Consider the following 484,853-nt stretch of genomic DNA (forward strand, 5'->3'; position numbering starts at 1 on the left):
GTCTCTCTCTCTTTCTGTGCCTCTCTTTCACTCTTTGTTTCTCTCTGTGTCTCTCTCTGCCTTTCTCTGCACCCTCCACCCCCACCCTCCGTCCTTCTCTCTTGCTCCCAATGGGAGAGTCCCTTCATTCTGCAGTGTCTGCTACAAATCTTTCAGTGTAAATTTTCTCTGATTTCTGTTTTGTTGTTGACTTGGACAACTCTGCTACTGGTTGCTTATTCATTATAGAACTGGTATTTGGTAGGAAAGGAGTCAGACCTTGTATGTAAATCTTGGAGTCTTCTTCCCTTTAAGAAGCAGCAATCAAGTTTCATTTGAATCTAAAAACCATATCACCCGGATGAAAACTATTTAAGGAGCAGACTGATATAATTCTACCCTCTTTGAGGAGAGAGGTAGGAATTCCTCCTGGGAGGAAATACAGTCTTCCTTGGAAAAGAGTTTGGGGAAAAGAACCCAGAGATATCGATTTTGCCTCTCACCAAGTCACACAATATCCCCATGCTACATCCTTGCTATATGCACAATTTCAGAAATTACATTCAATGGAGAGATTATTAGAAATGTGAAAAAGCTTTGATAAAAAGAAAGCTGCTATATACATCAAAATATAATAGGGCTTTTTGTGGAGCGAAAAATCAGAAATAAAGTAAATGCCTATTGATTGGGGAGGGATGAGGGAGACTAAACAAATTGTGGTACGCCAATGTAATGAATATTATTGTAAGAAATGACCAATATGATGAATACAGAGAAATATGGTAAGATTTTTATGAACTTTTGAAGAAAGGAGGAAACAGAGTCAGGAAAACAATATAAAAATGACAATGACAATGGAAAGAACAATAACCGTAATATAATCAAAAGTAAATAATGCAAAAATACAAAGAACAAGCAGGGCCCCAGAAAAGAGATAAGAGAAGATATATCTACCCCATGCCTTTGCAGAGGTAGGAAGTCCACAAGGATGGGACTTGCATATATTTTTTGACTTTTAAAATATATTGATTAATTTTGCTCTTCTTTAAAAATATTATTTGTAATGTGGGATGGTACATTGGGAGGGGAAGAAAGAGGGATGCCAGACATATTTTTGCAACATAAAAAAATTAGTAGAACATATTTAGAAAAGGAATGTGAAAAAAAGAGAATTCTGTAAACCCAGGTTTACTTCAAAATGCCTTGGTATTTCTTTATGAGTTTCTGGGGCTAGCTCATGTCAAATGATCTCTATTTTCTCACTGAAGTAGGAAGCAAAAACATCTGTTAGAAGAAAGGAATTGGGCAGATTTGAGGGACTTGAGAAGAGAAGAGTTTTTTAAATGTAATTTTATTCTTTATCCCAATTAATTAATATTTGTTTTCTCTCGCTTTTCCCTCTTCAGTTGAACAGAAAAAAAGAAGAAAAATCCTCATAATAATTATACATAGTCAAGCAAAATAAGTATACATAGTCATGTCCAAAAATTTATGTTTCATTCTACATTTTAAGTTCATCACCTTTTTGACAAGAGGCCAGTAGAGTATTTCATTTTCAGTCCTATAGTCATGGTTTTTCATTGCCTTGATCAGTATTTGAAAGTATTTTATAGTTGTTTTTCTTTATAATTTTATATAGAGATTTCCTAGTTTTGCTTATTTCCCTCTGCAGCAGTTCAGAGGTCTTCCCAGTTTCCCCTGAAACTGTTCATTTTATTATTTTTTAAGACCCAATAACACCCCCATTTTATTTCTATACTATAATTTGTCTAGCCATCTTTCAATTGATGGACACTCATTTACTTTCCAGTTTTTTGCTAGTATAAAAGACTAGTTATAAATATTTCTGCATATATGGGTCCTTTCCCTCATTCTTTGGTGTACAGACCTAATTATAGTTATGCCCAATTTAATTACTTTTAGAGTATTTTCCTAGAATGTTTGAACCAATTTATCGGCTACTAACAGTGCACTAATATACGTGTTTTCTTCTGGGTCCTTCAATATTTTTCCTTTTCTTCTCCTGTTATCTTTGTCAATCTTCTGGATGTGAGGTGGTATCTCAAAGTTGCTTCAATTTTTCATCGAGAGAGTAGAAGATTGAGAATGGAAATTAAAGTAGTGAAACAGAGAATCAAGCCAGGAAAAATAAACATATTCCTACATAGTGATGGTAATTACTGAGCATGAATTTGTAGTGTATCTTGAAGATTTGATGATATGACTTTATCCAATGTCACTGAAGTGAAAACAGAAAAAATAATTGATGAGATGATCCAGGTTTGAAGATTGGCAAGGTATGAGCCATTAGAATAAGCCAAAATAGATTATAAAGGGATATAGCGTCAAGAATGTGAAGGGAAGAAAATTAGACTGGAGGAAGAGTGATGGATTAGGGGGAATATGGAGGGAAGAGACTTATGATCTAGAGGTTTCAAGGAAGAGAGGAAATAGGGAAATAGGAATTTAGGAGAAATGGAATTACAGGTGATTATTATCAGAGGAATTTCAGAATTTGGAATCATGGAAGTTATGAATGATATGGGCAAAATTTAAAGTATGACAATCCATGGGAATAGTTATGTAGAATGAAACTATAGATCAAAGGAGTTTAAGAGTTGGGTGAACTGGGACATCAGAATGTTTGAGGGAACTTCGCTGTATATACTAAAGTGCCCAAGTATGAGGGGAGGATGAGATGGGGGAAAAGACTGTCAATTACTATTATCAGTATAGCCAGTAGCTGATAGTTGTCATTGTAGTTGATTGATCCTCTCATTATCAATGTCAAGTGAGTCTTTAAACAATAATGTTAGCCAGTACGGAATCCAAATGAAATAACATGATGAGATGCCCAGATGTTCATGTTTTCAAAAGATATTATGCTCATTGTTGCATCAAACCCCAAAATACTACTGGGCTTCGTCAATGAAAGCCATGACCACTTAAAAGAAGTAGGATTCTTAAAGGAAAAGCCAAGTGGATGAGAATGCCTATTGCCCAGACAAGCACACTAATTTGGATAGATAGCCCACTAAGCAATTCCATGAATGTATGTATGTGTGTGTGTGTGTATATATACACAGAGTCATGCATATGTATATATATGTATGTATAAATATACATTTATCTATTTATCTATCTATCTATCTCAGATCAGCACAGCAGATGGATGTTGATCTGGGCCCAGATCTGAACAGGAGGAAGAGCAGACTGACTTGCATTTGGGAAATGGTACAGAGCTTCCAATGATCCCAGCCTGATCCTTGATATAAAAATCCATTTTTATAAACACCAATATTCTCCTGGTGATGTTATATGTCTGTGAAGCAAGAAATACTACAAACTCAAATGAACAAAAGAATAATGAAGGGATACACATGGGTATGAGTAGGTTGTAGCATATTTCCAATAGTGCTTTGAAGGCTTTAAACAAATAAACTAAATAAGTGAAATAACTAACTAAATAAAAACCGTAAAAGATCATTCAGAAAATAAATGATTGGAAAAGGAAGTGTATTTGCCACATAGAAAAGATGCCAAGTAGGGAGCCTGAGGACTGCATGAATGTGCACCCAGAGACTCCAGCAAATCATGTACATCTTCTATGAACGATTTTTGGAAGATAGGAATTGCACTGAATAAAAATGTGTTAAAGAATTGCTATCCAGAAGCAGCTAAGGGGCACCAGGGATGGGGCACTGCACTTAGAGTCAGGGGAGATTCCAGCTTCAGCTGCCTCAGATGCTTAGGAAATAGGCAGTCGTGGCTCACAGATCTGTACCTGACTTGTAGTGGGGCCTCCCAAGCTCCTATTGGTCTGATCAGCCTCAGTCGCACACACTGCCCCTTGACCTTATCATAATGATGCCATTTGGGTCCTCTGGTCTAGGGGAAACAGCCATCTCCATGAGGTCTTGGGCAAATAGGTCTCCCAGCCACCGTTCTCACCTCTCTAAAATAACAGCACCTGACTCAGGTTGTTTTGAGCCTTCAAAAACATAACATATACAGTCTATTGTGAGCCATAAAGCACTCTGTAAATTCTAGATATTGTTATTATTGTATTATCTATTATCTATACCATTGGAAGAAGTAACTACATCAGCAAAATCACAGATACATCAAAGAATTGAAGCATATTTAGGGAAGCTAGAACACGGGAGAATCGTTGTTGTTTGAAGAAAGGTGTGAAACCAGCTCTGGTGTTAAAAGTGTTTGGTCAGAGTGTCCATGACTGTGGGAACTGTTTGTTTTTGGCAAGGGTCAGGAGGGAACAGAAAGGGCTGGGATGGACACGTGGGGACAGTACTTTACCATTTGACTTGATTCTCTTTCTCCTGTATTGCCATCATGGTGGGTACAAGTCCATTTCAGTAATTCTTTTAGCCAAGATGTGTGACTTGATCGTTCTGGTATCCAAGATATAATATGTATTCCTTGGATCAAACAGTGGGTTAGAATTATAAAGTCAGAGTCTTTCTGGTGCAGCTTGCAAGAGCTGTGTCATAGCCAAGTTTGCTAACAGCTTCCATTTCAGGAGATGAGTGCCTGGAAGGGCACAAGGCTAGCCAAGACCATTAATTCAGTCTCAGAAAAACATTTGTCTGTCTCCAATCCTATGGCATCCCTTCCATTTGGCATAATTATTCTAAGACCATAAAATAACATCTGGAAGTTCTTTTAATCTCCTGGGATAAAGTCCATCCTGACCAAGGGGCTTATATTTATTGCAGGAAGTTTGTTCTTTCATCATTTAACTTCTCGCATAACTTGGGTTTCAATTCCTTCTTAATAATTTTGTTCAGTTCTTCTCAATTGGAGATTCATATCCATGATAGAGAAAAGCTAAACAAAGTTGGAGTGGGTGATTCCTCTTTCTCTGTTTTTCTATTCTTATGCCCTAAATTCCAAGGCCATATATTTCCCTTTTCTCATTTTCCCCCACCAACTCAGGCCCATGATATCTTTGTGCTTTCTATCCCTATCCAAACCTTCTTTAAGAAAGGATTGGAGGGGAGACCATATGCAGAGAAATTATTCGCATAATTCACACATATTAAATAGCCCAACTCAGGATTGAAAAAAAAAGAAAGGAACTGAGCAATATACTGGGAATGATATTGATTTATTGTATATTAAGATTTATTGTATATTTTCACACACAGGAATCCAGATATGTCTGGGGAAAATCTTATTTCTATTCTCCCATCTTCTCTGTCCTATTCTATTCTTAGACCAACACCTCATCCTCTCTTCCTTACACCAGAGGAATCACATTTCAGGACAAATGGAGACTTGGGCTCAAGTCTCGGCTCTGCTATTAATTCACTGCATGATGTTGGGCTGGTCACGTTTCCCCTCTGGGCCTCAGTTTCCTGATATGTAAGAAGATGGATCTGAATTAGGTAATAGAAATGCAGTTTTTTCATCTCTGGCATTCTTTGTCCTAAGAGCTTTTCCATACATAACATCTGTTCATTTATATTATAGCTAAAGTACATGACTCATAGATTCAAAGGATAAATTGGAGGCAGAAAGATTAAAGACAGAGAGATCAATTATGGAGCTGTTATAGTAATCCAGATCAGAAGTGTCAAACAGCAGACAGATAAATTCCTGGGTATATCCTCCCTTTTTGGGATTTTCTTGGCAAAGATACTGGAGTGATTTGCCATTTCCTTCTCTGAATTTTACATATGAGAAAACTAAGGTTAACAAGATTAAGTTACTTGCCCAGAGTCACAAAGATGATGTGTCTAAGGTCACATTTGAACTCAGGTCTTCTTGATTTTAAATCTAGCACTCTATCCATTGTGTCACCTACCTGGCCATAAAAGGTTATCAGGAGATATTTAACAAAATATAAATTAACAAAATTTAATATTAAACATAAAGATACAACATAACATAGATAATAATAATATATCGCTTTCTAAGTAAATATGTGGGCCACAAGGATCTTTATGTAAGGTTTAGTAGCTTCCGTTTCTGCTGAAGTATGATACTTCTGGCCTAGGGAAAAGATAATGAGGTTTTGATCTGGGAATGTTGATTGAGGGCAGAGAAGATGGAAGGGTGAATAGAAATGAGATTTTCCCCATACGTATCTGGATTTCTGAGTTTTCACACACACTCCTATCCTAATACACAACAAACAGATATCAGACTCATTCCTTATCCTTTTGTCTACCTTGATTTCCCTACACTCTTCTCCCCGCCACTTCTTGAAATCTGCTCATCTTTCAGGCCCTATCTCAAGCTAACTCCTTAATTAGGCTCTTCCTTGCAACAATTGGAATGAAGGCTCCTTGTATAAAAAGGATTTGAAAATGAGAAGACTTGATCTGTTTCTCCTACCCATTTTAATTCCTTCATTTGGCAGCAAATGTCTTTCCAAGTGAGTGATTATGTAGTAACCCTGTGTTCACACCAGAAGGAGGGAAAAAGAAATGCATGTAGAAAGATGAATGTGTCCAAAGAAGATTTATTGAAGGATATTCTTTATCGTTGTCTAGAAATAGGAGTGAGATGCTTTAGGCTTCCAAACCTGCATATGATTGGGGAGATGGTGGGTGGTGTGGCTGCTCAAAAATTGGTTTCTCGACTTCCCCTTTTTGTGTAGAAAGCATCCCCTCTCTGATGTGCATTGGAGACATTTCCTCATGTTTTGGAGTTCCAGAATGGTATTTGGTAGAACAGGGTATTATCTGTTCCCTTCACTTCCAGATCTATGTTATACGATCTTATTAACATAACTATGTATACATAAACATTCATATGTATTCCACAGCAAGAAATATTAATTAATTTACATTCCTCAGAGCGAGGAAGGATCTTATTTGTAGTTACAGAATTCTAAGAAGCAAAATCACATCCTTATCTTCATAATAAGGTTGGTATAGAGTTATGGAAATCAAATATTATGAAAAGCATGACAGAAGTCAAAGTTGTGTTGCCCTGTCACACAAACTCCAGGAACTCTTCCTGGACTTCTCCAGCCAACCCTAAGCAATCCCTCTCCTGGACTCTGGACCACTCATGATGCCATTTAATTGCATATTGTGTCTGTTCTTGCTGTTTTCCTGTGAGCCTGTGAGCCTTGTTCTTGCAGCTATGATAAGCTGCTGTATTTTACAAAGAGCTCAACTTGCCCATAGTGAGAATATACAATTATCTCTCAACTTTTGCTGCGATAAAATGCCTAGAAAATGGTGCAAAAGTAAAAAAAAAGCCAAATATTGATATATTGAATCTATGAGAAATAGGGGCTAAGTTCTTATGACCACCAAAAACTATAATCTTTTGCTAGAGATGCTCAAAATACAATTTTCTGCATATAGTTCTTTATAACAAAAATTAACTCTGATAACTTTTCCTAACACAGTAACCATGAAATAACCCACAAAATACAGAAGAAATTAGAGCAAGTTGGACAGGGTGGGAAAAGTCAGGGAACTGTTCCTTGATTAAAAGAAACACAAACAAAAACAAAAAAAAAATTACATGTCTCTGGCCCAGAACTCCTACAAGCAGCCCAATCCGGACAGCATATTGGAGTCTGGGTGGGGGTAGAGGATGGGAATAGCCTCTATCTCATTTACCCACAAACAGCCTCTCTTTTGTTATTTCAGTTCCCTTATTGAGTACTTGAGAGGTTACTTTATCACTTTCTGGAGAGGATTCACGAACACTTTTGCAAATACTTTTCCTTCTTTTTGTGGATATAACGAATTGTCAATTCATTTACACCAAAGTCTTGGCTAACAGCTGCTGTAGACATTCCAGAACAGTTTATCTAACACCTTTATTTTCTCACTAAGTTGCATCATTGACTTTGCCTACATGGGGCTTAGAGCCCAAAGGACTTGCCCTTGGCTTTAGGAACATTATTTCAACATAGAATTTGAGTTTTAAAGACAAACAATGAAATTACCCAATGAATGCATGGGGAGCTCTTACAATGGTAGGTTGAACAACATCAATGAAACATCTGGGATATCTGCTGCTCTGCAAACTTATTCTCACAGAGCCTTTCATTTTGTTTCTCTACTGTGTATAGATGGGAGAAAGTGAAAATGAGGTTACTAATAAAATCATATGAGTGCTGGAAGTAGTGAAAGTTAAACAGTGAATGTTGAGGATTGGCTGTAATAAATATTTGTTGAAATGAATTGAAGCAAATTGATTTATTTTTCTCATTATCCAAGTATGTGACCGATGAATATTTGTTAAATTGAAAGTATAGTGTTATGGATAGAGCACTGGATTTATAATCAGAAAGACTGGTTTAAATTCCACCTCTGACATTTATTAACTCTGAGATCCCAGGACGCTTTTTACATAGCCTCTCTTGGCCTCAGTTTTTTCTTCTATAAAATGGGGATAATGGTATCACCCATCCAATGGAAGTTGTCATGAAGATCAGATGAGATAACATATGTAAAGTGCTTTGCAAACTTTAAGACACTGTATAAATGAAAGGTCTATAGTGAATAGGATGCTAAAACTAGAGTTAAGAAAATTTGGGTCTAAACCCATTTCAGATACTTATTTGCTCTGTGACTCTGAGAAAGTCTTTAACTGCTCTGTGCCTCATTTTCCTTATTGGCCAAAAATGAGGGGATAAGCCTTGACAGACATGTTTGATGATGTTTTAAGTTTTGGGGTCTGCCAGTCTCATGACCAAGGCTGTGTAGATGAGCAGGAGGGATTCTCAAGTGTTCAACATCCCCCAGAGAGAGGTTATTGTCACAGACTTTGCCAGGTTAAGTTCCTCCTCACACAGAAAACCATGGAAGTGAGTGTGACCAGTGGGAACCAGGCTTCTCTCTGAGGAGCTCACCCTTGATGGAACAGTCCGAGCCGGTTAGGGTTTAGAAGTGTGGGCACCACGCCATACTCGGCACCCACCCTGGGCTACCCTCAGAGGTCCCGTGCAGGCAGGTATCTGTGTGGAGAGTGGTTGGATAGAAACCCATGCTTGTTCTGGCTCAGCTGGAAGTAGATAATGAGCCCTGCAATCCAACTGCCTCGCTCTCCCATCCAGCTGTGTGTTAGAAGTGGAGGGTGGAGCAGAAAGTCATCACCCATGAAATAAAGCCCAAGTTCTTGAATGGGTCCCAGGGAGGACCCAGGAAAAGGGAGGTAGTCCTAGTCTAAGGTCCTGATAAAACACCTTCACAGAAAATAGAGTTGGAAGCAACCTAAAACCAGCCAATCCAACCCTCCTGATTTTATGAAGGAGGAAATTGAGACCCAGAGAGGGGAGATGTTTTGCCCACATTCACTCAGAGCTGTGAGGATTGTTCAGTGTTCTTTCCATTATATCATGTACTGTCTCTAGACTTCTTGGTCTATCAGGAGCAAAGACATAGGAGCTTGGATGAAAGAAAATAGAAGAGATTCCCATTGGGATCAGGGTTGTTGTTTAGCTGATCATTTGTATTTGATTCTTTATGACCCCATTTGGTATCTTCTTGGCAAAGATGGAAGAGTAGATGGCCATTTTCTTCTCCAGCTCATTTTACAGATGAGGAAACTGCCTACTTTGTGCCAGATTTTGTGCTAAGTGCTGGGAATGCAAAAAAAGGCAAAAAAGTCCTTGCCCTCAAGGAGCTTACAAGTTAATAAAGAAAGATAACACAGAAAAATCGAGGAGGGAGTAGACTGAGATAGAGGGAGAAAATCAGGTGGGAAAATAATGGGATGGCTGTTTTAAATGGAGGGTCCAGGAGGAGCTTTCCACCATCTGTCCTCCATCCTCTCTCATCAGAAGGACTCCTAGGTTCAAATGCTAGGCTGACTGAAATTTCTTTCCTGCTACTAGAACTGTGTACTTTATATGGTTCACCCTCCCTTTAGCTTCAAGGCTGACCCCTTTCTAATACTCCTTATAATCCAACTACAATAACATACATCTTCCTTCCTTCCTTCCTTCCTTCTTTCCTTCCTTCCTTCCTTCCTTCCTTCCTTCCTTCCTTCCTTCCTTCCTTCCTTCCTTCCTTCCTTCCTTCCTTCTTTCCTTCGTTTCTTCCTTCTTTTCTGTTTATGAAATTTTAAGTTAATAATTTCCTACATTTTGTTAAGGCTTAATTATGTTAGTATGTAATCATTATGCATCCTCAATGTGAGTTTCAATTCCTTATTCATGTAGTTTTCATTGCCCTTCTCTTACCCAATCTTATTCTTATTATTTCACTCACCACTCATCATTTTAGAGAAATGTGAAAAATCAAGCATATTTTATGAAATGCTGATGGCAAAATTTCCCCGTGAAACTCAAGTTGGTGTTTTCGCAGGTTGTGCAAATAGCACGATTCTTCATAATTTGATAACGCCCCTACAGAACTTGTGCCTCAGGTGTGCTTTTGTGATGGTATTTAGTGGCAATCACAAACTTTCAACTTCTTCAACTTGCCAAATGAAGCTTCATTTGACAAGGTCCCATTTCTTGAATGTCATAGATTTCCTTTACTGCTTCCATGTGTATCACCATAACTATGATGTGATATGACCCATGGGATAGGGATGACCCATTAGTTTTTTCTGGCCAGTAGTGATATTTGGATAATGCTGCTACTTCCCTCTGCCAGAGAGCATCCTCCCCCTCCTCTTCTCTACCTCCTGACTTTTCTGACTTTTTTTCAAATTCCACCTGAAACCTTCTACAGGAGCCTTTCCTAATTCCTCTTAATGTTAGTTTTTCTCCTCTATGATTAACTAAAATGGAGTCCCATGTATAACTTGTTTGTATGTTGTTTCCCTCTTTAGACTGTGAGCTTCAATTGAGAATTTATGACTACCACTGAATACTGTCCCACTGGGAGATGTGAGTTTTGTTCTATGGAACCCATCCTACTTTTCTCAGTTGCCTTTGGATGATGGACAGTCAGGACAACTGCATGATGAAGACTTAATAAAAGCAATACAAACCAATCCGTGAATGTGGTCCTGGGAGAATACAATTTTGTTTATAAAAAGGCACCCTAGTGCTGAGAGAATGGTAGAAATTTGAGTTCTGAAATGCTGTACTATATTAGCCTGTAAAAGATTCTACACAGCAAACAACTGGTGCTGCCCAAGGTCTTTTGCTCTATTGCTATGAAAGCAATATATGCTAACTTTGGACGCTAGGGTAAAGAGAAAATCCATTCTTAGATCTTACCACACCCGTTGGAGCCAGTGCAAAACAGATTCTACTGGCTCAAGATGGCAGCTTATATCTGTGAGGTGTGAGACTTGGGTTTGATGTGTTCAAAAGAAAGTTGCATGCTTGGAGAGCATAAGGACTAGCAAGCTTGTGTATGTAGACTTTTTAATCTCTGGAGGGAGATAAGGAAAATATAAGCAATCTCCTAGTATTGACTGATCATTTTACCTGGCATGCAGAAGTATATTCAGCCAGGAGTTGCAATGCTTCTATATAGTTGCTAAATTGTTGTAGGAGAAATAATTTTCTGCCTATGGATTTCCTGCCAGGATCTATTATGGCCATTGCAGAACCTCTAAGAGCAAACTACTTTAGGAAGGGTTTTTCTTGGGTGGGGGGAGGGAGTTAAGAAGTTGAGAACTACACCTACCACCTTCAGAAGGACTGACAGCTTGAGCTTTTCAGTCATGTCCTCTTGTACAACCTGGGGATGCTAATGCTCGAGCAAAGACACCATGGAGTAAATACATGGCATTTTTATTCATTAAATTTTTTATTAAAGCTTTTTATTTACAAAGCATATACATGGGTAATTTTTCAACATTGACCCTTGCAAAACTTGTGTTCCAAATTTTCCCCTCCTTCCCCCCACTTTTCTCCTAGCTGGCAGGTAGTCTAATGCATGTTAAAAACATTAAAATACATGTTAAATCCAATATATGTAAACATATTTATACAGTTATGTGGCTACACAAGAAAAATCGGATTAAGAAGGAAAAAACCTGAAAAAGAAAACAAAATAGAGGCAAACAACAACAGAAGGAGTGAGAATGCTAGCTACATTGTGGTCCACACTCAGCTCCTACGGTCCCCTCTCTGGGTGTAGATGGCTCTCTTCATCACAAGATCATTGGAACTGATCTGAACTATCTCATTGTGGGAACGAGCCACACCGGGAATTTTTAGAATTCGGATATAATGCTACCAAGATTCAGGCTCCCCATAGCTCCCATGGTTTGGGCAGGGCCGCATTTATCTACTGATGTATGCTTTGGAATCTCAGGAGGTGGAAAAGATAGAAAAATCCCCACCTGCCATGTCTCTCAATTGAGAGACTAAAAGAGGCCCCTCATTAGCTATGTCCTCAGCTCATAAAAGCTACAAGAGAAATTAGTCATGGCACCATGTTCAAGTCTGTAGTCCAGGTTTTGGGCAAGGGGATAGAAACCCATTAGTAAATCTTGAATGAATGAATTATAATAGCTAATATTTATAAAGCATTTTAAGGTTTGCAAAATGCTTTCCATATGTTATTTCAATTGATCCTTGTAATCACCCCGAGGGAGGTGCTATTGTTATCTCCATTTTACAGATGAAGAAACTGAGGCAGTGAAAGTAACTTGCTAGGGTCACACAATTAGTAGGTGCAGGGTTTGGATTCAAGTCTTCCTGAATCCAATGCTTTCTGTTCGTGCTATCTAGCAATCTGGATCACTCAATAAATGAATTAATAGTTGAATGAAAACAAGTTCAATGCATACTCACTACTTATGTAAAACACGAGGACATGAACAGAAAAGTGAGGCACACCTCAGCTGTCAGGAAAAGGGGAGCCTCTCAGAGCATGTCTGAGCCGCAAATCACACGGACAGGTCCCCCGGCTCCGTGGGCACTGCAGCGAATCATTTCTGTTCCTTAAATGGTGCCAGTTCTGACACTGATGTCGGGCGAGCCCCAGCTGACGAGAGGAGCTGTTTTTCTTTCCCCTTGGGTCTTCAGGAGGCTGAGCCGCCGTTGAGCGGTGGCAGGCTGCGAAGGAGGACTGAGGGTCTGCGCTGCCGGAGATCCCTTCTCACCCGGAGCCGCCCCTTCCCCGCCACGGTTGTCCCACTGAGTGATGGTCGAGGGCCGGGCTTGGGGCAGCGGTGCTGCCGAAGGCCGCTGCTCTCAGTTCCCAGGCTGTCTCCATGAAGTGCGCTGGTGTGGCCAGGGTTTCCAAGTGGTCAAATCCTCGTCTCTCCCTCAGGGAGCCTTGTTGCCTCTCGGTAAAAGGAGCCCAGAAGAGGCATCGAGGTAGCGCAGTGGATGGAGCACCAGGAGTGCTGGTGTCAGGAGGACCTGAGCTCAAATCTGGCCTCAGACACGTAACACCTCCCAGCTGTGTGACCCTGGGCAGTCACTTATCCCAGTTGTCTCAGGAGGGGAGAAAGGAACCCAGAAAAGAATGAACCACTGGAAAGCAATGTGCAAGTTGTGGGAAGAATGGACAACTTCCTCGGCTAATAAGGTGCCCCCCAATGTCTGGAAGCACACAAAAGTAATGCGTTCCAACTACCATCTGCTCACTGAGGAGTTAGTAGAACTACTTTCTGAACAAGAGGAAGGGGATGATGAGCAGTCTTCTTAGCAGACTGAGGGGAACCTAGTGAACAGAAGCAGAGAGTTTGTAACAGGGTGATTCAGATGGGTCCTGAGGGCGATCTCAATGAGTCTGCACTTACTGAAGTGTCAGAGATTCCACCAAGCTTCTCCCAGCCTCAGGCAGGCCTCTATTTAGAAAGAAATGCTCCTTTCTTGTTTGATATACAGAGACATAAACTTGTAAATAAATAAATACAAATTAATAATGAAGAATAAAATAATAAATAAATAATAAAATAGAATCTCTCGTTTGGCCATAGCCTAACTCTGCTAGCTTATTAAATGTGGCTCCCCTAAGTGTAATTGATGGGCCAATCAACAGTTCCTCATATATAGATTCCACTTCCTGTTTCCATGTCTTTGAACAGACTGTGCCCCATGTCTGAAATACATTCCTTCTTGACCTCTGCCTCCTAGAACTTTTGCCTTCCTTCTGACAGCTCAAGCAGTACATGAAGTCTTTCCTGCTACCAGTGACTCCCTCTAAAATCATCTCGCCTTTACTCTGAAAATATTTTGTATTGATTTTTGTGTTAATACAATATTGTTTTTCCTAATAGAAGGTAAACTCCCTGAGGACAGGGACTGCTTCATATTAGCATAGATTTAGAATCAGAAAGCAGCTTAGAGGACCAGTCCAACTCTTTAATTTTGCAGATAGGGAAACTGAGGATGAGAGAGCTTAAGTGACTTGCCCAGCTACCAAGTGTTTGTTTTTTCCTGATTCCAGGTCCAGTACACTATTCTCTAACCCACAAGATCTCTTAATAGCTAGGATTTATATAGCACTTTTAGGTTTGCAAAGTACTTTACATGTGTGATATCATTTGAACCTTGTGAAGTAGGTACAATTTTTTTCTGGTACATTTATTTATTTTTTAATCTATATTACTTTATGAATCATGTTGGAAGAAAAGAAAACAGAGCAAAAGGGAAAAATCATCGGAGAGATTAAAACACACACACACACACACACACACACACACAGAGAAGAGAACATAGAATGTGTTGATTTACATTCAGTCTCCTTAGTTCTTTTTCTGGATGCAGGTGGCATTTTCTGTCCAAAGTCTATTGTGATTCCTTTGGATCAAAGAACCAAGTCTTTCATAGTTGATCATCGCACATTGTTGCTGTTTTTATGTACAATGTATTCCTAGTTCTTCTTGTTTTACTCAGGATCAGGTTCATGTAAACTTTTCCAAGTCTTTCTAAGATGATGTTCATCATTTCTTATAGCACAGTAATATTCCATTACTTTCATATACCACAACTTGTTCAGTCATTCCCCAGTTGATGAGCATCCACTCATTTTCCAATTCTTTGCTACTGCAAAAAGAGCTACTACACACATTTTTGCAATGTGGGTCCTTTTTCCTCCTTTATAATTTCCGGTAGGTACAATTATTTACAATTAATTATTATCTTCATTTTACAGATGAAAAAACTGAATTGGAAAGAGTCAAGCAATAGTTCCAGAGTCATATATAAAGCTAGTAAGTGTATGAAGTGGAATTTGAATTCAGGACTTTCTGACTTATAGAATTCTGAAGAGTACTACCTAAGTTTCTAGCTACCTTCATTTTGACTTTACTTCTTTCCTGCCTGAAATAGTACCTAATAGACTTTTAATAAATGCTTATTGATTGATTGAGACAGTAGTACAGAATCAAAGCCAATGAGCATTTATTGTATGCCAGGAATTGTGCTAAACTCTGGGGACACAAAGAAAGGCAAAAAACCCCAAACAAAACCAGAACTCAAACAAATCAATTGCTGCCCTCAGAGAGCTTACATTCTAAAGAAGAAAACTACACAGAAAAGTATGTACCAACTAGATATCATCAGGATAAATTAGACATAATCTAATATAAACAGTACTGGGGAAAGATCTTTGTAGAAGGTAGTACTTTAGCTGAGACATGAAGGAAGTAAGGAGGCAGAAATGAGGTGGGAGAGAGAAAATTCCAATGAATAGAAATTCACAAGATTCAGGAGATGGAGTATTTTATGTTAGGGATAGGAAAGAAGCGACTGTTGTTGGATTGTAGAGTATATGGAGGAGAGAAAAGCTTTAAGATTAGAAAGGTAAGAAGGGAACAGATAATTCATTTTTGCTCCTGAGATTAATCAGGAGCCCCTGATTATTTACAGAGAGGCAACATAGGGGCTTGATCTTCAGGATGATCACTCACTAAATGAGAAATGGATTGGGTAAGGGTAAGTCGGCCAACCAGCAGATTACTGCAATAATTTGGGCATGAGGAATTGCATAAAGGCATCTGGTGAGCTGCAGTGATGTAGGAGAGAAGGGATATATGAGAGATGTTACAAAAGTAGAAATGGCAGGCATTGAAAACTGATTGGATGTGGTGGAGGCTGAGAGAAAGAAAAGAATCAAGGATGATCCCTAGATTGGGAGCCTGGATGATGTAGGAAATCTTCCTAAGTAATAAGAAAGTTAGGAAGGGGAAAGTCTGTGATCACCGATAATAAGTTCAGTTTTTGATCTTTTGTTTAAGGTGTCTACAGAACACCCAATTCAAATGTCCAATAAGTGCTGTAGATGGGAGGCTGGAGGTCAGGATTGTTGGGACTTGATAAAAGGATCTGAAAATCATTTGCATGAGATGATCAAGTGAGAGGGTAAAGGGAAAAGAAAAAAAGGCCCAGAATAGAACCTTGGAGAACATCCAGTGTTAGCAAACTTGGATGAAGATCAGCAAAGAAAAAGTGGTCAGACAGGTAGGAGAACTAGGAGAGAGCAGTATGGTGAAAACTTGGAGAAAAGAGAGGAGGTGATCTCAACTCCACAAGTCCAGTATTTACAATTTAAGGCAAAAATGACTTGAATCTTGAAGCTCAAGTATAGTGCTAAAAAGTCTAGGTCTATTTACTCAGTTACCAAAACCACTTATAATATTTCAGGAAAAATGGGAGAAGTAGTTAAGTATAAAAGAAGAAGACATTCATTTCTGGACTGCACTGGAATCTATGCTTTATATGCAATGGCCAGATACATTATTATATATTAGATATAACTTACATGTTTGCTAAACAGGCATCCCCTATGATTGCATAATGTAGAGGACAGAAGTCATCAGCCTTTTCAGTCCCTGCCCCTTCAATTTGTGTAGAATAAAGGAGCATGATGGAAGGAGGTTGAAACATTTTCATCACCACAGTTTGATTCAGTTCCTTTTGTGTGCGTGGAAACAGAGCTCTTGAAATATTTATTCCTATCAAGGCAGAAAAGGGAAACTATGATAAGAATGAAGAACTAAAATGTATGTATTTTTTTAAACCACAAGTCAGTTGAGAATTGAATGCAGGGAATTGGAGGAGACAGAAGAAGGGAGAGGAATTGGAAGACCAGATATTTTCTTTGCTGAGGCATCTGCTACCTTCCGGAACAATCTGGCTGAGGTAAAATCATTCATAACTATTAACTAATAGAGCTATAGACATTAGGGGAGAAGCTTCCTAACCACAGCCTCTCTCCCAGAGAACAGAGTATTAGTTGGGCTCCCAAAGAGGTAAATGTTTAAAAACTAAGGAGTAACAGAGAACGGATAGCCTGTTGCTCATCTCTCTAGTTGAAAGCCTGAGTAAATATTTTCTTTATATCCAGCTCTGGGATTCAAAGAAAGACCAAAGTAATACGTACTCCCAAGAAGCATACATGATAATGGGGTAAAGAACATGTAAATAACCATACACATACAAAATAAGCAGAGAATAAATGAAAGGTAATATCAGAGAGAAGGCATTAACAATGGAGAAAACAGGGAAAAGTCTTCCACAGAATTTGGAGTTTGAAGGAATGTAGAGAAATTAAGAGGCAGGGAAACAGAGAAGAGCATTCCAGGTATGAGGGATAGCAAGTGCAAAGGTGTGGAGGTGGGAGAGAGAATGCCATATTCAAGTAATTTGGCTAGTGTAGCTGGATTGTGGAGTGTGTGGAAAGGAGTAAGGTATAAGAAGGCTAGAAAAGTAAGAATGGACCAAACAGAGGGCTTTACATTTGATCTTGGAGGTCATAGGGAGCTGCTAGAATTTTTTTCTTTTTTTCTTTTAATTTTTTATTTTGAGGCAATTGGGGTCAAATGATTTGCCTAGGGTCATGCAGTTTCTGTTAAATGTTTGAGGTCAAATTTGAACTCGAGTCCTCCTGACTCCACCCCAGCCAATGGAAGCACTGAGAATTCCTAATCAGACAAGGCAAGGATTTCACCAAAGATACTAGCAATTTTATAGCAGCAGAGGAATGAAGGGCTTCATCTCCTATATATCTCTATATATCTATGTCTAGACACATATACATATATATGTGTATATAGATATATACATATATATGTGCATTTATATATATACATATATATATATATGTATATATATATATATATACATATATATATATATATGTATATATCTAGACACATGGATGACCTCTAAGAATGTAGACCAGGAGAGAGGAAGCAGGTGGTAACTGGCCGTTTTTAGTCAATTATTTGAATCCATAGAATATTCTAACATCTTTGGTGAGCTGACAGAAAGACTATCTAGAAATGGCTCCTTCCCCTCTCCACGGCCCTGACCCTGCACGATCCCAGAACTGCTAGAAAGAAGTCTCAAGCTTATCCTGAAAATGAAAGGATTGCCTGAATGTGCTGTGAGACACGTATGGAAGAAGGTCGGCATCCTGAGAAGGAAAGCAAGGCAGTGCAAGGACTTCGCTCTCCCAAATTATGAAGCTTTTCAGGGGAGTAGCCATGCCCCTCTGGAGAGGAACTAGTCAAGCCCTTGACAGGATATGCCATTGATATGTTACAGCTGTGACAGGTGAATGATGTGGAGAAGCAGAGGAGACTAATGGAAGGTCTCCAGGGACCCATATTCGATCTCATACTCAGACTGAAATCATAAGCTCCTAGTGTCTCTGTGTTGGAATGTTTGGAGAAGCTAGAGGGGCAATTTGGCAAAGTAATGACTCCCCAGCAAACCCAGATCCTGTTCCTTAACCGTCTCCAAAGTGAGGGGGCGAAAGCCCCCGAGTTCATGATGGGAGCTGACAGATTATTACCTAAGTTTGCAGTCAGACAGGGCAGAGAAGGCAGAAGCAGATCTTGTCTGTCTGTCCCAAATCATCTCTCTACCACTAGGTGACAAGGAAGTACACATTTAAATGACAGTAGAAAAAGGAAAGCCATGGATCAGAAATAGAAAGACTCTGATGAGGGGATTGTCTTTGACCCAGATCCACCATGTTTCTCTGTTCTGTGAAAGCCCCAAAGACTGCACCAGGTCGTGAGGGACAAGACACCTTTGTCTCCCTCTCAGAGCTAGGTTTCTCTTGGCTTCTGTATGCTTTCCCTTGCCACTCTAGATAGAAAAATAGTATATAAAACTAGTTTGTGCAATCAATAGAACCATGTTCTTGACATTATTAATATGTATTCTATTTTACCTTTCTGTTAAAAAAACACACAACATTTTTCTGATGTGGGTAGGGTAGCAGTAATCAATACAAAGGCTAAGACAGACTGGACCACACTAGTGATTCTCTTGTTCAGTGGTTGATCCGGATGACAACAATGTTTATGACACTGACATTTACAAAGGATCTTAAGATTTATGAAGTGCATTACATTAATTATATGATTTGATCTCATGGCAGAAAGACACTTATTAATATAACTATTTTTGTTTCCAGACAAAGCTCCTGTACTTTTGGTTTCCTGTTCCAGGATAGAATAAACATCAACCGGAAGGAGAATTTCACTTGTAACACAATCGGCTTTTCTTTCAAAGACATCATCCTGAAATGGGTTAAAAATGGGAATTTCAGCTTTTTGGGTGAGGGTTTGATGTCTCATCAGCACTGTGCCCATGTTGCTTATAGTTAGCGGCTTCTACTCTAGGTCATCTGTGAGGTGCATTACAACACGTTATGGACTCCTCTTCAAGGGAAAAAGAATTTGTTCAGGTGCTTCCTATTCTTTGTCATTGGTCCTTTTTTGAGAATAAAGGACAAAAATAACATAATAATAATCCTCTTTTTACTAGTTCATTCTGAAGTCCAGACCTGACACAGAATTTGCCCTTAACTATTACCTGTGAAAACCAAATATAATCTTCTCAGTTTCCTTTGAAAGATCTCAATCCCAGAAATTGATTCCCCACATATCCTTCTCTTCCTTACAATATCCCTATTCTTGTCTCCTGAAATCATCCTTTAAACGATAAAAGTAATAACAGCTCCTAATTCACTAAGTGCTCATAAGGCCTTCCTCTCACCAGCCCTGTAGGGTAAGGGTTGTAAATTTTATGATCCCCATTTTACAGATGAGGAAACTAAACTTGGAGAGTGAAGAAATTTGCCTAGGGTCATACAACTAAGGTTATTTTTTAAATCAATTATTATTCATCAATTTTAAACATTCATTTAAAAATATTTTTGAGTTACAAATTCTCTCCCTTCCTCCAGTCCCTTCCTGACCCATTAAAAAGGCAAGCAGTATGATAGCAATTATACATGTGAAATTGGTCAAAACATATTTCCATATTAATCATGTTTTAAACAATGTTTAAAAAGCAGGAAAAAAAGGAAGTGAAAAAAATTATATTTCAATCTGCATTCAGAGTTCATCAGTTCTCTCTCTGGAGGTAGATAACATCTTTCATCTTAGGTCCTTTGGAATTGTCTTGAATCATTGTTTTGATCAAAGCCTTTCATTGTTGATCATTGTTAGAATACTGCTGCTACTGTGTACAATGTTCTGGTTCTGCTTACTTCATTTTGCATGAGTTTTTAGCACAACAATATTTCATTACAATAATATAACAAAATTTGTTCAACCATTCCCTAATTGATGGGAATCCCAATCTTTGCCACCACAAAAAGAACTGCTATAAATATTTTGTACATATAAGTCCTTTTCCTTCTTCATTGAAATATAGTTGCTAGGTCAAAGGGTATGCACAGTTTTATAGCCCTTTGGAAATAGTTCCAAATTGTTTTCCAAAATTGTTGGACTGGTTCACAACTCCACCAACAATGTTTTAACATATCTAGTTTTCCACATCCCCTCTAACATTTTTCATTTTCCTTTCATCATGTTAATCATTCTGATAGGTATGAGGTAAAAATGCCATTGTTGTTTTAATTTCTCTAATCAAACTGATTTAGTGCATTTTTATGTGGCTATAGATTTCTTCTGAAAACTGCTTGTTCATGTCCTTTGACAATTTGTCAATTGAAGAAAGGTTCTTACTCTTATTTATTTATTTATTTTGTAATTTTGACTCAGTACCCTATATATTTAAAAGTGAAATTATTATCAGACATTTGCTGTAAATTCTCCACTCCCATTTTATGTTTTCTTTCCAATTCTATTTTTGTTTTTGAAACAAATTTTGAATTTTTACTTAATAACTGTACTTAAATTCATTTATTTCAGTGCCTAAAATATGGTAACTTTGCAATCACTTCCTCTAGGTAGAATCATCATCATCTTCTTCATCATTATCATCATCATCATCATTTTCTCTTTCTCCTCCTCCTATTCCTCTTTCAGCTTCTCCTTTTCCTTCTTTTCTTCCTCCTCCACTTTCTTTCATTTTGCTTTTTTATTTAGTCCTTAAGAGATTTTCTTTCATCTATCATATTTGTCAGTTTTAATTGCATCATAATATTTGTGGATCATAATCTATTTAATCAGTTCCATTCTTTTTATTTTCAGTTGTATGAAATAATATATGATGTTTTATTGTCTTCTATAAAAGATCTATTGTTTTCTATAAAGCATTCTAGGTAGGTTACTAACAATAGAAGTTATAACAGGTTAAATCGTGTGATTATAGTTCAGTTATTCCATTTGTGTCTGACTCTTTAGGGGTTTTCTTGACAAAGATACTGGAGGGCTTTGCCATTTCATTCTCATTTTTCGTTTTATAAAGGAGGAAATTGAGGCAAGCAGAGTTAAATAACTAGTCCAGGTTGCACAGCTATTAAGTGTCTGAGATCTCATTTGAATGCAAGTCTTCTCCACTCTAGTACCAAAATTCCATCCACTGATCCATCTAGCTCCCCAAATGGTATGATTATATTTGTAGTTTTTTCTGGATGCTATAATATTGCTCCCTGAAATTTCACAATTTCACAATTCTACCAGCAGTGAATGAGTGTAATCTGTTTTTCTACTATCCAATAACATGTTGTTTCATTGTTTTAAATTATTTTTACCAATTTGATAGTTATTATGTAGTACTTCAAAATTATCTTAATTTGTATTATTTTGTTACAGAGGCTGAACAAGTTTCAAGTTCTTATTAGCAATTTATTAATATGATCTCTTAAAAATGGTCTAATCATATCCTTCAACCATTTGTTCATTGTAGTCTGGGAATTACCACTTCAGATTCCTTATATATGTTAGCTGTTCAGTCTTTATCTGTTGTATTTTCCATTTTTAATTGGTTGTTTTTTGAGAAATTATATTGGTTTTGTCATACAAAATGATCTACTTCCTTCTAATACACCTATCTTGCCCTGAATAATTCCTTTTATTTGTGGAATTGAAAACAATTCATCTTCTCTCTGTCATTGAGATAAACACTTTATTCCATTTTCTCCCACCTTTTTTTTTTTCTTTTTTACACTTTGTCTTTTTAATGTGTAAGTTTCTCATCCAGATGGTAATTCACTGGAGTACGTAGAATAAGCAGTGGGTATAAATCCCCTTACCACCAGATTGCCAAGTAGTAGTACATTTGTTAAATAATGAATTCTTTCCCTGTTTTTTTTTTTTAATCTACTACAACTGAAGTTGTTTGGTTTTTTTTAAACCTGGGGTCCATAGACTTCCAAAGATATGTGAATCGATTTCATGAAGTCTATGAACTCAGAGGGAAAAAATTTATATCTTTATTTCACTCACTTCTGCCTGAAATGTAGCATTTTCTTCCATTTTGCATTAAAACAAAACCAAAAACATTATTCTGAGGGAAAGATCCATTGGCATCCCCAGGGAAGTCTATGATACACAAAAAGGCTAAGATCCCCAGTTTTGTAGCTTTATCACACATTAATCTTTTGTCCAAATTTGGTGGGTTGCCTGTTGTATATATTGATCTAGTTGTTTATTCCTTTCCCTATGTCAGACAGCCTGGATGATAATTGCTTTGTAATATATCTTAAAGTCTGGAAGCTTTTCTCTTTAGTATGGCCCTTAAAGTTCTCGTCTGATTGCTTTTCCATGCAAATATCCTTATGCTTGTGGAGAAAGACAGTATGAGACGGTGAATAAGGGTCTGGGAGAAATCAGGAAGATTTGGTTTCAAGGTCTGAACTCTGAATCACGCTCATTGTGTGCATGTAGACAAGTAATCTAACCTCTCAGTGCCCAGATAATTATCTATAAGAATCACTGATCTGGGACTGGAAAGGGGCTCCAGGACATTTAATCCAACTCATTCATTTCATATATGAGGAAACTGAGGTCCAAATTAAGGTAAATGATTTGCCAAATGTTACACAGGTCACTAAACTCAGGTCTCCCTGCTCCACAGCTTGTGCTTTTCCCATTACATCAGAAAGAAGCTGTGATCTGCATTGTGGAGAAAATTCTTTTGCCAAGAATTCTTTATATTAGTATTAATCACCACCACCAACCACAAAACTCCAAAATATAACTCCTATAGTAAGAGAAAGCCCCCTTGAAATTTATTTCCATTTCTTTTTGCTCTCACCTTCATGTCATACCTATTTTGGCTCCTTTGTCCCCGAATAAGCACTCCCTAAGGGCTCAAATCTGTCCTTCAAAGCCTTCTGGGATATGTGTGTACAAGTGTAACCATCAATGGGCTCCCCACTCACCTTGTCTGCTTACTGCATCTGTCCAACCAGGAACAATCCATCTCAGCCAGAACTGCAGACTAATTATAAACCACCCACTCCATCCTTCTTGCTGTTGTTATTGAGTTAATTAATTCAGTCATGTCTGACTCTTTGTGACTCCATTTGGGATTTTCTTGGCAAAGAGACTGGAGTGGTTTGCCATTTTCTTCTCCAGCTCATTTCATAAATAAGGAAATTGAAGTAAATAGGGTTAAGTGACTTGTCCATGATCATCGGCTAGTAAGTGTCTGAAGCTGGATTTGAATCTGTGCTCTAAGCTGCCCTGAGATTTCTATTAGAGACTAATACTCTGTATGTATTACAATCATGTCACTTTATGGTAAGAAAAGACCCCCATCTTATAAATCGAGGTACAAGTGAGAAGTACTTGTGAGTGCCTGGGGCACCCCGGGAGGACTGGCCCTCTGGCGTGAGGGCTGCTGTCCGCCTGTCACCCAGCTCTCCCTGGAGCCGGGTAGCAGCCGGCTTGGCAGACTGACTAAGCCAGGGGAAAGGCGCCCGAGGGCCTCAGACCACAGGTGACTTAAGGGGCGGCTGCCCCAAGCATGCAAAGAACGGCGGATGAGAACGATTGTTCCCGCACCCACGAGGCGGCTGAGCCTCGGAGCTTGGTCAGAAGGAAGACGCAAGGCCATGCAGCGGATCCTGGGCCATCGCCAGGCATCTTGACTTTTATCTCGCCGCTGAACTCTGCCTCCCTTAAATCCAATTTATGTACAAGTTAAAAGACAGTACTCCCTCTTACTATTTTGTTATTTTACTGCCAATAACTTTGTAATTTTATTATTCAGTTGTTTTATTCTTACCTCAAATTCCTATAGTGACAGGCTGGAAGTGAAGCGGCAGGTGCACACAGGCTACTCCGGCCACAGGCTCGTCTTCTCCGGGGACTGAAGCATGAGGGGTGCTCCACCAGGCACCCCTGTACCACCTATCAGCTACGGTACATGGGGAAGTTATGAGTGCTATGGATAAGCTCCCTTACCTTGGCGGGACTTTCCAGGGATGCCCACCTGGATAATGAGGCGGTCGCACAAACCAGAGCCAGCTCTGTGTTTGGGGGGCTCTGAAGGAAAGGCTGGAGAGGGGAGGGATTAGACAGGTACCCACTGAGGGTCTGCAGAGCCCTTGTGCTGAGCTCATTGCCTGTGAACCCTGGCCATGTATCAGCGCCCTGCCGGGACCCCATCGTTTCCATGTGAGGGAGGTCCTGAAGGTCCCCTGCCAGAGTAAGATCCCAGGGAATGTTATGGAATATTATTGTTCTGTAAGAACCGACCAAGAGGATGATTTCAGAGACACCTGGAGAGACTGACATGGACTGATGCTGAGTGAAATGAGCAGAACCAGAGATCATTGTACATGGCAACAACAATATACAACAATCACTTCTGATGGGCTGGGCTCTTTTCAAAAGGGAGATGATTCAGGCCAATTCCAATTGTTCAGTGATGGAGAGAGCCATCTGCACCCAGAGAGAGGCCTGTGGGAACTGAGCGTGGATCACAACATAGTATTTTTACCTTTTGTGTTGTTGTTTGCTTGCATTTTATTTTGCTTCTTTTTTTCCCTTTACTGGTTTGATTTGATTTTTCTTGTGCAGCACAATAATTGTGTAAATATGTATGCATACATTGGATATAACATATTTCTACCATGTTTAACATGTATTGGACTACTTTCCAACTAAGGGAGAGCGTGGGGGAAGGGGGAAGGAAATTGGAACACAGGTTTTGCAAGGGCTAATGTTGAAGAATTGTCCACACATATGTTTTTAAAAATAAAAAGCTTTAATAAAAAATAATGATAATTTTTTAAAAAGAATAAGATACCAGACACTCCTTTCTTTTCCCAAATTAAACTGCCAGACATTCATATTCTACCATAGAGAGCACAACTCCACTCCAATGTGGGCTGGCCACATTGCTTGAAAGCCAAATAAATGTTGGCTTGCCAAAAAGACTATTTTATGGAGAACTCACACGGGGCAAGCACTCCCATGGTGGTCAGAAAAAATGATACAAGAATACTCTTAAGGTCTCTCTGAGCAATGTTGATATTGATTGTGAGACTTGGGAGGCCCTTGTCACAGAAACATCCAGCATGGTATGCTTGCAACAGAGAAAGCCTGTGTTCTGTGAGAAACTAAATCTCAGGAAATGTGAGAAGACATCCCTATTCCAATTGGTCCAATGGACCATTTGTTCCTGGCCTGTGGCAGAACCTTCCAAGCTCATCCTGATATGAATAGCCACAGCTGGACACACTATACATTGAATCCAACATCATGATGTCATTTTGGTCTCTTTGAATATGAAGGACAATAACATCATGAAGTCAAATAATAATACCCAAAGGTAGTAATGGTGATTTACAGCAGAAGGACATGGCAATGAGAAACAAGTGTTTGCACGAGGTCTTTGAGGAATCATGATGAAAAATGCTAATCTGCCTACAGAGAAAGAACTGATGGCATCTGAATACAAATCGAAAATTCCTTCCTTCCTTCCTTCCTTCCTTCCTTCCTTCCTCCCTTCTTCCCTCCATCCTTTCCTTCCTTCCTTCCTTCCTTCCTCCCTTCTTCCTTCCATCCTTTCCTTCCTTCCTTCCTTCCTTCCTTCCTTCCTTCCTTCCTTCCTTCCTTCCTTCCTTCCTTCCTCCCTTCCTCCCTTCTTCCCTCCATCCTTTCCTTCCTTCCTTCCTTCCTTCCTTCCTTCCTTCCTTCCTTCCTTCCTTCCTTCCTTCCTTCCTTTTTCCTTTCTCCCCCCATCACGTGTGTCTCTCTCTTGTTCTCTTGTTTGAATTTTCTTTCATAAAACAACTAATATGGAAATATCTTTTACATGATTGCATGCATATAATCTGTAACATTACTGTAGTCTCAGTGATTGGGAAGGTCAGGGAGAGAGGAATAGAATCTGGAAAAATGAATATTAATAATTGAATTTACATGTAATTGTAGGAAAAAACAAAATATATATTTTTAAAAAGTCAGACACTTGATATCTAGAAGGATATTTCCAGAGACCTGCCAACAGAAAGGTCTTACAATTAAAGGAGCAAAACCCTGCCCTAAATAGACAGAAGATCTGGTTTTTGCCAACCTTCCATTATATTGCTGTGACTTGCCGACATGACGTAGGTCTAAAGTGAATAGGAAATTCAGTGTAAAATGGCTTTGACATTCTGAGAAGTCTAATGAGTATAATTTTTGAGTATTTTATGTTCTCTATATTTGTTCATGCATGCCTGTAATTCCTTTAAATGTTATGCAGTGTCTGTGATAGAAGAATTTTTTATGCCTCCTATAATGAATTGAAAAAAAAAAAGAAAAATTAATGTTGGAATTGGCACAGTTTCTTTGGTACTATGTCATACCTATGGATTCACTAATCATTCTGGCTGCTTTTATCTATGTATTTTTATTGTATAGTAGAAACTTCACTTGTTTTATACAGACTGTGATGGTTTCCCTTTAAGGGGGATAGGAAGCAGGGTTTATCCAGATTATCATTAAAATAGCTTCCTGCCTGGCTCTTCAATAATGAGATGATCCAGGCCAGTTCCAATGATCTTGGGATGAAGAGAGGTATCTATACCCAGAGAGAGGGCTGTGGGAACTGAGTGCAGACCACAACACAGCATTTTCACTCTTTTTGTTGTTGTTTGTTTGCATTTTGTTTTCTTTCTCATTTTTTCCTTTTTGATTTGATTTTTCTTTTGCAGCAAGATAATTGTACAAATATGTATGCATATATTGCATTTAACAAATATATATATATATATATATATATATATATATATATATATATATGTGTGTGTGTGTGTGTGTTTATTTATCTGTTTATTTATTCATTCATTCATTTGTTTGTTTATTTATTTTGCTGAGGTGTAAGGATCAGGGAGGAGCCTCACACAACACAAGAGGAAGTACAGAGGCTTGAAGCCTGAGGCACCTGATGCGATCCCTGCAGCCAGGATGACCGCCTGGTGAGCCGAAGCTCTGGTTGCCTTGAGAACGCATCATCACCGGGAGCCATCTCCTTCCCTTATTGGCTGTGCATGACCTCAGAGACCCTGTACAAGCGGTGGGGAGCAGGAAGTGGGAGGAAGAGTGCAGGAGGAGCTCAGTCAGAGTGCAGGATGTGAATACCTGGACTAAAGTCTTGTGCTTGCCAGCCACTGTGGCCAGGAGTTCTTTTGAACAGGAACCAGAGAGGCAGCGGGGCCGGAGGATGGCCAAGCCCAGGGACTTAGTAAGCTGGGAATCAGTGACCTCTGGATGAGGAAGTGCACTTAGGCAATTGGGGTTCAGTGACTTGCCCAGGGTCACACAGCTGGGAACTGTTAAGTGTCTGAGGTGAGATTTGAACTCAGGTCTTCCTGACTTCTAGGCTGGTGCTCTATCCACTGCACCCCCTAGCTGTCTTTAACATATATTTTTAACATGTTTGACATATATTGGATTACTTGACACATAGGGGAGGGAAGGGGGAGATTGGAACACAAGACTTTGTAAGGGTTAATGTTAAAAAATTATCTATGTATATATTTTAAAAATTAAAGAGCTTTAATAAAAACCTTAAATAAATAAGTTAAACTCCATAAAAGGCCTAATTTAGAGGGAATTGGTGCTAATGCGACCCCATGAAGGCACTTTCTGATCTATTGCAGCTTTAGCTATGAACAACTGGGACAATGGGGTAGGGAGAGGGATTTTGTCTGACATGGAATCTTTTCAATTTTATCCTAGGTAAAATTATTTTTATTACATTTTGTGGCTCACAAGTCTCATTGTACATTAATTCCAAGTCTGGTTCAATTAAACAGTCTGAGTTAGGGTTGGCCCAGAATGTTTACCTTTATTTGGCCGGGTTGGTTATAATGACTTCATGGCTAGCTTGAAATGCAAAGTGAATAATTTTGATTATATTAAATTAAAAGTTTTATATGAACAAAGCCAATGCAGCCAAGATTAGAAAGGAAATGGAAAACTAGGGAAAAAATTTAAAATCTACGGATTCTGATAAATGCTTCATTTCTAAGATATATAGAGAATTGACTTTTTAAAAATTAATTATTATATTATGTACATAATATTGTAATAATATATAACATATATAATGTAATATATGTTATGATTATAGAAATACAAGCCATTCTCCAATTGATAGGCGGTCAAAGGAGATGAACAGACAATTTTCACATGAAGAAATTAAAGCCATTTCTAGTCATCTGAAAAAATGCTCTAAATCACTATTGATTAGAAAAATGCAATTAAAACAACTCTGAGATACCACTACATACCTCTCAGATTGACTAAGATGACAGGGAAAGATAAATGATAAATGTTGGAGGAGATACAGGAAAACCTGAACACTAATACTTATTGCTGATAGAGCTGTGAACTGATGTAATCATTCTGGAGAGCAATTTGGAATTATATGCCCAAAGGAATATCAAATAGTATATATTCTAATCCACACTCAGTCCTCATAGTTCTCTCTCTGGATATGAATGCGTACCCTTTGATCCAGTAGTGCCTCTACTAAGTTTGTATCCCAAAATGACCATAAAAAAGAGAAAAGGACTCACATGTGCAAAAATGTTTGTAGCCCTTTTTGTAGTGTCAAGAAATTGGAACTGAGTGGAGGCCCATCAGTTGGAGAATGGCTGAGTAAGTTATGGTATATGAATGTTATGCAATATTATTGTTCTGTAAGAAACAATTAGCATGATTTCAGAAAGACCTGGAGAGACTTACATGAATTGGTGCTAGGTAAAAGGAGTAGAATCAAGAGAACATTGTACACAGCAACAAGATTATGTGATGATCAATTCTGGTGGACTTTGCTTTTTTCTTTATATATATATATATATATATATATAATAGCTTTTTATTTTCAAAATATATGCAAAGATAGTTTTCAACATTCATCCTTGCAAAATCTTTTGTTCCAGATTTTCTCTCTCCCTTCCTCCCATATTCTTCCCTAGAATAAGTAATTCAATATAGATTAAACATGTACAATTTGTCTATACTTATCTCCACATTTATCATGCTAAATAAGAAAAATCAGCTGAAAAAGGGAAGAATGAGAAAAAAAAACAAAAAGCAAGCAAACAACAAAAAAGGTGAAAAAATTATGTTGTGATCTGTATTCAGTCCTTATAAGTCCTCTCTCTAGGTGCAGATGGCTTGCTCCATCACAAGTCTATTGGAATTGGCCTGAATCACCTCATTGTTGAAAAGAGCCACATCCATTAGAATTGATCGTCACATAATGGTGTTACCGTATACAAAGATCTCCTTGTTCTGCTCATTTCACTTAGCATCAGTTCATGTGAGTCTCTCTAGGCCTCCCTGAAATTCTCCTGCTGGTCATTTCTTACAGAAAAATAATGTTCCATAAAATTCTTATACCATAACTTATTCATCCATCCCCCAACTGATGGGCATCCACTCAGTTTCCCGTTCCCTGGGATGTGACTATTTTCAAGAATGAGGTGATTTAGGCCAATTCCAACAGACTTGTGATAGAGAGAGCCATCTGCACCCAGAGAGAGGATTATGGGGAGTGAATGTGGTTCACAATATAATATTTTGACTTTTGTTGTTGTTGTTTTCTTGTTTTTTTCTCATTGTTTTTCTTTTTGATCTGATTTCGTTTTTGTGTAGCATGATTATTGTGGAGAAATGTATAGAAGAATTGCACATGATTAACATATATTGGATTGCTTGCTGTCTAGGAAAGGATGGGGGAAAAGAGAATGAGAAAAGTTTAGAACACAAGGTTTTGCAAGGGAGAATGTTGAAAACTATCTTTGCATGTATTTTGAAAATAAAAAGCTATTATTTAAGAAAAAAGATTTTGATTTCCAAAATTTTTCTGCCTCCTTCTCTCACCTTCCCCTTCCCCAAGATAGCAAGCAATCTGAAATAGGCTATGCATGTACAATCATTTTAGACATATTTCCATATTAGTTGTACTGTGAAAGAAAAATCAGAACAAAAAAGAAAAACCACAAAAGAGAAAGTGCAAACAAATTTTTAAAAATGGTTAAAATAGTATATATTCTAATCCACATTCAGTCCCCATAGTTTTCTCTCTGGATATGAATGGCATTTTCCATCCCAAGTCTATTGAAATTGTCTTGTATAAGGATGAATTTTTTTTTTTTAAAGAGATGGGATTGGTACATTGGATTTGTGTTCTCTACAACCTCATGGTTCCAATGACAAGACTACTTTAGATACAAAGTTCCTACCAAAAAGGCAGGTAGATTCTGCCTTTTGGGGAGTCTCACAAGAACTTGTCAAGTTTTAGCTATGGATTTTCCTGATAGAACAACATAGAGGTGTGGGCAGATCAATTGATGGCGTGTTTTTACTGATGTTTTGTCTAAAGCCATGATTACCATCCCTGCCTTTTAAGAAATTCACCTGTAACAAAATAAATTGTGCTCCATTCTTTAATTTTTATTCTGCATGAATCTTTGTTTAGCTATTTTTTCTTATAAACAACATTTTGTTGGAATCCACTATCTAGTGCATTCTTATATCCTCCTCTGTTTTATAATTGAGTTCATACCATTTATATTTATTTCTTGCCATGATTGTTAACTGTTCTTTCCTTTCTATCATATCCTCCTCTTTGCCACGATTCCCTTCTTTGCAATGAAAAAGAAAGTGAAGAATTAAAGGAAATGGGATCGACACTATTATGTGTAATATTACATAATTAAAATTACAAGATTCTGTTTTTCTGCATTTCTCTTCATCCAACTAAGACACATATTATTGAACATGAGAGTTTGTTTCTCTCCCTTTAACTTTTGGTATATTATACCCCAAGATGTCCTTTTATACATAATAGTTGCAGCAAAGGTTTTCTATGATCATGCTTATGCTACCTTGTAATCTGAATTCTCTTTCTGGCTATCTGCTGTATTTTCCTTTGACTTGAAATCTCCATTATTTTGGCTATAATGTTTCTGGGTCTTTTCAATTTGGAGTTTCAATTTAGAGAAAATCATTGGTGGATTCTTTGAATTTTGTTCTTGAGGTTCTAATCATTCTGAGCAATTTTCTTTATTTCTTGTAACCAGATTCTGTTTGATATTTTTCCCCCCAGCGAGTTCAGTGTTTTTAAAATTATCTCTTCTCTATTCATTTTTCAGATGAATTATTTATGTAGTAGATATCTCAAATAATCTTTTAATTTTTCAATCTTGACTTTGTTCTAAGATTTTTTTATTGACTTAGTGGGTTCTTTTTACTCCACTCTGTCTTTCAAGCTATCTACTATTTGAGTCACGTTTTTCACCTTTTCTTCTAACCTTGTTATTCTCCTTCCATTTTTCCCCATGGGACTGGTCAATGGCAGCCTTGTCCTCAGAACAACAGGTTACTTCCAAATAAGGTGGGAGGGATTTGTGGGTCTGCTTCCAGAGAGTACACAGGATGGACTATTTCTAGTTTACTAACCATGTGGTTAAAAAATAGGCTTCTAAATGGCTACTGAGCCAAAAATAGTAGCACAAACAAAAGACTCCCTCAAATCAATCCAGATCCCCTTTCCAGTAAAGTAGATAAGCAGGCATGGGACCCTTGATGGAACCCCAGTCCCACTCTGCTTCTTCTCTGTGCTCTTGGTTGTGGTGTTGGAATTCTGGGTAGTTTGCTTCAGTCCTGGCTCCTCCCTCTCCTTTTTGGCAAACCTGACCTTGGACAAAGAGTTGGATGCAGGTTCCAGCCCTTTTGGTCTCTTGGTGACCTAGTGTAGATACTGGCTTCCTTTCTGTCTCCAACATCCTGTGTAGTCTCTTGCTGCCAGTTGGGTTTGTTCCCTGGTGCGACCCTGAGAAATCCTAAATATGAGAGACGGGACTAGCTTCAGACCACCAGTGAGATCCTACAGCATGTGGCACAGAGCCTTCTTTACCTCCATGAGCAGCCACCTATAGAGAGCTAGCTTTGTCTCCTTCTATGATCCTAACAGGGGATCATTCTGGACATCTAGGGATTCCTGGAGGGCCCTTCCTGGGAGCCTCTGTCTCAAGGTCCCTGGCTCCTGACATGGCTTTAACAGGTGACAGTTAAACAGAAACTTTTATGGGGTCCTATGAGTCAGGTTGAGTCACCATCATTCTCATCCTCCTCATCACTTTACACATATCCTTCCCCATCATCATTCCAACCCTGAGAGGAGGGTACTCAGGGCCACGTTTTCTCTAGGACCCATGGGCTCACAATGAGCCCTGCCTTTGGCTCCGTCCTCACTTCTCAGGACTGGTTCCTTTTGCCTTTTGCATTTGCTGAGTCAAGTGCCTGGCCATCTAGTTCCCATTTCTAGCAGAAAATAACCTTACCCCTTCTCCCGCTCTGTTGGCAGTGCCCTTGAATCAGATCAATGTGGCATCTGGCTCTCTGAACTCCAGCTTCTCTTAGGGGAATTATCTGCCCTCTGTTCTATTTCTCAGTTGGTTTTCTACAAATTCTTTCCCAGAAATCTGAGAAAACCAGGGTAGGGCTTTACTTCTTTGGCTCGTGCACGAGACTTTCTGGAGCTACGAGTTGGGTTTTCCCCAATTAGAGCATTCATTACAGCTGTGGTATCATTCTTGAACTGATATTCTCTGTTATGATATAGCTGATCATAACCCAGCTGCTTCTGTTCTAATTCGAGGCCAATTAGGTGCACCATCAGCTCTCAGTGGTGTAGCATACCTTCCCGCATTTGCTCCAATCAAGTTTTATTGCTCCTTTCTCTATCTTTTCTGTAATAGACTGTTCACATGAAACAAAAAGTCAGAGACCTTTTCCCAACTTGTAGTAAATGATAGACCAGGAGGCTCTCACCAATGTTTTCTGTGGTGTCCCACCACCACCATCAAACTGTTTCTCCTGTCTTTGCAAGCATTTTTACCTTGAGATTCAGGTTTTGTAGCTTTTTCCAGACTCTATACAAAAAGAAAAAAAAAAACTATTTCACAAATCTTTCAAGTTTCTTATTCTTGCCTTTTCCCCCCCCTAATTCAGGTTTGTGCCAGAGCTACAATAATTCATTTATATGACTGATACAAACTTCCCATCATTCTCCCTCCAGGGGACCTGGTCCCTTTCCTGAGAAGATTCCTAACTTGGGCCTGTGGGTCCCTTGTGGGACAGGAGATTCAGACCCAGAGCAATGCTCTGGCAAGCATGAAAGGTTGTTGTCATTTAAATTACTCTTGGACCCGTAAGTAGCTCTTTCTTTCTTTCTTTCTTTCTTTCTTTCTTTCTTTCTTTCTTTCTTTTTTAATTTTGGCAGGGTCAATTCTGACAACTAGTTTTCTGATGCTTCCTCTTTGGCTAACAAGACTTTTGACTATAGATAGTATCCTTAGTAAAACGACTAGGGATCATTTTCCTCCCCATCCTCCCTCCCCTTTTTAGGAAAAAAAATCTCACTAGGAATTTTAGAGTAGTCTATGTTCAGATAATTTACAGGTTACAAAAAGAGTTTTGTCTGCCTCCTTATATCATTGAGAAAGCACTTCACATCTTTCCAAAGTATCTATAGCATCTCACAGAATGCTCTCAATAGCCTTTCTGCTTTAGTCAAGAGGTACTACTTAGACTTAGTCCTCCTATTTGGCTCTTGGTATACTGATGCTTTGCTTTGCAACAGAGTTCTAAGTGGAGCAGTGGGGGAAAGGTGTGGTGAGCGGGGGATTCAACTACTTTGATTTTTGCTCTTTCCTTCCCCTGTTACTGCCAAATGGTCTAAATGGCTTCCCTCATTTTAAAATCTTTCTGTGTTTTGGAAATTTGTACAAAAGGATCTATTATTCTCTGTATGTTTCTGTCACCATCTCTGACAGAATGGGTATCCCAGTTCTATTGGTATGCGGTCACTCCTATTACAGATCATGAGCCCTCATCAATAGGTTTTTATTTAAGTAAGCCAGAGCACACAATTAATTCAAAATAAAAGGCACTTAATAAAACAGTATGTTGGAAAAGTAGCAGCTAGGTGATATAGTGGATAGAGTGCTAAACCTGGACTCAGGCTAACACTAATGCTGTGACTCTAGGAAGTCACTTAACTCTGCCTCAGTTTCCTTATCTATAAAATGACCTGGAGAAGGAAATAGTAACCCCCCCCCAAAAAAAAGTCAAGTAAAACTGAACAATAACAAGGAAAAGTAGCAATGAAGCAATAAAAATAGCCTCAAACAATCTCTCTCTCTCTCTCTCTTTCTCTCTCATCCTGTGTGTGTGTGTGTGTGTATCTCTCCTCCTGAATTCTTCCTTCACTTTTTCCCTCTTTCTGTTTCTGTTCCTTCTCCTTCTTTCCCCTTTCCCCTTTCTCCTCCTCTTCCTCCTCCTTTTTCTTCTTCCTCTTCCCCCAGGAATAATACTCTGGCAGAACACTTCAGTGTTAATTCTACCTCTCTTTTCTGGGGATGTTCTCTCCTTCAATTACCTCTTCCCAGATAAATTTTTAATAAGTATACCTACACTAGCAAATATCTATAGTTAACTTTATTTCATTTACCACCTGTCTATATTTTTTTAGATGGGAATAGACTCTATCCTGCCCCAGGTCATGGAAATTCATGGTCCTAGAAGACTGCATGGGTCCTAGTACTCACACCTCATCAGTGTCCTTTACCTCTCCTACTAGAGTGCTGGAAAGTAGAGCAAAAAGGTCCTTCCATAGCCTCCATTTAAAGAAGGCTCGTAGGCTAGCTGTTTCTTCATTTCCCAGTTTGCTGCATTCCTCTGATTGTTGTTTTTTAGTTGTTTCAACTGAAAATGATTGTTCATCACCCCTTTTGGGGTTTTCTTGGCAAAGATACTAGAATGGTTTGCCATTTCCTTTTCCAGCTCATTTTACAGATGAGAAAACTGAGGCAAACAGGGTTAAATGACTTGCCCAGGGTCACACATCTAGGAAGTGTCTGAGGACAGATTTTAAGATATCCTAATTGCAGGTCAATATTCACTATGCTATCTAGCTGCACTTTGGACTTCTCCATTATGTATCCTGGCCAGTTACTTTATACTTTATCAGTTTTAATTATCCTTTTTTTTTGCGCGATTCCCCCATTAGCTTGTAGTTCCTTAAAGATAGGGACTGCCTTTCTTTTTTATATTTGAATCTCCAGCATTTAACATAGTACCTGGACATCATAAGTCTTCAATGTTTATTGGCTGACTGCCTCAAAAAGAGAAAGGAAATGTTTAAATAAAGAAAGGTAAAGAGAAAATTTCTCCAATACCCAAGAAAAAATCCCTAAGAGATAGGGGTCAAGAGTGTCAGCAACACAGCTTCTAACATTTTCCATTTATTCCCAGGGTGTTCAGAGAAAACTGACATTATTGAGGTGAGGGTTTCCTAAGCCTTTTCTTTCTAAAAATTTTATTTTTAATTTATAAAATAAAACAAGCGTTTTAACATAGTACAATAAAAAAGGCAATTGTACACAAAATTACAAATCTAAGTACAACTTGCTATTCCTTTCAAGTAGACAATAGTTATCATGTAAATTTCTTTTTTTTCCCCTACCCTTTCCTGCCCTCACCCTCAAGATGGCTATCATTAGACACATAGGTAATGTGTGTAAAATTATTCTATAATTCTATTGTATCTATATTTATCTACATTATCTACATTTCTATTTTATTTTATAACTTCTATTTATCAGATCCTTCTCTGGATTCAGATTGTATCTTTCTTCATATGTCCCCTTCTTTGGGTATTTCTAATAGACAAAGTCGTTCTTAAAACAATATTGTTATTACAGTAAACAATGTTCTCTTATTATGTCTAAAGGGTTCTCATCTACTCTTGATGTCCACCTGGCATCCAACTCTCACCAATGGCTTCAAGAAACTGTAGCACGCACAGCAATCACCCTCCAGTAAACCATGTTGGCAGATGAATTAAACCAGCTTGAGTAACTGACAGGCCTCCAACTGGTCCAAGGAAGGGGGCTACCTACCCCAAGTGTGAGAGAAAATGTCCCATGGAAGCCAAGGTCTCTTGCTGCATCCCAGCCCTCACCAGTCATATTGACTTCAGTTTTGCCATTGGACTGTGATGACTCTGGAAGGGAGAGAGAGGCTGATGACTTTGGGCAACTCTCTTTCACTTAAATCCAATTCACTTGGGAGCCATCACCCCGAGATGTCATTGATCTTCTTCAAAAATGAAGGATGAACAACAGGCACCCAAATCCTGACCTCCCTCCCCATGGTCCGTGTCTACATTCTGTTGCCAGTCTCACTTACCTTGTCACAGCTGCTCCTTCTCTAACAGCATATGTCTCCTATTTATCTCTCCTGGAGCTGAAGCTTTCTGGTCCGATCCCTTCCTGGGATGAGGTCTTCAGTGTTAGGCTGGTTAGCAGAGGAATTGATAGAAATGAATCCCTGAAGCAAGCAGGAAGAAGGCTCTGATAATGGAGATCTGTGATCCCACTCTCTGGAGGTAATCCAGTCAGAAATCCAGGTGATGTCAGGTTCCTGAGGTTAAATTTTCCTTATAAAACAACTTATGGCCCATGGCTCTGCTGCGCCCTCCCTTGGGTCAGTCCACCATTGGCACACTGCCTCCGGGGTCTTTCCCCTTCCCCTTCCCCATGCCATATGGCATCTCCCCTAAGTCCACTATGCTTCCCACCCCCCTTCTCCTTACAGCTAACTAGCTCTTTTAGTGTAATATCAGAGACACGGAGGCAAGTAGAGATTGGTTTTTAATTTTAACGTGGAGAGTTTAAGCTAGCTAACTGAATGGGACTGTTGTCCAAAGCATTTGGTGCAGATAAACGGAGACAGAGAGCTTATATAGGCCTTTAGTTAACTAGGGTTTGTAAACAGAATGCATACCCTGAGTAAACAATTTTTATCCTAACATATTGTAACATTAGGGAAACAAAGGCAGATAAGGGGGTGAGGACACTGGGAGGATGGGCAAGCCATAATTCCAGGAAAGGATCATAACTTAAACCTGACAGGATAAGGGTCAAGATAATAAGGACAGGAGATAGCAAGGCATGGGGAATACTCAAATCAAAGGGGAAATTATGCTAGCAAGGATACAGGTAATGCACCTGGATGTTTATGACACTTGGAGCGTCAAGGTTTTGTTAGGCTCTTTTCTAAACTAAATTTTCTCAGTCCTAATTGCAAGAGAGAGGGATGGCTATTGTAATGCTGGAGAAACTGAGGCAAGATAGGGATCAGAGAATTTTTAATATTTTATTAGAGGGAGAGCTTGAACTGGGGTCAAAATAGGATCCATGTTGATCCCAGCCGACTGGATCCGACTCTTGTCTCAAAGTATCTAGCAAGGAGTGAGGGATTCCAAAGACTCTTATAGAGCTCCAACGATCAGGGAAACAAAGGCAAGGAGGGGATGGAGCACTGGTGAGCGGAAACTTCCAGGAAAGGACTATAAATTTAGTTCTGACAAGTTGGGGGTAAGGAAGGATCATAAATTCTGATAACTTGAGAGGCTAGGAGACACTAAGTCTGGTTCAGAGAGTCCTATCTAAGTAACTGAGATAAGCCATCTGCAGTTTATGACTTCTTAGAATGCTACTAGTCAGGGCTCCCAGCCCTAATTATCTCAGTTCTAATGGCCAGGAAGGGGGTTGCCACCAGGGAGACAGAGGCAGAACAATTCAGGGAAACTCAGGCAGGCATAACACTATGGCTTATTTTCCAGGGCTCAACATTAGTCCCTTCCAGGATTTATCCTGCTAGCTAAGGACATACCCCAGTCTCATGGGGTGTTCCCTTTCCATTGGGTAATTGTGAGTTCCACTGAGGAACTTATCTTTCATATGCTTTCTTGTTCCATTTCATAGACATTCCCAGTGTCTATTGTATCCCTTCATTTTGCCTGTGACCTATTCCCCCCCAATAAATCTACCTTTTGCCAAAGAGAATGGCCATTGTGGATTCTTCACATGGCCAAACCCCAACTTTTGGTGACAAACTCCACACCATAAGTCACAACATCTGAACTCATTCAAACTGACCTCAGGGGTAGCTCTGATCTCAACGGCCTTCAGCTTTCATTTCAATTGGAATCCTTGAACAGGGAGTTGGCGGGGAGGGGACTCCTAAGTACTTTCAGAAAAAGCAAACCTGGATAAAAGCCAACCAGTTGTCCTCCCCTGGGGCCTTGCTAATAGGTCTACCTACAGCTCCCCAGCAAAGGTGGGAGGGAGGGGAGGGCACTCCTGTGAAGAAATGCCCCTCAGACTTTAGCATCTTTTTTCAGAGATCTCAACCTAACTTATGGTGACTACTCAGTATGGTTCCTAAATGCACTCTAGCTGTATTTAGGCAATAGCTGCTGTTTGTCTCTTGTTCTCTAGGAAGCCCATGACTGCAGAGAGATGATGCTGTACCACAACATGGCAGGTGAGATGGAAAGTCACCAAGTTCACTTTCTCCTCCATAGCCATCTGGGTCCCGAGTTGAGATTTAGATCAGGAGGAGGGAGAGGAGGTAACAGCTATTCTTTTCCAAATCACCCAGCAGCTCTGGGGTCAATGAGAACACACTCATCCTCAGTCCTCAAATCTCTCCACTTAGTCCCAGCAAAGCCAAGGGTAGGGAAAAGGGACAGAGGCGATCTGTGCCCTGGAGGCAAGTTCATTATCTCTGCAGGCTGCAGAGCGGCTTCCCTAGCCTTTTCACATGCAAATGAGCTACTCAAAGGCTCACATCCTTTACAAGGTATAAATGAGCCTATTCAAAGTTTTATATCCTTTACAAGGCACAAAATGATCCATGAAAATCTGAAAAGGGCTCACAAGGTGCAAATGCAGTCTGAATGGGACTTAGCCTTACATAAGGATGTAATATCCACAATGTTCATATCAGCTTTCATCCTCATAATGGACAGGGTAATGCAAAAAGGATCATTGCTTAAACACATAACAGTGCAGGTTATATTAAAGCAACTGGTCTGAAATCAAAGAAACACATAGGAAAACTGTCTAATGACTGACTGAAAACAAAAGAAAAATGCTAATTTTTCTCCAGTGGAAATATTAGGGCATCGAGAGTTAGCGCTTGGGTGATCCCCTACAAGGGTATGGTTTGGGGGAGTCCCCAACTTGAAGGACTGGAGCTTTGGGGACTCGTTTATCCCAGGTGTATATGGTATGCATTTAGGTCAGGAATCCCTACTTCATTGAAAAAAAAGGACAGGAAAAATAGCAATTAAATATTTGTGCCATAATCCTGGGGTATATTCTCACAGAAATAACGGTGTGTATCAGTAAGAATAGCACACACACACACACACACACACACACACGGAAACACACATATTGGGACAAAAACATGTATAAAGAATACACCCATCTGGGGAACACACCCCTACAGCAGGAGAGGGCTGCTCCCATGGGCTGGTGATGTCTCTGCTCCTTCTGGGCTTCAGGAGGCACATTGCCTCTGCTGAATGTTGGAGTTTCTGTCAGATGGTGCTCTTTTGTCTGTTGTCTAGAAGCAGCTAGATGGTACAGGCAAAGGAGCTGCAGACTTGGACTGCACACCCCCTAACTCACTGAAAGGCTTGACATCTTTCCCTGGTTTGCCTGCCGAGGTTTAGCCAAGTGTGGCTGCTGTGCAAGCTGCCCCTCTTGGAGCCACAGGTGACAGCCGATTGACAGGTCAAAAATGGATGAGCAGCCTTGAAAAGGCTTCAGTGGCCCTCACTCCAGGGCTGCTAGACCTTCTGGACTGCCCTATACACCCCTGGCGTATAGGAGTGGGTATTAAACTTAGCTATTATTATTGTTGTTCTTCCTCTTTAGATTGTAAATTCCTTGAGGGCTGAGATTGTCTTATTTTTTAGTATTTGTATCTCAAACACTTAGCACAGTGCCTAGCATATGGTAAGTGCTTAATAAACATTTACTGACTGACTGATGGTCAGATATTGTTCTTCTGCATACATAAGGGATTTTCAGCTCCCGACTTCTGGCTCTGCTGACGCTTTTTGGTTATCTCTTCATCATGAAGCGGATAGAAGCTGTCACATTCTATGTAAAACCAAAAGCTTTAGTTTTTGAAAAATATATGTATGTATGTACGTTTGTTTGTTTTTTGTTTTTTTGTTTTTGCTGAGACAATTGGGGTTAAGTGATTTGCCCAGGGTCACACAGCTAGGAAGGAGTGTCTGAGGATAGATTTGAACTTAGATCCTCCTGACTTCAGGGCTGGTGCTCTATCTACTGTGCCACTTAACTGCTCCAATATATGTATTTTTAAAAAATATTTTTTTATTATCAAGATATATACATAGTTTCCAACATTCACCCTTGCAAAACCTTGCGTTCCAAAATTTTTTTCCCTCCCTTCCCTCAACCCCTTCCTTAGAAAGCAAGTAATCCAATATATGTAAAACATGTGTAATTGTTCTATACATATTTCTACAATTATGCTGCACAAGAAAAATCAGACCCAAAAAGGAAAAAGAAAAGAGAAAGAAAAAAACAAGCAAACAACAAAAATGGTGAAATACTCTGATCCATACTCAGTCCCCACAGCCCTCTCTCTGGATGCAGATGGCTCTCTCCATCACAAGTCTAGCGGAATTGGCCTGAATCACCTCACTGTTGAAAAGAGCCATTTCCATCAAAGTGGATCATCATACAATCTTGTTATTGTGTATAACATTCTCTGGGTGCTATTCACTTCACTTATCATCAGTCCATATAAGTATCCCCAGCCCTCCCTAAAATCATTCTTCTGATCATTTCTTATAGAACAGTCCATAACATTCATATACCATATACCATAACTTATTCAGCCATTCTCCAGCTGATGGGCATCCACTCAATTTCCAATTCCTTGCCACTACAAAAAAGGGCTTTTTTGTAAGCCCTTTTCCTTTTTTTATGATCTCTTTGGGATACAGGCCCAATAGAGATATTGCTAGATCAAAGAGTATGCACAGTACCAAAGACTTTTTTTAAATAGAGTTAAAAAAATAATTTCCATTAGTTTTCTGGGGGTTTTTTCATCACTAGACTTTTCATGTATCCTTCATTTATTCCCCTTTGAAGAGCTATTCCACATAACAAAAAATAATCTTTTCAGAGCATCTAAGTGGGGAAGTAGATAGAAGGTTGGACCAAGTCCGAAGTCTCAAAAAATCAGGTGTCTGAATTCAAATCTGCCTTCAAGCCTTTATTAGCTGTACGACCCTGGTCAAGTCATTTAATCCTGTTTGCCTCACTTTTGTTTGTGAAATGTAAAATGAGTTGGAGAAGGAAATGTCAAACCATTCCAGTATCTTTGCCAGGAAAAATTCTCCCTAAATGGTGTCATAAAGAGTTGAACAGAATTGAACAACTTCCATTTCTTAAGAGAAAAAAAAGTCAGTACAATTGATTAATACATTGACAAAGTTGGAAAATGTGCTATGTGTAACACCTGCAGGTCTCCCACCTATTTATAATAGGATACAATTGCCCTTAGACCCACAGAAAGCCTTCCATGTCTCATCCTCTTTAGTCATTCGTTTCCAGTGGGAAATTATTGGCCCCAAGCACCAAACTCTTAGAACAAAAGACAGAGTCCTCCTCAGTAGCTAATATCTCCAAGCCTAAACTGTTCTTTGAATTTAACTTCCTGAGAACTGAGTTTGGGCTCTCCCTAAGTGGCTCCCTTTTGCATATGGTAAATATTCTAAGGTTATATACCAATTAATAGCTATCAAAAAGCTCTGGGATTTGACATTTTCCAGTTCTAAGCTTTCCTCCATTTCACTAGATAGGTGAGGGGTTAGAACAAAGTTCTGTACAGTGATCCCTACTGAGGAGGGGAGTCCCGAAACACACACACACACACACACACACACACTCTCTCTCTCTCTCTCTCTCTCTCTCTCTCTCTCTCTCTCTCTCTCTGTCTGTCTATCTCTCTGTCTCTGCCTCTCTCTCTCTTTTTCTCTCTCTTGGACTTTGGGGGAAAAGTTTGGGAACTCCCTCAAAGAAACTCTCCCCTGAGAGACTGCCCTAGGGAATCAAGATAAAGTGATTCTGTTATCTGGGTGGGGCTGGTTGACTCCTAACTCTATTGAGTTGGAAATTAGCCCAGAGATTCCAAGATTTTCTATTCTGATTCCAGCTCAAACTGCTTCCAGGCCTTACCAAGAGCGGCCCCCTGCTTCTTGCCAAGGTAACCTCATCCTTGCAGAGGACTAACAGGCTGTGCCAAAGAACCTCTCTCTCCCCTTGGCATAAGATGCAACCCTCTGCCTGCTGAAATGATATTCTCCTTCAGCGTTACTCCCTCTTTATCTTTATCTCTCTATTTCCCTAACAGGACTATGCCTTCTTTCCCTCTTTCTAGCAACTTCTTTTTGACAGTCTAGCTTTTCAGGTTCATAAATTCCTTTACAAAGGACCTGTGTGCTGACCAAAGGGGTTCCCACAACTCTCTGCCCTGAGCCGAATCCTAGGGGAATCGAGGGGACCCTGTGCTGAACCTCATCATTTGGGGACACAATCCGTAACCTCTTCACTACCACATCACGACTTTCCCCTTTGTGGTTTCAATATATAGTCAGCATAAGAAACTAAATGGGAGTTTTGAGGAAGCCAGAACTGTGAAGGCCAGCCAATGACAAAGAAAAAGTTTAGATATTCAGAAATGCATAAAATAAATGTATAGTATTATCTAATGTCAACAGATTTTATCTTTTTAATACCAGAATAATTCAGACTTTTTCTCTGGTATAAAAGGAGGGCCAAAAAATTTAATGCAGATTTTCCAGATTGTCTTCAGATGTAGAAAAGATAATTGTATTCCAGAGTTTGGTCATCAAGGAAGCTCCCCATCCCTATGATGTGGACTTACTCTATTCCCTTGTCACAAAGAAGCTTAACCAGCTATAATCAAGCATAACTAAGTCCCAGACTATCTTGTTTGAATAGAGTGATTGTGAGGAAAGAACTCTTTAGTCTATCCCCCAACCTTTGCATCTTTAAACAATCTTTGAGATATTGACTAGCATATCTTTAGACAGGTCTGGGACCTGGTCTGCCAGATACATTCCATCTGTTCCTTGATCCCTCCCTCTGAGTTCCTGCCTTTACTTCCCTGGTTTCCCTTTAAAAAAACAAAAAAACCCAAGGCTGTTTTCTCTATAAAAGATCTGCTCATAATGATTTTTGCCAAGTTCTCTTCAAGACTAAATACTCTCTTTCTCTCCCTCATAGTGCCTTCTCTCTAATGGCACCTTTCTTCTGCCTCTAGCTAATTCTGGTTAGTCTGCTAAACTCCTCTATGGATCTAACCTGCCAGTCAATGACTTACTCTCACTCCACGGAGTCTTTCCTTTCTCCTGGTTAATTGTGAGTGCTCCAGGAGAACTTGTCTTTTCCTTTCTAACTAAAAGCGCGTCTAACTCTATTTCACATTTGCCCCTCCTGGTATCTATTTGACCTCTTATTTTTTTCTGTAACCTCTCCCCCTAAATAAATCTACCTTTTGGCAGACAAAGGCCATTGTGATTTTGTCACATTTTATTTCCAACTAGGAACTGCTACCCCGACCTCATCATCTATACCTCCTAATCTCTCCCCCACTAACCCCCAAAGTGATGAAAGAATCTATCATATAGGCCTAGGACTTTGAGGACAGACTTTTTCATTTTTTAGCTTGGAATTTGGTAGCACCTAACACAATGCTGGACACATAGTAAGTGGTTAATAAATGCTTAGTGATTATTTGAAGCTCATGAGGTTTAGGACTGAAGTTTTAGGTTTCTATTGGGAGAAGATATGTGTGTGTGTTTTGGGGGTTGGGGGTGAGAGTAGCCATTGTAGGGCCCCAGACAGTCAAAGAGGAAGAGGAAGAGACAAAGGAAGTCATTGAGATGCAGACAGTTTTCAATATTCCACCCAAAAGGGAAAAGAAATGTACCCATATTGAGACAGCTGCTGGAAGCAGAATCCGACAGAAAAGAGACTGGAAGGTGGGGACTAGGGCAGGGGTGAAGTATTCCCTCTGATAGACCTGTCAGCATCCTCTGCCTGGAACTAAGATCCAGTCAGCCTAACCTACTAACTGCTCTGGTCTCAGTTCCAAAGCAGTGCGAGCCAAAGATCTAGCTCTTCTTGCAAAGCAAGTCAGCTCTTCTGAGCTATCTTTCCCATTTAAGATGGTGGCAAAACTCCTCTGTGATTTTTCTCTTCTCCCCACTGGTCCCCATTCTTTCTCTGCATTCTTCCTTCTCCCTGTGTCCTTCAGCCCTTCAGTTTCCAGCTGTGCTCACCACCAGGCACACCTTAGGGGAGGCAACATTGCATTTCCCATAGTTATTCATGAGGAAGAAAGAAGAAAAAGGAAAGGGTATCCCTCTACTTGCTATATTTACTATAACTGCCTCTCTCTTAACCCCTAAACACCAGGAAATCCAAGGACCTTTTCTTATCACAGTAGGCACTTAATAATTATGTTTCTAATGAACAAAGTATAATTCCATTTTAAACGCCCTCTGTCTTTTTACAGAGAGTTTCTTGGCACATTGCTCCTGCAAGGTCAATAGGGATAATAACCCCATTTTGCAAAGGAGGAAATTGAGTCCCAGAAAGGAGAACTGATCTGCCCTTGTTCACATAGCCAGTGAGTTGGAGAGCTGGGGCTTCAGCCCAGATCTCTTGACTCTAAGCCCAGTGCTTGTGGTACTAGACCAACTGCTTCTCCTGTGACATTTCATTCACAGTATCTGTTGGAGTCAATGAGATTATTTCATTCCAGGTACTTTGTCAGCAATTAAGATACAAGACAATCAGATGGAGAGCGGTGTCTTATTTATGGTCTCTTGGTTTTAATGACCAGGTTTCTCTTGGAATGGAAAGAGACTATTTAATAGAGAAAAAGATCTGCATAATTTCCTACTCAATTGTATGTAATGGGGGAGCGGGAGGAACCGATGAAAGTCCGGTTCTTAGAATAAATGTAATATGGTCTTCCTGTGGACTTGGTATTTCCTGTTCTTATCATTCCTTATTAATAAATGATTTCTACCATTTATATAGGATTTTAAGGTTTGTTAAGTACCTAATAAATGTTATCTCATTTGATCCTCACAACAATCTTGGAAAATAATTTTTATTATTATCCCCATTTTGTAGAAGAAGAAACTGAGGCACACAGAGATTACATCACGGCCAGAGATAATTGGTAAATCTGGCCTCAGATGGCCAGATTGAACCTTGGGGCTTCTTCACTCCAGGTCAAAATATTCCAAACACTGTGTCATGTCGCAGTCTCCCTTACGGATCCTCATCATCCCCACGGCAGCTGGGGTCCTGTTGGCGACTAGAAATATCCCAGGACAAGGTCTGCCCCAGAAAAACTGGGGCATAACCGGCGGCAGTGGGGTGGGGGTCCAGGAGCCCCGCCGGGGGGGGGATGAAGGGGAGTCATGCTTATTGTCTCAGTTCCCTCTCTTCAGGGATGCTCACGCTACTGCAAAGGATGGGGCAGAAGGGATCTCTTCACCCGGTCAGGAAATGGGCTAGAGTTTCCTTGTGGATAATTGGGCTACCTATGGCCCTGACAGTGGCTGCTTCCTTGCTGAGAAATAGCAATTGAGGGAGAAGGCTGTGTGTGTGAACTTCTGTGCCTCTGTGATAAGTGTATATCTCTGTGAGCTATGTTTCTGGGTGTGTATATGTGTGTGTGTAGGGGTGTGTTGTGTTTCTGTATATGTATGCATGTCTTTGGGTATCTGGGTGTGTGTGTGTATGTATGTGTCTATTTGTAGGTTTGTATGTTTCTGTGTGTGTGTCTCTCTCTGTGTGTGTAGGGGTGTGTTGTGTTTCTCTCTGGGTGTGTATGTATCCAGGTGTGTGTGAGCTAAGGTTAGAGAGATCACGGGCCTCCTGCTCTCCTCTCAGCGACATTTCCAGGCCCCCGCAGAGCTCTGGGCCGATGGCGAGTGGGGACAGCTCCTCAGCCGGCTGCTTTGGGTTTAGAAGCCCTCCTCCAGTCGTTGTACCCACTTCAAGCCTGGGAGCATCATCCATTTCCTTTCCTGTGAACATGGTGCTTTTTCCAGGCCTGGGCCCGCGTTCCTCCCATGGGACACAGGAGAAGTACATGGTCTATGTATGTAATAATGCCTTGCTGAGAGCTACTAAGGTAGCCACTTGCTAATCTGATAAGTGGAGAGAAAAGGAAAAGAAGGGAATAAGCATTTTCTAGCACTTGCGATGTGCCAGACTTTTTACAATGCGAAGTACTTTTTTTACAAATATTATCTTTTTGATTCCTACAACAACACAAGCACATGCCAATTTTATCCCCATTTTACAGATGTGGAAATTGAGGGACTTTTCCAGGGTCACACAGCTAGTAAGTGTCTGAGGTCAAATTTGAATACAGGTACACTTGACTCCATTTGTAGTCAGGACTGTCTGTCCATAAAAGATGTGTTATTTTCTCAGGGCAATTAGACAAGACATAATAGACCTTCTTAAAACTCAAATCAAAATAGAAGACTCCGACTCACTGCTGATGATAGATGTGGACACATATGATATTGCCAAAAGGAGTCTTTAAAACTCCCACAAAAGATTATGAAATCTTGGGCAAGAGAAATGACTGTTTGGGACGAGGGCTGTAGATTTCTCATTATTGTCCATTAAAGGTGAGTGATGTAGAAGAGAACAGAATTATTTTGGAAGTAAGCAGCTGAGAAGGCAATGAATATGATTTGGACTTCTGGACCGTGGTTTAAAACATAGGAATGACAAACTCCTGACCAGGAATGAATCACACACTAATAGCTAATATTTATATAGCATTTACAATGTGCCAGTCTTTTCAATTCTTTATAGACTTTACCATGTGCTAAATGCCTTATAGAGTAGCTAGGTGGCACAGTGGCTACAGCACTGGACCTGGACCTTCCCGAATCCACATCTGGCCTCAGGCACTTGCTAGCTGTGTAATCATGGGCAAGTAAGTTAGCCTTTGTTTGCCTCAGTTTCCTCATCTGTAAAATGAGCTGGAGAAGGAAATGACCAACCCCTTCAGTATCTTTGCCAAGAAAACTCCAAATGAGGCCAAAAAGAGTCAGACATGACTGACCAACAACAACAATACACACACACCAAGTTCTTTACTATCATTACCTCATTTGATCTTCAGAAACAACCCTGGGAGGGAGGTACTATCATTATTCCCATTTTACAGATGAGGAAACTCAAGCAAACAGAGGCTAAATAACTTGCTCATGATTGCACAGATAGTAAGTATCTGAAGCTAGATTTGAATTCAGGTCCCACACTCTATCTGAAATACCAGTTGGCCACCTCTTACAACTATTAAATGTATACTTTTTAAAGATTGATAAGAATGTATTTGCTGGGTATCTTGCAAATCTAATAAAATGGGCTTTAAGTTAAAAAAAGTAGGGATCCCAGGGAAATGACTTCAAGAAGGATGGGAAAATCAAGAATGAAATTGTGGTAGACAGAAAGAAACAATTTCAAAGAGGAGGAAAAAAAAATAGAAGTTGGCAACAGAAACCAATGTGAATGCTGATCTAATTGCATTTTCAGTAGCTGCATACTGAAAATGGAAGCATGAAAGTTAGCAGAAGGTGATTGTGAGTGTGGTATGGTCTGTAAAAATAATGTCACAAGTGTTAAATCTGAGCATTACTGAGACTGGTAAGGGAAGCTAACAATACCAAGCTTATTTTGGAAATATGGGGGAGAGGAAGGGAAGGGTGAAAGACTGAATAAGGCCATGGTTTGGGGGTGGATGGAATGATGATAACTGACAAGAGGGAAAGAGAAGCTACTAGTATCTTTTTTGGTTCATTTTCTCTGCCAAAGAAAATGACCTTTATTCGGGAAATGACTAAACAAATATGGTGAACAGGGAGCTAGTGTCCAAGATAACTAAAAAGATATTAAGAGTGCTACACTTATTGCCCTTGATGAACTCATACCATCTGGCCCTGTTGAGTGACATCTTCAAACACTGAAAGAACTGTCATATGTGATTGTTAAGTCATTGTCAATTCTACTTGAAAATTCATGAAAAATAGGAGAGTGATTGTAGACTAGAGAAGAAATCTTCAAAAGATCAAGAGAACAGAATCTAAAAAAAAACACAGACCAGGGATCTTGATTGTGATTCCTGGGAACTTTTTAAAAGGGTTAGTTAAAGAGACAGGTCTTGAGCATTTGGCAAAAAAACTAGTGATCCCCAAGTGCCAGCATGGCTCTATCAAGGACTGATCATATTAAGCTAACTTAGCTTTCCATTTTTAACAGGATTGTTAAATTGTTAGATCAGAAGAATGCTACAGAAATCTGTTTAGGTTTTAGTATTCTTTTTATAAAGTATCTTGTATTATTCTATTGGGAAAGATAGAGAGATGTCGACTAGATAGCAATATAATTCAATGGATTTGAAACTGGATGAATGACCTAACTCAAATAGTTATACTCAATAGTTCAGTATCAATTGCCCTAGGGATCTGCATCTGGCCCTGGGCTGTTTAACAGTTTTAGCAAGGACTTGGGCAAAGGCATTGAAATGGAAAACTAATTAAATTTGTAGATGGTGCCAAGATAGGAGAGAGAAGTGATACATGGATGGCACAGTAAATATACAGAAAGATCTTGATAGACATTGTCGAATGTAATAAGATGAAATTCAGTAGGGATAAAGATAAAGCATTATACTAGGATTAAAAAACAAACAAACAAACAAAAAAACTACCTTCACAATTGGATGGAGGAATCATGGTTAGAAAGTAGTTTTTCTGAAAAAGACCTAGACATTTTACTGGCCTGCAAGCTGAACAGGAGCCTGCGGTGTGAGTGGCAGTAAAAAAACAAACAAACAAAGAAACAAAAAAATGTAATGTAATTTGGGGCTGCATTGAGTGAGACACAGTGGAAGGGAGAAGGTTTGACAACCCCATCACAATCAGTCAACTAACAGATATGGTTGAGTTTTTAGAATGTGTAAACAAGATTGTCTACACCCTGTGATCTATCTGTCAAGTATGAATGCCTTTTCAATTTGGTAAAAAAAGGAAACAGACTGATTGGCTAACCAAACAAACTAATCATATCCCCTGGGGGCTTTAAATAACTGAGGAATTTCTGGAGTGAGTCAGTCAATTCATGGAGCAATGCAGCTTTGAAGGATTCTGGGTTCAGAGGGAATCACTGTTGTGAAGCAGGAGAGGAGAAAATTACCTGCTCTCTTTCTTTTCCTCCCTTTCTTATCCCTTCCCATTAAAAGAAAGAAGAGGGCGCAAGGCAGTTGTGAGAAAGAGATGCATCAAGAAAAACACAAACAAATATAGACACAAGCATGTAAAGAAGGATAGCCATCCAAGAAAAGAGCAGCATCCCCTTTGCACTTAAGAGGCTGCAAAAAGGCACTGACCCTTGGAGCCAGCAGATGGACCTTTAAAGAGAATTGCATGAGAACTCTACAAAGAAGGAAGGGGGCTCCCAGGAAACAGGAATTGTGAATTTTGGCTTCATGTGCACTCCACACATATGCCACATTCCTAGGTACTTGTGCCTACAAGGGACTTTGTGGGTTTAATGTAAAGTAAATGGAGTCAATGTTTTTGTAGCTACTGTTTTTGCTTTTACATTTCTTTTCTGAAAGCTACTCTCTGCCAAAGAAGTCTTGGCTACTTGAACAGGAGACAAAGTACTCAGATCCCACAAACCTATTATAGCATTAACCTTGAAGTTCATAGCAGACCAAAAAAAAAAAAAAAAATCAAGAAATCCAACAAGAAACTATAGTAATTGACCTCTTCCACCTTAAAATAGAAGTTTGAGGGCAATAAGGAAGGGACCTTTTCTGGCAAAACCTGTGCCTGCACAGGGAACTTTTGTGATTACTGGATATGTGTAGCCTAGAAGTCTCAGCATCTGAAGGCAGCAAGTTTGAGCTCTGCTCTGAGAAAGCTGTAGTGTGGGGACTTTGGAAATCCTGGGGGGTTCCAGAAGACAGCAGCAGTGCAGGGTCTGCTAGAAAGATCGGGAGGAGGTAGAGATCAGATCAAGAATCTAAGGGACCCAGGCAGAGTGAGACCAAATGGGGCCAGCTATCCCATTCAAAAATACAGCAGGAGATAGAGCTTGACTCTGGCATGAAGTTCCAATTCAGTATCTAAGTTGGAAAGATGAGTATATTTTAAAACAGAAGTAAAAATAAAACCCTGACCAATATCTAGGAGAAAAGTTGAAGAGACTTTTAAAAAAATGAAATAAAAACTATGGAAGAAAAAAATGGAAGGAAAACAGAAGAGAAAGTGGTAAACCTTAGCCATGAAACATACTCCCTGAAAAACTGAATAGACCAAACATAAATCACTGACTGCATGAGATGGCAAGATATATTAGAGCAAACTAGAAAGACTGAAACTGTGAGGAAGAAAATAAAAGCTATCTGATATCAGAAACATTGACCTGGAAAACAGGTCTGGAAAACTAGAGTTTTTTAAAAATCCCTTTATTTCAAGAAAACAGACAATAAACATTTATTAAGGGACTATTCTGAGCCAAGAACTGTGATGAATGCTAGGATCACAAAGAAAGACAAAAGTCATTCCCTTGCCCTCAAAAAACCCATTGAAATTGAAAGGGAGACAACACACAAACAGCTATGTACAATCAAGCTCTATTCAGATTAAGTAGGAAACAGTGAACAGAGGAAAGACACTAGAATTAAGAAGGATTGAGAAAAAGCTTCCTGTAAGGTGGGATTTTAGCTGGGACTTGACAGAGACAGGGAAAGCCAGAAGGCAGAAATAGAAAAAAAAACGTTCCAGACATAGGATACAGACAGTGAAAAAGCCCAGAGTTAGCAGATGGAGTGTATTGTTCAGGAAAAGCAAGGACTCTAGTGTCTGGACAGAAGATCCAGAAAGAGAGTGTGAGGTAAAAGAAAACTGAAAAGATAATATAAAGGAAAACTGCTCAGACCTTTTATAATCAGAGCATTAAGTAAAGATTTTATTCAGTTGTGTCCAACCCTTCATAACCTCATTGGGGTTTGTTTTTGGCAAAGACACTGGCCATTTCTGTCTCCAGCTCGTTTTAAAAAATAAGCAAATGGAGGTAAACAAGGCTAAGTAATTTGACTAAGGTTATACAGTTAATGCTTGGATTTGAACTCGGCTCTTCTTGACTTTTGAGTCCAGCACTCTCTCTCCTCTGCCGCTTAACTGTCCAAACTGCTGATCACCTTTCGAAAGGAGTCCAGAGGTTGTCAGAGGTTAAAATTTAGAGCTCTCACATCAAAGATTAAAACACTACAAGGATCTGAAGAGAGATATTTAAGTACTAAAAAACTAGAGTCAGTATCATGCAAGAAATGGCAGTGTCCCCTACAAACTAATGGAAATTTTGGAAAACAATATTTCAAAGAGTAAAAACCAAGAAATGGGGGTTGGGGGGGAAAGAGGGGGCAAATAAGCATTTTAATGGAATAGAGGACTTCTAAACATTTTTGATGATAAGACCAGAATTGAGTAGGAACTTTGAAATATAAACACAGGAAATCCAAGAGATCTAGAAAGGTGAATTTATTTGAGCAATTGGAAGGAACTATATGATGATATAAAGTTAACATTCTAAGGGAGGAGAAGAAATAGGAATCCCTTCAAAAATTTAAATTTCAGATGGATTGATTCTGTTCTGAGGGTTTTAAGAGAAAGGAGGGCAAAAGGAAGACTACTATAATGAAGAAAGGAGAGGAAATTTACTTAATCATAATTGGAGTACATAAGGAGAAGAGTAAACAAACAGGGAGGAAGAGATGAAGGGAAGAAACAGATGAGTTTTATTCATCCGACATGGACAAACAAGATTTGTACATGTATACATACAACAGACACATACACAAAGAGTTTACTATAGAAATACATCAAATTCAATAGGGATAGGTAAGGGAAGTTAAGGAGGAGATTAATACTAGAAAGGGAATAGTCATCAACAAAACATAGTTCCTGATCTAGAAAGGGGAATTGAAATAGGAAAGGAAAAAGAACTAGAATCTAAGGTGGTGCTTTAGATTGCCTCTTGGAAGATTGGGGAATGGTAGAAAATTTGTGATATATTAATGTAATGGGAAATTATTATGCCATAAGAAATGATGAAAGACATTTTCAGAGAATTCTGGATAGTGAGCACTGATGCAGAGTAAGGTGAGTGGACCAGAAGAATAATTTACACAATTTTTACATCATAAAGAAAAACAACTTTGAAAGAATTATGAAATCTAATCAAAATAATGTCTCAGGAGCATCTATGATGAAGCACGTTACTTACTTCCTGACAGAGAAGTGATGGACTCAAAATGCAGAAAGGGACACATGTTTTTGGACACAGGCACTGTGTTGATTTGTTATGCTTGACTAGGCTTATTTTTCACAAGAGTTTTTACCCCCCCCCCCCCCCCGCCCTATTCTTTTTCTTGATTTTTAATGAGAGAAGTTAGTAATAGTGGCAGCAAAAACAAAGGTCATTGTAACTTTTAAAAACATACTGAGAACACAAGGAAGTTCAGAAGGAAGCACAGACAAGAAAGAAAATTTAAAAAATAATGTGTGAAATTTATATCCTTTGTTTAAAAAAAGTATATTATAAAAATTCACACTTCCATATAAAATCTTTGTTCTGTACTATTTTGTGTATGGAGGAGCTGTAACAAATATATTCTAAGGGATAAGTGGTGTGTGTGTGTGTATAAGTTCAGACCAAATTTTTTTTTTCAAAAAAATAGAATAGAAACTAATTAAGTCTGTCTGACTAATTATTGATGGGGAGCATACTAATGGGGGCTTGTAAGTACTTCAGCCTTTCAGGCATAAAAAACCCAGAGAAGAAAAATAAACAGCCATCCTTTAGGGCCCCCAACCTGTTAGTACTCCGTTGGAAGAAGTGACCCAGAGAGGTGGTTCCAGCAATGATCCATCAGGAATAAGGAGCCCATGGTGCTCTGCCCCGGTCAGACAATATCTGGAATATTGTTCTTGGCGTCACAGCTTAAGGAAGGCAGTGATAAGTGTCTCAGAGAGGGCAACGTGAAAGATCTGGAGCTGACATCCTATGAGAAACAGCTGAAAGAAATGGGAATGTTTAGTCTAAAGAAGAAAACATTCTCAGGGGCTTTAATAGCTGTATCCAAATAAAGGGATTTCAAGTGAAAGAGGAATTAAGCTTGTTCCATTTGGTACTCAAAGACACAACCAGGAGTGAGTAAAAGTTGTAAAGAGGCCACATTTTCCACCAATTAAAATAGAGGAATGCACTGCCTTGGACTATTTACATTCAGCCTTCAAGCAGAAATTGAAAGTCCAAAACTAAAAATTCTGGGATTTTGTGGGTCCTGTGATTTGGGGAATTCTAACATGTCCTCCTAATGTCTGGAATTCTTTTCTTCCTCATCACTTCTGCCCCTGGCTTTCTGGGCTTGCTGCAAAACTCAGCTCCTATCCTACCTCCTTCAAGAAAATCTTCCAATTCCCTTTATTTTCTAGCATCCTCCCTTTGAGATTATCTTTAATTTATCCTGTATAGATCTTGTTTGTACAAAGTTGGTTACATGGTTTTTACCCCATTGGAATGTGAGCTCCAGGAAGAGCAGAGACTGTCTTTGGCTTTCTTTGTACCCCTTTTCCTCACTCATGTTGCTCCAGCCTTAGATCAGACTCTCATCATGTCTTATCTGGATTTTATTATTATTATTGTTTGGAGTCACAGCCAGTAACTATCTGGGGCTGAGTTTGAACTCAGGCCCTCCCGACTCTAGGGCCAGTGTTCTATCCTAGCTCCCTGGATTATTTTAATAGTCACATAATTGACTTCCCTTTCATCTATTCCCCACAATGCCATCAAAATCATCTTCCTAAGACACAGAACTGATATGACACTCAAAAACCTGCAGTGCTGCCTTTGAATAAAATACAGCTCTTTGATCTAGCATATAAAGTCTCTCACCATCAGGTTTCAGTCCATCTTTTTGGATTCTGTTCATATTATTCCCACCATCCTCCTCTGTTACTGTTCACAAGTTGATAAATACTTCCTGGATGAAGTCACGGAGCAGTATTGACTGGGTCTGCTACAAATTTATGGTATCTCATCTCAATTTGTCCCTCAATGCAGCACACCAAAGCCTTCCATTCTTCCCTGAGTGATTCTTTATTGCATTCCCCACAGTGACTGTTCTAAACCTTCTCTTCTTTGCTTAAGCCTTCTATACCTCCTTTAAGCCTCCTACCCCTCATCTCAGCAGATGACCTTACCTCAAACTTTACCAAGAAAATTGAGGCCCTCAGGAGCTCCCTTGTTCCTTCCACTTCTGCACTTTAAATCCTTTCAGTGGCTTCCCCTATTTTTTCCTTCCCTTTCTCTGGATTCAGAGAAAAAGGGGGTCTTTCTACTACTAATCCTTGTACCTGGACCCCTAGTCCGTTCTCCTCATGGACTTGCCCCATCCTGCCTCTTTATAATCATTCTCTCTGTATTCAGAGAAGGAAGGAAGGAGGGAAGAAGGAACAAATCAATGAAGCAAGTGTATTGTAGACACTATGCTAAGTACTTTACAAATGTTATTTTATTTGATCCTTACAGCAACCTAGGAGTTAGGTGCTATTATTATCCTCATTTTACCGCCCAGAAAATGAGGCACACAGAGGTTGCCTGCCAAGGTCACACAACTAGTATGTATCTGAGGCTGGATTTGAACTCCGGTTTTCCTGACTCGGACCCAGAGTTTTATCCACTGTACAATTTTACAAATATGTCCAGATCTCCCCATCCTTAAACACACACACGTGCATGCACATGTGTACACACCCATCCACCCACATATGCACTTTCAATAGATGCTGCCATTGTCTCAAGGCTTCAACCTATCATTTCTCCCTTTCACTAATAACTCCCAGAAAAAAGCCTTGTCTCCATTGTTTCACTTTCCATCCACTTCCCCTTTCTCTCAGAGTTCTTTCAGATCTTCCCATCCAGCCAATGTTGCTTTCTCTCCCAGTTTACTGATGCTAATTCATCAATGTCTTTTCCCCAGTCCTGAACTTTCTTGAAACCTTTGCATCTTTTAGCACAATTAACCATTCCCTCAGTCACTTTTCCTTGGGTTTTCATGACCTGTAACTATCCTAGTTTTTCTCTGACCAGCCAGACTTATCCTTCTCAATATCCTTTGCTGAACCATCATCCCTGTTCTACCCCCTTTGCTCTCTCCTGAACTTTCTTTTTTTTTCTCTCTTTAGAAAATTTTCTCAGTTCCCATGGGTTTCATTATCATCTTTACGCAGGTGACTTCCATCTTCACGCAGGTGACTTCCATCTTCAAACATCCACACCTCATCTGTCTCCTCCCAAATCCTGCCTCACCAACTGACTTCTAGACATCTTTACCTGAATAAACCACCGGGATCTGAAACTCAACACATTCCAAACAAAGCTCATCTTCCTCTCCAAAGCCAAACTTTCCTCCAAATTCCTTCTTTATCGACGACCCCACTATTCTCCTCTCTCACCCCTTATCACCTAACTGGACAAATTCCTTCAGTTCTGTGACTCTTCAATTTTCCTTCCTCAAGAATGCTTCAGTTATAGTCCAGTCTGGTAAATTCTACTTCCATAACACCTGTTTCTACCTGTCTGTCCCATTTTCTGCTCCCCCATAATCACCCTTGTTCAGGTCTTTATTCCCTTTTATCTAGACTACTGACATTTGTCTCTTCATTGATCTCCCAAGCTCTAGACTCTCCCCCTTCCATTCCATCTACAGAGCTAACAAATTAATATTCATATAGCCGAGTCTGACCATGATGATCCTTTGCACAAGAAGTTTCATTTGCTCCCTCTTGACTCAAGGATAAAATAGAAACTCATCTGCTTGGCATTTAAAACCTCCACAATCTGGCTCCAACCTATTTTTCCAGCCTGATCTCCCATGTATCCTATATTCTAGGCAAATTGGACTACTTGCTGTTCCCTTGATATAGCATTCCATTTCCTCCTCCATGTCTTTGTTGAAGTTATCCCACATCCCTTCAAAGCACTCTCTTCTACTTCCCTGAGTCCTTGATAACACACCTTAGATCCTACCTCCAACAAGAGATTTTCCTGGGTGTTCCTACTTATTAGTATTCTCAAGCCCCATACCCTAAAATTATACAGATACATACAGTATCTTCTCTGTATGGATGCATGTGTTGTTCTGTAGCATGATATAATATTTAAATTAATATTTTACTTTTTTCCCTCAATTACATGTAAGAACAATATTTAACATTCATTTTTAAATTTTAGGTTCCAAATTCTATCCTTCCCCCCTCCCTGAGATGGTAAATAATTTGATTTAGGTCATTTTGTGCAAAAAAATTTGAAAGAAAAAAGGAAAGAAGGAAGGAAGGAAAGAAGGAAGAAAGGACGGAAGGAAGAAGGGAAGGAAGGGAAGGAGGGAGGGAAGGAGAAAAGGAAGGAAGGAATGGAGAAAGGAAGGAATGAATATGAAAAATAGAATGCTTCAGTCTGTATTCAGACATAAATTCTTTCTCCGAAAACATATAGCATTTTTTAATCAAAAGTCCTTTGGGATTGTCTTGGATTTTTGTCAGGTTGAGAATAGCTAAGTCATTCATAGTTGGACATTATAATATTGTTGTTACTGTATATAATATTCTCTTGGTTTGGCTCATTTCATTTTACATCAGTTTGGGTCTTTCTAGATTTTTATGAAATCATCCTGCGCACTGTTTTTTATAGCTTAAAAGTATTCCATTACAAGCATGTACCACAATTTGTTCAGCCATCCCCCAATTAATGGGCATGTCTTCAGTTTCCAATTCTTAACCCCTCGTGGTATAATATTTAGAGACTTAGAGTGGAAAACTTGAATTCAGTACCCACAAAACTGCCACAATATTGGCTGTGTGACCTTGGATGTCACCTAATCTCTTATCACTTTAGACAAATCTCTGAGACTATTAAGCAGCAAAGAAGCTTCCAACCTATATGGATAAAGGGAGTTTCCTCACCACAGATTTTTTTATGCCAAAAAAATCAGACATTCATCCCACTCCCTATAATCTGTATATCTGTGTACATGCGGCTATCTCCCAGCAAACTAAATTTCTGGAAGCCAGAGACTGTTTTCATATTTCTCTTTGTATCTGCAGTATCTCATACAGAGATGACACATAGTAGGTACATAATAGATGCTTGTAAAATTGGATCCAAACACTCCAGAAAATCTGGGATATCATCAGTGTGAGTATTACCACCAGTCATACATATCTCAATCAGTCCATTCCTGCTCACCCCTGTGACTTATTAACGACATTATTAACCTTATCAATCACGTCCTCCCATGTTTGTTGTGCTAGTCTGCCCAACACCCAAGGAGAATCCCTCAGTTCTTCTGATATCTTAAGAATGCCCTTGGAGCACACAGATTGCCCCTTAGTTATCCCTTGCTCTTGCTCTTCACTGTGATCCTTTTTAAAATCACACTTGTCATTGTATTTATGTCACTTCTTTTTTCATGTGTTGCTGCCTGCTCATGCTTGTCATGGATCTCTCCCTTGTCCTTTGGGTGAGCCGTAATTTCCACCCTTTGGACATCCTTATACTTCTGGACTCAGCACTAGGAGAATAATGTTATTTTTTAAATTTCCTGTTTCAGGGAAAGGCTTGGGATTACTAAAACACACTTTGTAATTTTCCAAAGGTTTTCTCTACTGTGCAATTGATCTGAAGACACAATGTTGTAGAGGAAAGGATACTGGACTTAGAGTTGAGAAGGCTGGGTTCAAATCCTTCCTTCATACATCTATTGCATGACTCTTGCCAAGTCTCCTAATCTCTCTCTGCCTCAGTTTCCTCATTCGTAAAGGGAAAGGATAAGACCCAGTGGCCTTAACGGTCTCTTCCAGCTTTAGATCTATGATGTATAGATTGTATGTATGATTGCTGGCAATGTGTGCCCCATGAATCTGCATTTATCCAGAGAACGAGAGGGATGATTTCTATAAGCTAGATAGCATATAGAGGATGTATCTTAGTCTATGCTATAGATATTTCTCGGCCACTAGGTTTTTTCCTGAACAAATGGTTCAGCCGTGTGATCATGGATCACATTTAGAAGGCTCTGCAATGATGTAATCAGCACATCATCTACAAATGGGAAAATCTGGTGGACTTTACTGTCAATTAGGACATGCTCTTCAATTTAGACTCTACTGATCTCTCCTATGACAAAGGCAAACACTTCTTGAGAGCCTGAATCATAGGATTAGAAATTCCTCATAACTTTTCAACTCTCTAATGAGGATCCTGGGGCTGCAATCCATTTGAGGAGATTCTGTCAAAGGTACCCCATTGGAGCTAGATGGAGTCTAAGGCTACAAAGTCTACTTCCCACCCCAACCCCAATTCCTTTCTGGATTGACATGCAAATGAATCTGAGCAAGCACAAAAGCTAGGAACTATAAGGTTATTGTCTTCCACCCTCCTGACCCACAGTCCTGCCCTTATATGTTTCTGTCAACAGCAAAAAAACCCAAACCGAAACAAAAACGCAATTTTAGCTTTTATGTGTCTGGTGCAGAACCTCTTGTCTCCCTACAGAGCAGGTGGCAGTTTTCTGCCAGGTCCCTGACAGGAGGGGGCAACAGGGACTTAGAAGTTTCTCAGAATTTGCTTGGAGAAAGCATAATGATGGGGAACCTAAGATGGACTAGACACTGAGCTTATTTTCCTGTTTGATGCAAGAATCTTTGTGGTCTAGAAATAGGACCAACGTCCAGACTTTGTTCCTCTTTTCCTTGGCTAGGGTTGGGGAGGGGTAGAGGAGAGAAGTGATCCTGTTACATGTTCTGCCTTATCTCAGAAATGGCCTCAAGAGGAAGACCTCCATAGTTAACAGCACTAAATGTATCACTGGTGCCACCATATAAGATACTATCACCATAAGAGAGAATGCTAATCAGGCAGATATTTTGAGGAGCTCATTCCCAGGCTTTTCCTTTTTTCATGCTTTCCTTCCTTTCCTCCCTCCCTCCCTTCCTCTCTTCTCTTCTCTTCTCTTCTCTTCTCTTCTCTTCTCTTCTCTTCTCTTCTCTTCTCTTCTCTCTTCTCTTCTCTCTTCTCTTTTCTTCTCTCTTCTCTTTTCTTCTCTCTCTCTCTATTTCTCTCTCTCTCTCATCACTATCTATTGTAGCTGCCCTGAGGTGGTTGGTAGTCACTCTAGGACAGTGGTTCTCAAACTTTTGTTTTCAGTATGTTTATCCTATTAAAAATTATTGAGCTCTCTAATTCTTCCTGAATGTGTTTACAAATCAAAATGCCACTTCAGGACCAGAGTGTCCCATTCTTTTGAAAAAAATCATATTTTTATTTGGTATATTTTATTTTTATATTGCCTTCATTTCTACACACACATGTTTTTGTGTGTTTGTGCATATATGTGTATATATGTATGTGTAAGTATGCATGTATATATACATATATGCACATACACACATATAGTATATTTTCCTTCTATTCCTAAGCAATGGTAGATGCCTTGTAATAACAATTATTATTGTTAATGATAACTATCATTTGTAAAGATTTGCAAAATGATTTATAGACATCTCATTTTTTATCCTCACAACATCCCTGAGTGATAGGGTGCTATTATCCCCATTATATAGATGAGCAAACAAAGCAGTTCAGCAATTTATCCAGGGTCATATAGCTAATAAGTATCAGAAGTTGGATTTGAACTCAAGCGCTCCCAATTCTAGGTCTAGTTCTCTATTTCCCCCCCTTCCCCCCATCTCCAATGAAAAATAGATTGGCAAGAACCAATCATATCAACAGTTCCAGACAATGTATGCAATATTCTACACCTGTGACTCCACCACTTCTGCAAAGAAGGGAGGGAGGTGTATTTCCTCAAGCCTTCTCTGGGCTTACTGCCCGAGTTTGCTCATTATAATTACATAGTGCTCCATTTCCATTTTTTGTTCTTTACATTTATAGCTCATGGACAGTGTGTATTCATTCCCATTCTTAAATCATGTCAGGTCGATGTCTTGGCAAGAGAATCCCATTGATATTCAAGTAAAAGTCACCTAGTCACTTTCTGCCCTGACCTTGCCCTTCCTGAGAGATTGGACTTTGTGGGGAGAGGGACAATGGGGCTGCAGAAAAGATCACAGGAGCAGCTGAATGGCAGAGCTTGTGCCCTGTCTCCCTAACTGCGATGTTTCTGGAAAGCAGCGGCTGCACATTTGGCTGATGAGGATCAGAGAAACGGCATTGCCTTGGATCTGGTCTTGCAGCCTCGTCCCTGCTTGTTCCCTGTGTTGGTACACACCGTGCATGAGCTTGGAAGTCACTGGAGACATGACCCAGACCAGCACGGACACGGGGAACAACTCACTTACACCATCGTCACACAAGGAGGGGGAGACCCACGTAGGACTCTTCTCTGCTCTTGCCACTTGTCTTAATCAATCAACAAGCATAGGAAGTGAAAATATAAAGACCTAAAGCTGTCCCTTGCCTTCAAGGACCTTATGGGCTAAGGGGCAACAACATGTGTACTTATTGGATGTACAAAATAAAGTTGTTATTTGTCCATTTTTGAAGAGGACCAATGGCATTGTGGGGTGAAGTCTTGACTCATGAATGAATTGGATTTAAGTGAGTCAGAGTTGTCCCACTCTATTCCAGAGCCTTCAAAGTCCAGTGGCAAGACAAAAGTCAGAATGATGCTATGGCCTGGGACGCAGTGGAGGACCTTGATGTCTGACCTGAGCTCACTTGCTTCAGTACCTTCATGGACATTGAAACAAGTTTTTCTTGTCTTCCCATTCCACCAGGGGAAGCCTTCAGACACTTGGAGTAGCCACAGCCTAATGTCAAGCCTGTGGCCCATTGGTTACCTTCAACTGGATTTAGCCCATCAGCCAAGATGGTTTCCTGGGGCATGGCCACTGCACCTGCAACAACTTCTTGAAGCCACAGGTGAGAGTTGAGTGCTAAGTAGACACCATAGGTAGATTAGCAGCCCTGAAAAAGACTCAGCAGCTCTCACTCTCCTTCACTCCAAATATAAAATGAACGCCCCTTCACTCCAAATATAAAATGTAATACATCTAACATAGAGGAATTGCTGCTTCACACATAGGTCTGTTGTGTCTAATTCTCCCAACTCTATACCCAGACTTGTTTGTAGTCCTGATCTGCTTTGATGCTGGGGAAACCTAACTTATAATTAGGAAAGAGGACATAACCTTTTTTTTTTTTTTTAAATGTCCTAGACCCCTTTGGCAGTCTCATGGACTTCTCCAAATAAGGGTTTTTTAAATACATAAACTAAAATACATAGGATTACTAAGGAAACCAATTATACTGAAACACAAGTATCAACATCTTTTCAAAAATTTTCAGGAGCCTCTAATTTAAGGAAATTAAGCTCCTTATGACCATACTTATTGACTCATTAACAAAATCCCACCCTGATGTCGCAGGAACAATGTTAATTATAGTTTGATTTATGGTTTGTACTTAGGTCTCCCCAAAAGAGAAAGGAAATAAGATACCCAGTTTTACAACCATGAATCAGATGTGGGACAGGTTGTTTGTTTCTATTCAGAAAAAGGAATACTAAGCCTAAGAGAATAATCGCATGAATTAACAGAATGATTAGAACAGAATTCAATAATGTATAACTCTCAGTCTTTTGGGAGGCTGATGGTTAAACCTCATCAATATATTAAACATTCTGAAAGACTACTTGTCAGCCATTTCACACTTCACTTTGGCCCAATCTGATCATCTCTGTTGGTAAAATGGGCCAGGCTTAGCCCTTTCCCTGGAGATGGCTGAAGTCTCCAGTGCAGAAGCTCCCCCTAATGTTATCCACTGATGCTCTGGTGAACACGGACTGCTGTCACCAATGCCATAGCAGCATACCTCCAGACCTTTAGAAACTCACCGGGTTGCCTGGATACTTCCATCTCGAGATGCTAACCTGAGGCAGGAAAAAATAAACACAGAGACAGAGGCAGCTGCACGGATAGGACTACACAGAGGCTGGGTGGGAGACAGGGCAGCCTCCCCTTCCCCCATCTATCTGGGTGCAGCTTGAAAGAGTTGTTATGCTTCACAGCCAGAAAGGAAGAAAAATTCTTAAGAATCCATTAGTTTGCTTTTGTATATTCTTATAGTCATCAGCTATTTCAGCTCAGCTTCCAATTAGGGGGCTCTTCATCATCACACAATGCAAGCCCCTGCATATGGCCAGAAGTAGATTCCCCTCCCCTAGGCTTTTATGTGGTAGACTAGAGCCCTAGCAAAGAATTTCTGTGCATGTTATGAGGGTGGAGGGTGAAGGGTGGAGAGGGGAAAGGACCTGTTACATACAAAAGAAGTACCTGGTAATTTCTCCTGGGGGAGAGGGGGGAGTTGCTAGCAGCTGGGGGAGGAAGATCAGGGAAATTCTTATGAAGGAGGTGATGTTTGCACCCATCTTTAAAGGAAGGGGCAGAGATAAGGAGGAAATGCCTTACAGTTCCCTCTAAACTTGGTCCTCTTTATAACTTCATTATTTCCTAGGAAGCATGTCATAAGGAGCCATGTCGGTCTTAGGTTCACATTTGGTTCACAATTTTTGAGTCTACCCTCTCTCTCACACCTCTCATATCTAATATTTTGCCCAGTCCTGTCAATTCTGTCTCTATAATACCTTTCTAATCTATCCTCGCCTCTCTATTCCCATGGCAACCACTCAAGCACAGACCCTCATGAGCATCTGCCAGAACTATTGTACTAGTAGAGATCCTCTTCCTCTAATTCACCCTTTATTCTACTGCCATGTCAACCTTTCTTGAGCAGAGACTCGATCATGTTATTCCCCTCTTCAAATATTTTTATTGCATCCCTGCTCATTGTTAAGTTGAAATTACTTTGCTTAGTATTTAAAGTGTTGCCCCAACTTTTCAGTCTTGTCAACCTTATTCCCAATGTTGCCAATGTTGGGAATGTCTTCCCTTTCTCATTTGGTTTGATACATTCAAATACTTCCTATAAAACCCAGCTCAAATGCTGCCTCTTTCAGGAAGCCTTCCCTGCCTCCCTGTAGGCTCCTTTTCCTTTCCTGGTTGCCAGGGGTGAAGCAATCACCCACCTTCCCTAAAAGCACCAAGGTGGAAAGGAAGTTACTGGGGCTGTAACAGCCCATTAGCTGACCAGAACTTGTTATAGAATGTCTATGCAAGCTCCTCCAGACCCTTCCATTCCACATCCTCACACCTCCTGGGAAGCAGGAAGAAGGATCTGCAGCTTCTTACTTGGGAAGACCCCACAAACGTCTTTCTGTACATGTGTCAGAGACCCTATTACATTGTGATCCAGTGACTTTTTCAAGGTTGTCTCAAAGAAACCACAAAGCAGAAGTCGCTCTATTTATTTCCCTCCCTGTAATAATAAAAACTAACATTTATGTAGCATCTTCTATGTGCTAGACACCATGGCTAAGTGCTTTATAAATATTATCATATTTGATCCTCACAACAATCCAGCCAGTTAGGTACTGTTATTATCACCATTCTACTACAGAGGAAACTAAGGTAAACAGAACTCAAGTGCCCAGGATCCCACAACTAGGGCTGGTTTTGAATGCTTTCTGACTGGCACACTACCCCCTGAGCCATCTAGCTGCCTGATAAAGGCAGGGGGAGGTTGTAGGGAAAGGAAGGTTTTGTAATGAGAAAACCTAAGTTTGGGTTTTCCTTATCTTGCTCACTCACTATATGGCCCTGGGCAACAACCTATACTTCCCTTCTCTGAATCTCAGTTTCTCCTTCTATAAAACACAGGCAATAACATTTGTACTATGTATCTTGTAGAGTTGTTATGAGCAAAGTCATCTATAAACCGTAAGTCAGTATAGAAATATGAATTACTCTTGTAATTATGCATGAAAATAGAGATGTGGTCCCATAGTTCTGTTCTTGTTTGAATGAAATGATTTAGAATTATTGTCTTGCAGCTAATGATTAGAATTTAGGATTCCTAGACCACCCAGCAGGTACCCGTGCTGGCCACCTTCTGTACTGATGGGCTTTCCAGAGAATAGGAACTTCCCTATTGTAGAGATGGGGCTCTTCTTCAGCCATGCACATATATTGGGATAAAACATCCTCCCATGATAGGGAATTCCTACCAGGATCAGAAATCTTCAACTATTGAGGCAGCTGGGTGGGATAGCGGACAGAGGACCGGCCCTGAAAGCAGGACCTTGGTTGAGATCTGGTTCTCAGACACTTATTAGCGATGTGACCCTGGGCAAGTCACTTAATGCCATTGCCCCTCAAACAACCACAAAAAATCAGTGAAGGGGTTCTCTACCACCCCCACCCCCCACTCCCCATCCTGAGTCTGTGCTTTTAAAAAAAAAGAAAAGAAAGAAAAAAATCTAGAACTGGAAGGAGCCTCAGAGATGATCTAATGATCCCTTTCTCACACTTTGCAGATGAAGCAATTGAGGCAAGAGCCCTAAGCTGTCTCATGATCTTGTGGATTTTAAGCATCAGAGGCGGCATTTGAATCCGTCCCTCGGGCTTCAGGGCAAGTCAAAGAAAGCGAAGAAAGCAGGCAAGAAGGAGACCTTCCAGGATGCTGAGAACCAGAGAGGCTCTAATTCATCATGTTTAGGAAGAAGGATTATTGAGAAACAGGAGGAAATGTTCCTTTTGTCACTTCCTCGGGAGGTTTCCCTGCAATTACCAAGGTGGGAAGCCTTGTTGGTTATGCTTCCCTTCTGCCGCCTAGTGACAGGAGGCGACACTGCAGGAGAAATCCAACCCGAATCCAAGATGGTTTGGCTCACCACCCATTAACAGTTAGACCCATTTACTATATCTAAAAGTTAGACCCATTTACTATAAGAAACAGACCCCTTAGCTATGTCTAACAAGCAGTTGAACCCATTAGCTGTATCTAACAGACCCATTTGCTATATCTAATAAGCAGTTAGACCTATTAGCTGTATCTAACAGACCCATTTGCTATATCTAATAAGCAGTTAGACCCATTTACTATGTCTAGCAAATAGTTAGATCCATTAGCTGTATCTAATAAGAAGTTAGACCCATCTGCTAACAGTCAGACCCATTTACTCTATCTAGCAAACAGTTAGACCCATTAGCTATATCTAATAAACAGTTAGACCCATTAGCTATACCTAACAGACCCATTAGCTGTATTTAATAAACAATTACACCTATTAGCAATATCTAACAGACACATTTGCTATATCTAATAAACAGTTAGACCCATCTACTAACAGTTAGACCCATTAGCTATATCTAATAAACAGTTAGACCCATCTGCTAACAGTTAGAACCATTTACTCTATCTAGCAAACAGTTAGACTCATTAGCTATATATCTAATAAACAGTTAGACCCATTAGCTATATCTAACAGACCCATTAGCTGTATTTAATAAACAATTACACCTATTAGCTATACCTAACAGACCCATTTGCTATATCTAATAAACAGTTAGACCCATCTACTAACAGTTAGACCCATTGGCTATATCTAATAAACAGTTAGACCCATCTGCTAACAGTTAGAACCATTTACTCTATCTAGTAAACAGTTAGACTCATTAGCTATATCTAATAAACAGTTAGACCCATTAGCTATATCTAACAGACCCATTAGCTGTATTTAATAAACAATTACACCTATTAGCTATATCTAACAGACCCATTGGCTATATCTAATAAACAGTTAGACCCATCTGCTAACAGTTAGAACCATTTACTCTATCTAGTAAACAGTTAGACTCATTAGCTATATCTAATAAACAGTTAGACCCATTAGCTATATCTAACAGACCCATTAGCTGTATTTAATAAACAATTACACCTATTAGCTATATCTAACAGACCCATTTGCTATATCTAATAAACAGTTAGACCCATCTGCTAACAGTTAGAACCATTTACTCTATCTAGTAAACAGTTAGACCCATTAGCTATATCTAATAAACAGTTAGACCCATTAGCTATATCTAACAGACCCATTAGCTGTATTTAATAAACAATTACACCTATTAGCTATATCTAACAGACCCATTTGCTATATCTAATAAACAGTTAGACCCATCTGCTAACAGTTAGAACCATTTACTCTATCTAGCAAACAGTTAGACCCATTAGCTATATCTAATAAACAGTTAGATCCATTAGCTACATCTAACAGACCCATTAGCTGTATTTAATAAACAATTACACCTATTAGCTATATCTAACAGACCCATTTGCTATATCTAATAAACAATTAGACCCATTTGCTAACAGTTAGACTCATTTACTATATCTAACAAACAGACACATTAGCTATATCTAACAGTTAGACCCATTTCCTATATCTAATAAGCAGTTAGACCCATTAGCTGTATCTAACAGACCCATTTATTATATCTAGCAAACAGCTCCATTAGCTATATCTAATAAGCAGTTAGACCCATTAGCTATATCTAATAAGCAGTTAGACCCATTAGCTATATCTAACAGTTAGACCCATTTACTATATCTAGCAAACAGATCCATTAACTATATCTAACTAGCAATTAGACCCATTTGCTTCTGGAACTTGGGCACTTAGCTGTGGAGTTATCCTTCGACATATTTCTTGCATGGGACTTTCTGGAATGTGTCTTGTCCAGAGATGTGTCTGTAAATATTTAACAACCATCTCCCTTCTGCCCCCAACCCCCAGATGTACAAGTAGCATAATTTTGAGTTTAATCTGCATTTACTCACATTTTCTCCAACACTTTCTTAAGTGTGGAAAGCAACAAAACAATAAAGCTCTGATTTTAACCATTTGCTGATTTTCAAGATGTGGTTTTGTTCCATTGTGACTGACTGTGGCCCTACTGGAGATTTTTTGGATCGTTTACCATTTTCTTCTCCAGTCATTTTATAGATGAGGAAACTGAAGCAAACCAGGTTAAGTGCCTTGTCCAGGGTCTCACAGCTAGTGTCTGAGTTCAGAGTTGAGCTCACAAAAATGAGTCTTGACTCTGCTCTGCCTCTGTGCCCCTTTTAAAGATATGAATGCTCAAACTATAAATCAGCTAGAGAGGCCCACACAGATGGATAACCTGGCACCCTCTTCTAATACTAGGTGCTGGTAAACAACTGGACAATCTGTCATGTGCCCCACTTAAAACTAGGAGAAATGTTGGAGTCATTTCCCAGTTCTCTCTGAAAGTCACCCTAATTACATGTGTATGTGAACAATGCCATTGGATTCTAGATCATTATGTGCCTTTCCCAACCCTACCACTCCTCACACACTAGGAACATTTTTCTCTCCTCTAGTAGTTAGAATTGAATTTTAAACAAAATAATAAAAGCATTGTAAAATAGAAGGATCAATGGGTCAGCATCAACTCATTCACTCACACAACCCTAAATTTTAATCTTCCAACTCAAGAATTCTCTTATTCTTTCCATCCTCCCATGGATGGACAAAGAAGGATCAAGTATAATCAAAGTTTGAGGGTTCCTGTGGTCCCTTCACTACAAATGACACAGTATCTTTACAATCTCGACATATCTGAGACTCCACAAAGGCTCTTGATCACCTCCTGTCCCTTGTCTGTCTTGTATTCCCCACCTGTATCGAGATCAGGTAAGGTAGAGAGAAGGAACAGGAAGGACAGTTTTATTCTAACTGCCACTTTCTTCTCTCCTCCTATTTTATTTTTCAGTCATACCTGACTAGTCATGATTCCATTTGGTGTTTTCCTGGCAAAGAGCCTACAGTGGATCACCATTTCCTTCTTCATCTCATTTTACTGAGGAGGAAACTGAGGCACACAGGGCTAAGTAACCTCCCCAGGGGCAGACATCTAGTAAGTGGCTGAGGCCTGATTTGAATTCAGGAATATCACTCTTCCTGATTCAAGAACCAGATATCTTTAAAAAAATTTAAATTCAATTTAAAATTTCACAGGTAAATAAAGGAGGGAGTTACAGTTTCATTTTGTAACATCATGGATACATTGAGTTGGACAGATCTAAATTTGAATCTGGTCTCAGACAATTAATAGCTATGTAACTCTGGGCAAATTACTTAACTTCTTTGTGCCTCAGTTTTCTCATCCATAAAATGGATAAGACCTTCCTCCCAGAATTGCTGTGAAAATCAAATGAGATCATATGCAAATTGCTTTGCAAGCCTTCTAGCACTAAGTAAATTTTAAATTTTATTATTATTTACATTGTGGTAGACATGAATATAGTTTTCCTAATTCTTATTTCACTTTATATCAATTTACATAAATTCCCCTTGCTTCTTATAATAATTTTATGAGTAATAGCTTCATAGGAGTAATATTTCATTATATTCATATGCCACAATTATTTTTTTCTAATCATTCCTCACTCAATAGGCATCAACTTTCTAACTCTGCTTCTACAAAAAAAGTATTATTATAAATATTTGGGAGAATGTGGAAACTTTTGTTCTACTTTGATTTCCTTAGAAAATGTCTATTAATGAAATTGCTACATCAAGTATGGACATTTTAGTCTAAGCATAATTTCTTTTTTAGCATAATTCTGAATAGCTTTCAGGAATGGTTGGCTCAGTCCACAGCTCCACCATGTGTCTGTCTTTCCACAACAGTGCCAGCATTAATTATCTTTTCTCAGTTTTGCCAGTTTTCTAGGTGTAGATATTTGCTTTAAGAAATCCTTATGGTCTACTCCATGCTTATGCCCACCTCAGCTAAAAACCAAAGGAGGGAAGTTTATTTCAGCACATCAGAAGAACTAGTAGAGCACATTATAATTAATCTATAAGTCTTTATTGAGATCCTTTTATGTTCTAGACATTGTGCTGAGTGCTGTGGATTCATAGACTTAAATTGTATGACCAAATACCCAGAACTAGAAGCAACATAAGAAGACATTTAGTTCAACACCCTCATTTTATAAATGGAGAAACTGAGGTTTCATGGTGTCCAGACTTGTCCAAGGTCATACAGTTAATATATATTATGGACAGAATTTGTGGATTCTTTAACAATATTATTCCACTTTCTGTGTAGCTCTGCTCTAAGTGAGTATTCAGGAATTTGAGTTGTTAAGAATCTGAGATGACAGCCTTGAATAGTGAGGATGAATAGGCAGCTTTTTATAGAGCTTTAAAAATTGCAAAAATTGTTTGGTCATGTGGTCAGCAACCTATGCAACAATGAGCTGGTCCATATAAAAACTGGTGAAGAACTGTATTGTACTCAGATCTCCTATGGTCTGGAGGGCAAGTCTCACTTTGCCCTGGTCCTAGGTTGGAAGAAAAAGGCAAAACTGACTGAAGAGAAGGAAAAGAAGGAAGAGAAGGAGAAAATATCAAATAAGAAACAGTCAAGGAAAATTCATTAGAAATATGAGGAGCAGAAGAAGAATGTCAAGATCATTTTGCTTATGGAGAAACTATTTCAACAGAGCAAGCTACTGACCTGTATCATTTTGAGGTCCAGGTGCTTAGTCTTGGGGATCAAGGTAATGTGAGACCTAGACAAAGGAAGATCAAAGCCTGAAAATGCAAGTAAAGTCTAACTTTGAGATCCACTGAATCATCTCCAAGATTTTTTTTTTTTTGGGGGGGGAATTCTCTTTCCACCATTATCTTTGATTCATTTTTCTTTTGAGCAAAATCTTTGTCGGGATGGATTTCATAGCAGAGTGATTTGAGTCAGGGGCACCAATCAGGAGGCTATTGAAATAGTCCAGCTGGAAGTGATGAGGATACTATGACCTGAACTAGGGAATTGTCCATGGATACAAGAGATATTGTGGAAGTAGAAACAATAAGATTTCATAACTGATTAGACAGGTGTGATGAGGGAGACCTTGGAGGGAAGATAATGCTGAGGATGCAAATCTGGAAAGCTAGAATGATGGTGGTTCCCTTCATAGAAAAGGGCAGTCTGGAAAAGTGGTAGTATAAACCATAGAGGATCTAAGTTCAGTTGTTGAATATCCAAGGTAATGGTAGCTACCCAAAGTATTTTATTAAAATGATAGAAAAGATAAGGGAGGGTAAGGTCATGCTTCCAACAATAGGGGAAGCCTTTGAAAACATCCTTATGGAGTGGATCCACTATAGAAAACCTGCCTGAGACAGACCAGTACAGCACAGACATACCTCAAAGATACTGTGGATTTGGTTTCAAAACACTGCAATAAAATATATATCACAAAAAAACAAATTATAAGAACTTTTCGATTTCCCAGTGCACATAAAAGTTGTTTACACTATATCAGAGTTTAAGTGTGCAATTGTATTATGTTCTTGTAAAATGTACATGCCTTAATTAAAAATACTTTAAGATTAAAAAATGTTGAGCTTTTAATGAGTCATAGTTTTTTTGCTGGTGCAAGGTCTTGCCTTGATGTTGATGGTTGCTGACTGATCATGGTTGTGGCTGCTAAAGGTTGGGGTGGCTATGGCAGTTTCTTAAATAAGACAACAATGAAGTTTACTGCATCAATTGTCTCTTTCTTTCACTTGAACTCTGAGAGGCCATTTGGGTTATTAATTGATCTAATTTCAATATTATTGTATCTCAGAGAATAGTAAGGCCAGAGGAGAGTGATTAAGTTTTCCATTCTCTATGGACCCTGTTTGTGTTGCCCCAAAACAATTACAATATTAACAGCAAAGATCATTGATCATAGATTAGCAAAATGTGATGCAGAGATGTGATTTAGAGCATTTTTTCGTATAACTGGAAATGGCTTTAATTTCTTCATCTGAAAACTTCATCTTCATATGCTTTGACCATTTATCAATAGGGGGATGACTTGTATTCTTATAAATTTGACTCCATTTTCTACATATTTTAGAAATGAGACCTTTAACAGAAACACTAGTTGTTAAAAAGAATGTTTCCAGCTTTCTGTTACTTTTTAATCTTGGCTGCATTGGTTTTGTTTGTGCAAAAACTTTTTAATTTAATGTAATCAAAATTATCCATTTTGCATTTTGTAATGTTCTCCATTTCTTTTTAGGTCATAAATTCCTCTTTTCTCCAAAGATCTGATAGGGAAACTATCCCTTGCTCTCCTAATTTGCTTATGATATCACCTTTTATGTTTAAATCATGTACTCATTTGGACCTTATTTTGGTATGGGGTATTAGATGTTAATTTATGGCTAGTTTCTGACATACTATTTTCCAGTGTTCCAGCAATTTTTGTCATACAGTGAGTTCTTATTCTATAAGCTGAAGTCTTTGGGTTTTTCAAACAGTGGATTACTATAGTCATTGATTATTGTACCTTATGTACCTAACCTATTCCACTGATTCACTACTCTATTTTTAGCTAGTACCAGATGGTCTTGATGACTGATGCTTTGTAATAGAATTTTAGGTCTCATACGGCTAGGCCACTGTAGTTTGCATTTTTTCATTAATTCTCTTGATTTAGGAAAAGGTCAATATTCTTGACCTTTTGTTCTTTCAGATGAATTTTTATATTATTTTTTTCTAGCTCTATAAAATAGGGTTCTATATGGCAGTTTGATGATATGGCACTGAATAAGTAGATTAATTTAGGGAAAAATCTCATTTTTATTATATTAGCTTGGCCTACCAATGAGCAATTGATATTTTTCCAATTTTTTTTGTGTGTGAAAAATGTTTTGTAATTATGTTCATATAGTTCCTGGGTTTTTCTTGGCAAATAAACTCCGAGTATTTTATATTGTAAGCAACTATTTTAAACGAAATTTCTCTTTCTATCGCTTGCTTCTGGTCTTTGCTGATTACACATAAAAATGCTGATGATTTATGGGTTTATTAACAACTTTCCTAAAGTTGTTAATTGTTTCAAGTGGTTTTTTTTTAGTTGATTTTTCAAGATTATCCAAGTATACCATCACACCATCAGCAGAGTCATAACTTTATTTCTTCATTGCCTACTCTAATTCCTTCCATTTCTTTTTCTCCTTTTATTGCTAATGCTAACATTTCTAATACAATATTGAATAATAGTAGTAATATTGGTCATCCTTGTTTCACCCCTGATCTTACTGGGAGTGCTTCTAGGTTATCCCCATTACATATAATACTTGCTGCTGGTTTTAGATATTTGCTGCTTATCATTTTAAGAAAAAACTACATTTATTTCTGTGTTCTCTCTCTCTTTTTTAAAAGAGCTTTTAATTTTCAAAACATATGCACAGATAATTTGACAACACTGACCCTTGCAGAGCCTTGTATTTTAGATTTTCCCCTCCCTCCCTCCACCTCCTCCCCTAGATGGTAAGCAATCCAATATATGTTAAACATGTTAAAATATATGTTAAATTCAATATGTACAAACATATTTATACAATTCTTTTCTTGCACAAGAAAAATCAGACCAAAAAAGACAAAAATTCAAGCAAACAACAACAAAAAAGTGAGAATGTTATATTGTAATCCACATTCATTTCCCACAATCCTCTCTCTGTATATAGATGGCTTTCTTCATCACAAGATCATTGGAACTGGCATCGATCACCTCATTGTTGGAAAGAGTCACGTTCCTCAGAATTGATTGTCATATAATATTGATGTTATATACAATGATCTCCTGGTTCTCTTCATTTCACTTAGCATCAGTTCATGTAAGTTTCTCCAGGCCTCTCTAAAATTATCCTGCTGGTCATTTCTTACAGAACAATAATATTCCATAACATTCATATACAACAATTTATTCAGCCATTCTCCAACTGATGGGCATCCACTCAGTTTCCAGTTTCTGGCCACCACAAAAAGGGCTGACACGAACATTTTTGCACATGTGGGTCCCTTTCCCTCCTTTAAGATCTCTTTGGGATATAAGCCCAGTAGTAACACTACTGGATCAAAGGGTATGCACAGTTTGATAACCTTTTGAGCATAGTTCCATATTGCTCTCCAGAATGGCTGGATCCATTCACAGGTCCACCAACAATGTATTAATGTTCCAGTTTTCCCACGTCCCCTCCAACATCCGTTTTTATCTTTTCTTGTCATCTTAGTGAATCTGAGAGGTGTGAGTGGTGTCTCATAGTTGTCTTAATTTGCATTTTTCTGATCACTAATTTAGAGCACCTTTTCATATAATTAGAAATAGTTTCAATTTCTTCATCTGAAAATTGTCTGTTCATATCCTTTGACCATTTATCAATTGGAGAATGGCTTGATTTCTTATAAATTTGAGTCAATTCTCTGTATATTTTAGAAATGGGGCCTTTATCAGAACCCTTAAATGTAAAAACGTTTTCCCAATTTATTGCTTCCCTTCTAATTTTGCCTGCATTAGTTTTGTTCGCACAAAAACTTTTTAACTTAATATAGTCAAAATTATCTATCTGGTGTTCAATTATGGTTTCCTGTTCTTCTTTGTATTCCTATGTTCTCTAGTGTTTTTAATGGAAATGGGTATTGCATTTGTCAAAAGTTTTTTCTGCATCTATTGAGATTATCATATGATTTCTTTTAAAAATCTTCAATTTGTAAGAAACAACAAATCTAGATTCTATATTGATTGGCTTTCTATTTTGTGACAACTCACAGGCAATGGGCAAGTTTCCTCAGCTAATACAATATACTTCTTTTGTAGCATCTCTATCTATCATCCAGTGACTTTCAAGAACTTCTGAGTTAATCAAAGATCTTCCCTACTAACTTTAAAGTTTATAATTGATTGAATGATTCAGTAGAGATATACAGGCTTTATTTACATTGAGTTCACAACTATGATCCAGTGATTGTTGTCACTTGACACAGGTATCAGGGCATCTTGCCATTTTAAAAGGGAGGAGTAATTTATTGATTGATTCAGTCAACTACTACTCTTGTATATGCTTATCAAATGTCAAGATTTTTGAGTCTGTGTTTTAGTTCCTTGCTAATTCCACAAGGACAAGGATCATGTATTCAGTTCAAGTCAGTTATCTCATCCTTGCCCTCAAGGAGCTTAATTTTTACGTGGAGGGGGAAGGGCATGCAGATATGACATATATAGATAAGGTTTAAGAAATACAAACTCTTCTAGGAAGATCAAGGGAAAAGAATACTTTTCACTGCAGAGAATCAGGACAGCCTTTGCAGAGAGGATAGCATCTGAGCTGGATCAAGAGTAAGGAAAACCATTACAACACAGAGAAAGAGGAGGGAGGGTATTCCAGGCACTTTACCCATGTTTAATGATGTTACTTTCATACTTTGAAATTTCTCTGCTTTCTAAGCCACCTCCCCTAACACAGGTCACAGAGTCTTCACTCCCCTATGATGAATTGTTGAAGGAATATTTGTCTAGAGTTCAAATAGAGCTCTGATGATGGGAAAGAGAGGATGGCATTTGCTTCTGGCCACTGGATAAACTGCATCTACTTAATAGGAAAGGAGCCGTGGCTGTTGGGCACAGGATTCCAAGTGTCCACAGAGTCCTCCTCTCAGTCCCCAGAATTCTTTGTCAGGGACATACCCAGAGCAGCCACAGAGACTGAAGCCACATACACAGAGACTGGGGCCACAGTCTGAGCTACTGTGCAAGGCTAAGCTGGCTAAGGCAGAGAGTAGGCAGTGGTGCTAGTTCTGACACTTGGGATCAGACCCAGTGGGGCAGGGATTGATGCTTCCTGGCAGACGTGGTCCCTGAGCTAGACCTGAGGGAAGAGGAACATTTCAACAGATGGAAATGAGGAAGGAGAATATTATAAGTATAGGACAGGGACACTATGGATGCATGAATCCTCTCCAGAGAGAGAGATCACAGAATCACAAGATTTCTAAGGTAGAAGGAAATTTGAAAGTAATTTAATCCAAGCAACACCAGGACAGTAACATTTTCCTCAGACCACTCTGAAGGCCAAGTATGTTTCATTTTCCTCCTCTCCCAGGGTTCTCTGGTACCATTAAGGAATCTGCCATTGGCTCAAACTCCCATTGATTGAGTTCTTCCAGCCTTTGGGATCCCTAGCACTTCAGTTCCATTTAACCACTTAATCCTTTTTCACAAATTTATATTAACTTCAAAGGCATATCGTGAACTAACGTTCTACTTGCCCTAACACTTGGGAAGGAAAGAAACATATTCCCCCTACAACCCTTCTGTGTGTGTGTGTGTGTGTGTGTGTGTGTGTGTGTGTGTGTGAAAGAGAGAGAGACAGAGACAGACAGAGAGACAGAGACAGAGAGAAAGCAGAGACACACACACACACACAGAAAGAGAGACAGAGAGAGGGACAGAGAAAGAGAGAGACAGAGAGATAGACAGAGGGACAGAGAAAGAGAGAGAGACACAGAGACTAAAAGAAAGACAGAGACACACAGAGAGAGCTAGAGACAGAGAGAAATAAAGAGAGGGACAGAGAGAGAGAGAGAGAAAGAGAGAGAGAGAGAGAGAGAGAGAGAGAGAGAGAGAGAGAGAGCATTTCTTGGTCTTGGAACTGCAGGAAACAAATAAAAATCCCAAGCATTTTTCTTGGGGTCAAAGTACCTAAGGGGAAGGGGAGGGCAATGTTCCCCCCACCCCATTCAGCTTAGTGTCTGGCACTTACACTGTGACTGAACAAGACCTTTATCCCTGCAAAGCACCAAACAAGGAGAAAAAAACATACATATTGCATCTCTGTGAGGTAGATTTAAAGCCAGTTCCAGATGTGCAGCCATTGGAAAGAGCTTTCTCCCTCATCTGGTAGGGGGACATAGCATATCTTCTCCCAAAAGCAGATGCTTAGCATCTCCCACATGGATAACTCCATTTTAGATGATCCAAACATGCATCAAAGCATAATTATACCAGAAAAGACTCTACTAAAACACACAATAGTAATTCATACTGGTTTGAAACTCTTCAATGAAGGGCAATCTATACCCTGCAAAGGATCTGGTTCTACTTTTGCATCCTTTAAATAAGAGGAAGTTTCCCTTACATTAGGCCTACATTTATCCCTATAAAAAAACTACTCATTGATCTCAAAAACCTTACAAGTAATCTCGAGGGGTTGACAAAAGTCTCCTTTGGAACCCCAGCAAAAACTTGGTCATGGTCATTGTCAAAGAATTCAGAACTGAGAGCTTTAGAGAACATTTAGTGTTCTTCTATCTAGTCATGTTATACATAGAGAAACTGAGGTCCAATCAATCAGTCATTTCACAAGCGTTTTTTAAGGGCCTTCTTTGTCTCAGGCACTATACTGGGTACTAGAATGTTATAGGAAGGTAAAGATAGAAGGGTCCCTCCCTGATTTCTACTCTCAGCTTGATGTCACTAGCCATGTAACTTTGGACAAAAGAGAAGGGAACGAGAGTTCCTTAAGCATGGGCACTATGGTAGATACTTTACGAATATTATCTTGAAGGTAGGTACTGCTAGTAGTTCCATGTTACAATTGAGAAAACTGAAGCAGATAAAGGTAGAGTGGCTTGCCCAGAATCCTACAACTAGTAAGTAGTTGAGGATGGATTTGAACTCAACTGAGTCTTGCTGACTCCAGGTCCTTCTCATCCCCTCATCTACCTCTCTAGCTGCTTCTTAGTCTCTTTTCCTTCTCTGAGATTCTGATTTAAAAATCTCAACAGAGGGACAGATTATGAGAACAGAATTTTTACTGTGGCCTCATGGCCAAAATTGAATTCTGAGTCAGTCAAATAATAGAATTAGAGAATTTCTGGGGGTTATTTAGAGCAACTGATGAAGGTACTTGAAAAGAATCCCCATTAAAATAAGACCAGTGGTCATCCCAAGTGGCTTGGAGTTCTCCACGCAAGGGGAATCCGCTCCCTCCAAGGCCCCTCATTCCATTTTTGGATAGGTTTTCAGAGAGGAAACATAGGAAGTTTTTCCTTAAATCAAGCCTAACTCTGACCCTATAAAACTGCTCTTCACTAATTTTAAGTCATGCTGGGAGGTTAAGCAACATTTCCCTCAAGGTCCAGGCCCAGAGCTGGGCTTTAGTCATAGGATTCAGAACAGGTGGTAGCCTTAGATAGCAAACTGTGATTTTTGCATCTAATTTTGGTATATTTGTGAAAACAGATCCAGAAAGTGAAAAGGACTTGTCCAGAAGTTGAGACAAGATTAGACTCCTTTTTCCTCTGATTCCAAATCCAGTGCCCTAGATCTCATGCCAGCCACTTATCTCCTGCAGGAGCTTTGTCCCCCGGGGCAAGTCTTAATTACATCATAATGCAAATGTTGGTTGGGAACCAATGGAATGTAAATAAATAAAAGTTCAAAGTTGCTTTGGCTTGGAGTAAAGTGATTGTGTTTATTTAACTGGTCTCTGGGTTGATTGACAAGGGAGTCCCAGAAGAGCAGGGCCATTCTGGTCTAGGAGAGCTCTTCTGTCCTGAATCCATCCTTGGCTTCCTTTCTTTCCTTCTGATTGTGCTCCTTCTCCAATGGCTCACACTTATCCTGGTGGGAAAGGTAGGAAAGTTAGGTAAGAAGCGTATCCTGGAAGCTGGAAATACTGACCAGCCCAAAGTGATGGCTGCTGGTCCAGCATAGGGGAGAGCAAGATCATTGGCTCCATCCAGTCCAGGCTTCCCGGGCACATCAATCTCTTGGCCAGGAGAGAAGGCCCAAGTACCACGTTCTTTTTAACCTCTTGCATCTTGAGGGGCTTGCATCTCAGGCCTCTATCTTCAGCTACTCCAGGACATCTCCTCCTGCCTGGTCTGCTAGACCCCTCATTGTGCCACTTTAGGACCTTCAGCTCTTCTTTCTGCCTCACCTCTTCCAGGCAACAAGATCTGCCAATTCTACTTCAACAATAGTTGAAGTTGAGTAGTCTCTGCGCCATCTTCTCCATTTCCATTCTCCCCATCCTTACCCAAGTCTCACCATCTCAGCCTCTAATTGGTTTCCTTTTCTCTAATTTCTCCCCTTTTCACTTCATCTTCCCCACAATCAGCCACCTAAGTGAATTTCCTTTGGGTACAAACATCATTTTCCCCCATTCAGCAAACTCTCTATAACCTCTAGGATCAAAAATGGACTCTACTTTTGGGTGTTTAAAGCTTACTGAAACGTGGTTCCATTCTACCTTCCTGATTTCCCTTAGACATTATTCCCCTTGCCACTCTCTAGTCAGCTATCCTTTTCCTTTTGGTTGCTCCCCACACATAACCCTTCATCTCTGCTCTCTTTCTTTGTCCTGGCTGCTGTACCCCTGCCCAGAACCCACCTCCCCTCTCAGATTTTCCTCAACACTCAGCTCCAGCATCTCCTTCTTCCTGAGGTCTCTCCCGGTCTCCCAGACTCTATAAGATTACCCTGTGTCTGCTTTATAGGAGTCTAACATATTGCTGCATGAGGTCTATGTACTGCTTTGCAGTACCTCCAGCACCTGGAGTACTTAATTAATGACCTTCTGCTTATTTGTTTGATTGCCCTCCAGCCCACCTCACAATAAGCTGCCAGACTTAGAGATCAAAAGCATGGGGTGGTTTATGTCACTGACCCTGCTCCATCCCCCTTGCCTCCTTGGCTTGACCTCTGCTCCAGCCTCCGAGCTTTACCTTGCTCGAATCCGTGAACAAAAACGCCTCCTCTTGGTAGCCCAGGCACTTGGCCATCTTTTGGAATTCTTTCAGCTGCTCCTCAGAGGCTTTCTGGGTCCGAACTTTGGGAGGTAGAAAGAGGAGCGTCAAGAACAGTAAAAAGCCACGGCAAGGAGATTATAGTAGCCAGTAACAGCATAGTACAGTGCAGTAAGTAGTGGAAGTGAACAGTGGACTCTGACTGGGGACTGAAGCAATGAAGTTTAGAAAGCATAGAGGGGTCTGGTTCATGGGCTAGAGCTAGAGACAGGAGGTTAGAGTTGGGGGCCCAAAGGGAGAAGATCCTTGGAGGGTGGGGATAGTTTGGGTGTCAGGCAGTCATGGAAGAAGCACACAGGATTTGGAGCCCTAAGACACCCGTGAAACCGATTAGTCTGGCCGTTTGCCACGATTGAGAAGGGCCCCAGATCCCACATGTATTAAATAGCAGCTCTTGTACCAGAACCTCCATCTCTTGCCATTTGCTTTCACCTGGGTTCCCTGAAGAAAACGTACCACAAAGAGCCAATCCTGGACGAACTTTTCCATTTGCAAAGTAGACAAAATACAGGGCATTCAGGTCCTGGGTCAGTGCAACTTGGGCAGAATGTTGCTTAGTTGAGTCTGGTGGGAGAAATAGAAAATCCACTGATTGCCCCTAGTCTTTCCCTGTAGGCTAAGCAGAAGCCACACTTTGCCTTCCCACCATCTCTTGCTCAGCCCAGGGCCCTGGGAGATATCTTACCTATCTTAAAAATGGTCCCATTGGTTCTGTTGAAGGGGAGCTCAAAGTCCTGATACACACACTTGTCACCACTAAAACAAGAGATGTTCCATATAATGTCATCCATTGAAAAGAACATCAGAGTCATATAATCCAAGCCCTCCACAAAGCCCAAGAGAGAGTCAAGCCACAACATGGGTCTTTTTCCTCTCAGTTGTGAGAAATGAATATTTCTCTCTTAACTTTAAAAGTAATTATTGTATTAGCTTTTCTACTTCCTCAAGTAGAAATCATCCAGTGTGGGAAATCTCTTAGAGATTTACCCAGGCCAAGATCGAATCAGATAATAAAAGAAATTTTAACTTTGGACTAATGGGTATATTCCTAGTCATTGTGCTTGCTCAGACAGATCTGGGGAAAGGTCCCTATTATCAAGATAGGTGATGCAGCAATTGATGTCTCTGACTAAGGTATAAGTAGCCTAAGTCATGCACCCTGAGACCTTCATTTTCATATAACCCACATCTCCCATTGTGTTAATTCAATTTGATTTCCATTTCTCAGGAACAACTACTCTTTCAAAGGACATACAAAAATGACCCCACAGCTATTAGAGGTTTTTTTTTAGTTTAAAAGGGATGGCCAAATGACCATCCTTTTATTAGTAATCTGCTGGCCTAATTAAAAAATTACTAAATTATCCAGAGCCTCTTAAATTATCATATATTGCAGGATAGGGAAATTCAAAAGGGAGGAGACTAAGGAGATGAGGGGAATGAAAATATTAGAGAAGAGTTACCTAGAAGTGGTATGTGGAACAGGAGAAATGACTCCTACTGCTATGAACTTTAAGATTTAAAAATGTTTTCCCCACACTAAGCTGGGGTGAGCAAGCATAATTCTCCCCATTTCATAGGTGAAGAATCTGAAGTTCAGATCATTGCAGGGACCCGTTCAGCCCTGCCCATCTGATATGTGGCTGAGTTAGGACTTTAGACAGCTCTTCAGTTGCCAGGGCTTCTAGTCTTTCTGCCACGTCACTAGAGGAAGACCTGGAGTTGAGAATAGGCTAAGACATCAAGGAGGGGAAGTGACCTGATTTTTCATTACACCTTTTTCCAATTTCCTGGAATTCTTACATGGTATTGTACTCTTTTGCTAGAATTATGTCTTCTGTCTTATTGGGGATCATATAGAAGAAAGATGACTGGAGACTCTGGGCCTCTTCTTTGTATGGAAGGAACTCAAATACGGAGGCGATGTAGTACCACTTGCCAGACAACTGGAGAGACAACAGACAGTGGTTGTTAATACCCAAAATCAGAGCCAAGAACTTCTTCCTCCTGGGGACACCTTGGCTGCCGCCCCCGGGCACGTAATTGTGAGCTGTGAGTGCTGCCCAAGACCCTGGCCACCCTGCTGTAGGTACTGATCACATCCTCCTGCCAGCCAAGGAGGGTGAGCTGGGGACCAGGCTACTTTGATGCATCCAGGCGTGAGCCAGGACAGAGCAGCTTTGGGATCGGCAGGAAGACTTCTGTTTCTATCCCAATGGAGACTCTGGAAAGGCCATGAGAAAAGGGAGCCACAAGGAGAATTAAAAACTCCCCTACCTGAAGGGAGGGCCCACAACTCTCTGGCTCAATGAAATCGGGAAGGTCGGGTCACTGTTCTGAGAGTTGCAGTCAGCCATTGGTCGGTTGTCCATTCCCCTCCCTCTGCATAGTTCAACCTCAGCAAGGAAGGGAGAGCACTCACCTGGTCTAGGATGGTGTCATTGAAGGCCGGAGTCACACTGACGCAGTCTGGCTGCTGACCCATGAGCAGAGGCGCAAGGCTCAGGAGGAAAAGGGTCCAACCGAGTAGCATGACTGTGGAGGATGGAGGTTGAGGAGGCTGGAGCTGCGTCTCAGAGGAATGGGGAACTGAAGCCGAGTCTGACTTTATTACCTATGGGGAGGGCTTTGACCTCAGGCCTGCTCTGGGCATGACGGCTCCTTTATGATGCAATCAGGTATATGTTTGGGAAATTGCTCGGCCAAAAATTACCTTCTTTCCCCAAATTGAGTCTTGCATAAAATGTAAAAGCTACAATGTCCTAACTACTCTGATAATAAATAATAACAATAATAACTAGTGGTGAGCAGTGTTATGCACTTTAATAAGATTTAGAAAACACTTTCATGGTGTCCTTCACCCAGTAAATATTTAATTTTTTTTTAATTGACTTAATATCTTTTACTTCCACTGATCTTCATAAAAGAGTTGGAGATCACAAAAGCTCCCATGTCTATATTGTTTCAAGAGTTTAGGAACTCTTTCTTTACAACAGCTCTATGAATCTCAGATTCTTTACCCATGAAATGGGGAGAATTATACCTGCCCACTTCAGAGCTTTTTTAAATCTTAAAGCTCTATAATTTTGAGAGTTATTTCTCCTGTTCTACCAATTCTAGGAAGCTCTTCCTTAATATTTTCACTCCCTTCCTTACTCCCCCGCCATCTCCTCCTCTTTGAATCTCCCCTAATCTGAAATAAATAATAATTTAAAAGTCTTGAGAGACATAGTTTCTGGGTAATTTAGTGATTTTTAAATTTTGTATGGCTCATGATGTAATGCTGGAGAAACTGAGGCAGGAGAGAGATTAGAGAGTTTTCAATAGTTTATTAATTGGAGAGTATAATTGACTGGACAGGACTCTCGTCTCAAATTATCCAGTCAGATAGAGATAAAGATATACTGGGACCAAGGAATCCATGTTGGTCCCAGGGCTGTCATCTCAAAGAATGAAGCAAAGAATAAGAGCGGCCCCCTCCTTTAAATAACCCTAGAGACAAAGACCCCCCAAAAAGGCAGGAAGGCTTCTGTCAAGTTGGGGGGAGACTATAACTCCTAAAAGCCCAGAGACAGGATGTCTGAATACCCAGAGATAAAGATGTCAGTGAGGTATCTTGGAATATTTTAGAGGGATATTGTAAATTCTTGAGAACAGGAGTTCTGCTCTCTTGTTTATCTTGCTAGCAATTTATAACCTTAGAGTAAACGGTTCCCAGTCTTAACTGACCAGAGTGGGTTTTTACGACTAAGGGGATTTGACAGAACAGTTAAGGAAACTGAGACAAAGGAAACTAGTTTAGGGAAACTGAGTCAGAACAGTTAAAGAGAACTGAGGCATAACAATGAGCTAAGAATAGTTTTTAAATTTTTAAATAAAGTTTTATTTTGCATTTAAAATATAAATTAAAAATATAAAATATGTAAATATATAAGATATAAATTTTTATATAAAATATATAAACATATAAAATATAAATTTAAAAAACCCAACATTCTCTACTCACAAGAGCCTTACAAAAACAGGCCATGGCTGGATTTGGCCCTTAGCCTGTAGGTTGCTGCCCCCTGCCAATGCTTTTCTTTGAGCAAACTGAGCGGCAAAGAAGTCATGACATGTCTGAGCTGACAAAAATAACAAAGATAGTAGCATATTTGGAATTCAAATCTAAGGCTCCTGAGTGGTTCTTTGCCTTTCTTCACTACTAACGGTGAAATTTACTCAGGGTTTCTCCCATTCATGATATTAAAGATATGACAGGCTGATAATTCTTGGCACAGAGGAGCTTCATAAATAAAATTACTTGTTAGATTGAACAGACACTCAGTAATTAGAGGCATTAAATACATTAAAAGGTGCTGTTATCAGCATAGTCTTATGATGGTTATTCAATACTTGAAATGCATTTCTATATGTATTCTACATTCAACAGTAGCAATGAACTCTCTATTCATCATCCCATTTGATGGGGCCCTATGAGGTAGTTACTGTAGGTCTTCTTTACCTCCATTTTACAGATCAGAAAACTAAAGAAGATGCAACATGAAAACTTTTGGAATAAACAATAGATTTCAATCCTGGTCATATCATATAAAACATGGTAATACCTCTGTTTTTTGTCAATTAACATTTCTTTTTCAATGAACAAATGTCAAGTCATACATAAAAAGGAAAGGAAAACTCTTGCAACAAATAAAGTAGCTAATTCAATTCAATAAACATTTATTAAGTATCTACTAGGCACTATGCTAAGCACTGGAAATACAAAAAGAGGCAAAAGATAGTCCCTGCTCTTGAGGAGCTTACAATCTAATGGGAGAGGATAACACACAAATAAATATACACAAAGCAAGCTAGATATAGAATAAATAGGAAATACAATAGGAAACACAAGGAAGATACTGGAATTAAGAAGGGTTGGGGAAAACTTCCTATAGAAATGAGATTTTAGTTGGGAATTTAAAGAAAGCCAGGGTAGTAAAGCAGAACAATGTCCAAATTTTTTTCAACCACGTCCAAAAACATGCTTCATTCTAGTCAGGAGGACCTGAGTTCAAATACAGCCTCAGGCACTTACTAGCTGTGTGACCCTTAGTAAATCACTTAATCCTATTTGCCTTAGTTCCTCATCTGTAAAAACAATCCAATCTTTAGCCAAGAAAACTTCAAATGGAGTCAAGGAAATGTCAGACACACTTGAAACAATTGAACAATAATAACAACACCTTGAGTATCAATTTTTTGTCAAGAGGTAGACATTGTGTTTCATCTTTCATCCTCTGAAATCATTATTGGTCATTGTATAGTTCAGAGTTCTTAAGTCTTTCAAAGTTATTCATTTTTCAATGTTTTTAGTGTATAAATTGTTCTGCTGGTTCTCACATACTTTACAATAGGTCTTATGATTCTTTCCACATTCTTCTTTTTTTAAATATTTTATTTTTCAGAAATTGAACAAGCTATCAGTGTACTTCCTAAGAAAAACTCTCCAGGACTAGATGGATTTACAAGTGAACTTTACCAAACATTTAAAGAACAATTAGTTCTAATATTATATAAACTATTTGGAAAAATAGGTGAAAAAGGAGTTCTACATAATTCTTTTTATGATACAGATGTAAGTGCTGTTACCTAAATCAGAAAGAGACAAAACAGATAAAAAGAATTATAGATCAATTTTCCTAATAAATATTGATGCAAAAATCTTAAATAAAATATTAGCAAAGAGATTATAGCAACTTAACACCAGGATAACATAATATGAACAAGTAGGTATATACCAGAAATGCAGAACTTTTCTTTCTTTGTTTCTTTGTTGCTTCCTTCCTTCCTTCCTTCCTTCCTTCCTTCCTTCCTTCCTTCCTTCCTTCCTTCCTTTCTTTTCTCTCTCTTTCTTTTTTCTTTCTTTTTAATAATAATAGCTTTTTATTTTAAAAATATATGTAAAGATGATTTTCAACATTCAGCCTTGTAAACTCTTGTGTTCCAATTTTTTTTCTTCCTCCGTACTTCTTCCCTCTCCTAGACAACAAGTAATCCAATATAGATTAAGCATGTACAATTCTTCTAAACCTATTTCCACATTTATCATGCTGTGTAAGAAAAATCAGATCAAAAGCAGGAGAAAAAGAAAAAGAAAAAATAAGCAAGCAAACAAGAACATCAATAAAGGTGAAAATACTATGTTGTAATTCACGTTCAGTACCCACAGTCTTTCTTTGGATGCAGATGGCTCTCTCCATCACAAGTATATTGGAATTGACCTGAATTACTTCATTTTTGAAAACAGCCATGTCCATCACAGTTGATCATCACATAATCTTGTTGTTGCTATGTACATAGCTATGTGCTATGAGTTGATTCTTCTCATTTCACTTGGCATCTGTAAGACTCTCCAGGTCTTTCTGAAATGTCAACTGATTGTTTCTTATAGAACAATAATATTTCATTACATTCATATACCATAAATTATTCAGCCATTCCCCAACTGATGGGCATCTACTCAATTTACAATTCCTTACCACTGCTGCTACAGACAGTTTTCCCTTTTTTATGATCTCTTTGGGACACATACTCAGTAGAGACATGATTTCAGGGCTTTCAATATCAGGAAAACTATAACTATAATTGACCATATCAATAATAAAACTAACAAATCATATGATTATCTCATTATATGCAGAAAAAATTTGACAAAATACAATACCCATTTCTAATAACATAGTGGAGAGTGTAGGAGCATAAGAATAAATGAAGTTTTCTTTAAAATGATAAGCAGCATCTATCTAAGACCATCAATAAGTATTATATGCAATGAGGATAAGCTAAAAGCTTTCCCAATACAATCAGGGATGAAACAAGCTTGATCATTATCACCACTATTATTTGATGCTGTTCTTGAAATCTTAGCTTTAGCAATAAAAGAAGAAAAATAAATTGAAGGAATTAGAGTAGGTAATGAAAAAACAAAACTATCACTCTTTGAAGATGATATTTTGATACACATAGAGAATCCTCAATCAACTAAAAAAGTACTAGAAATAGTTAACAGCTTTAGCTAAGTTGCAGTACATAAAAGAAACCCATATAAATGATTGGCAATTCTGTTTATTACCAACCAATCCCAGCAGCAAGGGATAGAAAGAGAAATCCCATTTAAAATAATTGTAGATGATATAAAATACTTGGGAATCTACCTGCCAAGACAAAGCCAGAAACTATATGAACACAATTACAAAACACTTTTCACACAAATAAAGTTACATCTAAACAACTGGAAAAATACCAATTGCTTGTTGGTAGGCCAAGTTAATATAACAAAAATAACAATTCTACCTAAATTAATCTGTTTATTCAGTGCCATATCACTCAAATTGCCAAAGAATTCCAACTTCTGGAATAAGAATTCACTAACTGACAAAAATTGTTGGGAAAATTGAAAATAATATGGTAAAAATTAGGCATCGTCTAAAATCGAACATTCTATACCAAGATAAGATTTTAATGGGCTCACAATTTATTTTCTTTCCTTATTTTTTATTAAAGCTTTTTATTTACAAAACATACGCATGGGTAATTTTTTCACCATTGACTCTTGCAAAACCTTTTGTTCCAAATTTCTTCCTCCTTCCTCCCACCCTCTCCCCTAGATGGAAGGTAGTTTAATACATGTTAAATATGTTAAAATACATGTTAAATCCAATATATGTATACATATTTATAAATTATCTTGCTGCACAAGAAAAATCAGATCAAGAAGGAAAAAAAAGAAAAACTGAGAAATAAAACAAAATGGAAGCAAATAGCAACAGAATGAGAATGCTATGTTGTGGTCCACACTCCGTTCCCACAGTTCTGTCTCTGGGTGTAGATGGCTCTCTTCATCACTGAATAAGTGGAATTGGTTTGAATCATCTCATTGTTGAAGAGAGCCACATCCCTCAGAATTGATCATCATACAGTCTTAGTGTTGCTGTATATAATGATCTTCTGGTTCTGCTCATTTCACTTAGCATCAATTCATGTAAGTCTCTCCAGGTCTCTCTGAAATCATCCTGCTGGTCGTTTCTTACAGAACAATAATATTCCATAACTTATTCAGCCATTCTCCAACTGATGGGCTTCCACTCAATTTCCAGTTTCTTGACACTACAAAGAGGGCTGCCACAAACATTTTTGCACATGTAGGTCCCTTCCCCTCCTCTAAGATCTCTTTGGGATACAGGCCCAGTAGAAATATTGCTGGGTCAAAGGGTATGCAGTTTGATAACTTTTTGAGCATAGTTCCAAATTGTTTTCCAGAATGGTTGGATCCATTCACAGTTCCACCAACAATGTATCAGTGTCCCAGTTTTCCCACATTCCCTCCAACATTCGTCATTATCTTTTTCTGTCATCTTGGCCAATCTGAGAGCTGTGTAGTGGTATCTCAGAGTTGTCTTAATTTGCATTTCTCTGATCAATAGTGATTTGGAGCACCTTTTCATGTGAATACAAATAGTTTCAATTTCTTCATCTGAAAATTGTCTGTTCATATCCTTTGACCATTTATCAATTGGAGAATGGCTTGATTTCTTATAAATTAGAGTCAATTCTCTATATATCTTGGCATACAGTATTAGGTGTGGGTCTATGCCTAATTTCTGCCATACTAATTTCCAATTTTCCCAGGTGTTTTTGTCAAATAATGAATCCTTATCCCAAAAGCTGGGGTCAAAAACTAGATTGATATAGTCATTGACTATTTTGTTCTGTGAACCTAACCTATTCTACCGATCAACTTTTCTATTTCTTAGCAGTACTAAATGGTTTTGACGACCACTGCTTTATAATATAGTTTTAGATATGGTACAGCTAGACCACCTTTATTGCTTTTCTCTTCACTAATTCCTTTGGAATTCTTGATCTTTTGTTCTTCCAGATGTATTTTGTTGTTATTTTTTCTAGGTCAGTAAGGTAGTTTCTTGGGAGTTTGATTGGTATAGCACTAAATAAATAGATTAGTTTAGGTAGTATTGTTATCTTTATTATATTCACCTGACCTATCCAAGAACACTTGATATTTTCCCAAATGTTTAGAGCTGACTTTATTTGTGTGGAAAGTGTTTTGTAGTTTTGCTTATGTAGTTCCTGACTTTTCCTTGGCAGATAGATTCCCAAATATTTTATAATATCAACAGTTATTTTAAATGGAATTTCTCTTTGTATCTCTTGCTACTGTGTTAGAATCCTATTGTTAATGCAATGGAATTGATACAATGCTTATTGATTCACACATTAGAGCTCACACCTTTGAGAGTTCACACATTAGAAATCACAAGTTCGGGAGATTCACAGGTCAGAAACCAAAAATCCCACTCTCTCAGAAGAGGAGTCAACCTTTGTGTTCACACCTTTAAGAGATCATATATAAGAAGCTCTTAGAGCTTCAGTCAGTCAGTCAAGTTTGGAAGATTGCCAGGAGTTGGGAAAGCTAACCGGGCCTAAGGAAAGAGACAAGACTTGGAAGGAGAAAATAAGCGTTTGGATTCTAACATCTGGCTATATTTGGAGTGATTATTACTTTGAATTGAAACTAAGGCTGCCTCCAGAAACCTCCCCAAGAAACTTGCTCCCAGAGAGAACAATCATATATTATAAAAAAAGAAGAGAACACCACACTACTGGATGTATAAGAATGCTGATGATTTATGTTGAGTTATTTTGTATCCTGCAATTTTGCTAAAGTTGTGGATTACTTCTAATAATTTTTTAGTTGATTCTCTAGAGTTCTCTAAGTATATCATCATATCATTTGCAAAGAGTGATAATTTGGTTTCCTCATTGCCTACTCTAATTCCTTTAATCTCTTTTCCTTTTCTTATTACCAAAGCTAGCATTTCTAATTTAATATTGAATAGTAATAGTGATAGTGGGCAACCTTGTTTCATCCCTGATTTTGTTGGGAATGGCTCCAGTTTATTCCCATTATATATGATGCTTGCTGATGGTTTTACATAAATGCTACTGACTGTTTTAAGGAAAAGTCCATTTATTCCTATACTCTCTAGTGTTTTTAATAGGAATGGGTTTTGGATTTTATCAAATGCTTTTTCTGCATCTATTGAGATAATCATATGATTTTTGTTAATTTGGTTATTGATAAAGTCAATTATGCTAATAGTTTTCATAATATTGAACCAGCCCTGCATTCCTGATATAAATCCTACTTGGTTGTGGTATATTATCCTGGGGATGACTTTCTGTAATCTCTTTGCTAATATTTTATTAAAGATTTTTGCATCAATATTCATTAGGGAGATTGGTCTATAATTTTCTTTCCCTGTTTTCCTCCTAACTGGTTTAGGTATCAGTACCATGTCTGTGTCATAAAAGGAATCTGGTAGGAGTTCTTCATTCTCTAGTTTTTCAAATAGTTTAGATAGCTTTGGAGTTAATTGTTCTTTAAATGTTTGGTAGAATTCACATGTAAATCCATCTGGTCCTGGGGATTTTTTCTTATGGATTTGATTAATGGCTTGTTCTATTTCTTTTTCTAAATTGGGACTATTTAAGTAATTTATTTCCTCTTCTATTAATCTGGACAATCTATATTTTTGTAGGTATTCCTCCATTTCACTTAGGTTGTCAAATTTATTGGCATAAAGTTGGGCAAAGTAACTCCTAATTACTGTTCTAATTTCCTCTTCATAGGTGGATAGTTCTCCCTTTTCATTTTTGAGATTAACAATTTGATTTTCCTCTTTCCTTTTTCTAATCAAATTAACTAAAGGTTTAAGTATTTTGTTGGTTTTTTCATAAAACCAACTCTTAGTTTTATTTATTAATTCAAAAGGTTTTTTTTTTACTTTCAATTTTATTGATCCCTCCTTTCATTTTTAGAAGTTCAAGTTTGGTATTTGATTGGGGCGTTTTAATTTGTTTCTTTTGTAGTTTTTTTAGTTGCAAGTCCAATTCATTGATCCTCTCTTTCTCTATTTTATGTTAAGTAAGCATCTAGAGATATAAAATTTCCCCTTATTACCACTTTGGGCTGCATCCCACAAATTTTGGTATATTGTCTCATTATTGTCATTCTCTTCGATGAAATTATTGATTGTGTCTATGATTTGCTGTTTCACCCATTCATTCTTTAGGATGAGATTATTTAGATCCCAATTACTTTTTTGTCTATTTTCCCGGCCTTTTATTGAATGTAATTTTTATTGCATTGTGATTTGAAAAATGCATTTACTATTTCTGCCTTTCTACATTTGATTTTGAAGTCTTTATGACCTAATATATTATCACAATTTTTTGTGTAGGTTCCATGAACTGCTGAGAAGAAAGAATACTCCTTTCTGTCTCCATTCAATTTTCTCCAAAGATTTATCATATCTAGCTTTTCTAGTATTCTATTTACCTCTTTAACTTTTTTCTTATTTATTTTGTGGTTTGATTTATCTAGCTCTGAGAGAGCCAAGTTGAGATCTCCCACTATTATACTTTTGCTGTCTATTTTTTCTTGCAACTGTCTTAACTTCTTTAGGAATTTAGATGTTACACCATTTGGTGGTATAATGTTTAATAGTGATATTGTTTCATTATTTATGGTACTCTTTAGCAAGATATAGTTTCTTTCCTTATCTCTTTCAATTAGATCAAATTTGCTTTTGCTTGATCTGAAATCAGGATGGCTACCCCTGCTTTTTTTTTATTTCACCTGAAGCATAGTAGATTTTGCTCCAGACTTTTACCTTTACTCTGTATGTATAGCTCTGCTTTAAATGTGTTTCTTGTAAACAACATATTGTAGGATTCTGATTTTTAATCCAGTCTACTATCTGCTTATGCTTTATGGGAGAGTTCACTCCATTCACATTTACAGTTAAAACTACTAATTCTGTATTTCCTGCCATTTTATTAACCTCAAATTATACTTTTCTCTTTTCTTTCCCCCTTTTCTCCTCCCTAGTATTTTACTTATAAGCACTACTTGTCTCAAGCAGTCCTCCCCCCTTAGAGACCCTTCCCATTTCTTATACCTTTCACTGTCTATTTCTGTTTTCCCTACCCCTTCCCTTTTCCCCTTTTCCCTCCCACTATTCTATAAGGTGAGAGAAGTTTCTTGGTGAAACCAACTATATTTAATATTATTTTTTTGAGCTAAATCTGATGAGAGTAAGATTCACACAATATTCATCACCTTTCCTTCTTTCCCTTATTTATAATAGGTTTTCTTTGCCTCTTCCTGAGATGTAATTTCCCTTATTTTACCTCCACTTTTCCCTATTTTCTGTTATAATCCCCTTTCCACTTCTTGTTTCTTTTTTTATATTACAACCATAAAATCAGATTATACATGAACTCTCTATGTATACCTATAACAGAAATATAGATCTCAAGAGTTTTTTCTTTTTACCTTTTCATGCTTCTCTTGATTTCTATATTTGGAGGTCAAATTTTTTGTTTAGCTCTGGTCTTTTCATCAAAAATAAATGGAATTCAATAGTTTCATTGAATGTCTATCTTCTCCCCTGAAAGAAGATGCTCAGTTTAGCAGGGTAATTTGTTCTTGGCTGCATTCCAAGTTCCTTTGCCTTTTGGGATATCAGATTCCAGGCCCTCTGATCCTTTAAAGTGGATGTTGCTAAGCCCTGAGTAATCCTTATTGTGGCTCCTCAAAATTTGAATTGTTTCTTTCTGGCTGCTTGTAATATTTTTTCCTTGGTCCCATAGTTTTGAAATTTAGCCATGATATTCATTGAAGTTTTAATTTTGGGGTCTCTTTCAGGAGGTGTTCAGTGAATTCTTTCAATAGTCATTTTACCTTCTGATTCTATGACATCAGGGCAGTTCTCTTTGACGGTTTCCTGAAAAACAGTGTCTAGGCTCTTTCTTTTCCATCATGGATTTCAGGGAGTCCAATAATCCTTAGACTGTCTCTCCTAGATCTATTTTCCAGGTCAGTTGTTTTCCCAATTAGGTATTTTACATTTTTTCTATTTTTTTTTTTGTTTTGCTTGACTAATTCTTGTTGTCTCATTGAGTCATTTCCTTTCGTTCAATTTTGAATTTTAGTGAATTATTTTCTTTATTTTTTAAAACTTCTTTTTGTATTTGTCCAATTGGATTTTTAAATGAGTTGTTTTGTTCTATGAAATTTTTTTCTATTTCACAAATTCTGTTTTTCTGAGAGTTGTTTTCTTTTTCCATTTTGCCAAATCTATCTTTTAATTAATTATATGCCTTTTCCAAACCCTCTTGCAAAGTTTTCATTTCCTTTCCCCATTTTTCTTCTAGCTCTCTTTTAAGATCCTTTTAAATTTCTTCTAGGAGAGCCTTGTATGATGGGGACCAGGTTATAACACTTTTTGGGGCTTCATCTGGAGACAATGTACCTGTAGTCTCCTTAGGGTTGAAATCTGTTCTTCTCTTTCATCATAAATGCTGTCTATCATCAGAGTCCTCTTTACTTTTTTTACTCATCTTTTTACAAAAAGTTAAGGTCTGACTTTAGGGTGGGGAAATTTTTCAAGCAGCTGCAACTGCACTGCTGACTCACTCCCGGTGTAGGCTGGGCATGGCCAGGCCTTGAGACTCTGGCTTTTTGGGGTTCACTTTATCTTTTGTGTTTGTGTTGGATGTTTTCTAATTTCTCTGCTGATCTACTTGCTTACAATCAGGGCAGAGTGGCCAACATTGCTGTAGATCCCTCCCTGCAGATTCTCTGTCACATGGAGTCTGCATCATCCTGTGGAGTCTGCACTGCCTAGGGACTCTGCACTGTTTGCACTGGCATTTGCACTCAGCCTTGTGCTTGGCTGCCTCCCTCCCATTTCCAATTGAAATAGACCTTTTCTGGCAATCTTTGAAATTATCTTCTGCTGGTAATTTGTTGCACTCCCAATATTTTTGAATTCTGGCGGTCCAGAGCTAATTCAGAGGCTGCATTTGCTAATTAGTCAGAGGGTTGTAGAAGAAGGTCAGAAAGAAATGTCTGTCCTCTCCACCATCTTGGCTCTGCCTCACTGTAAAAAGAAAAAACTCTTGATATCTCTATTTCTGTTATAGGGTTCATAGAAAGTTCATGTATTAATCTAATTTTCCTGTTATAATATAAAAAAGGAAACTAGAGGTGGAAAGGGGATTGTAACAAAAAAAGGGGGAAAGTGGAAGTAAAATGAAGGAAATTACATCTCAGGAAGAAGCAAAGAAAACCTATTATAAATGAGGGAAAGAAGGGAAAGTTACAATTTAGATATAAAGGTTGATACTAAAAGCAAATTAGGAGAGCAAGAGAGAGGTCTACCTGTCAAATATTTGAAAAAGGGAGAACTGTAGAGCCAAAAAAAGAAATAGAGAACATTATGTATGCAAAATGGATACTTTTGATTACATTAAATTAAAAAGGTTTTGTACAAACCCAATATAGCCAAGATTAGAAGGGAAGCAGAAAGCTGGGAAAAATTTTTTACAGCTAGTGTTTCTGACAAAAGCTTCATTTCTAAAATACATAGAGAATTAATAAGTCATTCTCCGAATGATAAATAGTTAAAGGCTATGAACAAATGAAGAAAGTAAAGTCATTTCTAGTCACATGAAAAAATGCTCTAAATCACTTTGATTAGAGAAATGCAAATTAAAACAGTTCTGAGACACCCCCTCACACCTCTCAGATTGGCTAAGATGACAGGAAAAGATAATGATAAATGTTGGAGGGGATGTGGGAAAACTGGGACACTAATACATTGTTGGTGCAGTTGTGAAATGATCCAACCATTCTGGAGAGCAATTGGAATTATGCTCAAAGGGCTATCAAACTGTGTATACCATTTGATCCAGCAATGTCAGTACTAGGCCTATATCCCAGAGATCATAAAAAAGAGAAAAGGACCCACATGTGCAAAACTGTTTGTAGTAGCTCTTTTTGTAGTGGCAAGGAACTGGAAACAGAGTGAATGCCAATCATCAAGTGACTTCAGAAAGGCCTGGAAAGACTTACATAAATGATGCTAAGTGAAGTAAGTAGAAGGAAGAAAATACTATACACAACAGCAACAACAAGATTATACAATGATCAATTCTGATGAATGTAGCTCTTTTCAAGAGCAAGGTTATTCAGGCCAGTTCCAATGCTCTTGTGAAAAAGAGAACCATCTGCTCCCAGAGACAGGATTGTGGTAACTGAGTGTGGATCACAACATAGTATTTGCACTTTTTTTGTTGTTGTTAGGAATGTAAGGAAATTTTTCTTTTTGATCTGATTAACGTTATTGTTTTTTCTCCAGCTTCTCCATAAATTTTTTATTTTCCTTTTTTGTTAACTTTGCCAGTGTCATAAGAGGTTATGAAATGGAATGTCAGAGCTGTTTTATTTTGCATTTTAATGATTATTAGTTATTTGGAGCATTTTTTTAAAATATGGTTTCAGATTGATAGTTTCAACCTTTCCCTCTGGGAAATGCCTATTCATATCCTTTGGCCATTTATGAATTATGAAAGACTCATTCTTATATATTTGAATCAGTTCTTTATGTATCTGGAAATGATACTTTTACCACAGAATTTTTCTTCAAAATTTTTTCCCATTTTACTCTTAATTGAAATGGTTTTTTGTGTGCAAATAATTTTAAAATTGTCCTTTTTATCTTCTATAATTCTCTCTATCTCTTGTCATGAATTCTCCATTTGTAGATATGATGGTAATCTCTCTTTTTGCTCTTCAAATATGTTTGTTACTCTTTATATCTAAATTACATATCCATTTATATTCATCTTATATATGTTATCTGAGACTTTGGTTACCTTCAACCTAATTTAGCTTGTCTGCCAAAGTTATTTACTGGGGTGTGGACTCTGTGCCTGCTATAGCTTCTTGGAGCCACGGGTGGGAGTTAGGTGGATTATTGAGTGGACACCAAAGATGGAAAGCAGCTCAGAAGCTCTCATCCCAGAGGAACTAGTTTTCTCTGAACATACTCTACACTTCAAGAAAAACACAAGAAAAAAAAAACAAGAAAACTGCACTACACCATCTGTATGTGGAACTGTCAGTTACAACAAATGTTGAAGTTTTGAATTCTGTGAATATGTTCACTTACCTTGGCAGTAGACTTTCTAGGGATGTACACATTGATAATGAGGTTGACACACGTATTGCCAGAGCTAGTTCAGTGTTTGCGAGGCTCCAAAGGAAAATGTGGGAGAGAGACATCTTAGACTGGCTACCAAAATGAAGGTCTACAGAGCCTTTGTGTTGACCCCATTGTTGTGTGCCTGTGAAACCTGGACGGCCTACCAGCACTATGCCAGGAAACTGAATTACTTCCATTTGAATTGTCTTATGGAGATTCTGAAGATCACCTGGGAGGATAAGATAGCGGACACCTAGGTCCTTTCTTGATCTAAACTGCCAAACATTCCAACTCTACTGCAGAGGGCACAACTTTGTTGGCCCAGCCACATTGCTCCAGTGCCAAACGTACGCTTGCCAAAAAGACAATTTTATGGAGAACTCACACAGGACAAATGCTCACATGGTGGTCAGAAAAAGCAAGACCAGGACACTCTCAAGGTCTCTTTTAAAACATTAGAACTTATTGTATGACATAGGAGACCCTGGCACAGGACACCAAGCATATTGTACCCTCATCAGAGAAGGTGCTGTGCTCTCTGAGCAACACAGAATTAAATAAGCTCAGAAGTAATGTGAGATGTGCAAAGTTAGACAATCATCTGGCAACCACAGCACCATTTAAGGTGCCCAACAGAGACACCCGGGCTGAAAGTAGACACGGGACAGAGAGTGCCTGACAGACAACACTGAGCCCTGAGAGACACGGTCCCAGGAGAGAGCAATCTGGTAACATTGCCAGAGACCGTGGTAATATGACTTGCCATGGCCGCATATGTTCTTGACATGGGTGTCTCTTATACTCCCCAGCCATATGAATCCTGGATTAGAACTCAGTCCTTCTGGACTTCAGGCCCAGCACTCTATCTCCTATGTGACTAACTGCCCCACAATTGTATGTCTAAATTAGATGAAATAAAGGATAATACTGAGGTATTATCAAAGTATGAAGATAAACTTGAAGAACCTGAAATCATCAGAAAGCTTAATGTAAACTGAACTTATGAAATGAAGCAAACATTTTGAAAGGGAAATTGTGTATTTAATCTAAGATTCCAAAAAGTCCTTATTCAGTTAACAAATCTATTTAATTAAGGGTCTAATATGTGCCATGTTCTATGCTGAGCATTGGGGGCATTTTAAATCCCAGCTAAAATTCTACTTTCAAAAGGAAGCCTTTCCAATTTCCACTTAATTCTAATATCTTCCCTCTGTTGATTATTTCCTGTTTATCCTGTATATATCTCATTTGTACATTTTTTGTTTTCCTACTGACTCCCATTTTAGATTATATGCTCACCGAGGGCAGAGGATTTCTTTTGCCTTTCTTTAGATCTACAGCATTTAGCATGATGCATAGTAGAGAACAGATGCTTAATTAATGCCCACTGACTGATGGAAATAAAAGCAAAAAAACAGTCCCTGTTCTCAAAGAGCTAACAGTCTAATGAGAGAAACAACATGTGAAAAACAATATACTAACAAAATACACAGAATAAATTTAGTTTGATTGCAATTTACTACAATTAGGAGACCAATTATATCAGAACAGATTAATTTTTAAAAGCTGATGTTTGCTAATAAATCTCATGAACAAAATCATTCTTTTATAATATTTGATAGAAAGCAAAAACATTTTAGATCCTACATAGAACAGCATATACGACATCTGTTGCCATGGTGAAACTGCAGGAAGAAAGATGGAATTATTAGCAGGCATTCTTAACCTTTTTATGTCAAGGACCCTTCTGGTTATCTCGTAAAGTCTAAAGACTGATCGCTTTTCAGAATAAAGTTTTTAAATATATGAAAAAAAAAACCATAGAACTGCAAAGGAAATCAAATACATTAAAATACAGAAAATAAGAGTCCCAGGCTAAAAACCCTTGTTAATTAAGAAAATACCCCTATCGCCAAGTATCATACTCCACCATGGAAGAAGTTACATGAAAGAATTATTAAAGATCTGAGGAAAGTCACTGAAAATCACATCAAAATATAGCTGGTCCAGGCAATAGAAAACTTCACCATTGTTTAGGCCAATTAAAGACAAGAAATCTATAGAATGTTCAGAAAACAATCAGCAATTGAATGTAAAAAAGCCAAAAGTAAAAGCATTATGAAGAGGCAAACCAGGAGAGAGCAAAATGCAAGATTCAACAATAATCAAAAACTCCTGCAGAGGCTTGAAAAGTAAAGAAATCAAAGGAGAGAGAGAGAGAGAGAGAGAGAGAGAAAGAGAGAGAGAGAGAGAGAGAGAGAGAGAGAAAGTACCTCTGAAGAAGGAGGAGATGCAGTATTTCTGACCGTCTCTGTGATTGGAAGCAGTGCTACACAATCAAAACACAAGTTGAATCAAAGGAGACACAGAAAGCTTGTGTACCCTTTATTTAAAAAAAACAAAACCCTAAAAACACTTTGGTCAAGGGAGACTGACTGATATTCTGATATCTCAGGAAACCAAGAGGCCCAGATAAGATCCTTAATTACTGGCTCAAAGGCTTCATAGTGACACATAAATTACTAACAAGATATGGTTAGTTACCTGGGGATGGGCTTTGCTTGGGTCTCACACACTTCCTAGCATGGAGCACAAGACAATCCACCTGTGAATATTTTATAAAGTGATTTTAGAAGGACTGGGCAACCTGGTATGCTGATGATTACCCCGGAGAAAGGTCAGAGAAAGAGAACTTTTGATATCTTCTTCCTCCTCAAGGATCAGCTCCAGTGACCCTTCCCCAGGATACCTTTCTTGATTGCCTCTCTTAGAAGGACTTTCTCTTTCCCTCCCTCTCTCCCCCCCTCTCTGTCTCTCTGTGTGTCTATCTCTCCTTCTTTTGTCTGTCTGTCTGTCTCTTTCTGTCTCTGTCTCTGTCTCTGTCTCTGTCTCTCTCTCTGTCTCTCTCTCTCTGTCTCTCTTTCTCTCTGTGTCTCTCTCTCTGTCTCTCTCTCTCTCTGTGTCTCTCTCTCTGTGTCTCTCTGTCTCTGTCTCTCTTTCTGTGTCCCTGTCTCTCGCTTTCTCTCTCTCTCTCTCTCTCTCTCTCTCTCTCTCTCTCTCTCTCTCTCTCTCTCTCATCTCCTCAGTGCTTTTTCTTAGCCACTTTTTATCTTTATCTTTGTCCAAGTCTTGTCTTTCCTTAGGAGAAGATCACTGAGGACAGGAATTAGAACTAGGTATCCCAAGGTGGACGACATATCAACATGTGGGCAGAAGCCTCAAGAGGCACTTGACGTTCCAAAAAGACCCACAATATTCCTAAATGGGTCCAAACAAGTTTAAATACAATCATGAAATATTTAACAAAATAAACAAAAATGTAGTACAACATAAGTGATGTTTCTTTGTGGTTTTCTGAGTTAATATGTACCTGCAGGGATCCATTTCAATTTAAGTTTGATACCATTAGCCTAGAGTCCAGCTTCTTAACCTTTGGTTCATGACCCCATATGGGGTCTCAGAACTAAATGTGAGGTTTGCAAAATTATGATTTATTATCAATAAATGTTTGATTTGTATACCTATTTATATCCCTTTATATCAGGGTCATGTAAAAATTTCATGGGGTAAAAAAGTCTTGTAAGTGGAAAAAGGTTAAGATGCCCCATTGAGAGGAACTGTGTTGAAACTGGAATCAGGAAAGCCTGAGTTTGAATCCTTCCTCAGTCATTTCCTAGCCATAAACCACAGACAAGTCACTTCCCCCTTTCATCTTCAGTTTCCTCATTTGTAAAATGAGATAAGAACAAAATAGGGATGAGAATAATACCTAAAAGTGCAAACCTTTAAAGCCTGAGAGGTATTGTTATTGCATGGTTTTTAAAATATTCTTTTGTTTTGTTATTCAGTACATTAAAAACACCCACAAAATGAGTATATTCATATGTAAAGAACAGAAAAATTGTTCATGTTGATCAATTGTTGTACAATTGTTCATTTACATGGCAACAACAAGATTATGTGATGATCAATTTTGATGGACCTGGCTCTTTTCAACAATGAAGTGATTCAGGCCAGTTCCAATGATTTTGTGATGAAGAGAACCACCTGCATCCAGAGAGAAGACTCTGGGAACTGAGTGTGAATCACAACATAGCATTTTAACTTTTTTTGTTGTTTGTTTGCACTTTGTTTTCTTTCTAATTTTTTTAAAAATTTGATCTGATTTTTCTTATGCAATATAATTGTGAAAACATGCAGAGAAGAATTGCTCATATTTAATAAATATTGGATTACTTTCTATCTAGGGGAGGGAGTGTGTGGAAGGGAGAGAAAAAAATTTGTAGCACAAGGTTTTGCAAGGGTGAATGTTGAAAATCATCTATGCATGTGTTTTGAAAAAATGAAAAAGCTTTAATAAAAAAAATTTAGTGCCAGACTCTCTTTATCTGAACCCTTTATCTGCCTTATGAATCTTTTTAAATGATCATGAGTGTCTAACTTTTTTTTTCTGAAGCAATTGGAGTTCAGTGACTTGCTCAGGGTCACACAGCTAGAAAGAATTAAGTGTTTGAAACCAAATTTGAACTCAGATCCTCCTGACTTCAGAACTGGTGTTCTATCTACTGCAACACCTAGTTGCCTCTGAGAGTCTAACTTGTAAAATAAATTCTTCTGTCTTTTTAAAAATGAGAAAATAATTTCACTCTCTTTACAATTATCAATGAAATTTCTTCTTCTTTTTTATTTAATAGCCTTTTATTTACAGGTTATATGTATGGGTAACTTTACAGCATTAACAATTGCCAAACCTCTTGTTCCAAATTTTCACCTCTTACCCCTACCCCCTCCCCCAGATGGCAGGATGACCAGTAGATGTTAAATATATTAAAATATAAATTAGATACACAATAAGTATACATGACCAAACCGTTATTTTGCTGTACAAAAAGAGTCAGACTCTGAAATATTGTACAATTAGCTTGTGAAGGAAATAAAAAATGCAGGTGGGCATAAATATAGGGATTGGGAATTCAATGTAATGGTTTTTAGGCATCTCCCAGAGTTCTTTCTCTGGGCGTAGCTGGTTCAGTTCATTACTGCTCCATTGGAAATGATTTGGTTGATCTCATTGCTGAGGATGGCCAGGTCCATCAGAACTGGTCATCATATAGTATTGTTGTTGAAGTATATAATGATCTCCTGGTCCTGCTCATTTCACTCAGCATCAGTTCGTGTAAGTCTCTCCAGGCCTTTCTGAAATCATCCTGTTGGTCATTTCTTACAGAACAGTAATATTCCATAATATTCATATACCACAATTTATTCAGCCATTCTCCAACTGATGGGCATCCACTCAGTTTCCACTTTCTAGCCACTACAAAGAGGGCTGCCACAAACATTTGTGCACATATAGGTCCCTTTCCCTTCTTTTTGATCTCTTTGGGATATAAGCCCAGTAGTAACACTGCTGGATCAAAGGGTATGCACAGTTTGATAACTTTTTGAGCATAGTTCCAAACTACTCTCCAAAATGGTTGGATTCGTTCACAACTCCACCAACAATGCATCAATGTCCCAGTTTTCCCGCATCCCCTCCAACAATCATCATTATTTTTTCCTGTCATCCTAGCCAATCTGACAGGCGTGTAGTGGTATCTTAGAGTTGTCTTAATTTGCATTTCTCTGATTAATAATGACTTGGAGCATCTTTTCATATGACTAGAAATAGTTTCAATTTCTTCATCTGAGAATTGTCTGTTCATACCCTTTGACCATTTTTCAATTGGAGAATGGCTTGATTTTTTATAAATTAGAGTTAATTATCTATATATTTTGGAAATGAGGCATTTATCAGAACCTTTGACTGTAAAAATATTTTCCCAGTTTATTGCTTCCCTTCTAATCTTGTCTGCATTAGTTTTGTTTGTACAAAAACTTTTCGGTTTGGTATAGTCGAAATTTTCTATTTTGTGATCAGTAATGATCTCTAGTTCTTCTTTGGTCATAAATTCCTTCCCCTTCCACAGGCCTATCAATGAAATTTCATATGTAACTCCTTAATTGAGTTTTGACAATTTAGTACTACAACAGAAACAAAGTCTAAATTTCCATGCTAGATACATTTGAAAGCTAGTCATACACACATATATATATATATATAGTTCTTAGGGGAAAAGAATCTAATTCTGTTGCTATCTCAAAATTTACTATCCCTTTTAATTAGAAAACGTTTACATTATGTCTTTGTTTTATTACTTTGTCTAATTTCCTCTTTAGGAAAATATCATCCTTATGTTATAATTTGACCACAAATAAAAATTAAAATTATAAGATTTTTTTCACCCTTTTATCTTATTATAGTAAGTCAGAGATATTTTAGCTTCAATCTTAATAGCTTTTATATTGTATTCACAAAATTTCTATTGCTCATCTATTCTTGTTATAGAAATTTTCTATGAAAGGAAAAGAAGGGACACAGTTTTAACAGTTTTAAGACTTGTCCCCTCAAGGCGGGGACTAACCTGACATATACAGTAACAGGAGAAAAAGTCCCTTGGAGCTGTTTTATTTTAGGCATGAATTGTATCTGATCAGGATTGCTCAAGTGGGGAAATTTCCTATTCAGAAAGGAAACATATTATTGGGAAAAATGAGTCAAAAGAATTCTATCTTAGCCCATGCCAAGGTGAATTCCTCAAAATTTTTCCACCTGTTACAGTTTTCGGATAGTATTGTGTAAGTCTTTCCAGTTTTTTTGAACATTCTGCTTGTCATTTCTTAGAGCACTATGATATTCTATCAAAATCATGTGCTAGATCTTGTTCAGTCATTCCCCAATTGATGGGCATCCCCTCAATCTTCAATTCTTTGCCACCACAAAAAGAACTACTATAAATATTTTTGTACATATAAGTACTTTCATTTTTTCTTTTATTGCTTTGGGATACAGACCTAGTAATGGTATTGCTTGGTCAAAGGGTATGAATCCATTGGGCATAGTTCCAAATTGTTCTCTGGAACAGTTGTTTCACAACTTCACCAAAGGTATTTTAGTATCCTAGTTTTCCCACATCCCCTCCAACATTTCTCACTTTCCTTTTTTGTCACATTAGCCAATCTGATAATTTAGGAGGTGGTACCTCTGAGTTGTCTTAATTTTCAATTCTCTAATCAATAGTGACTTAAACCAATTTTTCACATAACGAGGTAGCTTTGATTTCTTCATCTGAATGAACACCGCCTGTTCATATCTTTTGACAATTTACTAATTGAGATATGACTTGTACTATTATAAATCTAACAGTTCTCTATATATTTGAGAAATGAGGCCTTTATCATAGAAACTTGCTGTAAATTTTTTTCATAGATAAAATTACATTTATTTCTCTCCAACCCACCCCATCCCATTTATTTTTTCTCTTTCTCTGCTATATAAATGTTAGCTATTGTTATTGTTGTTGTTGCTGTCTTTCCTCATTAGATTGTAAACTCCTTTAGTATTTTTAGTATTTGTATCCCCAGCAATTAGCATAATGCAAAACATATAGTAGATGATTCTTAGTTGTAATCATAACTCCTTTGTCCTCTAGAAAATCATATTCCAAGCCCTCCAATCCTTTTAATAAAGAAGCTGTTAAGTCTTCTGTTATCTTGACTGTGGCTCCACAATACTTAAATTGTTTCTTTCTGATTGCCTGCCATATTTTCTTCTTGACCTGGGAGCTCTGGAATTTGACTGCAATATTCCTGAGAGTTTTCATTTGGGGATCTCTTTCAGGGGATGATGGGTAGATTATTTAAATTTTTATTTTATTCTCCAGTCTAGATTGTTGTCATTGAGTTGTTTCAGTCATGTCTGACTCTCTGTGACTTCATTTGAGGTTTTCTTGGTAAAGATACTAGAGTGGTTTGCCATTTCCTTTTCCAGCTCATTTTACAGATGAAGAAACTGAGGCAAGTAGGGTTAAGTGACTTGCCCAGGATCACACAGCTAATAAGTATCTGAAGCCAGATTTGAAGCCAAGTCCTCATGAGTTCAAGATGCACATGCTATCTACTATACCATCTAGTTGCCCTTGATTCTAGAGTATCAGGACAATGGTTTTCATGTAGTCCAATAATTCTTAAATTATTTCTTCTTGACCTAGCTCAGTTACCCCCAAGTTCTGTTGCTGGGACATGGCTGGGACTGGACTACACTTTACCTTCATCTCTTTGAGACAGACCTTTCCTGCTGACCTTGGGCTTGAAAATTGTTTCATTCTATCCTTTTGCTTGTTCTGCCATTCCAGTTTTGAGGTGTTATTTAAAAATTGTTCAGAGAGAAATTTGGAAGAGCTCAGATATTAGTTCTGTCCCAATAGAACTGACCTTGTCCAATACCCTCATTTTTATAGATGAAAATACAGAGCATTATCTAGGTGGTGCAGTGGATAGTGCTGAGTCAGGAAACAGGAAAATTGAGTTCAAATCCACTCTTACTTCCTAAACACTGTCTGCCTCGGTTTCTTCAACTGTAAAAATGTGTAAAAAAAAGATAATAATAGTACCTACCTGCCAGGATTGCTATAAAGATCAAATGACACGATATTTGCAAAACTCTTAGCACAGAGCCTTGCTCATATTAGATGCCTAAGAAATGTTTCCTTCCTTCCACCTACACAGGTTAGGTAAGATGACTTGCCTAAGATTAGGTAGATTTAATGCAGCTATTGAGTAAAGACCTTTCTCAAAGGTTTCTTCAGAGTCTAATGTTATAATTTCCTTTGACTAAGTAGCAAAGCTTGGGTTCCTTGACTCTAAATCTAATGTTTACTTGATGCACTAGTTTTGTACTCTCCTTTAGCCCAAGCTGCCTTTACTGGAAGTGAATTTGAATATAGTGTGGGACCCTGATTTCTGGGATTGGAAGGCAAACACTGATTGAGGGCAGGACTCCCTGTGACTCCTGAGTTGACTTTAGGTGCTTCCTGGGCAAGCTACTGGGAAACTTGAATCCAGGGATTTCCCCAATTTGGTCAGTAGCTTAAGGCAAATGGGAAATGGACACATAGACCTACAAGGTTCAGTGGTTGGCTGCTCAGTGCTTGCAGACCTAGAACTGGGACAACCACTGGGACCCCTTTTGGGGAAGCAGATGTTTATCCTAGGATGGAACTTAGCACAGTGCTTGGCACTTAGTGGATGGTTAATAAATGTTTATTGATCATTGATTAGAGTCCCAAACATGAATTTCTTCCTAACACAGAGGACCTTCAACTGATCTTCTATGAGAAGGTGACTAAAGACACCTGGTCCTTTTTGCTACCATCTTCTTTTTTAAAAAAGCCAGTGATAGAGTACATATTCTGAAAGTTCTATTCACTGTTCCAAGTACATTTGGCACAAATGACTCATCTTCTCTGAATTACAACTGTTTCATCCGTAAAGACAATAATTCAACCATGAAATCATTGGGAGAATTTTTACATACAGTGCAGCAAAAAGAACATTGGATTTTAAATCATAGTATCTAGGTTTGAATCTTGACTCTGCCACTTGTTTACAAGTCATTATACTTCTCTTAGTCTGTTTTTTCAGCTTTAAAAATGAGATATATATATCTCTGAGGCCATTCAAAGCTTTAGATACAGAACATCTCTCTGGTATTTTGAGACTATAATTCATTGAGCTGAAGAGGAAAATCCCTCCTGTCCTGAACCTTGTGGGTCTCTGACTTTGTCAAATACAGAAAATCTTCTTTTCCCTTTAGGGAAAATGATTAGGAAAAGAATGATGCAATCATTCCTTGAAGATGAAGAATTCACAGGGTCTTAGTTTTTCCTTCTGATTATTAGGGATCCTGGCCTAGAAATGGAGATGAGAGAGGTGGGGAGAGAGAGGACTGAGTGTAGACTGAGCCCAGCACATACAGTGTTTTTGGTTACAAAATCCTTGTCTTGTTTCCTTGTAATTTTCATTTTCCACAAGTTAAATACATAAAAATTCAGTCAAGATGAATAATCCAGATTAATCTAGGTATTGATGAAGGATGGTGTATGACATCATGGATGATAAGCCTCAAAATAATATCATTACTACTACTACTTCTAATAGAAGTACTTCTTATTACTACCACAATACTACTACTACTTCTATTATTACTACCATACTACTACTACTACTACTACTACTACTACTACTACTACTACTACTGCTGCTGCTGCTGCTGCTGCTGCTATTACTACTGCTACTGTTACTACTATTACTACTATAATGCTATTGTACTATTACTATCGCTACTGCTACTATTACTATTATTACTACTACTATTACTACTGCTACTACTACTATTACTACTATTACTGCTGCTGCTGCTATTACTATTACTACTACTGCTGCTACTATTACTACTGCTATTACTATTACTACTACTACTGCTACTGCTACTATTACTATCGCTACTGCTACTATTACTATTACTACTACTACTACTATTACTACTGCTACTACTATTATCATTACTATTACTACTACTACTATTACTACTGCTACTACTATTAGTATTACTACTGCTACTATTACTACTGCTACTACTACTATTACTGCTGCTGCTGCTATTACTATTACTACTACTGCTGCTACTATTACTACTGCTACTACTATTTCTACTGCTACTGCTACTATTACTATTGCTACTGCTATTATTACTATTACTACTACTATTACTACTGCTTCTACTATTACTACTGCTATTACTATTACTACTACTACTGCTACTGCTACTATTACTATCGCTACTGCTACTATTACTATTACTACTATAATGCTGCTACTATTACTACTGCTATTCTACTATTACTATTGCTACTGCTACTACTATTACTATTACTACTGCTACTACTATTACTATTACTACTGCTACTATTACTATTATTACTACTACTACTATTACTACTATTACTACTACTATCACTACTACTACTATTACTGCTATTACTGCTACTATTATTACTACCACTACTATCTCTACTACTATGACTGCTGCTAATACTACTACTATTATTACTACTATCACTACTACTATTACTGCTGTTATTACTATTAGTACTACTACTCATTTATATAGTGTTTACTATATGCTGAGCATTACAGCTCAGCTCACAACATAGGAAGTAGGTACTCCATTTTTAAAAATCACATTTTACAAATGAGGAAACTAAGGCAAACAGGTTAATTAACCTGTATAGCATCACACAGCTAGTAAATGTCTGAGACTGGATTTGAAATCAGTTCTTTTTGACTCCAGGTCTGGCACTCTATACATTGTGTTACCTTTATAGTGCCTTAGAATTGACAGAGCTCCATTTATACGTTCATACATCATTGTCCTTTGATCCTTGTTTAAAGGATGCTTGGAAGGGTTCTGTAAAATATGAAGATTGGTTTCTTACCTCAACCTATGTTCCTGATCAGGGGATTAAGTAGCCTACCCTCCAGGCAGCCTCTGTTCCATGGATTTATGAACTTGGACTAATCTGAACAAGTGACCATCTAATTTCTGAGTTGATGTGAAAAAAATCATTTAACTTTTTTTCAATATTTAAGCCTTTATTTTTTTCTTCCTCTACTAAAAGGAAAAGAACCACAAAATTCTTATAAACAGGTTTAGTCAAGCAAAACAAATCTTCACATTGATCATGTCCAAAAATGTGTGTTTTCTTTTGTAGATTAGTCACCCACCAAACAATGTGGCCAGTCCAATAGAGTTATGCTCTCTGCAGTAGGGTCTGAATGCTTGGCAGTTTAGTTCAAGAAAGGACCTAAGTGCCCGGTACCTTATCTTGCCAGGTGATCTTCAGAATCTTCCTAAGACAATTCAAATGGAAGCCTTTCAGCTTCCTGGCATGGCACTGGTAACTGTCCAGGTTTCACAGGCACACAACAATGGGGTCAGCACAAAGGCTCTACAGACTTTCAGTATGGGAGCCAGTCTCATCCCTCTCCTCTCCCACACTTTCCTTCGAAGCCTCCTAATCCCTGAGCTAGCTCTGGCAATGCATGCATCAATTTCATTATCAGTGTGGACATCCCTGGAAAGGATACTGGCAAGGTAAGAGAATTTATCTGCAGCATTCAAAACTTCCCCATTTATTGTAACTGATGGTTCCACATATGGATGGTGTGGTGCTGGCTGATGGAGGATCTGTGTTTTCTTGGTGTTAATTGTTAGACCAAAATTAACACAAGCAGCAGAGAACTGATCCATACTTTGCTGCATCTCAGCTCCAGAGGCTGCATTGAGTGCACAATTATCTGCAAACAAAAGGCATGCACCAGGACTCCCTCCACTCTGGTTTTCGCTTATAGTCTTTTCAAGTTGAAGAATTTGTGATCCATGTGGTAGCTGACTTTGATTCCATGTTTGTTCTCATCGAAGGTGTTTGACAATGTGGCTGAAATTATCAAACTAAAAAGCATTGTTTTGCCTTTTTTCACTCCATTGGTGACTGGGCAATCTTGAGGGCATTGCCCATTGTGCAGAACCCAGCCATGTCATCATGGAATTGACATATTATACTGATGAACTTCTCTGGGCAACCAGATTTTGACATAATTTTCCATAAACCCTTATAGACCTCTATTCTGTTACTGGAATTTCTCCTGGAGTTGTTGAGCAGCAAATATCCTATTAACTGGACTCCTTGGCCCTTTCTCAAGCCACCCTGGCTCCCGTAGATGACCTTTTTCTAAATGTAGGGACTAAGGAGGACTCTGGTACAAGGATCTTGCCAGCAACGACTAAGAGAGAGACCCCCTGTGATTGTCACAGGACAATCTCTTCCTTTTACCTTTATAAAGATGGACAATATTTTATAGAGAACTCACACAGAGCAAGTGTTCACAAGGTAACCAGAGAAACACTTTAGGACACTTTAAGTGTCTTAAGTACACTTTAGAATTGATTGTGTGACATGGGAGACACTGGCACAGGACCGCCCAGCAGAGTGTGCCCTCATCAGAGCAGGCACTGTGCTCAGTGAGCAAAAAAGAATTGAATTAGCCCAAAAGAAGCGTGCAATATGCAAAATTAGAGAAGGTAGCCCAAATATTCATAGGAACTCTTTGTGTCCAGCATGTAGCAGAGCATTTTGAGCTCATTTTGTTCTCATCAGACACACTATAACTTGACTCTAATATAGTGGTATCGTTTTGATCCTCTTCGAGTAAAAAGGACAATAACCAACCAAATCACTCACTTCTCAGTGGAGAGATAAACAATATTAATCATTATCGGTTCTCTGGAACCAGGATTGATCAGAACTGATTACAATTTTAAAGTCTTTCAGAAGTGTCTCTTAAGATATCAGTATCAAGATATAAATGATTCTCCTATTTCTACTTACTTCACTTTGAATCATTTCACTCAAGTCTTCTCAGATTTCTCCAAAACTTTACTTTTTATGGCACAATAGTATTCCATCCCATTCATACGTCATCATCTATTTAGCCATTCCCCAATTTTTGGGCACCCCCTTAGTTTCCAATTCTTTGCACCTACAAAGGGAGATATTATAAACATTTTTGTATATACATGGGACTCTTTACTTTACTTTTGATCCATAGGCCAAAGAGTAGTATTATTAAAACAAAAGGTCACAGATTAGTGATCTTTTTAAGCATAAATTCTAAGTTGTTTTCCAAGATGATTGGATCAACTTATTGTTTTGTGGCTCTGCCCCTGTTAGAGTTCCAGTAGACTATTGCTGAACTCAGATACTATCAGCCTGCAGATTTGAAATGACAGAACTCCCTTTGATCTGGAATTCCTGCCATGATTAAACTTGCTATATAGCTTCAGATTGGGGTGAGACATGGAACTGAGATCCCATTTGGCCCCTAGTTTCAGAGTCACATAGCAACAACTTGCTTCTGAACTTGCTCCTTGCTCAGTACCTAGCCTAACGTTTGCAGTTACTACTAGACGTGGGTTCTTTTCTCAGACTACTCTGCGTTTGTGCCCCAGAACTTCAGAGTAAGAAACAGCGCTGTTCTTTGGTACCAATCCTGTGTCCTGCACAAGATTAGACACTTCTGTGGTGTCTTTAGATAACATAACTCCTTGGAGCACAAGCTTAGCAGACTTCTTTGTCTATCTTCCTAAGATGATCCAGACTAGAAAAAAATGACTTACTGTGTCTTTCTTTTTTTCTTTTTTAAATTTAAAAATTTTTATTTTAATAGTATATATTTTTTCAAGTATATGTAAAAATGATTTTCAATGTTTATTTTTGTAAGGTTTTAATTTTTTTCCCTTCCTCCCTTACCTCCTCTCTCCCCAAGTCAGCAAAAAATCTGATATAGATTATACATGTACAATCATTTTTAATATATTTCCGTATGAGTCATGTTGGGAAAGAAAAATCAGAACAAAAGGGAAAAAGCATAGGCAGAAAACAAAAACCAAACAAAACAAAATAAAAAGGTAAAAATAGTGTGTTTCAATTCATATTCAGTATCCATAGTTTTTTCTCTGGATGTGAATCGTATTTTCTATCCAAAGTCTATTGGAACTGTCTTGGATCACTGGATTGTTGAGAAGAATTAAGTCTGTCATAGTTGATCAACATACAATCTTGCTGTTACTGTGTACGATGTTTTTTTGGTTCTGCTCACTTCACTCAGCATCAGTTCATATGAGTTTTTCTTACATTTTCTGGGCAGGATTTGGTCTGGGGCATTTTCCAGATCTGTATGGAGAAGGTATGAGGTAGAGCTTGGCTGTAAATAATTCTCAGTCTTACTCTGCCATCTTGGTTTCACCTGGAATGGCTATTATTTTTATACATTTGAATCTTTTTCTTATATAACTTAAAAATAAGACCTTTATCAGAAAAACTTGATACACAGGTTTTTCCTTCTAATCATAGTTGTATTTATTTCTATAAAAACTTTTACACTTTACATAATATAATTTATCTTCTGTTATTTATTTCTTGTTTGGTCATAAAATTTTTTGATAATCTCTTCCTTCTAATCTAAGATGTAATCTTTTATATCTAAATAATGTGCACATTTGAGGATTATTTTGGTATATGAGATGAGGTTTTGTTCTAAGCCCAATTTCTGCTAGACTGCCGTTTGGTTTTCTCAATAGTTTGTCAAATAATGTTCTTATCCCAATAGCTGGGGTCTTTGAGTTTATCAATACTAGGCTATTAGATTCATTTACTTCTGTATATTATGGATCTAATCTTTCTCTTTTTAAAACTAATACTAGATTGTTTTGATGATTACTACTTTGTAGTATAGTTGATGCTTTGGGGCCCCTCTCCTGCTAACTTTCATTATTTCCTTGGAGATTCTTGACCTTTTTGTTCATTCAGACGAATTTCATTATTACTTTTCTCTCATTCTGTAAAATAAATCTTTGATATTTTGTGTGGTAGGGTACTGAGTAAGTTAATTTAGGTACAATTGAAGTGAATTTCTTTTTTTAAAGTGAAGAAAAATAGTGAAAGATTTTTCTATTTTTAATTACTTTCTCACTTTCATTGCTGGATATGATGTCTTTTTCTGATGTCTTCATTAATTTTAACTAATTCATTTTTCCTGGCTCTATTTCTCTTTTTATAACAAAATGATGGTTGCCCATGAATATTGTGTGCATGTGTATTTATACTTTGTTAAGGTAGAGAACTTGGGATTAAGGGAAAATGTAGATAACTGCAATTTATACAATATTTAACATAGTCCAAAAATTCCAGTCTCTGGTCAGTTATTAGGGAATTTCTTCTCCAACTAGTAAATCTGAGTGATAATTTTATCAATAACTTGCATTAATAATTATTTTTTGTAAGCTCTTGGCAATTGCCAAAGGAAAGAATGCCCATGAATCCGGGACATTGTGTTTGGACTAATTTAGTTTGGGGACTTGATTTTTTTTTGCAATGAGTATGAAGAACCTGAACATTTTTCTCCTTTGATATAAGAGACTGGGAGGGATTAAAGGAAGAAGAGGACAGAAACCAAGTTCCAGGGAATGCAAAGAGAAAAGGTCTCTGAAGATTTGGTCTTTTCCTAGTCTATTGGGAAGGGAAATTAAGGAACAAATAATAGTCTGTCCTCCACAATGCCACAGGCAGTTGTACCTGCAAGGTGAAGGTAGGACAGGGATTGTCAGGTCCATTTTCTAGGTATGGTGACAGAAGTCTAAGGATAAATTATAGCTGGAGCCAGAACTGTGATCTAACTCCCCAGGTAGGCTTCTTTCCACTCTAGCTTCAGAAAGATTCTCTCTTTTATTTGATATGTTTCCATTTCCCAGAATATTTTGTTCCTCCTTCCTCCCTCAGCCAGGGGACAGCTCTCTTAACAAGGAATAAAAGAAAGAGAAAAAATCCATCAAAACAAATCAACACATCAATCAGTTCTACAGTAGATGCAGTGTTTTACACTCATATTTTTCTATATACTCAAAAAATTCTCTTTCCTTGGCAGGAGTCAATGTAGGATGCTTAGGGAAAACTGTCCAAGCCTGTGTAAAAATGTTAGGTGAGTTCAGTTATTTTTCTATCGAGTCTTTGTGACTCTGTGATCCATTTTTTTTTGAAGCAAAGATACTATAGTGGCTGGCTCTCCATTTCCATCTTCAGCTCATTTTACAGATAAGGAACCTGAGATCTAAGGGTTAAGGGGTTTGTCCAGGGTCACACACCTATTGAGTATCTGAAGCCAGATTTGAATTCAGGAAGATGAGTGTTTCTGATGTTCCTGATTCCTGATTCCAAAAAATTATGTACTGTCTTTTTAATTACTGGATCTTCTAATCAAGGTATTTACATCAGCTCCTCAAGTATCTCAAAGTTAGAAACTATTTTTGAAGTTAAACCTAATCATCTTACTGAACTATGTTCCTGTGAATCCATGTAAATTCAATCATAAGGCAAAGCAGGGGAGGCAGCTTGGAGGGCTGAGAACCAGAGCTGAACTTGGAAGCTGACAGATCTTGCAATCTTGGACTGCCATTAACCATTTGTATAATTCTGAGAAAACCCAGTTGTCCTCCTGACCTGAGCCTTGGCTTTCTCATCTATAAAATGGGACACATTTCTACCTTGTCATGATCAAAGAATATACTTTAAAGCATCACATGCAAAGTGTTTTGGGGGGAGCGAGGAAGAACAAGGGAGTGAGCAGGAAGAAGGGAATCCCCACCTATTATTACATTAATTCAGGGAATTCCATGTGAGAAAATTACCTTTTTCAAGGCAGTTCAGAAAAAGCAGTTATTTTCTTAAGAGTTTCCTGGGGGGTTTATGAAGGTAGATGACTTGTCCAGGGACACATAGCAGACACACATCAGGGGCAGGATGAGGAGCTGGGGCTCCCAGGTTCAAAGTTGGCTTTAGCCAGTATCTTATAATGACTTATCACCGTTATTGTAAATATTCCCAGGGGAATTGAGGCAAGATGGGTAGCAACATACCCAAAGGGACTCCCTGTAAAGTCCCCCTTTGTGTCCCTTTGTCTTTAAATACTACTGACTTGATCTCTTTGCTATACAACGGGCTCTCAAAATTCTTCTTGAGCACCACAATCTGAAACCATCAATTTTCCTTATAGTCCAACTCTCAGTCATACATTGCTATCGGAAAAAATAGTTTTGATTATCGAGAACTTTGTCACAAGGTGATATTTCTGCTTTTTAGTGTGCTTGTCCCTGGTCTACCACAGCGTCCTGCCCCATAGGGGTTGTGATGGTCAAAGCTCTTACGGACAGATGTTTCAACTTCTCCCTCAAACTGTGCAGTGTTTAAGTTGCATGACTTTCTGATAGCCATGAGACTGCCTGAGCTGCCTGCAAAGTCCTGGTGTGTCCAGAAGTCCCCTCCCTAGCCCATGCTGACTACACACACGCCACACCCTTGGTGACTGCTATTTGTTGGACCCAATAATAAAGCTGTTCTAATGTTCCTCCTACTTCGGTGTGTGGATATGACCCTGCAGCAGAAACCATTTCTTGCAGGCCTCTCCAGCCGGACCCATGCAGAACAAGACTTTTCTTACAATAAGTAAAATTACAATTAGACCAGGTTGGGGTGACTGGAATTGCTCCTTAACATCTCAGAACTGTGAAAGTAAAATGTGTGCAAAAGGATCCTATATCTGTGAGAAGAGAAATGTGCTTATTCACGTTTGTGTGATTTACCTGCAATAGAACATAAGCCCCTTAGGGACAGGAACATTTTATTTTTGTCTTAATATCCCCGGTGCCCGGCCCAAGGCCTGGCCCACAGTAAATGCCTAATATGTGATTGCTAAACAAAGAGAGAGAGAAAACCCAGATGAAGAAGTAGGTCAATCACAGCCATGCAGTTTCATTGCCTCGGCTTTAAATATTTATTGAAAGTCCTGGAGGGAGAAAACAAAATAGGGTCTTAACACAAAAACATTTGGAAAGAACACTGACTGGAAAAATGGACGAAACCCGGAAGGACAAACAAAAAGACCATGAACAGGACTAGAGGGGAAATCCAGAGGCGGGGGGGAGTTAGCCCCTGGTTACTTGGCTACAGTAACTGATGAAATGCACCTGCTTCAGAAAGTTGTGGCTTGGGGTGGGGGTGAGGAGAAATGGAGGCGGGAGGGAAGGAGAGAGAGGGCTGGTACGGAGACAAAGATGAGGAGGGCAAGGGTGGGGAGGGTCAGAAGTAGGGCCGGTGAGGTATTAAAAAAAATCATATTTAAACCCCAGAGAGACAATGCCCTCTCCCCAAGAATATACACAAATAAAGACTTTCACATATAATCTTCCCTTTCTACAAAAGAATCCCATATTCAAAATAACCTTGAAACACAAAAATGCCGACCACCCAAGCAGTGAAGCTTTTTCCAATATAGTACAGCTTGGCTTACAATAATAATATTACCCTTATAGAGACTTCCATGGTTACCGTAATTATCCTCTTTTTGTTCGTTCCAAATTTACACATAGAGACTATCAACGTAAGATTTCTACAAAACTTAACAATGACAATTTTAAAAAAAACAACAACACGACAACACAATAAAACACATACAACTCTTGAAAGGACAAGCTCCCCAAGTGATGTTGGACTGCTGGGGTTCGAGAGGGTGCCGAAGGTAGGTGGAGGAAGGCACCTTAAGAGTAGTCTGTCAGGCGGATCGGAAAGACAGCCCGTAACTCAGTCTCCGAAGCCCAGTCCCTAACCGGCAGGGCTCTGACCAACATACATTCAGTGTCCAGGGATGGAGCTGGACTGAGCAGGCACATCCCAGCCCCCCAAGGGAGAAGACAGGTCCGCTCTTACCTCCTTTCCAGCCCCTGGTGCTAAACAACTGAGGTCCCTTCCTCAGTCCCTTCCATCCCTGCCACCCTAAGAGGAGAACATGTCCCTTAAAAATACTTCCACATACTTAAATTAAAAAGGTAGATCTCTATTGCTGGTAGGTTTGGAGTTTTTTTGTTGTTGTTGTTTTGTTTTTGGGTTGTTTAAAAAAATTTTTGGCTTCTTTTCTTTTGAAGGCTAGCTGAAGAAAAAGGGAGAAAAGGTATCCCCAACTCCTGCTATTTTGTTTGGGAAGAGAAGCAGATGTGGGAGATTTCCACATTGGATAGTTTCTTCAGCGTCTGCCACCAAAGGAATAGCACCTTCAGAACCTTAAATAAGATGTGTCTTAGTTTTTTTTTTTTTTTTAATCACATACAATACAACATGATTTTTGAGCACCAGCGAGTTCACAGTGGGAGGTAGCAAACTTGTTCACCCTGGCCCCTAGGATCTTTCCACTTGATCATTGTAGTGCCTTTCTTTCCTTCCCTACCTTCCCCGCCTTTCCTTTTTGCTCTCATTCTTCTCCCCACTCTCCCTTCCCATTGTGGGACATTAGATGGCTACCCATAGGAAAGGAGCAGTAATTTCCTATTTTCTTTGTTTAAATAAAAATATATATATATATTTATACTTTTTTTTTTCCTGTTTCATCCATCTTTTCTAATATTGCACATCAAAAGCTTCCTGGCAGGGAGTGAAGGGAAAGATTTACCCAACCCCAACCCTTCTCAAAAGCTACTGGAGAGTCTAAATTATTCAGTCCCTCTCTCCCTGCCTGGCAGAGAACTGGGGAGGGAAGGGTGGTGGAGACACGGAGACTTGGTAACATAGAAATAGGAGAATGGGTTGGGTTATGGCTGCCACCACTTTGGGATGGTTCTTTGGTTGATGGATGGAGATGGGATGGCTTGGGGTGAGTCTCACACCTTCATGCTCATCCTACTGGCTAGGGCTGACCCCAGGACAGCCTATCCCAGGGCTGTCCCTTCCCCTGATGCCCCACACATGCCTCCACCCTGGAGGTGACAAGCATGGCCCATCCTAGGGTCCATGGGCCTTCCCCAGGGGGAGGGGGAGGGTGTCAGTGGGCACTTGGCCCACTTTGGAGATGGAGAGGGTGTGGGTACGGCCTCCTCTCCCTTCTCCTGGCCCAGCTGCCTCTGCAGAAGAGGGATGGACACTCCCTCCTCCATGTTCATCTTCCCCATGTCTTGCATCCACAGAGACCTGAAGGGACATGGAGCAGCATGGAGGTCCTGGTTCAGAGGAAGCACGCAGGTCCAACTTCCAGGCGGTATTGCCTCCCAGGGGTGGCTGGAGGGAGGTTGTAGACGCTGACGATGGGCAGCTGGTGAGGGTCTTGGGTCCGGAAAATGAACAGGGTCTGGTGCCAGCGGCCATCCTGAACCTGCAGAGTGGGAAGAGAAGGGCTAACCAGGGCTCAAATTATGAAAAGCTGGTAGTGGGATTTCAAGGAGGACAATAACCTAGGTTCCTTCCCAGATTTCTCAGGAGAGGTCTGGAGGGAAGCAAGAATTCTAGGGAATAAGTAGAGGTCCAGAAGAGAGAAATGTCCACTCCTTCAGTCCGTTTCACAAAGAGTTATCAAGAACCCCTGGATTCACAATAACTTCCATCAGCCCAACCCTCCCCTTAGGAGGGATATTCCAATAGGGAATAAAATGAACGCATCCCATACTTTCTCACTCTCTCCTGAAAAGACTATGTACAAAGCTCATGGGCAGCCAGGTGGCTCAGTGGCTAAGACACCAGGTCTGGGATCAGAAAGGTTCATCTTCCTGAGTTCAAATCTGGTTCAGGTACTTCCTAGCTTCCTTGTTTGTTACCCCAAACAAGTCACTTCTCTCTGTTGGCCTCAGTAGCTGGAGAAGGAAATGGGCAACTACTCCAATGTCTTTGCCAAGAAAATTCCAAATGGGGTCACAAAGAGCTGGACCGGCTGAAAATGGCTGATCATAAAATATCCCTTACCTTGCAATCATCTGAGGACACCTCTGGCTCAAACTGGCCGCCCGCTTCAAAGATCTGCCCATTCCAGGCTCGGAAGCGCACGGCTTGTTTGGGGGACACCTTGCCTGTCCCCTCCTGCCATACAGACATGTTGAGGCAGTGGATAGTGATGTGCTGGATCACCTCCGAGCTCAGCAGGTGAAGAAAATTCATCTGGACCCGGCCAATGGCAAAGTCCACCTGGAAGCACCCGAGAGTAATGAGCTCTGTGTGTGAAAGGCACCCAACTTCTCATTTATTTTGCTTTCCGATAAGCCCCTCTTCTTATATAAACTCACTGGTGACCCTGGACAAATCACTGAACCTCTCAATGTTTCTTCACCTGTAAAATGAACCTCCCCTTCACTCCCTCCATCTGTTGCTTCCCAAGGCACCTGATCTCAGTAGCAAACCCCACTGATAGTCCATTTATAATATGGATCCCTTTTTTCACGCACCCATCCAAAAAGGATTTATGCCATTCCCCAAGTCCCTGCCAAGGACTTAGCCCTTCCTACTCCTAAAAAATCAACGTTACTATGAAAAATTCTATACCCTTCCACCTAAAAACTGCATGTACCACCTGATATACCAAGAGTGCTGTGGGAGCTGGGAGCATCATAGGAGGTACTCAGGATAGCCTGATCCAGAAAACTGTATCCCCACCAGAATGGGCTCCCTTCCCTGTGCTTCTGGACCAAGAAAGGGTAAGGGGATACACCCAATGGCTTCCAAAATCTGGTGAGTGCACATCACAATGGGAGAACAGGGAGGGAGTTGGCAGCAAATCAGAAAGGAATTATGAATTGGAGTGAATTACTTTCCCCATTCATCCTCTCACCTCAGGGGCAACTTTAATAATAATAATAATAATTGTTAATATTAATAGTAGTATTACAGCTAGCAATTATACAGCGCTTTGAACTTGTAAAGGTTATTACATATGTTTTCTCCTTTGATCTTTACAACACTACGAGGTAGGTGCTATACTTATCCCCATTTTAAAGATGAAGAAACTAAGGTTGAAAGAGGTAAGTGATGTCCAAGGTAATAATACAGCTAGTAAGTTTTTGTGTCAGTATTCAAATTTGGCTCTTCCTGAATCCAAGTTGAACATTTTATCCATATTACTATCTAGCAGCCCTTAATAGTAGTGAAGGATTGCAAGTCCTGAGTGGAACAGAAGTGAGGCTTAAGGCAGTTCCTTTTGTGGGGAGGGGGATCCTCAGGGGTGGAGCTCATACTTTTTTAAAATGGGCCATGAGCAGGGGCCTCTACTAGAGTGGGGAGCTGTGGTTACTATAGGTTTCCATGGGAGAAGAAGACAGGGCAATAGAGAAGGTTCAAAGGCCAGAGCTAGACAGATTCTTAATTTTAGGTGTCAATGAGGAGGAATTCAATTTCCTATGCCTGACTGACCTTCTATGGTCTGTCCAGGAGACCATGGTTCCTGGGTAATTATGGTGACTGAGGCTCATCACTCTTCAGGGATAGTGAATCCAGTCCCTGCCTTCTTCCTCTCAGACAGCTTGAGTTGTATGGAAGAACTATATCCAAGCCTAGTAATCCTGATAAGTTCCTGAGAAAAATCAGTTTCTCCAATTTCTAGCATCTTTTTTGCAGAAAGCCTACAAAATTTGAGAGCTACAGATCTTCTTCCTAAAAGACCTAATCTGAGGGACAAAGAGCACAACTGATTTGTTGTAGCCTTTCAGGTTCAATGAATGGAAACTGTCCCTCAGGAATTTTCTGCTTCAGTCAATAGGTAAAAAGTGTGCCCTTTGTTATGGGAAGAAGAGAGGAAGAAGTCAATGAGGGTCAAAAGGGTAAATTATTTACCCAATTTATGATAGCAAGTTACTAATAGGGCCAAGGCTAGAATGAGGGATTCTCATAATCATGGTATGGGGAACAGTACACTGGATAAGGAATGAGTTCAAATCCCAAATCTGCAGCTTATGACCTCTGTGATTGTAAGCAAATTACTTCATCTCTCCTGACTCAGTTTCCTTCTGTAAAATGAGCTTAGACTAGACACCCACTACAGTTTCTTCCAGTTCTAAAATTGATGATCCTATGATTCCTGACTTCCAAGTTTGTAGAAGGCCAAGCTGACTCACTATGGTCCAGAAGCATGGTGAAGGAAACCCATTCTGGTGGGGATAGGTTCTCAGGGCTAGGTTTTCTGGGTCAGGCTATTTTGAGAAGAAAAGAACCATCACATCCACTCTCTTTATACCTTTGAAGCAGTGATGGGCCTGAGACATGTCTGTCCACCTTTAGTAAAATTGCAGGTGACTTCGATGGTGTCTGAAGCACAGCCAAGATTTGGGTCGATCCAATATGTACCTATGGGATATGATGGCATCGAGGGTAAGAGTAGGAAAAGGTAAGATCAGAGGGGACTTTGGGAGCCTCAGTAGCTAGATGTCCTCCTTCCCTTATTCAAAGGAAGGAAAGCTCCCAAGATTGGTGCTGCTGGTATATGGGGATAGGAGAGTATCTCCAGTATCTGGCTTAGAGCAAAGAACGGGGTCTGCTACTGTCAGAGGCACGAGGCTATAATTTTGTTTCTTCTATAGGCTCAGCCTCTGCAAATGACAAAAATAGATCTTAAGCAGAGAATGACTCCAATCTCCCAGGAGCCAGATGAAGGCAGGATAGTTTGTTGGGTGATATCAAAGTATGGATTTCCATTGATCCTTGGGGATCCTTGATCCAAGCTTGGAGTAAAAGGTCAGAATGGAATAAACTCAAGGGAGTCACTGGTGCCTCTCTGAACACCAATGGTCAGGGGCATGGGGGAAGAAAAAAGAAGGGGAAAAATAAAAAGGAGAAGAAATGAAAAGTAAGAAGAAAAGCAAGAAAAAGGGGAATGAGGGAAGGGCAGAAGTGAGGGGAATAGAGGAAGGCAGTCAAAGGAAAGAGGAAGGCAAGAGCAATGGAGGCAATTAAAGGAAAGAGAAGAAAAGGGGAGAAAAGGATGAGGAGGAGAAATAAGGAAGGGAGAAAAGCAGAGACAGAAGAAGGAAAAGGAGACACAGGGGGAGAAAGGAAAAGACAGAAAGACCGAGAGAGAAAGAGAGATGAAGACACAGAGACAAAGAAAAAGAGAGACAGACAGATACACACACACACACACACACACACACACACACACACACACACACAATACAGAGACAGAGAAAGAGAGAGAGACAGAGACAGAGACAGAGAAAGGAAGAAGGAGGAGAACAGGGCGAGACGTTCACCCAGTGGTCCTCTTCTTGCCAAGTCTCAAATTTATAGGGTAGTCTCCCTCCTGATCTTGCTGACTGCAGGGCAGGTGCTGGGGAAGAGAACAAAAGCTGCATGTTGTACATAGGCCTCTACCCCTTACCATCGGCCATCTTCTGCTCACAGTTCATAAGGTCCCGACAGATACGGGCTGGGGTCTCCTTGGTTCCTAGAGGCTTCTTGATGCTCTGGATGAGGCTGCTGAGGTAGTGTAAGGTCTTAAAGATCTCCCCACCCTGGTCCAACACTAGGAGGTCTGAATGGGAGTAGCCCTATAGGGAAGGAAGCAAGAAAAGGATGACTGGAGCCTCAGAAGCACAGAGTTTTAAGAATACTGAAATGTGCATGGCAGCTTGGCAATACATTTGCAACCCAGAGTTTTAAAGAACAAAGATTAGGGGATTTGCTTCTTGGCACACAAACTCCATTTCAGAGGGAAGACTCCTGATTGCAAGATTATTGGTCTATTCACTATGTTGTGCCAACTTTGAGAATTAAATAGTCAGTACCAATAAGAAAAAAAATTTTTATATAGACTTCCTTCCCAAGATCTCAGACCAGGCCAGAAGCTACCTGAATCCCTCCAGCAATGAGGAACTCCATGTTTCCATAGGCAATTCATTCTCCTGAATGGTTAGGGGATTCTTTACCTTGAGCTAAAATCTTTCTCTCTGTAGCTTCCAATCATTTGCCCATTGTTACTAGCTCTGTCTTTCCGGGCTAAGCATAACACTTCCAATGGCCAGTCCTTTCAGTATTTGAAAGCAGAGATTATATTCTACTTAAAGTCTTCTCTCCTTTGGGTTAAATATTTCCCTTAAATAAAGGTGAGTTTATGTCACCTTTCTATGTCACAGGGGCCAGTGCCCTTCCTATTTTGGTTCTCTTGGAAGCACCACAGCTCATCAAAATCCCTAAGACATGGTGCCCGAAACTCCACAAAGTCCTGGGGCAATGATAAAAATGAGGGGATGTCAATAAATGACAGGAAGGAAAACTTATTTTGTTTTTATTTTCTCCACCAAAGAGAATGATCTTTGAAACTAGAAAAGAAAGAATGAGTTTGGTCAATACCAAGCTGAAACCCAAGTGAAGACATGTTAAGAGAGCTTCCCCTCTTCCCTTGAGGAGTTCACATCACCAGGCCCAGATTAATTACATCCCAAGACACTGAAAGAATTGGGAAATGTGATTATTGAGCTGTTGTTCGGGATCTTTGAAAAAGAGAGGGTACTTTATAGAGGTAGACAAAATAATAAGAAAATTCATTTGGAGCAACAAAAGGTCTAGAAACTCAAGGGAAATAATGAAAGGAAGTAATGAAGAAGGAATAACAGTATCAGACCTCAACTTATCCTATAAAGTCATAATCATCAAGAGTATTTGGTCCTGATTAAAAAAAAATAGAAAAGCAGATCAGTAGCACAGACTAGAAAGGAAGAATCAGAAACCACTGAACTCAATAACCCTATGTTCAATAAACCTAAGAGTGTAAATTACTTAGTGAAGATCTATTTGACAAGAACTGCTTGGAAAACTGGAAAGTAGAAATTGGGTTTCATCCAGTATCTTACATCATATACCACAATAAACTCAAAATAGATACATGACCTGAATATTAAAGGTCATGGCATAAAAAATAATATTAGCAGAGAATAAGACTGGATATGGCTAGGAGGAGAGTTCTTCATCAAACAGGGGACAGAGGCAATCACAAAAGAAAAAAAATCAATAGTTTTGATTGTATGAAATGGAAAAGTTTTTGCATGAACTAAATCAATGCAGCTAGGATGAGAAAGATGGCTGTCAATTTGGAAAACAAATCTTTCTATTTAGTATTTCTGGCAAGGCTCTGATAACCAAGATAGATTAGGGATTAATACATATAAGTCAGACCAAAAGCCATTTCTCAATAGCAAATTATCAAAAGATATGAATGTTGTCATTGGCAATACTTGCTCTGCCTAGGCCATGGACCCTTAGGAGCTGACTAAGCTATGTGACATGAATGATTTAAAGAATAGGTGTTGCATTTAGCCATGGAGACCTGGAATGAGGACAAACTAAATTCATCAAAGCCTGCTTTTTTAATGAGGCTGTGAGGTAATGGATCAGATAAAGTCCTAGAGTCAGGAAAACCTGAATTCAAATCTGGCGTCAGACACTTACTGGCTGTGTGACCCAAATTTGCCTTAGCTTCTCCATCTGTAAATGAGGATAATAATAGTCTTTACCTCCCAATTTGGTTGTGAGAATCAAATGACATGACAACAGTGCTTAACATAGTGCCTGGCCCATGGTAGATGCTACCTACATATTAGCTATTGTTATTATTAGTGTCTCCAACAGTTTGGTGCAGCTTTAAGGTTTAGCTGCTAAAGACTTTGGCAACAGTCTTTATAAACCAGTATTTTGAAGGCGAGAAAACTATTCATATGCTTTAGACTTATTATGAAGACAAATTTTAAAAATTTAAGAACGTTGATCAATATAATATTCAAAATGATCAATGATGACGCCGGCCACCTACCTCCTGACAGAGAGGCAATGTATTCAACATGCAGAAGGAGACACACATTCTTTGGACATGGTAAATATAGAAGTGTATTTTGCTTGACTGTACATTTGTGACAAAGATTTTATTCTTTCACTAGTGATAAGAAAAAAGTTGTAGAAGAGAAAAATGCTAACCTCATGGCTGTGTTCTGAGGGTTATTTTACACTGGTAGTTCAAGGTAATACTATAGAATACATTTGGATTTTAGCAAAATATGTGAGGGATCTCTTTTGATGTCCTTGTAGATAAGGGGAACTATGTGTGTTAAATGATTGTACATTTAAGAAGATTTGGAACTAACTGAATGACAAGATTCAAAGAATTAGTGGATTGATGTCAATTTGGAAGGATATCTCTAGTGGAGTGCCCCAGGGGTCTACCTTTGATAATAGACTGTTTAACATTTTTATCAACGACTTGGATTAAAGCATAAATAGAATTCTTATCAAATTTCACAATGTCTTAAAGCTGAAAGGAATAGCTAATAATTTGGCTGATAGATTTAACATCCCTCAAAATCTCAACAGGGTTGAATTGTTTGCTTTAATAATAGGAAATTTAATGAGTAAAATGAGTTAAAAAATAAAATAAATTGCACAAGTACAAGATTAGAGAATTATGGTGAGGACACTGGTTCACTTAAAAAAGATCTGGGGGTTTCAGTGGATTACAAGCACCAAATGACTCAACAGTGACAAGTATGTTAAAATACCTCAATGAACTTATCTCCTTAATATGAATGCTTCCTTAATAATACAGATCATATTCTATCTGCTGTGTTCTCCTTGTTCTTGCTCTCTCAGAAATTATCCAAAGCACGAAAGGCCTTATTCTTGATCGGTGAACACTCCAATTATCCAGAGCATCACTCCGGCTCTTCTGTTCTCCCTTGTTATTACCAAGGGAGCTGTCCTGCCTCCTTTTCTGCTGTGACATTTCTTAGGCAAGATGCTCTTGTCCTTTCCTCACATATAAATTATGAACAAGCAATTATGTGGCCACCACTTGCAGTCATTGTTCTATCCACAAACTCGGATGCTCCATGACATGTAAACAGTGATACAAGAGGCTACACAGTCATGGCCACACTGATAGAACTGATGTCCAGCATGAGGAGAGTGATCGTGCTCTTCTGCGGTTTATCCACATCTGTAACACAAGGTGTGATTCTGGGAGCCACATTTTAAGAGTCACATTGACAAACTGGAGATTATTCAGAGGATGGTAAGCAGGCTGGAGTTTGTACCAGAGATAGATCAGTTGAGAGAAGTGGGGATGTTCAGCTGGGAGAAGAGATGATATAAGGGATAATTGAGAGCTTTCTTCAACCTGCCTTAAGGAGATTTGTAGCAGAAGGGTTAACCTTACCCACTTGGGCCCAGAAAACGGAACCAGAAGGGATGGCTAGAAATTACAGAAAGGCAGATTTCAGCTCCTTGTAAGGGAAAACTTCCTGCAGGTCTTCAAGCAGAGGCTGAACATCTCTTTATCAGAAATACTGCAAGGGATTCCTAGTCAGTTTGGGGGTGGATGAGATGAGGTCCAGGAGGCATCTAAGTGGCAGATCCTGAAGTCAGGAAGAATCATCTTGCTCAGTTCAAATCTGAATTCAGACACCTACTAGCTGTGTGACTCTGGGCAAGTCTTAGTGTCCTCATCTATAGAATGGCTGGAGAAAGAAATGGCCAACCATTCTAATGTCTTTGCCAAGAAAACCCCAAATGGGGTCACAAAGAGTTGGACATGGCTAAAAATGATTGAACAACATTGCCCCATGTTCTCTCCCTCTTTAGCATGTTCACCACAACCTATGGAGGGAAGCCAGGTTATTACTCCTGGAGAAGGCATGGCAAAAGGATCATAAATCAGAGGGGACTGAGAGTTCCAGAAAGCCCACGGATTTTGAAATCCATTTATGGAAAACAGGCAGCCACAGGGGGCTGTGCACCCAGCAGGACTTATGTCAATCCTACCTCTGTCCTAAGTGCACTGTTGGAGTTCATCCACGTCTGAAAAGCTGCTCCGAGGTCATCTTGCTGCTATGAAAGAGTGAGAGATGCACTCAGTTCCCAAGCTCATCTGTGTCCAGAGACTGGAAGAATCCCAGCCCAGCTTCCCTTGCCATCTCTCTTTTTCTTAATCATACAACGTGAGGATGAAGGTCCCTAATCTCAAATTTCTCCTTCTAAGTTGGAGCTTATGACATTTTCTGTCTCTGGGAAATGCTTTTAGCTCATGAATTTGGCTAAATGTTCAGAATGGTGGGGCAAAGGGGTCCTTGGTGAGTTCTAAAAGAGCTTTTTCCCCTTGGGATCAAGACAAGTTGATAACTGGAGTTAAATAAAAGTATTTAAGGCACTTTGAGGACTTTAAAGAATTTTATGTGATTTGTGAGAATTAAATCTAAGTTATTATTATTATTATTGTAAAATTCTCATCATTTTATTCACTATAGACCAGATAGAAACAGTTCTGGGACAAGTTACTACTCTACTATTATGTCTTTATATTTAATGTTCTGTGGGTTATCACACAAGTAGATAAACTGACTGCTTTCTATAACAATAATCATAAATGTCCTCACTGAAATAAAACCATAGTGACATTTAGCTAGTGCTCTGAGGTTTGCAAAGTACTTTATATATGTCATATTGACCCTTTTAACAATTCTAACATTTTATAGTCAAGGAAATTGAGGCAGACCGAAGCTAAATAACTTGTTCAAGGTCACAGAGCTAGATAATAGGTCTCTGAGGCTGGATTTGAACTCAGTCTCCCTGAATGTGAGTGCAGTACTTGAACCTACTGTGGAATAAAAGTATTAGGACGTAAATTTATCATCAAAAGGCTCACTGAACGCATCTTTTAAATAAATTTAGTGGTGACGACAGAGTTCATAGGGACTCCATCCTATTACTATGTCATCAATCTTCTTACTATTATTGTTTCACTAACTAGGTGATACAATAGATGAGAATTTTGAGGTTAGAATCAGGAAGACAAATTCAAATCCAGCTTCAGATGCTTACTAGCTGTATGACCCTGGAAAAATCACTGACCTAATATCTCCCTTGGTTTCCCTAACTGTAAAATGGTAATAATAAAAACGCAGTGTGATTGTGAGAATCAAATAAGGTAATGTTTATAAAGTACTTCAACAGCATTGTGCTTGGCACATATTGTATGCTTTTAATAAATGTTTATTCCCTTTCTCGTTCATTCAGAGATTCCTGTGGCTGCTGTGATACTATTCTCAAATGGTTAAAATAGCACACCCTTGACTGGTGATAATATTGACCATTTCATTTCATTCATAAAGCATGTTAAAGCTTTCAAAGCACTTTACCTAGATTATATCATTTAACCATCACAACAACTCTCCACTATAGGTATTATCATCCTCACTTTACAAAGGAAGAAACTGAGGTTTGGGAGAGGTGACATTCAAACCAAGGTCATAACAAGTGCAGTCTTTTTCCACACTGCCATTAGAGTGTAAGTGTAGGGAGGGTAAGTAGGGATATTTTGGCTGAAAACAGAGAAAGGTTGTTCTCAGGGATGGTGTGTCAGGAGTCATCCTCAGGCAATCTGTAGAAGCCTTTCAGTTCATTTTGTAAGGCTCCCCAGTTTCTTAACAAGGGAGACCTTTAACTGGAAGGCTCCTGGGATCACAGGGTTGGAGCCACAAGGGACCTCACAGGTATCTATATCCACTTTACAGATGTATAAACCAATGCCAGGATTGGGGAGTTATCTTGTCCAAGAATCACTTAGGTGGCAAACAGCAGAACTGGGAATCAACCTGAGGTCTTCTGACCCTAAATTTAGTGCTCTTTCCACTACACCAAATTCCCCCCAAGTAATGTTAGAAAAAAAATTCCCAACTTACAAATGAGATGGGGATCCCAGGAGGGCCCTGAAAAAGAAAGAAAATGGGGTGTTAACCATGATTTCCTGTGCTTGATCCATTCTGGCTTCCCCTTTCTATAGTGGGGAAGGGGAAGTAGAAATAGGGAGGATAGAGAGTAACCAGAAGAACTTGTGTGGATGTAATAATGAGGAAGGACAGAAGGAAGATGAGTTTAATTGGACTTAAGGAAAGCCCCTATTTTTCCTGGATCTGATCCCAGGACAAGAGACTCATAGCTGTCCCCCCATCCTCATCTTTCCTACTTCAGGGTCCGCTGAGAAGTGCTGGTGTACCTACCGGTGGGCCAGGACGTCCTCTGGGGCCAGGAGGACCCTAGAGAGAGAATAATGTGCATCAACCATCTTTGTCATCAACAACAAAGCTTTGGTTCCTCGTAACCCTCTCCCACATTTGCCCACTGCTCCCTCTGTGGGAAGACAGAAGAACAGAATAGAAGGCCAAGAGCTTCCTGCACCCCCGGTCTAGAACTGGGAGAGGATGGAATTCAGACAGAAGTAGATTGATAGAATAGAATAGGACAGAGTTCTGATTAAGATACTGTGTGTGAGCCTGTCTACTATGGGCCATTCAGGTCCTGGGCTATCTCTGGTCTAACCTGGCATGGGGACAGAGTTCTGACTAAGGTGTTAGTGGTGGAGTAGGTGGAGGCAATTGGGAAGGGTTTCTATAAGGTATCCTGCTACGAGCTTTCCCTGGTCTGATTCATTCTCTGGGACAAGGTTGGATTTGGAGCTGTCCAGAGGGTACAGGCTATGTGAATAGTGATAGACAAGGATGGCTGGATGCCTTTAACAGCACATTCCACTGTCCTTAACACACCTCCTGGTCCATCCCCTTGTCCTCATTCCTCAGGTCTTCATCACACACCATCATGCATCTCCTCCTCCCCTTCCCATTCCCTCCCCTACCCCTCACTCCCCACTCACCCTTGGGCCTTGCAATCCCTGAAAAGAAACAAAACAGAAAGAGTTGGTTAAAGGAGCAGAGCTCAGGCACCGGAGCTGTTCCTTGATTTCCAGACCTTAGAGACTCCCCCCCACCAGCTCTTCCCCAGGCCACTTACCAAATCTCCTCGGCTTCCTTTGTTCCCTTTTGGACCCTGCAGACAGACCACACAGCAAGGTTGGGACCTGGAAGTTTTAGTGCTTTGGGGCCTAACTGTGATGCCTTGTTTCACACGGGGGTAAGTAGAGGCTTGGGGGCGGATTCATACTGGACACAAAGAAGGTCTGAGACCCGTCAGTCCTACCTCCCCTCCCTGTGCCCTGATGGTCTGACCCCTGGCTTCTTTAACATACCGGAATTCCAGACGGTCCTAGGATCCCCAAGGGGCCAATGACACCTTCTTTTCCCTGGAGGTGGAAAAAAAGATAGAACTGTGGAATCAAAAAGATTCTGCTTATGTTTCCGTTGCCTATTTGGGAAGAAGTGGGGATAGGAGAAGACAAGGAAGATGGAGAGTGGGAGGGAGAGGGAGATGGGAGCACAAGAAGTGGTCCGTGAGTGAACATAAATGATGATAATAAAAGTAATTCATGTTTCTAGCATGCTACAAGTATTGTCTTCACAAGCCTATGAAGTCAGCATTACAAATATGATTCTAGACATTTTATAGCTGAATATTCATAGAGGCTAACTTGTCCAAGGTCATATAACTAGTTGGTGTCAGGATTAAAATTTGAACTATGGGTATGCTGGAATTAGCTTGTATCAGTCTGAAAGATATCAAATGTTAAATTTTCAATGTGAGCATTTATACCTTGGAATTTGGCAAATGCAATAAAATCACAGATTGATTTATTGATTGATTGACTGATCTATCTACTCATCTGTTTTTATTTCTAGACTTAAGAAAGGAATGGAGAAAATGTTAATAATGCAGAGTAAGCTTAAAAGTATGTCATGCATATTTTTCTTTTTTCCCTAGAGAGTTGGTTGTAAACGTTTACCAACATACCCTGAATCGAACCCATGTATCCTGACTTTAAAGACCCTCTATATCAAAGATGAATCCCAGGCATGGGGGAAAAGAAGGAAATAAAGTCAGAAACAAGCATTTATTTATAAATGATGAAGGGCACCTTGAGGATAGAGTAGTAAGCAGTACTCAGAAAACTTGGATTTTGTCCTCTTAGAAGTTACAAGTAAAGCACAAAACAAGACAGGAGCTTGTATATAATGAAGTGCTAAGTTTAATGGGAAAATTTTAGAATCTAAAGAAAAGTGGGACCCTTGGTGGGCTAAGGCCCTCAGAGAAGGTTTTAGGGGAGTTATAAGTAGAGCAGACTTTGGTGCTATGGTGGGAGATCAAGGAAAGGCAGGGCTTTGGTGGGAAAAGCTTCATAGAGACTGGGACTTAAACTAGCTTATGAAGAATGACTTTAGATTAGTACAAGGGGAGAGGAGAAATGAAGGGCATTTTATATGGAGTGAAAGACCTTGTGTCAAAACACTGGATCAGAAAGGAAGATAAAAGGGAAGAAGAATGCAAGGGAGAGAGCGAGGAGGAAATAGACCATGGCGGCAAACAACTAAATATCAGGAACAATTGCCATCAGACTGTGTCTGGTCATTAGTGAGAAATAAGCTTGGCAGGTATCAGATGATGGCTCAAGGGCAGAGGAGGCCCAGAGGCTAACATAGCAGTGTTGGACTGCCTGGTAGGCCCTCTTGAGGCAGGGGAGGAAAGATTCCTCAGAAGAGAAACTTACCATTAAACCTGGTGGTCCCCGGGGCCCCTGGATTCCTTTGAAACCAATATCTCCTGGAGGGCCCTGCAGGGAACAAAATGCAAAAACATTTGATCTCTATGGGATGGGGACAATTATCCAATTCTGGATAGGAAAGCGTGAGGGAGCACACAGGATTTATTCAGACAGCCAGTTTAATTTGAATAAACTCTTCCTCTGTAGTCAGCAGTTGGAAGAGGTAGAGGGGCTGTTCTAGAAATGATAATAATGACAATAATAATCATTGCTAATATTTATATAAGATTTATAAAGACGATATCTATCTATCTGTCTGTCTGTCCATCCATCCATCCATCCATCTAACATAGTCTCATTTGATCTTCACAATTATTCTGTGAGATGACTGGTATTATCTTTACACGAAGAAGCCTGAGGCTCTGAGAGGTTAAGAGCTTTGTCTAGGCCTTAAAGCCTGTAAGTGCCTAAGGTGCAATTCATATCCAGTCTTTTCCCTCCCTATCTGCTCTACTCCACTGCGCTATGGGTTCCCTAGGTAGCAGGGAGCTGTACCAATGATTTGATCTGTCTCCCCACCTTAGCTGCACTCTTGAGATTTCCCAAGGACACAGGGAATAGAGATCCAGCATCACAGAACAGTCTATGAACTCACAGAACCTAAAAACTGAAGGAGACCTTGGGGAGAATTTAGACCAGAGATTCTTAACCTTGTTTTTAAAATATTTTGATAAATGTGTTTCAGTATAATTGGTTTCTTCTATAATCTTATGTACTATTATTTTATGCAATTAAGGGTCTCAACAGATTGCCAAAAGGCCTGCAAAGTATCATACCTTGGGTCCAAAGAGGCCAGCAATCCCAGGAAAGCCCATTTCTCCAAAGTCACCCTGCCAAGAAAGCAACATTAAAAAAACAAAAACAAAACAAAACAAAACAAAAACCAACTACCACAAACCACCACACATACACTCTTCCTCTCTTTCCCTCCCTCCGTCCATCTCTATCTCTCTTTCTCCATCCCTCCCTCCCCCTTTCTCTTATCTACACAGAGAGAGAGACAGAGACAGAGACAGAGACAGAGACACTCACACATAGAATGTGAGCATGGGAGCAATGCCCTGGTCCTAGAGTCACTTGGAGTCATAAACTTTAAAAGCAATAATGTCACATATTAACTGCAATTAACCCTTAATTACTAGACATTTTCCCATTTCCCCAGCTGGATAAACTGAGGCAGCAATGAGCAGAGCCAAGAGACTAGTCTATGCCAGAGCCATGAAAAGGACTCAGGAGTTCCTGGCCTCTCACCAGACCACTGGCCCTCTTTCTCGGATGACAGCCTCCTCACTTTCCATAGTTTGTGGTCTCCCTTCCAGGCAGCGGAGGAGGAGGGTTGTCAATAATCCCCAGCCCAGTAAGATCTTTCCATAGCCCGGGATCAGTGGCAGCCCCCAAAAGCACTTGCCAGCAGCCACAAACTGGGACTTGGAGCCTTGCCCCTCTTCCTAGAAGAATGCCTTGGTGGTTCCAAATAGCAGATATCAGGGACTCTCTGATCAGCATGTTATTTCTAAAGTCAGATTAATAAGTATATTTCTAGCATGAAACATAAGCGTCAGTGATCCAGAGAAAGAAATGATAAGATATGAAGTAGGGATAAGACATAGATGTTCTTCTCTTCATTAGCTAATATGTATGCTGCAGGGGGTCTCCGAGCAGCTGGACTTAAGCAACCTGATTGAATCACTCCCATGTCTGCTTTTGCCATACTATCCAGTTCCCTCTTTTTTTTTTTTTTTTCCTGAGGCAATTGGAGTTAAGTGACTTGCCCAGGGTCACACAGCTGGGACATGTTAAGTGTCTGAGGCTGGATTTGAACTTGGGTCCTCCTGACCAAGCTGTTGACTTGTTTTTCTTGATTTTCTTGCATCACTCTTACTTTTCTTTCCATTTTTCTCTATCTATCTACCTCTCTTACTTGATTTTTAAATGCTTTTTTGAACTCTTTCATAACCTAAAACCAATTCATATTTTTTCATGAAAGCTTTGGCTATAGGAGATTTGACTTTTTTTATTTTCTGAGTGTGTTTTTTGAACACTGAATATATATATATATATATATATATATTTTTTTTTTTCCAAGCCCTTTAAAATCCTCTCAAATTGCTCATCTGATCCTGACAGTAAAGTGAAGACCTAAAGTTGGGCTTATATCATTATATCCCTTTTATGGTTGGGGAGACTAAGGGCCAGAATGGTGAAGTGGCTGCCCAAGTTACAAGCTGGCATGTGGCAGAGCTGGGATTAGAATTCAGGTCTCCCAGCTTCTGATCGAGCAATTCCCCCCCCCCCCATGCTACGAATAGCAGTTTATAAAATCCTGACTCTTGTTCTTTATCTCTCCCCCTAACCCTTGCTACTTTCCCATCAAGACAGGGCAGGACCTTCCCCAAAGCAACTTTGATTAACTGGGTTAGACTGACTTCCTCAGTCCCAGCTCTGCACTCTCCCTTGGATAAGTGATAAGGGGACGGGGGACTTACATTAAATTAGTGGTAAATGTGTGGGAGTCATTCCATAGTCACTCACCGGCTGGCCTTTGGATCCTGGCTCCCCTTGGCTCCCAGGGAACCCTGTTCCTCCCTCTGTCCCTCGCTTGCCAGTAGGGCCCAGTTGTCCAGGCAACCCACTTTCACCCTTAAAGAAACACATATATGTTAAAAGACATCCTTGTACAGGGAAATATAGATAGACCAAGGGTCCAAATATCTTCTCATCCTGCACAATGAACACTTTCTGGTAGACTTTGCCACCGAAAGTGACCTTACCCGGAGGGACAGGTTATTAGTAACATCAGGTCCATGGGACAGTTCAAAAGATCACAGGATTTTTTAAAAATGGTATTTTTTTTCTACTTACATTTAAAGACAATTTTTAATGTTCCTTTTCTAAAATAAAATTTCTGAGTTGCAAAATTTTTTCCCTCCCTCCTTCCCCTCCATCTTCCCTAAGACAGTAAGAAATTTAATATAGGTTATATATGTGCAATCATGTAAAACACATTTCTCTATTAGGCAAGATCATAGAATTTAAAATGGGAGATTTTTAGAACACAGAATGTAAGAACAGAAAGAAACCTTAGACACTAGAAGGAAAGAGCTAGATATAGCTCTTTGGACCATGTGGTTCAATCTCCACATTTTACAGATGAGGATACTGAGATCAAAAGAGGTCATCATTAATCCAACCTGATCTGTGCAGGGTTACTTCCTCTTTATGGAACATTGGCCCTACAAGATGGCAAAGACGCAAGTCTAGGGGGAAAGATAGGTCAGTAGGAGTTAGGGATAAGGCTGAGAGGGACAGAACATGTAGTCCACAAGATAAAGTCAAAATACCCCCACCTGGCACTTATGGTCTTCCATAGTCCAATTCTAATCTGCATCTCTAACCATGTCTCCTAGCATTCACTTGTAGAGGCTATGACTCCAATAAGATTTAATGTTAATTAAATAAGTTTTAATGTTAATGTTTTCCCCTGTTTCCTATTCATCCATCTCTCCAATCTCTTGTATATTTTTATTCCCTCCATCTTGGCTCATGCCATCTCCTTACTGGCAATATTTGACCTTTCTTTTTTTTTTTTTTACTTATCCAAATCTTTCCTGTTCTCCAAGTTCCAGCTCAAGTTCCCCTGCTTCTGACCACCCAGCCCACAGCACTCTTCTCAGCTCTCAAGATTTTATTTATTTCTGCCACACATCTGAAACCTGGTGTAAACAATGTCTTTGGTTGTTTTATTGTTATTTGTATTTTTGTATAAGTTCTGTCTTCCAAACTGAACATTAATTCCTGAAGGGCAGAGAGAGTGTCTTCATATGGCTCTTTCATACCCAGGACTGCAAAGCACAGGGTGAGGACTCAATAAATGCTCTTTTTTTTTTAATTTTTCATGGGAGGCAGTATGATGTGGCAGAAAAAATGCTGGAGCAGATTCAAGACATTCAAGTTCTGATTCTATTTTAAGGTAGGTGACCTTAGTTTTCACCTCTATAAAAAAAAAAGGTAGAAGGATGGGAAAGTAGATTTGAAAATATAGTAATTATCAAAACTATAGGGGACTAAATTTTTTTTATCTGAAAAAGAGATCAATGAAGTAGAATTGAAAATTCAGAATAAGAACTACACATAGATTATGAATGTAATGGAATATTATTGTTCTCTTAGAAATGATGAGCAGGCTGATTTCAGAAAATCCTGGAAAGACTTACGTGAACTTATGCTGAGTAAAATGATCAGAGCTAAGAGAATAACATTATACATAGTAACAAGATTATGCAATGATCAACTGTGATGGACTTGACTTTTTTCAGCAATGTGGTGATGCAAGGCAGTTCCAATAGATTTGGGATAGAAAGTGCCATCCACATCCAGAAAATGAACTATAGAGACTGTAGATCAAAATACAGCATTTTCAGCTTTGTTTGTTTCTTCTTTCTCATGGCTTTTTCCCTTTTGGTCTGATTTTTCTTGCACAACATGACAGATATGGAAATATGTTTAAAAAATTGCACATATTTAACTTATTTCAGATTGTTGGCTATTTTGGGGAGGGGGGAGATAAAAGAGGGAGGGAGAAAAATTTAGGACACAGATCTTACAAAAATGAATTCTGAAAAATATCTTTGCAGGTATTTGGAAAAATAAAATACTATTGAAAATTTAAAAAATCTAAAATGTTAAAAAGAAAAAAGAACCAAACATACAAGACCTATACAGCACTTGAGAGTCAGGAAGAGCTGGGTTTAAGTTCTTTCTCTGACACATTAGCTGTGGGACTCTAGGCAAGGTACTTACTTTCTCAGCATCTTGGGTGAATAGTATTTTAGGACTATAAACTGCATGGAAAGTACAGAACTGAATTGATAGAGTTGGTAGAGGAACAGGAGTTGCCTACACTGATGAAATCATAAGTCTAATAAAATCCTTCATTTAATCAATCAATATTTATTGAGTACTTACTATGTGCTTACTATGTGACAGGTACTCTGCTACTTTTGGAAGGAAGGAAGGTAAAAAACATGATCCCTATAATTGGGGAGCTAATGGGAGAGACAGGAAGCAAACAAAACAAAACTTGATAAAGTGCACATGGAAGGTCATTTGGGAAGAATGGGGAGGCAGTGAGGGGTAAAAGATGAGGAACTGAGGAAGGTCTCTTACAGCAGGTATGTATGTATATGTGCGCATGTGTGTGTGTGTGTGAGAGAGAGACACATGACATAATGAAATATTGCATATAATATATCATAAACACACCTAATAATATATCATATCATGTCACATATAGCATATCACAAAGAAATCATATATATTATATCACCACATATATGTGTAATGAGATAGTAACCCAATGTCTGGCACAAAGATGTTTAATAAATGCTACTTTCCTCTAGATACAATATAAAGATATGAAAAGATTATAAAATGATCAAAATGATTCCTTTAAAACTTATTGGGAAACAGAATAGCAATATGGCAAAAAATCAGTTTAGACTTTCACTTCACATCATAACCCACAATAAATTCAAACTGGATTGTGAATTTAAATATACCTATTTTAATATTTCAACAAGACTAAGGATTCTATTGATCTGCATTTCACCAATGCAGATTCAAAATTATCTATAAATTAAAATGTCTTGGTTGAAAAATCTCCTTGCCTGATAATCAATCTTCTGGAAGGAGATCCCTAAGCTTTGCCAGGATGATACCTAGCCACAAACACACCATTGATCCCTCATCTAGCCAGAGTTCAAAGTCTTTCCAGCTCAGCAGGTTCTGCCAGAGATCATGCTCTGTTGGCAGAGTGTTGAAAAACTCAGGGTCATTCTCACAGCTCATCCTAAGAGAGCTTTAGTAGAGGACTTTTTAAATTAAAAATTGGAAGAAAAAGAATACTATATTGCTCTCCATTCTGAAGAAGAAGAAAAAAAAAGAAGAGAGAAATTCTTATTTATTGAGCAAATTACTATTAGTTACTATTGAAGACAAAATAGATGGATTTGATGCAACAAATAGTGACATTCAAAATAAAATAAAAGGAAACAGATTGGAGAAAAATATTTACAGTAAATATTTCTGATAAAAATCTGACATCCAGCGTCTTTAAGAAATAGATAAAAATTCAGGTAAGTAATAGTCTTTCCCTAATGGCAGATAAAAATTTAGGTAAGTAATAGTCTTTCCCTAATGGCTCTTTCATCTCTATGCTTCCAAATCTGATAATTCCCCAAGCCGAGACTATACTCCTTCACCTCTACCTAGTATAATTCTTATCTTCTTTCAAAGCTCAGAGCCATCTCTTTCATTAAATCTTTCCAGAGTTTCCTCCCTACTTAAGTATTCTCTTTCCCTCTCCAAATAACTTTATATTTAATAAAAATTATACATTTTTATTTAAATAATTTTAAAACTATAATTTAAAAAGTTTAAAAACATTTTAAAAACCTTATATTTAATTATACATGTGTATTCACACACATATATGTATATATATATTTATATGTGTATATATACATATACATACATATATAGGTATATATGTTGTGGCCTTCCAATAGAATGTGAGTGAAGATCAGAGAGTGGATTTGTTTTGTCTTCATCTCTACAAGGCCCAATACGGTATTTCAGGCATTGTAGGCTCTAAATAAATGATTGTTGAATTATTGGATCTATTATTCAAAGAATATTAACAGATAGTTATTGAAGGAGGAAACTGTTAATAGTAAGTTGAAAAACACTTCAAAGTCCTTAATAAACAGAAAAATGCACTTCATGGATTGGATGATCACTAAAAAGCCTTCTAGTTCTTACCACTCTAATGATCAATGAATCTCAGCTCCTGCATTTACTATCTGTGAGATCATGGGCATGTCATTTTATTTCTCTGGTCCTTGATTTCATATATAAAATAAGTAGCTTAGAAAAGATGATCTCTTTAGTTCTTTCTAATTCTAAATCATTGAGTATGAAACACAGAGAGAGAAAATTCCAATGGATGCTGTCTGCTTGTCCTCATTTAGCCAGCAGAGGGAAGCAAAGTTCAACTCAACATTGAAGTATTTGAAAAGTAGATGGATTGGCATTTTTCTTACTATAGATTTATTGTCTATTAATCATGTAAATTTATGGTCTATTAATAAATGATATATATATCTGATATATGACAAATAAATATCATATATTTATTTTATAAAATGATCTATTATGATCTATAATCATAAATCTAATTCTACAAGATTTATACTTTGTTTTTAAAAACTAATCTGTGGTATTTTAGGAGGTCAAAGGCAACAACTCTGAAGAAAGATTAGAAATCCTTGTCCCTTACTAGCTGTGTGACCATAAACAAGTCAAGTATCTAATCTCTTTGGGCCTCAATTCTTTATATTTAAAATAATAAGGTAGCCTCTAAAGTCCTTTCCAGATCTATAACTCTTTAGGACCTATAATTCTGGTTCACCAAAGGTATAACTGTAAGAAAGTTTCTAGCTGTGCTTCCGAGCTGCCCCACAACATCATCCTGCCTAACACAGAAGGTACGGTGGAAACACTCACCTTGAATCCTGGGGGTCCCTGAGCTCCAGGCAAACCAGCCACACCTGGATTTCCTCTCCTTCCTGCAGGGCCAATGGGTCCAACTTCTCCATCATCTCCTTGTTCCCCCTAAGGAGAATGAGATGGGGTTAATTTGGTTTCTGAAGGCACTGGCTTCCAGAGAAACATAGAAGCAAAGGTGTCTGGAAATGTTACGTGGACTTAAGCTGTAAGATGAAGGATAAATGACATACCTAAGAAGGTTCTACTAGGCTGGGAGACATTATTAGAACAAGTAGCTGATAGTAGTCGTGAAATTGAGTTAGGGTGGGGTGAGTGTGACTCTGTGTTTGTATATGTGTATATATGTATCTATAGACTTTAACTAAATTTAAACCCTATTCTTTATGAGAAGGATTGTTTTATTCTCTGTATTTATATCCCTGAACAGTGCCTGTAGGCAATTAATAGATACATATTGGACAACTGAATAGAACTCAGTTTGATTCCATTCAACTCAAGCCACCATTCCCTTCTCTAAGGTCCCCGCCCCCCACCCCCACCCCCCCCAGGTCTGAAATTCTTTGGTCTCTGGCTTTTTCAACCACTGACATTCTATGATTTAAGGTTCATTTAGATTTTGTCATTTTAGATTCCAAGAACTCTTCCAAGCTCTTTGCTTCTATCATATAGTTCTTTCTCAGGTCTTCCCCCTTGGTGAATAAGGTAGAGATGATGTCCTACTTACCTGATGTCCAGCTCGACCATCCTTCCCAGGAATTCCATCCTGACCTGGGGGTCCTTCTTGGCCTTGTCTTCCTACCACACCTCGAGGCCCTGGCTGCCCCACCAGGCCCTAGAGACCCAAAGAGACCAAAGGAAGTAAGGAAAGACCCTCACCTGCGGGAGGTATTAAGATAAAGGAGATGTCTTTAGGCCTACTTACCTGCATTCCTCGACTGCCAGCTTCTCCACGCTTTCCTTGTTTCCCTTTCTGACCCTGAAAAGGCAAGAATATTAGTTGAGGCCTGAGCTAGGGATCTGTCCTGAGGAGGGGGCCCAAAGTGGATCAGCCTTCTCTTGTGCTCAGGACTTCAGCAGACTTAGAGTGGCAGCGAGGGAGCAAAGTGGATGCAGCATGGGGCTGGGAGCCAGGAAGACCTGAGTTCAATGGGACCTCAGACACTTCCTAGTTGTGTGACCCTTGTAGGGTCATTTGAATCTGCATCAATTCCCTCATCTGTAAAATGAACTGGAGAAGGGAATGGGAAACTATTTTAGTATCTTTGCCAAGAAAACCTCAAGTGGGGAATATTAGGAGTCGGACATGATTGAAACCACCAAAAAACAATAACAACTACCACTACTACTGCTCACTGCTGCTGCTATTACTACTACTATTGTTATTACTACTACTGCTACTACTACTACTATTCTACTACTACTATTATCACTATTATTACTACTACTGCTATTACTACTACTATTATTACTACTATTACTATTACTACTACTATTGTTATTACTGCTACTATTATTACTACTACTATTATTAATGCTATTACTACTATTACTATTACTACTGGTATTACTACTACTACTACCACCGTTATTACTACCACTACTACTATTACTGCTATTACTACCACTACTATTACTACTGCTATTACTACTACTATTGTTATTACTACTGCTGTTACTACTACTACTACTATTATTACTATTACTATTACTACTACTACTACTGCTATTGCTACTATTACTACTTCTATTACTGCTATTACTACTAATGCTATTGCTACTATTACTACTTCTATTCCTACTACTACTACAACTGCTACTATCACCACCAACTGCTACCACCACCACCCTGTAAAGATTTTGAGGATGGATGCAGTTACAGACAATATAGCTGTCATCTGAGAATCAGTCTTCCTCTCCTGACCACTATTTCCAAAGTCACAGAGGGGCTGCAATCTGCATTAGTGGAGGGAGTATCCATCTTAGAAAATCATGGTTCCTTGAATTATGGACTTATTTCTTATTAATGATAAGTATCTATCTCCTTGTTCCATCAACCCTGAAATACCTTTATCTTGCCCGTAGTGAAAATATTCTGGTGAGACCCAGAGTGAGACCCAGGGAATCTTTCTGACTCTGCCATTAATTCTTACCATCATAAGTTCTGGAGTAGAATAAAACCTTAGAGGCCACTGAGTTCACCCTAACAGATTTTTACATATAGAGAAACTGAGGCCCAGAGCAGCTAAGGAATTGGCTCAAAGTTCCACAGAAGTTAAGCAGCAGAACTGTAATTTGATCTTATGCACTGCGACTGGAAGAGTTTTTCCCTGCTGTCTACACATTGTATGAATTAGGTAAAATCAATAATTCCCCACTTAGTTTTTGCATCTGTAAAATGGGGCTAAGTAAAAGTAACTGTTTCTATCTTACAAAGATTATTTATGGATGCAGGATTATAGATCAGAGCTGGAAGGGAACTCAGAGTTCGGCTCATACAATCCCTTCATTTTATTAAAGCAGCTATGTGGCACAGCAGGTATAGCTCTGGTCTTGGGAATCCACAAGACCTGAGTTACAATTCTGCCTTCAGATGAAATAACCTATCTAAAGCATTTTGTTGACCTTAAAGTATGAGATAATTGCTAACTATTGTTGTTACTACTATTATTATCAGTAATAACAACATGAGGTCTTGGCTGGGACTATGCTCTGAAAAAGCAGAAGGTCTGGTGCAAATTTAGGCAGCTGACTAAGTGGATTCAAGGGGAGGAATTTCAGTGATCATTTAGTTCTTTCATTTTACTAATGAGGAAACTGAAATCCAGAGAAGGGAAGGAACTTGTCTAAGAGCACATAAATCAACAGGTCAAGAAGCAGGGATATGAACTCACTAACTCCAAGCCCAGTACTTTCTATCACTCTTCTGTTTTTGTCTCTCAGAATAATTTCACGCTCTTATAGGATTTAAAAATTGCCAAAGCATGTGCTTCATAGCAACTTGATCACAAAAATCCCTGTGCCTTGGCCAGTATTACCCCCACACTCCCAAGAACCATGTGGTCTGTTTGGACAGTGGGATCTTCTTCTTGCTATTGACTCATACCTTGTCTTACAGAATCCATGAGCAAGAAGAGCCTCAAAGTCAGAGATAGAGATTCCATTTGTAGGATACAGGGCAGATGAGGGATACCAGCAAATATGGAGGACCTGTGAGCCCCCTGAGACTTCCTGGGCCAGAAAATTCACAGCAGCTCCTTTCACTCCCTTTAGGCATTTGGTACACAGTGGCTATTTAATAAACGATTGATTTTGACAGCAGCTGGAGGAATTTTGGGAAGACCAGAGAGAGGAGCTCTAAGACCAGGAGATGGCAGCAGAGGAAGGCTTTTGATCTGAACCCAAGTCATACTTATTAAATTAGTATATTCCTCAAGAGCAGGGGACCACAGTTATGGGTTACAAACTTGCTTCCCAATCCCCCCTGTATTTAGCTACTTCATGTACTTTTGTCTGTAATATATATGTATTTGGTCACTTTATACTGTATATATTTTTATATGCACTTCCTATTACCTTCATTAGAATGAAAGCTTCTCCCAAGTACATTGTTTCATTGTTTATACTGTTACTCCTTGTACATTGGCAGACGCACAGTAGATGCTTAAATAATTCCACATTGATTCTTTCCACTTATATCATCTCTGGGTCTTCTCTTTCTCCCCCTCCCATTTCTGTTCTCATCCCTCTTTATCCTTCCTTCTCTTTCTTTCCTTGCCCCATTTCTCCTTTTGCTTTGCCTCCTCTTTTTCCTTTCCCCTGCTTTCACTCACACCTGCCAAGCTGAGCCAACAATTCTGTTGTGCTGACCAAGAGCTCCTAAGGACCAAAAAGCTAGCTGAGCCAGGTAAGAAGGATGGCTGATGCTCATCATCTCTTTCCCCTGATCCAAGAAATCTAGAGAAGATGTTATGGGGTGAGCAGGCAGCAAAAAGCACAGGAGACTTAGCAGTTAGTCCCAACTCTGCTCCCAGCTTTATATGTGACTTTAAGCAAGTCCTTTTTCTCTGGGCTTAAGGTTCATCATTAGCCAAATGAAAGGGATGGACTAACTGTTCTCTACACCAAGTGTAGTTGTCCAGTCATTCATTTGTGGTAGACTTTTCTTAACTCCAGGGATAACAGCACATCTGACTTGGTAACCCTTCACTATCTCCCAAATTTTTCCAAATGCTTGTGCTTACTTCCATGATACTTTCCATCCATCTTATCCTCTGCCATCCCTTTGTTTTTTTTGACTTCAATCTTTCCTATCAGGTTCTTTTCTAATTGTCTCATTTTCTCATTTATTGAAGTATTGACTGATTTGATCTCCTTGCTATCCAAGGGATTCTCAAAAGTCATCTCTAGCATCACAATTCAAAAATATCGATTCTGTGGCGCTCAACTTTTCTTATTGTCTAATTTCCACAGCTATACTGGAATGACCAGTATTTTGGTCTAACATGGACAAAGCTTTGTCAGCAAGGTCTTTTAGAATGCTGCCTAGATTTGCTTTAGCTTTTTTTCCCAAGGAATAAGCACTTCATGGCTACAGTTATTGTCTACGAGATCTTTGAGCCCAAGAATATAAAAATCCCACACTGCTTCCATTTCTTCTTCTTCTATTTGCCAGGAAATGATGGGACCAGTTGCCAAAATCTTTTTTACTTTCTGCCATTGGAATGGTATCTTCTGCCTGAAATTGTTGTCATTTTTTTCCCAGCAATCTTTTTTTCCCCCTGATTTTTGCTTCATTCAGCCTGGCATTTAGCATGATGTCCTCTGTATATAAATTAAATAAACAAGATGTTGTCCTTTTCCAATCTTAAATCAACCAACTGTCCCATGTTTTGTTCTAACTGTTGCTTCTTGACCCACATAATAAGTTCCTTAGGAGACAAGTAAGATGATCTGAAATTCCCATCTGTTTGAGGACTTACCACATTGTGTTGATCTATAAAGGCAAAAGCTTTAGTGGAGTTAAGTAAATGTCTTTCTGGAATCCTTACTTTCTCCATAATCCAGCTAATGTTGGCAATTGCCAACAATTGTCTGCCTCTTTGAAATCCAGCGGGCTTTCCTGGTAATTCCCGGTTCACATATTGCTCAAGCCTAGCTTGCAGAACCTTAAGCATAACCTTGATAGCATGTAAAATGAACACAATTGTTCAGTAATTTGAACATTCCTTGGCATTGTCCTTTAAAATTGGGAAGTAAACTGATCTTTTCCAAACCAGTGGCCACTGTTGAGCTTTCCAAATTTTCTGGCATATCGAGTGAAGCATTTTAACAACATCATCTTTCAGGATTTTAAATAGCTCAGCTGGAATTTCATCACTACCACTAGTCTAGCAACATATTCTGTGGGCCACTTGACTTCATTCTCCTGGATGTCTGGTTCTAGATCAGTAACCACAATATTGTAGTTAATAGTTATCAATAATGTTAAGATTTTTCTTGTATAGTTCTTCTGTGTATTTTTGCCATCTCTTCTTAATTTCTTCTACTTCTGTTAAATAACGCCATTTTTATCACATACCCATTTTTGCATGAAATGTTCCCTTGATATCTCTAATTTTCTTGAAGAGATTTCTTGTCTTTACAATTCTATTATTTTCTTCTGGTTTTTTTTTTTTTTTTTTTTTTTTTGTTTTTTTGCATTGCTCATTTTAAAAAACCTTCTTATCTTTCCTTGCTATTTTCTGGATTCTGCATTCATCTTTCTCTTTCTCCTTTCCTTCTTTCCCCTGATATTTATAAAGCCTCATCATTTGCTTTCTTGCTACTCCACACAATAGTTTCCCTCTATACTTTAGTTTTAAGATTCTATATTCTGAGATTCTCTAAAAGGATAACATTCTAATGATCCTCCCACCTTTACCATTTTATCTTTCTAAATCCCTTCTAATTCAAAGTTAACATTCTAGGTTCTAGAATTCTAGGATCTAAGGATTACCTCATATTTTATAATTGTGATTTATCTGGTTTTAGGATAAGAGTAAGGGGTGACACTGGTCCTGGGGACTCACCTCTTCACCCTTTGATCCTTTGGGTCCTGGTCGTCCCCGGGGTCCAGGATGTCCCTGGAAACCAAAACAAAATAACAAAAATTTGTTCTGGAATTTTTCCTCAGGGATGATGGACCAATTGGGGGAATAGTTCTTATGTCAGACAGATGGTCAGGGAAGTTCTTGGAGTCCCTACTCAGGGAATGGGCAAGGATATGGAGCCATCCTGAAGATCACTGGAAGGCAATGGTAGAGATACCTTGGATGTCATCATCCCCTGTTTCTTCTTTGCCAGGTCCCAGTGCTGAAAGCCAATGAGTCTAGAATTCTAGAATGTCTTTTTTAAAGTTTTGAAGAGGAGAAGCTGTGGAATGGTTGCTTCAAGACAAAAAGAGGTCTTGAGCATTTTAATGCATAATTCTCATTTGAGAGAAGAAGACACTTAAAATGTTTCACTTACCGGTAAGCCTTGCTGACCAGCTTTTCCTCTGCTTCCTTCAAAACCCTCCTGGCCCTGGAATACAGATGTGCAGAGAAGAATGGGCATGCTGGATTCCCTTTTGTCCTGACTAGTTCAGGTTGGCTTCTTGACCAACCCTATTGAGCTATTCCCCGCCCCCCCCCCCGCCCCGGAGGTACTGCCTCACCTCAGTTTGCTTCTGACAAATGGGTAGGGGAAACAGTCTTTGGCCTGAAAGGAGGTCCTTTTCCCTCCCCTCAAATCATGACTTTTGCACAGATTGGAACCATTGATACTCACAGGGTATCCAGGATCTCCAGGCTCCCCTCGGTCTCCACGATCACCCACTGGACCCTGAATGTCACAAGCAACAGAAACTGAGTGGCCACCATTAACTAATTAGGGGAATTACTGGGCTTAGCACAGGATAGGCAAGTAGGTTTGGATCCATGACTATCTCCAAACCCTAACCATAACCACTTTCCTTGTCTCACCATGGCCTGAGTCACACTTGCAGTACCTTCCATGGAAAAAGGAGCAAAAATCGGGCCGGGGGACAGGAAATACAAGATCTTTTTCAACCAAAGTCAGACGACTATTCCTCCATAACTACATCTGCCTTAGAGGAATTAATGCTACGAGATTGGGAGATGGGGAAAGGGAAGGGAGAGACTTACCCGATCTCCAGGAGGCCCTGGAGGGCCCTCAATCTTCCCATCATCACCCTGTTCTCCCTGTGAACAAAGAGCTGGGCATTAGGAAGCACTTCCCACAGAGCTCATCAGGAAGCCTACAGGCCGTGCCATCTGAAAACTGGCTCTAAGGAGGCCACCTGGGGCTCCAAGATGGAAACAGCTCTGTGGGGAGGGAACCATGCCTGTGATATGGGAATCATTCTCTCCTGGTGCTCTGAGGAGATACAGGGAGATCAAGGATGATGAGGAAAGGGAAGATAAGTGAGTCTGGAAGACTCCACAGACACCCTGAACAGAGCAGATGCTTAAACTAGAAAAGCAAGAATTTAAGAACAACTCAGAAGATCAGGTTGTCAACTGACCCACATTTGCATATACTAGAGATAGGAGGATGAAAATTTATATTTCAAAACAAAATTATAGCATCTGCTTGAAATGTTTGTGTTTAAAATATATTTTCACAGATAGGAGAGATGACAGTAAATTATAGTAAAATTACCAAAAAAAATTTTTTTAAATTTTGCATCAATTGACCCTGTTAACAAATGTGGTCCTTCTAGTGATTGTTGATCAACATTTATCAAATTAAACTAACTGCTTGAAATTCTGTTGGTCTGGATTATGTATTGGGTGTCTGTGCCTCAGGTCCCTTGATCCTCAACCTCTCTCAGAATTCTAGGCCTGTTAAATGGCCAAGAATCATGTCCATTATGGACAACTATTGGCTTCAGTCTTCTAAAAACTTGGGCCTGAATCAAGGGTCTTCTGGCCCAGGGTCACACAATGTGAGGACTGTTAGCGTCCCTTGAAATGATTTAGTTCAATGGTTCTTAAACATTTTGGTCTCAAGACCTCTTAAAAGTTATTGGAAACTCCCCAAAGAGCTTTTGTCATATGGGTTATTTCTATTAAAACTTCTTATATTAGAAATGACAATCTCTTAGTATTATTAAAAATAGCTTTGACCTGGAAGACCCTCTGAAAAGGTCTTGGGGACCTCTAGAGGTCCCAAGACCACATTTTGAAAACAACTGATCTAGTCTAACCCTTTGATTTTACAGAAAAGGAAAGTGAGAGAGGAAATAGCTTTTCTGGAGTCAAACATTACTTAGTGGCAAAACTAAGATTCAAGCCCACCTCTCCTAACTTAATTAAAATAAATAAATCATCATTATGTATCTACTAGGCATACAAGTTCTGAGCTAGAGTATTGACTTCTAGTTCAATGCTCTTTCTGTATATAAAGAGCTGAACCATCAAATAAGTATTTCCATTGACTCTAGCGCAGCTTTTTACTATGTCTACATGTCTACTATGTCTAACTACAGTTTCCCCGTGCTTCAGTTTCCATATCTGTAAAATGAAGCATTTGGACTTGATAACCTTTAAGGTTCTTTTTCAGTTCTAAATCTGTCCTTGCAAGCTATGAGAACTTTTGCCTTCTGCTCTTTTCTAAGGCTGAAAGTCTTTCTTGGGGGAAGGGTATCTTTGCATTAGAATGGAAGTTCTTAACTTGGGGTCCATGAACTTATTTTTTTAAATAGCTTTTTATTTACAAGTTATATGCATGGGTAATTTTACAGCATTGACAATTGCCAAACCTTTTGTTCCAATTTTTCCCCTCCTTTCCCCTATCCCCTTCCCCTGATGCTAGGTTGACCAATACATGTTAAATATGTTAAAGTATAAATTAAATACAAAATAAGTATACATGACCAAACTGTTATTTTGTTGTACAAAAAGAATTGGACTTTGAAATAGTGTACAATTAGCCTGTGAAGGAAATCAAAAATGCAGACAGACAAAAATAGAGGGATTGGGAATTCTATGTAATGGTTCTTAGTCATCTCCCAGAGTTCTTTCGTTGGGTGTAGCTGGTTCAATTCATTACTGCTCTATTGGAATTGATTTGGTTCCTTCTCATTGTTGAAGAAGGCCATGTCCATCAGAATTGATCATCATATAGTCTTGTTGTTGAAGTATATAATGATCTCCTGGTCCTGCTCATTTCACTCAGCATCAGTTCGTGTAAGTCTCTCCAGGCCTTTCTGAAATCATCCTGTTGGTCATTTCTTAATGAACAATAATATTCTATAACATTCATATACCACAATTTATTCACCCATTCTCTAACCGAGGAGCATCTACTCAGTTTCTAGCCACTACAAAAAGGGCTGCCACGAACATTCTTACACATACAGGTCCCTTTCCCTTCTTTAAGATTTCTTTGGGATATAAGCCCAGTAGTAACACTGCTGGATCAAAGGGTATGCACAGTTTGATAACTTTTTGAACATGAACTTATTTTCTAAAAACTATTTTGATAGTTGTATTTAACATAATTAGTTTCTTTTATAATGCTGTGGGGTTTTTTTATTTTATGCATTTTAAGCCATCATTATGAGGAGCCCTGAGGCTTCACCAAAGGAGTCAAAGTGGTTAATAAACCCTGGAATAGATTATAAATTCCTTGAGGGGAGAGCCAATTTTATTTTTATATTGTACCCCCAATACCTTGCACACAGTAAGTGCTTAGGAAATGGTTGTTGTATAGAATGTCTGTTTAATTTCCAGAAGTCTCATGCCTCTGGGGTCCTTGAGTCAGCTTTCCTTCCTGCTCAAGTACATTGAACTATTCTGCTTTTGACCTTGACTCTGTTGTTAGTTTTGAGCCAAGAGACTTTAGATCCAATATTTCTAGCTCCCCAAGGCCAGTCCTGATTTGGAATTTGCTTTGTGGTTGACTGGGATACCAGGGTACTCAAAGAAAGCAGTACTTCCTATGAGACTAGGGCACCATTTTGGCACTAAGGGCTCATCTTAGTGGTGGTACTAGAGATGAGTTCCCTGCTGATCAGTAAAGATCTCCATTCTTTCTTTAGGGGTCAAATTCCACCAAGCTGCCACATTATTGTAGGCTACCCAGCTCCCTCCCACTTCTCTAACAGTCAACTAAGCCAAGGAGAGACGGCTAAGGAGTAAACACACTAAGATGGAAATGAAAAAAATGCAATAGGGATCAAGCTGACTTGTTGCTGTTGGCCTGTAGCCTATAGTGAGATATACCAGTTTATATATATTTTAAAGGTTCCCATCTGGCTGGTAAGGGCAGCTGCCAAAGTGCGGGTGTCTGAGCCCTTCAGCCTCTCCAGGGGATTCCCACCCTATGGGATAATAGAAGCAGCCTGCATCCAGCCCTTGCTCCTTCTCCTGCCAATGAGAAAATCATCAGTGTCTCAGATTCCTATCTGACAAGAATAAGCCCCCAATGAGAAAAAAATTAAGCCTAGGAAGAGAAGAATTCTATAGACAAATCAGTGCTGGATAGTAAGGAAGAAGGCTGGAGCTTCATCCATAGATGCTCTGGTTTCCCTTAAATACTTTGAATCTTTTTTTTCCCCTGGCAGCCATCCCCCTTTCTTCTCTCTCACTTTGTTAAGAAAGAGGAATGCATTCGCTACTCACCCCGGTCACTGTAATTTACTCCCTCAGGCCTGTTCTGGCCAAAATTCCTCAGGGTTCTTAGCAACATTGTCCTGTGTCCCCAGGCAGGCAGAGAAAAGCCAAGAGTAGAAGGAGGGAGAAATGAGAGGAAGAGGGGATAAGAATAAAGAGAGGATGGTTCTTTTACCCCTAAATATAACTACTGCAAAGTAGCAGTTTTCTGAGCTGCAAGAATTCATCAAGGTCAGGGTGGATATAGAAGGCAAATTGCCTTAGGGATGGAAGGAACAAAAAGGAGAGAGAGACCTTTTAGAGGGGAAGGTGGTGGCAGAAAATAGTAGACATTGATAAACTTGTGACACTGGGCAAGTCATGTCACAGGATGACAGCTTTAGAGTTGGAGGGGACTTTAGAGGCCATTAATCCAACTCCCTCTTTTTTTTAAACAATTGAGGAAAGTGAGACACAAAGCAGTTAAGTGACTTATTCAGAGTCATGCAACAAGTAGTATCTGAAGTAGATTTGAATCAAGGTCTTCCTGACTCTAACTACCAGGCAAAACCATTTTTCTACCCTAATTTCCTCATTTATAAAATTAAGAGTTGCTTTAGGAGATTTCTAATAAGTCCTTGCTAGCTCAAACATTCTGTTTTAAAATCTACTCTAGCTCTAATATTCTACTCAACAACACTTCAACTAAAAATTATTATGTACCTACTGTGTTCAAAAGAGGCAGAGTATCTTTAGTGGATGAAAGCAAGCCTTGAAGTCAGGAAGATGGCTTCAATTCTGACCTTTTGTCTACTGGCTGTATCAGCTGGGCAAGTTATTTAATTTCTCAAGGCCCTGGGAGTCTCCCTATAGCTAGCAATCTTAGAGCAGCTGCCCATCTTCACTGGTGGGGTAGGTGGGGAATGTTTCATCCCTGAGAATTCTTTCTAGCAGGGAGAGAAAATGGGCTGAGGATCTAAGCCAGGCCGAGGATGCACAAATACAAGCAGCTTCTGCCCTCCAGGAACTAACATTCTGTCAAGAAACAAGTGGATGCAAGGCTGTAGGAGGAGGGAGGGAGCGCTTCTGACTGGGGAGATGAGGAAAGGCTCCTCCAAGGAAGTAGCGTCAGATCTGAGCCTCAAAGCAGGCAAGGCAAGCAAAGGCATCCAGGCAGGAGGTGGAATGCTGAGCTCACGGAGCGCACATAGTCCAACTTGGCTGGAATTCAGCTTCTGAAGGGGAGTCACGTGAAATAAATGTGCAAAGGCAGGCTGGAGCCAGATTGAGAAGGGCCTAAAATGAAGGCTGGAAAGTCTGGATTTTATCTCAAGGAGACGAGGGACCTCTGGAGGTTTTTGAGCAGAGAAGTGACAATTTTGGTAGTTGTGTGAAGAACAAACTGGAGAATGGTGAGATTGGGAGCAGAGAAGAGAATCAGGAAACTATTTCAAAAGTTCAGCTGAAAGATGGCATTGATACCTTGATAGACTTAAAATTCTGGTTCAACTTGCTCATTTTACAAAGGACAAAAGTAAGGTTCATAGAAATGCTTCTGACTTGCTCAAAATCACAGACACTGTAAGTATCAAAAAAGAATTCAATGTCTGGTGGTCATGTGAAGAGAGAGAAGAGGGACAGATGTGTGCAAGAGATGCAGAGGAGGGAGTGATGAGACTCCGTGACTGACTGGTTGTAAAGGGTTAGTGTTAAGGAAGACCTAAGGGTTGTCAATCGAGGAGGATGGAAGGATAGGAGTGTAAGAAGAGAAGTTTGAACATCTGCTGCCTAGAGCATTAAGGCCCCTTCCGGCCCTGACACTCTGTGTTTTAGGGTTCCTTTTAGCTTTGACATTCCATTTTCCAAGGTCCCTCTCAGCCCTGACATTCCACATTCTAAGACCTTTCCTAGTCCTGAAATTCTGGGTTTTAAGGTTCCTCTTATCCCTGACATTCTGTGTTCTAAGTTCCCTCTCAGCTCTGACATTCTGTGTTCTAAGGCCTCTCCCAGTCCCCTAACATTCTGTGTTCCAAGGTCCTTCTCAGTCCTGACAGCCCGTGTTTTAAGGCTCCTCTTAGCCCTGACATGCCATGTTCTAGGCCCCTCTCACCCTGACATGCCGTGTTCTAGGTCCTTCTCACCCTGACATTCTGTGTTCCAGGCCCCTCCCAGCTCTGACGACCTCTGACTGTCTCACAGGTCCTTCCTTTTCACAGGAGTTTGAAGCCTGTGATAGAGAAAAAGTCTGACTCTCACCGGCGCTTGTGACCAGCTGCCTTTCCCCACAGTTAATTCATGTTTTCTTATCAATGAGGTTCAGGGTCAGGGCCTACAAGCTAAGTTTTTCTGATGTCCAGTGGGGCTTCTGTGGAGAAGGTCACAGATTTCTGTTTCTAGGACCTGACTGAGCCTGCTCTGGCTAGTGTTAAGATTACCAACTGCCTATTCTAAACATCACTTGGTGGCTCGACTACAGAGAGGGAGGCTTCATGGCTAAGAGCAAGAAATGATGCAGGAGGTCCAATGGTCTAGAGAAGCCCTGATTTGTTAGGTGACCCTGAACAAGTCAGATGACCTTCCTATACTACCTCTGGGTACTCATCTCTAGCCCCAGGACCTGAGATTGGAGCGCCCTGGTCTTGAGGGAAGTCTGTGGAACAGAGTCTTCCTTCTGATTCTCACTTTCCCCATCTGTAAAATGAGGGAGGAAAGGCAAGCCAGATCTCCCTACCTATGCCCCGATTCTGGAGAAACAACAAAGGACCCACCTCCCATTTTGTGCATCAAACAGCTTTGGCTACAATGCTTCTGAAAACCCTACTGTGATGACATCACTAGCATCTCTGCTCCCCCCCCCCCCCTTTCACCTCTACGTTCCCTTCTTCTGTGCCCATTTCACTTCTCTTCTCTCCTCTGATTTTTCTTTTTTCTCCTTTCTCTACTTAGTTTTCCTCTCCCTTCTCTGCCCCAGTTTTCCTTTCTTCCTCTTCTGTATCTATGTGATACTTTGTCTATCACTCCTTTCCTTCCCTTCCCTCCTATTTTTCTCTTTTCTCCAAAACTGGATGCAGTACCTTCGACCCCATGTAGTAACTCAACTCATGGCTCTCAACTGCCATGCTCTTAGCTCCTTAAGAAAAGATTTTAAGAGGGGCCGACCTTCTGAGTAATAAGAACTCCACGGATCGTCTTAACTGCTGATTGTTCCTACATCTTAGCATAGCCTCCTGCCTACTCCTTCACCACAAAAGTTCCCATGGGCAAAGCCAAAAGTTGGAGCCTTTGTCCAAAGCCTGGGAATGCTGCATGAGTAATGTTGAGGGAGGCTTTTTCCCCAACTGGGGGATTCCTCTTTTTAAAGGGAAGAAACTGAGTCTAAGAGGAAAAAAAATTGACTTCCAGTGATTCAGTAGCAGAGCTGGACCAGAAATCTAGATCTCGCTTGACTCCCGACCAAAGATGACACTCTTCTGAGACACAAATGGCTTGAGATACAGAACACAGATTTAAATTTTTCATATAGCCAAGATCGTTGGGAATCACTGAAAGGGGAGTTGTTAACCTCTTCCACGCTGGCTCTACGTCAATACCCACAGCCATGTCAGGAACAACCAAGAGCACCATAGGTACAAAGACTCAATGTAACCGATTCCACTTTCACTGGTTTCTGCAGTCCGGAGCTTGCCAGGGCTCAGGGCCCAGTTCTGAACACAGTTCGGGGATGGTCCCAGCCAGCTGGGCTGGGGAAGGGGCTGGTGCTTGACAGGAAGCTGGGGTTGTGTGACTCACCCGGCCAGCTTGAATTGGTTAGAAAGGCTGAGTCAGCAAAATTCTTAACAAGTTCCAAGGAAGAGAAGACAGAATGAGGGAAAGAAGGGAAAAAAGGATACATAGAGGTCGGATGATTCCTCTGAATCATTCTGGCTTCAGTGCCAAAGGGGGAGGGGAAGAAGAGAGAGTGCAAACTATGGAGAATTCCTTCAATATGAGAGACAGGGTAGGACACTGAACTAAAAGACTCCTGTTCTCAGCTGGTTCTGTCCCTGTTACAATGTGACTTAGGACATGCCATTCTCCTCATCTGGGTCTTATTTCCTCATTTGTTAAATAAAAGGTTAGACCAGACCATTCGAAGGTCTCTTTCCAACTCTAACATTAGATCATTGCAGAATCTTATTGCTTTGCCTTAATGAGCCCAGAGCCCAGGGGCAGTGGGCTGCTGGGAACCCTGTGGCTCCCGGACCTGACAGTGAGCCCAGAGCCCAGGGGCGGTGGGCCGCTGGGAGCCTTGTAGCTCCCAGGCCTGACTCACAGGGGGAGGGTCTTAGGACCCCTTTCCAAGTCACACTGGCTAACTTGTATGGCTCTTCCTCTTTCCTACTCTTCTCCCTGCCTGACACTATCTGTTGATGGACTATCTTGTCCACATTATAAGATAATGATAATTAATTTTGGAGGGCGAGAAGAGTACAGAACCAAGACTACATTGACACAGGGAATTCTGAATGGGGACATCTCCTTCCACTGATGCAGAGCAGTAACATATCTGCAACCTACAGCCGGGGTGGAGGGAGGGGAGTGACCCGCCCATGGTGACCCAACTTATATGTAGAAAAGGAAGGATTCGAAGTCGGGTCTTTCTAACACTAAGGTCATCTCTTTATCCTCACACTGTGCTTGTAATGGCTACTTATGATGCTTTAAGGCTTTCAAAGTAATGTGTATATCATTTGGATGAATAAGTGAAAAATGTATAACAACTATGTGCTAATAAGTATTGGGTCACATCCAGGGGATACAAACAGAAAACTGCAACAGTCTTGTTCTTGAGGAGGTCAGTCAAATGGAGGGGCACACATAGCAGGGTTCAGATGCTGGGCAGGGGGAAAGACCCAAGGTTTGAGGGGGTCATAGCATCCTGGGATTATTGCTGAAATGGTCACTGACTCTAGCTTCATTTTACAGGAGAGGAAACTGAAGTTTAGAGCGATTGAGTGACTTGCCCAGGTTCACACAGCTTGTAAATGTCTAAGATAAGATTTGAGGTACTTTCTGAGGTACTTGGGGTGCACTGGAAGGGCAATATCCTGGTTCAAGTCCTATTATCCCCATTTTACATCTGAGGAACCTGAGGTTTAGCAAGGACTCCTACCCAGAGCCTCCGAATCTGCATCTAAGTCTCTTTCCACTTCCCCACATGCTTCTCCAAACCCAGTCATCCAAGGGGCCTCATGGTGTTCTGCCCCCATGCCACAATCTTTGCCAGGAATATGGACAGGGTAAGCTTGATGCTTTCCTTCACCTAGCAGCCGAGGGGACTGCACCTGAGATGCTGACTTCACTGTCAGTAATCTGGTTTGGCTTTCCTATAGTTCTCTCCAGACTCTGAGGACTCCCTTACCTTCTCGCCTTTTGGCCCGGGAGGTCCAATGGGTCCTGATAGTCCTTTATGTCCCTGCAAGAAGCAGAATACAGTGTAAGTGCCCGTATCCAAGGCATCCAAAATTAAGGAAGCCAGGGAAGCTAAAGAGAGAGTGAGAGAAGTCAGAACAGATCCTAGCACTACCTTCCCTTCTTTGTTTGGCTTTTGGAAAGACTTCTATTCTCTAGGTCTCAGTTTCCCCAGCTGTAAAAATGAGAGGGTCACGCTAGGTGATTAGCAGGAAGGTTCCATGCCTCTTTGACTAAGTTTTCAGTGACTTCCATCATCAGTGCCAGATTATTCACCACAAGGGACATCTTAGAACTAGTCTTTGCTACGTACTCTAAAGCCAAAGTAATAAGCACTCTGGGAAGCTGAGCATTAGCTGATAACTCAGGTGGAATACATGCTGGATGGGAAGGCAATGTCTTCAAACTGTTTAATCTAGTGCTAAACCTATGCCCCAACTCTGGAGAGAAAACAAAGGACCCACCTCCCATTTTGTGCATCAAACAGCTTTGGCTACAATGCTTCTGAAAACCCTACTGTGATGACATCACTAGCATCTCTGCTCCCCGCCCTTTCACCTCTACGTTTCCTTCTTCTGTGCCCATTTCACTTCTCTCCTCTCCTCTGATTTTTCTTTTTTCTCCTTTCTCTACTTAGTTTTCCTCTCCCTTCTCTGTCCCAGTTTTCCTTTCTTCCTCTTCTGTATCTATGTGATACTTTGTTTATCACTCCTCTCCTTCCCTTCCCTCCTATTTTTCTCTTTTCTCCAACACTGGATGCAGTACCTTCGACCCCATGTAGTAAGTGGGTGCTATATTTGCCAAGCAGTCACTGTTCCATGAATTGTGCTAGGAACCAGTGTTTGCACAGTTTATACAAAGGGGCCTTCCTTTCCCCTTTTATCGTCTCTTCCTCCCCTTCTGTTAAGTGCAAGATAACATACAATACACGTCTAGGGAGCAGGGCAGAGTTTTCAAGGAAAGGAAAAACAAGGGTCTTTTAAAAAAATTAAATGTTATCTTACATCATAACCAGGCAATCCAGGTTCTCCTTGAGCTCCCATTCTTCCTGGAGCACCCTACGGAAGGAGTCAGAGAAAAGAAAAAATAGGATACCCCTTATTACTGGGTGGTACCTGCAAAGAAAGGCCCTGGCTGGGGAGCTGTGCTTTCCCAGAAGCCAGACAAATGGCAGAGCTGTCTTGGACTTTTTGGTGATCATAAAACTAATGCTTCAGTCAGATAGTGATTGAATCAAAGAGCTAGCCGCAGAGCCAACCAATCTCTGCTGACCTCTGTTTGCTTCTTATTAACCTCTTAAACTAGGGCTCCACTAGGAAAGTCAAGAAACCCAGACCTAGATCCCTGAGCAAGCTCTCCCTTATTACTAACCCTCTCAGAGAGAGTCCTACCCAATATGATACAGTGGATGGAATTCTGGACTTAAAATCAGGAAGATCCACATCTGATTCCCACCTCTGACACTTGCTAGCTGTGTAACCATGGGAAAGTCCGTTAACCTTTCTGAACTTCAATTCCCTCATCTGTAAAATCAGGGGTGATAATACCTAGCATTTTCCTCCTATAGTTGTTGTGTGGATAGATGATGCAAATAAAGCAATCTGCAATCTTTTAAATACTTCAAAAACATCAATTACTATCATTATTGCTATTATGGTACTAGCCCAGAGGAGATTCAGATGACCTAAGTCTCAGCAAAATTTCCCTGTGGAAGCAGCTTCTCTGGAGGTAGATAACCTGGGTAAGAGCCCCAGTTTCCTTGTCTGTAAAATAAGGGGGTTTGACCAGATGGACTCTGAGCTCTTTTCCACTTTTAGTTCCATGATCCCATGATCTAAATTTTCCACACAGGATCTAAATGCTTTGAACCCATTTCCAAATCTATTGGCAAGAACTGACTGAACTATTTTTAATCCATTTCCCAAAAGAACTTCTGACAGGAGACAAAACATAACATGGGATTTAACAAATCTGGATTGTTTTGTGTAATGGAGAAGGCTAAGTCTTACAGATTTCCTCTAGATAGTGATGAACTGTGAAATCTCCTGCCAATTAAGAACCTTTAAAGACACCTTTGAGTCCCTACAATCTCATATTCTTCTCTCTTGGGGATTTTTTTGTACCCATAATCCTGTTTCCTGACATCCCTAATCCCCACACTTGTACCCGTTTTCTTCTTACTCAAGGGCTCCAAGAAACAAGTTGCAGCTGAGCTCTCTGCAGATTCTCAAAGAAACAAAAAACCTCTTTTCCAATTTATTTGTTTGTTTTTTTTTCCTCCTAAAGTTTTTTTTATGGGTAATGACTACAAGGGACTAGATAGGATTTAAGCTATTAACAACAAAAGAAGAGAGTTACCAAGTTACAGGAAACTGTAAAAGTCAATATAGCAGGTATCCCTGCTCCTCATTGAAATACAGACAGAGCTAGTCCTTATTTATTCTTTCACTGACTTTTCTCTTGATTCTTGTTGCAGACACTAGTGTGCCCACAGTTTCTATCCCTCTTCTGTCCTCTGCACTGGTGGGGTCCTGGATTTTCCCTGCTCTGTTCAATAAAAAATAGAAGGAAATCCTAACCCATCTTCCATCTGGCTCTTAGATCTTTGGGTAGAATAATAAGGTTCAAGTAATGTGGGCTCCCAAAGACTCGTGAGCTTGGGTCTCTCTCAGAGGAATCTCCAGACCATGGCAGCATCCTCTAGGCTAAAAGATCAGTTTCTTACAGATGGCTGCACGCATCCCAATGCTTGGGATCGACTAGAGAGCTCTGAAAGAGATGTCACCATGAAACACTCTCAGCTGTTCTGCTAACAGCTGCATGAGATATTGATATTAGTGCCAGAGGAACCAGCTGCATTTATACCCTAAATCATTCCCCAAATGACTTGAGCACAAATGGTTCTTACAAATGAATCTCTTCCCTCTTTACTTATTCATTGGCCCTCCTAGACCTCCCATGCCCCAGGATGCTCTGAAGTCATAGTTCCCCTGGGCAGTTAGGCCATTCTCACCGTTGGTCCCAGGGTCCCTCGGGATCCTTTTGGGCCTTGGTTGCCAGCTGGCCCGGCCTCTCCTGGAACACCCATCTCACCAAGATGCCCTTGGTAGCCCTTGGCACCCTATAAGAATAAAAGGGATATAAAGGGTAATTCCCTTATGTTTTAAGAATGAGGGGAAAACCAATAAGAGATGGAGAAAGAGGTGACAAACTACCTTAGGTCCGGTTCGTCCCTTCTCGCCTTGTTTGCCTGGTTTTCCTTCTGGACCCTAAAGTGAAAATCCAAACCAAGAAAGAAATGAGACAAACCCAATGGGAAATCCAACAGGTTTTCCCTACCCCCTCACTCCATTTTATCACATACTCTACTTTTCTGAAAAGCCTATGAAAAAAATAACTAATTCCTTAATGTTTCTGGGTATCTTGGTTAGTTGGGACTGAGGGGGCTTCCTTCCCTCCCTCTTATCTACAGATGCTCTTAAAAGTATTTTTTTTCTTTTGTACCTGTGGGGCATAGAGAGATAAGGTAAAGAACTTACAGGAATGTATGAATTCTTTTTCTGTATTTTATTATTTCTGTGTTTCCCCTATGACCTGAATAACATGTGCAGGCTCATATTTACTTGAGCCTTGGCCAGTTAGAAACATATTTACTTAACCTGAGCTGATGACATATATTAGTATTTGACATTTATCGATATTTAGTCTATTAGCTGGACCACTGTCTGCTTGATTAAGTCTGAAGGCCTGACTTTCTGTTTCCTAGAAATCAGGAGATTTCCCTGAAACCTTCCATTCCAATCTCTCCAAATAGCAACAATCAATTAGATGCCTCCCCCTCCCCTTCTCAATGTTCTCTTACTTGTGATGTAATTTCTTGTATAAAAATTATGCATCTTTACTACTTCTTTAGCCCTCCTACTGCGAGCTTTCTCTTTCTTATCTCATGATGGGATGGCTCATCCTCCGGAAGTTTTCAATAAACAATTTTTCTGCCTTCTACTGAGTGATCTCTGAGTAATCATTTTGGATAAGGGCCTTCTACATCCTTCACATACCTCTGAACCTTTCCAAGATATCTTGGGGTTTACTGGCTAGATTTTTTTCTTAAGGATCAGGCCTTAAACCAAAACCAGTCTAATTCTAATTGGCCACCAATAGGTCTTAGGCCAAGCCCTAGTTGATCATTGTTTGGGTCCTGATTGACTCAGATTGACTGTAAATAATAGTCATTTCTGTTTTGGCCAGAAATCCTGAGAATCTTTCCCTCCCATTCATTCATTTACTTATTTATTAAGATTTTTTTGGATTAGGTGAAAGATGAGGTTCTTTGCCTCCATTGCTACCTAATCCTAATCACTGAATGGGGGCACTTTCAGACAGACCTGTGGAAGACCTTAGTTTAAAAGGCCAAGTTCTCCCATTATCTCAGGGACATCTCCTGATCTATATTTGGCCACTGGACTCAGATGACTCCGGAGGGAAAGGTGAGGCAGGTAACCCTGCCCAGCCTCCTTCATTTACATTCAGTTCCCTTGCATATCATGATCCTTTTTGAGAACAAAGGACAAACAACCACCACCCAACTCCTGCTCCTGGGAGTCCAGGAAAGAACAAAAACCTAGAGGAGCAGCTTAAGAGGAAAGCACAGGCCCGGAGGTGCAATGTGAATTGGAATGCTCAGGTCACTAGCTGGCATAGTTAGAAAGTCATTCCTCACTTTCTTAAGTTTTTAAAAGAAATATAATTGCCGTTGCACTGAGTCCAACAGGATAGTGGGGTGGAGAGGAATTATAAGTCCAAGGTTCTGATGTATATGAATTTTTAAATTGATAAAATACTATAAATTGGCTTCTCCCACATCTCTTAACTCTGGATTTCAGGCTTTTGTTCTGAAATGCATGGCAACAGAACTTTTGCAATGATGGTGACATGAAAATGTCTCCTGGTTGACTTGGCTGAGACTAAGGGATGAGACCTCCCTAAGCCGCCAGATCCTGCAGGTGGCTTTTAGCAGAGAGGCTCCATGAGGTGTCTTCAGGTCTGGCCTTCTTTAAGAAGGACAGTTGGCCTGCCCAGCATGGAGCCTAAGTACAGGCAGGTATCAGAACATAGTGCCAGAAGATCAGCAAGCTAATCTGGTCATGGTTCTGGAAAGATACGGAATTGAAGGACTGGGTGTAATATAAATACATCAGCATCACAGAGTGAAAGCCATAGGAAGCTTAAAAAGAATCTAGGAGAGTCAGATCAATGCCTCTGGGCTTCCTACATTATATACCATAAGGATCTAGTGATAGTGGAAACAACCATGGCTTCGGGGTCAGACTTATTTGTAGATTCTTAGCTATGTTGGGATTAACTGCTTGCTCTGAAACAAGTACTTCAGCTCACTAAGCATCTATTTCAAATGATCATAAAAATATGTCCTCCTGTTGCCCTCATGGGACTACTGTGAGGCTCAAATAAGATTCCGTATTTGCTAGGACTTCATTAACTCAAAAACCTTACATGCCTATGAGGTTTAGTCAAAGATAAACTTATTCTGTGCTCTTGGAAGCAGATGTTTCTCTTTCCCTCTCCAAGTCTCAGTTTGCCCATCTGTAAAATGACAAGGCTGGGACAGATGGTGAAGGACTTCAAATGCAAGGCTTAAAAATCTTTGGGGGTTTCCCATGACTCTGTCCTAAACTCTTTGCTCTCTCTCTACACTGTTTTGCACGGTGATCTTATCAACTTCCATGATTTCAATTTTTTAATGCAGATGATTCACAGATCTGCTTGTCCAACCCTAATTTCTTTCCCAACTTCCAGCCTCACACCCCCAACTATCATTAGACATCTTGAACTGGATGTTCAGAAGACAACTTAAACTCAAAATGTACAAAAAAATCTTTCCCCCTTTCTTCTTTCTATTACTATCCAACCACCATCCTTCCAGTTACCCAGGCTCACAAACGAGGTAGCAGCCTTGACTCTTTATTCTCCCCTACATCCAATCAGTTGCCAAGCTCTGTCATTTCTACCTTTATAACATTCCCCATAAACTTCCCTTCTCTACTCTGATGCAATCTCATAACTGCCTGATACAAGTCATTATCATTTCACATCTGGACTATTGCAAAAGCCTTCTAATCTATTCTCTCCTTACTGCAGTCCATAGTCCGTTCAACTGTCAAACTGATCTTTCTAAGGTGCAAATCTGACCATATCACTCCTCTATTCAATAATTCTAGTGACTCCATATTATCTCTAGGAACAAATATAAAATTCGCAGTCTGACTTTTAAAGCCATCCATAATCTGGCTCCTTTACCTTTCCAGACTTCTCACACCTTACTCCCACCCACATACTCTGAGATGGAATGACACCGGCTTTCATACTCTTCTTCAAACATCTCCTGATTGAATATTTTTGCTGGCTGTCGCCTTTGCCTCTTTCTTTGTATCTTCAATGCTTAGAATGGTGTTCTTTATATCTCAGATGCTGGCACATAGTTAATCGATTTATCCTAGAAATAATACAGAGTCACTAAGATTTTTGAGTAGGGAATTGATATGGTTAGATATCTCTGCTTTAGGAAGAAGGTTGTGGCAGTTGAATTAAGAAGGAATTGGAGGAGGGAGCTCCTGGAAGGAGAGGAGGTACTATAATAGTCCAGGAGAGAGGTCAGGAGGACCCACAAACTTTGGTGAGCATCATAATCATATAGATGTCAGATATTGTGGTGGTAAAAACAGCAAGATCTGGCATCTGATTGAATGTGGGGGAGTTGAGGAAATAATAAATAATGGTGGGATTTTTAAATCTAAAGTTGTGAACTTGGGTGTGAGGGAGCATGCGATGCTTTCTGCAGGATAAATTTAGGGGGAAGAATTTTGTTTTGGATATGTTGAAGTACAGGTGCCTATCAGACATCTAGGAGAGGTGCTCAGTGGCAGTTATGAGATTTGGGACTGGAAAAGGTTGGAGATCTAGATCTGGGAGTCATCTGACAGGGACATCTACAGGCAAATGGTTCAGTGGAAGGGACCTAGGCATTAAAAATGCTAGACCTGACTCTGCAACCCACTGCCCTCAGCCACACTTCCTGGGTCTTATCCTACCCCTCTGCCCACTGAAGGGCTTGGCCACGAAGTTCTTTAAGGTCTCTTCCATTTCTAGGGCACAATTCTATTTCTTCCAAGTTCCCAGAGTGACTTTTTGGGCCCCTTAGTGGGCCATGTTTCTTGGTTCTTGGAACCACATCTTATGTGCTTTCTCTGCAAATGGAGTAGGACCCACAGAGAGTGGGCAGCTGGTGTAGTCCACAGAGGTGCCTTTCTGACAGTGGCCCATTGTATTTGGAAAGTCAGCCCACATCTCTGTGCGAGTGCTGACGTCGTCATCTTCAGCTTCCTTGCCACGTCCTTCTAAAGGGCAGAAGGACACTTCTCACTGCCTGCTCTGTCTCTGGGTCCCATCAAGTTGTGGCTAAAACAGATGTTGGCCTTTGGAATGTCCTTTGCCTGCCTAGGACTGGCCTTTCTAAACATGGGTCAATCAGAGAACTTCTTTCCAATTTCAGTGATCTTTCCCTTTTCCTCCTCATTTTTTCCTGAAGAACTTCTCTGGGGCTATTTATTGCCTTTGCTCCATCCCACCCTGCTCTTGTATCCTTTTTTCTGCTGCCCAAGCAAAAATGAAAGACTGGTCCCCATCTGTTGCCTTCAGCAGTCTGGTCTCCAGATTGTAAAACCTAAGACATGGATTTACCCATCAGCTCCAAAGTACAGAAATGGAGAGTCCCTACCTTCAAAACCCCACTCTGTTGCAATCTGTTTTTCTTCTGACCTCTTATAAAGGGCTGTGAGTTTAGAAAGCTAATTGACTAGAGGTAAATTTGTACTGCTTTGAGCCTCAGTGAAATAACAAATTAGGGGCCAGTGAAAATGTAATTGCCCCTCTAAATAGTCAGAAGGAGTTTAACATAAATGGGTTTGTAAGAAGGACCTTTTGTGACGTGTGAGGATTTTTTTCAGTTTGTTTGGGAGAGAAATGTTTTTGGTTGCTGGGGAATGATTCTTGAATATAGAGGGGAAAAAGAGTTTCATTGTGAGACACTGAGCTGAATTTAGGAAAATAGCAAGATTATCGTGCTTACAAAATTCAGATGAAAAAGTCACCAATTCATTTTCTTTCCCTTCAGAAGCAACCTAGCATAGGGAATGGAGAAGCAGCCCCCAAGCCAGGAGGATCTGGATGCTGACCCCGACACCAACTGGTCGTGTGACCCTGAATAAATGACTTGATCTCACTGCTCCAGGCAGTTCTCTCAAGATTCAAAACTGGAGAGAAGATGCTGATCCCCACTGAAAGGAGTTCCCTAGGCCAGTTAAACCTTAGATGCAGTTCTCCTTTTATCCCATTCATATTTCTTGCCTTCAATTCTTGAAGCGGCTGCAGTAAAGTATAACTACTTGTCAAATGAGCTAAGAGACCTGGGTTCTAATCTTACATATGTGCATCTGTGGATGCACAAAAAGTCATTTCTATTCTCTAGTTTTTGAGAGGAGGTAAAAGTAAGGGCTTTAGCTAGATTCTCTTTAAAGTCTCTTACAGCTCAAACCTTCTATGTTCTGATATTATACAGAAGTTCCTTGAAAGCACAGATTGTTTCATTTTTTTTCTATTTGCCCCCAGCATTTAGCACTGTTCCTGACTGTGCTAATTTAATAAACATTTGTTGATTGACTGATTGATTCTGTCCCTACTGACCTCAATTCTTCGAATTCATTCCCTTACCTAACATCTACTTCATTTAAAGGCACCATCATTTCCCCTGCACCAAAGTGCTTAATCCAGGAGTCACTTCTCTCTCTGTCTGACTCTGTCTCTCTGTGTCTGTCTGTCTGTCTCTCTTACTCATAGATCCACTGCTGTCAAGTACTGTTGTTTCTACCTCTCTAAAATCATTCATATCCAGTCTTTTCTTCCCACTCCTACTGTATCAACACAAGTCTGGGCCTGCATCGCTTTTAAACTGGATCATTTAATATCTTCTGACCTAGTCTCCTTGTCTCTGTAGATTATCCCTCTTCCAGTACGTCTTTCATGTAGTTAATCATGTAATGTTTCTAAGGAACCAATATGATCCTATTACTCCTCCCCTCAGAAATCTCCAGTGCATCTCCACTATTTATTAAAATCTTTTGATCCACATTCAAGACCTTCACTACATTCTGGCTCAAACTTGCTCCCTCAAACTCATACAACCTCCTTTTATGCAGTCTATATCTCAGACAAGCTGGACAACTCTATCTCCTCCTCTGCCTTCTTTTGTTCCCACCATCCCCCATGGCTGTAGTAGACTCCCTTGCTATCTCCAATTTTCTCAACTCTGAAGGAAAGCCTCCCTTCTTCCAAAGCTCTATTTTGGTGCAATCTTCAGCATGAATTCTCTTGGACCCTCTCTGCTCTCTTACACCTTCCCTGCCCTCCCAGGGTGAAAATTTTCTCTTCCTCCTTCTACTCTCAGAGCACTTCACCAGGACCTCTCTGTGAAATGATCCCCTTCTCCCTCATATCAAAGCTATTAGTGGTATTTGTCCTCCTTCTATCCTTAGATCACCAGTCCCATTAGAGAGGAGAGCCTGTATAGTATCTATCTTAGTGTTCCTAGCAACTAGATTAGCTCCTAGAATACAGTAAACATTGTATATGACTGTTGTGTTGATTGAAAGCATTTCCAACTACCTTCCCCAACTTGAGGCTCCCTTGTACCATCTCAGACCTGTGCACGTGGCCAAGAGGCAGGATGTTTGGGTCACAGTCCCACTTCTCTTCCTGGTTTTATGAGACTATCGACAAGGGACCCTTTCCCTTTCTTTCTCTAGCCTCAGCTTCTTCTTCTGCACTATGGAAACTTTACCTTCTTGGTTAGACTTGGGAAGATGAACAGATCTCATCTGTAATATGTCTCAAAAGAGTGTACAGTAAAGCTCCAATGCCCCGAAAGGGAAACTACCCTACCAAGGATTGCAGAGCATTCTCTAAAGAATTCAGAACCTGAAATTCTCAATTTTTTCATATAATGGGCCTTGCCTTTGGCCAGAGCTGCTCCCTAGACGACAGGGTGATTATTAAATCATGGGAGGTAATTTTTCTCATCAAATAAAAGATTACAACAACCAATTCTCATGTCAAAAAAAGTGATTCAACTAATAAGAATTCAAAGATGATGAGCCAAAAGTCAGACTCATGATCAGACACACGATCTCTCTCTGAGCGCCTCTGGGTCTCCCGCCCTTTCAACTCACCCCACACAGTGTAGAAAGCACAGTTGTTATAATCGGGTATCTCCCTAGGCCAAAATACATGGAAGACTGTAGATTTTTTTTTCCTAATGAAATATGACTGCTGAGAAGAAATTAGCATCTTGGCTGCTTTGCAGTACATGTATATGTATTTTTGAGATGCCAGACAACATTTCATTCCCAGGCACTAACCGCCCATAAAATTTTATTTTTTAAAAAATTCTACCATTTCCCAGCTACAGTTCTGGCAAGGAGTGTATCGGAAATGGAGCTGAGGATTATTTAAAAAAACAACAACACACAGATCAAATGCCAAAGGGATTCTGACATTTTGCAATTAAACATTTGGGCCATACCTGATTAACCCTTTCTAATCCACAACAGTCTAGGGAAAGCTGGAGAGCTGCAGAAATGTTTGTATCCTGCTTTAGGGCTTACCAATTGATTTCTATACACATTTCTATACCATTTGGCTTGACATTCACAAAAATTCTGCTTAATGTCCGGTCCCACTTTATAGATGAGGAAACTGAGGCTCAGAGGGAGAAAGTGGTTTGCTCATGACCATCTGGCTGGTTTCTTCATTTTGTAAAATATGGAGAGAGATACTTTGTTATTTCTAAGGTCCCTGAGAGACAGTGTGGTACATGAAAAAATAGTATTTTGAATCTACAGGCCCAGGGTTCAAAGTCCACTTCTGTCATTTACTATCCATGCAATCTTGGGCAAATTACTTAACCCTTTCGGCCCTAACTTCCTCAACTATTAAAAGTAAGAGGTTGGAATAGATGGCCTTTAAGGCCTTTTCCAGCTCTATGTTCATAATCTTGATTCTGGCTGTAAAGCTTTTTAAAATTTCTGTTTTTTAGTAGTGAAACCAGAACTCAAAACCCAGTAATCCTGCACTGGGGAGGGGTGAATAGGGAGACCCATAAGATTCATTTGCCAAGCTGGGGAGGGATCATATTTGCCAGAAAAGTGATTTTTTGGTCTCAGCAATCACATCCTCAGGAAGACAAGGATCATCAAAGTGTTGACTGAATGCTTTTCTGAGAAAATATCTTTCCAGTGCCAAGATCTGCTCTTATCTGATAGGGTTGGGGAGGGGAAGTTTATAGATATTATGTGACTTTAAATGGTCTTAAAAGGGCCATCCAGTCCAGGCATTTGTGAATGCACAGAACACAGTAAGGTTAAGGAGGGGAGCAAAGCAAATGAGAGTGCCCTGTTTGCAGGAGGACTCTGCGAAGACCCCAGAATCTCCTAAACCCTCAGGAATGTCTTCAAAAAGGGACAAAGAGAAAAGGGAATGTCTGAGGGACATAAGAGATGCAGAGCCCCAAGGAGACGATTCAGACACCAGGCATCTGCCAAGCTGAGCAGCCAGAACTCAGAGATGGAAATGCACGAGGCTATGGGAACATCTCCCTGGCTTTCCCCTCTTGGCACTCCAAGGTCAATGGCAGAACTTTCAGATCTTGCTCCAGCCTTCTCTTCCTCTTCTCCCAGGCCTTCTAGACTCTAGTCAAGGCTGCCAACCCTGCTCCCCTCCCAGACACCATATGGTATCCCCTGCCCTCTCTTTTTTCGGCCTCTGTAAGTCCTCTTCCTATCTGACAGTGGAAGCTCCTGAGGGCAGGGATGCTTTCATTTTTGCCTCTGTATCCCCAGTACCTAGCTCTAGTAGGTACATCATGAGTGCTTCGCTGATTGTTGTTCTGTCAAGATCCCATTAAACTCTTCCCAGGGCCTTCTATTAAACTCCTGCACAGAGTCTGACATTGCCATTGCCTCAGTAACAGACTCTCAGAATTGAAAACCCCTCTGAAGTCATGTAGTCTAGTGAATAAGGCACCTAGTGCTGGGCCCGCAGCCAGGAGGATGCAACTTCCTTAGTTCAAATCTGATCTCAGGCACTTCCTAGTTGTGTGATCCTGTGCAAATCATTTAACCCTGCTTGCCTCAGTTTCCTAATCTATAAAATGAACCGGAGAAGGAAATGGAAAACCATTTCAGAATCTTTGCCAAGTAAATCCCCAATGGAGTCATGAAAAGTCAGACATGGAGCCCTTCTCTAAAGGACACTTACAACCAGTGGACATTCAGAGAAGGCTGATCAGGGTAGTGAGGAGAATGAAGGCTATGCCACAGAAAAAGGTCAATTTAAAGACCTAAGGATGTTTATAGTCTAGAGAAGAAAATACCTGGGGCAAAGTGAGGGGCAGAGAGAGATATGATCACTGTCTTCAAGGACTTTACTTTTGCTTCCCTCTCAAAGAATATACATAGAGACAAAAAGCAGAAATTAGAGAGAGGTAGATTTAGGCTTAAAGGAAAAAAAAAAAACTTCCTAATAATCAGAGCTGTTCCAAAGTAGAATGATTTGCCTTGGGAGATAATGGGCTTCTAAAGAGGAAAAGTGTAGAGTAGAAGCCTCCTTATCAGGGATTTCTGGGGAGGCAATTCCTCTTAAATTACAGGTTTGACTAGATCTCAGAGATCATCTTTTGAAACCCTGGGATTCTGTGATTTTGTGACTTCTTCAACAGGAACTGCCTAAAGAATATGACTTTAGCCTCTGCTTAGAGGTCTTAAGGCCTTTGCTAATAACTATTTCCACAATCCCCTCCCACCACCTATTCTACCTTTGGACTGAAGAACTGGGACTTTACAAACAACTGGAATTTGCTTTTCTCCACCTTTCATCCATACCTTCTAGTTCTAAGCCCTCTAGGGCCAAGAAGGTTATCTAAGTCTAATAATCCCTTTCTCCCATGAGAGTCCTTTCAAATAATGAGACAATGATAATATTTCCCCAATTATCCTCTCTTGCTTTGTTTCCTAATTTTATTCCTGTGTTTTATAGTTCCAACTAAACCATAAGTTTTCTGAAAACTTTTTCCCCTGTGCCATGGACCTTGTACATAGTAGGTACAGCTTGAAATTAGTTAAATGAATAAGTCATATCCATTAGAAAACAATTTGCTATGTCTCAGACTTAGGCTAAATCATATTCATTAAATACAAAGTAGGGCAAAACATTTCTTTCATTGTGTAATGAAGATGGTCCCATCACCTTCCATTTCCCCAATGCCAACTTTATACCTCAATACTGGTTTGTTTTTTTTTTTTTTTAAATCATTAACTAAGAAAAATATAGAGAAAAAGTATAGCACAATGGACAGGAAAAGTGTCTTTAGGAATGAGAAAGATCTTGTTTCTGACACATATTGGAAATGACCCTGGGCAACCCATTATAAGCCTCAGAGTTTCAGGTAATGTCCTAAGATTCTAAGTTACAGAGAAAGTATTTCTTTGAATTGATAGAGGAAGTTAATCATTGAGAACTTCTTACACCAGTGAAATCCCAGCTCCCCTGGGAAGCACAACTGAGAAGTACAGAGAAACAAATAATGGATTGAAATGGCTGGAATAATGAATCAAAGTTATATCCTATATCCGATGCTTGCTATATATGTATAACTTTGGGCAAATCACTTAAGTGATATGCGCCTCAGTTTCCTCATCTGTAAAATGAGAGTTGGACTAAGTGATCCCTCAGGTCCCATCTAGTTTTACATTTATGATCCTATGATTTAAGTTCCTTGGGATTTTCCTTCATCTGTCTGAGATCTAGAATTTGGGATATCTTATTGTTGGGGAGGGGGAACAGAAATTAGAACTAAATTAACATTTTTTAATGAAAAGATACTTTTTCTTGAGGTTCAGCCTCATTCAAGGATCCTTCCCCTAGGTTAATTCTAATGGAGTCTTTTCTCTATGAATCTTAAAGATCCAAAGTTAACTATTCCAAAATCCTACATATTTAGCACGAAGGCCAGAAATCAAGCAGAGATTTCCGTCTGTGTGTAGGTGATGGAGGTGTTGGTGAGCAGGATCCTGGAACATAAGGTTCTAATTCCCATATTTTTTGAGATAACGAGCAAAACATAGTCAGCGACAATTTGGAGCCTAGATGAAAAAGGCTGTGGGGCTATGGTTTTCTAAAGCCTGTAGGCAATGTGGTCTTAATTGACAGACTAAATTAACGAGCCAGAAGATTGGGGTTATGATTCTATCTCAAAGACTGACTGTGGGACTCTAGGCAAGTTATTTTGCCTCTTTTTCCTACTCCTTGAGTTTCAGTAATATTAATGAGGAGCCTGAATGTCTCTGGTAGCTCTAAACCAAGAATTCTATGATCCTATCCACAAGGCCAATTCTTCACCTTTCCTTAATCAACATAGTTATCCCCAGACCAATTAGACTGTCCTGTTGTGTGAAAGCAAAGCCCATGGTGATGGCAGAATGTCAGCCTATAAACCATGCCAGCAGAGTTCAAATGCTCTGTTGAGTCTCTTGGATTGACACTGGTTGTTTCACTCAAGTGCAGCCAGAAAGAGGGAAGGAGACGCATGCAGACTCACACAGAAGGGACAAGGACACAGGCAGATTCTGCACACTCACCCGGACACCTGTGATCCCAGGATAGCCAGGGGGACCTTCTTTGCCCTTCAGACCTTCTTTGCCTTTCTCTCCTCGCTCGCCATCTGGGCCTGGCTCACCCTTGTCTCCCTGAGAAAGCAAAGAGCCATCAATTTTTCCAAGTCAATGAAATTCGAGTAAACTGCCCTGTGGAAGGTGGGAGTTAGGTGCCCTGAGACCCATGATTTCATGGTTTGTTCCCAAAACAAAAACTGAGTCATATAGAATTATAGCAACCATGTCAGCTAAGAAAAAGAGTAATAACGACAATTATTTTTAAATGGCATTGGCCAGGCGAAGGGAGCTGTCCAGCTGTGGGATGAGGACATTGAAGGAGAGGGAGTGGGGAGAATCTTCAAATATCCCTCTCCCGTGTTTGTCCCATGGACCTAATGGCTTCCTCCCAGACAGAATGAGATCAGTTTTGAGTGGGGCCAAGGTTTAAAACTAACCCCTAACCATTCTCCCCATCTTAAATATGCCTTAGCTCATTGATGATGACCCAGAGATGTGGGAGAGGTAAAAGCATGCTCTGTCAGACCAAAGGGTAGGTTGTCTGGATCAAAGGCTCTTCTTTGACATAATCCCCAACCCCAAATTAGGCCACCCTCAAATATCAGGTGCAGTGAAATGAGTAATCAGGGTCCCAATGCCAAGGAACAGTCCCCATGCCAAGGGAGCCCTTTTCATTACCACTGGGGGTATGTATCTCAAATCAAGGGTGACAGGCCTGCCACTGAGACCTGACATGTGGCCTGACAACTGGAGACAGGCTTGGGGAGAGCCAGGAGAAAATGGCATGAGATGGCATGAAGTCATGGAAGTTTAAAGGCTGGTGCCAGACTGATGATCTGGAGTGGGGGGTGTAATTATCCTTGGTGGGTTTAAAGTTTCTGCATCTGTGGCAGGAAGAAAAAAGGGAGAAAATAGGACAAGGTGATCTCTAAGATTTTTTCTAGCTCCAGTAATCTGTGAATTTCTAAGGGTAGCCCTGAATGGCCATAAGGGACTGACCCAAATGAGCCCCCGAGTACTCCACACAGACTTCTTTTCTAGATATTTGCTCCCTGTGCCTCCTCTCTTCAGATGGGTTCTGGGTTTCAGCCTGTAACTGGGGAATAGTAAACAGCTTAGATAGTTTACACAGGGGTTGAGCTCATGACCTCGACCTCATTAACATTACTGAAACTCAAGGACTAGGAAAACAATTTATACAGGAACAACAACATTGTAAAGACAAATAGCTTTGAAAGACTTTGGAACTCTGATCAATATAGTTACCAGCAAAGATTCAAAAGGGCACATAATAAACCTCATTACTCATCTCCTAATAGAGAGCTGATTGACTCAATATGCAGAAAGAGACCTACATTTTTGGATATGGCTAATGAGAGAATTTGCTTTGTTTGATTTTGCATATGTTACAAAGTTTTTGTTCTTTCTCCTTTTTCAAGTTGGGAGAATGGGGTGAAAAGAAGAGTAAAAAAATGCTTATTAAATGAAGGTAAATTAAAAAAAATTTTTAAAGAGAACCACCCCCTACCAAAAAATGAATTGTGGAAGCTCATTGCTCCCCTGACATAATTGTGAGAAAAGTGTGGATGATGAGGAGCTATTTGAGCCAAAAGCTAAGTGAGGGAAACTAGGAAAAGTGAGAAAATGGAAGAAAAGACTAAGACTCTAAGGTCAAAAGAACAAGTATTCTCATTTTGGATCATAGAGGAATGAAAGGCTGGGAAGGAGCCAAGAAGTTGGATTAAGGAACTACAATGAATGGAAAGAGACATGGTATAGTGACTAAAAGAATGCTGGACTTCTAGAAAGGAGGTCTGGCTTAAAATCTCCATCCAACATCTACTAGATACAAAGCTAGACACATTGTTTTGCTTCTCTGTACCTCAGTTTCCTTGCCTGTAAAATGAGGGGAGTACTATTTTTACTACACAGTATATGAGAAAGCATTTTGTCAGCCTCGAAGCCCTAATTGAAATGTTTGTTATTACTTAGGGGAGATCCCTTAGGATTAGGCTAATTGAAAGGGAATTGCTGCTCAATTAATGATGTGTGATGAGAGATGGGGGCCTAGTGGAGCCACTGGTCAGGGAGAAGAAATTCTGATTGACAGAAAACTCTTCAGACTGACATTTAAATCTCCCAGATATTGATGTGAAAATATAATGCAACTATTATAATAGATTTGTATAAATCCCACCTTCAATTTCATTGGTAGTGACCTTTCTGGGACTGTAAGTTGGGGCTAGTATTATGCTCATTAGATAAAGAAAATGGAGATCCAGAGACAGCTAGTGGTGTTTCCATGGACATCTATTAGCAGCTTAGAAGCTGGCACATGAAACTCAAATGCCAAGCTGAGTCCTGGTCCCAAGGCTACCTCACCTGCCAGAGCAAGATTCAATATTAAAAAAAAAAAAACTACCACTGAAGAGAAGTCAGTTGGGCTCCCAGGATAGACACCTAGAGAATGAAATTGGTGGGCTCAGCTGTAGTAGTTCTCCCTGGGCCCTTGTTGCTGCCTGGGGCCTGAAATGCTGGGAACTGAGAAAATGGGGCCAGGGCCCTGGAACGCCAAGATTCCAACCTGAGACTGGGAGCCAGGAAATTTCATGATTGATTCCTGCCTGGGGGATTTCTGGAATGCAGCAGGGCGGGAGAGAAGGCAAAGGGAGGATGCAGGGCTGATTCCTTCTTTTCTGCTCCCAGAATTCTGGGTCAGAGGATGCCATGCAGTGCTTCTCCTAGAGTTGAGGGAGAGGAGACTAAGAGAGTCTTGGATGAAAAAAGAGACAGAAGGAGGCTAGAATGATGACTCTGCAAGAGGAGAGGACGTGACATCTCCTGGCCAGTCAGAAAATATTCAAGCCAAAGGGGGTGAGGGAAACCAGAAGCCTTAGGTGTCACTAAGGAATCTTGAAAGCATGAATGAAATTTTTGGAAAGTCAGAAAGACACATCAGGTGTGTTCTGCTCAATCCTAGAGAGCTCAGGAGCAGACCAAAGGGAAACAATCACTCAAAGACCTACTCATCAGCAAAAAAGGGACGGTTAGCAAGATGGATTCAATAAGGAGTTAGAAAACTTGAGTTCAGATCCCAGGTCTGAGCAAATTCTTTAACTTCTCTGAGTCTCAGTTTTCCCTCGTGTAATATGAAGAAAGTTAGACTAATTGAGCTAAATTTCTTTTGAGTTCAAAGTCCTGGACCCACTTAGAAGTCTTCAGAAAGAGTAGAAATGAGAGGCTATTAAATGGGGTAAGACAGATTCACTATGGTGGAAGAAATAGGAAAACCAAGGCTGTTGACCAAGTCCAGAACAAGGGATTGTCCTTTTTGTTGCTTGAGATTCCTCAGTAGAGAGGCATTCTGCAGTTCCAGGAGACTAGACATAGAGACTTCATCCAAAAAAGTCTGGGTATTTGTTCATGATCTGAAAATAACTTGATGTGGTTTTGAAAATCTAGTGCACCCAGAACAGATGTGGGCTTGTTCAGACTCCTCTGATGGGAGTAGAGAAGATTCTCTTGCTCATTCTACAACTGGGGAAAAGTTGGTTGAACTATGACAAAAGATTGAGAGAACTGGATCCTATTTGGACCTCAGGATCCTAAAATGGGACACCTCCTCTGCTTCATGTCTCAATAACAGGCCAGCTAATGGCCACTTGTTCTTGGTTAATGTGGCCAAGGAGGAGAAGGGTATAAGGAAGCAGCAAACACCTGCCAGAAACAGCCATCTAAGTTCTAAGATGATTCTAAGATGACCCATCTTATTTCTGCTATGACAAAAAGCGATGGAGGATTTTCACATTCCCTTCTCTCACCTTGAAGAATGAGATGCCATTCCCAGAGAGTCTGGAGAAGGCAAAATATAAGAGTGGAGGCAGTAAGAAGTTACCGGGATTAAAGTCAGAAGACCCTTAAATTCTAACTCAGCTGCTTACTTCCTGTGTAACCACTGGGAAGACACTCAACTTCCCTATTTCTCAGTTTCCCTTTAGATAAAAATAAAGGGGTTGGGTTAGATGATTTCTAAAATTCCTTCCAGAAATAAATCCTCAGGCCCTGAAATACCAGAGGAGAAAAACTGAAGCTTACTGAGTCTGCTTCTGGTGGAAGGGAGCCCATAAGGAAAAGCTCCCTCTGTCCTAGAAGGTTAGCTCAAGTAATATGGCCTCTTCCCAAAGCCCTTTTCATCATTTACCTTCAAACCATCAGGTCCAGCTGGGCCACTATCTCCTTCCAGCCCTGTCTCTCCCTGTGGGAATAAGAATAATCATAATAGGTTGCATCCATAGAGTACTCATAATTATATACATTGTCTTGTTTTTTTTGTTTTTTTAAACTCTACAAAGTAGATATTGTAAGCTGTCCCTATTTTATAGTGAAACAAACTAAGGCTCTTGATAAATGAAATGATTACCCATACAGCCGGCACACCCAAACCTTGAGTTCTTATGACTTCTAGTCTACTATTCAAGTCATTATCTCATGTCTAGAAACAGAAGAGGTTGTGTTAGGGAGAGTACACCTTCTGTAAGTTCACTTTCTCCATTGCTAGTTCTTCCCCCAAGTCATATTCCCTGGGGCAGAACCTTCTCCCTATTGCCACTCATACTTCCTCAGGGACCAAAAGCTGGTGCATCTACCAGCTTTGAGTTAATTTATTTAACCATTTATTTACCCCAATACACCCGTCAGGGAGTCAGGGAGTCAGAAAAGCAGAAATAGATTCCCCCAAATCTAACTAGAAGTTTGGGATTCAGCCTGAAAGATCACATGCTCCTCAGAAACTGAGCAAATCATTTCCCCTCTGTGGGCTGCGGTTTCTACTTTTCTGAAATGAGGTGTTTGGATTGAATGACCTTGAGGGGCTCATCAATATCCTCTCCCCTCCCCCCCCTTTTTTTTTCACATAATGGATTACAACACTCATGAACTGGTATAGGGTATTTTCAGTAAGAAAACATGTTCTATAAGTGTAGACTAACAGCTGCTTGGTAATTTAGAATTTTAGGGACTTATCTAGGGACACTGAAAAGTTGTTCAATGACTTGTCCAGAGTCGCACAGCCTAAATGTATCAGAGTTAATATTTGTTGACTGTGTTGATAAAGTTGTATTGGTAAATGTTTAACAATAATTAACAACAATCCCCTCTCAAAAATATATGTCCAAAAACAATAATAAATAACAACAATCCCCTCTCAAAAATATATGTCCAAAACACTTTTAAGTTTAATTTGCATTATTAAGATTTTCTCTATCATACTTTTATAAACCTAGGTAATCAGAATCACAGCCTAATTTGTAACTTTAACTGATTTTTAATATGCAAATACTTATACTGAAAATTTAACAACCAGATATCCAAAGCTAATATGAACTGGCTCCAGCCTGCACCTGCATCTCTAGTCACTGACATGTTCCATCCAGCTTTAACAGCAAGTGTCTTGTTTATAATTTTTCTCTATGTGACTGTTTCTGGAGACACAGATCCCAGTGCTATTAATTAATGAACTTGGTTTTTTCCTCTCCACCTCTGGAATTCTCCTTCCTCTTACTCTCTCTTCTCTGCTCAGAATGAAAAATGAATCTGTTAAGCACTTTGTAAAAAAAAAACAAAAAAAAAAACACCAAACATCCAACAAACACCCAACCGTGCAAAAGCATTTAACATACTGTACTGTACAGTCACCCATCAGTCCCACAGAGCATGACTACAGGCTTTGTTCTTCACTTGCCTAACTCAGACACACTCTCTTCTGCTTCCATGCATGGGAATTCCTTTGTGAAAGTAAATGCCAGTGTCCTCTGGGCTGGGACCCAATCTTAGTGATGTCTCTGACTTTGACGGGGAGTATCACCACCTGCTGGGACTACATTAATGGAGCCTGGGCTTGAAAAGTTTGGGCCCTTTGTCAGAATAGATTAAAATCAGCCATGCTAAATTAGTCTGGGCTGGTAGCAACCCAAAGATTGAAAGGGAGCTTTAAGAGACATTGAAAGATCTGGCCTTTGCTCTTGGAAGGGTCCAATATTATGGAGCATAGAACCAGGCAATGAGAGAAAATGACACCCTAAATCTTCTGTATGTAAAACCAGAGTGATTGAGGTTTATTCCTTGAAGGATTGTTGAGAAAAGGAATGATTTAAAAGAGAATCACAGATTATCAGGGCTCAAAGTCACCTTAAGAGATATTTTAGTGCAATTCTCTTTTTATGGAGGAGGACATGGAAGTCTAATTTCTTGTCTCAGGTCACACAGCTGGATGGTAGCAGAGCTGATATGATGAGTTCTTCTTCTGATGACTAGTCCATTGATCTTTAGACTACATCACACTGCCTTAGGAATAAGAAGGGAATTGGCTTCTACTCACCCGCTGGCCAACCAGACCTTGCTCTCCAGGGATGCCCAAAGGTCCAAAATCGCCCTATGAAATCCAAACACACATGGTTCCATGTCATGGAGAGAAACTCCTCAATTTCATATCATTTACAACATCATTTCCTTCCTCCTGCCCCATTAGGCTGGCCAAAGAGGGATCTGGAATCCAGGGTACTCCTCTTTATTAATCATTCATTTGTTAAATGCCTACCATACGCCAGGAACGTTGGATACAGACAAAAATGAAATTATTCCTTTCCTCAATGAGCTTCCATTCAATTGGCAGAAAAATATGCTTACATATAAGTACACATAAATAAACACATGATAATATTTTGGGAGAACCATTGGGATCTAGGGGAGATAAAGAAAGATCTCATGAAGGAAATGGTATTTGAATTAAAATTTGATGGAAACTAGAGATTCTAAGAGGTGGAAGTAAAGAGAAAGTACAATCCAGGCATGAGGGACAGAGCCCGACAAAGATTTGGAGGCAGGAGATGGAACTAAGGGCAAGTGAATCATTATTGAGACAAAAAGTCTTTTCAGAATACATGCCATCTAAACACTCAGCTCTGTACTGTGTCCCAAAGTTTACCTTTTTGCCTGCTCTTTCACTAACCTAGCAATGGTTCTATAGACAAGCTGATCTTCCAAGGACCTGTCTGGGTAGATTTCAATTTTAAGGTAGCCCTTGAAAGGCTAGTTGTAGGCCAATTCCAGAAAAGCACATAGAAATAGTTTTGTCATCTCTGAGCAGAGTCAGACAGATCCAGTCCTTGTGGCAGGTCAGTGATATCTGGCTATCACTAAATGTGTCTTTAAAAACGTTCTTTGTAATTACTTTGATTTGTTGTTCTTTTATCTCACATCCTTTGTGGGGAGAAAAAATGTTCCTCGTGCCTATAGGTTCAGATTACTGGTCATCTGTATATAGAATTGCATCTCTCCTCTCCCCATTCTCCAGCTCCAATCCCTGGTGATTCTAGTGGAGGGAAGACTCTTTCCTACCCAAAGTACTAGTATCTTTTTTCATTCAAGTAAAATGAAATTTGAGGTAGGGATGAGAGGATAAATGGCCCTTTTCCAGCTTGAGAGTCTTTAGGTCCCCATTCCTTATATTTCCCCAAACTCCCCCTATTTTGGGAGCCCGCAACAGCTGATCTTCTTGTTTCCTATACTTATAGATTATAGGACCTAAATCTACAAGGGATTCATAGAGAATATTTATTCCAACTCTTCTTTTTACAGGTGGGAAAACTGAGGCCCAGAAAGGGGAAGAGGCTTGTCTAATATCATAATATTCAAACCCAGGCTTTTAGACCTAAATGTGGTGTTCTTTTCACTATACCATCTCTACGTCTCTCCCTCAGCTCCCACTACTCTCAGGTGTTCACTGCCTCTCCCCGGGGCCCAGATTTCAACAATACCCTTACCCTGAGCCAACATTCCTTATCAGCTCCATGGAGGGAGGCTATGAAGCACAAGTTTCTTTCTCAACTCAGGGGCCCCCTCTGGTTGAGAAGCCTTCAGTAGCCTGTCAAGCCAAGTGGATCAATAGGGGCTTGTTTCCCAGGCAAGTGATTAGGAGCACAGGATAGAGAAAGAAGTAGGGGAGGCAGGTGGGGCTACAGAGCAGAGATTCAGATCGAGTATCAAGGACAGCAGATGAGGTAGCCTCAGGGATGCATCCCAAGGTCAGTCTGCCAGAGCAAACATTAAAGAAGAGAGATACAGAAAAGTGCCTGATAGCCTAGATAGGACAAGCTGAATTGTACTGTCCCCTGGTCCAGGGCTACTCAGCTGGATCAACAACAATGCTTCCTGTTTTCACTAGGTTGCTAAAAAAAGATGAAGGAATATTTCTTCTCCAGGGGGTTTCTTAGCATTTCAACACCACCCCAAATCTCAGCATATAGCTTACTGTAAGATTTAGAGCTGGCAGAGACCTTAGACTAATGAATCTTCAAGGACCCTTGGAATAAATTGTAGCCCATCTTTTGAGACCTGCCCAAAGGCTTGATCATGGACTGGGGAACACAGGGGATGTCTGCTGATGCATAGTATTTTTTTTAAACTTTCCCCCTCTCCACCTCCCTTCCCCCCAGTATTCTCTAAACTCCATGGAGGCTTTGGATTTAATCTGGGGGCAGTCCAGAATGTTGCTGACTCTGAACTAGGGTCAAATCTAAAAGCCCCTGGGAACTCAAGGAATGCTTGGGCAGAGGGTAGGAAGGGAGAGAAGACTTGGCTTGTGGTTAAGCTTCTCTGAGGGGTGGGGTACAGAGAGGAACTCAAAAGGTGGGTTTCAGTAGACTATTAGTATATAGGAAATCAGAGCTTGGAGGAATTGTAAAGACTGCTGGGGTCAACCAGATCATTTTCAGATAAGGAAACTGAAGCCCAAACAGGTAAAGAGATTTGCCTAAATCACATAACTAGCAAGCAGCAGAGATGAGATCTGAATTTGAGCTATGTGGGGCCTGGGAGCTTTAATAGGCTTGACTTATTCAAGTGAACTTAAAAAATGCAAGCATTGGAACATCCCCAAGTGGGGTTCCAGACATGCAGGGTTCAAAGGTGAATAGAAGAGCAGTGAAAGAGCCAGGGTTTCTAAATAGTGCTCCAACCAGGCTCTGGGCGTTTCCCCGAGGCCTCCCTCCTTCCTACCTTCCAATTGCAGCTGCCTAAGAAAGCTGAGTGGCCCCTGGAGATGATCTCCTTGTTTTTTCTCCAGGGTTCCCAAGATCTCATTACCCTACTCATGGATAGAAGCCCCCCATTAAGGTAAAGCTCAGTCTCTTCGGTGGGGCCCCAGAGCAATCAACCCTGGAAGGCTGATCGCAGCCAGTGACTCCTGGGAACTGCAGGCCCCCTAGCACAGCCCAGATCTCTTTTCAAAAGGCATAGCCCAGGCATTCTAGTCAGCCCCTAACAAACAAAGGCCTCTGTTCTCCTGGTCTGGGGTGGGGGTGGGGACAGGGCTGAGGAGACTGGACTATGGATTCTGCTTACCTTCATCCCAGCTTCACCTGGAAGGCCAGGCTCTCCCAAAGCACCAGGGGGTCCCTGCAAAGAAAGTTTCATTGTAACTGCCAGAGCTGGCCAACAGATGTCAGCAGGGAGGGATGGAGAGGGGAACCTGGCCCTTTGCTCCCCCTCCAAGAGCCTTCAGCACAATAGACAGGGACGGAAGATGAATCTCAGAAAAGAAAAAAAAAAGGAGGAACGTTGCTGTGTTCGGTGAGACGTGGCCTCCAAGGAGAAGCATTGGAAAGTCAACTCTCTAGACCTGTGTCCAAGACCTAGCTCTCCTGATGACTCATTGTGGTGCCCTAGCAGGGTCTTTGATTTTTCTGAGCCCCTCCAGTAAAACTTATACTTGCTCCCTTTGCAGGGTGAGGGCGGGAGGGATGGAAGGATAAAGAGGTCCATGTGTCTGATTGTGAGGTCCCTGGAGCTCCTAGGAAGAAAACAGCTCTGCCATTCCCTGTGACACGATCATCACTGCCCTAGGTTATTAAATAGAGAGGAGCTCACCCAGACTGAATCCCAAGGGGACCATCTAAACAGCCAAAGCCACAGGGTGGGAAGGCAGGATAAATAAACCTTGAAGGCAAGCTGAGGGAGTGACTGACAGGCAGAATGGAAAAAAGGCAAGGCCAGGTGAGCTTCAGCTCTAGTGCTTCCTAGCTGTGCCGGTTCATCTTTCTCTGAGTCTCAGTGCTCCATCTGGAAGAATGAGGGGGTCGATGTTCATTACTTACTTTAGAAGGGTGTTGTGAGGGTAGCATCCCCTTGGGGCATGGAGAAAGTCTCTAGTCAAAACCTCAGGGTGCAGCAATAGAAACTTGCTTTGTAGTTAAAAAGGTATTTCATCTCCCCCTTCTCCTCAATCTAGCTCTTCTGCCTGATTATCAGATCAGAGAAAGATCAGTCCTAACTATGGGAGCTCCAAGGAGAGATGCTTTTGCAGGCCCCTCCTCTGCAGGCATCAGGCTTCCTGAAGGGAGTCTCATGGAAGGCAACTCTCATCAGTGGCATCAGAATCAAAAAGGAAGTCCTTACATGAGAGCCCCAAGGCTCTTTTCTCCCCTTTCCTAAAAATTGGGAGCACCGGGCTGAGGCTCTAGGGATCTGGGGTGAGACTTCCCACTATGACAACCCAAAAGTCCTTCTGGGAATCAGGGGGTAGCCCTGCCAGGCTGTAGGAGATGGAAGCTTCAGCTCTGTATGGCCTGGCCAAGCCCAGAAGCTGCTTGGAGGCAGGCTGCGAGCTGAGCTCCCATTTGTGCGGTTTACCACATTGAGAGCTTTTTGGCAGGCCTGCAATGGAAAATCTTGTGATTCACACAGCTACAAGGGGGTGTGTGGCAGGGCAGCAATTGCCTGATAGCTGAGCTTTCAGCCGAATGAGTACATCCATTCTCTTGGAGACCGAGCAAAAAGATGACAGACAACTAACCCCAAGAGATGGGCGCTCTGTTTTGAGTGGGGGAGGTGGAGTGTGTTGGAAAGGAGCTTAAGTTCTGTGAATCTCAGTTTTTTTGTTGTCTTATTGACAGAGTTCTATACTCTAGTAAAGTCCTCACAAGTTAAATAAAGAGGGAAATAACTTCACCCATTTTTGGTGGCGTGAAGAGAGCCAGTGAAAGGTGATAGGATCATAAGATCTAAAGTTAGAAGGGACCTTAGAGGCATCAGTCCAACCTCCTTGTTTCACAGATGAAGCAACTAAGGCTCAGAAAGTTCAAGAGTGTATTCTATATCACAGAACTAGAATTTGAATTCAGGTCTTCTAACTCCCATGCTCATTGCACAAGGTTAGGCTGCCTAATTAGGTAAAGCCTGGAAATAGATCCAACCGCCCTCATCTTTCTCCTTGAACCCATCTTTTCTCTTGTTTTGGGGTGGATTGCTATTTTGACACCACACTGGTGGTTTACTTTTATTAAAGTAAAATTGCTTCCTGAAGCTTGCCAGATGCTCTGGGTTCTGGTCCTGACAACTACTGAGTCACTGTGTAGATTTGGGCAAGTCCCTTATTTCTGTAAAAAAAAAAGGGGGGGGGGAGGGGTGAGGAAAATGCATCCAGTATAATGAAAAAAGAAATAGGATAGATGGTGAAGAAAGAGGTTACAAAACCTTTTATAGGTTTCAATGGGAGACAGGAAAAATAGAATTTCCTTCAGTTCAGAATACTGGCCTCCAATCTCATGGAAAATCCCTTCTGAGGATTCCCAAAGGCCTGGAGATGTGTAGTCACCCAGATTAGTTTTACACAAAGGCAAAGGAGGCAGTTGCTCATTTGGTATCATTTTAGAGGGCAGGTCTGTATTTGGTGGAGAGGCTCAGAAAGCTCTTCCACTCTCATCTTCCCAAAACTTCAGTATGAGTGAGAGGCAATAAGGTATTTTAGAAAAAAATATAGAAAGTGAAAGTGGGATTTGAGATGGCAAGAAGACCTGGGTCAGCATCCTCACTCTGCGAATTACTGCCAACCTGAGCATTCCTCATTTAGCCTGATTCTCAATTTTCTTACCTGTAAAATGACAATAATATCATAATTCTTTCTCCCTCACATTTACCTCACAGAATTGTTGAATTGAATTATTGTATGAGAAAACATGGGTGCACTGAAAGCATTTTCTTGATGAGTCATTTCTTTGTCACATTTGACTCTTTATGACCCCATTTAAGGTTTTGATGGCAGAGATACTGGAGGAGTTTGCCATTTCCTTCTCCAGCTCATTTTACAGATGAGGAAACTGAGACAGACAGGGTTAAGTGACTTTCCTGGAGTCAAGTAGCTGATAAATGTCTGAGGCCAGATTTAAATGGAAGAGGATGAATCTCCATAACTCCATGAAAAGGATAACAATTAGCTTAAAGTTGTGATTTCTATTAGAATGCACACATCTGGGAAAAAGAAGACTGCTTTATCTATTATCAGTCATTTGGACCTTATTAGTGAATAAGTTTATGAAATCCTTCTTTGAAAATAAATTTTCATAAAAGGAGAAAGAAAAATCAGGAGAGTCTATAAGGGAGGCAGAATGAAAAATATAGAGGTTGAGGACAACTCAATGCTTCAAGAATGATGACTACTAAAAATCTTTCCCTGTCCCTTTGCACCTCTCCAAGAAGCCAAGAGGCCCCTGTGAGGAGGTGCTGGCTGGGAGAAGGGCAAAGAGAGAGTAGTTAAAGGTCCATTTAAACACATTACCTTAGGTCCAATCTCTCCCAATGGGCCAATCAGTCCCTGTGGTCCTTGAGGGCCCTAGAAGATGGAAAGATGCACAAAAGTCTCTTTAAGATGCCTCTTTCTCCAATGGAAAGTTATTTCTCTAGCCAGTTTCACTCAGACATTCTAGCAGCCAGAAGCTCCCAGCCAATCCTAGCCTAGGCTCCATCACCCAAAGAGCCGGCTCAGACGTTTCGTTCCTCCCTCAAGCATGGACTAAGGCTGGCCTGTGCCCTGCCCTTGTGGAGATGGTAAAGCCCTGCTCCATGCGGACCTGGCCCACAAGCATCTTCCAAACCACCTGAGCCTGGTCCCCGGCCTTGCTCCAGCTTCCTTGCTCAGACTCCACTGGAGTCTCCCCCTTTCACCACAAAGCTCAGAGCTCAGGCCAGCCACATAAATAGATTTCTTTTTTTTCCCCCTGAACTAATCACTTGGGAAAACTAGGCAGTCCAGATTGGCTCCGCAAAAAGGAATAGAGAATTCAGGCTGAGGAGATAACTCAAGTGCTTCTAGGCCAGTGGCCTAATTTCCTTTGAAGCTTTTCTTCGAGGGTATGACCGGGATATTCTGGCCTTCTCTCCTCACCTAGTCCTCACCCAACTTCTTTTTATATCATCTCTTTAGAAAGCAAAGATTCCATTCTATCTCTTAGAGGGAGGAACCTTGTGTTTCCCAAAATAATCCCTGTCCCTCCTCTGACTTAGAGAACTCCCTGCAGACAGTATTACTGTCTTTCCTACAGTGTTCACACAATTCTTCCCCCACACCCTTCAAGAATTATGCATTATATTGGCAGGACAGGAGTCATTGTTCCCCCTGCCCATCTTCTCTGGAACTGGCCCACTCCCCTGGATCCTGGATGCTTTGGTGAGCCTGGAGAAGAGTGAAAAAAGCATGCAGGCAAGAGGGAGAGAATGGGGAGAGATACTTACTGCTTCTCCTGGAACGCCCTTAGCCCCCGGGGGGCCGGAAGGACCCGGGATTCCCTGCAGGGATCAGATCCTGGAATTATTTTTGCTCTAGTCAACACCACCTTTCTCCTGCCTCCCACCCGCCACCTTGGTCTCAGTCACTCTGGAGGAAAGTGACAGAGACATGTCCTGGAACTGAACGGAGCCAAACTAAGCCTGGCCAGCAAATAGATCTTTGAAGTCATTCCCTCTGCTTCCTCCTTCCCCCTTGTCCACTTGCTTATTTCATGAAAAGAAAAAGAAAGCCCCCAGTGTTTAACACTTACCGGGAAGCCACGAGGCCCCAGCTCCCCTCTCTCGCCTTCCTGGCCCTATAAACACATTTGGGGTAATTAGAGGCTGAGAATCAGGGTCCCAATTCCTCATGCTCCTGTGTCAGGAAAGTCCATCAAAGGCATGTCTCACAGTGAAGGGAGTGTGTGGGTCTGGTGGGGGGAGGGCAGGGGAGGTTGGCAGGGGGCCAGTCTGGCACCATGCCCTTGGCTCCGGGGAAATTGCTGACATACCTGCTGTCCATCCAGGCCCTGTTTGCCCTGTGTTCCTGGAGGGCCCTGAGGAGGAGAGCAAATAACAGAGAGGCGGGCTTTGGCGTTGCAAGGGGGCACTCTGTGTTAGTCATTTTGGAGCCACCGGACCAGGTATGACTGCCTGGTTCAGAAGGCAAGGGGTCTGAGATAGGGAAGAGGGCCATTTTTCCTCCTCCCTTTCTACTCCCAAGTAGACCAGATCTTGGAATTAGAGAGTGCTAAATAAAGCTTTAAAAGAATGTAGAATCCACTCTCTTCCTCTTACAAAGTAGAAAGCTGAGGCTGGCAGTGAAGGAGAGGCTTCCTTAAGGGAAAGCAAGGAGCTGCCCACTGACCATTTTGTGCCCTCGCCCTCACACCCCCTGCAGTCAGCAAGGCCATGTGTGAGTAGGTAAGAGGCTGCTGTTATCGGGGGAATCTCTGGCACAGTCTTCTTGGAACTGGCCACATCACTCCCCATGGGGTTTAGGGCATTCTGCTTTCAGAAGAGGAATGGAGGTAAGAGTGGATAGGATAACTTTTCTCAGTTTCCTTTCCAGTCCCAGAATCCTGAAAGCACTTTGTGTAAGTGTCTGGCTGGGTCTGGAACTCAGCTACTGCCCTAGACAGGAATACTTACACTGTTTAGGGGGTGACCAGTGCAGAGAGATTTAATAGGACTCAGCTGCTGGAAAATCATGCTCCCATCCCCCTGAATCCAGCTAGGAAGGAAGGACGGTCTATCTCTGGGCAGAGAAGCATGCACTTTGGATGAGGGCACATACCTTGACACCTTTTGACCCTGGCTCCCCTGCTGGTCCATCTGGTCCTCGGGGCCCCTGAAGAGAGGATGGTCAGAAAAACAGTGTGAACAGCAGGGGTCTCCCTTGGGCCACAAACAGGGGGAGGACTCGGGTAGTGCTACACGCCCCCAGCTTCCACCCCAACCCACAACCTGGCCCCTATACTCCCTCCCAGCCCATACTCTCCCCACTCCCTCCAACTCCCACTCCATGGCTTTTCCCAGAACAAGCATGGGGCCAGCTCTCTGGCCTTCTCTGCAAAGACACACTCTAGTTCCCTCTCTCACAGTGTATACTCTAGAGAGCAAAACAATTTCTAATCATCTGGGTACATTCAGATATATGCAGAGCAGATGGAATATCATCTGAAAGGGGGAAGGTATGAGCGGCTGAGGGGGGGCAGAAAAGGTCTCCTGCAGAAGGTGCGCTTTAGGCTGAATCTTTAGGGAAACTAAGAAAGCTCAGGGATAAAGCTAAGGGGGCAGAGCATTCCACATATGGAGGACGGCCAATGCAAAAGCAGAGAGGTTCCTAGGAGATGGAATGTCATGTTTGAAGAACTGAGAATTGGCCATTGTAGCTAAATATTGAGTTTATAGAGGGAAGTCAGAAATAAAACGATTGGAAACGTGGAAAGAAAGATTGGAGCCAGCTTGTGAAAGATTTTAAATGTCAAATACAGATGTTTATGATTGATCCTGGGGGTAATTGGGATCTCAACTGGGGGAGGGGGAAGGGATTGTGATATGGCCATACCTACATTTTAGGAAAATCAGGTTTGCATCTTCATAGAGGATAGACTAGGAAAGGGAGAGACTTGGGGCAATCAGCATAGTTAGGAGGCTACTGCAATAGTCCAGTCCTGAATGGAGGTAGTGGCTGGGGAAGGTGGAAATCCCCTTAAAGCCTGTGCCTGTCTTTCCTGATTACTCCCAGCCTCCTTACTTCAGTCCTGCCAAGCCCCATCCAGCTAGCAGAAGCTTTTGTTCCTGCTGGGGAATCATACTCTGCCTTACCATTCATTCCCTCTTGCTACTCTGGCAGAGGAACAGTGACCATCCTCCCAGAAGCCCCCCAGCCTTTTAAAAGCATATGGTTGTAGAAGAGATCCCAGATAACACCAGAGGAACCAAAACACACAGATGTCTCTCTTTGTGGTTGGAGATAAAGAACTGGAAGACCAGGTGCCGGTTTATAACAACCACCACCCAAAAAACCATACCCAAACAAAAAGAAACTCCCAAATAACAGAAAAACAGGCTCTGTGGAAGGTCTGGTACCTGACACGAGAGTCAGACACAGCTCTGGTTCAGCCAGATTGTCAGAGCCGAACTAGTGCAAAGGGGCGCAAAGAACACAGGGTTTTGAGTTGGAGAAAACCTGGGTTCTAATCCTAGAAGTTACTACTTGTACAAGTCAGATCAAGTTACACTCTCCCTGTGGCTGAGTTTCCCAAACTGTCAAAGAAAGGGGCTGTTTTAGATAATCTCTAATGTTCCTTCCTGCTCTGAATTCCATGATCTTATGGCTTCTCCAGCTGTGTACAGTGAAGGTGAAAATACCTTCAGATTAAGGCCATAACACGGGCTAACTGGCAATTGGGTTCTAGGTAAATTGTCAAAGTGCAGGTGACAGAGGTCTTATTCATTAGTGTTTGGGGAAATATAGGGAGGGAGGACTGGAAAATGGATAGAAACTCCGATTCAATCATTGCACAGATCCCAGAACAAGTCACATTTCCCTAAAGGCCCTGGGAAGCAGAGCTGGGCAATGGTGAATGAACTCAACCCTCCAGAAAGAAATGATCGGGATGGGGCCTCCCTCTGGTCACGCTGACAGATCAGAAGTGAATGGGAAGGAGGCCAACATAGAAGTAACAGAACCAGGAGATAATCACCACTACTGAAAGAACCAACGGATGGAGGGTGGAGGAACAGGGAAGGGCTGCTACTCTTGGGAACTGCTCCCTGCTGAAACCAAGAGTGGAGAACCTGGGGGGGCTGGGAACAAGCTGAAAGATCCAAGCTGTCAGTTCTGAAGATAAGAACGGCAAGAGGAGGCAGAAGACTAGAGTGGATCCTCTGGGCCATCTCCACCTCCCCATTCTCTTTCCTCAGACCAGCTCTTCGCTCTGTAAGTCAAAACAGCTGTGGCCACATGCTTTCCGTCCCAGAGAGAACAACAAACAATGGAGGGAAGAGAAGGTGGGGGGGATGTCCCTTGAGAGCAAATAGAATAGACAGGATTGATTGACACTGAGCCCAATAGAGAAAAATCTGAGTTTATCAGAGGCACAGTGATAGACTTCCTTTAGCTCCTGGCTGGGATCCCAGAATACGCTCTTCAGGGAAAGAAGCACTTGGCTCTACTATAGTGACTAGTCTCTGCTATTTGCTCTACTGTCAGCTAGGAAACTGAGGCCTGGCTCTCTGATGATAAAAGAAGAAAGGCTATTCTTCCAAATGTCTTGCTGCTGAAAGTACTACAATTCCTCCCGTCACCCGGTTTAGCTTATTTTGAATCATCTTTGACTCCTTCCCCATCCAACCTCTGCCCAATAGCTAAGGACCTCTCTGACCCTGTCACTTTCCTGCTCAAGAAGCTGCAGTCATAGTTCCCCACTATTTCTAGGGTCAGACACAACCTCCTCAGTTTGACATTTGAAGGGTCTCATATTCTGGCGCCGGCCTACTTTCCAGGCTAATTACACTTCATTCCCCCTCATGCACTTAATGCCCTTGTCAAACTAGCCTACCTGTGGTTCCCCATTCCGAATATTCTATGTTCTATTTCTGTGCCTCCTCACCTCTGCCTCTTAGAACCTCTTGCTCCCTTCAAGATTCAATTCAATTGCCACCTCCTTCAAGAAGTACTGTGACAGACAACATGGCAGTAAAAAGAAGTTTGGAATTAGAATCCTTGGACTAGACTTCCAGGTCTGGTCAGCTCTATTGCTTACTCCTTCTATGGCTTGAACAAATCACTTCTCTCAATGTTCACACCTGTAAAATGAGGAGCTTGTACTAGCCAGTCTCTGAGATCCCTTCCTGATAATTATCTATGATCCTATAATCTATGATACCATGAAGAGACCTTTCCCTACTCTTCCAGTTATTAGTTTCCCACTAAAAACAAGCCAAAACCCATCACATGTTGATTAGATACACATATTGTATTTACTCATCTGTGAGTCTATGGTTACTCTTATCCTTCCACAATAGAAAGCAATCTCCTTAAAGAAAGGAGCAAACTCACTTTTGTTTTTGCATCTCTAGTATCTCACATCTTTGGACTCTTAATAGATTCTAATTGATTGCCATTCATCAGAGGAGACCAGTGACTCAGAGTGTTGTGGGGTAACTAGCCTCTCTCGGTATCTTCACACTTGACCTAGTGACCCAGAAATTTTCTGGTCTGACTTGAGGAAGCATCTCCCTTGGCTGGCAGCCTTTCCAGACTTCTGAATTTGGTGGCAATACAACCCTAATTGTCTAGGATTAAGGCAACAGATGTGGAGTTAAATAGTTTTCTAAAAATTAAATGAAGGTCACGGGAAACTGGAAACTCCTTTCAGGTTTTCCCCATCTAAATATGACCCTCAGAGCTGTAGCCAAGACATTTATTCTGAAGACTTTTATAAAATATAATTGATCCCAACTGGGGACAGCAGCATAATGTGACTGCTGAAAAGGCTAATGAGACTTTAAACTTCATAATAATAAGGTATTTTATATGTGTATACATAGTTATTATTATTAAACAGTGTAGGCACTTTGCTAAGTGCTTTATAATTACTATCTTATTTGATTTTCACAACAACTCTAGGAATTAGACCCCCAATTTACAGTGAGGAAACTGAGGCAAACAAATTAAATGTCTTGTGTAGGGTGCAGAGAGTCTGTATATGAAGCCAAATTTGAACAGCCTTCCTGACTCTAGATCTAGTACTTTATGTACTGTGCCACACAGCTAGCTGCCCAATGTGCTTGAAGAGAAGCAAATGAGGATGACAATCTTTTCTGTTCTGTGCTGGTCACATCACATCTGAGATGCTGCGTTCAGCATGCCCATGCCTGAGCAGTACATTTTATGCAGGACACTTAGAAACTGAAATCTCATGAAAAGCATGCTTGAAATCACTTCTGAAAAGGAACAATTATAGATTTAAAGCTGTAAGAGGATATCAACCCCCTCATTTTACAAATGAGAAAACTGAAGCTGAGAGAAATCAAGTGATTCATTGAGGCTCAAATAGCTAGTATGTGCATGAAGGAGAATTTGAATCCAGCTCTTCTTGAATCTAAGTACAAAGGTCTAACCATGGTAGACTGGGTGTGAGAGTAATGATGGGTGTGTGTGTTTGGGCGAATACGATCATTGCATTAGAATATTTTAGACAACGAATTGGGCTTGTTTCAAGTACTCTGGGTTATTCCAAGACTGAACTGGAGTGAAGGATGGAAGTCACAGAAAAGTAGTTTTTCATTCAATATAGGGAAGAAGTTTCTAAACTTTAGGAAATAGACTTTCTTGTAAAGTATCAAATTTCCATCAATGGAGATGCTTAAGCAAAGAGTGGATGAGCACCTGCTAGGGATGTACTAGGAGGCATGCATTCTTCAGATAAGGGTTGGAACAGGCCATCTCTAAGGGCTGTTCTAACTGTCCAAGACTTTGGTTTCACACTCCAATGATTTTAAGGATCCAAGACTGAAAAGTCCAGAAGTCCATATTGCAAGAGGAATGGCAGAAGGCAACCTGGGTCTTTATGCAGCTTGACCTGCCTAAGATCTCCCTTCTTTCCTGATTCTCCTGAGGAGTTCCCCTATGTGAAGAACAGAGTTGTATTTGTGTTTCTAGTGGCTCTCTGTGAGCCAAGGATACTGGGGATGGAGACTGGGAGGGGACCTGGCAAATGGAGCTTGTCCTTCAAGTTGCCTCTAAAAAAGACAAGAAAGTTCCTGTTACTGAGCCTGATCCTTTCCCTAACCTGCTGAAAGGATGCTGTCTAGCCAATGTCAGTCGCTTTAAATCTCTCTGGTAGAAGTTGGAGATGACACCAGTTGGAGAAGAGATTTATGAAGTTTGACAAGAATAAATGTAAGGTCCTGAACTTAAAACAAAATCAGCTTTTCAGCACTGTTAGACATTTAATACATACTACACAGTTCATGATTTAATTACATTCAACCTAGTAGAATGTCTGCTAATTGCTTTGCCTGTATTGGTCTTGCTTGCCTAATTAGCCTGCAAACCCGTTGAGGGCAAGGACCTGTCTTCTATTTCTGAATCCCTTACAATGCCAAGTTGGGCCTAGAGTAGGTTCCTTGGGAATACCGACTAGAGAAAAGACTTCATGGTGGGGGAAGGAAGCAAACATTTGAGAGGCCATGTAGAAAAACAATTAAAATTGTCTGCTTGGGCCCCGAGGGAGTACTAAGTAAAAGTTGAAGAAAGAAAGACTTATGTTCAGCCTAAGGAAAAAAAAAAAAAAAACTTCCTAACAATTGAACCTTTCTAATTCCTACCAATTGCTAAGGAATGGGTTCCCCATTACAAGAAGTATTTAAGCACAGGCTGATTAATCAATCACTTGTTAAGGAATTTGGTACAGGTTTGCCTACGTGGCCTGATACAAATTACTCTAGACGGGCCATTTCCCTTTTCTTTGTCCAGTTTCCTCAGCTTTGGGGTGACGGGGTGAGACGAGATCCTCTCCGAGACCCTTTCCAGCTCTAAGTCTTCTGACTCTACTTAGGCCCCAATCCTAAAGCCCAGTCAAAACATTGGATCAAGAAAAACCAGAGTGTTAAAAGTCTAAATGAAGGCCCAGGTTCAAAATATATCTGATGCCAGGAAAGTGTGACTGAAAGAAAGCAGCTTTGAAAAACTCATCTTCCTCCATCACTCGTCTCGGGATATCAGACAGGAATGGCGTGGCAGAAAGACAATTCAGGAGACTACTCCTTACTGCCCACATAGGCTTGGGCCACATCCCTCTCTGAGATGCAATGTCATCATCTATAGAACAAAAAGGTTGAATTCAATCTTTCTTTCTGGTGCTAACCTTATCTGTTTCATGTTACAGAAATATCCCTTACCTCCTTAGGAAAAAACTATCAGCCGTGATAATAAAAATAGCTAGCATTTACAGCTTTACAATTTGCATATTTTGTTTCATTTGATCCTCACAACAATCCCCAAAGTCCATTTTATAGAATGAGGAAATTGAGGCTTAAGTGACTTGCCCAGCATCACACGGCTAGCAGGTATCTGAGGTGGGATTTGAATCCAAGTCTTCTTGGTTGCAAATCCAGTGTGTTGGGGAGTTTGAAATACAGATAGCTTCTTCTATCTCAATCCACTATGCCAAATAGCCGATTTGCCATAGTGCCCCCATCAGAAAGGGTACTGAGCTGAAGAGACCATCAGTCTGACCCAGAAGAACACAGCTGACATTCCTATAGACTCCTGCCAGAGGTTGACACCATGCTGCCAAGGAACTCAGTCCTCTGAGCCAAGTGTAGATGAACAACACTCGCCCTTTCCTGTCTGGTCAAAAGCAACCAGGGAGTCAGACAAAGGAGGAGGCATGGGGCCAGGAGCCTGTGGGAGAGACAAAGCTAGGGACAAGTATGGCAGGGAGAGCCGGACTATGAGCCCAAAGCAGGCTGGCAGAAGAGCTTGGGTCCTTCATGCCCCAATCGGAGACACATCCACACAGCAATGATATGATCTCATTAGGAAGGGAGGGGCAGGAGCTGTCCTCTTTTTCTAGCTGAGTTTTAGAGTGCTCTGGTAAATGGCCCAGTTACATAGCTCATTAAGGCTTAGAAATCAAATTTATGATTATTTTGAATCCTTAATAGAATGAAAGGAGCAGTAAGCCAAAGATCTTACAGCCTCATTGATCCATTAAACTGTCTAGACCAGGAATTCTTTACCTTGGGCCCCCAATGGGCCTCACAGATCTCAGGGGTTCCATGAATGTGGATAGAAAAAAAAACAAACCTTTATTTTCTCTAACTGAAATTTAGCATTTCCTTTAATTATTTATAAACATTATTCCGAGAAAGGGAGCATAGGCTTAAACAACTGCCAAAGACTGCTATACAAAGGGTTAAGAATCTTTGGTCTAAACATTATTGAGATACTGGTTTGAAGGTCACTACCCAAAACAGGTGGTTCTCTGCTCAAGGGGTGGGTGACTATATCCAGGGAAAATGCCTTCTTCCCTAGCTCAATATCCTTTTAGGATTCCAAGGAGCAATCCTGAATGCAGTAATTCAATTTCCTTCCATAGGACTGAGAAAGCTATAGAAGGAATCATGTCTGATGACCCGACAGGGAGCTGAGAAAGAAGTCTAGGACCTTAACTGAGTTTTGGTTTTAGTAGGGAGGGTAAAGAAAGGGAGTGATTTTAGATGTTCTTTTTAATGAGTATTTTTTTTTTTTACAAATGGTGAAGAGTTGGGTGGTCCCTTCACAATTATGAGAAACTAAGAATTCTCTTCTCACCCTTCTAGGAGAGCATTCATTAAAGGTAAAGAAGAGCCAAAATTCAGAGTATAAGTAAGTCTGAGAGATAACAGAAGGCCACATAGGAACCAATTCTAAGAGTTTTTACCAGTCACCAGATTCTGTGATCCCCATGTCCTTCTCTGAAGGCAGGGATTCTGCCCTCCCATAAGATGACCAGAAAGATGACTTGAGAAGAAGCAAACCTATGAATTTCCATCCCACTCTGAGACATTAGTGTGGGGGGTAGAGTTTAAAAAAGATGGAAAGGCAGGTCAACACCCTCAGGTCCCATCCTTTGAAGAGGAAAATGGGAATAAGGATTTGGCTCCTTCAGTTGATATGAAAAAGAATGAAGGTTGATGTATATAAGACAGCTTTCAGGGCTCCGTGCTAAATCTTTATTCTGTTCTTTCTCTCTCCAAGACTCTCTGATGTTTGTTTTAACCAGATTTCATCTGGATCCATATGTTGAAGGAGACTGGGGCAAGAGTTGGGGGAAGAAGTGAGCCACACAGTATGATCTGCCCTGGGCTCCCAGCCTCCTTAGAGATAGCCCTGAATATGGGCTCAGAGAAAGAAGCATAAACACAGCCCAAAACAAATGTGAGTGGCTGCTAATTTAGATTTCCAACTACTTATTCTCCCCTCCCCTTTCCAAACTAATACAGTGCAGACTTCATCAGCCCTCCAGGTTGTGGGGATTGGTTACAATCAAAGCCATATGACAATGCTTTCATATCTGCTCCCCCAAGTGAGATGCTTTTAATTAAATCCTGGAAGATGGACCTGGGAGTCTGGCTTGCCTGGAATGAACACTCTCCATCTCATGAATGTTTCTATTGAAAACCTGATTAAGATTGTACTGGAAACCCCCTGTGAATGACAAATCTGTCCAATTAGCTTAGGGTCTTCTCAGTCTGCTCATCCTTCATTCCCTTCCCCCTTCCCATACCTCTAAACTCAACATGAATCTGTGAGTTCTGAGGGCTGGGGCTAGGGGATGGAGGGAGCCCAAAGATCTGTTTTCAGTGTGGGGATGTTCAGGCTTTTACAGATGAGGAAACTGAGGCTCAGTGCATAGAAAAGAAGGGATTCAAATTGAGCCATATGATTCCAAATCTAATGTTTTTTCTCTTACTGGTTGAGAAAACCTCATTCCTCATACATTCCCCATTCCATGAATTGGCTAACTCCTCAGTTTCAATTTTTCCTTTGGAAAGGCAACTACATGCCACAAAACAAAAAACCTTTGTCACCCACATTACTGAGGTTTGCTTCCCAACCTGGCAGAACTAAAAGAGGCTGAAGATTGCCTGGTCTAAAATTCCCATTTTATAGTAGGGGAAATTAAGGCACAGAGAATGTGACAATTGACTTGTCCATGGTCATGCAATGAGTATATATCTAAAAATCTAGATATCTAGATCTAGAATTAGAACCCAGAACTCCTAACTCTAAATCTGGTATTATTACCAGTATTCTATAGAAGGGATTGGGGGTGGGGACAGTAAATTATGTGGTATTTCTATATTCAATTGGGGAAATAAGGCTTAAAAAGTTGGGTCCCAAACCCTCTGAGCATCTTGTTGATATAATACACAGCTCCAGCAAGGCCTGACTCTGCTGGTTCCGGATGCCTCCTAAAATACTCAGCTTGGGGGACTTTGATGTGGTTGGGGGCCTGGGTTTCCTCAAGAAGAAGATGCATTCTTCCACTCAATGTTAGGAAAAGAGTAGAAGGAGCTTGCTAAGGGGGAGGATGGAGGGGGCTGGGACCAGGGGAGCTTGAGTTTGACATCTGTGGAGGAAATGCAGACCAAAACTCCAGAGCCAAACTTTTAAATGAATGTATGTCTCTCCAGAAAGGGGAAGGAATGGGGAACAGGAGCAGTTGTCAGAGGGGCTGGCAAGACAAGCCCTAGGTTCCCAAACCTGGGTATTGCAAGTATCTGGGGTAGCTGAGCGTTCTAGGCACATTGTGAGGGATGAGAAGAAAACATTAGGCTCACGTAGGGACTTCCCCAACAAAAGGACTGAATCACCCTACAGAGCTCTGTGACACTGTGTAGAGTTAGAAGCTCCTGCTTGGGCCCGAGGAATGTTTCTTAATCTCCCAGCAGTCCAACAGGCTTATCAGACCATCTGGTTTTGGGAAAAGCCAAATCCAGTTAAAATCCATCTGAAGGGAAAAGGGCATTGAAAAAAGAAAAAAAAAATCCCTAAATCTTCCATCACCCATCACAAGGTTTTGAAAAGGGGCCTTTTTACGGGAAAGATTAAACGGATGAGTTTAATACTGCTGATTTCAGTATTTGTTAGGCCATACTGTGATATCTTGTCCCCCTTACTTTACCTATACCAGAATGATATTGTTGAATGGGGACATGAGAATGCAAAGAATAGCAGACAGAAGCCAAAGAGCACATCTATACACAGCTGGCTGAACAGATTAGTCTTCCAGGATGCAGAGGGAAAAGAATGGGCAAAACCTGGGTTTGGCCTCTGCCTTTGGTCACATAGGCCAAGGGCATACTGATCTTTATCCCTCTCATCCTGGCAGCAGGGCAGGGCAGATGGAGTGACCCTCCAAGGAACATTACAAGTTCTCTTTAGGAAGCTCAGATGAGGAAAAGTCACTTCTCAAGCATCCCGGAGGTTCTCAGGAGTGGTACCTGCTGTCTCCCTTCTCCTTTCCTTTTCTCATGTTCCCACCCCCTCAGCACAGCCTACCTGGGCTTCCTACCCCAGGAGATGATCCAGCCCCTAGAGACCTCTGAGGGAGCTTACCCGACGTCCTTTTGTTCCTCGCATCCCCAGTGGCCCACGAGGTCCAGGAGGTCCCTGTGGTAAGGAAACCATGAAGTTAGAAAAATGCCGGGGAAAGAGATAAAATGAGTTGCCCAGGATAACATGGTCAATATGTATCAGAGGTGAAAACTGACTGTATGTTCTCTTTCTTCTAACCATGATGCAACATGGCCAACTGAACACCAATATACTCGTGCTGACAGACCCTAGCAGTCCAGAAAAGGGGAGTATATGGGTCCACTGATATCATGTGCCTGCCCTCTGTAATCGGCCATCAGGTGCAAAATGGTTTTTGGCCATAGAAGCTCATTCAACTACTTACTAAGCTGCAGAAGGTCTCTGATTTGTATAAGGAGGTAAGGATTTTTTCTAGAAGTCACCAGATTTGAGGAGTCAGAGGTATAAGTGAGCAGGTACATCAGGAATTAAAGGTAACTCCTTTACCTCCAAAAGGGCAGGTGCAACCTCAGCTCATTTCTGGCTATTGGTCAGGGATGAGACAGTTAAGTAGACCAGCAGAGGCTGGAGTAGGGCTGAGCCATTTTCTGAATATCACTCAACTGATTATTTTCCTCCTTTTCCTTTATTCAATAATCAATCACTGTGGGAGATATACTGACCCAAGGTGCGATTTGCTATATACTCTCTAGAATGGTAAATAGGTAGGTGATGGATTGGGAGTTGGGGAGATCTGGATTCAAACGCCTCTTCAGACACTTAATACTCTGTGACCCTAAGTAATCACTGAAGCACTGTGGGTGTCTTTCCTCATCTGTAAATGAGGAAGTTAAACTTGATGGGTTTCCAGGTCCCTTCTATTTTCAAATCTTTGATCCTTCCCAAAGACACTCAAGGATCAATCCATCAATTAAGAAGCACTGGCGTCAGCAAATGTGCTGATGCTGAAGATACATATTAGAAATCAAACAATTTCTGTCCTCAAGGAATTTACATTGTAACAGTTATGACAACACAGATAGCTACAGAGTTATGAAAAACATACCAAAGCTCCTCTTGCTCTAATTGAGCTAGTCAGTGCCAGTTAAAAAAAAAACCAACAGTTTAGATTAAAAAAAATTGTTGGATATAATCAGGACTTCAGCTTCCTCATCTGTTAAATGGGCATAACACATGGACTACTTTACTATACTGTTATAAGGAAAGAACTTTGTAAACAATAAAATATTATATAAGTGTAAGCTATTCATATTATTTTCAGACTAAGACAACAGGATCATCTATGAAAGGCTATGCCTTGTTCTGGTCCTTCCCAAGCAAATATTCCTTGAGAAGAATGAGATAAACAGCAAAATCTAAGTCTACTTTAGTGTCAGAGGAAAGAAGGTTTGGATAGAGTGAGGGAGAGAGGAAGAAGAAATAGGGAGATGAAGGAAAAAGAGAAGGTATAAATGAGATCAGGGAGGAGAGAAAGAATGGGGAAGGAGAAGGAAGAAAGGAAAGAAAAAGAGAAGAAAGAACAAGATTGTAAAGGAAGGAAGGAGAAAGAACAGAGAGGGAGAGATGGATGAAAAGAAGGGAGAGAAGAATGAAAAGTGGGAGATATAGTGGGAGAGAAAAGAAGAAGAGATGAAAAGAAAAGAGAGTAAGCAGTTTGCCTGTTGCCACTTGTCTTTCAGATCCGAAGCCCCATCTGTGTGACCATGAGACTACATATACCATGGTGACTACTGTAAAGGTCTCAGGAGAAGTGTGAGTAACAGAATCCTGTTGGAAGATTCCCCCGCACTTCCATCTCCCTGATTCCCAGACCGGGTGTGTTCATTTTATGAGTATAGAGAGTGTCTCTCCAGCTGCCAGGGGGAAGCCACAGCCCCTCTCTGGTGTTTGGAAAAATAACTCCATCTGCTGCTCCCATCTCCACTCCTTCCACAGGGCTCCCAATGCTGAGGGCCCTGACGCCAACACGAGGCAGACACCAGGCTGCTGATGGGGTTAAGGAGGGGTGGGGGAGACAATATAGAGCAGGCCCTGTTCTGTAAGCCTCCTTGTCTGGAGTGGATCCAGGCTAAAGAAACTAGTTTGGCCCCAAAGAATCAACAGATCTGATTCCTGGATACCAGCAGGCTGGGCAAGTGTCTACCATTTTTATGGGGCTATCTCTTAAACACAATACATGTACTATTTGGAATTCCAAAGACAAAGTGAACGGTAAATATGGATTCTGTTCCTGACTCATTTTAGAGGATGTTCTTGAACAAGTCTTTTTCAGTCTCAGTTTTTTGATCTGTGAAGTGGGAATAATAAATCTAGATTGAGATGGTCAGAGGGGAAGGTTCCCCTTGGAGATTTAGTTTTACATCTTCATTTCAAACATGATGAAACTGAGGTTCAGAAACGTGGACCAACCTAGGATCACACTGTTAGTTTCATGTAATCACACACACACACACACACACGCACAGGCTTGTAACCTAAAGATGTAACCCTAAATTTGTCTCTGACTATAATTCTAATTTTAAATTTATGTTTTTAACTCCAACTCTAATTTTGATTCTCATCTGAAGTTAGAGTATGTTAGAGCCTACTACTGCATGTAAGACATTGAACATGTCACTAGCTCCTTGGGCCTCAATTTCCTTATCTACAACAAGGAAGGGTGTGAACCAGATGGTCTCTGAAGTTCCTTCCAGATGTATGAACCTATAGTAATATTTAATACACACGCGTGAGCCCTGGGTGCCCTGAAGGGCAACTGATAGGTAGGAAGTAGTGCCAAAGTACTTCTGAGCCCCTGGGGTCCCGAACTCAAAGTTCAAAATGAACATCAATTTGATGACAAGAATAGAAAGGAAGACACAGCTCTCTTTCTTCCCTTGCTGAGCCTCCCTCTCAGATTGAGCCAAAGTTTCCCTTTTCAGTTCCTAGTACTTTTACAGCTCAGGTTAGAGCCTCCGCAAAGGCACACAGGCTAAGATTTGGCCCCAGCATCCACATAACTGGGATGTGTGGAGGGAAGAATGAGCTCCAGCTGGACTTAATAAGGTTGGAGTTTTCACATGCAAGAGAGCAGTTCATTTCCATGTGCTGATCTCCCAGACACTTAGGTCCCATTTCCCTGAGGTCTCATTCTTGAGTTTCAGGCATAATATTCCCTTAAGCAGGCTGCTCCAAAGTTCACTCATCCATCATTTTGTGGGGTCTGCTAGTGACCCTCCAATCTTGCTGATGTCTAATGCATGGCTGGGGAGACTGAGGGCTAGAAGGGGAGTAAAAGAGCCAAGATAGCAAATTGGGACCCAGTTGAAGTCTCCTAACTTTCCCCTCCTTACAACTTTAAATTAACACCTCAAATAAACTTTTGGAACAGCAGAGCTAACAAAAGATCAGAGGGAGGCATTTTTCTAGTCTAAGACAACTGAGGAGGTCCATAGGAGAGGTCTGTAATACTGGGGTGGACGCAGGCCTAGAGCATAGCAGAGTACCAACTTTGGAGGAGGTTATGATAGCAGCAGCAGCAGCAACAGTAGTTGTGGGAACTTGAAGCCCTCAGATAGTAAGGATAGGACAGATGAAAAACAAATTAGAAGGGTTTGCTGGCACCAAGTATACCTGGCACTGATTACTAACTCTATTGCCATATTCTTTGGGGTGCAGTTCAAAGCTGGAGAGGGGAGCTTGTAGTTAGTCACAAAGAAGCATTAGCCCTAGTCACAAGCCAAGAGGAACAGTAATATTTGTAGCTGCAAAGGAGTAGGGGACTTTCCCAGACAAAGACAAAGGGCAGACTAAGAGAGTCATCACCTCACTTCTCCCAAAATAACATCAACTTGGATGTCCAACCCCCATAATTAGCTCTGAAAACAGTAACACAAAAATATTAAAGCTTGAGATAATGCCTCTTCATGCCCAGGTGAGCACAGCCTAACTTTAACATAAAGTTCAAAGTGAAGAAATACATTGGAAAAATGAGCAAATTAAAAAAAAAAGTAACATGATCATAAAAAGCTATTATGTTGGCAGGAATGCCAAGACATGAACTCAGAAGACGACAACAAGGTATAAATTGAAAGCCTCAAAGAAAAATGCTAATTAGATCCAAGGTCAGTAAGAATTCCTGGAAGAATTAAATAATGAAATAAGAGTGGTACAGAAAAAAATGAAGGAAAAATGAGAGTGATACAAGAAAATAATGAAAAGATAATTATCATCTTGGTAAGAAGAGACACAAAAAATAGTAAAGAAAATATCACCTTAAAAAGCAAAATTGGCTTAATGGTAGAAATGATACAAAAACTTACTAAAGAAAAGAATTCCTTAAAAAGCAGAATCAGGCAGCTGGAAGCTAATGACTCCACAAGATTACAAGAAACAACAAAACAAAATCAAAAGAATGAAAAAAATATTAGAAAAATGTGAACTATTTCATTAAAAATTTTTTTGATCTGGAAAATAGATCAAGGAAAGATAATTTAAGAATTATTGTGCTATCTAAAAGCAATCATCAAAAAAGGGACATAGAAATCACATTTCAAAAAATGATAAAAGTCCTTCTATATTCCAGAAAGCAAAATAGAAATGGAAAGAATCTACAATTACCTCCTGAAAGAGATCCCAAAATGAAAACTCCTAGAAATATTGTAGCCAAATTCCAGAGCTCCCAGGTCAAAGACAAAATACTTCCAACAGCCAGAAACAAACAATTCCAGTCTTGTGGAGGCACAGTCAAGATAATACAAGATTTAGCAGCAAAGGAACAGAGGATTTGGAATAGGATATTCTGAAGAGAGCTAGATTACAACCACAAATAACCTACCCAGAAAAACTATCATCTTTTGGAAGGAGGAAATGGATAGTTAATGAAATAGAGGACTTTTAAGCATTCCTGATGAAAAGACCAAAGCTGAATTGAAAATTTGATTTTCAAACATAAGACTCAAGAGAAGCATGAAAAGGTACACATGAAAGAATAATCATAAGGGACCTGATAGAGTTAAATTGCTTACATTCCGATATGGGAAGAGGATACATATAACTCTGAAGTACTTTATCATTGTTAGGGTAGTTAAAAGGAATCTGCATAATCAGAAAGTAGAGGTATAAGCCAATTAATTTGGATTTATCTCCAAAAAAGAATATGGAGGAGAAAGAGAGATGCTCTGGAAGAAAGGGGAAGAGAAAGATAGAATGGAGAAAATTTTCTCACAAAGGTGGCAATCATGATCTAAAGCAAAAGGAAAAATAGACTTCATTGAAAGAGATAATCAGGAAGACTACATTTTGCTAAAAACTACTAAAAAATTTATACCAAGTTTCTCTGATAAAGGCCTAATTTTTCTCATATATAGGGAACTGACTCAAATTTATTAAAAAGAATCATTTCCCAATTGATAAATGGTCAAAAACTATGAACAGTTTTCAAAAGAAAAATTCTCAGAATATGAAAAATGCTTGAAATCACTACTGATTGAAGAAAGGCAAATTAAAACTGTTTGAGATATCACTTCACACCTATTAGAAATGACAAATGGTAGAGGAGATGAGGGAAATAGATGAGGGAAAATTAATGAACCATTGGTGAAGTAATGAAATGGTCCGATCATTCTGGAGAACAACATGAAGGTAGGCTTAAAGAGCTATACAATTGTGCATATCCTTTGATCCAGCAAAACCATTACCAGATCTGCATCCTAAAGAGATCAAAGGAAAAGAAAAAGGATGTCAATGTACAAAAACATTTATAGCAGCTCTTTTTGTGGTGAAAAAGAATTAGAAATGGAAGGGATACCCATAAATTTGGGAATGGCTAAACAAGTTGTGGCATATGATTATGATGGAGTACTATTGTACTATAATAAATTATGAGGCTAGTAGTTTCAGAAAAAAAAAAAAAACATGGCAAGACCTATATGAACTGATGCAAAGTAAAGTAGGAAAAATCAGAATATTATTGTGCATAGTAAGAGCAATGATGTAAGCATGATCAACTATGAAAGACTTGGCTACTCTGAGCAATACAGTGATCATAAACAATTCCAAAGGACCCTTGATGAAAAAAATTGCTATCTACTTTCAGAGAGAGAATGGATGAATTGAATAAAAATTTAAATATATTTTTTCATGTTGTTTTGCTTTCTTCCCCAGTATGGCTAAAATGGAAATGTTTCCATGATTTCACATGTATAACTGATGCCATATTGTCTTTTCAGTAGGTGGGATAGAGGAGAGAAGAAACTCCAGAACTCAAAATTAAAAAGAAACAAATGTTAAAAATAACTATTAAATATCTATTAAATATGTTTTAAAAAACAAAAGTACAAAAATACTTTTTTTTTTTTTTTTTTTTTTTTTTTTAAAGAAGGGCTAAGTGGTTGGCCCCAAGAATTGAAAATGGACTCAGAAATCCATTCTGAGACAACATCCCCAGTTGCCAAAGTGGCCCTTCTCTCTGAATGAATTCCTCAAACTGGCCCTGCTTCCAGCCAGCTCATTGAGATAGAAGGTTGGAACACTTTGATTTGCAATGCCAAGATTGACTTAGCTTCCTGAGTTATTGGACCAGGAGTGGATTCTGGTTCACCTGCAGCTTTCCTCCATCCTGACCCTGCCCTTTTACCTTGGAAAGTAGTCAACACTCTCTTGATAAGTAGGTATAATGACCCAAACAATCAAAGACCTTAATGTCAGCACTTCTATCCAGGTCTGTCTTCCTAATCTCTGCCTATATTCCAAATTCTTGTCTGGTCTGCTGATGTCTTGAGTCTTTTGGTTTATAGGTCTAAACTATTTTGTGGGGCATTCAAGGTTAAACTGCTTCCAGTTTATCCAGGCTTATCAATCAAGCAATTAATAAGCAATCACTAAATGCCGGCTATGTGCCAGGCACCTCGTCAAAGTGCTGGTCCTACAAAAACAAATGCAAAAAGTTCCTGCCCTTAAGAAAGATACATTCTATTGGCAATTCCAGGAATTCTTTTGAATTCTCCAGGAGGATTTTTGTCTATCTTGGTCCATTTTGGTTTCTCTTGATTAAAATTATCTCCTTTTGCCTCTGAACCCTGAGAAATCAGAGTCCTCTGAGTTCCACCTATCTATCAAAGCCCAACTCAGCTCCTCTGGTACAGCAAAAAGAGAACTTGGACTTAGAATTACAGCACCAGGTTTAAAGCTCAACTCTGTTACTCGTTGCTTAAATGTATTTCCAGGCAAATTACTTTACCTCTATAGGCCTCAGTATTCTTATTTATAAAATAAAGGGATATAGTAACACATATGGTGAGCTGGAATTAGCTCATATGGGTTTGTGAGAGCTGGTTGTTAAATTCTCAGTGTGAGCACTTACACTTTGTAAATCAGCAGTGCTACAAATCAGGGTTGGATTTATTGTTCTGCAAATTGTCCAGACTCAAAAAAGTAAAGGAAAAAATTTTAATAATGCAGATTAAACTTAAAAGTGGGTCATGCACATATTTTCCCACCCCACCCCTCAATGAACTAGTGATTAAACATTTACCAGCGCACCCTTGTAATCTGTTTTCTGTAATGGAACCCTATAACAGTGTGGTAAAGCCTATAGGCCCCTCCCTTTTTAGAATAATGTTTTATATGTATAAAATAAAATATATAGGATTACAAAACAGACCAATTCTATTCAAATGCAATTATCAAAATAATTTTTAAAAAGAAGTTCACTAATCCCAGGTTAAGGATACCTGAACTGGAAGATCTTTCCTTTCCAGGTCTAAATGCTCTGACCTTTTCTGATTACTCATGATTTAATTAATTTCTTTCTCCTTTGAATTTAAAATTTGAACCAAACAATTTATCTTCTTGATTTCATGGTGTTAGTATTGTTTCTCTATTCCTAAGCTCCTTGAGGGCAGGGACCATGTCTCCTTTGTGTTTTCATGCATTTAGCACAGAATCAAATACAAAATGAGTATTCATTTGGTGAAATGCTTATTCATTGAGGCTGATCAGCTGCCTTCACTGATCAATCAGTGAAGTCAATCAGCAGAGGAGTCCTGACTGAGAAAAGCACTATAAGTTTGGGGGGAAGAGGAATATGACCAAGAGGAAGAGCAAGGCAACCAGCCAACTCTGTGGGTGCCCATGGGAAAGCTAGAGACAGTCCCTCCTCGCCTGTTCCAGACCAAACTAACCACTTGGCATAGGAAGTTCAGCTCTACTGAAAACAGCCTTAAAGCCTCTTTGTGCTGGAGATTCCACCAGCCCCAGTTTGGCCCCTTCCTGTGCTGACTGCACTAGGCACATTGCTGGTTTTCTATGCAGGAACAGAATGCCATCCATATTGCTTGCTTAAAAAGTGACCTGGCTGGCAGGCCAGGAGGGACCCGCTTTCCTCTTCAGCCTTTCCACCCACAAGATGGCATACAACAGAGTAGATGTCTTAGGTTCCTTGGCAGAAAGGTGATGGCAAAGCTTGTGGTCTGACCACGGACTAAGAGCTAAGGATTCTGGGTTCCATTAACCACTAAAAAGAACATTCAACATCAGGAATGAAATCTTCAGTTCAAATCTTCTTCTCATTTTAGCTATATCTTCTTAGGCCATTTTTATGTCCCAAGAATCTCAGTTTTCTCAGATGTAAAATGGTAGGAAAAAAGTTCATATGATTTACTTCACAGGATGAGGAAAACACTCTGTGACCCTTAAAATGCTATACTAACTTGTTTTCATGTGAAAGCAATTGCCCACTGGCTCCCTCAGAATCAGCTCTAGGAAGAAATGGGTTATACCAAAGGGGTGAGAGGAATCTTTCTGCTCACTACGGAAATCACAGTTCCCTGGAATATTTGTCTTCTCCTGGGGAGGGGGGGGCAAGAAAAAATTTTCTACAGAGGAAGCAAAAATGGGGAGAGTTTGAGTCACATAGTAGACAAATGATAGTATGAGAATTTGAACTCAGTTTCCATTTTTGAACCAGTATTCTAGTGCTACAACAGACTGCCTCTCTCTTTTCCCTCTACCCTACAACTGAGTCTCTTATTCATTCCCGGCTTATTTCCATGGAAATTACTACCATTACAATTATTATTAATCAATTCTTGCAGGATGGGGAAAAGCTTTTAATCTGATTTGTTGGCTGGAACCAGCCCCTTCTCATCCAACAGGATAAATTCCCCTTGGAGATACACATTAATCAAGGCCAGGGTATTCCTTCTGCCTGGAGAGAGATAATTGATAGAATATGTGTAGAACTGACAGCAGATACCAGTGACAAGATACTTGTTTTTCATTAAGCAATTTTTGAGCAATGGGAGCCCAGTAAGACAGATTTAACCTTCTGATTCCCAGTTCAAGTTAACATCTGGCTTTGGGAGCACTAGGGTGCCTTGCCAAAGATCAATCTAGAGTATAAAGAAGAATTGTCAGTGTGGATCATGGAATTTAAAAGAGTGGACTCTCCCCTGATCAGTATCATCTCTAAGACCACCACAGTTACATCATGTTTGACAGTTTATAAAGCACTTTCCTTTGAGTAATTCCATGAGTTAGATAGGAAGCTACCACACCAATCTAGACAAGTGGTAATAATGCCTCAAACCAAGATATTGGTGACAGAAATGAAAGACAGGAGACAAAGATTTAGAGGAAAAATGGAAGATATTGATTAATGATGGGGGTCAAGAGAAAGGGAAGACTCAAAGATGACTATGAAATGACTCCCAGATCTATATTTTCACGTCCACATTCTCCTCTGATTTCCAGTCCCACATCTCCAACCGCCTACTGGACATCTTCCTCTGAATGTCCTTTTAGTCCTTCAAATTCAACAAGTCCAAAACAAAACCTATCTTCTTTCCCCCCAAATCTGCACCTCTGTACAGGAAGATAGTCATATTCATATACTATAGGTGGAACCATAAATTGATTCAGTCAGAAAAGCAATTTAGAGTTTTGCTTAAAAAGCAAACTGTTCATACCCTTTGATCCAGAGATCTCACTGCTAAGTATATACCCCAACAAGGTCAAAAAGGAAAAGAAAGATGCCAAAATATTCACAGTAGTACTTCTGGTTAATAAAGAACTGGAAACAAAGTAGCTAGCCATTATTTGGGATAGGGCTACGCAAACTTTACAGTGCATGAATGTAACAGGATATTCAAATGCCATAAGAAGAAATAAACATGAAGGAGACCGTGAAGCAAAGGAAAGATAGGAAACAAAGCTGCAGAAGCAGGGAAATAATATATAAAATTATTGCAATGAAAATGGAAAGAAAACAAATCGAACACTTTATAATTAGTAATAGCTAAGCTTTGCCCCAGGAGAGTTGAAAAAATGTATCACCTTCTTTGAAGAGGAAAAGAATTACATATACTGTCAAACTTAATTGGTTTTGCTGAACTGTATTCTTTCCTTTTTCTTTTTAAATTTTTGCTTCAAGGGATAGCTTGCTAGGGAGCAAAGGGGAAGTGCCAATGAAACAAAAATGAAAAGAATGTAATGTTAAAATGAAAGATATTAATAAAAATAAAAATTATATATATACAAACATACATATACATACACAAATGGGTGTGTATATACACACACACATACACACACACTAAATCTGCATTTCCATCTAACTTCCCTGTTTCTGCTAGGAATGATAGAAGATGCTTCTCTAATGAATTGAGTAAGTCTCCACTTAAATTCATTTTAAATCTCCAATGGTTTCATTTTCCCTTCAGTCCCAAATATTCTCATTGTAAAAACTGGGAAGCTGAGGAAAAGGGAAATAAAGTAACTGGCCTAAGATTACACAAGTGACGACCATCAGAGAATGTGGGAAATGAACTCAAGCCCTCTGACTAGAGTCAGGGTTCCCAAATGGGTTCTTGTGCAGACATTTCTCTTGAGATAGTACTTACTGGGGGCCCGGGGTCTCCAGGATCTCCAACTCCACCTGCTGAACCAGGATGACCCTAAAAAAGAGAGGGGTAAAGGAGGGGGAATAATTGTGGTGAACTCATAGAAATAAAATTTCTTACTTCAAGCCCTGCCCTCCACTAACTTAACTAACCACAGATAAAGTAACATTAAGGTCAAGTCCTTGGGAATCTTAGTTCTTTCCTTTTGGAAAGAATAAATGGGAGAAACCTGAAGCATCCAAGTGAAGTATGAGGAGAAGAAATCAAAGAGGAGATGAAAGGGGAACTACCATACCAGAGACAATCGATTAAACAATAAGCATTTATTAAGCATCTATTTTGTGCAAATCCCAGACTGGAGCTTAGGGGAGAGATAAAAACAAAAATCAAACAGTCTTTGACCTCAAGAAACTTACATTCTATTGGATGACATAACATGCATATAGAGCCAAATAAAATATTCATAAAATCAATATGAGATAAATTAGGAAGGTGAGCATTGCCAATTGGGAGGGAGCAGAAAAAAGGGTCATGTGAAGGTGTTTAATCAAAAATCTGAAGGAAACAAGGAGTCAAAGTGAGGTGAGATGGAATATAAACATGGTAGACCATCATGGAATATTGTGTGAGAACCAACAGGAAGGTCAGCTTTTCTGGAAGTAAGAGGATAGGAATGAAAATTATGAGTAATAAATAAGGTTGGGAAAGTAAGTCAGGACCAGGTAGTGAAGGGCTTTAAAAATTAAATGGGGGAACTTCTACTTGATTAGTGACAACAGGAAACGTTTGGAGTTCATAGAGTAGGATAGTGATACAGTGAGACCTCACTTTAGGAAAAGAAAGAGTGGGGGGAGAGTGAGAGAATGCAGACTTACTCCTTACCATCGACCCCTTGGCTCCAGGAGCACCTGGTGGTCCCATAGCACCTCGGCTACCCTTCAGCAAAGGAGAAAAATCAATGAAGGCTTGGAAACCAATTGATCAATAAGCATTTATTAAACACCTCTTATGTACTGGGCATCATACTACAAAACAAAAGTGAAATAGCCTCTATCCTCAAGGAGCTAACCTTCCATTGGGAGGAGACCACTTTTACATATATAGCTATACACAAAGGAGGCACAAAGTAAAATGCAAGGTGGTTTTGAGGGGAGGGAGCAGGTTGGAGATTAGAAAAAAGATAGAAAATATCACTTGAGCTGAATCTTAAAGGACAGAAATATTCTCAGAGTTTAAATCCCACCTCAAATAATTACAAACTGTGTGATGCCGGGCAAGTCACTTAACTTGAGCTTTGCTTTCCTCATCTGTAAAATGGGGATAATACCTACCTCACAGAGTTAGTAAGAAAGTCAATTGTAATAAATGCTTTGCAAACTTAAAAGTGTTCTATGAATGTTAGTTATTATTATTATCATTAGAATATAGAGGGAAGATTTTTATGAGAATTGCCAAAACTCTGAATGTCTGAATACTGGGTTTTAATTGCTCCTATCTTTTCAGACATCAGCTTCTCACATAGCCATGTTTGGCATCAGCCATCAGTCACAGATGTATCTATTTCAGATTGAGATGTGGGCTTGGGATGAGATTGGTGGGATAATGTTCCCATTGATGTAGTAGAACAATCTTCTTCCTTCCTGCCCATCACCATGTCATTCTTTCCTTCCTTTATTAACATTCCAAGGTCAACTTTCTCTTTTTCTTGCACAGCAAAATACCCAATCCTAATTTATCTACACAGCTTTTGATATCTTCCTTCCCCTTATCATTTAACATGCTTGCATAATGATTTCATCCAACGCCCTTCACAATCTAAACCCACCTACATGTACCCTGTGCTCCAATCAGCAGGAAGAAGCTGTGGTCTAAAGGAATGGCATTTGATATGTATTCCAAAGGCCTGGCTTTATACAGTACTGGCTAAGGGCACTCAGGGTTAGTAATTTCACCCTATTTGTAGAAGTGAGATGATAAGACTTGTACTATAAATAACACAAGGTTGTTGTGAAGATCAAATGAAATGATATGAATACATCCAGCCTTCAGTTCTCCTCATTATTACTATTCACTTTTTCCTGAAAATGCTCTCTCATACCTTGTTCATGCTATTCCTCCTTATATTCCCACTCAACCTTCAGATACTACCTCTTCTTTGAGTCTTCCTTGATTATTTTTGCCAGACATGATCTTTCCCTCCACAGAATTCTCAAATCACTACTTGTATCATCACTGCACTCTATCTTTTATTGTTTTGTGTATAGTCTTAGACTATAAGATCTTAGAGATGATGGCCTTATTTATTCCCTTAGCACCCCCAAAAGCTTAGCCTGGTAACTGTCCTTCGGAGACTTTGGAATGCTTGCTGAATGACATGCAAATCTAGGACCACAATCTCTGAGTGGCTCTCTAAAGTCACTTCACAGACACAAGTTGGGGATTTTCCTTCAGCAGAGATGGTTTTCATTAAGGAACTGCTAATTATATTGTTCCTTTTGATTTCTATTCGGTACCATTTGGTTCTGGTTTAAGTTTGGCTTGGACTGGGTTGGATCTGCAAAGGCAGATGTGTCAACAGAAAGCACTTCCTTCCCTTCCCGCCTTTCCTCTCTCTCACTCCTCCCCTAACACACTCCACTCTTGCCCCAGTTCCCTAGTTGCTTAAGCAAGAACTGTATTCTGAGGAATTGATCGATCAACTGTTACACTAAACACTGAGCCTTGTGAAGGGAAGATTGTTGATGTATAAGGAATGGACTCTTCCCTTAAGGAACATCCCAGACTGAAGCCTATCACAGTCTAAGCCTTCACTCTGGGCCCAGGATTTGCTTCTGGCTCTAGTTAGGCCTCTGGATAGCCATTTCTGATATTAGTATCTCAAAGTATCCCTGCCCCACAGAGAAGCATGCTAAATTCCAGAGAGATCACAGAGCTACTCAAGAACCAAGATCTGTGTCAAGTGGATCATGTCCCAGCTGCTGTGACCTCTGGAGAACTAGGTTTTGTCTATATTGGCAAAAGTCCTTATCTGTGTTGGTTGGGAGTGGGGAGTGATAATCTGTAATATCATTTAATCTCTGTTTGCCTTAGTTTCTTCATCTATAAAAAGGGAATAATAATAGCAACTTCCTCCCTAGGTTGTTGAGAGGCTCAGATAATAATTGTAAAGTGCTTAGTGTTAAGTATTATGTAAATGTTAACCATTATTATTAATAATCCACTATATTCCCAAATAGATTTCTGGGATTAGGAAGCAGAAATGGGCCTCTCTTCCAGCTTTTTACTCAATAAGGTATTTTCACATGGAAAGCAAATCCATTCAAGACATATGGCTTACATCCCAAATCCATCACTTAATACATCACATAGGCAAATGGATGGATTCATCTAAGCAGTCCCAGCTGAGACCCATATGGCTGTACAACTCTGATGCCATTGACCAGCCCTCAGCCTTCTTGATGGCCCTTAGAAATCAGAGTGGGCAGGTTAGACAAAGTGAACAGACCCCTGACATGTGGAAGGCAAACCAGGTGGTCCTGAAAGGAGTAATAGTTAAGCACCAAAGGCAATAGAAGCTAGCAAATGAATGCAAGGCAGCCATGAAGAACACCAGACAATGGTCCTTTGACAGCTCATTCCCTAGCCCCCAAATGCCAAGATACAACTTCTGCCAACAGAGCTTGTTCAGGTCCTTGGACAAGGAACAACGGAGCTAAGAGTAAACTGAGACAGGGTTTTAAATTCCTAAAAACAGCAGCTTCCATCACCTCCCTCCCCCCAATGTGCTGGACTCCTTTATTTATTTTTTAAAATACAACCTACCTTCTCTCCAACGATTCCTGGCTCCCCGACCAGACCGATAAATCCCATCAGGCCCTATGAGAAACATTTGTTTTTAAAGTAGGAAAAAAAGTGAATTGGGAGATGTGTTAGGCTGTTTTAAAATGATGCTGGTTTTTTCCCCTTTTCCCTGAGTTGAATTTTTCAAGTGTCTCTAGTTTACTGAATGGTTATTATTGGTGGACAGCGGGACTGCTGGAGAGAGGAAGGTTTGTCCCACTCTAGCCTCCTTAACTCCAGCTAGTTCAATTTTTTGCACCAACTGGAGGATTGAGTGCCAGGATTTCTGTGAGCTGCACACCCTCTGCCTACCCCAGGAATGGGTCCAGGAGGGTGACCAGAAGATTGGAGTCCTCTAACAGAAAGGTGTAAAACACAGCAACCTGAGGGACCCAACACTGAGTGCTGCCCAAACCAGACAAAAAGAATGTAATTGGGACATATTTCACAATAAGCAAAAATACAATAGAACATAGATGATAGATGATGTTAATATGTAGTTTTCTAAGGTATCCTTATATAAGGTTTGATGGCTGCCTTTTCTATTTGAGTTTGATACCACTGCTCTAATCTGCACTAATACAACTCATAGGAGAAGGGGAAAAGATAGCATGGGAGAGATGAGAAAAAATTGTCCCATTAGGACATTGTTTTCATCTTCTCTATCCCCTTGTTGCTACTAAATAAGAAACCAAGAACTCCCAGGTCTGGATGAAGACACTGAATGTACATGATCCAAACCAAAATCTCGAAATTTAAGAATTTTGGCCATCTTCACAAATCTTTCTTCTTATTGAAAGGAAACACATAATAATTGTTGGTATTCTTTTAAGTTTTAACTGCTGTGTTCTAAGAATGCCTCCCTGGCAGCTTTTGGGGCATTGGTTTATCTTCTGTTTGGGTACAAATTCAAAGTTTACCCTATTTTATTGGGGGAAGGGGAAATGGGGACCAATAGCCTGTGGTCCAGAGAGTATAAGGTACTTGAAAAACTCAGAGCCAGCCAGCACTAGAAGCTAGGCTATCTGATTCCCTTTCTATCTGACCCTGCTTTCTCTCTTGAAGGAGAATATAAGATGAGATTTGATGGAATTTTGCAAAAAAAAAAAAAAAAAAAAAAAAGGCTTTAGGACCAGTTGGGTGGGGGAGGAAGTCAATTCAATTTTTAGCTGATTACTTCTTTGGCAGAATAGGCTTTTAAAACATGCTAAGAAAAAGAAAACATGCTAAGAGCTGCTTCTTAATCTACCAAGGTTTGGCAAGTGCTGAATGATAATAATTTGTGCCCATTTGGAAAAAAGTCACTTGCCTCAATACAGTGTACTATTGTATGGATTTCAACAGATTAATTAGAGGAACATTAAGTAATTGACCATTCAATTAACTCTTAGGGAGATTTTAAAAGGGCACAATATTGCTGCAAATATAGAAAGAACATTCAACATTCAATGGATATTTATAAAACAAAGAGCACTGGGTACCTGTGGGGGTGGGGAAAGTGAGACACAAAGTTTTGAAAAGAATTTCTATCTCTCTAGCTTTTCTTTCCTAGAAGTGCAAACTCTTTCACATCAAATTAATTTAATTTAGTACAACATGCATTTATCAAGTTCCACATTTATAAAGTTCCACACCACATGCAAATGCAGTGCTAGCCCTAATTTATTCATTGAATTAGATGGCACTTGATATAACAGCATGGGATGAATTAGCAACCCCATCTTCAATGTTGGTTTGTCCCAGACCAGGCCACACTTATTTTTTTTCTCTATCTGGAAAAGAGAATTTCCAAAACTGTTCCCTGCTTTAGAAAGTCTTGAGACAACTCAAACATCCTCTTCTACCTATCGCCATATTCAAGGAAGCCAGTCATTCCCCCTCAATGCCAAGAAATAGAAGAACAATGCTGCTTTGGAGGAACCAACATAAAAGCTGTCACGGTTAGATTTTATTTAGGGGTACTGACATTAGGGAACGTCAATAAGTGCAATAAATGCAGCTAAGTGGCAGAATGGGTAGAGCACCAGGTTTGGAGTCAGTAAAATCTGAATTCAAATCCAGCCTCAGACACTTACTATTTGTATAATCCTAGACTAGTCACTAAACCCTGTTTGCCTCAGTTTCCCCCTTCTGTAAAATGAGCTGGAGAAGAAAATGACAAATCACCAAGTGAAGAATGGCTGAACAAATTATGTTTAAAAATTTAATGGAATACTCTAAGATAAGAAGAAAAGACAGTTTTAGGGAAATCTGGAAAGACTTGTTATGAACTGATGCAAAGTAAAGTGGACAGAACCTGTAGAGTAATTTCTACAATAACAACAAAATAATAAAAACAAACACTTGTTTAAAAAAAACTTAAGAATTCCAATGGACACAATGGTCTTTATTTTAAAAGTCTGATTTCTGGGGATACTCTAAGGCACAGAATAGGCATGTTTGCAAGAAAGAGGTACATAGTCCTATAACTTGAGACATTCATAATATGGAAAAAGAGAATATGTTGTTGCTTCTGAAAGAATATTTTTCCTTGCCTGCTCTGAGGGAAAAAAATCTTCTCTGATCCTGAAAAGATCTGTATATTCTGTTCTGAACTGATGAGACTTTCCCTAAAGACAGTTGCTTCCTATTCTTATTCCCTATCACACATTTTGGAAACTAATTTTCTGACTGTCCCTCTCTCCTTACCTCTGCCAATGATTCCTTGGGACTTCCTGGCAAAAGGGTTGACCATAAAAAGGATCCTCCCTTCAAAAGCGGACAGACGGTCACTCTGCATCCCCAGAATGCCAAAGGAAGCACATCAAGGAAGCTCTGTATTAAGACCACTCCCTGCCAGGTTGGCTGGGGAAAAGCAGAAATTTCATAGCTACTTTATATTTATGGGTTACTGGGTATTGGATCGCAGACAGGTCATAAACCTCTAACAAGAATTCAAACAGAATTCTAATGAATAGCATTCCTACAGCCAGGGCCTCCTGGGGCCAGCCCAATGGCACACATGTTGCTAAACACACCATTCCAGAAAACACCTGGAAGGACTAGAAGAGCTAAGGCAGAAATCTCCCAGCCAAGGCTGCCATGATTGTGGATTCTCCATCTTCTTTCTAAGAACCTGGTTTCAATGACCCTGTCACCTTTTTCTGCTTAGGGTGCAAGCAGGAACACAAGTAATTCCACTCTGGGTCCTAACTCTTTTGACATTAATAGTTAATCATTAATGACAATTTTCTAAGACTATAAGTTGAAAAGAAAGTGCAGATCTATATTTGGTAGAGAAAGTTCCACACCTGAAAGTCCCTATACTGTGTAGATCACAAATTTAGTCCCCCCAAAATTATTAGCTTACATTAATAGGGATCTTGGAAAACACCATATGCATAATCTCATTAGTCCTGTCAGGCAAGTGCTATGGATACTATTATTCCCATTTTAGAGATGAAGAAACTAAGTCTGGGGAATAGAAAATAGTTTGCTCAAAGTCTCATAAGTAGTAAATGACAGAGCTGGGACATGAATTTAAGTAATCTGACTCCTAATCCAGCCCTCTTTCTGTCCATTACATCAAGCTACTTCTATGATGCAATAACCTGGGCATCTCCTTGTGCCAGTAGATGTGCCATATTCCCTCCAGAGACCTACAGTACTCCAAGGTATAGGGAAGCCCTCAGTTCACTGCCTGTAGGACACAATGAGGTGGTTTTTTATAAATCTTGGCCCTAAGTACTGGAAACGTAGAAGACAGAGGGGAAAAAAATGACCTGAAACTCAGGGAGTCCGAGTTTGGATCTTAGATCTAATATTTATCAATAAAAATAATAATCAATAATAACTCATTTAGGTATAATACTATAAGGCTGACAAAGTGCTTTCCTCACCACATTCCTGTAAGATGGATAGTACAGCCTCAATTTATGGGAGAAGAAGCCACAGCTGAGAGCAAGTCAAACAGCTAGGAAATGTTCAAAATCAAGAACTGACCAGTGGTCCCCTGACTCCATGTCCAATGTCCATATAACATAACCATAGGCAGATCACAACCTCTCAAGATCTCAGTGTTCTCATTGGTAAAAAAAAGGGAGTCAGACTAAGGTCCGTCTCTCAGTTCCCATCTAACTTAGAATGGGTAATTTTCAGTCTGGAGGCTAGGGGCCAATTTCAGCTTTTAAAATAATTTAAGACTTCACTGTAGCTAGAGCTAAAGTTACTGAAAGGGAGGCTCAATGGTTGGAGAGTTGAAATAGGGCTCATTGGTTCCTTGATCATGCATTGTAGATGATGGCAAATATCATTATTATGGAGGTGGTAGCTTGTGTACTTCCTTACACAAGCTACCGTCTCCATAATACCAAAATCAAACCATGGGCCTGCTTTTCCCATCAGTAAAACAAGTCTAGATGGCTTCTAAGACCTCTTCTAGTTCTAAAACTTATCTATCACTTAGTTCTAAGGACTCGTACAGCTTTGATACTATATTCTAAGGTCCATTATAGAGCATCTACTTCCTATTTGTTCTCTTTCCAATTTTTTTTGACTTCCGCTCTCATGTTAGCTGACAGTTGGCATTAGATTTGAACTGAAGATAAGTTGCCAAGTATTTATTAAGCACTTACTCTGTGCATTGCACTGTACTAGGGCAGATATAAAAGCAGAAAAAAAGCTTGCTGTCTGCCTCGGAGAAGCTTACAGCTCAGCAATCCTAACTCTATCTCTGTACTACTGCTGCAAAATAGTCCAAAAGGACTATTGACAGGAAGTTAGAGTTTCACTTTGGAAGATCTGATAGATTAGGTATTGGACAACCTGAGTTCAAATCCTGGCTTTGATACTTACTGTATGGTTTACACAATCAATAGCAAGTATTTATCAAATACCTACTATGCATCAGCCAGCATGCAAGTACCTACTATGTGCCAGCCACTATACTAACTGGGGAGACTAAGAAAAAAGAAGTAAAAATAGTTCCTATCCTCAAATACCTTCTACTCTGATGAGGTAAATAGTAAGAATGTAAATAATTAATGTAAGACATACATAGAGTATGAATAAATGAATAAATAAAAATATATTTCTTAGGCATTTTTCAAATGCAAAGGACCATGCTAAGCATTAATGAAACAGTCTCTCATCTCACATTCTAATGGGAGACAACACATTTAAGAAGATTGGACTACAAGTCAGAATAGATAAAAGATAATCTTAGGATAGCACCAGCAACCAGAGGTGAGAGGTAAGAGGTAAGAAGCCTCCTGCAGAAGGATGAATCTGAGAGTCATAAAGGGAGAAAGGAATTCTAATAAGTGGAGATGAGAATCCAGCATTGCAAGCATGGAGACAGTCTTGAGCTAGGACACTGAGCATCCTACTAGAAGAAGAGCAAAAAAACTGAATCATAGAATACATGCAGAGTAGTAATATACTGTAGAAAGGCTGGAAAAATAGAATTGTGAAGAGCTTTAAATGGCAAACAGAGGAATATGGGTCTTGATCCTAGAAACAATAGGACCTCCACTTTCTCATCTATAGAATAAGAAAATGGATTTCATGGGTTATTAACCTGAAATTCATGAACTTTAAGAATCAAGTATTTTGATAATTGCATTTCAATATAATTGGTTTCCTTTGTAGTTCTACATATTTGATTTTATGCATTTAAAAGTTTTATTCTGTGAAGGAAGACTTCACCAGATTGTCAAGGAGGTATGTGACATAAAAAATGACCCTTGGTCTAAATCAAAACTTCTTAAACTTTTCCCATGTACTCCTATTTTCTAATAGAGATATCTTTACACAACCCCAGGTATAGGGATATATAAAATAGGTATACACATAAAACATTTACTGATAATAAATCATAATCTTGTGATCCCCACATTCAATCATGTGAACCCCATAATGGGGTTGAGACCCACAGTTTAAAAACTTTGGTCTAAATGATCTTTAAGATTCTTTTGAGCTCCATGTTTAGGATCATATAGGACAACAACAGATGATGGGAGAAGAGAAGGAAGGGCAAGGCAGTGCACTCTTACATCTATCAATCCTATATATCAATCAATTAATCAGAAAATATTTATTAAATACCTACTATGTTTCAGGCACTGTGATAAGCACTGGAGATAAGAAAAAAGTCAAAAGATGTCCAGCTTTAATGGAGTTCCAGGGTAAACATGAGAATCCAGTCAGATAGTCTATTGTTCTATGGAACATCATCCACAGCACTGAAACACTGAGGGGCTCAGAGTAAGGAAAGAGGAAAGGCTGAAGAAAAATCACTTGGGACCTGTGGGCTCAGTGATTCAGCACAGGTCAGCTGTGATTAATAGCATTATTGTTCCAAGCAAAGAATGTGTAATATTTATACAGATCTCACAATTCAAACACTCCTACGCTGTTCTGAGCAAACACCATGTGAATAAGGTAAATGGGGAAAGAGGAAAGGGTTAATGTTGGGTTGGTCTGGGAGGTGGGCAACTAAAGAAGTCATTCCAAGGCCACCTATGGCTCAAATATTAATCCCACCTAACCTGTTGAAAGGAGTTTGACCACAGCTCTCTGCTCCTTTATTTTAGGTAAGATGGGTAGAAGAAGAGAGAAAGAAATAGGTTTGGCCATATTTTTTGTTTTTATTGTTTTAATGACTGCCTCAATCTGAGGGTCTTGACCTTCTCTGCCACCATGACTCCCCCCCAAAAAAAATCAAGTTCTCTCTGTGGGATATCTCATGAGACCTGATAATTTCTTCTCAGATCAAATCAGTCTCCCACTGTTCTACTGTATTTGGGTCAAATCTAAATAAAAGTATATCAAGGGCAACCTTGGAGCAGGGAAAGAAGGTCATAGTGGAGCTACCTACTGCTAGAGGTAAGAATGTGGAAAGGATCCAGGGGAACATGCATTGTGGCCAGTTCCAACCATGCATATATGAGTTGCCCAGTGATGACCAGAGGCAAGGTCTTGTGCTTGATTGTATGTATGTGTATCAGCATCACACAATAATTTTTAAAATTCCATGCATTAATAAGCCCCTTGAAGCAATTACATGTCTTTTGTTCCTTTTTATCTTCTGTACCACCCAGTTCAGAGTTTTGCACACTAGAGATACTCAAGATGTGTTCACCATAGAACGGCACATCTTAGATTTTAGCTGCCCCATGGTCTCCCTTCCCAATAGCATAGCAACCTCCCTACAGAAAATCCAACAGATCACCATTCAGCCTTTGCTGGAGCACTACCACTGCAAAGATGCTCAAAACTCCCCAAGGCAGCCCCATTCTATGACTGAACAGGTTTGATCATCAGAAAGTTCTTATATACTAAATTAAAATCTGCTTCTGTGAAACATCCACACATGGGTCCTAGTTGTGGCTACTGAAGCACCACAGAAAGTCTGCTTTCCTCCTTCCCCTTGATGAATTCCATCTCAGTTGTCTGAGCTATGCTCTGTATTAGGGGAAACCTAAGCAACCTTATCTCTCCTCGTAAAGATACAACATAACATTTTCCAGCAGGGAGGACATGAGATAATGAGATATCTCAAATGAGATCATGTATATGAAAGCACCAGAGCTTGGTGTCTGGCACATAGTAGGGACTTCATAAATCCTTGTTGACTGACATTAAGTAAATATAAACTAGTTTTTCAGGAAGTGTGGCACGGCTGATAGTGAGCTTCCAAACCAGGGAAACCTGAATTCAAAGTTCTAATACTAGCTGTGTGATGCTGGTGCTCTCCTATTCCTTGGTTCAACTCAGCTACTCAGTGTACTCAGTCTACTCAGAGAAATTCATCTCCATCTCAGGCTACTGGGGATTTTCCATTTAATCAGACCCTTAGCCCTCTTCCAAATTTCCTCTATCTGTTAGTAGGAAGAGGACACTGAGTTTCATGATGTTTGTTCTTTAATTAATCAAATATTTACTAGGTAAATTCTGATGGCAGAAAGCGTAGAGAATTAAGAAGCCTCTTGATGAGGGTGAAAGAGGCAAGTGTAAAAGCTGGCTTGAAGCTTAACATAAAAAATGAAGATTTTGGCAACTGGTCCCATCACTTCCTGGCAAATAGAAGGGGAAGAAATGGGAAAATGTCAAATTTTTAAATTCTTAGGCATAAAAGATCACTGCAGATGGCAACTGTAATCATGAAATTAAAAGTTTCTTGGGCTTGCTCCTTGAAAAAAAAAGCTGTGGAAAATCTGGACAACGTATTAAAAATCAGGGATATCAGTCCTTACTGACAAAAATCCATATAGTTGAAACTTTGACCTTTCTAGTAACAACGTATGGCTGTAAAGTTAGACAATGAAGAAAGCTGAGTGCCACAGAACCCATACTTTCAAATTGTGGTGCTAGGGAAGACTTTCGAGAGCTCCTTGGATAGTAAGGAGATCAAATCAATCAATACTTATATGAATTAATTCAGGATATTCACTGGAAAGTCAAATACTAAAGCTGAAGCTTAAATACTTTGCTCCATAATAAGAAAATAGGATTCATTGGAAAAGACCCTTTTCCAATTGGAAAGATTGAAGGTAAAAGGAAAAAGTGATGGCAGAGGATGAGATGGATAGATGAAGTTATGAAAACAATGAATGGAAACTTGGTCAGCCTTTTGAGAAATGGTGAAGGATAGAGAAAGACAGACTGTTAGGATCCATTGAGTCGCAAAGAGTTGGGCACAACAAAACAAGACTACTAGGCAAACAATTGATGTAGAGGGCAGAGGATTAGACTTGAGAGAAGAAAATCTGAGTTCAAATCCAATCTCAGTCAGCTAGTCTTACTAGTTGAATGACCCTGGGGAAATCGCAACCATTCTTACCCTTACTTTCTTCCTCTATAAAATGGTGAGGACAGCACTTCACAGAGACATTGATTGAGGATCAAATAAGATTTTATATGATATATATAATAAATTATATAATATTATTATTATATATCTATTGCTTTGCAAACTTTAAAGTGCTGTGTAAATACTAGTTATTATTATTGTTGTTATATTTTTTTTTCCTGCATGCCTATTACTACTATGGCATTAAAATAAATTTACCGATTTCTTTTAAAAGTTTATTCTAATGGAAAATAAAAACAAATAGACTTTCTAAAATCCTAGTCTTTCTCCACAAAAAATAACATTGGAATTATTTCAAAATTCCCAACTACTCTTTCTCTCCACTCCCACCCCTTAAACCACCACCAATCTGAGACAAACTTATTAGGTTCTTATTAGGCCACCCTCCCCACTCCACATACAGGCTTTTCTATTCATTGATAATTTCTCCAGGGCCTCTAGATGTCAGCTTTCAGAGACTCCTTTTCTCTGCCTCATGTCTGAGAATAATGCCTTATAGAGAACTGATGCAACCATTCTGGAGAGCAATTTGAAATTATGCCCAAAGGATTGTCAAACTGTGCATACTCTTTGATCGAGCAGTGTCTCTGATGGGCCTGTATCCCAAAAATATCATAAAAAAGGGAAAAGGATCCCAATGTGCAAAAACGTTTGTGGCAACCCTCTTTGTAGTGGCCAGAAACTGGAAACTGAGTGGATGCCCATCAATTGGGGATTAGCTGAATAAGTTATGGTATATGAAGTAATGGAATATTATTGTTCCATAAGAAACGATCAGCAGGATGACTGCCTGGAGAGGCTTACATGAACTGATGCTAAGTGAAGTGAGTAGAACCAAGAGAACACTGTGCACAGCAACAACAAGATTATGTGATGATCAACTCTGATGGAGATGGCTCTTTTCAACAATGAGGTGATTCAGGCCAATTCCAATAGTCTTGTGATGAAAAGAGCCATCTGCATCCAGAAAGAAAACTATAGGGACTGAGTGTGGATCACAACACATTCACCTTTGTTATTGTTGTTTGCTTGCTTTTTTCTCATTTTCTCCTTTTGATCTCATTTTTCTTGTGTAGCATGATAAATATGGAAATATGTATAGAAGAATTATACATATTTAACATAGATTACTTATTGTCTAGGGGAGGAGGTGGGGAAAGGAAGAGAGAAAATTTTGAAACATAAAATTTTGCAAGGGTAAATGTTGAAACTATCTTTCCATATATTTTGAAAATAAAAAGCTATTATTTAAAATTTTTAATGTCTTACAGAACTTCTTCAGGAAGTTTTGGGTCAGAGAACATGGACAGTATGTGAGAGTTGGAAAATAAACAAGTAGTTTTTTTTTCTATTTTGGCTTCAACCAAAGTTAAAAGTCTTGCCTAAATATTTGGAGGGCTTTGGCCCTTTTACTTCATTTTCCAGCAGATCAGTGAGCCTAGATGGGAGTAAAAGAGATAATGCAGTCTGGATCCAGCCAGATTATCCCTAGGAGGACCAGGTCTCTGATATCCTCAGTATGGGACAAGCAGTCTAGATAAATGAATCATCACAAATCTTCTTCATAGCCAATGGTTACTTCCTGTTCTACTTATGTCTTTATTAGAGTTTCCAACAAAGTCATAGTCACTGGGTAACCAGACTGGACCATCAGGAGTTTTTTAAACTTGACTTGCCATCCCTGGCTACCTTACATCCACAGAAGCCATCCCAGGCCTGAAATGCTCTTTTTTCATCTCCTCTGGGAGTTCTGTATGCCCGTGAAATCTCAGGTCCAATCCCTATTCCTATTCCATGTTATTCATTACTGACTAGAATCAGGACATGAAGGTTAGTCCCAGATCTTCCATATATTAACAGTACGTCCTACAGTGGATAAATTACTTCACTTGTATGAACCTCAATTTCTTTATCTGTAAATTAGAAATACTGCCTCTATTTTATGGAGTTATTACAGCATAAGATGGAGATGTAAATGAATTGCTCCATCAGTTGTAAAAGTTCTATACTCATGTAAAGTATTATCCTAGTATCATCAACAATAACATCAGCATTCTAATTTAGAGGCCTGTTCCTAAAGGAAGATTAAAACTAGCCATGAAAAGCCCAAAAACATAGTAAAAGAGGAGGAAAAGAAGGGAAGCAACTAGGGGAATCCAAATGATGAATGGATAATCGGTCCTGAGTCCCTGAGACCTTGCTCAAGACTAAACTGATACACTAATTTAAGGGAAAAATTAGAAAGTCAATGACATACCTGCTCACCCATTCTTCCAGGCCGACCCGAGTTTCCTGGCTCACCCTGCAACGAGACCAGGAGAAATGTCACCAGGGGATTGGAAAAGGAAGGCCCATCATTGTGTCTGTAGCTGGACTAGGGTCCCCAAGCTCATGTCATTTCTGATTTCTCCATGAAAAATTCAAATGCAGGGACTGGGAGAACTTTTCAGCCAATCACTTCAAAGCCATGTCATGCAAGGGGCTCTATGTTGTGAATGGATCTATCTTTCAGTAGTTTGCCATTTTAGTTAACTTTGCTACTGGCTATCATAGAAAGAAGTGTTAGACTGTAGAATATTTACAGAAGGGCCCTGGAAAAGAATAGACCAGAGGTAAGAGAACCAAGAATTAATTGAGTCTAGGGCCAATGAAGTGACTCAATGGATAGAGCGCTGGGTATGAAATCAGGAAGATCTGAGTTCAATACTTGCCTTAGACACTTACTATCTGTGTGACCCTGGACAAGTTATTGAACCCCAATTTGCTTCAGTTTTCTCAAATGTAAATTGGGGATAATAACACCATCTACCTATCAAGATTGTTGTGAGGAGTAAGTGAGAGAATACCTGTAAAGCTTTTAGCAGAATGCATGGCACATTCTATATAAATGCTTATTCTCTTCCCAGCAGCTGATGTATCATTTAGGGAGGGCCAGAATTAAGGAACACTATAAGTTACAGATCACTGGTTTTAAATTTAGAGCTCAGATGGTCTTTAGACGCTTCCTAGACCTACGTTTTATAAATGAAGAAACTGATATCTAGAATAGTTAATTAACTTGCTCAAGATCACACCAGCCTCAATACTAAATCTTTTGACTCTATATTTAGTATCCTTTCCATTGTAGCAGTTTCCACATTAAAATGGGTCTCCATGTCTCCTTTGATTTGGCCTATGTCCATGGTGACTACAACTTATACATATGGCCCCATGCACAGGACATGCTAATTCGCAGCATGGTCTGATTGACTCCAGAACCGTGGGCATGAACATTCCACAAGGACATCAGAAAAGCCCTCTGGGTCAACTCCAGGAACCACCTATTCCAGGAATATGAACATCAACCACTAGTGGGAGGCCACAACTATCTTCTATGACTCAACCTTCATGGACATCCTGAGAAGAAAACAGGACTTGGGAATTAGGAAACTTAGATTTTAGTTCTAGCTTTAATACTTACCATATGACTCCAAGCAACTTAATCCCCCTGTCTGAACCCCCATTCTTTGACTGAAGATGTTTAAGGTTCTTTCCAACTATGACATTCTATCAATTTCTCAAAAACCTATAAATTATTTCATTTAAAGCCATTATGAATCGATCACATCTAAATTTTTCTTTCCTTCTTCATCTTGCATGACTGGCTCCCACAGCTTGGAGATGTAGTGACTGTTACTTTAAGACCCAAAGGACATGGAGGGAAAATAAACCTCAACCTCCATATCCACCCCCCACCTCCATTATATCCACAAGGCCAGTGACATGGAAAGAGGCAAACAGAGAGGGGAAGCCACATGGGTTTGTAAAACAACATGTAATATGCTAAAGGCTCATCATTCCTTTTGCCACAGAAACCGAGCCAGGATACATAAAGAAGCAAGGGCTTCTGTGGGGCTGCTGACCACAGTGTGTGCCTGCAAGGAGCGTTCCTGATCTCCCTTAGGTTTAAAACTTGATTGAGCCAATTGCATTTACAACTCATTCTCAGTATTCTACACAAAATGCATCATTTGCATATCTCTCAATTTTCTCCCAGCAAACCCTTTATCACAGAGTTCAAAATATAAGTTCCCCCACCCCCATCCCAGAGTCCCTTCAACATGAAAGGGAGCAAAAAGCAGAGGAATGACACAGCGAATTACTCATTAGACTTGGTGCTTAACATCAAGAATAGAGGGAACAACTAAACCTGGCTCTGCTACTTCCAGTAGCTACTTGGGCATCTCTAGATCTCAGTCTGAAACATGGAAATATCCCTGTCTTGCCTACGTTGCAAAGTTTTTGTTAGGACTGAATGAAATTAAAGCTGTAAATAGCTTTGTAGCCAAAGAATTAAAAGCTATCGGCCTGAGTTATAATCATTTCTATAATTTGTTAAACATTATTTATATTCATCTCCCAGCATGTGGGCCAGTGCTTGGTTTCAGAGATAGCTCTGTGCTGTTTGATTTCTCCATTCCAATCCTAGCCTATCCTTATCATCATCATGCCCCTATTCTGCAAGTCCCCATTAGGATTAGTCAGTCATTCCAAAATTCTCATTACCTTGGGGCCATCAGGGCCGGGCCTTCCTGGAAATCCTTTCCGGCCAGGTTGACCCTGAAAAGCAAAGGTGATTTGGAAGGAGGAATAAGGTCAAGGAAAGAGATATGATTGAAGCCCATTGGTTACCAGGGAGGCAATAAAGGGAAGGAGAGAATTGCAACTTGAAATTTATAAAATCAAATATTAAAAGTAAATAAAATTAATGTAAAAACACCCACTCAATAGATAGATTTAAAATATTAAGTGTCTGTCCTCATGATTCCCTCTACCCTCTGCACTCATCAGTACCTGCTCTGCACCTGACAGACACAGAATTGCCAGAAAAAGAGAGAAACTCAATGACTTGCTCAGAGTCATAGAGCCACAAGCATCAGTTGGTTAGTTATTTGCCTGAAGGCAAGGAGTTAGACCAGATGAGTGCTCAAGGTCTTCTCCAGGCCTAGATCTCAAGAGATTGCTGGCTAGGCCAAGGTAAAGATGGGTGAGCTTGGCAACAGGGGCAGTTTTTCTAGCTTTTTCTTGTCCTCTTACAAACACTGGCCAAGCTTATTCCCAGGGTATTTGTTTGCCCTTTCTGCCACCCCTAACTTGGACCCACCAAAATCCCATGCGATGATGTGATGACATTTACCTCTAAGCCAGGGGATCCTGGTGGTCCCGTTGGTCCCTCATCTCCCTAAAGATCACAGGATAGAAGAAGAAAAAGAGATGGAGAGCATAAAGTCAGAGAGCTCTATTAGCTTCACCCCAACACAATGACGCAAACTTTCTGAGGTGAGTTTCCCTCTTTCCTTCCTCAGGGTTACTGAGAAGCCCAATGAGAACAGGCCTGAGGAGTACTTGGAGCAACTCTAGAGGAAAAGATGGCATCAATCAATTTATTGATTGCACTATTGGCTACTGTGTGGCTAAATCCTAAAGACAATTAATGGAATTTTAATAAAAAAGAAGCCTTTAAACTATCCCATGGCTCTAGAAAAATAAGGAACCCAGGACATTTTGTCTCAGGAGGGCATGACTTGGATACCTTTAGCTAAATAATTAGCTAAATAAATAATTCAACCATCTGATAGTACCACTGGCTTCCATGCTATAAATATCTATTGTAGATTAGATTATCTTTGAATGAACCTACAACCAACCTCAATCTAGAAGGGAGAACTGTAGACTTCAATGGATTGGAAGGAAGAGCAAATTCTCATTAGAAACATCTAGGTGAATGTTTCTGATAAGTGCTTTTACAGAATCAGCAGGCTAGACTCAAGTTCCACAGGCCAAATCCTTGGATTGGAAGCTTGTGTGGTTTACCCAGCTATATAACACAGGTCTAACCCTGGACAGTTATCTACAAATGGTGTCTATGATCGAAAGAATGTGAGGGATTCAATACAATATATCCTTTCCAATGGGAAGAGAGAAGACACATATTAAAACATATAATGCTGGGTAGGCAATATTACTGGTTAGAACATTATAACAGACATTTATAAAACACTATATAAGTTTAGGACAGGTAGGTGGTACAACTGATAGAATGGCCCAAGGACAGGAATACTCCTCTTCCTGAAATCCAGTCTGGCCTCAGACACTTTCTAACTGTGTGACACTGAGCAGTTCACTTACCCCTGTTTACCTCAGTTTCCTTATTTGTAAAATAAACTGGAAAAGGAAATGGCAAACCACTTCATGACCCCATTTGGGTTTTTTTAAGCAAAGATACTGAAGATTTGGACATTATTGAACAACAATATCAAAATAATTATAAGCCACTGAGCTAAAAAAATGCAGAAGATACAAAAAGATGTGAGGTAAAGTCCCTGCCCTCAAAAAAAGGGAATGTATTTGAGATTACTACCAAGGGTTGAAGAAGGAGAAAAGATGTGCTAGAAAATGAACTCCAGAGACCTGTTCATAAGACAGATGCTTTAAACAACTAAGCCACCAATACTATTATAATATGTCAAGATCAGAGAAGAAATCTGGTATGATAAAACTACCACATTGAGGTTTTCCTTAGGTTTCAAAAAGGTTCTGGATAGTACAGAATTTCTTCATGAATATTTGGGAAGAGAAATGCATTTAAAGTCAGAAGACTTTGACTTGACTCTACACTCTACACCCTACATAGTCCTGGGCAAAATCATGGAAAGTATCATTTGGAGTAAAAGGACCTGATTTGGGATTCTGCCTTTGTCTCTTACTCCCTCTGTGACTCTGGGTATGTCATTTTATCAGGCTAGTTTTCATAAATATAAAATGAGAAAACTGGACCAAGTAATTTCTAATGTCCCTTCAAGCTTTTCATCTGTGATCTTAATCGTTCTAAACTTCAGTTTTCTTATATGCAAAATGAGGGGGCCTCTGAAATCCTTGGATATTTTAGCTGTCAGTAATCTCCAATTCTCTTTTCACATAGAGCAATCCCATCAGTTCTGGGTCACCTATTCCATGCCATCTTTCATGCACAAGTATCTAAGAAAACCACAACACAAAATGATAAAGCATTCTCTCCCAGAAACGGCTGGTGATTTCTAATCTTGTAAGGGATTTTGAACCAAACTAGGGAGAGGGGATCTCTAGCAGCAGGATGTCTGCATGTGGTTGTAGGAAGACAAGATTCTCCCAGACTCTTTAACCTAGTGCTCTATATCAAGATTCACCCTAGGCCCACGGGCAAGGATACAAAAGATTCTGGAGAGTGACAAAGAAAAATAAATGGAAAGAACACCAGATCTGAAGTTATAAGATTTGAGTTTGAATCCTGCCTGTGGTATTTCCCAGAGAGAGCTAGATTCAATCCTAAGGTTTTAGATTTAGAGCCAGAAGAGACTTTGGAAGTCATTTAATTCAACTCTTTAATTTTACAGATAAGAACACTGAGGCTTCAAGAAGTTAAGTAACTTGTCAAACAACACACAGGTAGTAAATATCAGAGCCAATATTTGAACCCACATCTTCTGATTCAAAATCAAGGGCTTTTCCCATTCCATAATGCTGTTTCCTGTCAAGATGATCTGTAAGATCCTCTTTACTTCCAAATCCTCCAGTCCTTGTGCTCTCTGGAACATCTGTTTAATATTCACAAACCATAACAGCCTATCCCCCAGTAGCCCTCAAGTTGATGATTTCTCATTGGTCCGAAAGTTGACCATGTCTTGATTTCCCTAGTCTTTCTCATTACAACCATAATTTTCTAAATAAATCACATTAGGAGTAGAAAGAGAAGAAAATCTCAGAAGAAAATAGTTGGAAGGTTCCCTAGGAGAGATGGGGGGGGGTAAGTGAAGAAAATACTGGAATCATGAACCCTTAAACATAGAACGGGCTTCAAAAGTCCTTTGTGACATTCCTGAAAAGTGAAAAAACCTCTTCAAAATCTTCAGGGATGGAGACTTCGAGATATTCTGAGACAGTAGTGTTTCCCACAAACCCAACCCACTATTATCCATGTGCCTCCAATATGAATACTGAACCCCAGCCTATTGGACCTCTTCCCCAGTGGCTTCCAGTCACAGGGAGGGAAGGATTCCAACCTCCAAATGCCCACAGCCAAGCACGGCCAAGAGCTCAAGTTCAGAGACAGGGAAACATGCCAGGGAGGTGACTCCAGGGAGGGCAGCAGACGGAGCCAGGCTGTCTCACCTCCTGCCCAAGCTGTCCTCTCGGTCCTGGTAAGCCTCGGGCTCCTGGCTTGCCCTGGAGAAAAGAGAAAAGAAAGGGATCTCAGAAGATTGGAGCCTGTATTCCAAGGGACCATTGACACAGACAAGAGACTTCTAGCCTTCTAGCACATGCTACCATGGGATGGTGTCCAACATCAATTCCACCGTGGAGAAAACTCTTGGAGGGCCCTCAATGCAAACATCCCAAATCCTGCATCAAGCCAGAATAATCTCAAGCCATTTTCCCCCATTTGTACATACCCTCCTCCCACTTTCTCTACCATCTCCCTCTAAGCCAAAGCTTTTATTGGCTACCAACTCACCTTCGCACCTTCTGGACCATTCTGGCCTGGTGGTCCTATGTCCCCTGGGAATCCCTACATGGAAGAAAAAAGGCATGGATCTATGCATGCACTGCTGGCACAGGGCACAAGAAGTAGATGGGGAAGGTAATGCCTATCATAAATCTCAAACAAAGCACAGAAGGACGCTAGATTCTGGGTCACAAAGACACAACTCCCTCCTCAAAGCTAGTCTGAATTTTGTGTCCTGGGAAGGGGATGGGGGAAATGGTGGGGCATTTGGAGATGTCCTTGATTTCCTCGAATGAGGATTTGGCTGTTGCATGCACTACAACATGTAGTGTTGGCTTTCACACACATGAGTTCTACTGATGAATCAATTCCCCTCTCCACAGGAAAGGGGAGGGGAAAGCTGAAGAGTGATGACATGCTCATCAGCTTCTGTCTGCAGCTAAGCTAATTCCTGTTTACTCCACCCCACTGGTCAAGGACAACTGAAATATGCACCCTACTGTCCCATGGAAACAAAGGAGAGATGCAGAAGCCGGCTTTTGCATTTTTTGGAGTGTCCTAGTCCCAGCCAAATTCCAGGACATTGATGAAAGGCTAGCACTTGTCAGTCAGCCTTGGAGAAAAGCTCTTGGGTACTCAACAGAGCCTTCTCCTCGGGGACCAATGAAAGGAGATAGGACCATTGAAAAGTGGCTGATTTTGGCAATCTAAAGATAGTCCTATTCTGAAGCCAAAGTCAGCATTGTGATGAATTCAATGGACCAGCTAGTGCACTCTGTCTGGAGGCTGGGTAGATTATGGGAATAGGTAGAAGATGATTACTAAGCCCATAGTAGGGAAGAGAATTGCTCCCTACCCCTCTCCAAATGCCTCCAAACCTCTTTCTTAATCAGTATCTTCTGGGGTCATAAAGGTGAAATTGGAAAATATAGATAGCCTAGCACCACAGGAAACATTCCCTTGTTCACAAGATTCCCTGGAGGCATGGAAATGAGAATATCTGCAATGATCCAGGAAGTTGACTAGAGCCAAAACCTTTTGTCTTGTCTTGGACACAAAGAGACTTCACTGAGAGCCAAGCACAGCAAGCCAGGCTGCTGTTGGGCTCAATGGGTTTCTGAGGCCAGCCCAATTTCACCTGGGACCTAACTGGGACAAGTTAGACCTGGAGCTCCTCTGTAGAAAGGTTCCTGGTTCTGAGAACCCCAAGGAAACCATATCTGTTTTTTATCTTAACTTCCTCTTTTTACTCTCTACTGTTCCCTAACTTCCATCCTATTAAAATCCCAAGGCCCTAATATAACATTATTAAAAAGAGGAAGGAGGGGCAGCTAGGGGGCACAGTGGATGGAGCACCAGCCCTGAAGTCAGAAAGGCCTGAGTTCAAATGTGACCTCAGACACTTAACACTTCCTAGCTGTGTGACCCTGGGCAAGCCACTTAACTCCAATTGCCTCAGCAGAAAAAAAAAGAGGGAGGAAACACACTATACCATTAGGGCTGTCAAATTGTTTTTACATAAAAAATTTACCCAGATTATACTGTGTACATAATTTCAAGGCTCGAGGTTTCAAGGCTCAAAGAGAAAGGAGTTAGATATCTTGGGCCAGAACTAAAAATTCTATATAATCAGCATCTCTGAGACCAAGTACTCTATGTACAAGTATAGCCTGGATCTGATGGAAAGAAGGAAAGACTAGATCCTTTGGCTATTTTTCTTCAAATTAAAATATTAATCTCCCTAATTCCAGCCAGTTCCAATGATCTTGTGATGAAGAAAGCTATCTGCACTCAGAGAGAGGACTGTGGGTATCAAATGTGGTTCACAACATACTATTTTCACTTTTTTATTATTATATCCTTGCATTTTTCTTTCTCATTTTTTCCCTTTTTTATCTGATTTTTATTGTGCAGCATGATAATTGTGGAAATATGTATAGAAGAATTGCACCTGTTTAACATATTGCTGGCTAGAAGAAGGTGAGAGAAAAAATTTGGAGCAAGGTATTACAAGGATGAATGTTGAAAATTATCTATACATATGTTTTGAAAATAAAAAAGTTTTAATAAAAATATTTTTAAAAAATTAATCTCACTCTTACAACTTCTAACAGTGCACCTGCAAATGATGCTCTGGGGAACTCTGGGGGACTCCTCAACAACTGCCAAAGGTCAGGAGCACAAGGAGAAAAGGAGTCAGAAAGGGAAAAACAATAGCTCCCCATCTAGGTGAGCCACATACCTCAGGACCTGGAGGCCCAGGAAACCCAACTGGTCCTTTGTCACCAACCTTGCCCTGTAGAGCAGAGAAGACAGAGATGAGTGACGTACACAATCTCTCTAGGAGTCACATCTCCCAGACTGAGAGTGGGGGATGTGGAGGGGCAAGAGATTTAAAAACAATTGATTTACTTACTGTAGGACCTGGCTTTCCTCGAGCACCCGGTAACCCTGATATTCCCTGACTCCCCTGCAAAGCACAGACCAGTGTGACATTAGGAGATGGAAGAGAATTTCAGGGAAAATATCTTTTGACCTCAGTGAGTCAATAGCAGGTGCACCCATTCAGAAATAATAGCAGGTTATAGTTACATAGCATTTTGAGGTTGTAGAGGGTGTTATAGCCATCATCAAATAGAACTTTGTATCCAACATTTCACACAATGCTGGGGCTTAGTAAGCTCTTAATAAATCCTCGCTGACTGACTGATCCTCACCACAGCACCATGAGATTCGTAGCATGGGTATTATAATTTGATGGGTAAAGGAACTGAGACACAAATGGGGTTATTCATTTAATTCAATTAAACACTGCTGTGTCCCAGTGCACACCTTGGTGCGGGGTGAAACACAATATTTAGATAAGGCAGCCTCTTTTCTCATGGAGCTGATATCCAGTAGAGCTGCCGTTTGGAGAGGCTGAGAACTCTGCCTGCCCTGGGTATTCACTCAAATAATGACCCATACCCAAATATACAAAGGCTTCTGTTAATTCCTGTCTACATAAGTAAAGTTCCATCCTGGTACTAGAAGCAGGCACTCTGACTCTTTCACATGATAGTCCAAGATGGTGACGCAAATGCCCTCACCATGATGGTGCTGACGGGAGAGGGACCAACATGACTGTCCTTCAGAAAAGCCAGAGGAACGCAGAAATCACCTGGGATGCCAGGCAGATATCAAAGCTGGAAGTTTATTCTTGGCAAAGATTGTCTTGGAGCAATTTTTCAGTTCATTTCCCCAAAACATTTAATTGATATCCTTTTACTCTGGCTTAAATCCAGCAAGAAAGAGTTTCAAGTTCCCAGAGATCTTGGGATAGTTGCCAGAAAAGTCTGCATGGACAACACAGTTCCCTAAACACAACATCCTAGATAACCCAGAGGCCTTGGATGAGCAATAGCATCCTGGATAATCCAGAGGCCTTGGATGGGCAATAGCACCCTGGATAATCCAGAGACCCTGGATGGTCAACACAGCATCCTGGATAATCCAGAGGCCTTGGATGGGCAATAGCATCCTGGATAATCCAGAGGCCTTGGATGGGCAACAGCATCTTGGATGATCCAAAGACCTTAGATGGGCAACAGCATCCTGGATAACCCAGAGGCCTTGGATGGGCAACAGCATCCTGGATAATTTAGAGGCCCTGAATGAGCAACACAGCACCCTGGATAATCTAGAGGCCTGAAAAGAGCAGGATTGTAACGTTGGCTTTGATATTTGCTAGCCATGTGACTTTGAGCAAGTTATTTTATTTCTCTGAAATGTAAATGCTATCCTATTTACTTCACAGAATTATGGTAAGTAACTGAGTAGATTTAGAATTAGAAGCGACTTTAGAAATCATTTAATACAATTCACTCATTTTACAGGCAAGAAAACTGAGGCCCAAAAGGATGATGTGTCCAAGATAAAATGGGCAGCAAACAACAGAGAGATGAAGAGACTATGTGAACTATACATATACATACTAAAAACTGTTTTTCATTATATACCATGGAAAATGTTGGGGAGAAATTTGCAGAGGTGTAGGAGAAAGAAGAGGTGGCTAACGACTGAGAGGCCCAGAAGCGACAGAGAGCCATCCCTGACCATATGATCTTGGCAAATTACCCCTTGACCACTCCCCTGTCTCCATCATGGTTAAAGAGCTTGCTGAGGATGCCAGGAATATTGTAACTGGTGGAAATGACATCTCCTGCTCTTGTGCATCTTGGATAAAAAGCATAGCTGCTGTTACCTACAGAGCACTCTATTTATAACCCATCCCACTGTCCTTTTCTTCCTAAAGGGGATGATTTACAGACAGGAAGTTACAGCACCAGAGTTCAGAATTCCACTCTGGGAAATGCCATTGGTTCCTGAGGCCCATTGGGAATTGTGAGGCTGAAAGGCAAACATCCCAGAGGTTCAAGGCACATTATCTATGAGGGGAAAGAAACTGAGCTGGGCACGAGCAGGAGCAGGAAGAGAGGAAATTAGATGCAGTTACCTTATCTCCTTGGAATCCGATATCTCCAGGCACACCAGGCAGCCCTTGCTCGCCCTGAATATACATCAGCAGAGTTACAATAGACCCCGACTATGGCCAACTCCCATTCCCCCAATCCTGATCCTGGGGCTGGCCCTCCTCAGGAGACAGCCAGCAGGCAGGCCCCCGGACCCACAATCTGGGGTCACGCAGGAGACTCCCTCCAAACCCAACCCAAGTGGGCCAACAAACCAGGGCCAAAGAGCCTATTCTAGGATTAACACTAAATAGGAATTAAACAAACTTGTAAAGTCCTGTTCCAGTTATATTTGGCCCATTGGCCTGCCTGGGACCACACTCAACTGGAGAGCTCCTAAAACAGAAATCCCTGACAAGGGATTGTTAAAGTATAGATCATTTCCTAGTCCAACTGTCTCATTAAAGTCAGGCCCAGAGTGGTTGTGATTGGTCTAATGTCATACGGTAAATGGAAGCAGCAAGATTCAAACACAGATTTCCTGGTTACAAATTCAGTTCTCTACATTATCTTTCCACACTTAGAACAAATAAGACCTGTGTGTAGCTGATAAAAATAAAGTCTCACAAGGGCTCAAAAACTTATATATCCTATCAGAGAGTGGGATGACCTAGTAACCACTAATGAGATGTGACAAAGTATTGAGACTGATTTTTTTCAACAAAAATCTTTGGACTTGGAATTTGAGAATGGAAAGGGATTTTCAGAAACCATCTAGTTTAACCCCTATCTTCTTCATCCAAAGGGCCCACAATGTGACCCTATTCTTATTACTAAAACCAAGTCTGGATCCCTCTTCACAAAGTACTTTTGAAACTGGTTTATAAGCCAGAAAAAATCAGTCTCATTACTTTGTAGTCGACTGCAATAAGATCAAGAAGGTGAATGTGCATTTTTGTACATATGTGTGCATATGTGTATGTGTCGATCTGTCAAGCAAAAAAAAAAAAAAACTGTAAGCATCTATGTGCACCAGGCACTGTATTAAACACTGGGGATCTAAAAAGAGAAGAGAGAGTCCCTGCCCTTAGGGAGCTTACAATCTATGGCAGAGACATGCAATGAAATGCCAACAAATATATACCACACATGCAATAACAGGATCAGTAGGAGGTAATTAGCAAATGGAAGGGGTTAGAATTAAGAGAGTGGGGTGAGTATGAGGATAGACAAAGAAGTGTATCATGCTTCTACAAAAAAATGAGTGTCATTACTTTATTTCTGAGAAGCATAGTGGATAGAGAGCTAACCTCAAAGCCAGAAAAAGTTGTGTTCAAATCCCACCTCTGATACATATTAGCTGTGTGACTGTGGGTTCTTAACTTCTCACTGCTCTAGACAACTCTTTTAAGACTATAAGATGCTAAGGAAGTGCTGACCTTCATTGGGAGAAGAGTTTCCTCTTCTGGAACTGCTCAAATATCAGTGAACTCATAGCTCTTTCCACTCCCTATCCCTACCCTCCTTTGTATCTTGTTTTATATACCTTGTTTATAGCCCAAATTGATATGAACCATCTCGGTCCTCCCCTTTATTCACCCAATTTTGATCTTTTTACTATCTGCAGAATTCCTTTCCCTTAAATAACTTAATTTAACAAATGTTTATTTAGCATTTATTGGGTACATGGTATTATATGAGCCTTGCTCAACCACGATTAGCAACCATTGCAGAAATTCAAGAGAATGGGCTGCAAGTTCTGAAGACTTTTCCCAAAGAGAAGCCTCACAAAGACCTGTGAGATCCCAAAGATCTCACAGGAATAAACTAGTAAATAAACTCCCTGCTATGGGGACTACTTTCAGTGGGCTCTCATTCCTCTTTCTTTCTTTCTCTTTCTCTGTCTGTCTCTGACTCTCTCTGTGTGTCTACCTCTCTCTATCCTCTCTCTTTTCCTCTTCCTCTCCCTCTCTGTTTTTCTGTCTATCTCTCCCTCCTTCCCTCTCTCCTTTCCCTCTCCATCTCCATTTCTGTCTCTCTCTGTCTTGCCTCTCTCCTGTCTGTCTCTGTCTTTCCATCTGTCTCTAGCAACCACACTGGGCTGGGGATTTGGGAGTGGGAATCACAAAGAAGATAATCCTTAATTGGTTTGGGCCTGCCTTAGCTCTCTGGGCTTCTAAAGGATCTGGAAACTTTTGCTATCTACTTGGTGCTAGGTGCTAGGTAGACGGAGGAAAAGCACTCTTTATTCACCGACAGTTCAGATGAAAGGAATCTCCAACAGAGAAGGAACCAAAGAAAAACAGAGTGCTCTGAAGTCCTGAGAAACTTTTGATAGAAACCTTTGGGATAGCTTCCAGGGTGCTGATCATTCAGTCATTGCCACTCATCTCATTTTATCCCATGTTGGAGGCAGTTAGTTACTCAGTGGATAGAGCATTGGGCTTGGAATCAGAAAGACTTGACTTCAGATTCGGCAAGCCATTTAACCTCTGTTTGCCTCAAGTTCTTCAACTGTAAAATGGGGATAACATTAGCACCCCCCTCACAAGGTTGCTGGAAGGATCAAATATTTACTTCGTTTAAAAAAAAACACACAGCACAATACTTGACATAGGAGGCTCTATATAAATGCCTAAACCTTTTGTACCATTTTCCCTTCCCTATTGTCAGGGAAGGTGGGGTTCCATGTAAGGAAATTTCCTAAAAAAAGAAAATTTACCCCTTTATCAGTCATGGTTGAATTATTTGGGATGAAACTCTTCCTAAAGTGTCCTATAAAATTCTTTAATTCCAAGATAATGAACATAATTTAATCTTATCTTTGTGGCTCAGGCCCTTTAGTCATACTAATATCATTAGTTTTAGCATTGGAAGAGACTTTTGAAGACAGGACAATGGATGGAGTTCTGAAACTGGGGTCAAGAGGACCTGAGTTCAAATTCAGCTTTAAATAATTACTAGTTGTGTGACTCTAGACAATTGTCGCTGGAGAAGCAAATGGCAAAGCACTTTAGTATCTTTGCTAAGAAAATCCCAAACAGGGTCATGAAGAATAAGACATGACTGAAAAAACTGAATAAGAACAACAAAGACCTGTTTTACAGTTGAGGAAATTGAAGCCAGAGGGATTTGTTAATTTGTCTGAGGTCATATTAATAAGTGGTAAGGTCAAAATTTGAACCCAGCTCCTCCACTTTCCAGCACATAATACTGTCTCCAAGATGGGCAGATATTTGAAGAACTTTAGAGCCAAGAAGACTTCAGATCTAATTTTAATCTAATTCAATCTCATTTTTCTCCTCTCTACTCTCCAATGTGGAAGCAGGCTGAGAGATGCAAAGGAAACGTGATGAGATAATAATGGAGGCATGCCTAGAGCACACACTCGTAGGAGAGCGTTCTTCCCATTACTTAGGCAACTTCCCCTCATCAGTTACCATGCTGGACTGTAATGCAATGACCCCCTTGGGGACTATTGAGATGTGATGGAGTCTGCCCCTGATGGCCCAACTTCTGTGCTTTTTAAATCAGTGTTTGCCTTTTAGAATTATCTCTCCCTTCACTGACCACTGTGCCTGAGGTCACTTCCTGCCTGCTCTCAGGACATCTGACTCCAGTAGCACCTCTGTAGTAGAGTGGAAAGAAACCAGTCCTGGCTCAGGATTCTGATTCAGTCTTCTCATCTATAAAATAGGGGTCCTCTCGGGTCCCTTTCAGCTCTATATCCCATGTCCTGTGATCCCAGCCGGGAGGCAGTCAGGTCAGGTAACTGGAAGGAGAAGGTACCTCTGGTAGTATATACCTGACTTCATTCCAAAGCCAATGAAGTGTACCTGTCTCTAGCCCAGGGATTATCACCTTGGACCCCTCTGACCATCTTGTGAAGCACATGAACCCTTACCGTATACCAAAACTTACATAGGATTACAAAGAAAACCAAAATTAGCAGAAACAAAGGATGTTTTTGTTTGTTGTTTTTCCCCTGAAATAGAACCATAGACTACTGGGAGTCTGGAGATACCAAGTAAAGAATCACTACCTCTCCTCCTAATCCGCTATTATGAATTTTCTGGATGAATACTAGAAATGGGCCAAAGAAGAGGAAATCAGGTCTGTGTTAAAGGCCTGAGGGGCTCTGTTGGCTGGAAAGTGCATGACTTCATTCATGAACATTGTGACATCCTGCCTGGCTGCTTAAAGACATTAAAAAAAAATTTTTCCCCCTAGTTCTTTCTTAAGTTCCATATAGGTGAGGTTCCTGGAAAATGACCTCCATGAGGTATTTTGATACCTGACCTAAAAGAACCTCCCTTAGGCTTACCCCTTCACTCAGAACCCCCTCCTTTCTCACATTTGTCCATTCCAAAAGGTTGGCTTGGCCTGAAATTCAGATAACCAAGATTGCACTGGACAAAAGGGATTTGGGAAAACAAATTCCTGTGGTGTTCTAGTTCCTGGAGGGTGTCTCATGCAAGCCAGGCATTCTTAGGCTTCTCAGGAGGTTGAGTTTTGGTCCCCCACGAGCCCAGAGAATCAAATAAAGTTTGGGGCAACTGCATAGGGGTGACAGAGGTAGTACCAAATTACTAAGGACATGACCCCATAGAAGAACTCAACTACTGATAAAGGAGCCAGGCTTTTAAAAATGGTTTTTCCAATTTGGAAAATCCTTTGTAGATTCCCATGTTCTGGTAGCCAAGGAGACTTTTTTTAGTCCAAATGTGAAATGGGCTAAGAAAAAAAAATTATTAAAACTACAAGGAATCAGGAAAATAGATTTGGAGAGTTGGTTCAATTCAAATGAGAATCTTTGTTCCAGTGCTCAGCTCCAAGCCAGGAGGCAGAAAAAGCCAAGTGGTTGTAAGTAGGAACCTATCCAACATAGGTCATGGAAAACCTGGGCTTCTGTATATGAGTGGTCACTGGGATAAAACAGAACAGTTTCTTTCATCAGGAAAAAAGCTAGACACCTCTAGAAGGTTTTGCTTTGTGGTGAGAACCTGAGTATATCTGAATCACAGAAGAAACATAGACGATCATAGAACTAGAGATGAAAAGAACCTTGAAGAAGCTCATATAATTCTCCCATTTTACAGATGAGGAAACTGAGGCCAAGGAAGATTCAATGATTTGCCCAAGATGGGATTTGAACTCAGGTCTTCTTTCTTTAGATCAGGATTTATTAACCTGGAGTTGGTAAATTTTTAAAAAAAATACTGACAACTGTCTTTCAGTATGACTTTCTTTCTTTCAACTGTCTTTCAATTATTTCCTTTGTAATCCTGTGCATTTTTATTTTATTTAAAGTATTAAAAACATTTTTCTGAAAAGTCTATAATTTTTACCAGACTGCCAAAGGGGCCCATGGCATAAAAAAGGGTTAAAATTGTTCATATGTTTAAAGTCATGGTACCAAGCTGTTTTTTTTTTTTTAGAAGTGGGAGAAATATTTCAGAAAAGTGAAAACCAGAGGGGAAAATGGAAAAATTCATAAGAGGGGAAACTTGGGGGTTGTCTTCTCCCCCAAAAAATCACAAGAAAAAATATTTGCACAATTTTAAAAAACATTTTTTCCTGGGTTTTCACATTTCTAAATGAACCACACTCAAGAATGTGAGTTGCAGACCATGTTATACATTATAAGGTTTCCTGTTCTTGAATTAACAATGTGCCTTCAGTTCTGTAAAGGGCTACCTTCTTCCATTGCTGCCCGTGACCCAATTCCGATAGGGAGAAGGCTGGGGGAAGCCTCGGTTCTAGGAGGAAAGTGAGGGACAAGGATAAAGTCCAGAGGGGACACAGCAGCAGGGAGGGTAGGGAAGCTTTGGAAGAGTAGTTTACATGCAGAATAAAATACAGTGCAATAAGGGAGTATTCAGATCACCTTATCACCTTTCAGTCCGTGTTCTCCGATGTTTCCCATAAGCCCCTGCAAGACAGAAACCCTGTCTAAGTGCCAAGCTCCAGAAAGAGGTTCCTAAGACATTTTAGAGCTGAAAAGGGTTTCATGAATCATCTAGTCTCACGCCCTCATTTTACAAGCCCCGGAGAAGTCAGATGATTTCTCCAAGGATACAGCATCAGTCAGGGATGGAGCTGGAACAAGAACCCAATGTCTTCATTCTGTTATTCCCACTATATCTCTGAGTATCCCAGCAAGGATCAGAGGAGCAAAGATCAGATGGCTCAGAGATCGTCCTGTCCAGTTCCTTCTCTGGCTGATGAGGACACTGGCCCCCAGGATGCTTAAGTGACAAAACAGGTAGTAAGGTAGGACACCCAGGTCCTCCGAATGCAGGGAGAGCTCTTCCCACCATATCCTATGGCCGCCATCCATCTGGTTCATGAAGCTATTCCAGCAATTCCCACCATCTTTCTGACCCTATTGCAATAGACTAAAAAAAACAGAGAAGAAATAACCTCAGGATTATAACAGCCCTTAAAGGGCAAGTCTGTTTGCAAACTCATCTCCCTGGGTTTCCTGATTCATTTTGTTTCTCCACTGCTACCCCCACTTCAAGGTGTTGTGACATCTTGAAACTTATAGCACTAATGGACAGACATGTCATGTCCTGCTATAGGGCACAGCAAATTCAATGGCTCACTTACCTTCATTCCCTTGGGCCCTGGGTAGCCAATTGGACCAATAGCTCCCATGTCACCCTAGGAAGAGAGGAAATAAAAATAAACTTGAGGTCTTAAGGAAACAGCAAAAGTCTCACAGTCAAAGTTTTGTAAAAGACCTTACTTGCCAGGATCCAGACTAGTCTATTAACCCACACCAATCCAGAGCTTTCTCAGAATTACAGACTTCAAGGAACACAGTCCAAAGAACAGTGTTCCTTATTCAGCCCGAGATTCCTCTGGGCCCTCATCAAAATTTGTCTGCATCCTGATTCCCCCTCTCTTCCTGCCCTAAACAGACTTTCTTCACTGTTGTGTTCCCAGACCCTTTAAGACTGGGAAAGTCAAACAGGTAGGGAATGTAATAGAAAGAGCACTGAGTTTGGCCTTCTGGCACCTGGCTTTAAATTCTGACCCTGCTTTTACTACCATTTATTGTTGTGTGATGTTAGATCCCTTCTCCTTTCTGGGCTTAGGCTTCCTCATCTGCTAGATTGGATTATTCCTTCCAGTTCTGCATCCTATTTAACTTTCTGTGAGACAGGATCTTTATAAAGCTCTTCCCCAAAGCCTTATGATCACAAAAGGACAAGAGGGCAGCTTATGAGGACTCAACCACCCTAATCAAATTCTTTATAGTTTCCCCTTCTACCAAAAGGAGATAGGTGGCTTTCCTTCCTCGACTATGGCAAGGGAAAGTAAATAAAAGGAACTTGGCCAGCTCTTTGCCAAATACAAAATGGAAAACTGGAGCAGAAGTCATTTGAAAGGAGTAATGGATTCACCAGATCCCTCAGGCTTGGAAATACACACTCAAGTTCCTCTGACAAGCTGCTTGGAGATGTCTCAGAGGGAAGGAGTAGGAGGAAAAAAAATAAAGAATGACATTCTATTCTATGATCCACTGGTTCCAGTCAATGGGAACCCAGGGCCATGGAATACCTCATGGGAGAAGCAATGAGTGCAGCTCCATGAGCTTAGAGATGAGAATTTTGACAAATCTAAAATAGATGTTTCTCAGTTGATTTTCTTTCCTCCCTAACTCAGCCTTCATTGCTAGACTAAGAATCAGCAGACAAACTCTAGCCTTAACTCTGTCCCTAATTCATTGTATAATCTTGGCAAAGTCAAATTCTCTTTCTGGGTATCAGGTTCTTCATCTATAAAATGGAGACTTGGATCAAGGGTTCTTAACCAGAGTCAGTAAATGTAAAAAAAATATTTTGATAACTGTATTTCAATATAATTTCCTTTGTAATCCTATACATTTTATTTTATGCATTTAAAAACAGTATTTTAAGAAGTCCATAGGCTTCACCAGACTTTCCAGAGGAGTCCATGACACACAATAAAAAAAAAAGTCCAAAAACCCTTAAGCAGGATGAACTTGAGGATCTACTTCCACCAAAACATCTGGCTCAGCCATCTCATTTCTGTGGGTTCCAGACCCTTGATGACCATGTGAAGCATCTCCCATCAAACTGACATTAGTCTTGGCATGGACAGTTTGCCATCAAGAGGTGAAAAAGTGGGCAGCTTGGATTTAATAGGGCTACTCCCTCTGCAGGTATTTACTGCTGGTCCTAGGTCTGATATCACAGAAAGGATCTCAGTCTTCTAACCCTGGATCTCTTGTTGGGTCTCATTCCAACTGAACTACCCACCCCCATTCTCTCCCTCCTCCACTGGCTCCAGTCAAGCCCTGTCAAGCTGGTTCAGCCAAGACAAGAATAGATAAAGCAAGCAAACAGACTGTAGAAGTTGACTCACTCCCCTCTCCCCCCTACTCCAACTATAACACAAGGGTCTTCTTTGGGGGTGAATTTAAGACAACCTCGAAGAGAAGACTGTTTGGAACCTACCTTTGTGTCTCAGTTTTCCAAGAGAGCAAAAATCTGACCTATCCTTTCCAAATCTAAGGCCATATTAAAAAAAGTCCAGTCCAAAATGGTACATCCTTCTAAACTACTTTCTACCTGCTTTGCCATCAGCTCACTACTTAAGCAGTAGAATTTGTCCAGAAAGAGGTAGGTCAGAGGCCAGAGTCCTTCCCCCATTAATGCAATGTGCCATAACTTTCTTCATCTGATGGCTGGGTAGAGTCTCTTCTCAAATCAACCAGAGAGGACCTGAAGATCAGAGAAAGAATAGACTAATCTAGTCCATTGATAGGGATTCATACTCATATAACTCAGCTTCCTCCAATCCCACAAAGGCCATGGAAGAATTCCCTTTCTACCTTGTGCTAGAAGTATATAATGCTGGCTCAGATCTTGGACTCAAGTGCTTTTTCTTGGACTTGCTCTTCACTTTTCCTGGAAGTTAGCTTCTGGTGGGGCTCAATTAGAGCTCACTGAGGCCTTGGGAATGAAAGAATAAATGACTATTTTAATTGACTCCTGGGGAAAGGACTGTGAGCAGGGTCCAATAGGACCCAAAATCATGAGGATCAAAGCTCCAACATTCGTGACTGGTCTCTTGTGGCCTGAGAGAGGGATATGGGGAGTGCCAGGCAAGAAGTCACAAGAGGCGTGGCTTTGGGGCTGATTCCCTGGAGCCAGCAATCACGTTCACTGTAAGAGGCAGCATAGGGTAGCTGCTAGACCTCAGATACTTGCTAGCTCTGTGACTCTGACCAACTCACTTCACTTTCTTGGCTTCCAGCTCCTTGTCTGTAAGCAAGTAATAATACCTCAGGCAATCCTAAGATCCTTAGAAAGCCAATTCCCCTTCCTGGGTCTCTGTTTCCCAATTGGTAAGAAGAAGAAATTGAATTAGATGATCTCTATGTACCCTTTCTGTTCTCTATGGCTCTAAGGGCTGAACCAGGAATCCTCAAAAACGTAAGCCTCTTTTTTTTTTTTTTTTTTTTTTTTTTTTTTTTTTCAGAGCTCCAGATTTCTAAAGGCCTTCAGATCATTAATTGCTAGGAAAGCCTGCAATTGACTAGACTTTAGCTGGTTGCTGAGGTATCTTCCTTAAGGGATTTGAGGCCTCAGTTTCAAAAAGAGCCTGGTGGAATGGAGAGGATAAAATGCAGGGGTGTTGGCTGTGTGGCAAAGCCAGGCTGGGAGGAAAACCTTTCAGAGGTTTGCATTTTAACAGGCCGCTGTTGCTTGTACTGGCTCTTTCTTCATAAAAGGAGCCAGTGACGGAGGGCCCAGCCTCTCCTGTGGTGTGTAAATAGAGTAGGGTGGACTGAGGGAACGCTGCCTTAACCAGAGGCTATGCTGTTGGGTGCAAGCAACTGACAAATTCTAAACCAGGAGCCCTCAGGAACACAGGCTCCCTTCTTCAGAGCTCTGGACATAAAGGCTTCTTACACAGAGGGAGTAAACTTCAACGCTGTCCCTGTCCAGCTTAGGATTAGCACAAGGGACATCTGATTCAGACACGGGACTTCAGATGTAGCCTCTACCTTAGGAGACCTCAGAATAGCAGCAGAGGCCCCACAGGACCCTAAGCACAGGAGAGATGACCACAAAGAAATGCTATAGGATGAGATGATTTGCTTTCAAATTCGGAGTTTTAACTGAGAATTCTCCATTGTGACATTTATGAGTTTATAGAGGGCAGGTAGCCAAGTGGAAAGAGCCAGCTTACTGATGGGGAAGCTCTGTAAGCAGGATATTTCCCCCTCTCTTGTGCTGAATATTTACTGAATCAGTTTTATGGGTATATGTATGTATGTATGTGTATATATATGTATATATACACATATACATATGTATAAAACATACATATATACATAACATGCATGGAGTGCCAGGCCTGGAGTTAGGAACACTCATCTTCCTGAGGTCGAATCCTGCTGTGTGACTTGTTGTGACCCTGGACAAGTCACTTAACCCTGTTTACCCAAGTTTCTTCACTTATAAAATGAGTTAGAGAAGGAAATGGCAAACTCACTAATAGTATCTTTGCCAACAAAGTCCCAAATGGGGTCACAAAGAATCAAATGTGACTAATTAACAACAACAAATATCAAGTAACTTCTCAGTTAAGACCATAAGTTACACTGGGAGGGAGAATTCCCTATACTAATGAAAACACAGATCTAGTCTCTCTCCCTGTGTTTCAAAGTTAAATAGAAGATGATGTCTAAAACATGGAAAAAACAATTAGCAAAATAATTAATTGGGTTCCTTTTGCACTTTTATTGTCGACACTATCTACCAAAACCAAGGTCTGCTGGCTTCATTACAAACTAGTTTTAAATGGCATACATTTTCAGTTTCCCAGTGGGAACCCAGGATAAGACAATACTTTCCTAGAATGCCACTGGCCATCAGAATATGGTTTCTTTCTTAGGCTACCAAACAGTCCTTTTTTCACAAGTACAGATTTGCTTTTCTTGCTAATCAGTCTTTAGGCGTGGAAGATTATCTTGTTTTTTAACTCACTCAGACACACTATTTTTTTTTCTTGTGGCACAGATAGAGCTATGATAACAGCTCCCCTACAGCATCCTTAGGACTTATTGTTGAAAAAGGCAAAGACACTAGTTGAAAACTTTTGTAAGAACCAGCAGAGCTGGCTGAGTGAAGAAAGATGATACAAGTAGAGTGACTAGGAATAGGGGTTGTCTTAGGCTGGCAGCAATTCCTTTCTTTTCTTCAGGGACTTCACAAAAATTAGCCATTGCATTGAGAGGGGACTTCCAATTTTCTAAAGGCCATCTATACTCTCTGGGAGAGAGGAGCTAAGTAGGAAGGTATTATCATCCCTCCTTTAAAAAGAAGGTAACTCTCCAAAAGTCACACAGTGAATAAGAAACAGGACAGGAACTAGGAATCAAACCTCTCAGATCTCAGGTAGGCCTTTTTCTACAAGGTAATGCTTTCTCTAGGATAAATTACAACTGTTAGTTTTCTGTTAAACTGGGGGTCATTTATGCCTATGTGAACTCCTCACAATAAATAAAAGTTACCTAGAACTTCCAAATACCTTATTTTTATAGGATAGAACTTAAAATAAAACGAGAATTTGGGGGCCCCATTTCAAGGGAATGTAATTATTCAAATTCTTTAAAAATCTTTGTTATTAAGGCCACAATCCCACAGCATGGATTTCCATGAGGTTTTGACATATATGCATGATGCCTTGGGTTCGCAAGAAATAAGGCATAGGAATTAATCTGGGTTGCCACTAAAATGGTTATTAATAAATGGAATTTTGATCCCCTCAGCAAAAAAGCAACCCAAACCACATCCTTCCTTCTAGTCTGTGGAAAACCAGACTCATAATCTCTCCCTCTCCCTTTAGTTCCAAGTTAGAGAACTCCTTCCTTCCACTGCTTCTCTGGGAGACTGACTCCATTGGGAGCAGAGTCTGTCGCGTCTGCTTCTCTTGCATCCTGCTTTGTGGCTGCTGAGGCATCCCCCAGGGAGCCTGGGACTTGGGCTGGGGACCCTCTTTGTATTGGAAGGTGGGCTCCTTCTAGGGTCCCTGGCAACTTGACAAACCACAACTCTTTAGGGCCAAGGGGAGAGACTTTAGAATTAGATAGATTTCTTCTGCAAAAAAAGTCCTCATTTCTGCCTTCTCTGCTAGATTTTCTAGGGTCGTTACAACTAGCACAGTCAAGTGAATTTTAGAGGGAGAAGAACTGAAGTCCAGGGCAGCATCAGAGAATTTCTCATCTGCAACACTCCCTTTCATCCTCCACTTTCACTCTACCCCTTGGCAAGAGAGGGCAGTGAATCTGAAGGAGTGACTGGAGAAAAAAAAGTCTGTTGGATGACAAGCTCCTCCTGGGATCTCTGCTTGAGAAGGGCTGTCATTTCCAGAGCTTTGCCATATTTCACACCTCAGCAGCTGAGCTTAACCTGGTGAAAAGTAGCCCTGGCTCAGGAGTAGGCAACCTTCACCATTGACTCAGTCCTTACCCTTGGGAAAGTCATTTAGCTTCTCGTCAGGGCTCATTTTCCTCATCTATCATGTTTATCTTCCTCTCTTCCCTCTCCTTCCCATGACCCCCAGCCCAGTGCCCTTCACATTTAATACTTACAAATAAGCTAGATTATTCCTAAGGCCCTTTGCTAGCTCCAATTCTGACTCTATGAAATATATCCACTACAAAGCAAACATGGGCCATCTATCTTGACTCCTAGAAAAGGCTCGAGAGGACTCGATCAGATACTTCAAATATCTGGAAGGTGAGCTTTTAAAAGAGGCAGCCAATTTTTCCCTTTATGGCTTTAGATGGGAACTAAAATAAGAGCATAGAGGGAGGATCCACAGGGTGGGCTCTGTGAGGTTTCATACAAACTTGCATGATGCTTTCGGATCCCCCCCAATGGTTTCCCCCCTAGCAGATATGACTGGTTATGAAAAAATGGGTTAACTAGGAATCATGTACACCTCGAAGGCAAATACCTGCAACAAGGCTAGGACTGATCGCAGGAGACTCGATGGCTCTTTCAGCATCAGCTCCCACAAGTCCTGTATGTTTCTTGCCCGTTCTGCCAGGCCCTGCCTATCCCAGCTCTAGAGGAGCAGTGACCGAGGCTGATACATGTGGTGTTCTTTTTAACTTTCCTCTCCACCCTGCTGGCTCCAACAAACATTTGGAGACCAACCCCTCAGCCTGACCGGGTCGACTAAAGAGAAAGTCAGTCGGCTCAGGGGAGGCACCAATAGCCTTTGCAGCGGGGTAACTTCGGGGCTTCTTAATTATGCCCGAGATGTAGGTGGTCCCTTCATACAGCTGTTTTCCCAACTGCAGGAGATGTAGAAACCTGCCCACAGCTGGCCAGGGGGATGTCTGGGATTCTCGTTAAAAAGAGAGCTGCAAGGAACAATTACTCAAACTCTCTCCCCTCTCCATGACAATGGTAGCAGACCTCCTGTCGATATAGGCTGGCTCCAGCCCAGGCCCTGACAGCTCGTCCCACTTAATGACTACCGGATTGTCTTATACAACCAACCCACTCTACCCTTCTCTGCGTCTGCAGATCCCCAAGGCGCCTTGCGTGGGCCAGCCCGCTCCAAGTAGGAGAGAAAGAGGAGAGAGTTATTAACTGTGGTGGCCCCTGCAGGACAGGTCTTGGGCAAATCAATGCACCCCTGACCTAGAGGCGGGAGATGGCACTAGAAGATGCAGTCCCATAATCAGTCCTCCCACCTTAGAGTCTGGAAACGGATTCTCATTCCCACTATCAGTACTCGACCTTTAAGCAAGTTTTCTGAATCTGGATCTGTGAGTTTGCCAGAATTTTTTTTATCCAGCTTGGGGTGGGAAGGAATGACTAAGAGATGACTGCAGGTATTTATTTGTCTGAGTGTAACCTTACTACACTTTATAACAGGGGTCGTAACTTAGAGCTCCTGTTGGGTCAGATACAAGGAGACCACAGTAGTAGGACAGGGGCGAGTCACCATTAGAAACCCTACGTTTTCTTTAAGGAGGCAGTGGACAACCATGGGTGTAGGGTGGTTTGATGAAGAGGACCAGAGAAGTTATCTTTCTGCAAAATTGATTAAATTGATGTATGGGCCAACTTGCCTGAAGGCTTGGCAGAGGTATGTCCCAGGATTCCAAGGTCAGCGGTGCTGCAATCACTGGACCCTCCAGCCCACCCTCAAAATGCATCTCCAAGATGTACTTGTGCAAGTGCGCGCGCACACACACACACACACACACACACACACACAGAGAGAGAGAGAGAGAGAGAGAGACAGAGACAGAGACAGAGAGAGACAGAGAGACAGAGATAGAAAAAAAGACAGAGAGAGACAAAGGAAATCTGCTCCCTGTCTTACATCAAGCAAGATATTTTCCCATGATGGGCCTGAATTTCCTCATGTATGACATTGAGGGGAGCTGGACAAGATGATCTCTATAGTATCTTTCCAGCTCTAAAGCTATGTTCCTGTGATCTTACTGCCCAAATATGGTTTGATCCTCCCAATAACTCCTCAAAGTCAGAACTAGGTTGTTATGAAATGTTATTTGGCAGATGAAGAAATTGAGCCTGAGAAGTTGTGTCATGTCCAGGGTCACACAACTCTGAGTGCCTTTTATTTATCTCTTAGACATACTTTCTCACTCCCAGCTGGGTAAGAGGGGAGATTTCCTAGAAGATTTATAGATTCAGAGACTTGAAGACTCATGGGGGAGGGGATTTGAGGATCTTGCAGAGGGCCAAGACCCACATTTTCAGGCTGTATCCTGGACAATGGGAGGCTTCAATCCACACACTTGCCATCTTGTCTCTTGTCTGGTCCAGTTATTGGCAACATGGCCTGACTGCTGGACCCAAGAAGAGAAGATGCAAGGAAACATTTCTCTCTGTTGTGGCTGCAGTCACCCATAGCTGGCAGTCCTTTGGGATTTATTGCTGATCAAGGCTAACATTCAGTTGTGGGACTCCACTGGTAGGAAGCTTTAATTGACTGGGACCCTTAAAGCAATAAAAGGAGCCTTAGGACAGAACATCAAATTTCAGAGCTGGAAGGAACCTTCAAAAGCATACAGCCCAACAGAAAAGATAGATAGAAACTGAAGCTTCAATTCCCAAGAATAAGCTTAGCTGATACCAGCTAAGCTGGTAATAGGACCAAGAAGCTTGACTCTGTTCCTTTCTAAAGATGGCCTGTCTCACAGCACAAGCCTACAAGGGTCTTCTGGGGGTGACTCATCTCTAGGGAGCTTGTGTTTCAGGGAAGGGATTTTTTCCTAAAAGAAATCTCCCCCATCCCAGATCCAGGTTCAGGATACTCAACCCCTTTTCACTTTGCTCTCCACAAAGGGCCACACTCACCCCTAACATAGGTGAACTTTAGAGAGTATCAGACACATTGCAAGAATTGTCTAAAGTTCCCTAGCAAAACTTGGACCCAGGTCTTCTGAGATTCCAGTCTGAAACACTTTACGGCCTTAGAGATGCTTCTAGAAGGCCCAGAAGCAGAGAAAGAATGATTCTGTTGAACAAGGGGATGATTTGATTGATTAGATCATAGTCCAGACAAAAGACAGATGGAGCTGTAAGCTAGATGGAAGCAAACACAGAGGCATATGATGCTTGCTCCTCCAAGCAAGCCCCCAGACCTCCCTAGTCCAGGAACTCTTAACTTGGTGTCCTTGTGATAACTGTATTTCAATAGAATTGGTTTTATTTTTAGTCCTGCTCCACACATTAAGCAAAGTTGCCCCCCACAAAGAAAAATCATTCCAATTCCTTCCTCTCCTCTTGTTCCCAAGCCCGCCCAGCAAGGGTTAGCTTACATTCTCATACTTACGATAAGTCCATGAACTCCAGGTGGGCCTGGGGCACCCAGCTCTCCCTAAAAGTGAAACAAAGCCAACATAATTAGGGGCCCCAGATAAGGATGTCAAAGGATCATAGCTCCAGTCCCATCCCCATCTGGTGATGGGATTTTCCTGAGTTAGACAGAGAGGGGATTCCCATAATAGCACTAGCTCCCACTCATATCTCTTCAAGTTCTACAAAGCACTTGATATACATTGTCTCATTTAGCTCTCACAATAACCCCTCTAGGTTTGAACTAAGATTAAGAGAGGTTAAATAAATTGCCCAGATTACACAACAAATAGTGTAGCTGGATTTAGAGTCCAGAATGTTCTTGATTTCAAATTTAGCACTCATTCTTTAGGGTAGCCCTCACTGCCTCTCTAGACATGGTTTACTGGGTTATCCCCATAGTTCTGCAGGCACCTTTGTGGTGAGATGAAGGAAGTATTCTGTGGCAAAGCAGAAGAAAATCCTACCTAGGAAGGGTAAAGGAGGAAAAGAAAGTAAAATTGAGGAAATGGTGGGGGGGCTTCCAATGGCCTATGCTTGTAAAAAGACAGATTTTATCCTGGCATTCAAGGCTCTTCACCTTCACCTCCCTTTATTCTCATCACACATTCACTTGAACATGCTACAGTAGCTTGATGAGCTTCACTGTTCCACACATGCACTATGTCTGTGCCTTTGTTCAAGGTACCCCCTGAACCTCAAACACGCTTCTCTCGTCCCCTATACAAACTGGATCCGCCCTCCAAAGTCCATAGCTCAGGCCCCATCCCAGACATGCAGATTTCCTTGACCATGACCTTCTGCGTACACAGATTTTTCCCACATAAAATAAAGAGCTTGGCCCATGGGGGCCCTCCGTTTGGGCCTACAGGGCAGTGGGTAGACCCCACATTAAGACATGGAGTCACAGATTATCAGAGACAATGAAGAGCACTGCTTCCTTCCTGCCTGGGATATTTCCTCACAACATAAACCCCCTCTGTGTGGCTCTCGGCAACTAATCCCCCCTCTCTCTGGGCCTCCATCAAAACTTAGACTAGAAACCTTGGATGCTTAGCTGTAGAGAAAACGCATCCTCAGTTCTCCCTAAAGAGTCAATGAGATTAAAAGATCTAACCGAATCCTGTTTGCAGCATCAGCACCTTCATGTCAGACAACAGCAGGAAGGAAGTCAGACTGTCCCCTCAAATCCCCTGCTTTGGAAACAGGGATGGGAGTGGGAGGAAAGGCTGAAGATAAACAGCCACGGCTGATGTTTCCAGGATCTTGGATGTGACTATCTTGTCTGTTATCCTCTACAAATTTCCTCATTATTTGTCCCAACTGTGCTTGCAACCCCGGAAGGATAAAGACAAGGGAATAGCATTTATTGAGTACTTACCATGGACCAGGTACTGCACAAAGCCCTTTACAAATATTATCTCATTTGATCCTCACAACAATCCAAGGAGGAAGGTGCTATTATTCTACTTTACAGTTAAAGAAACTGAGACAGAGAGACATTAAGTGACTTGTCCAATGTCACCCAAATAGTAAGTTTATGAGGCAGGATTTGAATTCAGGTTTTCTTCAGCTAGCCTACTATCCACAATGGAATTAGACATTCCATTGGTGTGTGTGTGTGTTTAAGCCTTGGTTCTATCACAAACTTACCAAGGGATGTTGAACTTTATTAGGTCTCAGTTTCTTGAACCACAAAATAGATATAAAAATTCTTGCCCAGCCTATCTCACAAGGTTGTGAGGGCTGAATGAAATAATAGATGTAAACTTTGAAAAGTATAAAGGAGTCATACAAAGGTAAGGTATGAATAATCCCATCATGGATCCAAACATTCTGGAGAGCGATTTGGAACTAGGCACAAAAAGTTATCAAACTGTACCTACCCTTTGATCCAGCAGTGTTACTACTGGGCTTATATCCCCAAGAGATCTTAAAGAAGGGAAAGGGTCCTGTATGTGCAAGAATGTTTGTGGCAGCCCTCTTTGTAGTGGCCAGAAACTGGAAACTGAGTGGATGTCCATCAGTTGGGGAATGGCTGAAAAGTTATGGTACATGTATGTTATGGAATATTATTGTTCTGTAAGAAATGACCAGCAGGATGATTTCAGAGAGGCCTGGAGAGACTTACATGAACTGATTCTAAATGAAATGAACCTCATGACCTAGGCATAAAGAATGAAATTATTAATAAATTAGAGGAATATAGGATAGTTTACCTCTCAGACCTGTGGAAGGGGAAGGTCTTTATGACCAAAGCAGAACTAGAGATCATTACTGATCACAAAATAGAAAATTTCGATTATACCAAACTGAAAAGTTTTTGTACAAACAAAACTAATGCAGACAAGATTAGAAGGGAAGCAATAAACTGGGAAAATATTTTTACAGTCAAAGGTTCTGATAAAGGCCTCATTTCCAAAATATATAGAGAATTAACTCTAATTTATAAAAAATCAAGCCATTCTCCAATTGAAAAATGGTCAAAGGATATGAACAGACAATTCTCAGATGAAGAAATTGAAACTATTTCTAGTCATATGAAAAGATGCTCCAAGTCATTATTAATCAGAGAAATGCAAATTAAGACAACTCTAAGATACACTACACACCTGTCAGATTGGCTAAGATGACAGGAAAAATAATGATGATTGTTGAGGGGATGCGGAAAACTGGGACATTGATGCATTGTTGGTGGAGTTGTGAACGAATCCAACCATTTTGAGAGTAGTTTGAACTATGCTCAAAAAGTTATCAAACTGTGCATACCCTTTGATCCAGCAGTGTTACTACTGGGATTATATCCCAAAGAGATTATAAAGAAGGGAAAGGGACCTGTATGTGCACGAATGTTTGTGGCAGCCCTTTTTGTAGTGGCTAGAAACTGGAAACTGAATGGATGTCCATAAGTTGGAGAATGGCTGAATAAATTGTGGTATATGAAAATTATGGAATATTACTGTTCTGTAAGAAATGACCAACAGGATGATTTCAGAAAGGCCTGGAGAGACTTACACGAACTGATGCTGAGTGAAATGAGCAGGACCAGGAGATCATTATATACTTCAACAACAATACTAGATGATGACCAGTTCTGATGGATCAGGCCATCCTCAGCAACGAGATCAACCAAATCATTTCTAATGGAGCAGGTAATGACTAGCTATGCCCAGAAAAATAACTCTGGGAGATGACTAAAACCATTACATTAAATTCCCAATCCCTATATTTATGCACACATGCATTTTTGATTTCCTTCACAAGCTAATTGTACAATAATTCAGAGTCTGATTCTTTATGTACAGCAAAATAATGTTTTGGTCATGTATACTTATTGTGTATCTAAGTTATATTTTAATATATTTAACATCTACTGGTCATCCTGCCATCTAGGGGGGGGTGGGGGGTAAGAGGTGAAAAATTGGAACAAGAGGTTTGGCAATTGTTAATGCTGTAAAGTTACCCATGTATATATCCTGTAAATAAAAGGCTATTAAATAAAAAAATAATAATAATAAATAAATAAATAAATAAAATGAACCAAGAGAACATTATGCATAGCAACAACAAGATTATACAATGATCAATTCTGATGGACATGGCTCTCTTCAACATTGAGATGATTCAAACTAGTTCCAATTTGTTCACTGATAAAGAGAGCCATCTACACCCAGAGAGGGGAGTGTGGGAACTGAGTGTGGAACACAACATGACATTCTCATTCACTCTGTTGTTGTTTTCTTACATTTTGTTTTCTTTCCCAGTTTTTCTCCCCTTATTGATCTGATTTTTCTTGTGCAGCAAGATAACTGTATAAATATGTATACATACATTGGGTTTAATATATATATTTTAACACATTTAATATGTATTGGACTATTTGCCATCTAGGGAGGGGGTGGGGGGAAGGAGGGGATAATTTGGAACAGAAGGCTTTGCAAGGGTCAATGTTGAAAAATTACCCATGCATATGTTTTGTAAATAAAAAGCTTTAATTTAAAAAAAAGAATAATGCCATCACAATGAATAACTTTGATTTCAATTTAGCTATCTTTGATGTAACATCCATTAGTTGGGACAGCCTGATGGTTGGGTCAGTAAGCTTACAGACCAATATAATTCCAGTTCTTCTGCATACAGACCAGAAAAGAATTGTTGTTCCTATTATTTGGAAAGGAAACGTAAAGTTTATAAAAATGAATTAACTTATCCAGAATCTACCTAGAATCAGGACTAGAACTCAAGTCTCTGGACTTTGTTTAATGCTCTATTGCTACATTATACCATAGATATGAGAACTTCCTTAGGGGAAGCTCCTCTAACAAAACAAGATACTTTTAAAATTATTTATTCTTAATTGACTTGATATGGGACATTTTTAGGGGTGCTAATGTCATTGCAGACATATTACAGCTAATGATTAATGGAACTTTGTGGGAGGAGGGAAAGGATAAAGCAAAAGACAGCCATGATGGGCACAGCTGGGTACAGCTGTTTGGGATAGAAAGCAAAGGAACATCTTTATCTTAAAACTTCCTCAGGAAGGAAATAGAGAACGGTCAATATGTGTTGCACATAGGCCCACGCTGAGATCCTGACACTTCTCATCCCTCACAGCATCCAGCTCTGGAATCTCTTGAGTATTCAGTATAGTCCAAAGGCCTAGTTTGCCTGTCCAAAAAAACAGGAAGCACTTGAAGAAGGGTCTCAGACCCTGGAGCAGACTGACCTGACTCTGCAGTTAACAATTCTGCAGCCAAAAGCCTCAAACCAAACTTGAACATCTTTCTGCACTTGGATGATTCCAATTATTTGTAAACTTTATAAACAAGGGAGGATTTCCTCCCCACCACCTTTTTCTTATAGAAAGGGGTGTTTTTCCTGTAGTTCAAGTGGCTAAAAGCCTCTTTCTTCCATCCAACACCCAATATTGACCATAAATATTTAGAGAGTGTTCCCAGCAGCATTGGCCCCCCAGCTCAGGGAGCAACCACAATTCTGTGTCCTCTGGGATAGAAATTCTTTACTTTGCAAAGGCATGGACGTTCCAGAATCCAGGTCAGCTTCTCCCAGAGGGCAAACCAGGAATCTTCCTATAGGCTAGAGTAAGAAACCAATGTTCCCCCCCACACTCTCCTCTCTTGGCAGGGAGGAAGCACCAGAGACTGGAGCCCTAGACACCCTGCACCTGGCCTTCTTTCTGGTCAATGACAGGTCAACTCTAGTGAAGCAATTTGGTTTTTCCAGTTTAGAAGAGACCTTGGGAATCATATAATCCAGCCCACGCCAACAAATAAAGAAGGAAACAGTCCTAGAAAGAGGAAATGATTTGCTCAGCATCACAACAGGGAAGAGCAGTTGGGAACCTAGACCTCCTTGTCTCTTGAACCATTCTTCCTCCCCTTTATGCCTGTAGCTGGTGCAGTGGATAGAAAAGTGTCCACAAAGCCAAGAAGAATTGAATTAAAATCCGGTCTCAGATGTCTATTAATTGGGCAAGTCACTTAACTTCTGTCTGCCTCAATATCCTCAGCTGTAAAATGGGGATAATAATAGCCTCTCCTTCTCAATTGTTTTGAGAATCAAATGATATGATATTTATAAAAATGGCCACTACAAAGAGGGCTGCCACAAACATTCTTGCACATGTGCACATGTAGGTATACACAAAACTTGCTGGAAAAGATTTCATTTTTTTTTCTCAATTCCAGTCTAGTCTCTTTTAGCTCATGGATGTAGATCACAGGCCACAGAAACTTTTTCTAATAGTAATGTAATCAATCTGGGACCGGGCCCCAAGATAAATGGAAATGAAGAGAAAAGACTTAGAAAACAAGGAGTTACAAAAACTTTGGATTTCCTTGTTAGACTCTAAATCAAACAATGGGGAATTAACAGTACATGACAGAGAGGCCTCAAATCAATAAATATGCTTCCCTCCTTGCCTCCCTGATCCAGAAGCAGATAGTTCATATCCTCTTCATAATCAACTCCCCCTCCTTATCTCAGAGCTGATGCTCTTTCTACATTGTCTCCAAATACTTACGGGGTTGCCATCCAATCCGGGGGGCCCTCTTTCCCCAAAGTCACCAGGAAATCCCTAAAAGGATGAGAGAAAGAAGAAAATTAAGTCAAAAATGAACACAGACATCGCATTACTACAGATTTAATCAACCAGTATCCTGGCAAGAAGTAGCCATAGACAAATTGCAACACAAGAATGAACTACCATTTTATTTCTACATCTTTAATTGCAAAGTTAGAGTGCCTCATCTCATCCTGCCTGAAGAGGCAATGCTATTCATACATTTTAGAGAATTTCAAAACTTCATTGTAACATCCTAAATCACAGGATCCAGATTCAAACCCAAGCCCACCTCTTCCTATTTGTACTATCTTAGACAAAGCCACTTAACATGGTTTCCTCTTCTATAAAAGGAAAGGATTAGACTAGGCAATTTTTAAAAGCCCTTCCAGCTCTAGATTTGTAATCTGGTGATCCTATGAAGTTAAAAAAGCCTGACAGGTCAACTAATCCATTTTTTTCCATTAATTTTTTTTAAAAGTTAATATTTTATTTTTCCCCCAATTGCATGTAAAAACATTTTATCACTTTTTTTTTCAAAAGGTTTGAGTTCCAAATTCTCTCCTCCCCTTTCATTCCCTCCTCATTGAGAAAATAAGCAATTTGATAGAGAACCCGCTAATTTTACAATCAAGGAAGCTAAGACTCAGAATCACAACTGGTTAACAGTATAGATACATTTAGAACCCTTTCCCCTGACTACCAGTCCAGAGCTCTAAGAATTTAATTTTAAATCTTTGGCCACATTCAAGAAATTCTGGGGAACCACAGGTTCACAGATGAAAGCTGGAATGGATCTTGAAGCCATCAAATTCAATCACCTAATTCTGTAGATGAGGAAACTGAATTCTGAATAGGTTGTCAGTGGTGGCAAACTCAAAACAGAAAGGGGGTTACTAAATGCTACATAAGGATCCCTAACTTAGAAAATCACAAATTAACATTATCTTTGTTTTGCTGCAGAGAACCACAAATTTATGTTATTTTTGTTTTGCTGCATTTTTATTTATTTTATTGTCTTTCCCAATCATATTTTAATTTAGTTTCCCATACCCAGGAGTGTTATGGGCTGCAGCTTAAGTCACTTGCCCAAGGTCACACATGCAGAATCTGGCAGAATTGGAATCCACATCTTCTAACGCCACAACCAGATCTGTGTATTGCCTGTTCTCACAGGAGGTCTCATTAACTTAATACTGATCAATCCTGGGCATTTTGCCTAGGCTAATAAGACCCTAAGACTAGAGTGTGACTCATGTATATAAAATGTGTCAAGGAGGAAAAGGAACTCACTGAAGAAGCTCTGGAGGTTAGGGGTATTGCCAAGGGGGAGGTCTTGGCTCTGGCAAGGCCTATGGCCCTGAATTAAGGCTTCTTCTATGGAAAGAAGCCAGGCCTTTGAACCAAGTGGACCATGTCAAACATGGGAAGCCCCACTGGAGTAAGGGGACAATTTCCTTCTGACTTCAAAAGGGAGACAGAGGACCAGTTTGGGGCTAAGTGAAACCCAATATTTTCCCCTTCTTAAACTTAAACCATTGTTTTCCAGGGGAATTTAATAAAAACAAACCACATGTTTTTCTAACTAAGCAAAATCCTGAACTACTCAAACAATAAGGATTCATGTTGGAGAGTAATTCAGACCCTGGTTTCTAGGGCTACTAGAGAAATAAAATAAATACATTAAATCCAAACTTTTAAGAGGACTGAGCATGGAAGAACTAAGAATTTGCAATGTTGGTGTTTCCATCTGTCCAATTTCCCCTTAACCAAACTCATTTCTGCCTCAACCTAATACTTTCTTCTTTAGGATCCTGTCTGGAATCAATGGAAGGGGATTGGGGGTGAAATCTATGCCCCATAACTAATACCCCAATCACCTCCCAACTGCCCTTCAAAAAACTGAAGTCATAAGAAAGGATGGCACCAAGTCTCTGTTCCTGGTTATTGCATAAGAACCAATCATTGAGGATAGCAAAGCACTCCATCTTTTGCAAACATTAAATGGATCAGATTCTGCCCTAGACCATGGAAGAAAAATTCAGCAGAAGTCCATCAGATATGGAAAGAAAAGTAATTAGCACTAAATTGAACATGGACACAGACCCAGCAATACCATACCACTACTAAGAATATACTCATAAGGAGGTCAGAACCAGCAGGGGATATCCCATGTATGCAAAAATATTGCAGCTCTTATTATAATAGTAAAAAACCAAAAGGAAAGAGTGTGTGCAATGACTGAGCAATGCTTGAACAAATTATAGTACATAGTACATGGATATAAGGGAATATTATCGTGCCATTTGTTGTTGAGTTGTTTTTCAGTTATGTTCAATGACCCCATTTGGGGTTTTCTTAGCAGAGATATTAAAATGGTTTGCCATTTCGTTTTTCAGCTCATTTTACAGATGAAAAACCCGAGGCAAATAGGATTAAGTGACCTTACCTAGGGTCACACAATTAGTAAGTATCTGAGTCCACATTTGAATTGAAGAAGAGGAATTTTCCTGACTGAAGGCTCAGTACTCTAGCCATTGTACCACCTAACCAGCCCATTATTGTGCCATAAGAAATAATAAATATGAAGAATTCAGAGAATCTTAGAAAGACTTATATAAACTGATAAAGATGAGAAAAAGGAGAAACCAGAAAAAACTGTACATAATGACCATAATAATGCAAAGGAAAATAACTTTGGAAGACTTCAGAACTGTGATGCATGCTTAAATTAGTTATAATGTTAATGATAATAATAATAATATAACCAGACCCCTATTAGTTCAAATTATGAATTCTCTGAAGTGGTCATGTTTATAAATCTGTACTATTTGAAGGTACAATTGTCTCAAATATGGTCATTGGTTCAGTACAATGAAAATATGCAGGACATATTTCCTAGTTGTAACAACAACCACCAGCATTTATATAGTGCTTTAAATATTGCAATGTATTCTATAGATATCATTTCATTATGCCCTCACAACAATTCTGGGAGGTAGGTGCTATTGTTATCTCCATTTTGCAGATGAGGAAACTGAGGGTGACAGGTAAACTGATGTCCTTGAGGTCACAGCCATTAAGTGTTTGAGGTAACATTGGAACTCAGGTCATCCAATCCACTTAATTTGTGTCAAGTGGGCCTCCATGTACCAGCAAAAAGATAGTAGGTAGTAGGTGAGGAATTAAGGTCTATATTTTCAGACTTGGCCAATGTGTTGATTTGTTTTTCTGGACTCTACTTTCTTATTTGTGACAAGGGAGGGCTCCCTTTTGGAAGGGCAGGTAGGGAGTCACTGTGAAGTGATAGTGACTTTAAAAAATCCTTTTTGAAAAAAAGAAAGCACATCATCATTGATTCAAACTTGGCCCTGACTCATTCCATTTCAGGTTCTGCCTCTCTGCCTTGCTTTATGTCCTAAGCAGGCAGTAAGGTACAGTGGTCAGAGCATCAAATTTTTTTTTTTTTAAGTCAAAGGCCTTAGATTCAAACCTAGGCCTTGCTATTTACTATGACACCTCCTCTCTAAGCCTCAGTTTCCTTATCCATAAAATGTAAATGGTTGGAATAGCTGTCCTCTAAGTCTCCTTCCAACTTCACATTGATGATTCTTTGAGCCCTTTATCCATATTATCTACAAGTTCCATTGGATGGGGACTTGGGAACCTGAGTTTGTCATAGTTGTGCTACTGGTTAGCTGTGCAACCTTAGTTAAATTGATCCCCTTTCTGTGCCTCAGTTTCTGTTTCTGTTCTGTATATTTATCTGTAAATAATTTGTCTGTAAATAAAAAGCAGCATAATATAGTGACCTGAGTCTGACTCTGGTCTCGGACCCTCACTCCCTTTGGGAAAATCACTTAATTTCCTCAGCTATAAAATGGTGTGTTGGATTTATTGGCCTTTAAAGTCCCTTCCTGTTAAGTATCCAAAGTTGGTAGATGGGATAAGCTTTAGACTCCCTCTAAATTCAAGATTTTAGGGTTTCTCAGGTTCAGTTAGGTAAATGCTTCTTCCGCAGACTAAGCCCAGCCCCAAAGCTGCTATGGAGAGAGGGAGGGAAAGAAAAGGCCAGAGCATCGCATCCACAATCAGCTCTGGGAATCCAGAGGAAAATGAAAGGACAGTCTCATTCGGTGCAGGTTCGGCCCCCTTCTCCTGATGTGGGGCTGGCAGCCACTGAAAGAATTATGAATGGGCTCCTAGGGGAGGGGCCACAGCAGGAACACTCTGGTGCTGGCACAGCTAACAGGACCATTTCTCCTGCAGCAGCTCAGCTTACACCTTGTTGGGTCCCTCTTGACCTCGGGGATAGAATGAGCTTGTGAGCATTCTCCCTGAGGATAGGCCGGGCTGCAGGAAGATAGAGGTCAAAGTCATTGCGTCATGGCCTTCCTGGGGCAGGCTCCTGCTCCGCTCAGGGTGATTCTCCTCAGCCTGTCCTAGAGGGTCTGGGATGCAGATAAGAGAAAAGTGACAAAGAAAAATGGACCAACTTCTCCTCCTCCGAGGTCCAAGAGGTGCGACCGTTACCAAATTCCATCCCACTGAAGAGAGGTGAGGAGCCAAAGAGCAGTGTTTTCCTTCAAATCCCAACTAACATCCCACTTTCTACAAGAAGGTTTTCCTGATCCTCTTTAATTTATGCCTTTCCTTGGTTGATTAATTTCAATGTATCCTTAAATTCATATATCTCATTTGCATGTAAATACTTTCATATTATCTTCTTCATTTGACTATGAGCTCCTTGAAAGGAGGGACTGCCTTTTGCATTTATTCCCAGTGCTCAGCACATTGTGGGTTTTAATAAATTCTTATTGACTGCCTGTCTGCCTAGTCCTGTTTTGGGAATGCTATTCCCCATCTCACTTCCTTCTGCCCTTGTAAAATTCCCTACTGTCTCCAGCATAAGATACAAAGTCAATAAATGTCAGTTAGACAAAATCTTAGAACATAAAATTTCAGAGCTAGAAGAAATTTTAGAGGTCCCCAGTCCAGTCCCTTAATTTTTACAGATGAGAAAGTTAAGAATCAGAAATGATGGCTTGAGTTGGGCTTTGGGTCCCATCTCCATATTGCCCAAGTGCCCAGATTCCTTTAAAGAGACACCACTTAAGAGGAGACCATTCATTTATTCATCAAGCATTTACTAAATGCCTACTATGTGCCAGACTTTGGTAATTCTGCATATGTAAAGGCAAAATGGTGTTTGTCCTTAACAGGCTCACATTCTCTCAGAAGAGAAATAAGAACACAGATGAGCAAATGCAGAATATATACAAACTAAATACACTATAGTAGTGGAGGGCTTTGCATAATTGAAGCAATGCCAAGAAAAGGCTTCATGTTTCACAGGCCTCATGGCACCAACGGAATCCTTAAGATGCTGGGGTCCCAAGGGATCAGCATGGTTCAGGGGGTATGAATGAACAAGGATACATAGAACCAGAAGAAGGAAAAGTGGAAAAAGGTGGGGGGAGTAGAATGAGTGAGACAAAGACTTCCCTACATGCTGAAATAATAAAAGTAGGCTTCCTGAGCCACAGGGAATTGCTGCACTTGATTCCCATATGGTGAAGGTCTGGCCCTTACTACTGCTTGCTGTCAGGAGGCACCCCAATAAACTAGAGAATGAAGAATGATGACAATTCTCCCATAATTTCTGTGAAGCCTCCCTTCATTACTACAGCTCACTGTGACCTCTGTATTCTTTGAACCCCTGTGGTATTTATATAGTTTGTGACACACAAGAGTATCTACCTCCTATAGGAAACCTTCCCTTATCTGCCTCAGTTGCTAATGTCTCCCATTTCCCTTCCCCAAATAATCATGTATATTGTATATGTTTTGTCCACATGTATACATATACTTCGTTTCTCACCTACAGAATGAAAGTGACATGAGGGCAAAGACCTTCATATCCTAGAGCCCAGTACAGTGCCTGACACTTAGAAGATGCTTAATAAATAAATGCTTACTGATTGGTTAATTCTTTAATTGCTTCCTAAGCAAGATTCTAAACTCCTGGAGAACAGGAACCTCAGGTCTTACACTTATTTGTCTTCCTTAAAGCCCAAAGAATAGTGAGATGGAAACTGTAACTTATCAATAAATACTAAGAATCTTACCATGTTAGAACTAGAAGGGGTCTTGATATTTTCTAGCCCAGGAGTTCTTAACCTGTGGTGTTTGAACTTGTTTTTTTTCATACTTTGATATCATATTTCAATACAATTGGTTTCCTTTGTAATTTTGTATATTATATTTCGTGCATTTATAAATATTATTGTTCTAAGGGGTCCATGATACACACACACAAATTAGGAACCTCTGTTCTACCTTAACTCCCTTACTTTACAGACAGGGAAGTGAGGCCCAGAAAAGGAAAATTATTTGCCCAAGTCAAGGAGCCAATTAATGTCAGAGCCAGGAGTAGAACCCAGACCTTCTGACATTCAGAGCAGTTCTCTTTCCATTATGTCATGCTTGTTAAATTGAATTACTGAACTCCCTCCACCCCCACTATCCGGCCCAACACTCCATATACACTAAAATCCTAATAAGGGCTCAAGCTTCCTGCTTTTCTCTGCTAGTTAAGTTCCCCAAGTTAATGGAAAGAAGACTGCAGTTCTCTATACTTATGAGCTCAAGACTGTTGACTTTGTCAGAAATGCTCATGCCCTTATTTTAGGCTAAAACGTTCCAGGCAGTCACAGTCAGGAACATGCTGGGAGCCGGCCAACTCCAAAAACAGCACGGGCCAGGGAACAAGTGAAAGAGCCCTCAAGTAGTGGAGGGCAGGGAGGGGTTAAGGGATAATCCCAATTGCTTTCCAGAGTTCTTTTGTAGAGAAAGCTTGCAACCTCAGCAATTTCTAACTACTGGCAGGATTAAACAACCTCCCTCAAGCAGGTCAGGGGATCCCTCGGGTGGCTGGGGAAATGGCAGTTCCTAAGGCATCACGCCCCTGCTGCCCCTTCCGTGCCAAGGCAATGTGCTCTGTCCTGAGCACACACCCCCTCAGTTACCCCACCTTTCCCTTTGGTCCATGCAATCCAACAAGGGGTAAACAAGGGAAATTATGAAAGTCTGCCAAATTCCAGAGTCCCTTTCAGGACAATGGGGCCCATGGGGCTTAGTCAAGAGAGTGGAGGAAGGAAAGACACCCATTTCGCTTCTTCCTCCTCCATGGAGACAAGGGCATGCATGATACTGCTGCATCTTGCAGATAGCTACACAGGGTCTAGGAATAGGATTCTGAACTCTCATGTAATACATCTGGGCTGGCAGGAGGCCCAGGGGCCGCTCTGGGGACAGCCACAGTCAGTTATGACCCAATTCCTGGACCTTGCCTGATGCCGGGAAAAGCAACCGAATGTAGGTTCCTCCACTATCTTGACCAGGACGCTGGACCACTGCAAACAGAAACAGAGTAGCAATGGCTTCTAGCAGAGAAATGGATGATAAGAAAAATTGGGTCCCCCCAGACCCTGAAGATCAAAGCCTCACCCAGCAGTGAAGAATATTGAACCTTTTGATACTTTCCCAGCTCATATAATCAAATGATACACAAGTCTGAGGGCAGCTGACCTTCTCAGGCCTCAAGACTTTGAGCTGAGCAAGAGTTAAATTTACCCTCGTGCCTTAGGGGACATGTAGAAAAGTGTGAGAATGGAAAAGGAGTGAGTTTCCTTCCGTATGTGCATCTGTCTGAGTGTAACTTAAATATCCATGCATGTGTGAAAGAACATCTGGATTTGTTTAAAGTCTTTTCTCGGCAGGAGTTAAGGAAGGAGCCTGGCACAGGCACTCCAGAGAATTCTAGCAGGTCTCATGCCAATCATATCCTGATCCAGAAATAAGATTTTATTTTCCTGTTGGCTCAAGATGGGCCATTCAAAGCCCCTAGGCTCTCCTGCCCCACCTGCAACAAGGGACCCTGGGCCAAAGTGGGGTATACCAAGTGAGTCATTGCCTATGGGTTTCCCCCAGCAGGGGTGAATATCTTGCCTACTCTCAGGTAGGCATGAAAGCATAATGTGGTGCAGAGGAAAGGAACAAGATATTCCAGATGATATTGTTGGAGATGGTCATTGCAAAGAAGGCAGATAAAATTGCATAGATGAATGGGGGTAAGTCTATATAAGAATTAGGAAATATATGCTCTGGTCAGCATGATCCCTAGACTTCTTAACAGCTAAGAAGCCTGACTCCAATCTACATCTAGTCTGACTACAAAGGCAAGGGTATTCCAAGGAGGGGAAAAACTCTTCTCTGGGTCTGTGTCCACCCTCTCCCTCCACCTCCACTATTCTCTCCTCATTAACAGAAATGCCTGTGCAGCCCAGAAGAAGACATATGACCTAGACTGATGCTCCTCTGGCCCATTTCCCAGCTTGGCTGTGCGCATCTGGCCTGGGTGCTCAATGCGCCTGAGCGGTCATACCTTACTTAGACAGAAGCAGCTTCTGGGCTTGACACAGGCAGTCTGGCTGGCCCCACTCATAATGGCCACATCCAGCAGTGGCTTAACACCACACCAAGCAGGCTGAGGGGCTTGATGTGATTGGTCCACTTGGATTCAGCTGTCACGATCTCAATAATGCTTAATTGTAGTGATGGAACAACATGCATGCATTGTAAAGCCTTCCTAAGTCAGACTAACATGAAAAGAGATTGCATTCAGAATAAGCAAAATATCTACATTTGGTGAAAGTTACATTAGGGGCAATCGTGCTTTTGTAGTACTAGTGTTTTGTTTTTTTTTTTTCTAAAGAAAATGAGTTTTACTGCTTTAAAAAAAAAAAATTTCTAGGAAATGGAACTGAGCTAACCAAAGTGTTATGTTAAGTTCCTTCAGAGACCTCTATATATGAGCAGATTAAGACAATTTTAATGTTTCAATTAATTAAGATATCAATTGTTTAGAAGTAAAAGTGCTTCCAGCAAACAGCTTCAGTAGGTTTCTATTCCTTCCCTCCAACTCAACTCCTACAATCTTCTATTTTGCCAAATTAAACTTATCAAGATCAAATGTAAACTCTAGCCTTCTTTTTATTAGAATGATCACAACATTGGAAATAGTGGGATAGCTCCTCTTTTACTGTAGATTCATTGTCCCCCTTCCCACTACTCATATAGGCTTTGTTCCAGTTCAAGCCCTCATGGGCTTCTCATCTGTACTACTGTAATAAGCTGCTAATTGTTCTTCCTCTTTTCCACCTCTCGACTCTCCAATCCATCTTTCATATGCATTCCTGATTAATGCCCCCCCAAACACAAGCTAGACCATTCCTTTCTCCAACATACTCCTTCCCCAACTAAAAAATCTTCACCATATTAACTCAAGGGAAAATTATAGTCTAACATTTAAGAATCAATCCCTATCTCAGCAACGAGATCAACCAAATCATTTCTAATGGAGCAGTAATGAACTGAACTTGCTATACCCAGAAAAAGAACTCTGGGAGATGACTAAAAACCATTACATTGAATTCCCAATCCCTATATTTATGCACACCTGCATTTTTGATTTCCTTCACAAGCTAATTGTACAATAATTCAGAGTCTGATTCTTTTTGTACAGCAAAATAATGTTTTGGTCATGTATACTTATTATGTATCTAAGTTATATTTTAATATATTTAACATCTACTGGACATCCTGCCATTTAGGGGAGGGGGTGGGGGGGGTAAGAGGTGAAAAATTGGAACAAGAGGTTTGGCAATTGTTAATACTGTAAAGTTACCCATGTATATATCCTGTAAATAAAAGGCTATTAAATAAAAAAAAAAAAAAAGAATCAATCCCTATCTCAACACTTATCATTCTAGTCTTACTTATAAACAATTTTCTTCCCATGCAAACTTGCCTATTATTTCCTCCCATTCCAGCAGTTACCCTCCTTGCCTTTTCCTAGGCAATCTCATGTGTCTGTAATACATTCCCCCCTCTTTGGCCACAGAGTCCCTAGCATCCATCAATCTCCCTTTCCATACTTCTTGTGATTACTTGACCTTGCTCTGCATGTACTTTGTGTGCATTCCTCATTGTGCACATTGTATCCCGAGTTCTTTTCCTCCAAACTCAGTAGAACATAAGAAAAAACTATTTTGGGGTTTATATCCTTAGCACCCAGCACAGTACTTTACACATGGTAGCTACTTGATATATACTGGGTAGATTGAGTTGAATCAGGTCAATCCCCCAAATATTTCCTTTTTCTGTTCCTGAGGATATTTTGACTTCTTTAATCCTAGGAACATATGACTGTCTTGCATCCTTAAGTGAGCACACTGTTCTTCACTTTATTCCTTCTATTCCATTGCCATCTTTCTGGCACAAAATTTTTAGGTGTCTGTTCAGGCAACATTTAGAAATCACGGCAGAGAGAGTAAGGCATGGCAGAGCAGATAGAAAGCTGGATTTAAGTGCCTCCTTCAAAACATCCTGGTTTTGTGATCCTGAGCAAGTCACAACCTGCTTGGTGCTTTCTAAGATTCTCTAGGTCATCTCTTCCCCGTCCACCCCATTTTTTTTGGAACCACTGCCATTACCCTAGACCAGGCTCCTCATTTCCATGCCGGACCATAGCCTCCTACCATAGTGTCTCTGCTTCCAAGTCTCTTTCCCTCCTATTTAATTATGTATTATTGCTGGATTAATCTTCTATATGTCTAGTTCTAATCACTTCACTGCCTTGCTCAAAATATCTAATGCTTGGCTTTCCATGATCTATAATAAAAAGTCTCATTTCGGCATTCAAAAACTTTATTTCTCACCATTTCAGTATGATTTTCATCCTCCAGTCAAACTGAGTCATTTAATATGCCCTCTGCTTTCCTGATCCCCCTGGAATGCTTTCCCCAAAATTTTTGTCTACTGAAATCCTACTTGTCCTTCAATATCCAGATCAAATTCTATCTTCTCTATAATGCCATTTTCCCTTACCACTTCAGTCAGAAATCCTCTATACCATAAAAGTATCCAAAAACAAGCATCATATGCAATGGGGAAAACCTAGAACCTCTTTCAGTAAATATGGAATAAAGCAAAGATGCCCATTCTCTCTACTATTATTTGATATAGTTCTGGAAATGCTAGCAACAGCAATAACACAAGAGAAAAGAATTAAGAGAGTACTAATAGTAAAGAAGAGATAAAACTATCCCTTATTTGCTGATATTAGAGTTTTCTTACAAAACTTAATCAACAAAAATACTAATTGAGAAAATTATCAACTTCAGCAAAGTTGTAAGCTACAAAATAAATCCTCAAAAATCAACAGCATTTCTATATAATAATAACAAAGCACAAACAACAATAATAGAAAGAGAAATCCCACCCCAAATAATTACAAAATGCACAAAATATCAGAGGATCAAGTTCTCAAAGAACAGAAAAGACATACAGATTCAATTACAAAGCACTCCTTAAAGAAATAAAGAACAGCCTAAATAGTTGGAGGTATCTTCAGGGCTCATGGCTAGGCCATGCTAATAGAATAAAAATGACAATACTACCAAAATTAATTCACATATTTAATGCCATACCAAATTACCAAGGGCAAACTTTACAGAATTTGATAAAATATTAACAACATTCATTTAGAAAAACACCAAATCTAGAATATCAAAGAAAATGATGAAAAGAAGTAAGGATGAAGAGGAAATAGACCTTCCAGACCTCAAATTATACCATAAAGCAGCAGTTATCAAAACCATCTGGTATTAGTTAAAGAAAAAAGAGATGTATCAATGGAACAAATTAGACAAAGGAGATTCAGAAACAATAGAGCTAAATGACTCGATGTTTGATAAAGTGGAAAACAAATTATCTAGTGAAAAACTCCCTATTTGATAAAAACTCCTGGGAAAACGGGAAAGCATTCTAGTTAGGCTTATATCAATACCTTAAACTACACACCATAATACATTCTATATGGATCTATGATCTTATTAATATTAAAAATCATATTCTAAAACAACTGGAAGAGAAACACATTGTATACCTTTCACAGCTGTGTGTAGGAGATATATCCTTAAATGAACAAGAGAGGCAAATACAAAAGATAAAATATAACTGGTTACTGGTATACTTGAAACTGAAAAGCTTCTGCACAGATAACATTGATACATCTTGGGTTAAGAAGGGAAAACCTTTGTATCAAATTGCTCTGATAAAGATTTGGCATTTCAGATACTTATATATAAACTATATATATGTATACATTTATATTTATAACAGTCATTCTCTAATAGTCAAAAGATATGGAAAAACAGTTCTCAAAAATGAACAGCAAAGTATTCAACACCACATGAAAAAAATTCTCCAAATCACAAATAAGAAAAATGCAAATAAAAACAACTCTGAGGTTTCATCTCACATTCTGAAAATTGACAAAAATGACAAAGTGACTACAGTCAATGTGGGAAGGATTGTGGGAAGATAGGTACACCAATACCTTGTTAGTGAAGATATGAAGTGGTATAATCATTTTGGAAAGCAATGTGGAGTTATGCAAATAAACTAAATCTGTTTAGATAAATAAACTGACTAAAAATGTCAGTTTAAGCCAAAGACTCTATTATTGGCTTAAACCCCAAAGAAGCCATCAATAAGAAAAAAAGTCCCATTATATTCCAAAATATTTATAGCAGTACTTTTTTGTGATAGCTAAGAAATGGAAACAATATATGCATCCATCAATTGAAGAATAACTAAACAAAATATGGTACATAAATTTAATGGAATATTACTAAGCTGCAAGAAATTATGAATGTGATGAATACAGGGAAGTATAGGAAAATTAATAGGAACTGTTCCAGAGTGAAGTAATAAGATCCAAGAAAAACAATGCACACAGTGACAACAACAATATAAAAATGAAAATAAAAACAGTACATGAAAAAATCAAAAGTAAATATGACAAAAATATATAGGTCAAGTTGTATCTGGATGAAGAGCTATAAGAAGATATCACTAACCTACCCCCTTCATGGAGGCGGGAGGTCCACAGATATAACATATTGCATATATTTTCAGACTTTTTCAATTTATCAATCAGTTGTGCTGATCTTTTTTCCTCTCTAAAATATATATTATTTTTCATATGGGATGGCCCTTTGGGAAGGCAGTGAAAAGGATACATGGGATACTATGGTGAGATAAGAAATAGAAAATATCAATAAAACTTATTTTAAAAAATCAAAGTCCATACCCTTTTTTAAAGCTTATATCACTCCTATGGCATTCATAATGTTCTATTTTTGTTGGAATCTTTACAAAGTGTTAAGACATTTCTTTACAAAGTGTTAAGACACTGGAGTTGATTTGATCTTAGAAGAAGATATTTTGGGCCAGAACTTGAACTAGGTACTAAGTACAACTGATGGAAACAATGCTTGTGTTCACACCTTTAGAGAGCTCTAAGAACTCAATGGAGTTCACAGTTTGGGAGATTCAGGGTCTAGAAAGAGATATCTGAATTCACACCTTCCTTATGACCAGAGAGCACTCTGGGAGATAACCCAGAATCCCTCTCCCTCCAGAAGGTAGAGTTAACCTTTGGGAGATCACATAAATATAGGGAACTTTTGAAGCTTGAAGTTACTTCTTCAGGTGGAACTGACTGGAGGTACAGAGAGATTCATTGCATCTTCCAACTTGGTGCTGGCTGGAGGCTGAAGAAAGCAGAGGCAGAAGCCAAGGACAAAGCTGCAAGATCTCTTGGAGCCAGGCAGAGAGATAGGCCTCAACTAACCGGGCTAATTTGGAAGGAGAAATAAACGTTTGCATTTTTACCAGCTCGCTGCAATTTTGGAGTAATTATTTATTTCAACTGAGACTAAGGCTGCCTTTCCAAGAAAACCATCACATATTTTATATTTTATTTATATACTTATATACATGTCATGTCTTCCTCTGATAGATTGTAATAGAGGACAGAGATTATGTCTTATCTCTGCATTACTTACAATATCTAGTATAGGAATTGTACAGAGTACACAGTACTTAACTGATATTTGTAGGTATCTTATCTTCCCCACTATATTGTAAGCTCCTTGAGGGCTTAATAAGGCACAATCTCTTATTAATCTCTACATCTCCCATGTTACCTAGTACAGGGTCTTGTATAAAATAGGCTATTAATATGTATAAGTATCTTTTTTTCCCCCTCTCTAGACTGTAAGCTCCTTGAGGGCATGGATCATGCCTCATTCATCTCTACATCTTCTATAAAGCTTAGCATAGGACTTGCACATTGTAGGTATTTAACAAATACTTGTTGAATGAAAAAAAAACTGATTTGATCTACAAGCAATAAATATTTTACCATTTGCTGACAGTATGACCAGACTAATTCTCTAGACTGTAAGTTGCAGGCTAGATGACATGAGTCTATCAATCAATTAATCAAATTTAAGTATTTAATAAGCACCGGCCAGATGCTGTGGATACAGAGCCAAAAACAAAACTCTTGTCCTCAAAGGGCTTACTTCTTAGTGAAACCTTCCATGTTTTTACAAGGGAGCAAAAGATTTTCCACAACTCCCACAGCCCCAAAGGGAAAATCTGCTCCAGAACCAGCATTTTCTACTCATTAGGAAAATGTGACTTCAGAAAGACGTCTCATTTCTAGAATTAGAGAATGTCAGAGTTGGAATATAAGAACATAGACTTTCAGATCACAGAACATGAGAACACGAACACACGAAAGCTAATATAGTAACATTTTACAAATGAGGAAAAGGACACACAGAGAAATGAAAGATGACTCAAAGTCTAGATAGTAGACGAGCCAAGATGAAAATCCAGATTTCCTGACTTCACACTATAAATAACTAGATAAGTTCAGTTCTTGCTTAGCCTGTACAAGCTGAACATGTGAGTTCTTAAGAGCACACTCCCAGTTACATGTCCACCCGGCTTCATGGTAAACTCCTCTCAGAAATCGCATTTTACATGGCCTGAGATAATTTTACTACCAAAAACCAGAGCTAGCAAACAAGATCTAAACAAGTGGACATTTGCTTGCTCAGTAGGATAAAGGAAAAGGAACATTAGGCCTCACAAAGTCCCCTGCTTCTTCCCATCTGCAAAGCTACAAAGAAAGAGAAGCCTTTTTGGAATCTTGCCAGACCCTCAAGCCAAGATTCTCAAAAACCACAAACCTGGATTCCTCATTAAAAAACCATAACATATTTCTTTTTTTTTTTTTCTACAGAAGATACAATCATGGGTAGACCCGCTCTTCCCTTGGGCGCCCGTGGTCTGGGGGAACAAAAATTCAAATTTTCCCTTAGTTTTTGAAGAGGTTAGAGTGACAAGCCTTTTTAATTGGGGGACAGAGAGAAAACTTTTTAGCTCTTAGGCTAGAGTCATATTGCTTCTAGATGGTCACTTAGCCCCTCTCCCCAGATGTCTGAGAAGCAAACCTACTATATATGAGGGAGTGTGATTTCAGAATACCTATCTGCCCTCAGATATCTCTTCAACTGGTCTTAATTCCCTGCCAAAGTTGCTCCTTTGGGTTAGATACTGGCTTCTAAAGGCCCTGTTAAAATGCAGTTATAGTGCCCTGATTGAGTGGGACAGTAATGCATTACTCCCCATTGCCACTTTAATGCTGATTGATACTGTGGAAAGAGCAATGGCCTAGTATGCAGAAAATCCAGATCCTGTCTCCAGCCCTATGACTTAGTAGCTGTGTGACCCTGAAAAAGTCTCAACCTTATAAGGCTACAGACATCTCATCTATTCTAATTCCTGCCACTAACCACTGGATGACCTTGCAGGCATGTCAATTAATTGCTTTAGACTTCATATGAGGAAAATATGTAAAATGAAGTGGTTAGAAGAGATGATCTTTGGAAGTCCCTTGTAGTTGTAATGTTCTATGATCCATGCTTTCCTTTTAGTTTTAATATCCTGAATTCTAAGGTCCTTTCCAGCTCTGACATTCTTTGTTCTAAGGCCCTTTCCAATTCTAACACTGTGTTCTAAGGGTCCAGCAAGTTCTGACATTCTGGACTCTCTGTTCTAAGTTTCTATTAGGAATTGACATTCTATGAGTCTGTGGTTCAAATCCTGGAACTGTTCTATAGAAGGAAAAGTCGCAAGTTATTGTTCCCTTATATTATAATCTGGGGTATCCTAACTCCTTATAGGTTCTCTGGCTCCCAGGAAATTATGACTTAACTCTAGTGGGAAGGATGACAAATCATGCTCATGCTAAACCAAACTGTTTGATGTCCATGCCTTCTAAATGAAACAAACATCCCAAACCTAGAAAAGACTGATTAGTACAAGTATGCAGAGGGTGGAGGTGGGAGGTTATTAATCAATAGGAATGTTCCTAGGGAAAAGATTAATTGCCAACTTTGTCAGAAGGGAACTCAATTAATCCCTAACCCCCAAGCTATTCTACTCACTAACAATTAATGAAAAATTCCAAAACTCACACTGTAAGAAGAAAAACAAATTTCTCTTAAATGACACCCTTTCTCCTCTAACTGCCTTCATATTTTACCACAAAGTTGGGGGTTTTGACCCTCATGACTGGCTTACTATAGGGGAATGAATTTAACTTTGCAAGACTCTTTTTGGTCTTCAGATACTATGAAGAACGTAAATTTCACAGAGCCTAGCAAAGTTACACCAGGGCTATTCTGATCACCTCATTTTGGAATCTACAGATATGAAATGATGTAAAAACATTAAATCATGTTAGAGACAAATAAAATAGATTTGCTAGTTATTAAAGCTGATTTTCTGGGGAAAAATAAATCTTATTTTCATAGTCCTCAATGGTGATTCATGGCCCTAGGCACTTCAGATAAGGGAGAATCCTATACAAGAAATATCATGGATCTTGATAGTGGGGTGGGTACATGGCTAATCTTTCTGCAGCAAGGTTGAACACCCTTCCCTTCCCCCACACACACACAATTGCTGGACCCTGTATACTTGATAGCCATCCAATTGCTTTGAAGACAAGAGCAGGGCTGGACTTGCCCTGACTTTCTGGTGAGTTCTATGCCAACGACCCAGATGGATTGTTTCAGTCCCCAAACTGTCTTACTCATTCACAAAATCTTATCAGACAGAATTATGTGGTCAGTTATAAAAATATATTTTCCATGGTCTGGAATGGCTCTGGATGAATGAAAAAGGAGACCTTGAGCCCAGAGACAGGAAGGGAGAAAGCAACAATTGTAAAAGGCAACTCATCTGTCCAGGTACTCCAGTCCAAAATCCTCCAAGTTTAGTCCCATCCCATTCCCTCCACGCCACCAAAAGAACTTTGTTTCATCTCCTTTGATTCTTACTGCAGACAAATCATCATAGCAGGATTATAGGATTATAGCTTTAGAGAGAGAAGAGATCTTAGAGGTCATTGAGTCCAACCCTTCATTTTATAGATGAGGAACTTAAAGCACAGAAAGGTGACTTCCAAGGTCACACCATGTCTGTGGTGGGATGTAAACATAGGCCCTCTGATTCCAAGTATAATCCTCTCTCCATCACTCCCACCTTTCCCAGAATCTCAGAGCTAGAATTGGGACATAGGATATCAGAGCTAATAAACTAATCCCATGAATAAGACAACCACAACCCAGATAAAGAAAATGATTCCTACAAACATTTTGCCCAAGGGTAGAGGGCTGAAAGTCTGAAAAGGTGTACTTGAATCTGAGACATCAGAGCACTTAAGGCTAATTATCTATTCGATATGAGACAATGGCTCTATTAGCTTATGTTTGGATAAATGGCTCTTCTCACAGTTGATGCTGGCTGAATGTTTGGTGTTAAGATAATTGTAGGCAAGGATTAGAGAGTGGGGTGAGAAAGGCCAGAGTCACTTTGGGGCAGAGAAGTTGGTGACTTTGGACTGGAGAATTCAGGATACATCTTTGGCGAGTCTCATGGCAGTCTGTCTCCTTCATTTCTCCCCCTAAAGACCAAGAACTTTAATTTATCCTGACTATGGCTGACTCCGAGGCCCTTCAAGGAACTAGCCCATACTCCACACCCAAGATTCCAAAGCAGGTTAAAGGGCTAATCCTATATGCTTGTCTGGCCTCACAATCACATTTTTCCCACTACTCCCAGCAGCCACTCACAACAATAAAAATCTCCCTAATGCATACTCTATTTAAGGTACTATGACAATTATGATTAATAGCACAGCTTCCTTCAGTCTCATATTCAACTTGGTGATTTCCCATTTTGAAGAGAAAACTTAGTTTGGTTCTGAGGGGAGAATGGAGGATGGAGGAGTGACGACTTAGATGAACCAAGGAATGGAGAGGGAAAAAGCAACAGTATTGATCATCCCTGGAGAAAGGAAACTACTTCCTCTCATCCAAATAGAGGAACTTCTCCTCCCTGTGTCCTTAGAATTGAAACACACAATATCATCTGTGAAAAATCCTCCCTTCTCCCCTCCCTTCTTCCCAATTCCCCGGAATCCCAATGTCAGCGCTTCCATGGGAGTCAGGCAGGGATAACTGTGGTCAAATGTGGAAAATGCAGGTCCATTCCAGTATCTGCTCTGGGCTCGTTCTCGCCTAAAGCAGAACTGTGGTCAGTGCTGGGGAAGAGGGAGAACACCAGAGCCCTGCCAGTAGCGATCATTCTCTCTCAGAGTAGACTCAGAGAATCTCAGAACTGAGAGGAACCTTGGGGATCAGCTGAATAACTTCTCTGATTTTATAGATGAAGAAACTGACATCTGGATCAATCAATCAAATCAAAAAAATCAGATTTGTTTGATGTCACATGATGAGATAGATAGCTGCACAGATGGCTACTGCTCCTATCTCTTGCTTCTCAGTTCCAGGCTCTCTCTAATGTCTCTCTTTGCATCTCCCCTACCAGTGGACCCATGTCTTTCTCAAGAGCCCTTCATTTACTCAAACAGAAGCCAAATCCAGTTGTTAGCATAGAATAAAACATTGAGTAGACACCTTTTAAGTGTTTGTCAAATGCAAATTTGTGGAATGAGATGGAGTTGGGGAAACCAATCAGGAAAGTCATAAATCCTATAGATATGAAAAGATCTGTAGATCTATCTATTTTTAAAATAAAAGTTTACTGATTAATTGATTGCTTTCCCTTTTTTGATTATTTCCAGTTTTTTCTGTAAATAGCTTGTTCATGGTTGGTTTTTGCATATTGTCTCTCCCATTAGACTGTGAAGTCTTTGAGAGCAGGGATAGTTTTTTGGGTTTTTTTTTTTTTTTCGGCTTTTTTTCTATCTCCAAATACATAACAGAGATTTGATCAATATTTATTGGCTGACTGGCCAAAAATAGCCATCTAGCTTAGTGATTTTCAAAATGGGGTAAACATCTCCCAAAGGGTATGCAAGAGGAAATGGACAAAATCTATTCTTTTCTTCTCCCTCTCTTCCAACATTTTAAAATCAGATTCCTGTATGTTGGAATCTATAATAATGGGAGAGCCAGGGTTTTTTATGTGGAATGGGGACTAGACAGAATAGCTAGCCATCTAATCCCAAAGGATCACCAGTGTAGAAAGTTCCTGCTTTGGGGGTGGGGATGGGGGTGTTGAAGGAAGGGGAAAGGAAGGATGGATGAGGCTCTGTTTTCACATTCCAGGGAGAGATCCTAGCAGCAAATGTAAATCATGGCTGGGAAAAATATCCCAGACAATGATAGGAAAAGAGAGGAACAGCTGGAATGTACTGAGAAGACCATACTCCGAGTATGAGAATATACCTCTCTAAACTAGCTAATTCCAAGCAGAAAAAACATATCTAGCTGAAGCTTCCTAATTTATTGGAATCTGGTTGGTGAGTCAGAGTGTCAGAGCTGATAAAGACCTCGAAGAGCATCTAGTCCATTTCACTGAGGGGGGACGACACTGGCCCAAGGCCATACAAGCAAAAGACAAAAAAAAGAGGTTCTCCAGTTACCCAATGATGTAGGAGATAAGGAGCTTCGATAAGTACTAATTTTCTCTCCCAATCACTGCAAAGAAAAGAGTTCACAGGGTTGCCAAGTTCCTAGATTTTAAGTAAATTCTTTGAAGGCAAGAACCACACCCCAAACTTCTTGGTACTTGAAGATCAGGAGATCTGAGTTCTGACCCCAGCTTTTAAATACTTATGTGATTTTGAGCAAATCAATTCCTTTCTCTGGATCTCAGTTTCCCCATCTGGAAAAGGAGGAGATTGGGCAAGATAATCTCTTAAATTTCTTCCTGCTTAATTATATTAATTAATCATAGTCTATAATTTTAAGAAGCACTTATTTCTGTTATCACCACCAAAAGGAAATGTAAGAATACCCAGTCCCTTCTCTATTTCCCATAGCAGGAAAAAAAACCCTAGCTTTCTCATTCTATGCAGCTGCCCAAGTTTACAGAACCAAATTAAGAAGAAATGACTAAGCTTCTTTCTAGCAGTCTATGGCAGAAGCTTTGGTGGTTCCCTAATACATCTAAGATAAAATATAGACTCTTTAATTTGACAAAGCCCTTCATATCTGGCTTCAGTCAAACTTACCAGACATTTCATTTTATTTCCCTTCCTATGTTCCAATCAAATTGTTCTATTTGCTGTGCCCTGAATTCCACATTCCATTCCCCATCTATAAGTCTTTTCACAGACCATCCTTCATGTCTGGAATGACTTCTCCTCTCCCCTTCTCCTCTTCTAAGTGGCTCACTATTGCCTCCAGGAGTAAATACAAAATGCTCTGCTTGGCATTCAAAGCCCTTCCTAATCCAGTCCCCTCCTTTCTAGTCTTCTTATACCTTATTCCCCAATACATACAGTGACTCCTGGCACATGCAAACACACACACACACACACACACACACACACACACACACACACACACACACCTTTTTAAAGGAAGCCTTCCTCATTCTCTTTTAATTCCAGTGCTTTCCCTCTTTTATTTTCTACTTATCCTATATCTAGCTTATTTTGTATATATTTGTTTGCATGTTGTCTCTCCCCCCTTAGATTACAATATTCTTGAGGGCTGGGACTGTCTGTTGCTTTTATTTGGATCCCCCAGCACTTGACACAGTATTTGGCACACAGTAGGCACTTAATAAGTGTTGATTGATGATTGATTAGCTCCTTTCAAGCTTCAGTTCAGACACTATACTACATGAAAACCCCCCTCCTGATTTCCCTTGTCTTTATCCTTCATCTTGGAGTTACCTTACGCTTGCATATTAGTCAGCATGGTCTATTAGGAAAAGCAGATATAGGCAGACAGGGAGGAAAAACACAGACTTGGGAAAAGAGAAACATTTATGAATACACCTACACAGAGAAAGCATTCCTTCCCCCACCTCCCAACACACACACACACACACACACACACACACACACACACACAAAGCTGAGAGATAGCCCAGAATAGACCAGAAATCAAAACTCTCCAGAGGGAATCATGGGAAATTCCCACAAATCCTACTTTGCCAATTCAGCAAAAACAACTAAATTGTGGTATGGTTTGGTTTCATTCAACAAAATCTGCATAATAGACAAGGAAAAACTTTACCGGCCTACCCATCTTGCCCCTCTTGCCATGAGCTCCAGGAGGCCCCTGATGAGCAGAAAAAAAAGAAAATTAATGTCAGGGTAGAAATCACTAAAAAGAAACAAGAGGTAGTTGAAGTGCAAAGAGTCTTGTCAAGAGCCTCTGACTTTCCCTTTGGGCTCAAGTTTCTGTAGGACTAGCTGTATGAACCTGGGCAAGACACTTTATCTCTGCCTCAGTTGCCTCAATTGCAAAATGAGGATAATAATACCACTTACCTCCCAGGATTGTTTGAGCACTTAGCACAATGCCTGGTAAGTAGCAGGCACTGTATGCTAGCTATTATTATTATTGTTAATAGCCAATGTCCTAAAGTGACTTCCAGTTCTAATATTCCTGGATTCTACTATTCTAGTTCACTTCCATGACTGTGACAGTTTCCCCAGATCTTAGTCCTAGGAGCCAGTCCAAGAGGGCCCACTCTTCATTAAGAACAAATTGTAGAGCTCAAGTCCCATCTCTCATTCTTTCCCTCTTTATTCTCAACTCTATTGTAAGTTGTTTTGCTTATTCCCTAGAGTTATCTATGCCCTGGGCATTTAGGCTAAAGAGAAGGGTCTTAGGATGGGACACTGGGATTTCCAGAAGGATACTCACCCTTTCTCCATCAAGTCCTGGCAGGCCAAAGAGCCCGGGGAGACCAATATACCCCTATGGACAGAGCAAACAAAGAATCAAATAGGTTGTTCCTAGGAGGCTGACCTGCACCCGTCCCATCTTGGCTGCCTTCCTCCTCCTCCTCCAGCGTTGGTCCTGGGTGCTCCACGTTGACATAAACCTTGAGGCAAGTGTATATGCCCATGGACTGCATGGTGCTGGCTTCCACGATGTAGTCCAAGGGCACATACCCTCACACCAGGGATTGGGGGCAGGCTGGGAAGAGGCAGGAGGCTGTTGTGCCCTTGCTGGCTGCTCCTGGGACCTAAAGGAAAGGAAGCCTGCTTCGGGGTTAGATGAGAGGGCATGTGCCGGCGGTCCCACTGCCTCTCCTTCTCCTTGACCTGTCTCCTCCTAAGAACTTCCACTGTGATACACTTTTGACCTTCTCTTTCCAACTTGCTAAGTTTTTTCTTCATCTCCTTTCCTCCAATGCCCACCCCACTCCCCAAACCACAACCAGTTTCTCCAAGCCCAATTAACTCAAGATTTTTTTGAGTTTCTCCAGTTACCCTCCCAAATGGATCAGAGTATCTCCAAAAACATCCCTCCTGTGCTGCCAGCCTAGAATACCCTCCCACTTCCTCCTGTCCTATCTGGTACTTTCTCATCTTCCATAACCCACCTTAAGTCCCAGTTCTTCTATAAAGCCCCCTTATCTATTTCAATCCACTCCAATCCCTGCAGATTCACAGCCATTGTCTGTATCACTCATTGGGCATTTAACCCCACTGTGCCTGGTGACATCCCTTGACTTGTGTTAAATTATTCATAGTCATGGAAGTATTACTGTGTGGCACAGTGGAAAGAACACTGGAGTAGGAATCGGAAGGCGTGGGTTGAAAATCCCACCATGTAATTTTTAATGGACCTCAATTTTATAATATATAGAATGAATGAGCTAGACTAAATGGCCTTCCAACCCTAAGTCTGTTTAAACCTCAAGACTCCAAGTAAACTGGAAGCCTCTGAAGGACCACCTTTAATACCTCTCTCTCTACCCCCCATAAAGAATAGCCCATAGTTCTGCACATAGCAGGAACTTAGTACAGGCTATTTTTAAAGTGAAGTTGCTCCCACTCAAGCCATCTTCCCCTGACCCCTATTTGTTCATAGTCTTGAGACACTCCCACATGATTCTTTGCTGCACTGACAGGCCTTCTTCACCCCCTCCTCAGGTACTCCTGCTTCCAGGTACCCCCGACTTTCCTTTTCTGGAGACACAGAAACTACATTCTCCTCCCTCTGATACCTCCCCCCATACACACACAATGAGGATCCAGGCTCTTCTTCCACCCAGGTTGCCCTACTCTGAGCTGCTTTGGTAGTAATATGTATATGTTCAACTGCTTTTGAAATTAGTCAATCAGTAAGCACTTCTAAGTGACTACTTGAGCCATGCTAAGCTCTAGAGGATGGGGACTGAAGGCAGCTGCATCAAGACCCCAATGCTGAAAGAGGTTCCTTCCTCCAAGAAACAAGAATGGACTTGAGGACCATCTTTCACTTAGAGTCAACTGGGAGATGTCCTATCTCATAGGGATTAGGCAAGGGGAAATCAGAACTGTCCCCTTCTCTGTTGGGCAAGGCTCTACACTAAAGTCTAGCTCCAACATCAGGATTCAACTTGTCCTCAGACAGATCATACTTTCTCCATGCCCTAGTTCACCCTGCTCATCTACCTTGTCACAAAAGGAGCAATTCTCTAATTAATTGGCAAATTCCCTTGGCACTCCATGTCCAGACTACATACCCCACTGGCTCTGGAGTGAGTCATGTAACTTAGACCCAGGCCCCCTTTCTGATCAGCCCAGCAGGGATCCCAAGGGCAAGACCAAGGTGAATGCATGCTGAGCATTATGAGGAAACAGGACCTAGTGAATCTTGTTCCTGGGCCACAGAAGGGAAGGAGTGGGGAGAGCAGGTTTGTTTTTAATGACTGGTGGCTACAATCAGCAATGTATCACAGAGTCATTCCCTGGGCTTCAAGCCACTTCTGGAAGGAGCCCAGAGCTCCACCATGAGAACCCTCTCAGCAAAGTTCGGAGAAGCGAGCAGAGGTTCAGCTTCCAATGTGCATGTGGCATCAAGATGTTGTCCACACGGAGAGCATAAATCTATTCCAAATTTCCCTGGCTTATCATCCCTCTCAGCCCCATCCCAAGAGCATGTCTTCCTAGGGTTTGGACAGAAAAGAATCTTGTGGGACTGGAGAGCCCCAGCAGGATCAATGCCTCAGGAAGGAAAGGTCTGCTTTGGAGTCTCCTAAGTTCTTCTGGTAAGTGAGAAGCTGTCCTCAAGTGCATCCATAAACATCCTGGTAAAACATCCCAACAGCTGATATCCATTCAATAACTGCAAATAAATACCCTATATGCACTAAGGCCGGTCCAGAGGACCCAATCTGGAGCTGTTCCCAGCTTCTCCTCCTCGGGGGTACATGAAAGCTATTTTGTAGGGTTAATGGTGCAGCTTCAAAGCCCAGCTCTGGGGGAAGGGCTCATCAGGAACCAGCTGACTTTGCTCTTTAGGGGCACGGGATGACTAAGTGCCCAATGCTACTGGGCATATTCCCACCCTCATGTGGTGGGCAAGAGCAGCCAGGGTGACCATATGGAAAATGTTTAAGAGTTTACTCACAAGGCCTAGCCCAGACAAGGATTCAGTGGCCATTGACAGAGTCAATGAGGCAGAAACAGGTTGTCTCCAGCCTCTCCTGGAGGTCCCACAAGACCTTCCAACTTGGCTCTAGAATCCCTAGAAATCGGTCTCACCTCTTCCCTCTTCTTAAGAATATCAATTCCTAATGATAACATCACTCTTTGCATTAGCATAGCCCTATTCAGTCTAGGGCAATGGTTCTCAAACTTTTGTCCTCAGTATTTTTATATTTTTAAAAAATATTGAGGTCTGTCCAAAGCCTTTTTGTTTATGTTGATTATATTTGCATATATTTACCACATTAGAAATTAAAAACTAAATTTGATTTTGCAGGTCCCATGAAAGGGTTTCAGAAATCCCCCAGGATGCTCTGGACCACACTTTGAGAACCATTGGTCTATCGTGTGATTTTGCATCTAATATCTCATGATATTGTAGAAACAACCCTGGGAGATAATCAGGGTAAACTAAAAATCCCATTTTACAGATGACTAAAGAAATATAGAGGTTTGCTCAGGATCGTGTCAATGGTAAGTCAGTAACAAAGGCAACATCAGAATCTGGATCTGGTGCTACACAGGATTATATATGAAGGATCCAGTTTGGTTGAGAATAGTCTGCAGAAAGAGATAGCAGGGCCCTGAGAGCCAAGGAGAAGAAGCGTAATGATGAGCAGCACATGTGGTTCTAGAAGCAAGGCAGGGAGAGAGTATGGCTCTCACGATGTTCACTCCTATTGCTTCATTCTTTCACGCACTTGGTGCTTTGTTCTGCAGGGATTGCTATGGTTTCTCACAGGCCGACACTAAAATGGTAGTAGCTTACAAAGGGATTCCTTAAAGAAAAGAAGAAAATGGATGGGCTTTTGGCTTCCATGCTTGGCTTCTAGCCACTATTTGACAATATACCTTGTAGGCAACTCTCAGTATCCCAAATATTTCGGCTGTGGACATTCACCAGGAGCTAGGGGGATGCTGTAGCCACCAATTACAGGCAATTAGAACTTCCACAACACCCTGTTCACATGAGTCATCTTGGCTGCTTCATTTGATTACCCCAGCAGGGGAGAGAATGAGGGGAGAGGGGTTGGAGAGAGGGGTGGAGGGAAGACCACAGGGCGGTAAGATCACTTGCAACTGGCTCCAGCTCCCTGGCCTCAGCTGGATTCTCTCTGTGCCACAGATGGGGCCATTAGGAGTAGTCCTAGATCTTCCTGGCTCACTGTGCTTGGCTTAAGTGAGAGGCTTTCTGGAAAGCCACAACTCAATCCATGCCCTGCCCTTCTTCCCAACCCTCTAGAATCTCATAGCCCTGAGACTCTCAGAGGAAGAGGAGGAGCAGCAGCTCATGGCCAAGTGGGAGACATAAATAAGAGCTGAAGGTGCTTGAGGATCTCTGAAACTGGAGTCAAAGGGGCATTCTTGGTGCTGTGCTGAGTGGAAGGGATAAGAGCCACATCCATTTGTAGATCCTGCTCTGAGTCCTAAGTAGCAAGCACACACTACTGCCATTTGATCATCAGAGTATCTATCACAGGATGCTGCCAAGATGCACTTACCCGACTGCCTTTGGGTCCAGGTTCTCCTATTGGCCCAGGTAATCCCTGAAACATAAGAACCAAAGAAGAAAGGCAAGTGTAAAAAAACCTCAAATAGCCCCAAATAGATGTTGTCAGATTTATATTCTGTGCATGGATCAAGAGTGAAAAGAGGTCCTGGAATCAGGAAATATAGGTTTGAGTCTTGACTCAGACCAATAATAGATGAGGGAGTATTTCATTCTTTATCTTGATACTCCTAGTACCTAGTCCGGTGCTTAGCACATAGTAGGTAGTTCAGAGAATATTTATTGGTTGATTACTACCTGTGTTGAATCAGAGAAAGTCACCTAACTTCCTGGAGCAGCAGATGTAGACTGACAATGGTATTCATGAAGGAAGGAGCTTTATGAAATCTTGAGGGCTGTCTAAAAGTGATTTATTGTGATTATCTCTGATCATGGTCACTCTAAGGCCAGAGAGCCAACCTGGACCAAAAAGAGACATGAAGTACCCAGAGGTAGAGGAATAATAATTGTCTGTCAGAGCTGAGCCACGGAAATCAACACCACAAACATGCCCACACTCACAATTAACTGGACCCATGACTAACCAAAGTCATCAGAGGGAGAAGAGGGAAGCTCTAGCTGAGAAACCTTCTTCATTGAGCCTTGAATATCAGTGGCTTGACCTTAGGAAACAGGCCTTTCCTACTCAAGATAGACAGCATTGTGTCATGGAGAGAGAATTCAAAGAGAAGTAAGAGGATGTAGTAGTTAGAAAACTGGAGGTGGGAGGAACTGTGTTAAAATCCTACCTCAGACACTAGTTGTATGACCTTGAAAAATTCACTTAACCTCTGTCTGCCTCAGTTTCCTCATCTGTAAAATGAGAACGTTTTACTCAGTAGCCTCTAAGAGCCATTTCAAATCTAAATTTATAATCCTATGAAGACCTGAGTTTGAATCCTAGCATTGACTCTCACTAAGTGAAATGATGGTTAAGTCTTAGTATCCACACCAATAAAAGTTGTACTATATAAATCTAAGAGTTCTTTAATTCAGATGGTAAGAGCCCAAACAAACAAATGCTGAATGTTGTGCAAGTATAATCACCAAACTTGTTCCCAAAGAAGAGATGAAAAAATACAGCTCTTCCCTTTAGAACAGAAGTAGGGGACCCTAAGTTTGGAAGGAACTTTGCCTATACTGTACAACTGAGCTAGTTTTTAGCGTAATTTCACTGAATTGTTTTCTTTCTTTCCTTTTTTTCTTCTTCATTACAAGGGATGATCCTTAAAGTAAAGCTAAGAGAGATATTCAGACATGAGGAGGATATAAAAACAACAGATATGAATTTTTTTCTAAAGAAGCATTAGCTGTTATCGATACTATACCTGATTCTTGGCAAAGTTACCAAAGTCATTATATTGATCCAAATATGGGGAAGATGAAAAGGAAAGGGTGAGGAATGTAAGATGAGAGATATAATGTGAGAAATTAAAAGGTCTCCTTTCCCACTTAGATCATGTCCTATCTTAGGTTGTAGGGTCATGCTCCCAAGCTAAGAGAAATCCCAGAGCCATTTAGTCCAACCCTTCCCCCCTTTTTTTTATTAGATAAGGAAACTGAGGGAGACTAAGTAACTTGACCAACTCACATGTCAGAGGTCCACTTTGAATTTAGGTCTTCTGTCCCCAAAGTTACTGTACTATGTAAGTAGATAAATAATTTTTCCTCTTTGGGCCTCACTTTTCCCATCTGTAAAATTAGGGGAATGCACGGTGCTCCCTATGACATTTCCCATCTTCACAGACGCTTGACTATTATGCTGACCAAAGATATCCTGAATGTACTGCACTAGAAATACAGATGAGAAGGGATAGAAATAAAAGAAAGATGAGACAGGGCTAGAAGAAGGGAAGGGTAAACTGGAGGCACGTTTTTGGATGATTTCAACTCTTCAAAAATGTGGGAGGAGCAGAATAACCAGGAGAAGGCTTGATCCCCACTCCTCTCTAAGCCCCAGTCTAAACAGAAGCAAGCCTTGAATCTTTCCATGAACCCACTCAACCCATCTTCTGAAGTTGTTGCCAGTTTATAGCTCAGCCCTGCTCACAAACTCCTCCCATAAGAGGAGATCCAGAAGTTGGTTTTACGAATAAAAAACACGTGGGACAATGTAGTATTTCAGGCATGAACTCCCGAAGGAGTTTTTTTGCATCTGGGATATCTCCGGTTCCTTTCTTCAAAGCACTTGGTTTTGCTTTGATAAGAGAAACAGGAGCCTGGTCTTGTGTGAAGGGCCTCATATTTTCTTGTTAAGTCAAAGCTGGGGGGGCGGGGTCTATGCTAATTAACAGTGTAGTTAGACCTGGGAGGGACCTTAGAAGTCATCTATTTTAACTCTCCTCTTTTTCTGTAATTTTAGGGAGGAAGGGAGGGAGGAAAAGAGGCAGGGAGGGAGGAAGAAAAAAGAAGGAAAAGGAAGGAAGGAAAAGGAAGGAAGGAAAAGGAAGGAAGGAAAAGGAAGGAAGGAAAAGGAAGGAAGGAAAAGGAAGGAAGGAAAAGGAAGGAAAGGAAGGAAGGAAGGGAAGGAAGGAAGGGAAGGAAGGAAGGGAAGGAAAGGAAGGGAAGGAAGGGAAGGGAAGGAGGGAAGGGAAGGAGGGAAGGGAAGGAGGGAAGGGAAGGAAGGGAAGGAAGGAAGGGAAGGCAGGAAAGGCAGGAAAGGCAGGAAAGGCAGGAAGGAAGGCAGGAAAGGCAGGAAGAGAGGGAGGGAGGGAGGGAAACTTTTATGAGTACTATGCATTATCAAACAAATAAACTTCCCGTATTGGCCATATCCAAAAAAATAGTTGTCTCAACCAGTATCCTTTATATCAGGAGTTAAGTAGCATGTTTGATCAAGTAAAGCTGCCCCTCCTTTTGTGTTCTGTAATCTTTGATTTACAAGGGAAGAAACTGTCCAACATCTTGGTTCATCTCAATCCTACTAAAGGACTTAGGTGGAAGGGAAGATCATGAATGATCTGAGGCAATCCAGTATTGGCCACAGAATACTGGGAGACTTTGCCATTGATTCACTGTAATTACTGTATTACCGATAGGTAATGTCTCTTTCTGGGCTTTAACTCTGGACCCAGCAGTTAAAGGGTCAGACTATCAAGAACTCTTTTATTTATTTATTTATGTTTGTTTATTTATTTATTTATTTATTTATTTATTTATTTATGCTGAGGTAATTGGGATTAAGAGACTTGCCCAGGGTCACACAGCTAGGAAGTGTTAAGTATCTGAGGCCACATTTGAACTTAGGTCCTCCTGACTTCAAGTTTGGTGCTCTATTCACTTCACCACTTAGCTGCCCTGACTATCAAGAACTCTTAACATAGGTCCATGAATTTTTTTTTAAATCTTGATAATTATTTTAAAATAATTGTTTTCCTTTACAATCCTGTGAGTTTTGTTTTATTGCATTTAAAAAAAAAAACATTATTTTGAGAAGGAGACTGACACACACACACAAATTAAGAACCCTTGGGTTGCACAGTGGTCATGCATTCATTCAGTCCATTAACAAGCATTTACTAAACACTTCCTATATGCCAGGTATTATCCTGAATATCCAAAAAAATGCAAAAACATAATCTTCTTCTCAAGGAACTCACATTCTTTTTTTTTTTTTTTTTTTTTTAGGAATTCACATTCTAATGGAGGCCACGGGTGAGATGATAACCAAACAACAATGATATATACAGTATAAATAGAAGGTAAAGTCAGACTCTAGCTCCTAACATCTCTCAGGATACACTGATACACTGGGTACTGGGTTCTAAGGTTCCTGCCTTAGACTAAGTGGGAAGAGGAACAATAAAGGTAATAGGATTACTGCTTGATGACATGATGACAGCAGACAATAGAGGGAAAGCCATGCTGCTTTGGTTTTCTCTGCCAAAGAATAAGGTAAAGGACAGAGGAAGAAAAAGGCTAAAAGAGAGTTGAAAGACCATATAAATAAGAAAATAGAAGTAGAGCACCACGCTGCCCTGAAAGAATTCATGCCCAGATGAACTGACATAGAAGGATATTGAGAAAAATGGCAGACATGGTTGCTGCGTCATGGTGAGTGACATTTGAACAATTGTAGGAAATGGAAGAGGTATCAAAGAAGTCGAAAAGGATAAATTTTGTGCCAATTTTCAAAAAATAGAAAAGAATGAAGTCTGAAATTTCATAGAGGCCTATGAAATTGATTTCATTCTTAGCAAAATTCTTGAAATGATTATTAAGAAATGACTAGTGACATTTAGAAAAAAATCAAAGAATCATCAAAATTTCATCAAATAAATATTGGAGAGGATGTGGGAAAACTGGGACACTAATATATTGTTGGTGGAGTTATGATCTGATCCAACTCTTCTGGAGAGAAATATGAAACTATGACCAAAGGGCTATCAAATTGTTCATACCCTTTGATCCAGCAGTGTTTCTTCTGTGCCTATATCCCAAAGAGATCTTAAAGGAGGGAAGGGGAGCCACATGTGCAAAAATGTTTGTGACAGCTCTCTTTGTAGTGGCAAGAAACTGGAAACTGAATGGATGCCCATCAGTTGGAGAATGGTTGGATAGTTGTGGTATATGAATATTATGGAATATTATTGTTCTGTAAGAAATGACCAGCAGGAGAATTCAAAGAGGCCTGGAGAGACCTACATGAACTAATGCTAAGTGTAGGAATAGAACCAAAAGAACATTGTACATAGCAACCAGATTATGTGATGATCAATTCTGATGAATGTGGCTCTTTTCAACAATAGACTTGCGATGAAGAGAGCCATCTGCATCCAAAGAGAGGACTATAGGGATTGAATATAGATCACAGCATAGTATTTTTATCTTTTTGTTGTTGCTTGCTTGCTTCTTCTTTCTTTCTCATTTTTCTTTTTTGATCTGATTTTTCTTGTGCAGCATGATAATTGTGGAAACATGTATAGAAGAACTGCACATGTTTAACCTAAATTAGATTACTTGCTGTCTATGGGAAGAGGTGGGGGAATGGAGGGAGAAGAATTTAGAACAGAAGGTTTTGCAAGGTTGAATGCTGAAAACTATCTTTTGTGTGTATTTTGAAAATAAAAAGCTATTATTAGAATTAAAAAAAAAACTTCAAGAACAAGTCATGTCAGGCTAACCTTTTAAAAAAATTTTTGGACAAGTAATAGATCAGAGGACTTCTACTTATGTGGTTGACTTGGATTCTAACAAGGCATTTGCTTAGGTATTTCATGCTATTCCTGTAGAAAACATGGAAAGATGTGGACTAGATAGTGGTACAATGAAATAGATTTGGAACTGGTTGAATGATTGGACTCAACTGTCATTAATGTCAGGTTGGCAAGAAGTTTACAGTAGAATGGTTCCAGGATTGATACTTGGGCCCATGTTGTTAATAACATGGATAAAGGTATAAAAGTCAAGCTGAAGTTCTTTGTATAGTGGTAAAGATTCAAACATTGAGGGGATGCCATAAACTTGATGAGTGCAACAAGTGGGGAATAGCTGAGTAAAGTTACAGTATATCCAAGTGATGGAATGTTATTATGCTATAGGAAATAATGAAAAGGATGATTTCAGAGAAATCTGGGAAAAACTTGTATGAAATGATGCTGGGTGAAGCTGCATGAATAGTAGAATAATTTATAGAATAACAATAATAGCTTTGAAAATCTTGGGAACTCCGATAAACCCAATAACCAACCACAATTCCAAAAGGCTTTTAACAAAATATGCTACCTACCTCCTGATAGAGAACGGACAGACTCAAGATTGTAGGTTGACAATTTTGGGGACAAGGCTAACATGGAAATTTGTTTTTTGGCTATCCATGTTTGCAACAGGACTTTGCACATTTCATTTCCAATAGGAAGAATGGGAGGGAGAAGAAGAAGAGAAAATGGATTCTCATTTATTATAAAGGAGATTTTATTTTTAAAAAGTCAAGTTTAATAAATTTCAAAATTACATGAAATTTAAAGGAATTAGTAACATACCAGGATCTAAAAGGATTTTTTTTTGACAAAATAGAACATGGGAGCTAAACCTAAAAAAGATTAAATTTAACCTTGATAAGAGTCAAATCTTATACCTAGATCCAAAAAAATGACTTCACAAATACAAGAAAAAATGTTCAAATAGCAGTTTGAAAAAAACCTAAGGGTTTTACTGGTTTGCAACTCGATATGAGTCTATAGTATGATATAATAAAAAGCCAAAGTGATCTCAAGAAAGGTACAGTTCCAGGAATAAAGGGTTGATAGTCCTGCTTTTCTCTACCTTGCTTAGAGCCCATCTAATTTAGCATGGGCATTGACAACCTAGAAAATTTAATTAATCTCAATTACCCTAGAAAGGGTAATCTACATGTTGAAAGATCTTGAGTCCTTTTCATATAAGCATTGATTGAAGGAAGTAAGGCTATTTAGGTAAGAGAAGAGCCAATTTGGAGGAACTGGGGGTGAGAGAGGAATAGAATATAATTGTTTTCAAGTCTCTGAAGATCTGTTCTATGGAGGTGGAGCAGCCAGGATGGTAGAATAAAGGCAGGGAGTTGCAGAGCTCAACCCCAAATTACTCCAAATTTCTTTAAATAATGACTCTAAATAAATTTTAGAGTATCAGAACACAGAAAAGGACGGAGTCAAACATTTTCCATCTGGACAACTTAGAAGACCAGCAGGAAAGGTTAGTGGGAGTCCAATGTGCAGTTCTAGTGTAGGCTGTGCCAGCACAGCCCTGAATCCAGTCCCAGTCTCAGAAGTAGTGCCAGCAAAGCAGGAATGGGCCTTGGGCCTCTGAATCAGGGGTAGTACTAAACCTCTCAGTCCAGAGACAGCAAAGACAAGTTGAAAGATTAGAAGGAAAAGTTTGTCAGTAGGATGAGAGGACCTTGGGAAACCAATGAAGAGGTGGCAGCTTCCAGAGGCCCCAGACGACAGGAATTCTTTTTATTAGAACTGAGGAATGACTCTGTTGCTTTAGACATCAGATCTTATAGCCACAGTGGAGAGGGACACTCCTAATAGTTCCAAGGCAGAAAAGAGTACTTATGTTCAGGTCCCTAAAAGGATCTCTGAAAACAGCTTGGGACAATGCACTCTCCACCCTAGAAACTGAAAAATTACTTTAATAGAGTTAAAACCCAAGTAACAGACTGGAAAAATGAGCAGACAACAGAAAAAGATTCTGATCATAGAAAGTTACTATGGTAACAGAAAGATCAAAACACGCATTCAGAAAAAGATAACAAAATAAAAACATAGAAAAAAATGTGGAATATCTCATTGGAAAAACAACTTACCTGGAAAATAGATCCAGGAGAAATAATTTAAAAGTTATTGATCTATCTGAAAACCATAATCCAAAAAGAGCCTAAACATTATTTTCAAGAAATTATCAAGGAAAATTGTGCTGATATTCTAGAACCTGAGGATGAAATAAAAATTGAAAGAATCCACTGAACTCTTCTTGAAAGAAATCCCAAGATGAAAACTCTTAGAAATATTATAGTCAAAATCCTGAACTCTCAGATCAAGGAAAAAATATTGTAATAATTCAGAAAGAAACAATTCAAGTATAGTGGAGCCACAGTCAGTATAATACAAAATTTAGAAGTTTGTACATTAAAGGATCAGAGGGTTTGGAATATGACATTCCAGAGAACAGTGGAGCTAGGATTACAACCAAGAATCACTTACCCAGAGAAATAGAGTATAATCCTTCAGGGGGAAAGATGGACATTCAAAGAAATAGAGGACTTTTGTGATAAAAGACCAGAATTGAATAGAAAATCTGATTTTCTCATTTCTAATGGAGCAGTAATGAACTGAACTAGCTATGCCCAGAAAAAGAACTCTGGGAGATGACTAAAAACCATTACATTGAATTCCCAATCCCTATATTTATGCACACCTGCATTTTTGATTTCCTTCACAAGCTAATTGTACAATATTTCAGAGTCTGATTCTTTTTGTACAGCAAAATAACGTTTTGGTCATGTATACTTATTGTGTATCTAAGTTATATTTTAATATATTTAACATCTACTGGTCATCCTGCCATCTAGGGGAGGGGGTGGGGGGGTAAGAGGTGAAAAATTGGAACAAGAGGTTTGGCAATTGTTAATGCTGTAAAGTTACCCATGTATATATCCTGTAAATAAAAGGCTATTAAATAAAAAAAAAATCTGATTTTCAAATATAGGACTCAGGAGAAGGATAAGGAGGTAATCAGAAAAGGGATAGCATAAGGGATATCATATTTAAGGTTTGTCTGTTTATATTCCTATATAAGAGGATGATACTTGTAACTCATTAGAACTTTATCATTATTATGGTACTTAGAGTGTAGATAGAGAGAATAGGTGTGAATCAAATATGAAGGGAAAATATCTAAAAAGTAAAATTAAAGGGTGAGAAAGGAAGGTACTAGGAGAATAGGAAAGGGAGAGGTAGAATAGTATAAATTATCTGCCATTAAAAAAGCAAGAAAAATCTTTTACAGTGGAGGGGAAGAGGGAAAGGGGAGGGGAAGTGAATGAATCTTACTCTCATCAGAATTGGCTCAAAGAGAAAATAACATACACACTCAATGTGGGTACAGAAATTTATCTTTTTATCTTACCCTGCAAGAAAGTAGGAAGAGAAGGGAACACAGAAAGATGAGAGGGTGATATAAGAAAAGGCATATTGGGGGAGGGGGTAATCAGTAGCAAACACTTTTGAGAAGGATGAGGGTGAAAGATGAGAGAGAGAGAGAGAATAGAATAAATGGGGGAAGGGGGCAATATAGTTAGCAATAGAAACTGGGAAAAGATTTCGAAGCAAGTTTCTCTGACGAAGGCCTCATTTCTCAAATGTATATAGGGAACTGAGTCAAATTTATAAGGAAAAATAAATAAGAACAGTTCCCCAATTGAGAAATAATCAAAAGATATGAACTATACCCAAAAGGCTATAAAATGATGCATATCCTTTCACTTAACAATATCATTACTAGGCATAAATATCAAAAGAGATTTTTTTTTAAAGAAAAAGGACCTATATGTACAAAAATATTTATAGCAGCTCTCTTCTCAGGGCAAAGAATTGGTAACTGAGGGAGATGCCCGTCAATTGAGGAATGACTGAATAAACTGTTGTATGTTATTATAATGGAATATTATTGTTCTATGAGAAATGATGAGTAGATTCTCTCAGAAAAACCTGAAAAGTCCTCCATGAACTCAAGCAAAGTGAAATGTAGTGTGTACAAACTAAGCAATATTGTGAAATGATCGGCTGTGAATAACTTTGCTATTCTCAGCAGTACAATAATCCACTACTCTGAAGGATTTATGATGAAAAATGCGATCCATACACAGAGAAAGAACTGATTATGTCTGAATACAGACTGAAGCATACTCTTTTTATAAACTTTATTTTTCTTGAGGGTTTTTTTCTTTTTGGAGGAGTGAGCAGATCTATCTTTTCTTTTCTTTTATGGAAATGTTTTGCACAACTTCGTAAGAGAGGACAGAATTTGGAACTCAACATTTAAAAAAAATGTAAAAAAAAATTTACATTTAACTGGGAAAAAATAAAAATATTAAGTAGAAAAAAGTTTGGTTCTATGGACAAAGAATTAAACTTGTTCAATATGGCCCCAAAGAAAAGAATCAGAAACCATGGATGAAAGTTGTGAGAGGCAAATTTATTAAGTACCTAGGGTCACACAAATAGTAAGTGTGTGAGGTGGGATTTAAACTCATATTGACTTCAGGATCAGTGCTCTATTCACTATGCCACCTAGCTGCCCCCTAGTTTATTTCTCTTATCAAGAACAGAACCCTCTAACAATTTGAATTGTCCAAAAGGGGAATAGACTGATTTGAGGAAAATGGTTTCTCCTTTTCCAAGGCAATTTGGGCAAAGGTTGGATGACCACTTGTCAGATGTGTTGTAATGAGGATCCTTTTTCAAATATGAATTGGACTAGATGGTATCCAAAGCCCCTACTTATCCTAAAATCTGTGATTCTGTGTTTCTGATATCTATGTTCAAGAGTCTTATCCAACTCTAGTCAATAGCCTAACATTCCACATCACAAGATTCCTTCCAACTTTGACATTCTATGTTGTAGGTATTAAAGAAGACCTAGATGAATAGAACTGAAATGATTTTGATCCCCTGGGACTCCCAAGGATTGACAGAGATTCTCAGTCATGTAAGTCCAAACCTGGGGGCTTTGGGGATTTGAATTAGAACTCTCTGCCAGTTCTATTAGCGTTATTAAGAATAAGCCCTATGCCCATGTGTGGTTGTCAGGACCAAAATTCCTAAGTGATCATTCCCTGAAGGTGAATTCAGGACCTTTTCTTGCCTCATTTTCCTGCTAGGCAGCATATGAATACTGCCCTTACCTTCTGAATTAACTTTTGCATTGCAAGAAGAAAAGCATGGAACTCAAGGAGTCCTGAAAATGACTCCTTGGATGGGGGTGGCCAAAGAGCTTTGAGAAGGTAGTACATGGTCAGAAAAGGCCAGAGGGATGCTCCAAAGCACTCAAGGATAAGACACAGACTTCCTGTCATGAAATGAAAGCTGACCACTAGAACAGGGGAATACAGACAGTGCCACTATCAGAGGGGAAGCAAGAGGCCCAGATCTTCATGGTCATTATAGGTCACTGATTCTCCCTTACTTGACCTGGCAGACTATTTGATGTACAAATAAATATTCAACTATCTTCTGACTTATTATTGATATGGAGACAATCTGGGAGAGAATATACTATAATTTAGGAGTTATTTATATCTAAGATGAAATCCCTGGAACAGTGGAATTCCTCAGAGCTTGGGGCCATTCTATATTCCTCTCTTTTCAATCACCAGCTGCTATGATTGTGACCCAAAGCCCTTCCCAGTGACTAGGATCTAATATTATACCCAAAGATATTTGCCCATTTCCATCCACTTTCCATCAGCACTATTTCCCACTCCCACCCTCCCCTCTGACAGAAATACAGCTCCTTGAGAGTCTTGGAGAAGACATTTACTGCACCTGCCTGCCAGGATAACCTTTGGCTCCCAGACTCCCTTCTGGTCCTGGCTCTCCCTGTAAAGGAATGGAGACAAGAGTGAGTTCTTCTATATTTCAAAAGAGGAAAGAAGGGATAACTTAAACTAAACCCATGGCACTCAAAGTCATTAAGCTTGGGGGCAGAAAATGAGTTGGGGGGAAGAAGCATCTCAGTTATAATGGACAAAGGGAAAGCAAAAAGAACAAAAACAAAGGAAGGAAAATGAGATGGAAAAAGAGGAAGGGGAAGACCTCTTCTACACCTTTCATAACCCCTCCCCCTCCAATCATGTCCCAAGGAAACCGGCTCAACCAGCTCTTCATACAAAGCCCCCTGGCCCTGAAAACAGAGTAAAGTAAAGGTGTCATTCCCTCTCTGGCATATGGAACTGTTTTCCTTGGGTCAATCCTGCCAAGATTCTGGCAAACTAGATGGATGCATGTATAATATCCTTTAGCATCGAACAGAACAGCCCAACTATTCATGGATTTTACTGCAAACATCAGGCCTATCCAAACACTCCATGAGGGAATTAGTGCCTCTTTCAGTAAGATGTGGTTAACAAGGAAGGTGGGGGGAGGCCCAGTGGCAAATTTAGTGCAAAGAAAGGATGAGCAAGAAGGCAAGAGCTTCCTTATTTCCCTGCTGGCCCAGAGGAAATGGGGCTCAGTGCCCAGGGGCTGGAGGAAAGGGCAGCTAGGGAGCTGGAAGGATGGGGGAGACTCACTGGCAGCCCATGCATGCAGGATAGGCTGGGGGAAGACAGTGTGCTCTGTGCCTATGAATGTCAATAAAAGTATAAATCAGAAGACATGGACAGGAAGGGAGATCTTAGGGAGCCAAACTATAGCTACAGAGAAAATCAGTTAGGTTGTAGCTGGCTAGAGTTGGACTAGAACTCCCCACTGAGGCCTTGTGGCAAGCCATAGGGCCAGGACACTCACTTACCTGGTCTCCAGGATGCCCAGGTGGTCCAGGATAGCCTTTCAGCCCCTGTAAAGGAGAAAAGTCCAGCGCCAAGTTAGAAAAAAAATTTAAGAGACTCCTATTTGGGGGTGAGGGAGTAAGACAGCTACAACAACCCAACTATTCACATGGGCCAGAAGCCATAGCTTCTGACTCAGAAAGGTATTTGTGTGTTTGTGGCTAAAATTAACCATTACATTTCCATGGTCTTATCACTAACTTTTTTAAAACTTGGATTTGGATATCCAATGGTTATAGGAACCCCCCTAGACCAGTTCAGAGGGGTACCTGCTTTATCACCTCAGGTATTGAGAGGTTATGGGACTTGCCCAGGGTCACACAGTAGTCATGAAAGGCGACTAGAGCCCTGGTCTTCCCAACTCTGTGCTAGGATGACATGACTTTGCCAGAAATAAAATATGACACCAGTGTAGCCAAAGATCTCCCCTTTGGATAGCTTTCTGGGTCTTGAGAATCTTAAATAGTTTGCAGTTGTAAAGTACTTTAAATTTTTGTAGAAGGTTTTAAAGTTTGTGGCCACTCTCCTTCCCAAAAGATGTAACCCACTACTATCTCCTCCATCTTCTTGAAAGAGACAGTCTCCACTTTACAAAATTGCAATCAAAAGAACTTTATAGATTTACATGAGGTCCTATTCAACAACAGAACCTGATGTGGAATTCAGGTATCCACATTCTTCATTTGGTACTCTATTCAAAAAATTATGCAGTCTCATCAAAGAATCTCAAAATTGGGAGTATCCCAAGTGACAGGCTAGTGTAAGCCCTAGCTGAAAAGGAGTCTAATTCACACTTCTGAAGCAGTCATCCAGGTTTCAATGCCTCCCAAGGTGGGCTACTCTATTTCTGCAGAGACCCAATTATTAGGAAACTTTACTTTGCAGGGAACCTAAATGTGGCTCTCTTCAACCTCTATCTATGTCTTCTAATTCTGTCCTCTGAGGCCAAACTGAATAGATCTGGTCCCTTTCCTACTTAATATCCTTCAAATACTTGAATCCTCAAACCTTATTCCATATAAGCATCAAGGAAGTACAAGGAATAGAGTAATAAACTTGGAAATGGCAAAACCTGAGAAATGCTCTCTCAAATGCTTACCATGTGATTCTGGTGAGTTATTTAATCCCTCTCTGCCTCAGTTTTCTCATCAGAAACTAAGAAGGTTGGGCCCCTACCAGTTCTAAATCTATAATCCAATGACCACTTTTTTTTCTAAAGTTAAACATACCATAATTCTTATAACTTATTCTCATGTATCAGGGTCTTAAGCTTCTCAGTATCCTTCCTAAAATGTGAAGCCCAGAAATGTACAGAATATCTTCAATATGGTCTGACCCAAATTAAACTACTCCATTAGAATCATTTCTCTCATCCAGGATTCTGTGTATCTCAATGTAGCCTAAAATAATATCATGAATATTGAGATGAGGGGAAGGTGTCACTGTCATTTACACTTTTGGATCATAATAAGGATGCAATCCACTAAAGACCCAGTCTGGCCATATCTCCCCTATCTGTACCTGTATGGTTTATTGTTTGAACTCAAGTATTATCTCTATTAAATCTCATTTCATTAGATTTAGTCCTTTCTGCCCATTGGAATATTTTGACTCTTGACTCTGTCTTTGATTTCTCTTTTCTCTTCTGCTCTCAATGAGCTTTGCTAGCTTTGGCTACAGCTGGAGATGCCATAAAACAGTATTATGAATATGACATTCCAAAATCCCCTGGATCTTTACACATAAACGTCAGGTCAGTGGATGCATCTTCAACAAATAATAACTAAAAGATCCTCTTGGGAACAAAGTATATGAGCTCTAATGCAAGGAAGCTGTACTATCTACTTGGGCTCTTCAAAGGCCTTTTCTGCTTTCCTCCTGAATCTTATTTTCTGATAGCCTGGATCTTTCTGATTCACATAGAAGAGAATGCCAGACCACTGAGTTTCAATGGGCAAGTTTCACTGGTGTGAGATTGTGCCCTTGAAGACAATGAAGGCAAGTTGGGGTTGAGAAGATTGACACAGAGGGAACAGTTAGGATATAACACAAGGAAACACATGATTAAAAATCAAAATGATGTTATAATGCCATAAGAATTTCAAGGAGGAAGAGAGGAATTGGCTTGAAGAAGTCAGGACTTCACAGGACCCTTCACAGAAGGGTCAGGACTTGATTTGGACACTAATGAAAATAGAAGATTTGGAAAAGTAGAAAGAAGAAAGGTAGGGTGTTACAAGAAGGAATGGACTAAGCAATGGCTTTGAGTTTGGGGGACATTGAAGAAATTAATTTGGCTGCAACAGAGTTCCCGTGAAGAAATAATGGAAGATGAGATAGAAGAGGATCTTGAAGTCCAAATTGAGGATTTTGAACTCAAAGTCCTTGGCGTTGGCCAATGAGACTATCTCTTTCTTCAACCCCACCACCTCAGGCCTCCCATCTTCCCTTCTTCCATCCATGTCTTGTCTCATGAGTCTCAGAGCAAAGAAGACAATTCTTGGTTCTCTTTGTGTATGCAGGAGGTGGTGACAAGAACCAGGACCTGCTACAGTTGGAGAACCTTCCTGCCAGCTTCAATTTTCCGAACACCTCCAAATAGAGCTCCCTGAAAAAACCATAACTTGGCCCAAGTCAATAAGTTCTCTTCATCCCTCTGGCCTGAATGAGACATTCTGTCTGGAGGAAAGCAGAAAGCAGTGACCTAAGGGATGGGGTGTTGGCTGGTGGAGAAGATGGAGAAGGAGGAGGCAGCAGCATCCTGTTCTCTCTGGCACCAGGCGTGCTTGGATGCAAAGTCCCTGTGTCCTGCAGTGACGCCCACCCAACCTGTCACCAGTGTCCTGGACAACCAGCTACTCGAACGCCACTGCTTTGAGGACAGCAGTGGGATCCAAGCCACAGCCTATATTCACTTTCCAAATAAAACTCCAAAGAAGCAGCCTGAAATGGAAATAATAATACCTAATAACCTTACAGAGTTGTAGTAAGGAGATTGCTTTGTAAATCTTAGCACACTATATAAATGAGTTATTATTATCATTAATAGTGGAAAGAGCAATGCACCATGAGTTGGGAGGCCAAGAATCCTGCCAAAAACTCAATGTGTGGCCCTGAGCAATTCAGCCCCCTTTTTAGCTCCTCTTCTACAAAATGAAGGGGATCAAGAGTAGACTTTCAAAATTCCATTCTGGTCCTATTATTTTATGGTTCTAAGAATCTTTTTGGCTCTTAGATAAGTCAAGAATCTATGTATTCAGTAAGAAACAGGTAAAATGTGACTTTTTTTTTTTTTAAAGGATCAATTAGAATCAGCAAACTTCAGTATAGAAAGAACCTAGAAAGGGCATCCCACTTGCTTCAGGGAAGAATAACATGGGAAAATTATAGAATCTTAGAATTCAAAGGAACTTCAAGACGTTAGAATCATAGATTTGCTAGGCAGCTAGGCATCATAGTGGATAAAATTCTTGGGCTTGCATTCAGAAGACCAGCTACTTACTGGCTGTGTGAATCTGGGAAAGTCACTTAACCCTTGCCCACTTCAGTTTCCTCATCTGTAAAATGGGGATAAAAATAGTACTATTTATCCCCCAAGATTGCTGTGAGATTAAAATGAGCCATTTTTTATAAAGAGCAAATGAGGCAGTCAGATGGGGCAGTGGATATAGCATAATCCCTAAAGTCAGGAGGATCTGAGTTCAAATCTGTCTCAGACACTTAACACTTTCTAGCTATGTGAACCTGGGCAAGTCCCTTGGCCCCAATTGCCTTGCCAAAAAACCACCCCAAAACCAGAACAAACAAGAATAAAAAAAACCCACATTAAAAACCCTCCAGTAAACAAAGTGCTTTGTAAGTCTTAAAGTACTATATAAATACTAATCATTATTAGATTTCATGTTGGAAAGGACTGTTTGAATCATTTTACAGATAAAGAAACTGAGGTCTAGAAAGGAAAACAGCTTTACCAAATAATGAAAGGGGAGAAATAGGATATAAAGCAGGTTCTCTGCTCCTCCTCCCCCTTCATCCCAGGGTAGTATTCTCTTCCACTCTACAAATGCTTCTTGGCACCAGATTATTTAGTCTAATTTTTCACCCAATTATTCTCCTTACAGGATTTTCAGCAATCTCATCCAGTCTTTTGTTGAATACTTGGCTTTGTGACTGCGAGTGATTGAGATCTCATTGCCTCATTGAACAGCTCATTCTGGTGACCTATATACATCCCTTTTAGTCTTGGAAACCCAACTAGAAGCAGTTCACTCTGGTGTTTTTGGACAAGAAAATTAAGTTTCATAAAGATGACTCCTCCCTAAGAACAATGTCATTCCAAAAGGAATGCAAACAGGGATAAGTGAGTGAATATTTAATTTGGAGTCCTGAGACCTGAGTTTAAATCTTTAGCCTGACACTGATCACCTATCATTTGAGTAAATAACTTCACTTCTCTGGTCTTACTCTTCCCATCTATAAAATGACATAACTGGACCTAATGACTTCTAAAATCCCCTTTCCAATCTGTGATCCTTTGATTGTCCTAAGGTGCCTCCAACCAGATGCAATTAATCAGCCAATCATCAATTATTAAATGCATATGATATTCCAGGGACAGTTAGGTGGCACAGTAGATAGAGTGCAGGCCCTGAAATCAGGAAGACTATTTCCCTCAGTGCAAATCCAGCCTCAGACACTTACTAGCTATGTGATCCTGGACAAATTATTTAACTCTCTTTACCTCAGTTTCCTCACCTATAAAATGAACTGAAGAAGGAAATAAACTGCTCCAGTATCTTTGTCAAGAAAAATGGGGTCATGAAGAACTGGACAGAACTGAACAACTGATCAACAGTAAATGGTGCTCTAGGTACCATGATGGATTCTCAGGATACAATTATAATAAATGAAACAATCACTATTCACAAAGAGCTTACATTTGAATGGGAAAGACAATAAGATCATATATAAAATATAAAAAGAACAAATGCAAATAAATCCAAAGTGATTAAACACAAGACAGCTTAAAAGGGAGAGCAGTGCGCAGTGCAGGAGATCAGAGAAAGGTTTCATGAAGAAGACGCTACTTGGGATTTTCGTCTTCCAAGCAAGTAAGGCAGAGTTAATGGGAGAAGGAATTCCAGGCATGAGGGACAGTCAGTGCAAAGAAGATCATCTTTTTTGATAAGAGGAGATGGGAATATTATAGAATGACCTTTGTGAATAATAGAGGCCAGTCTCACTGAATGGCAGAGTATAGGAAGGGAAATAATGCCCAATAAGCCAGAGAAGGCTGTGTCTAATTCTGGGCACCATTTTTTGTTTACAATGGATATTGAAAATCCATAGCAATCCAAGGGGAGAGATCACAATGGGGAAGGGTTTGGAAAAGATCTCATTTAAAATCTAAATGAGCTGAGATATGTAGCTCAGAAAAGAAAAAAAAACATGAGAAGATGAGATCATTATTTCCTAATATTTTAATACTTGTTCTATGTAGCTCCAAAGGGCAAAATTAAGATCAAGGGAGAAACATCATAGAGAGATTGCTCTGGGAACAATGCAAAAGAGAAATCTCTAACAATAAGAGCCAGATGCCAGGCCAAGAGTCAGAAAGACTCATCTTCCTGAGTTCAAATCCTCTCTCAGACACTTACTAGCTGTGTGACCCTGGACAAAGCATTTAAATCTTTTTGCCTCAGTTTCCTCATCCATTAAATGAGCTAGGGAAGGAAATGGAAAACTATTCCAGAGTCTTTGCCAAGCAAGTCCCAAATGGGGCCAAAAAAGTTGGGAACAATTAAAAATAGCTAAACAATGAGAGAGTTTGAACCCTGATATAGTATGCCCCAGCTATCTGGGTGGTATAACAATGGATAGAATGCTGAGCTTATGGTTAGGAGAAGTCAAGTTCAAATACTTGTTATGCAAATTCAATCTCAGATATTTACTAGCTAATGTGACCCTGATAACTCACTTAACTTCTCTCTGCCTCAGTTTCCTCAGCTGTAAAATACATAAAATATAAAAAAACCTTACTTTCCAAGATTATTGTGAGAAAACAAATAAGGTACTATTTGTAAAGTGTTTAGCACACATAGTAGATACTTTAATGAATGCTTGTTTCTTTCCTTCTGTCCTTAGTGGAGCTTTCAGAGGCTGGATGACTACCTGTCAGGAATGGTTTAGAAGAAATTCTATATTGAATAGAAGCCTAGACTAATAGACCTTCAGCGTTCCTTTTGATTGAGAAGCTGTGTGCTTTCGAACTGATGCTGAGTGAAATGAGCAGAACCAGGAGATCATTATATACTTCAACAACAATATTATATGATGACCAGTTCTGATGGACCTGGCCATCCTCAGCAATGAGATCAACCAAATCATTTCCAATGGAGCAGTAATGAACTGAACCAGCTACGCCCAGAGAAAGAACTCTGGGAGATGACTAAAAACCATTACATTGAATTCTCAATCCCTATATCTATGCCCACCTGCATTTTTGATTTCCTTCACAAGCTAATTGTACAATATTTCAAAGTCTGATTCTTTTTGTACAGCAAAATAACATTTTGGTCATGTATACTTATTGTGTATCTAATTTATATTTTAATGTATTTAACATCTACTGGTCATCCTGCCATCTAGGGGAGGGGGTGGGGGGGTAAGACGTGAAAAATTGGAACAAAAGGTTTGGCAGTTGTTACTGCTGTAAAGTTACCCATGCATATAACCTGTAAATAAAAGGCTATTAAATAAAAATAAAAGAAAAAAAATAAAAGAAAAGAAAAAAAAAGAGAGAAGCTGTGTGCTTCTTATTTGAAGTGAGGGGAGATCTATAATAAGATCACAGAAAATAGGACAAAAAGTGACCTTAAAAGAACATTTGGTGTGTCTCATCCAACCCTCCTCATTTTTACAGGTGAGGAAAGCAAGGAGCAGTCAGTCAGTTGGCCAATAAACATTTAGTAAGTGCTTACTATGTACCAAATGTTGTGCTAAGGACTGAGGATACAAAGAAAAGTAAAACTACAGTCCCTGTCCAAAAGGGGGAGATGATATGCAAACAACTATGTACAAATAAGCCATAAATGGGGTCAACTGGAGATGATAACAGAGGACTGGAGTTCCAGGAGCCAAGGTGGTGGAGTGAGCAGGAAATCAAAATAACTCTCCCATATTAGCCTCCAAAATCCACAAAATAGTGCTCCAAAATAGATCCTGGACCAGCAGAACCAGCAAAAAGGTAGGGTGAAACAATCTGTTAGCCCAAGAAACATAGAAGATCAGCAAGAAAGGTCTGTCTCATTTAGACAAATGGGAAGGAAAGACAGGAAGTGTCAAACCAAGCCAGCAGCAAGTCCCACCTTAGCAAATCAGGAAGAGACACCAATAGTAGGACCTCCCATGTGCCTCAGCATAGCCAGGGGAATGGGCAGATTCCAGTTCCAAAAGCTACCACATGCTTCAGTGTAGCCCTGGGCAAACAGGCAACCCTTAGCTGTCAGATCTCCAGGTGCTTCAGCATAGCCTCAGGTAAACAATTAGCTGCCAACACTACAGATGCCTAAGCAAACAGGCAGCCTCCAGCACCGGGCCTCTGCCATGCTTGAGTCCCAGAAAAAAGAGAGCCATCAGTGGCCAAATCATCCCACGTGTCAGTGTATCCCCAGGGAAACACTCCACCAGCCTCAGCACAGGCATGAGGGTCCCCCATGGGCTTCAGGGCAACATCAGTACAGCACCAGTCAGAGCCTACAGCCAGCCCCTGGCACAGGAAACATGAGACAGCTCTCTTTCCACCTCAGGCTGGATTTTTTTGAAGGCCAAAAGAGATTAGCAAAAAACAACAAAAAAAGAATCTGACCATAGAAAGTTATTATGGTGACAAGGAAGCTCAAGACACAAACTCAGAAGAGGACAACAGTAACAAAATACCTATGGGCGAACTTCCCCCTCACCCCAAATGGGAAGTGGTCTCAAGTCTAGAAAGAATTCATGGAATCCAGAGCTCAAAAAGGAGCTTACATATCATATAAGAGAGGTAGAAGAAAATTTGGAAAAAGAAATGAGTGACACAAGAGACCTATAAAAAAAGAGTCAGCACCTTGGAAAAACAAAACAACTGCTTAAAAAGTAAGAAGAGATGCAAAAAAATCTATTACAGCAGAGGGAAAGATTGGAGGGTGGGTGGTGGGCATCACTTGAACCCTACTTTCAATAAATATTGGCTCAAAGAAGTAATAATCTATTTCTTTTTTCAACTGATTGAATATATTTCACCTGACAGGAAAGAAAAAGAGGAAAAGATTAAATAAAGGGGAATGGCAGGCAGAAACAAAATACTGTCAAAGTGGGAAAGGGTGAAAGGAGAGGACAAACAGGACAAAATGAAGGACAGAGGGAAACACACAGCTCATAATCATTACTATGAGTGTGAATGGGATGAATTCTCCCATAAAACAGAAGCAGATAACAGAGTGGATCAAAAACCAGAATCCTACAATGTTTACAAGAATATTTCTTATTTACAAGAAACACACCTGAAGCAGAGAGATACACAGTGACCAAAAGTAAAGAACTGGAGCCGAATCTACTATGCTTCAGCTAAAATAAAACAAAACAAAATAAAACCAAAAAGACAAGAGCAATGATAATAATTTCAGACAAAGTAAAAGCAAAAATGGACCCAATTAAAATAGATAAGGAAAAAAAATTCATGTTGGTCTGATAGACAATGAAGTAATATCAATATTAAACATATACGCACTACGAGGCATAAAGGAGAAGTTATGTGAGCTACAGGTTTATGAGCAAATAAGAGATAGAGAGCATTACAAAATGTAAAATAGATAATTTTGCTTATGTCAGATTAAAAAGCTTTTGCACAAATAAAACCAGTGCAACCAAGATTAGAAGAAAAGTAAAAATCTGGGAAACAACCTTTATAGCAAGTGCCTCTAATAAAGGCCTTATTTTTAAAATATATGGAGAACCAAATCAAATGTATAAGAATACATAAGTCATTCCCCAATTGATAAATGGTCAAAGGATATGAACAGACAACTTACAGATGAAGAAATCAAAGCTATCTAGAGGCATATGAAGAAGCACTCTAAATCACTTTGATTAGAAAAATGCAAATTAAAACAACTCTGAGGTATTACCACATAACTCTCAGATTGGCTAATATGACAAAAAAAGGAAAATGATAAATGATGGAATTTGAAAAAAATTTTTTTTCAAAAAACAACAAGGAGACCAGTGTTACTAGGTGACAAGATAGGAAGAAAATGGAGTATAAGATATGAAAATAGAATGGTTGGGTGGGAGGAAGAGGATGGTCTAGGTTGTGAAGGGCTTTGAATGTTGTCAGAGGGTTTTATATTTGATCCAAGAGGTGATAGGAGCCCCTTGAAGAATGCCTGCCACATAGTAAACACTTGATAAATTCTTGTTGATTTGACTTGAGTTAACCAAGATGACTATTTGACAGGTTGAAAGTAGTGGAATCTGAAGCCAGGTGTTCTGATTCAAAATCCAATGTTCTTTGCCAGACCTAGTTTAGGCACGTTGGGTTATCCTGCCTAGAACCCTACCTCACACAGAAGGGGTACTTAATAAATATAAATATCCACCATCAACCACTGATCTCGGGATTTTAAGGGTACAAGAGAGAACCTAGTCCAGGTCCCACATTTTAGAGTCCATTGTTTGACATGTAAAAACACACATCTAGATTCTAGTGTGAGTAGGGAAAATAAAGGAAAAGAAAGACAGGTATGACAACCAATTTTAAAAGTGGTGAGGGCAGAAGTTTCCAGAATTTACACTCCAGACGAATAGAGGATCTCATTGTAATAACTTATAATGGAAAAAATATTGAAATGGGAGCCAAAAGCCTAAGTTTCTGCCCGTTAGGCACTGAGTGACTTCCTCTCTCTTTGACTCAGTTTCCCCAGCTGCAAAATGAGGGGTCAGATTAGATGACTGCAGTAGTCTTTTCCATTTATAATGTTCTGAGATTGTGGGGCTTGAGACTCCCCAGAATGCATTTGCAATAACAAGAGGAAACTTTTGGTCTTCAACAAGCCTTTCTAAACACCCACAGGCGCGTGCACAAAGATTCTCACATATACGACCCCAGGAAACTGGAACGCTTAATTACAAACAGAACAGAGTCAGTGAGATCCAAGTCATTGGGTTATTTTACAAGCATTCCTTCTATACCTACTCACTTCTCAGAGTGCTGAGTGCTATGTTTGCATCTGAAATCCCTGTGGTCAGCTGAAGCAAACATTGCCAACACTTAGTAGGTCTGGTCCCACAGACCCTCTTCCATACAATAGGCAAGTCATGGCCCAGAAATGAAGCTGGTTTGAGGTCACAGGGCTCAAAATGAGAAAGGAAATCATTTTTTAAAAAAGTATAACAAGCGATAGCCTCAAGCTTTTGCCCCCAGCCGACGTGTCCATGCTTTTTTTTTTTTTTTTTAAATTGGACAGACCTCTTCAGCGAGCCACGCTACCACATCTGCCCCCATCTAACTTCCTTTTCTCAATTTTGAAACATTTTTACTTAAAGTTTTGAGCTCCAAATTCTATCCCTCCCCTCCCCTCTCCTCTCTCTGAGATGGTAAGTAATCAGATATAGGTAATACATATGCAATGATGTAAAACATTTCCGTATTAGTCATTTTGTACAAGACGACTTGAATTTTTAAAAATGAAAGAAAAAAGCGAAAAATAGCCTACTTCAGTCTGTATTCAAACAATCTCAGTTCTTTCTTTGGAGGCAGATAGTATGCTTCATCATTAGTCCTGTGAGATTATGTTGGTGAGAAGAGCTAAGACATTCACAATTCATCATATAATATTGTTATTACTGTGTACAGGGTTCTGTTCCCCACCTAACTTTAGATGCTATCCATCTAGTCCAATGATTCCCTTTTACAGAGGAAGAAGTTGACGAACAAAGAGAAATGACTTGCCTAAAGTCACAAAGACAAGCAAAGTGGCAGAGATAAGACCTGAATCACTGTTTTCTGATTCCCCCATCTGGTGCTCCATCCATTCAACTAATTTCCTCCTATTAAAAGTAGCACATAACTATTATATCTGATTGCACAAGAAAGTGTAAATCAAAGGAATTTCCTGGTGGGCTGTGAGCCACCACAACCCAGTGTCAGCTCTCTTACTGAAGGAAGGAACATCACCAGTCTCCCGAAAGTCATCAGAACAGGGCTGTTTACCAGCCGGTGTCCATCTTCAAATAGATCCAAATGACAGGGGGATGCTGGCCAAAATGAGATGAGCCGCTATCTTCCTCAGACATTGTCTGGCAATTAAAGGCTGGGAACCACAAGGCCGGCCACAAGGCAGTCATTTCCCAGTAAGTGACAGGTACCCCTTTTGAGCCAGCACTGTTTTGACTGTCCCATTAATAGTCAGAGGTCCAAGGCAGAAATGCAACAGCAAACTCATGGGATCTGGGCGTCAGTGACAGTCTATGTAGGGCCCCTAGAGGTTTCTCTGGTAGAATTTATATTTATAATATGACTAGGTTTATATTTTGGTTTCTGGCCTGAATTAATCATTTACTTAAGACATTCAGGAAAAACCAGACATCACCTCATTGGTATTGTATCCAAAGCAGCACCCCATCTCCCCTTCCAGCCCGAGGAGGTTATCCTTGTTGTGCTCAGCAGATGCATAGTCTCATGCTTCCATTCCCGTGGGCCAGGGATCTGACAAACTTGATAATCACTGCCCCATGTCCAGCTTTTGAGCAAGTCCCAAGAGCACACTTGTTCATCTTGCACCCCAGGGCCATCGTTTGGGATGCTGTCTATGAGAAGCCTCAGCTACATGGAGAAGACCAGCATCCAAATCCATTTTCATAGCACCATCAATGTTAAACATGACTTCAGTTTCAAGACTCAAATTTTAAGGCCATGCAGTTATGGCATTTCCTTTTCTCTGCAGTGACTTTAAGTGAAAATCCATATGGTCCATAAAAATCTAAATGATCATGCCATTTTTCCAGTTTTACACATCAGTGCTATCAGTTCCAAGTAACGTAACCAGAGATCCACTCAGCAGTATATATGGCTCCCTATTACCTCAGAATCAGGTCTTTTAAGCCCTTCACAATCTGGCTCCAATGTTTCTTTTCATCCTTATTATACACTCTTCCTGTTCACAGACTTTTTGATGCAGCCAAACTTCTTGCTGTTATTTAAATGTGACCTTCAATCTCCCATCTCTAGGTTTTGCATAGGTTGGCTTCCATGTCTGGAAGCCTCCTTACCTCTGCTTCTTCAAGTCCCCAGTTTTCTCCAAAGTTCAGATCAAAGACCACCTCCTATAGTCTTCCTTGAATCCCTCAGCTCCTATTGCCTCCCCAACAATCTTCTATATATTTTGCACATAGTAATATATGTACATGGTGTTTTCCTCCAATAGAATCAGTCACTTAAGAAGCATTTATTAAGCATCTATTATATGCCAAGAAATAGGGTGGGAGCCGGAGCTACAAATAAAAGAGTGAATCAGTCTCTACCCTAAGGGTATTGCTTTATTTTTGTCCTTGTATACCTAATGTGAAACTCGAGCATATACTAGGTGTTTAATAAATGCTTATTTAATTGACTGATATTATCACCTAATCAAGTGCAGTACCTTGGAAATAGGAGATGCTTAATAAATACTTATTAAATGTAACATTTATCACTTATATATGTAGTATTGTATGTCTCATAATTCATTAGGAAGTAGGTGGGAAAGTTATCATTATTCCTATCTCACAAACTAGGAAACAGACACTAAGAGGTTCTGTGATGAACTGTATCACCTTAATCTCTCTTAGAGTCTTCTCATTTTGAAAATGGGGGATCTGAACTAAATGATCTCTCTAGCTCCTTCCAAGTATAACATTCCATGTTCTAATCTGGAATTATTTGGGGAAAAGGTTACTAAGCTGTTTATATCCTTTTACCCAAGTACAACATTCTATGTTCTAATCTGGAATTATCTGGGGAATGGGTTTCTAAATTCTTTATATCCTTTGACCCAAAAGGCAGAATGCTGTGTTCTAATCTGAAGTTACTACACTGTTCTTATCCTTTTGATCCATGATCCTTACTACTGGGCATATGGCCCAAGGAGGTTAAAACTGAAAGGCTCCAAATATGCCAAACTATCTTTGGCAGTCCTTTTGGTACCAATTATCAGAAAACTAGAAAAAGAGTGGGTACCCGCTGATTCCCAAGGAATGGCTCAAAAAATTGTGATACACAAATGGAATGGAGACTATTACACCTGAGGAAATAAAGATGAGAAATTAAAAAGAAGCACTGAAGCTTTATGTGAATGTTACCAAGAAAACAAAACCATGATAACAAGAACAATACACAACAGCAACAATAATATTTATAAAGAGTGTACTATGGGCCAGGTACCATGTTACACACTTTACAACATCAACCACCTTGATTTTCAGAACAACCCTAGAAGGTAAGTGCTATTATTACATACAATGACTACAGTGATATAGGTGAGAACAATACTGATAGCTGAACTAAAAATACACATCATCATCATCACTAGCATTTATATAGAGATTTAAAGATCTTCAAAGCGCTTTACAAAAATCATCTCATTTGACTCACAACCCTGTGATTGCTATAACCCTGGCGGGGGGGGGGGGGATAGATGCTATTATTATCCCCATTTTACTGGTGAGGAAACTGAGGCAAAGAGCTTAAATGACTTGCCCAGAGCCACATGGCTACTATGAATCTTGAGGTTGGATATGAATTCAGGTCCAATTTCAGCTACAGCCCTATCTACTATATATCCCTAGCTGCCCCTTGGTGACCAATAACTCCAGAGAGAAGATGAGGAAAAACACCTTGTTCTACATAACAGAAAAATTACTGGCTACAGACATATGTAGAGCATGTGTAGCTTGGTTTTATTTAAATGTTTAATAAAAGAGGGATCTATGATGGTGGGATAAATAATATTCAGAAATGATCAAGGTATAAAAAATAAAGGCCATCATTGAAACTTTTTTTTTAATGCTATGTTCTAAGGTTCTTTCCAGGTCAGACATCCAATGAACCTAAATTTTTTGATCTCCTCACCCACCCACTCTGAAATTATTTGTTTTGTTGTTATTTTTGTTTGTTTGTTTGTTTTTTACATTTGCTCAACTGTGTATCTATTGTTTGCTCCTAGGAGAAAATCATCTTCTTGAGGAGGAAGGGATTGTTTTCATTCCCAGTTCTTAGCACAGTGTTTGGCTTAAAGCGGCTGTTTTTAATAAATGTTTATTAAACTGAATTTAATTGAGGTCATATAATACATCTACTGCCAGGGAGCCTAAGGCTGGTGGATCTCTTGAGCTTAGGAGTTCTGAGTTAAAGTGGGCTAAGCTAATTTAATGTCTTCACTAAGTTTGGCATAAATATGGTGAATTCCCAAGAGCAGGTGTGAAGGGAGACCACCAGTTGCTTACAAAGGGGAGGTTCTACCCATGTTAGAAATAAAGCAGGTCAAGGTAGCATGGAAACATGCTGATCACAATGGGAACAAACCCATGAGTCGCCCCTGTATTTCCAGCCCAATTAAGAAAGGAAGAACTAGTCTTTTAAAAAATAAAAATAAAAAATAAATAAAAATAAATTTAAAAAATAAAAAAATAAAAAATGGATGAGATGGGATTTGACTCATCTGAGATCACCCAAAAAGTTAGTGATGGACTTGAGTCTAAAAACAAGTTCTTATAACTCCTAATAGTATCTTGTGAATACATCAATGTAGCATTTGTAAGGAAGGATGCAGATGGCATCAGCTACTGATGTGGTATCTTGATGCTTGTTTTGTTAGGAGCTTGTCCAAATAAGTTTTTCTGTCCAGTTACTGGCGAGGAGAACCCCAGCTCACCCACTTGGGATTCTAGGAAAAAGGATAAAGTCAACCAGCTAGGGATAGAACTTCCTGGAGAGAAATAAGAGACACACCCAGTGGCTGCCAAGGAAATATGAGCGGTGAACAATGGTACAAAGTGCTGAAAGTCCATGGGGGCTGACTGTAGGGAAGGTCAGATGCCTGACGCAGGAGAGCAGTGTCTGCTATTGAGATCATAGATCTCACAAAGAACCAGAAGATGGGAAGCCAAAGTGGCTCTGCCAACCAGACTCCTGCTATCTAAGCATCTGATCTGGGCATTTGGACCTGGATTGACATCACATGTGGAGTCTACTGCCGTCATAAGGAGAGGCTGCTTTATCAGTCAGATTTCCATCTCTAGAACTCTAAAAAAATCAGAATAACTGTGACTATCTCTACTGCAGGTAACTTTAGAAGGCTTGTTCTGCAGGCCTCCTGGGACATATAGCTATCTCCTGCATGTCTTCAAGTAAGCACGAAGGTCACGGTAGTTTCCCTTGAAAACCAGCTTCCCCAATGATTTACAAAGAGCAAGCCAGTTACATCTTTATCTAAAAGGACTTGCTAAGGGCTAGTTTCTAAAAATGTTCAGAAAAAAAATCGAATCTATTTGATCTTAACTCGAGACCCGTCTCTCCGAAGAGACCACACTCCAACTGGTGAGAGTTGGGCCAACTCGGAGACACACCAAGAAGATATCACTCTTCGTGGTATCCATCATGCCAGAAAAAGGGAGGACACCGTTACAGGTGACTCTGGTTGAAGGAAGGAGAATACTCATATATTCTCACAAAGGAAAAACTGTTTGTGGTAGATGGAGAAAACCCAGAAAAGAAACTGTCTTGTAGCTGGAAAGCTTAATTAGAAAAAACTACATAAGAATTTCCTGTTATGCCCAGATGACCCTTTTCCATTCACCCTGCCCAAACTGGTACAATCCTTATCCTAGATTCAAGCTCTCCTAGATTCTCTCTCTCCCTCTCTCTCTCCCCTCCTCTCTTCATACTTCTCCTTCTTCCTCCCCTTCTCCCTTTCCCTCCCCCTCTTCCTCTCCCTCCCCTTCTTCTCCCTCCCCTTCTCCCTCCCTTTCTCCCTTTCCCCCTCTCCCTCCCCCTTTTCTCTTTCCCTCCCACTTCTCTCCCTAGTAGACCAAGCTCCGTGATATTTAGACTGGATTGGGGCCAACAGGGAATTGAAAATGTATATTGTTTTGCCAAGTATTTTTTTCCAACCACAGACACCTTTTCTGAATTTAGAAAGACAAGTCATAGTGTATCCAAGTGAACAGGTTTGTCGTTTTGGTTTAGTCATGAGCTCCCTTTTACCTGAAGAAAGACCAGCATTCCAACCTGACCCTGGGGAACTCCTCCCCAGGTTAACATCGACCTTTGGGACAAAGTGAGAGAATTCTCTCCACCATCTGTTGATATTCCAGCCCAGATTCAGGGCTGGACAGATCAAAACCACCACACTCTGCTTTATAAGCTGCTAGTGTAGGAAAACTATGTAACTCACACTTCATCCATTAGACAGGGCTGCAGCCCAGAGGAGAGAGGCCCACAGTATTTTCCTGGGCCAAAAAAATCAGTGTTTCTCCACAGCTTGCAGACAATCTCAGCTTCTTGTCTGGGTCTGTCCCCTCCAGGTTTGTATGAAGAGGGCTGGAACTAACCTTTTGCACTGCTCTATCCTCCCAAGACTGAGTCCCCATTTTTCACCATCTAAATTCTCAAAAAATAAGGGTAAATGGAAGAGATGATTTTCCCCCTCCCCACCATAATGCAACCAACATCAAAGGAAGACCAGAGCTGAAATCCTAAACAAAGACTAAAGAAGAAGCTGGATGGGAGGGCAATAGTCAAAATCACAGATTATTGCTATGATGGGAAAGAGTCGGCAGCTGTAACCACAGCTGGAAATTGAGGCATCAGTTCCTTGATCCATCATTGGACATAGCCATTATTATATCATTAAAAAAGTCTGTGAACTGGTCTGAAGTTGTGAATCATTAGATTCACCAACAATGTGGAATGTTGGGAGGCCCTAAACTCAAGGTGCTTATGACTTAATTTGGAAGGAAGGTCCGATAGATAAAAGATCAACAAGAGAGGAGAGGAAAGGGCATTCTAAGCAAGGGACCAGGAAGGAACCAGACAGAAATTATTACTGTCTAGAAGAGGAAACTGAGACCCAAGGACAAGCAAGGTCACACAGCTAGATGTTTGCAGAATAGCAACAAAAACCTGAGGTTCTTAAATACCAGTCCAACTCTCTAAGCCCTACTTATGCTGCCTCAGTGTTCCCTCACCCAAATCACAGGGGTGTGGAGAAAGTACTAGGTACTAACAAATGGTGTCCAAACACAAGTAACAAGTTCTTCTAATGATTGGAAGAAAAGAAAGCCACTTACCTTCCGGCCAGTTGGTCCCGGAATCCCAGTCAGTCCTGGTAAGCCTACGTCTCCCTGAAAATACAAAGTGGGGTGATGCTATAACAACTATTCTGGCCAGCTCTGAAACACATGAGAGGAAGGAATCACCTGGAGGATCATCAACCTCCCATGTAGCCATTTGTCCTTGTTTCACAGGCTCCTTTATCCTGTCAGGAAAGTCTCGTCCTATGTACCAGATACATGGCATTTTCTCATCTTATGGCAACTGTCCAGAGAACTGAATTGTTTCCTACTTTCTTCGAAGCACACACCTTTAAGAGGCATTCCATCCAAGACTCCAACAATGGTTCTCTCCCTAGAGTGAGAATTTTAGATTCCAGACTGCGATATCTTTAACAGAGGCTAACAATGACACCTTACAATGACATCCAAAGGGGAAAAGAAGTGACTAGCTGCTGCTAATTCCCATGAGGTCCATAGGGTTGGGATTTTAAACAAAGACTCCACTAGTCTTGCTCCTGCTGGCAGGGTTTCTGGGTAGCATCCAGAGGGAAGCCAGACTAACTAACTGTAAAGTTCTTTCCCTTGTATATGAGATGCTGAGTGATCTTGTTCCTGGCTATTTAGGAGGAGGGTTGGATGGCGGGGCGGGGAGTGGATTTACAGGTTTCCGGTGCTTCTGGGTGATTACCACCCTCCAACTCCTTCGGTTTATTGGGGACGTTGTAAGGATGGATTAAATCCTCTGGCACAAGTCATTTCTATTTTATGACTTCAATGTACAGAATCCCAGGCCTCCCGGCTTTTCAGCCTCACAGAGCCCTTTATTATGTGATTTAAGTGATTGGACTGATGGTTGCCTTTTCCTACATAAAGGCAACTAACACACATCTATAATAACTAATGAAAGCGGAGAACCAGAGCTTTGGGCAGGGTTTCCCACTGCAGCTGGGAGTGCAGTATTCCCTGTAGGAATACCTGAAGGAAAGGCATGCTCAGAAAAGGGGGCTGAGAGCCTTATGTTTCCCCAGCTTTGGTGTCAGGGAAGCAGGGTACAAAGGAGAAAGGAAGGCACACAAAAAGGTCTTCACAAGGGATCCCAAGAGTGAGAAGGGAGCTCAGGGGCTGCCCATAATACTTATCACAGGGATCATAGGAAATCACTGGCAGGGACCTTAGCAAGACTGTCTCATAACCTAATCCAGCTTTTTGATTTTAAAGATGCAAAAAACCCAAGGTGAAAAAAGTGAGGAAGCATCATGCTTATAAATAAATGTTGAAGCCAAGATTCAAACTCCCCAAACCCAGTGCTCTTTCTACCACATTATGTGACCCAGACTTCCAGGATGCCTTCCAGAAGAAGGATGATTGGCAAAGCATTGGGGATTTAACAAAGATTGGGGACCATCATTTTAAATGATGGTCCAGGAAAGCTATTTCATTGGGTAACTCTGACAGCCTTACAAATGAGAGGCAGTCCAACCACCTACATGTGTTTTTTCTTTTCAGTTAATTGTCTGCCCCAGGAAGAATTTAGGTAGAAAGTCTACATAATCAATATTTTGCCTTGACATAAATCATCACTTACCCAAACTGGGAAGGTGAATACTTCTTAGAAAGGGAATTAACATCTCATAAAGCTGAAGATAATTGCAGCATTTTCTAGTTTGGGGCTGCTTGGAGGTAACTAAAGCGGTACTCTTGGGGTCTGAGGCTCTTCCTAACTCCTGAGAATTAATGGGATTTATATCTGCTGAGTTAGGTGGTGTAAAAAAAAAAAACCTAAAGCCTTGTTGACATCAGCTGATAATATCAACCCTTTCACCCCCACTCCCAGATCAGAGCACCTGAGAGACCTACCTTGTCACCATCATAGGCCTTTCCAGGGGAAAGCCCAGGATCTCCTTTTTGTCCCTAAAACAACAGAAAAAATCCAGTTTGTGACCATGTTAGGAAAGATTCCTCCCCTGAAAGCTTTGCTCCAAGATGTCCCTTATTCTCAGAAAATGGAGGCTCCCTCCAGTCCCTCTCACATCCCTCCTGATGGAAAGAAGGACCTCAACTACCCCACCTGGCTTCTGGCCAGCTTCAACTTTGTCAGCCTATCAACCTGGGCCACCACTTGCCCTCACCTCAACCCAGCTATGGAATCCTAGCACCTTCTAGCTTCATCTCCCTTGTTAGTTCTCAGTCAGGTTCCCTGTGAAGCAAGAAACACTTTCTTTCTGGCCATCCCCTTGAGGGCATCTCAAGCACACGCTGTCTCCAATCTATTTGACATGATTATCCTTTAATTAGTTGGTACCCAGGAAGTTAATACCCCTTCAGCGGCATACTGTGCTGTATTAGGGCTAGCACAGTCATATTAATAATATCTGACATTTTTACAGGTTTTAGAATATAAACATTACTTTCCTCATAATAAACCATGAGGTAATATAACTATTTTATACTAGTTTTATGATTTATACTTCTATATTATATTTATATTATACTCACTTTAGAATACTGAGGGTTTAAAGAATTTATGTAACTATTCCAGCATTGTAGCATATGTTTCAGAGAAAAGATACAAACCTAAATCTTCTGGCTCCAAGTTTAACCCTCTTTTTTTTTTCTAACAATCTTTTGTTCTCCAAAATTGTCTTGAATTTATTGTATGTTTGTATACACATGTATATATCTAAATATCTGAATATATTTGTTTCTATATACATATAACTTATGCCATACTTATATATGCCATATGTGTGTGGTATCATTATGCAATAGTTTTTCAGTTGCGTCTGGCTCCTTATATCTCCATTTGGGTTTTTTGGGGGGCAAAGATACTCCTTCTCCAGCTCGGGAAACAGGTTAAGTGACTTGCCCAAGAGTACCAGTCAGTAAATGTCTGAGATCTATTTGAACTCAGGAAGATGAATCTTCCTGACTCCAGACCTGGCACTCCACCTACTGTTCCACCTGGCTTATATCTAAACACATACACATGTATATTTGTGTGCCTTATAGACATGTGCACGTGTGTGCATATAACACATGCACATGTATGTATAGATAGATATTGAATAAATAGCCTATGAATGTACCCATTTCTCCCTATAGAATGTAAGCTCTATTTTATCTGGTATCACCAGCACCTGGCATGACTAGCACATAACTGGTGCTTGATAAATGCTTGTTGATCGATTGTTTTAAAATTATTGTCAATTAAGAGGGTCCAGATTCTAAGATACTATGCTGCTGATTGATGGCACAGAGAGAAGCAATTAGTCTCTGAGATGGGAGGGAATGCCTTTCACAGATTGATCCAACATCCTCTGTGAATAATAAGCAGATACATAGGATCAAACAGCCTCAAGGTTTGGCTGAGCATCCAAAAACAGGCGGATGTTCCAAAAACACACTCGGGTCAGCAGGGAGCATGGAAAGGCAGAACTAGCCTCCTTAGCTGGACCAGTTGAGAGTCATTCCCTAATGCCTTCGCTTTTGGTTTTTTCTAGCTTATTTGAAGGGACCTTAGGGACACAGCAACCACAATCTTTTTGGAAACCCACCTATGTCAAGATTTCTTTATTATAATTTTTTTCCTAATAACAAACCTGAAGTAACACCCATCCTTATTTCTCTGTCATTACTGACTGGGCCTTAGCTGTATGCACTTTGATTTTTAGCATTCCTTATCCTCCTGGATAAAAACTCACATTCAAATAATTTGGAATTATTCAAAGAAAGTGACTATATCAAAGCAAGCATCATATGCAATGAGGATAACACAAGAACGTTTTCCAATAAATACAGGAGTCAATCAAAGAGACCCACTCTCCTTCTATTATTTATGTAGTTCTGGAAGTGCAATAACACTAAGACAAGAGAAGAAATTGAAAGCATAAAAATGGATAAAGAGGAGGAAAAAAACTATCCCTCTTTGCTGATGATATGATGGTATACTTAGAAAATCCTAGTGAATCAGCAAAAGTACTAATTGAGATAATGAATGGCTTTAGCAGCAATGCAGGCTACAAAATAAACTCTCAAACATCAACTACATTTCTATAAAATAAGAAAATCTAAGATGCAATAATAGAAAAGGAAATTCCATTACAAGTAATTACAAAATGCACCACGTATTTGGGAATCAATCTACCAAAGCACACAAAAGACTTGTATAGATTCAATTACAAAGTGCTCTTTAAAAAAATAAAAGACAAATTAAGAAAGGATTATTCTTATTCCCAGAGAAATATTTAGTACACCAATATAATGCCAAAATAATAAAAGTAACAATACAACCAAAGTTAACTTACATTTTTAATGTCATAACAAATATCAAAAGAATATGTTACAGCACTTCATAAAATAATAAAATTCATTTGGAAAAATGAAAGATTTAGAAAATCAAAGGAAATTATGGAGAAAAGTAGGAACAAAGTAGGAATCATACATCCAGACCTTTATAAAGCAGTAGTCATAAAAATCATTTGGTATTGGTTTAAAAACAGCAATCAATGGAACAGATTAGAGAAGGGAGAATAAGAAACAATGGAATTCAATAACCCAGTGTTTAATCATCTCAAATCATAAATTACTTGGGAAAGAACTCCCTATTTGAGAGGAAAACTGCTAGTAAAACTGGAAAGCATTCTGGCAGAAATTAGATTTAACCCAAAACCTTATAATATATTCCATAATACAGTCTAAAAGGATACATAACCTAAATATTAAAGGTCATACTATTAAAAATTAGAAAAGAAACAGATCATATACTTTTCTATGGGTAGGATCAATTAGTCAATTAAATAGTTAAGTATTTTCTATATGCCAGTTACCATGTTAAGAACTGGACATACAAAAAGAGGCAAAAGATCTCTCAAAAAGCTTATAATCTAATGAGGAAGTAACATGCAAATAAACATGTCCAAAAGCAAACTATATATAGGATAAATAGGAAATAATCAACAGAGGGAAGGCACTAGAATTAAGAGGTATTGGTCAAGATTTCCTATAGAGGGTAGGATTTTATCTGGCACTTAAAGAAAGCCAAGGAAGGCAGAGATGAGGAGGATGAGCATTCCAGAATGGGACAGAGGTAGAGAAAATGCCCGGAGCTGAGAGATGGAGTATCTCTCTTATTTGTGGAACAGTCAGGAAGCCAGTGTCAGTGTATTGAAGAATATATGTTGGGGAGTAAAGGATAAGAACACCAAAAAAGGTAGGAAGGGGTAAGGTTATGGAAGGTTTCAAAGTCTTCTGTCAAAAAGAACATTTTGTAATTAATCCTAGAGGGCAATGGAGGAGAGAGTAGCAGAAGGTATCTGAGTGATAGAAGATGGGAAAGATGCTCACAGAGAATGGTTTCAAATATTTTGTTGTAAAATATGAGGTAGGGTTCTCACCTCAGGGTAGAGAGGAAAGAGGAAGTCATAGGAGATCTTAGGATGGAAAGAGCTACATGAGTTGTTGTGTAAAGTGAGATAATGAGTTGACAAGAGAGATATAGAAGGATTGCCAAGTAGCAGTGAGGGCCATGTGAAATTGGGTAACAAATTTAGAATGGACTCATAACAGTTGTACGATTTTTCTCCACCTTTGTTTTTCAGCATGATATAAAGGAGCAAAGGTGATGACTGGTGAGCTAAGATAGAGGTTCAGCAGGGCACAATCAGTGAAATTATGAGGAAGCCAAGAATTCAAGAAAGAAGGACAATGTATGGTTAAATTAGTTCACTAAGGGGTCAAAATGGATAAAGGGGGGAACTAATGAAGGGAAGATATCCTGCGAAAGAATTGAAGGGTAAAGGATAGGATGTGTTTTAACATATTCCTTCCTTCCTTCCTTTCTTTTCTTTTTTCTTTCTTCCTTCCTTTCCTCCTTCCTTCCTTCCTTCCTTCCTTCCTTCCTTCCTTTCTCTCTTTCTTTCATTCTTTCCTTTCTATCTTTCTTTTTCTTTCTTTCTCATGGTTTTTTCCTTTTAGTTAGTAAAAGAATTTGGTATCTAAGATACATAATTAAGACATATTATATTTAATATACATATATGTATATATTTACGTGGTATATTTTTATACACACACATGCACATGTGGCCAAAAACCATTCTCCAGTAAATATGCCATCAAAAATATATATAGTTCTCAAAAGAAAAACTGCAAACTCTTAATAGCTTCATGCAAATATACTTCAAATTACTAATAATAAGAGAATTCCAAATCAAAATAATCCTGAGTTTACAAACTCACATTCTGCAAATTGACAAAGATGACAAAAAATGGCAACAGTCAATATTGGGAGAAACGAAGGAAAATAGGCAAACTAGTGCATATAAATATGACTATTTTGGAAAACAAGTTGGAGTAATGTAAAGAAAGTGACAAAATGTCTATACTTTTTGACCTAGAGATCTCCTTTATGCTTCCAGAACTTATACCTCACGGAGGCCATTGAGAAGAACCACTCCCCACAAACATATACACATTTCCCCTGCCACATATACCAAAAAATTTGTAGCAACACTTTTGTGATTGCAAAGAACTGGAAACAAGCTGGATAGCCATTAACTGGGAGATGGTTAAACCTGCTGTGGTATAAGAATACAATGAAATATTACTCTGCTGTAAGAAATTCCTTCTCCAATGTGTCTCCATTTTATAGATGAATATCTGAAGCAAATAGGAATTAAGTGACTTGCCCAGAGACACATAGCTAGTAAATGTTTAAGGCTGGATTTTAACACAGGGCTTCCTAACTGAGACCAGAACTCCATCCACTTTACTTATCACCTAGCTACACCACACAATGACTATAACAATACAAATGAAAACAACAACCACATTAAAAAGTCAAAAGTGGATGTAATGAAATGATAAAGATCGAGCATGATTTGAAATAAGAAATATAAGAAGACAGATAAGTTTGGAGGTCTGTAAATGTTGCACATCATATATGTTTTCATATTTTTTCTATGTATTTATGTCAATTTTTCCTCTTCTTTACTGTTGGTTACTATTTGTTATGTAGAATAGTTCTCTGGAAGGGAAAGAGGAAGGATACTAGGAAAAATATGGCAATGTAGAAAAAAAGACATCAATAAAAACTTATTTTTTTAAGTGACTACATCCTTTGACTCAAAGTTGCTTATGGCCTGGCCTCATACCCCAAAGGTAGATCACTAATAAAAAAGAAAGTCTTCATATCCATCAAAATTGTAGCAAAATTTGGAGTAGTAAAAAATTAGAAACAAAATAGATGGTCTTCATTTGGGGAATGATAAACAAGTTGGTCCAGTAATCTAATGGAATATGAGAGAGAGAGAGAAAGAGAGAGAGAGAGAGAGAGAGAGAGAGAGAGAGAGAGAGAGAGAGAGAGAGAGAGAGAGAGATATGCTGTGCATTCATAACAGCCAAGCCCCAAAGAAGATACACAAGAAGGCATGATTCTACCATTTATTGCAGAGATGGAGATGAGGGATGTGGAATGATGTGTAGAATGTCAGATTCCTTTGAAGCAAGCGACAAGAAGAGATAGTACCTGCTTAATAAATACTTGTTGACTGACTGATTGATTGCTGAAATGTTTTCTCCATTCTGCTCTTTTTATTCTTTTATTGTAAAGGGATGGCTCTCTGGAGATGAAGGAGAGACACAACGAGAAGCTCACATGATGTAAAATGAAGATATCAATAAAAATTTATTTTTTAAAGATCACATCCAGGTTTTTCCACTTTATCTCAAGCCAAGAATATTACATTAGTTTCTCTTCCTTCTTTTGAGCTCAGCTATTCCAACTTCTCATCTCTACAGCACAATGGAATGTTTTCTGACTCATTCAGAATATCTGAGTTCAAATCCTAGTTCAGATACTTGGCTATGCAACCCTGGGCAAATAATATAATCTCTGCTAGCTTCCTTTTTCTTATGGAGATAATAATAATGTCTATTAACTTCCAAGCTTTTTACACTGATTCATTCCAGGTTATTTGTTTCTACTGAACCTGGGCATTTTGCATACTTCTGTTCTACAACCTTAAACTACATTCTGCCCCCCATCACTATCCCCCAAACTCTGTTCCTGTTGGCTAAGTCCACCCACGGTTCCAATGCCTTTTATGTTCACATCTCAGAGCTTGCTCCTGTGTTACTGAAGATTTATTAATGGCTAAAAAAAGGATGCCAGATTCTCCACACACACACACACACACACACACACACATCCTCCCCTTGCCAGTTAAGGGGGATTTTCTAGGCCACTAGGACACCTTAGTCCCAAGAGGGCATGCCAAGGGAACATCCCAATGAGAATTCCAAAATCATGTGCAGGGGAAAGAAAAAAGAATAGGACATGGGGGAAAGAAGAGGGAACAAGCAAAGAGAAAACAATGCAAACAATGGGGGAGCAATGGAGAAAAGGCCCCCCGTAGTCTTGGAATATATGCAGTGTGGTAGAAAAAGGACTTAGTGCCAGAAAACTCAGGTTTAAGGGAGTCCCTTTCTACCACTTACTAGCCAGGTGAATTTGGACAAGTCATTTAGACTCTGCAAGTTTAGAAATAAGACTAAGAATGAAAAAAAAATTTAATTAAAAAGACTAAGAAGAATCCTGGCTCTGTTATTTACTGCCCATATGACCTAAGGCAGATGACTTCATTTTTATAGGCAAGATGAGAGGGTTGGTAGACATGAGCTAGACCTTTCAGATCTAAAAACCATGATTACTATTACTAACACGTAATCACGCCACATTTTAAAGACATATATGTTTGTCTATTCTTCCAAAGGTACCTCCCCAGGTGTCTTTTTGAAATTCTATTATTAGAAATCCATGTGAATATGCCTAGGAAAAGAAAGATACCACATTGTTCTACTTGTCAGGTGCTACTCAGTAGGAGTATATTCCAAAGCTTTTCTTCAGATAGAGCAGGAGGGAAATAAAGATTCTAGGGTCAAAGGAGTGGAAGAAAAGAGCTCCACAGGAGAAGGAAAGGCTGCAAGAAGGGGAGGTTGGAGGGGCCAGAAATAACTGAGCGGGATCCTGATCTTGGGCAATCACTGTACTCAGACTTGAACCAGGCCTGTCCCCTTCTGAGTCCAGAATCCCCTATCCCCAAGACCTGTCTGCTGACACCGGGATATGTGGCTACCGCTGATGGACTTTATGCATCCTCAGCATCTTCACAGAGCGCTCATCCAAGCTCAGCCAAAGTGCCACTGAGCTAACAGGCCCTTCCAGCTCTGAGCTAAGGGGGCAGATCTCAGAAAGTCAAGTAGTAGAACCTCCTTGAGTCATAATTATTCCTATCCCAATCCCCGTCTCCCCAATCCTTGCCAAGCCTCCCTCCTCCCTCATCATTGTCTCTAGCCCAGCCCTCCAACCTATTTTCTCCATTCCTTCCAGCTTTCTCCAGCAGGGGAACGTGTTCTTGGCGGCTGGCGGCATGGAACGCCACTGATTCATTACAGATGTATCGGGGCAAATTGTGAATGAAGGCCGGCAAGGGCTGCCAAATAGTAAGTGAAGTCATGCAACTAATCTCCCCATGTACACAGCCTTTATCGAAGTGGAGGCTGTTGTCTGAGGGCTCCTTCTTTCTGGATTCTCTAGGGGGGCTGTCCTCGTAACCAGATGTCCCATTGCTACCTGCTCCCAGCTGTAACTCCCTCTCTACCATCATTGGGCATAAAACCCTAACTCAGCCAAAGTCAAGACCACAGATGTGTTCAGCAACCTGGCCTCTGGGGACCCATCTATTTTAAACCTCTGCCACCTAGTCCACAGCCCAAAGCTAAAGGTTTCCATCTCCACTACTAATGGTGCCAAACCACAATCCCCAGTGAAACATGGAAAATCCTCCTCCTCCATCCTAGTATGAACCAGGAAACTGGGTTGCATTTTGGGAAATGGTCTAATATTTTAGCCCTGGGAGTCGGCCATGGAGAAAGATGGCTCTTCCAGGACTCTATACTGGGATGTAGGAAGAAAACTCTCCAGGTCTGAAATCATTTTGTTTGCTAGGAGATCGGAAAAGCAGCTGCAATGCCAGGTAGTATTTTCCATGATCAAAAACTTGGGCCTGGATCAACCCATCCTCAGTCCAAGATGAAGGGGCTCTTCTTTCTGTGGCTTTGTCAAGCTGCCTCATGAACATCTCGCTCCAAACTGCTAAATTCAGCTTGAGAATCAGTCACCCAAAATGACAATAGTAAAGAGTAGAAACATGGGTTCTACAGTTCTCTGGCACCTCACAAAAGGGATGAATAGAAAAGGAATATGGCACTTCAATACAATCCTTGAAAGAAAAGAACTATAGAACATAATTTTGAGGTAAGAAATCAAAAACAATGACACAAAGTAGATTTCCCTAAACTGTAGGAAAGCAAAGGAGATATCAAATCAGAAAGAACCTCAGAATGGAAAGGGTTAAAACTGAATCAGAAGAAATCTTAGGCATCAATTAGTCCAAACTCTTTACTTTTCAAAATAGGAAACTGAGGCTTGGAGAGGTCAAGAAATTTCATTTTTGTGTAAGCTCCTTGATGGCAAAGGCCTTGTTTTATTTTACTCTGTATCTGTCACATCACCAAACACAATATAATGCACACTGGAAGTGCTTAATGAATATCTGTTCTATTATATTCCATCGCATGAGATGACCATGGAAGATAAGATCAGAACCAGATAGGTAATTGATCCCCAATGAACCTGGCTTTAAAACTGGCCATCTCTGTAGATTCCTACAGGGTTGAGGCTCATAGCCTCACCGCCACTGAAAGAATAGGAAACTGAGACCAACATCAACCAACATTCCCTCCTCTTCTCCCAGCTCCCCAGAACAACAAACCCTATTTCTCTAGTTCAGCCAAGGCCTAAGGAGCCTCTACCAAAGACAGACTAAACTATCTGAGCTAAGAAGCCAAGGTGACCCTAACAACAAGTCACATTTACATAATCTTAGGATATTGTAAACCACCATCCTTACACCAGCCCTGTAAAGATGATATTATGAGCATTATTATCTTTCTTTTACAGATGAATAAACTGAAGCTCAGAAAAGTTAAATGATTGCATGGGATTGGAATACACCCAAAGGAAACATGCATGGAGATGGGTTTGCAGGGACTCCAACACCTATTACATGATCTATTTAAAGTTGGAAGGAAGTTCAGGAATCATCTAGTCTAACTCTATTCCCAAAACACACACTCTACTTTACAGATAAGGAAACCAAGGCCTTGGGTTAATTTGCCCTTGGTGACACCGGGTTTGAAATCCTGGTGCTCTGAATTTAAAATTAGGGTTTTTTTTCACAACCTCACTGTTTCCCTAAGCATGTTTCCGCCATCAGAATGAGAGTTTCCTGAAAAAAGGGGCCAGTTCTGTGCCAAAGACCAGGTGTCTACCACCCCAAGAGGAAGGACTGTGTCTCATCCATAGTTCTTAGTGCATGTGTGGTGAGCTGTGCCTCCCCATCAAAATGCAGCATATCCTCAAACCTTTTGCCCCAAGCCCCATCGACCTGCTGGAAGGCTCCCACTCATCTCTCCACAGTGACGGATCATGGACATCTGCCAGTAGCATCAGGACTGATGCTCACCCAGGGCCACATATATTGCTAATGCTTAGTTCCACCAGGAGGTTTGGGACTATAGATGGGAAGAGGAAGCTTCCCTTCTAGACATGCAGATTCAGCTTTGCTCATCAGTACATCTGCTGAGCTTTTTCTCCTGGTCCATCCTCCCTCCAAGATATAGACCAGAAGCAGCTGGGGGAACAAAGGGCAAATGTCATGACTTGTTAGTCTTAAAGCCAGAATGTAAACCCCTTAATCTGGAGTCAGAATTTAAAACAAAAAGCAAAACAACAAAAACTACTTCATTTGGAGACAAAAGACTGGGATTGAGTTCCAGTTATACCACTAGCCAAGTCCAAAATCTGGCTCTGCTGGGGTGAATGCAGACTGAATGGGACCCTGGGTTATATTTAACCCTTCTGATTTCCCCATCAGTAAAAAGGCAAGAATGATATTCTTTACCAACCAGATAGGGCCATTATGAAGAATGCACAAAATAATGTATTCTAGTGCTTCACAAACTGTGAAATGCCACAATGAACTATGGTCCATGGTGAGCTATGATTATTAAGACTAAGTTCATCAGGAAAGGGCTGACCCCAGCAGAAGAACAACACAGCTCCTTCTGGCTGGAGACACAGCCCAGTGGGAGAAACACCTCCTACGCTTTTGTTCCCAGAATCCTCGCCCTTATCTATTAAAAATTATAAAGGACTGAAGTCTTCTTGCCTGGCAGTCCAAAGTACACAGGCACAAGACTGTAAGCTGGGCCATTTGGACTCACTTTCAGCTATTAGCAGCAATCCCCCAGTTGGTCCCCACCCACCCCTTACCCCTCCTCCCCGGCCACACCAGCCAGCTACTTTCCAAAATTGATTGCTAAGTGGCTGCCCAGCCCCGTCTTGCCTTGGCTTCCCCCATCGGCCACATATGCTGGTGGGTGAGGCAGACCGGCCTGCCAGCCTGCCAGTGCTGGTGCCTCTGTAAGTCAGGGGCCCAAGCGAATGGCACATTCACAGAGAGAAGTGCACAGCTGGGTGGGGGAGGAGGAAGCGGGGGAGGAGGGTGTAGCAATTGGGGAATCTCTCTCTGGCTGTAGAAATGAGCCTTGGAAAGCAACCGCTGCAGGAAAGTCTTCAAGAAGAACACTACATTTACTAGCATGCTACAGTAGAAAACTCAAAGTGTTCAAATTCTGCTTGCAAGATTTTAGGCAAGTCAATATCCTCTGCTAGGGTTCCACCTTCTTATTTCTATGTGAGGTGATAAGATTGAATGATCTCCAATGTTTCCTCAAACTCCTATTATTATGATGCTCCCACATATGACATCATCCATCCTTCTGCCTCTGAGTTTCCCTTCCTGATAGATTATATATTTATCTGTAAATAGACATAAAACATTTCAGTCTTTTCAGTCTTCCCCAAAGTAATCTAAACTTAATATCCAGCCTTTAGAATGGAACACTATAACTGGGAAGGTATATGCTAAGCCAGGAGTGACATAAGGCAAAGGGTGCCACCGATAGAGCCAGAAGCTAGTGCCAGCCACTCCATTTACTGGCTGAAGAATCATGGGTTCAGTTGCTTTCCTTCACTGGACCTCAAATTCTTCTTCTTTAAATGAGAAGGATGACTAGACTTGATGATTTCTCAAGGTCCCTTCTAGCTCTGATAATCATTAAGTCTATACCAAGGGCTTGTCATGGGCTACCATGACCATAGAATATCAAAACTGGAAGGTACCTTTGGGGCCATCCAGAGCTACCCCACATTTTATAGATGAGGAAACTGAGGGGACTTGCCAAGGTAACATAAATAATAAGAAAGAGTTAAGATATGAACTCAGTTTCTTTGATTCCAAATCCACTGTTCTTTTTTACATTGATTCTTGACTGATATACCCCATAGTAATTAGTTTAAATGGGGTTTGAACCAGTCTTCTCCTTCCAAAATGCAGTGCCCTTTCCACTACACTAAGCCAGACCCAGATATCACCAGAGTTGAAGACAAAACATTATTTTTTCTTCCTAACTATGGTACAGTTTTATCTCATTCTACAATGTGGTCAGGAAATTTGAGCTAAAAAAACCCATAAAAGCAAAAAGCAGAGCTTGAAGTAAAAACCCGAACTTGGTCATCTGCCCATGCAAAGAAGAGAGATTTCTGAAGCCCCTTTCTGCAGATCAGACAGGAAGAGAGGATCTCCAAATGAGTCAGCTTGGTCTTTCCCTTCCATCAGCAATCTGGAAGCCACAGAGCCAAAGGGATGGGAAGAAGGAGGAGGAAAAAAGAAGAAAGAAGAGATAGGGAGGAAAGGGAGAGGAAAGAGAGAGGGATGGAGGAAGGGGAGGAAGAAACAAAGAAATAAAGAAGAGAGAAAGGAAGAAGAGAAGGGAGAGAAAAAAAGAGAAAGAAGAGAGAGGGTAAAGAAAGGAGGGAGATAGAAAAGGGGTGAAGAGGGAAGACAGAGATATACACAGAGGGACAGAGACAGACACAGAGAAAAGTGACAGAAAGAGAGATACAGACATACACAGAGACAGAGAGAGACAGACAGACAGACAGAGAGAAAGCACTCTAGTCCCTGACATTCAGCATAGCTCTTTCTGCCTGTCTGTCTGTGTGTATTCCTGTGCTTTTCTCATGCTGAAGGACCATAAATGATTAGACTCACCCTCCAAATGTAATCTGGAGAGCAGTGATGAGGCAACACTCTGGGTCACACGAAGATGTAACGTTCACTGGGAGAACCTTCCCAATGCAAAACAGATGCCCCAGCTCAGAGAAGCTGATTTCTTTTCAAGCTGGAGGGGGGATCAGTCCAGTTCCCAAGGTGGCAATACTACTTCGAACCTCCTTGGATGCTGCAAAGTGTCCAGTCTCCCAACTAAACTATCTTTCCCCTCTAGTGTCTAAGAAATGTCCAGCTGACATTAGCTGCCATTCCCACCCTGACCCCAGGCAGAGAGGTTGTATGGCACAGAACACATCAGATATCTGCTTTAAAAGGCAGCAGTTTCTCAGAGCAAGAGTTGATGGACTAGCCAGGATCTGTTCTAGTTGTTGCCACCCTAGGCCAGGGATTCTTAATCTTGTTTGGGTCATGTGAAGACTGGGGACCCCCTTCTCAGAATACTGCTTTTAACTGCATAAAATGGAATACTTGTTATATAATGAGTAAAATCTAATAGAATTACAAAAGAACCAGTTATATTGAAATAGTCATCTATTTTTAAACAGTTCACCTCAAGTTCGGAATTCCTACCCTCTGTCCTAGACATACAGTACACAGCCTACAACTCAAATGCAGTTCACCTACCTGAAATTTTTTTTAGCAAAAACAAAAAAAAAATTATCTAATTAACTTGTTAGTACATAGGACACAGATGAACTAGTAGACTTAAATTATTTGTCATACTGAAAAATTTGGACCAACTGTAAAGATATCTGCAACCTTCACAAAATAAGCTTGGATACCCTGGCCTAGACCCTTTCCATTCTCTCCTCCAAATGAAGGGAATAATCATACCTCCCTGGCAACAAATACCTACCTTTGCACCAGGAGAGCCAGGAGGCCCAGGGTTTCCATGAGGCCCAGGGGGACCCTGAACAGGAAAAGAAAAGAAAAGTTAGAGGAAAATAGATTCTGTCTAATTTACTCATGGTGGTACCCAGTGGCTTCTTCTAATATCAAGCCAAGGGTATTGGTGGTACTGTGGAAAGATCACCAGTTCATGAGATAGAAGGCCAGGGGTCAATTCTATCTTTCTTGGCTGCTTATTTACTGCGCATTAATCCATCCTAAGCCTTTGTTTCCTTATCTGTAAAATGAGGGGATTTTACTACTTATCCATAACCTGGTCCCTTAGTAATACTTACCTTTCCAGTCTTCTTATACCTTATTTCCCTCCACATAGTGTATAACACAGTGTGGTTTTTGTGCAAAACACTGTTTCCCCACTTGAAGAATTTTCCCTGGATGTGTCCAATACAAGGAACTCCCTCCTTCCTCATCTCTACCTCCTGGCTTCCTTCAAGACCAGCTTCCAAAAGACTTGCAGACTACCTTGAAATCTACCCCCAATTTATTCTATATATATTTTTTCTGTACATAGTTGTTTGCATGTTGTCTCCCCCCCTCTCCCCCCCATCAGAGGGTGAGCTAATTGAGAGCAGGGACTATTTTTTGCCTTATTTTGTATCTCCAGTGCTTAGTACTATGCCTAGCTCATAGTTAACACTTAGTTCTTGTTGCCTTGGCTTGTCTGTTCCATCAAGTTCTAGATTTTTAACCTGTCATCTCAGGAGTGGAGTTCAAGAGACTGACCATTATTCATTTTGGTCCCTTTCCTGTGTAGAAAGCATGACTCAACTTGCTCTTTTCCCCCCATATCTAAAACTTCCCTCAGCCCAAGATAGAAGCTATAATCTACAAGTCCCAACTCTTAAATTCAAGCCCCTAATCAAGTGTCTCTTCATCTTTCTAGAAGAGATTTGCTGCATAAAAGGGCACATAAGGATGGCTATAGCTTCATGTTCACTACCTCCAACTTCTTGTATACTCTTCTAGCCTCATGCTTGTCCTCATGCATCAGTAGCACACAGAAAAGATTCTTCAATCTAACATTTAGAGCTCTTCATATGCCAGTCCTACTTTACTTTGCCACCTCTGTCCTTTGCTCCCCAGGACAGACCTTTCACTATTTACTTTCTTCTGCCTTTAACAGCACATCTTTGCTTGAAATGCCCTGACCAAACTCTTCCAATGCAGATTCTATTCATTCTCCAGGGTCAAATTCAAGTCTCTCCTCCTCCAAGAAGGACTTATAGACTGTAAGAACTAGAGGGAAACTTGGATATGATGTGGAAAGGGACAAGAAATCCTTTTCTCCAGAGGTTTGTTTGTTTTCCTCATTTCCATAACATTTTCTCCAGGTAAACTCAGCAATAAAGGATAAGGACAGAGGAGAAACTATAGTCCTCCAGGCTGAGGTCTCTTAACTGCTCAAGTGTAGTTGGATCTTTCTATTTTCTGATCTTCTACCACATGGTTTATATCACATAGTTTGTCCTTGACAATTTGGCCTTGTCTTTCCAACAGATTGGTGTTAGCTCAAATGCAAGATTTAAAGTCAGAAAAACCTGGGTTGAATACCTCAAAGAGGTCATCTAACCTCTTTGGTTATCAACTTTAGTTTTATCCATCTGTAAAAAAGGGAATAAAAATATTTGTAGCACTTTCCTTGCAGGGTGACTTTAAGAATCAAATAAAACAAGAAATGAGATAAACACTGCAAAACTTAAAACTAAATATAAATGTCAGTTATTATTTCAAGACAAGGAAAATGTTTTCTTTTTCTTTGTATCCCCCATGCCACAGGAAATGTAAGCCTGGTTGGTGCTCATAAAAACTAGATGGACAGATTGAATGACTTAAATTCATTTGTTGGTTTATACCACCCTAAAGGGATCGACATCTTTCTAATACTTTTCCACACCCTATTGAAATGGTTAGATCTTGCTTCAGGCCACTTTCTCCAGAAAGGTCCCTATGCATAAAAAGCTTCCAGGCCTAGTATAAACAGAGCCCTAACAACCTGGATTCTTGCCCTATGGTCTGAATAATTATTACCATCTGCCCAAAATCCAAGTCCTCTATCAGACATACAATTGAATCATCACAATAGATTGTCACAGGAAAACATCCTGGAAGGAACTTCAGTAGGTCATTTTGTATGTCCTCCTGCCTCTAGCAAGACTGCCCTCACCTCTGGCTGCTAATATCTAAACAAATTGAGTATCATCTGAGCTTGCTTCCTCTTTGGGTTCACTCAAGTTAGCTCCATAGCTTAGAGTCTGTCATATTCAGCCAGGTATCCCCTTCCACGTCTCCTTATCTGAAATAAGTTCATTCCTGATCAATTATTATAATCGATTCTGTGCTCTGATTTTTCCCCTTTCTGTACTTGACAAGAAAGGACATTCCTGTGTGGCAAGGTTATTCAGTCATGAAAGTTTGATAATCTAATAATATCTACTCCCTCCCCTGTGTCTGGGGAGAAGGCATAGTATAATGGAAAGAAGTGCTAGAGGTGGAGTAATAGGACCTGAGTTCAAATTCCAGTTCTGCTAATGACTGCTTTTATGATTTTAATTTCTCTGGTCTCACTGGACTCATCTATAAAATGTTAGAGTAGGTGACATTCATGTCCCTTCCAATTTTAAAGCTATGATAGTATAACCCTAGAAGTTTCCTTAAAACAATCAATTTTCAATGCCAGAAATAACAACAACAATAAATGTAATGGGGAGGGGATTGTGTGTGGAAGGATTTCATTTCCCCCAATTCACTTATTCATAACAGAAATAACGAGTTGCTGTTATGTAAATGAAGTGCAAAGAAATGTCTACACCTTATTATCCCTTTATGAGGTATGAAGGAGCTTTCCCTGATGGAATTAGAAGGGCAGATTTTCATTGGTTGCTTGATGACTAGCCAAAACCCTGTCAGCCTGCCAACCCAAGAAGCAGTCAAGGTCTAGCTGCGGAAGGGACCAGCCACACTGAGTGTGACTCCTGCACCTAATCAAAAGGCAGCAGAGAAGGAGATTTTTTTCTCCTTCTGCCCATTAGCCATGGGATCTCTCAGTGGAGTTACTCCATCAGGAAGAGTTACCACATTCAAGATGGAGCAGAGACACATACTCTGTAGATAGACATGGAAACAGAAATGCAATTGAAACATTAAGGACAGGGAGCAGTTTTGTAGCATATAACAGAAGAGACCTGACTATTAGTTCAAAGTCCTAGTCCTAGAACTGAGATATAGAAAAAAGCAGAACCAGGTACCCCAGATGGAAGACCTTCCCAGCAAAGATTCTGTGCAAGGGGATGAGGGGTAGTGCTCAAGAAGGTATTATAGGACCCTGTAGCACTGAAGATGTGAGCTGCTGTACATATTTGTGGATCCCACATTATGGATGTGTGAGGGATAATATTGTGTAGCCAATGTTCATACTATACAACTTAGTGACTTGCCCAGGGTCGCACAGATAGGAAGTGTTAAGTGTCTGAGGCTGGATTTGAACTCAGGTCTCCCTGACTTCAGCAACAATACTCTACTGGCTGCCTTACCTAGCTATCTGTTACCTGGTTTGATAAGATGACTTATCCATGCTTATAAAAGTATTGTCCTCCAGGATTCATCCAAGGCCTTCTGCTTTGACCACCGATGTCCCTTTCTAGTTCTTGAGATTCTATGAGCCTGACTCCTGGCTCCCTAGTCTTTCCATTACACCAAGTCCCCCTCAGAACCTTTATCTATTTAACCCAGTAAACTAAGACCCAATCATGTAGAACCAGTTCATTCTAGGGAATCAATGCATTCTGGGGAAAAGAGAGCTGGGGGGGGGGGAGGGTGGTGTTAGGGATGATACAGGCCTCTGCCTCACTGAGAAATGAACAAAATATTTGAAAGGAGGCCAAACAAACTGTTTCCATAAATGCCTCAGCTTAAAAATTAGAGTGGGGGAGGGATAAGGGATTTCCCCCATCTACCCACTCAGCCCACCCTGGCCTATGGAATGGCAGAATTCTAGCAGGAGGGAGAAATGGGGAGAAAAACTCCCCAGCATACGAAATGGATTGACCCAGAGCAGGAGTTCTTGACCTTTTTGCATCATGGACTCCTTTGTCAGTCAAGTAAAGCTTACACACCTCTTTTGCACAGTAATGTTTTACATTTATAAAACAAAATATATAGGATTAGAAATGAAACTTTAATTTTTTCCCATTCATGTTCATAGATCCCTTAAAATCTGAAATCTATATACAAGAGTCTACAGGCTCCAGAGAGAGAAGAAAAAAGGGAAGGAAAGTAAAACAAGGAAGGAGGCAAGAGAAGGGAGGAAGGAAGGAGGGAGGGAAGGAGAATAAGAGGACAAGAGACCTGAGTTCTTGCTCCAACTTTGCCATGAGCTGCTTAGGTGATCTCAGGCAAGTTACTAAACTTCAATGTGGCTTCAGTTTAGTCAGTTTATATTTTAAATCTATAAACCTATAAAATGTATAGGGTTGAGTTAAAGCTCTTTTCCAGTTCTAAGAATCGATGGATTTTCCACAAAGCTGGCTAAACAGCAGTTAGAGAGCTGAATCTGGAGTCAGGAAAACCTGAGTTGAAATCCAGCCTCAGAAACTTACTAACTGTTTGATGTTGGCAACCCACTTAACCCTGTTTCCCTCAATTTCCTCATCTTTAAAATGGGGAAAATAGTAGTGCTTATCTCCCAGGGTTTTTGTGAGGATCAAGCAAGAAACATCTATGTAAATTCTAGTTATTATAATCATTATTATTATTCCATTATACAAGTATTCCCAGTTTTAGCCCCTTGGTCCTATCCAAAAACAAGAGGGGACAGCTCCCGCCCCATAAACTAATGACCAACCTCCTCCCACAAGAGTCCCACATTGATCCCCTGACCTTCCCAGTCTTATGAGCCCAAGCCTGGCCTGGAGCTACTCTGCTGACAGCAGCTCAGGGAGCTGGATGCACTGAGAACAAATGGAAAACGGAAACATCGCTTCAGCCAGAGTGGATTCCACCAACCGACTTCCCAGAGAGCAGGGGGCCAGGTCTGGAGTGAGCTGTGGGTTTATGTAATTGTCTCACCAGGAATACTGGCGAGCTATGAGCTAAAAATAAGCGCCATCCCTCTCTGTCTTCCAGGGCCTCGGTCAGTGGCCTGGGGCAGTTGCTTGGCCCAGGAAGGCACATTTCAGCAACATCACTACCAAGGTGTCTTATGGGTGCTGCTTTATATGACCAGCAGGTTTCTTCTACAGAGCAATCTTTGCTCGGAACCTGCCAGAAAACCTGGGGGCACAAGGAGTGCACTAGGATAAGAAGATGGCAATATTTCAAAGAAAGAGACAACCACTTACCCGGGGTCCTCTTCTGCCTGATATTCCAGGCAACCCAGGCAAGCCAGGGGGGCCCTAGAAGGACAGAGAGAAGTGAGTATTAAATACTGCTAAGTGACAAACAGCATCACAGACAAGAAAGGCAGATCTAGTAGGAACCTTAATGTATACAGTGTTAAAACAGAGACCATTCAGGGCAGCTAGGTGGTGCAGTGGATAGAGAACCAGCCCTGAAGTCAGGAGGATCTGAGATCAGATCTGGCCTCAGACACTTAACATTTCCTAGCTGTGTGACCCTGGGCAAGTCACTTAACCCCAATTGCCTCAGGGAAAAAAAAAAACAAAAACAAACAAAACAAAACAAAAAAAAAACCACACAAATATTAGGGCCAGAAGCAACCTCAGTATGTAGAATATTAGAATAAACAATGTCAGAGATGGAACAGCACTGAGAGGCCATGTAGTCTACCCACCACATTTTGTAGATGAGAGGAACCACCTCAAGTAGTGGTTCTCAGATCCTTTCTGTTCCCCACTAGATAGTCAATGAGCATTTATTAATCACTTACAATGTACCAGGCAATGTGCTAAAGTGCTAGGGATGCAAAAAGAGGCAAAGTCAGACCTGGCACTCAAGGAGTTCATAGCCTAAAGGAGAGGTAATAAGCAATAAATATGTGCAAACAAGCTATATAAGGATGAATAGAAAATAGACTATGACACTAGTATTTTTTGCCATGAAGAATTTCCACACACTAAAGCATAGTGGGAGAGCAGCTGTGCACATGTGATTGGAAGTGCCACAAAATTCACAACACCCTGGAGAGAATTGGGGGCACACTACTTCACACCCTTTGAGAATCCCAAATTCTTAAAGAGGCTTCTTTATGCTATTCTACCCATACTACAGACAAAGACTGATACCACCCAACAGCAAGTGAATTATCCAGATCACATACCGAGTTGATGGCAGATGCTAAGATATCCCAGAATCAAAAGAACATAGATAAAGAACTAAAAGGAAGCTTAGCAACAACACAGTCCTACCCCTGACTTAATGATCGTCATTTTTCCAGATTGTCATCACTCCCCCTCTCCATCCCCTTATGTTTTACAATGCATACATGATCTTGTTTTATCCTTCTAACTCACCCCATGAACAAGGCAGACTAGGGGACTGCCTTTATTCTCTCCATCTAATAGATGAGGAAACAAAGAAAATCTCATTATCCAAGATCCCACAGTGAGTTGAAGGCAGACCCAAAACTGGAGCCTAGAGCTCCTGACTTCCAAATCAGGGCTCTTCTCACCATCCCAAGCTGCTCCTGCTCTGTCTCTGGTCTACTGCCCCACTAGCCAAGCATACAGTTATAGACAAACAGGTAGGCATGAAGACTGACAGAAAGACACAGACAGACAGACATGAAGACAGGCACAGACAGGACAGACTCAGACAGACCAACCCAGACAGACTGACTCAGACAGATAGAGAGACAGAAAGAGAGAAAAACAAACGTAGACACAGATAGACAGCAGATAGACACAAGCAAACATAGACACATGGACAAATAAATAGAAATAGACAGATAGGGATAACTAGATAAAGACAGAAACAGACAGACAGACAGATATACAGACAGATAAACAGAAATAGACAGACACAGGCAGATAAAGGCAGATGGGTAGGCATAGACAAATAGACACAGATAGACATAAAGACAAACAGATACAGACACAGGCAGACAGATAGATCTAGAAACAGACAGACATACAGACATAGACACAGATAGATAGACACAAACACAGACACAGCCAGATAAACAGAAATAGACAGATATATGCAGACAGATGGAACAAAAACAGATAAACATATAGCAGACATAGACAGACATAAATACAAACATAAAGACACACACAGACAGACATAAATATAAAGACAGATAGACCAACACAGATAGAGATAGATAGATAGATAGACAGATAGATAGATGCATAGATACATACATAGACCAACACAGCTAGATACAGATATAATTATATCAATCTCTGCCTCTACTTTCTTGTTATATTTATCTACTATGTATCTGTATCTGTATCTAACTTATTTATCTTCTAGTTATTGACATGTTGTTTCCCACATTAGGTTGTTAGCTCCTCAAGAGCAGAAACCATCTCTCATCTCTCTTGCTATCCTCAGTGCTTAGCACAGTTCCTGACATAACAAACACTTAATAAATGTTTATTAATTGGCTGACTGACAATTGTGCCAGCTGTCAGTCTGGGCAATGTCACTAGAGGAATCTGGAGGGCAAGTCATTGGACCAACAATCCACAGTAGCAGTGTAAAACAAACTAGACCCGACATTAGCCGCTAGAAGAAGGCATCAAATAGATGATATAATCCAAAGTTCCAATTGTCCCCCTCCTAGGTCTCCACTGTAGTCCCTTTCACCTTCTCCCCCTGTGCTCTTTCAATTGATTTCTCCCCTGCTGACATCTTTGATGCCTCCTACAGTCACTCTTCCTGAAATGGTTTCTTCCTTGTAGACCACCTCCTTGGCACTCAGTGTTCCAACTGCACCCTCTCCTCTTTCCCCCAAACACAAACCAGCTTTTTTAAAGGGCCAAAGCCTTGGAAACAGTCTGAGTTCTGATGCCCTTTCTGCTCTTCAGACCCATTCAGAATATAAGAAGAAACATCCAGTTCACGCCAAGCCCAAGAGGTTCTTAAAGATTCTTTTCAATTTGAATATGTTCTCTAGTCCAACAATCTGAGGGCTATAATACCCACCAGCCTGTCTGTGGTCAGGTTCTATGTTCTAATATTCTATCTTTCAGTTCTACAGTGGACATTCCAATATCCTGCAGCAACATATTAGGCAGTAGGGGCTAGGATTTTCCTAATATAATATGAGGATAGAGCGGGCATTGATAGAATATGTCTAAAAGCTTCTCAGAGAAACGTAGGAACCCATCCTCATTTGAATAGAAATGACAATAACAGGAGAGGGGGTGTGGCTTAGTGGATAGAATGCCCGCCTGGGATCCAGGAACACCTGGGTTCAAGCTATGTGACCCAGGAGAGGTCATTTAATCTCCCAGTGATCTAGCCAACTCTCTAAGGTCAAAGGTTTGCAGGTATTGATCTGCATGCCTAGAAGGCATTTCATCATCTGGATTTCTTAGATCAATGAAATATTATAACATAATAATAAAATTAATAATAATAACCCCTTAAATGTGCACAGTAACTTATAATTTTGACAAGTTTACCAAAGCTTTCATATTGACCATCCTTTTCATTCTCACATCAACTTTGTGAGACAAAGGAAGGAGTCTTCCCCGTGTGACAAGCGGGGAAATCAAGATTCAAAGAGAGGAAGAGACTTCTCTAAAGTGACAAAGCTAATAAGGAGGTATTGTGGCTCCAAGTTAGCCTCTTTTCTCTGCACCATAATTTCCTATTCTCAAGGGAATTTGCTCTTTTAAAAGATTTTTGTTTTTAAATAACCTACCTCATACCCCAGATTTCTGGTTCAAAGTAGAAAAAACGTATAATAAATACAGCATGGCTGGGCTGGTAATTAATTTCCATTTCTCACACCTGGAAATTTTAGTTAAGACAACAATGTGTTCACTCATGAAAGAGTAAATTTTTTAAAAAGGATATGGCTAACATTCTTCTCACCAGTCCATCCTATATCCCCAATTTGAGACATGAAAGATAATGGAGATTTAGACTGCATGGTCTCTTAGACAGACATCTGGACTGAGAGCCAGGACTGCCATGTAGTCCAGTCTTTGTCCCTCCTTCACAGTATGACCTTAGTCAAGTCCTTTTCTCAAAGTCTCTACTTTCCCACTTAACTCTTGGGAAGAACAATCCTTGCCTCTCACATCTGGAAATGAAATGCTTGACTTTCTTTCCTGGATTCCCCTCCTTTAATTACGACTTCCAGCTACAAAGGACTTTGGCACAGACTTTTCCCAAAGAAAATGTGCTGGTATTTTGGGGCCAGTCTAATTCACTGGCCAACCTCCTTCCCGTGGGTGTACTTCTAAGGAAGTTGACGTAGGACTACACAGATTTACAAATGCTCAGTTGCTTGGTTGCTCTCAGTCATGTCTAGGCTAGAAGGTGGTGAGAGCAGGATCACCTTGGGGGACATTAACCCACTTTTTGGGGGTTCAGACTCCCATTTTACTCAGAAATGAAGGAAAATTCCAAGGAGCAAAGAATGGAAACACAACTAATTGAGGATAAGGATGGAACTGAATCTAGACAACATAGTTCTCAATGACTATGTCAGATTTCTTCCCCAGATTTTTCTCCCTGATATGTGTTTCCAATATCCCTGTAATGTGGGAGAGGAAAAAAAAAAAACTATCATTCCCATTTCAGAGACGGAAATAATGAGACTTTCTCATGGCAACAGACCTGGGGACAAAATCACCCCTGAAACCCAACTCATGAAGTGCGTCCAATGTCTATGACAACACTCAGGTACTATGGACAAGCATCTCCCTCCCATCTTCAACCCAAAAACTTCCTCAGCTGAAGAAATGAGCAAACTTTCAGCCAGGGCAGAAAAAGGCCCTGAATGGGATACTGACCTCATACCCAACATCTGCCCAGAGCAGACACATCAAGTGCCAGAGAAATTACTCAAGTGAGAGTCGCCATCCCCAATTCAGTCCAGATATGTGCTCATTGGATGATATTGGGGCAAAAATGAATTCCTTCAAGTGTTGACCTGATTCAGCATCTGTGTTTTCCCAACCTCCTCTCTTACCCATTAAAATGCTATATGGATCTGTCATTGTGGGAATGTTGGGAGGGGTCTCTGAGCTGTCTCTGAATGGTGGCTCAGCCTGAGAGTGTCAAGTTTTCAGTACTGACTTTGTTCAAAGTAAGGGAGCTAGTGGGCTGGGTTCCCTTTCTTCCCCTCTGCTGCTACCCCTCCTCCCCAACCAATCTGAGACCCTGCCTGTTCTCAGAGCAGTGGAAAAAAAGCTGCCATCTCTTTCCAGGGAACCAAGCCTGAGTTGGGGTGGCTTCCCTGATGATTCATGAGGCAAGGGTGGGTTTTTCCACCTCGAGCAAACAACGAGCCCTCTGAAGCCAGCACACAGCACAACTGCTCTGTTCATGGAATAAAGTGGGAGGGGAGCATGGGAGCTAAAGACCCCTGGAAGGGGAGGTGAAGAAGGTCAAGTTCCCTTCTCACACTAGCCCTATGGTGCAGATTGTGGGGGAAGTCCCTCATCCATGGCAGAGGGGAGCTAATATCATTCCCTGGAATCTTCCTGATGTCCAGGGTGACCTAGAGAGACCTTCTCCCTCTTCCTCCAATAAGGTTGTTGGCTAAGGAACTGTTTTGTTCTCATAGAACATGGTCAACCCATCCAATCAACAGCAAGTGAGCTGATTGCTTCAGTTTTTCAAGCTGGCAGTGCAAACCTTTATGATATCAGGAAATGAAGTGGAGGGCAAGCCACCAGAATTCAGGATTGAGAGTCAAGAGAACTGAATGTCAGCCCCACCTCTGACACTAAATGACTAGGTGATTTTAGGTGAGTCACATTACTTCCATAGATGAAAACATTTCCATCTATAAAAATCACACCCATTATTCCATGTCTTTTCTATTCAAATAAAGATTAGCCCTGGTTTACAAAAACAAGCAAAAGTCTCTACGGAATAATGAAAGTCTGGGTTGAGCTTGTGTCTATTGTAAAATGAAAATAATTATGATATTTGTGTATGAGTAAAAGGTGCAACTGCACAGAGACTTCTGCCTAATTCTATCTTGAATGGAACATCTCTCAGCTGAAGGTCACAGGCCATTAAAGTTGAAAGGGACCATAAATATAATTGCTGAATTCATATCATACTCTAAACACTGGACATTCTCACATTTAACTACAGGTCCAACCTACTTATTACTTTACCAGTGAAAAAATTGAGGTTCAGAAAGAAGCTACTAACTCAAGTTCATAGAGATAGGGGCAGAATCAGGATTAGAACTCAATTTTCCTGATTCCAAATTCAGGGATCTATCCACTATTTTGTAATGATTTCCTGTTTTAAAGGATGCTGAGATTACTAGAACTAGAGATTTAGTGAGGCAGAGGAGAAACTCCATAGAAATCTGTGTAGTTTCACAAAGAGTGCTGCACCCATCCAGTTAGGCTCAGGAAGCTAGGCAAGTCTAGTCTCCCAATAAATCTAAGAATTGTCTCTCTGGACTGTGGTAAGAACCTCAGAGAAACCTTATGGCTAGAGGCCCAAATCTAACAGCAGGATGGAGTGGAAAGTATTTGCTGCAGAGAGTAGGTGCTGAGGAGCGTGACAAGAAGGAAAGCAGATTCTAAACATGAAAACTGGCCTGGAGCCAGGGTAGTCTAAATATTATCTTCCTTTTAAGACCTCAGGGACAATATGGTACAACGAAAAACGTGCCTTCCTGAGTTCAGGAAGCCTCAGTTCTTATTGTAGTTCTACTCATTAGTGGATAGCTCTATCACACTAGACTCAGTGATTAGAGCACTGAGTCTAGAGTTAGGAAGACCTAAGTCCAAAAGACTTCAACTATCTACCAGTTGTGTGACCTTAGATGATTCTTCTATCTGCCTCAGTTTCCTCAATTGTAAAATGTACCTTCCTTCTAGGGTTGCTGTAAAGGTTAATCAAGATAATATTTATAAAGAGTCCAACACAATGCTTGGCATATATTAGGCACTTAATAAATGCTTATATCCTTCAGTTTTTCTCTGAACCTCAATTTCTTCATCTTTAAAATGAGAAAGTTATACTGAATGATCTTAAAAGATCTCTTTGACTTCTAAAGGATCATTTTGGCAGCTTTACCTTAAGCCCCCTGAATGACTCTGGGCAAAGCACTTAACCTTGCCAGGCTTATTTTTCACCATCATCTACCCCATTCCCCAACCCCCATTTCATAAAATGGGATAATTTTACAGTTCTTCCTTTGGAGTCAGAAGGGGTACAAACCTGGCTCAGACACAAACTAGTTATAAACCCCTCGACAACATACTTTAATTCCCTGGGTCCTTACCTGAAAAATGACTGGAAATTTCTAAGTAAGATCCTTGATAATTGTAAATGCTATGATCTTCTGGCTAGCCTCACAGAGCAATTGTAAATGAGCAATGTCTCTCTGACATCATGCAAGCCAGGCCCTCTGATGCCCTCGCCCAGTCTGATGAGGCTCACAGGGCTCCATGTGACTGTGTCCTTCCCTAAGGAACACAGATCATGCCCTCAGTGTGTGTTAGCTGGTGCTGTTTTAACAGAGTAAATGGATTTCAGAAAACAAGGCCTTGGGGAACATTTACATAATTGAAAAGTAATGTAAATTTTTTCCATAAGATTTACAATATGGTTACAATAAAAAATAGTGCTTTGGTTCCTTTAGAGACAGGCTGTATAAATATTATTACTAATGATTATCAAAAATAATTAAATGTGTTTTTAAAATCAAGAAATTCCAAGCACTAGCCACTGTCCACTCAGCAGGGAACAAGGACTTGAAATAGAGAGGCTGGCGGGGAGCTCTAGAGGCTGGGCAGGGGATGAAAGAGTCTGGGGATGGGTACATTTCGAGGCAGGGGAGAAGCAGCAGCTGTGGCCTTGGCCCCCTGAAAACTAGGTCTAGTGGCCCAGCCTGCCGATGAATCAGTCCATCAGCTCTGGGGATGTCATTCTATCCTGATAGATGTTCCCATCCAAGAGAGGAGATTTAAAGACGAATGAAGGTTCTTGGTAACCTAGAATGCTCTGAATGTTCCTGCCTGCTGCTCCTCTGCTTATACAAATCCAAACTATTCAATGAGACCCAGGAAGGGAAAGAGATTTGTCTAAGATGACACAGCTTGTAAGTGGGAGAATCAGAATTCTAACAAATCTTTAATGATAATGATAATGCTATGTCACATGGGTCACATGGCTAGTAAGAGTAGCATTCAAATTCAGGTCTCCCTCACTCCAAGTTCAGTACTTTATCTATCCATCTCTTTTATTACTAAAATTCTTTACATCTTTATATACATACATACATACATATATATATATATATATTAAAGTAGCTTGTCATTCTTGTTTTCTTTTTTCTATCCTGTTGCTACCACCCCAAACTTCTTTCCTCTCCCTAATTCTGCTCCCTACCTTCTGATAGTTGATTGCTGAAGGTGGGATGGACAAAGGGGTCCAAGAAACAGAAGATAAAGTGTCACCACTGTCTCCATAGTAGTTTGGATTGAGAAACACTGATTTAGGAAACAATAGGAAACCTGACCCAGCAGGGGGATGGGAAGAGCCAGGTGTCTGAGGTGAAAGAAAAGGAAGATGGAGCCAAGACTTTAGAAGTATATTAGTCATTTGGGGATAAGAATATAGTGGGAAAACATTTAACTGATGATTCAGTTCCAAGAATTCAGGACTTCTGTCCTAAATTATCGCCAACTTATTCTGGGACATTCTCAGTGGATCAGTTTTCTCATGTGTCAAATGAGGAAGTTGAACTAGATCCTCTTTAAGGTCCCTTGCAGGTCTGTGACCCTATGATCCTGCATTAGTTCTAAAGTCCCTTTTAGTGCTTAAAAAAAATCCTGTGATCCAACAACCTAAGAAAGGAAATTCTTCTGGGGAGGGGTGAAGATCCATGCCCCAGGAAGATTTTAATTTCCATAAACATGTAGTGTAATGAAAAAAGCACTAGTCTCAGGGAGACAAAATCTGAATTCTAGTTCTTCCATTTGAAAGGTCATACAACCCAAGAAGGGACATTCTTCACAAAGATAGAGAGGCATCATTTTCTGTTTAGTGGAAGCCACTGGAGAATTATCAGCAAAACAACTGGGAGGAAATTCAGTCTTTATAGCATAAATCTCACCTTAGTAAGCCAACTATAATCTAATGATTATGCCAGCTGAACTTTAAAATGATATCCTGTTATCATCCCAAGTACACAACTACTATCATCAGCTAACATCTTTCCAATATGTCATAATCATAATTTTAAAACTAATTCACATTTATATGATGCTTTAAGATTTATAAGCATTATATGCATTATTGGTGGAGTTGTGAACTGATCCAACTATTCTAGAGAGCAATTTAGAACTATGCTCAAAGGGCTATCAAACTGTGCACACCTTTTAATCTAGCAGTGACACAGTCTATATCCCAAACAATCATAAAAGAGGGAAAAGGACCCACGTGTACAAAAATGTTTGTAGCAGCTTGCTGTAAAGAACTGGAAAATGAGTAGATTCTCATCAACTGGGGAATGGCTGAATAAGTTATGGTATATGAAAGTCATAGAATATTATGTTCTTTGAAAAATGAAGAAGAAGCTGTTTTTAGAAAAGTCTGGAAAGATTTATATGAACTGATGCTGAGTGAACAAGAGGAATCAGGACAACATTGTACACAGCAACAGCAAGATTGTGTGATGATCAACTAGGATAGACTTGGTTCTCAGAATTCAGTGATCCAAGGCAATTCCAAGAGACTTTGGATGGAAAATGCTATCTGCATGTAGAGAAAGATTTATAAGACTGCATGTGGATAAACACACATTATTTTCACCTCTTTTTTTCCTTTCTCATGATTTTTTCCTTTTGCTTTGATTTTTTTCTCTCCTAACCTGACTTATATGAAAATATGTAAAAAAATAAATTTGTACATGTATAGCCTAAAAATAAAAATAGGGATTTATAAGCATTCTATATGCATTAGCTAAATTGTTCCTCAAATCTATAAGAGAAACAGCTGGTGAGATTCAGAAAGACCTCAGTTCCAGGCCTGACTCTGATATATGCTGGGGGTATGAGCCTGCACAAATCACTTAACCAGCCAGGCAACTCTGTAAGGCTATAAATTTCTGCACCAGCCCTAGACAGATAAAATCACAAGGAAAGGCCTAAAAACAAACAACATAACAATAACAATAAAAAGCAACCCTATGGGATCAATATCTACAGCAATATTATCCAAGTTTACAATTGAGCTCAGAGAGGCAAATGATTCTCCCCAGCAGAATGGAAGCTCCTTGAGAGCTGCTTCTTTGGATCCCCAACACGCCCTGCAGTTGCCTGAACATATTCTATGCTTAAAGGATGCTCATCCAGCTGAACTGAATTTGCCTTTGATTACACAGCTAGTATCAAGGGAAGAAATTCAAATTCTGCTTTCTTTTGATTCCAAATTCCATTCTAATTCCATGATATCATGTTGCCTTACTTAATATATCAAGATAATAAAGTCAAGAGAAGTAAGAAAACATTGGGCATCCTTCACAGGCCTGGACTTACACCTATCAAATGACAAAAAAGCACAGGCTCATAGAATTCAGAGCTGGAAGGAATCTAGCCCAACTCCCCTCATTTTCTGGCTGGGGAACTGAAGGCCCAAGAAAAGCGGCTTAACCCAGTCCATCAGAGAATAATTGGAAGGGCTAGCATTTGAATCTATAACCTTTAGCTCCAAGACCAGTGTTCTTTCTGGGACAGCAGAGTTGCTCTGACCCTCATCAAAGCTTCCTGGGGTATCCATAAAGACTGGAGCAAACAGCAACCAGATGAGTGATTTCTACAGCCACTGCCTCTTACACTCTAGTATAAAAGTGATGGAAGAGAGCACACGAAGCATCTAAACTTACCGGGAGGCCAGGGTCTCCCTTCTGCCCTGGAGGGCCCAACAGCAGTGGGAACAAGGTGGGCCCAATTGGATCAAAGAACAGGTATCCATCTGTGTGAGTGAGAGTGACGGCGCCCACAAAACGGGAGCTGGAGGCTGGGTGCTGTGGGAGAACCGGGGCAGCTGTACGGCTGAGCTGAGCCTGTTTGGGGCTGGGCCACGTGGTCAGGTTCTTCAGGCCTGAAGGGAAGGAGACGGTACTAGGGACTGCTCCAGTCCTCCTAGGGCTGGGATGGCTGGGTGGCTGGGGGGTGCTCTTTGGAGTCAATTCCTTCTTCACAGCGGGCTCAACCACTTTTCTGTCACCAGTGGAGTTGAGCCCAGGAGGAGAGCCTGGGGAGAAGGTGGGAGGGATTGTTCTGGACAATTTGATCCCCGCGGTAGGAAGCACCGGCTTTGCTGGGGGCCGAGGGGTCTGGGTTAGGCTCGGACCTGAGGCTGGCAAGGATGACTTAATGGAAGGGTGGGTCAGCTTGGCCGGCTTGCTGGTAAAGGGGAGGTTTTTGGCCACGTTGGCCCGAGCAGCCTGGGACGCTGTCATGGGGGTAACGGGAAGGGAGGACCGCCCGGCGGGAAGCACTGGCTTGGCAGTGGAAGGAGGAGCTTTGGCTGTTCCAGGGTTCTGACGGGCTGGTTTCGCTGTGGGAGGAAGGGGGGCTTTGGCAGAGCCAGGCTGAGAGCCAGAGGGCACTGGCTTCTTAGCAGGGGAGGTCAGCACCGGCTTGACCAGGGGATGGGGCCTCTTAGCTGGGACCACAGTGACTGAAGGAGTTACTGGCTTACTGGGAACAAGGGGAGTTTTAACCACACTGGCCTTGGATGGGGGCATGGGCTTCATGGCGCGAACGGGAGATTTGGTCAAGTTGCTCTGAGGGGTGATCAGTGCAGGCCTGAGCCCAGGTGAGGAAGCTTTGCCTGAAGAGAAAGGCAATGGCTTTGCAGTTGCTGGTAGGGTCCAGACCAAAGTACCCACTGTGGGGGATCGGGACGCCCGGGGATCCGCGGCACTAGTCCTCACAGGCGGGTGGGGGGGTGCCCCAAGCCCGGCCGGTGCTGAGGGCACCCATGTAGCCCTGGCACCTTGGCCGGGGGCTCTGGGCAAGGCCGGGGTGGTCTTGGCCATTCTAAGGGGTGCCAGCGAAGGCATCGCAGTGGTCAGATTCCTCAGGCTCTGCAGAGAGGTGCTGGGCTGGAGGCCAAGATGGGTATGGGCCTCGGAGTCCTGGGGAAGGAGGGGAAGAAGAGGGGGCAGCAGTGGCCGGTAGGTGTCGGCCTGTCTGCACTGCTTCCTCAGATATTTACAATAATTGTGAGCTGCCTTGGCAGAAGGATAAATATTGAACTGGCATACGGCGCCCTCAAATTGGACTGAGTGCTGATTCATCTTCCCAAAGAGGAAAGACCCCTCGGGATCAAGAGAGTCCTCTTTCTTAAAATGCAGATCCATGGGCACGCGGTGCTTCCCGCAGGAGGTGAGGAGGGTGGCCCCCTGGCCTCGGAGACTGATGGCCAAGTGGTGCCATCGCCCGTCATGCACGTCGTAGCTGAAGGCCAGGGAGCGCCGCTGGCCCAGGAACAGCACGATCTTGCCAGGGATGAACTGGAGCCCCAGCTGCAGCTTCTTCCTGCGGCTCCGGACAGCAAAGAGGAAGGCGTTGTTGACTCGGTGGGAGCACAGGCTCAGCACCAGGGTCAGGTCAGTGCCGAAGGTGGTGGGAATGATGGCGCCTGTAAGGGCTTCAATCCGGGCCCGCTGGGTGAAGATGAACCCCGACTGGAACGGGATGACTCCTGGGGGGATGGGGGCCAGCCCTGGGGCCCGGCCGCCGGGCAACTTCTTCCCCCCGAGGCCCAGCCGTTGCAGGACATCCACATCTAGGGGCGGGAAACAAGGCGAGGCAGTTACAGTTGTGGGGAAGTGTGTGGCCCCCATTAATGAGGGCTAGCATTTACCCAGCACTTTAAGGTTTGCAGAATGCTTTATAAATATTTCACCCGAATCCTATGACAACCATGGAAGGCAGGTGAACCCCTCATACCCATTATACAAATGAGGAAACTGAGGCAATGTAAGTGTGAAGTGATTTGCCCAGGGTCCCAGCACTAGGGAGTATCTGAGGCAGGTTCGAATTCAGGTACTTCTGACTCTAGATCCAGCCTCCTTCCATTGCACAGTGTGGCACTCTAACTCCCGTGGACTTTGGTTAAGGCCATTTCCACTCAATCAAAGTTTTCCCTCCAATCAAAGCTCAGCTCCAGCCCCACTTGCTCTCCCTGTGGAGCCCTCCCACCCTCCTTCCTCCTAATGATATCCCCTTTCTCTGATTGCTTGAGACAGTCAACACTGCCTTTAATACGTGATGCTGAGCTAGCCTGGCTTGGTCTCTATTATTACCCCATGTGTGTAATTCATGTTCCCAAGCAGACCTTGTGGGCTTAGGGCATCATATTTTCTCCTTCTCTTGAGACCCCCAGAGTTTCCTGCACAGGAGCACAGTCTGTGCTTAATAAATCCCTCCTGGAAGGCGCTAGGGTAACTGCTGGGATTCTCAAAAATACAGGCCCTGCCTTCAAGAAGACTACCTTCTGTGCAGAGGCAATGTGGACATGAGCATCCACATCTGGCCTGCTCTCCGCCCTTGAGGCTAAGCTGCTTTACCAAGAACATAACTCCCCATGCTCAGGAAGAAATATCCCCAAGGCTCCCTCGTGCTGCATGCAGAGAGTGTGTCCTTGGGAATCATGAATTACAGGTTTAAAGCTGAGGGCTCACTGGCCCCCATCCGAGAAACCGCAGATATCCTGAGGAAGCACAGGGCAGGGGGCGGGGGTTAGATACTGACAATCCCTCAGTCTCTTCTAACTCTGATCCCGTGAGACCTGCCTGAAACAAGGTACTGAAGTCTCCAGGAAGGCTCCGACTGGGAAAGTCACATAGCGATAAAGGGATTTTTTGTCAACCTGTTAAACTTTCCAGTGTAATTGTCTATGGGAAAGAAGCAATCTAGATTTCCTCCTGAACCCTGTCCTCTGGCCCAGAGCTTAGAGCTTGGACAACTGACCATGAGCCAAGACAGGCCACATCCGCCCAGTAATTATCATCATGGAATTTGATGGACCAAAGGAAACAACAATTCCAAAAAAAAGCTTTCCCAAATTTGTTTATATAAGATCCTACAAGCCTCTCTCCTTTCTTCTTCTTTTGGCCTTTTGTTCCCTGAAGTAACTGAGTCGAGTGAGTTGTTGGTAACTGGGGAATTAGCAATGAGGAGGTAGATTCCTAAGCTCTGGTCTGATGGGGACAATTCGCCAATCTTGGAAAGTCTAGGATTCTAAATTGCTAGCTGAACAAAAGGAAGATCAGGCAGAATCTTCTTGAACTTTAGCAACCCTGGTAATCAAGTCTGAAATGAATGTCTCTGGAAGTCTCCCCCCCCATGCCATCCATTCCCCTTTTCTTTAAGATTTAATCTTTAAGATTTAAATGACCTCTATCTTCTCTCTTTTTCAGATAAAAAAATGAAAAGATATGGGTTCAAGTCCCAGTAAAGAGAGATTTGGAAGGAGTAAAATGTTATTGCATTTTCTTAGGCAGCACGGCAAACATAGAAATATGCTTAGAAGAATTGTATAACCTATGTTGAATTGCTTGCTGTCTAGGGGAAGACAGAAGGTGGAATAAAAATTTGGAATACAAGGTTCTTTCGGGGTGAATGTTGAAAACTATCTTTGCATGTATTTATAAAGATAAAAATCTTTTTTAAGTTATTGCAGTCAAATCAATAGGTCGGAAGAGGGTATTAGAGTAAAGGGGGGGGGGAAAGGATTATATAATATGCACCTTATCTTTCATGTCTCTCCTAGGATATAATTATAGACTGTTAGATCTGGAAGGGACAGTCATTTACAGAAGGCAGGAGTCTTTAGAACACAGAATGTTAGAAAGGGAAGAGACTTCGGAACAGAGAAGGTTACGCTAAAAAGGATCTGAGGATACAGACTGCTGTAAAAATGTCTGGACAGGAACTTAGAACCCAGAATATTAGAGACAGAAAGAACCTTAGATATGGAATGTTAGAACTGGAAGGTGCCTCAGAACATAGAATGTCAGAGCTAGAACATGGAGAACACAGAACATTAGAAAGTTGGAGTTGAAAGTAAGTCAAAGTTAGAGGCTCCAAAGAACATGCACATAACACAGAATGTCCAAGCTGGAAGAAGACACTGAAAGCAAAACTTCAGGACTGCAAAGAACCTTAGAGGTTATTGAAGCTACAGAGGGCAAGTGGCTTACAAAATAAAAATGTTAATAACAACAACAGCAATAACCACCATAATAATAGTTAACATTGAGATATAGCACTTTAAGGTTTACAAAGTGCATTACAAACATGATCCCAATTTTTTTTTTTGCTCACAATAATGTTGAGAGGTAGGTGTTATTATTATCCCCAGGGTCATACAGTCAGTGTCTGAAGCAGCTGATGGTACAGTGGGCAGAGTGCTGGGCCTGGAGGCAGGAAAACCCGAGTTCAAATTCTACCTCAGATATTTATTAGCTGTGTGGTCTGGGCAAGTCACTTGTTTGCCTCAGTTTCCTCATCTATAAAGTGGAGGATAAACCTATCTCCTGGGTTGGTGTGAGGATCAAATGAGATAATAGTTGTTAAATGCTCAGTGCAATGCCTGGTGCATAGAAAGCATAATATTAATATTAGCTATAATTATTGTTATTGGTGCTAAATGACACAATAAATAGAATGCTAATCAGGAAGACTCATCTCACTAGCTGTGTGCTAGTCACTTAACCCTGTTTACCTCAGATATGGATGTATAAAATGATCCGAAGAAGAAAATGGCAAATTCAATACTTTTGCCAAGAAAATCCCTAATAAGGTCACAAGCAGTCAAATAGGGCTGAAAAAAAGACTAAACCACAGCAACATTATTTTTACTATTATACTCTTTGAACTCAGGTCTTCCACTGTGTCACCTAGCTGCCTGAAAAACTGAGGCTTAAATCCGGAGTTCCGGACACTCATTCAGAGTTGAGCCCTTGTTTTCATTCTGTACAAGAGCCATAAAAGTACCAATGAAAGAATATCTGGTCACTGGGATGGGAGTGGGAATGAAAGAGAGAGAGAGATGGGTCAGGAGTGGGGGTGGGGGAAAGGGGGGGTATGGAGGGAATCAGTAAGAACAGGCCAAATGGTTGAGATGGGAGAACTGAGCCAACCCAACGGAGCTCTCCAGCTGGAGCAGGCTAAATGTCTCTATTACATAAACCTTGCTCCAAAACCGCCTCCCCCCCCCCCAAGTGCCTGACTCAGGGCTCTGGACAGCTGTTCACCTACTTTGCAGAGGAGGTGGGGGTGGGGAGGAGGGGGAAGCAAATTTGGAAAATATGACATTTGCAAAAAAGCATTGCTGGGTTGGTCCTGCTGGGCTTTACCCCATCCCCATCCCGCTCTGAAGCTAGGTTATCACTACAGCAAAGACAAGGCTCACAACCTTCCCTTCACCCCTAGTCCCAGGGTCCCCAGATTATAATCCAGGCTGTCATTCCCTCCTTCCCCTTTTGTCTGCCCCTAAAGCAAGGGCTAGGGAGAAAGAGGTGCTGCTATTTTAAGAACAAGTGGGTGGCTGCTTGACAAACAGATGGGGGAGAAATGTTTCATGATGTGGAGAGAGTCACCCCCACCCTCCCCTCTCCCAGGAGGTTCCCCTGGCCCTCGGTGGGACAACCCCAGTGAGTAGGAAGAGGAAATGGGAGTTGTGAGACTCAGCAGTAAGTGAGTTCTCTGGCCTGGGAGTTCTAATCCTAACCATACCATGAACGAAAGGGTTAGGGATCTTACTAACTTTGTTGGACCCATGGCCTCCTTCTCTGCCACCCTGATCGTCAGGCTCTTCTACCAGCCCACACTGCCTCCCTTATCGAGCCCTCCTGTGGTAGAGGGGGGTAACCACCAAGAAAACTACCAGCTTCCCTAATTTATCTCCCGTCTCCATCTCACTCCAGTTTTCCACATGCCAAACTGATTTCCTTCCTCTTGGATCAGGGGGACTGGCCTCCAATTCTGAAGCTATCTATACCAACCTCTATAAATTTAGCGTAGTGGAAAGAACACAGCTTCTGGAGTTGGAGATCCTGAATATGGCATTGGAGTGAAATCCCTTGACAGCATTGAGGTGACCTTGACCAAATCACTTCCCTGTGCCTCAGTTTCCTCATCAGTAAAATGAGGGAAAGAAAAGTGGTGCAGTGGATAGAGTCTGGAGAGTCTGGAGTGGTGCAGAGTCTGGTCTGGAGTCAAAAAACTCATCTTCTCGATGAAACTGCACTTCTAGAGTGCAAATCTCAGATACTTAATAGCTGGATAACTCAGGACAAGTCACTCTACCCTATTTGCCTCAGTTTCCCTGTCTGTAAAATGAGCTGAAGAAGGGAATGATGAAACATTCCAGTATCTTTGCCAAGGAAACTTCAAAGAGTAGGACCTGGCTGAACAATGACAGAAAATATGGAGGGGGGGGGGGTAGGACTCAGTGGCCTCTGTAGTCTTTTTTAACTTTAGATCAAGGGTTCTTGAATCTGGAGTCCATGAAATTACATGGAAAATCAATTATATCTTTATTTTTATCAACCTCCAACTGAAATTTAGCATATTCTTTCATTATTAATATAGGCAACAAACATCATTCTGAGAAGGGAGTCTTCAAAAGAATGTTAAAGGGGTCCTTGGCTCAAAACAAGGCTAAACTCTAGATCTGGGCAGCTTTCTTTAAATCCTAGAAAAAAAATCTCACCTTGTACCAGAAGCCTTTCCCAGTTCCTCTTAATCCTAGTGTCTCCCCCCCCCCCCCCATTCATTATCTCTTATGTAAGTAACTTCTTTCTATATCTTTGTTTATATTTATATCTCTATATCTCATAACTCTATCTAATCCCATTAGACTGTAAATTCTGGAAGGGCAGGGGCTATCTTTTGCCTCTTTTTATATGCCCAGAAGTCAGTACAGGCCCGGCACATATTAAGGGCTAAACAAAAATTAATTCATTGATTAATCCAATGAATTTAGACAAATCACATAATCCTTCTGAGCCTGGTTATTTATTTATTTTTAGTCCTTCAAATGAGATTAATAATACTCGCCCTGCCTGCTTCATAGAGGTGCAATACAGTATTTACATATACTATAGAGGAAATGTGACATAATGGATGCAGAGCTGGCTTTGAGGTCAGCAAGATCTAGCTTCAAGTTCTCCCTCTGACACATCCTGGCACTGTTAATACCAGCAAGTCACTCAGCCCTCAGTGCCTGCTGGCACCTCTTTATGACACAAAGTTTCAGGGACAGTATCTGTCAGCACTGATGGAGGAAGTTCTTCAAGAACTCTCTATACCATGAAAATTATAGATTAAATAGGGATATGTGTGTGTGCAATACATATGTATAAATGTATAAATATAATATGTATATATGTCTATATATTATATAGATCTGAGTCATTCTGTGATTTTTAAAAGTTAAAAGAAACCAAGTGTTTTTATTATTGCTTTATACTTTTACTTTTAAACACCCATCTTCTTTAGCTGTCAGTATTCACAATCATAACCCCCTTTTTTCACAGGTGTAAACTAGGAAATGCTGCCCACACATCTGGGTTAGGCCCTCACACCTTTAATATCTCAAAACAAAGTCAAAATATAATTTCTAGAATACTGAAATGCAGTCAGAAACAAAAAAAGCAAAGATTTCTGACAATTTCTTCCATTCCTTAAATGTTATAAGAGCTCTCTAGACCATTAAAATCACAAATCTAATAAATTTATGTCTCTCTCTCTCTCTCTCTCTCTCTCTCTCTCTCTGTGTGTATATATATATATATATATATATATATATATGCTTATATATTGTATAAATCTAACAGGTACACTTTGATTTTAAAAAGTCAAAAGGCATCAATTGGTTTTTATTATTGCTTATTCCTTTACTTTAAAATTCCTCATCTTCTTAACCCATCAGTTATTGGAATCATAACTGAATTCTTTCACATGTATCAAATAAAGAGTACTGCCCATACATCTGGGTTATGCCCTCACACCTCCAATATCTCAAAACAAAGTCAGTACATATTTTGTAGAATATTGAAATCCAGTCGGGGCAGGAAAGAGGCACACATTCTAATAATGTCTTCTATTCTTTGAAGTTTATAATGATGGTTCCCATTTTACTGGTGCAGAAAACTGAAGCATCCAAAGGTAAGTCATAGTTTAAGGCATGAGTTTCTCCTCCACAGCCCTCAGAAATAATGTTTTCCCCCTTGTTCCTTTTTCCTAAAGTAATGAATTCTTAAAAAGAGGGGAAAAAAGTACCTTCAGGATCTCCTTGGGTGATGGCCAGGCCACAGGTAGAGCAGAAGGCAATCCAGGCTAGGAGGAATCCCCTATGAATTAGAGAGGGAAAGCAAAAAAGTACACACATCAGTTTCCAGCTCCAATAACCAGATTCCACTGCCAAGGGGTACACTTGTGAGGAGGGGAGAAGGGAAACCAAAGCCACAAATGGCCATCTCTCCAAGGAAGTGAAGATAAAAGACTCAGAATCAGCATCCTTATGGGAAATACAGTTTTTGTGGAAGTTCTTGCTAGTTCCCATCTCCACAATGGTCACTCCCACAGACAATGATAATGGCAGCTTGGATGGAAGAAAGGCTGGCAGACCATTATGTCTAGGGCTCTTGGGCTTACCTGATCACTGATAACCATTGATAAGTGATTGGTGGTGGCAGCAAAGTGTTGCCACCTTCAATGATGGCAGTAAGAGTCAATTTAGCAGTAGAGTCTAAACCTTAGAAGGAGCTTCTATTCCTAGCTTCTTGGACAAAAGGTCCTGGTCTGTGTCTACCTGACTCTGAGGGAAGGTAATAGTTGAAGTGTTAGCAGTGGTTTGACATTTGATATATAAGGAGACTGAAGTCCAAAGAAAAAAAAAGACTTGTTCAAATAAATGGAGGATCTTGGACTAGAGCCCAGGGTTCTTTCCATTGCATGATGTCTCCTATCTCTTTCTCACCTGCCCATTGACACCATGGGTCCTTCTTCAGTATCATCATGGACCAAAAATCAATAGAATCCCCAGACCAGAAAGGAAAGCAAACTCAACAATGGGGACTTATAGCCCCTTTCTCCAAACCAGGGACTTCTGATAGATGGCAACACTGACATACTGGAACCCAGAGAAGGGTCCCATCTGGCCCAGGCTGCCCAGCCTCTATTGCCCAGCTTCTACTGACCACTCTATACACACTTGGCCCTATGACAAAGACCAAAACATCGACAGAAAACACTTTGGCAAGACAACGCTGGCATTAGTGGAAAAACTGAACAGTTTCTCCAAGTGTGGCCAAAGACGGATGGGACTGTTAATCCCAACAGGTTCCCCTGCCTGAATTTTTCCATGAGAGCTCCCCTCTGCCTAAGGCCCCTGGAGTAGCTTTGAGCCAGGGAAATCCAGAAAGAAACTCTTCCCTACAGGTTCTAGTCCCACTTTCCTCGGCAGAACTCAGCCTTTAGTTTCCAGTGCAAGTCAACCCTCCATCAGCTAAAGTAAAAGGCTTGGCTGTGTTTGGAGTGAGAGAGGGGAGGGGAATGCTGGCCTTAGTTCTCCCTCTCACACCCTCACTGCAGCATCTACACTCCTGTAGAGGGATGCCAGTCTCTGGCAGCACAGGGAAGAAATACCAGGCAGTTCAGAATCATTTATCAGTGCAAGGGAAGACCTTAATCCAGCTTCCATATTTTAAAAAGAAAGAAACAAGGCTGATAAGGGCCTTCAAAGGCAGTTTGGAAAACTTCCAGGGCCCCCTAAATTCCAGCTAGAGCTCTTTTACTCCATGTTATATTATCTTTCCAATATGACATAGAGAAAATAGTCTTGGATTTGGATTCAGAGGGCTTGGATTCAAGTCTCCATTTTTCTATCTACTACCTGTGTGCTCTTGGACAAATCCCACAAAATTCCAAGACCCAGTTTCTCCATGTATCAAATGAAGTAGCTATACTACCTGACTGATGAGGTCCTTTCCAGCTCTAAATCTATAATCCCATGAACTTTTTAAATGTGATTGACTGAAGGCTAGTATCTTCTCCATTTCATATGTACATGGACTATATAATATAGTCAGGCACCAAAAATACAGGGGAAGTAGTTTAAGGCTAACAACTAAGTTTCTGAATTATTTCCTAGAATACACACACACACACACACACACACACACACTCCTCTCTATTGATTTGGGAAAAGATAGTTCAAATATTTCAGCTGAGGAAACTAAGACAAAAGAGAATAAATGTCCTTTAGATTAAGAGGATTTAGAGGTCACAAAGCTGATTAGTGGGGAGAGCTAGAATTCAAAACTGGTCCTTCTACTCTAAATCCAGTGTTTGGAAACACTGGTGGTACAATGTATAGGGCAATGGCCAAGAGTGAGGAAAACTTTTCTTGAAATCAAATCTAGCTTCAAATACTTACTAAACACTTAACCCTATTTGCCTCAGTTTCCTCATCTGTAAAGTGAACTAGAAAAGGAAATAACCACTCCAGTATCCTTGCCAAGAAAACCCCAAATGGGGTTGCAAAGAGTTGCATACAACTAAAAACAACTGAACAATAATAAAAAATGTTTGACATAGAACTAACCCTTGATGATCTGCTCATAATTTATCCATTATGTGAATCGCCAAATTGGCAATGTTTCATCCAAGCCTGGCTTCCTTCAGCCCCAAGCACACTTCAGAGTTGCCTCCCCTGGCCATCAGCCAGTGCATTCTCAGGAAATGTAAACTTGCTTTCATATTACTTCAAGCCAAGGGGAATTAGAAAGATCAGCCTGCTGTCCAAAAGTCATAGTGTACTCCAAAGCTCTAAAAAGTGACTTTTAAAAAGCATCCCTGGTTTTAGATTATTCATGGGATAACCTCCCTTCATCCATGTAGCTGCCTGCTTAAAGTACGAGATAACATACGTAAAGTACTTTGCAAATCTATTATGGTTATTATTATTATCATCATTATCATTATAACAACATGGGAATGATAGGAGAAGGGGCAATTTCTCAACTGTCAAAAATGTTTGGGAGAGTGAACAAGTTGTCAGTTTGTCTCTAAAAACTAGCTTTTACTGAACTTTTTTTTTTTGAGATTAAATCTTCCTTTCTTACCAAGGCCAGAAGTGCAAGACTCCCCATCCTCACTTCTGATCAGAATTGAAACTTTGTCTTACTATTTCCAACCTGCTGGGCTGGTTCAATTGTCTTTAGGAAGTCTAGGTGTCCTCTGCCTCCTGGGAGTTCATTGGTGCCAAATAATGTAAATCCTGTTCAACTTTAGTCCTACTGAAGCTCAGCAGTCCTAAACTCAAGCAATTCACCAGCCTCAGTTTCCCCAGCCACTGGCTGGCGAACTGCAACACTATGATGGGCTTGCTAAACTTTCTTGGAAACACTGTGTTTATTTTATTTTATAGCCTCCCACTCCTTTCCTCTTTACAATCAATCCTAATAACTTGTGAAGTTGATGGACTTCTTAGTAACAATTTTCAAGTGGGAGTAGTCAGATGCCCAGAACAAATAAGACACATTCAGTTTAGATAACTAGTTGCTGAAAATATATGCAGTTAGGATTGGAATCAATATTTCTATCTCAAAAGCCTGTGCCCAACTAACTAAGCCTCCTGCTTGTTACAGTCTCAGCTGAGAATTTCATACCCATTTATCGTACTAGTGAAAAAACTTAGGTATTGGAGAGAAAATGGTGAAGGAGAGAAGGCATATTAGGAAAAGGAAGGATTGTTCTGGCACCCCTGAAGAAGCTGAAAGAGACAGTTGAAGGAGTAATTTTTATTGACTAAAATGAAACAACTGAGTCTTGACCATGAAACCCTTCTCCTATTGAGCTAAGAAAAATCAGGAACAAAAATGAATGAAAAGTGAGCTAAAAAAATCTCTACAATAACCTGAAACTCCAAATTGATTTCCAGTTAATGAGGTTATAAAACTTCTGGTGTACTCCTGGAGAAACATATCTCATTTCTTACTCAATGTGCTTACAAGTCTTTAACTCTGTTTATAACAACTTATCTCTAGAATTCAGGATTCTCAGTCCTGTTCTCAATCAATTCAAAAACAAGAAATAAACTGAACATTCAATATGATAAAAGACCATCTTTTTTTAAAATGATACTAAGACTCAAACTATTACTGGTGTCAAGAAATAGAACCCAAGTTATTACTACTTTATTTATGTTATAGTAAACATTTTTAACAAGTCCATAATAGTAAAAATGTTATGAGGCCAATAAAATTTTATTTATGAAAAATTAATTGCATGTGCATGGCAAAATATAGAATATATTGAATTGATATTGAATAATGTAGGGGAATGAAGTATGTAGGATGGTGTACTAAAAACCAAAGGATATAGATTTTTAAAATTGGGAATCCTGATCTAGTCTAATCCTCTCATCTTACAAAAAAAGAAACTAAGATCCAGAGGGAGACATTATTTCTTTAAGGTCACAAGGAAAATTCATATCAGAGCTGGAATTCGAACTCAGGTCCCCTGCATCCCAATCCAAAGTTATTTCCAACACACTGAGCAGTATGATGATATATTGTAAAGATGTTGCACAGTAAGAAGGCCTGTGATCTATATGTTGGTCTGATATTAATGAATCATATAAACCTAGGTGACTTGATTTCCCCCAAAGTCAGTTACCCTCTCTACAAAATGAAGGCAATATTTACAGTACCTATCTCACAAAATGCTGTTCAGACAAAAATGCATTATAAATATTTTAGCCCCATAGAAAAATGAATTTATATTAAGTAATAGTGTTATTATTCAGAAAGCTATTTTAAAAAATATAACTAAGACAGCAATCATATAGATAAGGTAGATACTATATTAAATCTGCTTTGCAGAGAGTAGAAATAGAGAAGTTAATTGACTCTTCCAAAATCACTGTGATTGTGCCGGCCACGGAGCTGGAGCTGGAAATCCAATGTCCTGTCTCCAAGTTCTCATTCTGGGTCTCATCTATTAGATTGTTCTATTTCCCACAGAGATACATGGTTTCTGGGAAAGGGCTACCACTTGGGAAGGTGGTCCCAATTTAAAAAGGCTGGTTCCACATTACATTACTAATAGCATGAGAAACAACTGGCTTTGAGTTTTCCTTTCTCACCTCTCCCAATTGAAAGGTTGTTTACCTGGCCAATAATATGAGAATATCTTGACTATGTGTAAACTATCAGAAATAGTGTTTAGCACTGGACTTTCTTTTTTTAGGTTGTGAAGATGTGAAGAGGTATGGGAGATCTACAACAGGTCACTTCTTCTATCTAAGAATCCTTGAGGCAGGGGTGAGAAGGAGAGCAGGAAGAGAGGCAGTGGCAACTACATTGTAAGAAGCCTTCCCAATGGAAAGTCAGTGTGATGGAAAGAGCTCTATATTTAGATTTGTGAAACTTGGGTTCCAATACCAGCAGTCTACTTTCTAGCTATGTGACCACAGACAAATCAGATTTCTTAGTAGGTTTCCTTATGTGTAAATTGAGAATGATACTGGTACTACCTACTGCATAGGATTGTGAAGGAAGTATTTTGCTGAGATTATGAAACACTATAGTAGTTACATTCCTTCATTTTACAGGGGAATAAACTAAAGGCCAGGGAGATTTTGACTTGTCCTCCAGTCACATGGGGAATAAGCAGCAGAGTAGAAATTCAGACTTGACCCTCTAATCCAACATTATTTCCACCACACCAGATTCTGCCCCATGGACTTCTTCTTCCTGAGGTTCTCCTCAATGTACCAACTTTGGGATGAGATTAGTCAGTGGTGTCACTCATTTGCTTATGAGAAAGCAGTCTATAAGAAGCCAGCAGGACTGCTACATGTAGGGACAGAAAATCCATCATTTTCTTTGGACCTAAATAGAATTTCTGTAGGAGCAAAGCAAGGGCAAAGGGTTTTGCTTAATTTTATCCAATGTCATGCTAAAGAAGAAGGACTTATTAAGAACTACAATCATCCCTTGTGTTTATTTATGAAGTGTTTTCATATCAATCATTTAATTTTATTCTCACAATCCAGCGAGGTAAGAAAGCTTACCAGTGTTTAACAAATAAGACCAAAGGAGGACCTGAAAAGTAAAGTGACAGAGTTGGGGCTAAAACGCTGTTCTCTCCTGTTCCTCTGACACAGCCACCTAGAGAAGACATAAGGAGTAAAAAACTATCAAAGCTGAAGCTGATCTGACTTTGAGACATTCCATGATCTTAAATCCTTTTTAGGATTTAACCTCAGGAGGCTCAGCAGTAAAGCCCAAACATGACCATAAACACACATCAAAAGACACCTAAGGACAACCAAACCTGGAAGGTATTCTGCTTTGCTGCCATAAGAGTTCACTAATTTCCTTCATCCCCTTTACAGTATGTTACAATTCTGCATAAACACAATGAGGAGGTTCAGGTTTTATATGCCAGCTGCAAGTACAGGAGAAAGTATCAACCCTCCTTGGAATTGTGGACTACAGCAAATGCCTTGTGGTTCCCAAAGGAAAACTATACTGTTCAGGTTTCCTGGTTGGATTAATAAGTTTCCTGACTCCCATTCTAGGGCTCTTTCCATTGAACCCCACTGTCAGCTCCTCAGGTATAGAGGAGGGGAAGGATATTAGCTAGGCCTCCTACTCCTTCAGCATTCATTTTACAATTATTGTCAGGTTATCTAAGGTTCAGCCCCTCAGTGGGGTTACCCACCGTGAACCAATCCCAGGCTCCATCAACTAACATCTGTCTTAGCACAAATTCCAAAAGAGGTCACTAATATTCATTTTCAAGGCATAGTTTGTTTGGCAAGGGAGGTATAAGGATAAAGCAGGGACTGGGGTACTGAAGGGAAGAGGCTAAAGAGTTCTGGTCTCCAGGATTCCAGTTGGTTTGAAGATGGAGTGAGGAAGGCCATGGGCCAAAGAAGGAGGAGTAGCTGTCACCAGCAGTACTGGACAGCCCAGGTTCTGGGAAAGGTTGCTTGAGAGTAGATTTGCAACCCACTGGGGCTGCAAATATCTAGCTGTCTTTCACCAAACAGGCAGTGAGGGAGTCTTCTAAGGGAACCTCTGACACTGACTCTGGGCACAAAAGAGACGTGTAGGAGCACACAGCTGTGGGACTGGCCAGTACTCCTCCCCTAAAACGGAGGCTTGTAATGGAACTAATCTCAGTTAAACCAGAGTTCCTCCACGCACAGATGCTGGAGTCCCCTGCTGACCAGCATGAAAGTTAAAATCACTGTGTTCTTCCATGTATAATCCCAGACTGACTAGCTAACAGTCAGACAGACAGATAGACACACACACACACACACACACTGATTTTCACACTAAGGCATATGCACACTATTCAGACACACCCCCCAACCAGCCCAGCCCAGTCCAGCTCAGCCCAGCCCAGCCTGAAAGGTTTCCACCAGACTAGGGGCACTACGGCTCCAAGCTGTTCCCTCCACCCAGGGTTCTCAGGAAGTAGGGGCCCAGAGCCAGCATAGCAGATCTCCAGCTTCCCTCTCCGTTTGGCTTCCGTGCCCCCAGTACCCCCAGGCTGGGAAGAGGAAAGAAAATTGAGCTCAGAACTTGCAAACGTCGGAGGAGTCCAGCCTCGGAAGGGAGCGTCTGTAAATCATTGGGACTGAGACGAACGCAGTATTCATTAACCCATAGCTGCTTGCTTCTTAATCGAACCCCATAGGACCAATGGGATAGCCGGGGATGGGGGGTGGGAAAGGGAACTGGAAACAGACTTTTCAGTAAATGGCTAAGAAGCCCAGAACTAGGCACAAAAGAGGATGGGGGGATGCCCCTTCCTTCTTCCTTCCTCCTCCCGGATGTCTCTTCTCTCCTTCGCCTGGAGTCGGGGGCAGCACCGAGACCCCTCAGCACCCAGCTTTGCTAGCTTAGCAGGGAAACCCTACAGGCTGTCTGCCGGAACTTCAGCCCACCCCTCCCTCTCCAGAGGCGGGACCCGACACCGGGGCAGGAAGCTGGGAGCTCCAGCCTCCTCCGCTCCAGAGCATCCCCCAATGGAGAAAAAAAGGACCCCGGAATCCCCCGCCACTGGGGCTTTGGAGCTCATGTAACCAAAGAAGAGGGGAATTCCTACTAAGCCTGGTTCTCCCAGAGGCTCGCCACTTCTTCCTCTCCCATTCCTCTTCTTCCTCCACCGGTCAGAGTTGGGAGTTTTTACTCACCCCCTGGACGCAGCTGCTCTGACTCTGGAGACCCGGTCGGATTCCGGCTCCATCGCGGTTCCTACTTCATTCTCTCTTTCCCGGGGGGCAAAGAAGTCTCAGCGCTATCCATGGGGAGCCGCGCGCCCTGCGCCCCGACGGCGCGCGCCCCGACGACGGCGCCGACCAGGCGGCCTGGCAGCGGCGGCCCGGCAGCGGCGGCCCCAAGCTCTGTGCGGCGCTTCCCCCAGCCCGGACTCCTGGGGTTCCCTTCGCCCTGTTCGCGGCTGCTGCCTTAGTCCCACCATGGAACTCTCTCGCAGCGGATCTCCGCTCTCTCTGGGGCAAAGGGCAGAAAGCCGTGCCGTGCACCAGTAAGCAAGAGAGCCAGGAACATGGTTGCGGAAACTCCGGGGGCTCCTCTCTCCCCTCTACACCCCGAAAAAAATTTTTTTTCTATGGGAGTTGGGTGTCCCTGCTTTTTAATGCCAGTCCCTGGTGGCAGGGAAGGCTAAGCCGGAGACAGGATATTTTACTTAGAAGGATGGTTGGATCTTGCCCTATAGTTCCAAATGTTCCCTCCAGAAACTCTTCTCAGGACTTGGGGAGGAGAAGAAAAGGAAGGATTTGGGGAAATTGAAAATGATTTAAAGGCGCTCTCCTCCCCACCACCACCTCTTCTCTCTGAATCCTTCTCTTTGCTGCCCCCCTCCGACTAGAGAGAGGTGAGACACTCTCAGCCCTAGCCCCAGGAATCCCGGGACCCCTTCCTTCATTCTTTCCTTCCTTTCAGTGCCTCCCTCCGGGGAGGAGACAGGAGCCAGCCCCCTTGACCCAGCGAAAGGGTGTTCTCAGCCGGGAGGTGATTACGAGGGTCTTCGCTCCAGCTTCATACCCTCATTAGTCCAGTCTGAAAGGAGTCTCTCTGCCTGTCCCTCGTTTTTCTCCTCTCCTCCCACCCAGTCACATTCACACACCCCCTCAGCTAAAGCTTCCAAGAGAATATGAACTCCTTTCCGAGAAAGAGAGAGAAAGAAGTGGGGAGAGAGAGAGGAAAGGGGGCGGGGGAAGAGAGAGAGAGGAATCTTCCAGAAACTTGTGTGACCTTAAGTATGTCACCTGAACTCTCAGGGTCTCAGTTTCGGTAAATATGAAAAAAAGTGGGTTTTCTAAGGTCCTTTTCAGTAGTGACATTGTACAATTCTATTTCTCTTGTTTACTCTTATTTGTCCTAAAATGTCTAGCAGACTGACTGCTGGGTCGGACATGGGCTGGAGGTAAGAAGAATCCTATCCTTCTGCCTCCAACCCTCTCTCATAGGAAGGTACCTGAATCCGGTCCTCCCCGAGGGTCTCATCTTGTGTTTTGCCGACAATGCCCTGCCTTCCCTGAGAACTTCATAGAATTAGACCAAAAGAAGGCCATGAACTGGCTTTCCGAAGAGCCCCATTTCCTCTCTACACCGTCCCCCCTTCTCCGCCTTTCCCCACTACCATTTCTTTCCCCACCCTGGCTACCCGTCCCGCCTTCTAGCTTGCAGGCTCTCGCCCTCTGGACCCAATCACTGTCCGCCCGTGCTGGGTCAGCCAGCCCAGACTGAAGACAAGAAGTGGTTCAAGCCAGACAAAGAAACTCCCGAGAAGGCGCACACACACACACACACACACACACACACACACACACATACACACGAACTCCTTACACGTGCCCGTAGCTGAGAGAGCCGGCCTCTTCTACACCGGGGCTCCCTAGGTTATCCCATAACCGCCCCGCCTCCCCGCCCGGCAAACCTCATCTTCACCGGCCCCCTAATCCATTCACTTGCTACTTACTTCGTGCGAAGGCGAGAGGTTGAGGAGTCTCTCCTTCCGGCCCCTAAATTCATTTGTATTCATTGGTCCCCGCAGCTAAGGGAAAATCGGCTCGGGTTTGTTGGATGGGGAGGGAGTGGGGCGTAAAATTTCTTTTTTGAGGGGGGTTGAGTAATAATCACAACGTAATTCGGCGATCGGAGAGCTGGACAGTCTGAAGGATCTCCTGGATCATTGGCCTAGACGGTTTCTACAATCTCCTAGAGAGGGAGAGCTAGGGAGACCCCAAGTTCACCGGCTAATCCTTCCCTGGGATCCTGGCCCGCAGCTCTCGCTCCCGGTTGACGGCTCATAGGTACTGTGGGAGCCGGGAGGGGGCTCGGAGCCGGACCTGAGCCTTTTGAAGTCTCCGCTAGAGGGGGGGCGAGGGGGGCTGGCGTGGCGAGGTGGGGGGATTGTAAAAGCTGCCCTTGTCCTTTTAAATAGCTCCTGTATGGGGACTCCACTAGGCTCCACCGAGCCAGGTGTCTGGTTTCAGCAAACAGGCGAGAAAAGTCCTTAGCAAAAAAAAAAAAAAAAAAAGCGAAAAAAAATCCTTCCTGCAGGGGGCAGGGTTCCCACGACCGGGAAAAAAGCGAGGGATGAACAGACCGGGAGCTGAGAAAGATGCTTACAGGTCCTCTCGGCCTCGCTCGGCCTGGAGTGAGGCCCGCCCTCTAGTTGTCAAGACGACCTCCCAGTGTCTTCCTCAGACACCCCTCCTTCCTCCGTTTTCCAGCTTGGAGGTGATTTGGTGTGCTTCCTGATTTTCCAGCTTGTCACCGAGAACTCATGCTTGCTGTAACAATAACTACTTTTAAATAGCCTAACTTGCCTAAAGTGGAAAATGCCACTTTTACAGAAAACAAAAACATAAAATAATTCCCTCACCCTCAAGGACCCGCCCCAAGGAAGAAATACTCAGGAGTTGCTGAGCTGGGTGAGGATGAGCAAGATTGGCAGAATCCCTTCTATGTCAGCTTGATGGAAGTGATAAATGTCCAGTTCGTATCCGACCCCTTCGATTGGAATCCAGGGGAGGGTCACATGATTTCTTCAATAACACACTATCTCTGCAGCTCCTTTGGCACAGCAATTCAACAAACATTTATTAAACATGTACCTGCCACTGTGCTACTTACTGGGGTAGCTTGGACAAGTAAGATTCCCCACTCTAGTGAAGTTTACAGGCTGGTAGGGGTGGGGACGTCCTGAAAAATCCACAGTAATTGTCATATGTGGCACCTTAGGTAGCTAGGTTGTAAACTGCATAGAGCAGGGATTTCACTTCAGGAAGATCTGAATTTGAATCCTGCTTCAGACACATTACCCCGTGGGATCTTGAAACTAGTTACACTGCAGGCACTTTTTCTCTTCCTTTCTAATCACCTGATAATAGTAATACTTCTACAGACTTAGAGTTTGTAAATTTACTGTATATGCTACCTCATTTGATCTTCACAACATGTTTGTGATTTGTTTCCTCATTTATAACATACAGATAATAATAATTCTCACTTCACAAATATTAAATGCTATCTATTGTTATCAGGTTGGGGAAATCTGTATCAATTTGGGCAAAATCAAAGGCTTCCTGTTGGACTGCTTTTAAGATAGAAACCTCTTCCACTGGCAGTCAGGAAAGCTGGATTCTCTCCTACTAACTTTGTGTTAGTTTAGGCACATTTTTTTCCATCTTTCTGTACCTCAGTTTCTTTATGAAATAATGAGTACAGAAAGGTTTAGAGTTAGCCATTCCAATTTGTAGCCTAAGTTAGATCACCTCTATCTCTCTACCTGCTAGCAGTTTTTATTCTTTTTATATTTTCATTCATGGTTATATAACCAAGTAGCCATTGAGAATCAAAACTCTTCCTCTTTAGTCAATTTCCACTCAGCTCAGGTAGCCCTATTACCCCACATCCCCTGAAACATTTCTATAACTTATTCTATACCTTTGCTTCAGTGCTTTTTTAGAGCTGTTTGTCTTTTTCATTAAAGTTATGTCCTGCTTTCTTCATGTTTTCTATTTTTTGTGCATACTTATTATCCTCCCCCATAACTTTTGAATTTAGCTGGTTTTTTTAATTGACAAATTAAATAGATTTGGAGATTTCAGCAAACCTGTATTCAAATACAGGATCTGCCATTTACCTGTGGGACCTAGGACAAATCATGTATCCCTTCTCATCTATAAAATGAAGAGTAGATTAAGTGACCTCTAAGGTCCTTTTCAGCTTTAAATCTTTGATTGGCTGAAATGATTTCTTACTCCCCCCAAATCCTAGGACTCTTGATGTCACTACCATGTTTGTCACTTAGCACAAGCTGCCTTTGTACTGTATCTTAGTTCCGAAGCTAAAGAGTGAGCAGGGACTATGAGTTAAACATTTTTGGATGGCCCAGAGCCTAACAAAATATCTTGCACACAGTAGATGCTTGATAAATATTTGTTGCATAAATGAAACTTGGTTTAATAGTCCTACTTCTTAATCAACATGTCGCCTTAAATTGGAGATTTACTAGTATGGCCAAGGCCAAAGAGAGCCACATCATGATATCCATATTCCATTCTTTCTGAAACATGTTGGATGTGAATTCTTCATGAATCAGGTAGAAAATGACTCAGCAAAGACTAGCCCAGATTGTGAGAGCCAGGTAAGTACAATTTTTTAATAACCAAACATCATATTCTGGGCCTGAAGGGGAGCTTGAGAAATTAGCTAGTTTCATAGCCCAAATCTGCCTTTTCAATTTCAAAACAATGGTAGTTGTTAAAACAATTCACATTTAATAACTTCCATTTTATGTAGTCATTTTAAGATGATCTAAGTGTTTTCCTCACAGAGTGATTCAATGAGACAAGACACACAAAAATACAGAACATTATCTCCATTTTACCAATGAAGAAAATCTAACTCTCAGAGATTAAGTGATTACTCTATGGTCTCATACACAGAAAATGCTAGAGCTGAAAATATAACCATAATCCCCTGACTTCAAGCCAGAAAATCTTTCATTTCCAAGTGACTATCTCCCCTCTATTTGTAGATAAATCCCACAAGTTCTCTCTGTGACACAGCAGAGACTGAGGTCAGTGATTTATCCCTGGACCCAGGAACTTAATCACTACCTCTCTATATTTCATCAAGAGAAAGAACGAGGGTTCTCTGCCTTCAGGAAGCCTTCAATCTAATAGAGGAGACAAGACAAACTCAACTCAGATAAACCATATTTCACATATTAATAGATTTTGTAAGTCAGGGATATACCACTAAGTACTATACCATGGCTTAAAGAGACTGAGGATGTCCCAGGGTCACTGGAGGCAAGTGCTGTCAGGCTGAGCAAGCTTCATGAAGAAGGTAAATTTCCAATAGGATTTTGAAGGCAGGGAAAGCAAGAGTATTTGGAAAGACATTTAGCAGTGCCATATTGCCATGTCAACGGCTTTCAACAACTCAGACAAGTGACGATCTTCCCAGTACTGTTCATGAACCAATTCCTAAGCAAGTCATTGCATTCCCCAAATAGAGAGTCACTCATATTCATACAACATGGAGACTCATCTCTGGTGTAGTCACCAGCCACATCTAGACCCAGGTTCATATCTATGGAGTTCTCAGTCTCCACCAATACAATAAAGACTTTCTGAAACCTAACTAAACATGGATCTGAAAAAGGGAATTCATTAATTTAGCCAATTCATTAATTCAGGAACCATTTACAGATTTATTGTAGAGGTGAGTCATCTGTTTATTCTGTGAACAGTGGGGGCTTAGAAATATAAAATACAGATAACCCTGAGACAAAACAATATTTGGAATGGTTTATAGTTCCCTCATAAAGATGTGAGTTATCATCATCATCATTTCAGATTTGCAGGAGGCACTAGAAAGCCAAAGTAAACTATACTCATGGAGGGCTAATATATATTATACAATCATATTGTCTCATTTTACAATGCCTGGTACATGGTAGATGCTTAATAAATGTTTGTTTCTTTCTTCCTCTCTGGGAGAGATGCTCTCTTGCCTCAATGCTAGACTGTTGGAATCCCTTGCTCCACTTAAAGATTAAATCAAGTTTATCTTTACCTTGAGATCTTTCCTAATCCCCAAAGATATTCGCTTTTTTGCAATTTCCCCAAAGTAATTTTTCTAACTTGTATTTACATATCTGTGTACCTGATTTTTCTCCTCAGTGCTCCTTGAGGGTAATCACTTTCTTATTTTTCCAATACTTAGCACAGTCTCACATAGTAGGCTCTTGTTGAATTAAACTGAACATAAGTAAAACCTTGTCATCTAGATCCCAGCTTCTTAAAGTGTGGTTTGCAACCCCATATGGGTCTTGTAACTGGATGTGGGGAAATCATAAAATTATGATTTATTATGAGTAAATGTTTGATTTGAATACCTATTTTATATACCTATATACCCAAGGTCATGTGAAAATTTCTCTGGCGAAAAGGAGTCACAAGGGAAAAAAGTTTAAGAAGCCCTATCTAGATTGTAAACAGTTTAGGAATTCAGAGGACAACAATGATCATCTGGTAGAGTGGTCCAAGAAGGCCAGATTTGATATGATTCTTGACATTTACTATCTTGAGGACCAAAACAAGTCAATTAATCCCTCTAAGTTTCTGTATCTATAAAATAGGAAAATAAAACCCTATCCACGTCAAAGAATTATTACAGTAGAGGGATAAAGAAAGAGATAAAGAGCTATGAAGAGAGATAGAGAGAAGGAAGGAAGGAGAGAGAGAGAAACAGAGAGACAGATAGAGGGAGGGAGGGATCCAAGTACAGGAAGAAGCATAGTGTGATTCAAGGTGCTCAAGGAGATTTTGTAGAAAGATTGATTGTGGTTTCTTCTAGGGAAGAGATGAACTTTCAGCCTGTTTTAAACCTGCAGAAGTTTGCCAAGTTTAACTTCTTTAGGAGCAGAAAGCTCTGAATACAAAACTTACAATAATAGATACTCCAAATTCAGACTAGGGATTTCAAAGTGGGAGTTTACTCAAGGCTAAAGGAGTCAGTAGGAGCAAATGAACAATGCACTTTAACTCTCAAAACTTGGGTTTGAGTTGTATATGGGTTTTTTTTTTTCATTACTAGACAGGTAATTTTGAGCATGTCATTTATTTCCATTTGAGTCTTAGATTCCTCATCTATAAAATTAAGAGAAAAATATTTGCACTTCTTACCTCACAGTATTCACATGAGATCAACTTTATTAATCTTAGAGTTCTAAAACATTTTCATACATCATTACTTAGCCTGTACCCCTGCTTCCAAGACAGATCCCAATTAATCAAGTATTTATTAAGCACCTGCTATGTGTATGCCCAGCACTGTGCTAGACACTGATAATACAAAAATAATCTCTCTGGGGTTTATAATTTGGTGAGGAGAGACAACATAAAAAGACTAAAGTAAATATAAGATGATTTGAAGAACTGAAGTCACTAACAGTTTAGGAAGATCAGAAAAAAAACTTCATACAGAAACGAGTGCTCGAGTGGATCCTTAAAGGAAACCAGAGCTTCTAAGAGAAAGAAGTGCATTCTGGGTATAGGAACAAGTTAAAAGACTCAGAGACAGGGATGGAAAGGTGAATGCAAAAGGAAATATACCTGTTTTAATTCTTAAGGATTTGCAAGAAAGCTGACCCTACAGATTTCTGGGCTAAGATACCTCTTACATACCTTAGAACTACCCTATCCTTAGTTCCAAGAAGTCATTTCTGTTTTCTCACCAGTGTCCCTATCCTTCTCTCTTCTCCTTGCTTTCATCACCCTCTTACACCAAAATGTCATCCCATCAAGTGATGGCTGAAGACATTTCCAGGATTTGGCTTTTCCCTATCGGGTCCCCTGCATCCCTCAACCCTGCGGATAATGAGGCTCTAGAGAAAACAAACTCAATCACAATGGAATGAGTGGGATTAAGCCAAAAGGCATATGAGTCCAAGAAGCTGGTTGGGGCCCTAAGCAGCACATTCGTGGACAAACAATGATCACCCACAGATGGCCCATTTTCTCAATCTCGGAGACAGTAGCTTGGAGATGAAGCATTCCTTAGGACAAGACTCCAATGGAAGATCCACTTGTTTCCTCTTCCTCCACCCCTCCACACACACAGTCCCTCTCCCTTTGTCTGAGTCCCTAAGAGCAGGGCAATGGGATGGCTGGATAATTTGGAGGACAACAGAATATGTTGGAAAGCACCAGTTCTTACATTCAATGGAAGAAAAAATAACATGTAAACCAAAACAGAAAAATCTCAGACTATCTTCCATACTTTCCCTTGAGAAAAAAAATAATCTAGATCTTGCAATCCTGGTTGTGTCACAATGAAGGACAAGCGCCTAGACACCTGGGTTCTAATCCTGACTCTGCTGACAACTATGTCTTTGAGTCATTTCCTGTCTCCAATTTCCAGTATCTCTGCCCTCTTCCACCCACAAAATGAGAGTTTAGACTAGAAAACTTTAAGATCCTTTCCATTTCTAGCATTTTGTAATCTTGTGGGAAACAGGAAGACAGTGTAGATGTAGGGTAAGACACACCAGTTGCAGTTTTTGTTGAAATCAGATACAAACTGACTACATTTGACACAAAATTACTTGCTCTATAGTATAGGGGAGCAAGAATATGGAATGATGAAAGGAAAAGAAGAAGGTTACTGAAACATTTTTGGAAATACACAGAGAACTGAAAGAGGTTCAGAAGGAAGTACAAAAAGCAGGACAGTTTTGAAAGTAACATATTGCTTTTCTGGTATTTGTTTTAAAACAAGCATTATGGGAATAGAGATTCAAGGTTTCAATATGGTCTTATTTTTGTATTCTATTCTGTATATAGAAACTTTCCTTTGGGGTATCTGTTAAGTTCAAAAGTTTTTTTTTTTTAATTAAGAGGCAAGAGATTTAAAGGTGGAAGAGACAGGAGAAGGGAGGATAGTTAGACTCTTAATTGACTGCTAAAGATCCTTACTGCTTCACTGCTTACCTTAGACAGAAATGTTGGAGATGTAGCATTCTGTTTTTTTTTTTTTTTTTCTTTAAGGGACATGAGAAGAAGACTGACTTAGTAGGTAGTGGTACAATAAACTTGAATGGGAAAAATGATTTCTAGTAGAGAGAGTCAGAGGCCAATAATTTATTAGTCAGTCTCATGACCTTGGAGGTGACTCAGAGAGATGGAGAAGGTGGGGAAGTCAATTAGTCTCTAAAAGATGAAGAAAATAGAGTGCTCTGCCTGCTTGCTGACAAGCAAATGAGGACAGATAATGTTCACCAACATTGCCTATGAGTCAACTTCTAACTATTTCCTAAATGAGAGCTACATCTGGGACGTCTTGTAATGAGAGGTGGCTATAGGGTATTCTTGGAATACTGGTTCACAAGATCATGAATTTAATGCTGGAAGAAACCTGAGAAGCCACCTAATTCCAAGTTCTCCTTCTACAGGTGAAGAAATGCAGCCCCAGAAAAATGACTTTCCTGGAGTCATATATAAATAGTAAATGGCAAAGCAAGGATTTGAATCCAGATCTTCTGATGCCAAATCTAAGTATTCTTCCTATTAGATTTTTCTTTCAAGATGCAGCTTAGGTACCATTTTCTTTGTAAAGTCTTTTCCAATTCCACCCTCCCCTGATTGCTGAAACTGTGCCCCACCTCATTTTACCATGTGCTATAATTACCTGCATACATGCTTATTTATTCCCATTAGAAGAGAAGCTCCTTGTGGGCAGGTACTATTTCATTTATATCTGTGTATACATAATGCCTGGAATATCGTGAGTAATTAATGCATATTTGCTGAATTGAATCAAATCAAAGCTCAGATATTTGCATTTTCCTAGATGTCTTGCAATATGAGGAGAATTTGGGTTTCCAATACTTTCTATTTATAAAAAAAAATTAGGCTATATTAAGTGGAACAATGAGGGGAGGCAGTGTTTCAGACATGTAGACTCAATAATAGAAGAAGTAGTAGTCAGACACAGCTTCTTTTCCCTCCTCCAATTGTCTTTTTAGGTTGTTGGCTATCTTTTTGTATTCCATTTTATTCAACATTTAACCTACTTCAGGGGATGAACAAAACATCAACTCTCTTTTTCTTCTATTTATTTTATTGGGTCTTTATTTTTCCATTTCTATCATGGCATTAAATAATTTAGGATGCTTCAGGGGGAAAAAAGAGAGAAAAGTATTTAACTTGACAGCTACTGAAACCAGATTTCAGTTTTTAAGGCCCGAGTTTGAGCTGCTGTGTATCAGCAACCAGAGGTTTCTGTGCTTCTTGTCAGCCATTCATTCATCATCTTGAAAGGAACACTTCCTACTGTTGGGAAACCTCAGAACTGAGAGCAGACACTGGCCACATTTCTGTCTGTCCCTCCCATGTTGGAAACCAAAGCAGGTAAGCACAGTGCCTCTTTTGGGTTATCACTCTAATTTGCACAATTGGATTTCAGCCGAAAATGGGGATGACTTGGCCCAATTCAAGATACCTGAGGAACGAAAATCAAAAGTCCTATTACTATCAGCTCCTATTAATATATCCACCTGACTCTGGAGACAGAGTATAAAAGATCAGCATCTTTATTCATCTGTAATTAGCTCAAAGAGAAAGGCTTCCACTAAAATGGCATAGCAAGAGCAGAAATAATAAAATATCTCTTTTATAAACTGATAAATACTCTCCCACAAATACAAATAGCATCAGTAGCATGAACGAGTACATACATAAAGTATATTAGTAGAAAAATACGTTGTGAAGACATGGTCAAGATATGTACCATTTCTTTGGTACTGCATAGCTCCAACATTCTTTCTCACTTCTCTCCCTCTATCTCAATTGACCATATTAATTCCACTGGATCTTTACCCCTGCACAGCTTAACTTGACTCCAAAGCCTGACTTTTGGAGCCTGTTTTTGGCATACCCAGTCTCCAATGAGTTAAGTTGCTCTGTTGCAAGAGACTATTACTAATGGGTGGCAGGAAGGAGAAAAAAAATCCCCATCCTCCAGTAGTTTGGTAGACATAAAAGGGGAAAAGGAAAAGAACAATGTCTTCTTTTTTTAAAACATACATAAATTTTCATATAATTTTTTTTTTTTTTGCTATTCTTACATTCTCAATATGACCAATCAAGAGGGAGGAAAGGGAGGAAAGAGTTTGGCTTAGACATGGCTGGCCCAATTCAACTCAGTGCTACAGAGGATCCTAAGGCAGGACCAGGCTAGCAAACACCTTCCTCTTTCCTCAGATTCTGACACTCTGTCTCTAGAGGGGTTTTTTTTTTTTTACCTGAGGCTATTGGGTTTAAGTGACCTGCCCAAGGTCACACAGCTAGAAAGTGTTAAGTGTCTAAGGCCAGATTTGAACTCAGGTACTCCTGACTTCAGGGCTGGTACTCTACCAACTATGTAACCTAGCTGCCCAGCTTCTAGGGCGTTTAAAGGGGAGAATCTGAAGAAGAGAGATTTGAGGTCAATAGAGTTTACGAGGTAAGCTTAGGATCAGAAGTTCCTGGGTAGACATCAGGAAGGGTGAGTGAAAATAACAACAATGGTGGCTAACTTTACATTGTGCTTATGATGTACCAGGGACTATGCTAAGGGCTTTAGTTATTCCATGTGATCCTCACAATAGTTTTGGGAGACAGATATTGTCATTTTCCTCATTTTACAGATTGGAAAATGGAGTATCCTTAAGGAGTAAAACACTGGCTCCCCTGACCCCTGAATCCTACAGCCTCCTATCCCCAAAAGGCTGAAGAAAACAGAGGCACCTGAAAGGGAGTAATTAAAGACAGATACTAGTTTAAAATATGCCCATTAGGAATAGTTCTCCATTCTCCTAGAGATCTTACTCAGTATCCATGTCATGGCTCTAGCTAACCACTTAGAAGCTTCTGCTGATCCTTGGACTGGGAACCATTCTCTTTCTTTTTGTCCTTTGTCTTCAATCTCTTCTTCCTCATTCAGTTTTTTCCTAATTCTCCCTCCAGTAATGTTCTGAGTTATCCTATTGCTCTCATTTCTTCTCACCCTCCATTTTGCCCCATATACATACACATAGGGCTGCTCACCAAACTCTTCTGCATATAATAGATCTTCTTGGTCCCTGGGCCATAGATGTCAGGATCAAACATGATGATCAATTTTAATTCTCCATGCTTGCTGACATGATATAGGCTGGCAGAAACAGCTTCATAATCACACATAACCACCCCCATAGTCAATAACCTGTTCATGCTTCACAGTGAACAATGACTCGACCAATGTGTGGCTCTTAGAGTCAAAAGTTCCAAAAATAGAGACAGAGTATAAAAGATCAGCATCTTTATTCATCTGTAATCTTTTGTCCATATTCCCGGCCTGAACTTACTATAATCAATCTTATGTTTGTATTTGACTCAATGTTCCTCTTTAGCATATAAAGACCTGGTCCTTGAAGCAGATCTCAGGCCCAGTCTCCAGGGTTGGGTCCAGCTGGTCCCCAGCCTCAGGTACAAAGACACCCCCATCAGATGACACAGCATTCTGGGACAGAAGGGACAAGATAATTCCTTCTTAAGAGCTGGTTTCCTACTCTATAGGTAGCTAGCTCTCTTTTTGACTGCCAGAGATGATGCCCTTCTCAATATCTGTTCATATTTCAAAGTTACTAGGTACATAGCTGATCCTTTACCCAGTCAATGGGTAGCTGTCTTAGAATTCTTTTAGTTTATCAGAGGAGCTTCTTCATACCTTCTAAAGAAGTAAATAAGTACAAAAACTTTTCTACCCTGTCCCATCAAAGTCTGAAAGAGGTAAATCCTTTAAAATAAGAGAACAGGCCATTACAAACTTTACATAGTTTATAATCTACTAAAAAGTTTCTCAGAATATTAGCCAAGCAAGGCTTTAAGCCTTTTATAAGCAGTGAATACAAGCACGCAAGATAAGGAAGTAGAAAAACCTTAATAATTCATTTTATCTCTTACTTAACCTCTACCACCTTATACCCTCTTACCCCTAAGTATATCAAGTGAGTGGGGAAAATTCACTTTACAGATGAAACTAAAAGAAGGCCTTTGACTTAATCAGGGTTACATATGCAATTGAAGCTCAAATTCAGTGCTTCTCTCTTTAGTATTTCTAGCTTTCTAGAGGCACTGAAATGATAAGCATTTTTTAGGGGACATCACAAGATGGATTCACATGGTTCTAAGCAGATTCACTGGTTTCCAATCAGGAAGTCAACAATAAAGGATGCATTTACATTAAAATTAAATTCTAGGATTTATGTAATTTGAATTCACAAATATGATTATAGGAGCAAAACTAGAGTTTTTAATATTGTAAGGTATCATTTTTACTTCTCAGTTCCAGCATCCAGCATCCTGTACCATATGCTACAAACAATTCAAGGTTTTTTCTTCATCAGACCATTACCTCTGTATTCAGAAATGACAAGGAGTGGACATTAATACTACTGGGGTACAGTTGGACTCTATAAGCTTCTTTCCTCCTATTTCCTCCTATTTCATCTATCCTCACTTTCTCCTGAGTCCTAGAAAGCAGTGAATTCTTCTTGACTGAGGAATTTATTGAAGAATAGTTTACACAGGAGAATTTCCTATTCTGTAGGAGAAAGCAGGTGATAAATAAACAAAAAACATCATATATTCTTATATTCATTTGCATACTTTCACTGTTTTGAGACTTAGAACCCTAAGAGGGAATTTGAAAAATAATATCATCTTCATTTTTCAGGTAATAAAATTGAGACCCATTCTGGAGACCAATCTGGAACTGTGTCCAAAAATCAATAAAACTATGCAAACCCTATATGCTCTTATAGTGCCACTACTGTATAGTGCCACTACTTTGTCTTTAGAAGGAAAGGGCCCACAGGTACAAAAATGTTTATAGCAGCTCTTTTTATAGGTGGCAAGAACCTGGAAATTGAGTGGGTGTCGATCAATTGAGAAAGGCTGAATAAGTTGTGATGTTTGAATATAATGGAATACTATTGTTCTATAAGAAATGATGAACAGGCTGATTTCAGAAAAGTCTGGAGAAACTTACATGAAGTGATGCTGAGTGAAGTGAATAGAACTAGGAGAACATTGTACACAGTAACAACAAGATTATGTGATGATCAATTATGATAGACTTTGTTCTTCTCAGCAATGCAGTGATTTAAGACAATTGAAAGTCTTGCGATGGAAATGCCATCCACACCCAGAGAAAAAACTGAATGCAAACTGAATGGAGACTAATGCAGATTGAAGCATATTATTTTCATTTTTTTTCTTGTGATTTTTCCCTTTTTTCTGATTTTTCTTTTAAAACATTAACTATGCTTGCAATCTAGGGGAGGGGGTGGAGGGAGAGAGGGGAAAAATCAGAACAGAAATGAATGCAAGGGATAATGTTGTAAAAAATTATCCTGGCATGGGTTCTGTCAATAAAAAGTTATTATAATAAAAAAATTAACTAATATGCAGATATGTTTAAAATGATTATACATGTATGACATATATCAGATTGCTTGCTGTCTTGGGGAAGGGGAAGGTAAGGGAGGGAGGGAGGAAAAAATGTTGGAACTCAAAATCTTTTTTTTTTTTGCTATTATATTTTTTATTAAAGAATATTTACAAAACATATGCATAGGTAATTTTTTAACATTGACCCTTGTAAAACCTTGTGTTCCAAATTTCCCCCTCCTTCTCCCCTCCCCTAAATGGCATGTAATCCAATACCTGTTAAATATGGTTAAGATATATGTTAAATCCAATATATGTATACATTTGTATACAGTTATCTTGCTGCGCAAGAAAAATCGGACTGAACAAAATTCAAGCAAATAACAACAGAAAGAGTGAAAATGCTATGCTGTAGTGCACACTCCTCCCTGGGTGTAAATAGTTCTCTTCATCACAAGATTATTGGAATTGATCTGAATTATCTCATTGTTGGAAAGAACCACATCCATCATAATTAATCATCACATAATCTTGTTGTTGCTGTGTACAGTGATCTGGTTCTGCTCATTTCAATTAGCATTAGTTCATGTAAGTCTCCCCCAGACCTCTCTAAAATCATCCTGCTGATCATTTCTTACAGAACCATAATATCCCACAACATTAATTTACCATAACTTATTCAGATATTCTCCAGTTGATGAGCATCCACTCAGTTGGAACTCAAAATCTTACAAAAATGAGTGTTGAAAATTATTTTATGTGTAATTGGAAAAAATAAAATACTATTAAGTGAAAAAAACTCAAGGTTCAGAGACATAAAACAATTTGTCCAGTAACTAGGAGTGCCCTATACATAGCAAGGAAGCACCAATGCCAAGACTCAATATCTAGCTTTTTGATTCCAGGATCAACCTACAAAACATTAAATTAACTAATTTTGAAGTTGAAAAAGGGCAAATGAAAAAAATAATTGTAAAGCACTTAACAGAGTGCCTGACACAAGGAAGAATTATATAAATATTATTATTATTAAAGGAGTTCAGGTCAGAGCCTCTTCCTCTAAAATGTCTCTCCCACTACCCATTTCAGTGCTCCAGATTTTCCAAATTTATCCCTTTTGGGTGTCAAAACTTTGGTCTCTAAGAGGCCCCTGTAGAAGCTTTAAGGGAAGTTTTACCTTGAAAGTTGTCATTGAAACTAAAAGGACCAGAGATTTTCCTATGTTACCCACAGAGATCTCCAGTCATTGGTCCTCCTCTTACCACCTCTGGGATGAGAAGCACTGGGGTGAGTCTATAATTTGGATGCTTTTAGGGAGGATAGAAAGTAAGATATAGAACCTTCTGGTGGATCAGAGTTTCTGTTTTGAGGGGGGTGTTTTTTTTTTATCTATAAAAGGAGATGGAGCAGACTTTTGATATTTCTGTCACACAGCTAGTACTGGCTGTTTTTAATGCCTGATCCTGAGATTGAGACAAGGTGCTGTCCAGGAACCAAGAGAAAATCTAGAGCCTCCCACATAGGAATTGGTGCGCTGGAGGGACAGCTATTAATGAGATGACACAGGTAAATTCCAGGAGAGTGGTAGGGAATCATAGCATTCTTAGGTTGAGTGATAGATGGGCATCCGGGAAAGATGGGATTTGAGATGAAGGGAGAGAGGGAAATGAAGCAAAGAGACAATGACCATGCTAACACCTCAGTAGGCCTAGGACATACATTAAAATATCAATTAGGGAAGAGTAACCTAGAAAAATTCTCAGCACTTAGCCAGAGACTCAGTGGAAGTGTAGGTTTTTCCCCAGAGAAGAAAGAATGAGGAAACAGCCAAGATGAGGTAGAAAGTATATGGAACAGTGTAGTTCTTAGAGAGGTGTTATGGAAAAAAGAACTAGTAAGTTAGGCTTTGACAGTAAATTACCAGCTCTACCCAAGGAAGAGATAATTTGGTTCCAGATGATCAATTCTCATTTTTAGGACAGAAACATCTCTAAAATGGAGAAGAAAAATTCATCAGGTGACTGGAATTTGGTCAAAATATCTCTTAATAACAGCCATCTCCCTCTTTGGTTCATTATTGGCCAAGCTATCATTTGATCTGTCATTTTGTTTCTCAAATGGATTTGCCCATTAGGAAAGAATTGTCCAAGACAAACGGCCAATCCCACTTTTAAAAACTCTTAAGTTCCCAGGCTAGCTTTTGAGTTCTTCCAAAATCTATCTTTCTAGATTTATTTCCCTCTTCAGTTGTATATCAGCACTGTACTCTAGCCATGGTAATCCTTTCAACTGCTTCCTGAATATGTCTTCTACACTTCCCTGCCTCAATCTCAGGATCAGAGCATTAAAATCAAAGCCATTATTAGCTGTGTGACCCTGGGAAGTCATTTAATCCAGATTGCTTTCCTCTCTCAAAAACAAACAAACAAACAAAAATAATCAGAGTCAGATAAAACAACAGGATATAATTTAATAATTATTAAATAGTGAAGGGGCGTGGATTCAAATATTGCCTCCCCTCTTCATTCTTTGTGTGATCTTGAACAAATCACTTAATCCCTCTAGGCTATGTCTGGAAAAGTAAAGGGGTTGGTCTCTCAGGTCCCTTCCAACTCTTTAAGATAAAAATGATTAAGGTCCCATTTGACCAAAAGAGGGTACAAGTGATAAGCACAGGGAAAAAGAAGAACGGACTGAGAGATACAGGGAGATTTGGTCACTAGTCCTAAATCAGTTACTTTCTGTGGGACATGCAGCAAGTCACTTTTCTCCTCTGGGACTCAGTTGGATATTTTTCTAAAGTAACTAGATAGAGCTCATGGACCATAAGGTTCTTCCCTGATCTCATTTTAAAAATCTATAGAACATCTCGTCCAGTTCCCTATTAGGCAATAAGTCAAGGAATGTTTATTGATTCTCTAGTCTGAAGAAAATTTGGGTCTCACACTTGTGTATTCATTCACTTATTCTTTCATTTATTAATTCAACAAATCTGGGGTGGGATGGGGTGGAGTGGAATACAGTATCTGTTTGATACTACAGAGAAGTGAGGGAGTATATTTTGAAAGTTTCTTTCCAGGATATTTCAGCTATACATACACACATATATGCCCATGTGGGCACACATGCACACACATAAACACACATATTTTCTAACTTTCTCAAAAGCTAAATTATGGGAAACATGTTATTCACAAAAACACTCCTGATCTCTCAGGGAAAAACCCCACTACCAACAACAAGCAGTCTAACATCAGAGACAGAAATCCACCCTATTCCTTTGGGTAACTTTCCAGAAGTTCAAGGGAAAGCCGAAGAAGGGGGAGCTGTTTGAGAGGCAGTGTGACTGTAGCTCTCCTGTGAACCCTGTAAACAGCCTGTGTTTGTCCCCTACCCTGAATCCCTTCATACCAAAAGGTCAGGAATAGCCAAGGAAAAAAACAGCCTGTTTCTGTGCCCAAGCTCTCTGTGGAGTGAGGAAAATTGCCCATAAATATTTTTATTCTCACGGGCAGGAGGGAAGGCTTTAATTTTTCAACCCCTACAACCACCTCCCATCCCCTGGGTACACTGGGCCAGGAGATGGTGTTGCCCACCCTCCAGGCCTCCACCCCTTAATTATAGGCTACCTCCCTGCCAAGGATTCACCCCAAAAGGCTGTAATTACATCTGGGCTTGTGAAGCCCAACCTTGGCTCTGGCTTTTACACTGCCCAGAATAACTGCCCCAAGTTGGAAAGACAGATTGAGTGAATTCACCATCAGGAAGGAGTGTTAAAGATATAAAATGGAGCAATGGGGAAAAAGTCCCCAGGAATGATGTAGACAGGAGACCATGGCCACTTTCTTGGGGATGTTGAATTATTTTGTAAAGGGGTAATACATAGGGAGAGCAAATCCTTAAACCATGAGTCAGGGAGAGAAGGCTTGAGGAAAAACCTCCTTTCATTCAGAATTAATAGTACAATGCTCTTCCTCCTTAACAAAGAAAGGAAAAAAGAAGCTCACTTTCTGGGGTAAGAGATTAGGGGTGATAGAAAGAATATATAGCAGACTGAAGAGCAAGTGTATGATAAATGGAAGACATAGACTGAACTAAACAACATTAAAGGGAGAAATATGCATTGAGGAAGAAGGGAAAACAGAGAAAAAAGAGAGAAACAAAGAAAATAAAATCATGCCTCTGGTAGAGAAGATCAAACCATCTAGACTGCCCTTTGTGGTGACTCCAATGCCATAGACTGTCTCTATCTTCCCATTTTTCTATGAACAAGAAATTATTGATAATTTTTAAAAATAGCATTACTTCAAAGGAAGAAGGATTTACTCTTGATTATTCTACAGACATGAAATGGAGTTAAAAGGTCATAATCACAGATGGCATCACTAGAGAACTTCATTGAGGCTAAAGATCCTGCTGATTATCATAAATTAACTCATTGGAGAGCAGCATGAAGCATTGGTCAATCCAGAGCCCTGGATTGAGACTTGGGCAACCTCAGTACAAGATCTGGTTTCTTTGATGTCTGTCTGACCTTTCCCTCCCTGGATCTCATTTTCCTCATCTGTAAAATAAGACAATTGGACTAAATGGTGTCTAAGGTTTTTTCCAACACTACAATCTAAATTATCTACTTTTATGAGCAAATACCTTGCTCTGGACAACACCAGGGAATCCAGAAGAAAGGGAATGAGAACTAAAGAAGAAATCATATAAGGGGAGCTCCTTGGCCAACTCAGTGAACTTATTAGGAAGGGGACCTTTTTCTGGGCTTTATAAATCATCTTTTCTTAGGGAATGTCCTTTGGCATCTTATAAGAATACAAAGGAAGATATCCAATTAAGTCTCAGTGACTGGCTTGGATATGCCCCATGGTGTCTCCTAGGGAAGAAATTTCAATGAGTGGGGCTGCCTCCAAGAGGTTTTCATTGGCTTGTATGGACTCTTGGGAGAACAAGGTCTTGTTGGAATAAAAGACCCTTGCAGTAACATAAAAAAAGCAGGACATTTTCTCCCTAGGCACAGCAGTAGAATCTCCTCCTACTTTTATATCTTCTGGTCTAAACTCCTGAAGGGCAGGAATTTTTTTTTTTTTTTTTGCCTTTATTTGTAACCCTAGTGATCAGCATAATACTTGACCCATAATGCATGCCTAAGAAATGCTAGCTGATTGAGTGTGATGAGATAAAAACTTTTCTTTCCCCAAAAGAATCATTGCTTTGAGTCCTTGAGTAGGAGCTGAGGACTCTGTTATGTACATTGGTGGAAACCCAAACATAAGTTAGTCGGTCAACAAATATTTATTAAGCACTATAGGCTAGCACTATACTAAATGCTGGAGATACATGAGCCATATTCAGAGATTTCCCAGATATTCTGAATGGGGCACAACCAGCTAAAAGTGAGTTAGGGCCACAGATTCAGAATTGGAAGAGACCTCAGATTCTACTCTTTTATTTTAGAGATGAGATATGATCTTTTAGGGAACCCCCAAAATACAACCTAGCTTTTATGGGGCATAGATCACAATAGAAAGACAATAGGATTAAAAATATGGCAAGGAAAACAAACTTCAGGTAAAAAAATATTTCACATTAAGGTTTGTCATGCAAAATTCTCACCCTGATGTCAGAAACTTACATGTTGTTAAGGAGATCCTTCCACAGAAGTTTAATTCTTTCTAACACTATGGGTATCTCAATCCTAAAGTAAATTTCATCAGCTCTTCAGTCAAATTTCTTCTAAGAACTGCTGGGTACCACACCCAAAACCCTTATCCATACCCCACCCCTACCCCTTAAAGTGCTGGAGCTATTGGAATTCCTGACTTCTCTATCCCCTGGCAGCTTCTTCAACATGTGGCAATGTGTGAAATCCAATCCCACCATGTCCCTTCACAATCCCAACCCTACATTTTCCTACAATGCTACAACTCACGTACAGCATCTGGATTGAGGCTGACAGCTCCAGATCAACATATGTCACGTTTCAATAATGATAGCTAGCATTTATATAACACTTAAAGGTTTGCAAAGAACTTTATAAATATTATCTCATTTGATTGTTATAACTACCGTGATCACTAGATAGAATTATTTTTTTCCAGTTTAGAAATGAGGAAAATGAGTCAGATAGAGATTAAATGATTTGTCCTAGGATCATATAGCTAAGAAGTAATTTAGGTTGCATTTGAACTCAGGTCTTTATGACTTCAGCCTATCACTCAAGGTCACCTAGAAACCAAAGTCCAAGCAGGACAACATTAGAGGGATATTTAACTGGAATCTCAGAACTGGTAAATGTTCTTGACCTTCTCCATCCAAGATCTATTCCCACCCATCTGTTTCTAGGACATTCAAGAAAAGATTTCTCCTGAAAGCAAACATTAGATATTCAAAGAATGCTTAATGTTGAGACAAATGAATATAAACTTCAAATTCTAGCATCATAACTTACTATGAACTAATCAACAACCTCTATTTTTTAGTCTCTTCATCTGTAAATTTAGATCTGCTCTGAGTATTTGATGGGGTCATTTTGAGGATCAGATGAAATAGCGGCAGCCAAAGGTTTGTGCAAATGATAAGGCACCACACACATTTAAAGTATCATCATCATCAATATCACCACCACCACCACCACCACCACCATTAGACACATCAAGGTTATATTCAGGTCTCTATAAGTAGTCCAAATTCTCAATGAAAACAAGACCAACAAAAATCTGGCATTCTACTTCCAAACCCTCTCCATTTGGTTCCCAAGTAGTATAATTACCTCTTCCATCATAAACTCCAAGTCCATTCTAACAAAATAGTCCTTCCCCAAAACTTCTCCCAAGAGGGAGTCTGCATGGAGTTTCATAGATTTAGAGCTCCTCATAGTTTAAAGACAGGAAGGTCACATAGATTACATGGGTAGTAATGCACAAATCAAGATCAGAAGCAGTCTCCTGACTCCAGATTCAGGATTGCTTTGTATGATATCACTTCAGCAATAAGCAAGAAACCTTTAAAACTAGGGACTGATTAATCATGGCTGGGTTAAGTGGGTAGCTAAGGACTGCTTCTGCATTAGAGGCATTAGAAACTCTCAATTTTTAGAGCATCTATTCCAAAGGATACTTTTCCAGCTTAGTTGCTGCTAATATTTTTTGCCCCAGTTTCGAACCCTGCCTGATGAACTTCCTGGATACTTTCTTGAACTACTTGGATTTCAAATTACTGTTCTCTCTGTATTTGTGTATGCGTGTATATATGCATATATCCATGTATGCATATGTATATAAAACCTCCATTGAAAGAATGTAAACTCTTGAGGACGGGGATTATTTATATTTGTCACAGTATCCCTGGCACTAAGTAAATGTCTGGCACATTATAGGTGCTTAAAAATGCTTATTGATTAATTTGTACACAATCTGGTTTTTACCATATGGTATCATCCTTTATCCTTTATGTCTAAAGCATATTTTTATTTTGACCTTATTTTGGTATGGGATGTAAGATATAGATTTATGCAGAATTTCTGACATTTTCCAGTTTTCCCAGAAATTTTTGTCAAATAGTGAGTTCTTATTGTAGCAGCTGGAGTTTGGGGATTTATCAAAATTAGATTATTATAGGCCTTGATTATTGTGTCATATATATCTAATCTATTCTACTGATCCATCATTCTGTTTCTTAGCCAGTACCAAATGGTTTTGATGACTGCTCTTTATAATATAGTTTTATGTTTGGTACTGCTAAGCCACCATCCTTTGTATTTTTTCCATTAATTCCCTTGATATTCTTGACCTTATATTTTTTCTAGTTCTATAAAATATTTTTTTTTGCAGTTTTATTGATATGGTACTGAACATGTAGATCAACTTAGGCAGAATTGTCATTTTCATTATATTAGCTCAGTCAATCCATGAGTAATTGATATTTTTCCAATTGTTTAGATCTGACTTTATTTGTGTGAGAAGTATTGTAATTGTTTCATAAAGTTTTTGGGTTTGCCTTAGCAGGTAGACACCCAAATATTTTATTTTGTCTATAATTATTTTAAATGGATTTTCTCTTTATATTATCTCTTGCAGATGGATTTTGTCAGTAATATATGGAAATGTTCATGATTTGTGTGGGTTTATTTTATATTCTGCAACTTTCCTAAACTTTTAGTTCATTGTTTCCAGTAAGTTTTTGGATGATTTTCTAAGATTCTCTAAGTATATCACCATATCATGGGCAAAGAGTGATAATTTTATTTCTTTATTGTCTATTCTAATTCCTTTAATTTCTTTTTCTTTTCTTATTGCTAAAGGCAACATTTCTAGTACAATGTTGAATAATAGTGATGATAATGAGCATCCTTGTTTTACTCCTAATCTTATTGGGAATGCATCCAGCTTCTCTCCATTACAAATAATCTTGCTATTGGTTTTAAATAAATACTGCATATTATTTTAAAGAAAGCTGCCATTATCCCTATGCACTTCAGTGTTTTTAATAGGAACGGGTACGGTATTTTGTCAAAAGCTTTTTCTCCACTATATAGAATTCCCAATTCCTCTGTTTTTGTCTGCCTGCATTTTTTATTTTCTTCACAGGCTAATAGTACACTATTTCAAACTCTGATTCTTTTTGCACAGCAAAATAACTGTTAGGGCATGTATGCTTATATTGTATTTAATTTATACTTTAACATACTTAACATGTATTGGTCAACTTGCCATCGGAGGGAAGGAGGGGAAAAATTGGAACAAAAGGTTTGGCAATTGTCAATGCTGTAAAATTACCCATGCATATAACTTGTAAATAAAAAGCTATAATAATAATTAAAAAAAAGAAATGCTAGCTCCGGCAATAAGAGTTGAGAAAGAGATTTTAAAAATTAGAGTAGGTAATGAGGAAACCAAATTATCATTCTTTGCAGATGATATGATGGTATACTTAGAAAACCCCAGAGATTTTACTAAAAAGCTATTAGAAATAATCCTTTTCCAATTTGTTAATTCTACTTTTGAAGTTGTTTCCTTTAGTGAATTTTTTTTTTTTTTTTTTGCATTTGACCAGTTGCATTTTTTAAGGAATTGCCTTCTTTTTCCCAGCCGTTGACTTTCTCTCACATGTCTTTCATTTCTTTTCTCATTTTTCTGCTTCCTCTCTATTTGCCTTTTAAAGTCTTTTGTGAGTACTTCCAAGAAGCTTCTTTGGGCTTAAGACCAAGTTACTCTTTGAGATTTCCTCTGTGGATGTTTTGTCCTTGTCTGAGTTGGTGTTTTGGTCTGCCTTGTCACCATAGTAGCTTTTTATAGTCAAGGTTCTTTTTGTTCCTTACTTATTTTTTTCTTTTCTTTTGGTATTTTTTTTTTTACTTCTGTGGTTGAACTCTGCTCCTGTGGTAAAGAGGGCACTGTCCCAAGCTTCCTATACAGCTGTAAACCTGGACTTTGAGTACAGGGGCCCCTTTGTATTTACAGGGGGTAACTTTGCCTGCTCTTTTTAGGAAACAGCCTGCTTTCCAAGAGTTTTCCTTCTGAACTACAACTGGAGGTTGCCCCACTGGTCTGCTCCTTTACTGAGCCAGGGCAGAAGGTATTAGTTGCTGATTTGCTATGATTAAGACCCTCTCACTGGCTTTCCCAGAGTCTGTCTAAGCTTAGCTTTTCACCCCCTTTCACCCCAGTGAGACTGACCTTTCATGGAGTTTCTCCAATCTATCTTGAACTGGAGAGTGATTTCATTCCATCAATCTCTGTTAAAGGTTTAGTTTCATGTGGTTTTCAAGGGAAACGGGGAGATCTTGAACAATTTTCTGGTTTCACTTCACCATCTTGGCTCCACCCCTTATAGCCCACTACCTGGTTTTGTGATTGCCCTTCTACCAACCTGTCTACTTCCTTATGACTTGGGACATTTACATTAAGACTTCATGATTCCTAACAAGCACTCTTTACTGTTATATGTCCCTCATGGTATTTTTTCCCTATCACTGGAAGACTTAAATCAAATCAAGGGATTCTCTCATAGAAATATTTTCCAGTGGGCCCAGTACTAAGAAATTGTACAGGGAGGGAGCTTTAAGAAAATATACATGGAATGAGATTTGTTTCTTGCCAACCCACATGGGGTGGGGGTTGAGAACTAACTTGTATGTAAAAATGAGTGAAGATATTTGTTGGAGGGGTCTTGACCCTGATTCAGACAATATTTTGGTATTCTGTAAATATTTCCTGCCTATGTACGTCATGATTAAGAAAAGCCTTTTCATTGGTTGCTGATATGGAACTGAGAATATATATATATATATATATATATATATATATATATATATATATATATAAAAGGTTCCAAAAGAGAAATTTGAGCTCTCTCTTCCTTAGTAGCAATCAAGGCAAAAACTATTATAATGTATTTGTACTCCTTTATTTGCTATATCTTCTCAGTAAATATTCCCAAAAAATTTTGTAAAAGATAATTTTTTCCTTTCTAGGAGATGTCAGCAAATTAAATGTTACTGGTATGATATTAAACCTAATTAATGTAAATATCAGGCCAGACTTGGGATAGAATCAATTATAGATGTGCTTCTTGTTTGGGAAGATGTTTCTATAATCTCTATCCTTGTTAAATCTAATTATTAAAATTTTTCTTTCTAAAAAAGCTTTCTAAAAGCTAATTAATTCTGGCTCAAAATCAATGCAAAACTCATCAGTAGAGGTTCATGAATAAAAGTACTAGAAACACCAGCCCCTTATGATTCTCCTAGAATCCTGAAAGAATGAAGTACTCACCTTTGACTACAACCCTTAAGTTCAAGTGAAAGTTAGTAAAGCAGTCCTGGATAGGATAATGTACAAGGTATGGATGGTATAAACAGAAGAAGATGGACAGGTAAGAATGGATAAATTGAGAGTTATTTGGTTTGACCAAAACCTAGAACATGTAAAGAGAAATCATATGAAAAAAAGGATAGATTGGAACAAGATTGTGGAGGGACTTGAATGTTAGGGTCAGGAGTTTAAAATTAATTGAGAAGGCAAGGGGAAGCTTCTGAAAAAGTTTTGCTTAGACAGGGCAGAAGAGCAACCACAGCCTACATGAGGAATAATACATGTGTTTTGATGTGGAAGATCACTGGTAAAAATAATAAAGGAGGCAGGGATTGTAAAGGTTAGCACATTAATTTAGGTAGCAAGGAATAAGCTCATGACTTAGGATGACAGAGTTGGGAACGGAGATATTCCCTGCACATGGAATATTCTTCCACATATGGAATCTTACTCTGTTCTTCCTGTCTGAACTATTTAAACTCTACCCTTACTTTTGTGGATCCAGATTCTTCACGTTTTAACCTAGTACTTCTTCTATGAAGTCCTTCCTAAGCACTCCAACCTCAGAGATCACTTGTTCCACTAAGTTTTAAAGCCAATTATATTTATGTATATATAGTATACATGTACATACACATCTACCTTCACCCAACTCTCACCTGGAACTCCAAGAAGCTATAGCCTGCATAGTGGCCACACCCTGATAAAACCGTTTTGGCAGATAACTACAGGCTGCAAACCCATTGGTGAGTTGAGAGGATGTCTAGTCTAAGCATGTGAAAACTTCCTTCAGGGGAATGGACAGATGAGAACAATGGCAATGAACAGATTCCAATGGCCATGAAGGTGGCTGATGCAGATTGCTATAGAGAGTTTAGAGTTTAGTCAGATATCAAAGATGCCATGATCATCATTATATCCTGGACCATTTCTAATCATCTTGACTTCTGTCTTGACACTTGACTTTGATGATCCTGGAAGAGAAATTGAGACTGATGACTTTGTGCAGCCCTGCCTCATTAAAATCTAGTTCACAGAACAAAAAATAGATCACCCTGTGATATCATTGGTCTGTATACACACACACACACACACACACACACTATATATATATATATATATATATATATATATATATATTTATGTATACACACACGAATATGCATACGTGTACATTATGTACAATGTTTTTATAATGTATATTGCAATGCATGCAATATATACATACATATATGCACATGTGTATTTTGTATCACATGGTTATGTATGGATTGCATGTGTGTGTACATGATGCTATCATAATATTTATAACTGTAGCTATTTTATTTTTAAAAGCTGTCCCTCAGTTCTATGAAATTCTTTTCTACTTCCACAATAATAATAACAGTGGTAGGAAAGAATAAAGGATAATTAGAGGCTAATTTTTAGACTGTTTAAGAATATTAGCTTACTGCCAATGGTCTTGTGATGGAAAGAGCCATCTGCACCCAAAGAGAGGATTATGGGGACTGAGTGTGGATCACAGCATAGTATTTTCACTTTTTTGTTATTGTTTGCTTGCATTTTGTTTTCTTCTTCATTTTTTTCCTTTTTGATTTGATTTTTCTTGTGTAGTGGGATTATTTTGGAAATATGTATAGAAGAATTGCATATATTTAACATTAAAAAATATGAACTTAACAGTTGGTGCTTTATGTGACAGTCTTATTGAACGACTGAGTTGATATTCTGGAGGAAAGGAGAATGTAAATATCCATACTGGTGTTCTGACTATAAAAGAAAGCACTTTACATGTCAAAGTTGAAGCTAGATGGAAGGATGGTTCAGACAGGGGAATCAAAGAGTTAATGGAGTTGGCTTCATCTATATTCAAGAGCAAAAAGCCTCATTCTGTCCAAAACCGGATCATCTCCTTGTGAGTGTTCATTATGAGCGCAAAGGTACCACCATGAACACAGTCTACCATATATGTGCCAACATCTGCTTATAAATGATAAAGAAGCAGATGCAGTTTATTCTGAGCTTGATAAAATCCAGACCAAGTTATATGTAACTTGATATTCAGTAACCACAAGTTGGCACTGAGGCAAAAAGCAAAATATATATCGGAAAATATGTTTCAAGGTTTAGAAATAAAAGAAGCCAGAGCTTTATAGTTTATTCAGGAAAATATTTGCTTAACAAAAATAATAGGAAAATGCTAGAAAGAGCAAGCACAGAGCAACACACACACACACACTCACACACACACACACAAACTGACTCAACAAAAAGGAAACAATCAACATCACCACCACCAAGATCACTCACTCCAAGATTGTTACAGAATCTTCTTTACCTCTGAAACTTTGATTAGAACAAGGACAAGAATTAATATCAGGTCATGGAAAAGTATAAATATGCAGTGAAAATGCCATCAACTCAACCTATTATAATGAAGTTTTGAGCCTGAAAAGTGGAAAATTATTAAAAACAAAGATATTAACTCAAATTCATTTTCAAGAGTTTAACTATATAAAACAATGACCTCAATGAAGAGACCCTAAGAACACAGAAGCCATTTTAACCAATAAATGCACAATCTCATTACAAAACAGAGGAAAATGGTGACAATAGTTTACAATTCAATCTTATCTGCAAAAAATTATGGAAGAATTGGATAGAAGATTAGAAGCAGAACTACCTCATAAAACAAAAAATAGTAAAGGTGAAAACAAGTCTGGAGAAATCTTGATGACAGATCCCACCAAGGCAGATCATCCGTGATCTGGAATAAAGCCATTTTTGGCAAGAGGACAACAAATATCCATATAAAAGGCATGGCACTACTAGAAGTTCCACAACAATTAATTCTCCCCATGCACATACTCTATAACAAAGTGGAAATGGAATTCAAGAAAATGTATTCAGTAAAATCAGCTTAATGTGACCAAATATAGAACAAACCCATACTGGACATGAAATGATTTTTAAGACAAGAAAATTAATTTTCAAGTTATCTCAAATGGAAGAACTTTTAATATGAATGAGAAAAATCACAGGCAATATTACTCTTGCTCCCCCACCTCCCAAAATTCACAAAAATACAGGATCGGGATCCTAGATCCTGAACTGGAGGAATGTTAGACATCATAAAACACAATCTTCTCATTTTACACATAATATAATAGGTTGATTTAGAGAAGTTAGATTACAAATCAGTATCACACAGACAATAAATGTTGCAGGCAGGATTTGGACCCCGGTGTTCTTGAATCTGATCCTCTCATGTTATGCATTGAAATTTCATTAATAACTTGCCAACTTTATCATATCCACTAAATCTTTATGGAAATAGTTGATGGACATAATTGAAGCTATTATATTCCTGGTGAAGATAGAAAAAGAGAACATACAGACTTTCCATGAAAATTTTCTCTAGCAGACCATTCTCAAAGTCTGCAAATTGATTTTATAGAAAGCATAAAATATAAATATTTATTGGATGTATTCTAAAAAGATATTGACCTGATAGAGAAAAATATAGGTTCTCTTCTAACAAGGTAAGGTATTTCTTATGTCTATGTTAAAATAATACAAGATTCTTAGAGAAGAAATGTGGAAAACAACAAGAGTGTAAAAGAACAAGAGTAATGATAAATAGCTAACATTTCTATAGTACCTACTGTGTGCTGGACACTGTGCTAAGTACATTACAGTTATTAGTCAATCAATAAACATTTATTCAGTGACTGCTATATGCCAGGTACTGCACTATATTTCTGTGATAGTAAAAAGAGGTAAAAGACAATTTCTGCCCTCAAGGAACTTACAGTCTAATGGGGGGATGAAACATGAAAACTAACATTTACAAAGCAAAAATAGGAAGAGGAGAAGGTGGGGGTAGAAAAGGAAGAGGAGAAGAAAGAAAAGGAGGAGGAAGAAGAGGAGGAGCAGGAAGAGGAGAAAGGAGGAGGAGGAGGGGGAGGAGGAGGAGGAGGAAGAAGAAGAAGAAGAAGAAGAAGAAGAAGAAGGAGGAGGAGGAGGAGGAGGAGGAGGAGGAGGAAGAGGAAGAGGCAGGATGAGGAGGAAGAGGAGGAAAAGGAGGATGAGGAGGAAGAGGAAGAGGAGAATGAGGAGGAAGAGGAGGAGGAGGAGGAGGAGGAGGAGGAGGAAGAGGAGGAGGAGGAGGAGGAGGAAGGAAGAAGAAGAAGAAGAAGAAGAAGAAGAAGAAGAAGAAGAAGAAGAAGAACAAGAAGAAGAAGGAGGAGGAGGAGGAGGAGGAGGAAGAGGAGGAAGAGGAAGAGGCAGGATGAGGAGGAAGAGGAGGAAAAGGAGGATGAGGAGGAAGAGGAAGAGGAGAATGAGGAGGAAGAGGAGGAGGAGGAAGAGGAGGAGGAGGAGGAAGAGGAGGAGGAGGAGGAGGAAGAGGAGGAGGAGGAGGAGAATGAGGCATAATAAGTGACTTGCCCAGGCTCATGCAGCTGGTAAGTTCCTGATGCTGAATTTGGACTCAGGTCTTCTTGATTCTAGGCCGGATGCTCTCTTGAGTGGACCTAAGTTGCCTAGCTATAGAAATAATTGCTTAATAATCTTCTAATTATCAGTATCAAGAAAGATATGCTATTAAAAAAAACCCAGAGATGTCTACTCTTACTATGGAGAATGTTCTGTGAAAATCTAAGTGGACCAGGTATTCCTTAATGATGAGGTTTTCCAAGTGCTCCTATTGCAGATAGTGGTATGTCAGGCTCTCAAACACTAGTCAGATTTCTAAGAGAGGTCTAAGACCACTCCAAGGATTTCTGTCTTTCACATAACAAAGGAAAAACTCAGCAGATAAAGAATGCACATTTCATTCCATTTAATTCCACAGTCATTAAGTGTCTCCTTTTCTGCTAGGCATTTCTTTAAGTTTTAGGGCTACCAAGACAAGGTAAAACTGGTATTTATCTGTCTTCAAGAAGCTTAGAGGGGATAAAACACATTCACACTTAAGGGAAGGAAAACCATCAGCAAGAGAGAGAGATACACACACAGACAGAGACAAAGAGACACAGAGAGACATACAGAGACAGACAGACAAACACACAAGAGAAAGAGAGAGGAGAGAGATCAAGAGAGAGAGAGAGAGAGACACACACACACACACAGAATGCACTGTTTATGAAATAAAGTTGGACAGGCAACCATTGAATTAATCCATCAGAACATGTCATTTAGACAAGCTCTATAGATGGACAATAAGCAAGTGAATCAAATAATAATTATTTATTAAGAATGTACTGCATGCCAGACACTGTGTCAGACACTGAAAAGATAAATATAAAGAGTGAAATAAGGCCTATTGATGAGGAGCTTATATTTCAATAGGAGAGGCAAGTAAATATAAAGATATATGTGGAAAAAATTTAAAGTTAGTAAATACAAATAAACAGTATTGTTTCATCATTTTTAAATCATATCTGACTCTTTGTGACCCCATTTGGGGTTTCTGTGACAAAGATACTGGAGTGGTTTAACATTTTTTTTTCCAAATCATTTATTGATAAGAAAATTGAAGCAGACTAAAGTGACTTGTCCAGAGTGGCACAGCCAGTAAATATCTGAGGCCAGATTTGAACTCAGGAAGATGAGCATTCCTGACTCCAGACCCAACACTCTATCTATTGAACCATCTAACTGTCCATCATCCAAAGTAGTTAAAACCAAGCTAGTTTGGGGGAGTTGAGGGATGCTAAGAGTTTGGGAACCTCAGAAAAGATTTTATATAAAAAATGGTATTGGAGCTGGATTAAAAAAAATAGAGAGACTCTATGAGGCAAAGGTAAGGAAGGGATACATTCCAGATCTCCATTTTCTCCAATGCAAAGGTGAAGAGATGGGACACAGGAGATGGCATATCATGTATGAAGAACACAGAGAAGAACAGTTTGACTCAGTCACAAAGGGGCAATAATATCCAATGAGTCTGGAAAGTCAGGTTGGGGCCAGGTAGGACTTTATTTATTTTTTTATTATAGCTTTTTATTTACAAAACATACGCATGAGTAATTTTTCAACATTGTCCCTTGAAAAAACTTCTGTTCCAACTTTCCCCTCCTCTCCACCCCCTCCCATGGATGGCAGATAGTCCCATACATGTTAAATATATTAAAATATATCTTAAATACAGTATAGGTATATGTATTTATACAGTTGTCTTACTACACAAGAAAAAACAGATTTAGAAAAAAGGTAAAAATAACCTGGGAAGAAATGCAAGCAAACAATAACAGAAAGAGTGGAAAGGCTATGTTATGGTCCACACTCATTTCCCAGCTGGTTCTGTTCATTACTGATCAATTGGAACTGATATGGATACTCATTGTTGAAGAGACCACTTCCATCAGAATTGATCCTCATACAGTATTGCTGTTGAAGTATACAATGATCTCCTTGTCCTGCTCATTTCACTCAGCATCAGTTTATGTAAGTCTCTCCAGGTCTCTCTGAAATCATCCTGCCGGTCATTTCTTACAGAACAATAATATTCCATAACATTCATATACCATAACTTATTCAGCCATTCTCCAATTGATGGGCATCCACTCAGTTTCCAGTTTCTGGCCACTACAAAAAGAGATGCCACAAACATTTTTGCACATGTGGGGCACTTTCCCTTCTTTAAAATCTCTTTGGGATATAAGCCCAGTAGTAACACTGCTGGGTCAAAGGGTATGCACAGTTTGAAAACTTTTTGAGCATAGTTCTAAATTGCTCTCCAGAATGGTTGGATCTGTTCAAACTCCATCAACAATGCATCAGTGTCCCAGTTTCCCCACATTCCTTCTAACATTCATCATTATCTTCCTGTCATCTTAGTCAATCTGACTGGTATGTAGTGATATCTCAGAGTTGTCTTAATTTACATTTCTCTGATCAATAGTGATTTGGAATCAGATAGGACTTTAAAAAGCTAGACAGGGGAGCTTATATATCATAGAGGCAATGGGAAATCATTGCACATGGATGAGTAGGAGAATCATATGCTCATATTTGTGCTTAAGGAAAATTAACCACAGTTTCTAAGATGGGATAAACTAGATGAAGGAAGGATTTGAAGCACAACATTATATAGAAGAAGAGTGAACTCAATTATGTTTGTGTATTTGATTCACACTTGCAATGATCCCTAGTTGATCTCCAGCTGCAAAGAACACATCTTTTTATATTATTGGTCTTCTCTCAAGGTTACTTTTATACCTGCATATCATGGATCACACCAATTTCAGAAGAATCAAAATTTCAAGCAAACCAAAGAACAATGTAATGATACATGATAGCTAGAAGAAAGCTATAGCAGATTATCAACAATGACAATGTGTAAGCAATATCATGGGGGAAAATCATCAAGAATATGAATGACTGCAAAAGAAGGTAGTCTAGTCATTTACTATCTCTGTAACTGTGGGTAAATCATTTACCATTCTGAGCTTCAATTTCCTCATTTGTAAAACAAGGAAATTAAACTAAATGGTTTCACAGGTCCTTCCTCATTCTAGATGTATAATTTTTACATAGCAAACATGAGAAAGAATATATTGAAAGCCCAAATTATATACTGTAATGGGCTAAGTTGGAGTTGATGCACTGAGGTCCCAAGTACATGAGGCTAAATAGTAATTGGGCTATACTCTATTAATATACATGATTGGATAAAGAATGGTCCCCGCCCACTCTCTGTGCAAGTCCTGATGTGTTGTATAGGAAATGACAATTTTGGGGGGTGGAGGCAGAGAGAGACAGGAAGAGAAGCTGGGAGAGATTGGCCTGGGTTCCATACTCCTAGTTGCTGGTCGTGTGGCTGCTGGTCTAGCTAGCTTCTTGACTCAGCTACACACATTGCTATTGCCCATTCTCTTCCACCTCCGATCTTTCTTCACTGAGAATAAAGACTGACGATTTTTCCCTAACCTGAATTCCTGACTCCGGCTGATTTTAAAATACGTGGTCTTCACAATATACTAAACACTGAAGTTAAAAAATTAGTCAGAGACAGCATCAGGACTCAAACCCAGCTCTCTTGTTCTCAGGTCAGTGCCCTTCCCACTACATCATAATGCCTTATTTTCTTCCTTTTCCCCCATGGAAGAAAAAACAGTGACTGGAGCCCCCTGGAAATTCTGGCATCCTGAGAATCAAAGCAAATAGCATCTCCCTCTCCTCTGGCCAAGGAGAGAGACTTTGGGAATAGCCCAGCAGCCCTTGACACTCAGGAACGCCTGCACATCCCAGCAACCAGAAGGAACTGAGCAATCCATTCAGGCTCAGTGGGAGCAGGGCCACAGAGAGCTAAAGAGGCCTCAATTAAAGGCCTGGCAGCTCAGTCTCTACCTTGCCAGGGTTGAGACCAAATGTTTACATTTTGTTTCAAGCCTCATGAAATGGGGCTAAACGGGAAGAGAAGGGGGTGGGGGGTGGCCTGAAGGGTCACTGACTCTCCTCAGAGCTTTTCAGCTGGGCCTAAAAGCCTCTTTCAAATGTCTGTTATATACCCCACTGGTGAAGGGAGACAAAAACACCAGTGTTGGCATTATTTTTCTATTTTCAGATGCATCCATTTGCTGGCCTGCTCTTTACAAGGCCTCTTGTTGCTTTGTGCCAGCTGCCTGGCCAGTTTAACACCAGGCAACCCTCTCCTCCCTCTTCCCCCCAAAAGATGGAATCCTAAAGATTGTCCCAATTTCATCCTCAGTTACTCAACAAAGATGGTTCTTAGAAATATTGCTGGAAGGTGAATGTTAAAAACTCATCTTTGCATGTTAGGAAAAATAGAAGGAGGGAGAGAAAGAAAGAGAGAGAGAGGGAGGGAGGGAGGGAGAGAGGGAGAAAGAAAGAAAGAAAGAAAGAAAGAAAGAAAGAAAGAAAGAAAGAAAGAAAGAAAGAAAGAAAGAAAGAAAGAAAGAAAGAAAGAAAAGAAAAGAAATATTCCTGGAGTTTTAAACATGCTGGCAGTTTGACCCTACTGCAAAAAAGAGACCTACACACAAAAAACTCTTTTTTTTTTTTTTTTTTTTTTAAAGAAAATCATTCTTCTGTCAAGGAAGCAATTTGGGGTTTGTGGATGAGAAGAAGAGAAGAGAATCCACAACTGAGCTGATACACTAGTGCTGTATCCAGAGGACTCTCAGTGAGTTGAGAACAGCTTGATGGAAAAGAAAAAGTCTAGGAAGGCACTCTTGGAAACATTGATTCTTTACAACAAAGAGCTCCCTCAAAATATGAGTGGAATGATTAGAGCCAGACAACTGTGCACTATGGATTCTCACTTTCCAGGCAAAGAAACTGAGGCTCACAGAGGGGCTATGACTGCGCAAGACCACATAAAGAATTAATATCAGAGTCAGGACTAGAACCTGCATCTCTTGCTTCCTAGTTTGTTGTTCTCTCTACAGCACCACACAGATGCTATTGCTAACTTTCCCTGTGGTGGATTTGGAATTAGGGAAGCTGAGTCACAATTAGGGAAGATTTGGAGCAAGTCATCTCATTTCTCTTCTGTAAAATGAAGAGGTTCAGGGATCTAGAATTAGAAGGGAACTCAGAGGCTATTTAATCCAACCTCTCCCCCAATAAAAGGGGGAAACTGAAGCTCAAGGTGATTTGCCAAAGGTCATATTAGCTATGTCAGAATTTGAAGCCAGGTCCTCTGATTCCAAGGCTAGCGCTTTTTCCACTACCTAAAACTGCCCAAATCTCAGCTCTCAATCTGACCTCATGATCCTTCATCTGCTATAAAAGGATAATCTAAGCATCTACTTTCTAGGACCAAGATCTTCTGATCTACTTTAGGTTGCTTCAGGGAAGCTGGGAGCAGAACAATAAGTTGACTTAATCAATCAACAAGCATTGTTTTTCTTTTAAATTTATATTAGTTTTTGACATTTACTTTTATAAAATTTTGATTTCTATTTTTTCTTCCTTCCTCTTCTCCCCCTTCTCAATACTGCAATCAATCTGATGTAGGTTATACATGTAGAATCACATTAAACATATTTCCACATTAATCATTCAACAACAATTTATTAAATTCCTACTATGCATACCAGGCACTGGGATAAAAAAAAAAAAAAAAAAGAAAAATTAAGAGTCACTGCCTTCATGGAGCTTACTTTCTCAGATTATAGTCAGAAAACAATTATGGGGATTACATTGGTTAAGCCAACATCCTCAAACAAGCTGCTATCTCTACAATATTTCCTATTTGCAAGCTTTGGTTTCTCAATTAGACTGTTTACTTCACTGTCTCCCACAGGGCACTGAGCCCCAATTTCATTCCTCAGTATAAGAAGTAGCTTGCGAGCAAGTCCATTTATCTAACAATGAGCAGGTTATCTTTGGAAATAGTAGAGTTGCCATTCATGGAGGTCTTCAAGTAGGAGCTGGATTGAGCATTTATAAATGAGACCATAGGAGGGTTTTTGCATCAGATAAGAGGCTAATCTAGATTTCCATACTCTGTATTCTGAAATTCTTTAAATTTCCCTGAGATTTTTTCCTTCATTATTCTGTGATTTTGTCCACAAGAAAGAGTATATGTATCTGTTTTAAGTTCTTGAGGGCAGGAAATGTTTCATTTTTGTCATTGTATCCATGGCACCTGGCACATTTCTAGGCCAGAAAAGGTATTATACATAATACATAGGAAGGGTAGAATAAATGCTAGTTGATTGAAACTTAGGATAAAATCTCTAAATTTAAGTCATTTTTTTAAAAAGGCCATGGGACTGTTTGACAGTCAGGTTTCATGCATGTATAAGCCATTTGTCAGAGATCTAAGAATTTAGCTCATTCTATAATTTAAGAGGCTTTAGTAATAGCCTGAGTTAGCCAGGGTTTGTATTATCTTTTCTTTTTCCCCCCTCCCTTTTCTGGGTTCTCTTTGCAACACAGTAGGCCTTTCACTTGGTTTCAATAGACAGCTTTACCTAATTAATTGAGTTCTCAACAAGTGCACTTTCTAATTAAGGTAAATAAGACCCTGAGGGCAGAACACTGCGCTCCAGTGTTCCCTGAGGTTCCTTCCTCAGGAACCGGATGCTGCTGGGCTCCACCTCTCAGGTGCCAAATGAAAGCATTCTCCCCACGGCCAAAAACAGTGAAGCCTCTGACAGACTTTGGGGAGAGGGGGAAGTATTCCCTGCCCCTTCTGAGAACTAGGAGAACAGGGAGCTGAGGCTTTCCCAGGACCAGCAGCCAAAACGGGGGCATCTTTTCCAAAAAGTTTCCCTGCTGATCTGTCATGGGTCCGGTTGATAGTGGTCTGTCCTGGCAACACTGAACTACCTCTAAGGAATCATTTCAATGCCTATAGATTGTGTTGGCTGTGATTGCCAGCCTTTAGGAGGCCCCTGTAGGAATCAGTGATATTTTCTTATCAGGAACACTGTATTTGTAGTTTACCCATGAAATCTGGGAGCACAGACCTTGAGATGGGAGGGAGGTCAGAGGCCATCTATCCAAATCTCTCATTTTATAGAAGGACATCTGAGGTCCAGGTAATCCAAGGGCACAAAATGAGGGAGGTAGGATTTTAACTCAGACGCTCTGAATCCTGAGCCAGTGCTCGGTAAGCTCTGCTCTACTGCCTTCATACGAGGAGCTTCACTTTAGAGCTGGGTTTAGGAGCAGATTCTTCCCACTCAGGAACAATTAATAGGCCAGCTATGAGGGTGAACCTGGCCTTGAGCTTCTCTTTATCTCCTTGCCAGACCCAGCAAAGTCCAAGTTCCAAATCTGGTCTTCAAGCACTTATCCTATTGAATTACAGGCTTCAGACTTGGAATTGGAGCTGGGTTTTTCTGGATCTTTTTTGAGGAGTTAGTAACTCCTCTAGCAGTCTGGTGAAACGAATGGATCTCTTCTCAAAATAATGTTTTTTAAAATATAAGATACATAGGATTACAGAGAAAGCCAATTATGGTGAAATACAAGGGGAGTGTCTGTAGATGTGGTATGTGTATATATTCACACACATACACCTACACCCACATATACCTAGAGTTTTATAAAGACATAAATGTGTATGTAGGTGTATATGTATACCTGTGTATGTATATATGATATATGTATATGTGCATATACATGTTATATATGTCTTTATATCCATGTGGTTATGTATATGTATGTGTGTATATATAGTCATGGATCCCTGGTTAAGAAATCCTGAACTATAAGAAGACTTAATCTAAAGCAATAAAAACGATGAATAAACTTGTATCAGGGCCTCTGAGTATTCAAGAAAATTCTTTTCTCCTTCCCAGAGAGCATCAAGCATATGGGGAGTCCTATTTGTCTCAGGATATAATGGAGCCCATGGGAAGAACTGGCCCATCAGCTGACTTTGGAAGCGATGACTCCTCCAAATATGTGGCCCACCACTGTGCCAATTCTTCTCCTTTGGGGTTACAGAGTTGGGGTCGCATTGTGTTCAGAGCTATTGAAAATACAGAGGTGAATAAAATGTAGCCTCTGTCTTCCCCTGGACTAGAAAGAACACAGATTCTGCTGTAATCACTCATTACACTTAACTCTACAAAATAATTTAAATATCTTATACAACTCCTTCATCTTAAAGAGCCAAGAAAGAAAAGGACCTTGAACAAGATCATAGAAGCCCCAGGATTCTAGATTGAGACCTGGAAGGCTTCTGAGAAAGGATCTAATCCAACTCCCTCATTTTCAAGATGGGGACTTGCTCAAACTCAAATTCTGTCCAAAATCCCAAACTCTCTAAACTCCTAATCCAACGTGTATTCCATTGTACCTTACTGTCTTTCCATAACAAGTAACAAAAGTAAGATTTGAAGCCAGGCCTTTGAATTCTAAAATCTGGAGTTCTTTCTCCATTACTAAAACTTAGAATCTGAACATATGGGCTTAAATCTTGCTTCTGCTTTGTATGGCTTTGACCAAGTCACTTCCTTTTAGTTCTCTCATTTGTAAAATGGAGATTATTTACTTCACAAAATTGTGGTGAGAAGAGAATATCTGTAAAATCTTTATAAGCCTTAAGAACTTTATGAATAATCAGCTATTAGTATTACTATGTAATTAGGGAGATAAGATAAAAATAGATGAAAAATTGAAAACTACTGCATCTCATCTCTTTTTTTAGAGTTGGAATTCTTAATTTTGGGTTTGTGACTTTTAAGCATATGTTTTGATAACTTCATTTCAATATGATTGATTTACTTTGTAATCTTTCTGAACATTAACATTATTCTGAGAAGGGATTCATAGGTTTTACTGGATTGCCAAAGCAGGTTTATAACACACAAAAAGGTTCCTGATGATTCCTAACATTCTCAAACCCATCTTACAGAAAAGCCAAGCCAAGCCAACAGAGTGACTAGTAGTAAAGCTGCATCCCCGCCACAGCTGTACTCCCTAATGAAACACTAAGAGGTCTTGCCTAGCCTTCCACAGCTTGCTTTCTTCCCGATGCCCACAGGCCAGCACTTAAGAGAAGCTGCTACCCATACTGAAATAAGATACAAGCAGAAAGCTGGATGAGAGGGTAGCAGTAACAGGATCTTCGAAAAGCTCAACTTATTAAACGTCTCTTTGGGGAAAAAATGATCTGCTATGTTAGTTCCCTAGAGCGATCTATGATTTGCCCAAGGGCCCATGAGTAATTAGCACCAGATTGGCCCAGATGCCCTCTCCCGTCCCTCTGAATGCTGAGGTTCTCTGATTCCATCCATGCTTCTCTGACCCTCTGGCCCAGAGCTCCTCCCAGGGGCTTGTGAGAGTGATGGGTGCCAGTCTCTAGACCAGACCTTGTGAACTAGATGGACGGGTTGGCTCCATTGATGAGAAGGGGGGCTTGGAAGTTTCAGAGGGGAGCATATCATTTGTCAGCTTCCTTTTCTGCCCGGCAAAGCATACCTGGGGCCTCTCTGGGCATATTGATTGTGTTGAAAAGAACAGAGAAGGGCAGATTGAACCACTAAGATATCAATAATCTATAAAAAGAAGTTTCCACCAGTCATGTGGTAGTTTGCACCCTCACCTTCCCCCACCCCCATCTCCATTCTCTCTCATTCTGGGGAAATGGAAGGATCTTTCTTGCCACGCTGGATTTTTAATTCTCACTCCTCTGACTCCTTTGGGGTCACTTACTCCACAACAATTCATTGACTCCATCTATTCCTGGGCCTATATCTACAATTTCTCCCTCTATTCCAGCAAAGTCAGCTTTTAGTCACCCCAGAAAACAGTCCAACCATGAGAGGAGAAAGCCACACAAGCAGAGGAGAGATCCTGTCCTCTGGTCTTCCTCCAGTGGAACTAGGCAAGGGTGGGGTGCTTGGGGGTGAGGTGGAGGGGAGTGAGCCCTCTGTGAATGGACCCTGGAAGAAGAGAACTCAGAAAGCTGGTCTTGAGGATTGTAGTCATTTAATGGAGGAAGCATAGTTATCTGCTTCCACATATACTCCTGGAGAGAAAATCAGGATTCCATGCTAGCACCCTGGGACCAAGTCCCACACAGATCTGTATCTTTCAGCACTATTTCAATCAAGCCCCAGTCATGCTTTACCTCATTCCCTACCCTCTTGCCAGAGATCATGCTTTTCATCTCCAGAACTTCTACACTTTCCTGATTGATGATTGCCTTACTTTCTACACAGTATTTCTATCAAGTTCCAGACAAGTTTTATTTTAATAATAATAATAATTACATATCATTTTTGCTTTGAATAAATTTGCTTTAAACAAATTTGACTTCACATAAAGAATTCTGAAATACATTGTAAAAAAAAATCTATGTAAATGTTATGTTTGTTTCCCTGGAGTCTTACTCCCCCATAAAAAAAGTGCAAGTTGAAGTGAAAGAATGGATGCTGGGATGCTACTCCTGAATGCTGCTGTGGGATGGGGAACTCCAGTACTGCAGAGAGAGAGATCTTTGCCCTGCCTGTGCCCACAGTCTATCCCTTGGGTCTGTTTTCCATAAATCCATGAGGTTGCCAATTCTCTCCTATCTGTGTCTATGTCTGGCTCCATGTTCTTCCTCTCAGCCCCTCACAGGACTAGCTTAATCAAGCGTCCTTCCCCCTGCTCTTGTTTCTCTGTCCCTGTCCCCCATATGTCTTTGAGCCTTCTCCCTCCCCGGGCATGCAGCCCTCTTCCTGTTTCCTTTCCTCCCTTCAAATTCATATTCATTCAAATCGCTGTGCAGAGAGGTCTATGGAACCATCCACTTACATAAAGTGAGAACTACCTTATTAGCATTTATGTAGGATTTAAGATTTGCTAAATGCCTTAAAAAGATGATCTCATTTCATTATGGGAACAATCCTGGGGGATAGATGCTATTATCATACCCATTTTACAGATGAAAAACTGAGAGTTAAATGACTTGCCCAGAATTACACAGCTGGTAATTATCTGAGACAGCTTTGTTGACTTCAGGCCCAGAACTCTCACAACTGTACCTTCCAGCTGCCTCACTTTACTCACCCCTGTCCAGCTTTCCAACTTCATCCACTACCTGGCTGTTTCAAATGCATGCTTTTTATCACTTCCAAGCCAACATGTGGAAGCTTGAGGAATCGTCTGTTCATAAGTGGCTGAGAGGAATGAGTTTTTTAACTGGCTGAGGAACTGGAACTGAGGGTTCACACAAAAGATTCAAGCAGATTATCTATTCCTGTCTTCTCTGGCAGCTGTGAAATACTTGGGGCTTCCACAAAGGCAGAGAAAAAGCCGTCTAGGGCCAGTATCTGGAGCAACCTTTTCACTACTTATGCTTTGTGTCTTACCGCCTTTCTGCTTTAAGTGTGAACCCATTCTACCTTGGGACCAGTTGTACATTAGTGGAAAGTAAACCTCCCAAATTGGAGGGAAGCCTTCGAATTTTTGTCCTCCTCGTACCTTCTCCATAAATATAACTTTATGGAACCCAATTGATGTTAAGTGATTGTTCAATACTGGGAAGAATGTAGCAGATGGGGACTCACTGTGATAGCAGGGGACACCTCAGTGACTTCTTACGAACCCTGAGGGGAGTAGGAATAGTAATGACTACCTGGGGATCCCACCTACCCATGTAAGAATGAGTTGGGAGAGTGAGCCTAGAGGGGAACTTCATAATTCTTTGGAAATTATAGTGTTCTAGCACTCAAAGTCATATAGAAAACTGGTAGATCATAAACAATAACAAACTAGGCTTCTGTTTCTGAGAAAAATTCAGGGTCACTAAAGTAGCTTTGAAATTTCCCAAAGGCAATACAGTTTGCTGTCCTTTTTCTGTTTAACCACAGTCTTAACTCAATTTGTACTGTCTTCCTGCTTTCTTCTACAGTTTATTTGGATGAATAGATTTCATAGGTTTAGTATTTTACATATGAGCATTTATTAAATGTCCACTGTGTTCTAGGCATATTATTTATAAATATTATCTTATTTGATCTTCACATCCTGAGAGTTAAATGCTTTTATTATCATCTATGTACAATTGAGGAAACTGAGGCAGAAACACTGTACTGAGTGCTTTACAAATATTATGTCATTTGATCTTTACAATAACCTTAGGAGTTAGGTGCTATTGTTATTCCCATTTTGCAGTTGAGGAAAATGAGGCAGACAAAGTCTGTCCAAAGTCACAAACAGTATACTAAGTCTTTGAAGTTAAATTTGAACTTCGGCCTTTTGACTCCAATTCTAGTGCTCTAGCAATGTAAGGACAATTGTGTAGAGAGAGGGGCAGATGTTGCCTCTCTTCCTCTAGTTGAGAGATTATGGGAAGGTGACCCAAGACTGAGAGATCTGGTACCTGTTTTTCTTTCTCTTCTCCCTTCGTCAAAGGGTGGAACTTGGGTTGATTTGGGGAAGGAGGAGATAAAAGGGCTTTCTGTACTTTGGCCCCAGATTTGGTGAGTAGGATAGGATATTCCTTTCCCCTCTTTACCTGCTTTCTCACCAAGCTGTACAGATAATTTCCCTATCCCTACCCACATCTTTGGAACAATACATATTGACCCTATGCAGTATTTCTTACTGTGCTAAGAAGTTTCAAAGACAAATATTAAAGTTACTATAGCAAAACAAAACAAAATAAAAGGGATTAGTGAAAACAGTATGATGTCATCCACAAATAGAGACATCTGGAAAACCCCTCCTTAATTTGGACTCTGTCCTAAATCTCCTGTGTGACAGTGAGTGACATCTTTGGCAAACATAGATCTCTCTGCTTTAAGCCATGACTTATATTAGTGATCAAAGGGTTGTCTCGGAGAAGACTCTCTCTGTTATTATATCTTTCAAAGAATCTTGAATTCGTTGAATAGATTGATGGATGGATGGACAGATGGTTGAAAGAAACTTTGTTGTAAGGGAGCTTTTCAGACAGTGTTTTCCTTTAATGAATTAAATGATTTTTTAAAAACAATACTAAACACAGCAAACTCATATTCTCTTTATCTTGCATTCAATGGTGTTAATTAAGATTTAATCCACTAAAGGGACTCATATGTGCAAAAATTTTTGTCGCATCCCTTTTCGTAGAGGCAAGAAACTGGAAACTGAGTGGATGCCCAGCAGTTGGGGAATGGCTGAGTAAGTTATGATATATGAATGTTATGGAATACTATTGTTCTATAATAAATGATCAGCAGGATGATTTCAGAGAGGTCTGGAGAGACTTACATGGATTGGTACTAAGTGAAATGAGCAGAACCAGGAGATCATTATAAATGGCAACATCAATATTATATAACGATCAAATCTGATGAACATGACTCTTTCCAACAATAACATGATTGATGCCAGTTTCAATGATCTTGTATGAAGAGAGTCATCTATACCCAGAGAAAGGACTGTAGGAAGTGAATGTGGATCACAACATAACATTCTCACTCTTTTTGTTGTTGTTTGCTTGCATTTTGTTTTCTTACTCGTTTACTTTCTTTTTTTGATCTTTTTTTTGTGCAGTAAGAGAATTGTATAAATATGTTTATGCATATTGGATTTAACATATATTTTAACATGTTTAACATATATTGGCTTGCTTGACATCTAGGGGAGGAGGGAGGAGAAGAAAATCTGAAACACAAAGCTATGCAAGGGCCAATGTTGTCAAATTATCCATTGCATATGTTTTGAAAATAAAAAACTTTATAAAAAAAGATTTACTCCAATGTGAAATATCTCTTGTGAATGCCTGTCTGTTCCCTACTAGTAACCATGATCGTACTGAAGATACTTCAGATGTATCTTGATTATTCTTACAAACATTTTATGTAGTTGGGGAAATATCTATGCTTCTCACTCAAATCTATACTATTTTCCAACTTTCTAATTTCTGTTACCACATGACTATTGTCCCAGTTACCCTTGGAGTCAGAAAGAGTTGAATTCAAATCCTGCTTCAGATATGTACTAGCTATACAAACCTGGGCTTATCCTTAATTTTTGTCTGCCTCAGTTTATTCATTTGTTAAATGGGGATTAGGTCTTCTGTCTACAGATGTAAAATAACATTTGTCTTTCACAGCTGTGAAGAAAATAAAATATTTTCAAAGTTCTTTGTAAACCACAAAGTACTGACTAAATGCTAGCTATTATTATTATTACTGCTGCTACTATTACTACTACTACCTAGATTCAACATCTCAGAATTATTTTTAGACCTTTTTTCACTTTCACCACTTACAGAATATGTCACCATATCTTGTGATATTTCTACTGCTACAGCTCTAGCACTCCTTCCTTGCCACTCACACAACCACCATCTTAGTTCAAACTTCTTGCCCAGATCAGTGACCCCACCCCACCCCCAAACTTTTTGGATAGAGTAAAATGTTTTTGAGCATGACTCCCCAGGATATGTATATTTATTCATAAATTACATATATATCTGCTAAATCATACATATATTACAAATACACTCAAAAATGAACATTTAAAGGATATTATAAAAAAAGCTGAAATAAAGAATATCTTAATGCTTTTATTTACTAAAAAAAACTTTTTGGTCTCCCTAAAAATACTACTTTTATTCATGATTGAGAGCAATATAATGGAATATGTATCATTAATTTTTTTAAATCTTAGTTTAACATTTTGTGAAATAACAATTCTAAAGTCTTGTTTCAAATTAAGAAATAATTGGTTAAAATGCTGTCACAGCTGAAAAGGAAATTTTAACCAAGATATGTATATCCACATGGAAGAAGTGCTTTATTGGCTGTGTTAATTCAATCATAATATTCATTTTTCCAGAATCTCCACCAATGAGCCAAAAGGCAAAAGCTTCCAGATTGATCTCCTTCCATTGGTCTGTCCATTCTCATCCATCTTCCCCAAAACTGCCAAAATAATATTCTAGAGCCCATGTTTCTCCTTTGCTCAAGAAGCTTCAGAGTTTCTCTGTTTGGCTTTTAAAATCCTTGACAATCTGTCTCCAGTCTCCCTTCCCAGGCTTATCTCACATAACTCCCCTTCACTCACTGGATTGTCCATCCCAATTGCCATTCTAATTACCCAACATTCCCCAATCTGTGCTTTGCACAAAGTTCTGCCCTATGCCTAGCCTGAACTCTATCCTTTCCTCTGCCTTTTAGAATTTCCAGCTCTCTTCAAAGCCCCAGGCCAAGGGCACCCTCCTATATGAAGCCTTTCCTAATTCCCCCAGCTACTAATGCACTCTTGCTAACATAAAATTACATGGATTTTATTTTACTTTTGTATACCAAAGAGATTTTATTTATTTTCTTATTCAGTCTTGATTTATTGTGATATATCCCAACTACATCTCAGATTATACAATGCAGAGAGAAACAAATCCAGAGAACTTCTATTCCATTCTTACCAACTGGTAAAAGAGATGAAGAGTAAACTTCCATCATCAGTCTGAGTAAATAGATTCCTAAATCTTTTAAATAAACATTGCATTTCTTCTTGTTGTTTTTTTTAGTGCAAGGAAGGAAGTTTTCAGAATTTTGACATGAAATCATTGTACCAGTATAATTCTGGCTATTTTCTTTTTCTTTTTGTCTGGATCTGGGATTTCCTGGATGGGAGGGGATTCCAGTAAATAAACAATGTTGATCTATGCAGATCAGCATCTTCTATGCCATTTATAATCTTAGATGGTTAGGGCCACTAAGATGTTGTCCTTAAGTGACTCGTCTATGGGTATAAGCTAGCAGTGATAGGGATAAGACTGGAGCCAAAGTTTTCCTTATTCTGAAGCCAGTTCCCTATCCACTAGGCACCCCTGTCTACTCAGCTATTTTATTTTATTTTTGTATAGCTTTTTATTTTTCCAAATACATGCAAAGATGCTTTCAACATTCATCTTTGCAAAACCCTGTCTTACAAATTTATCTCCCTCTCTCTCTCTTTCACCCCCCTCCCATACACAGCAAGCAATCCATTGTTGAAAAGGGCCAAGCCCATCACAGTTAATCATCATGTAATCTTGTTTTTACTGAGTACAATGTTCTCTTGATTCTACTCATTTCTCTTACTCTGTATGTATCTCTCTACTTCAAATGTGTTTCTTATAAAGAAACATATTGTAGGATTCTGGCTTTTAATCTACTCTGCTATCCACTTCTATATTCTGGAAGAGTTCGTCCCATTCATATTTACAGTTAAGATTTCTAACACTGTATTTCCCACTATGCTATTTTTCCCAAGTTACATTTTTCTCTCTCCTTTCACTCTTTCCCTCCTCACAAATATTTTGCTTCTGACCATCACCTCCCTCATCTGCCCTCCCTTTTTTCAGTCTTCCCATTTCTTATCACTTTTCCTTTCTACTCCTGCCCTTTCTTCTATTAGCCTCCCTCTTAATCTTATAAAATAGATTTTATTTTGTATACATTTTGTACTTAAATGTACTTAGGGGATCCCCTAAAAGAATATGAGCTTCTTAAGGAACTGTTTCATTTTTGCCTTTGTATCTTCAGCATTTACCACAGTGCCTGGTATATAACAGGTATTAATAGATGCTTATAGAATGATTTATTGACTAGATTTGTAATTCAGAAAGAGTTGTTCTTCCAGTGGACTTTTCATAATTAATGAAGCCTGGAATTTTTTTTCCTATGCCTTTGTTATGTTCCCTTTATTGGTTCTCTGGAAGAGACTTCAAAGGACCACTTTTTATTGTACTTTTTCAAGGACTTACTTTTTCTTCTATTAGATGAGAGAGTTGGAGTATTCCCAGGTGAGTCCTAGAAATGTTAAGTAAATCGCTCAAGATCATTCAGTGTACTTGACAGTTACTCCCACCCAGAGCAGAGGGGCGAGGGAGAAACAAAGATTAATAGAAGGAATATCAGAGATAGATTTAGGAAAACTATCATAATCATGAAAGCTATCCCAAGATGGGTTATCATTTCTCCTTACTGGAGGTCTTCAAGTAAAGGGCAAATGACTGCTTGTTAAGAATATCATAGATAAGATTATTTGAATCTGGGTTGGGAATTATTGCAGATCCATTTAATATCAGGATTGAAAATTTCTTTCAACTCCCATAATGTCTGTGGAACTTAGCTCCATGGCCATGTAAACTACTCCTGGGTTATAACAAGTCTCATGGAGTCCCTTAATGGTGTTATTATTCAGTTGTGCTTGACTGATCCTATTTGGGGTTTTCTTGGCAAAAATACTGGAAGGGGTTGTCATTTTCTTTTCCAATTCATGTTACAGATAAGTAAACTAAAGCAAACAGAATTGAGTGACTTGACTAAAATCACACAGTTAGGAATTATTTGAGAGTTACATTTGAACTCAGGAAGATAAATTTTCTGATTCTAAGCCTAGAGCTCTTTCAATTGTACACATGCATTGGAGCTAGCAGCCTTTATTCTGAATTCCTACATTGACCTTCAGAAAGGTTACTATCCTCCTCATATGGTCAAGCTTCTTGTGAAAAGACATCACTCAAGTAGCTCATGTGAAAAACTTGCTCAACATCTTCATAATTGTATTACTATTACTTCCAGCATGTATCCCCTCTCCATAGATTTAACCTAATCTATCTTTCTCCATCTTTTTTTTCCTTTTACTGGTATTTCTAGTTTTGCTAAAGAAACGCTTCTGGAATTATGATATGAAAATCCAAATGCGGTAGTTATACTCCTTGAAGTTTTCATGAAAAACATTTGTTTAAAAATCTTTGCAGAAATTTTATCTTTTTATTCTATCAGTTTCATTTTTATCCTTAGGTGCACTCTGAATGACTTGATTTAGCTGGCTTCTCACCAACCTTTCTTTAAACTGGTTTTAACCTTCATTATTTCTGTTTTATGAGGCATTGCTGCTTATAATCTTCCATCAGCCTTCAGCATAGGATTAAATCAGCCTTGCTCTTGGCTACTATATATCTTCACCTGGCAAATAGATCAAGTATTTGTTAACAAAAAGGCTTTTTTGGGTTATTTTGGCCTCCTTATAGTAGCTGATTTACATTGGTTAAACTTCCATTTAAACTTAATAGTACAACTCTATGTCTTATCTTCTTCTCATATCCCACATTTTTATCATCAATAACTTGTTTGAATATGTCAGGATGGAATTGCTTTAATTACACCTCATCTCTCTTTTCTCATTTCTATTCTTTTGGCTTTGCAGTATTTTTTTTTTTAATTTTAGCTCTCAAAAGCCTGACTATACTTAAAGTACTGTTCAATCAATAGTAATTTGCTATATGTTTAAAAAAATCAGTTTTACTTTTTAGAATATTATTATTCAATGCTTTCCATGTCCAGTCACTGAGTATCAAAGTATATGCTGATTTAATTTAGAGGGTACTTCATAGAGTTTATTTATCGTTTCTTCTTCTATAGGCTGCAATTATTTCCATGGTAGTCTTTTCCCCAAAACATTAGGAGCTTTGCAATATGAAATAGGCATAGCAATGCCAAAACTGCCTAGCACACAGGATTTTTGGGAGGAAAGTGCTTCATAAGCCTTGAACTGTTATTTAAATATGACTTATTACTATACCCTCTGGCATAATTGTATGCTTGACAAACATTTACCAAGCACCCACTATATGCAAGGTCATGCCTTCAAAGATTAGGGTTACAGAGACTAGTAAAGCATGGCCTCTGTCATCAAAAATAGCAGGTTTGATGTCAGAAAGACCTAAGTTAAATTCCATTCTTATCAGCTATGTGATTCTGGGCAAGTCCCTTAACCCTGTTACCTCAGTTTCCTCATCTGTAAAATGAGCTAAAGAAGGAAAAGGTAAATAAGTCCAGTATCTTTGCCAAGAAAACCCAAATGAGGTTACCAAGAGTCAGACATGACAGAAATGACTCCACAGCAGCAAGCATCATCATGGAGATTTTTATTTACTTAGGGGAAATAAGGATTAAGTAGGCGAAAAGTTAAACATGAGGAGCATATAATTCTGGCATCTCCCAATTGCTGCTTGTACTGGCAAATCAAGTGATCGGAGGAAAGAAGTTGTACCCCTCCTCAGGGTTCTAGGAGTAACTCCTGAAGGGATAACTTATGGTTTTCTAATACTATAGCTCATAAGCCCCTACTAGTGTGTTCCCCCAGCTAAACTCAATTAACTTTTAGAAATGGGTATTTGTTCAGATGGCATATAGTAAGAAGAGTGATACAAACGTTTCCACTAAAGCAGAGACACTCTTTTAACAAGTTCACATATAATCTAAGCTACATTGGTCTCAAGGTTAGAGTAAAAAAAGGGTAACCTACAGCTCCTAGAAACCCTTTTGCCCAAAGGTCAAGAATTTCAAGGGAATTAATGAAAAAAAAATCAAATGATGGTGGCTTAGCTGTACCAGATCTAAAATTATATTATAGAGCAGCAGTTACCAAAACTATTTGGGTATTGGCTAAGGAATAGATTAGTTGATCAGTGGAATAGATTAGGTTCAAGGGATAAAACAGTCAACAAACATAGCAACCTAGTCTTTGACAAACCCAAAGATCCCAGCTTTTGGGATAAGAACTTACTGTTTGATAAAAATTGCTGGGAAAATTGGAAATTAATATGGCAGAAACTAGGCATTGATCCATACTTAACGCCATACACCAAGATAAGGTCAAAATGGGTTCATGACCTAGGCATAAAGAATGAAATTATTAATAAATTAGAGGAACATAGGATAGTTTACCTCTCAGACCTGTGGAAGGGGAAGGTCTTTATGACCAAAGCAGAACTAGAGATCATTACTGATCACAAAATAGAAAATTTTGATTATACCAAACTGAAAAGTTTTTGTACAAACAAAACTAATGCAGACAAGATTAGAAGGGAAGCAATAAACTGGGAAAATATTTGTACAGTCAAAGGTTCTGATAAAGGCCTCATTTCCAAAATATATAGAGAATTAACTCTAATTTATAAAAAATCAAGCCATTCTCCAATTGAAAAATGGTCAAAGGATATGAACAGACAATTCTCAGATGAAGAAATTGAAACTATTTCTAGTCATATGAAAAGATGCTCCAAGTCATTATTAATCAGAGAAATGCAAATTAAGACAACTCTAAGATACCACTACACACCTGTCAGATTGGCTAAGATGACAGGAAAAAATAATGATGATTGTTGGAGGGGATGTGGGAAAACTGGGACATTGATGCATTGTTGGTGGAGTTGTGAACGAATCCAACCATTTTGGAGAGTAGTTTGGAACTATGCTCAAAAAGTTATCAAACTGTGCATACCCTTTGATCCAGCAGTGTTACTACTGGGATTATATCCCAAAGAGATTATAAAGAAGGGAAAGGGACCTGTATGTGCACGAATGTTTGTGGCAGCCCTTTTTGTAGTGGCTAGAAACTGGAAACTGAATGGATGTCCATCAGTTGGAGAATGGCTGAATAAATTGTGGTATATGAAAATTATGGAATATTACTGTTCTGTAAGAAATGACCAACAGGATGATTTCAGAAAGGCCTGGAGAGACTTACACGAACTGATGCTGAGTGAAATGAGCAACCAGGAGATCATTATATACTTCAACAACAATACTAGATGATGACCAGTTCTGATGGATCAGGCCATCCTCAGCAACGAGATCAACCAAATCATTTCTAATGGAGCAGTAATGAACTGAACTAGCTATACCCAGAAAAAGAACTCTGGGAGATGACTAAAAACCATTACATTGAATTCCCAATCCCTATATTTATGCACATATGCATTTTTGATTTCCTTCACAAGCTAATTGTACAATAATTCAGAGTCTGATTCTTTTTGTACAGCAAAATAATGTTTTGGTCATGTATACTTATTGTGTATCTAAGTTATATTTTAATATATTTAACATCTACTGGTCATCCTGCCATTTAGGGGAGGGGGTGGGGGGGTAAGAGGTGAAAAATTGGAACAAGAGGTTTGGCAATTGTTAATGCTGTAAAGTTACCCATGTATATATCCTGTAAATAAAAGGCTATTAAATAAAAAAAAAAAAGAAAAAAAAAAAAGAAACCCTTTTGCCAGAAGTCCTTTCTTCCCCTTCATGGAATTCTCATAAAATTCTCTAGGCTAATATTATTAATTTTTTGATTTTTGACAAAGATGCACTGGCTCCGGCAGACAGGTTTTATAACCCACCGGAAAGGCAGTGTCCAGTGTGAGCAGCTCCATTATCTTTAGATAATCGCCAGGTGATGTGGAGAGACCCAGAAAGTGGTGAATGGAAGGGACCAGATAGGTTAACTACTTGGGAGAGAGGGTTTGCTTGTATCTCTACAGGTGGAGAAGGAATCACATAAGTGCCAATGAGCCGTATTCACCTTGTCCATCCCAGAGAGACGGAACAGACCCTTGAAATGCAGGGGAAGACCCAAGAAACATCAGGTGGTTCCATCTCTGACATGTGCCACTGAAAGAACTTGGCTGTTAACCCCATGTGTATGACAATTGATTCATGAACAGCAAAAATTATACTCTCGGTAAAGTGTACCAGGTAGCTTGTGGTCCTGAAGCCTTTCCTTGGGGTGCCTAGTTTATCTTGGAATTACTAGCCGTCATTGCTGTTTTAGGGATGTTGCCAGGATGCTGATGAGAAGTCCATTTCCTCTGACCCTTTGAAGTTTCCAAGGTCTTTCTTCAATCAAGGAGAGGGTGAGGAGACAAACTCTATATCTTCTTTCCCCACTCCCACCTCTCATCACTAAGCAATCTTTCCAGGGGCTTAGCTGGGACTTTTCTGTCCTCCAAGTTGCCAGATACTCAAAAGTTACTGAGTTAATTTTACAGAAAACCCACAGGGTGTGCATTAATTTAATGCAATTGGTTGGTTGGTTGATTCAATAGAAGTAAAAGCATCAGAGCTAGAGTATTTTGTAAGTTACTTTAAATGGAGTGAAGATACTGATAAAAATCAAACTGATCTCATAGTCTTACAGAAGTAGAATACTATAGATGAAAAATAATAAATCTGTACATAGTTAAATGCCTTTGGATACTTAATGAGTATCCTGAAAGATCTGTAGGAGTTCAAAGAAGGAACAGATTACTGTTGATAGGATGGTCTGGAACAGCTTCATAGAGGAGGAAATTACATAAAATATATCTTATTTTTTAAAAAATAATTTTGTTCAGATGTCTTTTGGTTTTTTTTCTGTTATTTACATTTTCCTATGTAGCCCTTAGCCTTCATCCACACAGAAAATAAGAAATTAAATTATAAGATAAATAAATTAGAATAGTAATAAATAAAAATTAAACAAATTAGAATAATAAATTTAAAAGAGGAAAAAAAACAGTTCAGCAAAACCAAGTTTAGTCATTATAATTTCACAACATTCAAGTTCTATTTTTTGTCATTGGTCTTCCCATTTATATTGTTGTAGTCATTGTGTATATTGTTTATCTGATTCTTGTTACTTCACTTTGTATTGATTCATATAAGTTTTCCCACATTAGCTTGAATTTGAGCTTAAAAAATGAGTAGAAATTCAAGAAGAGAAATGGTATTCTGTGTGGGTATGACCAGTTCATTTCAATTTAATATATTTAAAGAGGTATTCAATAATTGCCCACTACATGCCTATAACTCTGTTAGTTTCTGGGCAAGTGAAGAGAAAAGGATGATAAGACAGATACAAAAATAACTATAATAAAAATTGGAATGTGATAAGCACAAAGGATAAGTCCAAGGTGCTTTTAGAGATCCAAGAAAGGAAAAATTATTTCAGTCTAAGGGGGATCAGATATAGCAAACAGACATCCATAGGAATCAGGATAATCCCCTTCCATTCTCCCATCTCCTGAGCAAGATTAGAACTCTCTGGGAAAAGCATGAATTCTCAAGGATTCTTTCTCATGGCCTAAGCAACATGTCCTTTGGTCAGGAAACTGCCATGATGTTTGCCAAGCTGACATTATATTAATAATAGATTCTAGATAGTTAGCCTGACTTTTAGGAGATAACAAAGATGGAAGAGAAGGTCAGAGGCAGATGCAGGTGAAAGACACAGGCCCACCTACACACCCAAGAAGTGTACACAAAGACTCAGAAGACAGATACAGAAATAATGGGTTGTGTAACCTACGGATGTCTATGTGCCAATGCCATTTCTTTAGGGAATCCTGTCTACCTAGAAGAGAGATGAAGCCTTCATAAGAGAGAGAGAAAATTTGGAGCTTTGATGAAAGTAAGAGAAGAGATAGAGATCTTTGTCTCATATAAACCTAGAAAGAGGCTCTTTCTGTAGTGTCTGTGTACTCCAGAGAGAAAAGATCAGCCCAGTAGGAAACCAAATGTTCCCCAAAGCAACTGAACTAATCATTCCTTAGTTGGTACAAGAAGTTATATAGATTGTAGACTCAGAAGGAAAGCAGGACCATCAAAGGTGAGAACAACTGATACCTTTGAGAAAGAGAAGGGGGGTTTTACTAATTTTTGAAGGGCCAAGATACAAGTATGCTCTCAGTTTTTGTCAGATTAAACACAACATTTCCTCTATCCAGCGTCCCGTTAGCCTAAATATTTACAGAGGAACTAAGGGCTCTTGGACAGATACAAGGGCAGTTCTAATGTTTTCAGATGAAACCTTGGATAAGTTGATAAATCTAACTCCACTGCTTCCATGTGTGTGTTGGTCTGGACTAAAATTAACCAAAGAAATGATTATTGAGAGGCTGTCGAGATGAACTTAACCTATCTTCTCAGGGCCCAGACCCCAGCTGGCACATGGCTAATAGGTAAAACTTCAGAAAAGAGATGCTGTATAGAAGTAGGACAACACAAAGGTGATTAATAAGGATACCATTCTGCTGGACACAGAAGGAGTCCAACATAAAGCTGGACTTTGCAGTCCTTTTAAGGCTGCAGAGAAGCATAATTGAAGTAGCTCAAAAAAATGTGAGATGTGCAAATTTAGAGAATCCACCCCAAATCAGCCCAGTCAGACACATTGTAACTTGACTCAATATAGTGATGATGTTTTAGTTCTCTGAGAATGAAGGATAGCAACCAACCAACCAAGGCCAACAAAACGCTTTGCTCACAACCCTACTTTGATTGCTGGATCAGGCTTCAGATATCAGGCTGAGGAGTTTGGACTCTATTGGGCAAGCAATGGGGAGTCACAGAAAGTCTTTGAGGCAGAGAGGGACTGCGTTGGTATTGTTTTAGGAAGATGAGTTTTAAAGCCTGGGCAGGATCTGAAGATGCGAGACTACATAGGAAGCCGTTGCACACAATAGCCGGTTGTTCTTAACTGAGCAAATTCCCTATTTCTGCTTACGAGGTAAGTCTCTTAAGAATGTCTCTCATTTGTTTTCCTAGGGACATTGAGTTGCCCACTATTAAATAAAGGATAGATTGGGATGCTTGTGGGACAAAAGTATTTGCTTGCCTGCTGTGCCGCAGCCCCATGTGGCCATAGACATATAGGGGCTGTTCTCCTGATTTCAATAATGCAAACATGCTGCTATCTTTTCTCCAGGAGGGCTGGATGTTTTTGGTCTTGTTGGTGGCCACATGTCACCTTGCCACCACAGCCCAGTCCCACCCAACCTTCCCCAGCCACAGCCCGCCCCCACCCTCCACTCGGCTCCACCGGCTCACTCACCCTCCACCCACTCACCTTCCCGGCCTGACTGCCCCTTTTGTTTCCTTCCCACCGGACTCCGTGCCTCCCTCCATGCTTCTCCCTCCACCTCAGATGCCTTCCACAATGCCGACCTCAACCAAGACCCACCCACGGGGCTCTGCTGCAGGCTCTCTGTCTGTGCTCTGGGGCATGAAGGAGTTGTGCCACTGGATGGGACCTGGATGGTCCCCTTTCCCCTAAGTTCTATACAAATTCTTATTTTCTCTTCCCCTTTGGAGGAAGCATAACAGAGAGAATGAAAGACTTCACCACTTATTAGCTATGTGTATGTCTGTTCCTAGGAACAAGTCATGTCCCTTCTCCAGACCTTAGTTTCCACATCTGTAAAATGAGGGCACTGACTTGGCAAAGTGATCCTTCCCTTTCTTTCTAGCTCCAATATTCAGTGGTTTTATAGTTCTAGGCTAGAGTAGGGATTAATCCCATTGCTCAGATGGAAAAGTTGATGCGATGGTGCTCTTTCCATTATTCTCTCTCTCTCCAAAGGATTTGCCTCCCACTCCTGTACTCTGGCCTTATTCTACAGCACACCACAGCCCAGTGAACCCAAGAGCTGCCAGGATAATTCTAATGTCCAGTGAGTCAGAGAAGCTTCCCAGGCTCAGATCCCCATAACTCAATCCAAGGAGAGCTTTGTAGGCACTTTGTTTTTCCTGTATCCACTTTGAGAAAAAGGGGACTTAAAATTCCTATCCCCTGGGTATTGTTAGGGCAGGGGTCACTGGAATAACCCTTGAAGAGTACCTTTTTGGGCATCTTACCCTGAATCTAGGAGACCATCCAGGGGTCAAATCCAGAAGCCAAGAAAGGACTTGGCTGTTCTGTCCCATCTTTGTGCCCTTTAGGAGTCTCCCTGCCAACCATGGGGGATTGGCACCCCTTGTTAGGTTCACTGTTTCTGGATTAACATCTTCCACACACTAGCCCCACACCGAGGTCACTGAGGGAGGTGGCCAGCTATTAAAAGCTCCAGTGAGTCACCCTACAGTTTGTAAAAATAAGGATACAGAGAGAGAAGCTACTGTGGCTGTTGGGACGGGTCCGTCACCTGAGGGCCAAAGTACCCACACTGGGCCAGGCTGTGTTTCAACCACTAGGGCTTCCATAAAACAGGCACCCAACAAGGTGAGCTTGTTGGAATGCTCCCTTCTCCTCTGAAGAGAGGGCTTTATCTGTGTGTCCCTCCCAGGCAACTCCTATTTTCAGGGGGTGTTAATTATCACCCCATCTGGTGCCATCCTCAACCACTGGCTGATGCAGCATTTAGTGAGAGAATGAGTGTGTGTGTGAGTGACTGTGTGTGTGCATGCGTGTGCCCTGAGACCAGCAAAGACTAACTGCTCAGATTTTCCAAGCTGGAAAAATCAGTTTAAAAGAAGGGAATACTGAGAATCAAGGGTTAGAGAAAGCCTGACTCACTCTCTTACCCAAGGTGGGCGGGTATGGATACTGACTTTGTGAAACCCAGTCAAGGGGAGATCTGCCCTCCAGCTCTAAGAAAGATGGGCCCTAAGAGTTTTGTAACCAAAAGGGGTTGCGATTTTGTCATATATATTTCTCCTTCTAGAAACCAGGACGCCAACAGGTATTTTTTAAGCATCTACTGTGAATCTAATGCTCTTGGGCAACTCAAGGAATATATAAGAAGAGCTTTAGAACAAGACAACAGATTTATTTTCACATATGTTCTGTATATACTGTATGTATATTTTAGAATCTCTAATCAAAACTAAGCTCATTTGCCCCTTTCTATATAAATGAATATTTATCTGATTCCCTTTGCTTCAACACCAATTATAACCTAGTTAATTTATACATTCTTATTTATACACCTCCACAACCCAAGAGAAATACAATACAATTTCCTTTTTTTTTTCCTTGTTATCCCTTGGTATCCTCTTATAGTGTTCGGCACATAGTAGGGTCTGTCCAGTAGTTTAGTATTAAGTATTAATAAACTTATTATGTAATGACAAAATAAAAAGTATATTATGGTATGACAATATGATAAAATAAAGATAATAATATTAACATATAATAAACAGCTTACTGATACTAATTGATTAGCCAATTAGTTTATTGGTTGGGTGGTTGCTTAGTTGGTTGATCAATCAATTATAGTAGACAGGTAATTGGTTGGGAGTTAGACTTGGTTTCTAGTCTTAGCTCTGGCAAGCACCCACAGTGCCCATATCTCTCATCTCTCATATCACCTACAGCATGAACCACACAATAGAATTTTAGAATAAGACATTGGTACTAACCTTAGAGATCACCTCATGCTTAGCAGAAGGAGAGATTATAACATGCTAGGAATGATCAGAGAAAGCTTCAAAGAGGATATAGACCTCAAATTGGATCTTGAAAATAGTAAGGTTTGGATTAGTATATAGGGCAGGAAGGATGGCACACCAGGCAAGGGGATATTACAGAAATGGAAAAGAATAAATGGGCATAAATGAAAGGGACTAAGGAAAATAATGAGCATTTCAGAAGGAATGCTATATCTACAAGAGGAAAAGGGGGAAAGAAGATATATGTTTCCCCACTCTTTCAGATCCATAGCTACTCAGGGAAATGAAGGAAGAGAAATGGCAGACAAGTATTCTCTCTAAGGATTTAGACTTTAACTCCTGGCTGCATTTGGGGTGATTACACTGAACTGAAAGGAAGGTTGCCTCCAGAAGCCCCCCAAGAAACCTGCTCCCAGAGAACATTACATGTTAGAGAAGAATATTACAACTATGGATGAGGCAGACAGACTTGATCATGCTCAGTTGGAATACGTTGTAAGGAATACTTTACTTTAACTTAGACCATCATTTTATTCATTTTTGCCAGTAGATAAATTAAGGAATCTAGAATGACCTAAAATGACAATATGGGGCATAGAATGATCACTGTCACTTTCACTCTCTAGCACTAGCCAGCTTGGTATTCAAAGAATGACATTGAGGGAAAATCAATGTTTGTCTCTTGATCCCTGGTGGTGGTGGTGATGGTACTGGAGAAGGACAAAAAGGAGGAGGAGGAGAAGGAAGATGAAGAGGAGGAAGAGGAAGAGGAGGAGGAGGAGGAGGAAGAGGAGGAGGAGGAGGAGGAGGAGGAAGAAAATGTCTGTGATCTCTTCTTGGCAAATAATCAAGTGTAGTGACAGAGGAAAAGTAGGTAGGTAGGTAGCACTGTGGATAGAGCACTGAACCTGGATTCAAGAAGACTGACTTTTTCAAATCTGGCTTCAGCTTACTAGATGTATGATCCTGAATAAGTCATTTAACCTCTTTCTATCTCAGTTTCCTCATCTGTAAACTGAGGTTAATAGTAGCATCTATGTCCTGGAACTATTGTAAAGATCAATTGAGCTGATACTTATAAAACATTTTGCAAATGTTAAAGCACTCTATAAATGCTAGTGATTATTTCATTTATCTGTTGGAGTATTAGAGCAGACTTAGAACCCTTATTTATGACTTCTTAGAGATTCATGCTGAACTATGTTCACTAATTCATATGAATCTGAGAGACAGGATTCCTCAGGGTCTATTTTTAGATAGAGAAAGAGAGTAATAGACCCCTTTCTTTTTTGGTTTTCCAAAGGGGAAGACCCGAGTTCACCAGAGACCTTTGATCAATGTAAACAGAAACATAGTTCAGAACCTTTCCTATTTTGGAAAGTCAAAAAGGAAAGGGGTCTATTACTCTCTTTCTCTATCTAAAAATAGACCCCGAGGAGTCCTGTTTCTCAGATTCATATGAAAATTAGCAAACAGCTGTAAGCTCTGGTTTCCTAGCACAGCCGTGCTGTCCTGGACCCTGGCCTCCAAATTTACCAGGTTTCTGTGACTTGCAACTACAATCTCCTCCTGGTATAAGTTTATCCCAGCAACACTAGGGCTTTTCAGATGCCATGGAGGAATCCCATTGGCTGCAAATTAACAAATGTTCCAGTTCCTTTTCTATTCCATTCAGTGTCTTCATTGCACACTTTCCTGTAAACTAAGGACTCTGCTAAGCCCAGGGCTGGGCATCAGAATCCCTGAAAGACAGGTGAGGGATAGGGAACCATAGTTGTTCCATTGAGGGGACAGAAAAACTCTATTCTGTCAGCTCTGCGGCTCAATCTCCTGGGTATCAAGCCCACTTAACTTTCTCTGTGCTCTACAACCAGGCCTAATCAGACTCCCTTTACACTGTCTTCTCCAAGAGCAGCGCATCAGGAGACAGCTTCCCCCCACTTTTCTACTCTTCAACATCATTCTTCCAAGTTGCCTTGAAGAGCAGAGAACACAGGGCACCTTCCTCTTTGTCCAGTGTTCCTCCCTCCCTTCTCCCAGGACTAGAACAAGTTCAATCTTCAGCATTTCTTTCCAAACATCAGCAAAATCTTCTCCTCTCTAGCTGGCATTCCAGTGGGTATGCTTGACTTTATGTTAGATAACTAGGCTATTTAACTCACCACCTTAGCCCTTTAAATTCTATTTTTTAAATACAATTCCAACCACATTCTTGAACTTGGCAGATAACTGGCCAGTCCGACAAGAGCCCTATTTATTTTGAAAGACTTGAATGGAGCCTTTATAACAAGCTTCATTAATATTTCTACCTATACGCCAGTTCCCCATTTCCTGCTCCTATCCAAACAGATTCTCCACACAGAAAGACTTTTCAAATGCTCTTATTGACTTTTGCCAAACAGCGAGTGGGTGACTGAGCTCTGTGTGTGTATATGTGAGTGCTCGTGTGTTGGGGGTGGGAATCAAGGGCCGTGAGCCATGCGGCCTGATCATAGGAGCAAAATAGTTCCTTTATTCACAGGAGAGGGCCTCGGCAGGCAGGGAGGAAAGGCAACAGAGGAGGCTGACCCAAGTGATTTCAGGCATGTCGGGGAGAAGCTACACATCTGGGAAGTGTAGGCAGGGTACATCGCTCCCTCTTTCAGAGCACTGGACTCAGGAGACTTGGGTTCTAGCATCCAAGGAGATGCTTCTAGTTCTATTTACTCCCTTGAGGAAAATTCCTTCATTTCTACCAGCCTCAGTTTCTTCATCTGTAAAATGAAGTAGTTGGACTAGATGGTCTTCAAGGTCATTTCTAGCTCAAAATCCTAGACAAGTATTAGGAAATGTGAAGTCTGACCTTGGGCACAATTAAACTTACACCTCTGGGTTAAAGTTTGGATCTTCCCATCCAGCACTCAGAGCCAGATTTTGGGCTTCCCACTCCACCCCGCACACAGGGCAGATTGTGCCCAGGACCTGCTAAGATAAGGCCACCTCTTATCAGCATCTGTGTTTTCCTCCTTTCAGGAGAGGAAGGGGCTGTGTGTCCCTAAGTGAGGGGATGGGCGTCAAGGCAAACAGAGGGCCGGAGCAGACTGAATGGTGAGGCTGTACAGCAGCTCTGACCGTGAAAGCCTGCCTTTTCTGGGTTATTTTCTTGGGTGAGGAAGGAAAGGAGGTCTGACCTCCCCCTGGTGGTCCTGGGGTCGTGGCCAGAATAGGAGGCCAAAGCCAAATTGGCATGAATGTTGGGGTGGGGCAGCCTCTCAAGTCACCCTGCAGCAACACAGGGCCGATAGATCTCACAAGTAAACACCAGGGACCTCCAGGAGCTGCCCCCTTGACCCTCCCATCCTTGAGTACCTGACTGGAAATAGCCCCTATTTCTCTGCCTCCTGAAGGCCACAATTTCCCTTTGGACAATTCCCCTCCTTCTTACCCCACACCCTCCCACCAAGACATTCATAGAAGGAGACCTTTGAGTTAGGGTGGACAGGCACAGAGAGGAAACAGGAGGTTTAAAAAGTAGGCTGCTGGAATAATACTGGAGCCCTCCACATATAAGCCCCAACCCCATGACTCGATGCCAGGCAAAGTCCAATACCAGCTGAGGCAGTTGGCCATCTAGTCTCTCTGCATCTCTCTGGGGGCTTTGAAACCCTATTCCTCTCCCCTTCTTACTGGTGCCAGGAAACGCAAAAGTTCATTTGATCTAGCCTCTTGTCACCATTCATATACAATTGATTATTAACATAAGCACTAATGTACATGTCCAGAGTCAAAAACACATCGTTAAATTGATTTCTTTTTCTCCATGTTGAGTTTTACAAACACAAAGGAACCTTTATGATGAGCCAATCTTATCCTCTTTCCCATTTCACAGGGAAGAAAAGAGAATTTTTTTTTCCTATTTTCCTTTCTTTCTTTTTCTTCCTTCCTTCCTTTGTGTTCTTTTCTTTCTTTTTTCCTTCTTTTCCTTTCTTCCTTTATGTCTCTTTCTTTTTTATTCCTCCTCTCTTTCTCCCTCCCTTCCTCCCTTTCTTTTTTCCTTCCCTTCTTCCTCTCCCTCCTTTCCCTCCTTCCTCCCTCCCTTCCTCCCTTCTTCTTTCTTCCTTCTTTTTTCTCTCTCTTTCTTTCTTTCTTTCTTTCTTTCTTTCTTTCTTTCTTCTTTCTTTCTTTCTTTCTTCTTTCTTTCTTTCTTTCTTTCTTTCTTTCTTTCTTTCTTTCTTTCTTTCTTTCTTTCTTTCTTTCTTTTCTTTCTATTTGTATTTAGATATTTGCACACTGCCTTCACATTAGATTGGGAGTTCCTTGAGGGCACATATAGGCACTTGTACCTAAAAGCAGCATATCCATAATAGTCAACTGGATCTAGGGGAACATCCAGACAAGTCAGCTGGAAAACAACAGGATATAGTAGAAAGAGCCGAAATCCCAGGTTTGCTGCTTAGTTTAACTTTTGCTGTGTGACCTTGGCCATATTCCTTCACTGGGACTCAGTTGCAAGTTTCCTGAGGAAAATGACTGCTAAGCTTTTGTATCAGAGATACAAACATACTAGATACTTAATGGTTGGTTTTGACTTTGTAAGGTCATTTCTAGCCTATGAACTAATTTCCCCAGCAAATCAAACTAGTTTCTCCCAAGTGCTGGGCTTTAACCTTCTATGTTGTGCTAACCTCCTATAGTCTATTTATATATCAAGGACTCTCAAGAATTATCAAACAAATAAGCATTTATTAGGCACCTACTGTGTGCTAGGCCCTAGGAATACAAAGAAAGTGTAATGAGCATCTAGTACATGTGTAGAACCCATTGGCTTGGATGATTAATGCAACCTCTCAATCTAGAGGAGGCTTGGGAGCTAACTTCTGGGACACTCATGATGACAAAGAAGGGATGCCTTAGAGGGACTTTGGAGTATGTGTAGGCATTCCATGATTGGTTCTAGTTGGCTAATAATGGAGTTCTCTGATTGACTTCAAAGACATTCAAAAAGGCCTGTTAGTTTCATCTCCTTCATTTTTCAGCCTGATTTATTTGTTTAGCTTCATTTGATGACTCTACCTACAGGATGGCTGAATCCCTGAAAAATGAGCCTTACCTCATTTCTAAAATATAAAGGGAATTGACTCAAATTTATAAAATTACAAGCCATTTTCCAATTGATAAAGGATATAAATAGACAATTTTCACATGAAGAAATTAAAACCATTTCTAGCCACATGAAAAAAATACTCTAAATCACTATTATCAGAGAAATGCAAATGAAAACAACTCTGAGGTATCACTACACATCTCTCAGGCTAAAATGACAGGATAAATGTTGGAGGGGATGTGGGAAAACCAGAACAATAAATTGTTGGTGAAGTTGTGAACTGATCCAAGAGTTTTGGAGAACAATATACCCAGAGGGCTATTAAACTGTGCATATCCTTTGATCTAGAGTGTTTCTACTGGGCCTGTATCCCAGAGAGATAATAAAAAAGGGAAAAGGACCCACATGTACAAAAGTGTTTATAGCAGCCCTTTTGGTAATGGCAAGGAACTAGAAATTTAATAGATTCCCGTCAGTTGGAAAATGGCTGAATAATTTATGGTATATGAGTGTTATAGAATATTGTTGTTCTATAAGAAATGATCAGCAGGATCATTATACACAGTAACGACAAGATTATATGATGATCAACTCTAATGGATGTGGTTCTTCTCAGCAATGAGGTGATTCAAACCAATTCCAATGGACTTTTGATAGAAAGAGCCACTGCACCTAGAGAGAGAGGGCTGTGGGGACTAAGTGTAGATCATAACATAGTATTTTCATCTTTTTGTTGTTTGCTTGCTTTTTTTCTTTCTCATTTTTTCCTTTTTGATCTTATTTTTCTTGTGCAGCATTTTAATTGTGGAAATATGTATAGAAGAATTGCACATGTTCAACCTATATTGGATTACTTGCTATCTAGAAAAAGAGATGGGAGAAGGGAGGGAGAAAATTTTGGAACATAAGGTTTTGTAAGGATGAATGTTAAAAAAAAACTATCTTTGCATGTATTTTGAAAATAAAAAGCTATTGTTAAAAAAAGAAAAATGGGCTTTAGCTTTTGATTTTTTTTTATCATTTTATTTTTCTATTCTAAAGAACCAGAGTCTTTAGCCTTGGAAGTTTCAATGGGCTCTAGAACAATAAGCCTCAGGACCCAGGGATTCAAATGCCAGGCTGGACTTTGCAGCCAGTAAAGTATAGATAGGGAAGCTCAGTGGATAAAATGCTAGACTTGGAATCAAAAAGACTTGAGTTCAAATCCAGCCTCAGCCACTTGCTAACTGAGTAAGTCACTTAACCTTTACTTGCCTTAATCCACTGAATAAAGAAATGGAAATCCATTGCAGGACTTTTGCCAAGAAAACCCCCCATGAACAGTATTAGCATGACATGGCCTAAAGACTCAACCACAGCAGCAGCATAGCAGCCCTGAGAAACAAGGAACAGTATTTGGGAGTACCTTGAAAAGTGCAGCCTACTGGAAAAACTTACCCAGCAATCATGTCACATCTGGACCAAAACTACGTAGGAACTCAGCTAAATAATGAACTTCATCTTTATCTTGTCTCCATCCTTAGATCGTGATTGTATAGAGCAGTGTTTCAAAATCAAATAGAACCTGCAGGCTACATATTAACTTAGAAAATCACCAATTCACTTTATTTATAACGCATTGAATTTTTGTTTTGTTAACATTTCCCAATTATATTTTAATATGGCCAGGCTCCATCTGGAGTTTTAGTGGTGCTGGGGCAGGAGTTTGACACCTTTGGTAGAGGGGATATTTTGCCCCTATCAAACTAGGGGAATATTTGTATTTTGTTTTTGTCATATCTTTGAATGTCCTTCTGTGAAAGTTTCACATTGTCAAATATAAACAAAAGGTTATTAGCCTTCAGTGATAACATAGCAGATGGGGGTTGAGCTGAGATAGTAAAGAAGAAACACCCTGACTCCTTAGGGTACTCTTCTGGAACCTAGAGAAGCAATGTAGGATGTCTGACTTTAAGAAAGGAGCATGCAAGATCTTTTTTCTAGAAGCTTTACTTTCTACAAGGGAAGACGACATGTGTATATATATATATATGTATATGTATATATATATATATATATATATATATATATATAATAGAACATTAATACTAGATAGTTGGAGAGGAAAGGTACTAGCAGTTAGTTGTGATCAGAAGAGTCTTCATTCTTACAGAATATGATGCTTGAGCTGAGTCTTGGAGGGATTCAATGAAGCAGAGATAGGGAGACAGGAAAAGTGTCAGGGGGGTGTGGAAGAGCGATTCCTAGGGGTAAGGTAGATGGAGGAAAGATGAACCCAGGTATTGTGAATTAAGGCTCTGTTCTGTTCATCACATTAGAGGAATGCAATTAATGTGAGGAGTGGTAGCTGGTACTGCTGATATCTATTTGCACCCCATTCCCCAAAGCGATTTTTTTATTATAACTTTTTATTTACAACATAGGCATGGGTAATTTTTTCAACACTGACCCTTGCAGAAGCTTCTGTTCCAAATTTTCCCTTCCTTCCCCCCACCTCCTTCCCCAGATAGCAGGTTGTACAATACATGTTAAATATGTTAAAATATATGTTAAATACATGTATACATATTTATATTTATCTTGCTACAAAAGAAATATTGGATATAGAAAGAAAAAAAGAACCTGAGAATGAAAACAAAAATGCAAACAAACAGTAACAGAAAGAGTGGAAATGTTATGTTGTAGTCCACACTCATTTCCCATAGTTCTCTCTGGGTGTAGATGACTCTCTTCATTACTGAACAATTGAATTGGTTTGAATCATTTCATTGCTGAAGATGGCTACATCCATCAGAATTGGTCATCGTACAGTCTTGTTGTTGCAGTGTACAATGATCTGGTTCTGCTCATTTCACTCAGCATCAGTTCATGTAGATCTCTCCAGGTCTCTCTGAAATCATCCTGCTGATTGTTTCTTACAGAACAATAATATCCCATTAACATTCATATACCACAATTTATTCAGCCATTCTCCAACTGATGGGCAGTCACTCAGTTTCCAGTTTCTGGCCACTATAAACAGGGCTGCCACAAACATTATTGCACATACAGGTCGCCTTCCTTTCTTTAAAATCTCTTTGGGATACAAGCCCAGCAGAAACACCGCTGAGTCAAAGGGTTTGCACAGTTTGATAACTTTTTGAGCATTGTTCCAAATCGTCCTCCAGAATGGCTGGATGTATTCACAACTCCACCAACAATGCATCAATGTCCCAGTTTTTCCACATCCACTCCAACATTCATTATTATGTTTTTCCTGTCATTTTAGCTAATCTGAGAGGTGTGTAGTGGTATCTCAGAGTTGTCTTAGTTTGCATTTCTCTGAACAATAGTGATTTGGAACACCTTTCCATATGACTAGAAATAGTTTCAATTTCTTCATCTGAAAATTGTTCATATCCTTTGATCATTTATCAGCTGGAGAATGGCTTGATTTCTTATAAATTTGAGTCAATTCTCAAAGAGATTGTTTTTAGCTATTATATCAGATAAGCACCTGAGATGATGAGGACTAAATTCTACAGGATTCTAGAGGGGAAATAGCATGGTTTCCTATACCTATCTTAACAAATTGAGTGCAGAAATGCTCATCTCTCTATGCTTTATAAACATGAATATCCTCCAGATTTCTGTCAGATCCATATCTGAACTTTAAGGAAGAATTAATTTCATGCCCTCTGCTTCCAAACTCAGATTTCATAGAAAGGCACTAGTACCACCTTATTGTCTTCTATTTTAACTTTCTGTCTGGGTGAGTGACTAGGAACCCCAGACATATCCCTTCTCCCTCTCACTTACCTATTGACCTTTGTGCAGAGTCCCAGGCCTATTACTCTATTCCTGAGGAGGGCATTTGAGACCCGCCCTGATCTGACCATAGATCTAACTACACCGAGGACCCTCTGTTGGCAAAAATTTCCCAGCCCTGATCTCCCAAGTTTAAGATTGTGGCACCCTTCATATACCCATTCCTTGGATCACAGTTTTGGGTTCTAGTGACTATCTCTTGGTACTTTAGGTATCTCCCTTCCCCTTCACCTCTAAAGTGGCAAAGGTAACTTAAAAAGTTGTCCTTTAAACAGCCAGAACCAAAAGTCTAAAGAAAACTTAGATCCCCTCAACATCACCACTAGGAATCTTGCCCACAGCAAGAGGGGAGATGCCGGGTTCTAAGAAATGGGCACTAGGACTTCAAAACTGTAGCCTCTAAGATATAGGAGAAGCGAGGGCTTTAATGTCATATTTTACTTCTAATTTGGAAAGTTGGGATTTATAAAATGTCAGAACATAAGCTGATAGCTTAGAGCTAGAAGGGATTCCAGTCCAATCCCTTCATGTTGTAGATGAGAAAACTGAGTCCTGGACAGGGAAACTCATTTTCCCAAATCATATAGTTTGTTAGTAGCAAACCCTTTTTAGAAGAACTCCAATGTCTTGTCTCCCAGTCCACTTCTTTTCTCAACTCATTTTGCTATCCCCCATCTCTGAATGACATCCTAAATATCTTCCAGAAGATGCTAAAGGGCATTTGAACATACAATTCAATAAACATCTATAAAATGTTTGCTATATGGAGCAGTTAGGTGGCACAATGTATAGAGAGCATTAGCCCTGAAGTCAGGAGGATCTGCATTCAAATCTCATCTCAGACACTTAATACTTCCTGGCTGTGTGACCCTGGGCAAGTCACTTAACCCCAATTGCCTCAGCAAATATTTAACAAAATAAAAATATTTATTTTAAAAAGAAATAGTTAACCTGTTCGATACAATTATACAAGACAATTCCAAAGGATTCATAATTTTTAAAAAATTCTATCCACTGCTAGTGAAAGAACATGAATTCTGAGAACAAATTGAAGCATAATTTTTCCACTTTATTTTCCTTGCTTTTTTTGCAACCTGGCTAATGTGGAAATATGATGCATTTAATTTCACATTATAATTCATATTATATTGCTTGCTTACTCAATAAGTGAGGCAGGGACAAGAGGGAGGGAGAGAATTTGAAACTGAAACTTTAAAAAAAATGTCAAAAATAAGTATTTTTTTTCCTGAGGCAATTGGAGTTAAGTGACTTGCCCAGGGTCACAGAACTAGGAAGTGCTAAGTGTCTGAGACCAGATTTGAACTCAAGTCCTCCTGACTTCAGGACTGGTGTTCTATCCAGTAAATTAATTTTTTAAAAAAGAATTGAAGTGACAGACACACCAGATGAAGACAGTTCATTGTGGTGAGAAGAGATATTGCCTGATCCAGGCCCACTAGAACCTATTTCTAGGTTGGTACCTTTTTCACAAGAGTAGATAATCCAGGAAGAGAAGTCCAATGGACAAGCTAAAATTGGAGGCCAGAAGATCCAGATGGACTGACTTTATGATCTGAATCTGTCCTCTCATTGCTTTGCTCTTGGCTTGGATCTGGTGCTATTTAGATAGCCAAAAATCAATCAAAGTGGGAATTCAAAATGTGGTGTCCTCAGTCTTCAGCATACAGCAATCATTTCTGTTAATCACATGCACAATAATAATCAGAAGCCAAAGAGAATCTCCCTCAAGGTTTTATCTTATGTAAATGAGCAATGTCACCAAACAATCTGAGTAATAGGAGCTCTACTGTGTTCCAAATCTTTTGAAATGTCATGATGAAATTGAAAGAACATAGGATTTGGAGGCAGAAGGCCTGGACTTGAGAAATCAAAACTCTGCCACTTGCTACCTGTGTGTTCTTGCAAAATCAGATCTTCTTTCTGAGGTTCAGTTTCATCTATAAAGTGGGAAGGTTGAACTTCTCTACCAGCTCTGTATTTCATGAAAAGTTTGATGTGCCCATGCAAGTGGAAAATGAAATATTAATACCTTATTCACCTGAGTTTCATTTCTAACCACATCTTATGCACAACAAAGAATTTAAGAAGCCAAAAGAGCTTGAAAATGTCCCAAAGGTCCCATACTAGAGCTTATAAACTTAATTCATTAGAGAACTTCTCGAGCCCTTCCTCCAAATCTATTACTTCTTATGTTCTAATTCTAATAAACATAATGATCTGGATTCCAGAAAATTAGAAATAAAAAATATTAGAAAACAAAGGAGGTGGGACGCTGTAGGCACACAGAGACAAATGACAGGTAAATGTGAAGGAAGGAACAGATGTTTTTAATGAGACATAAAGACTCAAAAAGTACAGTCATTCGGGACCATTTAGTATGGGAACCATACAGCAGTCTAGTCTAGTTTACTTTCCTACACTGCAATAGGTCTTGAATAAAAAAAAAAAAAAACAGTTTGTTTGGAGGAGAGTTTTTGCAAGGTAAATAACAACAACTGGAAGGTAGATAAGAACAGTGGAGAACCTTGAATACCAGGTTAAGGATTTGGGACTTTATCTGTAGACAGGAGAAATCACAGAAAGTTATTAAACATGGAAATAATATGGATAAAGGGTGTGTCTATAAAGTGTACCAATGCCAATATCCTGTGTTGGTCACATAGGTTAGCCATTGTTTCAGTGCTCCAAGCTCAAGACTTTCCCTCCCTCTTTCTGTTCTAAATTCCTCAAAATAAAAATGTAACCATCTGCCCACCTACTTTAAAGACCCAGAAAATTCATCTGAAAATACAGTCTATGTTGAAGTGCTGCTGGGAGCTATTAGATTCCTATGTCATACCCTTCTTCTCTCATTCCACAAACACTGTATACAACATACATATATCTTAGAAGAGGCCTTCAGGGACTTTACCAAAAGGAATGATTCTACTGGTGAAGTTTCAAAGCCCTCAGAAAAATGGTGGAGAAGAAATTTTGAAACTGTGTTCCAGGATGACTTGTGTTGACTCAAATCAAGGCATATGAATAGTTACTTCATCTGTCTCCTCTTTGGGCTCATCCTGCTCCCTTCCTTGGTTTTCCCATAAAGGACTTTAAGATCCAATTCATTTCTAGAGCTGTCCCTATACTATATGTGCTGTCTTCTCTAATTAAAATTTTAGTACCTTGAGAGCAGGGACTATCTCAATTTTCTGTTTGCATCTTTAGCTCTTAGCACAGGACTAGTAAGTAATAAATGCTTAATAAATTTTTTTCATTCATCAAATATATTGACATATTTATCATTTTAATAACATTTAATATCACTTCTGTTTCGTGAATTGTTTTTCAGAATTTCAGAACACCCTTAAACTTAATTAAAAACAAATAAAAAAGAAAGGAGGATGGCAAAGCTAGGACTGGATTATAGGATTATAGATTTAACTTTGGAAAGGAATTTTGGGTCATTTAGTTTCATTGCTTTATTTTGTGAAAGAGTATATGGAAGCCCAGAGAGGTTAAGAAATTTCCCCAACATGACACTAGGAGCCAGCATTCAAATTTAGATTCTTTGACTACAAATCAATCCTCTTTGCAAATCTTTCTGGGTGCTTCTCTCCATCCCCATCCCCCACCATTTATGTGCCACCACAACTTAAAGAGAGATGGCATAACCCAGGGGAGAGAATTCCAGGCTTGGAGTTATGCAACTTGGATTTAAGAACTGGTTGCTGCTTATTCACTCTTTGATATTGGGCATGTTATTTCCCCTCAATCGACCTCAGCTTCCTCCCCTATAAAATGAAACAGTTGGAATAGTCTCTAAAGTCCCTTCCAACTCTACCTACAATACTTTTTAAAAAGCCCAGTTGTAGAAAGATTTCTTATTTCCACTAGGAAATAGGTAGGTATTGGTTAAATGCTCCTCTGCACTGTGGAACTCAACAGAGTAAGCATAAGGTGGGCAGACACAAGTAGTTTGTCCTTTTTTGCTTAGAAAACTCAAGAAGAGTTAAAAGCAGGTAAGCCTTTGAACACTACTGTCAGACCCATTGCTGAGAGGCAGTTTGGGGGCAGGAGTTGCTATTTGCTAAAGTAAAAATGTCCCTAAATTAAAATTAATTTTTTTGGTCACAGATATGCTGGATGTTTGTTGTTAAGAAGGATGGGATTAGTCTGAGGACAGAAGAATAGTGAAAAGTTGAGCTATTCCATCAATTGATCATGAAGGACTTTAATCTGAACTAAAGAGATGCAGACAAAGAACAAAAATGACATCCATACCCAGGTCTATCATGGGTTCTGTCATTCTTTTGATGAGGGAAAACTCATGTTTCTCCAACATGAACCAGTCATAGTTGGAAATGTCCTGTTGTTCTTTCTAACCCTCTAGAGAAGACAATTCCCTCTGTTCTTTGGACTCTGTTTTCTTAGTTGCTTTCCCCCCTCCCAACCTCAGTCATTAAGGTTAGGCAAGGATCAGTATGATATAAATGTTCTGACTTTATAGGAGAAGACCTGAATCTTAGTCCCACTCAGTTTCTTCAGCGTTGAGATGAGGGAGTTAGAATGTGGTTTCTGAGACCCCTTCTAACTAAATCTCTGATCTTATGATCCCATTTTACAGTTGAGGAAATATAGATATAAGGTGATTCTCCCCAGTCACTCTACTAATTATCTAATGGCAGCGCTGGAATTGGAACTTAGATTTCCTGATGCTCAATCCAATTCTATTCCCATTGTGCTACACTCTCCTTCAGGATCTAATGGACCAATAGCTTGTCTGGGATATCCCATCTGTAAAAGGTCTGCAGACATTCCGGAAATGAAGGAGAATTGTCCTTATAGTCAATATTAACTCAGTAACTCTTATACACTTATTAAGTGCAGGGCATAGGACTCCTACCAAGTACTTTTAGCATTACTACATTCTACCACAAATTCAGAAGTATTAACCCCACTGCCCTCTGGTGGGAAAGTCCTCCAAAGGGATATCTTCCACTAAGTTGGGCAGAGCCAGAAGGGGAGAGATCTTTCTAAGCCTTCGCAAAGCTTCCTTGTGCCCTGCTCCAGAATAAGTCTCTACTGCCCTCCAGCGACTTGTGGAGAATCACCCACATCCTTTTATGGGCAATTGTTGGAATCACCTGCATCCAAAACTGGATTCAGGAGAGACTTGCTCAAGAACACAGCATCGTGTCCATCCTATAGACAGTGCTTCTCCTGTTTTTTTTTTTCAAAGGGGCCAGAAAGACCCCTACAGACTGATGACCTACTTACCAAGCAGCTTTACCCTCCTCACTTGCCAGGAGGAAGGTGCCACACCGTGGAAATTTAGAGTTAAGCCTGGGAGCAGGGATGGGTAGAGAAAGCAGTAAATAAAGGAAAACTAACTAGGTTAGATTGCAAAATCTTTAGGGGAGAGGCCATGTCTTCTATACCTTTTGTACATATAAATAATCAAATATTTTTTGGAGATAAAATTAAAATAATAATTGTAAAATCAGTAACCATTATGATCATGTTTATAGAAATAGACTTCTATTTGGGAATAGTAAGAGGAGTGATGATAATGGTCACAGTCATGATCAGTAATATTATATTTTGAGTTATGTCTCACTTTCCATAAATTATTTTGTATTTTATGTGTATATTTTGTATTATTTTATCCATGTGTATTACAGATATTCTTAATATGAACTATTTTTAAAAATATTTGATACCTGCATTTCAATATAATTGGTTTCCTTTGTAATCCTATATATTTTTTTAGTTTTTAAAATCTTATTTTGAGGAGTCCATAGGCATTACCCAACTCCAAAAGAGTCCTTGACACAAAAAGATTAAAAAATCTCTCGGCTTTCTTCTCTATCCCATCCAGAATGCAACCTCTTTGTGAATAGAAACTGAGTCATGTTGCTTTATTCTTTCTCTAGCTAACAATATGTCAGATAATGATTGAAATTCCCTCCCTGTAATAATATAATTTTTTTTAAATCAACCACCCCCTGCAGAGTCTTATTTTCCCCCATTTTTGACATTATCTATATTCAATTGAATAATCATCTCACAACAAACAGTTCAACTTACTATTTTCAAGGCACTGGGGATACAAAGAATAAAAAATTGAACAGTTCCTATCTTCAAGTTTGTTCCTGTTCCACTGGGATAGCTGAGGAAGATGGTGATTTACAAAGTGTACAAAAAATATAGTAAGTTTATATGGATAATCCTACACTATAAACTCTTTTGATATCTTGTTTATCTTTGTATCTCCTTCAAGACCTAGAACCATGGCACATGGGACGTACTTAATAAATGCTTCCCAAATGAATCTATTCATTTTACAAATGAATGGATGGATTCATGGATGTTTTTTGTGATACTGAGAATGAAGGTGATAGTGACAATATCAAATATGATTATAGTGAGAAAGGATAGTGGTGTGATAGTGACATTAGTGAAATCATCAATGTGAACATTCTCCACAATTAAGTGGATTGCAATCCATCCACTTAAAAAAAAGCATGAGATCTCATACTTTTCAAATTTCATCCATATCTTCCTTTAAAAAGTAGCTAAGTCAATCTTATTAGCAGTCTTTATTCATATTCTTTCATGAAGACATCACTTTCTAAATCTTACAGCACTATACAACTGTAAGTTACTATTATGTAATGGAAATGAGAAAGCTAATGTTGACTAAAAAGATTTTCCTATGAACAGTGTCATGTAATAAATACATTGCTGGATTTGGAATCAGAATACTTGGGTTTTTTCCCAATTGATAAATGATCAAAGGATGTGAATAAGTAGTGTTTAGTTGAAGGAATCCAAGCTATCAATAGAAAAACACTAAATCACCAATAATTCAAGAAGTACAAATTATAACCACTCTGAGCTATCACCTCATACAGAAAAACATGCTGGAGGGGTTGCTGGAAATCAGGTACATTAATGTACCATTGGTAGAGCTTTGAACTAGTCCATTCATTCTGGAAAGTAGTTTGGAATTATGCCCAAGAAGCTATTAAACTGTGTATGTCCTTTGATCCAATAATACCACCAGTAGATCTATGCTCCCACAGTTCAAAGAAAGAGGAAAAGGACCCATATGTGCAAAATTATTCATAGCAGCTCTTCTACTGGTGGCAAAGAATTGGAAACTGTGGAGATACCCTTCAATTGAGGAATGGCTAAACAAGTTATGGTATATGAATGTGATAAGCTACTCTTGTGCTATAACAAATAATGAAGAAGATGCTTTCATAAAAAGTCTGAGAAGATATATATGAATTAATACAAAGTGAAGGGAACAGAATCAGGAAGACAATTTATACAGTCACAGCAATGTTGTAAAGATAATTGGTTTTGAAAGATTCAGTAACTTTGATTAATATAATGACAACCACAATTCCAAAGGACTCATAATGAAACAAGCATAGGAGTAGTGGTCTTGGAGTGCAGATTGAAACATATTTTCTTTTCTTTTTTCTGGAGCATGGCTAATATGGACGTTTGTTTTGCTTGATTATACATATTTGCCATAGGTTTTGCTTTTCTTACCTTCTCAATGGATTGGAGGGGAGAAGGGAAAGGAAATAATTTGGCACTGTAATTAAAATAAAATTACATTAAAAAAGACCTGGATTCAAATTCCAATTCTGTCTCTCATCACCTCTATGATCACGGACAAATTATGTGACTTCACTGAGCCTCAGGAGTCTCCTCTATAGATTGAGGCTGAACAAGATAGTCTCTCCTAAGACTAGAGGGTTCCTTGCAGTTCTGAATTCTATGATTCTATGAAAGAGAAATCTAGAATGTCCTGCATGAACCAGACTTCATCAGGATCTAGTCAAAGCACCAGGAATTTTGGCTCACAAGTCAAAGTAGATCTTTCCCACCTTTTATGCTGCCACAGGGAGAAACCCAGTGGCCTCACCTTCTATTTTGTTTCATCTGAGTGTTTTTGTAGCTGCCTTTCATCCTTCCTATAAGTTGTTTCTCCCAAATCTGAGAGATGTTTGCTTTTCTCCCTGACTCAGCAACTCCCTCCACATAGGAGGGTCTCAAGTAAGTTCTATTGCAGAATTTTAACTTTCCATATGAAACCTTTCCTGTTCTCTTCCCCTGTTTCTTATATACATATACATACATATATGCTGTCTCCCTTGAAGAACAGAAGATTTTTGTTTTTGTAGACTTAGCATCTAGCACAATATATAAGATATAGTAATTACTTGGTAAATGCATATTATTTTCCCTATGAGTAGTTGTTACTCATCAATTATTTGCATTGACCTGTTAATTTTAATTATAGGGATTTGAGGATAGAATGCTGCAAAGCTAAAGAGGATAATCAACTGCTAGGACCTCTGCTTTCCAACCCCAATGGGAACTATCCATGGTGCTGAACACACCTCTGACCCACGATCAATTGACAGCTCAGTCTTGAATGTCCTTAGCCTTCCACTCAGGCCAATCTCTTCTCAAGGCATCACTATCTTTCCTATTCTTTGCAGTCTTATATGGATACTTGATGGGGAGGAAATCATGTTCAACTATCCAATCCTCATTTCCTGAGAATTAATATACTTACTTTTGCTGAGAGTAGAGAATGGAAAGGAAGAAGGAAGAAAGTTCTAGGACCTCCGTTTGTCAATTCTATTTAATGGGAACAATCTGAACTCTCTTAGCCTAATGAATTTGATTGATGATTTCAAGTCATACACAACATTTTAAAGTATTTATTTTTTTTAAATGGGAGGAAATGTCAGGTGTCAACTCTGGACTCATTCCCAGAAAAGTAAACCAAATGCTTCAAGCATGAGTAGCCATAGAAACATGATTAGCATATGAGCAAATGATATTATATTCATATAAAAGACAAAATATTGGCCCCCAGAAAATATCAGAAGTGTGTGTAGGAGAGGTATGGGGATGTTTGTCTTTGATCACTTTCCTTTTCCTTTCCTATGATTCATCCCTACTCTAGGAATCTTCTTCCAACTGTTCCCCCAATAACCAGTGACTTCTTATTTTTTGAGTACCTCAGATTCTGTGTTCTCCCTTTCCTGACATTCTGATGTTATTAGCATTAATATCTAGAATTTATATAGCACTCTAACGTTTGCAAAGTGCTTTACAGTAATCCCATTTTATCCTCACATCAACTCTAGAGGTAAGTACTAATACTATTCCCATTTTAAAGATGAGGAAATTGTGGTGTTTAAGACTGGATTTGAACTATAGTCTTCCTGACTCCAAGTTCAATACTCTACATACTAAACACTTTCACTCCCTATACCCATACCCATACCTATTCTCTTATCAAGTCTGGTCCTCAACCCAATGGTTATGTAGCCTGATAGTGCAATGGATAAAACATTGAGCCTGGAGTTCAAATTCAGCCTCAGATATTTACTAACTATATGACCTTGAGCAAGTCATTTAACTTCTGCCTGGCTCAGTTTCCTTAAATTTAAAATGGTAATACTAACAGTACTTATTTCAAAGAGTTGTTATGAAGACTAAAAAACAAAATATTTGTTAAGTGCTTAGCACAATGCCTAGCACATGGAAGACACTAAATAGTCATTTATTTTCTTTGTCCCTTCTCCCCTTCTCAATATTAAGAAGAAAGAGATACAATTCAACTAATTCATTCTAAGGGATATATACCTCATAAAAGAAATTTGTTCATCTAAATTTATTTCTAAGTGAAACTCAGTCCACTGAAATGCAAATAAGCATATTTTTTCTCCATCCCTAGAGAATTCTTTCCTTAAATAAGTTTAATATTGGACTTTCCACTATTATTATCAGGCAGGGTAAAAGACTATGACTTCATGTAGTAGTGGGAGCACACAAATTATTCCCTATTTTCCCAGTATAGCTAATTTACTTAGAACCAGACTTCAAGGAGTTAAAAAGTTTATTTAGAACCAGACTTCAAGGAGTTAAAAATGTCTAAATACCAAAACTGGTCTGCAGAGTAGTTTTGGTATTTAGACATTTTTTCCCCAGACAGTCCCACAATGTTTAACCAGATCTCCACTACCTCTCCCTTTTCCCTCTCCCTTTTCCCTCTCCCTCTGTCTTTCTCTTTTCTCTCTCTCTCTCCCTCCTTCCTTTCCTCCCTCCTTTGTCTCTCTCTCTCTCTCTCTCTCTCTCTCTCTCTCTCTCTCACACACACACACACACACACACCCTCTTGAGGAATAGCAGGGGGAGGGGAGGATAGTCTTCTCTGCCAAGCTTAGTCCTGATTTTAGAAGGAAATAAAACGGGGGGTTGGGGAAATTAAATCTTCCAAAACTTTAGATCTGAGACAAATCCTATCCCTCTCAGCTTAATAGCCAGAGAAGGCTAGAATCTTGTGGATAACTCAAGTAAGAAACAAAAGGACTCAAGTCACTTTCTGGCAGAGAATTTCAGGGTTGAGGTCAGGAGATCTGAGCTTTAGCCATACTTTCTGTCTGGCAGTCTGACTTTGAGAAAACCTTTCTCCATTGTAAAACAAGAGAATTAGATCAGATGATCTTTAGGGTACTTCCTAGGTCAATTGTTTTTAAATCTTTATTATAAGAATAGAAAGGGCAACTGCCTCCCCAAAGATATCCCATCTCATTTTTATTCTAAAATGTGTAATAAGCAAAACCTCTTATTGAATATGTTACCCTGAGGCTCCACCTTGCTCTTAACTCATCCATGTGGTAAACCTGCTCCAGAAATTCTGTGAGGGTAAATCTTTAACTACCCACATGGTTTATAGCCTTGGGCAGATTCATGATGGCTTCCTGGATGGGGAGTGAGTTTTTAACCTTGGGGAGGTAGGAGGAGGAGGTGGGGCTCTAAGTGGCAGCAGGAAAGAGGGATTGTTGTAGAAGTTGATGAAAGTCCCCTGTCCTCCATGTATGAGTGTTTAGACTGCTTCATCTCTTCTCTATGCGACATTCCCCAGAGAAGGACCAGCTACAGCCATAGAAGGTATATGAACCAGCATGGAAGTCAGAAATGGAGAGACCTTCCAATGTTCCATTGGGTAAGTCCCAGGGTGTGCCCACAGACTTCATTTTTCTAGATGGATCTAATGAGAGGGACAGGAATGAGGAGAGGAATAGGATAGGTGAGGTAGCTGTGAGGAGATGGTGACTTCCGTGACTTTCTTCAGGAACCTGCCCCAAACCTTGGGAGAAAGGACAAAAGGAATGGAAACACCTATCCAGGTGGTGCTTAGGTGAGGAATCGAGGGAGCACAATTCTGTTTGTACCTGAGGGAAGGGGAAAATAGCTGGGACAAACAAGGGAAGGGAAGGGACATAAGTGCTGAGTGAAGTCAGAGTAGAGATCAGAGAGTAAGATTGTACCCCTGCAGAATTCGTCCCATGAATCAGGCTGAGCTGCGCAGGGGGGAGCAAAGTGTTCTTCACTGTTCTGGCCCCAGGACTCTGAGGGTAAGACTCTCCCCATTTACTCCCTCCCATATGGATTTCTTCTTTCTCTGTTTAAGCAACTTCCTCTGTTAGCCCAAGTCTTTCTTTTCTTCATCATGGAGGGGTTACTTTCCTTTCAGTACCTCTAACTCTTTATCTAAATACCCTCTGGGTGGGGATTTCCTCTCCTATCCAATCTCCCAAGGCTAGGGGTAAAGGAATCAACCTAGTTACTCCAACATTGTCTAAGTCTTTATCTGAATTCCTCAGACCCATTGCCCACCTCCCTCATTCTCTTTTGTTCTCACTTTCACTGCCTCTCTCTGTCTCTCTGTCTCTCTGTCTTTCTATTTGTCTATGTCTCTTTCTCTTACACACACACACACACACACACACACCCCTCTAATTGGATCCTGAGGCTCCACACATCCCCAGGTGAGTCCTCTAGGTGGAGGCCGGGAAGTTGCCTTTCACTTCAGCATGGTGTTGGATGGAGCCCGCACTCAGGATGAGGTGTTTCAGGGCAGTGGAGTCCAGCGTCTAGTGGAACTTGCTCTCCAAGGGTAAGATTCCTAATTATTTCATTCCCTCTCATCCTCCTTCTACCTGTACCCTCTTCTGGACCCGAATCCTTTTTTTTCCCATTGGTTTCCCCGCCAATACAATTTGCTCTCCAGCAAGAGTGAGGACTTCCTGGGGCCCATGCTGAGATAGAGAAGCCCCAAACCTTCCTCTTCCAGCTCTCAAGTCCCTTCACTCCCACCACTTTTTCCTGATTTATTCCCTTACTCTCTCATTCAGCCCCAACCCTAACTCTTCATTCCCATTGTCTCTATACAATCCCCAGTGTCTGTATCCCATCTCCCCTTGGCCCTTTATCTCAGTATCTATGCTCCAGACTCTCCTACTTGCAGTTTCTCCTGCACAGCCTTCACCTTTGGCCAGACAGGCTCCGGGAAGACTTATACACTGACAGGGCCTCCTCCCCAGGTAAGTACCACTCCATTCCTATCTATGGAAACAACCTGATACTTAGAGATCATCAAGACGACTGACCAATTATGATAGTGATTGGCGATCACAGCATTCCAACAACAACAATGACAAGTAGCAAAAGGAACTAATAAACTTGAGCCTTAGCATGAGAGATCTAGGGTAGACCTGCAGAAATTAAATCTGTAAAGCAAAAACTAGGCTAAACGACTCCAAATCCATGTTGATAAAAGTCTCAGGCCAACTACTTTAGGGATCAATAGCAGTTGTGTTCCATTGTAGTTTTCAGAGTTGTTTCACATCTTATTATTTGCATTAATAATTCTGTGAAGTAGGTAGGGAAAGTGTTTTTATTTCTAGTTTACAAAAAAGAAGAGAATGTACTCAAAGTTTTTTTTTAATGGCTTGTCACTTGAGAATAAGTTAATGACAGAGCCAGTCTCATGAAAGATCCACCAGGTCTTCTGAAGCCTGAAGTACTGCTTTTTCAATCATTCTGTATCATTACCTGACTCTAGACTTATCTCCATCCTCAACCTTTCTTTCTTTACAGGGAGAAGGGGAAACGGTGCCCTCCAGTCTAACTGGGCTCATGCAGCGGTCCTTTGCCTGTCTTTTGGATAAAATCCAGCATGTTGGGACCCCCATCACTCTTAGTGCTTCTTACTTAGAAATCTACAATGAACAGGTGGGATCAAATGGGGTAGAAAGAGTAGACAAGGTGGTTTGCTTGTGCAAGGAGTCTTTTATTTGGGCCTTGGGGAGAAAATATCAGATTAAGAGAGACCTGGGAATAAGGATGAAAATATGGATGAGGATTCTGTTGTCATGAAGGTGGATTCAGGATGGGAGTCAGAGGCTTTTGCCCACTTGGAAATAATAGGAGAGGATGATCCATGGGCAGAGGACAAGTGTCTTTTCTCTATTAACTTGACCCTCCAGGTTAGGGACCTGTTGAGTCGAGGGCCCCACCATTACCTTCCTGTCCGCTGGAACAAGACTCGGGGTTTCTATGTGGAAAAGCTGAAAGCAGTCAAATTTGGCACGTTTGAGGAAGTGATGAAGCTCCTGCTGGAAGGTACAAAGCCCAGGTGTCTTTGGGGTTAGGAGCATTATTCAATAAACTTTTTGCGTGATTCGATGCCAAACTATGTTCTTAGTTCCTAGAAATCAGGAGGGAAAGGGTACAGACAAATATGCAGCATAATCCCTATTCTCAAGGATCCTATAGTCCTTTTGGAAATATAAGATAAGGATACTAAGACCATATTCAAAGAATATGGTATTATATTTGAATTCAAAGGATAGTTCGAGGGGGGAAGGTATAGTCTTTATGGAAAAGGATGTTTGAGTTAGACCTTAAAGGATGAATAAGACTTTTTTTCTCAATTAGCACAACTGATATAGGGAAGGTACTCTAGGGAGAAAGAACTGTATGAACAAAGACATAGAAAGAGTTGGAAATGACCATGTAGTTTAACTCCCTTATTTTACAAATATGGAAATTGATGGTAATAGAGGCAAAATAATTTATTGAAGGCCACACAAATAATACAAAGCAGAGCTTGAATGTAAATCCAGATCCTCCAATCCCAAATCCAGCACTTATTATCCAATAACATAATAGAAAGTGCACTGGACCAGAATTAAGGGTCTTAGGTTTGATTCTTAGTTTTCTGTGACCTTGGGTAAGCCATTTAACATCTGATCTTGTTTCCTCATCCTTAAAATTGGGATTTAGCAGGAGTTTAGATATGAAATAACCCACATGTGTAGCCTAAGTGACTTCTTTGACCTGCCCCTAATTCATTTTTCTTATTCTCATAATGGTATCTTAAAGTAATATTTTGATATTTTCTTATTAGTTCTCTCTCATTGATTAATTTCATTGAGCTCCCATTCTAGTTAATTAAATTTTATTAATTACCTGTAAAAATTTCCCATGTTTTCATAGGCTTCTGAGCATTTCTCTATATCAAATTCTCTGATAGCCTAGGATTAAATAAACATCAGCGTTATTACTATACTATTTATTAACTGTATAATCAACAATAAAAACAAACGCATAAAATTATTTATGACATAACAGCTATATGAAAAGCATACTATGCTTAATCAGCACTCCAAATATCAATTTCTCCTCAGTTCTATAAACACAGCCCCATCATTTAGTTTTCTCAGGATACCAGTTAAAGACTTTTCTAAGTAATTCTCTTGTTTCTTTAAAAGTCCAAAGTTGAATCCAATTCTCTAAGGAAATAAATTTTCTTAAATCTTTTTTTCTTTCCTGTCTTTAGATATCGCAGTTAATAGTCCCTTAGAATAAATTTTAAGCTCTCTTTCTCCTCATAAACTCCTCAAAGTATAGTTAAATTGTAATGACAAAATTTCATTGAGTATTAAACATATAATAATAGTATCTATAGACTTTGTGGGTGAGACTATTGAAGCTGACATTGTAGGGATAATAGTCTCTCTCCTGTCCATTTCACAGGGATGTTTTGGGGATAACGAAGACTTAGATCTGAATACATTTTGTAAACTCAAAGTAAGATAGATATGTAATGTAGCTTGTTAAAATTAAATGCCATGGTATAGAGGCAATATGGAAATACTTTTCTAGGTAAGTGTTTTAGGCTTACCTACTACCTTCCACTACCTAAGGGACCCAGCTTGGAAATCAGGATATCCTACTTCTCCTTCTGCATGTCCCCAGCCACAGGATCGATTTTTTTGCTCACACCACTCTTTCCCAGGTCTAAGGAGGCGAAGGAGTTCAGCTCACAATCTGAATGAGGTCTCCAGCCGCAGCCACGCCTTATTCACCATTCATATTCAGTGTCCTGCTGTAAGTTAGCATCAAGCTGACAAAAGGGTCTGAGTGTGTGTGTGTGTATATATGTATGTGTGTGTGTATATATATATGTGTGTGTGTGTGTGTGTGTGTGTGTGTGTGTGTGTGTGTGTAGGGAGGGATATTTTACATTGTGGGGAAGGGGAGGGTGGTAGAAGACAATGTCCAAGACTTATCTTAAAAGGTAAGCTCCCAAAGGAAAGGTATCAGATACTGCTTGACTTTCAGCCTTAAATAAATTCACCCTTCAATTATCCACTAGTGAATTATCTCCCATTTATTTCTTGCCCCTCAGGATAATTTTGATTTAATAATTTTAATTTCAGGATAATTCCCCACCTGACTCATATCTCCAGCAATACAGTCTGAGCTTTGCTTAGGCTGGAAATTAATTCTGCTAAGATGGGAACAGGTATAGGGAGCAGGAAAGAGGAAGAAGAATATGGACTAAAGAGGAAGAGATTGGTAAAGCCCAAGAGAAATAACTGGAGCAGCTAGGTAGTATAGTGGATAGAATTAAGGGCCTGTAGTCAGGAAGACTTATCTTACTAAATTCAAAGCTGGCCCCAGATACTTACTAGCTGTGTGACCCTGGGCAAATCATTTAATTCTGTTTGCCTCAATTTCCTCATCTGTAAAATGAGCTGAAGAAGAAAATGGTAAATCATTCCAGGTTCTCTGCCAAATGGGAGATACAAAAAGCTGAGCATAAATGAACAGGGTTTATTTGTTATTTTGTTCCATTGGTAATCACCACTTCTCCATCCATTAGTGGAGATGATTTGATTCTATACCAAATGGCAGATTGATCATGCTAAGATATCTGGGAACTTTTCAAAGGATCCCAGAATCTCCCTTCAAAGAAAACATGAGGATTGTCTTCTAGTATTTAAGAGGTTATTATGTGGAAAAGAGATGATGAGGTTTGTTCTACTTCAGCCTCAAAGGACACAACTGGGAGCAATAGATAGAAAATGCAAAAAAATAAATTATGGCTCAACATAAGGAAGACTTCTAAAGATTAAATTTTCCCCAAACTGAAATGGGCTGCTTCATCAGGTAGTGAGTTCCTCATTACTGGAGGAACTTCAAGTAGAGGCTGTTAGAAATGTTGCTAAAAGATCCCTGCTTAGAAATGGTTGAAATTAGAGAATCTACACTGTAGATTAACCTCAAGTAGAAATGGAGTCACCAAATGACATAAAGATCTCTGTGGGCCATCTTGTCAATTAGAAAACCACATGTTAATATTATCTATGTTCTATTTTATTTTTACTTTTTGGTTAATATTTTGTAATTAAATTTTAATATGGTTCATACTTACTCAAAAGTGTAGGTTTCAGCTCCAGAATCATGTCACTATAGAAAGTGCTAGATTGGAGACCAGAAAACCTCGATTTAAATTCTGGGTCCATTATCTATATAAGCTTGTGCAAATCATTAAATTTGCTGGACTTCAGTTTCCATATCTATAAAATGAAATGGTTAGACCAGATCACTACTCAGATCCCTTTCAACTTTAAATTTCCCAAACTTTTCGAGCAAGTAGGTTCCTGAAAGAGGAGGCAGGACCTCTCATTCAGCACTCTTTCTTCAACAGGTGTCCCCCAGCAGACCCAAAGAACAGACATTTGGAAAGCTGTGCTTTGTAGATCTGGCAGGCAGCGAGAAGGTAGCAGCCACACGTTCTCGAGGAGAACTGATGCTGGAGGCCAGCAACATCAACCGTAGCTTGCTAGCCCTGGGTAAGTCAGGAGGGTTGGGCTGGGGCCTCTGCCCTGACTTCTCCATACCTGGACTTTCCTTTTACATCTTCTATTAATAATACTTAATTTTTTTTAAGAATACTAATTAATACATACTGTGTATGTAGCAATCTCTGTGCAATGGAGCAGGGGAGACAGAGAGGAGAAGACTTATTCCCATTAGAGTTCATTTATAGTCTTGTTTTAATACCTCAGAATCACAGAATGTCATAGCTCAATGGTACATTAGAACATGGAATGTTAAAGAGGAAATCCTTAGAAAGCATCTAGTTTGACTTTCATCAGGAATTGAGGCTCTGCTCAAACAGCTAAACTATAACCTTCTTAAGGGTAGGGTCCATGTGTTATAATTAGTTATATCTCCAGACTGGCATCTAACACATAATAGGTTGTTTTTTATTTGGTTTGATTATTGAACCAGGCCTGTGATTTCATTCCATAGCAAACTGCTGGTGAAAACATGACTTTTATGGAAATGTTTTGCATAACTCCATATGGAGTTTCTTAATGTGGGTTAGGGATGGGGATAAGGGAAAGAATCTGGAACACAGAAGTTAAAAAAACAAACATGAAAATTGTTTTAAATGTGACTGGGGAAAATAAATAAATATGTTTGAAAAAGAAAAAAAGAAGCTACTGAAAACTCCTTCTGTCAACTCATCAGCCCCTAATCTGCAATTTATGGTCTTAAATAATTGTATGGGACACTAAGAGATTAAATGTTTTGCCCTAGTGATCCTAACAGTATGTGATGCAGGTGTTCATGATCATGAGGCTAGCTCTCTATCAATTATGCTATACTGCTTCTCACATAATGAGAAATATTCACTAAATATCAATAGAAATGGATTTTTTCCTCATTTTTTTCTTTCGCCTTTTGATCTGATTTTTCTTGTGCACCTTAACTAATATGAAAATATGTTTAGAAGAATTGAACATGTTTAACCTATATTGGATTGCTTGGTGTTTTGGAGAGGAAGAGAGAGAAATTAGGAACATAAGGTTTTGCAAAGATGAATATTGAAAACTATCTTTGCATGTATTTGGTAAAATAAAAAGCTATAAAAAATGAAAAGATTCCCTCCCACACAAATATGAATAGAAACATTCCACATCTCCTGTCTAGTCTTCTTTCCTCTCATTTTACATTATCCCAAAAGACAATTATTGTTTCTCAACAAGAACAATAAGTAGACTTCAGATCACTCAGAACTTGATTCTAATCCTCTTAAGTATAATATGTGTTTGGAGGAATAAGTAATGAGATAATTAAGGAAGGATTTCCAATGGAGGTGGAATTCTGAGCTGCACCTTGAAAGTTAGGGAGACTAAGAACAGTTCGATGGTGCAGTGGATAGAATGTTAGCCCTGAAGTCAGAAGGACCTGAGTTCAAATGTGACCTTAGACACTTAATACTTTGTAGCTGTGCGACCCTGGGCAAGTCACTTAATCCCAATCACCTCAAAAAAAAAAAAAAAAAAAAAAAAAAAGGGGAGAGAAAATAGCAAGAGTTTAAATATGCAGTGTGGCCTGAGCAGCAGCTCAGAATTGGGAAAAGAGCATTGTTTTAGAATCAGAAGACCAAGGTTCAAGTTCTAGCTCTTTTAATCCTACTTGTGTGCCATTGTTTAAGTCACTTAACTTTTCCAGGCCTTGGTATTCTTCTTTTAAATTATGGAGTTGTACCAGATGATTTCCAAGGTTCCTCCCTGTTCTACATTCTGTGAGCTCATCCCTTGCCTTCTTATCCCCTTGGAAGGTCCTTGGGGCATATGGAAGCCCCATGAATTTCCCTGGAACTCACCATCTTACTTCTCCCTAGGCCACTGCATTTCTCTTCTGCTGGACCCACGACAGAAAAAGAACCACATCCCCTATAGAGACAGCAAGCTCACCCGCCTGCTGGCAGACTCCCTGGGTGGCAGTGGAATCACCCTCATGGTACTGGGGGGCACAAGGAAGGAATCCTCACGTCAGTGATCACTACATACTCTCAATCATTTGAACCTGCTTTTCTCTGGCCCCCATGGGATAGGCTCAAGGGAGAAGGGGATCAGCCAGACTTGTTATGGATTGATTAGGATGGAAAGCAAAGATCCAGGGGAAAGGCCCTTCTTATTCCTCTTTCATGTCTCCTTTCTCTGACCCTCACGCAGGTGGCCTGTGTGTCCCCTTCAGCTCAGTCCCTCCCAGAAACACTCAATACACTCCGCTATGCCAGCCGAGCTCAGAGGGTCACTACCCGGCCCATGCCTAAGGTAAGGTCAATTCAGTTGGGACAGTTTTGAGGAGGCTGGGGTCAAATGGGGTGGAAGAGAAGACGAGATTAGGAACCATTACAGCTGGTGTTAGAGAGACAATTGTGGTTTAGTGACTGGAGTGCTGGATTTAAAATGAAGATCTACATTTGAATTCTAGGTCTGATATCTTCTGCCTGCTGGTTACTTTAAAACAAATAGTTTTACTTCTTTAGGGCTCAGGTTCTTTATCTCTATAATGTTGAGATTGGATTTAGAGGGTCTCTAAGATCCCTTTTAGTTCTAAATCCTGTTGTCTAACTAGATAGGTCAGGGTTAGGGCCAGGCTGGGGTCAGAGCAGAAGTTGGCCATTCCTCTTGTTAACCCCCCAAGCTTTAATTTATAGGGTCCCCCGGTTCCACAGCCTCTTGGGCTTGAGGAGGAGATCCAGCAGCTGCGTCAGGAGAATTTGATGCTGAAACAGAGGCTGGAGCAGCCTCTGGGTCACTGGGGTATGTGGATTGGGAAAGAGACAAATACAAGGATTTCATGAAATAAAGGGTGGTAAGGATCAGATTGAGTAAGGCCAAACCATAGAGGCGTTCATCCAATGTGTTGGGCCATCATGGAAAAGAAGAGGACTCTGGATCTGCTATGAATGCCTTCTGAATTTCAGCTCCTTAGACATGTCATCTTAGTTCTGGATCTGATGGGGAGTAGGAGGAAATGTAGATATTCAATCCCCCTTCCATCCTGACCCTCCCCCCACCCCAGCCCAGGAGGAAGCTGAGAGTGGATCTCCAAGCTTCCCACAAGGTTTCTGTACAGATGCTCCTTCTCCTCCCTTTTTCCTGTAGGCTCCAGGAACAAGGGGTCCCAATCTGACTGGGCTGAAAGAAGCCTCTATGGGATGCTACAGGAGTTCATGCTGGAGAACCAACAGCTTAGGTAGGGACTCAACCTTTTCCCCAATCGCCGATCCATTTGCTAACAACCTTCTCCCTCAGATCTCATATAGCATTTTTTTCAAGAATGGTTTTGTGATGTACTCAGGTGATAACTTTGGTCTGCTTCAGTTTCTTCATCTGTAAAATGGGAATAATAATAACACTTACCTCCCAAGTTTATTGTGAAGCTAAAATAAGATATTTGTAAAATGCTTTGTATATCTTAAAGTATTAAATAAATGCTAGTCATTATTATTATTGTTATCACCATTAGTATAATTACATTGTCCTATTCCTCTACCCAACTATAAATTCTGTGAGGCTAGGATGTGCCATATATAAACCTTTTATCTTCCTAAAACACTTACCTCACCCTCTACATACATGTTTATTGTTGGGATTTCTACTCTAATTGACCCAAAATCTAGCTTTTCTAGCCTAGGTATTACCCTGCCACTTCCCTCATCATATTTTCCCCCAAGCAATCTGTGTTGTGCTAGAAAAGACCTTGATATTGAGAGCCAAGATCAGGTTTCTATTCATTCAATAGATATTCATTGAGCACCTATTATGTACCAGTCATTGTAGGTAGTACAAAGAAATATAAATATAATATACAAAATATAGTCTCTTCCTTCAGGGAACTTATACTCTAAGAATTCTGATCTTGGAAGCAATTGGCAGTCATCTCTCCTCTCAGTCAGGTGAGAGGATTGAATTAAATTATCTCAAAAATTTACTATGTGTGCATGTGTGTTCATCAGTAGATTTAGATTCTAGTCATGATCCTGCCATAACAAAGTCACTTTCCTCTTTGAGTTTCAGTTCTATCACCTGTGAAACAGGAATAATCTCAGGGTTTCTGTGAGGATCCAATTAGAAAAGCTGTACAGAGTATAGTATGAATGTGCTTATTAGAGCTCACAGCCATTCAGTTCTGTCCCTACCCTCATCTCTCCCAAAACCATTAGTCCTACTTTCCATAGGCAATGGGTCAGACTGTTCCCAGTAATAATCATGACCTGAGATGCCAGATGGGATGATTTTCTGGATAAGGAGCAGAAGAGAGTATGGGAGGAAAAGGAGTTTCACTTTTTATGATCTTCCTGCAGAGAGGAAAAAAATCAGCTTCGGAGCAGCAGGGACTGTGCCTGGAATGAGCAGCAAGTTTTGGTTCAACAGTTTAAAGAACTCAACAGGTGAGGCATTGAGAGAAGGCTGAGGATGGGGCATGCACTCTGGAAACCCTGGGAAGCCAAGGAATCAAGGCAATGTTCTGTGGGGATTGTACCTCTCTACCCAGTATCCCAGAAGGTTCTCTGGTTCCAGAAGGGAGAGTTGGGACCCAGTAATACGCAGATCTCTTTCTTTTTTCTGAAGATATTTCTCTCCTAAAATGCCTTGCAGGCGCCTCCTCTGCTCTGCCAGCCACAGCATTCGATGCCCTCCTCAACATTTCTCACGTGCCACCCTGCCCTGCCCCTGCTCAGCATCTCGAGGACGCTACCAAGCTCTGGGATGCCATGTGAGTCTAGCTGGACAGCCCTTGGTAGATACAGAAAAGCAAGGATCCATCTCAGCATGGGTGGACGGGGGCAGGACTAGCAAGTATCTTCACTCTACTCTTCTACATGTGGCAGGTGCTGCCCCGCCTCTGTTCTTGTCACTGCAACCAGCTCTGTTTCCTGTGCTATGCTCCTCTGCCTCCATGTGCGGGTTCTCGGCTCCATCAGGCCCAGGTAGGACAAGCCACACTGAAGTGGAATAGGGATAGGTTGGAAAATAATATGGTTTCTAGTAGAAGTAGCCCTGGACTCAGCAATAGAACACCTGCATTCACTATGGAATCTTGGATAAGTCACTTATCCAAGTGACCTAAAAAACCAAGTGATCCAAAAAAACCCTTTCTGTGGGTTGCAATTTTTTTATGTGAAGAACCATATTATTTTTATTTACTTTGTATACTTAGATGTTTTTCTATTGTTTTCCCCAAGAGAATATAAGATTCTTGAAGACAGAAATGTGTTCATTTTGATATTCATCACATCAGTATCACATATGCAATAGGCTCTTAAAGACTTATTAAAAGTCTTAGAGCTCGGTAAAGCCTCAGTTTACCTAATCCTGCTCCTACCTGAAGTGATTTCCCTAACAAATAATTCCACAGCCTCTAGGCTTTCATTGATTGACCAGTAATGAATCCCAGCCCAAGCCTCTCTTGTCTATTATTTAGGTTTTGATGGCTCAGAGTGAGAGTAAATGGCAATCATTTCTGTTGTGGTCAGAAACTCTGAGGGTCTTCCCCTCTCAGGTTGATTCTTTTGAAAAGACAAATTAGGCCATCTTTTGCCTCAGTTCTTACCTAGCCTTTAATCACTGAATGAGTATTGCCTCAGACAAACTGAGACCTGGGAAAGACCTTAGCTTAGAAAGGCCAAGGTCTCCTTCTGCATCTAGGGCCATTGCCAGTCATTCTGATCTCTATCTTACCACTGGATTCCAGTGACTCTGGAGGGGAGAAAGAGTCTGATGACTGCAGTTCTGCCTCACTTAAATTTAATTCACTTGCAAGTCAAGACATCTCCTCTATGAAAGCAATCAGTTCTAAATCTATCTGTGTGATATCTATTGAGGCAATCTGTTCCATTATTGGTTAACTAATTGTAAGGAAGCTCTTCCTGCCTTTGAGACAAAATCTTCTGTCCTAAAGTGGTCAGGCAGAGTACATCTAAACCTTCTTCCTTTTGAAAACCTTTCCTCATCTTTAAAAGAAAGGGATTGACTCTAATCTCCCTCCTGGTTTCATGCACTCTTTATTTCTCCCTCATTTCCAGGGGAAATATTCTTGGGATAACATTATATTAGAGTTGTAAAGTTGATCTAAAAGAATGATTTAGAAGTCATTCAATCAACTCCTCTTATTTTTGTGGATGAGGAAAATGAATTTCAGCAAAAAGAAGTAATTTGTCCCAAATCTCAAAGAAAGGAAGTAGTAGAGCCATGATCAAACTCAAGTTCTCTGAGCTCAAATCTTGTGTTTTTTCTATTAGAAATTTTGTCTCATATTTCATGCTTTTGAATCCTTTCACTATTCCAGCTACCTTTCTGTAGATGTATTTCATTTAATATACTTCCCAGGGTATGCAACCCAGCAATGAATAAAATTCTCCTAATGAGATCTGATCAGAATACAAGGATGCTTTGTTTACCTTAATGTCACCTGACATGGGCCACATCATATTTTTAACTCATGCACATTTTGCTAATAATTAAAACCACTAAAATCCCCATTTTCTTCAAGCTATCTATTACCATAACAGATCATTGAGCCAGAGTTCATATTTAGTTTCAGATACTTACTAGTTGGATGATCCTGTCTGATTCAGTTTCCTAAAATATAAATTGGATATATTAATGTCACTTATGGTTGTGAGATTTTAATTGGATAAATTTTCAAAGTGCTTAGCTGTGCCTAGCATGTAGCAGGCACTTCATAAATGCATGTTTCCTTACTTCCTTTTACATTAACATTAAATCTAGACATATTTATTCAATTAACATTTGAAACTCAAGTATTAGACTTAATATTTGTCATCTATTAAATTTTCTCTTATGAGCCTTGGCCCACCATTCTAACCTATTAATATTTTAAAAATATTGATTTTTATCCAAGACATTAGTCCCTCCCAGCTGCATAATATACACAAACTTAATGAGCATGACATCCCCATTTAGGTCAACATTTTGTTGATAAATTTTGGAACAGCATAGGATGAAGAACATGTCCTGTGATATGTCACTAGAGACTTCCCTCCAGGGTGACTTTTCTCTCCACACTCTTTGTGTCTTATCCAAACAACTCTAAATCTGCCAAGCTGAACCCTCTTCCAATCCACAGCTCTCTTGTCTACAAGAATTTTGCAAGAACTTTGTATGTGTGTGAATCAATGTAAATATATACACATGTATGTGTGTATTTTCTTCCCTCTTTGAACCAGTTCTAATGAGGGTGAGATTCAAGCATTACCCGCAACCACTCTCACATTTTTCTCTCTACTGCAAAAACTCTTTCTTGCATTCTTTTATATAAGAAAAATTTCTCCTTTTTCTCTCTCTCTTCTCCCTCCTCTAAGCTCCACCCTTTTTCTCACCTCTACATCCTTTTTTGGAGATTATTCCAACATAACTACTCATATTCATGTCCTCTATCTATGGATACTCCTTCTAACTGCCATAGAAATGATAAAGTTCTTAGGAGTTACATGAATCATTGTTCCATGTAGTAAAGCAATCAGTTTAACTTTATTGAGCCTCTTATGATTTATTTTTCTTGTTTACCATCTTTTGAGTCTTGTGTTTGAATGTCAAATTTTCTACTCAGCTCTAATCTTTTCATCAAACATGCTTAAAAGTTCTCTATTTTGTTAAATATCCATTTTTTTCCATGAGGGGATTATATTAACTTTTCTTAGATAGGTGATTGTTGATTATAATCCTGAACCATTTGCCTTCCAGAATATCATATTAGAAGCCCTCTGATCCTTTAATATGGACGTTCTAAGTCTTTAATGATCCTGATTATAGCTCAACCATACCTGAATTATTTGTTTTTGGCTGATTGCAGCATTTTTTCCTTGACATGAAAGCTCTGGAGTTTGGCTATAATATTCCTGAGAGTTTACATTTTGGGAACTTTTGCAGGAGATGATTGGTGAATTCTTTCAGTTTCTATTTTACTTTCCGAAGTTATGTTTTCCTTTATAATATCTTGAATTAGAATGTCTAGGTTCTTTTTTGGATGGGTGATGGTTTTCTGGTAGCTCAATCTTCTCTCCTCAATCTATTTTTCCAGGTCAATTGCTTTTCTGATGAGATAGTTCATATTTTTCTATTTTTAATATTTTTTGTATTTTAAACTTTTATCATTTCTTGATGTCCCATGGAGTTGCTACCTTCCACTTGTTCAATTCTAATTTTTAAGGAATTATTTTCTTCAGTGAGTTTTCTATCTCTTTTCCCATTATTCAATTCTGCTTTTAAAGGAATTCTTTTCTTTAGTAAATTTTTGTGCCTCTTTTTCCATCTGGTCTATTCTTTTTTTTAAGGAGTTATTTTCTTCAATAAATTTTTGTGCATTAGGCCAATTCTGTTGAAGGTATTGTTTTCTTCAATTTTTAATGCCTCTTTTACTGAATTGTTAACTTTATTTTCATAATTTTCTTGTATCATTCTCATTTCTTTTCCCAATTTTTCCTCTACCACCAGTCTCCTTCTTTAACTCTTCTAGGAATTCTCCTCAGGCTTGTGTTCATTTAGCATTTTTTGTGACTTTCGTAATAGCTATTTTCACATTATTATCTTCTGAGTTTGTGCCTTGATCATCCCCACTACTAAGGTAGTTTTTATGGTCAAATTCTTTTATTTTTATTTTTTGATTACTTTTTTAGTCTTTTTCGTAATTTTGAGCTTTATGTTAAAGCTGATTTCTGCTCACTCAAGAGTGGAGAGACACTATGCCAATCTTCAGGCTTCTTGTGTATTTTTAGAACTAATTCTGAGGATCTGCAAGTTTTCAGGGCTTCCAAGCATATGTGATCCCTGCTCCTCTGCAGTTGCAAACACCAGCATTTCTCTGGAATGCTCTGGAAATGTGACCATATCCCCTATTTTCCTTGTCACTGACTACAAGAACAGTACAAGTTCTGTGACCCAGAACCGTACGGGCAATAGAGTTGGCAGTGTTGGCTGCGCCCAGAGCCAGGAAAGGATCTCCTGTAATCACTTTCTGACCTGCTCTCTAACCTCTTTCCCATCTCTGAGCTGAGAGCTTCAGAAACTACTGCTCCTACTGCTGTTGCTGCACTGTGTGCACTCAGGACAGGCTTCCATCTTGGTGTTATAGATCTCTTCTACAAACCTCCTAAGTATTCTCATGACAGAAAAATATATTGTTATGACCGTCTGTTGATTCTGCTATTCTAAAATTTGACTTCAGGTTTTATTTTAAAGTTATTTGGAGGGGATTGCTGAGAGAGTTCAGCTGAGTTGCTGCCTCTATTAAATTTCATTTCTTGTGCTCTTTTCTTTTTTTTTTAATAATAGCTTTTTATTTTCAAAATACATGCAAAGACAGTTTTCAATATTCACTCCCACAAATCCTTCAACCTCTCCTCCCCTACCTTCTCCCCCAGATAGCAAGCAATGCAATATAAACATGTATAGTTCTATATATATTTCCACATTTATCATGCTGCTTTTGTGCCTCTTTCTAAAAAGGATTCTTCTCAGTCTCTTCATAATTCATCTTCTTTTTCTGTTTACTCTGAATCCTCATTCTCTGATTCATATAATCATCTGGTCTCTCTCTTTTCTCTGCCTTTCTTATATAATCAAAGCTTTCGAGGAATCCATTCTAAGCATTCTGGGTTCTTTCTGCCATTTCTTTGTAGGGATTACTCCATGGATTTCCCTTTTTCATTGTGCCTCAACTATTACAATGAATAATGTCATTTATTACAGATGACAAAGAGGACACTGTCATATGGTAACAAAGCAATTGGTCATAATTTCACTGGATTCCTGCTTAATTAAAAAAAATCCAAGTAATCTGTACCTTTAGAGAAATGGCCATCTCTAGTTTTGTTATACTGTGGTGGCCAATGGCCAGAAAATAGTAAATTCAGCAAGACAGAATATATTAAAATTTTCTTTGTGCCTGAGTATAGGATCAATTTATGTGAGAGTGCCATGTGTCCTTGGGGAAAAATATATATATTTAATACTTTTTCCATTTAGTTCTAAGCAAACATGTTGAGTATACTTTGTTCAGAAAATTATTCAAAATTACAATGTGTACGTTTTGCTAAATTTGTTATTTCCTGGATAATGGAGTGTTAGAATTTCCTAAAGACCCTAAACACATTTTCTTGACCAATGTCATTTCACACTAACATTATTGATACAACATAAACAAACTTCACTGGGTAACTTTCATCTAGTTTTATAATACTTTATAACATTTAGAATATTATTCCTGTAGAACTAATTCCCTAAAATTAAATAAAATGATGCTTTGCCTAATGCATTTTCAAAGAGCCAATTAATTCCATTAGGCAGAGTATGCACACATTTTTTTCTTCTACGGCTATGAGTTTTTCTTTTATAAATTTAACTACTGTTAGTCCATATGTGCAATTTAATACTGTAACATTTATAGCTTATCATTCTGTTAGTATGTTATAATATTCTCTTAATACTTTCTGGTTGAGGTTTTACTAGTGGCAGAGATCAGATACATTTTAATTCTAGTTTTGTTTTTTGTTTTTTTTTTTCAAAATGGCCATTGTATGGTTTATTTAATCAACTCTTTTAATTTTAACCTCCCCATGTATTTTCACATTATTCTATAACTTTCTTTTTATTGGAAAGAATTACCCAACTATGTTTAGTGTTATAGTACTTAAACTTAACTTCTATATTTTTTATGTTGTCATTTCCTTTCCTAAACCTACTACTAGAATTTTATACTGATTTACCTGTAGGTTTCCCTAAAAGCTGCTACTATTAATTTTCCTTAAATTTTTTTTAAGATAGGAATTTTGCTTTGGAATTAACAATAACTTTTCATGTCTCCTTTTTGACATCTTTTTCTTTATGAATTCAAATGAATTATGAAACAGAGTAAAGATGTTAATATTGAATCTTTCTCCTCTAAATATAACATTAGTTATTTTAGACAAAATAATCTTATATTTTGTTTGTTCTTTTTTCAAAGGCTTATATCTTTTGTGTATTAATATTTTCTGTTATAATTATGATCTAATCAATGTTTTCTTTATAAAGCCTTAAATGAAGACGTTAAGATATTCTCATTTCCCCATCAACTTTAACATTCTAGCAGTCTATATTATTTTATCTTGATGATTAATCAATAATATGAGGTCAACAGGGCAGAATAATTAACATTTCACAGATAAGGGAACTGAGACTCATGGAAAATGTGATTTGCTCATGATCATACAATAAGTGAGTGAAATTTAAAATCTGATTCAATAAATATTTTCTAAGCTTAACTATCCATAAGCTTCTGTGCTTTGCACACTAAGAATTGAGACTACAATGATTCTCTACCAAAGAATTGAGACTACAATGATTCTCTACCAAGTGTCTTTTCTATCACATTGTTGAGTATATCTGGAGATTCTGAAGAAAGAAGGAAATGGAACTGGAAGGGAAAATGCTAATTGACTGATCATCTTTCTAGATGGGAGAACCTTCACTTCTTCCAGGATATCTGCCCTCCCAGATTTTGTCAGAGCTGCCTCCACTACCTGTATTTGGTGCTCAAGCCAAAGCCCCATGGAAGATGGAGGTTTTTAGTCCTCAGGTCCAGACTCAACCTTTTGTGCAACCACCAGGCCCTAACCTCAGGGAGCACCCTGTGAAGAGGTAGGTGAGGGCCCCAGGGTCTGGAGTGGAGAAAGAAGAGGAGGGACACAGAGTAGCTCACTCACCCATCTCCCGCCTCAGGAAAAGTAGTGAGTGGACCTGGGCTCACTTCTTGGAAGAGACCCTGGCAAAGGAGGAAGCCTCTGGAAGAGCAAGCCAAGTCATACCCTCAGCACCACCTCTGCCCCAAAGTGCCTGTGGCACACCTTGGAGGACAGGAGGTGAGAGTGGAACCCTGGGAGGAGGGCTACTGCTCAGACCCAAGAGCATCCAGCATCAACTAAGGACTTCCTGGGCTGCTCATTCTTGTCTTACAGCACTTTGTACTTTTCTTATGCATCCATTGTCACTTACTGACAGTTTATAATACACACACAAAACACACAATACACACATATATGTATACATCTACACATATAATTCATATATGTGTGTGCGCTTGTATGCACGTGTCCAATTTGCAGAAAGAGACTGAAAGTTACTTGAGAACACTAATGTAATTTTTTTTTATCTTACATCCCAGTATCTGGCATAGTAGGTACTTTATTAAATGTCTAGGGTGAATCAGTCTTTGAACAGAACTATTAAGTAATTACTATGTATAAGGCCTTGAGAGAAATTCAAAGATACAACATGATTCCTGCCTTCAATCTGTTTATGATTTAGTGAGGAAGAAAAAAGGCATTTTAAAAGCTTGCAAGCTAACACTACTGGGTACTACCTTGGAGAAAATAGGCAGGCATTATAGGCATTAACAATGGAATGAGATTACTTAGGAAGGGAGGGAGGGGGGGAGGGAGGGAAAGGAAGAAAAGAAGGAAGGAAGGAAGGAAGAAAGGAAGGAAGGAAGGAAGGAAGGAAGGAAGGAAGGAAGGAAGGAAGGAAGGAAGGGAGGGAGGAAAGAAGGAAGGAAGGGAGGAAGGAAGGAAGGGAGGGAGGGAGGAAGGGAGGAAGGAAAGAAGGGAGGGAGGGAGGAAGGAAGGGAGGAAGGAAGGGAGTGAGTGAGGAAGGAAGGAAAGAAGGGAGGGAGGAAGGGAGGAAGGAAAGAAGGGAGGAAGGGAGGAAGGAAGGGAGGGAGGGAGGAAAGAAGGGAGAGAGGGAGGGAGGAAAGAAGGGAGAAAGGGAGGGAGGGAGGAAAGAAGGAAGGGAAGGAGGGAGGAAGGAAAGGAGGAAGGGAGGGAGGAAGGAAGGAAAGAAGGGAGGGAGGAAGAAAGGGAGGGAGGGAGGGAGGAAGGAAAGAAGGGAGGGAGGAAGGGAGGGAGGGAGGGAGGAAGGAAAGAAGAGAGGGAGAAAGGGAGGGAGGAAAGAAGGGAGGAGGGGAGGAAGGAAGGAAAGAAGGGAGGGAGAGAGGAAAGAAGGGAAGGGAGGGAGGGAGGGAGGAAGGAAAGAAGGAAGGGAGGGAGGAAGGAAAGGAGGAAGGAAGGAAGGAAGGAAGGAAGGAAGGAAGGAAGGAAGGAAGGAAGGAAGGAAGGAAGAAAGGAAGGAAGGAAGGAAGGAAGGATGACTTGCTCAGGGTCACATAGCTAATAAGTGAGACAGAATTTGAACTCGGATCTTTCTGACTCCAGTTCAGTGATCTATCTCCTGACACCTAGCTGACTCTAGGCAGATAGAACTAGTGAGAGAGAACTAACAGGGACAGGTCGGCTTAAATTATAAAGTAAATTTATAGCTCTGGAAGTCATTGGTCAGAGATCAGTTGTAGGTGGTATATTCCAGGAACATGGGAAATGGGTGAAAGATTGCCCTTGGACATTATTGTATTGTCTTGGAGACAGGGGTCCCAAGTGCATCCAGGATGTTGGAGGAAGAACTGGAGGTGCTGAGGGACCAAATTGATTGTAACCTGTATTTGAGCCAAGGAAAGCCCCCTACTTCCCAGGAGAAACACTTTGACTCCAGACAACACCTTCCACCCTGCTGAGTTGCGCCTGTCCTGTTTGCTCTAGCTGGGAGCCATGTTCCAAGTCATGTATGACTGAGTGTTTGGGTTAGAGTGGAGGTCTGGGGGTGGGGGTTGGAGGTGGGGAGAGATGCTAGTCCAAGGCCAGAGAAGTACATCTGATACTTGGTACTGCATCCCTGGCCTTGAAGAGGATTCCCCTCAAATATTTTCCCCAGGACTCTCATTGGAGGAAGAGTCCAGTTTACCTTATTTTGTCCTGAGTCTGAAATAATCTGGCTACAAGAAAATAAAAATGCTAATAAAGAGAAAAGGTGAGCCACTTGTTTTTCTTGCATCTTCTTTGCTCCTTTTGCTATCACTGATGAAGCCAGAGTACAAGATGGGAGCTTGGGGAAGGTGAAGAGATATGATCAGAGATTACCCATGAACTCAACAGAAACCTCCTGCCCCTGTTCTCATCTCTGTTAAGGGAATGTAGGGGAGAGAGGCCTTCCTGCTCTCTAGGAGTCCAGTGTGTGGCAAAATCACAGAGACTCCAAGCATCCACAAAGTCCTTCTCAGGAATGTAGTCAGTCCTCTGTAGATTTAGGGACAAAGAAATTTATAGATTTTCATTGAACTAGAACTTTAGCATTGACAGGATCATTAAAGTCCAACCCCTTCATCATCATCATCATCATCACCACCACCACCACCACCGACAACTCCATCCCCATCATCATATTCAACACGCTTTTTAAAGTTTTCAAAGGACTTTATATCCATTAGCTAGTTTACCTTCACAATACTTTGTGAGTGTAGTGCTATTCACTCTTAGAGGAGAGGCTGCAGGATCTAGAATAACGAATACTGGATTAACTGTCAGAGGAACTAAATTAAAATCCCAACTCTTCCATTTTTGCCTTGTATAACCTGAGATCAGTCCTTTTACCTGGTCTCAGTTTCTCCATCTGCAAAATATGGGGATTAGACTAGATGATCCCCTCAGGTCTCTTTCCTAGATCAATGTAAGAGCCCTTTTTTGACCCCCATGGGAGCCCAAGTCTCCTGATTGCAAGCTCAGAATATTTTTCACTATATCCCACTGTCCACATGGCCAGTGAAAGTGATGTCAAGGAGACAGAGGAACCCTTGATCTGTGTATTCATGGCAGAGCCAGACTAGGATTCATGAGGCTGCCTGGCTGTGGACTCTCTGAGAACCCTGAGCCCTGGAATTCGAGGAGCCTGAAGTAAGTGAGACTTTAGCTTTAGGCTTTATTCCTGAGTCCCACTGGAGAAAGGGAGCCAATAGAGGAGGGACAACTGAGAAGGGGGAGCTAAGGAACTGACTAGTGAGGGGGATCTCTAGGGCTATAAGAACATCCTCTAAACTCATCTGCAATTGCTGCCCAGCCAGAATAATTTTCTCAAAGGCCAAGCCATCTCGCCCAGTCCCCTCCCCCTCAGATTCCAGAAGGTTTTCCCACAATTCTGATCCAGGAAAATGGAACCAAGCCCAGTCATAGAATCCTTGCCCAAATGTCCTCAAACCGCTGGAGCTTTCTTACTCTGACCTTCAAGGGAGGAGCCCTGTGGGATCAGCTCCCACCAGGTGAAGATGCCGGATCTGAGAGCACCTTAAGACTAAAGGGAATTTGTTGAATACTTTTCAGCAAGTTATAAGACTCCCCCCTTTCCATTTCCCCCCATTCCTGACCCATTTGTACTTTCAGGATCTGAATTATTAAAAGAAGTTACTGTAGCCTTAATGCCTTGCTCAGCATTCTGTTTCACTGACTTGGTCCTGTTAAATTTAGGGAATTTAAGAGGAAAGAAAATGTGCCTAAGCCAAGAAGACACACCATTCTGAATTCAAATTTGGCTTCAGACACTTACCGATTGTGTGATCCTGTTTGCCTCAGTTTCCTCATCTGTAAAATGAGCTGGAGAAAGAAATGGCAATCCACTGCAGTAGCTCTGCCAAGAAAACCTCAACTGGGGTTTATAAAGATTCGGACATGACTGGAAAAAAAACTGCCTCTAACATTGGGCATTTTAAAGGAATTAGACCACATCTGGATAAAGAATGAAGTGGGAAGAGGTAGAATAGTAGAATCATCATTATCTTGCTTACTTTAGTATTTTCAAGGTTAAAGCCTATTATAGTATGATTGATACAAATAGTCAAGTCAAGTGCTTCCTGTGTGCCAGACAATGCTAAGGGTTGGGAATACAAATACAAGCAGAAAAAAGATAATCCTTACCCTTATCAAAGAAGAGAACCCAAAAAAGGTAGCTAAAGTTGGGGGAAGGGTTTGGAAGGAGAAGGTGCTCCCCCAAGGCCTGGTAGAAAAAGTTCAGAGCTTTAAGACTAGAAAACTTGAGAGAAACAAAAACATGGCTGACCTTGACCCTTTTCTTAAATTTTTGTTGTTGCTCCGTCATCTCAGTCATGTCAGACTCCTCATGACCCTGTGGATCTCTGTCCATAGAGTTTTCTCCACAAAAATACTACAGTGGTCTGTCATTTCCTACTCTAGTGGCAAACACAGACTAAGTGACTTGCCCGGAAAATTTCTGTGGCTTCCTGACTCAAAGCACCACTTGGCTATTCCACTTAAATTTTATAAATGAGATTCAGAGAAATTAAGTCACTTGTCCAATATCCCACAGCTAGTAAACAGAGCCAGGGTTAGATTTAAGAGCAAGAAGTGATTTTAGAGATTATTCTAAATCAGCCTCCTTATTTAACAGAGGAGAAGAAATTAAATAGCTCCCTATACTCACATAGGAAGTTAGGAGCACATCTGGGACCAGAAACTCAAGCCTATTAACTTCCAGTCCAGCGTTTCTTATCCATGAAAAGAACCAGGTTCCTTAGACCACCTGCTAGCTTACCCCAGTGGGCGCTTTCCTCCATCCCTCTAGCCACACTGAGCAGCATCTCCCTCTCACCCTGTATCCCAGAACATTCCATCTTTGGCTACATCACCAGGCCCACTCCTTGGGAGGTACTCAGCCTCTTGAAGGAACCAAGGCCCTGGCACTGAATAAGGGAACTCTGATTTAGCCATGTTAGTCAGGCCAGGACCACCCAAGGGGAATGCACTAATTGCTGTTTGGTTATATTTAGCTTCTCTTCTCTCCCACCGGAGCCTCATGGGGATTTTCCAAAGCACTCTTTAGTCCAGATTAGATAAGCTGCTTCCATCCTCTACTTCGAGGCTGAGGGAGTGATTTTTCCTATAGTCTCCCTTTATGCCCTAACATGTAGCCTCCAGGACAGAAGGATGCGTGGAGTTTTGTGGTACTACCAGTCTGCAGATCTTGATATCCCGGGCAAGTCAAGGCACAGCTAAGCAAAGGCACTAGAAACATATGAGTATGTCTGGAGTCTGGGGAAGAACTGTGTGCTAGCCCCTTCTCTCACCAATTAACTATGATTACAACCAAGATTGCATAAAACAGAATAAGATCCCTTGAAGCTCTCTAACCTCAAAAGAGTTCATCCAAATGTTCATTTTATGGATGAGGAGACTGGAAGGAAAGCAAAATTGACTGCTGATTAGTTATAGACCCTAAGACTGGAGCCCAGATTTCCTGATCGCTAGGATGATGTTCTTTCCGTTATATCTCAAGCTATCATATACTTCTTGGGATTTCTAAATCTTGGACATCTCTCAAATCTTGAAGGATGTGTTGAAAATCTAGAATCCTGAAGGCCTATTCCTTAGCACTCTGGATCAGGGACTTTTTCAGAGCTGGGTGAAATCACCATACCTTTGGAAGGAGATAGGAGATGAATCTAGGAGACAAACAGAAACAGTTCTGATAGAACCAAGTCCGTGTTAGGCAGCAATGGGGAGGGAGAGAGGCGGATGAGTGAGACATCTCAGAGCATGGGGCTGGTCTGTGTGCAATACTCCCCCTTTACTATTTGCCAGAGGCAGAAAGATACTCTGAGCATCCTGGGGGATAGGGAAGAAGTTACCAAACCATCACCATTCCCACTATCTGACTACCAAGGTTTGCTGAACACATTTTTGACACCCAAGAATGGAGGTTTACAGAAGGCCACCTAGAGTGGAAACACCAAGTCAGGAGCTGCAGAATAGTTCACGAGTGATGAAGCAGGTGAATCTATTTCATCTTATTACTTATTTCTGGCTCCATTAAATGTTTTATCATTTCAAGTCTGCACTCTTGTCTGAATCCATTAGCATGATGAGCAATCAAATACTTGATCTAGAATTAACTTCAGATTTTCCCAGCTTTTTTTGAACCAGGTGAGAGCAAATAAACCAAAATAGGTAAATTACCATTTAAAGTCCTCATGTTATAAACCTGAGTCTTAGGAAGTTATCAGAGCATTACATAATGAGACCCAAATTCCCAAAAGATGCTGCAATTACAATACTATTCCTTCACCCATCCCCTGCTGTTCAAGAGGTTGTTCACCTCTGAACTTCAAGGGCTAGACTTGGAAAGTCAGAGAACAATGCCAGGAGTAGAAATGTATAGGAGAACTTTCCTTATCATCCTCTATTTTTGCCTTGGCTACAGTTTCTGCAGGAAAATGAAAGAGATTGAATAGACTAATCTTTCAACATGGTTTGTAGTACAAAAACACTGGCTTGGGAGTCAAAACACCTGGAATTATGGTTTTCCAGCTCTGCTATTTACTAACCTATGGAACACTTCTTTGGACCTCAGTTTTCTATAAAATGTGGGGTGAGTTCCTGGAATAAATGAAGAATGAGTTCCCTTCTATTCTAAAACCTATGATCCCTAAGGCTTAAAAAATAGGATTAATTTTTTCTTGATGACAAAAGTAGAATGGCTTTGCTTAGGTGGGCAATTCCCCTTCCTGGAAGCCTCTTGTCAAGTATGTGGGATGGGGATTCCTTATGATTGGGCTGGACTAGTTGGCCAATGACATCCCTTCCAACTCTCAAATTCTGTGATTCCATAAACTTCATTTTGCCATTTCTTGGGCTTTAAAGCCAGGAAGGATTCATTAGTACCCAATTTAATGTGACTACAAAAATAGATTGGGGGCAGCTACTTGGTGTTGTAAGAACCAGCCCTGAAGTCAGAAGAGTTCAAATCTGACCTCAGACACTTAACACTCTGGCTGTGTGACCCTGGGCAAGTCACTTAAACTCCAATTGCCTCAGCAAAAAAAAATAGATTGGAGAGGTAAGGAGTTGGGTCATTAAATAAGAGAGCATGAAGCAGGCATAAAACAGCAGGACTTAGACCTCTGGCATGAACAACAGCAAACAACCATTTATATTTACATAGTAATTAACATCAATGATTTAATTTGATCTTCATAATAATACTAGCAAGTAAAGGAACAAAAGTATTATTATCTCCATTCCACAGATTAATAAATTCAAGTTCAGTGACATGAATTAATTTGCTCAAGGTCACATAATAAGTGATGGAATCAAGTGGAAAAAGCTCAGGAGTTGGACTCAGATGTGGATCCTAACCCCAGCATCACCTCTATCACATGCATAATACACTTGATTAATAATTCACAAAAGTACCCACCTGCACTTCTTTTTAAAGACCAAATTTGAGAGACTAAGTCATTTTGACTATTATAAATATCTAAATTAATTGCAAAGGACCTGTGAAGGAGGATGCTATCTGTATTCAGAGAAAGAACTGATGAATAGAAGTATATATAGAATGATTTTATATTTGTCTAATGGTAGCTATCTTGGGGATGGAGGGAAGAAAAAAAGAAAGTTACATGATAATTTTATTATATATTTAAAATAAATAGCAAGTTGTACATAAAAATTGCATTTTCATATACAAGCATCTTTTTCTAATTCTACTATATGATAGAAATTAAAAATAAATATATATATAGACACACATATACATATATGTTTATTCATACATATATGTGTACGTGTGGCTTTCCCAAAGGGATGTGTTTACCTTCCTTGAGGGAAGTAGTTTTCTTGATGGGTACATTTTACCAAACCACAATTTCAATCCAGCCTAAATCCATAGAATATGGATGAATGTTTTCTTCCTACTGTTTCCATGCTTGTCCACAGTTTTAATGGTCCAAAGGACCATCAATTGCCCTCTAGCCATTCTGGCAATCTTGTCTAAGGAGGAATCTCTGAACCATGTCCCAAGGAGAGCTCTCTGTTCCGGCTCTTGAGAGGACATTAGTTTTGGACCTTCCCCAAGAATTGCATCCAGACCTTCCCCTGGGGATGTCTGTTCCCAGCCCTGCCTGGCTACATGTATCATGAATCTAAGAGACGGCCAAGCCTGATGAGTCTGTCCTGGGACAGACTTTCGAGTTGCATTGATTCCAATAGCCAGAGTGGTTTTTCATCCGGATGAGCTGGTGACTCTTTTAAATCAATTACCTTTACTAGGGCACTTACTTGTCCAGCTTCCTAGAAAGCATAATACTTCCCAGACCTAAAGAAGTGAGAAGGACCTGTCCACCATTTATGTTACAGCCTAGGTACTCAGAATTAAAAGCAAGGCAATCTAGCAGGAGAGCTATAGTGAAATAAACTTGAGGCTGAGAGCTAAGAGTCCTGGATTCAATAAGATTAAAAAACAGAACTCATAAAGGGCCTACTGTGAGAATGTCATTTTGTCAGGTTTTGGAGATTAAAAAATCAAAAGTGAAACAGCCCTGCTAGCAAGGAATTAGCATTCTGCTGGGGGTTGAGAGTGTGTGCAAAGGCTAGAGAATATAGCATACACAAAAAAAAGAAAATGCAGAGAATGTGTAAAGTAAAAAAAAAAAAACAATTTCAAGAGAGTGTTAATAACAGGAGATCAGGAAAAGTAGAAGCCAATATTTTGTTAGCTAAGGATTCTGTCAGGAAAACTAGAGTGCTACAGTAGACAGAGTGTGTGCCTGAAGTCAAGAAGGCTGATCTTCCTAAATCCAAATCTGGTCTCAGATACTGTGTGATCCTGGGCAAGTCACTTAAACCCATGTGCTTCAGTTTCCTCACCTGTAAAATGAACTGTTTTAGGAAATGGAAAACCACTTCAGTATCTCTGCCAAGAAAACCCTAAATGAGGTTGTGAAAAGTCTGACTTTTCACAACCTCATTTAGTCAGAGATGACAACAACAATCACAAAGGATTCTATGACATATAAAGCTAAAGAATGAGTCCATTCTGGACATCAGGAACCACTTGTGCAAAAGCATAGGGAACTAGCTCTAAAGTCAAAGAACCTGTATTCAAATCCTTCCTCTGATGTTTATTACATGTAAAGTATTGGGTAAATAATTTAAAGTTTTTGGGTCTCAGTTTCCTCATCTATCAAGCTAAGGGGTTAGACCTTTTAGGTCTAGATCTATATCATTGTATAATCCTGAAATTGGAGATGGAACAATTGTAGGGCCTGCATGTCTGGAACAGTGAGTATTGTTCTGAAGACTAAAGATGATCCAGCTGTCAAGATGAGGATCTAGGAGCCCCACAGTGGGTAAGGAGTCCCACCTTTTTATATGAGGTGAATACAAAAGAAAAAAAAAGCCAAAACTAAGTACACATTTAGGAGAACACATAGCAAATGCTTGGGGATTTTTTTGGGGAGAGAGTTGGTTTGTTCATTCTGTCAAAACATATCATATAATAATATTTTTCTCTTTGATCAAGGTATCAATATGGGAATTCCATTGTTAGTTTATGGGAGTTTATCTTTGATTCTACAGACTCATCATGTGACCTTGAGAAGGTCCTTCTTCCTAATTCTCAGCTTCCTGATCTTTGAACTGAAGAGGTTGTATCCCAAGAAAATCATAAAGAAAGGGAAAATACCCACATGTGCAAAAATGTTTGTAGCAGCTCTTTTTGTTTTAGCAAAGAATTGGAAAATGAGCAGATATCCATCAATTTTGGAATGGCTGCATAAGGTATGGTATATGAAGATAATGGAATATTATTGTTCTATAAAAAATGATGAACAAACTGATTTTAGAAAAGCCAATAAAGATTTACAAGAACTGATGCTGAGGGAAATAAGCAGAATCAGGAATGCATTACACACTATTTGCAATAACAGCAAAAATGTGTGTTGACCAACTATGAAAGACTTGGTTCTTCTCAGTGGTTCAGTGATCCAAAGCAATCCCAATAGACTTTGGACAGAAAATGCCATTTGCATTCAGAAAAAGAACTATGGAGACTGAATGTAAATCAACACATGCCATGTTCACTTCTTTTTTTCTGGTTTTTGTTTTCCTCTCCCATGGTTTTTCCCTATTGCTCTGATTTTTCTCCCCCAACATGATTCATAAAACAATGTGTATTAAAAAATAAATAATTTTTTAAAAAAGAAATGAAGAGGATGGGCTAAATAATCCCCAAGAATTCAGTCTGGGTTAAAAGAAAAAACATTGAACTTGGAGTTAGAAGATCCAGTTTTAAATCTCAGCTCCATGTCCCCCACAACCAATATGACTTTGGACATCGGTTTTTTGGGTTTTTTTTAATTTATAAAATGGGATAGAAGAGGACTCAGTGCAACTGATCGTCTCAGTTCTATAATCACGATCCCTACCAATTGCAAAGTTCAGAGGGTGTTTGTTGAAATGTCAGGGGGAAAAAAGGGTATTCTGAAAGCTCTCTGCTACCACCTGGTGAATCTAAAGCTATATGACATCATCTTCTTCATAATTTTGATGGTGATCCCAATTTTTTTTTTTTATTAAGGCTTTTTATTTTGAAAACATATGCATGGATAATTTTCAGCATTAACCCTTGTAAAACCTTGTGTTCCAAAATTTTTCCCTCCCTTCCTCTTCCCCCCCTCCCCTAGATGGCAAGCAATTTAATATACATTAAACATGTACAATTCTATACATGTTTCCACAATTATCATGCTGCATAAGAAATATCAGGTCAAAAAGGAAAAAATGAGAAAGAAAACAAAATGCAAACAAACAACAACAAAAAAGTTAAAACACTGTGTTTGGTCCACACTCAGTCCCCACAGTCCTCTCTTTGGGTGTAGATGGCGTCTTCATTATAAGATCATTGGAACAGGCCTCAATCATTGTTGGAAAGAGCCACGTCCATCAGAATTGAGCATCGTATAGTATTGTTGTTGCCGTATATAATGATCTCCTGGTCCTGCTCATTTCACTCAGCATCAGTTCGTGTAAGTCTCTCCAGGCCTTTCTGAAATCCTCCTCCTGATCATTTCTTACAGAACAATAATATTCCATAACATTCATATACCACAATTTATTCAGCCATTCTCCAACTGATGGGCATCCACTCAGTCTCCAGTTTCTGGCCACTACAAAAAGGGCTGCCACAGTTTGCACATGTGGTGACCCCAATATTTTAGAGCTAAAACAGAAGGATGTTTTATACCTAAGAGAGCAGGTAGCACTGAAAGGAAGATGGGGCAAAAAAGCTTTGCATTTGGAGTCAGGGGCTTATATTTGAATCTTTCCTGTGCAGTCTATTGGTGTGTGACTTAGGACAAGCTCTTTGTTGATCTCCCCTAGTTGTTAGTGCAATTACCTCATTAAATAGTCAGGAATACATCCATTTGCTTAATGGAGTCCTCAAACTAAGGCCCTGGGTCAGATGCGGCAGCTGAGGACCATTATCCCCCTCACCCAGGGCTATGAAGTTTCTTTATTTAAAGGCCCACAAAACAAAGTTTTTGTTTTTACTATAGTCAGGCCCTCCAACAGTCTGAGGGACAGTGAACTGGCCCCCTATTTAAAAAGTTTGAGGACCTTTACAGTAGAATGTAAGCCCATTAGGGCAGAGATCATTTTTACATTTTGACTTCGTATCTCCATACGCCCACAGTTGATGATTGTGGGATGGATTGTTCGGAAAGACAGAAAGACGGTTAATCTCTTTGGGCTTTGGTTCTCTAATTTGTAAAATAAGGGAGTTGGACTAGATGATATTTACAAGAGACTTTCCATCATCTAATTGCATGATCTTCCTGCCATGCTACCCAGGGCTGCCCCTTCTATAGCAGCCTTATAGGTGAACCTCCAGCTTCCATCCTCCTACGCTGCCGATTAGTTTGGCTCCAGGAACAAAGGCTTAAGAAACTCACACACTGAAAGTGAATGATGAAGAGGAGGATGAAGACCAGTGAAGAAAAAAGAGAGGAAGCCATGAAAGTGGGAAGAAAGAGAATGATAAGATTTTGGAGCCCTGGATATCAAGAAAGGAAAGAATATCAAGAAGGTAGCAATGGAATTAAGAATGTCAAATTCTATAGAAATGTCAACTAGGATAAAGTCTATGAAAAGTCTAAAAAAAAGTCTAAGAAAAAAGTAATGAGAAGATCATAGTAACCTTTGAGAGATCAAGTGTTGGTTCATTTGACTTGAACTCATTTTTCCTTGGCTTAAACAAAAAGATCATTATTATGCCAAATATATGATAAATTGCTGGCCCAAACATTTAAACTTGAACCATTTCTATCTTGATCAGATAGGGAAAAAGGAAAATTATACCCTACATTTTAACAAAATACTCTCAGACAAAAGCAAATATATTTTCTCTGCGTCTCTTCCCTTTGACTTTTTAAAATTTAAAAAAAAATTATGTAAAACAATGAACTTCTTTTCAGAGAAGCATGAGAAGATTTATATGAGCTGATGAAAGAATAAAGCAAATATAACCAGGAGAACAAAACCCATGATTTCAATAATGCTCACATAAAGCATAAAAACAAAACTCAATACTGAGTAATAGTAATGATCAATCTGGGCAAAAGACAAGAGCAAACCAAATGCATATCCCTCCTTTTGGTAGATAAATAAGGACTCTCCTCTTTCTTTCCCCCTCCCCTCTCTTCTTCTCTCTTCTCTGTCTCTGTCTCTTCATATACATACATATATACATACACTTATACACACATAAATATAAATACAGATATAGATATGAAACATTACATTACTGTCAGATGCAGTATTCATGTCAAGAGATTTAATTGATTTCTTTGTTACAAGAAAGGGCTCAGGGAGTGAGGAGGAGGATTAGATTTTTAAAATACTGTAAAAATAAAAGACAAGGAAATTTATTTTTAAGAAATAAAAAAGAATACATAGAATAACTTAAAAGTGATGCTCTTTTCTTGTCCACCTACAATAAGACTACTTGACCATCTTCTTGATGTGGATCAAGCTCAATATTGAAGAACTTTTCTATCGCATCAGAATGGCTCATGTTTGATCCTAGCCAGAGATATTTTCTGGGAATTTGGCATGCTTCTATCTTAATTCTCAATAAGCAATGAGTTCCTAATATGCATTTTAACATAAAACAATTATACCTATTTCAACGTGTACAATAGAAAAATGCTATTCATACCACAGTCCCAATTGGCTAGAGAACCAAGTACTTGAAATTCTATCCTTCCTGGAGGGACAATTCTCTTCTTCCATATAAACCAATAGCACCAAAAAGAAAATCCTAGAAAATGAAAAAGTTAGAAACTTGATTGAAAACAGCAATCTCATTCTTCACTTTCTTGAATTCCTCATCAACTCTGCTTACTTGCTGCTCTGGCTTTCATGCAAGTAGTCTGTGTCCATTTTAGTTCCTTGGCTGTCAGATTCTTTGCTTTTCATAGACCTTTCATATTGTCCTGGTTCCTAAGTTCTGTTTACCTAAGGATCCCTGACTCTCAGCTACAAAAAGCTTATTTTTTCCAGCTGGTTCCACATTCTTAGTCAGTATCATGAACTCTCAGATACTCCCGCTGTCATGGGCATCTCATTCTCATTTTAGTCCAATGAAATGTCCCTGTTTATATCTCAGTATTTTCTGGCTTGAATTTGACTTGTCCAATATCATCCATGTTACTTAATCTTTCCATGAGTTAGAAGTAGCTATACAAATGATTGCTCAATCTCTGAGTCTAAATCTATAGAAGGTTTTTCTACATTTAATGAATTTCTTCTTTTGCTAAACAATTCTGTTTTGCAATCCTAACTGATGTCTCTAGGTATGTAGCTGGTGCCTTTTTTTTGATGTACTTACTTTAGAATCAAATCTTAAATTTTGCCATGATGAGGTCCCATGCATTTTTTCTGATTGTATGTTTTCACTTGTTTTTAGTTAATTCTGAAAAATTTTATTTGAAGCATTTCCTGGAATGTAGTCTTCAATCATCCCCTCCCTCCCCATTTCCTCAAATAGCAGTAATCTTAAAACTACTGAAGGCTGATTTAACCTTTAGATGTACCATTCACATAGTTTACTTTGCACTATTTTGAACAATAATTTTGCAAATCATGGCTCAAGAATCTTTTAGTTCAATATTCTCCATTTGTGGATCATGAAGAGCCACCAATCCAATAGTAAAAACATTTAATTAAGACACAAAAGCAACATAAAGAATAAGAGGAAATGAGCTAGTTAAATTATTTTCACACTGTTTACTTGCAAATGCCATGTTTTACACTTCAAGAAATGATGGATGAGAAAAAAATCCTCATGAGAAGTATAAAGGGAGTTAAAGATAGAAAAAAAATTGTCAACTACTCCCCTGTCTAATCTCAGCATGCTCCCAGTGAGTGGTTTAGAGATGTTTTGTAATTTCTTAGATTTAGATTCTGTTTCTGAGCTGCCTTTTAAGTCAAGTGTTCTTAATCTGGGGTCTATGAATCTTAAAAATATATTTAAAATATATATTTTGCTAAAAATATATAATATATAAATATATACATATAATGTATATTTTATTCACTGTTTTGTTATTGTTGTTCAGTCATTTTCAGTCATGTCTGACTTTTTGTGAACCCATTTGGGATTTTTTGGGCAAAGATACTGGAGTGGTTTGCCATTTCCTTTCTCAGCTTATTTACAGATGAGGAAACTGAGGCAAACAAGATAAAGTGAATTGCCCACAATCACATAGCTAGTAAGTGTCTGAAGTCAGACTGAACTCAGGAAGATGAGTCTTCCTGACTTTAGGCCCAGTACTCTATCCACTGTGACACCTAGTTACATTTTTTAAAAAGATGCTAAATCACTAATATGGAGATTATGATAAAAAAAATCTTGAAAGTTCACACTACTCAGTTGCTGATAACGCAGACATAGGAGTAAAACAAGCTCAGAAAAGTAACTACTGAGAAAAATCATAGCCTATATAAGTGATAAATCTAAATTAAATTCAAGATCTATAATTCTATCTGCTATATCACCTAGTTGCCTCTTAATTAGTTGTATTTCAATATAATTGGTTTATTTTAGACACTTAAAATCATTATTCTTAAAAGAGACCTATAAACTTCATTAGATTGCCAAAGAGGTTGTCCATGATACCAAAAAATGTCAAGAACTCCAGCTCTAAGTGAAATTGTTTTCCTGGGTTTCCACCTTCCTAGTAAATAGTTTGGAATACTAGTATCTCTTGTTCAGTAAGCCATGTCCTATAAAATCAGACAGTTCCTTTTTAGTTCTCAGCTCAGAGGTGCTCAAAAAGGTTATAGGATTCCATTTTCATGAAGCTCCCTTTCTCCTATCTCTTCCAAGTTTATGGTTCCAATATATTCCCAAATTCAGGCACATGGCTTCAAAAGATTGACATCCTAGCACTTCCTTCAGGATATATTCCCTTGCTAATGAGCCATTCTGGGCACTTGGGAGTCACTCTGAGATGTTTCATTAAAGATCCCAAAGTTCCCTTATTACACAAATAGAAGGATTTCTTGTATAAATTCATGGAGGCAGAAAATGGAATGTTGATGAACTGAAGCTGAATGAAGTGAAAAGAACCAGGAGAACATTATACATAGTAACAGCAATATTGTGTGATGGTCAACTATAATAGACATAATTTTTTTTCAGCAGAACAGTGATCCAAGACAATTCCAAAAAATTGTGATGAAAAATGCTATCTACATCCAGAGAAAGAATTATGGAGTCTGAATACAAAGTAAAGCATACTGTTTTTGTTTTTGTTTTTCTTTCTTGTGGTTTTCCCCTTTCGTTCTGATTCTTCTTTTACAACAAGACTAATATGGAAATATTATATAAGTATAACCTATATCAGATTGCTTGCCATCTTGAACAAGGGAGAGAGGAGAGAGGAAAGGGGGAAGAAAAAAATGGAATCAAAATCTTATAAAAATAAATGTTAAAAACTAAAATAAAATAATTTTAAAAAAAGAAATGGAATATTAAGTTTGAGGAATTTGGATGGAATTTAGAGGGCATGAAAGGGAGAAATGTGAAAAAAGGCTAGGAAGGTATGTGTGAGCCAGATTGTGAAGGGCCCTGTGAAGTCCAGAGAGAGAAGAGAGACAGTGATTATCTGGGACATTTAGGTTATATTGGAACAATGCCATTTTTTATTTTTATCTTTTGGCCTTGAATGGATAGACAGGGAAAATGTGCATTTGTTACATTCTGAGCTTTCCTACTGTGTCCAGAACAATAAGGGTCATGAGTACTGTGTGGGTGAAGGCATAATCTTTCAGCTAAGGGTATAATGGTATATAATGTCTCAGTTTCCTCATCTATAAAATGAAGGTAATAATCACATCTACTTCCCAGAATTATTGTGAGGATCCAATGAGATAATAATTATAAAGCACTTAGCATAGTGCCTGGCACACAGTGCTATATCAATGTTAGCCATTATTATAATTAGTTACTCATAACTAGCCTCTGGCTAAGATTACTGTGTGTCTTTCACACGTAAAGAAGGAATCCCTCCCTGCATTTCTGCATCTGGGCTACATACCCGTATGCCAACTGTTGGCAGTTAGTGCCTTTCTACACCCAAAGATGAAAATCTAGTTTTCTCCTGGCCAACTCCTTTTAAAAGAAGAAAAGGGAGCAGAATGAAGCAGAAGGGAGAATTTTAAAGACCTATACTGGAGTTTTATTGGACCGATACCCAGAGGGAATCAAAGCAATAAAATGTCTATATGGGAGATGTCTACAGCCAAGCCAGACCGTAGGAAGGCATTTGTTGTCGGACTAGAATCAAAAGATCTGTGTTTGAGGGCTGAACTGTTGCCCATTCAGTGTGTGACTATAGAAGGCAAATTCATGTCCTTTCTCTGACCAATTTTCTCTTCTATGAAATGAGGGAGTGGTTTGGGCTAGAGAATCTAACTACTGGATGATCTCCATGGACATTTCCAGTTCTAATATTCTATGGTCTCTTCAAGATCTAAAAGATTGAGTCCTATGCTCTCATATTCCATGTTCTAAGTAAGGTCCTTTTATCTCTTAACAGCCTGTGGTCTATGCTAACATTCCACATTCTAAGGTTCTGTCCTACTCTATTAACATTTTTCTAAGCTTTCCAACTTAGAAAAGGAGAGCTCTATATTCTTTCCAGCTCTAACAATTAATATTCACTATTCTAAAATTTTGTTTTCTAAAGTCCCTCTCAGCTTAGAAAATGTTTATTCCCTTAGTTTCCTAAGAAAACTCTTTTGAACAAGACCAATGTTGTCTCAAAAGAATGAAGAGGAAAGCAAATCTTTCCAGATTTCAGTCACAATGATTCATAGGGAAAGACCAGATCAGAGAGCCCTAACCAGTCTTGGAGAAATGCAGGAATTCTAAAAGAAATGGGTCACCAGGTAAATAGAAACCCAGAAGGAAGGAGTCAGGGAAAGTCTCGGATACTGCTTCCTTCTCACTGGGGTTATCCCTTACAGTTTAGCTAACTACAAATACCTTGGCACAGAGTCACCTGACCACAGCACGGAAGCCCAAACCAACAGACCTTCCATGAATAATCAAGAGGGCATTTAGGACCCAGTACTCTGGGATTTTTCCACAGCATAGGACCAAGAATGGGAGAATTGGGGTAGAATGAGTGAAGAGGAAGGAAGGATCATACAGGGGGCCTCATTCCCTGGTGTGACTTAAAGGGAAGGGGGTTAAGAAAAAGCACTGGCTCTGTGCCATGTCACTACCTGGAAAGGTCAGGAACAAAAAGACAGCAGCTATCTTTGTCAGATATCGCTTGTAATCTTAGATACCTGGAGATTAATTTTTAAAAACAGGTTCAAAGGCAGACAGCTAAGGTTCAGGGGCCCCTCCAAATTTACTTTTCCCTGTTTGCTTTAGTTAATCATCCCAGGAGCACAAAGAGCATGAAAACGGCTGGGGGATGGGCGGGTAGTTGACCTTGACTGGTTCCTCAGGTGCCAGACTTAGTCCTGTCTTATGTTTTTGGGTAAAATCTTAAGTAAAAAAAGTTTTCATTTCAGGCAAAAGAAATTACAGGGGAATGGGATAGTCAGACCATGGGTAAAGAAATGCCAGTGGAAGGGGTCTCCTAATTCCTAAAAGAGGTTCCTTTAGGGAGGAAAAATGGGGTTGGGGATTGGGCAGAACATAAGAGTGGACTGGAATTTGGGCCTTGACAAGAACACCACAGCAAAGTAGCCCTGGAGGACTCAGGCCCCTGCTAGGGACCAGAGTTGAGTTTCTTGGCACAGCCTGGATGATGAATCACAAAGCATAAGATTTTGCTTCTTGGGTGATTTAGCTTAATTTGGTGGGGTGAGTGGAATAAGGTGGTGACGATTAATTGATTTCAGTTTAACTGTTTATTGGTAGCTAGTTTCACTGTGCTTCTCCAGAAGTACCGACTGTCAGCAGAAAGGAGCCTAGATTGTTCTTACAGTGCCATTGCCTACTAAGTTATTTCCCCTTTCTGAGCCTCAATAGTTCTAATGGTAAACTGGGGTTAATAGTTGTCCTAAAAATAAAAATTAAAAAAAAATTAGTTGTTGTCCTTTGTTCTCAAATAGGACGGAAATGGTATCACCATGTTGGGATCAACTGTGTGTCAGGCTGGCCTATCAGACCAATACCAGCTTGGCAGGCTCTACCAAAGGTTGGGCACAAATAGTCCATTTGAACATTTGAAATGGAGATGTTTCTAAATTCGCCCGCCTCCCATTTCCTTTGAGGTATCACAATTCTGCTTTGGTAATAGAACATAATCTTTGTACAGGCACCCTACGCTGGAAGATCCTGTGCCAGTGACTCCCATGTCTCACAATCGATTTCAGAATTCTTCAGAGAGACCTTGAGAGTGTCTTTGTATTGCTTCTTCTGACCTCCATGTAAGCACTCACCTTGTGTGAGTTTTCCATAAAATAGTCTTTTAGGCAAACATACATTTGATGTTCCAACAATGTAACCAAGCCCACTGGAGTTGTGCTCTCTGCATCAAGTTTGAATGCTTGGCAGCTCAGCACAAGAAAGGACCTCAAGGTCCTGTACAAGGTTATTCCAAGGATTCAGTGAGCTCATGAATGGGAAAAAAATTTAAAAAGCAAGTTCTTTAAAATAGATCTCCAAAGAATCATATGCACAGGGCTGGAAAAGACTCTGAAATTCACTGAGTTCATTTCCTCAGTTCACCAGGGTATTGGCCCTTAGCTGCTCCTGGGATTCTCTTTGTACTGGATTTAGAGTCAGGATCCAGATTCACACCTCAGCTCTGCTACTTACTACCTGAGAGATCTTGGATAAGTTATGTATCGAAGGGGCCCAGATGAATTAAATCACCTCATTTTTAGTATAAGTCCCTTTTAATTTGAAAGCTATGTCTTAGGACTCTTGCAAAGAACACTGAGGAAAGTTTCCTTCACAGAAGAGTTCTGTGTCCCCCCTGGATAATGGAAACCCCTACTGACAAAGTGCTGTATTACAGTCTTTTCACTCTGATAGGATCAATTATTGTCAACCCTGAGTTTGGTTGACTCTAGCTGCCTAAGGCAAACAACCCCCACCTTGACCAAGGGTCAGTGACTGGGCAGCCGCGGCCTCATCTCTGGCTCACCCACCATTTATGTTCTGGAGAACAGGAGAGGCTCTGTCTGTCCAGATCCAACTGCTGGGACTGCCGCCACCCCTCTGACCCTAGAAGCCATGATGGGTCCCAAGCTGCTTGTCCTTCTCTTGGTCGCCTTGGCTCAGGGAATTCCTGTTCCCAGTCAGGATGACATCCAAGTGCAGGAGAATTTTAATCTCTCTAGGGTAAGCATTTTGGTTTCTCTAGGGTGAGAATTTTGATGTCTCCTGACAGTAACCATACCCTGGCTATGACAAGGAAGGAGGCATTCCTAATCACCCTTAATTGAAGGTTTGTGGCATTGGAGGGCTATAAATATATGAGTCTGTTATTATTATTAATATGTTATTATTCTAAATATATGAAAAATAGAGAAATCAGGGAGTTGTGAATGACTTGTTGGGAGCTATTCCATTCACTCTTTTGTCTATTTGATCTATTCATTATAAAAACTATACTTTTTAGAGTAATGTATATTCTACCAAGTCTTTCCAAGCCTTTTTTGTGACTTTCTGGGCTCCAAGAATCCTATTATTAAAGACCAAATAGTCTTTGAAGTAGAAATATCTAAAATTATTATCCACTAAAATCTGAGGAAGGATTTCTTGGGAGCCAGGTGAGAGCAAGACCCATAGGAAATGGACCCCAGGGCCTACGAGAAAAGGACAATTCATGAGAAAGGAAAGTGGGAGGACACGAAAGATAAATTTCACTAAGCTATAGTTTCCCCACTACCACCTCCAAGAGGCAAACTGTACCTGTAGAGGGCTGGTCTGCAAAGCAGCAGTGGGGAGAGGCAAGAGATCCTCTCAGGAGAGAACATGGCATGTGTGTAACCATTACTTCTTTTTGCTTCACAGATGTTTGGCAAATGGTATGATGTGGCTATTGCTTCCAACTGCCAGTGGCTGAAACGGTTCCAGGGCCGATTTTCCACGGGAACTGTGGTCCTGGCCCAGGGGCAGAGTGACCAGGAGATCAGCAGCATCAACACCAGATTCAAGTGAGTTTGGGAGCAGGAAGGCAAAAGACCCACAGCATCTATCCACTGTGCTCATTCTTTCCCCACCTCCCTCCTCCTTACTTTATTTCACTGAGCCACATTCTATAGGATTGTAGAATTCAGAGCTAAAAAGGACCTGAGAGATAATTTCATTCAACCTCCTCCTCCCTTTTATAGGCTCACGGTCTCATGTATGTAATAATCTCATTCTTCAACCTCTTTGGGTCAAATATGTTGCACAATGTCTTTAGTACTGAAAGTGCTTAATAAATGCTGCTTGCTTGCTTGAAATCGAGGTAGGATTGCATGGATAAAGATCAGCTTATAATAACACCACGAAATAGGCGTCTTTCATCTTTGATGATCCGGGGCCAGGATGCCAGAAACAATTGCATTTTAGTCTTTGCATTCTTGGTGCCTAGTACAGTGCCTGGTGTATAATGGGCAATTAACATTTACCCTAGAGTCAATCCCACACTGCCTTCCTCTGAGCTCCAGAGAGACGGGAAAATCTGGACCAAATGTTTAAAAGTGATTTCACCCCTTCTTCCCTCAGTTTCAACATAGGCAAAATTGAGACAATAATTCCCTACTCTACCTGCCTGATAAGATTATCACGGTCATTTGAGATTGTAGATTCAAGAGCATTTTGAAAAGTTAAAAGACTGATATAAATGTGAAAGATTTGTATTTTTACTGCTTCTGCCAGGATTTACCTGCCTTTGGGTGTGGGTTTTTCTCCTTCTTTCTAGGAAAGGTGTCTGTGAACAAAATTCTGTAATTCTTGAGAAAATGGACACTGAAGGGAAATTTTTCTACCACAACTCCAGTAAGTATGTATGGTGGTGGTAGAGGATGGGAGGGGAGAGGCAATGTATTAGGTCCTGTTGTGCTGATTTCAAAACTCTTTGACTCAGACAGCGTCAGCCTCCTCTACTCCTGATTCATTCATTCATCTTTTTGCCTGTGGCCTTTCTCCCCTAATTATGGGACCATTCTCTCTAAGTTCTTCATGTCTTTTTATGAGGAAGTCCAAAATGGACCAATAATCCCATAGGATGATGGATATTTGGAGGGATAAATGGAAAGAGATGAATGTTTATATGAGAACAATAACTCTTCAACCAAGGATAGGAAGATAAAAGAATGGAAAGATGGATGGAAAGAAAACAGATGGATGTCTGAAGATGAGATGAAAGGATAGGTGCAGTGATGGAAGGATGGATGAATGTTTGGAAAGATATATGGAAGGAAAGCATTGATGAGTAATGTTATCTACATCCTGTCAGAGAGGGATTGATTGATTCAAGATGGAGAAGGAGGGACACATTTTTGGAAATGGATAACTAATGTAGTCAGTCAATATATTAGTCAACAAGCATTTATTAAGGCTTACCATGGGCCAGTCCCCATGCTAAGCACTGGGAACACATAAAGAAAGGCCCCTTTTCTCAGGGAGTTCATAGTCTAATGGGGGAGGTAAGATTTAAATATGTACAAACAAAATCAATTGGAGAAAAAACATTAGAATTAGAGAGAAAACACTAGTATTGAACAAGGTTGAGAATGACTTTTTGCAAAAAGAAAGTGGGATTTTAAGGGAGTCAAAAGAATGTAGTAATGTGTTTTGCTTGATTATACATATTTGTTACAAGGGTTTCTTTTTCTTTTAAATTGAGGAGAGAAAAATAAATTTTTGCTAATAGAAAAAGATAATTATGTAAAAATAAGATATGTGGAAGGATGACTCCTTGAAGAAATAAAAAGATGGATAGGAATACTGAGAGATGGATATTTTGAAGAATGAAAAAATAGATCAAAGGGTAAAAAATAAAATCTGGATGAATGTTTGGAAGGAAATATAAAATGATGATTCTCCAGGGGGATGGAAAGATGGAAGGAAGTAATAGGTTGCTTAGAAGACAAATAATTGTTTAGAGGAAAGGAATGAAGGGAGAAGGGAAGGAGGAAAGGAAGGAGAGAGGGAAGGAGGAAGGAAGGGGGAAAGGAAGGAAGGATGGAATGAAGGAATGAAGTATGGAAAGAAAGGAGGGAGTGAGGGAGGAAATGAGGGAGGTAGAGAATATACTTAGCATTAGGAGAACATTTGTCGTGGTTCCTGGCCAGTTATGTAAGAATCCTGATAATTGTACCTGCTTGTCTTCTGCAGAGTGGAATGCAACTATGGTTTACTATGTGGTCCATACCAACTATGATGAGTATGCCATAATTTTGATGCAAAAATCCAGCCGCTTTGGATCCAGCATTACTGTAAAACTCTATGGTAAAGACCTATCAACCCAAGGTGGGAGGATGGGAAGATAAAATGAGCAGAAACCTTGATTGCCTTTTTTCAAAATAGCCATGAGAGGGAAGGGACCCAGGAGAACACCTATATTCTTTAAGACAATTAGAGCTATACCTCAGTAAAGCACTTAGGTTCAGAAGGTGTCAATATTCTCAACTTTGGGCATCTTCAAGCTGGGGCTAAATGATCACTACTCAGCAATGGTATGAAGGCAACTCATAATTTGGCATCATAAAATGGAATCCTTGTAACTTCTGGGACCAAAAAATTCTTCCCTGGTCACCACTCCCTATAGATGTTTTTGTCCCCTGTTAGAATATAAACTCCTTGATTGCAGGCACAGTCTTGCTTTTATTAGTTGTATTCCCAACATTTAGCACTGTGCCTGGCTCAGTCCTTGCAATCACCCACTTTCCTCAAGCAAAAGGTAGGTATTGAGAAAGGGGACCAAAAGGGTAAGATTTGCAGTTTAAAGTTCTGCATCAGTGGATGTATAAGAAAATGAGCAGTCAGGGATGTTGATGGGAGAAGAAGTAATATAAGAACTCTGGGCTTGAAGGGAGAGGGTATATTACTGTCTTACTTTCCTTTTCCTCTCAGGTAGGAGACCACAGCTTCGGGAAAGCCTCCTGGAAGAATTCAGGGACTTTGCCCTGGGTTTGGACATCCCTAGCAACTCTATCTTTTTCAAGTTAGACAAAGGTAAACAAAGTTTCTACTGGGTCACCATCACATCAGCTCTCTTTCACATTATGAATTTCCCTAAGTCCTTACTCAGATACAATTATTCTATGAGAGGAGAGGAGAGGAATTCTACAGGAAACTGAGTAACTGACTGACTAGTCAGTGGTCATGCTGATCTCTTTCCTTAAGGAAAGAGACCTTAATTTTATGATTTCTATTAAGGGAATGTAGGGTCAATCTTCTCATTTCTGCTCAAGTACTCTATTAATTTGGACAGCCATAAGCATAATCAAATATTTGGTGTTTAAATAGAAGATTTCTCAATTAGAAGCTTTTTTTTTTTTCTCTGCAAAGGGAGATCTCTCTCTCTTCTCTCTCTCCTCTCTCTTTCCCCCCCTCTCTCTTTCTCTCTTTCTCCCTCCTCCTCCTCCTCCTCCTCCTCCTCCTCCTCCTCCTCCTCCTCCTCCTCCTCCTCCTCCTCCTCCTCCTCCTCCTCCTCCTCCTCCCCTCCTCCTTCTTCTTCTTCTTCTTCTTCTTCTTCTTCTTCTTCTTCTCTCTCTCTCTCTCTCTCTCTCTTTCTCTCACAGCAGATATATTCAATGCCTTGTCATTCATTTGACCCTGCTGGGTTTCCCAGTGAAATTGTACAAGAACATTTCTCTTTGCTGAATCTTTTTTTGGAGTGTTCTGTTATATGGACAGATAAGTCAGGCCTCCATAAATTGAACTATCTATGTTTCCTCCCTGAACCTGGTGATGCCCAAACCCACTTATTAGAGCTGGTTGTTAAATTTTTACTGTAAATATTTTATATTATAAATTAGGACTTTATTATTTTATTGATTATCTTGTCTCCCCAAAAATGATATGAAAATGTTAATAATGTAGATAAAACTTAGTGTTTTCTGTATTGCTCTTCCCCTGGAAAATTGGTTGTTAAAACATTTACCAGCACAACCTTGTGGTCTCACCATTTTCTCTTTCTTTCCCCGGGAATAGGTGAATGTGTTCCTGGGGAGACAGAGCCTACAATTCCACCTACACCCGAGCGCCAAGTGAGTGTCTCAGCCTCAGTACTCCCCCTACCTCTACTATATTCCTTTGGAATGAAGTCCACAGGGCTGAAGTTCAGGGCTTCCTCTAATTATGTTTCTAATGAAAACTTCAAGCTGGGGTCAAGAAATTCATCATCATCTAGCATTCCTTAGACATCTTATCCTCCTTTTCCCTTCCTCCAATTACAGTTTAAATCATGGAAACACCAGTTTCACTTAATAGGAAAGAACACTGCATAAAATCATTAACTATGATACTGTTTACACACCCCTTCTCAAAGCTAATCAGCTAAGTGACCATATAGGTCAGAGTTGGCAATAATAGAAGCATTTCTTAGGTAAAAAAGCTTACTTTTTGTAACAACTTCTATTTTTCCTTCCCCAGAGAAGCCGGCGGGCTGTGTTACCTCTGGAAGCCGAGGCATCTGGAGGTGGACCGTTACCCACTGGGTTTCTCAGAAAAGAAGGTAACAATCACAAGATTGCCCACTTCCATTCTATACCAGAGAGGAGAGCACTATCGTTAACCTGTTGGAAGGTTATCCATATATATGTATTCTCTGGATTGCTGAAATAAGCCACTTCTTGACATGGATGTGCTGGCATAGGTCAGAGATGGAGAAAGCCTACCAGCATTTCTGTGTAACCAAAACTACACTAGGGAAAATAAACTCAACTCAGGAAAGCTTATTGAGTACCTTTAATGAATAAATTTCCTAAAGCAAAGGTCCTTGTGCTTCCTTGTGCATCTAGGATCAAACAAAACTTTACCTGGCTTTCAAAGCCCTTTACAACCTAGTCTCAATTTACCTTTTCAGCCTAATAATATATTACTTCTTTTCCAACACACAGTGATCCAGCCAAATCATCTCTTTGACAGCAGGGACTATTTTATTTTTGTCTGTCACCTCAGCACCTAGCTTAGTGCTTGTTAAGTTATAGATGATAAATAAATGCTCTGGACTGATTAGCTGATTGTGTACTTAAGTGCCTGGCCCTGAACAAGGCTATAAAGCAGAAAGTACAAAAGGAAACAGGATTCCTGCCTTCAGGAAATTTATAATTTAATTGGGGAGATAGTAGGACACAGAAACTCTTAATATTTAAGTACAATACAGTCATACTTGTCCTTCAAGGCCTAGCTCTAGTGCTACCTCCTCTTGAAGCCTTCTCTTTTATCTTTTATCTTTTCCCCTCCCCTCTACATATCTTCCCCCTTGTAGGTGACAGTAGCCCTTTGTTGGATTCTGTTGTATTTGTATAGCATTCCATCCCTCCTGGATTGTGGGCTTCTCTGAGTTGCCCCTCAATGAAGAGCGAGGGCTTTGTGCCTAATACTTGCTCAGTCTGTGTTCACCTCTGTCAAATCCTCAGATTCCTGCCATCTTAAGAAAGACGTAGGGCCCTGCCGAGGAATGATCGTGAGATACTTCTATAACGTCTCTTCCATGACCTGTGAGAATTTCTTCTATGGGGGCTGCTTAGGCAATGGTAACAACTTTAAATCTGAGAAGGAGTGTCTTCAGACCTGCAGGACAGAGGGTAAGGTCAAAGCCATGGATCAATTGTCAATTATCTATATGAAAGAAAGGAAGCACTAGAGAGATAATTACAGTTTTCTATTTGGTTTTGGAATGGATTTTGGCATCTTTGGGGCAGTTCAGTTTGGCTGAAGCAAACGTTGGTGAGTCTCTATCCTGAGAGATCATCTCCATATCTTACCTGTCTTTCCCAACCCCAACAGGTCAAAAGATCAAAGATTTAGAAATGGAAGAGATTTTAGAGGTCATCAGAAAAGGAAGTTGAGATCCAATTAGGTTTGTTCAGGGTCACACACAAGCTGGGTTTGAACTCATGTCCTGTGATCTTTTCTCTGTACCATAAAGACTCCCACCAAAGTCCTGATCTGTTGGTAGGATTTCAGATCACCTACTATGGATAATTTGCACCTACTGTATCTCAGTGAAAGTTCTCTAACTCTGGGAGTTCCTGGAATCATTTGATGGATCTAGTCTCCTTGGGACAATAAGTCTTTCCCTATCCTCAGCTCTACTCCTGAGAATACAGAGGTATTAATATCTATCAAGCTGCCTAAGTATCACATAGGGGCATCTATTGTCTGGGTCACTCTCAGTACAAAACTCAGGGTTAGATAAGTGGATAAATTGACTGGTAACCTTCCCTCCCTCTTTCCTACCTCTCATGGGCCAAACAGCACTGTGCTGAAGCCTGGGAATTCATCCACTGTATTCCGTTCTCCTCAGTTGTTATGGATGCTGTCAGCTGAAGCAACATTGCTTCAAAAATTGTCCTGCTAACCTCCATTCACACTGAAGTGTCATTGACAAATGAGTCCACCTTAAATGTCTTCCCTATCAGAAGCAATTAACAATTCTATAGGGGACAAAGCTTTGATAGTAAAATTTCAGGGAGGGGTAAGGGGAAGTATTTGTGGGGCACTGGGAGCTTTCTGGTCTGAGCCAAAGCTATTGTTTATATATCAAGATTCTCTCTACAAAGTCTTATTACCTCAACAGCAATTCTTAACTTTTTTTTGAGTGTCATGGTAAATGGGCATGTCTGATCTGGCAGTTTGTGATGAAACTTCCAGATCCCTTCTTAGAATAATATTTTAAATGAATAAAATAAAATACGAAGGATTACAAAGAAAACTAATTATATTGAAATACAGTTATAATTTTTAAAGCCACAAGCTCTAGATCAAGAATTCCCACCATAGGACAATCAGAAGGTTTAGATCTGGGTTTTGACCTGCTAACCTTCTGCTCACTATCTCTCTCCAGCTGCCTGCAGACTGCCCATTGTGCCTGGTCCCTGTGTTGCCAACAGAGAGCTTTGGGCTTTTGATGCTACCCAAGGGAAGTGTGTTTCTTTTCGCTATGGTGGCTGCCAAGGCAATGGAAACAAATTCTACACAGAAAAGGAATGCAAGGAGTACTGTGGTGTTCCTGGTGACGGTAAGAAGCGCCTAGCTAAGTACATTTGTTACCCTTAGGATCTAGGAGCCAGGTTGCAGTTAGAAAAAGATACAGGAGATCCTAAAATCACAGAAAAAAGACCATAGCTCTAGGGCTATTAGAAAGCAATTCAAAGGTCATCTAGTCCAAATGTCCCATCTTTGAGGCCCAACAAGATTGTGAGTCCTCCTACGTCATAATGTAAAAGCTATCAGAGGTAGGATCTGAACCTGGGCCCTCTGACTCTTAGTCATAAAAAGCCATTCTGTTGCAGATCAGCTAATCATTTGCCTCATTTTATCTCAGTGGCTTATGGAGAAAAATAAAGTCCTGATGTTATAAGCACTACTCTCCTTCTACCTCAAAGTTATTTTTGTAACTGGGTGATCATGATACAGTTGCTGAAAAATCTTGTAATCTCAGGTAGGATTAAGAGAAGCATAGTACCCAGGATAGAGCTGGGGATGATACTGTCCTTTGACCTATGACCTGACACCATACCCAGTCATGACTGACTCTTTTTTGTGTGTGCGTGTGTGTGCGTCCTCTCTGTCTTTAGGGGCTGATGAGCTCCTGCGACTCAACAACTGAAATCAGACCCTCCTCTGTGTGCCTAAGGAGAAGGAAGCCAACTACGTGTCCTTGGGAAAGAACATGATAACAGAGGTCTATAGAGAGGGAAATATCAGAAATTCAAGCCTCAGTCACTCGGAATTAAGGATACATTTTTTTTTAAAAGACAAATCCAGCATCCTGTGTTGAAATTGCACGTTACATTTGATTCACTTGTTCTGACCTTTAGACTTTTTTTTTAAAGGTGACCAGATAGACTCCCTTCCTGTGGTCACTATGACTCAGTATCTCTAATGGCTTTATGTTCTGGCTCCTTTAATTCAATAAACTTTTATTAAGAAATAGGGAATGTGTTGTGTGGTGCTTGGTGCTAAGCTGAATGTAGAACTCAAAAGTTCCACTTCAGAACAATCATATAATCCTACTAAGCTTGTGTCCTTCTGTCTCCTTCTGTCTCTCCTTCTTTCTCTGTGTTCCCTCTGAATGTCAAAATCCCTTTAAAATGAACAAAACTCCTCTCTCATGTATTACCCATAAGAGGAAGAAATGTTTCTGAAATATATATATATATATATATATATATATATATATATATCTTTTAGGGTGTATCTATTAACCTTACTATAGTAAGGTTTTGTGCTAGGTATTTGGGATGTGAGAATGAAAGGTCAACAGTCCCTGACTTTAAAGAGTTTCTATTGTACTGGGAGGAATACAACATATTCACAGATAAGCAAATTCAAGATACATACAAAATAGGGCAGCTATGAATAAAGCACTGATTGTAGAGTTAAGAGAACCAGAGTTCAAATCCAATCTTGGATACTTACTAGCTGTATGATACTGGTTAAGTCCTTCCTCCATCCTCTAATACACACACACACACACACACACACACATACACATAAATTCAAGTGATTGGTTGGAGCAACAAATCACTGTTGATGGCCATGTATAATTCCATGTAATCAGACGACACAGAAAACAAAACAAACAAACAAAACCTGCTGCTCTTAAAAAGCAGCAATACTTCCTGGAAATGATATTTTGTCAAATATTTAATAAGGAGGCTATTCAAAGGACACATATTTATGCTTAATCTGCATTATTAATATTTTATTCATCACTTTATGAAGGCTAGACAATAAATCAAACCCTGATCTGTAGCATTAGTGGCCATCCAACACATGATAGCTATCTTCGGGTACTCAAAATTCACAACTAGCCTTCAAGAGCCAATTAGAGTTGACTCCAGAGCACCTCTGCTTCCAGTCTAGGTTAATTTTTTCTTTGCCAGCTTTCCCTCCTGCCAGTCTAAGGAAAACTGAAGGGAAAGAGTTTGAGACTGAAAACCTGGACAGGAAATTTCCCAGCCCTTCATTCTGGGGAAATGCAGGAGAACAAAGGTATAGGTTGGATTCCCTTGTTCTAATCAAACAACACAACTAGTAAGCCCTGCTAAGTCATAGTTGCATTTTCTTAGTTCGATATTAGGGATCAGTATGGAGGTAGCCTCCTAAATACTTTGTGACAACTACAAGGAACAAGAGTTGCAAAATCAGTTTAAATTACCATGATAAAGTTGCTGAGAAAACTTACAGTCTCAGGTAGGATTAAAAGAAGCACAATGAAGAAGACTATATAAATGATGGTCCCAAGGTCACACTGACAGAACTAGAATTTGAGATCTCCTTATTCTAAACTCAGAACTCTTTCTCTTTCACTATGTGCTGGACATTACTGACATTTATCTAGTGCTGTAAAGGTTTTTATGAACATTATCCCATTTTATCCTCATGACAATCCTGTGAAGAAGGTGCTATTACCATTCCCATTTCACAGGAGGAATTTAAGACTTCAACATATCCTGATTAGGGTCTGACCAGGACTACATTGTGGTAAGAGTATTGTATACCATGTTCTGGAGATTCCTCTCTGTGTCCCCCTAAAACAGAATGGGTTTTCGTGGCTGTCCTGTTACACTGTTGCCCTATTGCATGGAGGTCCCCAACTAGCAGCTTTGGGATATGGGGAAAGAGAGCAGGGAATAGGCACAAAACCACTAGGATTCATTCATAAAGTCTGAGGTCTATCTGCCTGCTTCCTCCTCCCCCCACGCAGAACTCTACCTAGAGGACTCCTGCTCCAGAGGGAATGATTAAATAATTTCAAAAGTCTTCTCTGACTAAGAATTTCAGAGTGTCATTACTTGTGGGCGCTCTGCTTTGAATCTTGCAACTCTTACCTTCTTTCTTTTTCTCAGTTCCTGAGGGTTAGGATGTTTTCTATTGGGCTAAAGACCTCCTCTTAGGCAGCACAGAAAGTGCTGGATGTGGAGAATAGAAGACCTAGATTCAAATCCTGCCTCAGTTGCAATTTGTGTCATTTTGAGGTCACTTTGCCATTTTGTGTCTCAGTTTCTTCATCTGTACCAAGGACCTTGGCCTCCCCAAACCCATTCTGGCAAAGGAGGCTCCCAATGGTGAAAAGATCCATCATCTTGAAACATCTGACAACTATAACCCTAAGAGACTAGCTCTTCCTGGAAAGATTTTAAAGGAGTCCAATGTCTATGAGTTTTCCCTTTCACTTGTATAAGGTAACCAACACCTCAGGGTCTGCCTAGGGAAGGAACTAGAGAAAGGGATGCAGTGTTTGCACAGGGATGTCATGGGCTCTAGCTCCACTGGCTGAGGAAGGAAGTGATGAATGACTTTCAATTGGAATGGAAGATACTACCACATGAAACTCCCTCTGGCAGACCATGTCCATTACCCCTTACACCTGGATCTCCACCAAGACAGACTCAATGTTGGTGAGGGCTGGAAATGGGGAAGGTCTCAGAACCATCCCCTGCCACCTGTGCCCCATACCACCTCCCACAACTTAGATACTGATTTCATTTCTGCTGTCCTCTAGAAGTCAGAACAAATTCCTCACTTTTGTTGACTTCGATTCAAAATGTGATTTCTGGAGGGGGGATGAGAAGTATATTCCATAGGCAATCTTTTTAGCCACTTTTTTCCTCTGAGGGGTTCCCTACCACAGGATACATGTGTATATATGGTAAAGACATAGAATAGGTGCTGACAGCTGGGAATCTCCCAGAAGCACTCTGTCAGATCCTTAAATCAGGAAATGACTGAGTGGTTGGACATTAGGCAACATGTTTCAGGTACTCATGGATTTCAAGGGAGGCAAGTGAATTAAAGGAGGCTACAGCTCAACTATAAAATGGATTAGAAACACTTAGGTTAAAATAACCCTTCCTGGACAAAGAGCAGGAAGGAGCAGGGGAAAAGTAGTTTGCTGTCCAGTGTTGGTCCCCTGGAAGTAGAAGGAAGATGCCATGCCTTGATCAACTAGTCACCAAGGCCACTGGTCATGAAAGCCACATGGAAGAAATTGAAAAACCTGGACAGCTGTAGACTGGAAATCTTTCTTCTGGAGAATATTTAATAACAGCCAAACCAAAGGACAACAGCTTTATTTCAGCAGCACCTGGTTGGGAGATGATAGCTACAGAAGGGTTGGCCTTTCCTGTCCAGTGTTTGAGTACCCAGTGAAGGCTTGGGGTACCAAACTAGATGGGTGAGCCGGAGGGCAAAATAGTGGTCTGGACATCAACAGAGCATCATGTATGGTAGGGTTTGGAAGAAGGAAGTGTCATCGGCCAGGGGAGGGAGAAGGCACTGGGAAGCTTTGTGGTGCAATGAGATGGACAGAACAATGGCCCGAGGTCTAAATCCCATCTCTGCTAAAATTGCTAGCCATGTGAACTCAGGGAATTTGTTTACCCAGCTTGATTCTTTTTCTGAAAAGTGAAGGAATTGGATTAGATGGTCTAATATCCAATTCTTAAACTAGGATGCCATGATTCTTTGATCATTTCTAGGAACCACTTGCACACTAGGGCTGAGGAAAATCCAGAAAGGATCAGACAGGGTGGGAGGCAGTAACATTTTTTCAGATGTCTTCTGAGCAGGTATAATACCAGTTATGGACACAGGATGGCAGCAAGAGGCCAATTCTATATCTTTGTTTCCTGTCCTTCCCAAAGTGGGTAATGTTGATTCAATTGGAAAAGCAGCAAGATCCTGGGCTTAGAACATCTGGCTGAATTCCCCTTGTTTCCCAAAGAGTGCCCTGCAATCCAGTCAAACCAGAGTGTTCTGGGAATGCCTTGAGCTTTCCACCACCTTTTGTACACCATTCCTTCTGTGAGGAATGTCCTCTCTCTCTGCTCTCATCCCTTATACTCTACCTGTCCTTAAAAGACCCAGCACAAATCCCACCTTCTCTATGATCCTCCACTCTACCCTGTTGAACTTTGTCATGTACTTAACCAAGTATTATCTTGTATTATTTATTTCCATCTCTTATGTTCTTACTAGACTGTACCTTCAGGGCAAGAAGCCATGTTTTAGCTATTTCTATATAGAGGCTTGCACAGAACAGATCAAATGTTCAGAAAGGATTTGTTGAATGAATAATAAGTGATACGTGTACAATTGCATAATGTCATTAAACTGCTAAAACGCTTTACCTAATGAAAAGTGAGTCTCACAATAGAGGAAGCTATCTTAGAGAGGTTAAATGACTTGCCCGTGGTCAGTGCCATAGCTTTACCAAGTGTCAAAAGCTGGATTTATACCTAGATCTTCCCAAATCTAGATATTTAATCAATCAACAAATATTGATTAAGCAATTACTACATTTCAAGAACCATATTAGTTGTTGTAGACAAAAAGACAAAAGCAAGAAACCACATGTTTATTAAGTACTTACTATGTTCCGAGCACCATGTTGGTTGTTGAGATTACAGAGAAACAAGAAAGACATAGTTCTTGTCCTTGAGGAACTATCCTTCTAAGGGGATGGGGGAGAGGACACAGAATGTTCACATATTGATGTTACAGCAGCCTATTTCATAAATGAATATATAAGACATGCAAACCAGACATCAGGATTGGATGGCCCTAATAATTGTGGGGAGAGGAGAATCAGAATGAAGCTACCTCATTAATGTTATATTAAATATATATTCATCTCCCAAGAAGAAAGAGCAACTTGAAGACATGAAAAATACTGTATCCTCATAGCTCTCCATATTCTTAACAAAGGGATACAAAAATTCAATGAAACTCTTTAGAAGATTTTTAAACAATTTAGAAAATCCTGATTTCAAGTTGTTTCTTTAAGAATATAGATATGAGAATATTTAAAGGTGACACACTATATTATTTTTGACAATAAAAGCCAAATGTCTTACTAATTGTAATGGTTTTATACTTTAATTAGATAATATCTCCAGATATATACTTAGGGAGAGGTTCATCACTAATTATATTGATAAAAATCTATATCTCAAGCTAATTCGATAATTTCAAATTCCTTGTCAGAGCTAATTAGATTACCTTTTCTTCACTTCCTTTGTTGCCTCATCATCCATGTCGTGGCCTCTAACTGTGGGTATCCTCTTAGATTCTATCTTGTACCTTCTTTTCTTTCTATACTGTCTCTTTCTGAGTAACCTCATAAACTCTCATGGGTTCAGTGAGCCTCACTATATTGATGACTCATAAACCTAAATATCAATCAAATCAAAGTAATCGGTGTGCACTTAGCTTCTATCTCACATCACCAAATTGTCTATTGAGTATTTCAGATGTGTGTCCTAGACATTGCATATTTAACTTGTTCAAAACAGAACTTGTTACTTTAACCCACCCACCCCCTGTAATTTACCTTCTTTCTAAACTTTCCTATTTCTGTAAAAGGTACCACATTTTTTCTAATTTCCTAATTTTATAACCTCTGCAATATCCTCAACTTCTCATTACCTCCCACTATGTATTGAATCGGTAGCTAAATAAATCTTGTCATTTCTACCTTCATAATATAGATCTCTGTCATTAATCCTCTTGTCGCTTGTCTCTCATAGCATCTACATTAGTTCAGACCTCATTAGTACTAGTATAGATTATTGTGGTGGTTTTCTAACTAGCCCAGTTCAAATATCCTCCTATTCTGTTCCATTTTCCACTTTGCTGCCAAGTGATTTTCCTTACGCTTAGATCTGACCATGTCATTCTCCTAGTCATTAAACTTTTAGTGAATTCCTCTTGTCAGTATAATCAAATATAAATTCATCTGTTTAGCTTTTAAAGATCTTCACAACCTGACCCCAACCAACCTTTCTAGTCTTGTAAATGATTCCTCTTTCTGCACCCTGGGATTCAGCTAAACTGACTTTCTCTCTGTTTCTCACACAAAACACTACAATTTCCCATCTCTTTACCTTTGCCTTGGCCATCTCCCACACCTTGCAGCTAAAGGTTAGGGAGCAGTTATGCTGGACTGGACATGGGAGAGGCTGGGGAGCCTCCAAAAAAGAATGATGGTACCTTGGAGAGTGTCTTGAAGAAATTTGGAGCCTACATAGACATTCTGTAACTAGTTATGATCTACCGGGCACATAATGACATGACTTCTTGATTGCCTACAAAAAAAGAAGTGCAAGTGAGGTACATTCACAAAGGTATTAGGCAGCCAGAGTGTGTCCTTTTGACATGGGATCTTTCCCAGTATGCTGGCCTCGGAGAAGGAAGAGGAGTTGCTAAGGGGCTTCAGAAAGGTGAGGGGCCTCAGGTTTTCTCTTACCTGAATCTAGCTTGAACCCTGTTATATGGTCATCCAGCTTTTCTTTGAAGACCTACAGTGGGAGGGAACCCCTTATCTCTCAATCAAGTTCATTCCATTTTTTTTTTTTTGAAAATCCCTTCTGTAGATTCATTTTTCATTATCTTCCTCCTTCCTTCCTCCCTTCTTTCCCTTCCCCCAGTCCCATGTACCATCCCAACTCTTTCAGGAGAAACATTTTTCCTTCCTCATTTTCTTGTCTTTCCTCTTCTAAAAGGCCCATATTGCCAATTCTCTAAGAGATACTTCTGTTTTGTTGACACTGCCAAAACTACGCTTTCTTATCTCAACCAAGGGCTCAGGTAAACACTAGATGGAACCAGGTATTCTCTCTGCCAGACTAGAGTCAGGAAAATCTGAGTTCATATTGCCTTAGACATTTACTATCTGTATCTATTACATTTGCCCTGAGCAAATTACCCTCTCTGGGTCTCATTTCCTCATCTGTAAAATAGGGATAACTCTATTATTTTACTATTACAGAGTCACATTTTAAATCACTGGAGAACTAGGCAAAGACTTGCCTCGAGCTGCCTCCCTAGAGCCACAAATAGTACTGTAGCTTTCCCTATTGGTTGCACTATCTCAATTCACCTGTAGATGAAGGCATCTCAACTGCCAGGTAGTGACAAGAGCAGAAATGACCACACAGGCCCTGGCTCTTGGTTTGCACCAGGTCAAAGTGGCAGGAGATATACTTCTTTCTAAGCAGATTCAACCCACATGAGTTTGGGAAATAAGGTTTTCTAGCTCCACATCCAGGGATGAAGAAATAAAAGTTGTATTGTGCAAGAGACAGACAAGAGCCATGATCATAGGGGCAGGAACCTGTTTTCTGGCCCAAGTACTACCCTTAGGTCCTGCCCTGGACTTCCCTGGGTCAGTAAGACGTGGTCAGCCCCCTTCCCTGTCCCATCCCTAAGATCCTGACCCTAACCCTAGAACTTGCCCCTTCTCTGACTTCTTGCCTGCTCTCTCCATAGCCTAACTTGGCCTATGCCTCTCCA

The 484,853-nt window shown here is 40.0% G+C and overlaps 4 protein-coding genes across 7 annotated transcripts; 2 read left to right on the forward strand and 2 right to left on the reverse strand.

Annotated features, from left to right (window-relative positions):
* Window positions 1-77,836: 77,836 nt before the first annotated feature.
* Window positions 77,837-81,746, reverse strand: ORM1 (orosomucoid 1). The gene is made up of 6 exons (XM_003759098.4): window positions 81,621-81,746; window positions 81,002-81,144; window positions 79,884-79,954; window positions 79,655-79,762; window positions 79,118-79,221; window positions 77,837-78,011 (listed from the first exon to the last, which is right to left on the reverse strand). Exons 1-6 carry the CDS (start codon window positions 81,729-81,731, stop codon window positions 77,925-77,927), a joined length of 624 nt encoding a protein of 207 aa, XP_003759146.2. The 5' UTR covers window positions 81,732-81,746; the 3' UTR covers window positions 77,837-77,924.
* A 33,170-nt stretch (window positions 81,747-114,916) lies between these two features.
* On the reverse strand, window positions 114,917-356,778 carry COL27A1 (collagen type XXVII alpha 1 chain). Of its 2 annotated transcripts, none has more exons than XM_031954623.1 (61): window positions 356,527-356,778; window positions 346,777-346,847; window positions 338,358-340,270; window positions 327,694-327,747; window positions 322,305-322,358; window positions 309,048-309,101; window positions 307,206-307,259; window positions 289,805-289,849; window positions 288,838-288,891; window positions 277,764-277,808; window positions 273,485-273,538; window positions 272,849-272,893; window positions 251,262-251,315; window positions 245,193-245,237; window positions 235,935-235,988; window positions 235,210-235,254; window positions 229,367-229,420; window positions 227,288-227,341; window positions 227,114-227,167; window positions 224,881-224,934; window positions 224,538-224,591; window positions 221,527-221,571; window positions 220,896-220,949; window positions 218,608-218,652; window positions 207,482-207,535; window positions 204,542-204,595; window positions 203,660-203,713; window positions 192,801-192,854; window positions 182,475-182,528; window positions 181,690-181,734; window positions 181,450-181,494; window positions 181,145-181,198; window positions 180,192-180,245; window positions 176,981-177,034; window positions 173,958-174,011; window positions 171,783-171,836; window positions 167,549-167,656; window positions 156,002-156,055; window positions 155,800-155,907; window positions 153,791-153,844; window positions 152,737-152,790; window positions 143,883-143,939; window positions 143,506-143,559; window positions 143,206-143,259; window positions 142,767-142,820; window positions 137,621-137,674; window positions 137,423-137,530; window positions 136,696-136,803; window positions 131,665-131,772; window positions 129,909-129,962; window positions 129,079-129,141; window positions 127,666-127,719; window positions 127,431-127,466; window positions 127,294-127,311; window positions 126,644-126,679; window positions 126,326-126,352; window positions 124,410-124,475; window positions 119,983-120,151; window positions 118,843-118,952; window positions 116,586-116,804; window positions 114,917-116,001 (listed from the first exon to the last, which is right to left on the reverse strand). In XM_031954623.1, exons 1-61 carry the CDS (start codon window positions 356,577-356,579, stop codon window positions 115,855-115,857), a joined length of 5,712 nt encoding a protein of 1,903 aa, XP_031810483.1. In that variant the 5' UTR covers window positions 356,580-356,778; the 3' UTR covers window positions 114,917-115,854. The 2 variants fall into 2 exon arrangements, with proteins under 2 accessions (XP_031810483.1, XP_023350018.1); XM_023494250.2 differs by lacking the exon at window positions 356,527-356,778 and adding an exon at window positions 354,716-356,004.
* A 73,570-nt stretch (window positions 356,779-430,348) lies between these two features.
* Window positions 430,349-451,042, forward strand: KIF12 (kinesin family member 12). 3 transcript variants are annotated; one of them, XM_031954626.1, is made up of 20 exons: window positions 430,349-430,884; window positions 431,105-431,185; window positions 431,315-431,380; window positions 431,519-431,597; window positions 432,012-432,139; window positions 432,491-432,566; window positions 433,123-433,257; window positions 433,512-433,647; window positions 435,326-435,417; window positions 437,024-437,168; window positions 439,013-439,131; window positions 439,347-439,448; window positions 439,835-439,940; window positions 440,286-440,376; window positions 441,488-441,574; window positions 441,783-441,900; window positions 442,016-442,114; window positions 448,639-448,823; window positions 448,905-449,044; window positions 450,602-451,042. In XM_031954626.1, exons 2-20 carry the CDS (start codon window positions 431,145-431,147, stop codon window positions 450,745-450,747), a joined length of 2,091 nt encoding a protein of 696 aa, XP_031810486.1. In that variant the 5' UTR covers window positions 430,349-430,884; window positions 431,105-431,144; the 3' UTR covers window positions 450,748-451,042. The 3 variants fall into 3 exon arrangements, with proteins under 3 accessions (XP_031810486.1, XP_031810485.1, XP_031810487.1); XM_031954625.1 differs by lacking the exon at window positions 430,349-430,884 and having other exon boundaries at window positions 430,891-431,185; XM_031954627.1 differs by lacking the exon at window positions 430,349-430,884 and having other exon boundaries at window positions 430,891-431,185; window positions 450,598-450,749.
* Window positions 451,043-468,531: 17,489 nt separating this feature from the next.
* On the forward strand, window positions 468,532-477,489 carry AMBP (alpha-1-microglobulin/bikunin precursor). The gene is made up of 10 exons (XM_012553855.3): window positions 468,532-468,728; window positions 469,404-469,546; window positions 470,299-470,375; window positions 471,717-471,830; window positions 472,455-472,556; window positions 473,538-473,593; window positions 473,979-474,060; window positions 474,968-475,135; window positions 476,398-476,571; window positions 477,131-477,489. The coding sequence occupies exons 1-10, from the start codon at window positions 468,621-468,623 to the stop codon at window positions 477,160-477,162; spliced, it is 1,056 nt and encodes a 351-aa protein (XP_012409309.2). The 5' UTR covers window positions 468,532-468,620; the 3' UTR covers window positions 477,163-477,489.
* The last annotated feature ends 7,364 nt before the right edge of the window (window positions 477,490-484,853 follow it).

Source organism: Sarcophilus harrisii, chromosome 2 (assembly GCF_902635505.1).
Source record: "Sarcophilus harrisii chromosome 2, mSarHar1.11, whole genome shotgun sequence".
Taxonomy (NCBI): Eukaryota; Metazoa; Chordata; class Mammalia; order Dasyuromorphia; family Dasyuridae; genus Sarcophilus; species Sarcophilus harrisii.

Excerpts from the sequence above, each read along its gene's own strand:
- AMBP (XM_012553855.3), top strand. The coding sequence starts at position 468,621 with ATGATGGGTCCCAAGCTGCTTGTCCTTCTCTTGGTCGCCTTGGCTCAG. Across the intron at positions 469,547-470,298 it reads AGCATCAACACCAGATTCAA|GAAAGGTGTCTGTGAACAAA; the intron begins GTGAGTTTGGGA and ends CCTTCTTTCTAG. Across the intron at positions 475,136-476,397 it reads TCAGACCTGCAGGACAGAGG|CTGCCTGCAGACTGCCCATT; the intron begins GTAAGGTCAAAG and ends ATCTCTCTCCAG.
- KIF12 (XM_031954626.1), top strand. The coding sequence starts at position 431,145 with ATGGAAGTCAGAAATGGAGAGACCTTCCAATGTTCCATTGG. Across the intron at positions 442,115-448,638 it reads CTCGGCTCCATCAGGCCCAG|ATGGGAGAACCTTCACTTCT; the intron begins GTAGGACAAGCC and ends TCATCTTTCTAG. Across the intron at positions 449,045-450,601 it reads CACACCTTGGAGGACAGGAG|GGGTCCCAAGTGCATCCAGG; the intron begins GTGAGAGTGGAA and ends TCTTGGAGACAG.
- COL27A1 (XM_031954623.1), bottom strand. The coding sequence starts at position 356,579 with ATGAATTTAGGGGCCGGAAGGAGAGACTCCTCAACCTCTCGCCTTCGC. Across the intron at positions 307,260-309,047 it reads AGGCCTATGATGGTGACAAG|GGAGACGTAGGCTTACCAGG; the intron begins GTAGGTCTCTCA and ends TTGTATTTTCAG. Across the intron at positions 227,168-227,287 it reads GAGGAAAGCCAGGTCCTACA|GGCAAGGTTGGTGACAAAGG; the intron begins GTAAGTAAATCA and ends TCTGCTCTACAG.
- ORM1 (XM_003759098.4), bottom strand. The coding sequence starts at position 81,731 with ATGCTACTCGGTTGGACCCTTTTCCTCCTGAGCCTTGCGCCTCTGCTC. Across the intron at positions 81,145-81,620 it reads ATGACACCATCCTAGACCAG|TTGTCTGGCAAGTGGTACTA; the intron begins GTGAGTGCTCTC and ends TTGTCTCTCCAG. Across the intron at positions 78,012-79,117 it reads TGTTCACGGATTCGAGCAAG|GATAAGTGTGAGCCATTGGA; the intron begins GTAAAGCTCGGA and ends CTTTCCCACCAG.